Source organism: Papilio machaon, chromosome 11 (genome assembly GCF_912999745.1).
Source record: "Papilio machaon chromosome 11, ilPapMach1.1, whole genome shotgun sequence".
NCBI classification, from domain to species: Eukaryota; Metazoa; Arthropoda; class Insecta; order Lepidoptera; family Papilionidae; genus Papilio; species Papilio machaon.
The window spans coordinates 262,293-737,754 of NC_059996.1; the positions used below are offsets into that span (position 1 = coordinate 262,293).

Sequence of the window (475,462 nt, forward strand, 5' to 3'; positions counted from 1 at the left end):
TTCCCGCCAGTTTCGTGTTGCCATTCAAAATAGGAACGTATTACCGCCGGTGAAAAGAACTGTCTCAAATTACTTTGCATCGAGCGTCACGCTCTCGCACACGGCACGTCGTATCTCCGTCGCACTCGGACGCTATACAAACTCAGATAAACAAATACAAAGGGCCTAATTGAGTAACTAGTAAAACGAACGTCTCTGTGCCGTCCCTACGCGTTACTTTACAATTTTATTATTACAATTACTATGCAGACTGTTAATTTAAAATGAACTTTATCAGGTCCGCTTTAAGTCGTAGTAAGAAACGAGAAATGAAAACCACAGATGGTGTACAAGTACAATTTTGGAGAGTTACCCCTCAAGTGGTAAGGGAATTCGAGCTCGATAGGGAACTTAATTTGTCAACAATTTTCGATATTTGAATACGTTTCGCTGCTCGATGAGCTTCTGTCGGCTTAAATTGTTTTTCTTTCTTTTAAAATAATTCGGTCGAGCGCGGAGTCACGGCTCGCAGCTCGAAGTGAGGAGCAGACATAATATTGACACAGGACAGACGGCCTGACAATGTAACAAGCTGATATCTATTTATACGTCATCAATGATGGCTCACTACACTTTATAACATTTACTATTTGATATTTGTTTGATATTACATTGTAAGTTATAGTTATACATAAACGCTATAGTAGAGAGCGAGTTGTAAAGGAGAGGCTGTGACGGTGGAGGAAAAACAGACATTTCTTTTCCCGGACAGATGTTAAAAAACTAAGAAACTCAAATATTTTTAAATGTTGTCTAATCTAAAAACATCAGTGAGTAGGTTGATGTTTAAGCAATAGTCAGAGGCGGTGGTGTGGTCAATAAAGAGTGGCAGTGGCGGCGTGGGGGGGCAGTGGAGGGCGGGATCCGCCAATCAATATGATAACTGCATCCTCATTGTCCTGCAGGAAGCGGGAATTGCAGCCCAATGGCGGCCCGAGGGTCAGCATTCGCCACCTCACCACACCAGGAAGTTGACACATTATATCATAAACTGACGCTGGTAACTCTCACAGACATGTTGCACCATTACTTATACTAATAGTAGACAGACATACGTCAATATGACAACGTACTAATACTCGTAATAACAAATCTTTCATAGACTTCCATCGCTCATGAATCCGTCCCTGTCATTTAACCGTAAAGAGATTTGGATAATGCATATATGAGATGTGATGCATCGCTGTTAGCCGGTAACCGCTTACCATAAACTGAACGAAAGCAAAGAGAGAAGCTCAAAGTTCAAGCGATTAACGAAATCAGTTGCAGCGAGTGCATTGGCGACGTAATTAGCTAGGGCTGGCACAACACCACAATAAAAACATAACCACAACTTCTTTTAATTTTTTATTACTACATTAATACGAGCGAGTTTATTTTTAATTGCGTCTAGGACATTAAAGTCTAATTCTTTCGAGTTAGAGTTCGGACTAGAGTAATTCTTTCATCATACAGGACTCAACTCGGTCTCCTGGTATTGCTTCCTAGCCTTATAAAATTTTTAAGAGTAGTTTAGTTAAACGCTGTTGAATAAATGATAAATAATAAATATATGTAGCAGCCCTAACAAATTAAAAACATGCCACTCACGTACCGTCAGCAACACCTTAACAAAAGAGAAGAAAAATACTCGACGAATTAAATAATAATGCTTCGAAGACGTCCGCGTCGTACGCGGGGAGGCGGTAGCGTCGCGGGTCTTTGTGCACCCGTCACCGCTCACCGCCTAACGACCGAACTGTTTTTAGAAAACAATTTAAGAAGCTTCCGTTTGCCATCAACGTTTATTTACCCCATTGTCCGTAAACGGATCGCTTCTACGTCTAATTGTGTACCGGACAGCGCGACAGGCCTGCCCGATGCCGGCCGACGCGGACGGTGAGAAACTTTTTACCTTAATCAAATAAACATTTATTTTGTGGGCGAATAATGGTGTTATTGGAGCTTAGCGACGTGTGACCCTCGCGGCGAGAACGGCGGCGGACAAACAGCTGTGTCACTGCGGACAATTAGAGGTAATTGCCGCCCTTGCCTCCCGACGCTGTCCTCCTTCAGTCCAGGCCTGAGAGGTTACCTGAGATATGATATGAAAATAAACACATAAGCAATAAACAATAAAACTAAGAGAAGTCCTAAGTTCTACATTTAATAACACGAAAGTTAATGTTTCCTTATCGTAGCTCAGTTATTACAAAATTACTAATTAAACTGTATTATCACTGAGCGATTTTTTTTATATTATGAATAATAAATCTTCTCTGACTCTTAAAAAAAAATTATAACCACAAACATAGTTTTAAAACATGTTACTAACTAGGTATGGGTGTAAACCTGAAATAAAGGATTTTTTTTTCATAAAGTTTTATTTTTACCTTCTCCCATTTGTTACACAATTTTGATGGTACAGAACAGACAGGGTGACAGGAGACCACACTAGATTGGCCTGCACTATAGGACTCTTAGCCTCCTTATGAGAGTTTATTCTTGTAAATTGAAAATAAATTGAAAGCGAATGTTTGTAATTATTTACAATTAAAATGTATTTTACTGGCAAAGCTACAAAGTGAGTATCGCACATCAATATAATTTATAAGTCAGAGGACAAACTAATATCTGTAACTGTATTCTTTAATCCGTTATCAGAAGCGAGTATAGCGGAGCACAATTACTACATCCCTTCATCTCTTCATCCCCTTACTTAATGGATGAAAATCGACACGACTTGTTGTAGAGCTGCACTACTAGCGGACAATATCAAATATTATCCCGTAACTATTGAATTTGGTGTAAAATGAACTCGCATAAAATCATAGGTGTTAAAAGGAAGGTAGGAAGTTAGTGGGAAAGGCATATGCCCAGCTGTAGGCAGATAAAGGCTGTTGATGAGATATAAAATTATTCAGGATTATCACTGTTTCTTTCTATCAAATATTGGCGTTAAATCAATTTTATAAAAAAAGACACGAATATTTATTGTCATTAATAACTGTTTAAATAAGAATTAAATCATCAAAAAAGTTTTATGTATGTACTATAAATTGTACAACAGCAATACCCGCTGTCGCCGCCGCTGCCGCCGCCGCTTCCGCTACAAGTGTGACCACGCGGCGGCGTGTAATCGTGCGCGAAACTTATCACATTATCAAAATGCAACAAATCGCCGAATCCTTTGATCTCGGTGACTCGCTAATTTGACAATTACACCCGCGGCGGGTCGCAGGGGGTGCGGGAAGGGCGCGGTGACAGGCGACACGATGAGGGTGACAGCCGACGCGGAAATCAAACGCAGTAGCTAATGTAAACTGTAAAATGGTGTTAAAATATCTAGTATCTAACATTAAACAACTTAAAGAATTACGATAATTCATCATCAATATTGTGGATCATCAAATCAAGATGGTAAAAATGTATTCGAACCATAAAGATATCTTGTTTTTACCATGTGTCTGCGTCTCCGCGAGATGTGCCGTAAAAATTGCCACCAGAACTGACTACAGTAACACATAGTTACATAGATAAGTTTATTTTGAGTGAATTATCGACCGACAATAATAAATGAAAACACTCCTATTCAATAATAAACCGGCATTCCGTGCAGATCGCGTCACACGCACTCTGCGCCGCATCGCGCGTTGCATTCCGCCGCCGCAAAAAGCACAATACCCGACCTACCGATTCCTACCACTACTACCAATTTGCAGATCATATTCATCCGCCGCCATACAAATCGGTCTCCTTTGATTTAGCACAATTCTCTGCGTTTCCTCAGCACAAAGCGGCCTTTATTCGATGGAGGGGAGGGTATTATATGCTCATTTGTGGGGGCATTGAGTGCGACACTCGGCATCGGCATTTCCGCGACATCAATTAGCGGTTCGCGCGCACAATGCCCACGCCCGCCGCGCCTTGTCGCTTCGCTTTGCACCGATCCGCGAATGCACTTCTTCAATTAATAAACGATTATAGACGCGTCCGGACCGCTTCACAAGTTTCAACCCGATGGAACGGAATCCTATCAAATTTTATTGCGATACGTGAACACACGTCTGCACAGAAACCGACATATATTGTACACAAGGAATTTATTACTGTCAAAGATAACTATTGGAACGAAGTTCCTTATCGCGCGTTGTGAAAGGGGCTAGACGGAGAAATTTCTTACGAAAAGTTGTCACGATACTTTTTGCTATAGTAAGTATGTTAACGTCGAATGAGCGCTACTTCACCATGGCAACGACGTGACAATATATAACGAAAATTCATAGAAATAAAATGTACTTCTTGTAAAGACTTAAGTTTTTTATTCATAGAATAAACATTGGTTCCTTCACTAATTAATCGAAAGGAACTTCGTTCCATCCGGGTGTCCCAACACACCTCTCAAGTTTTTTTAAATTGAAAATGCAAGAAGTTATGTTTTACTTTTCCAAGGAATCCAAATCAATGAAGACTTGAATCATATAATTTAAACCAAAACGATCAAAGGCACACGAAAATTGAAAGAAAATTCTAAATTCAAATATTTCGATCGCTACACAAATTACGCGGCAAAAGTGAGAAAATTAGCTCAACAGGAGTTTATTGAAGGTGTCAGAGCGTCGCCTAGCGCTTTGATCAGTCGCACTCGCGCTCGGCGTTCACAGCTCACAGCGCACTCTCGCGGCCGCTAAAGGATTTTTCCTTTGTCAGCTCATATCGCGACATGATTGACGGCTGATTCGCGACCTAGAATTATAATATTACTCCTCTAACGCTCCAACAAGTAAAGCTACTCGATTCTAACCTTTATTTCTTAAACAGTAAAACGAATCTCTAATAAAGTGTTTGCGTAAAGCAAAATTTGTTGCAAAACGAAATAACAAGATACATTTGCATTGGTCTTTGAAATAAAAACGCAAATTTGACCGCTATTCCAACGTGTTAAAGTTTATAATATTCTATGAAACAGCAAGTATCGTTGTGTACGGGCGTAATAAGCGCGGAGGTTGGGTCGTCGTCGGAAAATGAGTTTCCTCGCGCGGGCGAGGGGAGCGGGTGCGCGGGGCACGCGGGGGGCGGCGGTAATCGCTTGAGGAGTGGCTGACTGTACGCACACCAACCTTTACCATAGACAACGGGATAATTATTACTTTAAACAACACAGCGCGTGCAAATACAGAGTAAGTAAATTAAAAAGATAAATAAACTGGTACAAGTAAAATTTAATATAAGCCCAATAAATTTAATTAAACTTACAACAAACAAGTACAATTATGACACGTTCGTGGATATTTATATTTATATGAAATATATTTGTTTACGAATAACAAAGTTGTTAGATAACAAGATTTGGTAAGACCTGATTACTGGACGGACGTGTGGTCACCGTGGCGGTGCGCGTCTGATCACACCGCGCGGTCTCGCGGCGCCCTTTGATTGTTTTTCCGCGGCCGCGCGGCGACCGGGCGACGTTTTTGCGGCGTTTTTGTTGCGTTTTTGCCGCGGCCACCTGTCCGCTTAATAGCGCAATCGCAGCTTATTTACGAGGTGGCCGCGATCTCGCGACACTTGCCGCTCGATAACAACGCCTCTACAAGGTCTTGTCGTACAATTTTTGCATCGATACGTTCGCGTAACATGAACAGGTACTATAACGAGGAGGTTGTAAAAAGTATGACAATCTGTGGGATTATCTAAGACAATAAAGCGGTTTAAAATGCCATTAATTATAATGAAGAGAAAAATACAATCCTGCATAAGGTTGATACGCATGTATTTTAAAATATGCTAATTTAGTAGATATTTTTGCTTAATTTCTAAATGTTTTTCAACACATGTTAAGTTGAACATTACTATAACGACTACGATTTTGATGTAATAAATATATTATTACGTAAAGTTAACTTCGACGTGTGTGAATTACATAGAACAGTGACGTGTCAACTAGCCGGTTACTGTTTTGTATGTTTGCCATATCATTGCAAGGTAAAAAATACGTCAGTACGTGTTTACGTTAGTAGCGTCAGTGAGGCGAGTGCACTCGAGACAGGCGTTGTTTACGGGGGCGGGCAGTGAGAGGTTTGTTTGTAATGTCTTAGGACATGTTTGCCCGGTGTCCGCGGTCGACGGGCGCCTGCGCCGGGACGCGGCCGGGAATCTTGTATTGTTTTAAAATCGACACCGAAATCCGAGCTGTGTCATATGTTTACACAGTTTAAAAGACATGTCAACATCACTGCTGAAATACCAGGGCTGGCACAATCACTGTTTTTACGCAAAGGGTGAAGAAAATTATAAATATATTATAAATTCAACATGTTTCTACGCTTAAACTTTCCTATGCATCCCCTCCTTCGTGAAATCCACTTCCCCTTCCCATTCTTTTCTTATAAGAAAAGGATGGGAAGGGTAAGAGAAAAGTAAGCCTCCGCAACGCACACTCATCAGACTTTACGCTGAATGACTTCCACTTGACGCCTGTCTCGTGGTATTTCACCGGGCGAGCCGACCCATTGTTGTTCCTGGCACCTACCACTGTTAAGTCAAATTTTTCATTCTTCTCTTAAATCTTCAGGCTAACTGGACGAGTATTTGGGAGATTATAATTAGGTAATATTATTCATTAAGTTGAATACGATTGCACTAAGTATTAAAAATGTAAACAAAAGCTCACATATGTGGCAGCCCTCGTAGTAACGCAGTAAGGTGACACTCAGTTAAAAGTAGTTGATGTTGTTAAAAAAACATCTCGGAAGATGCTCAGAGCTCTGAAACATGAAAACGAAACGCCCTCTCTTGACGTCTCTCTGTTTACATCTGCTATAATTACGTTTAATGACATATTTTCAGGTTATGTGTTTTGCTTAATTTGCAAACTTACTAATATTATAAATGCGAAAGTTTAGATGTATGGATGGATATTTGTTTGAAGGTATCTCCAAAACGGCTCAACGGATCTTGCTAAAATTCGGCATAGATATAGAACGTAGTCTAGAAGAGTAAAAGATTTCTAGATCTATCGTAAAAATTCTATTTTATACTAAAAAAAATCATTGCAATTGAATTTTATTGTATTTCTAACGCCATTTTTATAACATTATAAAACCAAATAGAAAGAGAAGCTTCACAAGACCTACTAAAGCACCGCTTTTTACTAGTTGATGTGTGATTAAATAAAGTTTTATTATGCTAATATTTATTTATTCCAGTCATCGTATATGGGGCGTTAACGTTAAAACATCGGGACCTGTTTGCAAATTACACTTATTAATAAGCAATTTATATTCACGACTAGATAATAAACCGCACTAATTGTGAAACAATAAATGCGTCCGAGCGGCAAGCGAGCAAGTTGTAAGTAGCACAGATTACCTACACATACAAATGCGCAGACATTTCATAGTTTTTATTCGAATACACCAACAATCATTTTCCATAATACATTGTAAGTAATCTGTCCGATGTTATCATATATTATAACATAAAGTCGAGAATAGGTACATACACATGAGTAAAGAAAAAGTTTTAAAACTTACAAAAGATACTTTTTAACATTCTTTACAGAATACATTAAAAAATATCCAATACCAGATTTGCACAACTCTGATCATCAATAAAATACCATGTAAATATATGATTGAATTTTTCTTTTTGAAATTTCTTACGGTGAAGGGAAACATCATGATGCTGCACATATCTGAGAAGAAATTCAATGATATGTGTGAAGTCAACCAACCCGCACTGGGCCAGCGTGGTTGACTATGGCCTAGTCACCCCTAACTTGGGGTAGGCTCCGAGCCCCTCAGTGCGGACGTATAGTGAGCTGATGATGATGATATGATTGAAACAGACAAATGCAAAATTGAAATAACGTTGTCTCTGATTTGAAGTAATCTATGCAGCTAGTACAATGTAACACTATGTGTGCAATATGTGAAGTTACATTATGATCCTTTAACTTTCACGTTTTCATTTTTAATTTAAAACCATACTCTTTGTAATCCCCAAATCAATAGTGGATTTTTTAGCATTCTACTGTTTTTTTTTTTTTGTTTATCTGTTACAAATATAGGCCTATTATAATTATGCCAACTGAACCGTAATTCAATTCCCGAGTATTGTCAGACTAATATAGAGATTATAATGGCCGGTGCAGGTTGTTCGTTGCATTAAATAAATATTTGTATTAAATTAATTTTCTATTAGTCATTCACCCTGCACCCTGCACCCTACTTATCAAGGCTGCGTCGTCATGATGACGTTAACGGATAGCTTTTTCACCGCGGACCGCGCAACCGTCACTCGCGAAAAAACTCAACCTGTTTTTGATTAAAAAGGAAGTGGAATAATGAAGTCATCTCTGCTGATAATTACATAATGATTGCGGGGTCCGTGCGGGGGGTGAAATGAGGCGATGGCGATAATGACCGCGAGGGTCATCGGCGATTTGCAAACGGAAACGTATTAAGGATATAAAGACGTTATATCTTCACGAGTTGACTTGTTACATCTGCCAGAGGTTAATAAAACGAGTTATTAAATCAGTACTCGTGATCTGAATCGAGTTTTTATTAAAACTTACATTGTATTTTTAATGTAGAGAAAAAGTTTACCGAAATTAACATCTCTGCCTATAGATTTCCGTAACAACAAATGTTTTATTAATTTTAAGTAAAATAGGAAAAAAACAGGGCCACGATACCTATTTTTTTTTTTCAGAATAAATATAACTCAGAAATAATTATTAAGATCATTAATGTTTTCAGTTTTTCTGACATAAAGCTTGCTGGTGCTGGAATATATTTACTTAGGCAAAAGCCACGCATATCATACAGCCATCCTTACTTTAGCTAAAAAAAAAACTGGCGCCATCTCACGGACACTTTTTGTTTTGTAATGGAATACTTTCTTTCGCGGTATTTGCGAAAAAAGTTTGAATAATAGAGGAAGTGCGCAATGTTTACTTAGGCCCGCCGCAATATAATAGAGAAAAATATTTAGTTGCCATTACAAATATTATTTTCTGTGAGTGTTTTTAAAACAAACAAGCATGTCAATGTTACTGCTCACGATATGTCTGGCCTTTCGAGGAGTTTATTATACATATTATAATGTTTCAAGTCGCTATTTTCACACAATTACACTTATAAATGTTTGATAATCATTTGGGTTAAAGTTTCTATGTGTGTGTTCTTAGTACTGACTACTTCTAAAATTGTCTTATCATTATTGTATTGTTAAATTTTCTATGATAAGTTAATATTTTTTCCATCCCATTCTATTCCTAACAATATCCATTTGAGTAAATGAGAGTATGTTGAGGATCAGCGGATGAGGGCAGCGGATGCGCTGGCGCCGGCGTCGCCAGATGGCGCTTATCACAGACTGCGCTGAAACATGGGCCGCAAGCTATGAGATGAAGCGGGAATATGCTGATTTAGGTTATAAATTACAGTCTGTCCTACATAATAGGTTTCGACAATTCACTTGCAGTCCAGTTCATTGACAGTATTTGACATTGTGGCTACAGTTACAGTCGACCCACGGTAATCCAGACCCTATCTAATCTGGCGCCTCCTTTAATCCGACATGTCAATTTTCATACTTCGTGAATTTATTATTTCATACTATGATATTTATTGTACAGTTTTTGATAATGTACAGTTTTGCAAATGCAAATCGTTTGTCGGATTATCTCAGGTCCACTGTATATTTATTTCTACGGCGTAATTCTTATTTAATACCTAATTTGATATTTAGTATAACAGAGAGCGGGCAATATATATAACGCTGTCGCTTGTGCCATGTCCCACACGTCGTTCCTGAAACCCGAGCGTGAGGGTCGGGAGGTGGTCGTATGACGCTTTAGCCTGACACCTTCCGACACCCGCGGCCTCGCTGACGACAACGTACTGGCAGACAGACAGATTTAGCCTCGTAATGTAACTCTATACGAGTATTAGTTAAAAGCTTAAAGCTAACTGCGAGCAGGGGTGATCATTGTAACTTAATTTTCCGGAAAGTAAATAATACTTACTTTTGTTTTGGTTAAGTAGAAGCAGCAATATTTAGAGGTTTAGAATTGAGTTCGTAATAGTGTCCTGTCAGTTTCATGATGATTATTTTGATGAAGTATCTAAAATCGCTCTTGAAAATCGGAATAATTTAAAACCGATTTTATTCAAGAGAGTTATTCAAAAGAGAGTGATCACTCGCTGTCGTAAAATATAGAACAAAAGCTTAGTTAGATAATAGTGATTTAAATAATATTTTTATGAAAAAGGAAAGATTTTAAAATAAAACACAATTTTACTAACCTGCATTTGAAGCCGTATTTGCAATAAATTGCGCGCGAAAAACGTGACGTCACAATCGCAACTGTCAAATTCAAATGTCAAAATTTGATTAGCGATTTGTAATAAAGTTGTGTGGAGCTAATGAATGTGGTAGAGAGCAAATTGTCGGGCTCGTAATGGCAGCAAACAGTCTGTAGCCGGCTGTTGGATGTTGTAGCGGCTGCAACTGGTCATTGTCACAATCAACCCTTCGCTGTTTGCGCGCTAGATGAATTATTCATGCGCCGCGGCGCGCGGGCTAATTGTAATCAAATTTATGCCCCCCGCGTCCTCCTGTGTACATACACGTTGGGATTACATGCCGCTCTATGAACGATAAAAATATATTAGTAGATTGTAATGTAGCAATGTTACCATTGCTTTTAAAAAAATTGTAGTTACTAAAATAAGAAACAAATTAAAACGCTAATCATAAATTGTGACATGACCACATTTTAAAAACGCAATGTCTAGAATTGAGCGAGCGGCGGTGAATTGGGACTCCATCTGCCTCCCATTACTTAGAACATATCTTCTTATCTTATATACTTGAAGTACAATTTTTTTATCAGTTGCTTTATCAACCAGATTAAAGCTTTAGGGCTTTGGTAAAATTTAATAAAAATAAACAAGTTACATCCGTGTAAGCCGTCCCTTACTTGAAGCGTTAGACTATTATTTTATTAGTTTACGCGCGATTTAATCACGATTGTTGGTTTAGTTAAGTCAACAAGCCGCGGCCGCCTGCGCCCTGCGCCGTGCGCCCTCTGCTGGCGGTCGGGTCAATTGCTGACACGTCTTTATTGACGGCATCTGTCAAACTATGTGCGCGCCATAACGACGCGTCAATTGAGTGTCTTTTATTGCTTTAATCGGATAAAGAAAGTATTTTTGTAGACATTTAATTTTTACTCTTGATAACAAATCATTCATTTATGAAAAAGCAAACAAAAGATGTCACGACACAAGCCACAGTCCAATATCCATTTGTGTCAGCAGCATTACTTATCTAGTAACAATATTGTAGAGCAACAAAAAACCTTATCGTAAACATATTGAAAGACCCCCGAGAGCCAGAGACGCTTCAGAGGAGATCGTAACAAAAGATACACTCCACTGTTGTCAGTCCTTTTTTATACCAAGTGACCGTTTTAAAATTGCACCGCTAAAACCAGTAATATTGTAAAAAAAAGTCCTACTACCATACGCATAAGGTACATTATTATTTTAGTAATTTTTTATCAGTGGTACAATGTAAAATGGTAGTTTGTAATTTCTGGGAGTGCGGGGCGTTATCACCATCTATTTACTAATGACTTCCGGCGTCAGGTGCGCCCTCCCCCACCCCTATTCAATGTTTAAAGAGACATTTGTTCGCGATTAGAAATATATATTTACGATGCGACCTATTTTTATATACCTACTAGCTTTTTACCCGCGACTCCGTTCGCGCGGAATAAAAAAAATGCACACAAGATAAAAAAGTTCCTATGTCCGTCTCCTAGTTCTAATAAGCTACCTCCCCATCAATTTTCAGCTAAATGAGTTCGACCGATCTTGAGTTATAAATAGTGTAACTAACACGACTTTCTTATAGAGATAGATATAAAACAAAAGCCACGTATCGTATGTTTGAACAAATTGCAATTATTTTTGTGGCTCTATTTGAAAATTGTTAGGTTAGGTAAAACGTCAAAAAAAACTCAATTTTATTGCAGTATAAAAGAAAACAAAAGTCACAATGAAACTGTAACCAACGTTTGGTTATGTTTTTTTTTCAACATTTTAATCTATAACTTATAATGAGTTTGCTTTCAGTAGGAAATGATTTCTCGATAAACTGTTTTATAACAAATCCGTTTACTAATTGCAACCTTTGAGATATTAAACGTTTAAGTATTTGTTTATTTATGTTCAAAGAAACAGATGACCTTAGGAGAAGCTAAAATCTATTTTTTTCTTATTTATGGTAGTAATTTACTGCTTTAACATATGCACTAATGCTTTCGTTTACCTAACCGGCAGTATATAACGGTGTAAACATAAAATCTAAACCGTCCGACCAATGTCAACCGTGCCATATCAATTACAAAATACCTAACTACAAAACTGACTTTTATTTGTATAGAAACAATATCTATTATCGCTTGAAAAGGGGATATAAGAAGTAGGTTATTGCTTACAAAAGTGCGTTACGACGTAGCGGGAGTTTGGCCTTTACTGTTCTAGTTTAGGTGTGAGTTTCCTGCGGGAGCCGGCGACAGGAAGCAGGGTATCAGTTACAGGATTGGCTGGCACCGACCCCGCCCCGCTCGTTGCGTCGTTACGTATCCATTACACGCACACCTAAAGTCCACCCACATAACATTTACTATGTATCTTTTATTGTACACATTCTAATATTTATCTAAGTATTTAAATAAAAAAAATATGTACATAACAAAACAAAAAATATAATTGTCAATAGTATTGTTATTGTATTGAATACAGTTGCTCAACGATTTAAGCGTCATAATTTAACTTTTTCACATTATAAAATACACAAAAAAAAAACATTGGGTGTATTTATTTGTTTTATTATCGTACGAGAGAATGAGTTGCATATTAAATATAATAAGTATTGTCACATTTAGGTCGGTTACAAAGCTTCATTGTGCAACTTAGATAAACATTTTTATAGTGAAGCAGCCCAATTTAATATTCATAAGGCATAGACAAGGAGTCACGCGCGGTCCAGTTGAGAAAACAGGCAGCATCCCGAATGTTGTCCCGGTCATCCCGGCAGAGAGCGCTACGTGACCACAGACAATGGCCGCGCCTCATTGTACACTGACCGGTGAACACCTTAGGGACATTATCCTCAGTTTTTTATATTTATCCAGCTGATATTTTTAAAAAGGGTTATCATAAATATTACATAACACTTGTATTTTAAATTGTAATATTTATTTTAACTAATTTCCAATAAAATAAACGTTTTTCAAGATGTTTATATGGGTAAGCAGATTTTTTTTTTGTTATTACGAGAAATAGGATAGGAGTTCTAGTTTAAATAGTATTATTATTTTTATCTGTGGTAACGATAATAATGTAAATTTAAATTTTAAGTTGGTACCTAGTATAAAATTAAAATGTACGATTTTTTAATATTGTTTAATTCATCAGAAAATCTTAGCAATAAATTTCAATAATTTTAACTAGTTTGTGTACCTTGTTATAACGATAAGCAACCGCAACTCAGCGCCATAACGGGGTGGGCAGATAAGAGCGCGGTCTGCGGCGGAAGCGTCCGCCATAACTAGCTACAGTTTATCGCTTTACTATTCAAGCGGGCGCATTGTTTTACCTACCAGAGACAACAACGTTTTTTTGCATACACTTTCAAGATTTGCTGTTGTTTGACAGTTTAACAAGTAGGTAATTGTCAAGAATGAAAATGTCAAGTATCCCTAAAATATATCTAATAACACCTAACTTGAATCATCTTACTTAGTTAATGGTTAAAAATTGTTTTATTGGAAGATAGCCGTTGTTCGCGACTTCGGCCGCGCGGAATTAAATTATAGCCTATGTTACCCGTGGATAGTGTAGCTTCCCAACAGTGAAAGTATTTTTAAAATCGGTTAAGTAGTTTCGGAGCCTATTCAATGCAAAAAATAATCATTTTTTTTCTCCTTATATTAGTAAAGACAATTTGTAAATAGATAGGAATGTTTAAAACAGCGAGAGAGTCACATGTAGAGGATTTCGGCGTTGTGAGTGGCAGCTGCCAATCTGCGAGTGGCTTCGTTAGCGGCGAGGCGGTAGCTCTCGACCTCTCGGCGACAATAGCTGCGAACTCTGATGAGCGTCTCAAGTTCGGGAGAGCTCTGAGCACCTATGCCACCCGCTACACCTCTTCTATTTAATTCCTCTAGTTAACCTTAAGCTTGTCGCTTGTTCCGACTGTTATATTTATATTATACTAGCTTTTACCCGCGACTCCGTCCGCGCGGAATAAAAAATAGAAAACGCGGTAAAAATTATCCTATGTCCGTTTCCTGGTTCTAAACTACCTCCCCATCAATTTTCAGTCAAATCGATTCATCCGTTCTTGAGTTATAAATAGTGTAACTAACACGACTTTCTTTTATATATATAGATAGATAGATGAGTAGGAAAATATAAGTAAATATAATAATGTATGGTGCACAAAGATATCATTGTATCTTTCTAACTTGTATCTTTTATCTCGACATCGAAATATTGTTTGTATCCAAAAATTGATTTCTTTTCATCATTCACATATTTTATTACATGCAATTTCAATATGTAGAATTTGTCAAAATAACTACGCTCGCTATGCTGTAATGATTTATATAAATATAGTACCTAATACGTCTTTTTCTTATTAATACGTATCTCTTGAAGGTAACCATTTCAAATAAGCTGTAAGCTTGTGCTAGAAGCTTCACGACAATAGTCGAATGGCGAAATTCCAACCAACGACCGCTAGATCGGTAATTCGCACTCTTAACCATTAGGCAATTGACGCTTTATTAGTTTGATTGATATTGAATGGCTTCATAATATCTTCTTAATTAATTACAGCACTTAATTACTTATAAAAAAACATTGCCCAGCAAATGCCCAATCTCTATAAAGGGCCAATAAGAGAAAAATGTAGGTGCAGATTAATTGGGAGCTGGGTGGCCGGGCCGCCGGGTATACCCGGTCGGCCGAGTACCTATACCCGGGCAGTCAGGTCGCGAGGAGGTCGCCGGCGCTTCATTACGCCCGGGCCGGGTAAATTGACTTCGTTAGTGACGGCAAGCACCCGGCACCCGACTCCACTCTTTGCGAATGAGTGACGTCAATTACACACCAATGCTATATACCTTACCTCATTACAATATCACTTTTATTGATATTAAAGCTTATTATGTAATTGTAGATTCTGAAATTCTAACGATTTTCCTATGTCCTGCATTGTACTAATATTAAAACTAAAATTATTTAAATGTAAAATATACAAATGTAATATAAACTTTGAACAAATACAATAGCATTAATGTAACTGCCCAATAAAACCTCTCAGCGTAAGTAATTGAATGACGCAAATCAATAACAGTTCTCTTATTTGTAACAAATTACAATGTAGGGGCATTCGAACAAAATGGCGTCGAACTGACGACCATAAACAATGCATTTTAATGACTATAGAGCTCAAAGTCCAACGACAAACATAGAAGTCGTAAAATGTCATCGACAATGCAATGCACATAGACGACAATTGGACACAAAAGAATTACATACATAATATAACGGCTGGGTGTAAAATAACATTTTAAATGAATCTGTGAGCAGGGGCGCCATAATAGCTGCTACAAGCTGCCACCGTGACGCACCCTACATGGGGAAGAAATCAAAATGCTGGCTCATTGACACGCGATGGAAATGGACGTAGAAAGAATAATTATTTGATACCTGTTTACTTTTAAAGAGCAAAGAAATTATGCACACGCTTCAGGATGTGGTGGCATTTTAAATTAATAATTAAAATTAATCTAATACTTGGAGAGATCAACGAATCTTAGCATTTAATACTTCACAGATGTCCATCAATTCTTAGGTTGCCTATAATTAAGGCACAAGTAACCTTCTCTTCGCAAACGTAATAAACAATACCAGATGGCAATAAAATTATGTTCGAATCAATAACATTTTTAATTCATATTTGAATGTATGACGATCCAACTACTAAAGATAATATCTTTACGTGTCCCCAAAACTCGATAGCAAATGTCAGAAGCAGTGAGCATTCAAACGAAGTTATACAGTCAAGTAGGTAACGAGTGGCTCTCGCCGCCTCGCCACCGTCTCGTCGCCGCCTCGCTGCCGCTTCGCCCTCGCTACCAACGGTCGCTGGTCGCCGTGCTCACGTCGCCCATAACGCGGTTACCGCCGGCGCATGCTAATGCCACGCTAAAAAACATAACAAAACTCTATGGTCCGGCAAAGTCCGCCTGCATTTACGTCACTAAACTGAATTCCGATTTCCCTCGCTTTTTTCCCGCGCTGTAGAACACATTGATTTTTGCTATCGGACTTTTAAAGAGAACAGAAAGAACGTTGAATTTCACGAATTATCGAATTTCGGATAGCTGGGTTTTTTCAAGATCAAAATACGTTATGATGTATTACGAAGTACTATAAAAAATGGCAGTAAGCAGATCAAATAAATAGGAGCAGATTTGTGGACAAAGCATGGCTCAATATTGTATCAGCCACGATCCCTGCAAGATGACACCTCATACCTGGCGGTGAGACGCGGCGCAGGCCGGAGCCCGCCGGTGTCGGGTTCGATCCGTTTATTTGATTAGTGAACGCTTTCAAACATAATTCAGTTTCATTATAAAAGACTTTTTGTGCGCGCGTGAAGATACCAGATTGTGGTTACAGTATCGTATATCAAGTCTTTGCAATATAATAATATACTATAGCAATTCGTAATAGATTCGAGCGACTTGTTATACCTAAAATTTTATAAAAAATTTTTTGCTCTAATCGATCTATATCAAAATAACAGTGAACACAGTTGATGGTGTTTTTGCCCAGATACTTGTTACTTGTGGATTGTTTAAAATTTATGTTTAGTCATAATATCACAACACCCAATATCGTAAAATGGAGGAAACAGCGATATTAAAGAAAGTCTTGTATCAGATTTCTTGATTAATACATCTTACTAATAAGTGCAAAAGTTTAGATGGATGGATGGATATGAACTCCAAAACGAATATCTCTGAAATTGACTTAGATGTTCGAATATAATCTGGAAGAACACATATGATATTAATTAAGTTTTTTTTTTTATTCTGCGCGGATAGATTCGCAGGCGACACCTAGTGTTATATAAAAATTTCGGAAAATCGCTATATCTATCAAACATTTTTATGTATAAGCTCCCATGTGGAGGAAGTGGTATTCAATGAGAGAGGTTATATAGGAGTGCGCGGCGCGCCGGGTGCTACTCGTGTCACGTAATTATTAATCATTTCGCGTCTGATCCGTGGGGCGTGCCCGAACACCCACCATCACCCCCAACATCCCCCTACTGTACCACTCACTGAAGAACTACGCTATTGAAACATTCTAACAATACATTGCCGGGATTGAATCAATATGTACCAAAATATTTTTTTTGGTTTGAATGAGATTTGATGTTGTTACCTAATTTTGACTTGTTTGAGCTGTGTAACCTCAAGAAAAGGATGTGAAACATCTTGATATTTATTTAAGAAAGAAACATGTTATTAATAAAAGTACTTCAACGAAGAGAATATTTTTTTTTCTATAATAATGATAACCGTATTTGTTCTTTGAAAACCAAATATACTTTTGATTTCCATTAAATCATTTGGAGTTATAATTTCATGAAACCCTTTTTAAAATTAAGAATGAAATATTGGACCTTTTTGTCTCCTCGCTGTCCCTTTTTACCCCTACTATGGGGCAAAAAGAGACAGATGACAATGTCTAGAAAAACAGTAAAAAGATATACAGTCAAAATCTGTTATAACGACATCGAAGGGACTACTCATATTGAGTCGTAAAAACCGATAGTTGTAACAACCGGTGACAGGTATTAATAGGAAAGATATGTATATAACATTCAGCCAGGACCTTTGATTTTGGTCAATTTAACCGGTATGTTGTTCTAAACGATGTCGCCATAAACGGTTTTGACTGTATTTCTATAATGATGAATCAACCAAGAATTGAGCCAAACATAGTTCGATAATTGTTTGTTTCATATGTGTTGTTTATTTTGATGTAGTAGGTTTGGTTTTCATAATATAATTGGTAGAAGTGAAATTGGACCTTTTTGCCCCGCCCTACCCTACATGACCAGTATTGGATCACCAGTCTACTTAAACACATTTATCAAATTAGACCAGCGCGGCTTGTACCTCAAATTAAATACTACTCTAGTGATTAAACTACCTAAATCACACGTACGAAAGCAGCAATGTACAGAATACAATAAGGAAGTGTCGCAGCCGTAGCGGGATAAGTCTCAGTCGTATCGTGGCCGTGTCGTGTCGTGATTTGCATGACAATCGCCGTTCTCTGCCAACTGCAGTCCCCCGCGCCGCAGTGGATACCTACGCCTCCGCCACGGGGATCTGCCGATAACTTCACGGCCGCACTCGCAGCGACTTCACTAATATTATAAATCTATTGATACTTTTACTACTTTTTAAATATTATAGTAAAAAAGGTGTTCCGCCACGTACGCAACAAGCAACTGTAACATTGATAGTTTTTGCACTAGCACAAGCTAACAAAATGCTTACATGTAGTAGGCATTAGTGTCCTTCCCTTTTTTAAGAAAAGGAGATAACTTCTATTACTTTCTGTTCTAAAAAAAACAACAATTAGTTTATAGTCAATCGAGGTTATATGTGAAGAAAAAAACATTTCGTAATTTTCCGCTTTAAATCGCACCCCACAAAACAGATAACATATTTCCGTTGCCGAAATCCCCACAAGGGCTCTTTCAGAGTATCTTCAGCTCCCTTATGTATCGCGATATATAACATTAGTTGGCAAAGTGGAATCCGCTCACAGTGTCACCGGAGAGACGAGTTCGGTGCCGGGGCAAGGGCTGGGGGAGGAGGACCGAACGTGCCTCCACACCACATCCCTAGCTGTCAAATTCCCCGCCTATTTGTTACAAGCAAGGGCTTTGTCGAATAAATGTCTCATTAAAAAAAAGACAAGCATGTACTTCACCCGCGCACTGATTACAACAGCAAAGTCAATTGGTTCGAATGGTGTATTGTTCACTTACTTGTTTATTTTGCTTAAATACTATAATACTAAGGAAAATCAGATCAAGAGATGAGAATATTTTTAGATATTTGCAAAAGATGAAGTTCCTCCATTAATTTCAATGTACATTAAGTGCAATGAATTCACAGTCAAGGGTTTATTTATAAATAAATTAAGGTCGTATCGACACAGAAGGCACTTCAGACGAGATTGTGTAATGACAAACGAAGAAAAGCGCAGTCATGTGAGCTAACGATGGGATAACGAGTGGACTTGACCAAGTGCAATGTTTAAAACTGCTTAAGCCTTCACTGCTGTCCTATGCAACGCCTACGATAATGTAAAGGCAAACTTTTTTTATTGCAAAATGAACTTTGCTGATCATAATGACGAAGTATTTTATTTATTACAGGCAAAATACTCTACATCATATTTCTTTAAGTGAATAAAACATGTTTAATGTGTAAAACTCGCTTTGATTGTTAAAAGTCTTAGTTGTAAATTACATAGATATTATACACATTAACCGTTGGTTTCCTAGACCAAAATCTCTGTATAAAACATATTGTCATCCCTGTCATTATCTTGGACAAAACAGAGATAACTGATATGTTTATACAGCGATTTTGGTCACAGTTATTCATTAAATTTATATTAGTATATAGATTTAACTATATTTCCATTATGAATATAATAAGAACTTTGTCGCAACAATGTCAATTATTACTTTGTTCTTTTTCCCCAACTTTTTAAGCCAAGCAACTCAAGATGAAATTTTGATTTTGGTTAAAAATTTATATGTAAACCCGAACGCATCCTAGATAACAAAATAGTTGTGACATTGACAACATGATTGTTGCATTCATTTCGTATCCGTTTACTTCAAACTAGTGAGATAAAGTTTTTGATAAGAATGCGTCGAACTCAATAACATCACGTATATCGAGAACCTTACGACCCTTAGACGCGATTTCATAAATAAAATAATTAGTTATTATGGGTGCGAAAAACCAAAATGTCTTAGAACCAGTGTCGGGGACTACCGCAGTAAAATTGTTCTTAAAGTGCATATTCATAGGACTATGGCAATTGGTGCAGTTTGCTGTACGAAGGTTATGGAAAGGACACCGCAGAAAATTTTCAAAGAATTTTCCACCGGTCGAACTCACCGTAGACTCTTCAATAGGAATCCATTGCTATATCAAAATTATGGTACGTCTTTATTTTATAGGTAATTAAAATAAATATATAACTAATACTATTACATTGCAAAGTCCAAAACTAATGATAAGAAAACACTTTGTATTATTTTCCATATTTTTTCATACGTTTTTTTGTTATTATATGTTTTTTTTTTATTTCAGGGAGTAAAGTATCATTATGTAGAAACTGGTCCAAAGAATGGTCAATTAGTTCTGATACTCGGCGATGCGCCTGACGCTGGTAACCTGTGGGTGCCATCATGGGCAGCAGTAGTGAGACGACTGGCAGAGACCCGGCACCATGTGGTCACACTGGACCTGCGAGGGACAGGGGGCAGTGAGTGTGGCAGCAGGAGGGATCTCTCTCCCCCGAGGGTCGTGGAGGAGTTGTCAGCTCTGTTGAAAGCTCTAGGGGTCTCTGCCAACAATCCAGCTATAGTGATTGGCTTTGGCATTGGGGGTATGTTGACTTGGTAAGTAGGATTTTTTCTTTACCGGAGTACTACCCTCTATTTAGGTAGTCCATATTATTAATTTTACTAGTATTATAAATATGATATTTTAGATCTATTGCATTTTAATATTCCATTGTTTTCCAAAGAGTAATTAGTTCTGAATAAAGTTAATGACATTTTGTAGTAAAAAATTACTCTTGAAACCAATTACTCTTACACTCTGTACAAAGAAAGTAATGTTTAAAATTAATCTACTTACAATATTTTCTTAATTAAGTTTAAATAGACCTAAGGGATTAATTATGAAAAAAATAATTTTGCTTGAGACTTTAACTTTAAAATTGTAGGTAGTTTGAATTAAAGCACTAACTCCATTCTGATATTCAACATTCATTATACAATACTGTTTTACTATCATAATGTTAGGAAGATTTGATCACTATCCACGAAAATTGCATTCCTCAATTAAACCTTTCTTTACAAGTTTATTTTTCAAGTCTCTTTAAATGTATTGAAAGTAATAGATTAAAATTTATGACTGGTGACTGTCAAGATATAGTCTGTAAGTATCGCCGCGGCCCCTGCAGAGTGAATTATAAGCGAATGAAAACAGATAATCATGATCTTTGAGCCAGGACCAGCATCTATCTTGTGACACGACGCATTCCCGCGTAATTATCTGTCACGATCGAACTCGGCCCAGACACACGTCACAATGTCTCGCCTCTGTCTGTCACAGATTAAGTCCATGCGTGATTATTAATTTTTTTGTGTAATTCATAATTGATAACCTTTGATGAACTAATTAGAAAAAAGTGACTCAAACAAGACAAATATGTAGATATACATAGGTTCTTGTTTATTCATAAAAGGAAAAGCAAACAATAGAAAAAATATTGACAATTTTTCACGGAATTTTAATAAAATTCTATCCAAAGATCTTTTTAATTTTTTTATAACGTTTGTTTTTTATCAAAATAAAAACTAGCAGAACAATGTTAACATCTTTTTTCCTCTATATCAATCGACTAAGGTTAAATCTAATATATAAAATTCTCGTGTCACAGTTTTCGTCACCGTACTCCTCCGAAACGGCTTGACCGATTCTCATGAAATTTTGTGAGCATATTCAGTAGGTCTGAAAATTGGCCAACATCTATTTTTCATTTTTTCTTTTTTTTAATTGCGCGCGGACGGAGTCGCGGGCGACAGCTAGTTATATATATTTGTCTATGCGTAAAATTAAATTGTATAATTCGTTCTGTATTAAACTTTGTCCCACACTCGAATACGATAAGTTTTTAGGCGCACATTATCGTACGCATTGTAATCCTTAACCGATAATACTTTTGGTCACGCATTATTTATAATAAAGAAAAAAATACGACGAAAACAATAAAACGTTTTAAAATTTTAATTTTTTTTTTATAATGAGCGGGTAAAAATACAGCAGGAATGGGTTGGAGTTATGTGAAGAAAAATTAATAGATTGTGTGAAAGTGATAGATGCGATGAGAGAATCAGATGATAAAACATGTCTTAAAACGTATATTGCCTCGCATAAAGTAACTGCGAGCATTATAATGGAACAGTATGCGCAAGCGCAGCGCGTAGGTAATTATGACTTAGGATTACTCATACAAAGCATCATCTTGACACTCCATACGTTCTAGGAATATGAAATTCATTCAGCAAATACGATTCTATTTCATATCATGAATATCGTTTCTTCCGCGTACTTTAAATAGATCATAGATATATTTTATCGTTTGCGGATATGTTGATTGTTCTTGAAGTAATTAGACTAAGTTATATTTTACTGAAGTAAACAATTATTGTACTTAAAAGCTGGCATCTTTACTCTTTATAATATTAGTATAAATAAACAAATATAACTACCACGACAAAAAATTTGAAAGGGCGAATACTTCTAAAGCTTTACTATCAGAATATTTGATGAGTCGGGGAGAGGAGGTATCCCTTATTCCCAGAGCTGATGAGTGAGTGCATGGTGTGTCAGGTACCTGGCGCACTGTCGCGGCGCGCTGGTGCGGCGCTTCGTGGTGGTGGGCGCGCCCCACCCCAACCTCTACTGGCAACACCCGCCCGCGCCTTTCTGTCACCACGCGCTTTACTTCATACAGGTACTTATATTCTAGAATATACTTGTTTCGGATGTAGTTTCACATTGTTTCCACTAATACGTAAGCATGTCCGTGCAGTGGCCGCATTTCCCGGAGCGGTGGCTGGCGGAGCGCGCGCTGGCGGAGGGCGAAGTGAGCGGGCTGCGCGCGCGGGACTGGACCGGGGCACTCAACTATGTTAGAGGTATGTGATGTAGACGAGAATTCATTGTATTCAGAAATAACAAGACAAAGAGATGGGCAGTACTTTAAACATGATACTGGAGATTTAAACGAATCTAGTTAGCTTGCAAAACAGGTGCGTTCGACAGTAACCTGGGGTGTTTTTCGTTGGGTCTATCAGGTTGCCGATCAATCGTCTCAATGGGAATTTTCTTTGTATTTGGGCTTATTAAGTCCATAGAATCAAAAAAATGTTCCATCTGATATGGGTAAGTGTAACATCGGGCGTGGTCGTGTGTCGCAGGCGGGGCGTGGTGGCGCATTGTAGGGGGGCACCGGGCGGAGGCGCCGGCGCTGCTGGTGGGGGCGCGGGCGGCGGCGGCGCAGCTTGTGGCCAGCGCGCAGCACTGTGCCCGCCCCGCGCTGCGCCTGCTGGCCGCGCCGCACCCCGCAGACCCGGACCTGCCCGCGCTGCTGCTGGACTTCCTCGCGGTGCAGAAAGGTAAACTTCATGTTCACTTTAAAAAAAACGTGTTTAATCGTAACGTATCTGAACGTAACTTATATAATTAGAAAACTCGAGTGCATAGTATTATGTGTGGGCAGTGGAGGAGGCAGTGGGTGTGGGCGCGCGTGGGCGTGGGCTGGTGGGGCGCGTGCTGGGCGCGGTGGCGGGACGTGGGCGCGACCTGACCGCGCGCCTCGCGCTGCCCGCGCTCTCCGCACAGGCCTGAGAGTGCAGCATCAGCTCCAGCTCTCACACATACAGACTGACATCTGTTCCAACTCAACAAATAAAATCTTCCTTCATGAAACATAATTTTGTTCAGTTTTCAAGTTCTTTATCAAGCATTTACTCAGTCCTTTGTACTTCAAATACGGTCCATTCTGAAGTTTTTGTAGAGTTGTATTTTTAAAAAATTGTTCCTCTGCATTGTGATGTCAATAATTTTTTATAATTTTATTATTCATAATTAATTTCATTTATTTAAATTGCAATATTTAAATTAGTTTTAAGATAAAACATTGTTCATTGTTCGAAATAGTAAACTAAAGTTCCTTCTTAGTTGTTTAAGTCGATTGTTAAAAGTCTGATGTTTATTTTATTTTTAAAGATAGCCAAAGATCGAAAAGGTTAAGTGGATTTTTTATCGAGATTTATAATTTTATATTGTTTATATAATAGATTGTGATTAAATGGAAATAAAAAATAACATAATAATGTGCGATGCAGTTTTATTACGCAATATGCTCACAAAAAGCTAACTGTTCATAAAATTTTCACTATTCATATAATATGTATAATATTCACAAAGTTTCCACGTCGATGTCGATGTTGTGTCAACAAGCTGTCATCTAAATATCACCTAAAATTGTATATATACAAAAAATCTTTATATTTTTACATTTAAACAATAAAGTAAAATTTAATAATTCAAAGATGTTATATATTTTCTACTTTGAATCGATCATAACCATAATATTATTTATTTACAATAATTTCACACAAACACATCGCAAATTAAGCCCTAAACCTAACATATATTAGGCACACTTTCCAATACTGAAGTCCTTGAAAATACATTTACGTTACACATTTTCTTTGTATTACTGAAATCACTTTAATAGTCAATTAATTGAGTCTATAGTTAATGTCATATTAAATCTACACTAAGGGCGCAGTTTCATTAGTCAATAACTTGTGGTGCAAGAGATTTTTTTGTCCACACATGACATAGAACTCGTATACGAGAACCATTTTAAATAGTCGTTATACGTTAAATGTCCGAGTCCCCGTTAGCTTTATATCTCCCGATCAAATTAAAATCGCCTCAACTAATGAAACTATTCCCTAAGTGACGCTTAATGAACATTAAACGATTTAGTGACTCACTTCAGTTCGGTTATTTATTTCACCTCACATATAATTACAATACAAAAATGTTGAGACTAGACAAAAGGCGGGAAGAAAGTAGAAGACAAATATCTGGAAGTAAGAAGGAATTTATATATGACGTCACTTTTGGCACGTTTTATACAAATAATTTAGCGAAAATTTAATAACTTTTTAATTCTAGACGGATTTTTTTTATTATTTCTCGTATATTAAGTACAAATATGTTTTTTTAATATTAAATTTACTTTGGGCAAGTTTTGTGCGTTTATGGTTTTATGAAAAAAATAAATCATAGATTTAAAGAAAATAAATGAAGTTTGTATTAATTATTGTTGGTTTCTGAGACCAACATTACCATTTAAAACATACTGTGATCTCTGTTTTGTCAAAGATACTGAGATTTTGGTCTTGGAAACCAACGGTTAGTCTTTTCTTTTTTTTAATAAATCTTAACTATATAATGTAAACTGTTATCTCACTGAATACTGACACATTTTCTACTTACATAATGATATACTAAATGTATAAAACTTACAAATAAATAACTTTACAGATAAATTACAATATAATTACAAAAGTTGTAACACTGCAAACAGAAATGCAGTGTATTTCAAATTTTCTATGTGCAATATCATTTCTCAATGATAATGGACCATCAACTTCTTCGTTATAAAATAATTGATAGCCAAAATATTAAACTTAATATTTTTTTCATCAACTTTACGGACTTATAAGTTGTAGTCAATTTTCTCAGTCATTTTTTAACTATGTTATTATGTTATTTTTATATAAAACAATATAAATGTGTTGTTACATTAAGTTTGTACAAAAATGTATAAAAAAATGTAATTTGTTAACCGACGATTTAACATTGAATTTGTTGAAATCAACGTGAGATATATTTCCGTGTAATTACAATACACGTTGTAAACAGTATTGTTACCTGTTACCTAGACGGTGGTCTCTCCGCTGCGCGCGCTGTGTGGGCGGTGTGGGCGGTGTGGGCGGGGCGAGCGCGCGGTGTGGGCGGTGTGGGCGGAGTGGGCAGAGTGGGCGGGGCGGTCGCGGCTCGTGATGCGCGTGTACAGCTCGTCGAGGTCGCTGGCGGCGGAGTGGGCGGAGTGTGGGCGACTGACCTCTGGGCAGCTGAGGGCGGGGGCGGGGGCGCGGGGCGTGTCGCGGGGCGGGGCGCGCCAGGCGGGGCAGTAGTTGACGTACTGTGAGTCGTGCGCCACGTCCTCTGCGCTGAAGCTGATCTCGTGCGGACACATGGCGGAGGGCGAGGGCGCGTACAGGCCGTGGCTGCGGATGCTGACCTCGGACACCTGGTAGTCGGGGCAGTAGATGTCGCTGTCGTTCTCGAAGCCCTGCTCGCTGGCGGTGGTGCTGCCCGTCTCCGAGTCGTACGTGGTCTTGGCGAGGAAGAACGTCTCCTTGTCGTCGGCGAGCTCGTCGGCGGGGCGGTGCAGCAGGGCGTCGGCCTCGCCGCCGGACGCGGGGTCGAGGTCGAGGTCGGGGTCGCGGGCCGCGTCGTCGCTGAGCATGGTGCACTCCTCGGAGATGTCCTGCAGCGACTTGTGGGGGGCGGGGGCGGGCGCGGGGAGGTCGGGGCGGGCGGGCTGTAGGTAGTCGATGTACTGTCCGAAGCTCTCGGTGTCGGTGACCTCGTTCGCGGAGCAGGGCGCGCTGGGTGCGCTGGGGACGCTGGGGGTGTCGCGGCAGGAGGTGAGCTCGGAGTGGGTGTCGAGGGTGTGGTCGGAGGCCGTGTGGGGCGCGGCCAGCTCCGAGGCCGAGCTGTACTCGAGGCTGCACTGCTGGGAGACGGTGCGCATCTCGGTGGGCTCCGTCGTCCTCAGACACTCCTCGGACGCGCTGCTGCGGGGGCCGTTCTGGGTCTTGGGCGCGTTCGCCTTCACGACTTGATGCTGGGGCACCTGGGTCTCGGGCACGTTGGTGTAAATGTTCATTATCTGCGACTTGCAGATCTTGGGGTCCTGGCTCCTGGCCCAGGACTTCCTGTCGGCCGCGTAGCTCTTGAAGTCGTCCCGCGGCTCCTCCTCCAGCAGGTTGGGGTTGGCGGCATTTCGCGGCTCCTTTATCCCGCTGGTGGTGCGGTCCACGTGGAGGTTAGTATTGTTGACTTTGGTGCCGGCGTTGATGATGTTAGCGACGCCGTCGTACGCCCCCCTGGAGGGCAGGGGCAGAGACACGTGGGAGTCGTCGTCGCAGTCCCTGCGCACGGGCAGCTCGAGGCAATTTCTTTTCATGTGCTGCCGCTGCTTCTTGAAGAACTTCTTGGCGACGTTCATCTGGTTGGGGTTGTAGAAGAGGTCGGGCGCGACGCCGCCGGGCTCCGGGTAGGTCATCATGGAGTTGTTGGATCTGTACTGCTGCCGGTGCAGCACCACCAGGTTGATGTTCGGCGCCTTGCCGTTCGTGTTCTTTATCAAATCCTTCTGCAGCGTCTGTCCGTTGAGTTCGGCGCCCGCTTTGTAGGTGCCGCTGTTGTTGGTCTTGGAGTTGGTTCTGTTGGAGCTCCTGCTGTCGGAGCGCGACCTGTTGTCGTTGGAGAGCGGCGGGGGCGCGGGCGCAGCACCCCGGCCGGTCTGCAAGGTGGGCTGGTTGGCGTCGAACACGCTACGGTTTCTGCAGCACTGCTTGCTCTTCTGGAAGTAGCACTGCATGAGGGACCACTGCGCCCTGACGTCGCTCCGGGCGATGCCGTAGAAGAAGAGGATGAAGGTGCCGAGCACGGTGGCGCAGACCGCGTACACGATGCTGCAGATGTCCTCCTGGTAGGGCAGGTAGGCGGGCAGCGGGCGGTAGACGGCGACGGCGCCGCACGTCCACACCGCCATGTAGAGGCAGAGCACGATGACCTGCGCGCGCAGCTGGATGATGGGCGCGTGCTCGACGTCCTCCAGCTCCGAGTCGAGCGCGGACTTGGTGCTGCGCCTCTCCGCGCCCTCGGCGGCCGCGCTCGGCTCCAGCATCTCCAGGTCCAAGTTTTCCGTCGCCTGCGTGCCCTCCGACAACTGGACGTTCATGTTTCTGATGGTGCACCTGATCAGAAGGAACAGAACGAGCAGGAAGAGGAGCAGGATGCCGCCGGGGATGAAGAGCGAGGCGAGGGCGGGCGCGGTGCTCAGGAAGCACTGGGAGTATCCGGCGTAGTCCTTCAGGTTGACGGCGCCCGAGATGCCGCAGACGATGAGCGCGATGCCCCAGCCCACCAGGTAGAGGCCCAGGATGGGCTTGTGCGCGGGCGCGTCGGGCGGCAGCTCCTCCTCGGGGGAGCGCACGGGGCCCTGCGTCTTGGTGGCCCACTTGTACATGTTGGAGGCGGAGACGCACATCCAGAGCAGACAGCACAGCGACAGGTAGTGGATGAGCAGGCCCAGCACCTGGCAGAGCTTCACGTCCTCCGTCTGGTAGATGCCGAGGGTGTAGAGGAAGCAGAGCAGGCCGAGGGCGGCCCAGGTGTTGACGAGGGCGTGCTTGGCCTTCCTCGGCATGAGGATGGCGGGGTGGCACATGGCGTAGGTGAGCGCGGCGCAGGCGAGGCAGCCGATGAGGATGAGACTGCCGACGTACACGGCGGGGTGGGAGACCTTGAAGCGGGCGCCGTCGGTGCGCGCCCCGTAGATGCCGGTCTCCACGTTCTGCAGCAGGCCGACGTACGCCAGCCGCGTGCAGCTTATTATTATCATCTCCGACACCACGTGCGACACTTTGCAATCTGGAATATTATCATTTACATCAATATAAATGACAAAAATAAAAGTAACATCGACACCGTCATGAATGTAAACAAGAATCGAGATGAATGTGTAGCAGTAGAGTACCGGTGGTGTTGTCTGTCCAGCGGCGCAGTGCGGGGTCCCACACGGCGGCGCGGCCCTCCACCCCGCCGGCAGCGCGCGCCCTCACTGTCGCTATCACCGGCTCCAGCAGCTCGCCCTGCATCTCACTCTCGCCTGCAACCGAACACATCACATCACTACATACCCCACTCCGCCACTATTTAAAGTCAAAAGCGACAAGTACTCACTGAGCTGGAAGCCGACAACCGGCGAGGTGATCTCCATGTTCATGTCCTCGCGCTTGGTGCTCCTGCCGTAGTAATCTTTGGAGCGGTGTCCGCGCGGAGGACCGTCCACCTCCAGCGCCGGCAGCAGCGGCAGCAGCGACGCGTCCTCGTACAGCGCCACCACCAGGTCCTGCGCCGCGCCCTGCACCAGCCCGCCCGAAGACAGGCTGCCGTACAGCAGCGACTGAGGGATCTGTAACTCAACAAAACTAATTTGATGATCTCGTAACTTTATCCTCGAGTGTGCAAGTGTCACTGACTTTAATGAATAGACTGGCTATAAGATGTGGTATTTTGTGCCTATTCTATTATCGCCATTTTGGCGCTGATGGTAGAGGTTTGTAGCGGTGGTTTGGATTGGAACTAACGTAAAATCAATGGGCGCGTTTCGCATTGGCAGGAAACCGTGTACCTGTACGCTGGCGTGTATGAGCGCGTCGCTGACTGTGAGGAGCGGCGCCACGGTGCGGTTGGTGGTGGAGCAGTGCAGGCGGGGCGGAGGCGCCGGGTGCGGGGCGGCGGCTGCGCTGTACCACACGCAGGTCACCCCGCTGAAGCCCTCGCGCACCGCGAACCTCTCCACTGCCAACTTTACCTGAACGTATCAACGATTTGGACAAACAACTTTCTGAGAGAAATAGTATACACATATAAATTTAGAAGTAAAAAATTTTACCTTGTGGCCTTGTACATTGTTGGTGTAGGCGGAGATCTCTTCTACGGCTCGCAACATGTCCGTACACGAACCGTATAGAGTCTCGGCTTTAGTCATCACTGACGGTGTGATGTTCATAGCTGAACTTATAACGTCTAATAAAGATGCACCTGAAATTAATGAATTTACGAGATAATTGACTAACCAAAAAACTTTGCTAATATTATAGTAATCAATATAAAATAAAACTCACCTAAATCCCGTTCCTCAATCATGTACTGCATATAATTCCGTATCGCCTGCGCTATGAACATAACGTCATCCGGATCATTAATCTCTGCTAATGGATAAGTTTTCTCCTGTATCAACATCGCCAATCTCTCCGTTGCATTCAGCGCTGAATACTGAACCAAACTGACATTCAGTAATGCAAACTGTTGCAACAGCTTCGTCACGTTGCTAATGTACGCGCATTCCGTACTATTCACCGGACCCCAGGTTGCATTCGCAAAGCAATGCCTATATGCAAACCCCTCACCACTACGGCACGGTACAACCGCAGTATGGTTTAGAAGAAGCTGGGGCCATGAGTAAAGCCCTTTGTTGGTCACTGTATGGTTTGTTTCACAATACTGAGTCTTGTTGGACAACACTAACACTTGCACTGTATGATTATGTCGTATTCTATTCTGATCACTGTACAAACAAGTCCAGTTACCCGTGTGGTGATTAGTTATATTAGGAAAGAATACCGTTGTCTCGGCTATACCCTCTTCTTGCATATCTGTATTGGTGACATTAACATCACAGATTTCCAGCATAGGATGTACCCATTTCAATTCATATTTAGCTAACACTGAAGCAAATGGTGCGTTACATGTCAGCATTAGTGTATCCCCTTCGAATACCACTTGATCATGAACTGGTTTAACTATTAAAGTATTAGATGGTAACACGCTGCCACATGCGGATAGATCTAAAAAAATCTTCAGTTTCCTAACAGTTTTATTGACCATGTTTTCAGGTGATCTGCATTTAGGGTTGCTTACGAGTTTTACACTGGTGTTTCTAGACCAATCACCAACCCATAATAAATCACAGTCACAGATAAGGGGATTTTCAGTTATGTCTCTGTGAAAGAAAACGTAAATAACTTGAAAACTTTGTTTCATAAAAAAGAAGAGTACAAAATCATAAAAATAAACTTACAGCTGCTTTAATCCTACAAGATAATCGAAAGTACCAGAAGATAATGTTGATATGAGATTCTGAGTCAGGATGAGCCGCTCCAAGTTGACAAGGCCTTTGAACATTTCTTTGTATATATTGCTTATCTGATTGTAGGACAAGTCTAGCCGCTGCAGAGATGTCATGTTGTAGAAAGCATCAGACTCTATAAGGTTTATTTGATTTCTGCTGAGATCCCTGAAACCAAACACAACTCATACATTAGTTTTCTTTTACGGACTGTTGGAAGACTTTTTAATAATTAAAAATAAAATGGGCCATAGCAGTATTGCAAATAAAGTAGGCAAAAAAAATTATAAGAAGTAATTTATCAAGACCAGATATTAAGTATTTAAACAGAAATATTTAAGAATCATTATAATAGCTTACAATTTCTGCAGATTTGGTAAATGCAGCTCCCTTGACAAAGTTGATATAGCATTCCCGGACAAATTCCTAAAATAAAGACAAAAAATCTAAAGACATTATTGTATTGCATAAATTGTACATTACATGAAACATCTTTTACTGTCTGTTGAAATAAATACATAAATACAGTTGAAAATAATGTTGAATAAAGCCAGAAATGTTCTTATTGCATTTTCGTAACAGTTTCCCATCCATTAGACGCTGTTTATTATTTTATAACAAAAATAAATTTGAATGTATTACCAGTAAACATTGTGATTAATGTCAACAAATTTACTCTTATCATTTACTTAAATTAAGTGCCTTAGAAACAAATCATGAAAGTTCTTCTTGTTTAAATTTTTTAACCCAATACTTACAGACTGACAACAAGGTTCCATAATTTGCTGAGATCTATTTCCTTGAGCTCGGTAATTTGAGCAGGACTCCCGCCACATTTTAATTTAAGGGGTTCTTCAGGTTGAAGTTCGGATGTTGATCCGTCTAGTGATTTGTTCCCTTTACAGGTGCATAGCGACGGACAATAACCTAGCGCCCCCTCGAAAAACAGGAGCACTATCACAACCAAATACCGTTGCATTTTGCTGGCTTCCCATAAAACTGTTTAAAACTATGGCACTAAGCCAAAAACGAGTAACAATCACATTTTCAAAGCTTCGTAAAAATTAAACTTTCTTCAATGACATGATTAGCGCATACTGCCCCGAAAACAACAGGGCAATAAATAACAATCAAGACATCAAACTAAAAGAGAATCTCATTTATCTTGGCAATGTTTAATTTTGTGAAAATCAAAAAATAAACAACTCAGATTTTGTACACAAGCACCTATCCGACATTTGTAAAAATGACTGAACTGACATATTGAATGAATAATGACTGAAATTGATTGAAAAACGAGCATTAGTGCCACAGAGTATTTACCGAAGTCGGAGGCAATATCGAACGAAACATCGAATCAAGCAAAAGTTTTTTAATTACTAATTAAACGAAGTATAGTGCTATTAACTGATCTGGCCCAGTGGGAAAGGCGTTGCTATCGCGGTTAGATTTGTCAGAAATAATGTAAAAACCTGGTACGATGGATAAAAATAAGAGGGGTATAGCGATAAAATGGGATTCGCAAATTATATTAATCCATTGGCAAGTTCTATTTGTTTTTACTTTCATTAAAACCTTTTACCAAAACCGAATGTGTAGATGTATTAAGAAGCAAGACGTGTCAATGCGCGCCAAATGGAAGTCCATGGTCTCTGCCAACCCCTCTGGGTTATGGGCGTGAATTATGTTATTTTTGTCAAACCTTTTAGATTTCAGTAAACGTCCTTAGCATGAGACATAATTTGATGGTGATTGAATAGTTGAATAGAAGCTGCAGATGGGATAAAATAAAAGTCAATTATACAAAATATATACCTAATATAATTAGAGTGCAATAAATCACAATGAATATGACACGACATTTGAAGACAAGTTGATGTTCAACATGAGTCAAATTTTAAGAATGTTGATTTTTTATTTATTAACAATAGAATCGAATAATCACAAATAAAATATTTACAGTATAACAATTAAACATTTATTTAAAACAAGAATAATTGTTCAAGTCAGATATAGAATTGTCGTAATTATCGTCCATGAGTATTTGTATCTAAGTTTTTTTTTGTATGTAAGTTTACAAAGATAAAATTTAATAGATATTTATTATAAAAGTTGCATAAATGAATTAAAGCTTGCGGCGTGCTCTTGGTCTATGGTATGAGGGGCGAGGCACTCGCAGGCGCTCCCCGCTGTCGCCGCACAGCCCCGACTCGTCCTCCAGCGGCTCCGCGCGGGGCGTGAACAATTTCCTTCTGCTTCGAGTCACACTAAATACAAAAAAAAACCAAATACACATGAAGTACAAGCACACACTCATCTTGTTAAACCACAAACAAACAGACTTGTACACACCAAAAACACCCAAACCAGTGGCATATCAAAACAGCAATTCAAGCATATTTATTGGTAAAATATTAATGTAAATCAAATAATACTTTGCTGTTCCAAGACGAAAGCCCTAAGCTGTTTTCTTTCTTACTTGAAGGCCGGTAGCATCTGCAACTCTGTTATTTATGTTATTGGAGTTAATATTTAGTATTTACCTCTTGGAGGGGCAGCTCTGTATGCTGAGGGGGGGCAGGTTCTCCTCCCCCTTGGGTTCGGGTGAGGCGGGGCGCGCCGGGGGCTCGGGCGCGGGCTTGCCCAGCGTCACGTCGGAGAACTGCAACTGCAGGTTGATGATGTCCTTCAGCTTGTCACCCTCCTCCTGTTCCGCAGCCTCGTCCATTTGCTTCTTGTGACGTCGTAGTCTCAAATTTCGCTTCGCTCTTGTGACTATTTCGTTTGTTTTATCGGAATCATCTGTTAGTTTTTTCCTCAGATTGTATTTAGCTTTCGCTTCCTGCGTTACTTCCTGTGTATTACTGGTGACTTCTTCTTTGTTACAAGAGCTTTCTTCCTGAGCTACCAATAGATCAAAATCAGTCGCTCTCGGTTGAGAAATATCTTTGTAGATATTTTCGAAGGCTTCTAATGTGTTATCTACTTTAGTTTCCTTCTCGATCACAACTGAATCGCTAGCTTTGGCGACTATAGAAATTTCTTCTGTTAAAGGTTTTTTAATATTTGAATCCTCCAGTGCTAGTTTTGATTTTAAGTCACATTCGTTAGTTTTGGATAAATTCATATCATTGAATGATTTCTCCATAGTTTCAACAGCTTTTTGTGGTGAATCCAAATCATCGAAGGGATCGACGGAATCGTGTGTTTTGTTAAAATTTTTAGCCTTGAAAGTGGTCACTGAATCAAGCTGTCGCGTAAAACTTTCTCCTAAAAGCTTTTTTATTGTACTAGGTTCAAAGTTAGCTACGCAGTCGTCTTTTACAATTGACGGAGATCTAAATTCGTCATTTTTTAAATTATGCATATTTTTTATGTGCAATAATTTGTCATGTTTTTCAGTATCAACTACATTTAAATCGTCAGTTGAAGCTTTATTTTCATCATAAGAATCCTCACAGTTTACGTTTTCAGGTTTTTCGGGTATTGTTACGTCAAAAAATTTTTTCTTCTCCTTGAATATATTAATATTTGAAAGAGCGTCAAAAGTATTTCGTTTAAGATCAGAGCTTAAATCATTTGCTTCCATTTCTAACTGTTCAAACTGGGCTAAAGAATTATTGGAGCTATATTCTCCAGAGTTTGATTTTAATTTTTTAAATAATTTATTCACCAAGCTATTTGTCTGAATTGGTACATTTGCTGCAGCTTTTTCGTCATTTATTTCAATTTGAGTTTCTGTTTCAATTTCGTTCTCAATATTGTTTATGGTTTCTTTCTCGGGCTGCAGTGATTTATCGAAATTACTACCATCTACTGAATTTTCCAAACTATCACACTTTGTCAAAGGCACAATTTTATCATTCTTTCCTTCCAACACTTGGTTAACTCCTTGGTTACTCTCTACCTCATCTTTGCTGATATTTACTTTGTTGTTCATTGTAAAGTTGTAAGATTTGTTCGAGTTTAAATTTTCTTCCAATTTTTCTGGGCTATCACACATCGGCGAAGTCAACTCGACGTTTCCCTTCTCTTCATTTAAATCAGTTTCTTTGTCAATTTCTGTCTCACTCTCATCTTTGTCATTTTCCTGCTCTTGTTCGGAAGATTCATCAGATTTACTCTCAACTTGTGATTTCCTTACAAAATAAGTTTCACGTACACGTAGATTGTATTTTTCTTCAACAGTTTTGCTACTGCTGAGCAGTATCTCAGGCTCACTAACGAAATATGTTCCTCTATCTATAGATCCAAAAGATTTTACATTTTCGTCAGAACTTTTTTCAATATCTTGAGAATTGTTCGTCACTTCTTCGTCAACCTCACTGGTCTGTGTGTCACAGGTTGCATTGGCAGCAATTTCGACGCTGACGCTTTCATTCAGCATTTTGCTGAGAGACGCCAGACTCTGTCTCAGCAATCTAGATGTTTCCTTTCTAACGACAGGCTCGAGGCTTTCGCTACACGGATCCTCCTCTTCGCTATCGTCCTCACTTTCAGTCAGGGATATAACTTCTTCGTACTTATTCTTCGCGCCACTGGCAGCTTTTTCTAGACAATACGAATAAAATATATTAGTTTTTATTTCGATTCAATTATTATTTAGTTCTGCTATGAACTTTTTTTTTATAGTAATAATTTGTGTACCTTCCATCTGTTCAATATATGCCCTCAACTTGCACACTTCCTGCTCCACACCCTCGCGCGCTGACACTTCTGCTGCCAGCTTTGCCTACGTCACGATGTCATGTCAATTATAAATAGTCTCTTTTATTTAAAATAACAACAAGAAAAAGAGCAAGTTTTGAGAATGACGTAGACATTATAAAAAACGCACCTCATCAACTAAATGTGAAAGTGACACAAGTGAAATAATTTATAGGTGACATTAATAAAGCCTTAAAAACCAAAATTCAACTGTACCTCAAGATAATCCTTCTCTCTCATCAAGTCGAATATCTGAAAACAAATTATTTAAAAATGACATCGTTTGCAAATAAATGAAAATGACTATAAAAATATTATAATCATAAAATGAACCTCGTTATTGAGGAGTCGTGACGCCTCTTTCATTTCCTCCATCTGAAAAAGTAATAACACGTCAGTACACAACGCCTGTATGTTCTCCTGGGCGGGGGGAGGGGGAGGGGGGAGGGGGGAGGGTATTCAGAAGACCTCCTGTCTCACGGCGCGCATGAGCGTCTCGTAGTGCTGTCGCGTGATGTCCTGACCCTCGCTGAATATCGCCTTCATGTTGGTGGCGTTGCGCGCCCGCTGCTCCTCCATCGACATCGTCAGCTCCTTGCTGTACTCCTGAGCTCTGCACACACACACATTTCAAAACTATCACGAGTCACAATATGGCACGACACATTTCATATTGTATGTCACTTACTGCAGCAGCTCAAAGTGCAGCCTCTCGTTCTCGGCTCGCAGACGCTGCAGCTCCGAGCTGGAGGCCGACGAGGACTGCGACAGCATCGTGTCCTGAGAGCTCGCCTCCAGCGCAGAGTACTCCGACACCGTGTTGTTCACCTCTGCAAACAATATCATATGAAGGTGATATTAAGTTTAAAGGAGGTATTGTCGCAGTGGTCGAGGTACATACGTATGTCCTTGGCGACTGCGGCGAGTTGCAGCACGTGGCGGGTCTCCAGCGCGCACTCGGCCACCGGATTGACCGTCACCACCACGCTCACCGCCTCCCCGCGAGCACCCGACAGACCCGCGCCCAGCAGACGTGTCAGCTTTGACTCACTGGACACGATCACACCACCCACATATAAATACATAAACAATATACTGGGAAACGATACAATGGATGTTTGCACTGACCGGTAGGGGGGTAGAGGGGGGAGGGCGTCAGTACGCGCGCGCTGTCGCTGGCGCTGGCGCAGCGTGCGCAGGCAGCGCTCCAGCACGTGCAGCGAGGTGTTGATGGCGCGAGACTCCGCCAGCCGCGCGCCCGCGTTGCGCGTGCGTCGTGCGCGCTCACAGCCCGCCAGGTCGCACAGTCGCACGCTCGACACGCGACAACCCGCCTCTGTCACATGACACACATGACACACATGACACACATGTCTCTAAACACGGCTAACAATACGGCTACGAGGTAACACAAATACCGGTCTCGGTGAGCATGGTGATGGTGAAAATGCAGTGTGAGCGTGAGGAGCGCGCGTTGACGCCGGTGGCGGCCACCTGCAGGTTGTGTTTGCCCGCCACCATCACGTCGTACGCCTCCTCGCCCGTCTTCACGAACACCTGCGTCGCGCCCTGACCACACACATACACACACATCATACATACATACAATCATTTATATAAATATCTCCTCCGTCCGCACTCAATAACAAAAATACTATCTTCTGCATCTATGCCAAATTTCATCAACATCCATTGAGCTGTTCCGGAGATACCTTCAAACAAACATCCATACATTTTAGATGTATGGATGTTTGAAGGTATCTCCGCATTCGCATTTATAATATTAGTATGATTGTTGTAATAATTTACCTTTACATACACATTCCCATTGGAGTCTTCACGAATAACAAGTTTAGAGGCAGAGCTTCGGTCATTGTTGGACAGCAAATCATAGATCCCCTCGTTGTAGATCTCCACAAAAGATACCTGCATTTAACACTTAACAGTGGTAGGTCCCGCCACAACAATATTTGTTGGGTGCACGAATGGATCGCCCAGTGCAATACCACAACCACACAGAAGAGGCGTGAAATGGAAGCAATACCGCGTTTCGTCTGATGAGTATGGTACCGGAGGCCTAATTTTAGTCCTCTTTCTCTTCCCACCCTTTTCCTATTAGGAAAGGATGGGAAGTGGATATGGCGGAGGAGGGAACGCATAGAAAGGGCAAATATCCTCTTTCTGTGCATCCCCTTCTCCGTTGATTAAAGGTAGGCAATGCATCTGCATTTGCGGATGTCTGGGCAACGGTCGCCTCACTATTTTGGCGAATTCAACTGGCCGTTTGCTTGTTTGCCACCTTTTGATATTAAAAAAAAACTAAATTACAAACTGCTTATTGTTTTTTTTTAAATACTTAATTATTTTTTCCATTAGATTTCAAGAAATAAACTGCTGAGGTAAATAATAGAAAGATTAAGTAGACAATAGATTGGGTTCCAAAAAAACTTGTCAAAATGTTATTCAACTACCCTTTCTTCTATATATGTGATAACATACCCAGACATAATACTTGATCCTGTTGGCCAAGTCAAGGTTGCTGGCTGCAAAATCACTGTGCAACTTGGTGCTCATACGCCGGTACCTCTCTCGCAGCGGCGCAGACACCTGACGAAGCTGCTTCACAAACTGGAAGATATTTTTATGTAGTGTATCATAAATAAATACACTTACTTAATTACAAGAAGAATATTTTCATTTTGCAAAGGAAAAAGTTAACTATAAAATAATAGACAGAAATAGTTTTTAAATTTTACTGAATGTATCTCTTAGTCAATTCAATTTCTTATAATAATCTGAAAGGACTTTGTACTAGTTCTTACACTGACTAACACAAATAAGGATGATTTTGGACTAAATTAAAAACAAAACTAATTTTATCAACCTGTAGCTCATGCTCCTGAGAAGCGTAGCTAAGTTTTTCAGCACCATTGTCAGCAGGTTTGTACACAGGTCTGAGGGCTGCATCCACAACTCTAAACACATATTCCAGAGACCGAGGCACCAGCCCTGGTGAGCTCACTGTCCCCATAAGTGTGAATGTCTTGCCTGAACCGGACGCACCATAAGTCAGTAGTGTAAAGCTATGACCCTCTGGCAACTTTTTCAAATTATCTTTAACAACTCTCTCAAATAATTCCTGAAATAAGGTTTTTTTTTTATTATAGCATGTAATATCAGTGAATTGCTTTTCAAATTTAATTTTTAAATTACTTTTCATTACTATTAAGCCTACTATACTACTATATAGCTGACTTTATGAAATTCTCACCATTTGATTGGCCTCAGGACCGAAAATATGTGAAAATGTATACATCTTAGACACATTGTACTGAGTGCGTCGACCGTGACCTACTGTAGAGGTATCCAGAGATGTTATCAAGCAGTGATCTGACTTCACTTCATACAGATTGCTGGGAGCATTGCATGGTTTTAACCGCAAGTATACTTGAACTAGCTCAGGCTCGTCGGATTCGGAATCTTTCTCAAACAAGTCCATTAAATTTGTCCCTTTCTGAGGTTTAGGTCGCATGAATGGATTCATTATAAGAGGCGGTCTCGCCTCAATAAACGAGGGCACGTCTGATTCGCAATCGGAGACATCATTATCGGAAATTCGATGGTGTGTCATTTTGCCACTGATATATAAGCTTGAAATGTGATAATTATGATTTAATTAACTTAGTAACTGGCAATTCAGTTTCGTCAATGATCTACTCAAAATTTATAGGAAGATTCATCATAATAATACCAAAAACTTGCAAGCTCGATATTTGGTGTTACACAAAACACTAAATTACACTACATAAACTGTACCGTAACACAGGCACCAAACAATGAACATTTTCAAGTTTATTTTTATCGAATATAAAATAAAAACTTAAAACTCATTCCTAATTCCTGTTATTCACAAACGGTCGAGCGCTTTTTAAATTTGAAGTTCGAATTTATTGCCACCATTGAAAAATAAAACCATTCACTTACAGATTATACAATTATTTCAATAGATAATTAATCGTGCACTTTTCACAAAATAATGTTTTATTAAGCAAAAATTGCCTTTGACCACTTTGAATAAAAATTCTAAATTGTGCGAAAATATATTCTATTTAATTTAACCGTAATAAAGTTCTTTGACATCCCATGGCAAAGTAATATTGTAACCATACTGAGTTTGACTCACAGGAAACTTTTAATTATTTGTTTAAATCGAATATGCTCTGAAACTAATAAACCGATTTCCGAAAATCCATTCACTAGATTTTCTTTAATTTCACGCGGATGAAGTCACGGACAACTGCAAGGTCGTAATGAGTATTGAAACGCACAGAATGCAAATGGTGCACATGTGTATTACATCTATATATATAAAAGAAAGTTGTGCTAGTTACACCATTTATAACTCAAGAACGGCTGAGTCGATTTGACTGAAATTTGGTGGGCAAGTAGCTTAGAACCAGGAAAAGGACATAGGATAATTTTTACCCCGTTTTCTAATTTTTTTTAATCCGCGCGGACAGAGTCGCGGGTAAAAGCTAGTTATGGATAATAATGGTTCACATTCCGACCTATTATTTTGACAAAGCTTAACCTATTTAAAATGAGCTAAAAGTTAATTTTAACTTAGCTATTTTGATTAAAAAAATAAAACACTAAAATAGATTTTCATAGTTTATTAAAACTTAAGCCACCAGTGCAGAGGCAGTGCTTGACTCATATTTCCAGTTGGGAGGGAGCACACTCTTTGTTTTGTAGTAGCGGGCCAGCCTGTGGATTCTGGATTCAACAAGAATGAGCCTGAATTTGCTGTCCTTATCTTTCCTGTTTCTTTCCAAGTGCTTCCTCATAGCCACTGCTTTCTTGATCAGATAGTATAAGTCCTCCGGTAGGTCAGGAGCGAGACCCATTGCTTTCATGATACGGAGGATCTTTTTGCCAGTTACAAATCTGACTTGCGCAACCCCATGTGAATCCCTGAGCATGACACCTGGAATTAAAAAGATAAGACATGATGCAAAAGATCTAAACATATTTTTTAAATATTTGGATTAAGACATTGTTTATGTATTTTGACTCAACATCTACAAGAAGTCTGGCAAAGTTATCTGGCCTGGTGAGAAAAGCACTATTATTTCAGTTAGTTGGAACATAAAATATGTAAGTGTTAATCTATTTTGATATATGTGGTGCAGAAACTTTGCTGATGGCCTGATGACATTAACCGACAGTGTTAAACACAGCATGGGTCATGATTGGTGTTAGTACAGGGAGTTATCAGCAAGCCTTTTGCATACGGCCAATAATAAAATACACAAGAGAGCTGCAGTTTTACAAGTATCTTGTTGCATATTAACAGGACTGCCTGAGTACCATTGTACTTGAGGTTAACTGTTGTCTAGGTCAGATAAATTTGTCATATAATATTTATGATGCAATGGAATAAGCAAATCAACATATTGCTAGCAGAAATAGCATTCTTCTTAAGATTTTTATTATATTATGTCCTATACTTCTAATAAATTTTTTGCCTAAAAAACTATAAATTCTTTTATTTTCCGTAATTTTTTGAAAGATTAATTTTTATTGTATATTAGCTAGTATTTTGATTGTAAACAAAACATGTTTTTTTTATTTCCTTAAAATTTATCTGATAGTAATATTAACAAGTGATGATTTCTGACTGATGATTATAACTAAATAACATTATAGCTAGATGAAGCCTGTACCTGATCTATTCACTTCTAACAATCACTAATATTACTGGTTTTACACTTTGAAATCAAAGTTTTCTTGAAAAACATGCAGGTTTTGTACGTACCAATTTGAGAGGGAGTTAAACCCTTTTTGCCAAGTTTGAATATCTGTTCCTTTACATCATCCGCGGTCAGTTTTAACCAAGTAGGTACACTACGACGGTACGGCAATGCCGACTGGGAAATACCCTTACTGAAACACACAAAATCACAATTGCAAAGACGCCATGTGGTGTATAAGATATTTATAGGTTATAGTTGCACACATTGCGGGTGTTTTAAATGTTTAAAAATTTGTACATTATATAAAAATGGATTTCACAAATAAAATTATAAATAAATTACCCAGGTGCGTGCATACGACCCATGGTTACGGCTTTAGAGAAATTTCGCCGATCTGACAACGACAACAAGAGAAACCAAAAAGATGGTGGCCGGAAGAAGCACAATCCTTCAAAAGCAGTGATGTTCGTTCAAAAACATTTTTTAAAGAAACTTATCGGTTACCGGTCTTTTAAAAAGAAAAATAAATAAAATAAAAGTTTTGACTAATTAACTTAAATAAAACCAAATGCACAAATCAACAATTTTCTTTCAATTTAATTTCAGCTCTTTAAAAATTTGCATTGCAAATCCAAGATTTGGTTTTAAATATTATATCTAAAATGTATAGGCTGATTGAGTTAAGAATGTCCTATTAGGTTTGATACCAAAATATTTTACAAGATAACAAAAAAATTGCAGTTTGCACAATCAATTATTTTGAGTTTATACAAACCTAAATGTCAAATTCCAATGCTGCCTTGCCGAACCACTTTACTACTGTGCTCGAAACGTCAAAACATTCTCGTAACTTGTATTAGCGTATAAACCAATTTTTGCAAAAAATGGCAGAGAAGTACGGTATATCTGAAGAAGAGTATAAGCTAATTCAACAACAAGCTTCAAGACGAGCCGAGTTGAGGAGAGAGTTTTTAAAACAAAGAACTAATCCTTGGAAACATGCAGCTGAAGCTGGCTATGTTGTGGGTTAAGAATTACGTAATTTTTTAAACAAAACATTTAACTAGCTATCAATGGCTGGCTATTTTAATGGTTTATTTTTGTTTTAGTTTGATCCAGCACTGCAAAAGTTTTTGTCGATGAAAGCGACTTCTTTTCAACAGTTTAAACCAAACAGGTCGAACAGTTTGTTCGCAGTTTGCGCCATAGTGCCAATGTTTGTGTTTGGCTACTTTATCTGGAACGACCGTACTACCCGGGAGCAGCAGATCAGGAGTGGTGAACTCCGTTACAAGGACAGAATGTTTAAGCTTGCTTAAACTGTTAGAATATTAAATACAATTATTATTAGTAAAATGTTGTAAATAATCTATTTATTTTTTTCCTGTTTTAATGCTGGCCTCTTAAACAATCATTTTTATGTCAAGTAGAAAAATAAAAGTGTCATTTAATTTTCATTGTTATTGTTTGCATTTTAAATAGAAAAATAAATACTTACAATGACTGATCAACTAATTTCTGAAACAGAGTGTAAAATAATCAGGGCCCAAATAGAAAGAAGAGCAAAATACAGAAAAGAGTTCTTAAGACTGAGAACAGATCCTTGTAAACATAGTATGGAGGCAGGATATGTTGTAAGTAGAATAGATACAGAATCTATTTGACTACAGAAGCCTCTAGTCTTCTAAAATTAAAATTATCTGCATTCTCTTATAAAGCACATCTAATTTGAAGATATTTTCAGTTTGACCCAGCTCTTCAAAAATGGCTATCCATGAAGGCATGTCAATATGATCATTTCAAAGCAAATCCGAAGACAATCCAGTTCGGGTTGATAGGAATTTTACCAATGTTTATTTTTGGATATTTTGTACACAGACAAAGAAGTCAATTTGAAAGAGACTGTCGTTGTGGAAATCTAAAGCCACGCGACAGAATGTTTAAGTTACATTAAATTTATAAATGCAAAATTTGCATAATAGTACATATGTTATTCAACTACTTAGACAACAATACCTTTTAGCTCTTAGCAAAATCATGTAAATGAAATTTTTTATAATGGAATTCTTTATTATAATCAGCTCACTATATGTCTCCACTGAAGCGCTTAAAGCCTACCGTAAGTTAGGGATGACGAGACCATAGTCAATGCTGGCCCTGGGATTTCTTCAAACATTTACAGCCACCGATGCTTCTTGCTTAGTTTATTTGATGAATTTACATCTAAGGGCATAAATAAAAAAATTCAACGAAGTAATATTTTTATTTCGAAGCAATTATACCACTAGATGTACTTAAAATTAACACTTTATCGGTCATCCAGAGATTTGTCCCTAGCTATTACAGAATCATCAAATTTGACCATGTAGGTTGTGCCCTTGTGCCAGTGCGCTGTCACCTTAGCAGGCTGAAAAGAAACAATCATAAAATTATCTCATTTTTGCTAGTGGATGTCAACTTTATGAAAAATTGCACTCCAATAAGTTAATTGTTTAGCCATGTGTGGGTATTCTCTAAAAGCTTTAACCCTTAATAACCTAGTTTCAATTTTGATACCATCCTTTTAAACCAAATGTTCACATTACTTAGTTTTTTTTTATAGGTTGGCTGTACGTATTTTACTGTTGTATATTATTCTTTCCAACGAAATGAAAAAAAAATCAAATGTCATTATTGTTTTATTTTATCTATGGCATATTATTTCCAAAATATTACTTCCAAAAAAATCACTTCCGTAAATCAGGCTATTAAGGGTTAATCTATATACATTCTTTAGAATTCCCCCATACATTTACAACATGTAATAAATATTTGAGGTTTTTGTAAACATGACACTAATTAGGCTTATGAACTTATGATAAATAATAATCTATATATCTATATATATAAAAGAAAGTTGTGTTAGTTACACCATTTATAACTCAAGAACGACTGAATCGATTTGACTGAAAATTGGTGGGCAGGTAGCTTAGAACCAGGAAACGGACATAGGATAATTTTTACCCCGTTTTCTATTTTTTATTCCGCGCGGACGGAGTCGCGGGTAAAAGCTAGTATTTTATAATTAAATAAAATTTACTAACAAAACCACTTTTAGTGAGGACAGCTTCTATGATACCAGCATTAAATGTGGCACAATTGAGAGATCCTTTGTCTTTAGGTACACTTATAAATTTGTTCACCTGTAAAACAACAATAATTATATTATGGTATGAAATCAACATTACACTATTTCTTTTGGAAATGTCAACTTACTAATGCATCTTTCTCAATAATATAGTATGTTCTTTCATCATCATTGGCATGCTCCAGTTTGTCAGCTTCTTTGCCAAATAATACCTGAAAAACAGATTAAGGTACACTAAAGAAGGCTTGAATACATCACTAACGAAGGTTGTTCAGTTTTTTGCTTCATGTATGGTAGGGGATGGAGTTTAGAATTTATTTGAATTAATTAGTCAGGCAAGATAAGCCGTGTGTAAAAATTGTTTATGGGAGTTTTTGTACTAAGTAAATTATTGCTAAACTACAATCTAACTTCATAGTTCAATTGGTGATGAAATCCAAAAATGATGAACAAAACATAACTTTTTTACATTTTGGATATTTTTTGAAGATTGCTCATACTACCTTCCAAAGAGTAGATTTGACAAAAAGAAGCATATTCAGCAACTTTATTTCCCGCTTGCTGTTCCGTTCTCTTACAAAGTATAGATCTAACAAACGAGTTCCTACATCTTGACCAATATCTGATAATCTGAAAATTTAAGCAAGATAAAAAATTGCTCATTTTGGTAAATAAAAGAGTTTTTCTTCTCAGTAGAAGAATTACAAATTCTTATAATATAAATGCGAATGTTTAGATGGATGGATACATGTTTGTTACAAGGTATCTCTAGAACGGATCACGGCGAAATTTGGCACAGATGTAGAACAGAGTCTGGAAGAACATGTCAACTTAGTAAGTTGTTTAATTCCGCGGGGACGAAGACAGGTCGCGGACGACAGCTAGTTTTATGAAATCAATGAAAAACTTACTTAGTCTGTAGTTCGTGAATTGAATGCGAACGGTTTTGACAATATTGTACAATTTCTGAAAATAAAAGGGCGTAAAGAGCTAACGATATTTCTCCTTTCCCTTTGCTTAAAGGTTTGTCTATAAAAGATGTTTTAGATCGACTAGACGACATAATTATATTTTTGTTTAGTAAGGACTCTTTTAGATAATTTGTAGGGAACAAATTCAATTAGTAAAAAAAGTAGAGAAATTTATGAAATAAAAATCGATCAATGTTATTTTTGACTTTGACACTTAACTTTATTTGACAGTGACATATCTGAGTTTTTTTTAAATTTTTTAAGGCATTGGATATCGACATCTAAGAATTTAAAGTGATTTTCAAAAAATATGTAAACTGCAATGAATAAATGCTTGATTCAACATTTTTTGTTTTGTATGAATTCAAAAGATCATGCGAGGGTGTCATAGTTGTTAAGCGCTTGACCGCATCGAAATCCATATCACCAGGTTCGATCCTCATCATGTACTAAGTGTTCTTCGATTTTCTAATTTTATATGTATCTATATTCGACATTCTTAATGATGAAAAGACGTTGTTATCCAACCTGAACATATCGGCGAAGAAATTCAACGATATGTACGAAGTCAGTCAATCGACCTCCTCAAGGTCAGCGAGTTTGAATATGGCCTAGTCACCCCTGGGTAGATTCTGAGCCCCTCGGTGGGGACGTATAATGAGCTAACGACTCAAATGGCATTAGGTAACGCCAACTTTTTTTCTGGTATTTAAAAAATAACAATGTATGAGCGGACGACGACGTTGAATTCAAATTCTTCTTTTTTTCCAAGATCAATTAGTCAGTGTGAAAGCCAAATGTTGCAGTAACTGGTACACTGTTCGTGAACCTTTAGCAGTGGTTTGCCGGACCATTAGACCCTCAAATTATAATCCTAGATTTGCAACTGACCTTAACCTTATACATTGAAAATTTAGCCCAGCGTTTGTTGTCGTTAAGCTAACGTATGGCCTCAATAATTAAGTACATGGCTTCCAGGGCGCTGATAATCCGATAACTTTATTTTGTCTGTCGCAAATTAGAGATTGAGTACAAAGTTTATATAGCCGAGTAAATATCTTACTATTTAATTTAGTTTTGACTTGATCTATTTCCTATGTTAATGTGATAAATTCATGAAAGATTTATATTTATGAAAGTAACATTTGCAATTAGACAAAACTTATTCTGATTTAGCGAGACTTTTGACAATGGTAGACGTCCAACAATAATATCTGTTGCACGTATTGACCGGCTCGATCGGTGATACAAACAAAGTGTCAGGGAATCGAACCTCTGAATTAAGCCATGTAACACTAACCACTAAGCTACGAGTATCCCCGCTTCGCTAAATAAATACTTTCGAAAGTAGCAATAAATATGTCTGCCTCGTGCTGTAATATTTATTATTTATATTTAAATCTTATCAGGATACACTAGAGATTTCCTTGCGTCTGAGACTTGTAATGTATTGCGCAATTATAATGTAATAGTCTCCGCCGACGAAAACACATTAGGAAATGAGGTAACAAGCTAATTACGTCTAGCTTAAGTTAACTGTGATTTCTTTTTCTGTATTCCGTAATGCAATCGTGTTTTAGTTTGATTCGTAAGTGCTGTAAAAACGAATGTATGTTGAACATAGAAACTAAACTTCTCACGACGATCTCAAACCCAACAAAAATTCTATTTTTTAAAATTTATTAAGGCATTGGATATCGGTGTCCTTGAGCCAACAAAAATTCTATAATGTTGAATGCCAAAGATTAGGCAGGTCAAGGTTCATCACTTATCGTAGAGATTTACTCTTATAATTTATAGGCACAAGATTACTTAGAACAAAGGTAAAATACTCTCTAAAAAAGTGTGGATTACTCAGCAGATATGACTAGGGGTTTCCATAGGCGAAACACTCGCAATAAAAACTTATCATTCCTTTTATTGTCTTTGAAAAAAAAAACAAAGACAACTATAATGTTTTAATTTAATACAAATGTCAAGGCGAAATTTCAACATGAGCTTTATTAGTTAAAATTAATTCGAAATGTTTCATCTGTGTACGACCTCTTATCAGCTCACCTTTGCCTCGCGGTAAGACAGACACAATAACGTTTAGAAAATGGGCCATCCACTTGACTTGGCAGGTCAATTATAATTAAATAGGGCAACATTAAAACAAGATAATGATTAACAAAAACTTTACTGCATTCAAGCATTATAATAACAGCGTAATTATGACGTAGTACATTTATAAATAAAATGTCGCTTAATGTATACGTATATAAAACAAACCATCATATTCCATCATATATTGTTTATAATTTTGAGCACAAATTTATTTTAATAGGTCTTATATACCCAGTAAATTCACAATAGAACTGTTTTCCGATTTGAACAAAGGCAAAGGTATTTGTTTTATTAAGTTTTTTGACATTATAATTGAGGCGTTAAATATTTTGCATTATTTGATGGATGTTTAAAGATATTATCTGTATTCTAGAACTGACAATGATCGATTATGGCGCCAAAAAAATATTGACATAACCAAAAATTTTCTAGATACAAACAATACAGTACTATATTATCTTTTTTTTTTAAACATACGACTACAAAGGGGATTTTCAATTTTGTCAGAACATATTGTTATACATGTGTATGACAGTAGAGACTCACCATAACAATTTGACATTTTGAATGAATTACATTCAAAGAAGACTTAAATATACGTCATCTTTGGATGGATATAATAAAGAAATCAAATTAGTAAAAACGTTGTTTTATTTAGTTTTTTCGATGGGAAATTTGTTAATGATATTAAAAAATAAAACTATGTACATTAAAAACTAACAATTTGCAAAACATTTATGTAGTATATAATGTCTTTGGTTGTGATGTAATAAAATAAACATTGTGTCAATTGCTTGTGCTTTTTTTATGAAAGAAATTAAAAAAAACGTGGACCATGTCATACCAGATGGCACTTAAATCTAAGATTTTTAACATACCAAATCTTAGGCTTCATGTAACAATTTAAAGGCATTTTTAGCAGTCATACTATGTCACTGAAACATGTACTTAAATTTAGTATTTTATATTTTTAAAAATTTTGATGACACTATGTGATACCAAAACACATTGTTACAATCTTTATTAATATTGATAATAATATAATAAAAAAATTGTAATGTACAGTCAAACAAATTAAAACAATTTTTCAATATATTTCTAAGAATGGATCATTACACAAAACAACTTAAGCTTGACATTTTTTGAAAATGACACATTATAAAGAATGCATCATTGCATTATGCCAATGTCTTTGTATCCATTAGGTGCCATTAATTGCCATAAAATTGTGTAATAAACAAGATAATTAAATTACAGCAATTTAAATTAACCCTGCTACCAATTAGTGAATTATTCAATAAAAACTTGTAAAAAAAGAAAAATTGATGCATACTTCAAATGCCATTGCAAATGTGTGCCAAAAATATCTACATTATATAGTTAATTTATACTTACGTAATATATAACTATTCTAATTACACGAGTCAGTATGTACAAAAGAATATATAATTTTTTTAGCAGCACGTGGACTGGACAGTTTCTGCCTCAAGCAAGTTGAAATCCATACCATTAGGACGGTTGAACCCTGTTTTGATGCCATCCCAACCGTCTTCCACTTTATATTCACCAGTCTGAATGCGATTGTACACTTCCTGCGCCACTAATACAAAAGCCTCTTCAACATTAACACCAGTCTTTGCAGATGTCTCTACATGGTGTAGACCTGGAAAAAATTCCAAAGTTCATGATTTAATGTATTTTTTTTGTCCTGAAGTATTTGTAGAGTTTACAAACACAGGAAATTAACTGATAGATAAAATGGTCTGTAAAAAAATTGTTATAAAATAAAAATAAGTAAACAGACTAAAGTCTAAGTAATAAACAAAGAACACTGTAAATGTGAGTATTACTGAATAACAAACAAGCAAATTTATGTTAAGTAGATTGACCTTGATTCATATAAATATGTACCTTATCAGGCGACAACTTTACAACAACTAAATACTGTATAAAATGAACATGAAAAGTTATTGATAAACAGAAATTACCATTTTCCTCAGCAAACATCCTGGCTTCCTCGCATGTGACTTCTCTTCTAGCACCATTTTTATTGTCTGTACCAACTAAATCAACTTTGCAACCCACCAAGGCAAAGACAGGTCTGTGTGGTTCAATGTGCCTCTTGGCTTCCATCATCCACAAGGGTATGTGCTCGAAACTTGATCTGTTACACACATCATACACCAACAAAGCACCCACCGAGTTCCTGTAGTAAGACTTTGTGATTGATCTGAATCTCTCTTGTCCCGCTGTATCCCAAAGTTGTAATTTAATTCTAGTGCCATCCTGAACCTCGATTATTCTGGCGAAAAAGTCTACGCCTACTGTCGGATCGGAGAGCTAAAATTAATGCGTAATATGATTGTCAATTAAAATGAAATTTAATCACAAAGACAAAAACATCAGTATGTGATACGCACCTCAGCGAATTTCCCATCCGTAAAGTATTTTAAAAGGGAACTTTTTCCCACCGTACTATCACCAATTAGGATGAGCCTAAATTGGTAATCAAATATTGGGTCAACCATTTTCTGAGCATATAATCGTAAAAGACAAAGATATCGTCAAAATTATGCGTACAAATGAAATTGAAATTAAAATCAGTGTGACATTTCATTGCATCACAGAAAATAGAAAACAGAGCACAGATAAACATGAGTCATAGACTCATGTGACGTATCCTAGTCATAGACAACATGTTTTTGTTTACATTTTATTGTCAATCCAGTGATTCCCAAAGTGGCTCAGCTGGACCCCCTTAGGCCCATGGGGTCCACAGAAGATCTGGCGGCACAGGAAGAAAATTCGGGGTTTCGCAAGATGCAACAAAATGTAATTTAGCAGCCGAGGTAGGGGGTTTATTTCAACTAAACCGGTAAAATTTTGAAAATAGTCTACGAGTAAAAATTTGGAAATCTCTGTTTTAGTCGGATAATGTCATCACCATGTTTTATATTTTTCTATTATCTGTTAAAATATTTTACCATGGAGTCGTGGAATGGAAAGCAAAAATTATTCTTTGATTAAATTGGATTTATCTTGAATTTAATAAATTGTTAAGAAAGGTTTTTTAAATGTTATAATTGGGTGTCATATACAATTTATTAAAATAGTACTTACAAGAGAAAATAAGAAGAAATATCGGATTTAAACGTAAATGGCTCGTACTAGTAAACTTAAGTCTATAACCTGTTATCACAGGCACTGTTCCGGGCGTCTCACCAAATCAATGTTGTAATTTTTATCGTTAATCATAATTAAGGTTATTTGGGCTTCGTAGTCATGTATTTTTGAGGTTAAGACCTAAAAAGTATACGAATTCACGATAGTTCTCGTAGAAATCCCTCCAATTTATGTCGGCTGCGAATTCTCAATGATGAATTTTAATCAAGGGCTTACGAAAATGAAAGAAATTGAAGATAACAAGTCAAAATCGACTCCTGTTGGTAAGTGCTTACTTTGATACACAAATTAATTTTTTAATTCAGGTAAAATTACTTAATAGAAATGTTTACCAATTTTAGCAATGGTAGCACCTGAACTTAAACAGAACGCTGAAGCCGATACTGAAATAACGAAAAATTGCGCAGTCTTAGGATGTGAGGAATCAAAATCCTTAAACTCTGATTCATTCTTTAGGTAAGACATTTAACTTGAATGTAGGAGTTTCAGTGAGAGGTTATGTATAGAGTAACCTCTAATGCTACTTGTTTAAATTTTACTTCTGAAAATTTTATAATAATTTTCCTTAGGTTTTGATGGTATAGGACCACTCTAGTTTACTAATGTTCAAGTTTATAGCCTGGAATTATGAATAACATGTTAATTACTAGATATTTCTCTACTACTTTACTACCTTGTTAAGTTAAATGTGTATGTGAACTAATGGTTGTTCAAATATTCCAGGAACATCTTTCAATAATCTTTTATAATATTTCCTATAGTGCTGTAATAAATTTAGTTGAAATGTTATAATATGTAACTAAATGTATGATATATTTAATTGGCAAGTTCATAGTGAGAATAATGTTTATCACAGTATATATTTGATAGATTTCCAGAGGATGCAAACTTGAGACAAATCTGGACGGACCTGACAGGCAGAAACAATTGGACACCCACAGACTACTCATATATTTGTGTGCAGCATTTCTCCGTTGATTGTTTTGAATGTGATGCCGAAAATAGGGTTGTTCTCATAAACAAAGCTGTACCTTCGTTGAAATTACCAAATCATGTTTTAGAGGTAAAAAGTTATATGACATTTATATAAAACTTAGTTTAATAGCTAAAGTCGGTAGAGTTCTTTATTGTATTAATTATACTAATTTGATAAATGCGAATGTTTAAAGGAAGGATTTTGAAGGTATCTTCAAAAAGGCTCAATGGATCTTGATGAAATTTGTCAGAGATGTAGAACATTGTTTGGAAGAACACATAGGCTACTTATTATGTTTGTTTTTATTCCGGGTGGACGGACACGCGGGCGACAGCTAATACTTAATATTTTTACTGTATAGTAACTATATAAGCTAAGACTTACATTAGTAGATAATCCGTTGCTGTATATAAGTCTTAGCAATGCCTTCCATGTGACTTCCTGTTATTGTCACTATGTGGATAAGCATTATACATTTGTAAATCAAATAAAAAAGTTTTTTTTTTTAGGTGGAGTACATTGATGAAGAAACATTAGACAATGATGATGACGATGAGGATTATGAAATGGATTCAGATGATGAACATTATAACAAATCAAATAAAAATCCACGAGACAATCATGTAACTAACTCAAATGATAAAAACTTTTCCGAAGATGAAAATATTGAGTTATTAAAACTATTCACAGAGGTCCAAAGAATGCAACGACAAGCAATCGGTCTTAGAGATAAATTAAAAACTAATATGAGAATATACAATAGACAGAACAGATTTTTAGGTCGATTGAAAAAAGTTATTGAGACAAAGAAGAATCTATTGAACCAGAAGAGAAAGAAAAAGTCGAGAATTCTGCTTTCTTTGCAAGATAAAATTAAAGAAGACACAAATGGATTGGTATTGGCAATGCCCACCAGACATACGGATGATTTAAAGAATTTTGCCCTTAGTATTTATAAGTATTCGCCTCAAGCTTACATTTATGTTAGAAATACACTACGGACATTACTACCTAGTACAGATGTGCTCGAGTCTTGGGTGAACTCGGGCTTTGAACCGAAGAATGTAATATCTGGTACCACAATGTTAAAAGTGGTATCGGAGCAGACTGAATCAGAACTATCGTGTAAGGTGTCATTACATTAAGATTTATTTTAGATTTTAGATTCAATCTATTTCCTCAACACAGAAAAGTAAATTAAATATTTTTCAATGATGTGGCTGTTTTATTTCAAGTTAAATAATATTGAAAATATTTAATTAATTAATTTATTTTTGAAGACTGATTTAGCTCTGTAATGACATTTTCACACCAAATGTATGATGTGAGGTGCGAGATTCTCCCATTTTTTTTAAAGAGTTTCGTGTTATACAGCTTATCAGGATTTAAAAAATACAGCATCTACTATACAGGTAAGTATTTCCCTTTATCAAGATACTGCTGCAAGCTGTTTCCATGCGGCTTTATTCGCATGGAATTCCATTCATTTTCGTTATACAGAAAAACTTTTATTGTTTGTATTGTGTAAAATTTTCAATTGAAAATGTTAAAATTCAAATGATCAAATGACAATGAAGGCATAAGCTATTGGCTGAGAGTTACCGTTACCATGGAAACACTACATCTTTGCTACTATTGGCTGGCAATTTTTGTCCCTTTCTCGTATAGCATTTTTTTTTTCAATTTACTCACCCCTTAAATTTAAAGGCGTTAAAATATATAACTCAATGCGTCTCGTAAATTACGGATTTATTATTATAAAAATAATTATTCAAAAATATGGTCCTTCATTAGTAAAAAAATGTGTTTACACTTTATTATATTAATATAGGTAAAATTTCGCGATATTAGCGTTGTATTTTATTTGCCACTCACTCACTCACTCATTACAGAAACAAACTGCGAGAGTGTATCGTTAGGACACTTTATTTGTAAAATGCAATTATGTATTACTAACGTTACTCTCAGTGCTTTGACGAATGTAGTGAAACTTAAGCAGAATTTTTATTGTAAGTCTAAATAGGTAAGAAATTAATATAGTGAAAAAAGTTTTTATTAATTTAAAAATATTTTAATGCGTAATGTTTTGTGGTGAAATCTATATATATAAAAGAAAGTTGTGTTAGTTACACCATTTATAACTCAAGAACGGCTGAATCGATTTGACTGAAATTTGGTGGGCAAGTAGCTTAGAACCAGGAATAGGACATAGGATAATTTTTACCCCGTTTTCTATTTTTTTTATTCCACGCGGACGGAGTCGCGGGTAAAAGCTAGTAAATAATATAATTTTACCAAATGTTCGGTTTATATTTACCTGTGTAATAAAATTAAACCGTAATTTATGATAAAGCGATAGAAAACGCTTAATATATTAAAGTAAGTTTTGGCCATAAGTGGTAGAAATGATCACATAAGAAAGTATTGAAATTGAATGTGGATGGCTATAGAGATAAAGGAACACCAAAGAGAGTACGGATGGATTGTGTGAAAGAGGATATGCGTAAGACAAGAGTGAATTCATATATAATGGCTGATTGAGATGTATGGAGGAGTAGTCGCTCTATGACGAAAAGGGCAACTTCATGATGATGATAGATATTAGAAAAACGCTTAATGTAATAACTAGGGACTCAGGTTGCGTTTTTCAAGAGCACTTATCAGACAACTTTATGAAAGTCCTCTCTAACGGAAGCATACCATATATTAGTATTTTATCTACGGGAAGCACTATTCAATCAGCTAGCCTAGGTTTTTATTCATTTTAACTTCTTTTTAGAAATTCAAATGGCACAGCAACGTTAGTATATTCTAGTTTGATTTTTCTATTATCATTATAAAAAAAAATTAAATCACGGGATTTTTTAGATTTCCGAAACTTCCTAACACTTTCAGTGCCGCTACAATTTTTAAGTATTAAACTTTCAAGGGCCTTATGTTGTATGATAAATTTTATGATCTTACAGTAAGTTTCCACTGTTGAAGCAAATGTTCAACAATCGAATGCTACCACTTAGAAAAGACATTATATTATTTGGATACAACGTCATCTTATTTACAATTTTACGGTACGTAAGCCTTCATCGTTTTTACGTTAACAAGTGTGGGACACGCTTCTACGCTAGATGGCGTTTATTTTAAAACAATTGTTAGAATGGGAAGGCGAGTCGTATCGCATAGACGAACCAAACAAAATACGTAATGGTTCCGGTTCAGTTTAGTGCCGTGATTCCCTCATCGCGGGCGGCGGTGCGCGTACAGCCGCGCGAAACTTCCAGTGTCGTGTCAACGAAAATATGTACACATCTGTTTAAATATTGTGCTGGTTTATTTATTAACAGTCGAAATTTGTGTATAAAATGTGCGCGTTTTTGTTACATTACGTTTTAACGTAATACACCTTTTGTTGATCGTATATTGTGCTTGTAAAGTGTTTTGGTGTTTTTTTTTCGTTTCGTGAAAGGATTATTCTTAACGTAATTATGAAGACGAACGTCGCATAAAAGGTAAGAGGTTACTTTGATTTACTTACGTTTTTTTTTTAGCAATAGCAAAGGAATGGAGGTTAAGGCAGAGTCAGTGAGCCGCCAGTAACAGGACTATCGCAATCTTTATTCCTTGCGCGTAACTTGCGTTCCATAAAAGTGAACCATTGGTTATGGTCTCGACATTCTATTCGTTTGAACGGTGCGTTGTTAATTTTTAACGTCAATCAACACCCTAAATGCCATTCAACACACACTAAATGGACGATAACAGTCGCTTATCATTCAGACCACGATCTATTATTAATTTCTCCTCGTTTAAGGGACAGAAACAATTTCTACTGCCTTGTAATTGAAAGTTTGTTTCCTATTCAATTCCTTTGAGTTCGAAGAGAGTGGTTTCGTGGAGAAGCGTACCTGTGATACCTACATACGGATATTAAAGCTCGCAGAAGGGAGAAACATTTAATTTAAGATAATTAAGTCCACGACCAAATATTATTCTCTCAGAGACGTTGTTTAAGCGCCGTTATAATTACGAGAAGTGGTCCTCAAATTATGAATTCGATTTTGTTTAAGGGTCACACAATTAAAGGGAGACTTCGCAATTAAGCGCTAATTTTGGATGAAGTGATGGTGTTTGATTCAAAAATAATGACTGATAACCTCTGGGAGTATCGTCAGGATTCCAAATTCTAATGAGATCACAAAGAGATTTTGTTATATTCGAAAGTTTGAAATTTCTATAAAAAATCTGTGCACCCGACAGATAAACGGGTGTATCACAAAATCTGTAGTAGATAGACGTTCATATATAAAACTAGAAGACGCAACATTTAATACAAGGCTATATTCAGATGATCGTAACTTCTGTTATTATACCATCAAAATGTAAAGAAGTAAAAATAGATCATTAATTTCATGTAAATGAATGACAAGAGAGTCGTGGGTCGTGGGCGGCTGCGGCTCTCTGAGAGATATCTAATTAACAGTCAGAGGTCACGCGGCACCGAATGAATGTCAAGAGCTTACGTCACAAGTTGGCTCTACTGTGGTCGGTAGCCAGACATTTTGAAGCTAGATACAGTATGATAATGCAACAAGCTTTATGTCACTTTATTGTTCCGGAGTGTAGGAGAAGGTGGGTATGTGGAACTCAATTTTGAGTTCTTAATATTTGAAGTATAGAATTAAGATTGGATAATTTTTAAACGCCTAATTAGAATTTTCGTTACGGCTATTCTATAAGTAATGAAACACGTAATGGATAGTAATATTAGTTTTAGCATTTGGGATCGATAATTTAGTTTGTAGCATAACGCTGTTTTAATTGCTTTATGAAGGCAGCCACCGCCGTCGGCAGGAATTTAATATTTGAGTGAGGTACGCCATCTAATTGGTGGATTCACCTCGAAAGCGCGATTAAACGCGTTATGTTGTAGCATTTTAATAGCCGCCTGTTACATGATGCGGATTATTACATTATTCATTCTTAATTGTCTCCGCGGACAGTTAAGCTTGGTGTTTAGCGGAGTTAAACGTTTTTTAATTATCCAAAGTAAAATCATGAATAAAGGGTTAAAGATGTATGGTATATTGACTGATGTTTTCAAATTATGCAATAAGGATTAACTGGCGGTGAATTTAATGGCGGTGGATATTAATTAAGATGCGCAAAATCAAAACGCAAACTAAACTACATATGTAATCTTTGCACACGTCGAGAATAATTTCTCAAGGATGTACTCGACCGGCGGCCGTAATAAATCATTCTCCCCGGCTCCCCAGCTCGGCAAATAGAATTAATAGTGGCCTACGTGAGGCCAGTAAAAGGCTTCTTACAAGTAGATTTCTCTTTACTTTTCTACCATCGACATGGAGCGTATCCATTTGGCGTTAAACGTCTTGCGATCGCTCTCGCAACAGATTCTATGTCAATAAAATAAAGTAAGATAAGATGATGATGTGTTTGGGATGAGTATGGATTTTTTTTAGTAATGATTTAGTTCCAATTAAAGAAAAAAAACTGGTAAATATTTATTATTTTTTATAAATAGTAATTAGTTTGATATTAAAAAAGTATTTGTAAAAGGGGGTATAGTACAATCTCTGTCAATCTTACAAGTTAGTCTCTCAATTTCTCATCCATCGATTCTCTCAATCTTACAAGTTATTCAGTCTACATTTTAAAATGGATAGCGACAATAACCGTGATGCAGAAGTAATTCAGTTTGTCAGCCATTAACCTCGCGTTGGCTTTACAACTACGATAGTAGTACGGTTTGCGGCCACTCACGCATCACAAAATGGCGTTACTGTCGAGTGGTATAGTGGCATGCACCGTAACATAGATAATATAATGTGTGTTGTGAGAATGTAACACACTTACCCTTTTTTAAGTGTTACGTTTAAACTAACGTGCATTTTAATGGTGTAGTTGTGGTATGTCATTTTAAATCACTCGAGAGATTTTTTTTACATTTTTTTAATTAATTTGCATCTATGGTGCCAGCGTTCATTTTATTAACATACGCACCATTTCAAATTAAATGAGTTTGTAGCAGAGTTCATCTCAGCAGTCTAATTTTTGTATTCATTTCCTTACAAAATTGTTTATCGGTATGGTTATAAACCATTAGCGACAGTAATCATTTCACACACTTATGATGAACCTTACAATATATTCACACTTCTAACATATCCTTTAATATTAATGCGTAGGACGTGGCGACGCCATAAGTAGGTAGATGTAAAGTAAACCTTCAAGGTTTTTATGTCTCATGGCCGTTTATAAATCGAACGATAAAAAAACTGAAATTAAAAGAAGGTATAACTTAAAAGAGAATATGTATGAGAATTGTAAATAGTTATTTGTAGGGAACTCCTTGGTGTTAATATTTTCCATGCTTAAATCTAAACATCTGTTTATTTTTTTTTTATTGAAAATTTAATAATAGAGCATTAATATAAGCGGTAATTAGAACACGTCAATTCCATTTATTGCGCAAACACAAAACATTTTACCTCCATGCAGGCGCACGCCGGGTTTTACAAATTTCAAAAATTGTGTGATGACGCCCACTTTATTGAGCTTGACGCTTCACATAATACAACAATTTAAAATTATAGCTCGTATTTATATTGAAAACGTATTTAGACATCTGGCATTACATTTTCTCTAAAAGATTTTTTGTTTATGGTTTCGGACTTAAAACAAAGGCCAAAAAAAAAACAAAATTTTTAGGGTATACTATGGTGTATTTGCCAGGATTTCATTAAATTGTCTTTAGAGAATCTTAACTGTTATAGTAGGGTATTTGTTAATACCTAAAATTTTTATTATTATATTTATTTTGTTATAAACGTTTTACTGTTTGTTTTGTTTATCACATCATCTCGGTATGCTTGATCGACCGTTTCTGTCACTTTTAACTGGATTTGTTACGTATTTTTTGAATTGTATCAAACGAACTGTAATTTTCGTTTCAATAATTCTTATCCAATTTTATTTCCTGCATTTTTTGTATAAAAAAAACTACAGTTTTGTACAGTAACGTGTCAATAAAAGCCTTTGTGATACTCGCATAGGTAACAATGGATTACCATTGTACAACGCGCCTCGTAACCCGTCATGGGTCAGTTTGTTCAAATAAATTTTTTGTATATATTTGAAACACATACCTATTCTTCTGGATAAGGTAAGGGTAAAGTACACGTTTAAATAAATAAGTTTTTGATACATAATTTATCTCCGATAACTAATTTATATAACATACTAGCTTTTACCCGCGACTCCGTCCGCGCGGAATATAAAATAGAAAACGGGGTAAAAATTATCCTATGTCCGTTTCCTGGTTCTAAGCTACCTGCCCACCAATTTTCAGTCAAATCGATTCAGCCGTTCTTGAGTTATAAATAGTGTAACTAACACGACTTTCTTTTATATATATAGATAAAGATAATGGTTTTGTTTCGGACTACTATTTAGTACTAGAATTTGAGGTAAAAACTTTATAGTCTACACATCTTTATTTCTTGTTGACTGGTACTATTTGTATAATTTGTTTAAAGTACATAGTAATATTATATTGAACAATAGTGGGAAAGTTAGCTCGCCAGCGGAGGAATTTGAAATAATTTACAAATGAAATCGTGAGTTCTGCAACACTGACTTCACTTCCGACCGCCCGCCCCGCTTTGATGTAATTGTTACGTAGTTGTCTTGTATCGCGAAATGTTGCAGTAATGTTTTATAATACTATAGCATTAAGGTAACAAGTTACCGTAACAAATGTAACTACAAACTACCCACGGTTAGAAATCGAGTCAAAACTTAAGATCTGCTAAACCTCATATTAAACATGCGTAGCAAACACTAAAAAGATTTCTGAAGTTTTGGCATATTGTTAAAATACATAGTTTGTAATAATATAATTGTAATTGTAAAAAAAACAATATAATTCAAATTAAGGCGTTGATTTCTAAACGGTGGTAAAACGTCGGTGCCGCGCTGACTGACCCAGTTCCTCGTGCACGCAGTGTACGGTGCACTGGCGAGTACGTTGCATACCTTGCCTTATTTATTGTCGGTCAAGTGAATACCTATGATGCACTGTTTTATATACTATTTACAGGTGTTAATGTTAATATTAAACAGTAGTAATAGTAATAATAGTAGTTGCAAACGCGCCATACTCCGAGCCGCCAATTTAATCTGGTAGGATTATATTATTATGCGACTAATGCGGCGAAGGGGTCTGAAGTGCGAGGGAGGATGCGCCTGCACATTGTGCGGGGTGTCGGGGTCACTTGCCCAAAACTTCTTACAGCGGACGGCCGTCCGTTGTAACCGAAGAGGAAAGTTCCAGAAGTCAAGGTATTCTCATCAACATTTATGGTGACCCCGACGTGATCGACGGCAGAAAGTGACCCCTTCGTCGCAATGGACAAACAAAAGTAAATCAATTTACATCGCGAAGGGACGAAACGGTAACGACGATTCAAACAGCCAAAGGAACATCGACGACGCGAGCCATAAAGGGAAGTGGTCTTTTTTCTTAATTTTAACACGCGTTTTAACAAATGTTTTATTTGTGCAAATAATTTATTTTCTTGCTTTAGGCAAAAAATAGCGTAACATCGTAGTATTGGAATATTCTAACCAGACGTAATTTTTTTCCTACCGTCGTATTAAAAATTATTTTAGAAGAAGTTTCTAGACTTTCCATTGTTACGACGCATTTTCCTACCTTCCTTTTTTTTATAAATTAAAGTGCATAAATTGCCGAATTGATCAATTAATTTCCAAATTCGTAAGTTGATTTCTGAAATGTCACATTTTCCAAAAGCAAATAACAATTAGTCCATTTAAAAGTTTATATTACTTATTTGAATACTAAATAATTCGTACTAATTGCACTTTGTATTGCTGTTTATTTCGTCGTAAAGCGTAACCAAACTATTTTTTTTGCTAGTCGATCTCCATTCCTTTAAAGTCCACAAAGGTCAACTCAATTTAAATTTTATTTGACGGACAATTCCAGGCTTCGCTGCCTGCGCACCGCCTTTTGAAATCACCGGAGTTCGGGCTGCGCTGGTGCAGCTGCTGCAGAGCTGCTGCTGGTTGCAGGTCGAGCCGCTGCGTAACATATACGCGCGGCCAGCACGGTTTGGGATTTTTATTTATTTCCGTTCTGTTCACCTTTTATCTTTTTTTTATTATTGTTTCCAAAATATTTAAATTACAATGGCAGAAGATTTAAGAACGTTAATTTCAAGTCGGTCAAAAATAAGAGCAAGAATAACTATTTATCAAAATTATTTGGAACCAATGAAACTCATAGAACCAAAAAAAATTACTGCGGTTATGTGTTCGGAATTGCAATTAAGATTAGAAAGATTTAGAAATTTATTTGATTTGTTTGATGATGTTCAAAATAAAATAGAAACACTTAGCGATGATAATTTAGAAATTCAAATTAAAGAAAGAGAAAAAATAGAAAATTCCTTTTGTAGTCTAATTGCAACAACACAGTTGATTATAGATAGTACATCCAATGCTAATCGTTCATGCAGCCATGACGGCTCAGTTCAGAGTTCTTGTGTTCATAACAATTTAAATATTAAACTGCCGACTATTAATTTACCAGTGTTTGATGGAAACTATTTACAATGGTTAGAATTTAGAGACACTTTTGATTCTCTTATTAACCAAGTAGACATGATTCCCCAAATAAATAAATTCCATTACTTGCGTAATTCTCTAAAGGGAGCCGCTGCTGTTGTAATACAGTCAATAGAGTTTTCCGGAGACAATTATAAGTTAGCATGGGATCTTCTTTGTGATCGGTACAACAACCAAAGAATTTTAGTAAATAATCATTTAAAGGCCTTATTTCAATTTGAACCTTTACCAAAAGAATCCTACAAAGCTATAAGATTTATGATTGATACATATTCAAAAAATTTAAAGTCGTTAAATAATTTAAAGGAGCCTACTGAGTTTTGGGACACTTTAGTAATTTATATCATGACTTCAAAATTAGATAGTGTCACAGCTCGCAAATGGGAGGAAAGTAGGGGTGAGTCAACTACTTCTCCCACGCTCAAAGATTTTTTCCAATTCTTGAGGAACCGTGCAGACTTTCTGGAAACTGTACAATTTAAGGGTGATGTCACCAAACTTGAAAGACAAATTCCAAAGGAAAATAAATATACTAAGTCGTTTGTAAGTTCATCTTCTGGCGTTGCTTATAATAAATCATGTATTTTATGCAAACAAAGTCATCTTCTCTATGAATGTGATAAATTCAAAGGGATGACCCTAGAAGATAGATTTAAAGAAGTTACTAAGTTTAGATTATGTCTAAATTGTTTCCGTCAAGGTCATCATCATTCTCAATGTAAATTGGGGCCTTGCAGAATTTGTAAGAAAAAACATAATTCATTGTTACATAGATATAATCCAAATAATAATCCAAATAGTAAGAATACAAAAAATAATTTACCTTCTATTAATAATAGTAACTTACCTTCAAATTCATCCAATGAGTATCCTAATACTTCTAGTTCTGTTTCAACTCCAGTTTCATTATCTACCAGGATATCAAATCAAGTGTTACTTTGTACCGCTGAAGTAGAAATCATTGATTCTAAAACAAATAAAACTTACCTTGGCAAGGCTCTTCTTGACAGTGGTAGTCAATCATCTTTTCTCACTGAAAGTGCCAAAAATAAAATGAATTTATCATGTTCTAATAAAAACCAAATATTAATTTCTGGTATTAATGATACTGTAAGCAAAGTTTCTGAATCGTGTAATATTACAATAAAGTCTAGATCTAGCCCATTTACTATAGATGTGTCATGTTTTATTATACCACAAATTACTAGTGTTCTTCCTAGTGTAGAAGTAGATACAACTAAAATTAACTTACCGTCCAATATTACTTTAGCTGATCCAAACTTTTTCCGTCCTTCTGAAATACATGTTCTGTTAGGTGCAGATGTGTTTTGGGATATCGTTGAGTCCAATTTAATTAAAACGGGGCGAAACAAACCCACTCTCCAAAGTTCAAAGTTGGGCTGGCTCGTTGCTGGTCCAACCGGCTCAACACAACTATCAGCTAATGTTAAGTGTAACTTTTCTCAAGAGATTAGACAATCTCTTGCCAAATTTTGGGAAATGGAAGAAATATCCTCCCACTCTAATGTTTTATCCAAAGATGAGGAATTATGTGAATCTCATTTTATACAAACTACTAAAAGATTACCAAATGGTAGATTCTCTGTAACAATTCCTTTATCTGAAAAACCTGAAGATGCTTTAGGTGATTCATATGCCATTGCTAAAAGGCGTTTTACAAATTTAGAAAGAAAATTGACCAAATTGTCTGATGTTAAAAAAGACTATGCTGATTTTATTCATGAGTATGAAAGGTTAGGTCATTTAACAGAAATTCAAAGTCCAAAATTCGGTTACTATTTACCACATCACGCTGTTATACGTGAACAGAGTGAAAGCACAAAATTAAGAGTGGTCTTCGATGCCTCCTGTAAAACCTCATCCGGCAAATCATTTAATGATATACAATTCGTTGGACCAGTAGTGCAAGATGATTTGCTTTCGATTCTTTTACGTTTTCGCCAAAATACTTATGTTGTTACAGGAGACATTGAAAAGATGTACCGCCAAATTCTTGTTGATGAGTCTCAGCGCCATCTTCAGCTTATTCTCTGGAGAGATGAGGAAAATCAGCCTTTAAAAACATTACAACTAAACACAGTGACCTATGGGACAGCTTCGGCACCCTTCTTAAGTACCCGATGCTTAGTGCAACTCGGTGAAGAGTGTTCTGATTTGGCAGTAGCAGAAGTTTTAAAGCATGACTTCTACGTTGATGATTTGAACACTGGGTCCGATTCAAAGGTACAATTAGAACATATTATAACAGGTGTTATCCAAACATTAAATAAGGCTTGTTTTCCTCTCCGAAAATTTCGTACAAATGCACCAGACATTTTTGATAATTTAAATATTACATATGAAACCAAAGATTTTTCAAAACAAGCAACCGTATTAGGTCTTAATTGGTCTCCGGACAAAGATATATTACAATTTTCTACAAGTAAAGATGTAGATACAAAAATAACTAAAAGAACAATCTTATCCAAATCTTGTAAAATCTTTGATCCTTTAGGTTTACTTTCAGCTTGCACTATAATTCCTAAAATTATTCTTCAAAAACTTTGGCAACTAAAATTAGACTGGGATGAAGTGATTCCAGTAGATATAAACAAAGCTTGGACTGATTTTGAATCACATATTGGAAATATTGCTAATATTGAAATACCAAGGCATGTTTTGTGTCCATCTCCAATTTCTATAGAAGTTCATTGCTTTACAGATGCATCTCAAGTTGCATATAGTGCCTGTATTTATTTAAAATCCATAGACAAATTCGGAAATTGTTCAGTAAATTTACTCTGTGCAAAGGCTAGAGTAGCTCCTTTAAAACCAGAACTAACTATTCCTCGTTTAGAATTGATGGGCGCTTTATTAGGAGCTAGATTGTACAACAAAGTCAATAATTCACTTAGAGTCAAAATAAATAAATCAGTATTTTGGACTGATTCAACAATAGTGTTAGGGTGGATACAAACTAAACCTAAAACGTTAAAATTATTTGTTTGTAATCGAATTCAAGAAATACGTGAGTTAACAAAAAATGATTGCTCTTGGAGACACGTCCCTACTACTGAGAACCCTGCAGATTTATCATCTCGGGGAGTTAGCACTCAAGTACTCAGCAATAGTGAGCTTTGGTGGAACGGTCCCAAGTTTCTATCCAAAGATGAAGTTAATTGGCCTCCAACTAAATTTGAATTAAATTTACCTGAAACAAAGGTTGCATGTAGTGTACAAATTCAACAAAGTGTAATACCATTTCAACATTATTCCAAATTGTCTAAATTACAAAGAATAACTGCATATGTGTTTCGTTTTATAAAAAATTGTAAAGTTATTCCCTCAGCACGTCAGACTGGTGAACTTACAACCGATGAAGTACAAAATTCGTTAATAATTTTAGCAAAATTGTCCCAAAGAGAATCTTTTCCAAACGACATTCATACTTTAAAAAATACAAATTTATTAAATCGTAAGTCAAATATAGTGTCACTTAACCCTTTTTTAGATAAGGAAGGAGTTCTCCGTGTTGGAGGACGTATTAAAAATGCATCTCATTGTCCATACAGTCAGATTCATCCAATCTTGATCAATTCCAATCATCATTTTACCAAACTTCTTTTCATGCATGAACATAACCGACTACTTCATTGTGGTCCCCAACAATTATTAAGTTCAGTGCGTGAACAATTTTGGCCCACAGGTGGCCGTGTATTAGCTAAAACTACTGTAAACAAATGTATAACTTGTACAAAATTAAAAGCAAAACCATTGCAACAAATAATGGGTGACTTACCTCAATTTAGAGTGACTCCTGCTGCTCCATTTGAGAACTGTGGTACTGACTTTGCAGGGCCCTTTTCAATCATAAATCGCAAAGGTCGCGGTGCTAAATCATCTAAATGTTATTTATGTTTATTCGTTTGTCTTTCAACGAAGGCAATACACCTAGAGGTCGTTAGTGATTTAACAACTAATGCTTTTATACTTTGTCTCCGTCGGTTTATTTCACGCCGTGGAAAACCCAAATTGATTTGTTGCGACAATGGCAAAAATTTTGTAGGCGCAAAAGGTGAACTGAACAGAATGACCCAAGCCTGTAACCAGTCAGTTAGCGAATTTGCGCGGGAAGAAGGTATCACCTTTAAGTTCATCCCGCCTTATGCCCCGAACTTTGGTGGTATTTGGGAGGCAGGTGTAAAGGCAGCAAAATTCCATTTACAAAGAATTGCTGGTAATACCAATTTAACATTTGAAGAATTATCTACGTTATTTTCCCAAATAGAGGCAATTTTAAACTCGCGTCCTTTGACCCCTTTGTCAGCTGATCCATCGGATCTAAATCCACTTACGCCAGGCCACTTCCTGATTGGACGATCGCTAACGTCGCTTCCCTCACCTGTGACGGAGAGGATTACTCTTAATCGCTACCAGCTTCTAGAACAATTGCGACAACATTTTTGGAAACGTTGGAGTACTGAATATTTATCTGAGCTGCAAAGAAGAGTCAAGTGGCAAACTCACAACAAACAATATAAGGTCGGTGATCTCGTCGTTATCAAGGAAGAAAACATGCCACCTATGAAATGGATCGTCGGTCGCATTAAGCAACTGCATCCTGGAGCTGACGGTGTCTGCAGAGTTGTGGATGTCCAAACAACAAAAGGAATTCTACGACGGGCTATAATGAAAATATGCCCATTATTAACCCAAGAAACTATTGAAAGTTAAACTTTCAATGGGGGGGAGTATGTTAATGTTAATATTAAACAGTAGTAATAGTAATAATAGTAGTTGCAAACGCGCCATACTCCGAGCCGCCAATTTAATCTGGTAGGATTATATTATTATGCGACTAATGCGGCGAAGGGGTCTGAAGTGCGAGGGAGGATGCGCCTGCACATTGTGCGGGGTGTCGGGGTCACTCGCCCAAAAGTTCTTACAGCGGACGGCCGTCCGTTGTAACCGAAGAGGAAAGTTCCAGAAGTCAAGGTATTCTCATCAACAACAGGAATCTTTGTGTCGTCTCCTTAGGAAGAAGAAATGGATAAAGCAAAGTTGTTATATCTGATCATAGGAAGGAACTTTATGTACCTGTTGCCCGCTACTCAAATTAAAAAAAACTTAATTAATAGCCTATGTATTCTAACAAACATCCATCCATCTAAACATTCGCATTTATAATAAGATTAATTAAAGTTTTCATTACCTTAAACAAATTATGCAAACTCTGAAAGTTATGAAAAACTTGCCAACATTTTTATTTCGCAAACTACTTGCGAAATAAAGTTACATTACAGAGAAACACAAAATAATATTGTAGCCAGTTTTGTTCCCGACAAGAATAACCCATATTTCAACTCGTACCTTTTCCCTTGCGTATTGGATGTTGTGCGGTCGGATTTTCGCCCTCATCGTGCCACAATATTATATAAATACTTGGGTAGTTATTGTTTACGCTATTCAATAATTATTTTTAATCTAGAGAGATTTTGGATTGAAAAGCTCGTTGTTTGTCAAATAGTACCGTACGTTACGTATTTTTTTTCTATAATATGTAATTTCTATTAGATAAAAAAGTTTTCTAGACCCGTTTTGTTTGGAAGCGTTGCTTTGACATGTGACCCGCTGACGCGTTTGCTTCCTGTTCCCGTAAAAAATCTACTCGCGTAAAAAAATATCAAGATAAACCTATTTAAATTTAGAACACGCACTCGCGCGCGATACACTCAAGACTGTCGAGGTTTTTTGTAGTTTTTTTTTTCTCAATGGCTCGTGTATTCATGGAATTGAATAGAGTTCCCCCAATGACACGCAATATGTGTTTTTTTACGACACATAAAATATTTTTTTTTAAATTTATATCGAAACATTTGATGGTTGCTTTTTGAGTGTATATAAAAATATAAAGTGTACCGGTTACATAGTTTATTTCAAATGTTCCCTATTTCACTAGAAATGTAATATTGAATTTGATGGCGAAGAGGTCGGTTGTTGACTCGCTGGGTAATTGTATTGTTGTGGACACAAATAGCACGCCATCGATCGGCCGCCGACGCCGACGGCGGTACCATCAATTTTTCACAATGCTGTCAAATCGACACGGAAATAGCCCGTATAGTTTTAAACTATACGAAACTACGCTATTGATAAACATTTGATTTTATGACCTGCCAGAGACAAGACTGAGTGTCAATACTGTGATTTTTTTTGACCCAGCTGCTTATAATGAGAATACCAACATAGAAAGTGCATAATGATTTTATGAACCTGTTAATGCTACCGTTAGTAAGCGAATAGCATTACTGTAATAATTTATGACGAAGTAAACCAGTGAATTGTTGATGACATTGTTAATAGCGGTGTTATTATCGTAGATAGAGTAATTTACTATCCAGCAAAGTTATTATGTGCTTTTACACATCTTAAGACTGTTGACCGAACCTTTAAACACTCATCTTATCAATTAAGAATGGCATTTGTTAACTGTACGAACTCACGTATGATTGTACAGTGACGGCACCGACTAGTTTCGGACCCGTCGGAGTCCATCTTCAGGGCGAGTGCTTATTTTGAGAACTTCGCGTTCGCGTCAACGGACGATCATACTTGAGTTAAGTTGATTTTAAACAATTTAATTCATCTTATCAATTGAATCTGTGGATAAATACTTAATGCAGACATTCACTGATATGTGAAATTGTATTGCTATTTTCCCTGATCGAATCGGCCTATTCACGCAACAACCTTAGCGTGTCTTGTATCACTGTTATGTGGGTATTACTACATTTCACAAAAACTGTAATTGAAAAACAAAACGATTGTGCAACACAGATACATAAACGAAACTGACGAAAGTTTATTTGCAAAACTGGTAATGGCCTACTTATCGAATGTTTTTTTTTTTTAAATTAGAATACAAACATCGATAAAAAGCATTGCAACTAAAAGGCCTAGATAAAAAGAATATTTTTTGCTTTGTCAAGTCATGTTTTCAATTCCACGCTCGTCAAAAGACTTAGCGAAGGCCCGCTTTTACCGTTTGATAACCCTCGAATGGACGCACGACCTTTTGCGTATAAAAGAAATAGCTGAATGGATCTCTACGTTGAATTTGTTAACTGTACGAACTTGCTTATTACGTTCTCTTACGACCCGAAATTGAGTCTTCATTTCGCTCGAAGTTTTCATTCGGCATCCTATATATTTTCGGACGCCTCTTATATACTTGATATAGTGAACCAGTAGAATGAATGTGCCTTACTCTGTACTACCCTACATATTAGGTTCTGAGTGTGATAAGTAACGTACCGACGTTAGTGCAAAAACTATTGCACTGAGTGACGGCTGACAGCTTCCCGCGTGCGGCCGACTCGCTTTCGCACAGGAAATTATTGGTAGTGGTACAGTCAATAGCAAAAATAATTAAAAACGGTAAATAGTTACTGCAGAAGTATACCAACTTCAGTGCAAGTTTTTATATATCCATAATTAGTGTAGATTATTTCGATTTCTTTGATACAAATGTACATGTTTGAAGATGCAAACAATTAGTTCATCGAATGCAGAAACATTAGTGATGTTATCCAGGTTAGTTCAGCTACTAAGGATAAGAGGAATTGCGTTATTGTTTTGAAACGACAAATAGATGTTTGAACTTTAACGGCTTATTCATGAAAACTCAACCTAAAATATGGATGTTTAAACGTCTAAATTCTGTACGTTATTTCACGGTTACATAATTTTGTTTCTTAAACTTAAAGAAATATCGATAAACCTAAAGTAAATCTAAAGCATCGTTCTACGTTAGTTTCATAACTGAATACATGTCGCAACTTTATTAAAACTTTGCGGGCAATTCTATTAAAAGCAAATGAACTTAGTTTGACGCCGGGCGCCGAGCAAGTTTTCAATAAACCCAAGCTTTTATAACTTAAATTATTCCTACATATCCTGTTAAAGAAATGAAAGGCTAGTTACTAATTAAATTTCCTTTTCAAGTTAATATTCAACAATAATAAAGCCTTACTCTTCTTGTCCCTAACTTGACAGAGATAAATAGGTCGACAACAAAAGCGGTTCGGGTCTTGACTAATCGAACCCAGGATTTAATAATAGAAAAACAACACAAATTATAGAGTAATCTAAAATAACGATGAAAAAAGAAAGAATGTTATTAAGCACTTTCTAATCGCTACTAAAATTATTGAAGAATTAAATAAAAATTCGAGTTTTTATGTTTTATATTTCAGCATTTGAAACTTGTGTAACTAAGTAACCTTTTATGTAAATTATTTGCATTTATAGTAGTGTGAACACGTTACATATAGTGATAGGCGATATTCGACTGTCGGCTACAGTTTCAGCGAAGCCGCAGCAAGCCTGCGACCGCAGCCTGTGAAACTGCGCTCGACATTTTGTTGTTAGTGAAAATTAATCTGGAGTTACATTGCAAAACCGGACGCATACGTCTATATCAAAAAATAAAAGATGTATTAATATAAATACCTAATAAAATGAACAATATGTAATCACAACGATAACAGAATAATACAAAGTAACAAAGAGATTAGATTCCAACTTCATAGGATGTTCCGTAACAGACGTTCTGACACCTGACCTAGCGTCTGGGAAACGAGAGAGGCGCGTCAAACGTGACCCGATTGCTAACGGAAGCACCCACCTCGCAACCAGATGGCGATATAGTCGTGCACGTAAAAACAATCTTCTGTTCTACAAACAAACCAATCTAGGTCCAATATCCTTTGATCGTTTCTAATTCTGTTTATTGTATGAGGTACGTTTGTTGAGTTGAGTGCTATGTCGGCCGTTACGTTCATTGTTTTCAGTTTGTTCAAAATGATTCAATCATGTTTTATATTGTGACTTATTCAATTGACAGTAGATAAATAAAAATCAGCGTCCTCACGATAAACAATCGTACTACAAGTACTAAAGTATGTATTAAATCGTTTTAAATTTCAGCACTACTATATCTACTGATTTCTTATTGAAAATTTATTCCATTTTTAAATAATACGATTTAAAAGTGTAACAATAGCCGTTTGGGAATTCATTCTGACAGCTCATCTGTAATTGATTTTCTCGCGCACTTTTTACGCGCCAAAATGGCTGCTCCGCCATTACTGTTGCGCGCCTACGATAACCGTGTAAACAATGGCTGGCCCAACATTTGGCTCGTTTCCTTTGGTAATCAATCAATTCTAATTATATCTATATTATTAGAATTACGCCATATAACGATAATTTGTATTGCTGACATATAAGTTATTACTGAAATTTCACATTGGGTTTCGAATTCTTACTTATAAAGATTAGCTATTTTGAGATCCATATTTATCATTTTCTACTAAATTATACAAACTTTCGTGAGACATAATCATAAACTAATATATAAACGGTTTATATTAGTTATATACGGTTAAGAACTACATCGCCTCTTTTCAATGTATTCTATTCACACTATTGGATCTCCTTAATTCAAATATTGAATTTCACAAAGTTCTCTATTTTAGTCTAGGAATATTCGCAACCAGAATTTCTAGTAAATACCCTAAACTTAACAAGCTTCTATTGTTGAAACAAATGGAATGATATTTCCTCTGGAATTCGGTATTAATTATATAACATATTATATTTTACATGATACTGTCTTGAAATTGTCTGAAATGAAAAATAATTTATTGACATCCAAAAATACAATTATCCAGTACCCTCGCACTAGGCGCAGCCTGTATCGCGAGGTCTCAGCTCAGTGACTTAAAAAAAAACATCGTTAGATGGCAACACATGGGCATTAAACAATATTAGAATAGTTAGGAGTTAAGTAAACTACACAAGAAAACAAAAACATACTCATTACAACTCAATCCATAAATAATCACTTAATATTCTTATTTAATGTACTATTTTAATGATGTTCTAAGTTTCCGCATATGACAGTTTAGGTAATACATTTAGAGTCTTTCGGAACAAGTTTGTTTGTATAAAATAATGTTACAAAGTAAATAAAGGTACAAAAATAAAACATTTCTATAAAGTTTTCCAATAATTGTAGTGAGCAAGTTCAATACGACTTTGCTAGTGGAACTAATAACTGTCGCTGCTCCGCTTCCAGCTGAGACAAATGGAAAATATTTCTCCGCCTTGTGGAAATTGCAACTAGCGTTGCGTAGCCCGTACGTTATACGAACAAATGCCAGTCGGTGTTTAGTGTCGCTCCATTCTGGATATTACATTACAAGACCCTTTGTTTCCAAAGTCACTTGTTACGATTACAAAAAATTCAAGGTTGATATCTTGACGAAGGTTATTTTAACATGGCTCTTTACTCTTGCGTTTGCTTCATATATTTGCGGGTACATTCTTTCACGGGTTGGACATGTAAGGTAATACATTTAATTTCAAACTTCACTAATAATGGTTAACAGTAACCATATTATAAAAAGCTCCCACAACTTTGACCATATTTTGTCGTAAGATTGTCGAACTTGTTTGAAAAAAAATGATTGTATCATTTGCTATTTCTTGCGTACTTTAAGAATAAGATATTAAAATATATTGTCATGGCAATACTAAAAGGAATATTATACTCCTAAAAATTGAAACTGTCTGGTTCTTAGAGTTTTGAGAGAGCTGTTCATTAAATTAGCTAGGGAGGCAGGAGGCAGGAGGCAGGCCGGCGTAGTGCCGCACGGTCTCAGGCGGCCATGAAAATCTCATTATTAACATGAAGCTATTTCGTTATTATTTCGAGAGAATTTCTCTTACTTGAAGTTTTAGATTAGTACTACAAAATTATTATATTGAATTTAATACAAAAAAGTGCTTATCTCATTTAAATGTTGACATAACTTTATATATGTAATGCAGAATAAAGAGTTTTATTTTGATTGGCAACACTACGAAGTTTACAATTAATATGAAAGGCCATTCAAATAGAAATCCGCGACTTTGTCGACTTCGCTGAGAGGCAATCAAATTAAATACAAAGAATTTCTCCAATTACACGTCTTTTAAAGTGCGCACTTGATGACAAGAGCGCCTTCGGTTCTTTCATAGGAACGCTATCTTTCTAGCTGTAAATAAAAATATTTTCAGATGTTTGCTAGATTGCAAACTTTATTTTATAAATATTATATTGATTAATAGACTTAATAATACAAGTTAAAACTTTTAATTTAAGCTATAACGAATAATAGCTTCATAAATAACGATGTTTTCAATGAGACTATGTTTTTGAGTGTTACTTCAGAACCTTTTTCTTTCTTCTTTTACATTGCGTACAGTTATTATTAATTTTATGTATGACGTCGATTTTTAGTGAATATTGTCATCGAAGCGTAAAGTACAAGTTTATGAAAATATATAAGAGTTCATTAGGTTTATTCAGGTAGAAAATTGAATGTTGCAGATAATAAATTTTACTTGTTCACATTTATACGAGTATGGATACATGTATATTTTTTAGTATAATATGTAGAAATATAAACAACTAGCTGTTGCCCGTGACTCTGTCCTTGCGGAATTAAATAAAAAGTAATAAGTACCCTGTGTGTTCTTCCAGACTGTTCTAAATCTGTGCCAAAAATCATGCCAAAGATCCGTTGAGCCGTTCCGGAGATACGTTCAAACAAACAACCATCCATTCATCTAAACATTCGCATTTATAATATAAGTAAGATAATCCAACCGAAATATTTTCAACACAGACAAACTGCACAGATATTATCATAACTTATACGCATACATTTCTTTATACGCTGAAAATTATTAGTTTAATAATATATTTCTTTCGAGTAACATAAATGTTAATTTTTTTTTGTATTTTTATTTGAATTGAAAATAAAAATTGTACCGTGTACTTTAATGACAGGGAACATTTATGGAGGCGATAAAATTATATTACTGGAGGCTATATCTAAACTTGTCTCTGACGTAATAACATTTCGACGGCTTGCTTCACGATTTGGAAACGTTTAGGAAAAGCTCCTTTTTAAACTCGATGAATATTTTGACGGAAATGTTTTATAAAATGATGTAAGGATGGAAATAAATGTAATAATGTAGTTGGAATTTTTATTTCATTCATTTATTTACGAAAAAACAAACCTTTTGTGTAATGTTAAATTCAGTTTTTAATAAATGTTAAATATATACAGGCGTGGAATTTAATCGTATTAAAGGCTAAATTCTATTTTTACCGGAATTAAATCTGTCGCTGACTTGCAAATTACAATGTGAAGTACCTATTTGGGTTTTAGGTAGGAGTGGCTTGTACTCGTTTATGAGAAAATGTCTACTCGAGTCCATTATATGGATCTTTTAATTTTGAACATAGACACCCCAATTTGCATCGTAACCCTTTTAACGTGGGTATCTGAGACGAAAATGTCCGTTTAAAACAAGTCTCGTATAAAACGTATTTCTGTTTTGTCAAGGGTAACACAGGGATAACGGTATGTTTTCTACATATACACACATCAAAAAAGTCTAAGCAACATATACTATTTCAAGTTATTAATCAATTATTTTATCATTTTTTACCAAGTAGGTAATACTTATGTAAACTTTTTTGATCTATAGGACATACTGGCTGGTTGTGAAAAAAAATCGAGTATCATTTGTTTTTTTTTTTCACAAATTCAAAAGCGAATGCATTTGTTCGAATTTTACAGCGTTTTCTTTGCTTATTAAAATTTAGTATTCGGTATCAATTTTAAGATTCAAACAATAATTAAAAAAAGTTTTGAACAAATTTGAATTTTGAGACATTTTTTACGTTATGGAGCGACGTCATTTGAACGCAGATGAAATGCAGAGAGCTGTAGGGATGTTGCAAGCGGGAAGAACTCAATCTCAGGTATCTCGGTATTTTGGTATCAACAGAAGCGTTATTTGCCGTCTTCATCAGCGTTAAACTAACACGGGAGATCCTGCTGAGCAGCAACCAGGTCGAGGAAGGTGTACAACAACACGGAAAGATCGATACATACAACTGACTGAAAGACACCAGCCGATGTTAACCGCCCGAGAGATAGGTTTGAGGCTACGAAATTCAAGTAGTGTTGTTGTTAGCTGCCAAACTGTGTGAAATCGATTGCATGAGTATGGCCTACGAGCACAACGGCCAATTAGGTGCCCACCGATACGTCACGGGAATCGCGCTCGTCGAAATGAATGGTTTAGGCAACACATTACATGGACCCAGAAACAATGGGATAAAATTTTATTTTGCGATGAGTCTCGATTTGGGTTCTAGCCTGATACTAGAAGGGTAAGAGTGTACCGTTGTCCTGGAAATACTGAAAGACTGAGGTGGCTCCAGGAAGTGCATCCATACAACGACTTAACAGTTATGGTATGGGCGGGTATTATGAAGAACATACGAACAGAGCTCGTTTTTGTAAATGGTAACATGAACGCTGTAAATTACGTTGAGGATGTTCTAAGACCTTATGTCCATCCATTCGCACAAGCGCTTGGCTTCGATTTCACCTTGATGCATGACAATGCGCGTTCGCATACAGCTTTGCACACACGGGAGTACTTGGCAAGGATAACTTCCTGGTATTGCCTTGGCCTGCACAATCGCCAGACCTCAACCCCATCGAGCATGCACGGGACATGCTCCAGAGATGTGTTTTAAATGACTTGGATGGAGTGACAGCAACCCAACAACTGATGGACTTACTAAAATTTCATTGGGAGCAATTACCGTAGGATCACATTAACAGTCTCATCGATTCTATGAATAATCGGTGCCAGCAAGTTCTCCATAACAGAGGAGACCACAATTTGTCTTAATTTATGCAATTTTTGTACAACCATTTAATTTTACTTTAAGTTTAGTTGATTAGGCACCTTACTTTGTACCACGTACAAACATTCCTTACTCGTAATTATTGGTTATTAAGATTATTAAAAAGTAAATTAAAAAATTAATTGTTGTTTAATATTAAAAATGCATTAATAAATAATAAAAGTACGAAAATACTAAGGATTTAATGCGAAAACACATTGTAAAATTGAAATTTATATGTGTTGCTTAGACTTTTTTGATGTGTATATATTGATCTCAGAAACCCACAGTAAATCACTAGATACTATTTAAATGCTGAATTCGTAAGCCAGTGAACTCAAAAAAATAAGCATTGTAGTAATTTTGAAATACATTTCATTTTCCATTAACTGCCATTTATATTAACAACGCACAGAAAAGAATAAAAAGCGTTTAGTATTATTTTGACAGTCGTCGTAATTGATTTCCCGCGCAATTTGTACGCGGGAACAATGCGCGATCGGCAATTGTCACTGGCCGCGGCCGCAGCATGGCGCCGATTAACGTGGAGATAAAAGAGACACGAAACTTTAATTACTCGTAGCTTGTTGATTCATTCGTTTTATTGTTATAAATATTTGGTTCATTTAGCTTTATTAAATGGCAGCTTTGAAAAAATTACATATCTTTGTAGGCATACACCAAAGCTAGTGCTTTACATCTTCACGTTTTTGTGTTGTATTATATATTACCATAAAGAACTAAGTAATAAATATATGAATAATAATAAAATATTCCTTTCAGAGTATGAAGCAATCTCTTACAAAATTATCTCAGCCCAATAAGAGAGTTTCGATAATAATTACAGGAAACGATATGTAGTTCAATCCGAGCATTGTATCACTCCATATTGATGTGCTTACGATCTTTCGAATTGTGAATAGGAAACCGACGGCTTCCGTCAGTAATCAGGTCACGTTCCTTTTTTGAAAGGCGCGTGTCGCCCGCCCTCGCAGGGTTCACACTTGCATGATTTTTAATCAAACCATAGACATGCCTTTATCTGTGAATATGAGAACGGTATGCTTTATTTATGCGGTTTGACTTTGATTAAAATTCTTTTGCACTCATATATTGCGGTTCTTTAAAGAAAATCTATAATTTTAAATACATTAAAGTCAATCATTTTACCTCTTGTGTTTTATTTGTAGTAAGCATTTACAAAAATTTGATGCAAATGTCTGTGGGTAGCGGTAATATCAGGTGGTTTGCTTAATCCATCTTTTCCTTTTATTAAAGGAAATACAGTCAAAACCGTTTATAGCGACATCGTTTAGAACAACATACCGGTTAAATTGACCAAAATCAAAGGTCCTGGCTGAATGTTATTACATATCTTTCCTATTAATACCTGTCACCGGTTGTTACAACTATCGGTTTTTACGACTCAATATGAGTAGTCCCTTCGATGTCGTTATAACAGATTTTGACTGTATATATTAAGTACATGTTTGAAATTTATATTTTTTTTAAGTTTTATTTTTATTTTTAAATAGCACGCAGCAGCCCTGTGCTGGAGAATCTTGGGTGCGGGCGAATATTATCTGAGAAGCGGCTTCCAACGTCTATTCACAGACGAGTTATTGTCGATGTAATGTTGTGAAAGGCTCTATTTATAGAAAAAACTTTCACGTGTTTATAATACGTTGTAAATCAAATACTGGTAGGGATCAGAATGTATACTATTAAGAAAGTAAAAGGAATTATAGACATCGCCTTCGTTAGAATGGTTTAAGAAGTCTTTGAGAGACTTAAAAAACTTGAAAGAAATTGATTGGAATTTTTCAGGCGTATGCCGATTTAATTTGATTTAATAATGACCTTAACAAGATTAGGATTATGAAAACTGTCTAAAGGGCTATTGGGTGATTTCGCTAAAATATTTAACTGAAGATATAATGGATTTCGTATTTGTGAAGCATTGAAGAACGGTATTTTGAAATAGTAGAATACCGCTTTCATCATGGCTGCCGGTGTCGTAAGTGAGCAGTCGTTAGCTTTTCTGCGGCTTCGCTGAAACTAGAGTTGATGTGATGCAATGTGTCCTGTTTTACTGAGGGTATGTTGAAAAATTTTAAAGCGCTCAGTGTAGAACTGTGTGCAAATATTTTTGTGTTTATATTCTTATTATTTCTATTTTCAATTATTTTCTTTTTTAATTGCAAGATATGTTCTGGCAGTCGCAGAGCGCCCACACCTCGTAAAAAGTAAAAAAAAAAAAAATTTCACTGTTACTGCCATTAAGCATTTTTAATCTATACACGTATCTTTCTATAAGGCACAATTTTTAACTCAATGTCTATGGAAATAGAAATTGCGTTTTGTGTACCCCTTAAAGTGCGGCCATAGATTATATTTATCAAGAGTATCGAGCCATAAATTATACGCAAATGATTAACTGGAACATTTATGCTGATGGATGGAAACAATTTAGTAGGAGCAAGTGTTCCGGGCTGATTACGTCGGAACAAATTCTATAAATTGCTTTGTTCAACGCACGCTTAGAGAAAGGGACCGTGTGCGGGACACATTAGAGCGGGATATATTTCCCCCTCACTTCTTTTCTTTAAGCGACTATTATTATAAGGATATAAGTTTTATATTCATCATCAGCTCACTATACGTCCCCACTTAGGGGCTCAGAGCCTACCCCAAGTTACGGTGACTAGGCCAACCACGCTGGCCCAGTGCGTATTGATTGACTTCACACATACCATTGAATTTCTTCGTAGATATGTGCAGGTTGCATCACGATGTTTTCCTTCACCGTAACAACGTCGGATAAATGTACATATGTAAATAGAAAGTCGAAAAACACATTGGTGCATGGCGAGATTCGAACCCAGAACCTGCAGATTACAAGTCAAGAGCTTAACCCCTGAGCCACCGACGCTCATGAAAAAAGAAAAAAATGGATTATATAAAATCTAGTTCAAAAAATAGAGTTGACATAATATGCGAAGGAACACTATTGGTATCTTTGTTATTTTCAAAGTGAATGAGAGAGAGAACAAACAGTATTACGACAGTGGAGACTCACTGTTAGTTTATTATTTGTAGTTTTTCTATTATAACTTTTTGAAAGCAAGCGATCTGTTTGGGATACCGGTTTATCATGTCCGAGGGTAGTTGGAAAACTTCTCCGGTTACTTACTTAACTACTGTGTTTTTTTTTTTATCGTGAAAAGTTTAATAAGTCTCTACTTACAGAACTTTAAGGAGACAACTTGATTAAAGGAAAAAGTTTCTTCTTTTAACCCATTGACTGCCAGACATATTTAGAGCGTCTTGCCCTGGGTGCCAAGGTTTTATTTTGAAGAATACATGAAATTTTACAAAATATATATATGTATAAGTTAATAATACAATATTGTAATAGCATTTATAGTAATTTTATTGACAAAAAAAACACTACGAGATAACTCGTAGCTTGCGTCACTGAATAAAATTCCTGTGCTGGTTGCCACTTACGAGTTATCTCGTAGTGCTCTTTTTTCAATAAAAATTGCAGTAAATGACGTTACAATATTGCAGACAGAAGACAGGCGTGAAGGGGACAAGGGAAATGTCCTCTTTCTGTGCGTCCCCTTCTCCGTTGATAAAAGGTAGGCAACGCATCTGCATTTGCGGATGTTCATGAGCAACGGTCGCGTCGCTATTTCGGCGAATTCAGGTGACTGTTCGTTTGCCGCCTTTTCATATATAAAAAAAATGTATGTGGCTCGCTAAGATTCGACCGAAAGGGAAATCCAGAAAATTTAGTCAAAAAGAAACTGAATCAAGGAGACAAGTGGCTCAGATCAGGATCCAGTATGGTCAACAAATGGAAAGATAAACTACAAACTGGGTGTGCTCGGCACAGTGAAGCAGTATTTCCTATCAGGCCATCGCCTTCAGCTGTATAAGGCGCAAGTTCGGCCCCACATGGAATACTGCTCGCATCTCTGGGCGGGAGCACCCCAGTACCAGCTTCTTCCATTTGACCGCATACAACGGAGAGCGGTTCGAATCGGCAACGACCGAGTTCTTACTGATCGGCTCGACACTCTGGCGTCGCGGAGAGACGTTAGTTCCCTCTGCATTTTTTACCGCATCTACCACGGGGAGAGCTCGGAAGAATTGTTTGGAACAATTTCTGCCGCCGAGTTCTGTCATCGGACGACACGACAGACCGCCAAGTTCCATCCACACCATCTCGATGGCTGGCAATCCACAGCCGTGCGGTTTATGCGCACCACCCCGTTGTGGAATGGTCTGTCCTCGGCGGTATTTCTAAACCGCTACGAGTTTGGGTCCTTCAAGAAGCGACTTCACCATCTCAAAGGCCGGCAACGCATCTGCGATTGCTCTGGTATTGCAGATGTCCAAGAGCGTCGATGAACACCTTGGTGTTCCCGCTGCTAGTTTGTCCCCTTCTCTTATAAAAAAAACTACATTACTTGGAAATGTTCCTGCACAATGCACACATGTTTCACAACCAAAGAAATCGACAGAATAAAAGGATGACGATAATTCAATTTGGTTAGTTTAGTTTAGTTTTAGAATCAGTTATTATGCATTTACTTGGTGACGACAGCAATGCAAGAGAAAGCAGGGTCTGTAATGCATTTCATTATTTAGGACATCTTCCACCCACAGAAAAAAAAGGAATGCCTACAAAGTCATGTCGAATGTGCACAAAGGAAAAAAAAAGAAAGGAAACTAGGTTTTGTCCACAGTGCATCGAGAAGTAAACACTTTGTATTGATCCTTGTTTTATAGTTTACCATATTCAGCAACAATAATGAAAATATTATTTTAATTTTAGTAATAAATTCATATATATGAATACAATTATTATAATCTAATCATCTAAGATATAATTTTTATACAAAAAACTGATAATTAATGTTTTTTGCACTATGTAAATTTTTAATTCATACATTATATATGTATAAAGTTTTATGTAAAAATCTAATAGTCTAATAGTAAATCTAGTTCTTGTTTATAACACAAATTGAAAATTAACACGTTTTTTTTACTCTGTATAAATTTTTCATTCACCTTTTTAAAATATTTTTAACTGAAATGTCCATTTGTAATTAATCTAAAATTGCAGCACGCACTACGAGATATCTCGTAGCTGGCACTTTTGATACACACGCTTACTACGAGATATCTCGTACCTGGCAGCCAATGGGTTAATAGAAGTAACTTTGTTACTTTATAATGAAAAATGTATTTAGAGTACCATTAGAGTAGACAGGATTTGCGAGTGCCGCCCAACTGTTTCGCCTCGCAAGAGATAAACAAAAATATGGAGAACTGACCGCCAACCTTCGCTAGTCGAGGAGGCACCTCAAGAAGAAAAATGTTAAAAGTAAAATGGCAGTTAAAAATATAAAATAGCAGCGTTAAAGAAATCAGCCAACACTAATGATCATATAGTTTTCTAATGTCAAAAATTATTAAAATCGAGTCAGTAGGTCAAGTTTACAATTTCACTTGAAATTTATATATACTAATAATGTAACTAAATGTCATCCGCGACTCCGTCCGCACGGATTTAAAACAAAAACTATATTAGTAGCCTATGTGTTCTTCTAGATCTAGACTATTTTCTACATCTATGCCAAATTTTATCGATGTTGCAGACATTGTAATCTTTTAAACTGTTTAAAAATGTTCATTTAGTCCTTTTTCTTCTTATCCACTAAAATTAAGTTACATGAGTGAGATTATCCGAAAAGAAGCAGCTCTCTTAGCTGTCAGCATAATGAGAAGGTTTTAAAAGACCAGCTTAAAAAATATCCGTCTATCAATCAAAATATTCAATTTCTGTGTAATTTCCTTTGAAGATTTCATCGTTGGAAGTAACGAATTCTTTAAATCATTTAATTTTTAACGATTAGATTTTTTCAAAGATCGAACGATTTACAACATTAAGTTCCGCAGTAAGGAAGACCCTTAGTGTAGAATATTAATATACTTAAAATACCTTAAAATACCTTGACAACGCTGTGACAGGCAGTTAGGTTATAAAACTTTTTGATTTTAATCAATTTTGATTCAAACAATTCTAATACATATGTCAATTATTTAAAACATACAAATATGTTTTAATGTCCTTTAATTGAGCAATCAAAATTAGTGACATACGAACAATATTTTTGGTTTCAAACCATAAGTCACTAAACCAAACCGTAGGTACTATACCAAGGTGGTTACTAAAACATAAGTTATAGCAATAAAAAGCGTCAACTTTATCATATCAGATGTTATCATCAGGTTTGCAATGTGGGCAGCGATCTACTCGTATATCTACGTAGTGACATGCAAGAACAAGTTTTTGTACATAAACAAAACAACTGTTATTCACGTGTAATACTATTGTGTTTCTTTATCAACAATGAAGATAAAATCTAATGTATTGGAACTTTCAAAACGACTTCGATACCTAGATTAGTAAAATTTATTAAAACTTGATATAAATGCGAAATTTCGCATATACTCATATATATTTGTTACCTATGGTACGTTAACTTCACAACGGCAATAAATTAACTTATGTCTCTCTGATGCCTATCTATTAGATTCGAATTAAAGATTTTGTACATGGAGTCCTCACCTAGTTCAATGTGGAGAATAAAAGAAAATCGAAACGTGAGGTCTAAATAATACGTCAGGCTCAGTAGAACTCAGTCAATCGTTTAATTAATCATAGACGGCTGTTGTTATTGTTTGTGAAGGGAAATTACAAAGCTTCACCTAAAATAATATTGTTCAATACGCAAATAACAAAATTAAATTTGTTCTAATTTTGTAATAACATCTTTATGATTACGAATGAAAACTTGAATTTGTTTTCAATAATTTTGTGGTATGAAAATGTTTAAGCATTTTACATGACATACTCGTAGTTTATGAGATTTTAATATTTTATATATCTTAATAATATTTCAAATTTTATCGTATGCTATACAAAGATCAAGAAATAACTCTGGGACGGCATGCTTTTGTTACGATAATGTGTTCGCATATATTTGGTTGGTAGGATAATATCCGTGGAACAATTTCTACTAAAACCCTGTTGATTTTAATCAAAGTTGCAAAGTTCCAAACATACTGCTCGCTCGGGAACTTTCCACAATGTGTCGGGGAAGGTGACATTACAATGAGAGTCTTTTCAATTTTATGATGTTTATGTAAGCTTTTATCTTTAGATTTATGAAATTTAATTAATGACAAAATAAAGTCAGCTTTATTTTCTGCACATTAATTTTAACAGTGTCAAACACGTTTATCAGTTCGTGCAATTTCCTTAAAAAGGGGTACAAAGTTACCGCTTCACGTATTAACATGATGAAAATAATCAGTGCATTTAAGTGATGAATTCTTGATGGAGGAAGTGCGCAAGTTGTACTGTTCACTCACTCTACGTAATGCAGTTGAAAAATGTATTATTCATTGTCTTTCACTTCAAAGCTTGCTTCGTTCCGCCGCCGCTGTACCACACTCCACTCCCTAACAAATACTCTCTGTGTTATGTTCTTTTACCTGCAATAAGTATGTGCTTGAATTAAAATAGAGAAGTTGATTTATTCTTTTTTTTTCTTTTATTTGTTCTGTATTTCATAAATTAAGGAATTAAATTAGATTCCCAGTTACCATAAGAGATATAAGTTTGCACGTTGCTATGATAAGTTTTCGACCTTATGGCCTAGCACGAAAATATGAAAGCTTTTATATTTGAAATGTTTCGTGCTAGGCCTCCAGATTGAATTGTGAACCTCAATGACATTCTCTGAAATGAGTAGGAAATAAACGTTCTCGTCTATACTTCTAAGAATGTGAAAGACCATCTGCCGGAGGTGTGAGGCTTGTGAATCAGCTCATTAGTATTCGAGAGATCTCCTGAGGGACGCCGCAGGGAGGTCTGCACTCCACAAGTGTCGTGAGAGCCTCTCAGAGATGTATGAGGTGCATTCAATCTGAGCTTTTTTGCTTTCGTATTAACTGCATTGTGTTTACTTACTCAAGGACTAGTGAATTTAGATCGTTATAAGTATGCGATTTATTTCTTTTCTTTGTTACACAAAAATAAACAAAATAGGACACTTAGAATTGGCCTTTGTTGGTATATTACTAGTTATTGCGAATTTTTTGGTTGCGTTTCACTAATTAATAATAATCACATCTTAAAGACAGTCTGGTCTGGTTTATAACACTTTGTAATTTAAATCGCGTAATTGAGTTCGCTACATAAGAGAGTAAATAAAGAGACGTGTTATTGACTAAGGCTGTATCTATAGAGTAGTTATCCAATGTCCCATTCATTATCGCTCTTTTCCGAAGAAAACAAAATAGATAATACTATGCAGATATTTCTGCGGAGTTCGCAGTGTAAGCCGGCGGTAAGATAAGTCTGCTTGTTGCATCGTCTGATCATTGCGTCCGGCACGTGAATACTAAACAGCAAAAGGAAACGACTCACACATAAATGTAAATACATTTGCTGTAGCTGTGATTGTTTCATGTTCATTATATTTGTGTATGTCATTGATGTGAATCTTTACATATTAATAAAATTAGAGTATAATAGTGGATTAGATAGATACGAGTATAAGCATTTCGTACACATGATGAATTTGCGTTGCTAAAAAAGTAAAAAAAAATAAAAAAAAATGTTTAACTGTATGTCTGTCATCAAGGCTGAGTTTGTTCCGGGTAATCTCCGGAACGGCTGTACTAATTTTGACGGGAATTTGACTGGAAGGTAGCTTTTTGTAAAATTCTGCGTTTACGAAGTCGCGACGCGACCCCTAGTTTAAAACATAGTAAAACAATGATTCAAATTCGTTCCGTGGTTCTAGTACGAGGAAAATCTTTAGAGGTCTGTAGTTATTTTTATATCATTAATCACTTTGAGGGATAGTTTACGTTTTTGAACATTTGTTACGATTTTTTGTAAAACATTTTTTCTGAAGTACTACAGTAGAACAAATCCGGCTTTATAAATGTCGTAGACTGTCGTTATTGCATCACAAGTCAAACTCCCATGAACGAAAGCAAAGTTGAATCACGTTTAATAAAAAGGAGGTTCATTTGATTTACAAAACAATTCATATTACACAAAAGTCAAAGACAATGAGCACAATAAGCATTTTCTTTGCATTCAAACCATTTCCATACACTACTCCTGTTTTGTAAAATTTCATTACAGCCTTCGGTTACGTGTCCGGAATGCTCGCATACCTCACGGATAGCAAAGAGATGTAAAAGTATCTCTGTCCGTTTGTATTCAGAGAGTACGCGTAATTAAGTGGGAGGGCGTGTGTCCCCCACAGGGGTCACCACTGCTCGCCGCTGGTCGCACAGATTGCTGAAATATTTCCGATTTCATTCCCTTGTTTAGTTTTGTGTGCAACATAGATAAAGTATGAAAAAGGACTATACGGCTTCTCAATAACATATCTAGAGATATAGATTTATTTACTGCGTACAGATGTGTGGAAGACGATGTGAATGTTGATGTTTAGTTACGCGTTGATATATTCTTGCACTGTTTATTTATGTATTTTTTTTATTAGTCATTATTATGTGTTATTATAAAATATGTTATCGTATAAACTATTATGTAAAGTGAGTATAGTGTATAAATTAGTTGTATACTGTAAGGATGCTATGCATTTATTTTTAAATAAAATAGAAATAACATAAATTGATTTGTAATATTAATCAATTGAGTTTATTTTTTAAAGTGGTTGAAATGTACAGATTTTTGTAATTGAATGTAGGAAAGATATTATTGTTTTCTATCAGTCATGTTGTCAAATCGCTAAATAATCAACAACATTTTACAAAATTAAATAAATAACTTTAAAATTATTTAACATCATGAATGGATCGAAATTAAGTTGAAGAAGGGAAGTATAAATTAAAATCATAATTTACTTACGCAAGATAAAAGTGACAAAACGAATACTTTCTTGAAAGGTGGAATTTATTTTAAAATAAATCCTTTCGGTTTCTATAACCCTCTCAGGGATCGCGACCATCGGTTTTAGAGGTTGCGACCCAACCCTCGTCGCGACCTTCTGAACTCCTTTTACAATAGTCAATTATAACTAATACGTTCAACAATATTTTTTTATTAGCTTAATAGTTATTTTTTCTCATTTATTTAATAATCTTAAGAGAAAAAGGCTAAATTAAAAAAAAAACTTAGCTAGAATTTACCGATAAATTACGAGATACAAATTGTTAGAATATCGAATAAGTAAACAAAACAATTTGTCTATGACATGTCAATAATGGATTTTATTGATTGTCTATGTCATCCGTCAACTTCATTTCTCATTGTTTCCCGCCATATATATAAACAGCACGTTAATAAATCAGTGAAATTATACTCAATCTTACGCTATTTAAACAAAAATACAACACAAATTAACTTGTCTGGCCAATAAAAGCCTTAGCAACAAGTTTATTTTATTTAAATTCTGTTTGTGTTTTCAGTAGAAGCAGATTAATTAAGTCTTAACAAAGTTCTAACTGAGCGCAGAAGTAACATGCGTACTACATGCTGGCAACCGTCTGGAGGACGCAGACGTGACTGGCAAGCAAACAATAAGCAATACTAAAAACTTTATATAAAACATGTGTTGACAAACTCACTTATATGCTGGGTACTTTATTACCTGTGTTATCATTTTTGCCTTACTGTCGAATTCAAGAATCGAGCCTTAAGCGAAGGTTTAGTTGAAACTAAGGTTATTTTAATTATTATCTATTGAAAAAAGCGAGCATTTTCGATTGCTATTTATAACGACTTATCAGCGTGACTTGGGTTTTTTTAAAAACACACATTTTTATTTAAGTTTTAAAGTTTGAAAACCATGATATATAAGGGCTTAGAAGTTCGTGAAATATAGTTTGGCCTTTTTATATAAATAAAAGGAGCAACTATATTTTTAATAGCTGTAATAATTTGTGATGCAGTGAGCGGAGACATCGAATATTAAATAAAGAAAGTGAAGCGACACGTGACTTGCCTTCAGATATGAAAGAAAGCTGCAGCTCTGTCCGACAACGACGGCTATTACCTTTAGTGTATTTCGTTCAGGAATTCTGAATAATGTAAAAAAACTTAGATATTTTATAATGTTAAGTTTAACAACTAATATTAATTCAAGTATTTTTATTTACTTTTATTCTTAAATTCAGATGATAGAGTAATTTTTGTACACCGTACGGCCATTGTGGTTTAATTTTAACAAAGTTATCTCCGGAGTTACGTAAAAGTACAGAAAGCTAGAATAGAATGGCTAGTTACTTTCATAACCTAAATATAATGAAGTTAAATATTCGACCTATGAACATGGTTATTCTTTTACGAGTAAATCTCTTAAATTTCACCTCAAATCATTTTACATAGTAACAAGCTAGTTTAAGCAAGGTTGATGACCTGTTGACAGTTGTGATGACAGAACTAGGAAATGATCAGAAATGTTGCAGCAGCCGCGGTCACTCTCGTTTTCATACCGACTCGATTGGTCACTTTCTACGGACGTTTTTTTTGTGTGCCATAAAATGGTAACTTGGTATTTATGCGTAAAGTTGACGTGACGATGTGTATTAAGTGAACTTTAGATAAATACTAGCTGTCACCCGCGACTCCGTCCGCGCGCAGTTAAAAAAAAATGAAAAATAGATGTTGGCCGATTCTCAGACCTACTGAATATGCTCACAAAATTTCATGAGAATCGGTCAAGCCGTTTCGGAGAAGTACGGGAACGAAAACTGTGACACGAGAATTTTATAGATAAATATACTAAAAATTCATTTGCTTTGATTAACAAATTCATCCTTTGTACGTCTTCAAGTTTACCAAATAGGGTAACAAATGTACATCCTTAGACATTCAACATATCTGTCTGCCAAAACAACTGTTGCTCTGGTGCACCGGCAAACAAACAACAGTCTCACCTTTGTATGACTGATACGAAACTCTAATAAGACCTGTCAATACCTTGTAGATTTCGACTGTTTTTTGTTTTCTATTGAAAAATATTGCCGTCTCTATTTTTTCAAAGAGAATGTAAGGGACGACAATATATATCAATACTACCAATAATTGTAACACTAATTTAAATCTAAATATGTGATTAAAAACATGCTTTTGAATGTTTTTACCCCTTAATAAGTGCTTAGCGATATAAAGTGAAATAAGTTAAATTTTCTTTTGCTAAGAAACAGCAATTAACTTAATTGCGACTTAAATGGTACAGATGTAGTTTGGAGTAATTAATTTAATTTACGTCGCTATAATAAAGAACAAATGGTTTTTTACGTGGGAGTGTTTATTAAATATTAAAATAAACAATAGCTCTCCGCGTGAACGATGTAATACAGCTGTGGAGGTATTATGGAGATGAAAAGACATTTGGTAGATCCACACGAGCTTCACACATCTGGGCCCGGAGCAGCTGAGCTCAGCATAATTTTCACCTCCCGGTATCGCAAGTATAACAATGTACAAAGCAAACTTTGTCGAGTATTTCGTGTCAAAGCGGCGGCCATGTTTGTGCGGTTACGTCACTCCTTGCTCTTATAACCATGAATGTGTTTTGTCCACGGACATACCTTTTACCCTTTCATATTAAAATTCATTATGTCAAAATTATAGCAATTTTTATTGGATCTTTTATAAAAATTCATATTATAGTTACATGATTAATTTATAAGTATACACAAACAAAAAAAATTAAAAACATTTGATATGTAAATATGCAAGGCTATGCAATATTACGTATATTTTCAGCTTATTAGTCAATTAAACTAATAAAGTATTTGATAAAGTTAAGTAATAATATTTAAATATCAAAATTAATATTTGTCAGCTTGGTCACTCTATTTGCATATATTTGGAGATAGGCAAATATTTTCGCTATTCTGCAGATGGTTTGGGAAATGCCTCAGACATTCTGCGAGGGTCGCGTCGCGTCGGGTCGCGTCGGGTCGCGTCGGGTCGCGTCGGGTCGCGTGGTTCTGTCTTCACTAGGCGAATCGACATAGATAACCTAAGCATTGTCTTAGCTTATGTAAATTAATTATTCTTAGTGTTTTAATGATAAAAAATAAACATTAATTAAAGGTAAAGTATCGGATTTAATAATTTAAAGCATTCCAATATTGTAGTTTGCCTAACTCTACACTTTATATTGCTTACTTTCTTAGTGTAGTGATGTTTTTTCTGTTGTCCTTGACAGAGTATCTAAAAATTGACAAAATATTTAATTTCGAGTAAACGTCTTCCTCATTAGTTATTTTTTTACCTAAAGGCCATGGTTCTGATGGTTCTTGAAGATAATAATTTAAAAAATCTGACCATTAATAATAATGCTACTGCACTATAGTACAGTATTATTGAAACTCAAAAAATATATATCTAAGAACTCCGTTCACTCCTCGCGCTCTATTTCACATCAAATCATAATTTGCAAGTTGTCTATATCACAGAGAGTATTACCATAGACAGCCTTATACAGTCAAATTTGTAGAGACTCTTCTGACAAGTGGAGTGGAATAATAAAAGTAAATTCAGATCTAATGTATGGATTTATTCAATGGTAGAGCCGTGCGAATGGCTTCTGTTGCTTGCTCACTACTAGGGTAACCATGCTGTATGAAAAAATAAGACATTCTCTTTCAGTTGAAATTTGTAGTGTGAATATCTTACTATTTTCAACATAAAATACACGAAATATGTTATGGAGAGGTGTGTAAGTCAAATTTATAATTTTAAGAAGTATCCTTCTCGAGCTACATCGTGTATTGCTTTTAAAAACATTTTTCTTTTGTTGTTACTTTTTTATTCAAATTTGGCAATGCATTTAATTAATTGAAATTTGTACTAACTTTACCCTGTATCCAATCCAAAATTATTATTCTACTCACATTTATGAAATAAGTCAAATCCGATAAATACCTCTGAATGATCTCCTCCACGTGACGTTGAAATCTTAGTCGTAATATTTTAACGTAACCGCGCGTCCGCCACCACGTCGCGCCGCTACAGAAATATGGCTTTTTGAATAATAATGTACTCTGGTAAAAGAATGTGTTTATTTTCATGAAACAACCTCGCTTTCCAAAGACATGGCTAAAAATACATTATATTAAGTATTCTAGAAGTTTACAACAGAGAAAGTATCTATCTTTAGAACGAAGAAATTGGAACGTTATCAATGTCCTGAAGCTACTAAGACAAAATGCATATAGAGATTTCTATCTTCATTTACACCTGTTAGCATAAGACTTGTTATTAGTTTAGTGAAAGTTTTGTATTAAATTTAATTATGTTTTAAATAATTAAACTCTTATGTTAAACTTAATTCACTGAACATAGGAATGGGAAGTACAATAGTAATGGGAGATGAGAGACACCCGCATCCAAGCAATTTAAAATTTAATTTTTATCTCGCTCCGGTCATTGTATCGCGGAGATAATTGCTCTTCCGTACTGCTTGCTGCCTGCGCTACCTCGCTACAATACAGCCTCCGTCGCTGCTAACATGAAATATTTAAACATTTTATGTGCCATAATTGAATAACATAAAAAATGAAACTATCCCTACATATTTTTAAACATTGTCACTTTATTGTTTGAGAATAAGATTTTAAAAAACATGTAATGAATTGTAAACATCCTCCTCCTTTTTGAAGATTCTAAGGATATTTACAAACAAATATTAATTAATAATAAGAAAGAAAACGATAATTAAAAGTGTACAAAGAAATGCTTGTGGCCATTGGAAAATGATATGAAAAAAATAATATTAAAATGGTTGTTTTGAAACCAAGTCGCTTTCTCAAAGCTGCAAGAGCAATTTTCAACGCCGGTTCCTTTTACCTCTTGAAAGAAAAAAAAACAAATTAAAGAATTCCCCGGCAAGGTACACGAGGACGGGGATAAAACTAAATTAGGATAAATTAGACAATTACCATTAAATATTTCTTTAGAAGGCGGAGTAAACGACTCGTTTAAAAAATAAAATTAAAGGGCAAAGACTCAAAGACCTTTTGTACCTTGTATTTATTTAATTATTTTCTAACGTTTTGTTACAACATTCTTTACAAGTCGTAGCTAAATACGAAGAAATGAGAAATAAATCAACCTTTACCTAGTTACGAGTAGTTATTACAGTATTTGCATTCTTTCCTTATTATAGAAAACTTCTGAATTTATTGTTTTCTGCGTAATTATTTCAATGTTTTACTTATATTTTCTGATTTTGCACATTTAAATCATTATTCTTAGTGGCCAGTTCTAAATTTGCGAAAGAAAACTCCTCGGCAACCAAAGAGGTCGAATATGTCAAACTAAACACCGGCTGAATTCTGGTAAACCGCTTATTTACAGTGTTCTAAGGGTGAACTAAAATCATACTGGCTTTAAAAGGATTTAGTGCATATGCACAGCCCTTGTGGGGTTTCCTTGGCACGCGACACGTGCTGCCAATTCTACACAAAGAAATCTTATGGTTAGAAGCTAAACCGTTATTTGTATTGTATGCAGTGTATAGTAATATAACCATAATAAGTCTTTAATTTATTTTTAATTAAATCAAACGTTTCGAGTCCTGTTACGACTTAAAGATGTATGCAGTGCGCCCATCACTTACGATGAGTTAAAGATTACGTTCATACATATATAAGGCATACGCAATCGCGTATTACGACGTAGTACACATCGACCTCCATATTCCCCCCACACAGCAATGAGTCAACGCCATGTATCCTCTGTGAAGTCTGGCAGCTAGCCAAAGCCTTTACAACTTTGTAACGCGTTTACATTAACAAAATACGTCGAAAATAGTTTTCTATCAGTTTTACGCGTAAGAGCGATATTCAATTGAAACAATGCTGTTGCCATATAGTAAAGTCGACAAGAGCCTTTTAGATTATTGTAAATAATACAATTTAAATGAGAGTGACGTCTTGCAACAATGCTTTGTATCGCTGTATCATATTTTTGAATTAATAAAGTAAACCGAAAAACTTTATTGTCTGTGTCTGTCTAGTCTGGGTAAAGGGTTTTACTTTTAATCTATGAGCACGGCTTTAGATAAAATAATATTTTTAGCTGACTTCAAAAAGAAGGAGGTTATCAATTCGACTGTGTTTTTTTATGTGTGTTACCGCGAAACTCCGCCCCTGGTGGTCCGATTTTGATAAAAATTATTTTAATCGAAAGGAAGTGCTTGCACGGGTCCCTATTTTTTTTAATAACTATAGAAGCCTAGTAGATTTTGAATATAGTTTCAAAATTTGTTGATAAAATTAGGGACATTTCTTAGATAACCTTTTTTCACGAAATGTGTCACTGTTAAAAGTTCTCGCTCCACGTCCTTTGTATCACGTTCCAAAAAAAAATATTTGCAATTTTAAGCATTGAGATGTGTAGACATAAATCAGAATTTACATATCGCTTTTTTTACTCTCGTTGTTGACCCAAAATTAATAACGCCGGCGAGAATTTGATAAAACGGACCGCAGCGCGCCAAAATTATCCCGCCATTATTCAATAGAGGGTTCAATGACTGTCCACCTGTCAACCGTCACGTTCATTGTCCCTTTCGCACTGTTTGATTCACCAATCACCATGCATCTGTTTCACTCTGGTTTGTACTAGCAGGTATTGTTGATAATTTTAATGTTGTGGCTAAAAATATTATGATGGGAATTTAATTATTATTTTTGTCATGAATAGAGCTGCTGGTGACAGGTGTTGTAAATTATTGTAAGGTTTTAGAAAAGTAGGTAGATCAACAGTTTTTTTAGCTATGTGTTTTTATATTAGAAAGGATTTTTGTACTAAGTGCGGACAGTAGGGTAATTTCCGTATTTTTGCTCATTGCTTAAAACTTATTGATTTTGAAAACTGAGAAATGCTTTAGATACATACAGACAATTTTTTTTGTACTAAAATCTTATAAAACACCGGCTACATGCAAGAAAAAGCTTGACTCATTGTCACGTTTCGCCTCAGCCGTGCGTGCAAGCGAGAGCGCGGAACAAGCGATAGAGAGGCGCGATCGGTCTAAACGTTTGACTTATGACGCATCTATCTCTTTTCTAATTCAATTCATAAAAGTATGCAATTTTTCATCGATGTTTTCTTATGATGTTATCACGTAAAATTACCGACAATAAACCGACTTTAATGGCAATCATTTTAATTACTCTTCTAATGATGTTGTATAAACTGAAATCCTCATCGGAATTATTGTTCCGACAGTTAAATCCGAGTAAATGAACAAAATGTCCCACAGTAAAATGAACGCAGCGCCTGTCCGTATTTAGTCTGTTGCTTTCCCGCCATTTTGTGGGATTGCTAATCGTTTGTGATTAATGTCAAGTTATATGCTGATTTCATCTTCAGCCTCCATATCTGTTTCTCTATACAAATTCAATGTTAACTATTATTTCAAGTTGGGGGTCGCTGTTGAACTAATCTTGAGTTTTTTTCTGAAAATGTTCTAACACAGAATTAAAAAAAATTAAATGTATTCAATAAAGTCGGGATTACATGCAGTACTTTTAAAAATGCGCATGTATAAAATGAATACGGTAACGCTATTTGTTAGGGACCACCCGCCCTCTTTATCCGCGGCAATCCGAATGCCATTTTCTGTGTATTTTTTGTGGCCAATTTTAATCGGCGCTGCCATTCTGCGAGCGAGCCAACGAGGCCATTTCATTTCTCCCGCTCCTTTGAACGGCCTTTTAAAGAATTCGCCGGAGTTTTCATTATGATGCTTTAATGCATAACGCTATTGTGCTTTTCGTAATTTATAAACCTATAGATATTGCGTTATGTAATGTGAAGGCGAATATAGATTATACAGGCTAAAAAAATAACTGAACAAATTAAAAATACCATTTTCTGACTTCACTCCGCCACTTACTTTGGGTTTCCGAGACAAAAATCTCCGTTTAAAACTTCTTGTTAACTCGGTTTTGTCAAAGATAATGACAAGGATGACGATATATTTTATATAGAGATTTTGCTCTCAAAAACCCACGGTTAGTCGACAAAACAAATTTTTTTTTTGCTCTGATAGTTTTTAAAATTATTCCATCGTGTGTACTCAGTTGCCTAACTCAATGTTTCCTTTTTACAGATCACCGTTAAGATGGTGCAGTGATGTGAGCGCGATGCTCCTGCAGCAGGCGTCGTCACCCGGCCCCAGCGGCGCCCCCAGCCCCAAGCCGGCTCCCAGCCCTAAGCCCCATACCCACCCTAGTCCCAGTTTCAACACCAGGTTTGCCGGCAGTCCCAATCTAAGCGATGGCCCATCGAGCTCCAATAGCCCCAGGTTGGGCGGTAATAGTCCCAAATTGGGCGCCAGTCCGAAGTACGGGAGCCCACGATTGGGATCTGGAAGTCCGAAACCTTGTCGAGGGTCAGCTGATGATGAAGCAGCGCTGGAGAAACTTCAAGCTGAGCTGAAGGAGGGGTGGACAGTTCACACGGGGAGAGATGGCAGACTTTACTATTGCAAGTAAGATGCACTATTAGTGACCGATTTCATATTACATTGTTTGAATTTGTTTGTTATTTGTTTATTTAAGGAATGTATGAACATATTGTTTTGTTTTGTTCGCATTGCATTTGTTTTAGACATTGTTTACAGATGATATGCAAACAAAGAAGTATGTTTCATTAGTGAGGTTTACTAGCTGCACAATTATTAATCTGATTGGAAGCGCGATTGTAAAACACATCGATATCACGTATTTTAAAAAGGATTTGTGTTCATAGGACGTTATGGTTATAATAATACTATGTCATATTTTTGTAACCGTTATATTTCGTATCCTTTGCGCGGTAAAATAAAAGAATAAAAGATATTTATGAATTATATATTGTTGATTTTTTAAGTTTTAGCAGATCAAAGAGGCAGGTCCCGTTCCTCTTATATTAAAAGCTAAAAGCATTCCTCTCTGTGCGTGATTCCGTTATAATTTGATAGTTGTAGCAATTGTCGACGGCGCAGCGCAGCGGGAACGTCATCTTATCCGTTTCAAATTCCTCGCAACGATAAGTAGTGACTTAGTATAATTTGAAAATTGTCAATGATCTTGAACCTTTATCTTTAAACTTGAGACTCGTAATATTTAGCAGATAGAATATGATAATCCCACCACGAATTTAAAATTGGAAATGGGCATAGTTAATGATCAAATTAAATATCGCTACGAAAGTATTATTCAACAAAATAAATGCACACATTTCATTTATTTCCAATCAGGTTTAATATTCCTGATACCTTCATACGGAGCAAACATTAATTTTACAACCATTCGCTGAGTCGAGCTCAATTATTTTCCCTCCATTTTGAAACGTCAAACAAAATGGATTCCTTCATATTTTAAGTTGCGTTCAGAAATCGCTTTGTCGAATCAATCCGTATCGCGTTTGTTGAAATAGCAAAAGTTTGTGTTGAGATTGAAGTTCGGAGACACGCTGTTTGTTATTGTGAGAACATCTAAGATTGTACGTGCTTCGAATGGGGTTTTATAATTATATAATAATAATAATAATAATAATAATAATGTTTATTTAATTCAGACTACAAAGATCCATATTATTATACTAGGGTTAGTAAAGACTTAATAAGTAATGTTAGTAACAAAAATAAAGAGAAAAAATAAATAAAACAAAATAAAATAAACTATAGACTATTCGTGACCGGGATATGGTTGTTACTCAGTGATACAAGAATACGCTAGTCTACATGTATATTTATCCAGCGAGCCAGCATCACTGAGTCCCACCTATCCTATATGAAGTTAAACAATCGGTACAATTTATGATCGTGGCAGTTATAAAGCTACCTTACGTCATCAACGTGATTTTAACGTAGAACCTTGCGGTGACATGAACCATTTTTCATCACTCAGTCAAATTATTAGCTGAGGAATTTGGTCACAAAAACCAACAGTTAGAGACGTACGTTTTACAAAAAGCCAATATTCAATTTCAAGACATTGTCCAATATTGTCTCCGCAATGTTACTTTATCAGATTAACCCCCTACTATTGACATCTTTGACACTTTGTACGGACACTGTCCAATCAACTTCCATTCTATTGACATGCGTTGTCAAATCAACTTCCGTGCTATTGTTGTCGTGCAAAATGTAATACATTGTAGCTTTTACGTATAGGTAAAAGCTTTTGATGTTGATTTGTTAAACAACATGTAATATATAATGTTAATTTATTTAATAATTTTATAGCTAGCTGTCGCCCGCGACTCCGTCCGCGCACGATTAAAAAAAACATAAAAAGTAGCCTATGTGTTCTTCCAGATCTACTATCTATGCCAAATTTCATTGAGATCCGATGAGCCGTCCTGTAGATATCTTCAAACAAACATCCATTCATCCATCCAAACATTGGCAATTATAATATTAGTAAGAAGTAAGATAGTACGTTTCATTTTATTTAAAAATTAAAAAAGTACCAGCAAAATCAAATACAAAGTAAAGAAAACTTGATTTGAAACAAAAAAGAGCGTTAGCAACGAAGTTATTTGTTCCCGAAGTATTCTCTTATTACATTTGTATGTGGCTGAAGTTTGCACAGACGAAGTTATTAAATAAACAAAAGTATTGGATGTATATTTGAATTCGACTTCCTTCCAAATTGTGAATGTAAAAATATAAATGTTACAATTTTATTTGTAATCAATTTAGGACAAAATACAGTTCAGTGGTCAAGTCTCACTTACCGTGGATTTCTGAGACGAAAATCTCCGGTTAAAACATATTATTATTTCTGTTTTGTCAGAAACCCGCGGTTAGTAGTATATAACTGATCATTTAATAGTGGTCTGATCGTCGCTAAATAGTCCTCGGGGCGCAGCCTTTCATGGTTTTTCCTTCCATTGTCCATAATATGTTGCTATTGGTACTGTTGTTGTTGTTGTACTTAAAACAATTTATCTTTGTCGACACTTTCCCATTGGGCCGGAATTTACAGAATCGAACGCCCCAATAGGAAAAAAATCGGATTGATCGGTAGGCGAATAGCCCAACGAGAAACTTCATCTTTGTCCTAGACTACTCGTAATTAATTGACCGATGAAATAAAATGTTTTTATTATTTAGCATTTATATTTTATTGTATTATACAAATATTATTTATGAACTTACTGAGGTAATACGACACTGACAGCGGGTCACAGTGGATGAGCAATTATGTGCAGGTCGCTGGCCGTGAAATTTGTGACGTCATGATGCACACGCTCGGACACACGTGACGTCATCCCACATAATGTGATAGTTGGTTTAATTTTCAGGTGTTTATCATAACCTCGTATTTACTCATTTTAAAGTCTTTTTCATGGTTGGAGTATCAAATAATAAATATTATTACCAATAATTACTAATGACAATCTTTTTTTAAATATCATGTGGAGTAAAGAGTATTATACTAGTCCGCAACGTTTCCAGTTTTCTGGTACACTTATTAAAAACTAATTACTCACTAAGTAATTTCAATTTATACTTGGATGTCAACGGCTCCTACGAATAAGGGCCAATGTGCAATTTGACAACATTTCAAGAGAGGCTCTCAAAGCCTCAACCATACAGAAAAAAAGGCCGCATAGGCCCTTTTCTTTCACAAAAAATAATATTTACACCTGTAAATGTGTATTTAGTTTAGTTGTTAACTGAACTAAGAGGTAGCTTTTACCACAAAAAGTAAAAATCATGAATTTGTTACTTTGGCCCTTATACGGAGGACTCATCGATGTGCTATCTATAGTAAAATTTTTAGATACTGTAAAAAATATATGCACACGTTATACTGTCTGAAGGTTCAGTGACTGGAGGTGTGTAGCGGTCTTTAAATGATATGATTTAAACCTCAATAACAACATCTGCAACATGAAAATGATATCGTAGAGTGTATTAAAAGGTTGTAGAGCCGGCATTCATTAGAGCGAACGGCGGGCGGCAATACCGCGACTCGACCGGCCCTGTACAAACGCCTTTTGTTCTCTGCCCACTGGAAAACGATACGCCGCAAATGTTGCCCAATTAGATGTAACATGAAACACTGTGGTCTGATTTAATAACTTCCTTATGATTGATGATATAGATATAGCTGATGATATGCTTTGAAGATACAATTGTTTTGTCTTGTAATATAATAAGTATTTTTTTCTATGTTTATCAAATTGTATAAAAGTCCCTGGCTTTACTTTTGAACTTAACGGTATAAATGTAGCTTTGTAATGGTACTAGATTTTATAATATTGTAGCATTTTAACGAAAAACTAACCTTTCTTTTATATAAAAATGAATTAAAAAACTTTGTTTTCACAAACACGGACGGCAACTTTTTCGAGGTTTAGGCTAAGCGCTATCTGCGTCCGGCCACCTCAAGCCCGGTGAAACTGTAAATGCCTCCTCAAGGCAAACAGTGACTACTCAGTCACAAAAAAAAAAAAAAAAAACACGGACGTTTTTCTTTCTACTTATTGGACTCGTATAATACAACATGTGTTTTTATATTTTACTTTAGGAATGTATAAGTGTGACTAATACAGTATCTCTTCATCATGGTGAGCACATGTGGAGGTTATTAATTATCCGCAGTCGGGTCCAGCAGAACCTTATTACAGCGGCAGTTAGCGGTCACTTCATTACGCTTTTACTACATCCTATTTCATTAATTGTCAACGTTTCATCAGTAATAACAACTTAGTACGTTACATTACAATTGTATATTGTCTTTGTTAAGACAATATTAATTAGTATGCTTAGCTTTTTTAAAATAATAATATGTTTGGAGCTCTCTCTTTATCTTTGGTTTGCGAACTCACGACATTATTCAAAGAGTCACTTATTTAAAAAACGAAACACTCGTAAACGTATTATTGTCTCAATTTCTTAAAAAATATCGAGATAAATATTTTTAAATTTACACTAACTGTTGCCCGTGACTGCGTTCGATAGAACAGTTCTTTCAGACTATTATCTACATCTATGCAAAATTTAGCGAGACCCGTTTAGCGGTTGTGTAGATACGTTCTAACAAACATCTATTAGAATTCATTAAATTTAAAAGAAAATTAAAACATTTTCTAATAAAGAAATGTTTTTACACTATAGAAGAATACTTTAAAAATTCAAAACAATTTAACCTCTAACTAAACTCTAATAAGCATGCACACATAAGGCAATAAATAGGTAACGTATATTAAATGTATTTCTTTCTTTCTTACTTTCTTTCTAATGTAATAGTTTAGTAATTCCTCGTAATAAGTAATTTATTATTGTATTGTACGTTAAAAAATTATATGTAACGACGCCTGGAAAAGGCAAAATGTTCAAATAAATAAATAAATAAATAAATATTCATCCATACATTAAAAACATTGGCATTTATAATATTAGTAGGCAAGTTAATTTAGGTTTCTTACATAAATTTCTTAATCCTACATATATTCGTATTGTAATTACGCCACCAAGCTTCAACATTTGTATCATATTTAATAACATACATACATATTTAAATAAGTGAAGCAATCATTGTGTTTTTTTTTACAGATCCCATTAGCATGTCTACATTTTCAAGGCTCTATGGATGTTAGATATATTATTTACTCGACACTTCTACATGTTTTTAGCACGTGCTAATGTATGTACGATAAAGGATTTCATAAATAAAAAAGGATTAACCTTCTTGTAAAAAAACCTTCCGTGTTACCAGTCTTCAAAATTAGCGGCAAAATAGAATATTAATTTAAATTAAAAATCCGTTAAAATTATAGAAAACCGACTAAATGCACGTAACACCTTTCATTTTTTAACATTTTTTTTTACTATTTTAAGGTAGTGCATGACCAAAAGTCAAAATCCATCTCGTTTCATAAACTTTAAGTTAATCTTTACTAATATTATAGACCAGAGACCATTCGATCGTTTCTTAGTCTTGGATAACTCAACTATAATTGTTGACGTGCAGATCAGCTGAATTTGTACCTGCATAGACTAATGATCATCTCTCAGCAACTCGCAGTTTTTTCTGGCAGCTCGTCGGCTCCAAAAGTTTATACTACACTCGTTGAGCCGTAAGCTGCCAATTAAGTGTTGAGCTGCAGCTCAACGGTTCAAGTCACTGTGAACTTTTGAATTGATTCAGAGCTGATATACACACGTTTATCGTTTCATAATGGACGACGACGTTTGTGTAGGCGACGAAATTGTTATTTTAATGAAATGTTAGTGTCACATCATAATGACTTGAGTATTTTTTGGATTGAAATCCTCAAAATGCAGGTATGTAAAAAATTCTTACATTTCATGAAAAAAGTAAACCATTACAGAGAATTTTAACTTTTTAAGCTTAATAATTTTACTGAAAATAATTCTCTTAGTACGTAAATACAATTTAATTTGAAACTTTAATTACACTGACGTCAGCGGGGCGCTAACGGAGCGAGGGAGGGGAGGCGGAGCATTGTTCGTGTTTGAATTCTCTGAGAGCTGATGTGATGAACTTTCCGTAATCATAATCCATTTTAAGTGAAAATTTGAATTACTAGAATGGTTTTTCAAAAATGGTTTCTGGTTGCTGAAATGGTTTTTGCGAAGGTGTGAATAGTGAGTGTTTTGTTCTACGTTATACAAGGAAGAATGAATTCGTGCAATATACAGAAGCTAAATCGATTACTGCTTCTGAAAGGTTTAGTTTGCGCTCAGCTTTTAAAAAATTGTACTATTAAAGTCTTCATTGACTCGAATTTATTTAAGCTGCAATATGAAACAATAATTATATTTTACTTTTATGAATTTATACTAGCTGTCGCCCGTGATTCCGCCCGCACGGTATTTAAAAAAAAAAACATAATAAAGAGAGTATGTGTTCTTCCAGACAATGATCTACATCTGTGCCAAATTTCATCAAGATCAGTCGAGCCGTTCCGGAGATACCTTCAAACGAACATCCATCCATACATACATTCATCCATCCATCCAAACATCCATCCAAACATTCGCATTTATAATATTAGTAAGATAAATGCAAATTATAAAGTGGCTATAAATGTTTTATTGTATTTTCCAATTCTATTAATTATTGCCATTGTTTACGTAACAACGGTTTTAGTCAATATTTTTCCAATATATCTTCTTACTGTCTATGTATATAGTGGTTAACAATATCTTGGGCTTGATCTCTATTAAGATAACTGTTCCCATTGCTTGCGCCCGCCGCCGCCGCCACCGCCGACGCCTGTGAGCTTCGTTTACGCAATATCGTGTGAAGATTGCTTAATACTGATTTGCTTTTGGAATACGATTCTGTCTTTACTTTTCATTTGGTGTAATAATTAATGGAGTATGTAGGAGGTTAAAATTAACAATAACTATACGAGGAAAGATTGGCTTAAGTACTTCAAGTACGTACTTTCAAGTAATAAACTAAATAGAAATCGAGATTTAAATCTAAGTTCAAGTTATGTTGCTAATTTACAGTTTAGATGGATGTATGGATGTTTGTTTGAAGGTATCTCCGGAACGATTCAACTGATCTTGATGAAATTTGGCACAGATGTAGAACATAGTATGGGAGAACATATAGGGTACATAATACTTTTATTTTAATTCCGCGTGGACGGAGTTGCGGGAGACAGCTTGTATAATATATAGTCTAGAAAATAAAATACTTTGTCAAAACAAATAGAAAATGAATTTGTAGTTATTGTGAAAATTGTCGGGTATTCCCAGAGCGAAGACGTTGGTCATTATGCTGGGCATACACGTTAGGTTCGTACGACGGTTTTCATGCATAAATGACAGGTATAACCGAGAACCATACTTTTGTCACACATAATGTGTCTAACATTTGCCAGTAAATGGTACATGATGAAAACAATAGAAGCATCATACAAATATTGCTGTGACGACCCCATAAAAGAACTGACTATAGTTCCGTGGGAAAACGTCTATCGAGAGGGTTGTAGAACAGCATGGGTAAGGTTAAAATCGCCATTTTAAACCTAAGGTGTGTGGCGAGCATTATACAAAGTGGGAGCGTAACATTGTTAATCAATACAAGCAATCAGAACACGTGTAGATATGTCGAGTTGATGAAACGAACATTGTTTGTTGTTATAACTAAGATGTTTGCTTGTAAATAATTATTAATCAGAACAACAATACATTAGTCAGATTAGATTTATGTAAATACACAAAGTTTAAACTCACTTTTTATACATACTGTATATATACACCTTTAAAAACATACCGCTTTTGAACCAATCAAAAGTTTACACCGATTAAAAACATATAACAACAAATTCATGACAAAAACAAGAAGAATAAAATCAAATTAATAGGTAGAAGATTAGAAAAAATACATTCGCTCATAAATACACAATTTTCGGACATCCTGTATAATGTTTGTTGAATAGTTTTTATGGAATTAATACAATCCAAGTAGTTTCTTTCATTTCGGTTAAGATTAAGCACGAAGTATTGATTTTTCTGCAGTCATTTTCTCAGTTCTTTAGTCCTTTCCAATAGAGTCTCGTTAGTATAACAAAATATTTAACCTATTTCGGCACATAAATTGTATATGTTATGTAAAATTAACAAGCTAGAGGGCGCTGCGAGAGCCGAGATCAAATTTAATTACACGAGTAATAAGTTGCCTTCAGTTTGAGTAATCAGAATAACTCATATATTCTGAAAACTATTTATATTAACTGATTACATTAACTATATTTATTACAATTTTAGTTGCTACAAAAAATATAACCGTGTACTTAATCAAAATGATATTATTGTTTTTTAAATACTTGTATCTTTTTACTTCTTAATTTGTTTAATCGAAATAGAAATTTAAGAATTTATTGATGTTAAACTGTTTTAAATGATTTGATATTTATCTATATATATAAAAGAAAGTGGTGTTAGTTACACTATTTATAACTCAAGAACGGCTGAATCGATTTGACTGAAAATTGTTGGGCGGGTAGCTTAGAACCAGGAAACGGACATAGGATAATTTTTACCCCGTTTTCTGTTTTTTATTCCGCGCGGACGGAGTCGCGGGTAAAAGCTAGTACGTTATAAATTATTGTATGTAGACATAGTCATAGTATATGTTTATGCGGTTACATTGTGGCGGAGTGCCGGAGTGCCGGCCGCTGGCGAGTGCGGCGGACGTGACCAGATATACAGCTATATGTCTGCGGCCGTCACTATGTTATTTACATTCATCTTCACATATATGTTTTGATATAGATTCATATTAATGTTACATTAAATCAATTTGTAAACAGATAATATTAGCGTACTACAGACAGACAGGTCGTAGAAAATTAAGCAAAAACAATGAGATTTTTAAAATCATTATGTTATTATAAAATTATATTCTTTATTGTAAATTCAAGTTAAGAGAAAAGAAAATTGAAATAACTTAATAAATATAGTTTGATTAATAAACATAAAATGCTCAAAATAAAGAAAGATAATGTTATAATTGATTAAAAACCTTATAAGGGTAATTTCCCTTTGCCATAATATTCTCAACGGTGATGGAGAAATTCGTATTCCTACATTTAGATATACCAGGACTAATTACTTCTTGTGCATTTTACAATAAACAAAAAAAAAACTCCGTACACTACAAATAATATACGTGGGAATTATTTTGCGTCCATTCATTACTTTGTAAAGACTATGTCATTCGAATCCAGACAAAAAGTGAATGCGCGCAAGCGTTGCCGGCATTGTGGCGCAACCGCGGACAAAGAATATTTATTTCCGTCCATTACCATCACCATTACCCTACAAAACGCAAAGTGCCCGTTCGTTTGTCTGTCTGCTGACCTATTTCCAGATATGTCATTCCTATCGCTGTATTTCTGTCAACTAAATGAACCCTTTGTATTCGGTTGAGATAATGCAGTTAAAACTAACGGTTTTTGTTAAAAGGGATAAATAAGTGCGGTACACCCAAGGTTTAGTCATGCGTAAAATGGCAACATTCTCTAAATACGGTGGATAACCCTTTAAACTTAGGGTCTATAATGAAAAGTACAACCAAATCATTCTTGAAAACCCACTTAAGCATTTCAAAGGTTATTATTGTGTCTGAGGGCTTTTAGAAAATAATTGTTATTTGGCATTAAACTGTTTATATATTTACTTGTCCGTTTAACCAATATTCTAAGCTTAGTATCAGAAATGGATTAATTCAATACAACTTTATAAAACAGTCGCTGACCATTATAAATGGTATGTCGGACTAAAAGCTCTAATACCTTGCGGCGATCTTATCGGCTCGTAATAAAACATCCCCGCGTAATCACAGTTGTCCGGATTCGTAGGTGGCGGGATGGGGTGGCACCTCCCCTTTGCTGTGGAGAGGCAACGATGAATCGCCACGTCCGGACTGAGTATGACCGATAGAGGTACAAAGAGTACAAGTAAAAAAAGATGGTTTACTTTAAGAAACGATTCTTACATGGAAGTTCGAATTTCACTGTAATAGTTACATATTCCGTTTGGTAGACGATGAAGGAAAAAAACAAACGCAATAAATCGACTCTTTAATGCCTGATGACATTACAACTATGTACATATGTACATATTTAGTTTTTTTTTTGTTAATGTTATTTACTTGCAGTCTTTCATTACAACTATGTACATATGTATTTAGTTTTTTTTTGTTAATGTTATTTGCAGTCTTTTGTCATGTAAAACGAACTAAATATCCATTAATCTACAAACAAGCTATGTAGAATGGAGAACAGTCTGTGCCGTAAATCTACAACAGAGAGGGCTGTGAGTGCGGTTTGTATTCATTAGTCGAGAGATGGCGCTGTCCTGTGTCGTGACACACGCCCGCAAAGAACCTACAACTATCGAATTGATGGAAATAAAAGCAGTAATAAATTGAATAATATATAGCAAGTATTAATAAAAACAGAAATTATGCGTTTAACTTGATTTTCATAAGCTCATTTGTTGGAACAATTGTTTAATATTTTCTTTCTCTCTGTATTGCTCAATATCCATCTTTACTATTAACTTTATAAAATTATACAGATTAATATACTGATAGTCGTTTTAACTATTCCTTAAAAGTAGGCTGCCTTATTGGAAATTGTTCCAGTTTCTTGGTACTTTCAATAGACTATTCCGAGATGTTCGCTACATTTTTAATATTTCTTTTTTAATTAATATCTTCGAGATAGTAAGAAATATTTGTTTTTGTAAGCTTTTCGTTGTTACAATTTATTAAAATTAAAAATACTACTAAAGAAATATTTAAAAGTGAACAGCAGTTTACTTACTTTAATTAAAGTTTACTTATTTGGTTTAATTGTAGAAAAGTGAGTATATTTTTCTATTATAAAACGTAATTCTATTAATTATTAATATAGCCATTGTTAATTAAAATCAAATGAAAATGTTGGCATTTTGTTGGCAACTAAGTAACTAAAACTGAATACAATGTAATCATTTTGTAATTTTATCTAAATTTTACAAATCAAACATTAAGCTGAAAGACAATATGCTACTGTATTAATGAGAATCTATTATATTTACAAGAGATCCGAGAGGCTGTTCAAATTTGTCCTCAATTGTTCTATAATTATTTAATCTTTAAGTATTTATATTCTATTCAGTGAGATGATTTATTTTAAAAGATTTACAGCCGAGGAAATTCATTATCTACCCATCACCACTATATTGGGGTGTGTATTTAATTCTTTGGCTGTTCATACTTGGTGGACAGGTTCTGGTTAATGAATCGTAGCAATTGCTACTTGCATTCGGTGTAAGTAAACGTCTGATGTGATTCAGTCAAATAGTGAAATTTATTTAAATGAACTTGCAATGCATTCTGGCAGAGAAACGAGCTCCGATTACTTTGCCAACTCACGCACTCGATCGGTGATTAACAGTTTTCCTTGGATGAAAATAACAAACAAAATGTTTATCGGTTCTTGTAAAAGCTTAATTTGTAAGCTTAATTCGATCGTAGATCGTTTCTCTTCAAATTTCCTTCTAATTTTTTTTACTGCTCACTTTTTCATATAAATAAGCAATGAAATACCTTCGTTCTAAAATGATTTTAGATTATGTCTGAATCGAAATTGTTCTCATAAGATTTGCATTGTTATAAAATTTTCGAAAGCTATTTCTCTACTTTGTTACTTATTTTATTCAGATTTTAATTGCTTTACCAATATTGTTTGATCCTTAAAATAATAAATGGTACACTGCCTGTTACGGGTTGAACTATAACGGCCGCAATTGCCAATTATGGTTTTAACCGACCTCGCCTCGATAAATAATAATCTTTGTTATTGATATTTACAGTAACACTTTGATCTATTGCTGTTTTATAGAAATAATAGCTGTCGTCCGCGCAGAATTAAAAAACTTAATAAGTAACCTATGTGTTCTACATCTGTGCCAAATTCCGTCAAGATCTGTTGGACTGTTCTGGAGATACATTCAAACAAACATACATCCATTCATCTAAACATTCGCATTTATATTATTAAGATTATTTTAATAAATATATGTATATGGATAGTTATAAAGATAGGAAAATATCGTTGAAAGTATTGTGTGAAAGAGGATATGCTTAAAAGGGACTGAATTCAGATATGTCGGCTTCACGGGTATATGACGGGGCGGAGAGCAGAGCAGATTATGGCATATAAGTTTGCGCTTTATACGATTAAAATCATGTTTAATTTCACATTACATTTCTTATCTTACCATTAGCATGTATAACAAAACTTGAAAAATAAAGCTAAATGTTGTTTCAATCGTGTAAAGCTTTGTTTTACTTACGATAAAAAAATCTCCTTTAATCATCGCCCTGATCTGTGTGAACTGACCCTTATATATGTATGGAAGAGTAGCAAATACTGTGTCAACAATACGTAAGAAAAAAGGCAGGCTGATGATGAGAAATAAATACGTTTTTCATACGATAACTTTTTACTAATACAAATGGTCGCCCATAAGTCAAAATTCGACGGTAATTCATAAACAAGATATTTTTTTATTAAAAAATAGCTTTTTCCCGCGACTCCGTCCGCGCGGAATAAAAAAAAAAAGAAAACCGGGTAAAAATTATCCTATGTCCTTTTCCTGGTTTTAAGCTACCTGCCCACCAATTTTCAGTCAAATCGATTCAGCCGTTCTTGAGTTATAAATGGTGTAACTAACACGACTTTCTTTTATATATATAGATATTACCTATGCTATTAGCACAATTAACATTGTCTTTCACGTTCATCAGTTTGTGCAGTTCTTAAAAAAGTGTACTAATGTTCGTTTCACATATTATATTATGATTGTTGTTTTGATTTTTAATTACACTGTTATATTAAATGTTATACAGGGTTGTTCCACGGGGTCGCGACCTCATTTCATGCGGAATATTTTCCCTTTTCCCCAGTTATTTTCACGGTAAATTAGCACGCTGTATAAACTTTGAGAGGGTGATAAAGATTTGTAAGAAACGTTTTATTCTTCACGTTCAAGAGTTCCATTATTACCATTAAACTTTTTATATATTTTTTTTACATTCAAGTAAGAACAAGATTTTCCTTTTATTTACGGCCACGATACATTACAACTTTATTTGATCTGACTGTAATAAGTATTTACAAAGAGTAATTCCTCCATTAATTTTACATTGCAAATTTCTTTCTTGTTTTATTTATCACATTTAATTTGTTTTCATTGCATGGAAGTAAAGTTTGCCGATTATAAAGATGCAGGCGCTTGCAGTAAGATTTATGCTGAAATAAAGTTTACTCTATGGTCATTTCCAAACTTTAAGTGACATCGCAGTGTCTATGGTTGTTTCATGAGAATGGTTTACTTTAAAAAGGTAAGTTAACTAAACTTACTAAGAGATGAAAGATAAACAAATCCTAGATTGTCAAAATCACAAACTTTTTTTCGATCTTCGACGTTATTATGAAGAATTATGTATCCCATCTCTTCTGCATACAAGGAGTTTGTGATCTGCCAAAGAGGTGGCATATTGGCCACCGAGACCTTTGTCTTTTGTAAAAGAAAGATATAGGTAAAAAATAGTAGGAGAATAGCGCGCGTGAAGTTAACAACGGAATGTAGTAATTGTTAGAGTTTTATGAAATTTTAGTGTAAATATGTATATAGTTTTTTTTATAAGTTATTTAACAACGAATAATAAGCATTTTTGTCTGCCGTGCTGGTGTATTCAATTTATACACAGACTTAGTTTTGTTTATGTATCAAAGTTAATAAGAAGTTATCTCTTCTGATATTTATCGTCGAATATTATAATTGATTTAATTTTTTTCCATTATTATCGTTTTTTATCGTATCAGAAAGTTAAATCGCAAGATGAGTTGTTTCGCTGTCGGCCATTTTCTATTAGACTATTTAGATGAAGACAAGAACTCGCATAAAGTGTTTAATTAATAAGCGGCAGCGGTTTTTTATGCTCGTTTTTTTGAAGGAATTTTCTTTTGTTACCTTTTACGGACGCTTATATGCAAAACAATATAAATCTATACATATAAAAGAAAGTCGTGTTAGTTACACTACTTATAACTCAAGAACGGTTGAATCGATTTGACTGAAAATTGGTGGGCAGGTAGCTTAGAACCAGGAAACGGACATAGGATAATTTTTACCCAGTTTTCTATTTTTTATTCCGCACAGACGGAGTCGCGGGTAAAAGCTAGTTTTATATAAATACGTTCAAAAATAATACATTCTCTAACTGTATCATATATTCGTATACTTACAACAGATATATTTGTGTATTAAATAAAATGTAAAACATAACGTGGCACCATAAATTAAATTATTTGTAATATCAAACCCGCCAACGCTTATGGCGTATACCATACGGAAACCGAGTTTTAAGTTCCCCAACTAATTTACGTGACGAGATGAGATTAATTGAATTTGCCGGCGCGCCACAGCCGCAGACCTGGAGACGAGAGGAGAGGCTCCACTCTACAAGTTGTTCATCGCCGGATTGTTTAGCTGAGGGGTGAGGGTGGTGGATCCGTTACATCTTGCAAACTGCCACTTCTATTTTTTCTTTAGTTATTATTATGAAATTTAGATTTATTATCTTTATGTCAACTATGACACGACCTTAGTTTTAATTAACTAAAGACGTAACTCCTATCTTATAAATACAGTCGTGACGTCGATACATCCAATGAAAGGAGTTACATTTCCAATAAGATTTATTTAGAGATGTAAACTTTTTCGTCAAAGTAGTAAATTTTGAATCAATTTCAATTGTCATTAAAAAGTTAATCTTCTAGTTAACAATAGTTCTATTTCTATTTACCCCAATAATGTTATAGTCGTGAATAATGCAAGCTATAAATGATAAAGAAACGTATGTCGATAGGCTTACATCTAAATACGTTGTAATCTACATTGTTGGATAATCCTTTGTTGTGGCTCGACAGGAGATATGTACAGAGAGAATAAATGAATGTCCATTATCTGACCACTTGTATTGTACTGGATTGTTTGAACATATGAGAACTTTTTTTCTTTTATTTATAATTAGTTGCTGTTGCTGTTCGTAAAAATGGCTAAGAAATAAACGACAATCGGTTAAAAAATAACAAACATTTTAAGGTTCTTTACCTCAATATATCCTGAGATACAATACGGTTACGTAGAAATAAATTTAAATCTCAATTCGCAAATCCCATTGTGGAAGGATTCTGGCGCCATTAACATTGGAAAGCGTGAAAATTTATGTGTATTTTAACATGTCAATTGTTAACGTTTTATTTTATTATCTTTTAGATATATGTACATTGAAATAATGTAACGTACCGCAAAGTACTTAAGAGGTATCCCTTATACATTAAGAATAAGAAACCTAAAAAGAAAGACTCTCTTATTAACCAATTATTAAGTATACATAAAAGTTACCTAATTTTCATCATCTAAGTAACGATTCAGATAATAAATAAGTAAAGATTCAACAGCTAAGTATCAATTGGCAAGTTTGCAAAGTTAATGTTAAGTTGGCAACTTGCCCGGATACTGTCGCAACTACACACCTTTAAATTGCACAAATTTATAGTGATTCAAACAATATTATTTGGAAGATATTTTACGTCTGAAATTGAGTAAATATTTGGAAATGTAATCAAATTTACTTAAGTTAGAATTAGTTCAAAAAAATAGGGACAGTAATATGATATCCCGTATTACGACGCACCATCAAAACGCACCTATTACTTTGGTTGTAACAACTACTTTATTAAAATAACATACTTAAATAAAGCATATAAATAAAAACAAAATACCAGTAAGTAGCCTATTAAATGTCAAAACAGTTTATGCATAATAAATATTGCGGTCAGCGTACACTCTGAGAGCGATCTAAGCTTCAAAGAGACAGGGATAATCCCGCATAAAGTAAGACGTCTACAACGACAAACTAGCCCTTAGGGAGGCGAAGACCCTTTTGATGTGACCAGATTATTGTACTAAGACTATCTAGTAGAGATTAGAGGTGGAGTAGATAAATAAACAGAGAAATTCAACTATATTAATGAAGCCAAAACTTTTGTATCTCTTTGTAAGGAAATTTTGTGCTGAGTGCGAATTATAAATCTGCTTTTTTAAAGAATTGCGCTTACTAGTTCTATGAAACCTTTAAGTTAAAATTTACAACATAAATAAGTGTGAACAAGCAGTATTAACTTGAGCACCCACAATGGCGACGTGCCAACCCTGAGGGTGGTACATAGGAACTAGTGCATAAAGTATGTACACTTAAGTCCGCTTGAGATTTCTAACTTATTTCTCAGTCGTGTTCTTACTTAATAAGTGAATGTGTTCTGTGATCCCACGTACTGTTTTACTTGAATACAATAAAAACTGTTTACATTTTAAATATTACGAAATAATTGTTTGCATCAAATTGTAATGTATTTTGTGATAGAAAAGATTTTTATTATTTACTAGCTGTTGCCCGCGACTTCTTATGCTTGGTATTTAAGATAAAAGTCAGTTAGCTCCTTCGTTCCTTCATACTATTTTCTAAATTAATGCCAAATTTAATCAAGATCTGTTCAGCCATTGTTCACCTTTTAACAAATATACATCAATGTATCCAAACTTTCGCTTTTTTAATATTAACGATGTTACATAATAGGTAAGGTTTTATTAATTTTTGTATCTGAAACAATTATTGTAAGAATATTGTTAATGCAGTCTGTTAACACAGTCATATATATGTATGTATTTCTTTTCAAGAAAAAGCAAATGTTACATGTTTTAGTGCAGTGTAAACCGACGGTAAGTGAGTTGGCTGAACGTTTGTAAACGAGATTGTTCAAGTAACCGCTCACGTTCTAGCTAACGACAATTAGAGCTGCATTACTAACACCTTGACGCTAAATTCTCAATTCAACTTTAAGTAGTACTAGCTGTCGCCCGCGACTCCGTCCGCGCGGAATTAAAAAATAGTAATAAGTAGCCTATGTGTTCTTCCAGACTATGTTACATACTAAATCTACTTTAATGTAGTTCTCATACTTCACTAAACTTAGTTGTAATACTTAATTAAAGTACACAAAGTTAATGATAATTATCCATTGAAGGTAATGGGTAAACACGCGGTCATGAGGGTTGTGCTAACAGTGTAAAGAGGGAACTAGCGCTGTGTATTATACGTTATCATATAAGGGCCCCTTTCATGAAATTAGATCTTGGCAACGTATTTTGTAGGCCCTCTTCGTATCTGTAAACATTAATTCCATTCCTAACAAGTTAACACTTAACACTCAAAAAATATCACTGAACATCACAGTAAGATGAAAAAATTTGAACATAAAGAGTGTAGACCATCTACTGGAAATATATAAAAAAAAAACAATTAAAACAAATTATACAAAGTGGAGTGTTCGTTTGTTTAGGTAACAAAATACAAACAAAGTATCTGTTTGTGTTCCGAACAGATTCCAGTAATTAGTTGGTGCGGGTCCAAGCGCTCCCGTAGACTGGGGTCCAAGCAGCGGATCCCTAGGAACTCGTTAATTAAACAAACGAATTAATTACATTGTATACCATTCTTACACCGATACACACAGTTATAAAATACAATAGAACATTATTATTTTATTCTATTGTATTATTTATTTTATTTAATAAATTAATTTGTAAGCGCTGTCGAAAGATGTCTATGTTGTGGAGTGCAAATATAATTTAATATAGAACAAACACACGGACCGCTTGCGCTGCACCCCCGCCTCAAACCTCCAGACCTCGGATTTCGGGGAGCGGGCCGCAATTTCCGACCCGTTGGCCGACGACTGACAAATATCCTATAAAGTCTACTAATAATTTTAATTCAGTGAAAACATGGGTGTTTAATCAGAATCATTCTTACCATATATGAATATCTATCTTATATATATAAAAGAAAGTTGTGTTAGTTACACCATTTATAACTCAAGAACGGCTGAATCGATTTGACTGAAAATTGGTAGGCAGGTAGCTTAGAACCAGGAATAGGACATAGGATAATTTTTACCCCGTTTTTTTTTTTTTTTTATTCCGCGCGGACGGAGTCGCGGGTAAAAGCTAGTATATATATAAAAGAAAGTTGTGTTAGTTACACCATTTATAATGGTCCGGGGGCCAGCGACAGATTTTCATGACCAATCCCCTCCCAATCGAAAATTCGTAAAATGCTTAAAGGACTTATACTATGAATACTCGCGACCGTCAGCTGCGACTCCGTGGGTGGGGTGGGCAGTGGCAACCTCCCAAACATGAAGAAAAACAAATTTTTTCAGTCATTTCCTCTCAAATAAAAATTAACCTAGTGATCGTTTATATGCTACTATGAATGAAAATTAATGTCAGCTTGCTGTATCTCGGTGGAAAGTTTGTCAGCTGGCACCTTGAAATGGTCCGGAAGCCAGCCACCGATTTTCATGACCAAGTCTCTCCCAATCGAAAATTCGTAAATTGCATAAGGGACTTATACTATGAATACTTGCGACCGTCAGTTGCGACTCCGTGGGTGGGGTGGGCAGTGGCAGCCTCCCAAACATGCAGAAAAAAAATTTTTTTTCAGTCATTTCCTCTCATTTGAAAATTTATCAGAGTATAGTTTATGTAGTATTTTGAAAGAAAAACATAGTCAGCTGACCATAACACGGTGGATTATACGACAGCTGGCTCCTTAACATGAAAAAAAATTTTTTTTTTTCAGTGATTTCCTCTCAACTAAAAATTTACCTGGTGATCGTTTATATGCTACTATGAATGAAAATTAATGTCAGCTTGCTGTATCTCGGTGGAAAGTTTGTCAGCTGGCACCTTGAAAGGTGTAACGCAACAGCATCTATGACCTACTGAAACTTATCAGCTGACGACTTTTCCCTTTACTTACAGCTAGCTGATTTTTTTTATTATTTACTAGAGTGTTTTAACAATTCTCTGGTAAATTTTCATCCGTGAGGAAATAACGTTTCTTAAGTATATTGTATATACTAGCGCGGATATTGTGACGACACACTTTACATTACACTAGCACAGCCAGCTGACGTATAATCCACCGTGTTATGGTCAGCTGACTATGTTTTTCTTTCAAAATACAACATAAACTATACTCTGATAAATTTTCAAATGAGAGGAAATGACTGAAAAATTTTTTTCTTTCTCCATGTTTGGGAGGCTGCCACTGCCCACCCCACCCACGGAGTCGCAGCTGACGGTCGCGAGTATTCATAGTATAAGTCCCTTATGCATTTTACGAATTTTCGCTCGAGAGGAAATAATTGACAAAAAAATGCATCTGGCTCCCGGACCATAACTCAAGAACGGCTGAATCGATTTGACTGAAAATTGGTGGGCAGGTAGCTTAGAACCAGGAGACGGACATAGGATAATTTTTACCCCGTTTTCTATTTTTTTTTATTCCGCGTGGACGGCGTCGCGGGTAAAAGCTAGTTAACAATAAAATTTAACATAAATTCATGGATCGACCGTAAAAAAAAGAGTATTGTTAGAGAAAAATCCTTAAAAAACATAATTAACAAACAATTATGCTGCAGAGGGCGCTTACTTCGCGTTGTAATTGATTAATCTGTGAAGAGAAAACATTCAAAGTGTGATTATGAAACGCTACACAAATAGCTGATTTATTTGCTCGACTCTCGGAAGCTGTAATTAGTTGCCACCTCGTGGGGAGGGTAGGGAGAGTTGGCTCGCAGGTGGAAAAACTCTACAATGAAAATTACAGTAAAGTCCACTGTACAGTGAAATACATATTATGACAGTGGCACAAATTGCTTGTTGCTTAAAATTACATATTCTGATAAGTTTTTTCATAGCATATTTTTTTTTGGCTCAATACATTCTTTTATTTAAAGCGAATTATGAAAAATTTATACTAGTTACTGTTTGTTTGTTACCGTTTTTAGGTCGTGTCGCTATTTATAACAGTAGTATATAATAATGTAAACAAACAGTAACTCTTCAATGGCTAGACGTGGCGAATCTGGACGCGCGCCAGCAGAGTGCGAGGCTTACCCAATTTGCTACACTACAAACGGCCAATTAGAACAATGCTTCTACCCTTAATAGATGAAAGTAAGTATTACACAGTTGAAGTTTGTGGATTTCTGCTACCGAAAATCTCGTAGAAAAACATATAGAAAATAAACGATTCAAATTTATAAAACAAAGCAATTTTTTTCTTAGACGGCCTTCAATTGGTAATGTCACATTTTGTCTAAATTATTTTATAGATAGTTGTATAACATTATGAAGCTTAAATTTAAGTGTATTTAAGTTGAGGGAAGCCTTCTGACGCTTATCGTACTAAACTAAGTTCCGCTTTATCTGTTCCGCTTGAACTACAAGTTCGGTAACTTCAAAACATTAAACTTAACGTCTACGTTAATCTAACAGACAACGTAACGTTTAACAAAACATTATTACAATCTTCAAATATTAAACGTTTATAATGAAACTGTTAAGATAAGATTTTATACAATGTTGAAACAGTTTTTGTAACATACTCAAGCTTATTTCCGATCTCGCTTCGTGATCTCGACCTCAAAAGATTTCGCGGTCCAACTAAATTCCATTAGATGTAGCGATCCTGCGATATCCTCAATATTCGAATTCGAATCGTTCTTGTTTATCTGCCGTATTTTCATTCGACGTTTTTATCCATTTGGTTCAAATTTAACCAACCTAAAGTTCATATTAGCAATCGAAAAACATTTAGAGGGCGATTCAATTTCTTTGTACTCCGTTTCATACAAATTAAAACATTCGTATTAATTTCTACCATCGAATATTGATTCTGCCATAACGTCTGTTGGCGTTTGGGTCTCCAGTCGTCGGATATTGCGGCCGATAACGCTTCTGGCGTTTTGCCCTCGCTCTGCTTTGTTATCAATAGATCCGTTACTATCTGTGATCTTTTTCATTGAAGGAATTAATTCTTAGATCAGTTATCGCATATCGAACATTTGAAGACATAAACTTGTCACGCACATGTAGTTGTTAATCAAAGACATGTTTGGTATTTGTAATTTATTGGAACGAAGTTCCTTATCGCGCGTTGTGAAAGGGGGCTAGACGGAAAAAATTCTTACGAAAAGTTGTCACGACACTTTTTGCTATAGACGAATGAGCGCTACTTCACCATGGCAACGACGTGACTATATATAACGAAAATTCATAGAAATAAAACGTACTTCTTGTGAAGACTTAAGTTTTTTATTCATAGAATAAACATTGGTTCCTTCACTAATTAATAGAAAAGAACTTCGTTCCATCCGGGTGTCCCAACACACCTCACAATTTATTTTGTTTTTACATATGAATATTATTTTTTTGTATCATTACAAATTTATATTGTTACAGCTGAGGCAGTAAACTAAAAGCTCGCGACAATGGAGACCTGTTGCTGACGCAAACTTCTCGCGACCTCATAATGACACGTAACGCCCAGTTTACTGCCCTCGTGTGTATTAATGTTTGTCAGATTTTATCACACTTTAGCAAACTTTACAGTTAGCTAAATGGCAAACTCTGTAATTGGTCACTAAATGACAGAGATTTCTAGAAACTATACCTAAACAAAGTAAATCTAGACGTAAGTCATAAACTTTCATGTAAATTATAATTGTTATAAAAATTGTTTTAATTTTAGTAAAAGTTTGCAAAATAAACTACAGTTTTTAAAGATGACGAGATGGTTCTGAAGCTTCTTATTCCAAGGCATCACCCGATATGTTCTGTCGTATACTATATGTAGTAATAACTGTAGTTCAGTTTTACCGTTGTCAGTTGTTCTTAAGTAACAAGAAAGGTCACATCTTCGTCACATTTTATTATCATACGACACTATAAAAAACCTCTTCAGCCTGTCAAGAGTATAGTAAAATCTACACCATGTGGAACGTAAAACGTAGATCATAGAGAGAAGTCTCGCGTAGCGACTCACTCCACTTTATTACAACTTTGAGTTGTGTCGTAAAATCGTCACAATGACGGTCTACGATGAGAATTATTACTGAACCATTCATAAAGGGTACTTTTGCGAAATACTCTGAACTTAGAAGGGCGATTGGTACATGTTATCGGCGATTAGCGATTTTAGCGAGAAAACTTATCTTGCTTTCGATTTAAAAAAATGATTTAAATGTTTATAGTATGAAAAATTTTTGTAAGTAAGTCTGTGCGTAATGAAATAGAGATTTAAAAGACATTTCGTATGTTTTTTCAACTAGGCGAATGCCGTTTGGCTTAAAAGAATAAAATTTAATTTTGATGAATCCGTTCGCTTATAACTTGGGCCATACGTAGCAGTATAAAGTACCCCTCTGCCCCGGGAGCCTTTCCTTGAGGCAGTTAAAAGGCTTGCCCGGGCCTAATGAACGGAATTCAGCGTGTCTACTAAAGACTTAATTTAACCTTATTTATGTACTGAAATTTCTTGTAAGCCATTCCCAACTTCATAAACGTGAAATACCATTTAGTGTTGGACTATAATTATAAGGATAGTCCTTGTAGCTTAAAGGTTAGAGTACTTTGCTATAACTTGTCTTGTGTACTAATCCCAGTCGTTTATATTAGTTTAAGTAAGTGCTTATGAAATGCAAATTACCATCATGTCTAGGCTTATTAGTCAAGATTTAATCCAAATAAAGTTTTAAAAGACATGGTTTAAGTTATTAATTATTGTTAGTAATTTCTTACTAAACTCTATTTCTAATCTGCATTGTATTCACCAGAAAAACATAAATGTAGTTTCACGGGTACTTTAGTTTATTTATCGCTGGAATTAACCGACGCGTTATTTCCATGTAAGGTAGAGCGCATAGTATATCTAATCAAAAGCGAGTAATGTAATTTATTAACCATGATTTCTTTGGATGTAATTGTTTTTTATAAAACTAAGCTAAAAAAAAACTTGTGTTAAGATGTAGTAAGTCATAATATTCTAATAGCATTTTCGAACCCAAGACTTTTCCTGATGTTCTGTGTTATGTGTGACTTACTTGACTTAATGTCCTATGTCCCCGTAGTGGAGTAGAGGGCGTCCATATTGCGCCGCCAGCTCGTTCTATCTTTAGCTCTGTGTTTGGTTTTGAGCCATGTCAGCCTGACTGTCTTCATGTCGGCTGCCACTGAGCACCGCTAGGTTTGTTTTTGTATTATGTACATATTAAATATACTGTTATTTATTAGAGTTTTCAAATAAATATATTTACTGCAAAGGATTGGAACAACTTGCAGACGTCAGTTTTTCCGTCCAAGTATGACGTGGGGGCCTCCAAGAGTAGAGTGAATAGGCTACTAAGGTGGCGTGTAACATCTTTAGGCCACATCATCACTTAACATCAGATGGGATCGTGGTCAAGTGCTAGCTTATTAATTATAAGAAAAAATATGTAGCAAATAGTATACCAAACTATTTATATACTACTAAATGGACAGGTTAATTTATTTATTGAGTTAATCTATTTCCAAATGTTTCCGCTACCCGCTATCACTGGTTGCTATAACATACGGTTAACACGTAAGAAACTCAGCAAGTTTTTGTCGGTGGCATAGTGAATTACCGACGTGAGTTAGGAGGGTAATAATTAATTATTTTTAAAGCCAACCGCCCCCGGGACCGGGGGTTAATAAGGTAATTTAATTGCCAACTTTACAGTACGTAATTTAGTTTTAACGTTCAAATATGAAATAACATAAACATAAAAGAGAAACAAATCTCTTTAACAAATGAACACTTGATTCCTAACACAGCGATTTGACTTTACAAACAATAGAGCCCTAACTAAATTACTACAACTATTCTGGTCTTTATTGCGGGACCTAACTGAGAAAGGGCTCTAAATATTGTATAATCTTATCTCTGTTGTAGTATTTCCTATTAAGCTTATTTAATCATCCATCTTTGGGAACTAACAAACTAAAGCATAACTCAATAAATTCAACATTATCTTCATAATCAGCCTGTGTCAGTCCACTGCGAGACAATACCTTCTGAAGCATACGGTACACAATTTTTTCACTCGTTTGTGTTTATAAATTATAAAAAAACAATTTCAAACAAAATTCACTAAAAAGAAACAAAATAATATCATGAAAACTCTCTAAACTCTAGTAGTTGCTCTCGTTGCGCTCTCTAATAGTAGGGGCTCAGTTTTCCGCAACTCCACGACAAGCGCGTATTTTGCGTGTCTCTAAACTCTAAAGAAAGTGCTCTTCTTTCTTGTAACATGTCTATATTGTATAATTATTGTTATTTCGCAGTCGGTGTCGGCCGAAGTAAATAGATGACATTTTATATTTGAGATGTATTAGACATACTTACGTTTATGTCCCTACTTAGGCCGAAACCGACTCCAAAATAACAATAATTATACAATATAGACATGTTACAAGAAAGAAGAGAACTTTCTTTAGAGTTTAGAGACACGCAAAATACGCGCTTGTCGTGGAGTTGCGGAAAACTGAGCCCCTACTATTAGAGAGCGCAACGAGAGCAACTACTAGAGTTTAGAGAGTTTTCATGATATTATTTTGTTTCTTTTTAGTGAATTTTGTTTGAAATTGTTTTTTTATGTTACTTTTGAATGCATTTTGTTTGAAATTGGTTTTTTTAGGTTACTTTTGAGTGCATTTTGTTTGAAATTGTTTTTTTATGTTACTTTTGAGAGTATTTTGTTTGAAATTGGTTTTTTTAGGTTACTTTTCAGTGCATTTTGTTTGAGATTGTTTTTTTTTTTGAAGTCGGCTATTTTTTTTTCTTAAATTTTTTTTTTTTTTTTCACAATTTTTAGTGAATTTGAAGTTCAATTACTTTCGTTAATACGTATAAAGACATAAATAATACAAATAAAGAAAAGGACTTTCCTATTTGATATGTGTGTATTTCAATTCAAAAACTAATTTAGAATGCAGCAGATAACCACTTATCCTTTAAACAATGAAATAATTATCAAAATCGGTATACAAATTGAAAATTACCGAACTAATACATCGTAGCGTACCTTTAATTTGGTCCAGCCGCGCGCCGCACTAGCATTTTTCGAATGCGCGTAGTTTTTAATTATTTAATATCTCCCAAACTATTGATCAGAATTACATAGTTTAAAGGCTAATGTAATCTGCATTTAATACTCTTGCCATAAAACATATTTATTTGGATAAGGATTCATATCGAATATAATATAATAGCGCCGTAAGCTTACGGCGCTGTTTTTCGTGTCCATTTTAATCGAAGTTTGTTCACAATAACATGGTTTTTGTGAGACATCCATAGATGATAGATATATGCCACCTGAGACTTTTATTTAGCAAATTTAAGGATCTATAATTACTCCAGACATCATTTTTATGTAAGTCATATAGTTTGACCTGCGTAAGTCCAGAAAGCAAAATTGTGCTTTTCATGTAGCATTTTTCGTTTCCGCGTAATTTTATTCTTACGATATCTCCTAAACTATTAGACAGAATGATATAGTTTCAATTGCAAATATAATCTACATTAAATTCTCTTGATAATGAACATGTTTATTTACATAAGGGTTAATACTGAACTCGAATAATAGCGTCGGAAATAGGGCATGAATTTAATTGATGTTTCTGAAGAAAAAAATGGTTATTGTGAGAAAACTATAAAAGATAGATATATGCTATCGCTGACTTTTATTTAGCACATTTAAAGAGCTACAATTCGCCATACATCATTTTTATGTAGGTCCTATAGTTTAGCCTACGTAAGCGCTGAAAGCAAAAATGTCCCTAATCTTCGCAACAAATTTTGAAGCTATATTCAAAATCTACTAGTCTTCTAGTTATTTAAAAAAAAAAAAAAAAATGGGACCCACCTGCAAGCACTTCCTTTCGATTAAAATATTTTTCATCAAAATCGGACCACCAGGGGCGGAGTATCGCGGTAACACACATAAAAAAAAAAAAAAATACAGACGAATTGATAACCTCCTTCTTTTTGAAGTCGGCTAAAAATGTGCTTTTAGTAATTATAAAAGGCAAGCATATTTTCTTTCCTCGCTTCAAACGACTTGTCTCGTTACGTTTCTGATTAAAGTAAACATTAGAGACCGCACTTAACATATAAACTGCGAAATGCGAAGAGATTTTAAATATTATATAAATATTTTTAATAACTTACACACACGTAATTTCCAACACGTTTTAATCATTTTGAAACATTATCCAGAGCTTACTCGAATGTGTAATATTGCGAAGTTGATTACAGTTCGAGGAAAAATATTATTAAAGTAATTATGCTTTAAAATGTAATTTCAATTTATGACAGAATGAGGTGTAAATATAAATTTAAGTTGATACAGTTAGCAATGTCTTACAATTAGACAACTTCTGCTGCAACCACGTAATTAAACGGTATATTTAAACTACGGTATAGGTGTCCTGCGGGTTGCACAGGACCGATTATTGTGGCGATATTTGGGGGAGGCCTATGCCCAGCAGTGAGCGTTACGAGGCTGAATGGATGGATAGGTGTCTTTAAGAAGATGACTACTTCTTCAGATTCCGTTTTCTTTTCACTATTTCTATGGACATCGGATTGTATATTAACATGAGATAACTCTCATACGTTTGTTCGAAAATTGGACTAATCACGGACATGTCGACAATCTTTTTGCCGTTTTGAAAATTGAATAGGAAAATTAGGGAAAGGTTCAGAAGCAATGCAAAGAACTAACAAAATTAACGAATAATAAGTAAAACAAAATAAATTTTTTCTAAGGTTTATTAGTCGGAATCGTAGAATGCAAACTTCAAATCGGCGTATTCTTCTTCCGGATAAAGTAAAAGGTATCTGTAATAATTCACATAAACACTATATATAGTTAAAACATTATTATAATCTGCATTTAAAGCCATTTCTTGGTTACCTTAAGCATTGTTCAGTGTTGATTTGTGCGTTTCCTTATTAAATTAAATTGTGAGTGTGGTGCCGGAGGCCTAATTTTAGTCCTATTTCCTTTCCCACACCTTTCTTATTAGGAAAAGATGGAATGGGGAAGTGGATTTGGCGGAAGAGGGGACCCATAGAGAATATCCTCTTTCTGTGAGTCGCCTTCACCGTTGATTAAAGGTAGGCAACGCACCTGCATTAGCGGATGTCTATGGGCAACGGTCGCCTCGCTATTTCGGCGAATCAACGTGGCCATTTGCTCCTTTGCCACTTTTTGATATAAAAATTTAAACTAAGCTTCTCTTTGAGTGATCATATAAGTTCTAAATTTTCTTCTACATAAATCCGCGCGTAAATACTCGCCCACTAGAGATGCGAGCTTTTATAATTTTAAATTATAAACCGGGATTAGTTTCTCGGGCGCGGCGAGTTTTGCAAAACATTCACATTTGGTTATTTGTTTTTATGTGACGGGTACCGAGGTTGAGTGTAGATTTACCATAAGTTTAAAAAAGTGGGGCATTATTTTAATAATCACTATTTAATGTTAGATTTAAAAGTATTTTTCTTTATTGTAATGACATCAGAGTTGTTTATGCTGTTATGTCCTTGTAAAAATATAACTATATATCTCCCCTGATTGTTTTGGCAACTAGATGTGATGGTACAATTGTGAGGAGATTTAATTACTTGTATTACAAATTCCATGCTTATCCGTTAATTATTAATAATTTAAAAATTGTTACTACAAATTATATAACATTAGGTAATAAGGTTTTTTACTAACAAAATATGAGAAAAAAATATATGTTTTTCTTTTGATTCTTTTACTTTTTAAGATACATCAAAGGCAAATCCTACGTATTCAGAACAGTGTAGTGAACGTATTCGTCTAAATGAGAAATGTTGGGTCATAGTCGGCTCGCTACAGCACACATCCTGCACGTTCTAACTTCACGCCGCACCAAATATACGAAAATAAACGAAGAATTATTAAAACAAATCCTCAAGCGAAAACAGACTTCAAAAACAAGACTACAAAGTCTGTATTCATCTGCAGTTGAAAACATGTTCCCTTTCAACCAGGTGTATTTTTCAAGTGCCGTTTCCAAAAACAAAAAGTATGTTTCTGCAAAATTTATTTACAAAGTGACATATCCTTCGTTCTTGTTTTGCGGAACATTAATTTGTTCCCGCTTTTTATGATTTCCTGTTGCTTTATGTAAGGTATTTTAGTTTTGTAATTTTTTTAAGTTGGTAGAAAACTTACAAATGACAACCACAGGATTGAGTCAAGCAAGTTTTCATTCATTTCTAAGTTGAATCACTTACTTATTTGTTGGAAGTTTAGTTCTGGTATAGGCTTCTACGTCGTTAACATACATATTTAGCATTGTAACAGTATTGTAGAAGGCAAATTATTGCCAATTTTCTAAGAATGTAAATGTTAAGACGTCAAATATTAACAACGTGCTAACTTTACAAAATGTAGTAAAATAAGATTGAAATAACATTGGTCCCCGCCAGAGGGGAGAAGAGGGCGGGGTTGGAGTGGATTAGGGTTACAATTGTAGCCTAAATGGCTCGTCAGGTCGACTTCACGTCGCGCGCAATCAACCGTCCATTCACTTTAACTACCAACACCATTTGGTGACGAGTTAAAATTGATTTAATGATTTTATTGAAAGATATTCAATACTTAAATGACGAAAACCTATTAATTCTATAGGAAATTAATCAGTTCAGAAGTTATCTGGAATTTAAATAATCTTTCAACGCATTTTGAAAGTTTCAATACATTTTTTATCCGTTAAAATAAATACTTTTTGAATAAATAGTACTCATAAGTTACTTTGATCGAATAAAGTCAAATATGGATTTAAATTTATTACTATCAATATTGTTGTTCTGTCTAAATCTAAAACAGTTCAGTTGTGACATTTGAACACCTGCCATATTATTTACCCACGGCCCCGCAGACTGAAATGTGGCCTGCGCCTTAATTGGTGCCGAAATGAAACAGAATTCCATTCCAGTAACTATATCTAACTAGGTTATTACTAAACTAAGCAATTTAACTGTGTTAAAAATATTCGCAGAATAGTTAAAAGGGAAAGGATGACGATTCAGCACGACAACATCTACTGATAAGTTAGTCTATTTTGGTAATTTTTTATTTATATCACAAGGTGGCAAACGAGCAATCGGTCACATGAATTCGCCGAAATGGTGAAGCGACCGCTGCACATAGATATTCGCAATTGCAGATGCGTTGCCTACCCTCAATCGACGAAGGAGGAGACGCACAAAAAGAGAACATTTAACCTTCCTATGCATCTTCTCCATCAAATCCACCTTCCCTTCCCATCCTTTCCTTATAAGAAAAGGGGTGGGAAGGGAAATAGGACTAAAATTCACTTGGCGGTTCATAACATCGCGTGATTTGCTGCGCAGAACACATAATTTTAGGTGTAGAGGGGGGCGGGGAGAGGTTCTGCGCTGCGCCGATGACAAAGATATTTGAAAAGAACAGTATATCATTCTACATACCTATGCACGGGCACAGTGGAGGAGAAAAGCCGTATGTTAGTAGTGTAGGGCAACGCGAAGTGGCGCGCCGCGTCGATGTGCTCCACCACCTCATACGCCCACTCCGATATCTCGTACCCGCTGCCGCCTGTGAACACAAACAGCTGTAAGCAGTCGGCATCACGTTGACTGTTTGAAGCTGTTGTTGCCGGCTTAAAGCTGTCCGTTTATGATGCCAGTTTTACAAATACTGTTTTGATATGCTTAGTCAGACATCTCTTTCATTTTCTTTGACAACAAAAGAAACAGCAATATTCATTAATACAAGACTAAGAAAAAAATTGTGACCGTTTACTGTAAGCCTAAATATTTGGTACACAGTTAACCAAACTGCTCTGATGCTTAGGTTTATTATCTGACCTTCGTTCGACATCAATCGGATGGGCGGTCTCAGGTCTGGTATATCGAGGATTACGTCCAGATCTTCCTCTTTCAGCAGCAAGTATATGTCGCCTTTTCTTTTCCGCAGCTCGTAAGGGAATGTCGCTTTTATTGTTGCTGTAATAAAAAATCAATGTACCTAATTTAACATAATACGTTTATTTTATAAACATTTTTTTATCACTGTAGTAATGTTGGATCTATAAAGATATTTTTTTCATCAACTCATTTTGGAATTCTAAAGAATTTCGAAAAAAAATATGTTCATACAAAAAAATTCAATACAAAGAACAATGGCGCATCTTGTTATCTGTGAAGGGCCGCTTATTCTCTGGTGTATCCGCGGCGAAGGACATCGCCTACAAAGGAGATCACTTCCGGTATCGAGAGGCTTTCGCGGGAGACACGGATCAATTAGCCGGGTGGTGTTGAGAGGGTATAAAGCTCTAAGTGCGTGCTCTAAGTACTTCGATAATAATTATAAGTTATGGTCGTAAATCAAACCCATTGCGTTACTTAGATCGGTTTTTGGAAAAAAAATAAGTATTTAAAAACACTGCGGGTAAGTAAAATGGTTGAGATTATTGTGTTTGGATATCTTACTTAATATTATAAATGCGAATGTTTAGGTGGATGGATGTTTTTGAAGGTATCTTCGGAAGGGCTCAACGGATCTTTATGAAATTTGGCACATATGTAAAATATAATCTGGAAGAATACATAGGCTACTTGTTAAGTTTTTTTTTAATGCCGCGCAAACAGTGTTCCGGGCGTCAGCTAGTTAATCTATACGTTGTTGTACTCGACACTTTTGCTGTTAGATTTCAGACAGAATTTTCAGAAATAAAATAAATTAAATAACCATGTACCAACCATTTCCATTGAAGCTGCGAAACGGACCTGAAATAATAAAAACGGTCATAAATATTTGAAATACGTTTGTGAAGGATGATTGGCATTTTATAACCCAAAGCTAAGGCTGGATGAATGGCCGATAACTTTACATTTTGACGGATTATCCCGGCTGTACGATAGCCTGAGGGATAACCCTACCTTTGGATTTTCCTTGAATATTTGATTAACTATAAAGGTTATGCTAAGAGGGTTTGCGGATAAATTGGGTAATAATGATTAAGGTGATCCTAGTTTTAGTTAAAGTTTATTATTAAAGCTTTTACTTAAAAAAACTTTTTATAATTGAAATGAAATGCAGATTGTGAGAGAACTTACCGATGTGGGGGCCAACATTTTTAAACTCTGAAACAAAAAAAAATTAAGAGTAAACCAAATAAAATTTTGTTTACTTACACCTGTCGAAATACTCGAATGAAAAAATATCAATATGTTTCTGTACAAGTTTTTCATCAGTGGAAACACATAGTATGTGAATTTTAGTTTGTGAAGATTTTATTTTTAATGCCATACATTTTTACTTGATGACTATTTTATGCCCCTTAATTATTTTAATAGCATTGTAGTGAATCTACAACTTTAGCTTATTAAACAATCATTTTAGTATGGCTATATATAAAATAAAATTGTAGCTTTTATTTCGATTTTGCCATAAAACTATTTACTACCCGAGCTATAAATTCTTTATTCAGTGACATGTTAACGACACTCTGCTTGTAAAAGCGAATTATATTAAATACCGAAATGATAGAGACAGGAAGCTATATAGAATATATTATACTAGAATATTTTTATGGCATAAATTTTGATTTTAATCTAAATTAGTTAGAATTCCGTATACATAATATGCAAGACATTCTGCTTACGTTTACCTGAAGGCCTCATAGGCTAATAGGTTAGAGATAAGTGAATTAATCACGGCTAATATCTTCGTATCCTACCGAAGGTACGTCTTATTAAGTTATACATGATCTCTTTACTGAAAACTCTTTAAAATATTTACACATGAAAACAAATAGTTTGGGTACGTCGCAATTATTAGAAAAAAGAAAATTGTAGTCAGTCTTTTAGACGTTAGCCATTTTTATAATTATTAATAATGACAATATGTCAAGAAATTCTTATATAATTAAAACCAAGAATAAAAATAAACATACCAACAGATCCCTAAAACTAATATTCCATTGCCCACTTTCTCTGGTTCGTGTCAGAATGCTTTTAAAGCATTATTGCGTCAGAATCGACGGTGTGACCTAATTGTATTGAGTGATATAATACTTTTAATGTCCAAAGCTTACTCCAGTTCGTACAAGACGAAATTGTCACGCGATTGTGGCATTAAAATATCGCTGGATTAATCTAATTTACAAGCAAATTAAAATTTTACACCGCTGTAGACAAGCTGAGACGTTTCACACGTTTAATTCATGGATGGATTTCTTTAATCTAACCAAATAGATCGTAATATTAATCGATAAAGATCTATAGATCGGATACTTTTCTTAGTTTAATTTCCTAATAATTAAAATAATTTTCGGTAAACTCTGGAATCGAATAATCATTTCGGCTACGGATAATTTTTCAAAGTGTAAGGAAGTAATACTACAAAAATTCAAACAAAATGCACTAAAAAGAAACAAAATAATGTCATGAAAACTCTCTAAACTCTAGTAGTTAGTAGTAGGGGCTCAGTTTTCCGCAACTCCACGACAAGCGCGTATTTTACGTGTCTCTAAACTCTAAAGAAAGTTCTCTTCTTTCTTGTAACATGTCTATATTGTATAATTATTGTTATTTTGGAGTCGGTTTCGGCCTAAGTAGGGACATAAACGTAAGTATGTCTAATACATCTCAAATATAAAATGTCACCTATTTACTTCGGCCGACACCGACTGCGAAATAACAATAATTATACAATATAGACATGTTACAAGAAAGAAGAGAACTTTCTTTAGAGTTTAGAGACACGCAAAATACGCGCTTGTCGTGGAGTTGCGGAAAACTGAGCCCCTACTACTAACTACTAGAGTTTAGAGAGTTTTCATGACATTATTTTGTTTCTTTTTAGTGCATTTTGTTTGAATTTTTTTTATGTTACTTTTGAGTGCATTTTGTTTGAAATTGGTTTTTTTTAGGTTACTTTTGAGTGCATTTTGTTTGAAATTGTTTTTTTATGTTACTTTTGAGTGCATTTTGTTTGAAATTGGTTTTTTTAGGTTACTTTTGAGTGCATTTTGTTTGAGATTGTTTTTTTTTTGAAGTCGGCTATTTTTTTTTCTTAAATTTTTTGTTTTATTTCACAATTTTTAGTGAATTTGAAGTTCAATTACAAATTTCCTTAATACATATAAAGACATAAATAAGACAAATAAAGAAAAGGACTTTCCTATTTGATATGTGTGTACTTCAATTCAAAAACTAATTTAGAATACACCAGATAACCACTTATCCTTTAAACAATGAAATAATTATCAAAATCGGTATACAAATTGAAAATTAACGAACTAATACATCGTAGCGTGCCTTTAATTTTGTCCAGCCGCGCGCCGCACTAGCATTTTTCGAATGCGCGTAGTTTTTAATTATTTAATATCTCCCAAACTATTGATCAGAATTACATAGTTTGAAGGCTAATGTAATCTGCATTTAATACTCTAGCCATCAAACATATTTATTTGGATAAGGATTCATATCGAATATAATATAATAGCGCCGTAAGCTTACGACGCTGTTTTTCGTGTGCATTTTAATCGAAGTTTGTTCACAATAACATGGTTTTTGTGAGACATCCATAGATGATAGATATATGCCACCGAAGACATTTATTTAGCAAATTTAAGGATCTAATTTAATTCTAATTACTCCATACATCATTTTAATTTAGGTCATATAGTTTGACCTACGTAAGCCCAGAAAGCAAAATTGTGCTTTTCGTGTAGCATTTTTCGTTACCGCGTAATTTTGTTCTTACGATATCTCCTAAACTATTAGACAGAATGATATAGTTTCAATTGCAAATATAATCTACATTAAATTCTCTTGATAATGAACATGTTTATTTACATAAGGGTTAATACTGAACTCGAATAATAGCGTCGGAAATAGGGCATGAATTTAATTGATGTTTCTGAAGAAAAAAATGGTTATTGTGAGAAAACTATAAAAGATAGATATATGCTATCGCGGACTTTTATTTAGCACATTTAAAGAGCTACAATTCGCCATACATCATTTTTATGTAGGTCCTAAAGTTTAGCCTACGTAAGCGCTGAAAGCAAAAATGTCCCTAATTTTCGCAACAAATTTTGAAGCTATATTCAAAATCTACTAGTCTTCTAGTTATTTAAAAAAAAAAAACAAAAAAATGGGACCCACCTGCAAGCACTTCCTTTCGATTAAAATATTTTTCATCAAAATCGGACCACCAGGGGCGGAGTTTCGCGGTAACACACATAAAAAAAAAAATACAGTCGAATTGATAACCTCCTTCTTTTTGAAGTCGGCTAAAAATAGATATGCAAATCTTGTACCTCTAATATAGAGTATTTGAGCGGTTGATTTCTGGATAGATGTAAAGTAAGTGAACGTACCGACATCGGGCTTCATACAGATCTCCGTCTTGTTAGTCGTCTGTTGGATGCGCAGTGGCAGCTCCAGCGTCAGCAGGTACTCTTTGCTGTCGCTATCCATGCTAACAACACAACAGAAGACGAAATTAATGCCTTGATATGTGTGGATGAATTAATCTCATAAGTTTAGGTTCATCCCAAAATTAAATTCATATTCTCTGTCTATTCCTATACTTGATATCAATAATATGTTTATTTTATTTCTTTAACCTGTTAAATATTTTAGGATCCCTTAAATAGGTCAATCGAGTATTTTCTCTTTAGATTCATTCCCGGCACAAAAGTTTCTGCAATAAGGTTACCAATATGTATATATTATGTTGGTCGTGGTTTCCCCGTCTCAGCTTTTGCTACGTTTTATTGTTAGCTAGCTGTTTTCAACGCTGCTTATTGTGTGTTTTATGTTATTGTTGTGTTATACGGTTGAATGTTTATGTGCAGCTTAACATCTTATTAAGTCTTAACTATTTTAATAAACCAACATTTTAGTTTTTGTCGTAACTTGGCAGGTTAATGGATAAGAATGATTACTGAAGAACTCCTAGGGTTTTACATAGCTTCATCTCTTAGCACCTTGGATTTCGCTTTCCATGAAGGGAGAGGAAATGCTTCTTAATAAAGCAGTCATGCGTTGTCAGACATAGTCTAGCTAGACTGGAGACAGAACAGTACTGTTGTGACAGAGAGTGTGCGATAAATAATAGCAGTACTGCTCTGTGTAGATTATTCTGCCCTCATCTGTCCTAGCTTTGGCGCTAGGCTACCTGATTCCGACGAGCTCGCTCTCCTCGAGGCCGGAGAGCTTGATGCAGGTACCGCTGTCGCCGTAGCGGAATAGGTAGGGCTTATAGAAGTCGATGGCGAAATGCAAGCTGCCCAGCAGCACTGTGTCTCGAAGCGACCGGTACTGCCGCTTGAAGCACTCGAAGTCTGTCGTGTGGCACGCTATTATGAACCGGTCTGGAATACAATACAGGATTAGGTTAGAATATGCTTGTCAATACAGTAGACCAGGATTATACGATGGCAGTTATAGTGACCAATACAGTAGATTTCGGTTGATAGCTGGTCTCCAATCATTATTGTTTAATTCAGTTAATTTTACTTATTATTCCAGATCTCTTTGTCGTCTCTAAAACGTCCAATTGGCTGAGCTGTCAGTTGGAATAGTAATGTTTATTTCTCTTTTCCAACTCGTAGACTCAAAATTGAATTTAAGGTGACTTGTTTCAATATTTTTTGGAATTGATTTTTTAAACATCAAATAACGTCCAACATTTACATAATTTGTTCATTTGAAAAATGGTTTCAAGAAATTGAATAGTTATTAGGAATTATTCATTTACGTTATAAATCTTGCGTCAGGCGACAATTTCTCAGTGACTGTATTATAAATGCCGTCCCTTGGGTATAGAAATTTCTGCAAAGAAATGGCGTTGTTTTAAAGAAATGAAATTCTACAGAACGTTATTTCCTTTCAGAGAATAAAAAATGTTAAATCTTAATAAAAATATTTTTATAATAGTGAAGGAATTTAATTTAATTTAAATCGAAACTCATCGAAACGGATAAAGACGTTCTGAAATTTCATTAAGACTGAGCTGTATCATCATCATCAACCTGTCTTTATTCCTATGGAAGGTCGCCACAGTATGTACTACTCCTCCATACATCTGCAGTCATATCTGAATTTACCCCCTTCTTACGCATATCCTCTTTCAAACAATCTATCTATACTTTCTTTGGTCTTTCTCTACCTTTATAGCCATCCACATTCAATCTCATTATTTTTTTTTTATATGATCATCCCTCCCTCCACATAACATGTCCAAACTACACTAACCTTCTGCTCCTCAATTTCTAGACAACTGGTGCTACTTTCAAACTTCCTCTGATATACATATTCTTAACTTTATCTTTTCTTGTCATACCACACATCCATCTTAGCATACGCATCTCAGCTACATGCAACCTTCATTCTTGGTATATTTATATATAACTTAATGAATAGTATATCATAATAGTTATTATCCATCCAATGGGACTAGCACGAATATTTGGGACAGTCGCCTTCTTATCATCACAATTTTTGGTGTACTTCACGCCGAGGCCAGTGCACAAATTTTGTCGTTGTCGATACGATGACGCAAATATTCATGCTAGGTTCATTGTTCTATCTTCTGTAAGTCTTCGGAAGTCTTTTGTTTATTTTCACAGATAATTCACATCATTTCGCACCTTTTATCTTCGTAAAAGTGCCAGGAATTCATTTATTATCTATAATGTTTTTAATATCACTTCAGTCAATTTTTATTTAATCTTTGTCTTATAGCTGAAAGTATTGAGTGGTTACAAATAATATTAAAAAAAAGTTTACGCGTCTGTTTGTGCAGTTAATTATAAAACGGCGATAAACCGTTGCTCTCCGTGTATGTAACGGTTTGGTTTTTGACCGCTATAAATTTTTATTGTACGTGAATTTATGATAGGTTTTCCCACTCGTTGGTAAATTGTTCAGGGATGCGGAGACTACGTGGGTGTCCCTTTTATTTATTTAATTCAAATGTTAACAGTAATTCGTTAATGGAACCAGATGGAATTTTTTACAGTTGTCAATTATATTAACAAATCGAAATGAAACCTATGTCCCTAACGACATGGTTAAAACCATTGTTACCAATGCAATTAATCATCGTGTTGTTTGTTGTAAATTCAATATTCAAATATTAAGGAAAACTGACAAATTAATCCGTCCGACGAATAAAGTTATATCTAAATGGGATCTCCATATAAGATGGAACCTTATTCATTGTGAAATGTGTGCAGTCAATTGTTTTTTCATATGGTTTTATTTGCCCAATCTAGATGACAACATGGTATTTAATTTTATTGTGTTTTTAACAACTGACTCTAATTGTTGTTCCAATTTACTTCTTCAGTTTCAATTGTTTTCTCCGCTTCAATAAAAAAACTGCAATTAATATGCCTTCTAATAAAAACAACTTATAAAACACTGCACGAGGCAATGGAATATGAAATGTTTAAATTTGCTCAATGTTATTATTAAACAGTTAATTTCTCAAAGTGTGGGAAACTTTAGTGTAGATATATCAACCAATCTACATATATATTATGTATTCAAACGTATCGATTTACATTATATAACTATATTAATAATATAAAAATTTTACTACTTAAGATTACCCCTGTTGAGTGCAGAATTAAACCTTCTGTCAAACAGGTGGAATACTGGCCACTAAGAACCTTTGCCTTTTTATTTATAGAAAAAGAAAGATGAAAAAGTAGAATAGCGCGGGAAGTTGGAATTATGAGCCGTTTCTATAAGATTTTCAGCTTTTTTACGTGCTTTTTTTTAGGTGTGCTATCGAAGTTTAAATTCTAATAAACCGACAAAGTATTTGTTTAGCTGTTTAATAGTAAAGACTTGCTGTATTTCTCATTAATTGAATACTTAATCTGTTATCATCACATTATATTGATGACGTAATGTTAAACGCTGTGTACAATTTGTTGCTGTTGACAGATTCTAATTGCATTGTCCTTTATGTAACCTTGAACCTCAATCTATTCCCAGATATGTTGAAAAGGAAAATTGACTAAAATGTTGCCAGAAATAAACAAGTTTTAGATAAATATGTAGGGATGGAGACTTCGAAAATTGTTAATAATTTAGCGTAGTTTCAAAATTGGTAATTACAGTAATTTGTTATTAACTGTGGATATGTCAAAGAGATGCGACTCGACTGGCATATCCCTCGTCTGAAAAACAATATGGCCAGATCAATTCGCACCCCTAGATGAAGAATCTTTACTTCCTCTTTACTTACCCTTTAGAAATTGATTCTAAATATTTATGAAAGACATAAAAAAGTAACAATTCATTTTCAAAAGTAATATTTTTGTGTAACATCTTGGATTAATTTAATAATTAAATTTGTAAACTTTTAAGGCAATATATAAAGCATATTCTGATTTTTATACGGTTGGCAGTATCGTCACATGAGTTATACCGTTGTGTTGGTATTCGATACGGGAATTTGAAAAGGTTATTAACTCCAAATTACATTGTTTCGAATTAAATGAGTTTTAATCTAGGGGTGCAAAATACTGTGATAAACTTACCATATTTCCCTTTATCGCCTATAATAGCACCGGAAAGAACTATAAGGTTGATGAAGGTGATCGTGGCTAACTTCATGTCAACACTGGCATAATACACCGCTGTACCCGTCCGTCTGTCGATCCGTTCGTCCGTGAGTTGAGACTATTATGAAATTCAGTAAGATCGTTCAACGTGCGCAGTGATCACATGCGTTGTGTTATTATTTATACTGCGACTACTGTGATTGCGAACTTCGTACATTGTGATTACATCAGAATCATCATCATCATCATCATCATCATCAGCTCACTATACGTCCCCACCGAGGGGCTCGGAGCCTACCCCAATTTAGGGGTGACTAGGCCATAGTCAACCACGCTGGCCAAGTGCGGGTTGGTTGACTTCACACATATCATTGAATTTCTTCTCAGATATGTGCAGGTTGCATCACGATGTTTTCCTTCACCGTAAGAACGTCGGATAAATGTACATATGTAAATCGGAAATCGAAAAACACATTGGTACATGGCGGGATTCGAACCCAGGACCTGCAGATTGCAAGTCAAGTGCTTAACCCCTGAGCCACCGACGCTCTCAGAGAATCATTACATCAGAATAAAAGCTTGTTATTATAGAATTAAATTATATGGTTTTAATATAGGTATTCAAACCCGTAGTCACACGTAAATATAATGTTCTTTTTGAAAAATGAAATTTCTATGAAATTGTAGCATTTTTTTTTAAAGATTTATCATACTAAAATTATAAATGCGAATGTTTAGATGGATGATTGGATGGATGGATAGATATGTGTTTGAAGGTATCTCCGGAACGGTTCAACGAATCATAACGAAATTTGGCACAGATGTAGAACATAGTCTGGAAGAACACATAAGCTATTTATTATTATTTTTTTAATACCGCGCAGACGGAGTCGCGAGCGACAGTTAGTAAAATATAATCATTTAGTTCACACAGTCATCAGTTTTGTTGTTAAACTTTCCTTTATTATTTCTAAATTGAAAACAATAGAATAAGAGTCTATTTGGACTGATGAAATCATTGACTGTGGTCATTAATTACAAGGTATGTATCATTGTCTAGGTCGCTTAGATCAACATATTATGCCGTAATAAGCTGCCATATAATACATTACTACATTATTAGCAGATTGGTAACATGATTACATGTGATCTGCCTTCCAAAAGTTAATAATTATTCGTCTCTTGGTCCTCATCCTACTCTATGTGGGGTGAACGCAACAGTTTTCGTCCACCAATTCGATCTATCATTCGTCAATCTATTCTCCTTAGATATTTAAGTGAGAGTACAGACCAATTAACTGTTCAGAAATGTTATTAGTTCATACATAACTTAAGTAAAGCTATCTCTTTAACATGCTTAACTTGTTTATAGCACGTTAAACCGTCGCGGAGTTAGAGCGCAATCAAAAGCGCCCTCTAGTGCAATTACAAGTAGTTACAGTTTGTAGTTAACCGCTCTAGTTGTTATTACATGCCTGCGGGAATATTATTTCTCATTAAACTTTAAGTTTGTTTTCATATTAGTTTTGGATAACTTTATACAGTAGAGCCTCGATAATCCGTACTCAGGCTAATCCGAACGTCGCTATAATCCGAACTGCATACCCCACCCCACTTCCTCGCCTTCGCCTCGCTGCTATGTTGTTTATTAATTAGTCTGCAGTTACGACTGCCACGTTGCGCGTCTATTCCACGTTTTTCTGCTCTGTACTCGTGCGCGGCGTGTTTTTTGAGGTTATAAAGATGGTTCAAGAAACCATTTTCACTTTCTTGTCCATGAGTGAAGAGGAGAATTGCACTGATCCTATAACTGATGATGAGATCATAACCCAAATAACGCAAGAGAATGACGAGTCTTTAGCTGAAGATTATTTTGCTTCAAATGTCAAGAAAATTACTCATTCACAAGCCATATCATCTTTGAACACTTGCTTGGAGTGGGCTGAAGAAAATGACCTGTCCTTATCGGAAAAGATGATGCTACGTAACTTGAGGGACAAAGCTTTTTTCTGGTCCATCAACAGGACTCGCCAAACTAAAATAGATCAGTTTATGACTAAATAGACAATTTACACCTTACGTATTTTATGGTACCTAATTATTATGTAAATGTATGTACGGTAAGCAACGAGCCGGGCTTTTTATTTACATTACGACTGTAGTCCTTACGCTGCTAACACTACACTAGTGTTGTATAAGAGAACACTATTTTAAGAATAAAAATGTTTTTTTTCTCCTTACATACTATAATCCGAACGCTTCGTGAGTCCGAACAGGGGTTAGTTTTTGCTAGTTCGGATTATCAAGGCTCTACTGTAACTTCATTTAATGTAAGATTTAACTTAATTTAAATTGGGAAAGAGAATATGTTTTTGGAAAACTAACTTAAACTGTACCATTACCGATATTATTATTTCTTTTGGTAGTATTTTTAATTATTTTATTTAAACTTATAAAACAACTACGCTATTACGATATTAAAGGATAAAGAATATTAAATATTTATTTTCTTGATATTATTACTTATTTTTACTTTTTTTTCCAGGTAAGTTGCTGATCATAGATTCAGTAAAAAGGCAAGTTAATGTAAAAAAAAACCATCATTAATTAAAATCTGTTTAGTACGTAACCACATTTATGTATTTTATTTATTTATAAATATATGGACATCTCCCTCATTGTTGTTGAAAAGAAAAGAGAAAACAATATGTTTTGTACAGACGGTGGAAACTCACTCAAAATGTGAAAAGAATTGAAAAGCAAAAGATGTTAAGCTATGCTCTGAGAATGACAGGCTATCTTCTATCTCCCGCTGCGAGGAACCTGAACTAAGCTTTATCGCATGTAGAGGTTTATGGTTTGTTTAAAAAAAATCCAAAGTTAAAAATGCAAATGAAAAGTACCAGTTGATGGCAGGATAAAAAAAAACCTGTTCTGTTATTTACATATCTGAGTGGTAGGGGTTGGAGTATGCAATGTTATCTTTTCTTATTCCCGCAAACTTTTAACTTAGATAAAGCTTAAAGTTATGGAATTCTTTGTTTAATAACGCAGACAATAGATGGCGCTATTATATCTATCAGAGCCTGTCAGTCGGGTTCTTTTTTTGAATTATTCTTAAGGTTATATTATTAATACGTAAGTAAATTTTTTCACGGACAATTTTGGCTGTATAAAAAATTAAACTAAGAATAACAGTTGTTGGAATAGAGATGTCACTTGTCGCGTAGAAAATTTCAAGTTGTCAATATTTTACATTTAACTGTATTATCCTACAAAATTTAATTGTTATGGCATTTCGTGTCATGTTATAAGAAACCATCGTAAGTGGATTTTTGTCGGTTTTTTTTAATTTGTTTCCTCTTCGTTTAATATTCAACAATAACGAGATTGCTTTCTCCGCAAGTAAGTTGAAAAAAAAAACGATCCAAGGGATTTTAAGGAGTAAAATTATCCTGGTAAAGTTATCGTCATTGAATATCGTGTTTGGTCGTATCCGCCCTAAATAATGTCAAATATATACACGACCAAGTTATACTAGTGACGTGGTCGTTATTTATCGAATAGTAGAGCTGAGTTTAGACGAACACGACTATAAAACAAAAGAGAAATGCGAAGCGTTAAAAATTGTAAATTGACTAGTCAATGTTCGTATTTCGTTCCTCAGATAGTGTGAAACAATTATTTATCATTTACGTTCGGTTTTATATAACTTTCTGGTTTATTTTAACTTTTTTTACTAAAATATACTTCAGATTGATGTATTGAACGACTTTGTTAATAAACAATTGTCCCTGCTATCCTGTGGTCACGTGACAGACGTCGCAGACGTGACATTGAGCTGGGTTCCGTCACGGCCTGATGGATGATCACGTCCTAGCCAATCCACTCCCATGGGAATGTGTGCATTTCAAAAAGAAGGAATAAGTATATTTTTTTATTCAAAAATTCACGTTGCTCTTAAATGTTATCTTATCTAAAGCCGTGCTTTTAAATGAAATCTTCCGGGAGTTTTACGAAAGTAGGTACTAATAATTTATAGAAATACTAAAGAGGTACTTCGACTCTCAAAATAATTCTGTAGACAAAAACGTTAGATAGATAATTGCCGATGAGTAAAGCGTAGGTTCTACTTTTTACAAGTTATTACATCATTGTATAACATCGTCCTTTTTTAAATAAGTATATATGTACAGAAATAAAAATCTAAAGTACGCACAAATTATATATTTATTAGAATCATATTAATTTTATAATTTCAGATCTAATAAATTAGATCTGCAGCTGTGTAGATAACAATAAAATTCGTTCTTAAACTCTTTACCATGTGATGGGTATGTTAAAGTAATAACAATGAAGGATACAGTCACACTATATGTACCAAAAATACTAATCTTTTACACGTATAAAAACATAACATACATTTTTTATAATTAAAAAATACTTTCAAGCAATCTAAACGATGGATTGGTTATTAAAGTAAATTATAGGTTGACGTGTACATTTATAATAGATAAAATAAAATATTTAAAATGCATGGCGTGTGCCACAATTGTTGTGCTTCCGTGAATTGGCAACACCGCCGACTGACAATGCTCTATGGCATGATAACTAATAATATTGTCTATGACCTAGAAAGTATCATGCAATTATTTTCTTTGTGCCGATATTGTAAAACAATGACCAGGTTGTTGTTTAGTAATGATTTATTGTTATAAAATATGGCTTTTAAACCAAAAAGCCTAAGCAAATGTTTTATTAATTTTAGTTATCGTTCTAGTACTTTTGTAGGGATGTTTTAAAAACAAACTATTCAATTTTTATTTATTAAAAAAGATCACGCGATTTGTCGTAAGTTTTAACTTTTAAAGTATTTGAACCCAATAATGTCCTGACAAAGAGTAACATAATGTGAAAGATACAATAACAAACCACTTTTCCCCTCCAGTGTGCAGTTACCCGCCATGTCCCACTTACCCAGTTCACTATCTAACCCGTGGTGACGCCTGTTGGAACATAAAGCGCCGCAAAGGCATTGTCACTTGCGTCTCTTTTCGCTTTGTACAGGAAAACAGCGGGATATTTTACGAAGGCTGATAACTCAACCTTTATTGATTCGATCACGTCAGTTAAAATTTATTTACATTTTATAAAAGCTAAGAAAAAAAATGGGACAACAGCTCATAAATTATGGAGTCCTTACGACTTTAGCTTACTAAACCAAACATTATTTCTGCAACTTTAAATAAGATGTATCGAAATCTTGAAGGTATCATCAAGTCAAAAAGCGAGGGAGCACCTTCTTCAAAGATTTACGAACGAGAAACTAAAATCCTCGAGCAGTCTTTACAGAATCGCCCTAACATGAGCACACTCGAAGTTCTACGTCAGCTGCAGATTACACCGACAGACAAGGACACTGGTCTTTGTAGTTCATCATGTATAGGTACCGTCAGTAGAAACAGGCTGACGAGAATCAGTTAGGATTTAACGCAATGTTCAGGTCGAAATTTATTTTATAAATTGATTGACGTACATATTGTATAAACATATTACTTTTATAAAAGTCATTCCTTTAGCATTATTCAGTAATTTCAGTAAATTCTTTAAACACCAAATAGCACTATTTTCTAACATGTTTGTAAAAGGTCTCATGAGCCGAGGTGTCCCACTGCACCAGTTTACAGCGACCTCTGCCGGCGCGGGGCTTTACACTTTGTTGCCGGATGAAGTCACGCCCATTCGTTACTCCGCACTTGCTTTGTGTGCGCGCTTAGAGCGGCCGCTTTTTTGTTTTTTAATTTACAAGACTGGCGAAATCCAAGGGATTTCAGTCTACTTCCAAAACGTATAAGGGTGGATTTTTCTTCTTAATAAAATTGCTGTTTCAAGAAATTACTTCCATAAAAATTTTGTCCATCAGGAATTTGTCTTGCGAAAGCTTAAACCATTTACAATAATGTTTGAATCTATCTCAAGGATCGAATATTGATTTCGGCTCTAGGCTGAGGGGTGAGATAAACAAAGGCTTCCTTTTTACTTCATCAAGTTAACTTTAAAGTCCAAAATATCATGAATGAATGTTCCGCCGTCGCTAGAGAGCTCTGCTGGAGGCACTCCCAGAGACCACTCAGACCCCTCCTGTCTAGAGCTCTGCGTTTTTTGTCACTCGAGTGGACTTCGGGACGAAAAAAGTTCTTCAGATCTCTTTAAGTTTCGCTATTATATTAACAATAATTAACTTCTTTAGCTATTTTATAATACATCATTTTTAATGGTCATGCTAAGTTTTAAATTTAACTTAACCTATTCAAGTTTTATTATTTGCATTTAAATGGCACATCTTGATATACAATACTAGCCAGTTGTTATACTTTGATGTTCCCAGTAATCATAAGTATAAAGGTTCAGTTAACACTTTGTAAGTTATTTTGTGCTGTATCTAAGAATAAAGATTCCTTCTGATATTCGTCTTCATCAATTTAGAAACGACCGTCAGATCCGCGACCCTCTTTACAAGATCAGTCATCCCTTGACTTAGTAATTAGTTCCCGTCACACAACTCTAATTAAATTTGCTCCAATATGAGTTCATAACTATTGTACATTTAGTGTAAGTTTCAACCTTATTTTCTATGTGTTAAGGTCGTTTATTGAATGTTGTTAGAAATGTTCGGAAATTAGTTTTGTAAGAGTTAATGGAGATTGATATTTATCATTTAGCTTCATGTTTGCTATTGACTTATGATGATAGAACAAAGTTTAGACAAGAAATTCATGAAGATCTGATAAAAAGAGCTACATTGAATAGAGATCTCATAAATGTCGTAACTTTTTTCATCGGATTAGTCGATTTTTTTGTAACTGTACTATCTAGTAGTCACATATTTACATTGTCTTACCAATCTATAAATATAAAAGAAAGTCGTGTTAGTTACACTATTTATAACTAAAGATCGGTCGAACTGATTTAGCTGAAAATTGATGGGGAGGTAGCTTAGAACTAGGAGACGGACATAGAAACTTTTTTATCTTGTGTACATTTTTTTTATTCCGCGCGGACGGAGTCGCGTGTAAAAGCTAGTTAAAAATCTTACATTGCATTCCAAAATATGTAAAATTAGCTTTCATATTTTTCCAATGGTTATTTGTTCATGTAAAAATAAGCTGTAATGTTTGCGAAGGTTATTGAGGTCAATCGTGTTGTTCGTGTGAGGTCCGTGTCTATTTGTTTGTCTATTAATCTATTTGTCCAATAGATAGGTTTCTGGATATTTCTATCAACAGTAATATTGTATTATGTAATTATATAATCCGTGAAATACATATAAATCTTACTAATATTATAAACTAGCTTTTACCCGCGACTCCGTCCGCGCGGAATAAAAAATAGAAAACGGGGTAAAAATTATCCTATGTCCGTCTCCTAGTTCTAAGCTACCTCCCCATCAATTTTCAGTCAAATCGATTAAGCCGTTCTTGAGTTATAAATAGTGTAACTAACACGACTTTCTTTTATATGTATAGAAGAAGATGTGAATGTTTAGATGGAAGGATGAATGGATCTATTTTTGTTATAAAGTATCTTCGTCACGGATCTACGGATCTTGATAATATTTGTCACAGATATATAACATAGTCTGGAAGAACACATAGGCTACTTTTCAAGTTTTTTTTAATCCCGCGCGGACGGTGTCGCGGTCGATAGCTACTTCAATAAATGGTCAGTTGATGGTTAGTTGGTCTTCGGAGAAATCTTATTAATATTATAATTGGAAAAGTTTGGATAAATGAAACTTATTTCAGAACAGCTAGAAGGATCTGGATGATGATAAAACAGAAATAGATTGCAGTCTGAAATAGTTTTTATTTCAACGCGAAAAAGACGTTAGTACTAAACAATTGTTGAAAACCTCAAGTTAATAATACAGTCTATTTAAGAACAAAAGGTTTTTCTTCTTCTAATAAATAAAATGTAAAAGCTTCACATGAAATTTTCAAGCTGTTCAAATCAGGTTAAGGGCGTAGGCAAGTCTCTATCGAGTGCAAACTTCTCCGCACATCACCAATCGAATTTCGTAAATCTAATGAATAAATACATCCAGTACGAACTGGTTCCATTCAATTTGAACTGGATTCAACTTGCCACGAGGTACTTGGTATTTTGCTCAAGTTATATTTTTATGATTAAAAGACAAAAAAATTATCGCTTATGTTTTTCTTTAACTTAATATTTAAGTATAAACAATTATGAAAAAAAAAACTGTATTGCACCAACATGGGTAGGAAATAAACGTTCTCGACTGTAATATCAATTCATGCTAAGAAAAGAGTTACATATAAAGGAGAAATGTAACTTTATTCGTCACATGGGTCGACACTACATGTCGGCTGGAGTATTGTTGTCACCGTACTATTGTGAACTTTGTCACTTTATATTCTGACTAGGCAAGATTTCTGCTTAACTTTCTTTAAGCTGCTTTCTGTATGATAGAAAATTCGTCACTTTCGTCTCTACCCAATTTCCATTTCCCTCTTGCAATTAGCAGCATCAATCTCATGCCGCTAACGACAACGTCCGCGGCCACTTTAATGGCCGCCAACTAATTAATACACGTCCGAGGTCTAATCAAATTCTGTACGAAATTGATTTATAATTCACTCGGGAAAGCTCTACTTAATTAACAAAAGATTTTCTCACTTAATCTTAAGTTTTCCGGTAATGCTTACATAATTCATTGCTTCTCACGTATTTGTATTACTTGAGTATTCACTCATCCGAACACAAAGTTAGAAATAAAAGGTACATTTGTATCTTTGTTAAATAAGAAGTATGGTGGAAAATGACAACAGCAAACTTCTTAAAAAACAATAATAATTACAGTGGGTTTCTAAGACCAAAATCTCAGTTTAAAACATGTTGTTATCTCTGTTTTGTCAAAGATAATGGACATTGATGTCGTGATGATTTATACAGAGATTTTGGTCTTAGAAACCAACCCTAAGGGAATGATCAACGTTCAATAATGGTGAATTTGTACTTAATAATAAATAACCTCATGTTCTTTAAAATATAAGTGAAACTATTAGCCCATCAAGTTATATATAACATTTTCTTATTGCCCACAGAGTCATTAAGTGATCAATAAATGTGTACCTTTCTGTTAATTTTCTATAAGTTACATGCACTAAGCAACTGTTCAACCGTAGAAAGACTATGAGTGCGATCAGTATATGTAACGTTTGAAATTTATGCCAGAAACAAATTGGAATTTGCTTATTTTGTAGTATATTGACATTTATCAAGTATCTCAGTACACTGTAGTATTCTGTGAGACGTCCGCACTCGCCTCATCTAATGGAAGCGTATGTCTCGAGGGCACAGCTTGTATGTAATCTTACTAATATTATAAATGCGAAAGTTTAGATGGATGGATGTTTGTTAGAAGGTATTTTCGGAACAGCTCAACGAATAGTAGTAAAATTTACTTCACCTTAACTTAGAGTAGGACATTTGATAGGGACGGATATAAGCTGAAGACGAAAGTTGACAATTTTTGCATTAATTTTCTTTTTTAAAATATACTTCAGTGAAAAGGTAATGGAAAAATCTTAAAAAAACATTTTAAATCCTTTGTGCGGCTGCGGGGAAAAGCAAAAAGAGTGTTGTGAAAAGCGACGTCGGGAGGCAGGAGAGGGGGAGGGAAAGCTCGTTTGCTTAACAATAAATCCCGAGGACTGGCTGATGTTATTAGAAAACCTCAGGAAAGCGGAGCTGTGCATCAAAGAAGGCCGCCTTTGATATCTCTGCGCTATGAGGGAAAATAAACGACATATAAAACCAAACTTTTTTTTTATAATTTTGATACGTTAAAGTCAATAGTGCTAGCATAACTTACATGTTAACTTTAGTAATTAACCTTTTCTTCAAAATAACCTTTATAAACCTTCAAAAAAAAACTTTAATTACAATTTGATTTCCAACAAAATTCTCGTAAAATTTTCAATCACAAATTTAGTTTCCTAAGTTAACAATTGTTTAAGATTTGGCAATTGTTAAAGATTAAAAAAAAAAACAATTTTACACAATTTTTATTTTTAAACTTACTTATTATAATTAATTATTTTTTTAAAGTATAAAGTTTTAATTAAAAAACTGACTAAATGTTTTTGTTGCTTTTTCACAATGATTAGTCGAATAATATATTGTTGACATCGTAACTTTTCCCGGACAAAATCCGGCTGTAACGTAAACCGTTGTCAAAGTTTTGAATTCGCAAATGTTGTGGCAATTAGCTCGCAAAGTTTCTGACAACATTTTGTTGCATCTTGATAACTTTAGAGGGAAGGGAAGCGTTGCTCGAGGGTTTGGTAACTTTAGATTTATATACTGATTGGCAGTGATAAATAGCTTTAACTGTAACTTTATGAGAAATAAGTAAATCAATAATTAACGTCTACTTCCACTAACATGAATTGTAGGTTAGCAGTAAGTTTCTAGAGTTTTCAATTATGATTTAAATCGAAAAAACAAGTCTATAAATAACATCGAAAAACATATCACAATATTACAACTGAAAGAAATGACAACAAAGCCTCGTTAAATTCATAAGTTTCATAAACATTATACAGTGACATCATGAAATTCATTAAAGACATATTCATTTTCGATCTCAGCCCTTGTGCCGCCCTCACGTCCTTGTCAACAAATTGACATTTAATTTCCTAGCGCCTGTCAGCGAACTGCAAACATTGACGTCACACATTAGAATAATACAGCCTTCTACTCATTGGGGCTCTTCCCTATCCAAATATTTCGATAGGCACGTCTAATGAACTTAATATTTAATTACTAATATTATAGATGCGAAAGTTTAGATCGATGGATGTTTGTTTGAAGGTATCTTGTGAACAACTCAACGGATTTTGATAAAATTAGGCACAGATGTAGAACGCAATCTGGAAGAAACATAGGCTATTTTTTAAGTTTTATTTCAAATCCGCACAGATGGAGTCGCGGGCGAGGACTATTTTCTTGTTAAACAGACAGATTGATAGATTTAATGCTAAAATTACATAAAGACGTCAACATACGTAAATAATATTGGTTCCACAAATAGAAAAGTGAAGCAGAGCAGTAGACAGTGTAGTTCTGCTATTGTTTAAAGGTACATTTTCACTGTAACAGCACTATTCTGACTCTTCAGAATTTTCTTTTGAGAAAATTTATTCTACATCATTTTAAAGTCTGTACTTAAAATATAAACTTGCCTATATCTATGAGGAAAGTAAATTGTCGCAAAATAAACATGAAGAGGTATCGTAAAATCAAAATAGATGTTTGCACAGAGTGGATAGAGAGCCGGAGTTGCGGAGACTGCGATGTCAGGCGCTCTCACAAATTGAACGACACCTCCGCTCGCCGGCGCCCGCCGCCGGGGAAACGACATAAACCTATTCTATAATAAACTACTAGAGAATATTAAAATGGTATTTATATTTCGTAACCGTCGTTACTGATGCTAAGAAATACAGATTAAAATAGTTCAGGATCTAAAGAAAATTCAACTATTTCCTGTTTTTTTTTTTAAGTTAAGTACACACAGGAATATTGTGGTATAAAGTAATCTGAATATTTGTATGTTATAAGCCCATTTAATAGGGACGCTGTAAACGTAGTGTCGTGCTATCGCTCGAGGCAGATCTGTTAAGATGAACCGACCACTCCGGGGACTAGTTCAGATTATCTACAAACTCGCTTAACCTTTATACTCACTCTTCACAAGATTTTTTTTTTTATTTTACTTTTACTTTTCTATCGTAGACGCTGTAGAAGGCTACGGCGTAGATGATTCTACGAATAATTACGAGACAACCTACAAAGTACTACTTTTGGTTTAACGACTAAGAATTTAACCTTTTGGTATAATCCAAAATGTAGAAAATAAGCTTTTAAAGAACCAGTGTTGAAAATCTAAAATTAATCTTCACCCAACTATTTGATAATTGAATTGATAAAATCATTTAATAATGATTATAATGTTAAATTGAACTCAGTACGACACATAATTAATGATTAATCAAATAATGATTAACTCGAATCATTAATCAGCGATTCGTCAATTCATTGCATTACAGTTTCCAATTGTGAAACTGATTGTCAATTATTTATGTGCTGATTCAGCTTTTGCTGTACAAAAAAATGTGATATGCAACATTTTAAATCGTATTTGCAGTATTTTAGTTAAGTGACTATTTTTTTCAACATATCGATGGGTCTTATGTATGCCAAAGTAACAAATTAATGATTTTTACTTTTTTATGTTTCAAGCTACCTCTTAGTCTAGTTAACAACATGCACTAAACACAAATACACATTTACAGGTATAAACGTGTTTAATTGATGAAGTAAAAGGGTCTAAGTGGCCGATTTTCCTATATGGTTGAAACTTTGAGAGCCTCTCCTGAAAAGTTTTCAATTTGCACATTGGCCCTTATTCGTAGAAGCCATCGATATATTCGTTAAATAAACACGTTTCGGCGGAGGAGGGGACGCATAGGGAAGAGAAATATCCTCTTTCTTTGCGTCCCCTTCTCCGATGATTAAAGGTAGGCAGCGCATCTGCATTTGCGGATGTCTATGGGCAACGGTCGCCTCGCTATTGCGGCGAATCCAGGTGGCCGTTTGCTCGTTTGCCACCTTATGATAAAAAAACACAGAAAATGTACCTATTTAATATCATTTTTAAAGTGAAATTGTAACATAATGACTTAATCATATTATTATATTAATAATCGAAACGAAATGCGAAATTAATTTCTTTTTTTATGAAACTCTCTATTTCATTTGACACCAGCCGTCCGATAATTCGATATCCGCACGGCTGAATACCGGCGCGAACAGACCAGACTACGTAACGCAATACAGAGGGATCGATAGCGAATTAAACGTTCTACTCTGAACACCTTTACACTTTTAATGAAATTAAAGAATTACTTTATCAATTGAAGGTAATTGTAATACTAGTCTAGATATTTGCAAGTTTGCTGAAATGCTAAATTAATTCTTTCATGCCAAAGTTAAAGCCACATCGAGATGTTTGTAGAAATAAGATAGGTATTTATATGTATTATGTATATATATTTAATATTTATCTAATTACTAGCTGTCACTCGCAAGTACGTCTGCGCGGGATTAAAAAAAACTTAATTCATAGACTATGTGTTCTTCCAGACTATGTTCTTCATCTACGCCAAATTTCAGCGAAATCTATGAAGCCGTTTTTGAGATACCTTCAAACAAACATCCATCTATCCATCCATGCAAACATTAGTAAGATTAGAATGACGAAGTTATTGCGTAAAATTAATTAAAAACAGGTCACAAATGAAATGTACACATACTCTATGTTATCAGGAAAACCTTTCGCTACATTTAACTGAGTCGACTCTCTGCGGAGATTCGCTACAGAACCTTGTTTGGGCGACTTCCAAGTACTTAGTAATACAGTTGCCATAGATGCGATTTAGATTAAGGCGGCGTATACTAGACTACACTGAGAATTTATTAATTTAACCAACAAATAGCAATAAGTATTTAATAAAAATAAGAATGTTTCCCGCTCACAATCTATTCCTTATAAAAGCGTATATGTCTTTTAAAACTATTATCATTGTTGTGGTTTGAAAATCTCACATAAAAGGTGTTGTTTGTACGTCGAAATTTTGAAATACGTGCATAAACGTCGAGGCGTTCGCACCTCCCTAACAATAAGCGAGGCTTTACGATTGAGTTCTGCATTAATCTATGGTTTTAAAAAGGGGATTGAAAGTAAACGGGAACGTCAGCGATCTCTATAGCACAATAATATCTCACACAATGCCGTAAATCCGCCATTGTTGGGCCGCTAGGCGTGAGTAGAGCGATTTAAGTCATGAGTGGTAGCGGTATTTGCTTTCTGTGTTTTGTTTCTTGCACAATAATATCAATATATAAATTAGGAAAAGCCAAAGAATATAAATTATATTCAAATTGTATTCGTCAATTAGTTCTTTAACCTGGAACTTTAACTTGTTTTTTTAATAACGATTAAATTAGTGTATAACTATCTTTACCTAAATATAAGTGGTGTTGAAATAATAAATTCCGCTACTCTTATTACTATACTCGTAGTGTTAGCAAGCTTTATCCCGACAAAATATGATCTCTGCCCTTTACGGTTTATGCAAATTGTACGCTGCAGAGACGGCCCTGATGCGATTTGCGGTCGCGTTCCGCTCTTTGTTCACCTCCATTCAATTCTGCTCTCACCAAAACTCACAGCTTTTTATCTTTAACCTAATTATGTTAATATAAATGTAGATCAAGTTTGTAGGTCTGTCTACTTCGAATTCAGAAATCTTTATACCCATTTATTAATATAAAATACTTTAAAGTTTAACCTGGACCAAGTACAAACTAATTGAGATTTAATGCTCAAGTATAAATTGAGACTGGAATATTCAGTTTTTTTCCTATATTATCATATTTTCAGTGATGCAAAATTACCTATTTCTGAAAATCTTAGGCATCCTAAAAATTTCTGCGTTTATTAGTTCATAAAACCTTTATCCTTGAGCACGGAACAAAGCTTGGAATTCTTGCTGTTTTTCTTGAAAAGAACCCTATTTTACTTACGTATACGATAAAAGGTTCTTTATTTGAATTCCTGCATTTACCTCTTTATTTTTATTTGGTGCGGAATGTATTGTATTGTGCGGCCAACAATCGGCAGTCCAATTTCCCGTCGATTTGCTCGAGCTCCGAGCCCCGGACCCCCAGGACTTTAATAACATCGAAACACCTCCAATCATTCAGAACAGCGCCCTCTGGAATTTATTGCTAGAACTATATGTTCCGACCTCCGTTCTGCCTATGTTCCGCAGCTATAGATTTTGTAATCGTTGTAAGTAATTTTTAATAATAATATGATATTAATAAAAAAATGGTGATAAATGAATTATATTTTAATTTTATTTTGCAACAGGCTTCTCATCCTTTTATAATCTAGTAAGTAAAGTTAACTATCTCCTACTATTTCCATCTTTTATCCTTGAAAAGATATGAATCCCGTATAAGTTATAAACGCAGCGCCTTTTTTATTTATAGTTTTGTGAAACTAAATGTAAAAAAATCAATAACAAACTGTTATAAGTACTTATTTCTCTTTTGTACTTTCGTTTTCTTTAAACGTTTCAAATGAGCCTCCATTCTGACAATCCTCTTTCCTTCCCCAAGCTTAAATGACTACTCGACAGCATTGTAAAGCATTATATACTTTATTCTTAGTACTTTAAGATATATTTTAAGTTGCTTTTTACAAAATAGAATTGTAAAATGTCAATATGATGAAACCTTTCCCATATTATACAAGGTTCGTCGTTGTAATGAACAGAAAATTCACAGAATATTATTTCATAGCTAAATGCTTTTACCATTAGCATAATTAAAATTCCCAAATGTAAATGACTGTTCAAATAAAACTATGGATTTCTCAAAAAAAACATAATTAATACAACCAAGATTTTACTCGTAATTGGTATGAACAATTCCGGTTAAACATCCTATTTTCCATCAAGGCATAATTATTGAAAACCTTAATTTGCATAGTTTAATTTTTAACATTCGATAACTTCGAAGCGAAAATGGGAGAGCTTTAAACATTTTCAATAAAAGTTCTGTGAGCTATATAAGTGTTAAACTCTGAAATCTCGTGCGCCGCTGAAATTATTTCAGCAGATTACAAATAAGGGGTTAGAGAATTTCTAAATCCCTCGCAACTGACGAACTGCGCTCGTCTCAATTTGTTAACTTTGAGTTGCGTCGTTTATTTAACTTTACCAGTAAATCCTTGTCATGTTGTCGTCGCTCCTCACTTTTGATTTTAAGAAAATATTCTAATCTCACTTTTTTTTGTGAAACTAAGTGTTAATTTGTACAAATATTTAAGTAAATAAAACTTTCGTATCCTTCAACTAACATGATCCATTCATATCCTTTTAAATTAAAAATCAATTTTAAAAACTATGACCAATGCTTATTGTGTTATTACAGAGCTTTTTTGTTTAAATCTAAAATTATTACTTCCATTGATCTTTAATATTTTCAAAAAAATTGCCAAAATATAGCTGTATTCTTATTTTCTTAGGGCAAATGTGCTTCATGCATAAAACCATACCGCTAGGATAAAAAAAGATATGAAAAGATGACAGCTCTTTATTTAAAAAAAATGTAAAAGATAACAAGTATGTAAGTGGAAATACGCATTTTGTTTCCTGAGCTTTTGTACACGTATAAGCGACGTAAAAAATATGTTCTCGTAAAAAGAGACGGTTCTAAGTGCAGGGGGAGTGTGAATGAATGATTTTGTTTTGTCAGGTGACGCTGTTTGTACCGGCTGTTACAGGTTTTTGGAAATAAACATTCCTAGTGTATCCTCCACGCATTTGTAGATAAATTCTGTTCGTCTTTGAAATAAATAATGATGGACGACTTTTTACTTTTTGGTCTCAATATTTATTTTACAATGGTAGACGCTAGGAAGAACTACGTTTGTAGTACGAATGGGTCTCGCCCGCTTTAATACCACGACCACACCGAAGACAGGCGTTAAGTGGAAGTAGTTCCGCGTTTCAGCTGATGTGTGCATGCCGGAAGCCCAATTTAGTTCCCTTTCTCTTCCCACCCTTTTCTTATGAGGTAAGGATGAGAAAGGGAAGTAGATTTGACTGGCGAAGTGCCGCATAGGAAGGCAAATATCCTTTTTCGATGTTTATAATTTAGATTCAAAAAAAAATATCAATTTCTTCCGTTTTACTTATATTTTACATCTTGAAGTGTAGAGCTGAAATATTAAAAATAAAATAAGTAAAATTTACTTCAACATGAAACTTTCAGCAAGAAATTCAAATACGAAATCTGTAGAGAACATCTTAAACGTTCTCCTCATAAAACAAACTTTATCCTACGAATTTAAACACAGGTTTGTAGGGAACGAATTCCTTAGAAAACTTCGTAAAACGTTGCAAAATGTCGCGTAATTAGCCATTCATTTGCTGAAGCGAACCGTTACATCCATTGGGACTACATACAGAGCTGGAGTCTACACAACTTTGACATCTGACTATGTCTGCCATAATATTACAATTATAATCCGTTATATTTAGTGACATTTATACCATACAAACATACTACTGATAGGTCTTTTTATTTAGAGTTTTTATTTTTGTCTAGTTATCTTAATATTATAGAAATCCATAATCTACTTTAAATTATTAATTGTACCACTAGGGTCTAGTCGCACGCGATTTCGTTAGCGCAGAATTAAAAATACTCATCAAAGTCCTGTTAAAATTCATCAAACCATTTCGGAGATTACCCGGAATTAACACGGCTTTGCGGACAGACATGCAGACAGAAAGACAAACATTTTAAAAATTGGTTTTACGTTATCGGCTACGTAAATACATAAAGTGTATGAATTTTTTCGAACAGACAGACACTCCAATTTTGTTAATATGTATAGATAAGCTATATTCTATTATATTTTATTTATCAAAATAAATAGACTATTAAATGTAATATTCCACCGAATCCTTTTTGATTAGATTTTGAAGTACAACTGTCTTAATATAAATACAGAAAACAGACTTCGTATGTAACAAATCTTCGTCGAACCTTTTACAGGAATGTAAATAAATGTTCTCCAGCAACTCAACTTTTAAAACACGTTAATCTGCAAAAATGTTGCTACGAGCGTACTTATTTCGTACTTAATCGTTAAGTTTTTACTTATGTTAGCTTAGCTCGCTTTGCAGGAAATTCTCTGTTCAGAAAAAAGTGCGTTTAATTTCAAACCAGAAATATATCCGTAACAAATTATTTAACTAAGTTAATAATTACCCGCGATATTTAGAAAATTAAGTAAACTTCTCACGGTATATTTGTGAAAACCATTTGCAGGACTGATAACATCTGTTCAAATCTAAGAGCTTAACCCTTTCAGTCCAAATTGTTTTAAAAGGCCAATCATTTTATTGCTGTTGGCATGCAGAGGGTTACTCGGTAGCCGGAACCTTAAAAATCTTACGACATATGCGTGATAAAAGCGGCAGAGATATAAAACGTGCCGGAAAAAATATGTCCGCGAGGTTGGAGCGTATTTATTACTCGCGTCACGTTGAGCGGACGCTGGGGGTTGGTTTATGTCTTGTTGTGTCAGCCGTGGAGCCACGAGGAAGTGGGGCCGTGGTGCTGTGGGGCGGTCGCTTTATACGATAACGACGCTCTTGGACCGATGTACGTAGATTTGAGGCCTTGTATACGTTATTATGCAAATTCGGGAGCTTTAACAACACGCCGACATTGGTAATTTTAAACGTATCATTTTTCGCAAATGTGTTGATATTAAAAACGTTTTTGTTTTTTATTAAAAAATAAATTGATTTCTAAATGTTTTGATATGATATAGGTATATGTTTTGTGCTAATTTATTGTAATGATTAGTTAATATTTTTAAGTGGGAATAAATCTCAAAACTAAATTGGTTTTACTACAATCCTTATATTCAGTTAACATTTTCATGTCATATTTTTTGAGACCAAATGTTATTGGTTTTAGGAATACATGTTTTACATTCCTCAAATATTGAATGTTGTATAAAATGTGAAAACATTCGTGTAATATTGTATAGTTAGGTCAACAGGCTGCAGAGCGACAGAGTGGTAGAGTGGCGGCCAGTAGCGGATAGGAAGCAGACAGTTTAAACTGCGCTCTCTGTTTGTTCAGCTCTCTGTATTTGGATACTCATTAAAAAAAGTAAAATAAAATTTTACATAGCAAGTTGAAAATGTACTATAGGAGGGAAACATTTTATGAGGTCTGTCTGTCTTTTACCTATTAGGTCTACGCTCTTTGTACGTAGGCCTTGGTTTGGTGCAGCAAATTCTTTCGAGTCGGTACATTTAAATTAACAGTTATAAAATCTTGGATTTAAGTAAATAATTAGTGAATCTAAGCCAATGAATAAAGTAAAGCTTCATTCATTGGTTGCTAATATACCCTTTTTATTACAATACAAATAGAAAAGTCAAATTTGCACTGTACTGATGAGATCTTTGTTAATTTCAGTCACATAACGCGCACAGCGAGTTGGTTGCCGCCCGCGGAGAGCTGGCCAAGCGGGGTGTGCGGGCCGGCCACAGGCGCAGGGGCTGAGGGGCCGGTGGAGGGCGAAGACCTGCCCTACGGCTGGGAGCAGGCCCTCGACAGCAGGGGCAAGCCTTACTACATCAAGTAAGATATTACTAGTAATTGCCTTCACCCTTCTATAGGCTGCTCTTCATACTTTCATTAATCATGTTTATAGCCGTGGTTGGAACAAGTCCTGCCCAGTTGTAAGATGGTTCAATCCGTAAGCGGTCAGTGCAATCTTCCTGAACTAGAAACCAATTTATTAGGAGAATATACTAAGGTCTATTCTAATTTGTTAAGTAGAAGATAATTCTGATAAATTCTACAGAGTCGTTCGTGCAACGACATCTACCAGCTGTTTATGTATACCGTTCCAGTCATGTGAACAAGACGACGACGTACGTGGCGCCAGAGGGTTGCGGCTGCGAGTCTCCGCCCGCGCCGCGAGATGTCGTGCTACAGCGCGATCCCGAGCTCGGCTTCGGCTTTGTCGCCGGCTCCGAGAAGCCCGTCCTCGTTCGCTTCGTCACCGACAACTCGCCCAGCGTCGGCAAAGTAACCAATGCTATTCGTCTCTGAACTTTATAGTCTTTGAACTTTACATATACCGGAAAATTAAAACAGAGCAAATCAACTAAAATATAATCAACTACGAATGTATAATAATTGAACAGGTTTTAAAATAAATTTATACTGGATTATCAAACTCAAAATTAAGCAACAAAAAATACTTAACTGCTGATTTCTGACTCATTGAATAGTTGCTTAAATTAGCCGCCTAGTAGTAGACTAGTAGTAGATTTCTCAACTAAATTTACAATAATTAGTGACAATTATCCGATTCTGAGTTTGTCAATGAAACTTGATATAAGGTATCTTCTATTGTTAAGTCTTATTTCATAATCTACATTCCAGTTGGAGCCTGGTGACCAGATCCTGTGCGTTAACGGCGAGGATGTGCGACTTGCAGCACGTGAGCACGTCATCTCCGCAGTGCGCGCCTGCTCGGACCGCGTCACGCTGCGGGTGTGCCAGCCCGCACGCTCAGGCAGCGCCGCACGCCGCTCCGCGCTGCTCTCCGCTGCTAAGCGGGCACGGCTCAGGGCCAAACCGCCCAGAGTCAGGTTCGCTGATTCGGTACAGCTGAACGGCGCGCCCATGTATCCGGTGAGAGTTTGCAAGTTGAATCAAGAATCAAATAAAATATTTCAGTTGACAACTAGCCCCTTTTAGTTTGGACAACTAGTAATGTTGTTTTTTTTTTTTTGATCGACATTACAAGAAGTATTAAATTTCCAGCCGTCAGCATTCTCTCTGGGCGACCTCTGTCTACCTCCGATGGCGAACGTGCTGAAAGTGTTCCTGGAAAACGGACAGACGAAGTCATTTAAGTACGACGCGACGACCACTGTCGCAGATGTGATGGCCAGCCTCAAGGACAAGCTGTGCATCACCGCCACAGAGCACTTCAGCCTCGTCGTCGAACATGTTAAGAGTCTCCGGAGGAACAAGCTGACGCTTCTCGATCCTAAGGAGTCCTTGGCCAGGGTCAGTTGCACACATTTCATACATAAGCATATTAAGTAGTCTTTTTTAAAATGTATATAAGATGGCAAACGAGTAAGCGGCCAAGGCGGATATTTCGTTTTCGCTAAATCCACGTCCCTTCCCGTTCCTTCCTTACAAGAAAAAGGCGAGAAGGGAAGAAAACCAAATAAAGGCTTCCGAAACGTACACTTAACAGGCAAAGCATGGAATTGCTTCCATTTGACGCCTGTCTTCTGTGCGGTTGTGGTATTTCAACATATTTTGTTGTTGCTGGTCTTGTACTTCTGCTCTTTCTGTTAAACGAGTCTTTAGAAGAAATTTGACCACTATTCTAACCGAAGCTGTCCGTTACTTCGTTGTTACCTGCTAATGTATGAGATCACAATATTATCATGAGGTCATCATACACAGTGATATGCACTAACAAATCAATATGACATAACTGTTTGTTGTATCGCGAGTAAACAAAGACATTTAAACTACCAACTATCATGTCGCGATACTAATTACATGTAGAGTTGGGCTAAGGCCGTAATTGCGTCTTTTATCACTCTGAAGGAACAAATATTAGGAACAAATATTGTGTTGAGGTCATAGTATTGTTGTTTAGATCGCAGCGCGTCCGGGATCGCACAAAATGCGGTGCCTGTATCGCGTGGTGTTCGTGCCGAGCTCTGCGGGGGAGCTGGCGCGGCGCGACCTGGCTGCGCTGGACTATCTCTACGTACAATGCTGCAACGATGTCCTGCAAGAACGATTCGCGCCCGAGCTGCAGCCCGAGGTGGCGCTTCGTCTAGCCGCCCTTCACGTGCACCAGCACGCGCTCGCCAACAACCTCTCCCCCGCCAAGCTTACTGTCAAGACTGTCGAGTAAGTCCTCTCAAAGAAAACCGGTGGGCCGTTTTCTGTGTACAGTTTTATGTGAAGTTATCGTGTCGTCCGTGTAGTATTCTTCTCTATCCTTGTTGTTCGTATATGTTGTGGCGGTCAAGGAACGCTTGTCGTTTGCAGACGCGAGTTCGGTCTGGAGCGGTTCGTGCCGGCGGGGCTTCTGGAGGGAATGCGGCGGCGCGAGCTACGGCGGCTGTTAGCGCACGCGCTCAAGCTCAACGCGCACATGACCGGCCCCCAGCGACAGCTCACACAGCTGCAGGTACTGTACTAACGCACGGGAGACACAGCTGCTAATCATCTCTTCTACATTATTTTACACCAGAGATTGCTTAACATCTTTTCTTGTTACTTTCAGATCACTTTCTAAATATTACTGGTTTCGATGTACTCCTTGCTTTTGCATTTCTTTTAAAACTTGTGACCCCTCAACTTAATTTACCGATAACTTCACACCCCCATCGAGTTTTCGATAGATTTTAATTATCCTTTGGGTTATAATATTTAATCCTTTGGGTAACTTGAAACACTTTGAGTATCAGTGCTTTACACCCTTATCGCGGTTGTAGGCCAAACTTCACTACCTGGACATAGTGGGCGGGCTGCCCAGCTACGGCGCGAAGTGTTTCAGCTGCGCGCGGCCCGAGCGCGTGCTGCTCGTCTCTCCGCGATTCGGCCTCAGTCAGATCCTCGGCAACAACAATGCAGTGGTGAGATAGAGTAGCTTTGCTGGGCAGTAGCATTGCAATACCAGCTGTGATTGACTCTATGTTTAAGATGGGTCATATTGTTTGTTCGTATGTCAGCCGCAGTCGATAGCGTCGCTGGAGGAGGTGGAGTGCGTGCGCGTGCGGCGCGAGGGGGGTGAGGGGGGTGGCGGGGGTGTGGCCGACGTGGCCGTGTTCCTGCGCCGCGACCGCGTCCTCGCGCTCCTAATGGACGAGCGCGACGCAGCTGAGATGCCGCTCGTCATCGCCGGGTAACTACACTACACAATACACACTGACTATAAAATCTCATTATTTCATAATATTAGCATGACACCTTTTTATTTGTTTTTATTTCAGATATTACCGTCTCGCTACAGGCAAAGACCTTAATGTAGAACTAGAAAGGGAGCCGATTACTGAAGATATTGGTAAGAATAACATTTAAAATGCTAGAGATTAATACAATAGTGTTTTACTGTACTGTTCACAATCCTTTGTATTAATTTTTATATTTATTATTGCAATTTTCATTATATTCCAGCACCACCATACCTGTCACAGCACAACGTTGTGCCAGCGAAATGGAGCTACCTGCACCACGACAGCCCTGCGGAGCTCGCCAGGAAACATTTCGCGATATTCAGCATGCCGCCGCCGTATCACGCCACACCGGACACCTCCAAGACCAACTTGGACACCAATATGAATACCAGCATCGCCAACAGAAATCACAGCAACAACTCCAGCCCGCTTATAGGTTACGACTCCAAATCCGGTCTACTCGGCCACGATGTACACTTCGAGAAATGTAGAAGAAACGAGGACTTCAGATTATTCGATCCAAACGACGCGTGCTATCTCGACGACGGAATGGGCTTCGATCTTCAAAGCGTGCTGTCCCTGGAACTCCTAGAGAATGCAGTCAACAATCCGCGCTTAGTGGAAGCTAAGAACGAGGAAGTTCTCCGACGAGTCGAAGAAATGCAAAAACTCGTTGAAAACTCCGAACAATATTTGACTGAGAACTGTGACGTTTTTCATGAAAACGGCTACAACGATGGCGTCCTTGGCGATGAGATAGGAGGTCGAGAGACTTGCGTGGACCAGCCGGAGAGTGACACGGAGTCCAACGCGAGCAGAATGTCTGGGGCAGACGACGCCCCCGGCATATTGAAACACAGCGATTCCTTATTACTTCTGACCGAGACGATAAATCAAGGATTAAGCGGCTTGACCGTTGCGGAACCCGAAAAGGATGTTTCAAATGATTTAACTACGAGACAATCTCAAGGACTTAGTGCTATATTAAACAACTGTGGCCTTACTGACGCTTTATTAGCCTTAAATAATGACGTTTGTCAGTCTGAAAGCGATAATGATTCCCTCTACACACCGACCAGTAGTCCGATACGCAAACACTTGAACAAGCCTGTTAATAAAGCGGTAAGAACCAGCTTCGGTTTGCACAGTCCAGACGCCACCCTCGACAACAAAGAACCGAACTTAAAAGAGTATCTGAAACAATTACGGGAGAAAAGTAGTAAAGAAGACTCAGCGGGAGCCGAGTTTCCATTTTACTTCCAGGAGAGTCTGGTCGACAACGACGCCGAGCTTATAGACTTAACTTTGATCCCTCCGCCCCAGACGCCTGATGAACTAGACAGCGCAACGCAGGTGCCTCAAATTTTACCTGTTGTTCCGCCATCCTTTGCCGATGATAAGGATATTGCAGATAAAAGTATCCCAAAGAACGAACTGGAAGAATTCATCGCAAATGTCACCGTTCAGCCGCCCACGGTGAAAGTCACACCCGCCATCGAGTTAACCCCTGAAGAAATAATGTCATACATCATCCCACCGCCGCCTGCCTCCAACTCCTCCACTTTAGATAGAGACAGCAGTTACGTTAATCAAACTCAGGTCTCGCAAGAAAAAACTGATCAAGTTCCGGCAAACGATATGAAGCCTAGTAACGGAGACGTGGTGAGAGGAACTTTAAGTGTCAGCGAAATAAGAAATATGTTCGCAGCGAAAACTCTCAGCGAAGCTAGGAACAGCCTTTTATTAAAAGATAAAAGTAAAACGCAAAATTCCACTAAAACTGATTCACCAAAAGGTAAAAGAAAAAGTATCACAGGAGAGAAACAGGCAAACGGCGTCGCACATATCATTGAATATCCCACGGTCGAGAGAAAAGGTATGTTTTCTTGTTGTAGCAAAGATAAGAGCAAAAATGACGACAGCTCCGAAGAGACCGACAAAGTAGACGGTCATGTAGAAAACTCCGATACGATGCCCGATGTTTGCGAAATTAGACCTCCACCTAGAAGAAAAAGCACCGAACTTAAGAAAGCCCCCGAGAGACCTCCCAAGACACCACCGATCCCCGCCCCGCGACCCCGCTCCAACTCTTTCACCTGCTCAAATAATGAATTGAGCTCCGTAGAAATACCGAATCATCAGTTCAGCACGTTGAACAATAGAAAGTTAAACTACAAAGTAGTGTGCGATATAAACGAGCAAAACGCCCTGCACCCTCCTCAGGTTCCCCCTAGAATAGAGAACAAGGTCCTCGCACCTCCCCCACCCCTCTTATTACCCCCGAAGAAGCCACCCCTGCCCCCGGTGCCGAGTATTGAAGTTTTAAGAATGAAAACTTCACAGAAACTATCACCGGTCCGCAACCCCGAGCAGCGCCTCGCTAGCATCGGCTCTCCCCACTTCCATCGGAACTTGAGCACATACCGCAACCTCGAGAATGAGAGCAGACTAACAGATGACGAGTCGACTATCAGATCGTCACAGAATTACAGTTCCTTGACGTTGCAGAGTCGCCACGTTAGGTCCAACTCCGAAACTAAAAGCACGATACTGAAAAACAAAGAAATGTCAACGGCTCTATCGTTGTGCTCGCCGCAAATGAATCGTCGGTTCAGCAACCGGCCCGACATACTGAACGGTGCGTTGGGTAGCGAACATAAGGTATTCAGTCCGCCCCTGTCCGAAAGGAAATCGTTTCGTCTGGACACAGCCAGCCCGACGCCCAAGACGCAAAACCACGTGAGATTCAAGGAGGACGTAGTGGACGATATCCCGACGCCGCCCTCACCCCCCACGGTGAAGTTTCCAGAGTTTTCGGCCGGCAACAACGGACACGTGTCTCTCGAGAACCTGCTGTGCAAGACGGAGGCGGCGGTGGACGGGCTGCTGCAGCGGCTGCACCAGGCCGCGCAAAAGTGCTCGCACCAGCACTCGCACGGTGGCGGCGAGGACATCGACGAAGTCAAGTTCCAGGTAATTTCTCCTCCTGCTTCCTCCTCCTATGACATATTTTGGAATCGTTTTGCGAAGGTCAATACATATATTCTGTTTGTTTGCAGCGCGCCCGCAGCGAGCTGACGATGTGCGCGGTGTCGCTGGTGGGCACGTCGCGTACACTGGTGGGGGCGCTGGGCGGCGGCGCGGGCGCTGCGCAGGCGCTGGCCGACTGCCTCGCCCCGCTGCGCCGCCTGGCCGACCTGGCGCAGGTAATTCATACTTAAACGGTCGATAAAATCACGTTTAAAGTTGTCTGTATCTTACAGTAGAAATTTATCAATACTATTACTAAAACTTAATTGCGTTCTTCGCTTCTTTGAGGAGCGGTAGTAAATAAAGTTATGATATCTTTCAGGCTCTGGGCAGACATACATCATCACCTTTACAAACAAGGAATTTAGTCCTTCGCGTACACGACGTGACGGCCGCGTTCAAAGACCTCGCCGGCGCGGAGATGGCGCAGATCATCCACGAGCACAACGCCAAGAGTCAGGGTCAGGGCCAGGAGACCAGCTCCACTTTGGAAGGACAACTCGCACTCCGAGCGGAATGCCTGGCCAATGTGCTGGCGACACTTCTACGCAGTCTAAGAGTGTTTTCACCTTAAAATGTGACTCAATGGCAAAATGCCTTTGCCTAAAAACGAACATAAGGAAAAAACTAACTTTCTCGGTTGTGTTTCCATTACTTATCATATCTAAATATCACTTTTAAATTATTCCCTTGGAATATAATATGGTGATGAAACATATTTTATTATAAGTCGTATAATATACAAATATAACAATAATAAAATAGTAAAGGAACTTCTATTCTTATCTGTGCACATGTACGGATTATGGCAACACACATTTTACTTGTCAAAACTGTCATTTTCATCATTTTTAGCGGGTTTATCTCTGCTGAGTCGTGATTTTTACGACGAAATGAATCTCAACTCCGACTTTTGAATATTTATTGTTAACTTGATTGTATTTTGTTAAGACATTTTTAACTGAGACCAAATAAATTTAGGTATTTTTTAGGTAGTTGACGATAATTGCGTTTATTTAAGTTGTAGTTTTTGTAAATTTTAACGTTCGTTAATATTTTATATTAATTGTTGATATGATTCTGTTTTAATAATTTTATAGGAATATTTTTTTTATTTCTCGGATTACAATGTCAACGCATTCTGCTTTTCTCGCTTTACTTGTAAAATAGACGAAAAAAAATATAAATACCACAATCAAATGCGCAATATAAATCAGCTAAATCTTGTTTATTTATCTGTAATTCCGTAGTAGAAGTGTTACCATAGTGGATAATTAATTTTACTTATACAATTACATATCTATTTACATAAAACTATTATATATTTTCTAATGTTTTAGAGATGTGTGATTAAAAGAATAGGGTGCAAATATTTCAATATTTCTATGGTAATCTTATGTAATTAAAAATAATTGTTCTTCTGTACTACATTTAATATCTCGTTGGTTAATTTGCCGCGTAAAATTTGGTGTTGCTAGTTGTAAAATTGTTTTACTTAAAAAAAAAGGTATTCGAAGAGTCGCTAGACGTACGCGATGTGCTGATATTTGTGTATTGGTGCTATTTTGAAAAGGCAAATGCGTTTTTGTATTGTACATCTCATTTTGAAAATTTTAACGCGGAAAACTCGATCGCACTAAACCTCTGACAAAGCGATTTAAATTTCACATTTCACTAAGTTGTATTCGTCATGCAATAATTAAAAAAAATAGTAACACAAAAGTGCATTGACCCTGTACATTTTTCACCTGCGAAGTACAAGAGAACGCTCTTTTATTACCATTACAGCAGCCAAAGACTTGTTTATTCAAATTTTATTTTTTTACGATGCCTATTTCATTCCTTGTTTCGCTTATTACCTCTTGACGTAGACAGTTAATATAAAAACAATAATGGACATAGAACAGTGTTACTAGCATCTGGTTCGCTAAAGGTGTAATAAACAACACTATTCGAGAAGTATTCTCAATTTTGACATAAGCATTTTCTTTCAATTTTGTTTAACTTGGACTAAAAGACAAGAGTTCTTAAGTTCTACGGGGATTTTCTTTGTTATTGATCAATCGTTTTGATTGACAATTTCTTTATTTCCAGTCAACATTTGTTTGTTAGCTTTACGACATTCAAAAGTTTTCTAAATAACAATACATATCTTTTTTTAACTTTTGAAATATGTGACAAATTATAACAATTTCTTGTGCAAAGAAATGTTTATGTCAAAAATATATAACATATTAAAGGAACTAACAATATGTAGGTTATATAGTTAACATACAAAGAAACATTGTATCACACCAATTTATTTATTGTTTAAAAATTAAAATAAAAAAATAATAATGCGACGCATTTGATGTAATAAACAATTTTAAACCATTTAGTTGTTTTAATTCAAATTTTATTTGTAAAAGTACGATGTGTATCAGATGTTGAAGGGCACAAAAATATATAATTCAAAAACGTTACCTCAGCGCCTGTAGAGAAAATATAGCAAAAGTATTCAGCAGTATATTTAAGTGAAGAGGAAACTAAACGTAACACGTAGGTCATTTGTGACCACCTTTTCTTATAAAACGATGTTTCAAATAAATGTGTAATGTACATGTACAGCCTAATTTAATATTTTAAAAAATATTGCATTCCTGCAAAGACTCGACTTTAACAAAACTATATAAAGTGAAGCGAAGCAAACAAGCTATCTTGATCTCCTATTCTATTGAATTTATAAAGACAAAACTAGATATAAATCTAGCATATACTGAGCATTGGCCTAGCATAGACTAGTTATTACATAAGTACAGTGTAGAGCAAGGCAGGCGGCGACTCAGGTCGTCTTATAATTTTCACACGATGCGTTACAACCGGTTGCTGTGGGCAAAATAAAACTCATCTACTGCTTACAGAAACAATGGTTCTGTATTATTTTAGTACAATTTCCTTACAATAGATTTAGTTGAAGAATAGTGAATTATAAATGATCCGTGCTGTACTTGCAGTGTCTCAGTAACTAGTATAAAAAATGGTTTTACTAAGTCACACCATTATGAAAAAAGTCCTAAAAGGAGTTTTAAAAAGTTGAAAATTAATTCAACTAATTTTATATACGAGTACGACCAATGACAAAAAATCTTATATACGAGTAAACACTCTATCTGTTGACAATTAGCTCTCTGAATAAAAAAATGTTAATTACTAGCCTATGTGTTCTTTATGTAGAATATGCTCTACATCTTTGCCAAATTTAATCGAGATCCGTTGAGCCGTTATGGAGATACATTGTAACAAACATCCATCCATCCATTCATCTTCTCATTCGCGTTCATAATATTAGTATGATATAAACAACATTTCGGGTTGTATACTTCTGCCTCTCCACAAAATTGTTAATAAATCTTATATTTGTAATGCATAAATAACGATATTTTTTATAATACATAATATAATGTGGTAAAGTTTGAAAGGAACCCTAGCGGAACTAGATGTGTGCAAAAATAGTTCATATATTTGTAGCTTTGTGTCCCAACCAAAGCTATATATGAGACATATAATATCTTAGTTTATATGTCAGATATATAGAACATAAAACTTTAGAAAATAATAACTAAAATATTGACTTCTAATTTATTTAAGCGTTGATGTCTTTTCCTTGCAGAAAATATAATCAAATAATTTTACAAGTAATGTTATATAAAGTTAAATATTATATAAGAAGTTTATGTAATTCAAACTTTTAACTAAAATATACCAATCTATCTTAGAATCTACTACAAAGGAAGATATAACTATTGTACTTGGCGATTTCGTATTAGCAAGTAACAAAACTATCTTTCCATCTGCTTTTATCTTCAACTACTAAATTCCTAACTTAAACGTATCCTATGTTACTTAAGTTAAACAGCCTAGCTTCCACTGTAACAGAGCCCTCTAGCGGTCAATGTTTACAAATAAGGCTAGAGGTAGGCTCGCAGTGTAACGAACCCGCGCTTTGTTTTTTCTCTCCCTCCTGTCAAGTCGCCGCGTGTTTAATGGAAACACTCATTAAATATCATAAATATTAATATTGCTAAAAGAACTATTATTTTTTTATTAATGTAACATACATATATATACTTTATATTAAGATACTTTGTTGTTAACTGAATTATGCTAAAACATTTACATAATAGCGTCTTACTTCTTTGTATACCAAAAGTTTAAACATTATGGTAACTTGAATCTTTCATATTGCAGATCTAAATACGTGTGTTCTAAAATTATATTTTCTCATTCAAGTATAACGTAGTTGTCTTCATTAGTAGGAAGAATACGCATTTACTAAGCTAGGAAGTACATACTCGGCACATTATCACACAACATCAGGTGAGATGATAGCAAACTCATGCACTGGTTTACGTATTAAAAAATCTAAGTTTCATCTGTGTATGTTTTGAAAAATAATCAAAGTAAAACGTTAGAGAATTCTAATAATTGTATATACTGTGTATAATAAAAGATATAAAAGTCTTGTTACATTGTAGGTAATATTATAGAAAATTATAGTCCTGTAAGTAGCTGGTAGCGGGTAAATGTTAATGCTCCTGCGCATGAGACAAGGACTTACATTGTTAATTATTTTACTCGATGTAATTATTCACCGGTGAGCTAATTTTCATCTAGTAAATTATTGAAAAAAAAAAAAGCTAAACGATGTCGTTGCGGCCGGCGATACGATGGTATTTTGTGATCAATGTCGGTTTCCATTAACCTGCTGTTATTAACAATGTAGTGTACTAAAATATTAGACAGTTGAAGAAAAAAAAATGATAACTTTAGTAGGTAGGTAGACTTCGTTTGTACGAAATTAAGAAAACCTAGTAACATATATAGCTGTCGCCCGCGACTCCGTCCGCGTGGAATTAAAAAAAAACTTAATAAGTAGCCTATTTGTTCTTCCAGACTATGTTCTACATTTGTGCCAAATTTCATCACGATCCGTTCAGTTCAAGATACATATTATTCAACTGTACTGTCACCTGTCTCAGATCTGTGTTCTGAGCACTAACATTTGAGACAATCATCATCGTATCGTTATAGAAAAAATGTTATATTAAAGTTTGTCTAACGATCCTATAAAGTACACGGTCTAAAGTACACTAAAAATCTCATATTAATTTTGAAATATACAATGACGATATTCGTATCAAAATTGCGATTGTCAAAAATGTTACTTTTACACCGACAGCTTTTATTTTCCACATTAACAAATAACAATAACAATATTCATAACATTTTAGACTAGATATTGATTCGTTATTGTTTTTTGAATGTAACAATAACTTTAATTAATTGTCTTTTAAAAGAACTAAATCAGTCAAAGAACTTTAAACTGGTATTGAATAACATAATATTTTCTCAATTCACAATAACGCAGTCTCTGTTTTATCATTACTCTGTACAGTAAAATAGCTATCGATCTTCGAGCACCTACACTTGCATACCACGACCTGATCTCCAGCAGTTGTCGTTCGCTAGCAGTTGTTTTAACATTTGTTCGCGACACATCAACGTGGGCGACAACGCTTGCTAATTGTAAAGTGGAGAAGTTCATAGTATCTACGATAAGCCGCTCTTACAAGTTTTTATTATACTATACTAAATAATGTTAAAAAGGTTTTATTTTAAATGCATATTTAATTATAAAGATTGGATGGTTTGTTGGTTTGTATTTTACTCATATATCAATTAAAATTTATCTTAACTAATTAGACTAGACTAGACTTTACAAACTTCTACTGAAGTAGATTCCATTCGTACATCACATCGTAGTAATCACTTCATTAAAAATCTAGGCAGACAACAGGTTGTCTGAACCTGAACCTAGGCGCAGCATCCAGCCTCGCCTAATCCAGTCTAAGCAACATATCTGAACCGCGTGACCGATGTCAATGTATCCCACTTATTTTATCGCTCCCCACCACTGCGCGAGTCGCATTCCCGGTCCCGACCGCGTTAGCGTTGCTCCTTGAAAAACTAACCGGCTAACTTGCTTCGCCACGTTAAAGTACACTCGAATATGTTGCTGGTGTTACTGTTACAAAATAAAGACTTGAAGTGGTAACTTATTTAAACTAGGACCTTTTCATACAAATAAACGATTAGGGAGATATCGCTTTAATCAAATTAGATGCAATTTTAAATACTATATGGTGGAAAATACGTTATTTTGACCTTCATCGTTACGAACAACGGCGACTGTACCTAAGCGACATACACACCTATACGAGTTATTGCTTGTGCTAACGTAAAAGTGAACGTTGTCTTTAGGAGGGATTGTGTATAGGAGTTGTGAGGTAACGCGGAGGGCGCTGTACCTAAGCACGAGAGAAGTGCAATGCACCTCTCGTGCAGTTCTAAACCGGTTCCTAATCGCATTTCGCCGGCCGATCGAGTCGCCGCCGGGCTCGAGGGAAAAAGTTAGAAATAAGTGCATCGCAGAGCCGGCGACTGCGATCGAACGAAAACTCGACGCGTTTCAAATGCCGACCGATATTTACCGATGAGACGAATTTGTTTGGAACAAAAAGTCTCTAAGACACCGCTTTACGTTTTCGAAGGACTGTTCCCAATGTTTGTTGGAATTATTGAATACCTATTGGAGTTAGAGTTACATTTGAAGCTTTCAAGTATCAGTGAATTTTAAAAAGATGACATTTTTAACTTGAGCTGGTCGGAATCATTATAGTTATTGAGAGCGTTTAAAGGCGATTTTTTTTGTTTGTGACCGCATTATTGTATTCTAATAGATCTGTCATTGAAAATAATTTGTAATAATAGCGTGTGTATGTATTTAAAAGTATATGGCTTTAAAATGTGCCCTGCCATAACCCGAGCGCATTCGTGTAAATGTCAATAGGTTTGTGTTGCCGACTCGACTATTAGCCCCCATAGTTTATGCGCTGGGCAAAGGAATGTTTCTCAGAAACTATTACACGACCATTAAAACATGAAAAACAACTTCGTTATTTAATTTATGTACATATATGTTGTTATATAATGTATGAACTTATGTACAAAACTAACATAAGTGCCATTCTATCAGTACATAATGGCAGACTATAAATTTTGTCAATTTTAGTATATACTAGCTTTTAACGGCGACTCCGTCCGCGCGGAATAAAAAAATGCACACAAGATAAAAAAGTTCCTATGTCCGTCTCCTAGTTCTAAGCTACCTCCCCATCAATTTTCAGCTAAATTAGTTCGACCGATCTTGAGTTATAAATAGTGTAACTAACACGACTTTCTTTTATATACTCGTATATAGATAGATTTTCTAACAAATCTACACCTATATATTATCAATGAGTCTAACACGAACGTTTGTGACAATAGCCTTCGTATCATCTACGTCAATTATTTCAAAATTAGTATAAGATTTTAGGTGTACTTTATACCCGATAGATGGCGCTGCAAAAATGTTGTCGATGGCGCTACAATAGCGATTGTCACAAATATTTATGTTATATCAATGGAATCGCTTCGAAGCGAATGCTGCTTCAATAAACTTTTGTAGCAAACACGAAGCTAGTCGATATACTAAAATTTGGGTGAACACTTTATTAATACAACTCGGTCTACGTTATTAAAGCATTTTTGTGTTTAGTGCGGCAGTTTGGACGTCATTAAATGTAACGATGAATCAAAACCGGCCCTTAAGGTTGTGGACACAGCGGGAGTAAAAAGAAAGTTAATTAACGTGGACTTTAATTATTTTTTCAATTCTGTTATTGTGACGTCTTTAACATTCATAACATATGTTATTTTCTTTTACTTAAATTATACTTATAGTGGTTAGTTGGTACTATTGTACAAGTTTGTTTCAAGGTGCGATGAAGTTTACGAGATAGAATTTACATTTACGGTGTAAGAATACAACCTCAGGGTTAATGACGACTCAACCTCGCCCCCTCGGCACCGCCGCGCTATGCAATCGTCGCAGGTTCGACTTGATATCGCCGATGGCACGGGATAAGGGTATTATAAATTTGTTAGCCAAACGGTATGTCATTCTCGCTTCCCCGGATGGACGGAGATGGGTCTGCGAGGTGTCGACAAGACGCCCACTTGCTATCAACCTGTGAACGATATAATTCGCGAAGGCTCTTTTACTTTTACTCTTCGCTTGTAAACCATTGCTTAAGTATATTTTTAAATTAATTAAATTTTTTATGTAGCGGTGTGTTCTCAACCGAGAGCGTCGGCCAGTTGCAGTGGTCAGTGCCGCGCACTTTCGCCGCTGCCTCCTCACCGCCGCCCCGCGCTCCGCACCGACGGCATTTCTCCCCAAGGACACCGCGAACCTGTCCCTAGGGATGTAACATTTACCTAATTACAACTTTCTCATTAACATAACCATCATTATTAAAATAATATATGTATCTACAGTATATAAAAATATCAAAAAGGTATATAATATTAATGGTACCAGGACTACAGTGAAGACCACAGTAGTAATAACTGATGCAAATATGAGTTCATGACCTCATAAACTTATGAATGAATTTCCATTTTCTTCCCCATTTCCTTACAGACAATCATTGATCACAGAAACCCGTCAAGTGTATTTTAGACCCAATTGAATTGGAAGTAGTGTTCCTTTCACCGAGTGTAGAGTAAAATGAGAATCAATAACTAAAGTGCCAGTTGAGCGTAACACTTGATGTCTGAAGTTAATAAATAACAATATAATTTACATGTGAAATAAACCTCATAAAGTTGTTATTCAACCGTAGCCGCGTAGGATTTCGTAGCGCGGGTTCTCACGCTGTCCTACTTTACAACTAATTAAAAATGGTAATATTTTATTGTATGTTTTATTTAACATATGGTAATTAATGAAGATTGAATATAAATCAAACAAGGACGACTAAGGTAAAAGAAGTGCTTATCATTATAAAAAAAAAAATAAAGAAGCACTCTTTTTGTGCTTTCACTTTTTATGCATATAAGGTTACTAAATTCAATACAATGTAATGTGATTAATAGCCAAGATATATCTTAAGACCAACTTTAAAATATAGCCGAAAATATCATTTATTTTAATATAAAATATCACTTAATTTATATATCTAAATCTTTAGCAAACTATAAAAAAAAAACTTATCTTAAATTCACCAATTTAAGCTGCATGCGTGGGATAAGTCAAAATTTTGTTAGGTATATATTGCGCTATCTACCTGATTCTGTCGTAAGAACTTAGGACTCCATCAGTGCACCAAAGGCACCCTAATTTTGTCGCATTCCATCGCATTTGCCAACAAGATACACTGAAAGAAGAACCTTATACTCAACTAATTAGGATTGCAAAACATTTGAACGTGTGTTGTTCTTATAACGTAATGTATTTGAAGCAGTCAGTGGTCAATAGCTGTGGTGAAAAGCGCAAAAACGCAGTTCAGGACGACATTCCTTCGTGCCCGCCTTCCACGGGGAACATTAGAGGCATGGTTAAATGGCAACGCTCTGGCTTTGGACAAACTTTCTGCTTTATTATTGGCATTTTTATTGATTTCGAGAAATTAATACACTACTTGGATGATTTAAATTCATAATTAATCCTTAAAGGAAAGGAAAGCAATTGGTAAAGGTAACTTCCGATTAGAAAACTACGTTGTGCTGTTGCTATATGTTTCAAAGGCAGTATCACCTATTTACTGAGGCTTTTGATGCCACTGTTGGTCAACGATGTCGCCGCCTTTCGTCAACCCGATGTCCAAAACATCACAATTAGAGTCAGAGAATTTCAACTTGACCCTTATTTTCCAGAAGGATCTATTTAATATCTATATATTTAATTTACTTGTTTCTGGACCTTATAACCAACAATTATTTCCCGAAATGCAATTTCTATTGACAATAAAACAATATGTTTTACAAAACTACACCAATGTCTATAAAAAGACAGCAAATACACATTCTTAAGTACGTTGAAAAATGTCTTTTTGTCCTTCGCCCAGCACTTTTTAGACGCAATTTACGCCGCGTCTAACGCACGATCGGTCATAGATTAATACAAGCTTAGACTGGACATTAAACAAAAGGTAGAATTTGTTCCTTACAATTCATTATTTACATCACAAAAAATAATTATATAGATCTTCATCTAAATAAATTGGATAGAAATACTAGTTATTACTTTACTATTTTAATTTAAAGTTGCATTTTTATTAGAAAATCTTTGAAAAGAATCATATAAACCTTAAGAATCTTTTTTCCAGTATATGAACTTATGAAAAATTTAATTTTTGTTTTGTTCATTTCGCACTGATACAAATAATTCTATGGCAACGACTGCGCTCAAGACGAATGGTAACTAGAGACCTTATAAGGAGCATGTCAATTTATCGAACGCATCGGATGCGTTCCCGCGCATTCGATCCAACATGGCCGCCGACGTTAGTTTTTTGTTTTACATGTTTAGTTTATTATTACCATAGGTTTCCAGTTTCCACTGTTGAGACATTTATACAAAATATCTTTCAGAGGCAACGATTGATATGACAACTTTGATGTCATTATTTCGGCTCTGATAAGTCACACTTTTTATACGAGAAGGGGGCAAACGAGCGGCGGGAACACCGGGTTGATCACGGACTTCTGCAACGCTAGAGAAACTGCAGATGTGTTGCCGGTCTTTGAGAAAAAGCTACGCAAGCTTCTTGAAGCAGACGAAGTATACGTGCTTTGTAGAATCCTCTTCATAAAATTACAACTGTAAAGTAGTAACATTTGAATAACAAAATAATCTCGCGATAATTATTTTGCATCAGTTACCGTTGGTTTCAGACTAAAATCTCTGTATCAAACATCGTCATCCCTGTCATTATCTTTGACAAAATAGAGATAGCAATATGTTTTAAACTGAGATTTTGGTCTCAGAAACCAACGGTTAGTAATCGAACTTAACTCACGTGACTTCAAAGCTCGTATCTAAACCGTTGGTTGACCTTACAAAATAATTTGTACCTTTTATTAACCAAGTAAATGTACTAAGAGATGTTCGCACATCGTTAATGTTGGATAAATCATTGCGATGGACAGCGCCTCCTGTCGGCTGGTCGTTGCAACGTGTATTAACACTTGCAGAATCAAACATCTCTTATTAACAATGATGGACTAGTAGATTTAACGCATACGCGTAAGCTGGACTTCGCAACAGCTGGCAACCAGAAAATATATATTTTTTTTAATTTCTAAAGTTCGCAATAGAAATCGCAAAACCTGATCTATCGGTAAAAAAAAACATTTAATCTATTTTTGTACACCTCCAAAACAAAATGTCTACTTTGATTATTGGATTTAGTCATTAAGCCATTTTACATTGTCCTAGCGTCACCATCTAACGTAGCATGTGTAAACCCCTTAATAGTCCTCACAACAAGCTGAGTCCGGTTGTGTTAGAACCAGTCGCGTCTCATTAGAAGTTATTGCTTCAGTTTTTTTGCGAGCACTGTCCTCTCGTATCCAGCCTGCACGTCTAATTGCTGAGCAAACGCGTGAGAAAATCTCCCGTAGGAACATGTTACGTTCATGTTAGGGACCCTTAGCATATCATTACAGTTATATTTAGATAAATTCGTAATCAATTTGAACAGTTGATTACTTGATTGAAAAAATATAATCAATCAAGTTTGAAATAACTAGTATAGGCGACACTAGTAGTCGCCCGTGACTTCGTCAGCGCAAAATTAAGAAAAAAAGTAGCCTATATCTGCGTGCATCAGCTACTTTCCCGTTAAAGTCCCGTCAAAATCAGTTCCAGTCGTTCAGGAGATTACTCGGAATAAACGCGTTCTTGCGGACAGACATACGCACAGACAGACATATCAATAGACATATGGATAATTTCTATAAGGATTGCTTTGCCATCATGATCATCAACCTGCGCTTTACCATGCTGAGTTATTACACAGTATGCACTCTTTCGTACATCTCTGTCAGCCGTCATATCTGAATTCTTTCCTTTAATTTAGCATCTTAGTAAATTTTATATATCTTTATAGACATTTGCTTTTCCATGCTTTTGCTTTTGACAATCATCGAGTGTGAAACATTTTACTGATATAATTGATCCCGTAGCAAACAAATAATAACACTCAATTTTTATTCGAGAGCGTCGGTGGCTCAGAGGTTGAACGCTTGACGTGTATTACGCAGGTACTGGGTTCAATCCAGCCATGTACCAATGTGTTTTTAGATTTTTTATTTACATATGTACAATTTATACTATGCTCTTAAGGTAAATGAAAACATTGTGTTGCAACCAGCGAAAAAATTGCGAAAAAATTCAAAGATATGTGTGAAGTCAACCAAACCGGACGGGTCCATGACTTGGGGTAGGCTATGGCTATGACGATAGTAAGCTGGTGATGATAAAAATTAATTCGCTCAGAAGTAATTTTTGAAAAAGAATTAATCAATTGTAAAGTTAAGTTGCTATAAAGACTGTAGGAAAGTTAATACATGTGTACAAAGTTAAAGAATTTAACCTATAGCAATTTGAAAGAACATTTTGTAATGTAATTGGTCGACTCGGGTACTACAATGTGGTGCCGTCGGCGCGGCGGCGGCTGACTGGCTCGCATAGGCCGGCACAAATTCAAACTAAACTGTTACATGAACATTTTACAATTAACCTTACTTAAACTAACATCAAGAATTGAAGTCCACTACGTTCAATAGGAATAAAATGAGGTTTTCAAGTATATTACAAATAATTTTTAGGCCATATCTGAAAAAGATTTTTAATGTTACGAATGACTGTTGAAATAGTGGATGGTAAGAGTTGCGAGAATTGACACCAACTACTGGTGCTGCTGGTACATTTGCAAACGATTCTCACATGAAACACCGCACAGCATTATAAAGTACCTACGTAAGAATAGCTTTGAGACTTCTTACTTGGGTAAGGGTTAATGTTGACGGCTAGGAAATGTTTTGTAATAATAATGGAAGTGGACGTGGGGGCGGGGGGTGGGGCGCTCGATGGAGGTTGCTGCACCCCCCCCCCTCCTCCCCGGTCGCTGACGTACGATATTTACATAGGAACTGCGCTGCTCGGCGCGGACTAGACGCTGAACCCGCCGCTACTAACTCAAACTCAACGTGGTTTAGATGGCCGCCTCTTACACCGTAGCGTACGGTAATGGGATGAAAATTTTAATCATTAACATTTTACATGTATCTGGCCATAAATATAGAAGAATAGAAGGGAAGCACCTACTGCCGTATCATTGATTAAAACTTCTAGTTAATTTCATATTCTTTTAAATACGTCATATATGTTAAATTATAACTATCGAAGTGTTTTTAACGCTAAAATTCAAATATTAAAAAGCAATAAGAACTCTTATTAGAAAGAAACAATACGCGCCAGTGTACGAAGTAGCCGTGATCTCTGTGTTCGGTGTACTTAGGCGTCACGCAAACAGACGCGACACATCTACAGTGTACACACACGATGTGAGCACACACACATGCGCGCGCGGGCAACGTCCCTACAGCAGAGCCCAGCGCGGTGGTTATGTTTTATTTATACTTTCTTGATGCTCTGGATGTAGTCATATGGACGTATGTGAGAATTCGTGCTTTGTTTCTTATCCCTATGTTTTATATTTCTAATTTATTGCTTAAAAAACACGTATTGGGATTAGGGATTTAGAATTCTATATTATGGGCGACTTTACCCAATATGTCCCAGAATTTTTTATATTCTAATATATTGATAAGTGTGTACAATGAGTTAGACGTAGAAGTTTTTTTCACAGGTCCAGAGAGGTAGTAACCAATGTGGGACTTTGTTCTTCAAAAAAACAATCATTTGTAAATTCTAAGGTATATTCTAGTATATAATTCTTATTAGAAAAATTAAATTATGAAATAGGCAAGAAAAATTAAATATCAATTCTATCATTTGTTCCTTTCTCCTTTGAAATTGTGATGGGCATTAGATGCGCGTGTGCCTCGTCCCGGTTGCCCATGTGTGCGTGTGTTGTGTCGGTGTGCGCGCGCAGGTAACCGGGACCGTCTGCGGCGCGGCGGGGAGAGGGAGCGCGGCGGGCGCGGGAAACAGCCCGCCATATTGAAACATTCATATATTAGAATTTTTGCTCTTAGAGGAATCTTACCGGTGAAAGTTCTCATTCGAATCTTACTTAGTTACTATGCCGAGCTCTTACAATGCCAGACAATTCAGTCTCGGTTCATATAAATATAGAAAATTTAGTAAAAGTAATTTAAATTCAAATTAAATTATTGATGCGAAAGATATCTTTGAATTTAGTGACTACATAAAATGTTACAACATTTAATTTTTGCATCAGATTGTAAAAGTTATTATGAAAGTGTTATCAGAATGCATCACGAGTTATTGCTCTTTTCTTAATAAAAAAAACATCGCCGAAAATCTCGCAAGAAATTAATTACGGCGGGAAAAAAAGAAAGGGGTGCGCGCGCGGCGGTGCACTCACTGACGTAATTTCTCTGGCGAGCAGCGCGCCTGCGCAGTGCGGCTCCAGACCTCGCGCGCCCCGCACGTCGCGACCACCGCACACATACACATACCCACCACATTCCCACAATAAGATAAACTCCACATGACAGTGAAATTCGAAGTTGCCGCATTCGCGAAATTCCCAAACCAAAAACAAAAATTATTGCCATATAAAAACTCCATTTGTAATTTTGTCGGACAGAATTAATTTTTCATATAATTTTTAAACACATGTAAGACACGACACGGTGTTGCATCCATTCGTCCAATTGTCGCCGGTGCACATGGCATGCGGTCGCCTCGGCAAAAGGTCCTGTCACACGTGAGTTTTAATTTTTATTTTCTTATTTTTCTATTTTTATCACTTAAAATTAGAGTTAAAAAAGCTGAGATATATTTAATCATGAAAATAGCTATATTATCTGTAAGATAATTTGATAAGTATTTAATCTGTGACGCTTACGCTTTCTCCCGCGTGAATTGGATTCCTGTTAGAATTTTATTTTATTTATCTTATTGTTTTTATTCTTGAGAATTATGCAATTACTATAATCTGCTGTTAATATATATTTTAGCAAGAAATGTTAAGTTTTAAAGTGAACTTATGTGTTTTGGTATTTATAGTTAAAATATTTTTTTACTTATAGAAATTAAAAATAAAAATTACTTGTGGAATTAATCAATAATTCGCGTTAAAAACGTGAGAATGCTTTTTTTAAATAATCACCAATATTGTCAAGTCTACCTTTTTGTTAATCATCGTAGTTTCTTATTTAGTCTGTGTAGCTATTGGCTGTTGTGCCATAGACAACGCCACGTCACCGCGTCGCGAGCTCGCGGGCAGCGGGGCGGCGGGCGCGGGGCTCGCGGGCCTAACCTAGGCCAACATAGACGTATCGGAAGCTAAGGTCAATACACTCGGTCACGGCCGCGCACTTTCACGGCCCGCGATCCTTCTTGTTTAGACTGCGTTGAAGAATTCTAACTAACGCCCGACACGGAATGTTAAATAAAGCTCACTACACAAGAATGTTATGTAAATTAATAATACATACTAATGCAATATTATTTTGTTATGATTAAAGACTATTAAGTAGGTAGACTAGAGATGAAATATAAAGTATAAATGAGCTTGGAACGTGGTATAAATAAAATAATCAATGATTTTTAAGCTCTTGCTGTGTGCATTATTAAAGTGTAGATTTAATTTGTTTTCTAAAATATCTTCACCTACTTTTAGCTTATTAATATTACAAATGTATGTATGGACGTGCGGATGGATGTTTGTTTGAAGGTATCTGCAGAACGGCTCAACGGATCTGGATGAAATTTGGAATACATGAACATAATCTGGAAGAACACATTGGCTACAAATTAAGTTTAAATTATTCCGTTAAGGAGTTGCAGGTGACAGTTAGTTTTTATAATTTAGCTGACAAGATATTATTTTGTCTATTAAAAAGTTTCTAAATATTATTTAGTATGCGGTGCACGTTTGGTCTAATTCGAGAGCATGTTACAATTCCCCCGGCTGCAATGGCGGTAGTTACCCTAGGTCACTGCTCGGGCTTCCGACCGCTTCCGAGAACTTCCGAAGCGGCCCGAGCGCGTCCGAATGCGCCTGGGCAGCGCGGCTAGTGCACTACACTCAGACCACGCTGAAAACTTCTCAATACAAAACTTACCATTCATAATTTCTGTGATCTTACCGTCGGTTTCCAGTGTGGAGACTCTTTTACATTTTGCTATCTCTGTTTTTGAAAAGTACATTTCAATTAATAAGTTTTCCTTCTTTATATTTGTCACTTGCCACATTCATCAGACTAAACGCGGAATTACTTCCACTTCACGCTTATCTTCTGTATGGTATCTTTATGGTCGTAGTATTTGACCGGTCGAGCTGGCCAATTCGTACAGAAGATGTAATTTTGGGCGTTACCACTATAAAACTCGAATATGTATTAAAAGGGTAGTGGTGTTCTACGGTTAAAGAGGTTAATCATAGTTATGTTTTGTCTTAAATATACGAGTATTCAGTTGCATGCCGTGTAAATGTATTTCACACAATATTGCTGCAAAGCTCTGTTCAAGACTGGTGTATAACTGTTCACTCGCATTTTGCTAAACTAACCGTTGTTTTGAAAGGTTTAACCGACAAACCCGCTGACAATCTGACTGCCCAAATGGCTTTATACAGTTAAATTCCTTTAGATATATTTTCAGTTAGTTAGAAAGGTAATTCAATTGGCTTATTGGCGATTCATACTTACTTGTGTTGCGCACTAACTTAGGAGAAGTTACACTTATTAGATACCTAATAAGTGAGCAGACTCTGCTGTTTTTTATAAAAACTATATATTACAAAAAAGGTATTAAATGCAAGTTTTATCTTTAAAGATATCTGCTTGCTAGTTTAGCTGTTTCTAGATGTTGCATTAATTGTTTGTAACAAATTTCTAACCACTGATCACATCATTGCATACATATTACCTCATTAGGACTAAACGAGGCTACGTACAATTTTAAGAAGTTCTTAGCTGCAATCTCTCCGTTAAGAAACTTGCATACTATTAATCGTTGGTTTCTGAGACCAAAATAGGGATTTTGGTCAGAAATAACAATATCTATTATACAGGGGTATAATAGATATTGTTATTTCTATTTTGTCAAAGATAATGACAGGGATGACGATATGTTTTATACAGAGATTTCGATCTCAGAAACCAACGATAAGTAACTGATGCTAAAACTTACTCGTATCTTACTAACATTATAAATGCGAATGTTCAGATGGATGGATGGATGTTTGTTTGAAGATATCTCCGGAACGAATGAACCGATCTTGATGACATTTGGTACAGATGTAGAATATAGTTTAGAAGAACACATAGGCTACTTATTAAGTTTTATTTTAATTCCGCGTGGACGGAGTCGCGGGCGATAGTTAGTTAGCTATATATCCACATTTGGCCACATTCAGCAGACTGTGGTCAAGAGCTAGTTTAGTGTAAAAATAATTTATGAGGTTGATCACCGAGTGTTGTGCTCACATGACGCGCCGAGGCAGCTAATGGTGTCCGTGTTATGAGGGTATGCCGTAATTTATCGACTATGGGGGCCCTGCCCTCTTTTGCATTATCCACTCCTCCCCCTCTAACAAATATTTTGCATCTCCTTCCTTTAATCTGATAATGAATTTGTATTAATTTAAACCGCTTAATTTCATTATATTCTTTTTGTAAAATCCTTTTATTTGTTAAATGCTTAAAAAGGCGCAGGTTAGTGTCCGACCGCTCGCATTTTACGGTTATATCTTTGAGGTTGAACAACATTTTAGAATACATTCACAGATGGGATAAAATCATAAAATTGACAGTAGATTTTTAATAATTATGTTAATATTAAAGCTTAAATATTTATAGTTGAATGCGTTCATTAACTATTGCTTTAAATCATGTCAAAAGTTTGAAAGTTAAGAAAAAGAACACACAATTTAAACAGTTTTAATTCACGTCCATTGGTCGAAATTCGACCGAAATTCTTTCAAGTTTTTTTTAATAGCTTTATCCACGTATCGTTAAAAAGGAGTACAAAGTTATTACTTTACGTATTTATGTAATGATGTTTACAATTAGTAAAGTAAATTATAACGTATTATAATCAATATAAAGATGGTAGCAATTATTTTGTAACCTTACTTATCTCTACCAGGGATCTTTCATTCAAAGTTTTTACAACATTCAAGTATGAATAAAATACTGTTTTCATTGAGATACTTTGACATATTTGTACTGAGAACTTATAAATTATAAATACAATTTCAAACATTCTTTAAAAGCAAACATGACCTATTGAAATAAAAAAAAAATGTTGTTCAACGCTTCCTTTGGCCGTACTATAAAAATAAAAGCAATAATATTGTATAGTGTAGGTAAACTATTCGAGCACACAGCTGTAGGATAGGGCAATAAAAACCCCCCTTCATTCCCTAAACGGCAGCGGAGCATGCGGGTTACAGGGCACAGGGCCGTTACGATAATTTGTCCAAGTTGGGATGCTCGGACCCTACCTGGAGAGGTCAACGGTGACCATAGACAGGTTTTTATGTTTCTTTTAGTGACTCGACATCACGTTTGACATTTGTCAGTTGTCGATATATAGTGATATCAATGTGAAAAAAAATACAGTCGAATTGATAACCTCTTTCTTTTTGAAGTCGGCTAACAACTAAAGTGTTTGTTAGACGTTAAAATATCTGAAATGAAATTGAATTTCTTTTAACAGAAAATGGGATATATTCTGTTAAAAATAAATACTAACATTGAGGTTATATTTTTTAGAATAAAAGTAATCGTAAGTCCCAAAAAAATGTTTTACTTAAATTTAATTCTCTACTAAAAGCTTAATTATATTTAAGATACACTTTTCGTAAATTAAAGATGACTTTTAAATAAAGAAAATTACACATAATAATAATGAAAATATCGATGAATAATAGACAACTCTAGTGAGTCGCGTCGCGCTTGTTTGACTTTTGACGGCCAAGGCCCAGCAAGCCACAAGACATCCCGACATCCCGACACTCCACACCCGACTTACTAAACAAACAACTACAACCCGTTCTATTATGTAGGTTATACGTTCTACTACTTAAGGCACAAAGTTCAAAAGAAATAACCCAAAAAAACTTTTTCTTTGTAAAATATTTTTGTATTTAATTTTATTAGTAGAACAAAAAATTATTTAAAACTAGTACTATTTCTTTCGCTGTATGCTGTAAGCTTATAATTTGTTATATCGCTAAAGGAATATTATATACTAGATGTCGCCCGCGACTCCATCCGCGCGGAATGATAAACAAACTTATTTAGTAGCCTATGTGTTTTTCCAGACTAATCTCTAATTGTAAGTTATGGTTCTTTATTCACAAAGGAACTTCACTATTATATTCTAAGCGATATTTGAATTTGTGAATTATTTTATTTAATACTAGCTGTCGCCTTCGACTTTTACCCCCGGAATAAAAAAACTTAATAGCCTATGTGTGCCATCCAGCCTATGCCCTACTTCTATACCAAATTTCAGCTAGATTCATGCAGCCGTTCCGTTCCGAATCCTTCTAACAAACGTCAATCCATCTATACATCCAAACATTCGCATTCATAATATTAGTAAGATAAGAAATAATATTTATTAAATTAGTATAATTAAGCAACAGTTTATTAAAGTTTTTATTTCAACAATTGAAACTTAAAGCTTACAAAAACACTTTCCTTTATCTTAAAAAGTTGTGTGATGATGTATATTAGGGCGTGTGTTTATTATCTTTTCTATATATTTGAACATGTCAAGATTCATTTCGGGTGATAAGTGTTATCATAGACTCATTAATAAGGTACATCCGATAGAGGACATCGCCACAATAAACTATCCCTTTTTATCCTATCCAAAACCTTAGTAATTTAAAAACCACCCAAAACACTGATATGTTTTTTTGTCTGTTGTAAGTTCACAGCTATAAAATTTCCAAAATTATACGTATTTTTGGCACAAATCTATACTTAAAATAACTATAAGTGCCTTTATTAAAATTATGCACATCAGATTGATTGGTCATTTTCGTAAAGTTTTCAAGTATTACTTAAAAAAAACAATGATTTTAGTCTTATATATAAAATTTCCATGTCACAATGTTAGCTACCGTACTCCTCCGAAACGGCTTGACCGATTTTTACCAAATTTTATATGCGTATTCAGTAGGTCTGAGAATCGACTACTATCTATTTTTCATACCCCTATTAAGTTTTTCTTCATGCGCGCGAACGGAGTCGCGGGCGACAGCTATTTTTATTATAATACGCGCGTAATGTTCAAATAATTTAACTTCCTTCTCCTGATCTAAATTGACTCTTATCTAAAAAGTTATAAGCCGTCCTCTTTCAAGATACCTTTGTCTAAAAAGTTACAATTCACAGTTTTAAAAAGATAAGGGCATTAAAAGACGTCGCCTCGGCCATGAATAGAGATGTGCCCTTTGTGTAAACCGGTCACTTGAATGGAATCCACAGTGATGCTAGGGAGGGGACGGAGCGACCCAGTTAATATAGGAGGATCGAGTATTTTATGGAGATGTTTTAAAAAAACTAACTTAAAATCTAGAACTAAGACGTCTATACGCTTCGCAATGTATTACATTAATGAAATAGCACAAACTGAACATGAAATTTGACACAGTTAAATTTAACGCATAGAATTGCATAATAGCTTTATGCAATTTATTAATCAAAAATAATGGCTGAAATAAAAAAAAAGCTTACTTCGTAGCCTGTATGTGTTCACACTATGTTCTACATATATGCCAAATTTCATCGAGGTCCGTTGAGCCGTTGTGGAGATAATTTCTAACAAACATCCATCCATACATCTAAACTTTTGCATTTATAATATTAGTAAGATTATTGTACATGAATATAAAAAAAAACAGATAGTAAGCGGCGGTTAATTATTAAACGTCCATAATTTGGATGGAGCACCATTCAATTGGCTGTCGTATAAATTGAGTGAAATGTAGATTCATTTCAGGTTTTTGCTTATTGGTTAAAAGTGCTATATCGTAGAGGCTTCGATTCTGAAATCATTGTTTTCACGGCGCTAAAAAAAACGTATTACAAAGTTTTTGTATGGACATATCATGCGTTAGGTGATCGCAAACAAGAAAGTAATGACATTGAATGTGGTGGCCATAAAGGTAGAGAAAGATAGAAGAAAGTATGGATGGATTGTGTAAGAGGTAAGAAGAGAGTTCAGATATGATAGCTGATAGAGATGTATGGAAGAAAACATACTGTGCCAATCCTCTGTAGGGAAGACTGATGATGATCACAATAATTTTAAGGCTTGATACTTATTTCTAACCAGATTCAAAATGGTATATAGACATAAGCTTAAATATACCAATAAAATAACCTTACTAATGTATTAATACTCTTAATAAATACAACAATGTAGTCTTATAAAACTATTATACACTAAAAATAGAAACACCAGGTCCGCCACTAACAGGGAGCGAGCCGGGGTGGGTTTTTGTCGATACTTATTCCAAAACGACACCGAAGCCAACCCGTTTGCATCAGAACAAAGCGCCCTCTATATCACACGGACGATAAACTTAGATCTAGCAACCGGTACTAAGTATCGATTGTAGGTATGTAACTTAAGAGTATACTCTTAACAATATGACTTACTTAAACTTTATTGATTAAAGAAACGAACACAGTAGAAAACCGGATCGCTCAAATTACAATATACATAATAAAAATAAATGTATTTTTTTTAGTTTGTCGTTAATTAAAAATATGTTACGAATGCCTTTGTAAATTTCAATTTGTCCTAAATCAAAATCATTTCGTTATGTCTGTTTTAAAAAGGCCGTGCACAATTTTTTTTTTGTTGGGAATTGTTCTGGAAAATATAAGTAAAACTAATTTAATAAGTTTGATAAATTAAAAAACGTTCACACTATTCAATTAAGACCCCAATTTTTTTTTTGTAATTACTTACACAAATTAAAATTGTCTCTGTGTAGTTTAGGTGTGTAGTTCCCGTGCGTGGTACACTAGCGAAGTCTCCCCGCGCTCCCTGCGGACGCACGCATCACTTACCACGCCCGCGTCAAGTGCCGGCAGGTGTGTACATGTCACCGACAATGCGTGAACTCCGCCCTTTGTAACATTCCTAGGCGAGTCATAAAGACTCAGCGTTTCTCTATTATTTTTTAGTCCATAGTCGTCAGTGACCTTTTCGATGGTTATAGTTACTTTGCGTCATTATGTTATAATAAATTGCATATCAAAAAATTCATTCACAAAATGCCGTGAATTACGAAAACTTCTAAAGGTGGCACTGCATTACTCTGTAATTAGTGCTCGCTAATATCTCGAAACGACAGTCAAAGATAGGTTAGGTTACCTTCACAAAGAGTCGAAATATACGACTGAAGTCTGTACGAATAGTCTAGACAATTTACAAACGGGCGGGGGTACACGATTTGCTACTGACATGGTCACCGCGTTACGATGTGCAGGCTGCATCATATCCACCCGTATACTTCATCAGTAGGGGCCTGATAAAGTTTTTGCAGTTTAATTAATTTTTGGTATTGAACCAAATCGTTAGTAGTTGTTCAGAAAGTTCAAACAAACTCTACAATATTTCTCATAATTATTAGTGAAAGAAAATAGAGACCGCGTTCGCGTCAACGGGAGAAGCCTAGCCACGAAATTATAATATCTATATATATATATATAAAAGAAAGTCGTGTTAGTTACACCATTTATAACTCAAGAACGGCTGAATCGATTTGACTGAAAATTGGTGGGCAGGTTTTCTATTTTTTATTCCGCGCGGACGGAGTCGCGGGTAAAAGCTAGTTTAATATGAAAAAATCTAGACATCATCCAGAAAAATTAAATTATTTAATCTTTAGACATATATTTCTTAAACCATAATCATCAGCTCACTATACATCCCCACCGAGGGGCTCGGAGCCTACCCCAAGTTAGGGGTGACCTTAAACCATCACAATGATCCAATATATCTGAACTCTATATACGGTACAAATGACCTAAGTTGAACAAACGGAAAATATACCGCATTTCCTGAGAATTGATTACCAGTACAATGTTACTATAACGTATCAAATTCCGCAAACTATCGCTCCCTGGCTCCCTGGCCCCCTGGCCCCCTGGCGGTGGGAACGCGAAACAATCGTGGGAGAGTGCATACAACGCACTATGATAATCTAGTACCCATTAAAATAATACGTTGATGCTACCGTATGTTACAATGTACACAATTACCAGCTCTATCTTGAATGTAGTTAGGTTCGATTTAGCTTTCCATTGTAGTTTTGCATATATTGCCATTATATTTAACGTAATTTTAAAACGTAAATGTTAGACATTCCCGTACGTTGGCGTCTGCGTTAATTTCAAGTTTTCTAATGGGTTCTATGTATAAGGGCCAAAGTAATAAATTGATGATTTTTTACTTTTTTATGTTAATAGCTACCTCTTAGTCTAGATAGCAACATGCACTAAATACAAATACAACAGGAATAAAAGGGCGTATGCGACATCTTTTCCTATATGGTTGAAACTTTAAGAGTCTCTCCTGAAAAGTTATCAATTTGCATATTGGCCCTTATTCGTAGGATCCATCGATATAGATATTTTTAATTGTCCAAGATTAATTTCATTCATCATTCTGTACATTTTTTGTGCTGTCAATAAAAAGTTTTACTTTATCTAATTTATTACAATCAAAAGAAATCCAAGTAGACGATTTAACTTGAAAATTATTCCAAACAAACCGAATTTTAACTTCTAAAACAGGTAGCCGAATCGAATTCTCTAAAAACTCGACGCATATCTCTCTCATATACAAAAAACCTGTGGACCGTATGTTTGCTTTTAGAGCCGATGCACTTGTCAAAAAGCAAATAGTACACAAAAGACTTCGGAAAGTAAAAGAACAAAAATATAGAAATGTTGAAACAAAGGAGCCGATGCGAGGGAGGAATGGAAATGAGATTGCTCGAGTGTGGGATGTGCTTAGGGTTGCCACATCGTGTTTAGATCGTACAGTCGAGGACGTTTATTTCATACCCATTTCTGTGAAATGACGCTCACAGTGTAGTAAGGTCGAAATCTTGCCATGCGTGCTAAAAATCTCTTATAATGACAATTTGCTGTTCGAAATAGTGGGAAGCGATTTTAATTCTTTGTACATATTCAAGCTAGAGCTTTAACATCGTATTCGGGTCAGAGTGGGCGGTGTGAAAAATTACGTTTTTTTTCTTTCTCCACGAAGAAGTCAAAGGTTGACGACAAGAATCATTGGTTGTTTTTTGTCGCCAGTACTCGGGTCTTCGTATAACTTAGGGTTAGTAGAGTTAGCAGCCCTAGGGCAGTGTGCGGTGTGAGACCGATTCATTAAGCATTCAGCACACGACAGCAGTCGGTAATAGGTCCCACAGCGCGCTGGGTTCCTCACTGTACATTGTTCTCCTTTTCATATGCTACATTATATTTAAACCTAATATAAGATACCTTTTAAATAACTAAGTTATTTTTTAAAATAAAATTTTTCGTGAATTAGAAAGTAATAATGCTCTTTCATTAACTATTCTAGGATGAAGTCTTCATAAATTAAAATACCCTAGATCTACCTTTGCATCGTTAAATTCTTAATTAGCTTTAATGTTAACATGACTGCATTAATACAGCTAAACACCGACACTCAATTAAATAATCCAATAGGGTAGAGGACAAAAAAGACAAAGTACACGTGAAAGCTTTAGTAAAAAGGCCCGCCATGTCATCCCTGGATGCGTCTGAGCAAACGCTGCGCGCGACTGCGCCCGCGCCGGCCCCCCATTGGCGGAGCTTTGCCTGTGAGAGTGGGATAGATTCATTTTCCCCTGCAACTGAACGGGATAGAGCGACGGTCGGATGCGAGGGTTCCCGATCGTTGACTCCGTCCAAGGCCATGGACAAGTAACCTTTTTTGTCATCGTAATGTCAGTAACGAGAAATGACCTTCAGCACTTTCTTTTGAGGTCATCTGACGTCAGTGGACGCATTACTTTTAAATCACTTTATACCAGTATGCATGCTGTTGCAATTTTGGAAAAATTACGTTCTGTTTTATGAAAATCAACGTTACAATTTCGAGTAGAGTATTAAAGACTCTATTTTCTAGTAGTAACCGTCATTCTACTAGTATCAAATTTAGAGTAGATGAATTATTACTAAGGGTAAGGATTCTGACCCTTACCCTTAGTAATATAGACTCTGGCCTACACCCTGCTAAAGTAAGCATTAAACTCGAAGTTACTTTAGTGTAAAGGGGATATACAATATTTAAAAGTTGCGTAAAGAGTGCGTACAGTTGATAAGGAAGCGTTGACCTTAAAGATTATGTGTGCACTCGTTATCGCGTGAAAATAAACATGGGGGTAGAAAAAAATTATCTCCAGCGAGGTCGCTGTGTGGCGGCTGTTTACATTGTCTCTGGGATAGGTTAGGGAACGTTACACAGAACCATAAAACACATTTGGAATGTTTTATGGTGTAATGCTGTTCTGTTAGTGTTTAGACACGTTTTCCGGTGGTTTTCTTTGGTCTATTTTTGAGTTTTTTGGCTTCGAACTATAATTATATAATTTGTTTATTCTGCAACCTTTATGTCCTGTATCGACTCGTCCTATGAAAACAGTTGCATATCGTAGATCTTACTAATATTGGATGGATGGATGGATGTTCGTTTGAAGATATCTCCAGAACGGCTCAACAGATCTTGATGAATATGGCACGGTTGTAGAACATAGTCTGGAAGAACACATAGGCTACTTATAAAGTTTTTTATTTAAATCCACGCGAACAGAGTCTCATGCGACAGCTAGTAAGTAATAAGTAAATATTTAAGTAACTATATAAGTACATTCAACTGTTAGTTACACGGAAGCATTTGGAATGTTGTTTAGCGCAGGATATTTGAAATAGTAATAAGATACGTTCAGTTAAATATTTACACATGTGCTTGCCCGCGACGTCTCTCGCCTCCCCGCTGTACCGTGAACCTACGACAATCCACGACTATGATTAGTCCGCATCAAAAAAACTAATACATGAATAATACAACTAACTTAGGTTGAGTTTTAAATTTAACATCGTAATATTTGATTACTGGAAATATAGAGCAAGCTGTAGCAATTTCCATAGACATTTCTCCAGAGCTAAAGTGACCGCTTAAAAACAGTTTAATGTTAGACAATTGTGTTTTAATTTCCTTTTATAAATTCCTAGATAGTAACAGGTTAGATTAGTAATTTAGTTTTTACGAAGAAACCTTAAAATCTCGAAAAATAAACTTTATATGTCCTTTGTTAAGATTTATAATATGTTGTAACTAAATTGTAAGCGCGTAGGTGCGCCTACGCAAATGATCCTGATGATTCACTATGAGATATTCATTGTAAAGTACAACACATGTTTATAACACAATAGCTGAGCCAACATATATTTCACACAGCGATACATCTACAAAATAAATTATATTAATAACGCCATCTAGTGGTTACAAATTTTGGAGTTTTCTAATGTTTAATCTATATATATAAAAGAAAGTCGTGTTAGTTACACTATTTATAACTCAAGAATGGCTGAATCGATTTGACTGAAAATTGGTGGGCAGGTAGCTTAGAACCAGGAAACGGACATAGGATAATTTTTACCCCGTTTTCTATTTTTGATTCCGCGCGGACGGAGTCGCGGGTAAAAGCTAGTCTATATATATAAAAGAAAGTCGTGTTAGTTACACTATTTATAACTCAAGATCGGTCGAACTGATTTAGCTGAAAATTGATGGGGAAGTAGCTTAGAACTAGGAGACGGACATAGGAACTTTTTTATCTTGTGTGCATTTTTTTTATTCCGCACGGACGAAGTCGCGGGTAAAAGCTAGTTTTAAATAAATAAAACCGATCTATCAAAAATTATTTGCTTATTTAATTTTCATTTCTTTTCAGGTGCTAATTGGTGAAGATTGGAAATAGAAAGCAGATTAGAATCTTAAACTAATCAATCAAAAGTGGCACAATGTTCCATTTACAAGATGATACTCGACAAGGTACTATAGTAAAAAAGTTACGGGTTTATTCATGTTGGTAATTTAGAACAATTTCAATGATTCCAGTTTAGTTTAGACTCCAACTTATTCAAACAAATTTAAATCACTAAATATTGCCTTCATGCAATTTAAACATTTTACTATATTAATATTTTAACTTTAATTCAATCAAAACAAAGTCATTGTATCTCAATTTATATACCAAACCTTGCCTGGCCATAATTAGCATTGAATATTCAAATTTGAACCTTATTGAAATAAAATAAAACATCTTTTTATGTTTCAGAACAGTTACACGGCGGCTAACATCGCATCTTTTTCGTTCCTTTTTTGAATTTGAAATTCTCAGCCGACATTCCCGCGCTCGATTCCATTGGGCGAGCGGGAATGTGAGAACAGGATAGCAATATTCAACGAACAAATGAGCTTGAACGAGACGGAATATAATGCGTTCAAGTTTACAGACATTCTGTTTTTCCGTGGGAGTTCAAAAATTTTAATTTGATGGCTTAGAGGACAAAGCAGTGTAGACAGAAATAATGTCGTTATAATTTACTAATTGTTCCTTAGTTAAGGCAAAAATTGACTAATAAAGTCCACTGTTGCTAAGAGTATACCATTGTTGCTATTTCACTTAGGTTAACCGCGTAATCTCTAATTATTTTTCTAATGATCTCATTTTTATGTTTCAGATATTAACATCTATTAAAAGAATCTAGCAGAGCAACTTAGAACTAAAAGCAACGTTTGAAGATAGTGTATCATATTTCAGAGGGAAACCGTAGTCGTTCTAAAAATAGTTAATCCTGTTTTGAATCAAATAACATTCCTTATAATATGTGAGAAGTTCCAACACCAAAAGGATATTGTATTGACGTCTTCCTAATTAACACCGGGATGCATCAATTGGTATGTATTAAAGTGAAGCGTAAGATATGTCACTTGTAATAAAAAACATAGATTTGTTAGACCCAATTCAGCGCCAATAGTGAGCTTTTATACGTAAATGTACTATTATACGTAGTCCTAACTATTAAGATAGTTAGGACTACGTACGTTAGATCACAAGGTCGATATTTCATTACAGCAAATCAACAACAGTTATTACCATATCCTATCCGAAGGATTGATTGCGTGAAAGTTTGATAAAGAAAGTCATATGATAGAATGTTTTGGGAGACGAAAACTGTTACGCAGACCCTACAATAACCTTTAATATAAATTAACACTAATATAAAAGAATAGTTAACTTCTGGAGAAACAAGAAGTCATGAATTACTTCCAGAAGAAAGAAGACGGACGTAACTGGGCCTGGTAACTCCACCACCGTTGGCGTGACGTTACACCGCCAACGGGGGCAGAGTTCCTTCTCCTAGTTGCGAGGTTCTACACATATGCTAGAAGATGTTCAGAAGAATTGTTTAGAAGAATTACCCAAACATGAGTTAAAATTATTGTGTATGCAATTAGTTGTAATAATTATGTTGCTTTTGATGTGTCAAAAGAATCGCAATTAACTAAAAACATTATCGGTTTATTGTAGATGTATAACTTTACTTTATCAAATACTAGCGACTCCGTCCGCACGGAATAAAAAAAATGCACACAAGATAAAAAGTTCCTATGTCCGTCTCCTAGTTCTAAGCTACCTCCCCATCAATTTTCAGCTAAATCAGTTCGACCGATCTTGAGTTATAAATAGTGTAACTAACACGACTTTCTTTTATATATATAACTAGTCTGGCCATAAATACTGTTACATAAAAACATTTCGTTTTTTCCACTTTTTAATTATTTTTACATTTGAACACGTATATAATTTTAAAAACTTAATTTGTTTTTGCGCCATTTCACATATTTTTTTATGTTTATTATCAAATTACAATATGGAATGGGGTATTAAAGAAAATAGTATTGCAGTGATCGCCTTGCACAAAGTGGGTATGGAGCCGTCGATCATATTCCAGACACTTCAAAAGCTTGGTATCAGCCGTATGTTCGTATATCGTACTATTAACAGATACAGCATCACTTCGTCTGTCGAAGACCAGAAAAGATCGGGGCGGCCGCGTGTTATTAGAACTACAAAGGCTGTTAATGCTGTTAGAGTCAAAATTCGTCGAAACCCCATTAGGAAGCAAAAAAATCTTATCGCGAGAAATGAAGATTCCCGCTAGAACTCTGTCGCGTATTATAAAACAAGACCTGAAGCTCGGTGCTTATCGCCGATATACAGGACATGCCCTAAATCAATCTTTACAATTAAAGAGAGTGGATCGATCAAAACGTCTTCTGTCGCGATACGCAGGAGAAAGGCATAGAAATATCATCTTTACCGATGAAAAAATTTTCACGATTGAAGAACACTACATTAAGCAAAATGATGATGTGTACGCTTACAGTTCTAAAGAAGCTGCTCAAGTTGTCCGAAAGGTAAAACGTGGTCATCATCCTGCGTCAGTGATGGTTTGGTGGGGCGTGTCTTATCAAGAAGTCACAAAACTACATTTTTGTGGAAAAGGAGTGAAAACTTCAACCAAAGTATATCAAGATACAATCTTGGATCATGTAGTGAAACCTCCTCAGCAATACAATTTTTAAAAATATACCGTGGACTCCAGCAGGACTCTGCACCTGGTCACAAGGCAAGAACTACCCAAGCCTGGCTTGAAACCAACGTTCCGGACTTTATAAGAGTTGAAGACTGGCCCTCATCTAGCACAGACCTCAACACTTTAGACTTCAAATTATGGTCAGTTTTAGAGGACATGGCCTGCTCTAAACGACACGGCGGCATTGAGTCTCTTAAAAAATCTTTGGAGCAAGCAGTGGCGAAATTTCCCTTGGATACAGTGCGTAAATCCATAGATTCGTGGCCAAACAGATTAAAGGCCTGTATAAAAACTAAAGATGGCCATTTCGAATAGAATATTTTTTTATTTTTTGCTGAGACCTTAATAAATATGTAGGTATGAATTTTATTAATATTACATTACTTCATTTTTAAAAAAATGCATTTTCATTTGTAACAGAACTTATGGCTGGACTAAGTAGATAGATTGATTATTGTAATTGTATTTGATTTCAATAATAAGGTTTAGTTTATACATTGTATGAAATAAATAAATGTTTATTTTCATTTCTAACCATACTTTCGTTTCCTTTCCATGTGGTCTTAAAATCCAAACTCTGAATGAATTAAGTGTTATTCAAGCAGTTCCTTAGTGCAGTTTACTTATACAAGAAAGGCCTCTTCAGATTGTCTAGAATGTATCACTAACCTTGGGTTTTTGAGACCAAATTCCCAAAAAACATATCGTCATCCCATTATTTTTGACAAAACAGAAATAAGATGCTTACTTTAGAAGACTATCATTTGCGTAAGACGTCCGCGTAGAATTAAAATAGATATAGTAACAAATATAGTCTACGTTACTCTGTGATAATGTATCTATCTAATGGCAAAAAAGTAATTCTAATCGATTCAGTAGTTTTTGAGTTTATTAGTTACATAGAAAAATAAATAGTTTTCCTATTTATAATATTAATCATCATTAGGGTGTTTCAATAAAAAAACTTTTTTTTTTTTTAATGGTGTCGAAAAGTTGAAAGTACACATAAAAACAAAAATTTTAGCTCCTAGTAGAGCCCTTAATATTAATATTAAGGTTTGCCTCTATTCATTCGTAATTTTTCTATTTAAATAACACGGGAAAACTTTTTTTTTATTTTAAAATTTTAATTACTTTGGATTGGCTTGTTTGCGCTACATCTCAAAGCAAGGGTCTATAGGAAATTTCACGCTCTACAAAAAACGTCTGATGGTCAAAGTTCCTCAGATCAACCGTTTCAAAGATATCTGCGATCAAAAATAACACTAATCAAAAATTTTAAATATTTTCCAATAAAACTGCAAAAAAATATCATACCCTATATTTATCTTATTTTTTTCTGTAAAATCACTTGAATTTTGTTTGCCTGAGATGGTAATTTTTTTTTTTTGCTCATTTACTCAATACGTAACTCACAAAAAGCACAAATACATAAATATAAAGGTTAAAAATATCAAATAAATGATTTTTGGGTTTATTTTATAGCAAATTTATTTTATGTGTCATAAACTTCATAAATTTTTGTAAGAAGAAAATGTAAAGTTCCTCATTACATTAACTAACCAAGCACTCATCATTGCATTTTATTCAAAATAATAAAAAATTTATGTAAATATTTTAAATCAATTGAATCAACTATAAAATTTGATCAATTTTTCCATTCAAAAAATTCGACAGAGCTTTATTTAGCTCTGTCGACAAAAGTAGTATAATCGTTTGATCTGAGTAGTGTAGCTAATAAGCTCTGTGTTGGTAAGACTGGCCGTTCGGTACCAACTTCACTTTGTTGCTCTGCTTTTAACGCTTTATTATATCTTCTCGTCATTGTCTTTCTTCATTGATACTGATTGTTTTTTAAATCCGTTATATTATTAATTTAATTTGCGTAAATATATTAGATATAAATTTTATTACTTGTTGTTGAATATTGTTTTTTGTTATAAAAAATTGATTGTTCAATAAAATTTATTAGTATTCGGTGGAAAATTAAATAAATTTGTCATAAAATAAACCCAAAAATCATTGATTTGATATTTTTAACCTTTATATTTATGTATTTGTGCTTTTTGTGAGTTACGTATTGAGTAAATGAGCAAAAAAAAAAAATTACCATCTCAGGCAAACAAAATTCAAGTGATTTTACAGAAAAAAATAAGATAAATATAGGGTATGATATTTTTTTGCAGTTTTATTGGAAAATATTTAAAATTTTTGATTAGTGTTATTTTTGATCGCAGATATCTTTGAAACGGTTGATCTGAGGAACTTTGACCATCAGACGTTTTTTGTAGAGCGTGAAATTTCCTATAGACCCTTGCTTTGAGATGTAGCGCAAACAAGCCAATCCAAAGTAATTAAAATTTTAAAATAAAAAAAAGGTTTTCCCGTGTTATTTAAATAGAAAAATTACGAATGAATAGAGGCAAACCTTAATATTAATATTAAGGGCTGTACTAGGCGCTAAAATTTTTGTTTTTATGTGTACTTTCAACTTTTCGACACCATTAAAAAAAAAAAAAAGTCTTATTATTGAAACACCCTAATCATCATGTCTCTGTCCTTTTCACACTCACGTGGGGTCAGCACAAGGTTTTAGAAACATTAAAGTTTTGGCTTCAGTTTTTACGACCGCCTGCCTGTCGCCAACAATACTTGAGAGGAACATCTTAAAATAAAATATAATATAAATAAATAAATATAACTAAATAATTCAAAATTATTTTTAAAAATACATGAAGAATAAAAATTAGTAATAAAACATTGTAAATATAACACAACACAACACAACACAATCAAAACATTCACTCCAATAGATGAGATCGATCTGGTGATTCAATGTGGCAATATATTTCAATTATCAAGTGTTTTTAATTTAAATTCTATTTATAATATTAGTATACATTTATAAAGGGATGATAATAAAACTTCGTTATATCAGATACTAGCTTTAACCCGCGACTCCGTCCGCGCGGAATAAAAAAAAAGTTCCTATGTCCTTTTCCTGGCTCTAAGCTACCTGCCCACCAATTTTCAGTCAAATCGATTCAGCCATTCTTGAGTTATAAATATTGTAACTAACACGACTTTCTTTTATATATATAGATAGATTTAATGATCAGGATAAGACGTTAAATAAAACGAACAACGTATCAAATGATCAGAGCGTTTATTAACAAATTCAGTCAACTGTAGACACGACGTTCATACATTCTGTTATATAACAAAAAAGCGGGAATTCTAAAAATACAAAACCATTTTTTAGAATCATTTATATATCACTAGCGACGATTTAAATATATACATAACTTATAAACCAAAGCTATCGTAATTTTTTTTACTTGTCATCAAGTTATACTCTATGGCTCTAATTCAATCAGCCTCCATCTAGACAAAATGCATTCGCTTCGAAGCAATTCTATTGGACCTGGCACAAATATTTGTGACAAGAGCCTACGTAACTTCATCGATAAAATTTGTGGAACGCCCCCAAAGGCTGTAAAGGACATTGAAAATTTCACACTAACACATAATTGACGAAGTCGAAAGCGATTGTCGTAATATTCGTACTAGGCCCACAGTTTCGAATTAACGTAACAAAGTTCAAAAATGTATGGAACTATCACGTGACAATCACGTGTCTTATCAATTTATTGTCAGCTCCATACATTTTTGGACTTTATGGTATCGTTTCGGAGCGAATACATTGTCTAAAAGGTCAGGTAACCTCTAAATCATCTAATTGTCTCTCTTATATTAATTCAAAAGTATACAATTAAATACGAATATTAAAGTATTTTCATTTCGTATAGTTTTCATACGATTTCGTCTTTTATGAGCATTAGTTCATTAGTCATTATCTTACGTTCACATTGCTGAAAATTGTACAAACAACGTCTCAGCAGTCGCGTCGGAGCGAACAATCGTATGGGAGATACATTACGTTTGTCTCGCTTTTAAACTTAATTAAGCCAACATGAAAAATATATTCAATTAAATAGAGCCCATTATTTATTTATCTCACTAAACCTACACTTAGGGGGGCGCTTAGTATCTACTAATTAACATGTGTAGTGAATGTTTCAGCAATGCAAACGCACGGTTAGTTTTAAACTTTTAATATTTTTAAGTGGTCAATAATTGTTTCATTCACCTAAGTTTACCTGCAACAAGTATAACGTAACTTTTTATATCACAAGATGGCAAAAGAGCAAGCGGTCACCTGAATTCGCCTAAATGGCGAAGCGATTACTATCCATAGGCATCCGCAACTGCAACGTTGCCTACCTTTAATCGACGGAAGAAGGGACGCATTGAAAGAAGATATTTCCCCTTCCTATGCATCACCTTCTCCATCAAATCCACATCCCCTTCCTTTCTTATAATGTAAGGATGGGAAGGGAAAAAGTACTAAAATTAGGCCTCCAGTTACTGGCGTAGAGATATCCAATTACGTCACATCTTTGTATGTATTTATTATATATCCTTTTTATTTATTTTATTAACTTCTCAATAATTATGTAAAAATTAGAGTCTATTTGGAAAAATAATAATAATGCTGAATGAAATAAAGTGCTCAATCTACAGTCGAACCTAGATAATTGCGAAGCGAGACGACGGACGACCTCCATAAGCGAGAACCACGTGTTAGAGAGGAACCTCTAGATCAGTGTTCCCCAAAGTGGGCGATAACGCCCCCTTGGGGGCGTTTGAAACCTAGAAGGGAGCGATAAGGGGCTCAAAAAATGGGGGGCATTGAAATTAATTAAAATAATGAAATTGTGGTTTTTAAGTTTTAGGGCTGAATTAAAATGAGGGGGCTCTGAAATGTAATTGATTTTCAAAGGGGGCGGTGAAAGAAAATAAGTTTGACAATCACTGCTCTAGAGAAACTAAAAAAATCTCCCTTATCCAGGTTCGACTGTATTTTGTTTTATAACTATAAGTTTGTTAAGCTTTAGTTATTATTAAAAAAAGGTTTCACGAGTTAATATCTTCATTCAAATGTAAAAAAAGTAAACTCTAAAATTATTTATAAATTTATTCCTTTCCATCTTTAAAAAAAATTTAATGCGAGTCAAATATGTGGAAGTTTACATGAATATTGTCAATATCTTTGAATTTTAAATCAATAAATAAAATTAAATTAAATAAAAACGTAAAGAGTTGTATTTGATAAATCATTTAAGTTTTTTTTATGTATCATTTGGAATTATTTACACTTTATAATGTTTAATGCAATAATATTGTTCTCTGTTATTGTGAAAGAAAAATATAGAAATGTCATTTTTTTTAAAATTAACGATTCAAGTTAATTGTAATTCTAGAGTTATGTAGGTTCTCGCACTGACCAGGATCTTGTTCAACAAATATTTCAATTTTGATATTTATCCTAAAGGCAATAAGGTTGGTTTTCTATTTCTATTATAATAAAATACGCGAGGTATTTTAGTTTGTCTAGAATTAAAAATTTACAACTTCAATGTTTCAAACTTACATATTAAGCATTATTTTACATACATATTTAATTTAATTTACTTTCCACGAAACTAAAAGAGCACATCTCAAAAATTGTCATATGAAAATTTATTGGACAAAGATGGCTCCTACGTACACTACCGTAAGGCACAAATTTGCAATATACTCCCTATTTTATGTTTTTTTTAAATTAACATGATAAATATTAATTTCTTTATAAATTAAAAAGAACTATAGAATTTGGTTTGTTTTGTTTTGATAATAATCTAATAATATTTAAAGTTTAAAATTTGCTTTTCATACATACGCTAGTTTACATAGGAGCCATCGTTTTGGCAAATTTCAGAACAAATAATGTGACAATTATATATTAAAAAAAAACATTTTTATTGTGTATGTACAATGTTATATAATGAATTTAAATTGTATCGACAGACATTCAGTCTTCAAATGAAAATAGTAAAAATTATCCATACATTACTTTAGTAACAAAATAATATTTTGAACATATAAAAAAAATTGGCACCTTAATATTGTTGTTAAATTGAGGTTATTTAAAATATACATAAAACTAAGCTAACTATAGAAATAATAGTCTCGGGAATCTATTTAAATATATATTTCTATATGTTTATTATATATACAATAGTGACGTATGTTGTGACGTCACCGACAAGTTACACAACTCGCAATCGCCCACTTTTATCTGAAATTTAAAACAACAAAAATCTAGAACAGGGATTCCCAAAGTGGTCGATATACCTCTGGGGGTCGACATAAACGAAAATAGATTTTGGGGGTCGATGAGGTCTAAAAATCGACCCCTATTAAATAGACTGCTAAATTAAAGCATTGCTAATTCTCACTCTGTCTTCTATTGACCTAAGTCAGAAAAATAACACTCTGTAGCAGCTGTTTTAAAGTTAAAAGACCATTATGAATAAGGGGGTTGATCTTAAAAGTAGGGAATTTGACCATGGGGTCACTTGTCCAAAATAGTTTGGGGATCCCTGATCTAGACAGATATTTCCTAGTATATCTAAATTAACAAAGATATTACGACATAAACTAAGACTTAATTTGAGATTCAAATAATGTGAAGAAACCTTTGCCAAATGATTTAATGACGTCATAGCTAATAGAAAAAAAAATTAGATAATCTGAAAAAAAAAAATATTGATACAGGGTGTTGCAATAGAAGATGCATATTTGTGATGTTAGAGGGATCCAGAAGCATCTAGGATCCAGATTGACTCCAGAACTTGCGAGATCTCTCGAATGATTCTATGGCGGTTGTGAGACAGATGTTTCCTGCAAGACTAACTTCCAAAAGAGATATCCCTTGACCCCCAAGTAGTCCTGATTTGATGCTTCCCGACTTTTTTTTTGTGAAAAACCTCAAACATAGTCTACATGAACAATCCGAGGAACATCAATCAGCTAAAGGAAAATATCTGTGATGAAAAGACCACTATCGTCTTAGATTTATTGAAAAGTAAAATTTTGCACAAATCTGCGTTTAGAGGAGTGCCATTTAGATATTATTTAAAAATAAACAACATTTAATTACCTGATCATCCTATAATTTATTTCAACTATACTTTTTTTTAGCCTATATAAATAAATAAATGCACATATTATTGCATCACCCTGTATTTAGGAGAGTATATAATGAATGTGATACATACGAGGTGCGGCAGGCTGGGGGGTGAAGGTCCCTCTCTCCGGCACCTGCAAAGCTGATGTTGAAGAGCATGGCCTCAAAGGGGTCGCTGCGCATGCGCTGCTGGTTGGCGTATGTCGCACCCTCCAGGTCTGACACCACACGAGACTCAACACAACCGTCCTGAACACAGGCACAAGACACTTTGGAAAACATTTTCACAATAATAATCTAACAAATATTATAAATGCGAAGATTTGGATGGATGGATGTTTGTTTGAAGATATCTCCAGAACAGCTCAATGGATGTTGATAAAATTAGGCACAGATGTAGAACATTGTCTTAAACAAAGATTCCCAAAGTGGTCGATATCGGTTTCCTAGGGGTCGACATAAACGAAAACCAATTTAGGGGGTCGATGAGGTCTAAAAATCTACCCCTATTAAATAGTCTGCTAACTTAAAGCATTGCTAATTCTCACTCTGTCTTCTATTGACCTAAGTCAGAATGAAAAATAATAATAATTGATCTTAAAACTATGTAATTTGACCATGGGGGGTCTGTGGTAATAGTTCATTTTGGAAAAGGGGTCACTTGTCTAAAATATTTTGGAGATCCGTGATCTAGAAGAACACACATGCTACTTGAGTTTCTTTTTATTTCCGCGCGGACAGTCACGGGCCACAGCTAGTAATTTACTAAGATATCAGTTAGCAGGTGTTGTGGGGGGTGGTTACCTCTGGACGTGGGCTCCAAAGACGTACGACGGCCTCAATGCCGCTGGTGGCGAGGAGACAGAGCGTGGGATGCATCTGTACACAGTTGAGGATGGACTCATCAGCTCGCAGACATCTCGCCACGTTGCCTGATGACCGGCACCAGATGAACAGGCTGCCGTCGTCAGAACTTCACACAAACACATTTATATACAAAACCTGATCAAAACCAAAATCTTGTATCAAATGACAAAACATTTATAATTCGTTTAAATTCGTCATAAACTTTTTTTATATTTAATGATGGTAAAAGAGCGTGCGGCCATTTGAATTCTCGCTACCCATAGACATCTGCAAATGTGAGAGGAAATGAAGAGGGGACGCACAGAAATAGGATATTTCTCCTTGTTATGCATCCCCTCTCTTGCCAAATCAATTTCCCCTTCCCATTATTTCCTTATAAGCGTGGGAAGGGAATGTAGACTTAAATGAACACATACTCATCAGAGTGTACGCGATACTTTCACTTGACAGTTGTCTTCTGTGTGGTTGTGGTATTTCATTGGACGAGACACATTTGTGGACACAACATTCATATTTAACAGCCGAAAACTGAAATGACATTCAAGATTTATTTCAGATCCGGCCGTTAGTTACATAGAACAGGGATCCCCAAAACTATTTTGTACAATTAACCCCTATTTCAAAATACCTACTTTTAAGATCAACCCCCTTATTCATAATGGTCCTTTAACTTTAAAACAGCTGCTAAAGAGTGTTATTTTTATTCTGACTTAGGTCAATAGAAGACAGAGTGAGAATTAGCAATGCTTTAAGTTAGCAGACTATTTAATAGGGGTCGATTTTTAGATCTCATCGACCCCCCAAAATCGGTTTTCGTTTATGTCAACTCCTAGGAAACCGATACCCTAAGGTATTTTGGGAATCCCTGGATTGGATAATCTGATCACATTAAAGAAGTACCCGGCGGCGACGTAGTCAGATCGAGGTCCGAGGAAGATGGCCTCCTTGATGTCAGTGGTGGTGTTGCAATGTCCGAGGAAGCGCGCGCTGTAGTCGAGTGCGGCTGCGCGCAGCTGACGCTCCGCCAGCGAGGTGCTCAGCGTCTCTTCGTTCTCGTCTGCTGAGGAGTTGCCAACGGTCGCCCGTACTTGCAAATCGTAAACGCACCCTTTCAACTAGCTAATGGCTTACCACCCCCAAATCGACCCCCAAATCTGACTACTAACTGCAGGTAAGTTATAATAAAGAAATAAAGAATAATCCCGCACCCCAGGTCCCTAACCTTGATATGTTAGGGGAACGAGAGGGCGACAAAAAAAAAAAAAAAACAAAGAAACTGCAGGTAGGATAATTCTGACCGCGCTTTTAAATTCTAAATAGCGCCATCTAGTGAAATAATGTGTTAAAAATCAATTACGATGCTAAATTTTTCAAGAAATATCGCATTTTTATTAATAAAACTGTATGAAAATACAACACTATCAGAATCATTGCAGTCATTTCCGAGATATCCAACTTAGGTTTATATTTTTTTATAATTTTTCTTATTTCAAACAATTTAAATTTACGGTTTATCTCCAAATCGTAACTCATCACTGTAAATACGGATAAAAGAAATCAAATCAAATCAAATAAAAAATAAATAAAACAAAAATAAATAAAGTAGTTTCAAACTCTAAACCGGTTACAAACGTTTTGAAAAAGCACATGCAATCAAAGAATATTATTAATGCGAAATTTTAAATGTATGGATGGATAGATGTTTGTTTAAAGATATCTCCGGAATGACTCAACAGATCTTGATGAAATTTAGCACAGATATAAAACTTAGTCTGGAACAACAACTACTTAAAATCTTTTTTTATTCCGCACAGACGTAGTCTCGGGCGACAACTAGTTAAGCAATAAATCCAATAATTTTAAATAACACAAAGAAAACAACAGTGACTGTGTGTCTGTGTGACTGTGTGACTGCGAGACTCACCTTCATCAGGTAAAGTCTCGATGTTCTCGAGAGCCACATTGATGTCCTTCTGCAGCAAGAAGACTGCATGTGATGCTGCGTGTCGCGGGAACTTGTCCTTGAAGTAGAGGAGACACTCGTGAGCCTCACGAGGACGCTTCAGCTCCATCAGACCCTTGGCCAGGCGGAAGTGAGACTTCACGTTGTTGGGGTCCAGTTTTATCGCCTTGTAGCAATCTCGTATCGCGGCGTATGTGTCGCCGGACCTATATAAATAATCATACAGATACAGTCCAACCTGGATAAGTGAGAGTCTGAGGGACCGCGATATTTCTCTCGCTTACGAGATGATCCATCGATACCTTCCCCACATTATAACACCCCCATTATACTCAGAAAAGACATCTAACACTTTAAAATCCATCAAGTCTTTTACATTATAAGTCACAACATACACCACAAATTGCCTGCCACAATTAAACTTGACTGTTGTAAAAACACAAAGGTATTAAACAAACTAGCATCCAAATTATCTCTCATTGGTCCTTCGAAAGTCGGATGTAATCCAGCTCGAAGGACCAATCAGTACTGACCATCCACGACGCATGAGTGTGGCTGCGCGGTTGGAGTAGAGCACCGCGTGGTCTGGACACTCCGCTATCGCACTGTTGTAGTAGTCCACAGCCGCTATATACTCTCCCTTGTTCACCAATTCATTACCCTACAATAAATAAAATTTGTTTGTACGCCAATATCTTAAAAACTAACAAACCGATTACAAAAATTCGTTATGCATTTCAAAGATAGATTATTGAGAAAGGTTATAGACTAAATAATATCACGCTTCGAAGTTAAGGAACTGAGCAGGAAGAGAAATAAATCTCACCGCCTCTTTTAGCTGCAGTATTCTATCTGGCAGCTGTGGCTGTGTATCTATGGTGCCGTTACCGCTGGTGCCGTTAGCGGGGGAGGTGGTGCCGTTCTTAGCCGGTTGCTTGCCCTCACCCTCCCTATTGCCGTGGTTGTGCTGGATTATAAAACTTTCCACCAGAATAGGTCTCCGACCGGAGTTGATATCAAATAAGTACACCTGTGAAAGTTACAGTCAATAGATTATATATACACTTGTTATTTAATGCCATAAATCTTACTATTATTATAAACTAGCTTTTCCCGCGACTCCGTCCGCGCGGAATAAAAAAAAATGCACACAAGATAAAAAAGTTCCTATGTCCGTCTCCTAGTTCTAAGCTACCTCCCCATCAATTTTCAGACAAATCAGTTCCACCGATCTTGAGTTATAAATGGTGTAACTAACACAACTTTCTTTTATATATATAGATAGATGTGAATAGATAGATGTGAATATTTAGATGGATGTTTGTTTAAATGTATCTCCGGAACGACTCAACGGATCTTGATGAAATTTGTCACAGATATAGAACATAGTCTGAAAGAACACATAGACTACTCGTTATTTTTTTTTAAATTCCTCGCGGACTAAGTCGTGGGCGACAGCTAGTTACAAAGTGGTCTGAAAAAAGTTATTATGAGACTGTACAAGGAAATGAAAATACTGAACTTACATGTTCTGATCCCAAATTGACAAGAAGTTCGTTACCGTCGTTACTAAAGGAGACATAAGTTGTCGCCTTCTTTGGAAACGTATGTTCGTTGGCGTCCATTGAAAGGTGACCTGGAATATTTCATACATTAAAATTACTAAAAGAATGGTAATCAAATGTATTTACTATACAAGAAGATTCAAATTAAAGAGTCAACCTTGTTATAGTTCCAAAAGAATCTTTAAGCAGTCTAAAAATATGTGAATTAACAATGTCATCTTTACAGCGACACATTTTGACCAATAAACGAGCGGCAGCTGCATGGTTTAGTGTTGCCATTATTATAATTCCATAAAAATAACACACGATGTTATGACTTTTAGATTAATCTGTTTATTAACTGGACTCAGATTAAAAGTTGCAAATCAATTACTTGAAGTTGAAACATAGACAACTTTCGAGGAAGTTTAAATTTTTGCTATTGGTAACCCTCAAATTTTAGACGCCCTGTCAATGTCAAAATACTGGCATAAGATCCTTGTGGAATTACTTTACAGATGTCGGTTGCCTCAAGATATTTTCCTCAACTGTAAGAATATCGTATTATGAGTAGTATTGACCTGGTGCAAAATACTGAACTGCTGCTTTTGGTACGTCATTGTCAGGGTCGCCATGTCCTGCGCGAGAGCACAATACATTCTGACGCTCGAACAACATCTGGGATGTTGGCACTCGGGTTTGCTGCAAAACATTTTCGCTTACTAATCTATACATTTTCTTAACATACTTTAAACAATAACTTTAGTTGTCAGTTTGAAATCAATCACCTCATACATTTAACCTTTTAAAAGCCTGTATAACCATTTACTTGAAATGGTTAACGCTGCAATAAAACTAAAAATATTAAATATTAAAGCTGGTGGAACAAGACCTTAAATAAATCCTTGCCATGCAAGGAGGATATGGAGACAGCAAAAAAAAACATTTACTTTATAACTATCAACAATCATCATATCAATTAAAAAAATATAACATTAAAAACACTTTCAAAAGAATTTACTGTCGAAAGATTTCTAAATTTACCACAAATTACCAAATCTTTCATAATATAAAACTTTATAGTCTAAATTACCAAGAGTTTCAACAACCAAACATACTCTTATATATTTACTTCTATGAAAAACATAATAGCAACATAATTTTGTATATTTCAGCAACTCAGTTAATGATATAAAAAACTCACATGTCCTCGTGATAACTTGATCATCCTAGTATCATATAATCGTGCGTAACAGTCATTAGCACCAACTGCGAGCTGATACGGCCGACGAGGATTGACGGCAACGCACTTAGCCTCCGCGTACCTTCCCAGATGTTTGATTAAGTTCACCAGGACATTGGTGTTCACCGAGTTACAGCGATGACTTGTACGAAGATCATGTTGTCTGGAATTAATATAAATACTTGTCAATCATTTTTATCATCATCATATGTAGAAATTTAACAGTTTGTCGTTTTTTTTAAACTTTTTTTCTAGAAATTAAGACAGATTAATCTTTTAGAACAGGTATAACACGGCTAAACTCCACCAATCATTCTTGAATGGCTTTCGCAATATATCAGATATACATACATACATTTGAATTGACATATAAAATAAAAATAAAAATTTTAGCTTAGACAAAACCAATGATAATTATTCACATTTAACAAATATGTACAAAAACATACTTTTGTTCGTTCTCTTTAAAAAAAAAAGATAACATATTTTATTACTAAGTGCTATCAAATTTGACAGATAACTTTGACATAAAACTAACATCACAACACCATCTTCACCAGCTGACCATATTAGATTAGGGTTGTCTGGCGGTACAGCGAGGCGTTTCACTCTGCCACAGTGACAGGAGCACTCCAGCAGCGATGCGCCGGCCGTGGTGCGCACTCGGACGGTACCATCTGCTGCGCAAGTCGCCAACGTATCATTGGACACAAACTAAAACAAACATACGACTACAGGTCAGAGTAGATAAATTTTATTCAACACAATAATCTATTTAAATCAAAGCTAGCTCAATACATTTTAGATAACTGGAACGGCGACCATATTGTATTATGTATAGTGTACGATGTAAGTGACTTTTTGTTTGTCTTTTTGGCAATAAATTATTTAAACCTAAACACAATATGTCATTTAATTCAACCAACCATACTCTACTACTGTCACACTTTTACATCTCTGTTGTTGTCAAGAAAATAAAAGAGATGTATAAATACAACCATAAGTGCAGTGGAGTTCTACAATAATGGTATTTACATCAACAATTTAAAATTAAAAGAAATTTTTTAAAAAAATAAGAAGATTTTTAATAATAAGATCACATATAATATCTACTGATACTTTTGATATTGTCCTTTAATTTGGCTCAAAAGGGGGGAGGGTACTGAAAAAATCACGAAACATCACAAGGGAGGGGGCTGTAATAAGATATCACATATATTTATTTACTGAATCAACAAATGCACTTTATACAAAAGTGTAAACACAATTTTTGGGTATGGGGGACCCATGGTTAAAAACCTCACCACATATCACCAGTGGAGGTTGGGGTCAAAAAGTTGCTATAAAACATCACATGATAAATTGACAACCCATTTAAAAGTTCTATAAAATTAACTTCAACATATGTATTTATTTTCCAATGACTTCACATATATCATATCTTTACAGTAAACAAGAGATAAGAAAATGTCTTTTATGAGCTTGCAACTCTTTTTTACAATTATTTAGTTCCTATCATCCATAAAAGTGTTGTACAAATAAATATTTTGCTACCTTTCAATTCTTATTAAAATAAGAATGAAGAAGATTTTAACATGTGTAAACAATCAGCTAACAATATAGCTTTATTAAAAGGTTTATTTATATCAAATAAAGGACCTCTTTATGCACACAAACTTAATGTTTTCAAGATATCCTCACCTTCACAGAGAAAATATTTCCTGTGTGGCCAGTGGCAATTTTGTGGAGCTCTTTGTATCGGTAGGGATCCCACAAAATGACGTGCAGATCGTCCGAAGCTGACGCCAATATACTGTGACGTAAAAACGAATTAACACAATCCCACTAGAATATGATAGAATATATGACAATCTGGTACACTTACGAGCCGTCGTAATTCCATTCGAGGCAATTTACGCATCCCATATGCCCGTGAAGTTCCTTCTCGAGACCCAGTCGGTCTATCATACTTCGGGTTACTGTCAAATCGTTTTGGAATTTGCGGTCGATATCCCCACGTTCCCGGGCCGCAGTCAGGGCGACCGTGCCCTTGGTCCAAGCAGGATCTTGACTCCGACCCATGACTGCTTATATCCAAAATATATGAGCTAAACTAACATCACAATCGGACTAAACTGCCAACTAGAACTAAGTTATGTTTATCTATTTATAGTTTATTACATCCCACATTAAATTCTTCAATTTAGGCACTGATGTGAATATAATATATTATGATCAAATATAATAGGAACTATTAACTAACGTACAAAAATCTAACAAATAATTATAAGATTTTCTTTCGAAAATAAGCAAGTGTCAAACAGCTGTCGTTGTTGCCAGAAATGGAAATGTGTTCTATTCACAAAGCAATTGTTCTTGCAACATTTTACATTTTCGTTTTGGCTTAAGCAATAAATTTGAATTTCAGAGAAACAAAATAAAAAATTACATAAATAAACATTGTAAAAAATTATCCAATGACCAAAATAAACTGGTTTTAATTTTTTACTGCCTCCGTTTGCCAGCTCGTATTTTAAGTTATTGCAGCACAGTAAAAATACATACATTGACTTTGACATTGATAACATGATAACATTCCATATGTGACATTTTAGAATTGTGAAATGTGCAATAATAAAATACACTCATTTTTTTCTTTTATTATTACCCAATAACACAATAATAAGCTACAGGTATACTTCTAAGGTAATAAGATCTACTTAAATAGATTTTTACTAAACATGTAAACGTAAAAAATACCCTAGATTAAAAGTTACTAATCATATGGAAACAACAATTGTTTTTGTTGCTCACGCATTATTTTTCTTATTTTCAGAACATTATTTTATGATTCCCTTGTAATAATATCAACATGGGTGAACGAAAGGGACAAAATCTATACTATCCCCCTGACTATGATCCTAAAGTCGGGGGGTTAAATAAATTCCAAGGGACTCATGCGCTACGAGAAAGAGCTAGGAAACTCCACATGGGTATTTTAATTATAAGATTTGAGATGCCATACAATATATGGTGTGATGGCTGTAAAAACCATATTGGTATGGGTGTTCGTTACAATGCAGAGAAGAAGAAAATCGGAATGTACTACAGCACCCCTGTTTATCAATTTAGAATGAAATGTCACTTGTGTGATAATCACTTTGAAATCAAGACTGATCCTGGAGTAAGTTTCCTCATTCAGTTAAAAAAATATATAACAACAATAGCTACCTAACAACGAGATACTTAAAAGCGGTACAATCTTGACACTACAATCAATAAAAGTATAGTTTTGTTTTTTCCATCAGTAAAATGTCTCATATTATTATCATATCTTTCAGAATTTAGACTATGTCATAGTTTCTGGAGCAAGACGTCAAGAAAATCGTTGGGATCCTACTGAGAATGGTCAAATTGTTCCCGAAACGAAAGAAACTCAGAAAAGGCTCTTTGATGATGCTATGTTCAAATTGGAACATAAAACTGGTGATGTGGATCTCAGTAAACTGGATAAACCAAGGTTAGGAAAACTGGTTGGAAGAAATGAAACAGTTTGGAAAGATGATTATGAAGCTAACTGTTCGTTGCGTAGGAACTTCAGGGTATGTATCAATTTATTTTAACTGTATAGATGATTTTTATTTCCAACCTATTACAGGAAAACTAATTTGAATCTCACTTGTACAAAGTACTTACGTACTAAGCTATAGTTCTTTTCTTTATAGTTTACTAAGCAATGTTAAAATTTAAGTTGCTAGCAAAATCAATTCTTTTAAAAATTGTTTTATTTAAATCTAGCTTTTACTCGCGACTCCGTCCGCGCGGAATAAAAAATAGAAAGCAGGGTAAAAATTCTAAGCTACCTGCCCACCAATTTTCAGTCAAATCGATTCAGCCGTTCTTCAGTTATAAATAGTGTAACTAACACAACTTTCTTTTATATATATAGATTAATAGTGTTAAAATCTTTTCCTTCTAGAAAAGGAGGAAGGAACTAGAAGAATCAGCAATTACTGATGGTCTCCTTCTAAATAAATCATCACTTGACATTAATTTATTACCAGAAAGTGAGGAAGATAGAAATCTTGCATCACTACTTGCTCTACGACCATCACGAAGTATTGAAGAGAGTCACAAAAATGTACGGACCAAGATATTAAATAGTCCAGCATTACCAAGCTCTAGTGGACTTATAACAAGTTTTGGTGGGTTAAAAAAAGAAGAATCGCTAAGCAAAAGTTCTTCACTTACGAGAAACATACTTGGTATCACTGTAAAGAGAAATAAAGAAAGTACTAGAGATTTATGTTCTTTGGATAAGAAAGGAGGTGATGAAAATTGTAAGGAAGAAATTAAATTGATAGAAAAATGTAATAATAAAGTAATTAATAGTGATAAGAGTACAGAGATGTTGAAAGAGAATAGAACAATATCTTTAGTAGGAGATTACGGATCAAGCGGAGAAAGTTCAGAAGGATAATCCAATAGCAATCAGTTCTAATATACATTATTATTTTGTAATTACCTGAAAAATATAATAAAGTACATTTTTTTACTACGCTGACAATGATCCTTTTTTAACGAAAGAAAAATATACAAATTAAAATTGGAAATCCTTCAAAAAACCTAATTACCTAACCTATACTCCGCCCACTACACCCAGCTATGGTGTAGACGTTAATATGGTAAAAAGTATTGTGTCCATGTTTTTACAGGTTTATTTTGTTTAATTCTTCATATAATGGAGAAATAATAAGTTTTATCTCAACAATTGTTTAAATTTTCACTTTGTAATATGTAAAAAATTATAAAAACTATATAAAATAATCTTTAAAATATGGCAATAAATTATAAAAAAAAAAACAAATTAATCAGAATTTATTTTATTTCATTCCTCCTTTAGAAAACATTTATTCAAACAGTTAATGCTTTTCAATGTAAAATTTTACATATGTTAGGTACAGATTATATTCTACATTGTTGACAACATTTATAGATAATTAAAAATAATATTATCAAAGCTTTAATAATTAGTTTCTATAAATAAAATTAAATTTACATTACAATTATTTGTTATTGAATGACAAAAACTTCACAATCAAAACAATAGTAATGTACCACAAAATGTTTGTGCAGCTAATTTGCGAGGCAAAACATTTAATTATAAACAAATTTTACAAATTATATAACCTAATGTTCGTTTCAAAAAAAGAAAACCCAACTGACAAGCTGATGAAATAGCGCCATCTATTGGCTGCACTTTAAAACAAAGATTTTAAAATTTAAATTATTTTAATTTAAAACAAATAAACTGTAATGTTATTTGTAACACTTGCATAACTAGTGACTAGACAGAGATCAGCGATTATTTGTTAGCAACATAAAACAGTTACTGGAGTCGTAAGAAATTAAAAGCGTTGTTTTGTCTTTTTTAAATTGCTTAAATTTTTAAATTACAATGAACTAGTGAATGATTGAATGCATGAATGAGTGATTGTTTCGAATAGTTATTTATGAGTGTTTCATGATAACGTTCTAATAATTCACAAATTAACTAAACAGGCAAGAAATTAAGATAAACTTATATAATTTTTACTCTTAAAATCTCCATAATGTAAGACTCGTAACAATGTTTCAAATTCCTTGAATTGTTTGTAGTAATTATATGTTTCTTTCAGTCAGTTTTTTGTTTTAATTACACAGATATTTTTGTTTATAATTTATATTATAAAAATCATTAGTTTTTTCCCATAGATTCCTATTTCCTTTTATTATTTTGTTATCATTTTAAATATCAGTTTTACTGAATGTTTTAATTTTATATGAAGTCAAGAATGAAATATATTTCCTTCCTATTATTTAAACATTGAAAATTAAAGTAATTTAAAAAAAGTTATTTGTTCTGTTTTGTGTTCATTCTGCGGGACATCGCTTGTCTTCCAGTGCATGTATGAGGGCACATTCTATCTTCGTCTTCAGCCATTCCAGCACTTCCAAGTCTGCTATTTCGATAACCTTCTCGTCAGTAGAGAAGTAGCTTACCATTTCATCCTGGAATCATGATAAAAATTGGTAAAACATTTGTACTTTTTATAAGTTGAATGCAATTATATACATGAACTAGCTTTTACCCGCGTCTTCGTCCGCGCGGAAAAAAATAAATGCACACAAGATAAAAAGTTCCTATGTCCATCTCCTAGTTCTAAGCTACCTCCCCATCAATTTTCAGCTAAATCAGTTCGACCGATCTTGAGTTATAAATAGTGTAACTAACACTTTCTTTTATATATCTATAGACTAGCTTTTACCCGCGACTCTGTCCGCGCGGAATAAAAAATAGAAAACGGGGTAAAAATTATCCTATGTCCGTTTCCTGGTTCTAAGCTACCTGCCCACCAATTTTCAGTCAAATCGATTCAGCCGTTCTTGAGTTATAAATAGTGTAACTAACACGACTTTCTTTTATATATATAGATACTCGTAGATATGAATTCGCCGAAGTGAGCACAGCTGTAACACACTTTGTTATGATTTACACACACACACACTTTGATTTGATTTATACCTGCTTGATGTTAAGTATAAGTTTGTCCCCTTCAACGACGGGCGAGCCGATGAGGTCGTCCAGTTTGACCACCCACTCGATGTGCCAGCCGTCGCCTCCGCCGCCGCCGCGCACCAGGAATATGTGCCTGTCAAATTAACAGGTTCCAATGTTAACGTTACGAGAATCTGTTAATCTTTAAGGCTGGGGAAAAAATTGTTAAAGCGTTACTGAAAAAAAAAAAAGGATTTGAAGGTACTTGTAAGCACAGAGTTTACTGTCAGAAGTTCTTTAAAAAGTAAGTTTAAGAAGTATTTAAAAATATGGTGACTAACTGTGTTGTGAGCAGTAGCGTGGCTAGGGAGGTGCGCGCGAGGTGCACGTGGGCCACGTAACCGTCGCTAGCGGCGTAGTGGCCGCGCGACAGCTGCGCCAACAGCGCCGCCCCACGCGCTGCGCACGCGTCATATGCACGCAGACCCTGCATATGAACACTGGTATTACACATTTTCATCAAAAGGAAAGTGTGTCTACACTAAGTTCTGTTGGTTCAATTTCAACTTCCATTCTTCCATATACACTTAGGAACAAATGAAGCAAGAACTTGAACAGAACAAATCTTCCTGATTCTTTTTTGTAAGGAAAATGATATTGTAGTTTTAGTATGAGGTATCTGTGTTCCCTTAGTGAGCAATCACTGTAAATATCGACCTCGTTGCGAGGGCAGTGTCGAGGCAGGCGGCGGCGCGCGGGCAGACGGGAGGCGCGCTCGGCGGCCGCGCGCAGCCCCGCCTCGGCGCCGCGCCATCCCAGCTGTGGGCACTGCGCAGCGCGCGTCGCCTCCCGGCACACGTCTACATTGTGTTACATAAGTCAATACTAATTACTTTTTAATAGTAGAAGGTTGAAAACGAACAAGCTGTCCATAGACATCAAGAAGTTCAGTAGATTCGTTAGTCCTTTAATGGACAGAAAGCACGTTCATAAGTATGATGGACCAGGGAGGTAATATATAGGAAAGGGGAAATACCTTCCTATCCATCTTCCTCCCATGGCTTTCCGAGAGAACTAATTGACTTCAGGCAATGTATTACATTATAAATATAATAGTGCAATATTAATATTAATGATATAAGTGCATGCTCTAGTTTACTTACGTTTTAAAATAGTACAGTCCTCATCTACTCGTCCACCATCAAGCGCACACGAAGAGGGAAATGAGAAAGATGTTCATGAGAATGTGAGAATTGAAGACTAAACTACATATGTATTTAAAAACGTAGAAAAGTGCAATAATTGTAAATACAGCACATAAAAATCCATTTTATATGTTTGACAATACATTAACATGCTTTTTATCTATGTTAAAATTTTTATGAATCATGCAGTAACCACCAACATGCAGTATGTGCTTAAACCTTTCCTTATTTTTAAGTTAATCTTTTTGGACTAGAACTTTAATTCGTTGTTCCATTAGTCGTCACATCCTATTATTTATAATATCCATTTTTAGAGGACAGTAAAATGTGTTGGCAATTTTGTAATGGAGGTCATCTTGTATTATTGATGGTACCGTACTTTAAGTCAAGCCCTTTCATTTAGCACCCAAGCACAAGAACATATATCATCCGCTATCTTGTGGCGGCGGCCATCTTATATTTAAAATGACCCTTCAGAATAAAAAGAAATTGCTTTAGTTATTTTTAAACAATAAATTTCGGCCACGTTAAGAATGTGTAACAACTATAAGGTGGGTAGAAAAAACATGAGTCATGCAGCTTGCAGTATATTTGAAGAATGTATGAGGCACGCACCGAGAGTGGGCCTGGCGATAAGGCCCGCGAGGGCGAGAGCGACGCCGCACGCACTTCGCCGACTGCCCTCCAGCACCGCCGCCGGCACGTTGTCCACAACTGACCCCTCTTCACCTACAGATAGTCAACAAAAACTTATCGCTATAGTTAATGCCAACAATTACTTACCTACAGTTGATAGCATTTACACCAAGACTTACTTTGCTTTTGAAGAAATAATTGTTTTAGATCTCCTGGATGACTTGAAATCAATGTACTCACCAAAGTTTTCTCTCATCCCTTTTTTATAAGTCTGTTCATCTACATTCGTGTCGAAATTGTTTTAAATAGTCACCAACCAGGTCTTTTTCGCTGCGGCCGAGTTCGCGGCGTGCTCTCCACCAGCGCGGCGCTACTGTCGGCCAGGCAGCACGCCAGCCGCGTCGCGCCATCGCGAGCCCCGCGCGCCAGGCGCCGCGCGCACGTGCCACCCTGTACATACATAGGATGAATTAAGCGCTTACAAGGAGCACGGAAATGAGATCCTTTTAGACTAGTTTGTCAGCAATTCAACTGAAATTATAAATAAAATTCTTGTTGCACTCTTAATAAAAGTGTGAGCAAATATATCCAAAGCTTAACATGCAGTTGAAATCCAGGGAAGTGGAGTTGAACGTGCTAAGAATTAGCTGCATGTCTGACAACAATCTCACCAAACATGGTTCATAATACTGATTTAGAGTTCTTGAGAAGTCGCCGATGTAGCTGTAGGGGTTGCCGAGAACGTCGAGGCCGAGCACGAGCACGTAGAACTGCTGCACAAGCTGCAGCCAGTAGTGCCGCGACGCAGCCTCCAACAGCCCCGCCCAAGGCACCGGCGCCTGCCGTAGCTCCAAGTACGACATCCTGCAGCACATTAAACAATTAGCAATACAAGAATGCAACAGTATCCTGTAAAATTGGTAAGAAAAGATTTTCGTTTAGGCAAAATAACTTATTTCAACTCACTTGATCACCACATCCTTCATATCGCAAAGCGATGAACCCCAAGAATTAAACAGATACTCCAGCAAATCACTGTTGAATAATTTGGGTCGGTTTTCTTTCTGAATACCGTATTGCGACCGACTGGGACTATCGGCGGTGTCCGCGTAACCCCGAGATGACAGGCTCAGCACCAGCTTTAGGGGCGACAGATGCACGTACTCGAAGAACACATTCTTTTGTGCACTCGTCTGGCTCTTGATTGCTAGTATCGTTAGCGGCATGTGAATCAATGCCAAGTCAGCTCGCAGCCTTACGGCCGGCTTCTCCTCCACCTTCCAGTGATTCAAGATATCAAAAATATAATTAACGAAGCCCCTGTCCAGGTTCACGCAAAACTCTTGAACTAGTACTTTCACATATTTATAAATATCTTGATTCAAATTAGGAAGGTACTGTTTCAAAGCAACAACTTCAATGCACGGTTTAACATCTTTAGATTTTAATTGCGCAGGCAAAGTAGCTGGATACAATACGCAAGGGAACACGGCTTCGTACAGCTGATTGTCAATTTGGAATCTCTGTAATTTTAGGTGATAATATGAATATGTATCAGATTTGCGAAGTTGCAACCATACCGCTGGATTGTACGTCCTCCGTAATTCGGAGAAGAACGGCTTAGTCATTTGCATCTTCTCCAGGTCTATGTGAATGTAGTCTCTGAGATTACACTTCTTCTGTTCGGTTTGATATTTATCTTCAATCCACGCGGTGAGGTCGGGTGCTAGCTGCTTCCATTTGTTGCTTACATTCACTTCCCAGCGCGGAAGAGAATCCGCGATGCTTATATAGGCCAACTCCTTTACACCAACTCCAGTTTGAACGCACACTGATAAACTAATGCTCGACAAAGATAAGTATACTTCGTAGTTACTTCGTTCTGAATCAATCATCATCCTGTACTGCTGCGCTATTCTCTCGTCTTGAGCTAATGCGAAAACTCTCTGATAGCCATTCATGAAAGACACCCAGTAGACTATGACCTTGTCTTTCCTCATCTTCTTAGATTTTGCGAGGTTCTCAGGCAGTTCGAAACTCTCGGAGTCATCGCTGCTAGAGGAGCAGGGCTCGGGTGACTTGGGGGTGAGACGTTTGAGTGTGGAGGACAGCTTGGATGTTACACTACTGGTTGCTACCAGAGTAGAATGCTTCACTGACTGGAAACTAACTTTTTCCTCGCCGTATCTGTTAAAATATTAAAAATAAAATATAATCAAATGTTTATGAAATAATAGTAATATGCTCATGGCGCGTGTCCATAAGTTTATTTTTAATTTTGAAGAATGATGTCTCACCCATCCTGTGAGAAGTCAGCAAGGAATCCTTTTCCTTTATTATTGTAGATATTCCACATGAGTTTCCTCTCCTTGGCGGGGTCATCCCAGGTGTAGAGCAGGGCCTGGTGCGGGCTCAGGAGCGCCACCTGGCCGCACTCTGACTGGTGCAGCTTCAGGAACAGGTCCTCGCACAGGTTCTCAATGCGGACCGGCGCGTCACCCGCAGTGTACGACTTGAACGTGATGATGAACGGACGGTCTGTCCCCCCGGTCACATCCACGCATATCGCCGACTGTAGGGTAATAATTATTCCTTCAATTTCTTATTACATCCCATTCTTTTAATTATATCGGAATAGGTGGAGACATTCTTAAATGCGAGCGATTTTTATGTAGACTAGAATATATATATATATATTTTTAAATTTATTAGAAGGTGGCAAACGAGTAACAGTCCATGACTGCATAATAGTTTTGTACCATTATTCCATTTAGTAGCTACATTCCATAGAGGAAATCGCTAAATATTTGTGTCGCCTAGAGTTTACATGAAAATTGGTTAAATAAATATCAATTGCAACATGCCGAAGACGTAATTCATAAATTCATAACTTTACTAGATATAGTGAAACGTGTCATCTACGAAAGTGAAAACATAATTGACATCACTGAACTTATATGCTATTAATAATTTAGTTATTATTGAATAATAATTATTTATTCTAAAATAAAGAACACCTTAAATAAAAGTATTAGGTGATGGAGGAAAACTTGCAATTGTTACTTTATAAAAACAGCGATCTTTGGTTGATTTAAATATTTTAATATAAACCATCAGACAAAATAGAATAACTACTAACTACTCAAAACTACTAACAACAAAGGTCGTCATGACTTGCCTTACGTCACAACCGGACCCCGCGAGCTCTAACTCAATTCACACCACTTTCAAAACGGCACTTATAAAATTTACACATTAATTTCACTTCCTCTCAGTTTTCAGACGACGCGAGACGGGAGCGCAACGATGCGACTCATTATTGTGTTTATATTGACGTGCTGTGCTGTCGGAATATTATGCGATAATCCACCTTGTGATACAAAATCTTCCATGCCAGAAATTATTAGAGTCAAACGCGCCAAATACTATTCCAGTCCACCACAAAGGTTCTACAAAAGACCTCCCTTGAGCTACCCAACTCATGGCGCGTTCTCCTACACGCCGCCGCCAAACCACATGATGGACGATGAAGGCCAACCACCTCCTAATCATAGACCAAATAAATACAGCAGACGACCGACCAACGAGGGCCTCGGTGACGAAGATATAAATAATCTACTGAAATATTTATCCAAAAAAGATCTAGATAAGATTGTCGAACATACATTAGCGAAAGATAAATTTAAAAAAGGTTATGATAAACCTTTGGATTTCCCCAAACCCGCATACAATGAGGTTAAAGACGAAGCCTTCGAAGATGGGAACAGATTTTCTCTCAACGGCCCATACATCAAGGATGATGGAGATTACGCATCAACGAAAGAAAACCCAAGTTACAACGAAAATTATTCAGAATCTAGACCAATTGTAGTACCAGATAACCAACAAATCGCTGGCAATTCACAATTTTATTCTTCAGCACCGAGTGAAGGAATGATGTCCAATCAGCAGTTTGCAGTAGTAGATGGTTATATGCAACAAGCAATAAATGGCCTCGGCTCTCAGTCGGGTTTGAATATTTTCACAGATGGTAAAGTAATGCAAGAGGAACAGTTACCGATTCCTTCTAACTTGAGATACGAAGACCATTTTGCGTCGTTTACTAACAACGACCCCGCTGTTGTCAAGGCAGACACCAGTTCGTACAAAGTTGAGAGTTTCGGCAGCCTGCCTCTCATGAACTACGACTCAAAACTGCATACTGTTAGCTCATACAAGGTTCCGCATTATACTGTGAGTAAAATATGCTTAATAAATATGTTACTAACATTATAAACACGAATGTTAAGATGGATGGATGAATGGATAGATGATTGTTAGAACGTATTTTGAAAACGGCTCGATGTAGAACTTTGACTGAAAGAACACATGCTACTAATTAAGTTTTATTTTAATTCAGCGCTTACGGAGTCGAAAGTGATAGCCAAAGTTATAAAACCAAAGTGAAAATTTTATTTCACTCATATTCCTAGTGTTTTTTGATTATAATTGAATGAAATTCCGTTAATACATATGTATTCAGCGTCAGTAAAAGCCAAAAGAATAGTTACTTAAAAATATAACTAACTTTTTTTTAAAGGGAAGTTTATTTATTCCGGTATTATTTTTTTTTATTTAAAACAACTGCATAGCGTACAGTATACAATTTGACACTATACGCACTTTACATTATATTGTTATATAACGCATTGAAAGGCGACATGGTCTAATAAATTAGAATATATTAACGTCTTTGAATATTATAATTAATTTTTAACAGACATCATATCAATTGGATAACTCAAAAAGTAATAGAACAAAGAAATTGAACTTTCAGGAACCATATTTAGTACAAAGTCCTTCTTAAATCACTCTACATTACACTATTTCTAATCCTATTATTCAGGATCAAACATATGACTTATTAATCACTTATTCATCAGGTAACATCTAACCAAAACCAGCCAACAGCTCCTCAACAACAGTCATCATCAAGCAACACTCGCGTAGAATTTACGAGTTCCCGTGAGACCAAGTACCCAGACCAGAGCGACGCCCATCTCAAGGCAACTAAGATCTGGACCCACAAGTCTACCGGCACCGCCTACTATCTACATAAAGACGGTACATTGTCGCTGGAGAGACCACGACATCCTAAGTATGGATAGTTACTTATGTATTTTAAGATAATTTATTGTTATATTTAAGTATTTTATTGTTGTTAATTGTTTTTTGAATAAAGTATTAGAAGAAAATATGTTGTGTTTTATATTTTATTGATTTATATATAAATTAAATGTAGCATTCGTAGATTAGTAAGAAACGTTCTTTCTATTTTTAGTTTAGAATAATAAAAACTTTTTTAAATGTTGCCTCTCACCCCTTTATCCATTCTGAGAACGGTGAAATGATTCTTCGTGATCGGGAAATGTTGAGACACGACATTTGAATCCCTGTACTTGCAGTGCATAGACATGGAGTCGGTCTGCGGCCAGAATGGTGTGCATTGCTGCGGTGCCAGGTCGATCCACAGGTCCGCCGCTTCATTCTCTTCCATGAAACGCAAATGTTTCTTCGTATCGTTGTAGACAAGGAAATATGGTAGAAGGGTCACGATTTTCGTTAATTGAGGACAAAGTTCCGAAAGTGTTACCTAAGAAAAACAGTATAAGTATAAAATGATTACATAATTTTAAAAATGGAAGAAGGAGAGTAGATCAGTAAACTGACGTGCAACAGCATTCGGTAGTGTATTCGTCGTTCTGTGTGCGTGCAGACGAGTAGTCCTGGTGCGTGGGGCCTCGCGCGCGCCGGCCGCGACCAGCCTGACTGGTGCGCGCGCACTCGCAGCCTCTCTCCGCGTCCCGCCCACAGCACTGCTTCTTCACACACCTCTTGGGCCGCCTCACCACGACCACCCTACGATCAAATATTAAGTTCAAAAACACAAAGATGTGTCCCGAAAATGTGGTCAAATTGAGCATTTCGTCAACCGGCAAGACATTTTCAGGATTACCTTGATCTGCAGCGGCAGGCCGGTCTTGTTGATAAGCCAGCAGTGAGCGTAGAGCTGCAGGCGCCAGGTGGGGCCGCGCACCAGCCGTGCGCTCACGCCCAGCTGCTTATTTCCGCCCTCTGTCTCACACTCCGTAGTCATCTGCACCGTCTTCTCCGTCATGTCTATATGTATACTAAAAAATTATTCATCTGTCTCATTGGCCTTAAATACGTCGAGTAAGGATAATGTGAAAAAGAACAGGCACAAATGACCTGGTGATAATGTGAAGCTCCCGGTCCAGGGCAATCCGAGGTAATGTATATCCAGGCTAAGGCGATGGGATTTGGATAAGTCCAGGGTATAGACGTGAGCACGCTCCCCGGGCTCAATGCGCAGCTTCAGGCCGTTGGCCCCGGCCCCCGCCAGCTGCAGCGCGTGCGGCAGGCAGTTGTGTATGCCTAGGGGAGGTACCACGCGCAACAGCAAGTTAGGGATGGCTCGAGAGATCTTCTGAGACTGGCAAACTGAAATTAAATTCAAATACAGCCATGATAAGCTGTACTTAATGGTAAAAGAATCATTCTAAATGTTTGAAATCATTCAATCTTCAAATGTGTTCAATACCTTCAACGGGTACAATCTTCATTGCGAATATACTCGGGTCGTCGTCGGTTTTGGCGAGGCAGAGGATGTCCTTCGGCGTGCCCAAGTCCTTCACCAGCTCCATCCACCAGATGCCTTGACTTGATGCCTGATAAGTTCTAAATGAAAAATGGAACATTTTGTAAAAAGTATATTTGAGATTTCTAAGTCTACACTAAGGACGACCATTTAATAGTTCTGAGTCCTACAGTAAGACTGCTAAGTGTACTAACTCGAAGTTTGTAGGTAGCAGGTAGAGCTTGCAGTGGTAAGCGATGTAGAGCGGCACGTTGTAGGTGTCATGGGGGGCAAGCATGGCGAGCCGCAGCAGGCCGCGGAAGGGGTTGCGCACTGCGCCCACCGCCTGGACGCCCGCAGCCTCCAGTTCAGACTGACGGTACAGCACCTCCAAAGTGTACGACGTCTCGTTGCGGACCTGGTAGTGTGAAGGGTTGTATGGACATACACGTGTTTTTGGTTTTTTTAATGTCGCGTTATCAGAAAAAAATGACGACCATATGAAAAGATTACCTGCATAGGCGAGCGGACGACGATCTTTTTGGCATTGTAGTGCGTGGTCCTCTCCACCAGCACATAGTAACGCGTGCCGTGTCGACCAGGGTGCAGCACGTGTAGCTTAGAGACCGATCGTTGGGGACACAGTATCTAAAACATTATAAAGTATATTTTTTGATCAAATCTAAACCAGACCAGTTAATCTAAGTTGAAATCTATTAATGACAAAGTTATTATATTGCATACATTAAGGGGGTCCATGTCGTGTAAGCGTATGGACAATGTGAGGTCTGTGAGGCGACGCTGCAGGTCAGCAGCAGCGGGGGGCGCCGAGGGTGATGTGTGCAACGAGCCCCCTGTAGCTCCGGTGTTCGCTGCGCCATCCGCCTCGCCGAAACCACCCTCGAAACTGAGACAATATTGTTTGCTGTAAGTATTAACTTCATGCAACTTGTAAAATAGTGATTAAAGTTAGTACTATATTTAAATTATTTAATTCACCAATCCCATTCGTCGCCAACATCTGTCTCCTGCTTGTTTATCGTCTCGTCCAATAGGTCTGCTCCTGAAGTGTCGCATCCTGTACAAAAATTTTAAAATACAACCTTCATCAATACTGCTCACTAACTTTAATTCATCCAATCCAAGAATGTGATATTTACCAGGTGTGCTGGGACGGCTGGTGTCAACGTCGTAGTCTGCGATGGCGAGAACACGATCATTCCCAGCCAGGTCGGTTTCTGCACGAGTCCTTAAGTGCACAGTGGAGCCGGGACCTGGAATTTGGTTCCTTCAATGGCTTGTAACATATTATGAATTATTTAAAAAAAAGGAGCCTAAGTAACCCCCATACAAATAAGCTACCTTGTTATAAAAGTTCCGTCAAAATCGGTCCAGCCGTTTCGGAGATTACCCGGAACAAATGGGGATATGCAGATAGAGAGACAAAAATTTTAAAAATATGAGTTCGCGAAATATCATTATTTTTTTTCGATATAACATACAGACACCCCAACTTTATTATTAATATATAGAATAGACGAACATAGGCGCCGTAGTAGATTCAAAGATGAAAAATTACTGTAGGATTCGGTTTACCAATGTCATTGATGAGCTGCAATCCGTTCTCCGCGGCGACTATGGCGGTGACTACTGCAGTTCTGTCGTGCAGTGCTGCAGAGAGCGCGTGCAGCGTGCGCAGTGCCGCCGGGGACAGAGTCATGTCGAGTGAAGCGCGGGACTCCAGCGTCACGTAGGTACACAGCCGACCCTCCAGTTCCAGGCCAGAGTCCACGCTGCTTTCGCGGCTCGGCTCCTACCAACACCAATAACAATTTGACGCAATATCTCTCCATTTACTTGAAGTTTTCATCTTCTTCCAACGTGATATTTTATACCAGGAAACAAAAGATCGTCGCAAAATAGGACAAACTAATGTCTAGTACTGGCAAAGTTGATAAAAGTAACAAATTTGTCATCTCTGGTCTTTGTATTCTACGCTTACAGGTTTTTCTTATAGCGTAAAAGCAAGACAGCAGGAACGTCACCGGGTCAGATAATTTTGTGACCATACTTACTTGCAACGTAACACTCTTTTGTTCTGGATCTTTCTTTAACTTTTCTTCGCCGTCGATGTAAGTTTCGTGTTTTCCTTCGTCCTCTTCTTTTTCACTTAGCACGTCGCCATCACTCTGTTCTGGTGCCGAAGAGTCGTCATTGCTAATTTCATCTCCACTTGAATCGCTACAAAGATGAAAAAAATATACATAACCTTAAAAATTCTATTTCTGCATATATGACATCACCAACATAGCGTCATTTAAATACTTGCAATAACTTACTCAGTGAACAAATGTCCAACAGCTGTGGACATTCTATCTTTGGATCCAAGTTCGTTTTCTGAATCCGACTCCTCTATATCCAGTGCCCTGAGGAAGGTCAGGCTCGTGGCGCTGTACCTGTAGCCTTTATTCTCCTTGCCGTTGGGGTTCCTGATGTACGTCATCTCGTTGTCGGTGTCGGCCTCGTCTGCAGACGTCTCAGACTCGAAACCGCTTCGCTTCTTCTTCTTGACTGACTGGGTGGTAGCCTGGTCTGATTCTGTTTCCACTTGCGTCACGTTGGTGTCCAGACGTGAAGACATTGGGTACGCTTTTGCCTGAAAAAATATTTTACGAAGACGATGTGTTATTGTGACGATGTTACTTGAACGTAGAAGTTTGTAGAAACAGTTGTCTACGCTATTTATGCAATAGAGGAACCTGAAAGACGGTCGCGGAGAGCTCCCACGGCTTTTGCCGATTGTCTTCTACGGTGGGCTCGAGCAGTGGTTCCCAGACGCGTAGCCGCTCATTGTGGCAGTCCGCTTGAAGACTCAGCGACGCGTTGCCGTGCATTTGTCGTGACCAGTCATGCAGCGACATCTCACATGACATCTGGAACATCATGGAAGGTCTTAATAAACTACAGAGTTCCAAAGCTCTTTTTTAAATGTAACTTTCTTGCAAAATATGGAAATCTTGATTGCTGGAAATAATGAAAAACAAGATTCCTACTTAGTTACCTTGACCACTAACACAGGAATCCTGACAGTCTGCTCAATTTCGAACAAGACCTTGACGCTGGGTACCATAATCTCGAAGGTCTCAGTGGGCGTAATACTGGGGTACTTCGGCTGTGCGTAACTGTTCTCCAAGCTATACTGTGCAGTTGGCGGGTTGTTGATCTTTTTCGGCGCCCACAGATCTTCGTCAGATCTTTCCGACCTAGGGTATGATGTAAAATTGAATGGTTCCTTCTCTTCCGGTATCGTCAATTCGTTAGTCACTTCTTCTACAATATCTGTAAGTGTAACATAAATGTTAAAGAAAATCAAAACTTTAAAAAACAATAATTGAAGTAATGAATTTTTTTTTAAACTTACCCATAATTGTGTGCACAGTTGTCGCTGCCACGTGCAGTTCTATTTCCGACACTGACAGACGAACTTTGATTCCCTCCTCAATGTTCTTAAATGACTTAGAGAATTCTACGTCGCAAGGCTTCAAAACCATTTGGGGTGGTATATTTTTAAGTTTCGATTGTAGCTTTGACATTATCTGTAAAGAAAATTAGCTTTTATCTATATATTTATAAGTTTTATATTATGGTGTACTATTATTTTTAGAAGTTTTTACATTTCTTTTAATTGGTCCTTCGAGCCAGGCAACTAAAGCATAAATAGTCTATGTACCTGCAAGCCAGCCAGTGAAACTACTAGGCTCTCGGTGTTGGAGTGTCGGGAGTAGTCGAGCAGCAATTCCGTGCGGAGCAGAAGCGCGTGACCTTCGCTCTGCGTCAACTCCGTGAAGAACATTATTTCTGGCTGCCGGCACTGGATAGATACTGACAGACTCGGGCTGTCCTCCGATACTCCTGCCGCTGAGAAGGGTAAAAGTAGATAAGACTAGAGATATTATCAAAATTAAATAATAAAAATCTGGTGATGAAAATCCAATATTCTCAAACTAACAAGTAGAGTAGTAGCCGCTGGTGGAATCGCTGCAGCTGGGGAAGCGCGCGGCACAGTTGTTGTTGCCAGGCCGCGCTCCTTCCGCGTCGCCCACGTACCCGTGGTTCACCAGACCACCTTCCAATGTCTTTTCTCCTGTTGTAAAGGTATCTCGATATACTTTTCATGGACTCAATTGAAGGCATTAGTAGTATCAAGATCCAATAATCTAAAGAATCGATAACTAACCGGGCATGGCGTCAAGCAACGTCTTGGTTAATTGCAGCAGGAAGGGGAGAGCGAGATTGAACCGGGTGCGGTCGACGCGCACGTCGCAGGTGGCGGCGCGCGAGGACCAGCGCACGCTGGCGTCCAGCAATGGCGGTCGCAGCACCGAGATGCCCGCGGACGCTCGTGACCCGCCGCCCTGCGACTGGAATATCCTGCACACGAACATTACACCAACTCAAAGACATAACTAATCTAGAGGAATGACTGGGAGCTATTTTGTAACACAGCTTATTTTTGCTTCTTTACTGTGCAACCCAAGAAATCACGTAAGTACCTTCGTATAACAACATTGTTGTCGGGTCGTATGTCCTCGAGCAGCAGGCTCTGCAGGCCAGCACGCAGCTCGGCGCTGCCGTCGGAGAAGTAGTCGATAGCAAGCGTCACCTCGCCCGCTGTCAGCCGCGCCAGGCCACGGCTCGCGTCGCGTACCGGTGAGCTCATCACCTCGTCCATGTCGGAGAATAACTTTACTTCGATGCCTTCCAGGGTAAACCTAGAAAATATTAAATGTATAATTTCGATCTTGGTACCCTCGCTTCAAAAGTCATTTTAGAGACCTAAACTTCAAACTTGTACTTAACTTAGTACTTACTTAACTTAACTTAACTTGTACTTAAGTTAGTTTACCTAACGGTGACCTCCTTTCTTATGGGTTCGCTCTGCGCAAGAAACGCTTGCAGCTTCTTGACGGCGACGTCCGAGGGTGCCGTCTCTACCGGGGACCCTGGAACTACGGCACCTAAAATATATTGTTCTTTTGATTTTCAGTTTCAACATTGTTAAACTGGAAGTTTAATATTCTAATAAGTGAAAGGCCCAAAATTATCTGATATCGTAGGTGATAGTAGTTTCGTAGGAAGTTTCGTAGAAGCTTGACATTAAATGATCAAGCTTACAGAAGCAAGACAATTCATGAAGGACACCGTTAAGTTGGCGGATTATGATCATGAATACGTATTTAACAAAACTAGTGTGAGTACCGATGTAGTGCGCTTCGCTGAGGTTGCCTGTCCATACGGCGAGCACAGTGGCCAGGTCGTTCTGGCCGAGGTTGACCACAGCGCTGTCCATGACCACATCAGCGGCGCACAGCAGCAGCTCGCGGTGAGCGCCCGCCGCCTGCCGGTACCCCACCGCGCGCTTCACATCGCACCGCACCGATATCTGCTCTACTATCGGCTCCTGACCAAAGTAAATATCTTCATCATTACCATCATTGTCTTTCTCAAAGGTAGCAGTATTATTCTTTAGCACATATCAGTTTTTTAATAGACGGTATACCCTAGTCAGTAATCAAATGAGTGATTAGTATTGTGCCCACCTGAACCTCTAGCGTGCCGGCCAGGGTCATGACGGCGCGGGATAGCGTGACATTCTCCAGCTTGGCTAGCACGTTATCTATGAGTGGATTCACCACTGGGCTGGTCGCCTCTTGGCTCACGTTTAGTGGTTTGAAGAAGTTTTCTATCAGTAAATCACCTGTACAACATCAATTCATTATTTAGATTTAAACAATATTAGATTATATTAAAATTGTTGAAAGTAATATTTGGTTTAATATTTACCCATATTTAAAACTAGCAAGTCCGGCGATGACGCCTTTTGCGGAAGCAGCAGCACTGGAGCATGGAGCTAGAAAAATAATAAAAAATGTAAATGTTTCCAAACCAAAAGCGGGATGGTGCGAGTGTTTAATCTGTGTTTAATAAAAAATAATGTGTGTTCATACTTCTATGGCGAGGCTAAGCCTAGAAGCGCAGTTTCGCAGACGCTCTGCTCGGCGCCGCGCCTCCCGCTCTGCAACCGCGGCTGCTTCAGCCGCCGCAGACCCCGCCACCAGCGGCTCCGCAAATTGCTGACACACAACTTAAATAATAAGCAATAGAAAAGGAATAGAACAACGTGACATTTAAACAACTTAGGCTCCCACCTGCAGCTGGTGGAGCAGCGCGCATAGCAGCACGACGTGCAGGCGGCCGAGATACACCCGCAGCTCGGCATGCGCGTGCGCACGCAGCCGCGTCGCTGCGCGTACGTACTTTACTTCCAGCACCTTGTCCTCGTCCGGCCACACTAGCTGCTCATGACACAGAAGGAATAAGTGAATCACTGAGATTAATTATTGTATATGCTTACAAAGCAGAAAAGGAGTATTTAAACAAATTATTTACCTTTGGATATAGAGTGTTGTCAGATAAGTCATCGATATGCAGTGAGCCGAGGTAGAGCTTGAATATGATGCGGTCGTTGGCGCGGAAGACGCAGTCGCTGTCGAGCGCCGCCAACCGCACCTCCACCAGCGCGCTGTCCGCTTGCCACAGCCGCAGGCACACCGACACAGCTCTGCATAACACAAATACATTGCGACGATAAAACATAATATGACGTTACAAGAAAAATAACTTAAGAAATTGTATAAAAATCCTCCAGACATAAAAGATAATTGAGATCATTTGACTAGATTTCTTGGCTGAAAAAAATGTCCATCCTTCGGCGAACCTTCAGGAAACGTGAGACTATAAAACGTATAATAACCTGACAGAATAGCTGAACTTGGTGGCTCCTGGTGGTACGGGCGGATCCGCTTCTGGCTTCATCAGGTAGTCAAACAAAGTCTCAGTCTTCGGCAGCATAGTCTTCTTCCAGTTCAAGGAGTGTCTACTTTGTATCCTGAAATTTAAATGAAATGTAAACAAGACGAATTTTTAATTAATATATTAGCGTATTTAGATAAATTAGAAGGAAGAGCGGATCGCACGGTACTCACTTGTCGTGCAGGTAGGTGAGGTACTTGCAGAGCGTGCGCAGCGCTGTGGCGTGCAGGAGCAGCGTCACCGGTCCCGCGTCCGCCACTAGAGCCTGCTCCACACTGTGAAAGTGTGACCGGAACTCCGGGCAGTTGGCTCGAACCTACACACCGAGACACATTTATGTTCCCATTTTCCAAAGCTATATAATTAATTAAAACAATATTGAATTTCAGCATTACCTTTCTATACAGTAGATTGAACAAGTCTCCAGAACTTGTTAGCAGTTCAAGATACTGCCCGGTGCTGCTGTGATGTTGCTTGTCAGTCAATAGAGCCTGGTCCACAGCGAGCTGGATCGCCGGACCGTATTCCATTAGTGCTACGTCCAGGCACACCTTTGTGACACTCAGCATGATGTACGGTTTATCCACCTGCTCGCTTGATCGGCTCAGGTTTATCACTATTTCTCCTGTTGGTATACATTCGTAGTAAAAGATACATGATTATCACAACGCGCTATAGACAAACTCAGTGAATGGAAGTTAGGTATTGCATATGCACTAACCGATAACAAAGCGCATAAGAGTGCCAATGGTGTTACTGGGTGAGACGTTGTCGTCGAAGCCAGGCAGATCGACGGAGCGCGCGTACTCCTCCACCTCGTCGTCGCTCAGCTCACTGATGCCGGTCTCTAGTGGCGGCGTGGCTTGTACCTTCACGTGGTCGTGCTTTGTTTCTGCCGCCCTGTACTCCAAATCAATCATTAATCCCTCGATATTGTTTTTTTTTTAGCACCATGTCTTAATTTTAATTCACATCTTACATTGGCCAAAAAATATGTAATGAAATGAATTTTACCTGTTTCTACTCAAATAAGCGGCGACAATCTTTTGTCTCAACTTCACGAGCTCGTTGTACCCAGGATCTGCAGACACTCGGTCGAGCTCCAAGGCTTCCGCTAGCTCAGGGTCTTCCAACTCCTCGACGTAGTCCCCAGAGTCCATGAATGACACCGGCACAGTGTTAGGCACGGGTATAGGAAGGTTGTCACAGAAATCCAACAAATGGCCGATGATGCGATCTGACAGATTCAGTTTTAAACTTGAAAGTGAAATGTTCAGTTTGTATCTGAAATAGGAAAAAGTACCTTAAGTACTCGATTTTGAAAGATAACTTGTTTTTTTTTATTTTACAGTCTGTTTTACCTTGGCAATAGTTTATAATCCTTTTTGATGCTGCTAGAGAACACAAGCTGAGCTTTAACTTTGGGCACGAGATGCAGCTCGGAGTCCCCGTACTTGCGTGACTCACGCCACGGCTCAGTCCACTCGCAGAATAAGACCTGGAAATTATTTTCATGTTGTACAAAAACTCTATCTCCTATGCAATGATTTGAATCATGCTATATATTGTGGTTAGAGCCCACTAGCAAATCTGACAAGAATATTAGAGCTCGAAACTTAAAGTTATAAAACAGTCTCACCTGATATGAGCACTCCGCATGCAGACGGTCGTACAGCTTCTCTTCCAACTCCATGCAGGTGGCGTCCTCCAACGCCAGGTCTGCGGGTTGCAGGTCCGAGCGCACCACCACGCGGCTCACGTCCACTATCATCACACGACCGGACCTGCCACAAGTATACTGTGGTAACCACTTTAGTTTAAAAAAGTGTATGTGAGAATACATAACACTCATGCTCATAACAAAGAGGAAAAAGTACAGAATAAAGCTTTCCATTTGGCAAGACCCTAGCACGTCTCTCTCAACTCTCGTCAGGTAGGTACTTCAAAAACAAATATTACTAAATAAACTAACTTATGGACACAGCCATGTTCAGGGATCACAACACAGGGTCCCTTTAGGTCCACGTTGACCTGAAAGACCTTGCGGCGGCTGACGGCATACGCTAACACCGAGCGCCCCACGCCACTGGCCCGGTCTACTGCTACCGAAAGCTCTTCCGCCAGGTCTTCTGGTGTCATCGAGTGCGTTTGAAAGAAGTTGATTAGTTCAGTAAACGAATGCTGCAGAAAGAAGAAAATAGTGTTAATTTTTTTGAAAAACATATTTAAAATACTTAATTGTAATCCTGTCTACCTGTACTTACTTCAACATAAAGCAGTTCCACCGGCTCCATCAGCCAGCAGAGACCATAGTCAGCCTCGCTGTTGCAAGGGTTCCGTTCGAAGTCCACCGCCAGGAGGTTGGAGCCAGCTAGCGCGGCCGCCTTCTCTGTGGTCAGCAGCGGCACAAGGTCGCCGTCTGAGGTGGCGCCTTCTATTACCATGCTCTCAGCCCGCGCTGACAACTAAGAAATTACATGTAAAAATTTCAATATAGCAAAACAGTTTAACCTGATAAGAACTTGTCATTTTGTTACCTTGTACGCCTTAGCCGAGGGTCGGGTCTCCAGTGAGGCGAGGAACTGCGTGAGGGTCACTACCATCACCTCTTTGCTTCTATTCATCAATGTTAAGGAGCAATTTGCCAAAGTCAAATTTAACTTGTGTTCTGAAATCATTTTTCTTTCAATTTATTTCACGTTTGGTAATGAATTAGGTTATTTAAATTCACACATGCCCGAAAGTTATAAAATCGCTACTAAATTTTTTACAGAAGTTATAAAATTGAACAGTAAAATTAGTACATTTCAATCTCTTGAAACAGCACTTACCGATATACTGCTTGGATTTATCCTGTTTCGGTGCGCCCTCAACATAACCTATAAGTTCGCAGACTCTCTTTTTCTCGGGACTGGAGAGATGACTCCATAGACTGCGACTTCTCTCGGTCTTTACACAGAGCTCGACGTGAGCTTTGCTTTCTGCTTCCGAATCACTCTCCGCGTCCGAACTTGTCGGCTTCCACCAGTCGAATTCACTTTCTACCACTTCTATACGATCTGGTTCTTGTGACAATAACTGAAAAGAATTTTTGTTATAAGATCTATATATCTACAGCTCCATCATTTAAAAAAATAACGGAAATGAGATTCTTACTTCAAACTTTGCCTGCTCCCTTGCAATCACTACTGATATTATGGGAAGGTTATCTTCGCACTTCTGCAAGTCTAATTTCAGTTCTATATCGTTAGGGCTTCGGAGAGTGCTCTTGTAAGTCTGTTTGTATACAGTATAGTTTTCCTTGTGCTTCTTTATAGCTGCCCACGTGTACGGTTTAACGCGTTGTTCTACTACCACGTTGTAAGCGTAGCGCCACCACTTCTTGATGTCCTTTGATAATGGGACCCCGGGATGGAGGTGACGATATTTTCTACAATATTTAAATAAAGTCATCAGATACTTAAAAATAAACTTGAAGCAAGACAGTTTTGTTAATTAACAATGAAAAGAACATAAATGAAACAAAAGATTAGAAAGAAAACTAATATAAGGAATGTTAAGTGTTTAGTTGAAACCTGTTTAATTTGATGCGTCGGAAGGAAGAAAGGAGATTGTCGATGGAGAGGTACTGCCGCCGCGACAGCTGCAGCGCGCTGTCTGCCAGCACTGCGTCCAGTAGCAGCCGAGGAGTCCTGGCTTCTCCGGACCGGTTTATTAGCACTTTTACCTTGCACGTCACTGGCTTTAGCACTGGAACGAAAGATGTCAAATTTTTCTTGATCCTTCTTAACGTGGATTAAATGTCTACTGTTACTTTACAGTCTTTCGTGATCCATATTTGATATGAATGTATGCTCAAGTTTCTATTTCATACACTTGTTTACTTACTCCTCCATTTCTGTTATTAATTTAAGGTTTATGTGACTCTAGTCATTGAATTTAGAGAATGCTACGAGTGACTTCATAATTCCTTGATTTATGAACAATACTTACAAAACTCGAAATCCTCATGATGCATAGAGAACTTATTGAGACCAGTGAGCATGTAGTGTTTCCAGTTGTAATACTGCATGGGCGTGATGTGCGCAGTCTCGGCGTCGTCCAGCGCGGTGGCTGCCGGATTCCAGTACAGCGAGAGTGACTCCAGGCGCACCAGCTGGTACACGGTGGATGCGTTCACTGGGGTCACTGATGGCTTCCATTTACTATATGACAAACATTCAGAAATATACATAGTTCGTTAATTAGGATAAATATTCGATTGTACCGGGTAAACGCTACAACAACAAATTTAAAAGTCTATTTGTACCTGTTTGTCGTTTCTATAGAGAGACTCTGCAGACAGAGTCCACACGCCAGAGGACCATCCTTCGAACTGATAGAGTCCTCGTACCTCACGTGGACGTTTCTCACGTAAATCTGAATATTATTTACGATCGCTGTAAAGAGACTCTCGAAGAAATTCTGAGGTCCTTTCAAAATCTCGCTTTCCGCTTCCAAGTCTTGTAAAATCTTTCTCTTTGCGGCTCTAGTTAGTCTTCTCTCTCTTTCTGGATCGAAGTAGCTGTTTGAGATGGCAGGTCCGACCAGTAGCAGCACATCTTCGATGTTCACCACCACAGGATTGGTGTATAATCCAGACCATGGTATTTGCAGACTTATACGTCCGATGGTGCCGATTTTCACATCAATTGGTAGGTCTAATTCATACTGCGAAGCAAATTGTTTTTTTTTTATACTATAACAACGTAAGCAATTAAAAAAATCAGTTGTACAACAACGTACCAGTGCTTCAGGTTTAAGCTTGAGGTCGGTGAGATTGACGTTCCCGGAGAAGATGCCTACGTTCAGGTTCTCAGTATCCAGGTCCTGTACGTACTTGCCTAGCAGGCGGTTAAGGATACCTGCCACCGCGCCCTCAAACATCGTCACGTCTTTATGTTCACCTTCTAGAAAAGGTAACAGATATTGTTGAACTTTCCGGCAGTTTTCACTGCTGATACACTTGTACAAAAACATGTTGTTATATATTTTAAATAAGCTTAGAATAATAAAAAATCAATACCACATGCTACGGACGCAGATACTTTAAGTTTACAAACAAAGGTGTACACAATATGTGAAGTATCCGATACCTAAATACAAGTTAAGTCTCGTATACAGTTTTAATATTTGTATTCGCACTTATTTCTTATTTTCAGCACAAACCTTGCTTTATTAGTAAATTTAAAACATAAGATTTTTGTGCGTTGACTTGAACTTCTCGAAAAATAACATCTTATTTATTTATTTTAGTTGAATATTATTTAGTTTACAATTAATTTTTATGGTAATAAATTATTTATGAAATTTTTATGTCTCTAAACTTTTAAAGTAATTTAAAATTAAATATTATATAAAGTTAGTTACTTAAATAAAATAATCTAAATTGTTTACTTTACGTTTATCTTAAACATTTTCAACACACAAACAACAACGCACAGTTCTGAACAAACAACTTTCAAACACTACCCATAAACTATGATAACGTCCCAATCAGAAATAGATAAGTTTGTATCGAAAACTTCCGTCCTTGCATTGGTCTGTGCGTCAAAAATACAGACAAATTAACATCAGTATTTATACTTCAGAAAAGATAATATGGTATCAGTTGCCAGAGATAGTGACGCGATAATTGATAACAATAACAAAATATACAATACTAGCTTTTACCCGCGACTCCGTCCGCGCGGAATAAAAAAAAGAAAACGGGTTAAAAATTATCCTATGTCCGTTTCCTGGTTCTAAGCTACCTGTCCACCAATTTTCAGTCAAATCGATTCAGCCGTTCTTGAGTTATAAATGGTGTAACTAACACAACTTTCTTTTATATATATAGATATAGATAGATGTTGAACATACGCGTGACAATGTATTTTCTTCGCGATGTTACTTTTAAAGCTTTGTCTAGTCCAGTTAATTTTATTCATGATCTTTTCTGAAGGAATGAGTACAAAGAGAAGTTTGTTGTATAAACATTTGGAAATAGCTGTCTTCTAAAAATATTTTCGGTTTGTAATCCTTTCGATTCCATCTTACTACTCGGTACAGATTTAGAACATAGTCTGGAAGGACACATAGACTACTTATTAAGTTATTTTTTTTTCCGCGCGGACGGTGTCGCTGGCTAGTACCATTTAAAGTAACTAATTTGCAATTTTAGCAAAATTGGTAAATATTCAGTTTTCAAGCCTATATATCAGATTTGGATTAATAATAGTTATAATAAAAAATTACATATAAAATGAAAATAAAATAGTAAAATAGCTGTATAAGTCTATGTCGATTAAAGGTCGGACACATCTGCAATTGTGGATGTCCATGAACAGTGGTCGCTTCGCTATTTAGGCGTATTCAGGTGATCGCTTGCCCTTTTGCCACCTTGTGATAAAAAAAAGTACAGTTACGTGGAAAATTTTCGGCTTTGATCTTGTACTTTATCTAGTTGTTATTGTCAATTTTTTTTTTAAAGTAAGAAACTCTGACACAACAAAATAAAAACAAAATTCCGTCTGAAAAACTGTCTGTTATAATTATTTGTGAATGCTCAAGTTATATAATTAATTTTTTCCTCACTGCAATTATAATTTGCCGTATAAATTAACGAAGTGCCGATCTCATTATGAAGTCCTGATGCGTGCAAAGACCAGAGTTGCTGAAACACAATTCCTATGCATGGAAATGTCATTATTGCGAAATGCAAATTTATTCAAATGCAAATTATAAATATACGCGCTTTTGTTCTCAAACGAAATTCTCTTTATTTGAAACTAGCAGTTGCCCGCGACTCCGTTCACGCGGAATCAAAAAAATATATATATTATTCGCTTATGTTTTCTTCCAGAATACGTTCTACATCTTCGAGTATACCAAATTTCATCGAGATTCATTGAGTCATTTTGGAGATACCTTCTAACAAACATTCATTCAGCCATCCATCCATACATTCACACATCCAAACATTCACATTTATAATATTAGTTAAATGATTTACTTTTAACAATTAATCTTGTTATGAATATTAAAAAACATGTCAATAAACTTATAGTCATCCTTATTTTGCAAAATGTTACCACAAACACAAAAACTTCTTGTTATCTCTGTATTTTTAATACAAAACGAAAGCGATGCCATTATTTTCTTGGAATGTATCGGCAGAGAAAACTTACTATTATAGGATTTGATACAAGTGTATTTTGAGACATTTACGTGCAAAAATTAAAGTTTGTACAAAAACCATGTTGTTTATTTACTCTCTTAAAACATCAATAACAAAAAAAATTGTGTTTTCGAATCTTACATTTCATCAATATGAAAGACACGAAGTCTGCTAAAGATTACGTACTTAAATGTATCGATCCACGTAAGGAAATAAAGCTAAAAAACATATTAGAAAGACTAATAATTATTTAATATATTTATTATTAATCTTTAAGCCGTGTTACATAAGAACTTTAAGTCATTTTTCCTTTGACCTTGAACTCTGTTTCATATAGAGGAAAACATCAATATCGATAAATAAAGGTGAATAGATAAATCCTCTAGCAAATATCATTCTAACAGTAAAGGTCAGGCAAGCGCAATAGAATAATTGGTACGAAATTCTCCGCAAATAAAATTAGAACAGCAATAGAAATCAACAAACAATAGAAAACGGGATTATTCCTAATTTGAATTTATAGATTCTAAATTCAAATTGAAAGATTTTTTTTAATTTGAATTTAGAACCATACGTTTGTTAACGACAAAGGTTTTTACCATTGCTGTCTTTTGATAACTTCTCTAAAAAATTATCTAAAAAAAGTGTTAAAAATTAAATCCTTACCTTTTCTTCACATGGTCTTCCAACCGAACAGCGGAGTAAATTTCCCCGAATGGTTTTCTTTAATGACGTCAGTGGAAAGAGCTGGGTGTTTTTGACAGGTGTCACATTGGGCGCATGTCTGTCGTTGGCGCCTGCGTATACTAGGTAAGAAAGGCTCGGGAAAACCGGGCTCAGCGGTCAATACTGTTTACGATCAAACTGACTTGATTTACGATAATACGGGCATTTCAGTTTGTATGAAATGTTGATGAAATTATAATAAGAGGAACCTTTTCTGTCAAAGTATACACCTTTACTAATTCAATAACTACAAAATGTCGGTTTTTATATCTATATATATAAAAGAAAGTCGTGTTAGTTACACTATTTATAACTCAAGAACGGCTGAATCGATTTGACTGAAAATTGGTGGGCAGGTAGCTTAGAACCAGGAAACGGACATAGGATAATTTTTACCCCGTTTTCTATTTTTTATTCCGCGCGAACGGAGTCGCGGGTAAAAGCTAGTTACTCATAAAACGTTACACAATAAAAATAACTAAAACATTAATTACAATATACTTTTTTTATATAAAAATATTAATTGTATATAACTAGTTAGTAACTTTACAAGATTAACAAACGATTAATCACTAACACTTGTGGTTGTCTTCATAAAAAAAACTAAGAAGGCAGAAAGTATAATAAACTTAAAAAGAAATAGAGAAAGTATGTCTTTCTCACAAAAACAACACTTAAATTACATAAATTTTAATCGTGATAAAAGTATCAAGAAGGTTTGCAGATCATATAATAAAGTATCAAGAGGCTCTAGGCAGCATCAGACAGGCGTTGCATGAGCCTGCCGGCACCAGCAGCGCGAAGCAGTCGGAGGGGCAGAGGGGGCACGAAGCTGCGAACTGCCGCGAGTACGTACACCCGGTCCCATGCTCCATGTCCCACTTGCTAGCGGGAGTGTTCTGGAAGGAATACGAAAAAACGTTCATTACATGACATACGAATCAGCAGATTCGCCGATATAGCGAAGTGACCGCTGGCCACTTTGTACCTTTAATCGATGGAGAAAGGGATGCACAGATAGATGATATTTCTACTTCCTATGCGTTCCCCTCCTCCGCCAAATGCACTTCCCTTTCCCATCATTACCTTATAAGAAAAGGACACACACTCGTCAGACTTGCTTCCACTTCACGCCTGTAGTCAGTATAGTAGTCGTGGTATTTCAACCAACTCCCGTGTAACTAATCCCTTTTATCAACAATTCACTGCAGAATCATGCATCCTTCAAAACTATGAGTTTAGAAAACAGTTTACTTGTTCCACAACGTAGTGTAATTATGTGTGTTAGAGACGCACCTGAATGAAGCTAGTCAAAGCACAATGCATGACGTCATACGCTGGACAGTTCAAGTACACCCCTTGAGGCAGTAGCTCGCTGTCAATGCACGAGTTTTTCAATTTGGCCACCGCGGCGCTCCACTCGGGGAATTCCCGCTTGAACTCATCGAAGTGATCCGTCAATTTCTTTTTATCCACTTTGCCTCCTGTCATCCAGCCTGCTTCTTTGAATATACACGTCATTTGGTCGCACTGTAATAAAACAGACGATATCAATTTGTTTTTTTATGTGTTTAAAATTTTAGACACTGAAGGTATCAGTGCCTAGAAAAATTGTTAAGCGAAAATATATTCAAAAAAATAACTTCTTACATCTCGAACATTACGGTAACTTTGATTAATTTGATAAGCTTAATGACTGTAAAGAATTGATAATCAATATGTTGAGGAGTCTTTACAATTTGCCTAGGCAAATTACAAACGGTAAGACATAAAAACTATACTCACTTGATTGACTGTTATCTTACACTTGGCTGATATTTCGGGTTTCACTACTGTAGGTAAACCTGTACACGAATAGATCTGAAAAGACATGACAATTTTAATAACTACCGAATGCATAATCGTTTAATGTTAATGGACAAGTTGTGTAGATTACTTATATGGAAATTTCAGTCAGTGCTGGTTTTAGTGCTGCCAGCGTCGGCGTCAAATAGTGTCTCAATTTTTATCATGACTTGGCAGATTTACATGAATCTGTAAGTCACGCCCTACCACAACCCCGCTACTGATTTCGCTCAAATCATAACTTACTTCATTTGGTGTGAATCCACATCGTATCATCCCCTCAGTGGCGAAACATACCTGTAATTGATGACTTCTAGTTAAATTAATATATAAGAAAAAGTTTATTCTTGTCGGACTGTCGTGTAATTTGGTAACATTTCTGTATTTAGATGTCCGCGGGAAAACAATTAAATGAACGTACTAAACGAAGTTAAGTACTAATAATGCAAACTATGAAATGAAGACATTCCTCAGCATTGTATCGACAAACGATGCATTTAATAAGCAGCATAGACTGCCCGCCAATTTTATTTCTTATCATACTAATCTTATAAATGCGAATGTTTAGAGTTTAGATGTATGGATGGATGTTTGTTTGAAGGTATATCCGGAACGACTGAACGGATCTTGATTACATTTGGCACAGATGTATAACATAATTAAGTCATTAAGTTTCTAAACTCATTAAGTTTTTTTTTTAATTCCGCGCGGACGTCAGCTAGTTAATATTATAAATGCGAATATTTAGATGGATGAATGTTTTTTTTCTATGTATGTATGTATATATAACGGATCTTGATGAAATTAGATACAGATACAGAACAGTCTAAAAGAACACTGTTCTCATGTCGTTCACATATTAACTTGATAACTCTCCATTGGTTTAAAGAAAGAACTTTTAAATGAAGAACATAATAACATTTAAATAAAGAACTTTTCTTACCGCGACATATAATAAAAAGAAAATAATTTTAAACATTTTAACCGGACAGCATGTACAACTCACTTTAGAGAAATCACTTGTTATTCCTTTATGCAACTCACAAACACTGATTATTTATTAATAATGATTGATAACGTCATATCTTAGTTGTTAGTTATTATGAGCCAATGAGACAGTCTCCTCCTGACCTGAGGTTAACAATGCTATCTCTACAAATTCGATGATTAAGGCTCTCCCCCTAGACAGCTTTGTAAGTAAGAAAAAAGAACGCATTTTAACATAGCGTCAATTTTTTTTTAATGAAAAACTGACAAACCGTTTTTGAGTTATCTATGTAGGGTGTAGGCACTTATTTCGAAGTAGTTCATATCAATTTTAAATTTTTCGAGACTTAGAGGGAGCAGCACTTGGCGACAAGGCGAAAGTTTAGATGAATGGATGGATTTTGTTACTAGGTACCTCATAAACGACTTAAAGTATCTGACTGAAATGTCAAAGATGTAGAACATACATAGTTTAGAAGAACATATAGGCGACTAATTATTTTTTTTTTAATTCCGAGCAAACGGAGGAGCAGTTATTAGCTACTGAAGACATAAATGGACGGTCAGATTTTCCTCACATTTTCCTATTTGTTTTTAAAAGATTAAGAAAGTAAAATAAAATGTACAACATCAAATATTCGTGTAATTCTTACAATATTTACACATTACACTTCATTATGCTATAATGAAAAGAAATCTTTCTTGAGCACTGGCACAGACTTATCGTCCATAAGATTTTGTGGCAGTTGATTATCAAAAAATGGATACTTCGGATGCCACCAATCAAATACGTATATATTAATTACTGTGTCCAACACCACAGAAACTTCCGGCAAGATGTCTTTAGACACATTATGGTAACCAGAGTTGAATCCCAGATGTAGCCTGCGATGCCGGAACCCTTGTGATAAAACAACTTTAACTGAAGACAATGTCATACCCATAAGTGGGGGTATTTGATAAAAGTTTTGGCAGATCACCTGTAATATTAAAACATATATTTTAGGCAATTATATGTAATTCAAAATGTTTTGTATTACTTTTCTCGTTTTATACGTTTTTTACCTGTAATACTTGTGTATCCTCATCAGGGTTGGCGTCAATTCTGCTCAACTCTTCAATAAAATCTATTGCTTTATTAATTTCTACCCTTTGCTTGGGTTGCATCTTTTTAAACTTAAAATAAACCGACCAGTGTGTCGAACCTTTGCAGTACCATACATTTATACAGCGTCTTTTAACAAGCGTGTGCGGCTGACTGTCATGTACCGCTTGCTGTATGACTCTCATTATAAAAACATTATATGTATAGTAGAGTGCTCTTATCACTCTCTGACGGAGACCATATAACTTATTATTGTTCTCTAAACAAAGCCGTTCAGGTAAATTGAGATGATACCTACAGTAACGTTTATAAAAACTACGCCAGAATGATTCTCGTTTGGTAATTGCATATGTTGCTTTATTTATTCTAGCAAAACTACCAACATCCTCAGGTTTTATGTACCATGATATTAAGTACCATATAATTTCAGGGTATACATGGCCGGGACGGTTTGCAACATCTTCAGTCTCAGACCTGGAATGATTACGTCTCTTTTTAAAAACTAAACTTTTGGCACCGTCTGCATCTGTTTCTTCTATTACATCCAGATCATCTTGGTCAATTTGGTCCCAGGACAGTTCTGATATGGCTGTTTCTGTTGTTACAGTTTTCTTTACTCTCGTAACAGGTTTGGGAGCATTGGCACAATCATTTAATGTAAAATCTGAAAATGCTGAAACATATGTCATTTTAATTAGTACTATAACAGCAGACAGTTGACAAATTTTTCACCAATGGCATAAGGAAAATGTATATGAAAGTATACAATATGCCGAATTGCATAATGCATAATATGTAACGTACGAAGATCTGCATTGAAGTAATACTTGTAATAAGTCATATTCAGGGGTCAACTTATAGGTAACATGTCATAGAGTGGGAAATTTCATTTGGATTTAAATAACATAACCTTAAAACTATATATTTTAAAAACTATACGAACCTTGATTGATCCCTTTTTTATTTTGACCCTTTTTCTTAGGCATTTAACCAAATTAGTTTAGACATTAATTGAGAATCGACTAACAAAGCTTTTTTTATTATGTTTGTTTTAAAGTTTTTTACCACTTATTTATTTGATTTGATGATTAAAAGTTTAATTACGTTCTACAATAAATTATGAGTATTAATAATCCTAAAAGGTAAGCTTTTGCCGCTGGCTATTTTTATTAATTAACTGCTTAAGTGCTTGGTAAAATAAAATAAAAATAATACTTGAACTTATGCATTTAATGTTGACAATTTTTTTTTTGAGTGGTTTTGGTGTTGCTAGATGTTAATTTCAAGCAACTTTTTTGGTGTTAGAATGTCACTCATTGCCTTATTTGTGTGACCAAAAGACCAGCAGACTAGATACAAATAACTGCAAACAAAATATGCAATATTTTTACCAAATATTTTCATAACCAAAACTCGCTTAGGATAAAAATGATTTTTATTGAATTTTTAATTCCAATGGGATCTATTTTATCAGAAATATAGCTTCTCTGTGTCAACCCCTTATCTTTGATATGATTGACGTTCCAATCCAAGATGGCAGACATGCCGCTTGAGCCGAGATAGTACGGAATTATAGGAGTATAAGTTTTAGGTGTGTCTTTTGAAATATCGAACTATAATGTCCCCCGAAATTTTGACTAATGTATTGAACGAATATTTCGACAATGTGAAGCAACGCTCACGGGTTCTGTGTGCTAGATTTAGGTAACGTTAGTGTGGAAACATATGTAATACGGTGGACAATTTTTTGTGTTGTTCGGTGTACCGTGTACGATAAACATTCTGGTTTGATGTTAAATTAAAATGTGGAATATGATGTGCGACGTGATGCCCACGATATCTGAAGATAGTATCAGCCAGCGGAGTTCGCAGTTTTCGGGAGAAGATGCAAACTTCGAACAGCTCATGGTCTCGATGTTGGATGAGAGGGATAAGTTAGTGGAGAGCTTGCGGGAGACTCAGGAGCGTCTTAACGACTCGGAAGTTCGCCTGAAAGATGTGGAGAAGGAGCGCGACTCGCTGCAGCGCCAGATCGCCGCTAACTTACCTCAGGTCAGTGCCATAATAATTTCTTCCTATGCAGTCTTACTCTGTAGTTATGTCGTGAATATATCACCGTCACGGGAAATTTACTTATGTAATTTATTAATAAAAAACAACTAAATCAAGGTCTGAATCAATATGGATACTAACCTTCAATTCAATTCACTAACAAATTAATTACAACTAAGGATTTTTTATAACATTTAAGCTATATAAGTAGTATAATAAATTAATTAAATGAAACATTCAAACAAAATTCCATTTTATTTTGCTTGAAGTTATATTGGATTTTTTTCTAAATCCTGTATGTAGCCAACTTAACAATGTCTTAATATAGTTGACAAATAAGTTAACTCGTTAGTGGGATATATATTGGGATTTAATACATCACTTAGTCAATTCCCTTATCCTAAGTAGGTTAAAAGTAATAAAAGCCATCAGATACATAAATCAACTAGATATGTTTTTGGGAAGGGTGTCAAATTATGGTGAACGTTACATGACCCAAAATGTCATGGAATTTATGTCTATTTAAAAAGTTTTCAACATTACATCACTAATCAAACAAAGCTGTTTATCTGATAACATTATGTGTCAATTACCTTCATCTAAGTATATAAAGTACTAGCTTTTGCCCGCGACTCCGTCCGCGCGGAAAATAAAAAATAGAAAACGGGGTAAAAATTATCCTATGTCCGTTTCCTGGTTCTAAGCTACCTGCCCACCAATTTTCAGTCAAATCGATTCAGCCGTTCTTGAGTTATAAATAGTGTAACTAACACAACTTTCTTTTATATATGTAGATTAAATGCAAATTTATTTTCTTATATTTTTGCAGTGAAATTTACTGTGCTTTTATTTCTTCATATGTAGTTTTTCTTCTAACTTCTTGGACCACTTTCAAGTGGAGGTCAAAGTATTTAATTTAATACTCAATTGGGCGAGTGGTTATTTACTATTGCTTTAATATCAAAATAACCATAGACGTATGTATTAAGTTGAAAATTAAAGTTGCAGATGCATCTCCTAACTTGAAGTTATAAATATTATAAATGTGAATGTTTAGATGGATGGGTGTTTGTTTGAAGGTATCTGCGGAACAGCTCAAAAGATCTTGATGAAATTTGTCACAGATGTAGAATATAGTATGTAGAATAGTCTGAAAGAATGTATAGGCTACTTATTAAGTTTTTTTTTAATTCTGCGCGGACGGAGTTGCGGGCTAGTGGAATAATAATTTTAAGTATATAACCTAAGTATTTCTTAGCATAATGTACAACAGAGAATAATTTGTTTGATCAATGATTAAGGTCAAGGCTTTTCTATGACCATGCTCAGCCACTGGAACGGTCGGCAATAAAACTTGTGTAAACATAAGACATTTGCATTTTGTTCTACTAAGAATCTTCTTGTCTATTGTTAAGTAAAATCATACATTCAATGTTGGTAGTTATGTAATAAATTTTACAGATCAATAAATATATATATATCTTACTTCTTACTAATATTATAAATGCGAATATTTGGATGGATGGATGGATGTATGTATGTTTGTTTGAAGGTATCTCAGGAACAGCTCAGTGGATCATGATGAAATTTGGCATAGATGTAGAGTATAGTTTGGAAGAACACATAGACTATGAATAGTTTTTTTTTAACTCTGCGCGGACAGAGTCGCAGGCGAAAGCTAGTGTGTTTATAAATATTATAGTATAGATAGTGTTTGCTCGCATTAGCACTTTTTTACGTCGCGTTAAAATTCGGTGTTAATGAACAGTTTAAAATCACTCTTGTTTCCTTTGTTCAGAGCTCAAAATGCAGCACTCCATGATCAAAGTGTTGCCATATTAACGAATACATGGAAATGCATGCATTCTATTTAAACGCATTTTAATATGGCTTAAAAAAGAGCCTATGTGAATATAGGCTTACAGTTTACATGACAAACTGGAATTTCTGCAGTGGAAGAAAAAATTACAATGTTAACCTTTCTATTGTTGTTGTCTTATACCTTACTAAGGTTATTCAAATTATTAAGAAACAGTAAAATTGTGTTACGTAAAAGTTGTGAAGTAATGCCTTTTTGAGATTTTAGGCATAAAAAACACATTGTGAGTAAAAACCTTAACATTGTTGACTGTTTTATTTACAATTCTCACATTATGTTATAAATAGATTCTAGCATGAATGGACTTTATTAATGCTGATAATGCAATATGTTTTGATTACTACAATATATTAAAGGTCAGTATGTCAATTGCTATGACTGACTCATCTGGTTATTTCAATTCTGTCTAGAAATTGTGATTGTTTTTGGTAAACCTCCTGTAAAATGGAGCAATGACTGTCAAAGTAGTGTTAGTATACTGGATGAGGGCGGCAGTAGACTGATCATTTGGAGAGGTCTAAGTCCAGCAGAGGATGACTTCAGGCTGATTAGTAGTTTGTATGGCCCACTAGTATAGTGTCATCGAACTTTATGGTGACTCGGAATACTGTGTAAGATGCTACACAGAATAGAATTTATAGTATTGACAGGATATACAGGTATGCAAGGGTAGGCTTCTTATTCACACCTCCTTCTAACTGTATAGTGCATAGAGCTCACCCGAGAAGTCATTTACTTATGGTTAATGTCAAGCTGCCATAACATAACATTTGTTAATGTCCAGTATATATTAATCCTTGTTCAATTGTTGTTTGATAGTACAGTATGTGATTGGGGAATTCCCTCTATTTTTTCCCTGTTATAGATCTTACCTTGACTTGTAATAGAACAGAATTATGTGTTATTTTTCTTCATCAAAATGTATTGGATCCTAATATTTATTGTGTAATTTAAATTGGTATAGAAATGTGTTCTAAATTTCATATAGCTCCTTATTTTCTTGACGTTATCCCACTCACCTGAGGTCAATGTACAGAATTGTGAAAACTTTATGCTTTGGCTTAATTTTTTACCAAACAACCCTATTTTGGAGGAATAAATTAATATAAAATATTAATCTTTTAATAAATAATTAAATTATTAACTAAACTAAAAATAAACCAACAATAAATAACAATACACATCAGTATACAGTAACTCTGATCCGTAATTACGTCTGCGTAAAACTGAGCAGCTTAAATGCTGTTCTATATATAATATATCATTTTTGTACCAAATTTTATTCAGATCTCTTCATCTTTTCTGGAGTCACTCATTAATAAAATCAGTAAGATTTAATATTATTAGTTTGTGAAACTTTAATACATTATAGGCGCTGTTTATTATTTAATATAAACATCGTTTAACGCGTTGGTTGAGTTATATGTTGTTTACAATAATTAAAACATATTGGAACGTTTGTTTACATTTGGCCCCAGTTGAGATGGCCGTGTGAATCGAACCTTTGACGTGTAGTTTATTTTTAATGCATCATTTTTTTCCCGCCAATATATTTGACGTTTTACGTTCAAAAATAATATTGTTTCCGTTTCATTTAAACAGCTTATTTAAGAATCTTGTTTTATTTTTTTGTAAAATAACGAGTTAATTTTAATTTGTACTTGAAACTTCAATTCATCGTAAAAACAACAAACGAAGAAAATGTAATAAAAGAAGGTCTGTTGTGAAATCCTACGCAGGTACGCACCCTTTCGAATTCTAAATTTGCACGTAAATTGGTACACAAGTGAAACCACAAAAACTTTACAACTTTGCGTAGCTATTAAAAGTTTTCCGTGATCTTACCAAAACAGAATCTGACATTTCGGAGATTTAACATCGTTGGTGGTCTTAGTTTTTGTTAAATAAATGCTTCAGATGTATTTTAGGACAGTATAATTTCTGCCGCCTTTTGACGACCGTTGCCCATAGATATCCCCCAACTGCAGATGCGTCTACCTTTAACCGACGGACGAGGAGTCGCACAGAAAGGTGGGAACGAAAAGAGAACTAAAATTAAGCCTTCGGAATGTGCTTTTATAGCAAAATTAAAACTAGTTAAATTGCAACTCCAACTAAACGCTACTAAAATTTGTATTTAATGTTAATAATGTAATTTCATAGAGCAGATGCTATAATGATTGAAGCAGTCCCGTCTACTCTATGATCTGACTATGACTGTAAGGGACGGATAGACGTAACAAGTCGTCAATTTAGAGTTAATTGAATTACACCTGAACTGAGCGCTTAGCATGCATGTCTTGAAGTTCACGCCTTCGTTGCAACGGTGACCTGAAATTATTCGGCTCGTTCGAAAATAACTTTGCCTCTTTACGGCGCCTTTCAGTATGACAATATCATCATTGGTCAGCTAATGTTAGTCTAACATCTTGTTAACTCTATTTTAAGTATTTCGTCAGTAGAAATCGAAGTAATGGTGTAATGCAGTTTTTAAACAATGAATGAATTGTCCGATGCTACGCTCCAATGCATGTTCGAATTACCTCGGCTATTATAATCTATAATTATGTAAATTTTGCGTACAACGGAAGCCTTCCTCGTGACCGGGAATAAATGTAAATGAACAAACTTTTTAACACCAGTACGCCATTATTAAAACGACGTATTTTGGATCTGCGCCAAGTCTTTGTTTTTTTGTGTGTGTGCATTGTGTCAAAAAATCAAGTTTTGTGTTGTTTGCTTGTTTTTTTAAAACCCACACTAAATATTTATAGATAAAAAAATGGCACATTGGCATCAAAATTAGATCATTATTTCTTCCTGAAATAACATGACATTAAATAGCAAAGTCATTTTTATAAGTTTGACGGCGCGTCCCTAACGCCATCTATGATTATGATTTTGAAATATAATGTTGGATCATTAGTAATGCTTTTTTTAATTTCAAAACGTAGCACCGAGCGCTAGTGGGGTGATTAATTGACAGTTCTGTTTCCGGACGAGAAGGTGACGCCACGAAGAGAGCGTAAGGTCAGTTAGTGTTTGATCGTCGGTGCGAAAAGACGTCAGTTACGTTCACAACTACGTGCTCGGTGAAACGTGACAAATTATTGTAGCAATTAATTATAAGACGCTGTTACTATTAAAAGTTATATTTCCTATCTACCTACTTGGTCCAAATTCCCACGCCCTAAGATGGAAACTCACTCTGATAAGGCGCAAGTGCCTTTATCAGAAGTGGGATCGAATGGGCCTACTGTAATAGGAAATATGGACAGTGGAATACCGGAGACACCCATCGAACAACCAGGACCGTCAACAGAAAAAGCGCCAGAGAGCCTCTGGAGTGGAATGGAAACATTCATGACCCGATTTCTGTCTGCGAGTACCGTCGCCTTACAGAAAGCTACATCTGCCAACGCGACGGGTTCCGACACGCACCTCATCAGTTTTAATCCGGATGATGCGAACGCCGATATAGAAGGTTGGTGCAGAGTGACTGATATTATTGTAACAAGTCGTAAGTTAGAAGGCCCGGACTTATTGCTAGCCTTAACACGTGCACTGAAGGGTCGCGCAGCCACCTGTCTTACGAAAATAGATACTGCGAATATAAAATGGCCCGCAATCAGGGAATTGCTTACCGCCAGGTTCAGTAAACCGAAACTCATGCAAGATTACTTTGACGACATCATAAAATTTCAAATTAACAATAAAGAGACTGCATCCGAAGCAGCTATGCGTCTATGGAATTTAATCGAGCAGATACCGAAAGTTGAAATGGGCGAAGATGTCATGACTGGATTCGCCATCTCAATCCTATGTCAGCGAGATCCATTGATACGTCGCGAACTCAACGCAAATATAATATCAACGCGTGCCCAACTTTGCCGAGTGTTAAGAGGAATTTCTCTCAAGAGAAAACACGAAGACGTCGAAAACAATGACGTGGATCCTAAACGACCTCGAACTAGTGACACTCGTTTTACTGGTGCTTGCCATTTCTGCGGTAACCGAGGGCACAAAATGGAAGAATGCCGCAAACGACTTGTTAACCACGCCAAGCCACTTGAAAACGAAAAGAACGTCACATGTTTTAGCTGCGGGAAGCCTGGACACCTCAGCACCACCTGTCCCGACAAGAAGAATGGGTCCGAGCAATCGTCTAGGAAGGAGGTTCACCTCTGCGAACGCAAACTGCCTAGAGCGAAGGAATCTTATCTGCCGGCTCCGACACACTAACCGCTTCGTCAGTCAACCAAGACTATGAGTTGATTGAACATGTGGCTGAAACACACCATAATTGTAAGTAATTCAATGTCTTTTTAGTATGGTCAGCTGAAAGGGCCCAGTAAGCCCGGGCTGCACCTAGTTGCGTAATGTTGTAGTGGATATGGCCAGTCGTAGGGGCCTAGTATGCCCGGGCTGCGCCTAAGTAGTATTTGTGTTTGGCCAGCGAGTGGGGCCTAGTACGCCCATGCTGCGCCCAGACAGTGTTTGTGTGTGGCCAGTGAGTGAGGCCTAGTACGCCCATGCTGCGCCTAGACAGTGTTTGTGTGTGGCCAGTGAGTGAGGCCTAGTACGCCCATGCTGCGCCTAGACAGTGTTTGTGTGTGGCCAGTGAGTGAGGCCTAGTACGCCCATGCTGCGCCGGGACAACGTTTGCATATGGTCAGTGGGAGGGGCCCAGTACGCCCGCGCTGTGCCTATGCAACTCGTTAGTTGTGATGGTCAGTTGAGAGGGCCTAGTATGCCCGAGCTGCACCTAATTGTTTATGTGATAGTTACGCTGGTCGAAAGGGCCACGCACGCCCGGTCCAAGCCACGCATGCCTTACGATTATTACAGTTGTTAGAGGTTGAAAGGGCCAAGTACGCCCGACCTAGCCAATGAAATGTAAGCTGAAACATATCTAGATTCGACATTTGAAGTCAGGTATGGACGAGCTGATCACGTTTTTTTTTTAGGTTATCCAGATCAAGAGAACCCATAACGCACGAGGCCGTGCGAAAGTCAGGGTTGGCCGTGACGGCGCGTCCCTAACGCCATCTATGATTATGATTTTGAAATATAATGTTGGATCATTAGTAATGCTTTTTTAATTTCAAAACGTAGCACCGAGCGCTAGTGGGGTGATTAATTGACAGTTCTGTTTCCGGACGAGAAGGTGACGCCACGAAGAGAGCGTAAGGTCAGTTAGTGTTTGATCGTCGGTGCGAAAAGACGTCAGTTACGTTCACAACTACGTGCTCGGTGAAACGTGACAAATTATTGTAGCAATTAATTATAAGACGCTGTTACTATTAAAAGTTATATTTCCTATCTACCTACTTGGTCCAAATTCCCACGCCCTAAGATGGAAACTCACTCTGATAAGGCGCAAGTGCCTTTAAGTTTTTTTTTTACCTAGATATAATATTATGTAAATATTGGCTCAGTCGACTTTACTCATTGATCTCTGAACCGTAAGCTTGTTATTTCTTGTTGCGAATGATTTCAATGTATACTTAGCTATTACTTTACTTTAGCGTAGAATAACTTGACGTACGACTTTTATACGGCTTTTTTGTGTATGAAGTTTAAAACTTGATTAAAGTAAGCTTAGCAAGTAATTCTGAAATAAAACCTTTTATTTCAACTACTGTTTTTAAATGCTATTATTTGAGATAAATGATAGATAATTATGTGTTTGTCAGATTTATTATTCTCAGTTTTATGACTACATTTTGAACAAGCGTAGGTGGCACATGATTTGTAATCTGCAGGTCCTGGATCCGAATCTGCCAGACACCAATGTGTTCTGAAAATCAAAGATTTGTGTGAAGTCAACAAACCCGCACAGGGCCAGCATGTTTGACTATGGCCTAGTCACCCCTGACTTAAGGTAGGCTCCAAGCCCCTCGGTGAGGACATATAGTGAGCTGATGATCATTAAATAAAAATCGTGTTCTAAGTTATTTAAACGGACTCAAGCTATGTCAACCACCAAAAAAAAAGAAATCTGGGAAAAAATCCCGGACGGTGAATTAAAAGAAAACAATTTAGGATGGGTGCTGACATTATTTGGGTCGGTCTTTTGCCGCCTAGCGCGTCTAGCGAATCAAGTGAGGACAAGTTTTATTCAATATCCCTCACTTAAGTCAAACAATTTATCACTCACTTCGTAAACTGGAATACTAAGGTTTATTTTAATCTTAACAATTCATTTATACGCTTATGAGATATACACATATATTAAGTACGTTTTTTTATTTAAATACATTATATTATAAACCAATCCACCATGTTATTCATTAAGTGGAACCTAAAGAAATAATCGATCCTTAAGTTTGAATCGATGATTCATTTAATTACTATGTAAAGGAATACAACACTTATTAAATTGCCACCTAAACGATACTTAAAGTTTTTCTATTGTTAGTGGTCTTTATATCGCACGATCATTAAAAGATAAATTTGGCATAATTTACTGAAATGGCTGGTTTTTGGGACCCAACATATTGTGCAGTATTTCTCTAGTCACTTCGGAGTAATCGAAAGTGTAGTTGTAAGGCATAACGGTTACCAAAAGATATTGGTCACATATGGGTGTGTGGTAGCGATTGGTGAAGCATGTAGTTTGCGACACGCGCTCGCCGAGGCCGTGGGAAGTGCCGCTTCACTGCTCACCAAGTCTATTCCGCTCCAATACTAGGTTTATTATACACTGAAACTATTGAAAAATGCGTTGCTGATTAATAATGTGCTTTAAAGTTGAAATAATCTTTTTTTTTTTACACGACACTTATTCAAGACATCCTTAATAGAAAACGATAATCAGTTTCATTTATCTGTGATATTGGGTGGGTGTTATTTGGAGAGGAGGGAAGAGCTTTGAAGAGTCGAGAAGACTAAAAAAATCTTACATTTTATTAGCCGACTTCAAAAAGAAGGAGGTTATCAATTCGACTGAATTTTTTTTTTTTTTTATGTGTGTTACCACGAATCTCCGTCCCTGGTGGTCCGATTTTGATAAAAATTATTTTAATCGAGAGGAAGTGCTTGCAGGTGGGTCCCATTTTTTTGTTTTTTTTTTTAAATAACTAGAAGACTAGTAGATTTTGAATATAGCTTCAAAATTTGTTGCGAAAATTAGGGCCATTTTTGCTTTCAGCGCTTATTCTATATTTACAAAGAACTGTGGTAGGTTTATTTCGGAACCTATGAAAAATATTCTCAGTGTATTTTTTTAATTGGTGTATAACCAGTATTTATAACGTTAACATTCCTCGTTCATATTCCGCTAATAGTTTTGTACTCCAACCTCTCTCTGTGACTGGTTATGAAATTGTACTGATGACGGAGGACGTAATTTATACGTAATTCTATGCAATTACCTAACGAATACGCAAATTATTTCTACATAATTCTATGTTACTGAGTAAAGATGTATTAAAGTTATAAGTTCTAGTAGCTGTTGTTCCCACAACTACGTCCGCGGAATTTAAAAAAAATAATTAGTAGCCTATGTCTTCTTTCAGGCTGTGTTTCACATCTATACCAAATTTCATCAAGATCCATGCAGCCTTTCTGAAGATAACTTGTAACAAACAACTATCCATCCACACATTCGCATTTATAATATTAGTAAGATTAATAGATATAAATAATAGCAAGTAGATTAAATTATATATTAGATAAATGATCAATGTGAAGGAATGTCAGTTATCCAAATATTATACTTGGCACAACTATATGGTGCAAAGTTTTCAAACATGTCTCCTTTATATTGAAACCTATCTTATAATTATTACCACTTATTTAATGAACGTAAGAAAATCACTGATCATGTCACTATGATTTTTTCGTGTGAAATTGAACTTGCCCGTGCGTGTTCATTGAACGTACACTAAGTAAACATTAAATTACACTAATTGTAACACCTTGAGTCTGATTTTTTTAATTTACATATTTGCGCTTTTGACTTGGACCGCTAAATTAGGAACTCAGTAATCGGGACGCGACAGCATCCCATTGAGCGGCGACTGCTCCGTGCCTACTGATGACACGTACACCACCAATTTGTCTATTGTGTGATAGTCAAGCGTATAATGTAGGTTAAGAAGGTTGACAGTCTAGTTGTCAATCATTATAGACTTTCGAATAAATATTAAAGGGCTGTTTAACTAAGTCATCATCATCAACCTGCCCTTATCCCTATGGAGGGTTGGCACAGTATGTACTACTTCTCCATACATCTCTATCAGCCGTCACACTTAAATTCAACCCCTTCTTAAGCTTATCCTCTTTCACACAATCCATCCATACTTTCTTTGGTCTTCCTCTACCTTTATAGTCATTCACATTCAATCTCATTACTTTTTTGTTTTTGTTTAACTAAATAAGGGCTTTATAATCATTCATCTAGATTCTAAACTACTTTAAATGCATTACATTTATATGGTTGGTATAAGCAGTTGCGTTGAGGTCGGTAGGTCAGGAGGACATGTTCTATGTGAGTAGACAGGACAAAGCAGACCCCAGTAAGCTTCGGTTTAATTACCCGACTGATTGCAAACGTCCACATGCGGTAACCGCCAGTAGTCAATGTAGATTGCTCCCACATTTAGCATCATTGTAATTCCTTCCGATTTTATGTAATTTTGTTGAGATCTAATCGTGGCTTTTTGAGATAAAGATGCACGTTTAAAATATATTGTTTTCTCTTTTTTGTTAAAGACAATAACGAAGTGTTTTATACAGAGATTTGGGTCTCAGAAACCAACTGTTAATCTGTTTATTTCCTTTAAATTTCTTAATAATCTTTTAAAATGGAAAAACTTAAATAAATAAGTAAAACATTTAATTACATAAAAGAGGGAGTATTTTAAATAATTAATTTGTACGGAACCAAGTTCAAATGTAGGCTAATATCTTTAGAGGGGCGTCTTTAAGTATTAACCAGCGCAGACCCGTAGTAAATCAATGTTTTTAACACGACACGCGCTTCCGGTTCAAAAATACAGCTCTATTAAATTACACGGTGCCTTGTTTGATTCAAAAGTACTTGCACTCCAGTTTGACAGTTTATGTTAGTCGACTATTAGTGTCGATAAAGTGAAAATAATATTTTTACAATTACGTTAAGAAATATCATCGTTAATCCAATTTTCACTTGACAATCGTGATCAACTAAAGCCAACCCTTAACTTAGACTAGGCTCACAACATCGGTCACATAATGTCGGAGCTGATGGAGAAGCAATCAAAACTATATTTATTTCTCAAGCATTTTTTACATATATATCTTGCTTCTTATGATTTCTTTCATCTTGGATTTAATTATATCGGGGACAGAGTGTAATTGTGTGGCTTTGAAGAGCGTTGCTGCATGTAGGCGTGAGAAGGGCGATCAACTGTGACCTTTCCATGATCCCCGTTACCTGTGATAGGTGCTCGAGTTCCGCGGAATTACCCTCCCCTTCCCCGGACCCTACTGTACCGAGTGCCTCTAAATTAATTTACACTTTTACTGAAATGGATCGAGTTTTATAAAATTTATTTAGCACATTACGCATTCAGGTCGTAATGATGGAGACAGTAGAATATGGAAATTATGAGATTGCTTTTTGAGTAAATTGTGTAAGTGCTTTCAAAGTGACAAATCTTATGTCTAATACAATCACGGTGGCCTCATTAACACGGTGTCAACAGAGCTAAGAGAATAGTTGTACCAAAGGACGGTCTATGCGTGACTGTTTTTCAAGTGAATTGATGCATTACGAATTTATTTCCAATCGTCATTAACTATTATTAAAGTTGTGTTCGCATGATTATTTTATATGTACGGAAGTTAGAGTGTCATTGAATCGTTACTGGCTTCTTTTCTTTGAGCTGGGAAGTTAATACTTATTTAGGAAAACTACACAGGATAATAATCATATCACGACTGACTTGACTTAATTCATTTTCTCGTTTATTTGTGCTTTATTTATTAAGTTATTTATTTTTAACCCATTCGTTTCAACACTTCTTATAAGTGCATTTTAATTTTACTCCATTGAGCTTGACAGCGAGTCCAGTAAATTGTATGCAACGTACAATAAGATATCGTAGTTTCATAGTAACACAAGGCAGGTTAATTTTTTTACTTTCTTTGTGTTCTTTTTCTTTCTTTTTTAATGAGGTCTGAAAATTTTTGTCACTTTTGTTTTCTAACAGTATGACAAAAATCAGAGTCGGTACAAACGTTTGGATTGGACTTGGGACTTATTATGTCGTATGTATGTGGGGGCGAAAGCGGGTCGTGACACTCTGCCTATAGCCAGCCGCGACCTCGTCGGCCACTCGATCACTGACTATTGAGCGCCGGATGTTATACGAGCGACATCCGCAATACAACCTTCCTGTCTACCGTTACATCAAGTATTCATATTTCATATGTACAGGTACATGTTAGACTATAATAAAGCATCTCTTATAAATGTGAATGTTTAGATGGATGGATGGATGTTTCTTTGAAGGTATCTCCGGAACGGCTCAACGGATCTTGATGAAATTTGGCACAGATGTAGAACATTGTCTGGAAGAACATATAGGCTACTTATTAAGTTTTTTTTAAAATCGCGGACAGCTAGTCTAACATAACTCTTTAGATGATTTTAACAATGATATAAGTCACTATTGTTATCGACTAAAATTTCTAAAGTTATTCGCTCTTAAAATTATAATGTTAGTTCCTTTAGTTCATTGCACTCAAATGAATGTAATGCACATTAGATTGCAAGACGCGTAAGCGTTGATTACGTGGGAGGGCGGATGTCGTCACATTACACCATCTATTCTAATTTGTAAAGCTAGGTCTACAATTTCAAATTATGTACATTAAACGATTATATGAAGATCTCTCCCTGTTTCTTAGGCAAATGTTTTTTTGTATGGATCTATTGGTTATATTGACGTTAAGGCTTTCCATGTAATGCCATGTCGAGTTACTTGATGAAAATTTTATTACTTAACGGAAACCACTTTCAAGCGCCGCCCCTACTTGTACCTCTAAGTAACGCTATTGTAACGCTAAGTTATAATGGATGTCATATCTCTAATTTTGTAGAGTTGTAGTTATTATTTTAAATATATTATAGGATTATTGTACATATTTTGTGCCTAAATTTATATTTTTCTTATTGTTTCAGGTACGACTAATACAAGAACTTGGTACTGTGGTAAAAGTTTTTAATATTTATTTCATTTAAATTCAATTTTTTGTTATTTATTGCGATGTCTTTATCAATTTTTATAACTTTACTATTTCAATAGAAAAAGATTTTTAAGTTAGATTATTTATGTACTGTAGTCTTGAAAACTACCGAATTTAACTATGATCATAGCAGCTGCTGAAAATAATAAAATCACACCGATCCATAGAGAACAAAAAGGCGAGCAGCTTTCAAAGAAACCCCTGCAAAATATTTGAAGGCTACAAGGATCCCTAATTATCGCGTTGTGTTACACAAAGCGTTTGATTGATGAATTCAGTGGACCCCACGATTAATCTACGAGCCATGTTTTACAACCTATTTTAACGAAACCTTCTAATCATCGTTGTTAACTATAAGAATCCACTTACAATGTTCATAAGAGGATCTCAAAGGATTTAAAAGGCATAGAACAACTAGGGTATATCATGTTTTAGAATCATAACATTTGAACGTGTGATTTTATATTATTTGCCAATGCTCTTAAGATTGTCATATCAGACTATTTAAGGAAAACGGTAGTGAGAGAATCAAGCGAACGGCGGACTACCAACAGATGTCATTTGCGATAGTCACCTCAGTTTGCAGTCGATTTGATTTTTGATTGATTCGAACGATTAAAGTTAGGTAAACTGCTGTAGTTACTGTCGTCTGTAGATGGCGACACTTTGCACACACCAAGAACGTAATTGATAGTTTAAAAAGAATATGTTTAAATGTTTTTTCGTAACTGACAAACTGTGAATTTTTATTCTACATAAAGAGAAATTTGCATAAAACAGAAGGTAAGCCGAATACTCTAAACGGAGGTTAAACGCATTATCGTTTCGCGAAGGGCCGCCGTTTAGCCAAAAGGGCAGTTTGTTAAACCACTGTACATATTTAAAAGAGCCGCTCTGGGCTTTTCGCTTTGTTTTTGATATACTTTCCAGTATTTACTGTTGCCTGTTGTGTGTAGGTACTCGCTATTATTTGGACAAGTTTTTTTTAACCTTTTTACTTGTTTATGTAATTTTTTCTTAATCTCTGATGTAAAATAGATTCTATAAACACCGAGAGATCTGTGATAGACTTGCGAGTATTATCTTAAATCTTTCCAACAGGAATTTGCTGACTTAATATGGGAATGACAAGCCCTTGTCCAAACCGCAATGTTATTGACATATGCGGCGGACCACAGTTTAATTATGTTATGACATAAGTACAATCGGGAAATCTGGCGGTTTTCCACCTAAAAAATTATAGTAATTTGAACGTTTTTTACATTATGAGATGACACATAACAATAATCAATATGACGTATCTTTTAATTGTGTCTGTATTGACTACAACATAATTGATAATTTGTAAGAAGATGCGAGATTTGTCTTGTAAGAAGCAAGGCAATTTTTCTGTAAATAAAACACCGCGAATTTCCGCGACTGTACATTATTTAGAGCAGGCGTTGTGTTAATATTAACTATCGGAACCAATGCGAAACCTTTACGTGAACCAGGTTTGAAGTTGGTTTGTTCCAGCGAAAAAGTATACAGAGTGTTCCATCGGTGGTTTCACATTCTTATTTTACTTTAAGAAATACTGTAATATAAAATGTAAGGCAACATGCTTTTAGTTTAGATGCAACATAATAAACAATTAAACAATTCTTAAAACAAATTGTACCGGAAATTACGCCGCCTTGGTTACTTTTATCCGAGCTCAGCCTTGCGCCCGCGCAAACTCTTTGTTCTACTTGTGAAATATTAACGTAACCTTGAATAATTAGTTCGTGTAGTTAATTAATTAGAGATAATAATTGCCGCTCATACGAAAAAGAGCTGAAAGTCAATAGTCGGCGAAGAAATCGACATATGTCATAATATGTCTGCGCCTATCATTTTCCCTTGGAATTTGTCTACGAAAATGAGGTTATGGTAGGTCAAGGTTATTAGGTTATTAGCCCGTAACAAAAGAATGCTAAATTTAGTGATTTCTTTGTCCCATCTTAAAAGTAGTCGAGATTAATTTTAAATGATTATTAATGATTTTATATAAATCAATATGATCCTGGTGTAAGTGCAGAAGGGCAGGCGTGGGTATAAATAGCTCGGTCGATAACGCGCCGCTGTCCGCCGCGGCTGGGACTACGCCGCTGGTATCGGCGTGTATACTCCTACCCACGCGTACGGTACCTTACTGCCACGCTGACTGGTTCTTCTTGCCTTTAGTGTACTCATGAAGATATTATTTACATTTTCAATTTAATTTTCCTTTGTTAACGAACCTAGGCAAATATAACTTTAAAGCTGGTTATTTATAGATCTATAGATTTAGCATCTTATTTTGTGTTAAATTGAATAAATAGAGGCCCTTATTTTAATCCTAGTTCCCTTCCCATCCTTTCCTTAAAAGAAAAAAGGAAGGATTTGGATGGAGGAGAGAATGCGTAGGAAAGGGAATATTTTATCTTTATGTGCGTTTCCTCCGTCGATAAGAGGTAGGCAAAGCGTATGAAATTACGGATATCTGTGGGTAGCGGTCGCTTTACTATTTCGGCGAACTAAGGTGGCCTTATGTCATAAAAAAAATTACTTGTGATGTGTTTCTTTATTTAATTATTGTTGTTGGCGGTGTAACATCAAATTGAAAAGTAATACCCACGAGTATCGTATATTGCTTTCTGTTACAAATTGAATTAACTAACCGTCTAGTTAATTGTCATCCATCATAGGTGCAGATAGTCCGTTATTACTTGAAGGTAGTTATTACTACCCCCCGCCGCGCTGTGTTTATTTGTCCCGCTTGGAGACTCTGAGCACGCTAATTACCGTGATTAATCACCGAGCGTAAACGTTTGTCACGTCGCGTCGTCGGTCTGGACGGTTCTTCGTGGCCGTCTCGTTAGGAACAAGACAATGTGGGGCTACTGTTCGATTGGTTGCTAGGCCGTGACCTAGAATTCTGAGAATAGTGTTGTCAGTCAGTTTTTTATTTGACTAAGACTTTAATTTCTTAATCGCTTTCTTATTTTATTAGCTGACAATACAATTTAACTTCTTTTCTTCGGATTTTTGTAGACTGTAATCGTGGTATTTACCTGTACCAAAACATATTGCTATATTTGCTTTTACAAAGAGGAAGAGAGATATGACACTATATTTTTCGAAAGTAAACCACTATTAAGTTAAATGCTTGCTCGCTTGAAATTGATTGCATATCCTTGAATAGGAAAGCGTGGTACGACGTTATGAAACGTGAGCTCAATGTGGCAGCACTTTTAATTCCCCCAAACGAGAACAAACGAAGCGACCGCCCCCTGGCGGAGAGAGGACAATGCAAGCGTCACATTTTATGTGGGACGTTGCTGCAAGCTTTGCTCTCTTTTGTACATTTTTGAATACCTCCAGTATTTGCATGAAAGCATAGTGTAAAAGTCCTGGACATTACATCGTTTAATTTACATAATCGAAAATTGTAAAGGCCATTAGCCGAAAATCATATTTTTTATTTACGTTAGTTTTAATATGCACTTAACTTTATCTATTTGATTTGTAAATGCACTTACGTTTTACTGTCGTTGCAATATCACATGTAAGTCGTAAATCTAAACTTAGCCTCGCCTCGTCTCTGTCTGGAAACTTATTATTGATACAATTGTCAAGTTAATTTTCATAACTTAATGCACACTTCTGGTCTATTGTCTAAGTAGTTAAGTTTGTAATATTAAATGTATTAGTAGGTTTTTTATGTCAATTTCCATTATTAAAAATATTTACAGCTTACAATATAAAAAAAATGCTAATAGCAAAATTTTGTTAGAAAAGTAGTTATGAAAGAGAACACGACTTCATTAGCAATTTGCGACGGCACAAAAAGCGACGACTCAAAAGAAAAGTATGAATGAGAGTGTATACTGATGATGTAGGGTGACCATGTCACATAAAAATTATTACGAACTATTATTTGTTACATTTAAACGAGTTCAAAAAGTAATAGTCTGACAATTCTATGGTGCGTTCTTTTCTTATTTTTTTTTTGTGAAGTTGAACAAGAAATCTAAAATGTTAAAGCATGTTTATGTTTATTTATTTTGCGGCATTATTAGACATTATATTGAGTCGGTTTGTTTAACATAAATGTTGTTAATGAAAAATAATTACTAATTAAATTTAATTTTCATAATATGAATATTACTAGTTTATGCAATGGATCTTTATAAAATAAGTAGTACTTCAATAATTGAATTAACTGTTGGGACTGTCTCTCTAATCCCGGATACGTGGTCAGTGTTATGGAGTGGTCGGGTGACCGCGCCCATACGGCCTTGTCAAGGCTGACCGGTGATCGGGGCCGACGGCGTTGGCCTAGGACGCGATATACAATGTACCTCATTTACATTATTACGATTCTTTGCTTAGAGTTAATATCTTAAAACATTTAGTATACTCTTACCTAAGTAAGAAATGGAAGTTGGTTCATAACTTTTTACAATACAACTCACGCTTGTGAATCATAGAGTTGGGTAATGATTTCGGATTCCCATTTTGCATGGTCCTAGCACACCCAACTTGCTTATACATGTTTATCGGTTTCCGATACTCTTAAATCTAATATTAATCCAAAAAAAAATATTTTCTTTTACTTATTGCGGAGTCTTGAATATGGCCATTTTAATTCAAGTATTTGACTCGCTTGTTGAGTTATTTGACGGAATATACTCAGTAAACCTTATGTAAGATTTTTGACCTTGTCTAGGAACTGTTATATGTTTGTATTATTAAATACGAAGTCAAGAACAAACCGATTTATTTGATTCATTTAAATAGATCTTCAATTGCAGACTTTTTGCTTTACCTAAGACGTTAATGATTGTTTTTACACAGTTAGTTACTGTGATGAAACTTAGTTTACTTAGGATCATTATGTTTATATGACGCAACAAAAAAATTATGATGTTAAATTGATTACAGGTCTAATGTGACTTTTGCGACGAAGATAATTTTCTAGTTTTTTGTTTTTCATAAATAGTTAATTTTCGTATACACGAAAGCACGAAATTGTCGAATGAGTTACAAAATGATCTAGTAATAATAAATCTTCCATAACCTCTCATTTGCACAAAGAGATATCTTACTAATATTATAAATGCGAATATTTAAATGGATGGATGGATGTTTGAAAGTATCTCCGGAATGGCTAAACGAATCTCGATGATATTTGGCATAGATGTATGACATAATCTGGAAGAACACATAGACTACTTATTTTTTTTTTTATAATCCTTGTTTTAAGTATAGATGTCTGAGTACATATTTATCAATATGTAAGTAGAAGTACGTACGGAAATGTCTGACTTATTTCTTGGTCTACCTCGTTATGAATATTTCACTACTTTTTCCACTATCAAGTGTTTTAGAGTATCTAGAGATCCTCTATAAGGACGGTCCAGATCTCTAGTTATTTCTACAGTACCTCATAATTTATAACTCGAGATATGATCTCCGAGAAGTGCTCTCGTGAACAACTCGTCTCGTATATTTTTCTTATTCTTATGAATATCTCAGAACTATTACAGCCGCATATAAAGTAAGTGGTCACTGAGTGAGGCCCTTAGTGTAAATATCTCCTGGTAAATTTATAATAAGCGTGTACTTTGTAATCACACTTTATACGGTAATAGGCATGTAAATATAGCGAATAAAAAACGTCATCTATTTAGTCTTAGATGTGTGGGATCTAATTATAAATTTAGTAATTCTGGTCGTTCCACAAAATGTTTTTGTTATACGCATTATTTTATGTGTAAAGTGTCTATTTCAGACTGTTAAATTCACAGTCATGAGAACATATCTTTATGGGTCAAACACCTTCCTTGCCTGCAATACAATTTTTATCAACCAATCTTATATGTGTAAAAAATTTCGTTTCTACAGTTTTATGTTAGCGCCCTCTGGGTTGCATTTTCAGCTCTAACGAAATGTTTCGAAAGTTCCGAGGCTTTTCACAGGCTGCTATTGTATCCCTAGTACCGTTGCCCTGCGACAGATGGCGTTGAGTTGCGTTTCAGAAGTTATTGTTTCCGGTGCTCGATGTCGCTTTGAAACTAGAAAAATTGGAATAGTCTACTGTTTGAAATTAAATCTTAATGTACGATATTTTTTATAAACAGTTGATTGTTTCATCTTTCGAGTATAAGTATCAGATAAATAAATAATTCAAAACGTATTCATAAAGCATAATATTTGTTCATAAAGTGCCAGCAAGTGTGTTTACATTGCACATGATGGAAACGTTTCAATCGAAACGCCGTGTCAAGGAAAGAAAATAAACTGAAACACATAGTCTAGGAGCTAACACACTACAATATTTGATTTATATTATATATTTACATTTATGCAATTACATATGTAAACATGGCATAACAAAACTTACATATTGTGATAATAAAGAGTGCTTTAACACCAATGAATGTGACTTACTATTGCATACATTCCATTTGTTTTATTACCATCGAATTTTTTTGGTGGAAAATGATGAGCTCTTATAAAAAACAGTTTTTATAAGTCACCCATTTTTATTTAACGTTTATCCTTTATACCTATTACTATGTATTTTTCAATAGCATAATTATTTTTTTATATTATTGCCTCTTAGACTATAACAAAAATACGTGCAGTCTCAGTGGCGCCGCCGTCGCTCGGGGCGGCTGACGGTCACGTGGCTATTCTTGTGCGCGTGCGTTTACAGTTCATTCATATTTGTCCCCGGCTATATTTAGAACAAGCGTCGTTCCTATTCCTGTCAGTTTAAATTAGCCCCTCGATACACGATCGGACATCACGATATTTTTCAAGAGCAAAACAGAAGAAAGAAACAGTTTTATTGATTATACATACAGTCTCTGAATTGAATATATACCTTAGATTTTTGTAGTTCCGTTTTGTTATAGTAATACCACAGTTACAGTAGTTGAATGGACAATTGTTACGACTGTCTTTTCATTGATTAAACACCTATGAATGAAGTTATTGTCATGGCCAGCATTTGCTTTAATAAAACAGACTATATCATAGTTTTCATCATCAAAAAGGCACTGTAATTTCACGGGTTTGAACCAAAAACAATCTTGGAAACATGATCAATTATCTCCATCAGTATTTCTACTTTTTCATTGAAAACAGAACAGCTAATTTTTATTTGCTTCGTTGAGTGTAAATCGTATCAGATAGCGTTAACGTTCATACGATGGGGTTTGCTGACGTGTCGTGTCGTCTTCTTGATTGATGTTCAGGGCGATCAGTCACGATACGTTTTTTTTTGTATTTACCGCTGGAGTGGGAATACGATCATGTGTCGCTTTGTTTGGTTATATTGAGAGATATTATTTTTTATCAACTATCACGTGATGTGAAGTTTTTATCAACTGTGTTTAACGAGAATATGAATAAATAACTAGAGTTGAACATTTTTCTTTTTTATTAGTGGTATATTTTAGTAATAATTTAGGATAACCATATAAATGTAATCTATTGCAGGATATTGGAAGTGTTAATGTACAAGAACCACAATGCGACATCGAATATTCAAAGAATTGCTTTAAGATATTTTCAAGTATTTGAACTGTTTAAATAGCTTTTTTAATTAAGAAAGTCTACAGCAATAAATTCCGTAATATTTCTCCACCTGAACACAGATGGCGCTGCACTAGAATTAGTTGTGAGCCAATTAACTGACTCTATTATCGCCAACTAAGTTCTAGTAAAAACTTGATTGTAACTTAAATCTATCGTTGTAATAAGACTTAAGAAATTTCCAATATCTGCAGTTTTAAGCCTACCTAATTTAGATTATTGTTATTTAATTTTTAATGGTTGTTAATTAACACAATTTATTAATAAAAACCTGACAGTGCCCCGGACTGCAGGTACTCGAATCACACCTTAATCGTCGTTACTATTGAATCAGTAGTGTAAAAAAATCTTGGAAATTCTGAGATTATTTTACCTCATTACATATTCTTTCTTCTTTACTACCGGGTGTTTAATAGTTACAAAGCAGCGCTGGTTATACCACACGAAGTATGTAAATAAGTTCCAACATGTTGAAATGCGGTTTTCACTGTGAAAACAATATGTTCTTGTACATGTATTTGGTTAGTGAAAACTGCAACTATACTCTTTTGTAGTATCGAAGATATCAAAGGGCTGTATGATCCTCATTGTCAGCGGCACGGTTAAAGTCATGTTGTTAGTTTCTTTTTTTTAACCGCTTCTGCATGATCAAGTCGATAAAGGTTCCTGTTTAAATCTTTGTGCACATTACGTTGAATACATAACGAGATCTTTTTATACGTGTGGTAATGCTTTATTCTTATAGATCTTACCTTCCATGATCTTACCGGTTAGGTACTTAAAGAGGTTAGTTTAAGTCGTAATCGAAAAAGAAGTAATATGCTAAGAATACCTGCTTAGTTCTTTTCTTACTTGAATAATTTAAGTTAAACTAAAAGGGCAGCCATGATAAAATAAAATAACCCTATAGAGTTTATTATAAGTCCGATGCGATGTAAGAAGAATCGATACGATCGATATACTGCCACTCCAGACAGTCTCCGGAGACTAAACCGTCTGCGCCTCGTCTATCCTATAAAATTGGTTATTTATTCTTGTAATAAAGCATTATTTTAACCCATTTACGACCACACCTTTGAACATCTAGCTGAGTATTTACGCCTACAGTATTATTCGGTCGTAACTCTGTCTATTGCATTTCCTTCAACACTTAGTTCAGTTATTTAAAAATAGTTACGTGCAATAAATTGATACCTAAACCATCTAATCCTACTCTTCTTTGTCGTAAAATGATCATGATTATTTTTGAAGAATAGTTTTTTAATAATTTTTTCAATAAAGAATATATGTCGTTTTTTTCTACCGTCCAATAATGACCATGTAATCATCATCATTAGCTCATTATTACGTCCAGATTGAGGGAGCTCAGAGCCTACTCTAAGTGAGGGGTTTAGGCCATAGTCAACCACGCTGACTTAGTGCGGGTTGCATCACAATGTTTTCCTTCAACAAAAACACATCGAAATCAAAAAACACATTGTTACATGGTGGTATTCGAACCCAGGATCTGTAGATTATGAGTCAACTTCTTAATCCCTGAGCCAGAGACGCTCATATCATATCGCGCTTTAAAAATTTCAAATATTTAGAGCAGGATTAAACTCTTACAAAACAACTAGCAAACTGAAAAATGTAGGAAAGACATTTTTAAAATGAAAAATGCTCTCATAGTGAAGTGATAATAACAGAATAAAGAAAAACGCTACACTTCGCTTTATCTTGCACCGAGTCCGCTGTAAATCTCATCAGACTTGCCTTGTAGCTCACTTCTGGAAGCTTCCAGATAAATTTGATTCGAGCACTCGCTGATTTGCACTTGAAAAGTGCTGCTACAACGTTTTCTAAACGTATTACATTACTAGCTGTCGTCCGCGACTCCGTCCGTGCGGATTAAGAAAACTAAACTAGTATCCTATGTGTTCATTTAAACTATCTTCTGCATCCATACTAAATCGTCCATCGAGATCTGTTGAGCTGATCCGGAGACCTGTAAATCCAACAAACATCAGTTCTTGCCATAAGACTTTATTTTTAGACTTTAACGTTATTCACATTTTGTTGAAACCAACCAGTATTGGTTTCTAATTCAATATATTAATATTTTGCAAAATTATATTGTCAAAGCATACTTTTTATCTCGGGTTTATTAAAAATAATGCAAATGATAAAAATTTGTTTTTGTACAGTTTTCGGCAGCGTAAATGGTTGGAAATTCAAAGATATTTTTAATTGCCTTGCCGCATTTACAAACTCATTAACGGGAAACAATTGTAATGAACGAGCTGTCATCCGCCAGGCTTGTCCGCACAAAGATGTCCAAGGAATGCGATTGCTTTGCATTTCAGCTTAACTGCCAACATAATATGAAATATAATGACAGATGTAATAATGTAAAAAAAAGATTTACAAGTTTTGTTGTTCTGTTTTCCTTTCTGCTGCACTGCGTCTCCTTTGTGACTCCACGCCGATGTTTGCAAGTCGTAAATGTTAAAATCCATGAATAAGATGAGTATAACAGTTTAATATAATTATCAAATGTAAAAATCTAGATGTTTGGCAAAAAAAAAACCAACGGTAGTCTTTATCTACCCCATTTAAATCAAAAGGACGCGAAAGCTTATATTAAACAACGACAAGGACACTTTTATAATTACATCTCGCGTTGACACACAGCCGTCACACAGCCGTCGGAGCTTTCTAGATAAATTAGACAAAGTGATCCCCTCGGCACGCTCTCTTTAGGCACTAGAATGTCTTAGCTAGCTTCTAGTTAAAACTGTTATGAGTATGACATCAGTTCTACCATGTTGCCTTTCAAATTTAATCTTTCACTTTTGTATTCTTAATGACCAGATTGTCTATTGGTTGAAGGTTTGATTTCTATCGTAACGCTTGGCGACGAGCTCACCCACGAGTAATATAGGATGTCCCTAAATTCCCGTATATAACAGTTTCTAAATATACCAAAATAATTGTTCTAAGCTAAACTAGAACAGGTGCCAGTCATGCTATTAATGCCGTTATTAATACCACAACAGCTTTGACAATACGCGGTATTTAATTTCCAAAATAACAGGGTCATATTGACAAACTGTTTGCAAGCTTCTAAGCACACATTTTGTTATTTTAAAGTATGGAATGTTATAGTTTGTGAAATAGATTTTTGCTATTACAGTCAAAATCTGTTATAACTCCATCGAAGGGACTACTCATATTGAGTCGTAAAAACCGATAGTTGTAACAACCGGTGACAGGTATTAATAGGAAAGATATGTAATAACATTCAGCCAGGACCTTTGATTTTGGTCAATTTAACCGGTATGTTGTTCTAAACGATGTCGCTATAAACGGTTTTGATTGTATACTAATAGCGTAATTTTCGGTAAATGGAATAGTACGCAGCACTACTACCTGTTGCTCGAGCACACAGAAGATAGTCTCTTCCCTTCTCGGTAAAAACGTACGTTTATTAAGTAGTCCAAATAAAACGATTACATAATTCAAACTCATCAAAATATATGTATTGGTATGAGACCAAATGCTTCTCTTTATATTACGACTAGCTGTCGCTCGCAACTCCGTCCCCGCGGAATTTAAAAAAAACTTTATGAGTAGCCTATACGTTCTTCCAGACTGTGTTCTACATCTATGCCAAACTTCGTCAAGATCCGTTGAGCCGTTCCGGAAGATACCTTCCAACAAACATCCATCCATCCATCTATCCAAACATTCGCATTTATAATATTAGTAAGATTACAAGACAAATGTTAATCTAGGACACAAGTATAGGACTTACTGGGGCAAGATATCGACGTAGAGTATCCCAGGGTGCGCTGGCATTGTTCCATGCGCCGCTGTTTTTGGGCCCCTTTCGAATTATGAGGCCATTATTTATTACGAGCTTACGTACGAGATGGAATTGTAAAACCTTTGTATACTCTTGATTCTACAACATTTTATATCTGAATTGGGTTACGAGCTAAATTAAAATTTACATATTCAGTACGTACTTTGAAAGTTCTAAATCAATTTACGTGGTAATACTCTTTAAATAGGAAGCAAACTGTTTCTTGTATGGAAAACGAAATTATGTAATTATGTACGTTGATAAACCATAGTAAATAAATAGGCTAATAGTAGAGTATAGTTTTATGTCTATTTTATATATACTTTTGCTCTGGTGTTTTTGATATTTGAGACAATACATATTTTAAATTTAATTATAATCATTAACAGCATATCTTATATTGTTTTCAATTCTTGATTGAAAATTAATTGGCCTTGTATTAAAGCTCTTGTTGTTGACGTTTTAATAACGCGCCGCAAGCCGCAGCGAGCAGCGAGCGTCCCAGCGCTTGTGAGACCTCTCACACTTCGCCGATATTTAATCAGCTGTTATTGATGACTTCTTTGTTTATTGTAATTTAACAGGAAATACCTTTTAAAGTATTTTAAATGGACTGTTGTTTATTTTTTGTATTTGAAATATTTTGTAGTTTATAAATTTCATATCATTTTTAGCACGTATAAATCTTAAAACCTAATGAAGTGAACCTTTTTCATTGACAGTCGCGGAGCGAAGGAATGGCAATAAAAATTCTATGGCTCCATAAAAAAGTTATATTGAAAACATTTATTTTACGATGTCTGCGGAGAAGCGAAGCTCACATGACACTTAATGCTGATCTTTTTTGATGCTTTGACACAATATACCATTTCAATTCCGATTAATTTGTCCTTTTGATTTAACTCAATGAATATAAATTATATTGCAATTACACACAGATAATTAATGTAAAGAAATAATACATTTAACTACAAATTCTTTGCCTACAAAGGGAAAAAAACTTGTAGGTTTGTGTACATATATTCAAATACATCAGATTAGTCTTTGTACATAAAGACGCATATATTGGCGTCATTCCAAATTCTTATACAAATATACTTTTTTTGTCTCTTCGGTATTCTGTCTTTTTATGTAATATGACCTTTTTAAATAATGTTATCTGGTCTTGTTTTTTCAAAAAATATTTCTTTGGCACTAATATGCCGCTATTGTATGAATGCAAGAATTAACCAAAAAATTAGTGCTACAATAATTTATTCAAATCTTATTTTAAGTTGGCTAAAACCAGAGGATATTCTTCGTTATTGCGAATATAATCTTCATCTTTAAACTCTTAAATTATCGTATTATTTGTGATTCTAAACTACGATATAAAAAAACTTCTGAAAGACATAATTTCACCTTTTCGTTCTATTTAATGAAAGGATCTGTATTATGTCATACACTGTGATAAATTAATGGTTTTATCATCCCCAAGTATCATTTACGTGTTCCAAATCTCGGTTAAGGAGAGTTGTATCGGTGACGTCAGATCGCTCGCTACGGCTACCTCTACAGGCTACATGCTACGCCGTAGCGTAGTGTCTACGGACGCGCGACGCTGGCTGTACGCTACGCCGCTACCACAACGCGTAGACGTGACCTACAGTGAAGTTTGAAGTTACGATAGGAATTTTTGTTTTATTTAAAACAAACATATTTATTTTATTAAATAAAGTGAAAATACTTATTTGTCGAATAAATCAAAACATTTAAATGTAAATTGATTAATTTCCAATGGTAATATTGCTAAATATATGACAATGATATTTAAAATTAATTAAACGTGCCAATTATTATGTAAAGTGTTGATAAATGTTGTTTTGTATATTTCATAGTAAAATTAGTGAAATTAAGAGAAATTGGTTGAATTGCACAGAGTAAAGAAAGTTAAAATGTGAAAAATGGGTGAGGGTACGAATCCGGGTGTATTCTTTGTGGGCGCCAAAGGCAACGGGTATCGGCTGTCGGCCCGGGGAGTCCAGACCCTGCAGACATTCCTGCGGGAGCATGGCGCCGACTGCGTCAGGCAGTTCATGCAGGTCAGCTGAGGCACATATATACACTAGCAACGAGTAACATAAGTAACACTCGGTATCGTTACTAACAGTCAGTATTATTAGTAACTATCACTAACAGAATCATCGTAGATGACGCTTGTCTCTGGAATAAATTTTTGATATTACTGTAAACTGATGGTTCATTGCCCTTTCATATCGCTTTTAACCTTTGTTGAATTATAAGTGAAAGTTTACTTAAGAACTTGTGTTTAAATGCCTGGTTATTAAGGAAAATAAATGTTTGCAAATTACAGATAAGTGTTATAAAACGTTATAAATGTGTCGTGAATGAGGTCCCCCACAAAAATATATCACATTTTTTGCCATTTTCTTTTTTCAACATACGATATGCACTGTCCTACATTTTTGTTCTATTTATTATTTCGTAACTTACTCACGTGTGTTTTTAATATTTCTGAAATGTACATCTGAAATTCCCCAGTGATTGCTGGAATATTTCATGATAAATTCCTTTTGTCATTTAGTCACTTTAAAAAACTGTTTTATAAAATCTAGTATATTTTCTTAAAATATTGTACATGTTATATTTATTTCAGTTAAGAATCATTGTTTTGGATAACTTATTTAAATACAAAGGTAAATTTATGATTCAATATTAGGTGGAATTACTTGATTATAGTTACATAATTTTTCTGAATATAATCAAGATTTAGGAGAGAACTTTTTAACACGGCTAATAAATGGTCCCATTAGTTTTAAAGTGTAATGAACATAGAGGTCGCAGAGGTTTTTTTACATAAGTACATATGAAAAAAATATATAATGTTGTCAAGAACTAAAAATATTATGGATATAGTCAGTATAGGATGTTAAGAATGCAAAAAAGGGTACACCGTAGAAGTATAGAAGTAGAGTAGGAACAAAATCGTTGTAGACGTTAGGTAGGCATACAACATACACAACACAGGCAGCTACAGAGCTTTGGTGTATGGCTATGTCTCCTAGTGGCACGAATATCATACAATGCGAGGCTTCGTGCCCTGTAACGTTTGTTTTTGTTTTGACTCGTGTTTAAAGGCACAGGATATGTACAGATGGGTGCAGAGGTGCCTGACTTTTGTACAGTTGAACAGAAAAGTTTGTTTTGTAAATTTAATATCACTTCAAATTGTATCATTGTTATTATGTAGTAAATGAGCGTATTTTATTAAGGTGGAAATACGCGTTAAGTGCAGCTGACAGTACTTTTACTGTTAAAAATGTTTATCATGTTTATTAGAGAAGATAATCTGTGGCGACGACAATTATTGGATTGCATGTAATGCTTCGTTTGATGGCTGTAACGGTTGCATTGGGCTTGTATCGCGTTTGGCACGCGAGCTACATTTATATCCTTTTATCCTTTTAGTTGGAAGCGCTCAGTACTGAAATAACGTAACAATGCAAGTAAACAAGTGGCAAGTTGTAATGCGAGAATTACATACACTTTATACTTTACTTCAAGAACGTCGGTGGCTCAGGGGTTAAGCACTTGACTTGCAATCTGCACATCCTGGTTTCGTATTCCGCAATATACCGATGTGTTTTTCGATTTACATTTGTACATCCGACGTTCTTACGTTGAAGGAAAACATCGTGATGCAATCTGCACATATTTGATTGATGAATATACTTTACAAGTTTTTAAGCTGAAACAATAAGCTATACATTAAAGTTACTTCTTATTAATGCATAAATTTACCGAAAGGGGCTGTAACATATTATATATTATAGTACGCTGCTTTTCACTAACTTTCCTATGCCAATTTTGTTAATTTCCTCTCCCACTTTTTGTGTTTGTTGTATATTTAACGACAGTGGAAATTATATTGTTCACAGTAAATCCGATTTTCTCAATTTTTAACACCTCTATAATAAAACTGCTCGTGTAAAACTTTCTTAATTAAACTTTTGAAGTGTCCTCTCATTTATTTTTGCTTCCACTTCGTAATGTTGTATTTAAAACTTTAAAACTATTTACTAGTGATGCAACGGATGTCTGTTTCCGTTTCCGCAAGTGCGGAAGTTCCGCATGCTTTTCAACATCCGTTTCTGCTTCTGTTTCCGCAACTTTTATAACGGAGATAAAACGGAACTTAACGTCGGCTGAGAGATACAAATGCGCGGCGCGAGACGCGCAGTCCGTGCGCGGCCTTTCCGCACTTGTCGCATTTGTTTGTTTACGTACTTTTTCGTGAATTTAAGCGCGTAATAATTTCTGCTGCTGTTTGAAACAATTTCTCTTGCTGGAGTAAACTGTCTAGTTGTTGTCCATATAAAATTTGACAACTGGCAAAATGTGACTATTTCATACTTACGAGTTATTAAATGCACTTTTGAATAAGTGATAACCATGTAATATATCATCATCATTATTATCATCAGCTCACTATACATCCCCACTGAGGGGCTCGGAGCCTACCCCAAATTAGGGGTGACTAGGCCATAGTCAACCACGCTGGCCCAGGGCGGGTTGACTTCACACATATCATTAAATTTTTTCTCAGATATGTGCAGGCAGCATCACTATGTTTTCCTTCACCGTAAGAACGTCGGATAAATATAAATATGTAAATCGAAAAACACATTGGTACATAGCGGGATTCGAACCCAGGCCCTGCAGATTGCAAGTCAAGTGCCTAATAATTATATCTTTTCTAATCTAGATTTGGTGTTTTTTAACTTAACACATTCACTGTTTACAAAATAAAAAAAGGTAATAGCTGGGAGCCAAAACTTTTTATGGTGAATTTTTAATTAGTATATCTGGGAGTGTTTGAACATATAGATAAATTAATAATGTTTTTTGTATTTAAGCGCTAGGGATCGTCATTTTGAGCGCTAGGGATGGCAATGGTTTATTTCACTAATATGTAGATATTATTTGTTCCACGATTGCATTTCTGTGTACTAATATGTTACAAGATTTTGACAAAGTCAAGTTTTTCATCAAATTCCAGAATATTGAGTAAAACATGTAATGTATAAGGATACTAATCAAAACCAGCTTTTATCTTCTCGGTTCAAGATCTTGTAACATTTAATACACACCCACACATACACACACGTATACACACAAACATAAACATAAACGCATACACACACGTACACACACATACAGAACATACATATATTTAAAAAATATACATACATAACAAAGTTCAGTCTTAGCTTCATGTGATACAAGATATTTGTATGTTTGCCTCCTTACGAACGTGGTACTAATCACTACAACACTGTAAGAATGAAACTAATACTCTTTTTCGTTAGTTGACAATATTGCCAGAGTGGCCACGCAAAGCAACATGGACTCGTTTCAAACGCCGGCGGCTTACTGGCTACTACAAAGTGAACGGGCACCTCGCTCGGATCCGAGGGGGAGGCGCCGCTACTAATAGCTCTGCCAACTCGGATCCGAGTGGTCAGCAGTGAATGTATTAATAAAGAAATATATTTGTCGTTTATCAACACGAGTGGTTTGGCGAACATTAATTTGTAAATAGTGTAATTTTGTTTCCTGAAAATAAATAAAAAAAAACGTATTTTAACTTATTGCAGTACAGTAAAAATACATATATTGAAGGCTAAAGGACACCGATATCCAATGCCTTAATAAATTAAAAACGAATACAAACTGTTCTTACCAAAAAAAAAATTTTGTACATATGTTTTTTTATTATTATTTACACTTCTGTTTCCGCTTCCGTTTCCGTTTCCGTTTCTGCTAAAATTTATTTTTGACATCTGTTTCCGTTTCTGGTTCCGGTAAGACACTTCCGTTGCATCACTACTATTTACTTTGTTAAGTCTGTCTTAGTTATTTGTCTCGGTTTGTGTACACTTTGTTGTGAAGTTTTGTTTTGTGTTATTTATAGTTTCACTTTTAATCTCATTTACTTTAAACACGCAGAATTTAACACTTTTTTGTTAATCTATTTTTTTATCTCTTACAAAAAAGGGTAAAAAAAATTATATTTTCATATTTGAAGGGAATGAAAAGTACAATTTCTTTTACAAGAGTTTTGGTAGGAAATTCACGGTTAGATTGTAGTGTTATATTATCACGAATAGTCCTCAGTCGAGAATGGAATTTGACTGAAAGTTAAGTAAAGCCTTATTGTATTTGACGAGGTATTGCCTTTGGCATTAAGTTACAAACTAAGTGAACCCTCTTACAGTTTAAATAAGTTTATAGTTATTGACTTATAATATGTTATTAATAGTATATAGTAAGATATATAACGTGAGAATTTGATATACATAACATATAGGTTAATGATTGTGAAATTTAAATTAAATGTCTATTATTTTCATTGTTACTACATTGTATCAACTTCAACATTCAGTGATAAGTTCGTCTTCTGATCAAAAGTTCGTAGCAAAAATAATTTTCCATTATAATAGATAATGTTAGCTTCGTAAATTACACCTTTATTTATTATCAAATTCTCCTTAGAACTGTGCTTGAAAAGTTAAAGGTCAACTTTGTTATTGCTGTGATTAGTTATTATTTGGATACTATATATATAATAATCTTTTATATAGAAAACATGTGAAATTTTCATATTTTCTTTGTACAATATCGTATACATAAAACATAAATAGAGTATATTCGTACAATGAAATTGTTTGCATCAAATTTAAATTTTATTTTGTTCATAAAGATGGCGCTGATTGTGTTCAAAGCGCTCCCAGTGCTTGTCATTATTGTAGGGAGTAGAAAATACATTTGTGTTGCAGCTTTCAAAGGATTTTTTATATATCCTATTTATATTAAATAGTTGTAATTTAATAAGATATGCATTCACATACACAACGCACGATTAATATAAAAAAAATAATTTGACGCTGATATCGGTTTTCATTGCGGAAAAAATAAAACTTTTTTTTTATCTCTTATTCTGTTTTAAAAAAAAGCAGGATATTTTAAAAAGGTATCCACGTTAACATCAAGCCACGAGATCTGAGATGTTTATTTTAAGTACAATGGATTATATTTAAAAAAAAAAATGGTTTAATTTTTAAAAATTCATTTTAAAGTAAACGTGTTGCTATTTCATGACAATTATTTAAAGGCGCGACTCGCGCAATATTTAATTTTGCAAGTTTGCTCTCGAGACTTTTCCCGCGTCCGCCCTTTTGTGAAAAGTTGCCCGCCTAACAAGTTTACATCACATGGTTTGAGATGAAATTGTTAAAATTATTCGTTTAAGAAACCTTTGTGATTCGTTAAACGAAGTTGTACAACGACGTAAATAAGCAATTAAATTTGATGGATTCATATTTAAAAATTTGAAGTAGCTAACTCGTATGCGCTAAACTTATAAATGTTTTCGAGATTCTAGATACCTAGATCTAATTTATATAGAATAGCACATTGTCTATCTACCTTTGATATAAGAAGATTTATAGGTAGTATAGAGAAAAAAATATTTTACCTTCTACTAAGGAATTAACTAAGAAGTAACATCATTATAAGTTTTATATATCACCGGTCCAATATAACATATTAAACGTGATTGTTTTTGGTACACATACACATACTACATCAAATTATATGTTATGTGATAGTGTGTTATTTAATCCTGTTGAGAAAAATCAATAAATGATACTGTACTATGCAGAAATGAAGCGAGAAAGTCGGTACCTCAACGTTAAGCATGTAACTTGTAATCTGCAGGTCTTGGCTTCGCAAAACGCCATATACCAATGTGTTTTTCGTTTTATGATAATGCAACCTGCACCGCACATATCTGCGAAGAAATTCAAAGATGTGTAAAGTCAACCAACCAGCCATAGGCCCTGACTTCTCGAGTCTTCTTCGAGTCTCTCAGTGGAGACGTATAGTGAGCTGATGATGATGCTGAAGTAAAAGTTAGGATATAAAGGTTAAATAATTTATGCACGTACTTTTAATTTTCGTGAAATATTTTTAGAAAAATTATATTTTATTGCTATATGATATTTCATAAATAAGTTATAGATAATTTACTGATGTTCAAGTATTGCTGAATGAAGCTAATTAAATTTATTCACTGGGGAAATGGAATGAAATAGCCCTTCAGTAATCCGCACTGGCGCGCACGGCGCGGCGGTAGAGTTTCAGGCCGAGTGAAAGGAGCTTAATGAAATCCCTGACGCCGTGTTGTAGCTATTTACAGGTTCTGCTTTTTAATACAACTTAGATTGATGTATGTCGACATAACAACCTCCAAGATGATAATATTTAACTTGTATATGTTGTATTGAGTGTAAAGTCGAAGTTTTACAGTAAAATTTATGTGGGAAACTTGTCATAGTAACAAACATAGATATGCTTAAATAAAGCTTTTTATATATTATACAAGTTGATGTAAGGTACTCGATCCTAAGTGGGAAACAAATTTAATTCTTTGGCTGGTCATATCTAAGATTTAAGCCGCAGTATGGTAAAGTTGACGTTCCTGATCGCAAGCTTATCCCGACTTTTAGGAAAGCAGTCGCCCGAATACGAACAAGGTTCACCCCACAAATTACTTATCCGTGTTTTATTTTGATTCGTTTCTACTTTATTTTGGCAAATCGTAACGTAATTTTTTAGATTAAGTTTACATAGAAATTTTGGACATTTATTTATACTTCATCTTAATGATAAATAAATAAATTTATGTTAGCCAAATACATGCTTAATGGCTTATGAGAGTAGGAATTGAAATGTTGAAATATATGTATTGCTATCGAATTTAACATAGTCTGTGTGCTGATTGCCGTTGGCATATTTGCCGTGTTCATCTGCTGACATGCGAGCAATATAACAATTATCAAACACAAAGTCAAAGGCCGGCAACGCATCTGTTCCTCTGGTGTTCTTCACCTAGATTCTCTCGCCGCTAGTTTGCGCCTTTCTCTTACAAAAAAAAAGTAACTGAACTAATATATAAAAAACTAATACAGTAAAAAATAAGTCTCACAGTTTTTGATGTTATTTAATTTATCACATTGCTCACCTTATTCATTTTATAAAATGCTTATAAAATACGGAGAAGGAATTTTTTTTAAACTTATTTTTTACTGTTCTTTAATGTATGTCGATGTTAGGTTTTCCCATTAGCACTAGTATCGCAGACTTGTAGGTCATGCTCGTATACCCTAAAAGCTTCCGATTTCAGCTTCCAGGTCAGAGGACGCGACCGATGTAAGTAATGACTCGGAAAATATTTCGCACGTCTGCTATTTTTTTATTTATTCAATTCTTATGCTAATGTTGAAAAAAAAAACATCCTAGCAAATTTCAATTCAATTTTCTTTTATAGTAATTTTGGTCTAAAAGAAAAAAAAAAGGATTTTGTAATATCATCTTATTTTTCTGTGATGTATATTTTTTATTCGTTCCTTTTGATAAGATTTATGAAGCCTTTTATAATTCATGTCCACATTTCTTTATCAAAATCATTTCAATTTTAATGGATTCCGCTAAAAGAGGGAAGACCAGTGATGGTTGGATGTGGTTATGTTGGATCTTGAGAAGAGAAACGCTGTTACTTGTTCGAAATTTTATTAGCGACTCGCCATCTTTTACAAAAGTAATAGATAATTGAATAGATCATAGATCAATGAATCGATAGTTCGTTTACATTATTGATCATAGAGTAAATATCGATTATAAACTAACATGCCCCCCACCAAAAAGGGCACAGGCCTTTTTAAGAAAATTAATGAAATTGAAATTAAACTGTATATAAACCAAAGAATGAATTAATAGCAAACTGTCAAAATTTTAAGTTGTAAACACAAATGAATGAAAATCTTAAGTAATACAAATAGTGAAACAAATATGCAAGTATGAAAACAAATGTATGAAATTATCCTAGTATTTACAAAACATCCTAATTTTAAGTAATCATCCTTATAGTTAAATCGCTGTAATCAGTACAAATCAAAGTAACTGTAAACAAACTTAGCATAAATCAAAATGAAAAGAAAAACAAAATAAATAAATCTCAAAACCAAAATAAAAACTTAAAACATAACTGCTGAAATCAATAACACAAACATAATCAATTAGTTTTAAGTAATTGCAAATTAAATATGTACTCAATATAAAGAAAACATTAATTAAGAATCTAAGGTTGATGAATTGAAAGTATGAATCAAGTAAACTTATTAACTACAACAATTCATAAAGAAAAATGATATAACATATCTACTTAATAAGTTTTACAGTAAATTATGAATCAATGTTAATAGGTAAATGACACAATTTAAGCACATTTCTTTTAGTAACACTATCACCACACTTTATACTATACACTCTGGTTATCCCGTCTGGTCCAGGATGTTTGTTGAGTATGCGCCCCAGCATCCACTTCCCCGGAGGCATATTGTCTTGTTTTATTAATACAATATCATTAATTGAAAATTCTTTTTTAATTTTCAACCATTTAGGTCTTTGTTGTAATCTTGTTAGATATTCTTGTTGCCATCGATGCCAAAAATCATTTAAAAGTTTCTGTGTATAAAGCCATCTAGTATGTAAGTTAAAATTAATGTTAGTTAAGTTAGGTGTAGGAACAATTTTAAGGGCTTCTCCAACTAAAAAATGTCCTGGTGTCAGCGGGTCCACATTATCTACATCACTGTCATCTATTGGTGTCAACGGCCGAGAATTGAGACAAGCTTCTACTTGACACAAAAGTGTGCTCATTTCTTCGAATGTTAAATTTGTTGTCAAAACCCTCTTCAAATGACCTTTCATTGATTTGACTCCAGCTTCCCAGAGTCCACCGAATGTTGGACTGTAGGGAGGAATGAAATGCCACTGAGTACCATCCATAGCCAAGGTGTTTGCAGTTTGTTTATGTAATGATTCTAAATTAGCTTCATCTAGGGACTCCTTTAGTTCTCTATTTGCAGCAATAAAAGTTCTACCCTGATCGCTCCACATCTGAGCACAATGCCCTCTGCGCGACACAAAACGTTTGAATGCTGCAATAAAAGCTTCTGAAGTTAAGTCGCTCACCAATTCTAGGTGTATAGCCTTTGTAGATAAACAAATAAATATAGCAATGTAAGCCTTGCTTGTGCGAATGCCCTTGCCCTTGGACATGAGGATGTTGAATGGTCCCGCGAAATCTACGCCGCTGTTGAGAAAAGGTCGTGATGGAGTTACTCGCTGACTCGGTAGATCACCCATGAGTTGACTTCTTGTTTTGGCTCGAAGTTTTGCACAAATTAAGCATTTAAAAATATGTGATTTAACAATGCTTTTTGCTCTTATAATCCAATATTTCGTTCTCAAATATGAAAGCATGAGTTGCAATCCACCATGTAAAGTTTTTCTGTGTGCATCAGCTACAATAAGTGCGGTAAGTTTAGACTTGGAGTCGAGTATAATTGGATGTTTACTGTCTTCACTTAAGTTTGCATGACGCAATCTTCCTCCAACTCTGATAACTCTTTCTTTGTCAAGAAAAGGGTTCAAAGTTTTAAGGTGACTGGTTGGTTTGACATATTCATACATCATAATATTTCTTATGTCATCACTGAAATGTTCGCTCTGATCCTTTTTTATACAGATTAATAAAGCTTGATTTAATTCTTCTGTTGTAATGCTGGACTCTTTGTATTCCCTTTTTCTGAAATTTAGAAATCTTCTGCTGTAAACAATTATTTTTTGAAGTTCGTCTAGTGTGTCAAAATTATCAAAATCTAAAAATTTATTTGAATAGTTATCTTCAGTTTCCATGGTATTTAAACAAACTTGTACAGATTTCTTCTCTAAATGAGTTGATACAATGTTAGGTCTTGAAAATGTTATTGTCTTTTGTAGAAGCCATGAAGGGCCATTCCACCATAAAGTATTGTTTTGAAGTTCATCGACACTGCAACCTCTAGAGGCAACATCTGCCGGGTTCTCCTGAGACTTAACATGATACCATTGACTGTTGTTGATGTTGTCCAATATCTCCACTACTCGATTAGCGACAAATGGTTTCCATCTGTTTGGTTCTCCTAGCAGCCATGCTAACACAACTGAAGAGTCTGTCCATGCATAAACTTGATTTGATGGTATTCTCATTGCATTGGTTACATGGTGTAATAATTTTGCTAGTAGGACTGCACCACATAACTCGAGACGAGGTAAGGATATTGTTTTCACTGGAGCAACTTTATTATATTTTTGTTTAAGACCTGGTGACTTTTCTAATTTGCTTTCTAATTGTTTGAATCTTCTCAATGCTATCTCTTGACTATTTCCTTCCATGGATTTAGGCTTGTCTGTTTTGAAAGGTAATTGTACAATGTATCTGCCATTGCTACTTCTTGATGTTGTATTCTGAAATAATTCTTCACAAATTTGTTCATCTTGCGTTAATTTTCTTTTAGAAGTTGTATCTATTTCCCATAGTGATTTTAACATATCATCTAGGTTTGTAATTTGATGCATAACTATAATATTTTCTTGGGTTGATTGTAAACTATCATCTATTGTTCCAAAAATTATATAACCTAATGTGGTGTTTTGAGCACATGGTGTTCCCGGTGGGCCTCTTATAACCTCACTCAGTATTATTTGTGAATATACATCTACTCCCAACAGTAGGTCTACAGATCTTGAAATATTGAAACTTGGATCGGCTAACTCAAGTCCTTGTATGTGGGGCCAGTCGCTGTATTGCAATGTTGTGTTTGGTATTCTTGAAGTAAGTTGCCTGGAAATCACAAATGCCTTTATTTTGATGCTAAAATCTTTCATAAATCTGGAGCTTACTTCAATTTGAATTGATTCATTTATCCTTGACTTTACTGATCCCACCCCGATGATGTTTCCTTTTGTTGAATATCTCTTTGCCTTTAACAATTGAGCGGCTCGCTCGCTTATTAAACAACCTTGTGAACCTGGATCGATTAATGCTCTTAAAACAGTTGTGTATCCATCCTCGCTTTTAACAGCTACTATTGCCGTCCCTAATAAAACTGTTTTATTGTATGTTGTATGTGATTGTGAAGTCGCTACTGTATTAATTTGAATTGGTGTTTCTTCAACATTTGCATTTAAAACCATAGGTTGAGAATGATCTGCAATGTTACCTTGGGTACTCGCTGTGGGTGAATGATGAAGAAGCGTGTGATGCCGTTTGTGACAAATCCTGCAAGTGCTAGATGATCGACAATATTTGACAGGATGTCCTGGAATTAAACAGTTGTAACAGATGTTATTCTGATTGATATATTCTCTTCTCTTTTGTAGATTCATTTTTCCAAAACTTTTGCAGTGACAAAGTGCATGGTGTTCTTTACATAAGACACATGCTTTGAAATTTGTTGTAGTATGAAATGTGTGGACTGTATTTTTCTCCTTTGTAGATGATTGTAATAATTCGAGCGTTCTAAATTTAATTTCTAGAAACTTTTTTAAAATTGAAAATGTAGGTAGATCTCCGGAAACTTCCTTGCTTACATATTCTTCCCATCCCTTTTGTGACTCTAGATCTAATTTATTGGTAATTATATAAACAATTAGAGGGTCCCATTGGTCTGTATTAATGTTTAAATTATTAAGGCTATGGAGGCATTGGTTAGTGGTATCAAGTAAAGCTTTTATATGACTCACCGATGGACTCTGCAACTTTTTCTGGTTAAATAATTTCCTTAAAATAGATGTTACAATGAGACGTTTATTGTTATATCGCTGCCTCAACACTTCCCAGGCTTGATCATAGTTGTCCTCCGTTACTTGTATATGTTTTAGTAAATTTTCTGCTTCCCCGCTGACACTCAATTTTAAATATTGTAGTTTTTGTACTTTACTAATTCCATCGTTCTTGTGAATGAGGGAGATAAAAAGGTCTTGGAATGTTGGCCAATCTTCATAATTACCGGCGAATGTGGGTACTTCTATATTTGGTAATTTTACCTGCTGCTTCATACTTAGTGGGCTGCCGATAGCTGGTATGCTGCTGCTTTGGGGATGTGCTGGCTGAAGAAAATCTTTCATAGCTGCTTTACCTTGAATGTAGTTCTCTTCGCAGTCGACGAATACTTCGTTCTTGAAATACTCCAATGATTTTCTTTGTTCTTTCGTTACTATCCTTATTAAGCTGTTATGATTATTTGTGAAGGCGACCCAGTATTCTTGTAAGATCGACATTTTGGTTTCAACATATCCTTCGGTCAGACGACTTTTTGAAGTCTTCTTGAAATTCTCATAAATTCGGGTAATGTGTTGGCGTATGTCTTGGAGCACTGTTAATAATTGTTCTACGTTATCCATATTTTTTACCAATTTTTCTAATTTTGAATTAAACGCTGAATATTCGGCTCGATGAGGCCACTATGATGGTTGGATGTGGTTATGTTGGATCTTGAGAAGAGAAACGCTGTTACTTGTTCGAAATTTTATTAGCGACTCGCCATCTTTTACAAAAGTAATAGATAATTGAATAGATCATAGATCAATGAATCGATAGTTCGTTTACATTATTGATCATAGAGTAAATATCGATTATAAACTAACAACCAGTTATAGCTTTAAAAAGAAAGAAGAGACGAAAATACCTATTTGCCAACAGCTGATTACTCTCACAATCATTGGGTTTTGATGTTTACCTGTTACTTTAATTATATACCATACTAGCTTTTACCCGCGACTCCGTCCGCGCGGAATAAAAAATAGAAAACGGGGTAAAAATTATCCTATGTCCGTTTCCTGGCTATAAGCTACGTGCCCACCAATTTTCAGGCAAATCGATTCAGCCGTGCTTGAGTTATAAATAGTGTAACTAACACGACTTTCTTTTATATATATAGATGTATAATTCTGGCTAAAAGAGTAACTATTGGGAAATATAAAGATCGTAAGTAGATCCATCTCTTACGTAATTTGAAATGAACAATTAACAAATGGCTACAACAGCTTCTCGTAATTTATATCCATCTCGAAGCTCCATTAATAATATAACTGTTTTGCAAACTGTCAGACTGAATGTTTGGTGTAGTGTTTATTAAGATGAATTGTAGATTCTGAGATATACAATTTCGTTTTCCATGTCACACTACGACTACTTATTCTTGATACTTGCACATATTATATTTAATGGTCGAGCGAAATAAGTCCCTTAATAGTAAGAAAAATTTGCGATGGTTTATTTGTATGTCTGTGAGTAATTGTTTTAATAAAAGTGATATTAAAACCAGGTCGTTGCAGTTTAAAAACTTTGTGATATGCAGTAAAAAGCGGGTAGATTAAAAAAATTGAAGTGAACAACAAACATTGTTGTTTGTTTTTCTCAAGTGCAAGCAATCTCAGTTAAAATGGAAATGGTGTGATTATACAGGGTGTCCGCCGGCAGATTTTATACTTAAAGAATGAAAATAAAATAAACCATGAGAACTATCAAAGTTATTTATTGATCATATTACAGAAGAATAACGCGGATATTATTTTTTAAAGATAACTCCACTTAAATGACGTCCTTCTCGCTGCGCACACTCTTGCAATCTTTCCTTCATGTTGGTGAAAACTCGCTTGCAAAGTTCTGGACTGATAGCCGCAATCTCGCGTTCGATATTGGCTTGTAGGGCCTGTATTGTTGATGGCGAATCACTGTATACGCGAGATTTTAAATATCCCCACAAAAAAAAGTCGCAAGGACTGAGATCGGGAGATCTAGGGGGCCAGGGTATGTCACCAAATCGACTAATTAATTTTCCGGGAAAAAGCTCTTTCACCTTAGTCATTGTGACCCTAGCGGTGTGTGCGGTAGCCCCATCCTGCTGAAAATGAGTCCTATTATTGTAACTGACATGTTGATGCAGCTCCGGTATAAAAAAGTTGTCCAACATCGCGCAGTAACGTTCAGCGTTGACAGTTTCACCTCTACCGAAAAAATAAGGCCCAATAATCCCATTACCAGAAATGGCGCACCAAACTGTAGTCTTTGGGCAGTGAAGGGGCCTTTCATGGATCTCTTTAGGATTGTATGCGCTCCAATATCGCATATTCTGCTTATTTACGTACCCACCAATATGAAAGTGCGCCTCATCGCTAAAAAAGATGTTACATAATCGAGTAGGAGTGGAAAATCGTTCCAGAATGACTTCAGCATAATTCTTCCTTTTAATGAAATCATCTTCTTTCAACTGCTGGGTAACTTGAAGCTTGTATGGATGGAATTTTAATTGTTTACGAATAATTTTATGAACTGAAGTCTTTTTCACACCCGTTGATGCTGCAATCTTCCGAATAGACTTACGCGGGTTCTGCAAAATTTCCCTTCTTACAAGTTCTGCGTTTTCAGGACTAGTAACAGACGTTGAAGGTCCAGCTCGAGGCTTATTTTGCACTGATCCAGTTTTTCGAAACTTCTTTACCCACGCCCAAATCAATTGGTTCGATGGGCCATCGTTTAATCGTCGGATATCGAAGTGAGAACAAAACTTACGTCTAGCCACATTGACGGAATTATTGTTTGCGAAATACGCCTCGACCGCAAAGGCGCGATGCGCTACTGTCCACTGACTCATGGCTACTAAACAACCCGCAACAATGCCGCGTCGAACGATACCCCTCTCCCCGCTCCACCGCCTTCCCACTCGGCGAAACCGAAATCCAAAGTATAAACTCTTCCGGCGGACACCCTGTAAAACACCACGAAGATGTGATTGCAATTTTATCACATTTAGCCAGCAGTAAACTGCGAACTTGAACACTTTTTGTACACTCTACTTAGTAAGATATATAGTTCTATTCTTAACAGCTTAAATATATTATCTAAGAAACCAAAAACAACATCAAAATGATAGTGTTATTATTTTAGAAGTTGGCTTTACTCAGTAAAGATTGTCGAACATCAAACAAAATGTGATATAACAAGGCAAAGTAATGTAAAAACGTAACGCATCAAATTTAATGTTTGCCCATTTATCATGGATCATTGATGGATTGGTGTTTAAGGGAAGTCGCAGTCTTGACATTGACGTGTTGTAACGTAGGTAATTTAGAAACACTTGCTTAACTTAGTACTGATTCTGACATTGTGCTAGTAAATTAATATGCTTTTAAAGCCTAGAATTAAAGTAGGTACTCTATTATTAGAGAGGTAATAAAGTTAAAAAGTAGATAGTATGTGTATTCGGTCTACCATGGGTTGGAAGAAAAATGAGAACTGTCTCCTCTGTTAATTGAGAATAATCTAAATGAAGTAAAGTATCGTGAATTTTTTCTCTTTTCCTCTCAAATCTTGTGCGAAATCAGTAATTCCGATCTGGGCAGATCCGCACCTGTCAAGAAACATCAACTTAATGGCCGGCTTTTAGGAAACGCGGCTAAACGGTTTTTTTTTCCACTGAAATATAAAGATTTGAGAAGTTGCAAAGCTTATGACTTACTTCTTAAAAGGTTTTATTGCGAAATTAGAGGCTAGGTATAAGTTTTTTTTAGCTTACTAATTTCTGCTTAGATGCTGACAGCAGAAATAATTTAAAGGTCTATTGCCCTTTATATAATTTAACAAGAAATTAACCTTTTCATTGGTAAAGAACAAAACAAATACCATTAAGATTTTGAAGACCCAGTAGACCTCTGATAAATGCCTTGCAAAATTTTGTTATCATCTAAAATAGCAGTTAAAATGATCTATTCTTCAAAAGTACATAGAAAGTTCAAGTTCAAGTTACTTCAAGTTGCAGTCGCGACTCCCCGAGTGCTTGATGCGTCGCGCTACTTGTCTGCATTTTATTATAACTATTCTTGTTTTTATCTATCCCTGACTCAGTATGAAATGTGGTTAAGAAAATAATTTCTTAATTTAAATCTTAAAAAGTTAGATTGGTGCGTGGATTTATATGGACCTAAAGTTTTACCTAAACATTGTTGTTGTCTATTCGTTGCTTCGAACATAATTGTGTTTTATGTTTATGAGTAAATATATAAAATACACTATTTATGTAAGATTACTTTAGTGGCCAGTGTTCATACTTGCTTTTTATAGCTGTATTTTCGCTAGGCATTTTTACAGGGTAGGCGTAAATTCCATTTACAATCCCGGGTAATTCCCGCAGTCGTTACGTGGCCGTTGCGTTAGATTGGGTGCCCGGCAGGCAGCTCGGAAAGAGACATAACCGTTCCGCTGGACGCTCTGTGGAATCCCGATCGGGAAGAGGCAATGTTTCAATTTACTCCGGCGATCTTTACCAGTCGTATTGTATTTAAATGTTTGGGCTCATGACATATTGGGTTCTATACACAAATCCCTTAGAAGTTATTTTTCATGTGTTCTTCTTAAATCTTAAAAGAATGTTCATTATAAATGAACTCAGATTTGTTTACAGAGAGAGAGAGAGAGAGAGATGACTCTAGTTATTGTATGAATGAAATAGAACTACAATCGCAGCAATCGCGAGTTCTTCATGCACTAAACTTAATTTGTTCCTCGTCAATCTGCGCGAATTTTCAATCTGACATTCAAATCATGGGAACTGATATCGACATGCGACAAGCGACGCTGGTCGCCGATAGGTCAATGAGGCGATTTGCATGCAGCCGTTGTCCCCCCATTCCGGCTGCGATGTCACCGCCACCTGGCGGCACGGGCATGTTGATAGGTGACAATCTACGTCACATACGAAACACATCGAAACCAATAACACAAGTGCGTTGACTTAGAAATTGATTTTACTTTATTATTTTAAGCGGAGTATAATAGATATTTATTCCATACTTATTTCACTTTTGTAGTTTCATGTTCTAAACTAATTTTTCTACTGCAACTAAAAAATAATATTTAATACAAGAACTTAATAATGAATAAATAAAATTCGGTGATATAAAAACTTTTTACATGTACTTTATCTTTATAATAAAAAAAATGTGCGTTCAAAGACACATGTTGGATAATACTTTCGGATTAAGAAAAACCCTTCTCAAAGTCTTCTTTCAACTTCCTTTTAGTATCACGATATTACTGAACTGATTACTTATCTACCGAATCCTTTTGTACCTTTCTCAAAAGAAATTTGTTGTTTAAGAAGGTAAAGATAAAAAAGATTCTAAAGGATAAAGTGTTTCCTATCTTCAATTATTAAGTCGCATATCATTTTCTTATTTTAATTCCGATCCCATGGAACCGATTATTTGCTTTCTTATTTTGTGATATTAATAACAACTCCACTAATTTTATTTGCAGTCTTTTGTTTAGGAATAAGGACTATTACGTGCCAGTTTCATTTATTAGTATCCCATAACTTGAAATGAAAATTAAATGCCACTCATTTTGTATGGACCCATGTATGTTGTAATTCTAATGACGAGAATGTCCTTTCAAAGTAATATTGTCAATGAAATTAATCGTAATATACGCGAAGAGCTATTTCCATTTGAGGTGACATCGGACATAACATGGCGTACCATTGCGACCACCCATGGGCCTAATGGCTACTAATAATTCAGGGTGCGGGAACGTGGTAATGTTTTATTTCGTTTTGTACTGATATACATACATCAAAATGAGCTGAGTTATCGTGAGTTTCTGAGACCAAAATCTCCTTGTAAACCATATTGTTATTTCTGTTTTATCAAATGTAATGAGAGGCATGACGATATGTTTTATACAGAGATTTTTGGTCTCGGAAACCGAAGATAAATGAAACGGAAAATGTGCCTTTTTCTTAAGCCAATCTGAAATAAAATTAGAAATGTGTACTAGTTTTAAATTGAACGTAAATTTAATTTATGTATCAAATACGTTGCTCAGACAACCAATTGTGTTCACGACGCGTTATTTCTTTAGTCCGAACATTAAATCGTTTTATAATGAATCGGGCGGACGAAACCCTATCGTCGAGTCGGACTGGCAATTTGTCGGCTCAGATATTGCAATCTATCCAGATCACACGCTAGGCTTCATACGTCTAATACTACCCTAATGTATAAAGAAAACAAGAAATGTTACCAATACTGAATAAATGTAATATGTTTTTTATGTTACAGGTACTTAATCTGGTTTGGATACACAAAATTAAGCTCTAATTACAAGTAAGTCAATGTGTAAAGGATAGACAGACAATTTTATAGATTTATTCTCTACTATAATAAACAGATAAAATGTTATGTTAGTTTATTACTTTATATCCATTATCTATAAGTCGGTCATGTAAATTACAGAAATTATACTTGTGTCATTGTCCTTTAAGTGATTGGTAATTGAGGAAATTCTCTGCGGTATTTGGAGACCCAGTGACTCTGTGGTTTCAGTAAAGGTAATGGCAGTAGATGACTTGCAAATCATCTGCAATTAGATACATACTTAAAGCTTATAAATATCAAACCTCTTTAATATTGATAATTTTTTATATTTATTGAATAAAAACTGAATCGAAGGAATTTGGCCAAGTTGAAATACCCGAGGAAAAGACCTATTTAGTGTAGGTCTTTAAAATAAAAGATAAAGTGTAGAGTTGTTTAATTAAGAAAATGTTTTTCTGTGTTTTTGTCAAGCAATTTTTTAAGAATTTTTTATATTGCGAACATTTTATTTCAACGCCATCTGTCGTCAAAGATGAGTTTGCTGTTTCGTTCATCTCGCTGAGATGTGTTTGTATATGTTTTTCGAAAGATGGCTGAAAACTTTATTAGAAGTAAATGTGACAAAAATCAAGTGAATCAATGTTTGAAAGCACACTGCCCTCATCTAAATAAAACGAAGAAATTAAATGTTATTTTCATTATAGAATAAAAATTCTTTAAATTTAGTAGAATCCAAATGTATTCGTCCATTCGTTGGTTGGGATCGTTGCAGACGAACTTTTATCGTCCAATCCGTATCAACAAGGGCAGTATTAAGAGCGCCAGACACCGATATACATGTTTGCGTAGACGTATGAATGTAGAAGAAGCGAGGGAGATGTGTTAGGACCGCGACAAATAAAGGTCTGTGGTCTCTGCCTACTCCTCTGGGTTAGGGGCGTAAGTCATGTTGTTGTAGTTATATATCACAGCTATAATCATGCGTTAAGTTTCGAAAGCCATTATAAAATTCGTGTTTGAAATTCAAAATCGGCTTCCATTCCATGTCTATTATATCCTTTATAATGAAATCATTTCCATATTATATGAAATTCAATTTATTTTAATTACTCATTGTTCTCATCGCGGAGAAACGTTTTCAACGAAGCGTATTAACGTGTTTTATGTATGTTTACGTAATAAGTCATATTTCTTGGTGTAATTTGGTGTAATCTTAGAAGGGTTTAAGAAACACTCTAAACCTCTTATAAAAATGTATACACAACTATAAAACTTTCAAATTAATTATAATTTATTGGATTCATGTTTAAATACAGTGTTCTTATTTAAATTAATTTGTAGAGATATGAAATAGTGTATCTCGTCTTTGTTTGCTTTTTTCTTACTCATCAAGCAATACTCCCATCAACGTTTCGAAAGTACGATAGTAAAACGACCTCAATAAAAAATATTCGTTTAATATTTCTCTCTGTTTGTTCAAACTTTCAAGCTTTAGAAGTGGCGAGAGTTTAAAAGTAAATATGGACGCAATTAAATTTTTAAAATACGTTTAATATGTGTGTTAGTAAAATTAATTTAATAACTCGGAATCATGATGAAAATGACCCTTAAGCGTCTAATTATTTTTAATTATGAGAACTATTGTAATGCATATATTGCAGAAGGTTCGCGGAATTATCTTTCTCATCCATTATTCAATTGGAGCTGCCAGGGACATTCCTATAAAGTATTTCATACTATAATTAAGATGGAACCTTTTTTTTACCAAGGTAGTACTTGAGTGTAGGTCCGACACACCCATTTACTACTAACATTTCCTTCTAAAGACAATTACTAAAATTCTTTACAAATATAATTTTTATACTCTTAAAAGTATAATAATAATAATTAAAAGTGTCATTAATCTTATAAATATAAAAGAAAGTCGTGTTAGTTACACTATTTATAGCTCAAGATCGGTCGAAGTGATTTAGCTGAAAATTGATGGGGAGGTAGCTTAGAACTAGGAGACGGACATAGGAACTTTTTTATCTTGTGTGCATTTTTTTTATTCCGAGCGGACGAAGTCGCGGGTAAAAGCTAGTATATTTGAATAAGATCATGTTCAAAGTTTCATTTCTTCTCTCCGTAAAAATTTTTCTAAATTCTATGCAGTTTAAATCAAATTTCTCTTAACCAAGGGAATGTCTTGAACGCATTTATGTAATAGAATATGCCGTTAATCTGAAACTCAAAGTAAACTCGACCTCGAATTTCCATTGCTCTAACTAGCCAGCACGTAAATCTAGACGCGCTAAGTGCGGCAACACCATTAGGCGAGATCGTGAGCCCCCGGGAGAGGTCAACTGCTGACGATGCTCGCTACGCCGCTACTTTATTGACATTGACAAGCGTGTATTTAATGCTTTTATATATATTTAATATTTCACTTTAAACGTTTTGTTTTTACGTCTTTGTGTTAAAAAATCAATGTATATGTTGAAAAAAAAAAGATATATTCATACAATAGTATGCGAGAATGCAAAGAATATAACAACCACATGGCTCATTTAAAACTTTTTTTAATACTACAATGTAGTAAACGAGCGAGCGGCCTATAGACATCCGAATCTCAGATGCGTTGCCTATCTCCAATTGACGAAAGAGGTAACGTGCCGAAAGAGAATGTTTCCTCTTTCTATGCGTTCCCTCCTCCGTCAAATTCACTTCCCTTTCCTATCTTTTCCTTATAAGAAAAGGGTAGGAAGGGGAAGTAGACTAAAACTAATCTTCCGAACGCACACTTACCGCGGAATTCGTTCCACTTCACGGCTGTCTTCAACGTGGTCCGTGGTATTGTACCGAGCGAGCCGACCAATTCGTATAACAGATGTTGTAGCTGTATCACTGTTAAGTGTTCATTATGTCTTTATTCATATACAGTAGTGTTACATTGTATATTGTGTTCTTTATACATTGATCAATCAAGACGCTCGTATCGTATTTTAAGTTCAACACCTCCGTTATATGTAAATGTTATTAATGAACATTTCCATATGTAAACAGCAAAATGTGAGCGAAAGCCTGAATGAGACCGCATTGCGACGTTCAACCTCCAGCTGAGATGCTAAGAACACCGCAACCGTTTCCCATTACAGCTATGTCTGATTTATACTAACAAAACATATACTTAACAACTTCACAGCAACATCTGGATTCTACAGAAACTGAATACATAGTTTATTTGCTTCTACTAATGTGTGCTTCAAACAACATTTGAACAACGAACGTGCTGTACTTTAATTACTCTATGGACAATCAAAAGAGTTGGGTGCAACTCATAAGACTTAATACAAAGTTCAGTGATTTCTATAGATTTAAACTTCAATTCTATTGTCATTCGAATTTCGACTGAATGCCGGTCATTTCGTACACGGTCGCGGGGCAACAGGACCATATGGCATGCCTCTAACAAATTCTTCACTTCACAGCGGGTCATTGTTGCGTGACCACAAACTATTAAAAGATAAACGAATAATTCACTGCTTTAATTGTGGATTTTGTCATTCACGAATCGTACAATTTAGCCTTTTATCTGGTAAAAAAGATAAGTTTGTTTTGGTAGTTGAGTGTGGTGTAGAAGTAGATAATTGAAATTTAAAATAAACTCATTAAACGTGGATTTCTGAGATCAAAATACTCGTTTAAAACATATTGTAATTTCTGTTTTATTAAAGACTAGCTTTTACCCGCGACTCCGTTCGCGCGGAATAAAAAAAAATGCACACAAGATAAAAAAGTTCCTATGTCCGTCTCCTAGTTCTAAGCTACCTCCCCATCAATTTTCAGCTAAATCAGTTCGACCGATCTTGAGTTATAAATAGTGTAACTAATACGACTTTCTTTTATATATATAGATAACTAGCTTTTACCCGCGACTCCGTCCGCGCGGTATAAAAAAAAAAGAAAACGGGGTAAAAATTATCCTATGTCCGTTTCCTGGTTCTAAGCTACCTGCCCACCAATTTTCAGTCAAATCGATTCAGCCGTTCTTGAGTTATAAATAGTGTAACTAACACGACTTTCTTTTATATATAGAAGATGACAGTGATGACAATATATTTCATATACTGAGTTTTGTCTCAGAAACCAACGGTAAATGTTTAGATACATGTGAATTAAAATAGACGTAAGATTTTTTTTTTGTATACATTTTAAATGAATGTTTAATAATAGATAAATGAACTGTAAAAGTGAAATAAAGTATTGTTTTAAAAATAAATAATTTTCTTCTTAAAGCTATTGTCTCGTCCTACCTGGAAATGATGTGGGTCAGTAGGTGAGATGCATTTGGCGACGCTTGTCTGTCTCTACTCCTTGCTCCGTGCTACTACTCTTAAAGTATTATAAGGAATTTCTTCCACTGTAATATATTATTTTGTAAATAAAGTAAACTAATTTTTCGATAGTTGTTACTGAAACAATGCCTCTCAGTCTTGACTGCATTGAGTATGCAGTCAAGATTTACATTAAGGAACTAACCGTTGGTTTTTGAAACCAAAATCTCAGTATAAAACATCTTTGACAAAATAAAGTGGCGGTTCTTAGCAATCAATGGCAATAAAAGTATGGAGTCTATTAGTTACTTATTTAATTTTTTTATTTATACTTGATTTTTTTTTAATAATTCAAAAAAATATTAAAATCAATAGAAGTTTTAAACTAGTAATTAGATCATTGTGCACTCGTGCGTAGTAAAAAATAAAGTGGCTGTACAAAGCTACAAAAGTGTTTCAGTTTTAATTTAGTAAAAGCTGTGTGCGAAGTGAAGGCGGCTTCTTGATGTAATTAGGTCCGTCTGTGAAGCGCAGTAAGTATGCGGCTACTATTGAAGTGTACAATCGCGAACCTTCCCGGTGTTCCACCTCTAGGGCTATAGTCGTTTAAACGTTTCGTACGCATTGAGACTACGACGCGGAAACAATAACCAATAGGGTGCAGCCTTTAACTCTAATGTTCGAACACGGTCTGTGAATGGTCAGCGTTGTAACAATAGACTCAATAAAAATATTATTTTCTTTGTTGTCGTTCGAAACGAAAGCAGCGTTACTTCGGACTCCATTAATTCATTTTAAAATTATTCTGTTTTAAAATAACAACGTAAATCATCGGAAGTTTTAATTTTTTTCTACCAATATTTACTTAGTCATATGATAATTATAAATTAAAAAAATTAAAGTATGTTTTAGAATTATAAATAACAATAAATATTTATCATTTTAGCAACATAATATTGTATAATTTACCTTGTGTAATCTTTCTTGGAAACATAATTATGATTTAAAATTTAACCTGATTTAATAAATTTATTTGAGTTCAATTAAATTATATTATTTTTAGTGACATAACATGTGTCATGTCGAATGAAACGACGAGCTTAAAACATTAAATAGACGCTATAAAATAAACTTGAATATGTTTGATTTTGTTAAGGAATGATAGTATTCGAGTATATAATAAAAAATCATACTTAGAGACTCTTTTCTGTGTGGTTGTGGTATTTCACTGATCGAGCCGTCTCACTTGTTGATGTTGTCACGCTAACAATTAATACCAAAATCATAATAAGCGCTCTCGCAGCAGCTTTATAATTTAAATTTATAATTTCACGACTTGATAATCGCCCATGATTAGCGCATGCCTATCAAAAGGTGATACATATTTTCAAAATGTCTTAAGTCATTAATAAAATATGTTTAATGATTACTTTAACCAAGATATGTAGACCATACTATAACATTGAAAAATATATGATATGATATAAGAGAATCTTTTTTGATTCTCCGTTCCGCGTAGAAAGTACCATTTACTTTGTTCTAACATTGCAGTTATGTTGCAATTTAGATATCACGACAGTTACCCTTTATCTTAAAACCCGCCTATCGTGTCTGATCAGCCGAATCCGCTGAATGATAATAAAATCTTTTACAAAGAAACATTTCTCCTTGGTATCAGATGCAACAAATTATGTTTTATACGGCTGTGTGATCATTAGAATACGGATCGGATTATGATGTTTTTGTTACGGGATAGACTACAAAAAATATTATAGGTGTTCGAAGAAAAATATTTTGCTATTTGCAGTTTATGACAGTCTAAATTACTATTTAGAAAAATATTTGCAAAATTTTCGAAGAATGCCGCAGCAATAACAAAAGATTACTATCTTGTTATTGCTGCGGCATGCTTGTATCATTGTTTACTGTAGAAGCATTTACTACTTGCACCTGTTGAGGCGGCTTTTTACCAAGTGCAACTGATTCAAGGAATAAAATAAAATAGACGTGCCGGGTTGCCAATGTATGAATATTGCATGCCAAGTAAACATTGAATAGTTAATATAAATATATTTCAGTATTAAAAAAATCATTATAGTGAGATTTTACTGTAACTATAAATGCAAGCGTTTATAAATTTTCAGTGAGTAAACTATGGTATTGACTCCTGGTTAAGTAAAAAATATAATTATTTTTCAAATCATTTTAAAGAGGAAAGAAAGGTTGTTTTTGAAGAATGATACATAAAATGTGAGTAACATAGATTCAGCGTCTTCAGCACATTATCAAAATCTTTGATAATGTGCAAACTATAGCCATAATAGGTGTTTCATACATGTGCTGCGAAAACTGGAAATATAAAAAAGATAAACAATATTTAAGAACATGTCAATATCTGTAAAAAGTATAAACTGTAGTTGTTTGTCAACTTGTTATGATTCTGAATAAAATTAAAAGTATACAAGAAGTTGTAAGAGATTTTTATTTTTTGTGCGGTTGTTTTGTCCTAACTGCTATCGTAAAACAATAAACAATTTTAAAATGAAGCACCCGTAATGCCGCTCAGGTGCGCTAAGCCTAAACAATAAGAATAATAATTGTAATTACCATCTGTCCGGGGGATTTTAGAATTCACAAAAAGTGTTCCAACTAGTTTAGTTGTAAAAAATGAACACTTACACTAAGAGATGTGCGCGCAAATTACAATATTAATATTGATATCCTGTGATTCGCATCATCGCGTTTATACTTTAATTTATTAAATACATATTTTTAAGTATAAAAATAAAACAAAAATAATTAATTCTTTAATCTCACTAATTCATTCATTCAATTAAAAAAGTTTTGGGATGGATGGATGGATACTTACAAAAGATATCTTAAAGAAACTCGATTAAATTCCGCCTAGATGTAGAATTTAATAACAAGCTTTTTTTCTCAATTCCCTGCGGACAAAATTTCGGACCAAAGTTAAAGATGAACTTAAGCTAAAGATCGAGCAAAGAGTCAAAGTATAAAAGGTTGACATATGATTAAGCTTAACTGTTACTACATACTAAGTTTGTTAGTAATGGTAATGGTAAGGCCTTTAAGGTTTTCTTTATTTAGATTTAAATAAAAAGCTTATTCGTATTTCATTCATTTTATTATATAATAAATATGGTTAATAATTATAAAGTGTATTATTGGGTTGACATCGTTTTTACAAAATGTTTAGGTTCTTAACATTAACATTTAAATAAATTATAACATGAATCTATATAAATAAAATTGAAATAAATATATTTTATACTAATATACGAGTACTTTTTATATAAATATTAGAAACATACGATTCCTATGTTATACGTATGTTTCTAGTATTTTGTCGGTCCACCATTCGCAGCTATGACGGCATCGCACCTATCTCGCATAGAGAGGACTATGTTTTGACATAAGTCTGATCCTCTAAATGATTCCCAAATTTTTTCACAGTGGGCTACTAGCTCTTCTTTGCAGCGCTCATTTCTACTGTCCCACTTTTGGACCATGAGCGCCCACAAATTTTCAATCGGGTTGAGATCCGGCGACTTTGATGGCCACGAAACCGTTTGAACTTCGCTATGAGACTCAAACCAGTCCCTGACCACGCGCGCACGGTGTATCGGACAATTATCTTGTATGAAGTTAGTATCTGATTTATTTTGGGGCTGCTGCGCAACACGCAACGGCATGATTCGTACTCGATCTAACAGCGAGCCTTCGTTCTCGTAGCGCTCCACCCACCGGCGTACTGTAGCTCTCTGTAAAATAACTTTTATATTAAACGAAAGACAGAAAAATTAAAATTAAAACATATATAACGTAATATATCTGTAATTCCAACTGTTGCATCTGATTTTTATTTTAGATAATATGTTTATAAATTGATTTAATAAGTTAACTAAATAAACAGATATTTGTATATTTAACCATTATAAGACAATTGAGAAAGGTCTTGTTATTAAGTCTAGGCTAAAAAATAGTTTTAGATAAGAAGTGTTTAAGTATATAAAAAAGTCAATGTGGTTTGTGATATTTTTTTCTTTTAAGATTTTTTAATTTACCTTGCGTTGCCGGTTATAATTTACATTGGGTTAAGCTAAACCTAAGGTTATAAATATATTTGTATACACATATAAATTTGAAATATTTACGCTGTGTAATCTTTACATTACGAACTTACGGAATTGCTGATATTATGGCTTTTAATTAAAAATCGATATTATCAATCTATTATTACATTATTTCCAAAAACATATAGTATATAGTCTAATATGGCATATTCAAAAACATGTAGTTTTTAGTTTTTGAACGATAACTTGTAACAATCAGAGAACACTAAGTGGCAAGCAGATATAAACGTGTTCAAAGTAATAACGCTAATAAAAAAAAAAAAAACCTACAATGAATCAAAGTAATAAATACAGTTCTTATTTATTCAAAAGTTTTGAGTTACATATTTATAACTAAGAGGTCTGAGAGGTGGCGCTGCTAGTGTAAACAGCGGGAATTGTGAGCTGCGCGAATTTAAATCGTAAAATTGATAAAATCAAAGTGTTTGCTACCAACAAGTGTTAAAGTTTAACATCGAAGTCCATAGTTAACGCGCGAAATAAGCAAACAGTGCTATAAAAACATTTATAGTGGAAATAAGACTTTAAAGTGCATAACGGTCGTACAGTGCAGTTAAAAATTCAAGTGGAGCATAAGGACAAAGTTTTTCTTCGTTAGTGCGTGTTAAATGCTAAAAAGTGTTCAATAACCGTAATATATGATTAAAAGACATTATTTGAGAAGAGTGTAAAAGTGTAAAAAACATTTTAAATGTGAACTATGCAGAATCATCGTCTTTACTTATTAAGTTTACCGCCATCTATCGTCGAAGAGAAACAAATTTATAAATAATCAATATCATTCACTTCGACTAACGACATCTAGCAATATTTTAGCAAACTAAAGCACTTAACACTGCTTACAGAGAAACGAACTTTCAATCGTAGTAATTAAGTTAGCCGATAGAGGTCTCCAAAATGTCAAGCGAAATACTAACTTTAGAAAAATTAATCAAAGACTTACGAGTCGATCTTAAAAATGATTTGCAAGAGCAGTTAAATAATTTTGAATCAAAAATCTCAAGGAATATTAATGAAATTAACGAAAAACTCGATTCCAATTTTGCTGATATACAAAAGCAAATTGAAAATATTAAAGAAAATAATAAAAAGCAAGACTATAGAATATTACTATTGGAAAAACAAATGAGAGTTAATAATGTTATATTTTTTGGAATAGAAGAAAACGAGAAGTCATACGAAGAGTTAGAAAAAAACATTAATATTATTATTACGAATATGCTTAAGGTGGATTGTAATAAAAACGACTTAGGACTAGTAAGAAGAATGGGAAGAAAAAGTGAAAGCAAAAAAAGGCCGGTAAACGTAACTTTTACAACATATGGCAAAAAAATAAACGTTTTGAAAAATAGTAGATACTTGAAAGATACAGGCATTTATCTGAAGGAAGATTACCCGCCTGAAATATTAGAAACCCGTAAGTCTCTGCAAGAACAACTTCATAAGGCTCGGAACGATGGAAAAAATGCTTTTATAAGATATGACAAGTTAGTAATAAAAGATTCACCTACGTCCCCTAATGTAAAAAATAGTAATGTCTACAATTCGAAAAAAAGAGAACTTGAAGTAACTCCGCCAAACTTAGCAGAAGACACACGGACACTCCAACAAAGAAAAAACCAACAAATTGTTAAAAGAAACAGAACACAAAAACAAAATCCATCTTCCCCCAACCCTATTCTTAGCTATATAAAAAGCACTAAAGATAAAAATAATCTAAAATCTCCCTCAGAGACTCAAAATGAAAATTAGCAACTAGCCAAGCCTCTTCCGAACGTACAATATATACAAAATCAAAAACGAAAAAAAGTAAATCATTTATCTATCCCTCCCCCAAAACGGCTTGTCACCGCGGGGGTTGTAGACTATAACCCTCCAGAAATTAAAATAAAAAGAAAAAAATACTATATTGCGACTTTCAACGTCAGGTCATTAGTAAATGAAACAAGAATAATAGAATTAGAACATGCAATCTCTCAAATAAAGTGGGATATTATTGGCTTATCGGAAACAAGACGAGAAGGAAATGTTATAGAAGACAGAGGATCTTACTGGCTCTATTGTTGCGGCATCAAAAGTGGCCAGAAAGGCGTAGGCTTCCTTATTAAGAAACAAAAGGATATTGTAGTGAAAAACTTCACTGGTTTCTCTGACAGAGTTGCTACTATTGCTGTGGACATCGAAGGAAAGCCTTTTACCATCTTACAAGTCTATGCGCCAACAACTAATGCCAATGAAACTGAAATACAGCTATTCTACGATTCTTTAGAAAGAGCTTTTACAGAAAATACTCAAAACATAATATTTTTAGGTGATATGAATGCAAAAATAGGCGTGCCTAAATATGAAGAAAATTCTGTAATGGGGAAATATGGGTACGGAAAAAGAAACAAAAGAGGAGAAAAATTTATACAATTTTGCTTAAAGCACCAACTTAAAATTGTAAATACAATGTTTAAAAAGTCGCACAAGCTAAGGTGGACATGGAAAGCACCCGGCGGGCACACAAAAAACGAAATAGATTTTATAGCAACAAATAGACCTACACTAGTTGAAAACATTAACGTGGTCAACTGTCTTAAACATCCCAGCGATCATCGTCTCGTGCGTGCAACATTTACAATAGAAACCTCCAAAAAATCAAGAACGGCGTACAGTAAACTTAACACAAAATATATAGATCTTAATAAGTATAAACACGAACTCTCCAGCTACAAGCACAATGAAAACCAACCCGTCCAGGCACAATACAACGATTTAGAAAAACACATCATAAAAAGCTCCACACTATCCTGCATCTCCAAAAACAAAAATAAAAATCAGCATATAATAACACAAGAAGTTATCGATCTTAAAGAACAAAAACATGTGCTAAAAAACAAAACATACAAAACCAAAGAAGAAAAATATCTACTTAGCTTACTATACAGGAAAATACATAAGAAAATTCGAAAAAATTTACACCGGTACAGACTAAGAGTCATAGAGGAACACTTAAAAAACACAGGGGCGGTTAAGAAAGCTTACAAACAGCTTTCGACATCAAAACAAATGATTAGCCAGTTACAAAACGAGACAGGCTCTTTTTGTACTAATAGACAACATTTAATGAATATAGCCACTAATTTCTATAGAAAGTTATATGCGAAATCAGGTCATCTTTCCCCATTAAGCAACCATACTCCTATTATGAATAAAGAACCAACACCATGCTTTATTACAAGTGAAATAGAATCCACAATAAATAACCTCAAAACAGGAAAAAGCCCAGGCACGGACGGAATCACCAATGAGATGATCATCGCAGGGAAAGATTTTCTTATCAACCCACTTACAAAATTATTTAATCACATCTTGAGAACCAAAACAATACCGAAACAATGGACTAGTTCTGAAATAATCCTGCTATTCAAAAAAGGTGATCCTAAATCAATATCAAACTACAGGCCTATAAGCCTAATGTCGTGCCTGTACAAAGTCTTCTCATCAACTCTATTAAGACGATTATCAAAAATTATAGATGATAACCAACCGGTCGAACAAGCAGGTTTCATAAGCGGCTTCTCGACGGTGGATCACATCCACACTCTTAAACTCATAATTGAAAAATATACAGAATACAATAAACCTCTCTATATTGGCTTTATCGATTATAGCAAGGCTTTCGATTCAATTTCACATGAGTCAATATGGCAAGCACTATCGCAACAAGGGGTAAACGAGGACTACGTGGATATTATTAAAGAGATTTACCGCACAAGTACTGCAAATATAAAATTAGAAAGCCATGGTCCAACTATTAAAATTGAAAAAGGGGTGAGACAGGGAGACCCAATGTCCCCGAAACTTTTTATAGCGGTCTTGGAATATGTATTCAATAAACTAAATTGGAATGAAATGGGCTTAAAAATAAACGGTGCGTACTTGAGTCATTTAAGGTTTGCTGATGATGTAGTACTACTATCGGAAACCCCCCAAGAACTAGAAGTTATGTTAAATTCACTTGCTGCACAAAGTAACTTGGTGGGATTAAAAATAAACGAAAGTAAAACTAAGGTAATGACAAATAGAGAGCATGTCCGTATAAATTTGGAAAACATTCCTCTAGAATACGTCGAAGACTACATTTACTTAGGTCATTTGATTTCTTTCAAGTCGGGGACAGATAAAGAGATAGATAGAAGAATAAAAAGAACATGGAACAAATATTGGTCTCTAAAAGACATATTTAAAAGTAAGATCCCCACCGAACTAAAGACGAAAGCTATGAACATTTGTCTACTGCCCTGCCTCACGTACTCGAGTCAAACCTGGCCTTTAACTAGAAAAAATCTCGATAAAATTAAGATATGTCAGAGAGGCATTGAAAGAAGCTACTTAGGACTTAAAATAAGAGATAAAGTTAGAAATACGGTAATCAGAAAACAAACAAAAGCTAAAGATGTGGTGAAATTATTATTACGACTTAAATGGAAATGGGCGGGACACACGCAAAGAGTAAAAGACGAAAGGTGGACAAAAGTAATAACTAACTGGTTCCCCATCAACAACAAAAGAAGAAAGGGTCGTCCACATTTAAGGTGGTGCGACGATATCATAAAAATTGCTGGTAACAGCTGGACCAGACTAACATCGGACAGAAAGACATGGAAGAATCTGGAGGAGGCTTTCACCGCTCTAGGCGGCCCTTACACAGAAGATCAAGGAGAAAACTCACACTAACCATACTAATTTTAAATAATAAGTTTAGCATATACAGAAACTAACAAAACTAACACATTTCTTATTGGTAGTAAATATTAGCATTATTTTACTAGTAATAGTTTATTGTTCGAAAATTAGGTTTAATAATATGTAATTATAATATGTAACTGTGTTTAAGGGAAAATAAAGCTATCTTTATCTTTATCTTTAACTAATCAATTACGTTTCATTGTCTATAAAAACATATTACTTACTGCAACATTAAGTTCATCCGCTATTTGAGAGATGTTGAAACCTTCCCGATGCAAAACGATGATTTGTTCTCTTTCTTCAGCAAGAAGATTACGCGGCATTATGTTAAATGATTACAGATTAAGTCCAGGGTTCTAGCACAGGTAAACGTAAGGCGATCTATCAGTCCGGAAAACAAGCAGAGGTCACTAATAGGCACAAATCACAAAAGTCCAAAAAACAAACAGAGGTCGTAAAACTTAAAACGCATAACAAAGACAGCGGCAGTAACAACACGCAGGGATGCAGAGCAGTACGCAACTGATTGTTTTTACTATTATCCAGTCGCTTGCGCAACTCATTGCTAACTCATTGGCTATCCGTAAAAAGGGGGCGGAGTTTGTTTCGTTGCACGGTGCAAGGCATATTTTCGTTAAGTGGAACACCGGGAATTTCCGCCATTGTACAGATAGTCGCTCGCGTACCACTTTAACGCATACGTATAAATTTAACTGATCAATTAGGGTTAGTTTTACTGTTGAAATAATTGAGATAAACTACAATATAACTACAAATAATAAGTAAAATTTATGAAATTCTGACGGTATATTTCGTATAACTTATGTTTTGCAGTCTGTACCCTAAGCTAAATATTAAAAAACTTTCACTTTATAATGTGTATACGGTAATTGGAGCTTATTAAAGCGTTTGTTCTTACTTTCTCTTTATTGTTTTCTTCTTTGATTTAAAAGGAAACTCATTTTAAATTCATATATCTCACTATTGTGCATTATGAGCTGTACCGTTTATGCTGTGAAAGTGGAGATGAATAAAGTTCAGAATAAATTGTATCCATTGTTTGTACAATATAACCTTGTATTAACTTTTCGTTATGAAAATTTCTTATAATTTATAAACAATACATTATAAATCGTTTAATACGACATCGAATAATATATACCGGTTATAGCGACTGTATGTATTGACGACTGAGTTATTCGATGACCTTTTGGGGTTAACAAAATATTACAAAATTAATTATTAAAACGACACGAGTACACTATTGCAATCTTGTATAAATATACATTTGAATCTCATTGATTGCAAGTCTATTTGCTAGCAACGCTAAGTATACACGAGGGTAGAATAGTAGGACATTGCAGTACTGATAGTGTTTGAACACATCCGAGAAAGAATAGTACACGTTTAAATAATGTGTGCGTTAACAATAGAAGTACTGCATTGTTAACTGTTGTGTCCTCGTGTGAAATAGCATAACGTATGCATTCTATTCTTGGTCCAATAGGAGCAACCACTTCGACTGTTAGTTCTCTGATAAATTTAATTAATCTGGGACTATTGTAGTTGGATATGCAAGATTCTAGTTGCCACTACAGCGCAGTTTACGGTTTAACTTTGTGTTGTTGTTCTAACAGCAAAAGTTGTACAAATACATTATTACTATTGTTGAAAGTACAAGCCTTATATTTATTTATTTATTTATTTATTTATTTGAACATTTTGCCTTTTCCAGGCGTCGTTACATATAATTTTTTAACATACAATACAAATTAGTTATTACTAGGAATTACTAAACTATTACATTAGATAGAAAGTAAGAAAGAAAGAAATACATTTAATATACGTTACCTATTTATTGCCTTATGTGTGCATGCTTATTAGAGTTTAGTTAGAGGTTAAATTGTTTTGAATTTTTAAAGTATTCTTCTATAGTGTAAAAACATTTCTTTATTAGACAATAATAATAATAATAATAATAATAATAATAAGACATTTAATCCGTTCAAAGACATTACAACACTTATAATACAATTAAAACATTAAAAGAAAATAAAACCTAAAGAACACTAATATAATTAAAACTAAGGACACGAAAAGTAATGTACATTAAAAAAATAATAATAATAAACAAATTATAACTAAGCGTTGCAATGCAGAACAGATAGGGCCTTTGCTCAGCTGTATGTTTCTTTGCCATGGGGGCAGAAACACTGATATTCTGAACTCCGCAGCACGTCAGTTACAGCAGGTGATAAAATAAGAGAAGTATAAATATTCCTTTACAATTTAAAGAGCAGTCTAATGTTTTTAGGATAAATTCCGAGACCAACCTATAATCATGATAGTATGTACATCTGCTAATACTGCTAAATAAAATAGTAATAATAATAAAAAAATAATAATATAGTAACGTAAATAAAAAAAATGTATTTCCATTTATCATAATAAAAATTGGAAGCAAAAAAAAAGCAAAAAAAAAATAAAAAAAGAGATTCGACGGAGGTTCTACAATAAGTACAAGTATTAGAAAATGTTTTAATTTTTATATTAATTAAAAATTATATAAATTTAAAGGTATTAATTTTTATTTAGAAATTGCGAGAATTAGGAATAAATCTTTCGTACCACGAGCCAATTTATGTATAAAAAAAAGCTTTAGTCAAAGCCTAACCTGATAGTGACTCTGGGTAAGGTAGTATCGTTGATAGAACAGCTGAAAAACTTAGTATTATATATCTCATTTACTGTATGTAGAATGTAACATAGCACGAGTATCTTTCCTGAGAAATGAAATTTTATAGCCATAAAAGAATTGACATCAACTAACCGTGTAATATTCATTACTTGCCTAAAATGTTTATACAGTGTTACTTCAAATGCCAGGTCATTAACATACGAGTTATGCAAATTATAAGCGGGCTCGTCGGCCACTTGCATTGCGAACTTTTTTTCACCAATTACTCACAAAGTTTCACCTGAAAAATATTATATGTATTTGTAAATTTAACTATGTAAGTTTGTTTTATATGTATGTGTAGTTGAAGATATAACTATCTTAAAATGAATTCCTGTAGCCTAAACTATTGAACCTGATTTTTAGACTTTTTTAATAACAATTAGTTATATTGCTTTAGCATTACTTTGCTCGTTCGATGAAGCTAGTATGTTGTGTATAGTAGATAGCATAGATTTTAGCTAAACTATTTAATAATGAAGGCAACAGGCGGCCGGCTGTGTGGTTTATTGCCATGTGGGGGAGAGGGGGTAGGCGCCGGGACGCTCCAGTGACTTCGTGACTATGCACGTTTTACATATAAAGGGTTGTCTATTAAATATAACAGCTTTATTTTGTACATATTATATGTAAGGTTTTAAACTGTATCTTACGTAAGAGAATTCTACGGTTAGGATCTACCTTAACTAATTGACAAATCTGAGATAATGTATTGACTATAATAAAAATATCTGAACAAGGAATTAAAATGATTTTACATTTAAGACTGAATAATGTTGTTCGTTTAATAAATTACATTTGTTCAATTTATATAGCTTTAAGGCAGCCCTATATAGTTTATGAAGTAACAATTTCCTTATGTACAATCACTGTGGGTGGGTAGTTAATGATAATCCGCCGATGGTTGTCTTAATTGCAGTATACAGTGCTGCCGCAGCTTTGTTGACATCAATTAATACGATAAAGTTAGTGTGATGCCGATAACTGTTTAACTTCACGGACAACCCACTTAACCACAACAGTGGCAATCGCGCATCTAAATATTGACAGTGTGAATTTTTATTTTTATTTGCATCTTACAAAATCTACATCGTGATTATAAATTTCTTGAAAACAGTAAATAAGATAATTTAAAAAGCTTGTAAATAAAGTCACAATCTTTGATAATCCCCTTTACATATCGTGATTTTTATAATAAAGTAATTTTTATAGATATATATAAGTGAAGCTTAAAGTTGTATATAGGCACAACTGGTTATTGTTGATATTCAGTTATTTGTTTTAACATGTGTTACAAAACATATGTTGTTAGTGTGGCTACGGTTTGCCAACAAATTACATGAACATAAAGTTACAATTTTATCACTAGAAGGAAAGTAAACGTGATAAAGCATTCCATATTGTATAATCATCGATTGTCTCACCGACCGTGAATTTTTTTTTTTTTAAATTAGTTTCTTTGCCTTAGTAAAAAAAATAATCAACATCGGTAATATCAGGTTGATATATGAGGAATTACGAATCGCTACTTATGTTTATAGCAATTTTATAAAATAGAGCCTGCAGTTATTTTTTTACTAACAAAAAATTAAATAACATTGTATTAAAATTTTTGACAAATAAAACTTGTAAACTGTAACCATTTTTGCTGTTTGAAATTATTTAAATTAATTTACTAGGAACACAAAAAAAAAGATAAATTCGTTTACATTTAGATCCTGCTTTTTATGAAAACAGGGAATTTCTCTATCTCTCATTTAAATATTATTAAAACAGCTCGAATAGAAAGTGGTATTTCTTTGCGCAATTTACAAACATTTTTATTAATATTTCATCGGGTGTTGCCATCTGTGAAGCCGTAGCCGCTGGGCGCTACGTCTCCTCGCTACGGCGTAGCGCTGTAGCCGGCAGACGCGCGGCAAGAGAGCGCGGAGCGGCCGTCGCTCAGCGTACGGAATAAACGCGCCGTACCATTGCGGAATTTCGAAATTGGATTTCGAATATGGAATAAATTAAGCTTTTGTTTTTTCTTTTAATTGTGCGCCTTCGGTTACGCTTCGAGTGCACCTGCCAGTTTTAATCTGTGGGCGTCGAAATGTGAATAATTTGTTTGTGCCTGATAAAAAAGAAGTTTTAATTCATTTGGTGGATTTACTTTATTGTTGAGTATGTTTTGTAAGCGTCGAATATGTTATCCGCATAAGTGTTATTTTGTTTGATTTCGTAGTTTTCGATTTTCGTGATAGTAATCGCAATGTTGACTTTAAATCGGAATTTAAAAGATTTTGCTTTTCATCTCACTAACACAAAATAACTTTTATCTTAATGTTATAATTTAATTTGACTTGAAGTACAACGGCAATTAACCAAACATTTTTTACGTTAGATGAACAAGTACAAGAGAAAATAAAATGTAAAGATAAAGAGGCTCAAAGTTTATTTAACCTCTTACCGACCTCTAATGTCAAGAGTTTTAAGCATTAAATTATCGCATCGCAATTTTTTAAAAATTCTACGAAGGTAAAAACTGTCTTGAAAATAAATAACGTTTGAATGTCAGTAAGTTACGATTGCATTATTTTTTCTACTGACCTTATTAATATTAGAAAATTTAAATATAACGGTTGTTTTACTATGTTTTTTATTTTATTTTATTATATGTTTAAAGCACGAAGTCAACTAACAAAAAGCAACTGGAATAGGTTTGCGTAAAACGATTTCTAGCAAAGAATATCGGCTTTTTTACTTCACCAGGTAAAGGTTCGTGCCACTCTAACATTATTACGGTCTGAGTAAAGTTACGAAATAAATACGTGATGAATTTTTAAACATCCTCAGGTTTCATGATGAGATTGTATTCGTTTTAAATGTATATGATTGGATTCTTGTTATTGGTTTTATTGAATTTGTATTTATTGAAATGTTGAATTTCATCAAAGAAGTTATTTAAAAGGAACATGTGTATTTAAACTATAGAAACTAAGAAACTAGATAAAATACCTAAAACACGTCAGTATAAATCAGGTTACTGCATTTATTAGGCAATATATAAGTTATTGCTACACTAGTAATGGTTATATGTAGTGTTATATGTAGTATAGTATCGTATATGGATAAAGTTTACTTAAGCAGTTCCTTAGTGTACATTTTTCCCATTAAACCTACACTAAGGAGTTCCTATGTGATCAATTAACAATTCTGAATGTGTCAGTCATTATTAAAGCAACGACTGTTTTATACCTACGCTATAAGTTAAGACCAGTCAAGATTTTAACATTTCAAGTTTAACTGCAAGTGATAAAATGTAACAGCAGTTAAATTTGAAGACTCAATTTTAGTGTTTCCGTTTCCGATTCATTAAATTATTCAGCGTTGGCGGTTTAAATCAAAGTTGGAATGCCGGCGGTCGTCTGTCACATCGCCCTCGGTTCTTGATAAAATTGTATTCTATTTTGGATGAAAATGACCTATTCCACTTTGAATATTTGGATGTTAGCTATATCTCAGTTTACCACGTTTGTTCTAAATGCTAAAAAAAACAGTCTGAGGGTTTTGTTTGGTAGAAAGATTACGGATTTCCATCCGGCGCATTTTCCTCGCCTCGCTCGTCTTTTCCGTATTCATACATTTACGCAAACATGCTCATCGATTAAAAGCTATCATGATTGATTAATTGAATTTACAATTTATATACATAAATTACATGAATACACGTAAATGAAAGATTTTATTAAACGAAATGAGCCTAACTGTGTCAGTGTATTTAACCTTATTTTAGGCAACTTAAAAGACTTCGATATTTTCAACCTTTAGAATAAAGTAAAAGCTTTCATTCGATTGGAAGTCGTAATATATTTAATTCTAACCTCACCTTTCCCCTCCCCGCCTTATCCCTTCTCCACCTCTCCCCGGAGCAAACGGACAGTCCACAGATAAGATTAATAATGGCGGCCGTGTCAGAGATGTGGGAACGAATTCCTATTTCAGTTGCGGACGCTCCGGTTAACACAGAGATTGCCAAAGTTTTTTTCTACCAATCCCCTGTAATTATTTTTTGGTTACGTTATTTTACGGTGACACCCTCTATTGCCACATGTCTTCTTCAAATTTCGACCCCTCAACTTTATTTCCTGCTTTTATACATCACCACTGGGACTTCCGAGGAGCGAGCATAGTGAGCCACTTTGAAAATCATTGGGTAAACACTTAATTTGAGATTCCGATCCTGTAACACCTGCATTTTTCAAGATTAAATCTTTTCACGCAATTATGTAGACACTAAGGTACACTTTGAAATACTATTTTTTTTTAATTTATTACATGTTTATAATTCAATTGAATAGAACTGTAAATAAAATATAACTTAAGGTATATTATTTTATTCCGGCACATTTGTATCACTTTCCCAAAGAAAATTTGTACGTGCTAGTAACTGCTTTGCGCTATCGCTACACCGCTCACGTGGCCAACAAACCTAATATCCAATAGAGGCCTACGTCCACTTCCACCTGGTCGGCCGTAATATTTCAGCTAGCTGCCCGCCAAAGCACGCTCATTAAATCTCTATTCGGTAACTGCTTTGAACATTAGGTTTTTTAACCTAGTTTTTTTTACCTAGGTATAATTTTACTGAATAACTTAAATAATATAGTATTAGAACCAGATTTCCGCTATTTAGAAGTTATGCATTTGAATTATTTAGATCATCAGTTGCTTATACCTTTTCACATTGAGCTCTTTTACTTTATCAACCACCCGAAAATTTTACCTTTTGTTTATTAATGGTTTTAACGCTATTTGATGACTAAAAATAATTTAGGCTGGCAATTTGAAACTTTCTCTAAAATATAAAATATTCTTTTTAAGTCGAATCGCACGTTTACCTCCGCTCCTGTAACAATTCATCGCCTATTTCCGTCCTATTTTCATTTCCTTTCACAACATCAGTCCCTTTTCTATCAATCTAATTTGAAATCTCGGTCCGTTTCGTTCCACGAAACTTTTTCTATGTTTATACTTTTAGATGAGTTCTAAATTTAATTTTAGTTATTCCTCGCCTCAATGTACTCTTATGAACTTTACATAGGCATACAATTTTGGCCGCACAGTTGGGCAACTTCATATGAATTTTGATTTCTAATATTCAATAGTTTTCATCATGAATAATTTATAAGATATTCTATTGAAATAGAATATAAGCTTAGATAAAGTAAAATAGAGACTAGATCAGATTTTTTTGAAGTGGACAAAAAGCAATCATTCTACTGTAGTACGCAGTATCTAATTTTCATTATTAAGATTATTTATTTTTACGTCTTTTTTTAATACTGTATACAAATACAGTCGAACCTGAATAAGCGAGAGTTCAAGAGACCGCGATATTTTTCTGTCTTATAAAGGTTTATCTTTAACCCGAGTTTCTCCCTTATGGATGTCGAGGCCGAACTATGGACTTGCATATAGAAGAGTCTCGCTTATTCAGGTTTCGACTGTAGATGATTATTTGTCTTATCCATGTTAACTTTTCGTGTTGAATTCTTTTTGACATCTGTGTTTTAACGCGCTCGTCGACGTTTCGCATGCGAATCATTGTTTGCTAAATTTTGCTTTATTTTTGGTATTTTAATATTTGCTCGCGTGCCGTCTGAGTCTTGTTCACTGAACTGTACACTGCAATTACCTTTTCTTGCAACAAAAAATAACTACACGCAATTTTTAGGGTTTTTAAAAGGTTCCGAAATATTCATAAGTCATTTACGCTATAGACAAGTCTAAGGATACGTCTTTTAACCTATTACTTGCATATTTTCGTTCATCAGCATTTCCAGCAATACGTTGCCTTTCCTAGTTACTATTGATTTGCACATGAACGGGATTAGTTGGCAGCGACACGAGATTCTAAGCCTTCCCTTTTAAAACTGATATATGGTTAATATGTCTATGTATATCCAGCAATATTCCAGTCAATACGGATTGCATATAATCTGTGCAAAGTTTGAATACGTCACATGGCACAGTGGCTCTGGTGACGTGTGGTTTCGTGTCTTTGATATGTCACCGGCAAATTGTGCACACCGTCCGTTTGTAATTTGCCCCGGTAAATCGTTTAAGACTCGGCAAATTGCATACCGAATGAATTCATTCACAAATTGTTGAATTCGGATTGTAAATAGGTGTGGATATATTATTATAATAAAAGTTAACTGATATTTAGCCGATTTCAAAAATAAGGAGGTTATCAATACGTCTATATTCTTTTTAGTGCTTAGTATGGTAAATCACCAGACATCACTTTACCTGTTATCTGCAGGTCCTAGGTTCGAATCCCGCCTTGTACCGATGTTTTTCCATTTTCGAATTACATAATAAGCCGATAATGATGATGATTGTAAATCAAATTCAAAAGGCTTTCTTTAAAAATTAAGCAGTTGAATTTGTATTGTTCCGGTTCTCGGCGGAAGAAAATACTATACTTCATAGTTTAGCTTTGACTAAAAATATTTCATTGTTGTATCAAAGCTTTCAATTTGTTTGTTGTTGCATTCTGTAAGCGGTGGACCGCAGAAATTTTCCAATCAATTAAAACTCTCGCGTTCGCGACTCTTGCCAATCTACTTCCGTTAATTGATCCTTGAAACTACTATTTCATATTATACACGTAATTATGAATATGTAAGCTTCATTTTAATATTTATTCCAGGAATGTTTAAATTGAATCGTCATAATAACAATTTTAAGGAGTTAAGTAAAAGCGTCATTACCTCTTCAGTTAGGAAGCAGACCCAGAGGCTTTTACTCTATTTTTAATAAGAGTGAACGTTGTCATGTCAAAATCAACCAATCAAATTGTCTGACCGTGAGTTTACACAATCTTAACACTTGTTGAAACGTGTTATGTATGTTATATGTCTATGTTTGAATAGTCGTGTATCCGGCAGTAGAAGCCAACATTTAAACGTAACATAAAAACAAGCAGGCCCTATGACCTAGATACAAATTAACTCGACCTGTGCGGACGTTCATTAAAATGTCCGTATAAGGTGGCTGGAGGCTAGTGAGAGGTATGAGCGTGCTCGGGCGACGTCGACACGGCATATTAGCGCTCACTCGGCACACATTTCGAGGACCCCCAACCAAACCGCACCTCACGAGTGACTAAATTGCCACCTGTTTTTCTTACGTGTGTCTGAGACAATGTTTTTAAATCGCAACTAAAGTAGATACCTAGTCAATAACTACATCTCATATATAAAATTCTCGTGTCACAATGTTCGTTCCCGTACTCCTCCGAAACGGCTTGACCGATTCTCATGAAATTTTGTGAGCATCTTGAGTAGGTCTGAGAATCGGCCAACATCTATTTTTCATACCCCTATTAAGTTTTTTTAATTGCACGCGGACGGAGTCGCGGGCGACAGCTAGTATGTGTAGATAATTAAGTTTGACATTATGACCGCTAATTATCGTTTTTTACGCGTTTCTTTGATAATTAATGAACAATGTTATATGTGAAGCACTACACAACCGGAACCCTTTTCTGGAATCCTTACAACTGCACCCCGGAGAATGGGTCCTTCCTGTTTTTGTATAAGTTGCACTTTTGGAATAAATAAATAAAAGAAAATAGTATGTAAAGCTATATTGTATTTTGCATAATCATGAGGGGTATTTTCATTTGAAAGGATTAAAATTACCGTAATTTTCTTGTCATTTTCTCCATTTTGAGTAGGCTAGGCTATGTTTACTTTACCTTGGGCAACTAATAAGTGAACGAAATCAAAAATATCAGGCCAAGGAGACTGCTTGAGGCTGGTGTTGGGTTTACACGGCAATGACCGACATGTATAGAAATCTTAGATATACAAGTCGAATATATGACTTGAATGTATCTCACAGTTTCGCGCCTCATTTCATGAAACAGGCCAAGGTTCATTTAGATGGAATAAATGATTGCAAATGACGCCTATTCATGTAGCGAAAATTTAACTTTTTGTCACCTGCATGACTTAGGACAAAGCTGGCAAATAGCTCAACCATTTTTTATTTTTTATTTGAGACCATAACTAAGAAGGTTTCGTAATAAAAGATAATTACAAAATGGAAAGTCCATTTTAAAAATAAATATTAGTTCAACTTTTTATTAAGACCTTTTACATTGTTTATCTTCAAAACTGATGATAAAATTTGACCTAATTGATAATTCCAAAAGAGTTGATAATTCTTTATTCTAAACCGGTATTTTCCAGTTATAACCGCACTGAACCCGAAGGATATTACTTTGAAATTCCTTTGATTAAAATCCATTGCTGGCGCGGTAGGAAGACGTTACAGTTTGCTATAACAAAGCGCGCAATGTTACAATTGTGACAAAAGTCCGCCGGCGGCCGCGCTCGCCAATTAAACTCGGTACGGCGGCGCTGAATGGAAAGTAGTTTGCACATTTCCCGCTAGAGAAGGTAAACTGAACAGTCTGAACAGTGAAGTCGCACTGTTTGACAGAAAGGTTCGCTAAGTTAATATAAAAGAGTAATTATTCTAAATCTGATCATTAGATTGATGTCTTAATATAGTAAAAATCTACTAGTCTTCTAGTTATTTAAAAAAAATGGGACCCATCTGCAAGCACTTACTTTCGATTAAAATAATTTTTAACAAAATCGGAGCACCAGGGGCGGAGCATCGCGGTAACACACATAAAAAAACAGTCGAATTGATAACCTCCTTCTTTTTGAAGTCGAATAAAAATAACAATAGAGCCTAAATATACAAAACAGAAACAATGTATAACTATCTTATTTGTCGTCAGTTCATTGTTCCTCGCGGAGTGACTCAACTTCACCCTAACTTAGTGGCACATTACTTTATATTACTTAATTCATTAAAGGAACAAGTCTGGTATATTTTGAGTTTCTCGGAAATGTTTCTTATAATTTTAGTCAGTCTTTTATTTAAAGTTTTGCTATTAAGACATTATCTTCCTTTTTCTTATCTTCTATCCTAGGTCTAAATGTTAAAATATAGTTTTTGAAGCACATTGTCATAATTTCAATAGTACGGAATAATGTATGTATGGACAAATTTAAGTGCTAATTTCATGCGTGCGTGAAAGCATCGGTGGCGCAGCTGTTAAGCGCTTGATGAAACTTAAACGTCCAAGTTCGATTTGCACCCTGTACCAATTTGTTTTAAATTTATCCTACGTTCTTACAGTGAAGAAAAAACTTCTTACGACGAATTAATTTCTATTATATGTATGTGTGAAATCAACCAACCCGCACTGGGTCAGCGTGATTGACTATGGCCTAGTCACATAGTAACTTAGGGAGGTTCCGATCTCCTCAGAGGGAACATAAGCTGACGACGTAAAATATAAATGTCAATGAGGCGAGAGAAGTGCACCAGGACCGTGACAAATGGAAATCCGTAGTGTCTGGCCTACTCTTCTGGGTTACGAACATGATATACAATCAAATATATTCCATTGTATCAGTTGCGAGGCGAAGCTATCCAGTGCAATGGCTTCCGAACTCACACGTCAGCACAATTATTATTACATTAACCGGGAATGCAGGAATGTTGGAATGTACATACCTGTTTATTCTGAATACTATTAGCAATCAATAGCTGTTGTTAAAAATGTTCGTTATTTAGCCTTTAACAGCAAAAGTTAGGTTACAAATTGTGTTTATTTCTGACTTTTAAATCAATCAAACTATCTTAATTTTGTAATTAATAATGCTATTGTTACAGTCTTTGAATGTATGCTTACCAGTTTATATTTTACTTAGCATATAATGCCTTCAAAATCCGTACAATAAAAGGTGATATTTTGGAATAGTAGCACAAATAGGCTTGTTTAGAAATACACATCTTTGTTCTCGGGTCAAGTAAATAGACAATCATTGTTATTACTTAACCATTATAAATCTAATCTCTTAAAATATTTCAAAGGAAGTTACTAAGTTACCTTACAGTGTTATCTCTTGTTGAGGCCGGGCTTTACACTATCTGTTCTTATTAATCACTTTGCGCGAAGGCTTCAACACTACCGTGGACGGCAAATTGCCTTAATATCTATGCCCGAGTTTTCATATAGGATTAGAAGATGCGAGCAGAGATAGGACGGTACGGAGCCTGTGGTTAGTAACTCCGTTATATATTAACTTAGTTATCTAGTTAATATACGATATGAAATATGTGCTAACATAGTCAAATTTTATCTAGTCTTTTATATTCACTGATATCTGCTGTTCTCTCAGTGGTAAATTAAATAATAAGGGAGGCACTTAGTTTAGATTTCTGGTGCTAAATGGACCACTTATTGCCGGATTGATAATAGTTTTGTAATTTTTTTATATTTAAAATTGATGAGCTTTCTGGCTTATTGGGATAGTCGGAGATAACACCAAAATAGGCTCTTTAATCTATTTTTCGCGACTAACATTTTAAACCGTAAAATTTTGCTAAATCAAACTAATGACAAATTTTAATTATTTTATAAGGTATTAAACGTGTAGGTTGAATCTACATGTGTGTGTGTGTGTGTGTGTACAACAGTTGACCTACAATCAAGCAACATCTATACTGCAATATGATACTAATTACAATCACAGATAGGTCGGTTGTGGGGTCACCGAGGAATGAATAAAGACAATAAGCCTATAATTAAAATAAACGCTTTTGTACTTATATAAAAAGTAGCTCAGTAGCAACTGCTTTATTTACTTATATAGTTCTATTTAAGTTAAATAAAACAGATGTACTCTTCACCATCGTAGGTTAAAAATAAAGATGGATAAATTATTTTTTAATCAAGATACGTCTTAGTGTTTATCAACAATTTCATCAAAGTTTCTTGTTTGCATACTAGCAAAGTTCTAATCCTGTTGAGTTGTAATATCACTCTGCTTTAGAGAGCTTCTCGGATACGCGCCAACTGGTGCTTTCGTCTCAAGGCTTTTGTAAGCGCTCGCCTGGAAGATATAAACGTAAGAAAATATGAGAAATTAATAACGGTTTAGTTCATTAATATTGTAATTGTATGTTTTTATTCATGTAACCAAAAGAAATACAATCAATTTATTGTTAACTAGCTGTCATCCGCGACTCCGTCCGCGCGGTAAAAAAACGTAATAAGTAACCTATGTGTTTTTCCAGACTATGCTCTACATTTATGCCAAATTTCAGCAAGATATGTTGAGCCGTTCTGGAGATAACTTCAAAGAAACATCCATCTATCCATACAAACATTCGCATTTATAATATTAGTAAGATTAGTAATATAATAACTAGTAGTTAATATGTAAAAAATAAATAGGAATACGGAAAATTTTGTCACTCCCCAAAAAATATCAGTCAACAACTCACTAGCTAAACTCGATTCAGCAGTTTAGGCCACAGTCTTCTGTAGGTCACAATAAACGTTATATGTAAAATCCATACCAAATACATATCAAATTGTGAGTAGAGAAAAATATTACAATGAAAATTGCAGTATTTTTCATGCTTAAATTTTAACTTTTTAAAAACTGAAGTTTAGAGCAGTGTACATAGAGCTTTAACCATTGTTTTTACCTTCAAGACGATTGCGATTTAATTATTCGGTCTGTATTTAGGTCGTAAGCAGCACAAGTAATTTGATACAAATAAGAATAAAACCTACGTCAATTAAAATAAGCGGACGTTGAATCAAAGGTATTTTATAATGTATGAATATTTTTTTTTATTCTATTCTTTTTTACCTTATAAGCACGTTTCGGTAAGCGTATGTGTACTTTGTTAATTCATCTGAGGAAACGTTATTTTTTTTTAATTTCATATTAAAAACTTAATTTATAGAACTTGGAATATATTTAATACAGGCAGGTTATAAAAAGTTGAAACAACTTCTAAAATAATTACTTTTTAACAAACATCGCAACATGGCTGTCTACGAGTATTGAAGCGTCGAATTTTTATGACATTCGAAAGTTGAAACCTGGTTACCTTAAATCTGGGTGTCGTTTACAAAGTTTTGTACTAAATAAGTAGTACATTTGCATATTAACTTTGCGAGTAAGGATAAGTGATTAATTTAGGTGCCGTACTAGCATTTATTATATTAGTTGAAATATCTCAAACGAGGACGTAACGTTAGCCACCGTGAAAGACAGATTGGTAACGTCATGTCCATGAATTTCGACAACAGAAACAACTCTATAAAACATATTATCTCTGTTTTTAATAATAATATAACTGTACAAGTTATTTGCAAGTTTTATCAATAACCATCAGGATAAAGCCCTGCCTTAAAACTCTCTTATTAAGAAACTTTTCTTATTATGAACGTTAGTGGTGGTGAATTAAAAATATGCATCGCATACGTCAATGACATAATGAGCCGGAGGACGCATTGTGTTGGCCCCGAGGACATCTTGAGACCGGCGCAGCGGGCCCCATTGTAGCTACTAGACGAGGCCTACGTAGAAGCTATGCATTTTAACATGACCAGTACATAGACAAACACATGAATGGAGGCTTGCAAATTAATCAATTAAAAATGAAATTGTTCAAAACAATTTTAAAAATCAAATAGGTTTATTTTTTTCATGAAATACTGCAACTTCGATCGCGCGGATTTAACAAAGCTTTATAAGTAGTCTATACGTTCTTCTAGACTTTTATATCTATGCCAATTATTACCATGATACCTTTCTAACAAACATCCATCCATGTAAACATTCGTATTTATCATCATCATCAGCTCACTATACGTCCCCACCGAAGGACTCGGAACCTACCCCAAGTTAGGGAGGACTAGGCGATAGTCAACCACGCTGGTCAAGTACGAGTTTGTTCGTATTTATGTTATTAGTTAAATTGTTTCGTCGCTAAAGATGATTGAAGAAACAAGAGGCTAAATGAAGGACTGTAATCTCTGTCTACCTCTTTGGGTTACGGATTATGTTGTTGTTGTTGAAACTTAATACAGATAGGCTTACGTCCTGTGTCGTCACTGTGTATACGTCATGGGAAATAGGCATAGTTCCCTGTCACAGAGATTTAACGTCACACGCACTGCGGCTTAAACTATACGGCTTTGTTATTGTGAAAAACTGTCTGATTTTTAGAACTATAAGCTTCTGATAAAAAAATATGTACTACACAAAACTGAAGTATAATTTTGTCGACTGTTTGTTCAATATACCGTCATGCGTATATGACAGTCTGTATCCAAACTCTTTAAGTATTTTCAAGTTTTCCAATACATGTTTCGATCTAATGTTGATATAAATCTAAAAACAGGCTAATGACGTGCAGGATATTAAAATTTACAATTAAATAAAAACGTAAATTATCAAAAGAGTTTTATTATATAATAAAAAAGCCATAGAAAACCATTTAATACTCTTGAATTTAAAATATCTATGGAATACGTTTCGTTGTTACATTTAAAAGGGAAAAACGAGATAAGCGTTTGCTCGTTATGTTTTAAATTGACGGATATGCAGATAGCGAGCGCTATCCACTTTTCACCTTGAGCTCTGTAAGCCTCAACCGTTTCTTCCGGATCAGACGTACATATATTTCTTCAGTTTATCCACAAATTCTATTACATAGACATTCACATTAGAAAATTATGCAATAATACAGGTAAAGGTTTTTAAATTATACTGAATATAAAATATTTTGGCCACTCTAAATCCTTGTAAGCCTATAGAATATTTCAAAATAAATTTAGTCTACACAATAAAGAGTAATGATTTTATTGTTTGTTTCTTTGAATTTAATAGGCTCCGAAACTACTGAACCGATGTGAAAAATTCTTTCACTGTTAGAAAGCTACACTATCGCCGGGTGACATAGACTACATTTTTTTGTACTCCTCGCGGATGAATTCACGGCATCTCCTAATATATAATAAAAGAAATTTGTTCTTTACAATATAAAAGAAAGTCGTGTTAGTTACACTATTTATAACTCATGATCGGTCGAACTAATTTAGCTGAAAATTGATGGGGAGGTAGTTTAGAACTAGGAGACGGACATAGGAACTATTTTATCTTGTGTGGATTTTTTTTTATTTCGCGCGGACGGAGTCGCGGGTAAAAGCTAGTATATAATAAAATAATTTTGTTATACAATATTCTTTTAAAGGGAAAATATACCTATTGATTATTTATTGAACAAATCCCGCAAAACGTAAGAACAGCTGAACAAACGTTTCAGCAGCTGAGAACATTTCGAGCGAACGTAAGAGATATTTCAGTGAAATTGTCAGACAATAATGAGGCTCGAAGACGACGTATGAACTAGATTTACGTCGCAATTATATTCTGACAAGAATCCTTTCATGATATAATGATGATTCTGTTTTCTTAGGAATATATGTCTTTTAAGCCGTTATTTACCAGTTATTTTATGTTGGGTTGGGATAGAGATAGAGAGAGTTCGCAGCGTAATTAGTTAAATGTAATTAGAGTCTTAAATACTTTTATCTTTCGTAATTTTATGCCTCTAGCAAAAAAAGTCCAGTAATAAATATAGCCTATGTCACGAGGGGATAGTGTAGCTCAGGGATTCCTAAAACCCCATGGCCCCCATGGCAAAACTGAAAATTGCCCGATGGCCATTTTTAAGATCATTTTTTTTTTCACTCTGACTTAGTTCAACAGAAGAAGACAGAGTGAGAATTAGCAATGCTTTAAGTTCCGGAAATCCCTGGTGTAGCTTGCAACAGTGAAAGAATTTTTGAAATCGGTACAGTAGTTTCGGAACCTATTCTGTGCAAATAAACTCACAATCAAATCTTACCTATATTCTTTATGTATAAAAATATTATTTTGTAGCCATAAAGCTTTCAAAATTAACAATAGTATAAAATCGACGGCGGGTAGAAATAATATTGTTATAGTCTGCAACACGGCAACGAGTAAAAGCCAACCCGTGTCTGCTATTTGGCAGAGCGCCTTTCTTCACAATTATTTACGATAAGCCAGCAGGTGATATAAATTGTACATATATTTCCTGTACATTAATGTACATACTTGTTACTCTTAATGCACAATGTGGCTTTTAGCATTTATATTATTTAGTAGCTTTTAAAAACTTTTGAACGTAAACAGCGGTGGTTATATTTTAAAAGAATTTTTTTTAAGGATAAACAGACATGATTGCATGCTCCTTGATTGTCTAATTCCAGAGTCAAATGATGGTAACTTAAGCGATCCCTTAGTGTAGATTGCTCTCATCTTATAAATCATATACATACAATAAAAGTGCTCACTTAGTGATCATTTAATAACTCTGAATGTAGTCACTAAAACATTGTGGATTTCAGAAGCAATACGTCGGCATATTCCATGTACTGTACTGTACTGTCGTGTAGTAAAGACTAATCAATAGCTATGATATGTTGCGAGTGTACATAAATCATAATCAAGTCGTGGCGTGCGGCGACGGGAGCCCCGTGAGCCTAGACGGATAATTGGCCTGCTTTACGATACCAATGTCCGGGGGTAGACGGATAAATTTCGCTTTGTTAACTTCGCAAATGTAGTTTCACCGAGACGGTTACGTTACGTTGTTGATCGTAAATATCACAATATTTAAAAATTTCTATATCCATGGTTTATAACTGATGAAGTTAACTAAGATACTAGTTTGAGACTACACTTCGCCATCAAATAGGGGGCATAAAATATTGGTCTGATAGTCAGACCATTAGTCGGGTCTCTATTGAGGTGTCGTTTGTATGCGACCCACCATGAGTCCTGCCACATTCCACTCCAATCTATGGACATTTTCCTCTGTTATGTTTTCATATCTTGTTTGTGTAGTTCGGTGCCTGAGGAAACTTATTTTGCCACGTCAGCCATCCTCGGCTTGGCTTTCACTCTAGCACTAATTCCATCGTACGACATTTCGAGTATAGCCGACAAAGCCGGTGGGAATTCGCGAGGCATTAGTGGAGACGGATCCCTCGTGTTATGTTAGCCTTTTTATTATTGTAGCCTTAGCGAGATTGCGAACACTATAATATCGTAGAACGTTGATCTATGGATAGTAATTTATCTACGAACAAATATGGTTTTCGACGCCCACAGTTTTTATATGTAATATAACTGAACAATGAATTTCTTCTTAATTTTGAGTCAAAGTACTTAACTTAACAGTGTCAAAGTACTTAAATGTTAATGTAATGTACCATGTACCCCATATAATGCAGCAACAATAGTGACTATAGTGATGGAGTGAGTGTGGGGTCTCTAGTGAGTGTCATGTTTGGGCTGGGGGTGGGCAGGTGATCGCTTGGGGGTCGGGGGCCGGCATGAGCGCGCGCGATGCTGCGCGGCGGCGCGTGCGCGTGGTTGGGCGCGCCGTGCTCGCGCAAGAACGGTGCCGTCTGCTCGTGTCGCGTTCACACCGCGCTACTACAGGTATAACAAACATTAAGTTAGAGTAGTAACAACAGGCACAAGCTCCTATAATAAAAAATACTAATAACGTTAGAAAACGAGGTCTTATGATAGGAGAAATTTATGGTAGGGTAGGTCTTCTCTTGATGTAGGGTACTTTGAAAAACGCCGATAGAGTTATATGATTTTTTGTCTACGTCTATTTGAAAAAGGAAACATGTATGTTACAAAAGTTCAATTAGTGGATGCAAATAGCAGTTTGATCTAACTAGAAGTATATGAGTGGTTCCAATTAATCTCAACAGATACTTTATGTATGACACATGTGAGTGAGATCGCAAACGATATCGGAACTGATTGAAATCACGTTTCAATTGATCATAATCTTTCCTAATGTAATGAAACTTAATTGAAGTAATAAGCTAAGCTGGCATTAGGATAATTGGCCTTCTCAAGTAACTTCTGAAGTGTTCTTTTCTTCGATATCAAATGCTTTAAATGAGAAATAATATTATTAAGACAGCAAAAGTTTTTAAACATCATGGAATAAACAAAACACTTATTCTATTTAATAGCTAGTTTTTAATTGCTTTTTTGCAATTGTTATATTGAGTTTGTAATTAGGGTTAGAGTAGCGCGGTATACGTCACAGACATTTCCATTCACCACTCCAATTACTTTGTATACCACACTTTGTAATCGTACAGTTCGATTCCAAATCGATAACCGAAATCTAAATCAGATGACCCAAATTAGAATTGATTTATAATGTTTATTTGACATATATTTCGTAGTGTGAAAATTTGTTTTTAACATGTACGAAATATATTTTGTTTCTATGTTGAAAAAAGTCACTCCAATTTTATTAATATGTATAGATTGGAATAATGAATGGAGTAATATTTGAAAGACACGATAACTTTAGTCAAATGCCTTATTTAATCAGGTTATTTGAACTATAGGTTTAACCGCATTACTTATGCTAGGCCGTGTTTATTTTTCTGGATGTTTTAATCTGCGCGGGTCGCAGTCAGCAATTACTGGGCCATTGTTGTCGGCGGGTAATGAGGGTCCTGCAGGATCGCGCTCGTTAATACCCTCCACCCTTGGGGAGGAGGTACAGCACGCTTTTAATAATTAAACATTAATCATTATAATATTTCTGTTACTTTTATTGATAACTAGTTGTCGCCCGCGACTCTTTCCGCGCGGAATTAAAATAAAACTGAATATAGACTATGTGTTCTTCCAGACTATGTTCTACATCTGTGCCAAATTTCATCAAGATCCGTTGAGCCGTTCGGGAGATACCTTCTAACAAACATACATCCATCTAAACATTCGCATTTATAATATTAGTAAGATCTTATTATTAAAATATGTTATTTGTCACTATGAAACAAATCTTACTCGAGCTTAGGTTACTTCTTTAATAGGTATGACAAATGTATCGTAATGTATACGTTGTGTATTGTATGTAAATTGATGTATGATATTTAGAGGCAGGTACGTGTCGGAGACGCTACCAGACGCGCGACGTCTTACGAGGTTAGAGAAGCGGTTAATGTGCGGCCGTACGCAAGTAACAAATGTTTAAACATAATTACAGCTAACAACATCAACTAACGTATAATAAAAAGACCAAAAACGTTTTCTAGTGAATCCTACATCAGCAGCCTATATCAATAAATTACAGGCCCCATACCTTCAGTATGGTCCCGCATTACGATCCCCTCTTTGCACCAGCCACTAGAGGATGGCCACTGAGTCATGTCTTACATAACCCTGTTTACCCCCTAGAAAGCAGGGTACCTTATCAAAACTTTACCCTCTCTCCCTTCCCTGATAAAAAGGCCTTCCACAATAACGATCCTCCGCTTTTGCTTTTAGCGACTTCCTGACTTTCCTTAAAAGGTTTTAAATTATCCAAAAAATGTTTAGGATCTCTGCCTAACTTGTCTAGATAAAAGATCCTAGTTTACAGCACTCATCGACTAATGCTTACTTTCAGTATTTTAAAAATAAATTAAACTTGCAGGTAAACATAGATATATTTGGAAGATACGAATTGGAAGCACACAATGGTATAGCGAGCAAATCAAACAAAGAAGGAATTAACGCGGATATGAAAGTGGGACAGTCGTGGACCTAATCAATTTCCCGATAGCTGATGCAAAATGTTAACTAGATATGAGGTTCTCGTTGCCTCGGTCATGAGACTTAATTAACTGAAGATGTAGAAGTTCAAAGGCGAAAGATAAAAGAGTTTTTAAAGGCATATACTCTTTGAAAAGTTATTTTACCATAATTAAAATAGATAATAGGGTATGAAAATTATTTGTTAAAATTTGTTCAGAATAAACAAGTATGTAAATTATAAGTAATTTTAACAATGGTAGACCAGAGTAACAATATCTGTTGCACGAATTGGTCGGCACGTCCGGTGAAATACCATGACCACACGGAATACAGGCGTCAAGTGGAAGTAACTCTGCGTACAGTCCGAAAACTATGCGTTCCGGAGGCGTAATTTTAGTCCTCTTTATAAGGAAAGGCTGGGAAGGGGGATATATAGGAAAGGGAAATATTCTCTTTCTGCGCCTCACCTTATAATATAATAAAAAATAACTTCAAAAAAACCAGACCATTCTCCTCGATTTCTCAGGTTTGCGTAAAATGAAGTTGTTCAATAAATTCTATGAGAATACGAACAAAATTAAATTGGAAAATATTAAAGATTTTTGTTAAAGTTATCTAAAGCTTCCAATTATCATTCGTCGATTGGAAGACGGGTCTATGTAAAGTAAACAATGTGATAGATTTTCTTTTGAATGAATAAACATAAACGCGTCAAGTAATTGAATGAAAACATGATAAGATACCGAGCGACTGAAAACGAAGATGGCGCTAGTGAGGAGGAGGGGGCAGTGAAAACTTATTACGTTCGATTACTTTGCACTTTCTAAGAATAATATTTGTGGTGACACTCAAAATATTGATATGTTATAACCTAATATTAAAGCGTATTAACTCTGAAAAAAAGACCATTTGTATAAACAGAAGTCGCAAAAAAAATCGTATTCCTTTCCTTGAAAAATTCATGTATTGAACGTCATTGTGACAGTGAATTTCAGTAAACTAGGGCAATTCTCGAATGTACACAACCCATTTGCGTAATAGATATACGCAATGAACAGTATAACCGAGCCCCTTATCCACGATACTACAGTAGTAGACAGGACAAAATATCCGTAAACAATGCCGCTCGTAAGTCTGTCAATATAATGTTATGCCCCGCGGGGCGCCATCTTGCGGCGACGGTACACGTAATGGAAACTTATTGGCGATTTGCTCTTGTAGTATTAGTTTTATTTCAACTTTTATATTTTATAAAAAGTACTAGAAATTGCAATTTAATAAACAAAGTAGAAAAATGAAGCCTAAATAAATGTGTAAGACAACAGGATATTTGGATAGGTAGACATTTTAATTATTTACTTAACATTTATTTAAGGTTAGTTAAATTGTTGTTTGCACTTCTATACAAAAACATGTTATCGTCTCTGATCTCCGGATAAACAACAACTACAATATTATATTTACGATTACTTAAAACGCTAAATGCACTTTATATTCTTAACCCACATTCCTATCTTCAGATAGAACTGTTGTATCGTCATTGGTTCTACCTTGTTCAGTGTCGGTGCTAAAAATTAACATTTAACGTGTCGTTGGAGGGTTTGCCTTGAGAACAAAGTCATACCCTGCGGCCGGCTCACTCCGCCCCGTCAATAGGTTACGTGACTCGACGGACAATGAACAAAACTAGGTTGCTACTGACTTACAGGCACAATTGTTGAAACAATAAAGTTGCAGGTACTGTGGTATTCACTCGGTATAGTATAGTACACGTCTTAATTCTACAGTTACATGTGAAATGGTATCACAATGGAGTAGGAAACATTTTTTTTATTTCCTGTATTAATTACATTTTCGCTCATTTTGTGATCATTTTTCCGTTGTATTAAATGCATCGTCTTACATAACTCATGAAACATCTCTATATATTCCATCTCAGTGACTAAAGTTAGCAGAAAGTTATGTTATTACTTTCACTGTCGCATAGTGACAGAGTGTTGTTGAGGCGGGGCACGTCCGAGAACCCGACCACTCTACAAAGTTCACGGTAATTCATTTACATTCCCGCGAACACGGTCGCTTGATTGCCTCACATCAATGAGGCATCGGCAAATTGTCGCCTTGATTATATGCTTTAGGATTATATTAATACTAACTGTTGCCCGCGATTCCGTCCTCTCAGAATTAAAAATAAAACTTAATAAGTAGCCTATGAGTTGTTCCAGACTATGTTCAACATCTATGCTAAATTTCATCGAAATCCGTTGAGCCGTTCTGGCGATACTTTCTAACAAACATTCATCCTTCCATCCAATCATAGGTACGTCTAAATTTTCGCATTTATAATAAGTTTAGTAAGATTGTCAGAAGTAACGAAAGCTCAGCATTTACTCTCCACTTATTATACTTTATTTGAAGTTATAGGACCTAGAATGCATCTTGCATAAAACAAGCAAATCTTTTGGAAACTAGTCTAGAACTAGAAGCACTAATAACTGATGACACAGGAGGTTTCTTTCAGCACGTTCCGAACGTCTGCGGCCATCGGATAAGGCTCGCGCCACAACAAAGCGCACTCGAGTGACGTCAGTGAAGGAGCTTTATTTTGCTACTTTAGTGGATCGTTGCTTTTGGTCTTTCCTTGGTTTTCTTTTTGTTTAAAAATCGATACAAGTTTGTTATTAATTTGTAATTTGAAACGAAAATATATTTTAAAGCTAACTTAGCGTTTTTATCTTTAACAATCTTCTACGCAATCTTTTGTCACTAAAAGCATTATGGCGTTTCCTTGCTTGACAAAAGGCCCACTATATAAAATAATACATAATTTTTGCGCGTACCCAACAAATCAGAACTGATGTGTTTTGCGTTTACCCATTATGATATAAAATAATCAATGTTTTTTACTTTTACAAAAGCTTGTGTATTAAATTTTGCTATTACTTAATGCTTTGTTTTTTATTGTGCAGGAGTTTGCAACTCTTACGAAGGAGCTGAACCAGGCTCGAGAGCAGCTGCTGGAGAGAGAGGAAGAGATCTCAGAGCTCAAAGCGGAGAGGAACAATACCAGGGTAAGGATATCCCCCTCCCGTTTCTGTAACCCAACTATTGGTAAATATCGGCGAAGGCGGACTTAATGACTAAATTTATAAGATGATAAGGAAGAGTGGTATTAAAAGCAAACGGAACCAAGGAGGTATATGAAGTAGTCTTTCTCTTTAGGTTACGGTTATAAGTTGTATTGTTCTGTAACCCAACTGTAATCGTAGACATACGAAAGTGAATAGAAAATTGACCGCATATTACATGAATTGTGAATACAGAGTCGTAAACCGAGAGCGGAACCCACAACCGACCACAGATAAATTTATTCCTTCAAACCATAAAGTCTGACAATTCAAGATTAAAACTTTTTGGTTAATGGGTGAATATGATCAACAAAATTAAATTTGCTTTACATTTGGTATCGAGTATTACAGTAAACTGTCACCATTAGAGCTACCACATGTGTAGCTATGATAAGTTTTTAACCTAATTGCATTGTTAGCGTCAATTGATATTGGTACGTAGGTACCGAAATAGTAGTAGGTAGTAGTTTGAACATTTCATATTAAATCTTTTCAATTCACATGTTTGAAGAATAGAAATACTTAAAGTATTTCTAGCGTGTGAATGTTTCCGTTGTTTCAAACGTTCTTTGCAATTTAATCTAAGTTTGTCGCCTGTCTTAATGCAGTTGTAGTGTACTATAACAAGTGTCTGACGTGTTGCATTACGACTGAACATTGTCGTGACGAGAGCGTTACAAACATTTGCCTTGCGTTGAAACCTCTTAATGTTCACGACAATTTTACTCAAAATATGCTCAGTATTTATACGGTTCTTACATCTTTAAACCTCATTTCAACGAAGCCAAAATGTAGACGCAAGATATTTACAATCGGATTTCATCCTATTCCTTGTAGAATTATTCCCATATATTACAGCGTAAACTAATGTTTGACAGAAGTTATTCTGCTTAAAAAAACTCCCTCAACACTTAAAACAACTTCAATATATGCGAGTTGTCAAGGTCTTAGGTTTAGAGGTCCCGTTTCAATATTGAGTGCTCTGCAAAAAACAAACAATTTAGCAAAGCGGGCCACCGTGGCGCGCAATAAAACTTTATTTATAAGGCCTATAGACCTTGCCCTGAACTTTTATTTCACCGACAAAATTTACGGCACATATTTCGAGGTAATTTCCAGTTTCAAAGTAAAATGACTTGTTATATCACACCGTCGCTTTTTAAAGTAATCAAGGATTCTTTTTGTGTATTTTCAGTTACTATTAGAGCACCTAGAATGTCTCGTATCACGGCACGAGCGGTCTCTGCGCATGACCGTGGTGAAGCGGCAGGCAGCCGCGCAGTCCGGTGTCTCCTCCGAGGTGGAGGTGCTCAAGGCTCTCAAGAGTCTGTTCGAGCACCACAAGGCTCTCGACGAGAAGGTACGAGACCCTATCAAGTGACCAAATAACGTCATCTATAATGACTTGTGTTACAAAGCTTTCCTTCTCAAATCAGTATCTATCTGTCATGTACTTAGTATCAAAAATATGTAGCCATTTAATACTAAACCAAAAACTTCTGTAAGTTCTCTACATAGTTAAATAAATGAGATTTGAAATAAAATTCTGTTTTCTAAACTAATTATTAAATATTTTTAAATCGGTATTGGTTTTCATTTGGAAGGAAATAATGAATTGCAGGTTCGAGAAAGACTTCGCGTTGCGTTGGAAAGGAACACGGCGTTAGAAGAAGAGCTAGCTTTAACCAAAGAGGAAGTAAGTAACTTATTGTAACAACATTTTTAAATACCGAATTATGTTTGATTGATCTAGAATATTACGCGACGAGAAAATATATCTACATTTTCCGAATTTTTATACTCGCGCATTCAAAATAGAGTTTCCAATTGAAAATGTTTCTTTATGGTTTTGCTTTCACATAATTAATACACAAATCGTAATACTACTGTTACTTTCTTGGAAAAAAATACGGATATGGGATTACTGAGAATCTCGAAATAAGCAACAGTAAAGTATTGTATAATCAGTCAGTTATAAAAAATGATAATTCCTATGCTATTTGCCATCAGTTGCAGCAGTACAAGTCGTCGAGCGCACAGGAGAGTGAGAAGCCCAAAGAGAACGGCAGCGTTGGAGGCTCGCCGGAGCAGAATGGAGAACAGCAACAGAACAAGGTAAGGATACACTAAAATGTAAGACCCAATATTTATTAAGCCACCAGCAACCTCGGATTGATGCCGTGCTTGATTTGTCATGTTTAAATTAATAAACACTTTGAATACTTAGATTACATATAATACATTTTATATCTTTGAGGTTAAATAATTATGTTAACATTTAGATGATGTGTTTTAGATCATTATTTAATTAATGTATATAATTTAATTTATTCATAGTATAGACATAAATAAGATTTAGTTACGCAAAATGAAAATGTAAGACTATGTTTATCGATTGGTAAATTTGAATCCGTGACCTTATATTGTGGTTAATATGTTTAACCGTGAATCCCATGATCTTTTTAGTACTTTATCTTAATTTTAAACTGTTTTGAATTGGTAAGTTTTAGACATTTAGATCTTACATACAACAATACATTCACACTGTACCAAAATTACTCAACAAATTGGCGATATTTATTATTATTTTACATTTACAATGGTAACAAAATTTTATAGTTTTTAATAAATTTACCGTGGGTTTCTGAGACCAAAATATCAGTATAAAACATATCGTCATCCCTGTTATTTTGGTATTAGAAACCAACGGTTAGACGCTTTGTGAATGTTTTTTGTGCGTTTTTTTTAGGTTTTTACACTTATAATTTATGAATATGTCTTTCTCTTAACAAGATAAAAGCATTGTCAATATTATTTGTTGCCAATTTAGAGAAAGACATTGTTTAATAAACTCAATGGCGTAATATTATAATTATTTAAACATTCATTTTATTCAGAAAATAGTTTGTTTTATTCACAAAATTCTCACAACTAGCTTTCAGTTTTGATTTGCGGTTCTTTTTAAAGTTGAAATATGAACCGCATCGAAACATCGGTTTAAAATGAAGGTTTCGCAGTTCATTGGCTTTTAAATTATTTTCAAAAGATTATCTAGTAAATATAATACCAACATTAGTAATACATTACGCCATGGAGTTGTTAAAGAGAACTTTTTATTATATAGTTGGGCATGTTAACTATATTTTTGTGTTTGTTTCGTTGTGCGCAGGAGCAAAGTAGTGTTAACGGCGAATCGGAAAGCAACAAGAAACTCACTGAGCTTCAAAATACGATCGCCAAGCAGGTCAGACCAGAGTCTACCTTATTTATAAAGCATTAAAATATATATTTAAATGCATCAATAACAAAACTCATAACCATTAAGTATCGTAATAGCATTTAATTGCTATTGCTAATATTCGTTCTAATTAACTTCTATCTTACTTAATATTATAAATGCGAATGTTTAGATGTATGTTTGTTTGAATGTATCTCAGGAATGACTCAACGGATCTTGATGAATTTTGGCACAGATGTAGAACATAGTTTGGAAGAACACATATGCTACTTATTACGGACGGAGTCGCGAGCCACAGCTAGTATTTAATAAACTTGAGTAAAGGTTCTATATAACGATATTACGTAATTCTTGTAATTGGATGATGAATGATAACCATATATACTTATGTTTATCATATTAAAATGTTTTTTTTTAATTTTTATTTATAAATAAAGACACTTAGTCTATGGTTGATAAACATTTCATGATTTATTACATACAGTATGTTTTATATTGTTGTTCGCCTGATCAAAGACAATAAATGTATAAATCCACTGATAAATAACAACTAGTTTTATTTAGTTTAGTTGAAAGCATTATTATGTTGTGGAATAGATGTTAAATAGATATGTAACATGAAAATTCAAAGATTTTGATATTATAATATTAGCTGTCGCCCGCGATTCCGTCCGCGCGGTATTAGAAAAAAAAAGTAATAAGTAGTCTATGTATTCTTCCAGATTATGTTCTACATTTGTGAAAAATTTCATCAAGGTCCGTTGAGTCGTTCCTGAAATAGCTTCTAACAAACATCTATCCATCCATACATTTAAACTTTCGCATTTATAATATTAGTAAGATTAGTAAAATGTAACTAGATGTTAACAATAATAATAATATTTAAAATAACTTATGCTCATTTATTTCTATAGCTTGCATGATTTATTCATCTCTTTTTATTAAATTACTAGCTATAGCCCGCGACTTCGTCCACGCGGAATTGAAAAGTTAATAAGTAGCCTATGTGTTCTTCCAAACTATGTTTTATATTTATGCCAAATTTCATTAAGATCCGTTGAACCGTTCACGAGATACATTCATACAAACATCCATCTAAACATTCGTATTTATAATATTAGTAAGATTGTAACATAATTCATAAACATATATACATTTTTCATATATAAACATACTACATAATTTAGTATTTATACATAAAAAAAACTAAGAAATAAAAAATGTATTTAAAAATTATGACAACTGTAATTTAGTCATAATTCATTCGTATAAAATAACTTACTAATATATAAAAATGTGACATCTTTACTTCTTATACGTTTCAAAATGTTAGTGAAATCTGAATGTTGATCACCAGTCGGCAGAACTGAGCTCATGGCAGCGTCGTGTGGCCGAACTCAACAACAAGGTGACGGAACTGGAGGAGAGACTCTCCAAAGGTGAAAAGGAACTCGTCAAGAAACAGGAAGAGTGCGCCAAACTGCAGCGGGACTTGAGGGAGAACGTCGCACAGAAGGAAGACCAGGTATCTTTCTTTTATATATAACTTACTAGCTTTTACCCGCGACTCCGTCCGCGCGGAATAAAAAATAGAAAACGGGGTAAAAATTATCCTATGTCCGTGTCCTGGTTCTAAGCTACCTGCCCACCAATTTTCAGTCAAAGCAGTTCTACCGTTCTTGAGTTATAAATAGTGTAACTAACACGACTTTCTTTTATATATATAGATAGATGAGTTATAAAAAATAGCAAATCTAAGTATTAAGTTGATTCGTAGAATTTAACTTGAATTTCATTTTAATTGAGGGGAAGTGAGTAAAAGCTGATAAAATGTGAGAAAAGAATTCTTTGACAAACGCTTTCTTATTAATTAAATGTGTATTTCTTTATGTATAATGATAGAGTTGGTCCTTCGAGCATGATTCTGTTAAGAATTTAAAAAGTCTTACTTCAAGATATAGGTAATTGAGGTAATGATATTTTGTTTCAGGAGGAGAGGATAGCGACCCTGGAGAAACGGTACCTAAACGCGCAGCGCGAGTCCACCTCCTTACATGACCTCAATGAGAAGCTGGAGCAGGAGCTGCAGCACAAGCAGGCACAGCTCAAGGTATACTGGACAATAACTGGTGCAGGCATCTCACACAACATTCACCTGACAAATGTCAAACTTTGACATTTCATTCAACAATACATATAGCATCGCCTTAATTCAAATAAAGCATATTTTGGCTAACCAACTATTTTTTTTAACTTGCCATATTTGATTTAGGGCGAAAATAGTTTAAAAAATAACAAGTCAATAGCTTTTTAGCTTTAGAAAATGTTCAAATTTCTCTATTGGAGAGCAGTTCATGTCATCACAGTTGACAGCCATTTTAACACCATTTCACCGCCATGACACATGTAAATAATTCCCAACAGCTGCAAGAAGAGAAGATCGCAGCTATAGAAGAGAAGCTGGAACTCTCGACGCAGAAGTTGGCGCAGATGTCCTCGCTGCCGGAGATGGAGGAGCAGCTCAAGGCCAGGATGGAAGCTCTCAACCAGGTATATTCATTGCCATATTATTGCTGTTGTATAATTTACTTTATTTTAATAACGATTTAAGGTTCATTTTCCATGTTTCATTTGCTTTATCGTTTAAGTGGTTCAGTTTAAAACATTAATTGCACTTCATACTTTGTTATTTTTTACTGTTGCAGGTTAACATTGAAATAATCAAAGTTTTAGGTCATATTCTTAAGTATTCTATGAGACTTTACTTATATCGTTACTTTTGTAATGTTGGAATAAAAGTTTTTCTCCTAGTTAAGGGAATGATATCTCATTTGCTAGTCGTTTCTGTCGTTTCAGCTCTAACTGGTGGTTTCTGAGATCAAAATTACAGTATAAAATATATCGTCATCCCTGTCATTGTCTTTGACAAAACAGAGATAACTGATATTTCTTAAATTGAGTATTTGATCTCAGAAAGCAATTGTCAGTGAGACAGTTGAATTGGTCTTCTCTTACTTCAAATACAAGGCGTGGGTGTAATGTGGGTAGTATTTGTTAGAGAAATAAGAGGTGTGTGATGTTGGTCAGGCGCAGGAGCGTCACGGGTCTGCGGAAGACCGCATACAGCGGCTGGAGGCGAGCGTGGAGGAGAAGAACGCAGAGCTGATGCGTCTCAACCAGCGTCTGCGCATGAACGAGGAGCACAACACCCGGCTCTCCGCCACCGTCGACAAGCTGCTCTCTGAGTCCAATGAGAGGTCAATATACAATCATATCTCTGTCTTCTATCTTAACACCTTCAATGCCACTCGTTAGATGACCAAAAACTTGAGTGGCACAGAGTGTGTTACACTTAGCAGCCCCAGCATACTTAAGTGCAATAATGTACAGGTTACAAGTACACCTGAAGGAGCGCATGCACGCGCTGGATGAGAAGAACGCGCTGACGCAGGAGCTGGAGAAGACGCGGAAGTACGCGGACGAGCTGGTCGCCGAAAAGCAGGACATCCTCAAGGAGCTAGCCAAGTGGCGCATGGAGACTGAGCAGGTGGGGAACTTCAGATCTCGGTAACCACAATAGGAGATACTGCAAGATAGCAAGGTTTATAACCTGTCCATGCTTGGAGGTCAGTGTGTGAGATGGTAACAAGGTAATGATGTTGCAGCTGAAGCGTCAGATGCTGCAGCAGGAGATCGCCTTCAACATCCAGCAGACGGACGCCCTCACGCGCTCTCTGTCACCCGGAGCCCCGCAACCACCTGTCTCCATCTTCCAGCCGAAAGTGAGCTCTAATTCTATTACATAAGGTTTAAAATATGTTTTGTTATTTCTCATATCTGTGGCTGTACTTTACCACAGGATCTCTGATTGGTAAGGGTGCACTGTAAATAGTGTTGTATACTGAGATGTCTGGTGGTGGTGGGGGATGTTGCAGCTGGAGGGGTCGTGGGAGAAGCTGCAGCAGGCGCACGCGCTGGCCGCCGTGGCCGCGCAGCAGTACGACGTCTCCAGCGACGCTGAGGTATACCACCCTCAGCCTGCATCAGTCCAGCTGTTTGTGGGTTAATGATGTATGGTTCTTTTGTGTCAGAATGATGAGTCGGAAGGAGGTGTGGAGGGAGGGCATACGGATGCGGCGGCTCTGGCGCTGATGCTGCAGGAGCAGCTGGACGCCATCAACACCGAGATCCGCCTCATCCAAGAGGAGAAGCAGACCACTGAGGCCCGCGCTGAGGAGCTGGAGTCCAGGGTGAGCAAAATCATAAACTTTCTCGGCTCTTAAAGAAACTAGTTGTTATATTTAGGAATTAATTTAATATTGTACAGATGACATGAAACATAAGGGTTGTTTATGGTTCATTGGAGTTTTCTGGTTGGGTTATTTTACTAATAATTTTCTCTATACTCTATATTACTAATTATCTTTGGTACAAGGTTCTTATTGAATATGACAAACTGACAGTTGTATGAACTTATTTATAATATTCACTATTAATGTTAATACATACTACAATTTGCATTCTTACCAAATAGTAATACATTTATTCTCCATTTTAAAATAAAATCTTTCTAGTTACTTAACTAAATTATTTTATTCGTACAAATAATTTTAAATACTTTAAACTAGTTGGTAACAATGCACGGCGTAGTGTCAGGTGGCCAGTGGTGGCCATTGGTAAACCAGTAGTGGCCATTGGTGACCAGTAGTGGCCATTGGTGAACCAGTAGTGGCCCAGTGATGGCCATTTGTGGCAGAGTTGTGGCCAGTGGTCACCAATGGTGACTAGTGGTCGCAAGTGGTGGCCAGTAGTGGTCATTGGTGGCCCAGTAGTGGGCAGTGGTGGCAAGTGGTAAGTTGGGTGGTGGTGCAGGTGGGCAGCTACGAGCACATGAATGTGGTGTCGCGGCGCGGGGACTCCCCTCCGCCTGCCGCCTCACCCTCGCGACCTCATCACCACAAGTACCATACGGTCAGTTCTGCCATACAACATGACACACACACACATCACAACACTCACAAACTATTGACCACATATTTGCTGTGGATAAACTTTTGTGTTTCTCTCTTCATTTCTATGGTTTATATTCCATTTAGTATAAAAAAAACATTACATTTTGTATATTCTTTGGTACATTTTTTTAAACTTTCATACTGGTTATGAAAATGTAAAAGTTTGAATGTCGGTAGGCGCCGGCGTCCATGTCTCCGGCGCATCATTACCGCGCGCCGCCCTCCTCCGAGAGCCTCCCCTCCAGCCAGGTCGGTGGCATAACCCCCTCCCCTCCCAGACCCCACCACGGCTTGTCTTTGTGCCTTGCAATACTCGCAGTATCCAATTGTTAACATTTATTACGTGATGTCATATGTCACTGTATGCAGTTTAATAGTTCTCAACTCGGCCTTGTGTTGGCAGTTTTTTTTTTCTTTAATAGAGCATGTTTTATCAAGCGAATGCTTCCCTCCAATAAAATACCCACAAATATTTGCGTGGCTTCGTGTGTGCAACAACACTGCTTTTTTTTAATTTCTTTGTCTTGGCTCTATGGTTAGTTTTGATATGTTCCGATTTTGAGTTTTTTTTTCATATTTAAATGTAAAACTATGGTTTTCTGAAACCATAATCTCTGGTTAATATATTTTTTTGAGGTTTTGGTCTCAGAAAAATAAAAGTACTTGCAATATTTAATTAATTAGCAGGTATTTATTAACTGTGTAATTAGTGTAAGATGTCAATAATTATGGTCTCGATTGTTAGACCTAGAGTTTACATATTTCTACGAGTTCGCTTAAAACATATTACTTGCCGCACTGCTTTTCAAAAAAGTAGTTAGGCCGCGCTTATTATATGTACTCTCGTATGGAAATATATATAATTTAGATATTTTTCATTGTAAAAATAATCTACTTTATGTACTTAACCTAATTCAGTTTTATTTTTAACACCATTACTAACACGATGTTTTACTAATTAAAGGCACATTGTTTTCTAAATTGACTAAAATAAATGGGGTTTTATAAAATTGTTATGTATTTATGAGTAACGTGACGTAAATAAATCGTTTACTATCGCGCAGTTACAGCTGTGCGAGGAGGGTGGTGTGGGGGTGGGGGTAGGGCCGGGGGTGGGTGCTGAGGGTGGGGCGTCGCCGCTGACTGCGCGCTCGCTGCGGCTGGAGCGAGCTGCACGCGCACTGCACGCGGAGCGCGACCGCCTGCGCACACACTACCCCGCGCCTTACGACTCGTGAGTCTCACATTTTACTAATTTAATTTATAGTTTATGGTAGATGTAACTCTTTTCTCAGCAATGATCGAAATGGTCCTTTGAGTCGGATATATCATAATTCAGATTTGATCTTTGAACCTAAATGTTATTTGTAACTTTCAAATTATTACGTAATGTCTTTTGACGAATTATACATATGTTTAGAGATTGTTATCATAAGTTTTGGTGACAAAATCTTGTCATCCGTTTATTTGGCTGAAAATATCCATATAGAGACTGAATAGAAGCTGAAAAATAGCTAGACATAGACATCTTAATTGTGTAAAAGTGTTAATATCTGGCTAATTATATAATTTGTTTGATCTTGTACTATATGTATATATATTTTTCTTCCACGCGGCTCAGGACGTCGATAATGTCGGGAAGCCTCGCCCGGATCCCGATACACAGGTGTTCATTATACCCTAGCCTCAGACCTAGTTTTAAGCTGAGACCTAACATGTGGTGTGACTGTCCTGACACACAGTACAGTTATTTTCCACATAAATTGTGTCTTAAATCGAAACTGTATCAAGTTATTGTACCATATCTTTTCAATCATCCGCTGCCATTTAAAAGTGCCAGTTATTTTTAAATTTGCGTGTTGTTTTTAAAATATTTAAAGAGTTTTTAAACAAAGGATTTTAAATATAACTATTTTTTTTTTAAATAGTAAGGATAAGAACTTCTTGTAATGCCAAAATTTAGCTAATGACATGTTCAATTAATTTTTTAATTAATTTTGAATAATGTTGTATTTTTCTATTTGTTGACATATAACAATACTTATCTATACCTACATATTAAGTAATTGTTTACTCCCATAATATAAACCCACTAGTTTATAGTCCGCAACTCTGTCCGCACAGATTAAAAAAAAAACTTAATAAGTAGCCTATGTGTTCTGTGCCAAATTTCATCAAGATCTGTTCAGCCGTTCTTGAGATACTTTCAAACAAACATCCATCCATCCATACATCTAAATATTGGCATTTATAATATTAGTAAGAAGTAAGATTACAAAATGAATTCCAATTAGGTGTTATATGAAGTTGTCTTTTTGTTATTGTGACATGACAATATGACAAGTGTCACTACAGACGAAATCGACTGTAACTTTCCAATTTTGTCATATCCGTTTTTTTTTAAAATATTTTTATGGTGCTATAGTATGATAAGAATAATGTCTCTTTTAATTTAGTTAATTACAATTTGATTTAAATAAATGAAATGGAATTACTATGGTTACTGGATTTATATTTTAACAAACCTCTGCTGACGATTTAAAGACGGTATGTGAATTTTTTCTAGTTTCTCTGTGTGGTCTCACCTCGCGTTTCCATTGCTGAAATACTTGTACATAAACTTGTGTTCCGATAGTGGGTACCCTCTTTTAGATTCATTTTCAATGCCAGTATTCTTCATAGTAATTCCATTTTTATATACCTTTTTCTAATACTGTTAGTTTTTGTACTTTAAAGTTTTCATTTTACTCTTTTTTTTTATTATTTCATAGGTATTTCTCTTCAATAGACAATATTTCGATAGGAATTTTTATTCATTTGTGTGATAGCTAGATTTGTAACCGTTAAAGTTGTGAACAAGTTTTTTACATTCACTGATAGTTTCCATTGTTTAAAGACATGTTGAAATACATATTATCATGTTTGGTGACGTGTGTCTACTCCCGGCAGCTCCAGCCAGGAGTCGCTGTCGCTAGGGAGTGGTGGATGGGGCGGGTCGGGGGTGGGGAGTGCAGGTGGCGGGGCGTCCCCGTCACTGCCTCGCGCCGCCGCCTCCGCAGCATCCATCGCTTCCATGCACCAGCAGAAGAAGAGGGGCATTAAAAGCTCGCTCGGCAGGTTCTTCAGCAAAAAGGACAAGGCGGGACTCACGGTACACGTTTTCATATCACTTAATTGTCATTAAATTGTATTTTTAGATGGTGAAAACAATAAAAAGCTTTTAATAGTAATCAAATTTAATCTATGTATGAAAATGCATGTTTTTTTATTGCTCAGAGTGAGTCATAATTCTCAAAAACCATTACGGACTCAATGGTTTCGAGTTATTGACATTTTCCTATGTATCCAGTTGTCGCAAGGCACCAGCCCCCGTTCCCTGTCCTCCGCGTCGTCGCTGGGTCTGTCGGGGCTGGCGGACGAGGGTCTGGAGCCGACACCCCTCGCCCCGCATCACGCGCAGCTCGCCCCCCACCATCCGCAGCATCCTCAGCATCCGCAGCCGCTGCAGCAGGACTACGCGCGCTCCAAGACAAAGTTAGTGCTGCTATATTGTTGTTACTTCACATATTTATTCGAAGGATCATTTTTTTTAGAACAAAGAGTAAATCGCAGATATATTACTACTCTCTGTATTTGACATGAAAATTATTAATACCATATGTTATTGATACATTGAACACCCTGTATCCTGAAAAAACTACTACCCGGTCATTTTCGTGTTTGAGATTGCGGGCACGTGTCTCAGGTACGACACGTGCACATATAGATATATGGGTGTCTGTTAGGAGCGCCATTACCGGCATGAGCTGCTGGGTAAGGCAATTCGTTCGTGCTATGAAACGGGTCCACGGTGACACGTGTCCGTATGCCTGCGGGCACGTGTCTCACGTAACTGAGACACGTGCACGTATAGGTGTACATATGAGTGTCTGTAAGGAACGCGATTACTGGCTCGAGCTGTTAGGTAAAGCAAACCATTAGTGCGATGAAACGAGCCAACGGCGACACGTGTCCGCATGTGTGGGGGCACGTGCCTCATGCCGGTGTCTGTGTGTGCAGGGAGCGCGACTACCGGCACGAGCTGCTGGGGGAGGCGATGCGCGCGGGCACGCCGTTCGCGCTGTGGAACGGGCCGACTGTGGTGGCGTGGCTGGAGCTGTGGGTGGGCATGCCGGCCTGGTACGTGGCCGCATGTCGCGCCAACGTCAAGTCCGGCGCCATCATGTCCGCGCTCTCCGACCAGGAGATACAGCGAGAGATAGGTACGTCACCGCACACACACACAATGTTTCCCTTTCCTATAGATCTCCTCCCTCAAATCTATCTTTCCCATTCCTTCCTTTCCTTATTAAAAAATGAGAGAAATAAAAAGAAGACGTTATTTTCGGTTTACACACATTGATTACGCTTGACGCTTGTCTTCTGTGTGGTCTTGTTGCAACCGTTGATAGTCATTCCTGTGTCATATTAGGTATCAGCAACCCCCTGCACCGGCTAAAGCTGCGGCTGGCGATCCAGGAGATGGTGTCGCTGACGTCGCCTTCAGCGCCGCGCGGCACCGCCTGCGCAGCTCTCGCCTTCGGGGACATGAACCATGAGTGGATCGGCAACGTGTGGTTGCCCTCGTTAGGTACGCATTTTACTCGTATATGTATCCGACTCGTAGGACCAACTTGGCCTCAAAACGCTTTTAGATGCAGTGTTCTGTAGAAATTTTACTTTCTAGTTTCAAAATGTCTTTGTGTAAGATATTAATTGATGATTTTCTTTAGGTTTAGGCTTTAGATAAGGTGTCTAGATATATAATGCTTACATTCTGTAATGTATAAATATGTATTTGTATATACAGGTCTGCCGCAGTATCGCACCACATTCATGGAGTGTCTGGTGGACGCGCGCATGTTGGAGCACCTCACCAAGCGCGACCTGCGCACGCAGCTCAAGATGGTCGACAGCTTCCACAGGTGACGTGCCGCAACGTGTCTAGTGTCTAGTGTCTCGTGTCTAGTGTCGTGACATGTTGTGTCTGTGACAGGACGTCGCTGCACTTCGGCGTGGCGTGTCTGAAGCGCGTGGGGTACTCTGTGCGCGCGCTGGAGGAGCGGAGACGCGCGGCGGAGCACTGCGTGCGTGACGTCATGGTGTGGACCAACGAGCGGCTGCAGCGCTGGCTGCTCACAATCAACCTCAAGGTATGACCCCCTAACTGGCAACCCCATAACATACGACCCCTTTAGCTTAAGACCCCCTAACTTGCAACCCCATCACATACGACCCCCTAGCTTATACACTAGAAGTAATGTGACCCCCTATGTTGTATATAAAGATTAAGTGTTTTAATGTCGTGTATCAGGAATTCGCGAGCAACCTGTCTGAGAGCGGCGTGCACGGTGCACTGATCGCACTCGACGACAGCTTCGATGCCAACAGCATGGCGCTCGCTCTGCAGATACCTACACAGAACACGCAGGTACACAAACAATATATAGACATGTTTAAACAGCAAACTAACGTCATCATCTGAATTTACCGAAATAGCAAAGCGACCGCTGCTCTTAGAAATACGCAATTGCTGATGGGTTGCTTACCTTTAAACAAAGAAAGAGGGAGAATGCTCTGAAAGAAGATTAATCCCTTTCCCAGCGTCCCTTCCTTCGTCAAATCAACAATTCTTTTCTTATAAGAAAAAGGTGGGAAGGGAAGGATTAAAATTAGACCAGCATTGCTTCCCCTTCCCACATGTCTTCTGTGTGGTCGTGGTATTTCACCAGACGAGGCACATTCGTGCATAAAATATTACTTGCGTCTAACCAATGTTAAAAAAATGAAAGATAATAGCTACTTTTTAATATAAAAAAAAAATATCCTGTGCTCAGGCTCGTCAGGTGTTGGAGATGGAGTTTGCGGCGCTGCTGGCGGCGGGCACGGAGCGTGCGGCGCGTCCACATCCACACGCACCCGCATCCTGACACCACGCCATAGACTAGCCGCACTAGCGACACTAGCGACACAAACAACACTAGCGCCACTCGCAACACTAGCGCCACTCGCGACACTAGCGCCATAAACAACTGGCGCGACAGCAACACTAGCAACATTCAGAAGTGTGTTTTATATGACATCTTCGAGTCAGAATTTGTCAGAATTGTGGCAACGTTTTGGACTGTATCGGCCGAGATCAGTTTAACATTTGAACTGGATTTTATGTTGTATTTAATTTTTTACTAAATTAAAAAGACTACTTTACCATTTTTAATAATAAATCAGTACTCAAATCTCTGAAATTCAAACAAGATATTTTAACGGCAAGATCTATGTTATTATATATAGCAACACAGTCGTTGCAGTGAGTGTTGCCATGTTAATGATTATGTTTTTAATAAAGCGTTGTTGATATATAAGATAAGATATCAATAAATGGTGTATAAATGAAGTTTAGATGTACGCTTATGTAACTGTAATGAAAGTGCTCGATATTAAATCAATTTATTATGTACTTAAAACATGTAATCGTATATTTATTGTTATATAACGCTATTACATATGCGGCAACACTCGATAAAACATATTATAAAAATGTTACCCACAAACAGTAAAAAAAATAGACTAAACAAACTGCCATAAGTCAGTAAAATGTGGCAGAATATTATACAGTCGAACCTGGATCAGCGAGAGTCCAAGAAACTCTCTATAACCCGAATTTCTCGGTTATAGAGGGTTCCCTTTAACCCGAATTTCTCGCTTATAGAGGTTTCTCTCTAACCCGAATGTTTCGCTTTTAGAGGTTTCTCTCTAACCCGAATGTTCCGCTTTTAGAGGTTTCTCTCTAACCCGAATGTTCCGCTTTTAGAGGTTTCTCTCTAACCCGAATGTTTCGCTTATAGAGGTTTCTCCAACCCGAATTTCTCGCTTATAGAAGTTTCTCTCTAACCCGAATTTCTCGCTTATAGACGTTTCTCTATAACCCGAATTTCTCTCTTATAGAGGTCTCTCTCTAAACCGAATTTCTCGCTTATAGAGGTTTCTCTCTAACCCGAATTTCTCGCTTATAGAGGTTTCTCTCTTAATCGAATTTCTCACTAATAGAGGTTTCTCTCTTCTGCATGTCATCTGTCGGTACCAAACAATGACTCTCGCTTATCCAGGTTCGACTGTACTGTATATTTAGTAATATGTTTTTTTTATTAAAAAATATTCCTAAAAAATATTTTTTATCAGATCTATGTTATATTTTTACATTATAACAATGTATTTGATATTATTATTATGTGTTCAGATTTTATCGAGTGTTTTCGCATACATTTTACAGAAGTTCATTTTTCAAACGTCGTATTTTAAATATGCTGGTTAATTATTATATAAGATATCATAATCTTGATCGTGGCTAGAATTTTTTTAATCGATACGGCGTTTGCAAAATGAACGCTCTTGATACTTGATGCCAAATATTAGTTACGACAAAATCGAATCGTAAAATATCACAACAAATTGATACTTTAATGTATTAAACTTAGTAAAAATTTTGCATGTTTATTTTTCTTGTTGTGATATTTTAAGATTTCTTAGTAAAACTAATATTTTTTTTTTTTAATTCGCTTTACAATTTTAAAGGTAAAATGTTATCTTTGAGATTGTGAAGCGTTTCACCAAAATGTACTCAATAACTTAATGTCTTTACATCACAAAAGTATTTCCATACATGAAATTGTCAAGTAAATTTGTATATGATTTTAACTGCCACTTTATAAAGTTATTAAGGGCGCTCCTTAGTATAGATTTCTGATAATAAAATTACACTAAGGGTTCCTTTATTGATTGAATATGCGAAGTGGCAGTCATACAGTATAAGGCTTATAATAATAACGTGCTATGATTGAAGTTATATTGACTGGTCGGCTATAGACCAGTCTAGACTGGTATAGACCGGTCTAGACTGGTCTATACCAGTCTGGATTAGAGTGTTGGCTGGCGCCGTGTGGAGCCGCGTGCCCCCGGGCCTGTATATACTAGCTTTATGTAGATAATTGTGTGCCTCTCCGTTTGTCTGTCTGTCTCGCGTTACGATTGTGCCCGATTGTGTTTATATGAGAGAGTGGTTGACATTTTTCCCGCTATAAATGTGGTATGGAATCTGCTTTGTAACGGTTTAGATACACTGACACCTGTCAAATAGACGTTGACAGGTGTCAGTTTGACATTGTCAGGTGTCTGATTGACCATGTCAAGTGTCAGATTGACATTTTCAGGTGTCAATTTGACCATGTCAAGTGTCAGATTGACATTGTCAGGTGTCAATTTGACATTGACAACTGTCATGTTGACTTTGACAGGTGTCAGTTTGACGTTTGCGCAGTGAGAGGAGCGGCGTGTTGTCTGTGGTGTGAAGCATTTAGTTCGGTCCTGTTGGCAACAACAGCAACAGACGGACGCACACACAAACTAGTCTCGTGTACAGTGTTACGACGTCGTTTTGTAATCTAACTATTTTATTATTAAATACATTGTAATTGCATACAATCGAAACTTAGCTAGGGGTTTATATTTTTGTTAGGCGTTTTATAAATACGCTCGTCGTGACGTGAGGTTATTTCAAATTTACATGAAGTTTTATCTTTTTTTAAATTATTTTATATTAAATCTTATATTGTTAAGAAATGTACTTTAACTATATATTTAAACTATATAGTTTTTTCAACTTTAGTTAATTTTATAAAAAAAAAAAAAGCTAATTGCGATTCGTGTCTATTGATGACTTATTGAATTTATTCACTAACAGCCATTAATTTATCTTCAATTTAAAGTATTTTTATTATGAAATTATAAAGTTTTTATATTATTTTATTTTGATTATGGCTTGTTTATATTTAGGTGTTTTTTTTTACTTTATTAATGGTAAAGATCCCAAGTTAGGAGATGTCGCGACGAGTACAATAGTTAACTAAATGAAATACATATTTGTAAAGATTTTAATTTGGTGGTTTTATGATTAGCTAATATATTGTAAATATAACAATTTCTACGTAGCGTTTCTATCGGAGTAGTTATATGCTATTAGCTAGGACATGTTTCTAGTTCACACTAGATCTAGACCTAGACCTAATGTTGATAAACGCTTCCTTCTATTTATTGAATAGTTTAACTTTATTTATTAAGTTAAATTAACGCCAGTGTATCGCAGCTATACTATTACCTCGAAAGCCTTCAAAAAGTGTGTGCCGGATATTAATTTGATCCGTTTTGTACCTTTTTTTTAAATAGCGTGAAGGTGTATTTTGCTGGCTGAAGTATTCAAGGGCTCTGAGTTTATGCATAGATTATGTAACAGTATTATAAATTTTAAGGGCGTGCGGCCTCGGGTACGGCTTTTTGTGAATTGTATGAACAAAATGCAGGAAAATAAAAATTCAACGACAATCTAGTCAAATATTTTAGAACAAGAACGGTGCTGTTTTCAAGCTGGATTAATTTTACTTCGAACTGATGATAAGATTAATGAAATTTCAAAATAGAAAGCATGAAATAAAGCAAAATAGAAACATTTTGGATTGTGTATGTAATATTTAGTCCGAGGCCGCCGCGAGTGTTTGTATAAATCTCAGCCCCTCCCTTCTCTAGTATAGACAGCCGTGCAATTTATAGTTATTTATTAAATTAAAACCTCAGAACAGACTACATCAGATCAGATATTCTTAACCCGTCACTTACATTCCTATTTACGTGGTAAATTGAAAATATTCATCCGGCTCGAAGGACTTGCACAAAAACTTGCGGGGCTTTTATAAAGCGTAATGTAAAGAGTTTCCAGAACAGTTTCTTCAAGTTTACTATTTTGATGGGTGACACAAGATAACCTTTTCCTAACCATGCGTACGTGTGTTCGGAAGCATCGCTCGCGACACACTGACCTCCACAAGTGCCAAGGCGCGTCCAGTGCGCGGGACTCGATGTCGCTCACCTCCCGCCGACCCCCCGCACCCCTTATACCCCCAGACCCCCCGACCCGTGACCCCCGCACCCCCCGCGGCACCGCCACGTCCCGCACGCGGCTCGCGCTACCAAAGACTAAAGTTACCTTCACGTTAAATGTAAAATAGTTGATTAGTGAATTTCCCGTATGTATTGTAAATAGAAGTCGGTGCGCAAACATTCCAGCTATCCGTGCAAGTTCATCGCCGCGTCTCTTCACCGTGACCGATGTCACCGTGACCGATGTCACCGTGAACGACGTCACCGTGACCGACGTCACCGTGACCGATGTCACCGTGACCGACGTCACCGTGACCGATGTCACCGCCGCTCTCATCTTTGTAAAGGACATTTTGTGCGACTGCGATGACATGTTGTATGCATCATTGAGGTAAATACAATTTACACGATACTATGTTTTGTTTTATTTGTACAACATTTTCAGATCGCAGCTAAGAGTAAGAGAGTTTTAGGATCTGTTTTACGGGATTTATAAGGGTAAAGATAAAAAAATTCACTCAAAAGTAACATAAAAAAACAATTTCAAACAAAATGCATTCAAAATTACCATAAAAAACAATCTCAAACAAAATACACTAAAAAGAAACAAAATAATGTCATGAAAACTTCTTTCTTTCTTTCTTCTCTCTTTCAAAAACCCTCTAAACTCTAAAGAAAGTTCTCTTCTTTCTTGTAACATGTCTATATTGTATAATTATTGTTATTTCGCAGTCGGTGTCGGCCGAAGTAAATAGGTGACATTTTATATTTGAGATGTATTAGACATACTTACGTTTATGTCCCTACTTAGGCCGAAACCGACTCCAAAATAACAATAATTATACAATATAGACATGTTACAAGAAAGAAGAGAACTTTCTTTAGAGTTTAGAGGGTTTTTGAAAGAGAGAAGAAAGAAAGAAAGAAGTTTTCATGACATTATTTTGTTTCTTTTTAGTGTATTTTGTTTGAGATTGTTTTTTATGGTACTTTTGAATGCATTTTGTTTGAAATTGTTTTTTTATGTTACTTTTGAGTGAATTTTGTTTGAAATTGTTTTTTTACGTTACTTTTGAGTGCATTTTGTTTGAAATTGTTTTTTTTAAGTTACTTTTAAGCGCATTTTGTTTGAGATAGTTTTTTTTGTTTTGAAGTCGGCTATTTTTTTTTCTTAAAATGTTTGTTTTATTTCTCAATTTTTAGTGAATTTGAAGTTTAATTACAAATTTCCTTAATACGTATAAGGACATAAATAAGACAAATAAAGAAAAGGACTTTCCTATTTAATATGTGTGTACTTCAATTCAAAAACTAATTTAGAATACACCAGATAACCACTTATCCTTTAAACAATGAAATAATTATCAAAATCGGTATACAAATTGAAAATTAACGAACTAATACATCGTAGCGTGCCTTTAATTTTGTCCAGCCGCGCGCCGCACTAGCATTTTTCGAATACGCGTAGTTTTTAATAATTTAATATCTTCCAAACTATTGATCAGAATTACATAGTTTAAAGGCTAATGTAATCTGCATTTAATACTCTAGCCATCAAACATATTTATTTGGATAAGGATTCATATCGAATATAATATAATAGCGCCGTAAGCTTACGACGCTGTTTTTCGTGTGCAATTTAATCGAAGTTTGTTCATAATAACATGGTTTTTGTGAGACATCCATAGATGATAGATATATGCCACCTGCGACTTTTATTTAGCAAATTTAAGGGTCTATAATTACTCGATACATCATTTTAATGTAGGTCATATAGTTTGACCTACGTAAGCCCAGAAAGCAAATTTGTGCTATTCATTGTAACGCGATGTAGCATTTTTCGTTTCCGCGTAATTTTATTCTTACGATATCTCCTAAACTATTAGACAGAATGATATAGTTTCAATTGCAAATATAATCTACATTAAATTCTCTTGATAATGAACATATTTATTTACATAAGGGTTAATACTGAACTTGAATAATAGCGTCGGAAATAGGGCATGAATTTAATTAATGTTTCTAAAGAAAAAAATGGTTATTGTGAGAAAACTATAAAAGATAGATATATGCTATCGCGGACTTTTATTTAGCACATTTAAAGAGCTACAATTCGCCATACATCATTTTTATGTAGGTCCTATAGTTTAGCCTACGTAAGCGCTGAAAGCAAAAATGTCCCTAATTTCCGCAACAAATTTTGAAGCTATATTCAAAATCTACTAGTCTTCTAGTTATTTAAAAAAAAAAACAAAAAAATGGGACCCACCTGCAAGCACTTCCTTTCGATTAAAATAATTTTTATCAAAATCGGACCACCAGGGGCTGAGTTTCGCGGTAACACACATAAAAAAAAAAAAAAAAAAAAAATACAGTCGAATTGATAACCTCCTTCTTTTTGAAGTCGGCTAAAAAGAAACTTGTAATATCAATTTTAATTTAATCTGTAATCTTACTAATATGAGTGCGAATGATTGGATTTATGGATGGATGTTTGTTTGAATGTATCTCAGGAACGGCTGAAGAAATATTGATGAAATTTGGCACAGATGTAGAACATAGTCTACTAATTAAGTTATTCTAATCCCGCGCTGAGAGCTAGTAATTAATAAAATTAACTACTTTTTATTACAGTTTTGTTAATAATTTGCGGGCAATTTAAATTTAGCATCAGGATGTCCTCTAACACCCAATCCTGTTACCATAAAAGTGGCACCACACGGTGGTTTCTGTTCTTCACCTAAATTCAAACTAGCTGTTGTTACAAACAGTGTATCCATGTTTCGTCCACCAAACGTTACAGAAGTAATCTGATTAGCTGGTATAACTACTTTATCTAATATGTTGCCACTTCTCGGATCAACTTTGAGAACACACGATTCATAGAATATGGCAATCCATAGATTTCCGTCAGTGTCTATGGTCATTCCATCAGGACCACCGTTGACTTCGTTCTTCTTGAAGTCGAATATGTAGCTTTTGTTAGCTGCAAATTGTAACAAAGGCATATTTTAATTTACTTCTTTATAATGTTCATAATTGTTAGTTACTCTGTTTATTTTAATTAACGAACTAGAAGAGGCCCGCAACTTCGTTCACGTTATGTAATTGTCCAGGCTAAACTTAACCCCTTATCCGTCTACTATCAAACAAATCTGAAGACTTGTATTGTACATAAGGTGACAAATGAGCGAGCGGTCACCTGAGTTCGCCAATTTCAGATGGGTCGCCTACCTTTAGTCGACGGGAGAAGGGTCGCACAGAAAGATAATATTTTCCCTTCCTTTCCTTATACGAATAGGGTGGGAAGGTAAAGAGGACTAAAATTAGGCCTCCGGGACCAAACTCATCATACGAAATGCGGAATTGAAGTATTGCACCGTGCGAGGCCCATTCGTGCAACAGTTGTTGTTGCTGTCGTCTAAATGGCTGCCGTAAAAAATTAGATGTATTTTTTACTTACAAATATTTCCAGATTCCACGTCGTAATCATATCGACTAATCTTATAATCCATTGAGTCTATATAGTAGAAAGCTTTCTCCTTCAGGTCCCAGGCCAGGCCGTTAGAGACATTGACCCTGTCAAATAACTTGACACATCCTCTTTCGTCTAAGCGATATAACGAGCCCTTCTCTTTTTCAAATTCACCCGATGGTGTCATTTGACCCAAGGAACCTAAAAGAAAAAACGATAGATAATAAAATAAAAATAGCTTTGCTTTGATTACTAAATTAAGAAATGCCGAAAAATAATATTAATAGTTTAAAATTACTTTAATTTTTCATATTTTCAAACGGAATTATTTAACATAAATGACAATTTTTGTACCTACAGTAAGGGCAATTCGCGGTGTTGCACTTACAGAGATATTTTTTCGTTCCTTGCAACGAGACAAACTTTGTCCATTTTTACAAAACGACTAATTAACAGTGAATTACGCAAACGATTGTAACGACTGTAAATTTTAACGTGTAGTATCGCCAGATTCCACGATAGTACATACTAACCTGCAAATAATCTTCCTTTTGGATCAACTTTGCCATCATTAAGTCTATTTGTAGGTAATTCTATGTCTACTTCAGCCAACTCCTTAATAATTTCCACCTTACTGCCTTCTCCGCCGTCCCATTTGATTATCACAAGCTTACGCTCCAAGCCAACCACGAAATGATCTGTGGTACCTTCCAATGATATTATAAAACTCACACGACCGTCTGAAAAATATTGGAGCGATTCTAATAAATGTAAAACAAGTTATACAATTTATTTAAAAAAAGATTAACGATACATAGAAAGAAATACTTTAGACTCATAACATAGCAGAACTCAAAAGCCCAAAACAATTTCCTTGACCATCGTTAGAAATGCCATCTATTGAGTGAAACTACAAACATTAGTCAATACAGCTTGGTCTCACTGTACCTACTTGAAAATTACTTTATTTTTATCAAGAAATAAAAAGCAAACGTACCTAATTTAGTTTTGGTATGAAGTCCAGTTTCGGGCACATATTTATGTATGGTCATTTCGTCAATGCTGACGAAGTAGAGCGCCTGCGCCTCCGCGTCCCAGTGAGGGCCTTCGCCGATCAACACGGGCTCAGTCACCTTCTTTACCGACACCGACATCTGGCGATAAAATAATAAATATTTTTAAACATTCATCTTTTTAACTCAAGCAAATATTCTTCTAATTTGTTTTTCACATTGATTCTCAAAAACATAATAATATACCAAAGGGAAGTTAGCATTCATAATAATTATAGGAAATCTATTTTTTTGATACATTTTGAATAGATACCTTGTCAAAATGATTCTTTATTAAATTGTTTTTTATTACAACACTATGTTTCAATCCACTTTGATATATAAATAGCTATTAAATCTATACGCGTGATATATGTATAAAAAAACCGGTGCGAATGGCGATGTTGAACAATTACAGCTGTCAGGTGTTATCAAGGTGGGGGGATATCCCCCCTCCACGACTCCAATTTGATTGTCTATCAATGTTCCAAATATAAGAATCTGACGCCTCCGCCATATTGTGACGTCACGATTCATACAAAGGAAAAAATAGGTACGTCTACTAGACCACATATTTATAAATAATATTTATTTGAAATCTGAATCTCAGATTTAAAAAAAATACTTAACATTTAGGATTTAGACTTTTCTGACAACTTTTGACGGTAGGTAGTTATTTATACGTACATTCCCGTTTGAAAGGCAAAGCTCTCATATGTAATGTAATTTCTTAACATTAGAATACTTTGCGCAATTTGAAATTTACTATTCATCTCACGGCATATTTTTGTAATAAAAATCCCTATAATTACCACAGGCTTAAGACTATATATTTTCACGCCATTAAACGTTAGGCGAGAAACTTAAAAAAAGAATTGTTATGCTGGAAAGGAACAAAAATAGCAAGCCAATAGCAGCAAAGATGGATGGTTGCCATGGTAACGGTTATTCTCAGCCAATGAGAGGCCTTCGTTATGGTTTAAACAATAAAGCATTTTTTTTTTCTGTGTAACAACAGTGAATGGATTTCATACAGATGAAGCCGCACGGGAAAACTAGTTATTAAATAAAAAAACGAATTATCATATTAGTGTCTGATTTAATCAACGACAAAACTGTCCTAGTAGAGTGACTTGCTTTTTGATAATAATTATTTTGTTACTGTTTACTGTTATCTAAATGTATTGACTTATAACAGTGACTAGGCGGTTTTTATCTTTAAAATTGTTACTTATATTAATCATCGTTTCCTAGTCACATCACGCTTTTTTACATTATTTAGCAAAAAAATCATGATAATTATCTTTTTTTCGTTGTCATATGAGTATTTAGTAAAGAATAGCAACTTTCGTTGATTCATTGTTTTTTTTTTATTATCAATTCCTTGCCATAATTATTAGCTCAGTATAATTAATGATCGTACGAAAGAATTATTTATTAAATAAGAAACGAATATATTATTTTAATTAACAAATTTTATTACATACTGCATACAAATTATAATTTAAACAATAACACTTTCAAACTCGCATAAAATTAAAATTACAAAATCTATTACAATTTTAGGGCAGTTTAAATTTGACATTTGGATGTCCTTTGGCGCCTAAACCTGTCACCATAAAGGTGGCACCACACGGCGGCTTTTGCTCAGAACCTAGATCAAATCTAGCTGTGGTTACAAAGAGGATGTCTAAGTTAGGTCCTCCGAAAGTAACAGAAGTGACCTGTTCAGCGGGAATTGGCACTTTGTCCACCACTGTACCAATCTTCGGATCCACTTTGATAACGGCCGACCCATTGAATAAAGCGACCCATAGGTAGCCTTCCGTATCTATGGTCATTCCATCAGGACCGCCGGTCATTTTATTCTTCTTAAGATCAAATATGTATCTTTGATTAGCTGGAAACAAATAAATTTTTCACTATTACGAAACACAAGGGAAATGTTTTAAAATATATATATAGTCCTATATAAAATTTTTAGGAAACAATTTTGCTTTCGTACGCATCGGCAATTAATTTGTTGGTATTTATAAAAATAACTCAAGCCTGTAAGCCCTCCATTGTAGCAGATATTACTGATTTGGTGCAATCCAGACAGACTCTTTAATATCTACTTGGGTATGAACAAACGACTTACAAATCTCTCCAGTTTCCACATCATAATCGTATCGCCTGATCTTATTCTCTACAGTATTAATGTAATAGAAAGCCTTCTCCTGAAGGTCCCAGGCGAGACCGTTAGAGACGGTGATCTTGTCACACAGCTGAGTGACACCTTTCTCGTCCAGGCGATAGAAGGCGCCCTTTTCAGGTATGAATTCTACACCAGGTCCCATGTCACACATCGTACCTAAATAAAGAAAAGTATTAAATATATTAGTATAATTACTGTTAAACTAGCTGATGTCCACGACTTCGTCCGCGCGGGATTAAAATTTAATGAATAGCCTAATAACTTCATCGAGAACCATACAGCCGTTCTGGAGATACCTTCAAACAAGCATCCATGCATCTAAAATTCTAAACGTTCGCATTTATAATATTAGTAAGATTTAATGTATAAACCTGCAAATAGTCTGCCCCTTGGATCAGCTTTGCCATCATTTAGGAATGTGTTGGGTGCATCTTGATCAACTTCACCCAATTCTTTGATAATTTCCACATTACTGCCTTCCTCACCGTCCCAATGTATTACCAGAAATTTGTGTTCGACGCCAACTACGTACTGATCCGCCGCGCCTTCAACTGGTATTATAAAACCTACGCGGCCATCTACAATCACATAATTAGGAATAAATAGGGATAGAAAAGGTGAATAATAAATAGAAATACTTAGTGTGAAGAAACATTGCTACAATTAAATAATTATTGAACCGAAAATCTCATTAGAATAGAAAATAATTTAATAACGATTTTAATTTGAAACGTAAGAATAGAAATAGCAATAAAAAAAATTGTCCATAGATTATTATTGCATGCCAAATAGGGTTTGTATTAATTTTTACTAAATCGTAAATTTAATAACTAATCTTTAGATCGAATCTATTTTTGTCTTACTCTAAAAACGGCAGTTAGTTTATACTATATTCTATTGTACACACGTAATGTAGTTTTGGTGTGAACTCCAGTTTCTAGCACATATTTGTGTATTGTTTGTTCATTGGTGCCTACGAAGTAAAGCGCCTGCGTCGTTTCGTCCCAGTGTGGACCCTCGCCGATCAGTAACGGCTCCGTTATCTTCTGCACTGACACTGACATCTAGTGATAAAGATAAGAAACTATTAATCAATAAGCTTGTGAAATTAAATGTACAATTTCGTTTTGTTCATGATTTCATAATCTGATCCATGTTTATTTAAAATGATTGACTTTTTTCTAATATTTGAATTTAAACAAAACTTTAATGTACAAGAGAATTTGATAACGGCGCTTTAAAAACAATAAAGTATTAATCAAAAATAGTGGGCACAAAGCGAAAAGCAAGTTTATTGTCAACGAACTTTTTTGCGCATTATTTTTAATTAATTATAATATAATTAAAAGTCAAAAACAAAATCACAAAATATACCTTAATTTTATCTAAGCACGTCATTAAATAGGCATGTATTTTTCACTTCACGCTAGTTTTATACAAAAGTTCGCACTACAAACGACACACTTCTTTTAATAATGATAACTAAAATCTATGTTGAACAGTATTTTGTATATCGACTGCGGTAAGTAGTGGGAGGAGGGGGAGGAGGGGTACATTGATAGCTCGTACACACACACATATATGTTAAGTACACAAAACTTGTTTGATTCGTAGTAACTTTAGGTATTAAGGTATGTCAAATTTAATTAGCTCTATGCTGATTTTATTTTTTTCAGTTCCCAACATACTTTTTATTAATTTTTTTAAATCATGCATTTATTTGTTTATGAGCATCGGTGGATCAGAGGTACACTTGTGTTTTGCAGGGCCTGAGTTCCAATCCCTCCATGTACCAATGTGTTTTTCGATTTACATATGTACATTTATCAGTGGTGCAACCTTCACATATTTATTATATTAGTTTCTGGTGACGAGACAGAATATTTTATTCCATTCACATCCTAAACAAAAAGATATATTCTCTGAAAAAATATTTTTTTCAGATGCTTTACAACTTTTTTTTCTGTATTATAAATTTATTATAGGAAAATTACAATGGGATTTAAAATACTACATTAATAATTAGTAGTATTATCTCGAAATCACAAATATAAATTATTTTAGCACCGAAAACTAAAAACCCTAAAAAAATATAATATAAAAACTAAAATATGTCATTAATAGGTGTCCATTAGGCAAGATTCCAAAGATTCTGGCAGCGTTTCCAATTACAACTTTTAAATCTATATTTTACAAACATTGTATTTTATATTTTAAAGTAGATAAATACTTTTTAAATCAATTAAAAAATTAAGTATTATTTTCAATCAAAATATAGGGTAGGTACTAAGGTGTAGGTACTTACTGCGGTCGCGAACGCGGCGAATTTGTGTCAAAATCACAAGATCAATATTGTTTTAATGTTATTACATTTATATGTTATGTTATCATTAATAAAGTTAAAATTCTGATGCTTATCATTATTTTGATAATTAATGAAACATAATTTGAGAAATTTAATTTTTAAGCAAATTCATCGTGACGTTGATCCATTCGATCAATGCAAGATATTAAGAAAAATTCTAAGACCAGTGCAAAGAAAAATGGAATTAGACAAATCGAGAAGCTTGTTATAGAGCCCAACATCATTGGACAGATAAAACACAGACTCCATTGGCTCGGACACTTGGAAATAATGAATTATGTTCGGAGTGCTAAACATGCATACTTGGGATGACAGAGTAGTCAGCGCTCAGTTGTCCGTCCTAGGTATCGCTGGATAAATAAGATGGAGAAAGATCTTAAGTTGCTCCAGAGCCGGGACTAGGTCGGGACGTCGCGGGATCGAGGAAAGTGGAGATTTGTTACCGGAGGCCAAGGCCTACTTAGGGTCGCTGCGTGACCCTAGTTAGGTTACTAGGACCCATCGCAAGGCAGGAACCATTATTAACAAATTATTTAATAAACATGTATATTACTAAATATTGTGCAATAGTGATTACAATAATCGATTGAATTAAAGAAAAAATGCCTTTAAGTTTATTCCAACTAGGTGTATATTAAATATATATTATAAAAAAACGTGGAGTCATTATCTTATCGTTAAACTGCACAATCATCACCACCATTCAGTAAAGGCAAAATGTCGAGTCACTTGTAGTAGTTGCTATAAAAAACAATAAGAGTTACTAAATCATACTACCTAATGAGTTTATCTTAAATATTAGCTGTCGCCCGCGACTCCGTCTACGCGCAGTTAAAAAAAAACTTAATAGGGGTATCAAAAATAGATGTTGGCCGATTCTCAGACCTACTCAATATGCTCACAAAATTTCATGAGAATCGGTCAAGCCGTTTCGGAGGAGTACGGGAACAAACATTGTGTCACGAGAATTTTATATATAAGATATGTGGAAGATTTTCATAATTTTTCATGTAGTCAATAGACTAAATATATGGTTATCTTAATATATATAAATCTCGTGTCACAATGTTTGTCCTCAATGGACTCCTAAACCACTTAACCGATTATAATAAAATTCGCACACCATGTGCAGTTCGATCCAACTTGAGAGATAGGATAGTTTAAATCTCAAATTATAGTTGCGATTTTAATTTATTGCTAATTATTTGTCTGTTATTATTTGACAGTCACAATTATCTGTTAACTCCAAATGATTCTAACAGATGTCGATACCTTTAGACTGGGTTGAGTAAGTAATCAATAGATGGCGCTGCTATGGTAAATCTACGAACGTGTCATATAAGCTTATTAACTGCGCGCGGACGGAGTCGCGGGCGACAGCTAGTATAATATATGGTTTCGTTCACGACCGTTATTATAAAAAAGCAGTTTCATATCGAACTGGTCATTCTCGCGATTTAAATAAATAAAAAAAAATGTATTCCTTATTGACTGTCAGAATTTAAAAAAAAGTCCAAGCTGGATGCATCAGGGAAAAGCCATTTTTGTTATTAAACGAAAAAAATGTTTATTTTTGAATTTTTTTAGTGACATTAGGAGAAAAACATGTACAGTCATAGATTGCTATGTCTACATGTTTGCACTCTGTACATGTTTTTCTCCTAATTAAAATACTTTATACGAACAGATAACGATACCAATAATCGAAAACAGAAACAATACTTGATAATTTAACCTTGAGTTCGCAGCGCCTTAAACAAACATATTCATTTGTCCTACGAAAGTGCGTTTTTATAACTTGGGTAATTTTAAACTTCATTATTCGGCCGAATTGTGTCAACTAACTGTCGTCCGCGCGGATTAAAAAAAAACGAGTAACCTATATGTTCTTCCAGAATGTTCTTATTGTTATGCCGCGTTATGCGAAATAACATCTGTTGAGCCGTTTCGGAGATTTAAACAAACATCCATCCATTCATCCATCAGAACATTTGCATGTAAAAAACACACTGTCATCGCGTTCTTAAACGTTTAGTGGGAAGTAGGTTGAAATAAAACACAAATTGAAAATCAGTTGACTTTTAATTACTATAATTTGGACAAGAAAATACAATGTGTCAAAGCGCACTCGGACGCCTTTAAACTTAATACAACCATATAGTAAATATAACTTATATATAATCACAACACATATTATTGTAGTTGAAAATGACATCGGAACTTGTCTTACGGATACCGAACGAGTATTTGAGAAAATCCTCATTCGCTTGGCACAAAAATATTAACCTATTCCAAAGAAACGAAACAACGGCCCGACTCGCGACCAACAAACAGAATTTGTATTCTTAAATAAAATAAAAAGTATACACTATATTACGTAAATATATAACGACTAACATAAACTCCTAATCCCTAGTAATTTAAAACTAACATTGAAACACCGAACTACATTAGGCATTACACTAAACATATATCTTTTTTTTTGTTTTTTTTTTTTAATTATTTTTATAACAACTCACTGTACAAACAATTAAACTTTTGTGTCTAGTTAAATAGACATTTACTTATGTTAAGAATAGAACCGTACAAAAAAAACTTGGGCGGATTTAATATACACAAGTTACTGAGTACAGAGTTAAGAATTTGAAAAAATCCCACAAAAAATCTAACGGGATAATATAAATGTATTTTTAATGGACTTTTGTAAATAAAAATTAAGTACTCACACGTCTACCGCCGACTTTAAGCCGCCATACACGGACCGCTGTTTGCAGTCTCTAAATTACGGCTACAAGAGTTTAAAGCTGTCGATACTGAAGCGGTCCGTGTACATACGACCATTTGAGATTGTGCACCGATCACAGCCAAAATATATAAAGACGTTCCAAAAATATTTCGAGGAAATTTTGTTATGCGCTTAAGAAAACTGGAAAGTAGGAAACATTACAAATCTAATTAAGATAAATGGATTAAATCTCAAACATTTAGTATATAATAAACATTCACAACATCGATATACAAAACTACGTTACACAACAGTGAAAACCCACTGCTCAAACTTGACAACAAAATGACATGTTTTAATACATGTTTGTCAACAGTGGAAACTACACCGACAACTAGAATATTTTCAAGATCATCCTTTCTCATACATACGACCCTTTCCAGTCCCTCAATACGCTTTATACCCGGTTTACATTACGCCAGTAGCGCTTGTCTAATAGACAGTATGTGTTCACTGGCGCCAGTTAGTGTTTAAATTATGCCAGCGCTGTTTTTGTGCGCTTCTATAAAGTAAACCAGGTATTACACTAAAATTAGTAAATGCTAGGTAGACTAGGAGATGACGCGGCGCTACAAACTAAAAAAACTACCCAAGCACCAAAATTAAATATTAAACTGTTTCATATGAGATCAAATATATAGGATACTTTAATAATTACCATAAACAAGCTGGTTGTTTTTTTTTTGTGGAGATTCAATGAATGTTTATGAGATTTGAGATCGGTCTTTTACTATGAATACTAAAAAATTTAAATTGAAAATCGACTTAATTTAAATTTAAGTCTTTTATTTTTAATTTATTTACAAAAACTTGAGACGATACTTAAGAGACTTATTGTCATCTTTGATGACTTATTTAATATTAGGATGATTTAAAAAAAATCGTGAAATTAAGTTACTTTTAAGTAATTCAATGTTATAATGGTGAGTTATTTGTTTTCATATAATGCTAATATGTTATATTTGACCAATTTTATCCATCCAAAACATCCATACAAAAAACATAATGCTACCTAAGATGGCAATATGTTTCTTGCAGGTGTTTCAACGGTGAAAACTTACCAATAAACTTTTTCACAAAATGCCGAGCATCTCAGGTGGGTTAGTTTATTTTGCATACATTTGCGACGTAAAACACTATCTTAATTAAAAAGAAATTGGCTTAAATTTTTTACAAAATGCATCTTAATTAAGGAATGGTAAGCTCGACCTAAGTCTACGCGACGGAAAGTCGCGGCATCTACAAAAATACCTCAAAGACCCTGTCGACCCCAAAACAAACCAGCACCAGCGCGGGGATTGAAGTTGTAACACAAAAAAAAATTACGACAAATGGTATTTTAACCCAACTTCATTGCAATGAAACTTGCGTAATGCCCGGTTTATACCATTCCAGTACAACGAAAGTCATTATCACTGGATTACAACTGGATGTATGATAAATAAAACTGTCATAGTGTCTCAATGTGTGAACAGATTTATCTATTTATAATCCAGTGCTGTTTTCTGGATCACTGGACTGGAATAATGTAAACTTGGCGGAAAGTATTCAAAGACAATGAAAGGAGTTTTTAAGTAAAACATATTGTGTACATCTCAACTTGTCTTAAGACATGTATAGATATTTTTTTAAAGTTCTGATATGTTTAATAAGTATTTGAGCAAATAAATGGATTAGTAATAAATTGAATTTTCAAAAATTAAAAATTTGTATGTATTGAGAAAGTTTTAGCACAAAAAAAATGCGTTTTTTTTCCTAAATTTGGGAAAACCTACGTAATTATTGAAGGACTGTTTTACTTTGGTCCGCTATCACTTTCGACCCATTTTTAAAAACTACCCACATTTAATACTACCTTTATGCCATAACACAAAGATATTAATCAAACCTTATATTATTTTATGACAAAAGTAAATAGTAAAAAATTTACTTTTGTCATTTTTTTTTTTTGACACCAAATATCTCTATACAAAGGGAGTAAACATTTAATTACGAAAATCATATTGGTTAATACCATTTTCTACTAATTTCAGTCACAGAAATGCAAAAAAACACACAATTTATCAACGAATCTTGAATCAAAAAAAAAAATCTAATCAAGGTTTTTTTTCTGTTCAAATAATTTTCTTGTTAACTTTCATTAAACATTGATAATTTTTCAATTAGTAAATAATCAGAAAACATACAAACTAATATGTTATGTGCAAATTCAAGCCTTTATTAATGTGGTGTAGACAGAGAAACCATCACACATAGATTTTTCACCCTACGATAAAAATATAAAAAAAAGTAACTTAAAGTAAAAAAAAAATTTTTTATATTCAAAAATATTAAGCATTTAATTGACTCTGTAAAGAATTCGCACATAACATATAAAAGTATATATTTTACATAGATATATAACCTTTAAAATACAAGTTTGACATCTAATTAAGACTAAATAATCCAAAACGTAAGTGTATATACTGAGGAAATTTTATAAATGAAAATGAAATTTGAGAAAAAGACCTCTGAAGACCTTTTCTGCCCCAAAAAAAGATCTCCGGGGACCTTTTCTGCCCAAAAAAAGGCCTCCTGATACCTTTTTTGCCTCAAAAAAGACCTCCAAATACCTTTTTGCCTCACTTTTATGCTCCTGATTAGACTATAGGTTATACATGTATGACATAAACCTAGCTATCGTATACCATATTCGATGAGCATCGTTGTTAGCCATTTCGAGACATTTAAACACACACGTTAGTGTTTTCATTGTTGATACACCTGTATAACAACATATGAAGAGAGATACATCTTTTATGAGATAACTGAAGAAAAGAGTTACATCTCTGTCTGTTAGAGATGTTTTTATACAAGTATTTCAACAATGGAAACTAATAAAGTTGAAACACACAAACACATGAATTACCGCTTTTTTGATGTCTTAAAATAGCTTTAAATAATCTGAAATATAAAACTTATGTTTTATTGTTTGGTTTTGTTCTCAGTAACCACAAAAAGAATTTGAGTATTACGACTACGACATTAAGAAGGTGAGCAGAAATGGAAAAAGAGAAATTAAAACTGTAGCATAGTTAATTAAAAGAAAACAGAAGCAATAGTCAACTAAAGTATTAAATAAAGTTAATAAAATGACATTTTTAGCTGAATTTTAGAAAAAAAAAAGATAAAGAAAATTAAGAAAATATTGAAATGAAGTATTTAAACATAAATAATGCAGTAAAATATACTTCGTAATAATAAAAAGGATAGCAATATCCTTAAAGCAGTGTTTCCCAAAGTGGGCGATAACGCCCCCTTGGGGGCGTTTGAAACCTAGGAGGGGGCGATAAGGGGCTCAAAAAATGGGGGGCATTGAAATTAAATTAATGAAATTGTGGTTTTTAAGTTTTAGGGCTGAATAAAAATTAGGGGCGCTCTGAAATGTAATTGATTTTCAAAGGGGGTGGTGAAAGAAATAAGTTTGACAATCACTGCTTTAAAGTATAAAAGATTCAGAGAGACATCAAACATTGACTATTTATGTGTTTATGAGTTGGTTAAACATAAACAAACAGACGTTCGGATATTATATCAACGTTGCAACAGTCGTTTGGATATCGTTTAAACGTTGCAGCAATCGTTTGGATATCGTTTCGACGTTGCAGCAATCGTTTGGATAACATTTTAAAGTTGCAGCAATCCTTTGGATATAATTTTAAAGTTGCAGTAATCGTTTGGATACCGTTTAAACATTGCCGTGGTCGTGGTTGGTGTCAGTCTACTTGTGTTCAGCGTGATGCTGGTGGTGAGGCGGTGGGGGGTGCGGGGGGTGAGCGTGGGGTGCATGCTGCGCGAGGTGGTGCGGCAGGGGGGCGGGGGGCGCGGCCGCAGCGGGGGGCAGCGCGGCGGGGGGCGGGTAGTGCGGCGCGGCGTAGTAATGCTGCACGGGGGGTCCGTACTCCAGACCCTCGTCGTATCCCACGTACCCCATGCCACCCATCATGCCCATCATCGCTGGAAAATTAAACAAATAATTACTACAATATTCCGTAGGAAATATTCAATTATAATTTTATAAAACTAGTCCAATGGTTGTCAAACTTATTTCTTTCACCGCCCCCTTTGAAAATCAATTATATTTCAGAGCGCCCCTAATTTTTATTCAACCCTAAAACTTAAAAACCACAATTTCATTACTTTTATTAATTTCAATGCCCTCCATTTTTGGGCCACTTATCGCCCCCTCCTAGGTTTCAAACGCCCCCCAAGGGGGCGTTATCGCCCGCTATGGGAAACACTGAACTAGTCCATTATCTAGCCAGGTATGAATGCTGTTATCACAATTAGTTCTATCTTTAGTGTCAATTTTGCTCTCAGAGACAAGTGTGTCACAGTACAACATTGTGAGTGTCACTATACCTGGGTCCTCCATGGGGTAGTAGGGTAGTGGATACAGTGGCGGCGGGTATTGGCAGTATGGCACACTCAGCAGCGGCTGCTCCAGCACACACTCGCCCTCCGCCCCCCCAGCACCCACTACACCGTACACCTGAGGTGCTCCGCCCCGCTCATTGTGAGAGTTACGTCTGTAATAACAATAGCTTTAGTTTTTGTTGATAAATTCATGTTGTCTTCATTAAAATGATTGAGGTTTTATATTTACCGATTATTGGATCCTTTATTGGGCATGTTATTGTGACCCTTGTTCTGGTTATGATTGTTATTCTGGTTACCACCGTCCTGGTGATTACCACCGCGTTTGAACCTAGATAAATATATAATTATTAGCTAAATTAATAATTAAAATCAACACTTTTGACTTGTCTTTCAAATAAATCAAAGTTTTTGAAACGAAGTTCCTTATCGCGCGTTGTGAAAGGGGGCTAGACGGAAAAAATTCTTACGAAAAGTTGTCACGACACTTTTTGCTATATCACCATGGAAACGACGTGACAATATATAACGAAAATTCATAGGAACTTCGTTCCACCCGGGTGTCCCTTGACACCTCTCAAGTATTTTTTTTTCTTACCTGGGTCCGAGGAGTGGTCGCTGTCCGTTACCTTTCCCCTGGTTGTTGAGTTGGGCTTTATCGTTGGGTGGACTCTTGTACTTGTGGTTACCTTCACCAGATTGGTTCATAACCTGACGATCGTGTATAGACACTTGCTGCATATCCTAAAACAATAATACAAAAAATATATTTAAAAAAAAAACAATCCACAAGAACAACTACTACAATTAAAAACAAAGATTATTTTGTATATTTGTCGTGTTGTCTGTGTGTTTGTGTGTGATAATCTCAGAAACAGTTCAACCTATTAAAATGCAGTTTTGCCTAATGTTTTAGTAAACTTTACTTAACATACTTGTGCTAGATCTCGAGCGGAGTATTGTCTTGGATGATGAGGAAGCTGAGGTGGACAACCATACGCTGCCCACATACACTCAACACCCAAGTTAAAATAGTAACGCAGCGTCACCATATCTGAAACAATTACCAATTAATTACTAATTGTCATGTTATTTTATGTCATACTAGCTTTTACCCGCGACTCCGTCCGCGCGGAATAAAAAAATAGAAAACGGGGTAAAAATTATCCTATGTCCGTTTCCTGGTTCTAAGCTACCTGCCCACCAATTTTCAATCAAATCGATTCAGCCGTTCTTGAGTTATAAATGGTGTAACTAACACAACTTTCTTTTATATATATAGATGTGACAACTTTGAAATGACAATCCGAACTTAAGTTACATTTTGAGAGAATTCTTGGATCCCAATATTTTTGGGCTCGTGAGTGATCAAAGTATTGTTACCATATTCGGTACCGTTCATTGGCAGATCAGATCCGTTGGGTTGGATGCTGCGACCGGCGTTAAGGTTGACACCGGGAGGAGGTGGAGGTGGCACATGTCCCTGGGGCGTGTACCACATCAGCTGCTTGCAGTACGGCGGACAGTAACCACCAACACCTGGCACACCAGACACGAATGGCATACCCGGCATCGGTGGCAGCGGAGGTCCACCCATTGGACATGGTACAGACCCGCACTGGTTCATACCACCTATAAATATAAGACATTATAGCTAAGTAAATACTTAACTAAGCTTTGAACTTATACAACCAAAAGAATTGCCTTTTCAAATTTCTTTCTTTGCTTTACCAAACTTATTAACCACTTACTGATTTTGTGTGGTCGTTATCATACAAAAAAAACCCTAAACCGGAATAAATTATGCATTTGGTATAAGTCTTCAGATTCAGTCTTCTTGACTGTATTTAATATCTAGCTAGTTGTTGCAGAAAACAATTTTAATTGTAGCAGAGGTGTCAAGATATTTGAAGGAGACTATACATGTATAGCGGTGACTCATGGGTTAAGCACTTGATTTGCAATCTGCAGGTCCAGGGTTCAAATCCCGCAATGTACCAGTGTTTTTAGATTTACATATGTACATTTATCCGACGTTCTAACAATGAAGGAAAACTAGGAAAGTTCTAACAGTGAGCGACGGGCCGCGTCCGCGAAATAATACCAATCCCACTCACCCTGATGAAGGGCCCCTGAAGGGCTCGAAACTAGTCGGTGACGACACCGGATATATATACGTGAGTGTTTTAGCCGTTTCTATATAAGTTAGTGATAATGTCTCACGAAAGTTTGAATAATTTAATGAAGGAAAACATCGTGAGCAACCTGCACATATCTGAGAAGAAATTCTATCTTTGAATTTCTTCTCAGATATGTGCAGGTTGCAGTGAAGTCAACCCACACTTGGTCAGCATGGTTGACTATGACCTAGTCACCCCTAACTTGGGGTAGGCTCCGAGCTGATGATGACGATACATGTATAGTAAGAGTGTGGCACTGACCGGTGTAGGCAGGCAGTGCGCTGTGTGCGGGCTGCGCAGGCGCAGGCGCGGGTGTGGAGGCGCGCGCTGCAGGCGAGGCTCCAGCCGGACCTGCCATGTCTCCTGCACCGCTGCTTGCACCCTTAACAAATGTGTAATGTTGTGTGTAAATTGTTTATTTTATGACTTCTTTTATAAAAATTGTTTATACACAGTTATTGGACAAAATAACTACGAATTCAGACTACAAGTTGGAACTATGGACATGAGAGAGTTGTTAATTTCTGGATTCGGGCATAAAATATCATTTAATACATTTTATAATACATTTTTTGGAGATTATGAATCAATTCACAAGACTTCACTCTTGCAATTAAGTCGGCAATTAACCCTGCTTCACTTCTAGAACATGGTCCCTTAAAATAACTAAAGAAAGTACTTTTCGAGAAAATAAGAAAGTAAATAAAAAATTGTCTACCCACTTGATGATTATCATGTGGGGCTCCGTTGTGAGGTTGCGCGGCGTGCATCTCGTGGGGCGGAGCGCCCGCTGCCGGCCGACAGTCCACCATTAGGGGCAGTGCTTCTACTTCAACCTGGCGACATTACACATAGTTACACAAATGTACACTTGTACACACAACACACATTACACATGCTAACAATTATTAAAAGCTCATCTTTCAGCTATTAAATAAATTAAAAATCAAATAATAAAAAAATAAACATGGCTTCTACGTGGCTTGTTTTTTTAATTTTACTGAAAACTTTTTTTTATTTTATCTAAATGTATAAATTTATTAGAGGGTATATGTAGAAAAAACTTAATGAAATTATATTTCTCTGGAAGACTTAGAAAACACACAAAATTATATATCATTATATTAAATTATATTCTATAATAATCTATAAAAAAAATATAAAAACTATATATAGACCAGAAGTAATACATATTTTTACACTTGTGACAACCAACAATGGACATGAAATACATCCATACATTCATATTTTGATGTTCCTAGAAAATATAAACCAAACCTAAAAAAAAACTAACTACTTTCTAAAAGCTTATCTACAAATTACATTACAAAATACATACTAAAGTTCCTACTACAAATACAATGTACAAGAAAATATAGTTTATTCATCATTTTTAAAAAGAACAAGTGAGATGACACTATTATATATGTTTGCTGGAAACCAACATAAAAAATAAATTAAACTGTTCGGATATTTTTTTTTTGTCAACATCATTTTGCTTTTTACACAAATTTGCAATCTAGCTACGATATGGCTTTCTACTTATATCTAAACATTACACTTGACTTCATATAATTTCATATTAATATCTTGTTCTTAATCTTTTAGTATATAACTTAAAAAAAATTAAGTTCTCAACAACTTAGGTTCCTAAGTAGTTCTCAAAAACCTATGTTCTCAACAACTTAGGTTCCTAAGTAGTTCTCAAAAACCTAAGTTCTCAACAACTTAGGTTCCTAAGTAGTTCTCAAGAATTTAAAAATTATTGAATTCAAAATGTGACAGTTTTAACAAGTTTTTACTATAAGAGATCAACGGGAAGAGTCAAGTGCCTTGTTTAGATGCAACTAAAATATGTACGAAAATAAAACTAACAGGCATAGGTTCGAAATTAAAGAAATCCATGTGGTGATAGGCTGAATAATCAACGGTTTGGTTAATATACGGAGGTTGAGGTTCAATCTTTTCGTTATTCTTCATTGGATTTTTCTCCGTACTCTTCATATCATCTCCTTTCTTATTCCGTCCTTTAATCCCTTGTTTTCTAGTTATATTACCTATTGCATACAACACAGTCTTTGTACTATCCATTCCATTAAAATAAATATATTAAACGAAAACAAACAAACAAATCGCACCTATTTGTTGTAACATTTGGCTGAGAGACAAGAACTGTGAGCTGGTACGTGAGAAACGGTAAGGTGGTGCCCAAGGACGTATCTCCTCGATAGGTAAGGGTTCCAACTGATCATAGCTCACTACACGTTTCTCCCCCAACTCTTCAATGAATACAAGACACGGCCCACCATCAGGGCTCATCTCTTGTATATGACAGTGGTACGGAACTGACTGATCTGTTTGCAGCTTGCAAAGACATTTTACACCTACTTGTAATGTGGTACCATCAGAATATCTAGCTCCATAACGAAACTCTGTAAAATGTATAGACCTTATAGAATATAACAATAACGAAGAAATTAAAATTATTATTAGGTTATATAGTAATTTCACCTAAGCTAAACTATGCGTTATTAACCATTTTTAACGAAAACAATTTTTTCCTATACCAAATAAAGATTTCTTTTTGTATAATTAATAAATTACCTCTTCTTAGTTCACTCCAGACATCAAATTCAATATTACGATAAATATCAGGATCTAAAGCTTTTGCTACTTTATACGGGAATGGTGTGATCCCATTATCGAGCAAGTCTTTAGCACTGTTCACATTCAAACAATTTATACAAACATTTTCAAGCTGAATAAGACTACGGTTGAACACAAAAATACTCAGCGATTCTTTCAAAAGGCTGCCTCTTTCAATATCTTCAGTATGATGCTTGCATTTCAATGCAACCGCATTATTATTTTTGTCTTTATCATCATCGCTAATAGTCTCTATGAAAATTTTAGCTCTATCCTTTTGTTTCTTTCTACGTTCTACATTTTCAGACATAAAGTACTCAATATGATTTGATGGAATTTTGTCATGAAGCATTTTGTCAACAGCATAAGGGAGGTCTTTAATTTTGTAAACACCATCATAAAGAATCTCATAAACCAGTGCTATAAGTGATAAAAATAAAGATTTATAAAAGGAAATCATATAAAATCATAATGAATAAAAATCAAGTACAGTAAAGTTATTGCAAAATTTTAAATGTAAATAAATTGTCACTTACATTGACAAAATGATGATGTGTTAATGAATTCTTTCGTATACACAGCATCAAAATGCTTTGTATCGGGGGAATAAAATAAATAAATAGTATTGCCGTAACCATTGCAAATTTTTGTTTGAGGGCCTTTGTTGGCTTCAAAAATAACAAAATCACGTCTGAAAACATTCATTTAAAGACAAATTAAGCTTTTGATTCTTTATATAAAACATTTAATTGATGTCAAAACAACATTCTTACCTATACAGGTGGCTCATTGCAGATATTTCAATAAGACCACCCCATTCAGACGGATTTGACATCTCTTTAAGATAATTTTCAAATGAACAATTCAAGGACTATGAAATAAAAATGAAAATTTATGTAACAAACTAAAAATTAATAAAGTAATATAAAAAAACGAATGAAAATAAACAGTGCATTAAAACCTACCCCTTCAAAGAGGTGTCTTTTAGCAGACATGAACTGAACACAATCAATGCGCACTTTGTGAAAATAACGCTGAGTGTTATAAATATTTTCAGACACTGTTCTGAACAGACAGCTGGAATCCCTAGCTGTATGTTTTCGAAAAAAACCCATTTCATCTAGCCATCTATCGGGTTCAGAGGAGCGCTTATTAACTTTCCAAGGCACTCTGTATCGAACGGGGGATGGCGGCATTTTAACAAACTGCTAGCGATCTGTAGATAAACAATAACAATTGACGCCTATCAAAAGAAAATACAGATCAAACTTTCGCGAGCGCCAGCTATACACAAATAAAAATCTTTTAATAAAAAATCGATTATTTAACAGGGACCATATCGTAACTACATTGTCTTGCAAATGCAAATGGATGTTTTGTTGTTCAGTGTACATTATACAACACGTGCAGAGATATCGCAATATAGATGTTGTTTACTTAATAATAATTCACTTACCTAAATAATATTTTCCAACAGTCAGCATCAGTGACAAACCAACCAAAAGGTGAGAAGCGCTGTATTATTTATTGCAAGGAAAAAATTGCACGTGCCAAAACCAAACCGTCAACAGCCGGCGGGAAGCGGGAAGGAAAATCAAAGTTCCATCAAAAATAGCATTTTTGCGTAATTGTTGCCATATAAAAAAAGGAGCTCAAGATGTTTTATTGATTTTGAAACAAAAATTGGATAAAAACTGTTGTAAGATCTCTGTATTTTAATAGTATTTTACAATAATTATGCAGTGTTTGATAAATAAGTATATTATATAAAATAACTTTCTCTGTTAACAATTCTTAGTAGTGTTGCGGACCTAATCAACTTATGGTCAATTTAACGGTACGGTAGTTTTGTTTTAATATAAAAGTAAGTATCTATCTGTTTCCTTTAATGTACATAATGAATTTTTCACAATTTTTAGCGAAATATAATAGTGTATATGAAAAAAAAAATCGACATTAACTAAATAAACTTGACTTCTACTACCAAAATACCTGTACAAAAACATTTTTTAAGTACAATCCTCCTCAAATTAAAAATTCGCCCCTAGTGCTTTAACTGTTGTTAGAATGACTTCATCGATCGGGGCTACACCGAAACAAGTCACCGAGAAGATAGGCGTTCTTGCGTTTAATCTATGGTACCGAGAGCCATATGCCTGGCCGGGCCTTTTTCGTTTCATAAAGAGGAAAGTTTGTAAGGGACAGGATTGGGCGAGGGAATGTCTAGAAAAAGGCAGTACATGGCCATTTAGAAATATTGACTTATTAATCAATAAACATCGATATTGAAAAAAGTTTTTTGTAGAGTTTTTTGCAAGGAATAAAACGGCATGAAATGAGTAATTACTTCTTATATTGATAGCCCTTTTACCCTTTAAGATTATATGTTTTCCAATTGGTTTGTCTATGGTTCATATTATGAAAGCGATATAAGATTCGCTTCGTTAGTCCTTAAAATTAGGAGTCGTTAAAGTAGGTAAATAAAACACACTGTGTTTTTTCTTTTTTTATTTATAAAAAAGCACCGTCTGTAAAACGTACAAATCGTCGATAAAATGTTTTTATTGGCATCTTCAGCATATTAATATAGTGAAAAATTATTGTGGATTAACACAATGCAGTATAAATTCAATATAAAATTATTGTTCGTATTATTAGAGAACACTATTGCTTCGACTATTGTTACATAACACAGACTCCTTAGCATTCCGGTAGATAATTGAGCATTTATATTGCGTTAAAATATTACCTTTATCAAACGAATAAAATCATATGATTAAAACAAAGAAATCATTTTTTTTGTAATTTTTTTCAAATATTTTCACAACTACACTCCAGTATTTTTTTTTAATCTGAACTATTTCAAATTCGATGCACGATTCTCTCAGTCGTCTAATTAATCTTAAGTAAAAAATGGAGAACACAAGCACACGAAAGCAAAAGATTATTTTCAAACATAAATAAATTTTCAGTTATCATGGAGTGCAGTGTCTCCAACCTAAAATAAAAATCAGTACAGAATCTTAATTAATATCTTCAAATATAAATTAAATAAAATGCTCATAAAATACACTTATTACATATTATATCATGTTAAAAGTGACATAGAAAATTTGGTTCTTAAATACTAATGATAAATGACCAGTTTACGAAGCCCGTTTCCATTTTTCCACAGACTGGAGACAGGAGATGTGTAAACACGGAAGCCCGGGCGACGAACAGTACAAACGAGACTATAATATCGTCTCTTACAAAAAAGTTCATAAAACTACTTCACCATAGACAAAAATAGTTGTACTATTATTTTATCAGCCTTGTTCTTGTTCTCGTGTTGTCTTAATTTTTAATCTATGGATACCGGTTGAATTTAAAAAGTAAATGTGACAGTTGCGTTCGAAATTTGAATTTGTAAATGTTTTAAAATTAACGGACGACGCAAACGGGCCTGTTACTTATAAGAAACTTATACAGATACTAAAATACGGCGATACTAGCGATATATGAGTGCGGTTAATTAATTTGTAGGCGTTCAGGCCGTCTTCTCCTGCTCGATGATGTCCTTGGTGGGCAGGGGGTTCTTTTCGCACGTCTCCGTGTGCTTCAACTTGGCCGGGTCGAAATTCTCGATGCCGTTCAGGAACTTGTTCTTTTCCTTCTCCGCTTCGATAGCTGTTTCAAGAAATGGTTGGGGTTAATTAGATTGGAGGGGAGTTTTTATTCTAAAATTATGTAATATAGTGAATAAAAATTGAAATATTGATATAAACAGTTTTTATACATAAGAGAGGTCCCTTGTAAATACTATTTTGTATTAAAATGTCAATAATATCATTTTTTTTCGAATAATCCATGTTAATTGACAGAGGGGCGCTAGTTGGTTGCCAAAATTTAGTTTTTCTTTACTCTTATCGGTATGTATTTGGTATTAATTTAGGTAAATCCAAAACAAAGCTAACTGTTACAAAGACTAATTATAAGTTTTAAACGGGATGTCTATGGACAGCAGTTACTCCGCTGTTCTGGCGAATATAAAAGGCCGCTTGCTCTTTTGCGGCCTTGTAATTTTAATTATCAATTTAGATAATCAATAAACAAAGAAATATTTCATTTCAGTTCAATTCATCAGCATAAATAGTAAAAAAATAAACCTAGATAATAAAAGCTACGCATAATGCACAGATTATATATAAAGAGCAAAACCAAAAAGCGGTAAAAACCTTCTTTGGGCGGCAATGGGTTCTTTTCTTCCGTTGTGGTGTGCTTCATCTGGGTCTTGTCAAAATGTTCGACACCATCGAGGAGGTTCTGATGAGCTTTCTCAGCGGCGACAACTGGCATAAGCAAAACCGTGCAGCAAAATAATGTAAGGTCATAAGCTGAGTACAACATGCGAGTTGAATGGGTAAGGGAAATTCGTAACTATTTTTAAAAAAATCCTGTCATTTCTCAATGTATAAATTTCGTAGTGATTTTGGTATTATATGAAAGCGTGAAGTGACACCATTCACTAACCAGCATATTCACATTTGAATTTGTAAAACCTTTGTAAACGGTTACATCACGAATGTATTTTTTTAATCTATAATAATTTTTCTGATGTTTTATTTTCCCTCACCCTTACAACTGTCACACATAAATGCAAGTCTTATTAAAGGAACAAATAATAAATGTGAAAAATATTTTTTAAAGCAAATATACAATAAAAATTGCATGCCATTAACATAAACAAATAATTTGAACAAAATTAACATTCATGTTGCAATTTTTAAGCAAATAATTTGCATTATATTTTAAAATATACTAAGAAAACGGTAAACAAGTGCAAATAATGCTGTGTCATTTTTGTAGGAATGCATCGTGCTAATAAATTCGTAAGACATACCATCTTTATCAGGAAGCGGATTCTTTTCCTGCGTTTCTGTGTGTTTCAGTCTGCTTGCATCGAACTTTTCAATGCCGTCAAATAACGACTTTTGGGTTTTTTCGGCGGCAACATCTGAAAACCATGGACAATATTTATTTTTTTAATTGGCTAAACCAATTCTTTTATTACACTATTTTAAATTAAATAACACACTATTTTAAATAATTAATAATGAACTACCAAAACGACGACAAAAAAGAACACATTTTTTTCATGCTACATTTAGGATTATTTGATGAACATAATTACTAATTTTTGACATTGTTAAGTTCTAAATGAGTTCAATGATTTGTTAAATAAAGTTATATGAACAATTTTAATTGAGGTTTTCATTGTTAGAAGTAGCGAAAGCGTATAATCTATGTGACCTGCAAACACGGCTGTTATTCTGTCCGCGCACACAAAATACCTAATGCGTTTGGTAGTACAACTTTTTCCACTGTATCTGTCTTCCTTAATACTGAAGGTTGGAATTTCTCTAAGTCTTGAAGGAGCGCTGTGTGCTGTTTCTCTTGAGCTATGTCTGGTGTAAAATTAAATTATGCTAGACTAGATTATTTCTAACTCATTCTATCAAAATCTACGAATTTATATCTCATAAGTGCTCAAAAAAAAGATAAGCGTTTTTTAGGGTATAACTAAGTGCGTATTTCCACGTAGCTGTTAGCCGCTTGTCTCTGGCCACAGGTGGATCTTATTTTGTACATTAGTCGTGATCTCTCCAGTGGAGTTGCCTATTATTTGAGGTTTCGGCCATTTTGAATTGCCATAAAGATAGTTGAGGTGATTACCTTCTGCAGATGGCAGCACAATCTTCTCGTTGGTGTCGACGTCACGGAGGCAGCCAGTGTTGAAGCTCTCCAGCTGGCTCTTGAGGTCGTTGGCGACCTTCGGGAGGTCCTTCAGGGCGGGCGTGTCACTGACGGAGCAGGCCATTTTTTGTTTTCTGTTGAAGAAAGTATAAAGTGAATTATTAGGTTTTAGAAATAACTATATTTATTTTACTTTTATATTTTTATCTATAAAGAATAGATATTTGATTGTTTGCATTGAATAGACTCCGAAACTACTGAACCGATTTGAAAAATGCTTCCACTGTTGCTACTCTATCCCCAGGTGACATAAGCTATATTTATTACTAGATTTTTTTTAATTCCGAGCAGATGAAGTCGCGGACAAACTCGTCGTTCAATAAAATATTATATAGTTATTCGGCGAACTAACTTACACAATTGTTTCAACATAAACATTCGTAAAGAAGCAACTGCAATATATCAACACGTACTTTATCTGTAGACATGTCTTCCATTCCTTATCTAATGACTCTGTTCATCAACTTTCATTACAAAGAAATGTTTGACTCAAGCTGTCACTGATTGCCGATGACACATAGTATGGCTATCATTGGAGCGTAAACATGCCACTTTACATCGATACTAACTGTCACCCGCGACTCCGTCCGTCCGGAATAACAAATAATTAATTAGTAGCCTGTGTTCTTCCAGACTATGTTCTATATTTATGCCAAATTTCATCGCGATCCATTGAGCCGTTTTGGAGATACCTTCTAAAAAACATATATCCATCTAAACTTGAGTTTTTTTTTAATTCAGCGTTAATAATAATGCATCACTAATGTCAACATCATGTTCTTCTCTTGTCTCTAAACATTGTCATGTAATTACATTGAATCCTTTAATTTTACAAAATTTGCTACAGCAACGGCGACATTTTTGTAACATCAGAGCGTAGTAAAACGTAATGCGACAGTCTATCACAAAAACACCCCACTAAGCAGCCCCTTACAATCTATTTGGGGGCGGATATAGGGGAGCATAGTACTGTGTAATACAAATATTTATAAATATAGTTTAACGTACGTTTTATACTTCTAATGTTTTCTAAAAAAAAGTTTTATCACCAGTATTTACATAAAATAAGAGAATAATGTTTAAAATATTGACAGTTGTTAGCAGTACTTTAATAAACATTTTGATACTTGATACTTGGATTATTTTCAAGGGTTTTATCGTTTATTGAACGTTTGTTGAACTCAAGTATCAAGGTAACACAATATTTGTGATTTATTTATTGCGATAGATGGCGTCCCTTCTACCTGCGCAGGCGCAAACACGTATAGAATATAAAATTAAGTGATTCATTGTGTTTGTATTACCGGGGACTGTATACTTAAAGCAATAGACATCCGGCGTACGTCAGGAAACAATCTTTTGTGTTCCAAAGGATGTTAATGTGTTTGTGAACAGAATTGCAGTGAATGTTAACATAATACACTTGTTATTAACTATTGTAAAGGCCACTAACTAATATAATAAATACGATAGTTTAAATGGATGGATGTTTGCTAGAAGTTATTTCTCCATAACGGCTCAATGAATCTAGATGAAATTTAGTACAGATAGGGTTGCTAGGTCGCCAAACCTACTAGCCGGACAGACCAGCCAGTTTGGCCGGACATTTGGGTAGAAAGGTCGGACACCCTGTATTATTTAGAATTTCGTCTCAGTATTAATTGATACACTCTCCTTTGGGAAATGTAAAAAGCCTAACAAAAGCCGGACAACCGTTTATTTTGGTAGAACACGTAATCAAAAAGCCTACCTATATCCGGCTTTATCCGGACGCCTGGCAACGCTAAGTACAGATGTAGTATACTATCCTGTGTATACTGTTATAAAGATTAATTATTTTATTTATTATTATTTTATTATTAGTGATTCAAATTATAATGTCCATTTTTTCCCTACTACATTATCTCAGTAAAGTTGTCAATATTTCTGTAACAACTTCCGATCTAGATCACGTGCATTTGTTTGTGTACATAATTCGCAAAGAGCATACGAAACAGTGGCGATTATTAGCGTCGCACACGAAAAACACACAATTTATCAATATTAAACGCAAAAGTTAACCCAAGTGAAAGCATGGACTATAAATATGGTAACATGAAATGTCGTGCTGTTTATTTCAAACAATATTCTACACTAAAAATAGAATTCCATTTGTTGAAACAGCGCCTGGAATACGTAACGTAGTGGTGAAAGAAAGCCCCCTTCTGTTGTGATAAATACAACGAGCGACGTCAATAAATCAAGTCATTCCAACAACTTCAAGTGTCGTTTTAATTAACATTAGGGATGTAGACGTCGAGACCAGAGACAACTGACGTATCGATAAACTAGATGAACTTTGCACAACACTATACACTGATCAATATTTCATATTCCACGAGAACCGAACATATTTTCAGGATTAAATGTGTATTAAATGAATTTATTTGTGATTCTAGAGTATGTTATAATCTGTGTCAAATTTCAGCGCAATTCGTTAAGGCGACCATATGATTTCTGGAGTTACGACATAGTTACAACGATTCTATCTCAACTTTCGCCTTAAAATATTATTAATAAGTAGGATTTCAATCCAATGCCTAAATTATGTGGATAGAACATCAAATTTTGTAATTGCCGTTCATTACACTATTTCACTTTTATAGTTATTTTGTGTAAATTGTGAATTTAAATGAATTGATATTATTAAATAGAATAACTTAAATTATTATGTTAAAGTTAAAAAGTGATTTGAATTTACGAGTTTAATTATGCACACTGCATTTTGTTTAAAGCGAATGTTTAAGCAGTATACACTTAAGGTAAGAGGTAAATATGAGTTCTGAGTAAATATATAAATTTTAAATAAATAGCTGGATTTAAAACACTAAAATATCTAGTTTAGCTGTAAGTAGTCCCACAGTCTCACATTACGTGGTACCGCAACGTTGTGGTCTGATGAACAACTCGGTACATCCGTAATTAACTTTAAATCTTAATTAAGTTAAACATTAATGAAATAGCTATACTGGGTAGACAGAGAAAGCAATATTTATTATTTGAGCTTAATTTAACATATTTTTTATCTACACAAAATATATATTAGTTAAAAAAGATCAATTTAATTTCCTTAACCAAAAAAAAAATCCTTTGTACTATCTCAAAGAATTTTCTATTAGATATATGTTTTTCAATAATTTCATATAGAAATAAAACTGTTGAAGTTAATTCACTATTATCCTGTTCTGTTCGTATTAAAGTGAACCAAGCGACATGTTTTATATCCGAAGTGCTAAGGATCGGAAATGAGTAATCGCTTCACCGGTTGTGTTTAATAAAAGGACACTAATTGCAATACTTAGTAAGTTAATAATCACTTAGGGATACCCTTAGTGTGTAAATCTCTAAAACAAATTGTTATCTCTGCTTTGTCAAAGTTGTCGCCCACGACTCCGTACGCTCGGAAATAAAAAAAAACTTAGGTGATAAGTAGCCTATGTATTCATCCAGACTATGTTTTACATTTATGTCAAATTTCAAGATCCGTTGACCCGTTCCGGAGATACCTTGTAACAAACATCCATCCATCTAAACATTCGCATTTATATTAGTGGTGAATAACATTAATTTGTGAGCTCTCCTGTACAAATAACAATTTAAATTTCATAGCGCTCACGTCATCACTTAAATAACGATGCGAAGGCAATTCGCAAATTAAATAATATCATATTAATTTCGTCTTGATTCCAGGCATTTTGACAAGTTCGAAAAAATACATTCTTGGTGACACAATGGCCATTATCGGCTGCCTGCCGTACTGAGTCACCTTGCATGTTTTGTAAACAAAGTAGGTATGTGCGTCACATCCGTCGCCATTTTTAACATTTTGAGTAAATAATTATTCGTAGAAAATTGTTACTAAAAACAAATTCATATCAGATTTTCCTCACATGGTTAGTGCGATCTAAACTAATCGTAATTTTTCAGTAACTTTTCACTAAATTAGACATCATTCTAATCTCTTAATCATTTATTTTCTAAATATAAAACCATTTCCATACTCCGTAACTAAATACTAATGTATTAGAAACATATTTTTTTCTATAACTTATTATGACAGCGTTTAACGGTCCACGTCATGTAATAGCGCCTTTCCAAAACCATATTTGGCGAACAAGTACAGCAAGAATTAAATCGTGGTGTTACAAAAAAATATCCAAACAAGCGTACGCCGGCCGCGCCGCCATGCCTGCGCGCCATATGGTCACTGTTCAAAATGTCCGCCGGCGATGTCTGAACTGTTATTCACAACTTGCGGTACGGTACTGTACACATTTTTATATTTGTTGAGCTATAGTAGCAATTCTATAGTTATTTTAAGAAAACATAAAAAGTAAATAAATAATAATATGCCAACATTTTCTTGCACTAAAAGTAGATAAGATTTATATATTATCAATTCGTGTAAACAAAAAATCGCATATCAATGAAGGAAATAATGACAAAAGAATGATTCATTTATCGTAATAAAAGCGAAAATAAAAAGTAAACACTTATTAAGCTCTTGTAAAGCAAAATTACATTGTTTACGATTTTAGCAATAACAAACAAATCCTTATCGTTGTTACACTTTATCATATCGTCTGTAAATTATCGATTCATCTTATTATAAGCGTGCTAAAATATTTAAATAATAACATCAAAGCGACGCTCGAAACTCTCAATGAATAAATCGGTTCTTCATTGCGGATAACATGTGATAGATATCAGATGGCGAAAAAAGCTTTCGGATCAATAAGGCGCCCGGAGTCGCACTCTGTCGCTCCCGCAGTGAAGAGAGGGGACACTCGCGTACACTGAACCGAATGACTCACGTCTCTTGCCACCGTAGAAAGTTTTAAAGTTATTAAAATTTCACCGTAAGTTGATCATCGGTCTTGCCAAGTCCCGTTTTTGCTAGCGTATTACCTCTGCGTAGTTTTTAATCTGTTTGACTGCATACTTTCTATTGTGTATCTTTAAAATAAAAGGTTAATAATATGTTTTTATAAATATAAATTATGTTCGTTGCAGTTGTTTGCTTTCGGACGGAATTAGCATCGCATTTGTTTGATTTACGAGGTTATTACTTGACAATTTGAACACCGCCAGCGCCCCCGCACGGCGCAACCAGCAAATTACATAGTTCATTGCCAATGTCACGTTCAGGAATCACGATCAACCGTTTCGTGCCTGTGTGTTACATGAACGTTCCAAAAATATAACTGTTTACATCTAAAAAATTAAAATTCAATCTATATTCTTCAATAAATAAGCTTTATCATAACTACATGTGAAATGTTAATTAATACTTCCAATCTTTTTCTAATATATAAAATTCTCGTGTCACAGTTTTCGTCACCGTACTCCTCCGAAACGGCTTGACCGATTCTCATGAAATTTTGTGAACATATTCAGTCGTTCTTAGAGAATTGGCCAACATCTATTTTTCATTTTTTTTTAACTGCGCGCGGACGGATTCGCGGGCGACAGCTAGTAACTTATAAAAATGAGAAATTACGGTAAATTGAGTGTCTCACTGGATGTTAGATAGTCTGTGCCGAGCTATGCAGGCGACGTGACCTTGCGTCTATAAATAGGTACACCACCCGTTCTCGAGCAAGGATCATGGTTTCTGAGATTAAATTTTATTGTCCATTACATCTTGCTCCAACCAAATAGAAAAATACTACATTAAAAATTATATCTAAATATTGAAAAGAAAGCCTGAATATAGGCTTTTAGTGCATTTAAAAACTTTAGAAAATTATGAAAACCACCATCATAGCATCAAGATTTCCTTAGGTTTTACAAAATTACACATTAAAAAATCTAAAATTCTTACATGGACAATTTTATTGAGGAGCAATTTTTAAATTTTAATATTTACTATTTTTCATTTATTTTACCGCATTAACCACAGATTAAAAATAAGCAATAATTGTATTGATTTGGGTATTATCCTGGGCCAGAACGAGTCATATGTCAGATGTGAACCTTGACAAGCAAGTCCATACAAGGTGAGCATAGTACGCTGCAGTTTTCTCCATGTATGGCCACGGCAAGATGAAGATTGAATTGCACTGCGACTTATCAGAGACCTCATAGTTACTGCAACCTTCTGTGCCCATTTTTACTTATAGTACAACCAAAACATATCTTGAAACTATATAAATAAATTGTTATGTTTAGTTTTTATGCAAAACGTCGATTATATTTTGGTAAACATATGGAATCTCTTGAGTGCTAACTTTTTTATGGTGTGACATAAGTTTGAATCCCTCTAACAAAAAAAAAAAAAAAAATAGACAGAGAATGTCACTCATCTTTAAATTTTTTTCGTGTCATCTGTGTAACTAATTTATGTTATTATTATATTTGTTCCTATTATATTTATAATTCCTTAACTTCCATTGTGTATTTTTATCTTTACTTGGTGTGCCACTAACTGACACACCATGTATAATGTAGGCAGAATTTTTTCCGTGAATATTGTATCAAATAAAAACAAACAATGCCGTTGGAAAATGAGCAAAATGCTCGCGAAACGCTATTCATAAAATAACGAGATGTGACTTGTAAAAGAGAAATTTTGCATTCGTCTGACCGCAGTGCGGTGTGCAGTACCAAATTGCGGCTCCGCAGTTATGAATATTTTTATGTATGTATTCAGTAAATTTATTCAATTTTATCAATTTATTCCTGCAATCTATATCCCAGTACCACTAACAGAGAGCTGGCACTGCCGTTTATAAGCGCAACAACGTCAAAATTCAATAGACAATATATTTTTTTTTAATTTCTTATTGAAGTTGTCAGTGATATAATATCTTTATTTATTTTTTTATTTATTCAGGCATTGGATATCGGTGTCCTTTAGCCTACTTAATATCAGAACTGTGTTATTGCCAGTATTTTTAAATTCTAAAATTTTGGTAACCATTCTCATTTTTACTGAAATTTTATCAATATTTAATTTAAATAAACATTTAGGTCGAGGCGAGTGACTGTATTTTGGAACAAAGGTGTCAACATAGATTATATTAATTACATTTTGGATAAAAAGTTTATATATAAGGTTAAATTACTTGTTTATTTTGATCGCAATTAAATAATAAAGACGTGAATTGACCTAGTGGGATTATAAATTGACGATTACAACGCCAGAAAGATAAAATTCTCTTACGAGACATATAGTAGGTACTAATTCTGACCTTCCTTGAAGACAACGACAGGAAAATTATGACTAATAATTTATTGGATATAAAATATTATCTCCATGTTTCGTTATGTGATCTGGCAGTACATAACGATGTTCCGCATAGAGATGACATTTATAATTCAAGCTCCAACTGCGCCATTTTGAGCACTCCATGTTCCAGAATGTCGGCCAAATTTAGAAGCGTACTGTAGCCCACGTACTGTGCGTTGCAACGTATGTATTTAAAGATTAACGTGCTCCATAGATCATCTGAACGAAGAACAATAACTATAAAATAAATCTATAAATATACTATTTCATATTTTATTTTACTTAACTTTTGGATCTTACGACTTTTACGTAATATTATTAGAGGAGTTTCTATTAGTCTGAAACATGATTAACGTAAATCTGAATCTTTTTCACGTACTTACGTATTTCATTTTAAAATATATTAACAAATAGTAAAATAAGCAAACATTTAATTGACATTATTTCATTACAAAAGAAGAGATAAGCTCCGTCGTTGTTTATTAAATGGAGTCAATTACCACATGTTTATAACACTTGCCTTATTACTGAGAATTAAAATCGACAAACCTTTTCAATGTTATTATGATTCGGGCTATAAATTTTCGAGTATTTTGCGATATCAGCTCGAGTGAAGGTGTTATTTGGGACAATTAATAAATATTATTACGAAATATACGCAAGCATTATTTTAAACTTTTTATATGCAATACTATATTTATCAAGTATATACAAAAAGTAAAGAATAAGGTAAGACAAAAGATTGTCGATTAAGTCCTAAAGACGTGTCCCGTTTTCGTTCCTTTAAAATTTTACGTTTCAAGTACTAAACTTAGTTAATTTGTCTTGAATATAGAATTGCTTAATCTGTTTTCACATTGCGACGGCAGTTCAACGAATCTTTCTGTGATTGAGCTCTTTGATGTTAATTTAAAGTCAAGTACGGGAGCACAGCTCCGGCAGGAAGCCGATAATTGCCCAGACGATGTCCTGAACACTTGGCTGGTTTCGCTCCCGATTACCCCTTGCAATGGGTCCCTTGTCTCGTCGCTCACATCCATAACAAGATTAACTATGTCTACAGGGACATGTTTGTTCAGTAACAAATTATCTTATTGCACGAGTATTAAATTTTTTAGCCTACAATTCAGTTTTAGAGCAATAAAATAATTGTAATTATAAATAACTAGCTTTTATCCGCGACTCTGTCAGCGCGGAATAAAAAAAAAAAAGAAAAGAAAACGGGGTAAAAATTATCCTATGTCCTATTCCTGGTTCTAAGCTACCTGCCCACCAATTTTCAGTCAAATCGATTCAGCCGTTCTTGAGTTATAAATGGTGTAACTAACACAACTTTCTTTTATATATATAGATATCTTTTTGAAGTGTAGATTTTGGATTCATAAATGGAACCGTTACAAAACATGAAAAGAAAAATCAATCTAAATCAACGCAAGTCGTTTGTAAATACTCATTTAACGGTATATTTAAGTTGTATAGATTCTGGCAATAACTAACAGCATTGTTAGTATGTCCTACTAATGCACAAAAGAATATTTTACCCTTTACAAATTGTAACCTATAAAATGACCAACATTTAAACCTCCAACGACATTAGACGTTCATTTTCAAGACAAATACCAAAACATGTAATTGTAGTGTGTTCAGAATAGCGTATAAACGAGATAACAAAGACATAACGGTATGAAAACAATCACATTTTACTTTGCAATGCAAAAATTCTCGGCAAATACTTCAGTAATTCAGTATGTGACGCACGTTTATCCGCCATCTTGAGTCCACAGATTAATAATGACAATTACTCCGAGTCTTTTGTTTAGACCACTAGTGTTATTGAACAATAGATAATATAAAACAATAAACTGATTGCCTTTAACCTGGATTAATCACGAGTAAAGAAAAACTTTGCAAAGAAAACATTTATAATCACGAAATACGAAATATAATATAATTTGTAAATACTGCATTTTATTTTTACTCGTTAGTTGTTTCACTATAGTCTGGTGATATCAATAAATTCAGATGAATTAAGTTTCAATGTAAAATAGTTCTAATAAATTCAAGGACATAGTTTTTTCACTGTATAATGAACATACTTAAACTACGATTCCACTAGTAACAATAAACAATTCATATTTAAATCATAAATGGCTGTAACGATGACTAAAAATTCACATATGGCAATCCCGCAGTGTCATTGAACCCGTTACTCTAGAATGCAACTTAAAATCTACGAAAACTTTATGGAGCGTCAAGTAGCGTTGAGCCAATTAAGAACTAAAGCATCACGGATGGCTGACGCTATTACAGGCACCCAATTTTTTTTATCACACAATCTTCGCAAAGATTTTGAGCAAGAAAATAACTTAAGATTTAATTAAGAGTCCAATAAACTCAACGTTAACAACCTATGAAATGAATAAATCAAATAACAGTAAATCCAATTTTAAAATTTTTCGTTTTAAAATATAGTTTAGATAGTTTCTTTTAAAATTTGAATGAGTGAAAACGTCTTTTTCGATGACTCAAATAGATATTCTTTAAGCGTATTAAGATTAAAACTTCTATATTTTTTTTATTGAATTAAATCATTGCGTAGTTAAATTAATCTGTCCATTTACAACAGTAAACAACGCGAAAGTAATTGCGTAGGTTTTTTCAACTGCGTCTGATTTCTCACAGGCGTATTATTATTCCGGCGGCTCCCAAATGGCTCTCCCCTCGGCCGGTATCGATCTCCAGTCCTACGCTTAGGGTACCTAGGACTTAACCACCCTCCATATTATGTAGACGTTATCTATTTATATGTATGTAAAAGCCTACGGATATTATTTGCTTTGCATTCTTTGGTAGGCAAAGTTATATTTTATTTAAATGATATTTTATTTAAATGTCTTGATAAAATAAAGATTAAAAAAAATTATTAAAGTTATATAGCAAGTTATTTTTTTTTTTCTATGAGGAAAAACACAAAAAAATCAATTTAGGGGAATTAAGATCGAAATTATTTAGTCCGTGGTAACTTAAGCAATGTTTTTTTAATTGCTTTCATAGTAAGCATATACATATATTATAAGTATTAAAGTTAAAGCAACGTTAGTTAAGTGTGAATTAGATGAAAGAAGAAATTACAGTTTAGAGTTAACTATAAGAAAACATAGTTAACATATATAAAGTCTTACCGAAGAAAAATTAAAAACTATATTTAAAGTAACTATAAGTACAAAAAAATAGCGAGTAGGTTTATATATTCCAACATTCGATCAATGAAAGGTCCGCAGCAGCCCTAATCTACAAATATTAGGGGTGGTACACTCTACACGCAATCGATTCTCGTATTCGGGAAATGAGTTTGTCTCTTTCTATCAAATGGATTAGAGCGAGACGGAATATCACCTCCCCCTCTTCCCAACCCCCTGTCTGAGTAGATTATACTACGTACAATTTATTATAGAACGTTGCTATAGAATATTTATACATACAAAATGGAGACGGGAACCAACCTATAATACTACGGCCTTTAACATATGTCGGTTATAAAAAAATGTATCAATATTATTGTTTAAACAATGTCTATGAATTCTTTGCATTAATGATTGAATAATTTAAAATAAAGAATCACATATTTAATAACGGGATATTATAAAATAAAATAAATATTTTATGTATGTTTTAACCATAGAGTAGATTTGTTTCAGATGTGACAGGATATGTTTATAATCATAACTCAAGGACAGATCAGACTTCATCATCATCATCAACCTGCTCTTATCCCTATGGAGGGTCGGCACAGTATGTACTACTCCTCCATACATCTCTATCAGCCGTCATATCTGAATTTACCCCCTTCTTACGCATATCCTCTTTCACACAATCCATCCATACTTTCTTTGGCCTTCCTCTACCTTTATAGCCATCCACATTCAATCTCATTACTTTTTTGTTTATATGATTATCATCCCTCCGCATAACATGTCCAAACCACGCTAACCTTCTGCTCCTCAATTTCTCGATAACTGGCGCTACTTTCAAACTTCCTCTGATATACACATCAGGACAGATCAGACGCAAGAAGCACAAAATATATTGTTTTGGGAAACGTCAAACATTTACCTCGGATATATGTAAAATAACTCCTTCAAAAAAAGATAAATATGAAAGCAGTCATATAAGGAAAATAGCTAATGAAATTAAATGATTATATATTGCAAAAATGTTCATGACTCGTAACTTCCGATTTGATGATGCAAGTAAATAGAGAAAGTACCAAATCACGACGCTACAATCGATCATCTGTAACAATTCGGTAACTTTGAAACATGTACAAAAACATTTCCCTATTCCATTCATCCATGTCTGAAACATTTTATCTAAAACCGTGTTTATGTTTAAAAAAAAAAAAAAAAAAAACTTTCGTCTTTCAAATTTGACATTGACATTGACAGAACGCAGTGTAAAAACAGAAACAGTCCTAAACAAATAAAAAAAGTGAAAAATAGGGTCCGATTGTTAAATGTTTATTTCGAAACGACCGTTTTGATGTGTCAAGCATGTGGGGTTAGTCATGTTCTAAATTTAGTCATCCAAGTGATACAGCCGGCGTGCTTAGCCTGTTGTATTTATTTTGTCCACTTTTAAATTGAGGATTAATATGCATACAAACAAGATTTAAAGAATATTAAAGAGAGAGAATATTAAAAAAAAATATTGATAACTTTCTGCAAAGATTTACTAACATTGTTTTTAAAAGAAATCTTTACAAAAGGCAATTCAAAAATACGGTATAAAAGTTGAATGACACCAGACTACGTATTGTAAGAGCATCCAACTAATTGTATTTATTAGCATAATCATTTGCTATCAAACGAACCATAGAGAAATTATTTTTAACTGTAATTAGAACATAAGAAAAAAAATCGCCTTGTTTTAATTATACTTTTTAATAATCGAGGGTAGAAATAAAATAGGTTTATTTAGCTACAGATAATAATTCTCGACAAATATTTATCACAGTAACGATAAATAAAATAAAAGAAAGCTCTCAGGAATGAACAATAAAACGCACGGAGTAAATACGTTTATCGCAAACATGTTTTAAAAAAAGTTGATAGGCATCGATGAAATCATGCGCGTGCCCCGACGCTGGAGTCCCGTTAATCATGCGAAAAATATTCTTTTCCATTTATAAAATCTTACTAACAATTTGATAACATTGTAACATGTAAATTAATAAAACAAATTATTGTCAAATTGTTATACACACGTCAAACTTTTATTCGCCGGTATTTTAAGGAGTGTCTACAATGACCATTTTCCTGATACAGATTAGAAAAAAATCCTCTGTATTTGGTGGTATTAAAGATAAGATTAATATTTAGTTAAATAAATCTGACTTACCTAAGTTTATAAAGGAGATAAAAGGGAATAAAACGAGCACTGTGTTCGGCGAACGAAATGCGACTGCTGGCGCTGGCTGGCGGCGCGAGGAACGTAATACGAAATAATGAGTGTCTGTGAACTCGGCTTCGACTCGTCGCGTAGCGGGCCGAAGTTGCATACGGGTGCGGGTGTAGGAGGGTGGCGCGGGTGGAGGGCTGGCGGGGCGGCTGGCGCGTTCGCTACATATCTATACCTACTTTTATATATAGTAGGGTTACCACGTCCACCAAAATATTCACGAATTATTAAATTGAATTATTTAATGGCAGTTTGTGGTTAGTTGCGAGCAAAAGCACTCGAATTGGTGTGCCACGTCTTCATATTCCTTACCGTCCTGGCGATACCTATATTTGTGAAGTGCAGTATTTCGTAGAAAATTAGTAGCCATACAGTTTAGATAACACTATAAACATTTATAATTTATTTTATTATTTTATTTATTTCGTCCTGAATATCTGCAAGGCGACGAAATAAGTTATTGTCGCATATACTTACGACCATATCAATATTTATCTAATACAATAAAAAGTACACTTCAATAGCTATAATATTTATACGTGTGGCAGCCCTAGTAGGCTTAGCTGTACGCATACCGTCCGTCCATGATGATTCATTTGAGATTCACAATATATTGAAAACAATATAACAATTATAGAGGAAATATTTGCGACACATTACGCCATTGTTCATTAATTATATATTATCATTCTAGTCGTAGAAATGTCAGGCACGTAGAGAGATTATCAAGTTCACTTTCAAAGGCAAGACTGGAAAAAACTACATCTGATCGACTGGATCTCCCCCTATGAATGAAACGAAGGGTTGTAATTTGTAAACAAAGATTAATAGACAGTAACGTTTAAATAAGCTATTGATGCCCAAAGTAATTCGGACCTGGACTTTCCAGAGATGAACTTTAGCCATGGTTGACCCTCAGGAGTGTACTTACTACGTGAAATTAGTAAAATTCCGGAATCTAAGAGACAAAAATGTTTAGGAATCTCATAAATACATAATAAATACACAGAATTACTGGAAACTAACACTGCAATTATCGTTTGCTGAAATTCAAATCCACAACCCGCGTCCTGATTCTAGAGCCTTGGTTTTGAATCTTAGTTACATTGACCAACCACTAACAGACCTTCTATTCGTGGTTGATCGTATAATTCAACTAGATTTAGACTATATTAAAATATATTTATATAATTTATAATACATTTATAGTTTATAATATATAATAATTTATAATATACTAGCTTTTACCCGGGACTCTGTACGGAATAAAAAATAGAAAACGGGGTATATACTATGTAGTAAATTATCCTATGTCCGTTTCCTGGTTCTAAGCTACCTGCCCACTAATTTTCAGTCAAATCGATTCAGCCGTTCTTGAGTTATAAATAGTGTAACTAACACGACTTTCTTTTATATATATAGATTAATTATCAGTCAGTCCAATCCAAAGGACATCGTTCTATTATATTTTGTTGGAAGAAAGCCCATTTGGGAACATTTTATGTGATTTAGGTACACATAATGCTTCATGAATTAGAATAACACTAAAACTAATCCCTATCGAAACAATAAAGAAAGATTAATGTCTAGATAGCTGACGATATATGACGATAGTTGGTCAACTATGTCACTGACCGATTGTGAATTATGTCATCTTATAATTTGGCTTCAGACATTTTAAAGTGACAGCAAAGTCTAAACGAATCCGACTAGGTTAAGGTGGCAGTACATCTCATTAACCAGTTTTTCTGTAATATTTACCTTGTGTCTTACATGTATTGTGTTAAAAAATGTTCTGGTTGAATTTCACCTTTCAAATTTTGAAAACCTTACTAGTGTTGGTTAACTAAAAATCGAGGATTAAAAAAACTAGCTGTATCACAAGTAACGTAAACGGGTAAAGGTTTACTTCAGGTAATTGTGATGATTGTTGGTAATTGTTGAAAAATATGGTGATAAACTATCGAAATCCAGGCTGGGCTGTGACGTTTTCCGTTAGTACTAAAAACATTTGTTCATGATTCATGAATCACACGTCAAACGGTAAGCCAAAAATGCACGGCCAGTAGCACACGCGCCTCACCGCTACGCTCACCATGATCATGAATAACTTAGGACTGGATACAGACGGACTTGATAAGTAACGGTGTAGTGACATATGCGTAAAAGGTAATAACATTGTTTTACGTCAATGTTTCCGCAGTACGAAAACTGTCGTCAGCTCATATGACGCCATTGAGAGGCTCGCAGTTTACCCAAGTTAGGATTACAAGGTAATCAACGAAAACGCATTCGGTCAACGTTGGCCGAATGCGTTTTCGTTGACTTTACACATATATCTGAATTTATTTGTAGATTTGTGTATAGGGCGTCACGACGTTTTCTTTCGCCGCATAAATCTTAATAAGAAATTCTAAAATCGAAAAACATATTGGTACATGTCGGGGATCGAAACTACATGCATTGTTTTTCGGTATCGTCCCAGCAAGCACTGAACTACTGCGAAACCGAAGGTTATAAAAGCGACGATGATAAAATTTTAAAATCTTGAAAGATTGATTTTGAAGTTCTACCCTACTTAAACGTGAACCTCCATTGTGAAACCCATTGCTGTCTCTGTTTTTCAACAAGAATGAGTTTACGATTGTGCATGCTGTTACTATGCAGTCTAAACCATAACGTTAAGTGTTAGACAACCGTTTTCATGTCCATTGTCTGTGAAAACATACAATAGCAGTTCTTTGTCTCTAAATACTGAAAATCTAACAATGGAAATGTTTTTGTATGTACCTGAAAAAGTTTATTTGGTATACTCCTGTTTTGCTTTTAATCACCTGCGTACGTCTTTTTTTAATATGACCATAATCATACATACCTAAATTTAATACGATTTTAGCCTCCATAGACGTTTCTTTACGCATTAACATGATAGACACGTGTGATTGTCATCTTTACCTCATCCCATCGCGAAAAGTGGCAGAATTATTTTTAATACACCGACGGATAGTCCATTTCTCGTTAGTCAAAGATTTAATTGGAAAACGTTATCCATCAACTAAACTTAATCCGTAAAAATGTTGTAAAATTATATCCCACCTAATTTTATTCCATTATTTTCTTTTTTCACGAGCTCTGAATTAAATTCAACAGTCATTATTTATTTATTTATTTATTTATTTATTTATCTACATACACAACAGCTTAAAATTATCTTAAAATAGTAATAACAGCGGAAAGAATACATACAAGTGATAACTTAGCTAATAGTGTGTACAACATTATAAATAGCCAAAATGATAGTGTAAGAACAGACATTATACATTACTTTATACCTGTGACTTATGTTATATTAATATTACAAATAATTTTGTTTTTAAAGTTCTTTTTTGATAAGTGAAAAATATCTATATTATTAAAGTTTTCATTATAGAGGTGAGGTAATCTGGTTAATATAGAATTTTTTCCATAGTTTGTTCGGTGATATGATGTATAAAATAATACGGTATTTCTAGTACGTTTTTTAGGAGTGCAAAATGTTATACGGCTTAGTAATGTAGGATGGTCTAATTTATGCAAGATATCGTAAAGTAAACCCATATCTAATAGGAGCCTTCTATCAGATAACGGTAGTAATTTAAAGTGCTTGCAATCCTCCCGGTAAGTGGAACGTTGCCTATGACATTTAAAGTTGAGAATTTTCACAAATTTCTTTTGAACATGTTCAATGGTATCAATATAGATCATATACTGCGGAGACCAAACTGAACAACAATATTCTAGGAGGCTTCGGACGTAGGCGTAGTAGACGACTTTAAGGGCAAAGGGGTCACTGAAAGGTTTGCAAGTACGAGCGATAAAACCGAGGTTACGATAAGCAGTATTTCGGATATATTCTACGTGCTTTTGCATTACCATTTGCATTATATACCCACCCGTGCTTCCAATTTGATTATATTTCAAAATTAATGGTAATTCGTTAAATTAAATGTATGTTTCTTGAGAAAGAACAGAAATTCATCTTATTAATCTTATAAATACGAATGTTTAGATGGATGGACATATGTTTGAAGGTATCTCAACGGATCTTGTTGAAATTTGGCAGAGATGTAGAGTATAGTCTGGAAGAACACATAGGCTACTTATTAAGTTTTTTTAATACCTCCCAGACGAAATCGCGTGCAACATCTATTCTTAAATAATTGTCAATTTCTTGTCAATATTATATGTCATTTGCTATATTATTAACAGTACACCAGATGTTTATGTTATAAGGTTTCCGCACTTCCGCATGTTTTAATAACGGAAGACCTGAGGAGCGCAATGTTTGTAAAGTTTCCTACGCACTTCTTTCCTCCTTGCATATATTTCTAGTTGTATTTAAGGGCGCCCTTGTTAACATTTATTCTTTGTTAAATCCCAGCAACGCGAAGCCTAAAGTATTTTAGATCTTCCATCACTGCAATATAACCGTTGGTTTCCACAGCGGATATACAAAAACGTATGTAGTACTTCTTGTTCTCTCGATATGAACTGAGTGAACAGTGGAAATACACGGGCACAATGAGCATGTATACCTAAATCCAAGGTTCAAAATCATCACAATATTGTCTGCAAAATTAATATTGAGACAAACGTAGCATGAAGTAACATCACTGATCTGAGCTTTGCCCTCTTTGGTAGGGGGAACGTTCCGAGAAACTTATTTCTGCAACTAATGAGCCGTTACGAAGATTGCACGATTTCTTTCTTCTTAACATGAAATCAAAGTGCACAGCTGGGCAATTTTTTTGTCAGATTACTTTACTTTTAATTATAACAATGGCGGGCATCGGAATAAAATTAGTTTTTGAGTCTAAGTGCTCATTCCTACGGACGCTTTTTTGACGTCGCGTTAAAAAACGTTAATCTGCGTTGACGGCTCTCTAGCGATGAATGCTTTAAAATCACTCATGTTCCGAAATGCAACACTGTGAGATAAAAATCGTTGCCTTATGAACAGATATTCGGTAAAGCAATTGCTGTATTGCAACGATATTTTAACGCGCGTTAGGAAAGCGCCCGTAAGAATGGGAGCTTATGTAGATACATTTTTGAAATTCTCCAATCATGTATCTCGTAATTTTTACAGAATTGGGACTGTTACTAACCCTATTTTATTTTTTTAATTTATAAAGTTAAAACTATTCTACTGGAGTTTCTATTTCTAGTATTAACCAAAAAAAAAAAAAAACAGTCACAATTACTTGTGCAAATTTACTATACTTGAGCAAACTTTAATTTTTTTTGGGGGTATTTATAGGGTAATAAAAATAAAAAACATGTGTTCCTGAAAAGAAAAATGTATTCATTAATTATATTTTTTTTAATAAGATATTTTAATCGAATATTCTTTTTCGATTTTCTATTCTTTTTTTTCAATTTGTAAAAATTACATGAGTGGTCAAAGTGAACCCATATTGTAATTTAAAAACTACGAAAGGCACAATATCTACCATACGTTAGTGTCCATTCCTAAACTCATTTTTACACATCATTCATACCTCACATTTATTAACACAGCATATACGTTTTGAAATAAAATCAATTTAAAGTGAAAACAAATGATAGAAGCTCTATGCGGTAGGTAAAGATGGTGGGTTTGATTTTAGTACAAAGTTAAATAGTAATTATAATAAAGTTTCTTCAAAGCGTTTTTAATAAATATATAAATGTTATTTTTTACCAGGAACATATTTCTAAACTTAATGCAAAACATCGACAATTATCAAATTGGCGCCAATATCTATCTGTCACTGTCAATGACATCTGACAAATTTTGACGTTTATTTTATTGCACAAAAACCGTACGAAAGTCGAATCTATTCTGTAATTGCCGACTAACTTGGAAACATATTATATATTCTAACTCAGAAATAAGCGTATGTATTATTTTTTGCTTTAAACTAATACATGTTAAATTTTTTACATGTTTCGAACTAAAGAAAACTAAAATAAGATTTGAGGTTATATTAATTTAGGTCGAAACCTCATTTGAACTTAAATTATGTGAAGATTTTTTTGTATTTAACCTATTTACTTTTAGGACCTAACCTAGACCTTACATAAACAATATATTATCTCTTTTCGGTGGAAAACTTGTTAATCTAATCATAATAGATTTACTTTGAATATCTCACTCTAAAAAACTAGACAATTTTAATGCAATTTGAAAATTTTTCTATTTACTATATACAAAATCCACGCGATCATTTGATCAGGTACATAGCCACAACGCCTAAATCTAGATTTAAACCTATATTGAATTGAAAATGTATCGATAAATTCCAGATATGTACCCTGAATCTATAGTATGAAAATGTTATTCTAGAATTATACCCACACTTCTACAACATAAACAAAGCTTTTTTTTCTTCACTTTGCACAAATTACCTTTGTATTTGAGAAGTCTATGTGAATTAATCTTTTTTATTTAAGCAAATTATGATTGTACATGGCCACTGTTTACTTTAGTAACCCAATAATTAATAATTAAACAACGACCAACAAAAGATAATCAACAAGTTATTTATAAATATTAACGACTACATAACGACCGCTTTAAGAACATTACTGACTTTACAGTTACAGACGGGACAACGTTTAGCTTTAGCCCAAACTTTCACTGCGCAGTTATAACAACAACATATATGTGCAATTCTACCATGAACAAAGACACCAGACTTTGGCTTTGAGAAGCAAATTATGCACATATTATCATTACCATCTAGATTTTCTTTTATCGAATTAATAATCGCCTTTTTGGACAATTTAACTGAATCTATCTCCTGTATGGATAAAGATGGATCACTAACCATTTTAACTAAAGGTTTAACTTTCGTTTCTCTCTCAGAATCACTTTCACTATCTGAATAGTCAACTTTCATACGTTTGTCCCTACGGTCAGCGGATTCCGCGCGACGTTTCCGACGTCTATTTAATATCACATTTTGACTTAAACTAGTCTCACTTATGACTTCATTATCTGCCGAGAGAGCGACCACCTCGCTACGACCCAGTTCTTGACTGGAGGCAGATATGATGCCTAAGGATTCCACCCCCGAGTCCTGCGACAGACGCGCCAGGTTGTCGGAATCGAACCTAGATACGACGATATCCTCGTCTTTGGTATTTATTTCAGGATCTATTCGTGTGTTGTCGCGCTCGAGCGAGTTACGCTTGTGTTTCCGTTTCGGCCTCGGCGGGAAGAAGTTTTTACGTACCTAGAATATATCAAGTCACATTTTATAATACACATTTAATAAATTGTCAAATTTCCCAACAAATAAACTTAGTTTTTTTCAACAATTTCTTTCTTCAAATGATAATATTTGCTGATAATCTAAGGAATACAAAAAAAATTCTTTTGACACGAAAATAAATCTCAAGAATGTCTAGACCTAGACTAGTCTTGTGATATAAAATATTTCCTTTTCCTATACTCACCTGCACAAACTTACAATTGCTCTCCTTCAAACATTTGCAGACATCAAATACTATATTTAAGCCAAACATGACAGGATGTGAACCTATCGCCACACATGAAAAATAAATCCATGCTCAAAACAAAACATTTTTGATTTAAAGATGACACTTTTATCATCTTAAAATTAAAGTTGACCTTAGCTGAGAATCGAACCCAGGAACAAACTATTAAAAGAACAATATTTATGAAAAAAAAAAAGAATTTTTCTGTTCAAGAAAAGAATCGAAAAGAAGAATTAAGTATAATAAAGAAGTAATAAACTAGTCACTAAGTTTGTAAAACTAGTTAACTTATAAAAAAGTGCGGGGAGAAAAAGGACCTTTGTCATAATCCTGGGAGATTTCTTGTAATAAACCAGTGCCAGATGAAATTGGTCAGCCAGTTTGAAGGTCTATGGATGGAAGCAGCAGTTCCAGATGTGGACTGGTCTGAAATTATGACGTAGAAAAGGAATTTGTAAAGCCTTCATCTGTAATAGTGCGGACAATTAGCAAATACCTCTATATAGTAGGTACTTCAAGAGAATTCATCGGGCAAAGAGTGGGAATCGAACCACTAATAGATAATAAAATTGAACATAGAAAAATGTAGTGTGCTTCGAAACACATCAAGAAATAACAATGAAAGTTTTTGACCATAAAAAACTTCAATACTTTAGTGTGAATAAAACACTGCAATTGAATCCGATAAAAGGCTTTTTTCCATTTAAACACAACAGGAAAAGAAGGGGGCCATTAAACATGGGTAATAACATACAAGGCAAAATAAAAATGTGTTATCAAAAAAGGTAACGTGACATCTGTAAATTACTTTAAAATTAGCTAAGGATTTAAAGAGAGAATTATTAATCAAAAAAAAAACTTTGCACAACACTGCATAAAACACAAAAGCAACAAAACCATAGAGCACATTCATTTTATCAATGTTATTTTTAATAATTTGTTGTAAGGTTAAACATCAACAATATTATTGTTAAATGACCTTTTGATAGTGGCAATGTTTAATGTTATTATAACACACAAATGAGTTTTCTTTTAATTTTAACATTTACACAATCATGACATTGTTGCAATGGATGTTTCATGAAGCTTAAAAGAACATGCCAAGCATCAGGCCTAGAATTGGAACTAGAAACGAGCCCATATTTAAGACTAGAAATTGGCCTAGAGTCGGTACAAGCAATGTGCCTTGAGTTGGGATTAGTGATAGGTCTAAAGGTAGGCATCAGTGCTAACAGCAGATTTAGGGATGGGACAAGGAAAGATCCTAGGATTGGTACAAGGAACGAGCCTAGAATCAGGACAAGGAACGAGCTTAGGGTTGGGACAAGGAACGAGCCTAAAATTAGGAGAAAGAACGAGCCTTGGGTTGGGACAAGGAACGAGCCTAGAATTAGGACAAAGAACGAGCCTTGGGTTGGAATATTGCGTAGGGAGTAGCGGAGAGCCTAGAATCGGGCCTACTAGCAAGTGTAGTGTTGGAATTAGCAGTCCTAGGGCTGGTGGTATCGACGTACCTTGAAGCACTTCTCGCAGTACCGGTAGAGGGGGTTGTTGTTGCGAGCGAGACACTGCGCACAATACCAGTAGTCGTGCAGGTCGATCTCGCTATCGCTGCCATTCGACTCTGTCTGCTCGGAGTCTGCGAACACGAGGTCGCCGTCATCTCGCATTGATACTTCTATCACTTTTGTCGTTATTATTTCGTTCTGGAAACAATAAATTTAAACTCGTGTAAGTATCGTAAGGGTATAATTATCCAGCAGAAATATAAAGTATTTTGGACAGGATAAAATGTAGTAACTAGTAATCACTAGTCCGAAAGACGCCTATAATTTTAACTATTGTTTCTATTGCTTCCCATTTTTTTTTTCCAAAAGCATAGTTATATTTATTTTTTGTAAACTTATTTTACGTTGTTAGGTTAGGTTTACGAAGTGTTATGTGAACGTACGTCGCTGCCGCTGGAGGACTCCCAGGAGAGCGGGGCGTCGTCCTCGGGCTCCGTCACAGGCTCGTACTCAACGTCGCGCTCCTCCTCGCTGCTCGCCCACTCTGTGTCACTCGTGTCACGCACAATATCTACAAACACCACAACCTTCAGCCACACAACTAATTTTTTGTTTTTTTTTTTTTACCATTTTTCCCCTCGATATCCCGATTTCTGGAACGCCACTGGTTGGATATTGCATGTATTTTTTTCCATTTTTTTCACTCTAATAATTTTTTTTATTCATCTTTATTTTTTACAAACTTTGATTGTTAATATTCCACCCTTTATCATTTTTTTATTATATATGGTATATTTAATTTTTCATCAAAAATTTTTTCAACTTATTTTTTTTTTTCAAATATTTGTTTATACTCAATTTTTTTCTCGTCAACATTAATTACATAAGACAATATATAAGTATACAACACAATAGCATGCAAAATAAAAACATAAGACAAGACGACAAAAAAAATCACAACGACGACACACACAAACAAAGCTATACTAAACCTATCAAAATCTAATCCAAACTATCACTGATATAATGTTACGAAAAACAAAACTTATGAAACATTTTCAAAAAAAAAATATAACAACATAATACAGTCGACTCTCGTTAATTCAAACCTCTCTATAATTTAAAGTTATCACGAGTTCCCTACAAAATCTCTTTATATTTCGAAATAAATAAATAAATTTTTATGCATTTAACTTTTTTTTTTTATTAATTTGAACGAAAAAATCGTTACTATATAATAAAACGACGCGTTAATTCAAACACAGAAACGTTCCAACACTCGACAATTCAAAGTTGCAGAGAAAAAAAAAGCGGAAAGATTGTAAGTACTTTTTGTGACAAGTTCAAACTTGTATCAACGTACACGCCTTTGTTTTTGTTATAATTAGTTTGACTATTTGACAAACATTTCTCAACAGCAGTGTACTTTGAAGCAATCCAATAAAACAGAGTTCTTTCGAAAGATTAATTCACATTATGAATCCATATGTACACGAATGTACCTCTAAACTTTTGAAATTATTATAGAAAAGCAGTTAATAAATAATAATTGATCAACACTTAACAATTCGAAGTTTTATTTATTTTCTCTGACAAATTTCATACCATTTAATATTTTTTAAGAGTCCCTCAAGTTTCGAATTAATGAGATTCAACTGTATATATGTTAAATTTATTAAAGGAATGAAAAAGCTTATAAAATTTCTGACCTATTATAATTCAAGTAAAGGAAACCATCTTTAAAAAAGCCAATACCATTGTTATAATCAAAGCATATGAAAAATTATTTAATTTATAATATACCATTAACCAAAATTTATTAATTTATTATTAACAGTTAAAATGTAAATAGTATGGCTTAGTTAAGCAATGGTTAAATTAACAAAACTTCTCCAATATCCCCGATGTCATAGTATTTGGTCATTAATGTATGTTTAATATTGTCCGATAAACATAATCAGAACACTATGATATAATTTTACACATCAAACCATATTCACCATAGAAATACTTTCACAATTAAAGTCTAACCTGGATAAGCAAGAAACCTTTCTAAACTAGACAAGCACCATCAACAAGAACCTCAGTTTAGAAATAAACCTCTATAGATGAGAGAAATATCACAGTCTCTTCAACTCCCGCTGATCCAGCTTTGACTTGACTTATTCCTTATGAAAAACAGTGATAGTGAATATGGTTTCGATAATGACAACATATGGTAACTATCACTAAGATGAAATTGATGATTCACTGTCAGCATGCACTCTTCATGTCCTTACAACCCTCACCTCGGCTGCTCCGATGCCACATATTGATGGTGACAAAAATCTGACAATATTATTATCAATTAATGATTATTTATAAAAATGTATGATTTATATTTCTATTAAAATTATTATGGAATACAATTAAGGTTGCCAGGTCGCCAAACCTACAAGCCGGACAGATCAGCCAGTTTGGCTGGACATTTGGGTAGAAAAGTCGGACACCCTATATTATTTAGAATTTTGTCTCAGTATTAATAGGTACACTCTGGTTTGGGAAATGTAAAAAGCCTAACAAAAGCCGGACAACCGTTTATTTTGGTCAGACACGCAATCAAAAAGCCTACCTATGTCCGGCTTTATCCGGACGCCTGGAAACACTAAATACAATACAAATATTATACAATATTAAAAAGTGATATAAAAGCAAAGAAAAGAAAAGAAGAAACAATGAAAATAATACATTACATTTCATTACATACCAATATTATAATCTGATACAATATATAATAATCAACATTATATATAATATTGAAATTGAAAAATATATAAAAATTAATGATCAGTATAGATTAAAAAATCCAATAATACATGAACTGTGGATAAATAACATAGAAAAATGTTACATATTTCTTAATAGCAATAATAAACAGCACATTTTTAACTAAATAATAATACGATAACTAAATAAATGTGGGTCATCTATACAAAGACTTTTTGGTAAAAAGAAACAAATCTGTCCTTGAACAATGGCCCCGTACAAATGCGCGGGAAATCGTGACAGCGGTCGCGACATGTTGGCGCAAGTTTCGTTGCGCTCTGACTCACTGCACTTCACTCATAAACAAGTCACTTCCTATCTGAATTAATTACAAATACCTCTTGTGAAATAATCAATAAAATTTTTGTTATACCTTATATATCACAGTAGAAATACAAGAAACCCTTTAATTTAAAGTTACAAATTTTCCTTCTGTGAGAAAAAATATACTTTTTAAAACAGAGATTACCTTTTCATATCTTTAATATTGCGTTTTTAGAAAAAAAAATGTAAAAAATCGTTGTCACATATTGATTTTTTTCTGATAAAAAATCTGTAATTTGTGTAAATTGTTATTTTTAAACAAATTGGCCACTGACGCCACAAAGCACACTGATATGGCTCATTGTGGATAGATAAAGGCCAGGTAAAACAGATCTATCATATAGATAAAAAAACACTGTGGACTGTTTTTTAGCATGTCCTTACATGTTTTTAATATAATTATAATTGCTTTTATGTTCATATTAAGTTACATCGTATGAAAACAAAAACGATTTTTAACATAGCCAAACGTAAATCAATTTACAGTTCTGGATATGAAATAAAACAAGGTGCGGTGGCACTAATAATTATGTACATGCAAGAAAACTTATAAATGGCAAACTAAAACAAACAAACGATAACAAAAGCTTATTCTTACCAGTTTCTTTACCCTGGATGCTGAAAACAGTTTCAGTTGAACAACGTCTGCTCCATGAATGTTCTGAAATGTATTTATAAAAAGTTTAACTGATGTTTAAAACTTTCAAAGCAACTAAAATTTTCATTTACATATTAAAAATAACTCTTAGTATGAGTTGGTGGGTCTTAATGTAGTAATAAGAAAAAACAAACAAATTGCAAACCTTATCCTTATTGAAGTAGCTTAATCTAACTGAAAATTTGTTGTTAAATGGAGATCACAATCTGTTTTTTGTACAAGTATGTCAGTGACAACACAGTCCTTTTAAATGTTTGGAGATCTTCCATCTTTGCTTATTTAGTTTTGATTTATCTATTTATTTCGACTTTACGGTAGTCTAAATCTAAATACATTTTGAGACCTTCCATACAAAGCAGTATAGATAGAACAAAATCTTCAAAATAAACAGTAGCTGCTAAAAAAAGACCTAGGTCTTTGCAAAAATAGGCCATAAAACTATATGCTTTTTGGCATTGTTCTGTTAAACATATACAGCGCAGTTATTTACAAATTTAACTTTCTATCCTCATTATTTACTAAGTTTCAACGTATATTATTTAATATCGACAACTTAGGTTCCCAAACTTAGATTGTATTTCTGGATGCCATTCGACCATTCACAAACGAACATACTACATTTGCTACTACTATGGCCTTGAAAAAAGCGAGTAAAAGATGCCATCAAAATAAAAACCAACAGCTATATAAACACATCTATAAAGAAACATATGACACCATTTTGTATGTTAGAATGTTTAGCAAATATTTAATATTACAATTCATACCTGATGAAAATGAAGTCATATTCGTCAGACCCAGGCTAGCGAAACTTCCAAATTATTTGGTATGAAAATTTGGCTTTTTCTATCATCACGCGTTCTCTTTCTGCCACAAGAAACTTTTGACCACAGAGTGCGTAAAAATACTTGGTTTACAGTAATCCATAGAGAAAGTAGTAGCCTATCTATGCATTTGACATTGAAAGCAATCAGACATATCCTGTTAACATTTAATATTGTTAATTAAGAATTTATAGTATTTCCATTTTGGAACAAAACTATTTAACGACCTACTATTACTAGAAATCTACTCTTAAACATTTTTAAGAATAGATTTTTTAGATTTTTAACTCATTCTCAGTAATGTTTGGCATTATTAATTATATCGATAAAAATAGTTTCGCATAAGACTTTATACTAAAAATTAAAACTCTTTTGAATCAAGCTTCGTTGTGTTTTGTTTGAAATTTTTTGTAACCTTTTATAAGTTTTTTTATCTATGATTGTTAGCAACTGGTAAAGTGATTTATTGTCTATGCCAAACTTCCTTTTCCTTGTGGCATGGTGTCGGCATAAGGTGAGTTTGTCAATCTTGTAAATACATTTTATATTTTCCGTAATTTGTGAAGTTAAAACTTTCTTTTAACACCAAATGATAATAGTGTAAACGTAAGTAATACCTTTGAATTTTTGTTCGTGAGCTTTAGAGCAATCTGTAAAAACATTGACATTGCACGTGGATGCCCACGACGTGTTTCGAAAATTGAAAATCTATTTACTTTAAATTAATACTAATTAAATATCAGTCTTTAGTGTGAAGTGTTGTGCTCATTAGTAGAGAAAATAGTAGTAAAAACATTACATGTGAAAACTGCTACAACTTAAATGTAGTGAAGAGGTTACACTTAACATTTGGTGGAAGTTGAAGTTTTTCATAAGAAGTCACATTTTGTTGTAGTTGCCGTAAAAGCAACCACAATGCCGCAGAACGAATACATTGAACGCCACAAAAAGCTTTACGGTAGACGTCTTGACTATGAAGAGAGGAAGCGTAAGAAGGAGGCCCGCGAGCCGCACAAGAGAGCAGAGAAGGCGCGGAAACTGAGAGGTATCAAAGCTAAGATCTACAACAAGGAGCGTCGCAATGAAAAGATACAAATGAAGAAGAAAATTAAGGCACATGAGGAGAGAAATGTTAAACAAAACACTGAGAAGGTATCCGAAGGCGCCCTGCCCGTGTACCTATTGGACAGAGATGTACAGTCTCGTGCTAAAGTATTATCCAACATGATTAAGCAGAAACGTAAAGAAAAAGCTGGAAAATGGGATGTACCAATACCTAAAGTGAGAGCACAGGCTGATGCAGAGGTGTTCAAAGTTTTAAAATCTGGTAAATCTAAACGAAAAGCTTGGAAGCGAATGGTAACTAAAGTGACATTTGTCGGAGAGAATTTCACACGGAAGCCACCAAAGTTTGAGAGATTCATTCGGCCAATGGCTCTAAGGTTTAAGAAAGCGCATGTCACCCATCCTGAATTGAAAGCCACATTTTGTCTGCCAATAATTGGTGTTAAGAAGAACCCAAGTTCTCAGATGTACACAAGTCTCGGTGTAATCACAAAGGGTACAGTTATTGAAGTGAATATATCAGAGCTTGGTCTTGTGACTCAGGCAGGCAAAGTTGTGTGGGGCAAGTACGCACAGGTCACCAACAACCCTGAGAATGATGGAGTTATTAATGCCATTCTTCTTGTTTAATGTAATGTGTGATAATTTGATTAAAAATAAAGACTTGTCTCAATTTTGTTGTTTATTTAACTTTTCCTTTAAGATGTTGTAAATTTAAGTAATAAGTCTAGCAATTGAAAGGCAAAATCAAGAAACTGCTACTTCGGACATTTGTCGAAGTTTATTATTATTACAGCATTATCTTATTAAAATACATTGAAATAATAAATATTTAAAAGAAATGAAATAGTTGGAAAATTAAATACTAGCTTTATGGACAAATTTCCTTGTATTGTGCAATATCATAAACATTAGTCATGCATCAAAATATCTGTTCTGAGTATGTTGTATCCAATTGGTTACAAAGACAATTATCTTTAATTTTAGGAGCCAAGATGCAGATTTTCGTGAAAACTCTCACGGGGAAAACCATCACCCTCGAGGTTGAACCCTCGGACACCATCGAAAATGTCAAAGCCAAGATTCAAGATAAGGAGGGAATCCCTCCGGACCAGCAGAGGTAGGTTTATTACCTTCAAAACCAACAAGTAAACGCATTTTTTAAGCAATTTAAAAATGAACTGAACGATAATTATTTACATTATAATTGATCTGTGATTTTAGTTGTTACTATTAAATTCTATTGTCTGCTAAAATCTATATATATAAAAAAAAGTCGTGTTAGTTACACTATTTATAACTCAAGAACGGCTGAATCGATTTGACTGAAAATTGGTGGGCAGGTAGCTTAGAACCAGGAAACGGACATTTTTTACAGATAATTTTTACCCCGTTTTCTATTTTTTATTCCGCGCGGACGGAGTCGCGGGTAAAAGCTAGTGGTTTATAATACATTTTCGATGTAGTTAAATTTTTTGTAACATTTGTAATGAACCAATTGATTTATTTTACCCTTCTATTCAGGTTGATCTTCGCGGGCAAGCAGTTGGAGGATGGTCGCACACTCTCCGACTACAACATCCAGAAAGAGTCTACACTCCATCTCGTGCTGCGGCTGCGTGGTGGTGCCAAGAAGCGCAAGAAGAAGAATTACTCCACACCCAAGAAGATCAAGCACAAGAAGAAGAAGGTCAAATTAGCTGTTCTCAGGTTTTATAAGGTGAGTGAGAATATTTTGAATTAAAATAGATCCATACATTAAAAAGAAAATTAAAGATTATTTTTAAGTTTTTTCACTCTTATTAGATTTTTGATGCCGTTTTAAGTTATCCAGCATTTAAATTGACAAAGAAAAGAGTATTCCTTATTAAAGGCCTCAAACACATCTGCAGTTTCACTGGTGTGGATGTGCATGGCCCAATGGTCAATTGATCCAATGGTTGACCCAATGGTCAATTGACAGGTGATCATGCAACACATCTTAAACGGCTCAAAGAATCTCATCCAAGCTGATACACTAATTGTAAATTATGATATTTCGCAATGTTTACCGTCACTTTATGCCTAATTTCACAGTTCTTGTTCACTACTTTGAGGGTATTTGTACATTTGAATTGATGTATTTGTGCAGGTGGACGAGAATGGTAAGATCCACCGGCTGCGTCGTGAGTGTACAGGCGAGCAGTGCGGCGCGGGCGTGTTCATGGCCGTCATGGAGGACCGTCACTACTGCGGCAAGTGTCACAGCACCATGGTCTTCAAGGATGACGACAAATGAACCTTCCATCCCCTCACCAACCCCCTCACTTAGCTCTAAGACAAACCCCGACTCGCTGTGTATGATGGATTTGTAATAAATCTTGACACAGTGTCGGATTAAATTTCGTTTTATTTTTTTATCCCTCATATCTAATATTTGGTAAGTTATTTTATTATATTTTGATACTTTCCAAGTTAATTGCGATCACTTATATATATTAAATAGGTATTACGCGTCGATTACTTCTTTAAAAAGTAATTAATAAAGACTAGGTAATAGATTATTTGTTAAATTATACCTTTTTCACCTCTTATTGAACAAGATGACGTCACAATATGGCGTAGTTCTATGAACGTTCTTATCGTTCGTAACGTTCGAATCGCATTGTGTCTGCAAAAATTTTCTATAAAAATTTATCCTAAAATTACTATGTATGAAGACTTAAGTGAAACTTCTCTTATAAATGGCAAGTGATCGAGAGTAATGCGCATTATAGTTTATATAATAAGTTACAAATTCCGAATCATAACACAAGATGGAGACAAAGACAGGTAAGTTGTGTATTTTCTGAAGAAAATAAATTACCAACAATAAAAATTTTGTTTTATTTATCCCATCATCAAATACCAGGTTAAGTGACAGATAACCTTAATTCCCAATTTTAAGATCTAAGGAATTTGTGGAAAATTTATGAATAAACAGCAATTTTTTAGGCTAGAATTTTTACATAAAACAGCCGGTGAAATTATTGATATAATGAAAAGGTAGTGAAAGAAAATACAAGTTGTTTAGTAATATTTTTATTGAAATACTGAGAACGTTTTGTGCTGTGGCGGGAGGACGGCGATGTCCGGTAGATTTAAACCTAACAAACTAACCAGATAATCATTTAAACGTAACAGCAGCTCTCAATTTTAAAAGAGATGCTCTGCATTTATTGCATATTAGATTATCTTTACGCGCGCTTTTCTACAAAGCATTTCGTGTGTGTACTTTAATTTCGTAGATTTTGTCCTAATTGTGGTAAGAATTTTCAAATTTGAATAATTACTTTATATTTTGGAAAATCCCGTGGATTCAGTTTCCACCGCACATCGCATTCGTCTGCCAAAAAACTGGTCGTGGGCATTAAACTGACCTACACAAACCACCCAAATACGTCTAATAGGAATCTACGGCTAGACACAGGGTTCAGATCATTTACTACCTGGAATGATTTTAATATTCACATTTTACTCTACACACTAACACTTGTACAATGCCGATTTGTTGGCACAGATTAAAAAAACAAACATCAAATGTCATAACCAAAAAGATAAAGAAACAAAAGCACCAATGTTACCAGTAAAAAGAGATCGACGTAAAATAAAAAAAATTACAAAATTTGTAAGATTACAGATATAGTACTTTTTACTCAACTAACAATTTATATTATTAACAATCAATATAACAATCTATTCTTAACATGTAATAAATATATATGTGTACACAATCTATACAATAAAAACATTTAATTCTTAAATAGTTATAAAGTTTGGGACACGCGGGTTTCCTAGAAATTTTAGAGAAAAAACTTTACTATTGGACATCATGAAACAAATAAAAAAAGCGGCAGATATGCGTTAAAATTTAGCGACTATACAATTTTTCACTGCATATTACATATACGAAATACAATAAAAAATTACAATTTATTCAATAAAACCGGAATTTACTTTTCACAAAAGATCTTTCAAAATAAATTCACACCGATAACTAATATCTTAACAATGTGCGTACGTACAAAAGGAATTTACTCTATTTTTATGGATTACTGCTTTGAAATATTGACACATGTTGTCTCTGGTCAAGAGAAGGAGAGCGTTGACAATGTGTCAATACAAATGACAGCTGTCAAAAAACACAATTTGAGTTCTACAACTTAATTTATCCTTAAATAATTAAATATAAAGCGAAAAAAATATAAAAAAAATAATTGTCTAAGACGTTAAATTGAAGCTACATTAAATACAATTTACATTTAAAACTAAATATAATACAACGACCGACATTTTGTTTTGTTAAAAGGACTTTAACCCGAGCGGCATTTAATATGTTAACTTTTTTGTATATTTTAATTTGTTATGTTTCTATATGTTACTTTATTATAAATAAATATTGCTTTGAATTCCATATCAATAATATATTTTATAATTTAAATAATTTGGCAATTACTTTTTTTCAATCACATGGTTTATTATTATTTTACCAAAATGTCATATTTTTTTTCAGAATTTAATATTAAATTTGATACTCTTTTTATAACGAATCTTCATAACATTATTTAACTATATCAGGTTTCTGAGACTAAAATTCCCATTTGAAAATATCTCTGTTTTGTCAAAAATTTATTTATGTCTCAGAAACCAAGGATTACGTATTTTAAATACAATTAGGATTTGCATTATTAAAGTTTTTAAAACACACTAACTTATATGTATGACTAACTAGATTTTTCTAATAAATCGCATGTCTGTTATCAACTATGTGGCTAGGTAGGTAGAAAAATAAAAAAAAAAACTAAATTAAAAACTAATAGAATGTGAAGGAAATTCAGTAAAATATATATTTTATGACCTAGAAATATTAGTTTTAAGGATGTCTAAAAATTTACAGATTATTTTTTTAATGATTTTTTCTTATTTTTCAGATTAATTAAAAATTAATATATTTCAACAATAGATTTTTTCCTTTACACAAAAAAAAAAAACAAATAGCCACAAGTTACAGATAAAAAAAATGCAATATAATGTCATTGTCAATAATAAAATAACATCAGACAAAATGTATGTACTTTATATTTGTTACCTTGCATAGTTTGCCATCGAGTGTCAGACAAGATACTAGGCTAACGTGACCTCTCATACAGTATATTCAGTACGCGCTCAGAGCTCTCCGTCCGGCGGCACAGCGTCTGCCTCCGCGTGCGCCTTTTCCAACGAAGGTTTTATCGTATCCAATAACTTTCTTAACTCCTGCTCCGTCTGTACATAAATTATTTATATAAGGTCTCAGAAAAAAATATAAAAAACAAGGATATCTGAACAGGAAGACCTTGACATGACAATAATAGTAAAAAGAAGATCTTGTGACATTTTTTGACGTCTGACTGAATTTAGTTTGACTTAAGTCCACCGATTTAGATATTCTAGTCGGTCTATAATATTTCAATGTCTACATTAGATTTACTCGATGTTAGGATAAGGCAAAGAAAGTCATCTTAAGGCAAGTTAAGTCAGACTGAGGCAGGTGTATACCTGTGCGAGATGAGCCACTGTACGCACGAGGGCATCTCTCCAGGCCAGCAGCTCTGAGCGCTGACGTGAGGTGTGCTGCTGCAGCAGCCGGGACCAGTCCGCCATCTGAGACCCGCTAACTGACCGCATCCTGTAACATACAACAATTAATGTTTGGATGGATGGATGGATGTTTGAATGTATCTCCAAAACGACTCAACCTCAGAACATATTACAAAATGATTTATTGAAATCCTAAATCTATCTATCTATATATATAAAAGAAAGTCGTGTTAGTTACACTATTTATAACTCAAGAACGGCTGAATCGATTTGACTGAAAATTGGTGGGCAGGTAGCTTAGAACCAGGAAACGGACATAGGATAATTTTTACCCCGTTTTCTATTTTTTTTTATTCCGCGCGGACGGAGTCGCGGGTAAAAGCTAGTAAACTATAAAAATGGTGGATTTGTTAGAATATATCAAAAAATTGTACTCAGAGATAAGAATTCATTGTTACATTTAAGAGTCTAATGTAACCTAAGAACAGCATAAGAAAATGCAAATGGCAAACGAGCAAGCGGACACATGAATTCGCCGAAATGGCGAAGTGACTACTGCACATGGACATTCGCAACTTCAGATGCGTTGCCTTCCCTCAATCGACGAAGAAGGAGACGCACAAAAAGAGAATATTTAACCTTCCTATGCATCTCCTCCATCAAATCCACATCCCCTTCCTATCCTTTCCTTATAAGAAAAGGGGGTAGTAATTGAAAGAGGACTATAATTAGGACTAATAGTAAGAAAGTGTCCAACCTGGCCTGCAGCTCGTCTGCGTCGAAGGTGTTATTGTGTAGTGCAGCAAGACGCCAGTACAGCAGCGCATTGAGGAGCAGCAGCGCCAGCACCAGCAGCACCAGCCAGCGCGCCCCACCCCCACCTGCTGCGGCCCCGCCCCGCACAGCTCGCGGCACCAGCGGCACCGACACCGGCTCCTGACTCGTCACCGCTGTAATGTGCCATCATTCTACATTTTTACCAATATCGTAAAAATGTCGCTTAAAACAAATAGCCTTTCACCCCTCGATATTCTTTTCATTAAAAAAAAAAACAGTGTTTCGGTGTTGGTATTTTATAGTTACAGCTTTGACAATATTCTGTAGATCAGGGATCCCAAACTATTTTGGACAAGTGACCCCCCTTTTCCAAAATGAACCGTTTCCACAGAACCCCCCCCCCCCCATGGCCAAATTGTCTAATTTTAAGATCAATTATTATTATTATTTTTCATTCTGACTTAATTCAATAGAAGAAGACAGAGTGACAATAAGCAATGCTTTAAGTTCGATATCGGGGAGTTGTGTAGTCTTTTAGTTTTTTTCAATATCTACAAAACCTTTGTGTAAAGTGTGAACTTTAACGAAACATTTAAGTTAAAATATTACCAAGATGTCTTCGTCGTCGGCGGGCATGACGCGCGGGCGCAGGCTGTGCTGCTGTCAGCCGAGCCTCCAACAACCTTGCGTACTCCTCCAGACCAGACATTGTATTGTTCTCTAACAGCGCTGTAAACAATTTGCACACAGAATTAGAAATACACATAAAAAGTATTTAAAAGAATTAGCCACAACTACTCAAACGTAGCAAACTACGCCAAATAACTGTTGCGTGAAATATGCCAAGTGCATTAACTAGTCCAAAAGGCATTCCATAAAAAATGTTGTTTGCATACATTTGACCATAGGCCACATGGTCTTCTTGTAGCGCACGTGGGCGTAGACTGTGAGATGTGTGCTGGTCTCCGCAGCACGCTGCAGACAGTAGTGCACCTCCACGGTGAAGTAGTCTGCGTACGGGATACCAGAGTTCTCACTGGTCGCGTCTATTGAGTACAAAGCGCCGGGCTTCGAGCATTTGTTCATCACCTGTTCACCAATTAAGAGTTTAACGCAGACCTAAAGTAGACTATACCTAGTTTTATTGGATAAATAGACAAAAACAGATGTATTTTATGGACCTAAAAATTCTACCTAAAGACCCAAGGGGGGGTTATCGCCCACTTTGGGAAACACTGCCCTAACATATTGTGGTCTAGGACTTTAGGGTATATTATTTCTTTATTAAGTTAAAAATCAATTATTTAGTTTAAAAAGTCAAATTACAAATTAAATAATTAAAGTAAAAAAATATACATATTACAATTAAACCTTATTTCTAGATATAAAAATTTTGGCCAAGAACCTTTTTTTTTTTTTACTGAATACTCAAGGAAGTGTCCGCTTTTTTCCTGTACTAATTTTCTCTTCCAATTTGATTTCTAATTCTACTCTACGTCTATCAAATACTGCTGCTGGATCACAAATGTAAGAGAGGAGGAAGAACCCCTTGTACCCAGTCAAAACTTGTTGCACTGGGTCCAACTCAATCCTCCGAAGTGCAGGGTAGTAGAGATAAAGTACAAACCTGTGTTTCGTTGACGCGCACCTTCTTGGGCCCGACGAGGCCAGAGGAGAGACTGAGAGTGTAGCTGACGCGGCGAGCCTTGCGAGTGCCCTGCGTCTGCCACGGCTCCTGGCACCATACAACTAAACACATTATTATACTAAACTCTTCATCATTAATGGATAATAAATAATTTAAAGTTATTTTATAGTTAGTTATATAAAAAAGATGGAATCCAATTTAATATTGAATTATTTAAATTTTGACTTTGATGTATATAAACCTGCGTATAGTCGGTGCTCTCGCGCGCAGTCAGCAGTTCTAGGTTAAACTGCGAGTTGGTGAACATCATGGTGAAGAGCTGGTCAATGTTGAAGGGGAACTGCTGGCTCAGCAGCGGCTTGCCCTCGTGAGCCGACGTGCACTTCTCCATCTCACCGCAGCTGTGATAAATTAGTCCTTCTACTTACTTATCATTTTAAATGCTGTCTTTTTGGCTTACAAACAGTAACACTAAGAATATTAGAAATTGCCTTAAAATAAACGTAAAATCTTAAAGTAATTTTATCATAAAATAAGCAGAAAATGTGTCAAAAGTGACACGACAAAGACATTCCGACAAGATCCCTTTGTACCGACTTCTTTTTCTTAATTGACAGGACTGAGTCTGTGAATTATTGTGCATTAGTTTTATTTTTACCTGAACATATAAGTTTTCTGCGCCGGTTATATACCTAGAATCCAGATCTAACTGTATATGTAAAAAGCTTTTAGGACGCGACTTACTTGCGATGCTTGTCGGGTTCACTGTCGGTAGTGTCCGACATGTCTGTGGGTAGCGTGTCTCCCGCCTCGTCGTCACGTAAAGCCAAGTTGCCGTTTGTTACTACAATAAAATACATATATACCGACATGAATAATAAAACACAAATCGATCTGCCCGACATAAAGAGTTACACCTCTAACAAGAGGTGTAACAATGCCGGATGGATACATTTTTCTTAAATGATATTTTATTTGACTATTACTATAGTTTAATTATATATTCCAATACAAAAATTGTAACCGTTACAGGATTCTTTCATCGAAGATATAAACTGAGATTTTGTTTTAAAAATCACACTTAAAATTACCGTACGCCGGCTGAGCCACCTCGCATCCTTCTTCCACTTCATTCCACATGTCCGAGGGTTCACAATCCACCAGCAAAAAGTCATCCACCTCACTAACATTTACATCCATACCGTTTGTATAGTATAAGGACACAGCACGATTCATTAACGTGAATATGTACATCTCCCACATTACGAATTATAATAAACTTTGTTTCAAACGCGAATATATATTTTTTTGTTGGATACTGAGATTAGTCAATACGTATGAACCCGTGCTCGTATGCGTGTTGTTTCTACGAACGCGCACGTCGCGACTGACTGACTATGATAATTTTTTTCTGGCAGGAGAACTCAATGACACTTGTATTAATATGTATAATATTGACATCCCTGTCATTCTGTTTGACAACAACAGAGACTACAATAAACCTATATCTATATATATAAAAGAAAGTCGTGTTAGTTACACTATTTATAACTCAAGATCGGTCGAACTGATTTAGCTGAAAATTGATGGGGAGGTAGCTTAGAACTAGGAGACGGACATAGGAACTTTTTTATCTTGTGTGCATTTTTTTTTATTCCGCGCGAACAGAGTCGTGGGCAAAAGCTAGTAATATTATAAATGCGAATGTTTGTTATGTACTCAGAAAGTCTGTATGGATCTCGCTGAAATTTGCCATAGATGTAGAACACAGTCTGGAACACATAGGCTAAGTTTTGTAATGCCAGACAAACGGAATCGCGGGCGACAGCTAGTGTATTAACATAAGTATCTCGGCAGTTAAAATCTACAGTTATAAACTACTAACTGGAAACCATAAAGGATAACAATGAACGTTTGTTGGCGGCTTTGTAATTTGAAACTCGGCTTTGTTATAAACAAGCGGCATATTGTTTATTTAAATAAGAAGGATATGTGTAGTAAAAATTTAAATACCTTTGAGATCGGACGTTATGTACCGACATACTAAGAAGTTAATCATACTAATATTATAAACTAGCTTTTACCCGCGACTCCGTCCGCACGGAATAAAAAATAGAAAACGGGGTAAAAATTATCCTATGTCTGTTTCCTGATTCTAAGCTACTTGCCCACCAATTTTCAGTCAAATCGATTCACCCGTTCTTGAGTTATAAATAGTGTAACTAACACGACTTTCTTTTATATATATAACTAGCTTTTACCCGCGACTCCGTCCGCGCGGAATAAAAAAAAAGAAAAGAAAACGGGGTAAAAATTATCCTATGTCCTATTCCTGGTTCTAAGCTACCTGCCCAACAATTTTCAGTCAAATCGATTCAGCCGTTCTTGAGTTATAAATGGTGTAACTAACACAACTTTCTTTTATATATATAGATAGATAGATAGATGAGACAGTTTGGATGAATTGTTTGATGTTTGTTACTACGTATCTCCAGAACGGCTCAACAGATCACAATGAAACTTGGCACATATGTTGCCGCAATAATGAGGTGATCGTTGCCCATAAACATCTGCAAATGAAGACGCGTTGCCTTTAATCAGCGGATAAGGGAACGCCAAGAAAGAGCCCTTCCTATGCGGTCCCTCTTCCGCCAAATTCATTACCCCTTCCCATCCTTTCCTAATAGGAAAAGTTTGAGAAGGGAAAGAGTACTAAAATTAGGTCTCCGGGACCACACTCATCAGACTGTACTTGGAATTGCTTCCACTTTACGCCTGTCTTCTGTGTGGTCGTGGTATTTCACCAGTGGACCCGGCCTATTCGTGCACCCAACAAATATGTAGAACACAGTCTGGAAGAACCCATAGACTATTAACTATATAAAATAGAATTTTCACAAAATAAGTAAAAAAAAAAAGTCCAAAACCAAAATGGCGGCATTTTGACGTTACTATTTACTTAATTTAGAATTTCAATTTAAACGACATACAAAGATTTTGAAAAAAATATGTCAATCCTAATATTGTGTGAGCTCACCCCTGAGTGGCGACAGGTCCCGCGCTCGCTCTACTTCCATCGACGGCTCCAGCAGCTCCTGCACATATTTTATATCTTCACGCTCCTATCTCTTGGGGTATACACTAATAACTATTTTTTTTCAACCACGTGACCCCCACTTCTGGTTATAGGCCTCCCCCAAAGGTCGGTCCGGTGCTACCAGCAACCTTGACCAGGTTGCTTCGACCTGTCCGTGGCTGTTCTACTTTGCGGCGCCATCGGCCATCCGTACTGTTACCAACTAATTGCTAGTCATTAGTTGGATTTTTAGATTTAGTCAAAGATATCAAGTAAGGCAGAAAGTGGCTAATTCTGCCATTTTGTATATAGCAGTCGCGTTAGTGGAAATAGGAATTTAAGATTGCAGTCGCGTTAGTGGAAAAGTTTTTTTTATAACTGTTACTAAAAAAAAGCGGACAGAAGTTTAATTTCTTTGTAACTTGATAACGTTACCGAGGTTACTTAGCATTTAATTTCAAAGTCACTTAATAAAACAAATTTCTATTTTATTTTAATATGCACTTGTACAAAATTAAGCCAAATGTGATATAGGTAATAACAATTAAATTGAAATAATTTCAAACGTTGGCCGTACTTATTTTTTATTTTTCTTGGACGTTCGACTCAAATCCATTCCGCGGTAACACACAGGTGACTGTTTATCGTATCTCGATACTTTATCAATAAAACTGTTAGTTGATAACAGTTTATCTCAAATGCCTATTGCTATTTATTTAAACCATAACTTTCTGTATCAAGGAATTCGAAACAGCCAGAGATGTCACTTAGTTTATAGTTTAAATTAATTATTCCTAGTATTACTGAGCATTGGTGGATCATGGGTTAAACACTGGACTAGCAATCTGGTGGTCCAAGGTTCGAATATTGCTACGTACGTTTTTTTTCGATTTTAGATTTACATATGTACATTTATCCGACGTTCTTACAATGAAGAAAAACATCGTGATGCTGCACATATCTGAGAAGAAATTCAATGATATGTGTGAAGTCAACCCGCACTTGGTCAGCATGGTTGACTATGTCCTAGTCACCCCTAACTTGGGGTAGACTCCGAGCCCCTCAGTGGAGACGTATAGTGAGCTGATGATGGCACCTGGTATTATCTAAGTATATAAGTTCCATTTTTTTACATAAGGTATAATTTTTTGATAACTTGAAACATTTTTTTTTTATATTAAAAGGCAAACGAGCAAGCGGCCACATGAATTCACCTAAATGGAGAAGCAACCGCTGCCCATAGACATTCGCCATTGAAGATGCGTTGCTCAATCGACAAAAGAAGAGACGCACAAAAAGAGAATATTTAACCTTCCTACGCATCTCCTTATAAGAAAAGGGAAGGAAGGGAAAGAGGACTAAAATTAGGCTAGACCTCCGGCACTTCATCAGACTGTACTTAGAATTACTTCCACTTGTCGCTTGTCTTCTGTAAGGTTGTGGTATTTCACTGAACGAGGACAATTCGTGCAACTGTTGTTGTTGCTGACGTCTACCATTGTTAAATATTTTGTAGTATATTTAAGTAATATATTTTGGTCCTTCGATAATAAATATAATTTGATTCCTTAACCAGAATTATCTACGTAATAAAAATTATCAACGGACTAAAGTATTAAAATATAAATAGAAGGCATTAGAGAAGGTCTATATCCAGCTGTGAAGTGACACAAGCTGATGATGAACTTACCTCGTGAGGGTCAAGTTGGGTAGCAGAGGAATCGTCAGGAGCGTCCCGAACGTCACGCGGATATCCCTCGTCCTCAGAATTGAAGCCTAACTCTTCCCCGTAGCAAGAATGTACCTACAAACAAACAGACAAATCCGTCTTACATCGTAACAAACGACATAAAAAATAATTGAACAAAGTAAAATGTCGGGCAACGCCTTATTTTAATCAAAGCATCTAATGCTATAAGCAAATAGGTTTCAATACCAAGTAATTGAACAGAGAGCGATGAAAATAACGCGATTTTTTCCCTTTTTTCCTCCCTTGTCAAATAACTTACTATGTAAAAAACATTAGACCCTCCACCGGACGAAACTATTGTATAATTTTAAATATTTACTTATGGCGTAAAGATGTTAAATAATGTAAAAGAAACCGTCGCGTTAATTTGTTGTAGTCTTGTGATGATAAGATAAAAATGTACTATGCAGTGTAACAGTTCACATCTGAATTAAATTTCTATAATACTTAATTGTCTTAGGGTAGACAGAGAAAGTAAATAATTTTCTGAACTTTATGATGTCTTATTTAAACCAAAGTATTTAAGGAAACTAAATTTCAGTTTTTATTTGAGTACTACTTGTCGTCCGCGACTCCGCCCGCGCGGTATTAAAAAAAACTTAATAAGTAGCCTATATGTTCTTCCAGACTATGTTCTACATCTGTGCCATACCTTCAAACAAACATACATCTAAACATTGGTATTTATAATATTAGTAAGAAGTGAGATTGTATTTATCAAATTGAATAAATTCGCGGTAAAATAAATAAAATAACCTATTTAAATAATTACATTATCAATTAAAAATACGCACAAAAATAACCAAAAACAATTAAACAGTTTCAGCAGAGATGAAAAAAAAAATTAAAAAATAATTTCAATTCATACACGCACACAATATATTTTATATATTGTTATATTTGTTAACAACAAAGTTTTTTAAACCACTAGGTTATAAACAAAAAAAAATCACCACTCTATAGTTTTTTATCCTAATATAAAATTAACACTACGCAAAAGATAAAAAAAAATATTATTATATTCGTTTAAAACATTGTTTATAATCAAAATGGTACCTTCCGGCAAGTGAGAGAGATATCAACTGCGTACAATCACATTTGAATGCCGACCTTGTTCACAATGTTAGTCAACACGTGGGATATAAACAGGGAAAACGAGAATATTTCATGGGATATCACACTAGCTGTCACCCGCGACTCTGTCCGCGCAGAATTCAAATAACTTAATAAGTAGGCTAAGCTCTTCCGGACTAAGTTCTACATTTCTGCCAAATTACATCAAGATCTGTAGAGCTGTTCCGGAGATACCTTCAAACATACATCCATCTAAACATTCGCATTTATATCTATATATATAAAAGAAAGTTGTGTTAGTTACACCATTTATAACTCAAGAACGGTTGAATCGATTTGACTGAAAATTGGTGGGCAGGTAGCTTAGAACCAGGAAACGGACATAGGATAATTTTTAAACCGTTTTTTTATTTTTATTCCGCGCGGACGGAGTCGCGGGTAAAAGCTAGTTTATAATATTAGTAATAAGTAAGATCAGTTGTATGCAAACCTATTAAGTTTTGTCTGTCAGCATGAATGAGTGACAACCAATGAAAATTCACCGGACTTTAATTTAAACTAATCACAATTCAAATCGCATCGTGAAAGAAATTACATAAATGTTAACAAATGCGAGCGCGTGATTTTTAAAGCTGTAAAGCCAATACATCAAATTGAAAAATGTCAGTCAATTTATTATATGACTAGTGAGATTATAAACTGAAAAAAATACAATTGATTATAAAATATATAGTAACCTGTTGAATTTATATTACATCAGTTGGTTTTTTTTTTTGGTAAAATCGTATCCTAAATTTCGTAACTTCGTCGCGTTAAAACAAAACAAACTTTGAATTTCAAAGTGTATTTTACGTGTAAAATATCACGTAACCTTATTGTAAACATCAGCTCGAACTAACTATGCGCATATTTTGTACAATTCTGCGCAAAAGAACGACTGCGTGAAGTAAATTGGGACGTATGAATATAAAGTATGGAAAACATAATATTTGTACCTCTTACTGTGGGTTTCTGAGATTAAAATTCCAATTTAAAACATATTATTATCTGTGTTTTATTAAATACTAGCTTTTACCCGCGACTCCATCCGCGCGGAATAAAAAATTATCCTATGTCCTTTTCCTGGTTCTAAGCTACCTCCCCATCAAATTTCAGCTAAATCAGTTCGATCGATCTTGAGTTATAAATAGTGTAACTAACACGACTTTCTTTTATATATATAGATAGATAATGATAAGGATGACGATATACTTCATACAAAGTTTTGTTATCTTAAAAAATCATACAAATTTTTCTCCATACAATTTTTATCTTAATATATATAAATCTCATGTCACAATATTTGTCCTCAATGGACTCCTAAACCACTTAACCGATTATAATAAAATTCGCACACCATGTGCAGTTCGATCCAACTTGAGAGATAGGACAGTTTAAATCTCAAATTATAGTCGCAATTTTAATTTATTGCTAATTATTTGTCTGTTATTATTTGACAGTCACAATTATCTGTTAACTCCAAATGATTCTAACAGATGTTGATACCTTTCGACTGGGTTGAGTAAGTAATCAATAGATGGCGCTGCTACGGTAAATCTACGAACGTGTCATATAAGCTTATTAACTGCGCGCGGGCGGAGTCGCGGCCGACAGCTAGTATATATATATATTTACTTTTATCAATATAAGTTATATAACGCTTTAAATATGTGTTTGAATGTATATTTGAGGTTTGAACTCACCCACTGCCAGATCTCGTGACTGGACATGGGCTGGTCCATGAGCGCATTCTGCCAGATCCTGAACAGCATGAGGTAAGCCTTGTCCCGACCAGAGAATGAAGTCAGGAAGTTCTTCTCACTCTCAGTGCACACCAGGATCGCGTTAGGTATCACCTGCGCCAAAACTCACACTACAATCTCTACCCAAACTTCTTTCCCCTTCCTGTCACACTTTACTGTATAAACTATTGTAACTAGTCCTTATTTACATTATAATGTGTCAAATAAGCCATCGGCTATATGAATTCGCTGAAATTGCGAAGCGATCGCTGCCACAGACAATCACAATTGCAGATATATTGCCTATCTTTAATAGACAGAGGAGGGGACGCACACAAAGATTATATTTCCCTTTCTATGCATCCCTCTCCTCCTCTGGATAAGGGTATGAATGGAAAGGGGAGTAAAATTAAGCCTCCTTATTATATTTAAAACATAAACTAGTATTAATGTCTTCCTACTACGTTAAACAGAAACTAATGAAAATGCCGTTTTTAATTAATTATTATGTCTCACGAAAGTTTAAACAATTTAGTGAAATCGTAATAATTAAGTGTGTCAACTTAACTGCCTAGTTAGATTAATTTAAACTACGATAGTTTACAGTTAACTAGCTTTAAACATCCAAAAGTTGTCTTCCTTGGCGTAGATTTAATTAAGAATCAACACAAAGGGTGTTTCTAAGTTACGAATTTAATAATAATAATAGTAAAAATATTATTTTGTCATCTATTTTTTTGTTTATTCAAATAATAGTGTGACATCCTGTAACAACAATATTTGTTCTGTCCACGAATGTGTCTAGTCAGATGAAATACCACAACCACACAGAAGACAACTGTCAAGTGAAAGTACCGCGTACACTCTGATGTGTGTGTGTGTGTTGGAGAATTCATTTAAGTCTACTTCCCTTCCCACCCTTTTCTTATATGGTAATAAGAAGGGGAAATTTCAACTTTCTGCGCGTTCTCTCATCCACCAATTAAAGGTAGGCAACGCATCTGCTATTACAGATATCTATAGACAGCGATTGCTTCGCTATTTCGGCGAATTCAGTCAGCTGCTGTTTCATTTGCCACCTAGTTAAAAAAATGCGTAAAATATGTTTAGCAGTGGTCCTACAGTAAGTCAGTATACCAGTGCTGTCTTCTCCTTGGTGATGGCGGTGACGTCCTTCCAGCGCAGCGTCATGCTGGTCTCCCAGCCGAAGATGCTGGCATAGAAGCAGAGGAAGTTCTGCGAGGCGTACAGCCTCCCGTGCGCCAGGATGTCCTTCTGCAGCGCGCATGAGTAATCTACAGAACAACACGCTACTGCCAAAAAAAGAGCTAAAAGGCCCCTTTTTTTGGCAAAACTAAACGCAGTATCACCGAGACAAGTAAGTTTAGGAATCAGGTCAGAAATAGTCTATTTAGTTCTTTTACAATAACACATCCATGACCAGCATTCGACACTAGAAATTTCTCATAGACGTCTTGAGCAATGAAGTACAAACAAAAAGTCTAAAGTAGACCATAATGAAGAAATTTACCAGCTCCAGGACTACGTTCTGCTGTAAAAACATGAATGAAACGAAGTTCATACCAACAATAAGCCTCTCCTCATCGGGCAGATCTTTGAACAGCCTCTTGAAGTCCTCTGATTTGCTCTTGTATGTAGGATAGAGAGCGTTGTACCAACTCTTTTTCTTGGTACGAGCGCCCGCGTCCGCGCCACCGCGTAACGCCACTGGCGTTTGTGATATGGTCTATACATACAACATCGGTTATAACATCGAAAAGACTGGAAATTAAGTCGTACAAACCGATATTATGTTTATAAACTGTTTAGTTGGAATCTATAGTTTTGCTGCAGGGAAAGCGTAATGAAACTATGTACTTTTAAAGCATTACATTTCAAATCTTTAACAATGAATATACTGTGATTTTATATCTTCTTCCTTTATTTAATTAGGTGAGTTGTCAGCCATTGTTTGTTATAAAAAAATAACGCGTTGCTACTATTCTCATTAATTCTGCGACATTTTCGTGTGGCATCTCTATATGTAACTCTGTACGTACCTTGTTACTATCAGACTTGGCGAGCGGCGCTTCTATAGACACTGGCTGTGCATCTCCAGAGCCTTGGATATAGATATCACTTGACTGGAAATAAACAATGAACTGTTAGAATAAAAATTCATGACTTATGACCCTTGTCATTGGCCCCGAGTTCATGTATTCGCAGGTACCTTCCCCTTTATTTTCTTTATTAAAGACGGTTAAAGGAACTTTCGGAGACTTGTATGATAGACTTTCTTTCTAGGAAAATGTTAAGCAAATTTCTCTATAAGTAAAGGCATTGTTATTTCAAATGTACGTTACCTTATCATCTACCAGCTCAGAACTGCTCTCTGTATGACGTAGCGATGGGGACGGAGAACGGGAAACGCTTCTGAAATGTTACAATATCAAAATGTTACTTGTGAATTACATAGAAATTATTCTTCTTCCTTCCTTCCTATGACGTTAAAACAATTTGCCACGGGTGCAGTAACACCACTGAGTATTAACAGATGCACAGCCGATTCGAACGGACGTGGCTCTGTTGCATGAAACTGCACCAGATTTTCAAAGAAATGGCAACTTATAACGATTTAAAAATCCGTTCGATTTTTTTAAACTTCGTTATATCGTGCGTTGATAATAAACCCGTGTCAAAAACACTACAATTAATTGCTGAGAAAGTTTGTGATCTATAATTTATTTAAATAGCTGTCGCCCGCGACTCGATCCGCGCGTAATTAAAAAAACACATAAAAAGTAGCCAATGTATTCTATAGGCTATAAAGATCTACATAGATCCAGACTGTAGGTCTACATTTATGCCAAATTTCATCGAGATCCGTTGGGCCGTTCTGGAGATACATTGTAACAAATATTTCATCTAAATTTTAGTTTTTGAACAGTAGCATGTCAGTAAGCAGTGTCCATCGATGCGTGACCGCTGCACTCATTTCGAGCACTCGTTTCGACCGCCACAAAACTTTGAACGCAATTCAAGGTCCCTATTGTATTCAATGCCTAATGTTTCGACAACCGAATAGTGTTCTTATAAAGTACTAAAGCGAATGTTTTTTCTTTATAATAGACCGGATACTGGAAGTCGGCGACTTTATTAGTGACGTTTAAAATATATTCTTTTGGTTTAGAAATTAACTTACTACTTACACATTCGTAATTAATTAAAAATTATTAATGAAAAATTACAAAAAATAAATGACTAAAGATAGTTTTTAGATGAGTAAATTATATCTATCTATATCTATATATATAAAAGAAAGTCGTGTTAGTTACACCATTTATAACTCAAGAACGGCTGAATCGATTTGACTGAAAATTGGAGGGCAGGTAGCTTAGAACCAGGAAACGGACATAGGATAATTTTTACCCCGTTTTCTATTGTTTTATTCCGCGCGGGTAAAAGATAGTTGATTATAAAATTAATGTTTATGTAGTCAAGATAGTTTCGCTTCGGTAGTTCGTACAAAGGGGAAGTAAGTACATTCACATAATGCTGTAATTAACAAAACACCACATCTGGTTATGTACAAGTAAAGGGGAACCAACTGATAAGGCACGTCATTTTTTCACACTTCAAAAACGTGTAACTTCCATGCATGTATAACGAATTACGATAACGTCAAAATAATTTTGTACTTCCAACGCAAAAAGTGGACTACAGAATTGGTTTATAACTAGATATAAAACGATTCAATCTTTATGAAAGCTCGTAGAAAAACGAGCCACTGGGATATGTTATCAATTTACCGTTGATTTGTAATTGTTTCCGGATTCAAATTTCGAACAACGATGGCTCCTACGAATAAGGGCTAATGTACAAATTGACAACTTTACAAGAGAGGTTCTCAAAGTTTCAACCATGTAGGAAAAGATGCCGCATAGGAACTTTTACTTCAGCAAAACACGTTTACATCTGTAAATGTGTATTTGTATTTAGTGCATGTTAACTAGACTAAGACGTAGCTTTACACAAAAAAGTAAATACATCAATTCGTTACTTTGGCCCTTATACATAACCCATCGAAATGTCATTTTTACCTATAGATATAGACAATGTATCGACAAAATGTATAAAAATGTATGGGGAAAAATACGTGACAAATCGATAGGTATTGTCACTTCCATACATTTTTAACTTTTCGATTTTTTGTCTAGATCCGCTAGTCTATATTATTTAGGCAATATTATGTTGAAAATGTGCGTCAAATTATCCGTCTAGTAGTGACAATGACCCCGACCGGTCTTTTATTTTTAACATTATAAACCTGTTCATTGAATTGAAATGTATCTTTATAGTGTATTTTCTTTTTAACATTTAAAAAATAAGTTAAATTAAAATGTCAACTAAATACTTATCTAATATAGTTTTGCAGTTTTAGTTTAGAAATCATCGTCACAAGGTCGTCTTCTTGGGTCATGTCTTTGCTCCACTTTTACCAAGAGAGAGTCTACAAGGACCACTTCTTTTGTTTTTAAAACAAAACGCTAGCGCAATCAGATTTTCTTTGTTTAGTTTATTAAAATCTATGTAGTAATATAAAGATTGAAAACAAAGAATATATTTCTTAGGTAAATTACGATGGGATTAAAAAGATAAGGAATGGTAGAAAGTAGAATGAAAAAAAAATTGCCAAGCATGGTCTTTTACATTTAAATTATACAATGCTTCAGTAAAACTAATCTTTATCTTTTTCGAAGTTCTCAACAACTTGACATCGAGATTAATGACTTGTTTATTGAATTATAAAAATGACGTTTTTTATGACAACACTAACAATAGATCTAGATAGTGTCTGTAACTAATGTAAAGCACATTTGAAGCCTCGCAATATAAATCTCTTCGTACCGTACTAAATAAAATTGCTGTTGTTTTTTTTTTCAATTAACCCATATGCAGATTGTTTAAAACGGTTGGTATATGACCAGCAACATTGTATAGTGATCAGTCCATATAATGTGGCAGACTTTAGACGTGCTTTTGTCTATTCGAATTTAAAAACTAAGAATACAAAACCTTTTTTTACAGTTTTTACTTACTTTAATAAAAAAGTTAAGAATTTATTCCATGATATATATTGAAAAAATAAATCTTGTTATTTTAATTTTACAATGTTATTGATACTAGTTAATTATAAAAATAAATTACCTCAAAAAAAGAACCTTCCGAACTGAGTCCCATTGTGTGAAATCCAATTGAGATTTGTTCATAATTCCACAGGAAAAAAACCAAACATTTAAAAACTCTTTTGTTGTTATATTAAATTATAGCGCAATGTAACGCGCTACGTCGCTATATCTAAGACTGGTTGATAATAAATACATGATTTCAAGATAAAAAAAAATTATATTACACAGAGCAATTACAACTATCAAATACTTTATTGTTTTCAAACCTAATTACATTTATAAAAACAATATCATTCATCGTTCTACATTGTGATACCGTTTTTAATACTACTACTGATAATTACCTATGAAAATAATTTTAAAATACATATTAAATTAATTCAATACTCTTTTCACTAAACACTTTTATGAAAAACAGGCTGGTAAGAAAAAAAAATTCAGTCGAATTGATAACCTCCTTCTTTTTGAAGTCGGCTAAAAATGACACGTACCATTGCGAAAAAAAAACACTGGCTGCTAAGAATTCTAAAAACTGGCAGGCAACACTACGTTCGAAAAAACAAACGATTTTAATAGCATTTCCGACGTTTGAACAATCGAATGATCTATAATATATGAAATACGAAATATTTTTTACAACACCAAAACTGAACACAAAATCTCAAAATTTTCAGCAAAATTACCACAATGTTCATAGGTCTTCAATAACTTCATAGTACTAGTAATAAATTGCACAAAACTTCTAAATTAAAACTACATTTTTTTAAATATTTTTTTCCTTTATTCCACAAAATTACTACACATCTGATCACTGCAAAACCAATACTCATGTATATTGGTGCTGTGCTACATTAAAGAAACCTAGTAAATGCACGACTTGATAATCCTTGGTTACGTAGTATGGAAATTGGTTTAAACTTTAAATTGATACTTATTCAGGTGTTACATTTTACATAATATTCTAATGTAAGTGTTAGTGCAAGGATTAAACGGGTTTGATCCGTGCCATGTATCAATTTGTTTTTCGTATTTCGAACGTACAGTCGAGGGCTTTAATTTCATACCCATTTCTGTGAAAAATCACGACTCTTACAATGTAATTAGGTCGAAAAATTGTCTTCTGTGCCATATTGTACCAGTGGGAAGCTAATATAATTCTTTAACTGTATTTAAAACGTATCCTTTTTTGTAAAACGTTAAAATTTGTGGTTGTGATTTGGAACTACGTGTAGTTGTCGATGGTTGAATTTATGTTCAAGTGACCCGATTAGATAATATTGCATATTTGTGTAAAGCAAACAATATCTTTATTAATGATTGAATGACCGAAGACCGAATAATATATATGTACTTCACTTATCTAGTAAGTACCTGGAGCACTGAACTTCGCTCTATATTGTCTTTGGTAAGATCACACGATCTTGAACGAACGAACAAACACTTGTTAAGCGACCTTTTTATTTTAGTTAATATATTTTGTCATTTTAATCAATTTTATATGCTAAAATACAAGGATAAAATTAAATTAACGTTCTACATTTTATACAATCGAGGTATACACGCGGAGGGATTCGTCAAATTTCCATTTACGCAATTTTAAAATACCAAAAAACTGTTAAACTGAGATCTATGTAAAATCAATTATATTACTAATATTATAAATGCGAATGTTAAGATGGATGGATGTTTGAAGGTATCTCCAGAACGGTTCAACGGATTTTAATGAAAGAACACATAGGCTACATATAAAGTTTTTTTAATGCCGCATGGACAGAGTCGCGTGCGACGGTTAGTTATTCAATAAAGCCATTACAATATAATTTTAGTAAACCTCACAAACAACTGCCAAATCGATCAACGAAATTACACGATCGTGTTAAGTTAATTTAAAAGTAAATAAGAATTTTGCTATATCATGGATTAACACATTGATGTAAATCAAATTATTTGAGGTAAATTTAATGTAATCACTATTTTTTGGTCGTGGAATCCTTGGTTTTGTTCTTCGTGTAGTTTCGAACACTCTATAAATAAGGTAAGTTATATAACAACCTAATTACGAGAGGCGATCAATATGAAGCGATTAGACTGTCGTTATCTATGAAAAAAAAAATATAACAATTATAAATGTGTAGCATAAATGGCGTTATTAATAAATAGCTGTCGTCAGCACAGACCTAAGACAAAGAAGCCTATAACATGAATTGATGACTTACCCTCTCTAGACATTAAGAAATCAGTCAAAATAAAAAGCACCGTAGTCTCAAAAACAACGAAACTAATATTACCACAACAATAAAACGACTTAAATGAAGATGGACGGGACACACTTTACGTGGAACAGACAAATGGAGCAAAATCGTTAACTACTGGTATCCAAAAAGCGGTAAAAGAAAGCGAGGAAGAAAACTCAAAAGATGGGAAGACGAGATAAGAGCAGTGGTAGGACCAACATGGTCTAGACAGGCTAAAAGAAGAGAAGAGTGGAAGAATTTGGAAGAGGCCTTTGTCCACACGGGACAAACAGATACAAATATAAATAATTGAAATTTTAAATTAACGTAATGTACAGTATCTGAATAAAGGCTTATTATTATTATTACTCGCTAAGGAATCATCTTCAAACATCCATCCATTCATCCATACATTCATGATATTAGATTAAAGCTGTCGGCAGTCGGCACTTCAAGTGTGGAAAGGTTTTGATTCAGTCAATGTTTATAATTTTATTTTACATCCACAAAGAAGATATTACTGTAAAATCATCTTTCTTTTTGGTTTGTTTACTTTACCAAGTACATCAAATATCAGTTTGCTTACAGGTAATTTGTAAAATTACCTTTAACTAGCAGATGCCTGAAACTTTGTCTGTGCGGAATTAAAAAAAAAACTATTAATAAATATATCCTATATCTCCATGGGATAGTTTAGCTTCTTAACAGTGAACATTTTTTTCAAATCAGTTTAGTAGTTTTAGAGCCTATTAAACGGACACAAAAAAGTCCCATGTCTTTATAATAGTAGTATAAATATATTAGTAGACGAGTTGTTGTAGTAGTACCAATTCCACCAACTTCATGATTAGCGCATATTTTGTCTAAAATTACATATTACTTGTATATGCATATTACTGAAACAGATTATTATAAGTTTGTTTATTCTATTTCATGCAACATCTTACTTGTTTTCCTGGACAGTGGTATGTGGGGTGATGACCCCAGAGAAGTTGAGAGCTTGACTGATGCTCTGCCCGATGGCATCTTGTGATGATACAACCAGATTTTCTACTGATTTTCTCCTATAATTAAATATTATTATTATATACACAAAAAATGCTCACATAAGTCATAATACACATGTAATAAATTACTTATCTTTGATTTATGTACTTACAAGACTTCACTATGTTGAATTGAAAACATTGTAAGATTGGTGATAATTTTATTAAGTGTGAATGAACTGTAGAAGAAATTACGTATACAAAGGTGCATCAACACTAAGAAATTTAAGTGCAGAAGTCATAACTATTAAATTTTAGTGTGATAATAAAGGATTTATTCTTTAATGGGCTAAATTTTGTGTAAGATAGTTGTCAGACTCGTATCAAATGTAGTCAAGTAGAGTAAAAATGATAAATAACTTGAATATGTGGTTGTGCAAAAGATAACAGTCATTTATTGGGGTTTAAATACCTGACGTAGATAGCGAGCGCAACAAACACAACAATAATAAATGTTCACTTACATGGAAAGTGCTAAGTTGCGGCTGTCCAATTCTGACGCACTCATTGTACAATTAATGTGTTACAGTCCAATTTGAAGTCGAATACTCGCGAAGTATCATTAACAACGACGTTTTTTGCTTTCATCATCCGAACAGATTGCTTTTTTCCACAAAAATACAAGAGAATAACATCGATTTGCGGTACTTTAATGACAGCTGACTTAGAGGATACCAGGTTACATGCAAAATATTAAAATCTTGACAGCAATTTAAACGTTAGGATTAGATTATTTTTATTTTTATATATTTACTTATATTGTTGCATAAACAAGAAAATAAAATACAACTTTTTTCAAATTACCTCACAAAGTGAAGACTGGAGAAATTTATCACAGATCAGGAAAGTACACTCGGAAACTGGTAACACTGATGTTTTAGATGTCATTGTCAGAGTTGTCAGATCGAATTGTCAATTGTCAACATATATCCATGTGGGCTTGATCGACGTTGTTTACAAAATCATGCTTGGATTTATCTTATAAATTATTTCTAGTTGTTATGTGAAAATGGCTGACGATGCCATATTTGATAAAAAGAAGTCACATCACGCGAAACGTGCCGGAAGGAAAGCTGATAAAAAGAAGAAAAAAAATGCAGTTGATCAATCTAACCTAAGTGCTAGACAGAGAAACCCGAAGGCATTTGCCATCCAATCTGCTGTACGAGCTGAAAGGCAGTTTAGACGACGAGAAGATGTTATTTCTAAGAAACAGCATATCCCCCAAGTGGACAAGACGCCACTGGAGCCTCCTCCGATCGTCGTAGCAGTTGTTGGACCGCCTCGTGTAGGCAAGACAACACTCATAAATAACTTAATTAAAAGTTTTATAAAAACTAACGTAACCAGTACTAACGGCCCGATTACTATAGTCACCTCAAAAAAACGTCGCTTAACCTTGATTGAATGTAATAACGACGTCAATTCCATGATAGACATAGCAAAATGCGCGGATTTAGTTCTACTTCTATGTGACGCTAGTTTTGGCTTCGAAATGGAGATATTTGAATTCCTTAACATATGTCAGGTGCATGGTATGCCTAAAATTATGGGTGTACTCACACATCTTGACATGATCAAGAATGCAAAAACTTTGAAAACAACAAAAAAGACACTAAAACATCGTTTTTGGACAGAGGTTTATCCTGGAGCAAAATTATTCTACCTCTCTGGTATTGTACATGGTGAATACCTGAGAAATGAGATCAAAAATTTGTCTAGATTTATATCTGTGATGAAATTCAGGCCTCTAAGCTGGCGCATGACTCATGCATACATCTTAGCGGATCGCTTGGAGGATATTACGAGTCAAGAAATTATCAGAAAGGATCCTAAAGTTAATAGAGATGTAGTACTCTATGGTTATGTCAGGGGTGTACCATTAATGAAAGAAGCCGTGGTGCATATTGCAGGTATGTAATTCAATTTATTTTATTTTTTACATTTTATCTCCCAGATATATTAATAACTAAATACTGTCTAACAACAATTCTCTAATAGAAATAATTTAATAAGTGAATTTTCATATTTTAACATTAAATGTTTGCAGGTGTAGGAGATATGAAGATAAGTGAACTATCATACTTACCAGATCCTTGTCCATTACCGAGCAGAGAAAAGAAACGCCACCTGATGGAAAGAGAGAGACAGATTTATGCACCATTCTCTGGTGTTGGTGGAATTGTCTATGATAAAGATGCAGTATATATTGAACTCCTCGGTTCACACTCCCATAAACAAGAAGATGAAGAAACAAATGAGAAGAAAACGTTAATTAAAAATGTTGTTGAAACAAAAGAGACACTGGATGAACAAATGCAGGAATCTGGTTTTAAGCTTTTTAGCGGTGGTGCTGTGATATATCCTGATATGGTAAAAGATGATGAATATCTACAAAATGGTAAACAGGAAGATTCTGATTCATCAGGAGATGATGAAGATGATAATGATGAATCAGATAGTGATAGTGGTATAGATGAAAATGAAAAAGATGGTGATGGGAATAACAAACTGCCATGGGATAACAACTCGGGTTCTGAAGCAGAGGGTGATGAACACGAAAATGGCGATAATAAAAATTCAGATCAAGAGGAAAATTCTGATAATAATACTGATTTTAATACAAAATGGAAAGAAAAATTGGGTGAGAAAGCAACCATGGCTTACTTTGAAAGACAAAAGACTTCAAAAAATATAATGAAGTTAGTATATGGGGATTATGAAATAGGAAATAAAAATAAAGAACAAAAAGATGATGGAAGTGACAGTGAAGATGAAGAAATTGGTGGTTTATTTAAGAAAGTAACAAGCACTGAGAAGAAAAAGCAAAAGCAGAAAGAACAGCAAGATGTTGATGAATGTTCCTATTTTTATTCAAATGGCAAACCAAACATAAAGGATTGGACGAGTGAAACCAATAAACAGTTCCTCTTGAAGAATTTTGTAACAGGCAAAAGATTGCCTGATGAAGATGCCTCTGAGCTTCTAAAACTAGATGATGCAAGTGATGGTGATGAGGAACTTTATGGTGATTTCGAAGATTTGGAAACAGGAGAAAAACATGTCAACAAAGATGTTTCAAATGAGCAAACTAATGATGAAGCATCGGGTATAAAACGCAAAGCGGAGCCAACGAAATCTGAAATTCTCGAAAAGAAGTTAAAGCTTAAAGCAAAATTTGATTCAGAGTATGACAATCCAGATGACCATAGAATTAAAGGCGATCATTCTTATTACGAAAGTCTGAAAGCAGAGGCTCTTAAACAATCTGAGTTAAACAAATCCGTTTTCGAAAACCTCGACAGTGGCTTAAGAGTTGAAGTGGAGGGCTTTAGGCCAGGGTTATATGTTCGGATGCTGTTCAAAGATATGCCCTCCGAGTTCGTGACTAATTTCGATGCCAGTTACCCAATACTGATTGGTGCACTAAATATGGCGGAGCAGAACATAGGTTTTGTATCTTGTAAAGTCAAAAAGCATAGATGGTATAAGAAGATTCTTAAAACAAATGATCCTCTCATAATATCTTTGGGTTGGCGACGCTTCCAAACCCTTCCCATATATTCCAAGATAGAGGATGATTTGAAATGTAGGTATTTGAAATATACTCCAGAACATGTCACATGTAATATGCACTTCTATGGCCCAATTACACCACAAAATACAGGGTTCTTAGCTCTTCAAACAGTCAACAATAACCCAAATGAGATAAAACAGTTAGGATTTAGAATAGCTGCTACAGGCAGTGTGAATGAAATTAATAAATCTACACAAATTGTTAAAAAACTCAAGTTAGTTGGCACTCCATTGAAAATATACAAAAAGACTGCATTCATAAAAGATATGTTTACAACCACTTTAGAGGTAGCGAAATTTGAAGGTGCCAGAGTGAAAACTGTATCAGGGATCAGAGGTCAAATCAAAAAGGCGTTAAATAAACCAGAAGGTGCATTCCGTGCCACATTTGAAGATAAGATTCTTATGAGTGATATTATATTTTGTCGCACATGGTTCAAAGTAGATGTAACGAAGTTTTATGCTCCGGTGGTTAATCTATTATTACCAGCTGGAAGTAAAAATGCTTGGCAGGGTATGAAAACTAAAGGACAGTTAAAAAGGGAGCGGAATATTCAAAACGATGCTAACACTGATTCTATGTACACCAACATACAAAGAGAACCAAAGGTATTTAAGCCTTTGGTTATTCCTAAAGCTTTGCAAAAAGGGTTACCATATAGATTTAAACCAAAAGAACGTAAAACGACTTTATCTGGTGTTAAAGCTAAGGATATATTCAAAGACAGAATAGCTGTTATTAAGAGTCCACATGAGCAGAAGGTGTCAAATGTTATGAAAATGTTGAAGACAAACTTTGAACAAAAGAAGGAGAAAGAAAAAGAAGCTACAGCGGAGAGGTTGCAGAAGCATAAGAAACAAATAGAGGAAGAAGAGTGGCGGAAATTAAAGAGGCAAAAGGAACTGAAGAAAAAGATTTGTCGCCATTTAAGTAAGATGTCCAATAAAAAGAAACCACAGATGTAGGTGTAAATATATTTTATAATAGTTAAGATTAATAAACTTGACTTGATACAATTAACCAATTCTTTTATTAACTCCACATTTACATACATAAAATAATGTCCTGATTTCATTGTAGATTGATATGGAAGACCTACTGTGGTAACTGAACAGAAATTTAAAAAAAGTGCAACATAATGTGTTTCCCTTTTCCCCAATTTTAAAATTTATCTCATATGATTTGGGGATTGCTTGATTTGTCACGAATATTATTATATTGTGATTGTGACTCTTCTATACTTAAATCATCCTATCATTGTAGTATTATTAAATAAATATCATACAAATTGAAGTTTAAAGTACATCATTGGTAATGTTACCAACAGCGTCTTTTAGTGTTGCCAATTAATTTAAATGAAATTGGGTAGTTCAAAAATCAATGATGTAATAAAATTCTATTTTCTAAATTAGCCAAGTTAAAAGAACTAACAAAGATTGCAATGCATCTCTTTTCTTGTATTATTATGTTTATATTTTACTAGCTTTTTCCCGCGACTCCGTCCGCGCGGAATAAAAAGAAAAGAAAATGGGGTAAAAATTATCCTATGTCCTATTCCTGGTTCTAAGCTACCTGCCCACCAATTTTCAGTCAAATCGATTCAGCCGTTCTTGAGTTATAAATGGTGTAACTAACACAACTTTCTTTTATATATATAGGGTGTGTTCCGATATGCACTGCGACCACTGTAGAGTGTGACGTCAATTCAGTATACTGTGAAGCCGTTCCTTTATAGCCAGTTATACTGGTTACGATTTAAAACGGAACGCAATCTCGTATACTGTCAGCCGCATTTTTTGACGCGACATTCAAATGAGTGTATTCAAGTTTTCTAGTACTTTAAAAAAAACTGTTTTGGAGTACTGTCAAATTAAAAATATTTTAATTAATATTAATTATAAATTGAATTTATAATGTAATAAAAATAAGTACTTTTTCATAAAAAAGAATATGTTTCTCATTATCAACGCAGTCTAATAAGGTTAATTTTTGCAATTCTTCCATTGTTTTATTTATTAATCCAAACTAATCACAGAACTTTAACATTTTCTGATTAAACTGTAGCTTTGTTTATAAGATGTCAGGCACTCGGGTGGTTTTGACTGATCACGTGATCAAAGTACTGCGAGTACCTTACCTCGAAAACGCCAGTGCTCACAGTAGAATATGGCGGCGATTTATGATGTCATATATTTCCCTAGGGTACTGCGGCAGTATACTGGCAGTCCATAACGGAACGAATTTTTCTACAGTGATAGCACTGTGCAGTGCTCGCAGTGTATATCGGAACATACCCATAGATTTCTTAGCATTTGGTACAGTATAATATCAAATTTAATCGAGACAACAAAATTATTTGTCTTTCTTAAAATCGAATTTGGTTTTCGATTTTTAAGATGTATGTAATTGTTGATACAAAACTAATTAACATTTTAACAACTGTTTTAGTTTATTTTACTTTTAATTTTATATCACTTTTTCCCGGGTTGCGAATTTTTTCATGAAACTGGTATAGTTTTGACACACACACATACATGATCCATGCTTTTCTGGTGACATGTTATGATACTTGTTGTGTTATGAACATACTTATTATAATCTTTATCGCATGGCAATTGGCAATAAGTACCTCTTAACTAAAAGCACTGTTGTTGTTATAAATGCGATAAGGTGATATATAATATAAAGTACCAAAACAAAGTTTTAATTAAGTTGACTTTTCTGTTCGTGCACAAAGATTCTCAGAGTAAGTAATTGAATTAATTCCCCCTTTAATAAAATAAAGTCGAGTTCTACTCTACTAAATGTGGAAAATAAAAAATAAGGCACAATATTTTATTCTTTTGTAATGTTTACATTATTTTAAGTAGCCATAACCTTTTGTTCAATATTAAAAGTTATTTTTGACCTCTAGATGTCATTATCGGTGCAAAAAATCGTTGACCCAACATTGTTAGGAGAGGGACCCCACTGGGACGACAAGCAACAGGCTTTGTACTTTGTGGACATCAATTTGAAGTCCATTAATAAATATGTGCCTGCTACAGGAGCCCATACTAAGACTTTTTTAGGTTTGTTAAATTGTTTTATCACAAATATTAAACTTTTTTAACAACATTAAATTGAACTCATTTGCAGTTCAAAATATAACTCTCTAATTAATTTTCCTTCTAGTGTTTGGTAAATGACTGTTTTGAAACAAATATATTTAATTAGCTGTCCCATGACTCTGTCCGTGCAGAATTAAAATAAAAACTTAATAAGTAGCCTATCCTATGTGGTCTTCCAGACTATGTTTTACATCTGTGCCAAATTTTATCAAGATCTGTTGAGCCGTTCTGGAGATACCTTCAAACAAACATCCGTCCATCCATCCAAACTTTTGCATTTATTATATTAATAAGATAAATTTAAAATTAGATCTTATTTGTAATGTAGGTATGTTTCCTTGGAAAGTAGTAAACACAACCAATGTGGTGTCTGATACTGTCAATAGATGTTTTATTTTTCATTAATAGATCTTATATAGTCTGTTGATTCCCACATGATACTGCACTGCCCAGCAGTGTATGAATACAGGGTAAAACATCTCGGATCACCGGGAACACTCCCAGAGATCACTGACAACATCAAGAGGTTTTTGGGTTTCTTTGGAGAGTTGGGTTGGCTGGAGTGAATCCAGATCCTGCTCAATGTGGTATTTAACTGCAGTAATTGTGCACCATCTATTTGCATTTGAATAAATATGTGTTCAGAATATATAAAAACATGTTTCTATTATTATAACAAATTTTATAGTAAAAATTATTTTCAGAGGGTCGTGTGGGTTTTATAGTACCTGTAGATGGTACAGATGATCAATTTGTTGTTGGTGTGGAGAGGAAATTCTTGATAATCCAATGGGATGGTGAAAATGATAGTAAAGTCAAAGTTGTAAAAGAACTAGGAGAAGTTGACCAGGATGTACCGACAAATAGAATCAATGATGGAAAAGCTGATCCTAAAGGAAGATTGTATGCTGGTATAGTCAACAAATTGTATCAACATTACACCAAAGATCCAATATTGTACACCAAATTGTCACTATAAGAACTTTAATTTAGTCTGTACAGTTGCCATAACAAACTTTTGCCTGCGATTCTGTCCACGTGGTATAAAAAAAGAATAAAATGTTGGCCTGTGTGTTCTTCCTGTATGATCTACATTTATGCCAAATTTCATTGAGATCTGTTGTGCCGTTCTAGAGATACCTTCAAACAAACATCCATCTATTTATCCAAACATTCGCATTTATAACATTAGTAAGATTTAATTTTGTACATTTCTTTCAGGTACAATGGGTCATGAGGATTCCCTTGGTAATTTTGCTATGGAAAAAGGCTCATTATATAGATTGGATAGGAGGGGTATTGTCAAGATGTGTAGTGGCGTAAGTATTTCTAATGGTCTTGCGTGGGACCTTAGAGAAAAGGCAATGTACTACAATGATTCACTAGAGGGTAAAATCAGGCGATATGATTATGATGTGGATACAGGTGATATTTGTAAGTATTTATTTATAAATATTTTTGTCTTTAAGTCAATTTTATATTTAACTGTTAACACATTCAATGCCACCAACTCGTCTATGTGTTCACTCTATGTAAAAATCGTTGTGTAAATTTTGTCAGTAATTAATATATTTTTTTTATTTCCAGCCAATCTTAAATATATCTTTGATTTCAAAAAAAATAATATTGACGGTTTCCCTGATGGCATGACCATAGACACGGATGGTAATCTGTGGGTTGCCAACTTTGATGGATCATGTGTCCTTAAAATAGACCCAAAAGCTGGGTCTGTGCTGCAAAAGATTCCGATACCAGCTAAGCAGGTCACTTCTGTTACTTTTGGAGGAACAAATCTTGATGTTCTGTTTGTTACAACAGCTAGTATGAATATAAAAGAGGAACAAAAACCTCCTTGCGGTTCAACCTTTATGGTGTTAGGATTGGGTGTTAAAGGTCATCCTAATGACAAATTTAAGTTGTCTTAAATGTTAAAATTTTCTGTTTCAAGCAATTAAAACATATAAAGGCAGATTTAAAATTGTTACAGCAAACATTTCAATTAACCTACTTTAAGAATTACTAATACTAACTTTAAGAATATAATATTTTATTTGTTATTTTTTACTTTGGAATGATAAACTTAATCGCAATTATATATATAGAAGATCGTATTTAGATTTGAGAACCAAAGAAACTTTAAAAGACTAATAAAAGGAAATTATAAAAGACATGTAAGGTGATAATATTAATTTTAAATATAATATATATTTTTTTTATAAATTTTTATATACCTATATAAATTTATGTAATCTCATATGTTTATTCACATTTATTTACACTATATACTGTGATTTTTAAATAAAGAAATTTTTAACTGAACATTATGTTTTAATTTTTAAATATCACTTAAAAGTTATTGCAACACCCGTGTTAACAATATAATTTCTTATGAGTATTTCGCCATGTAATGAATATAATATGAGACCATCTCATGGCTATCGAGCCTATAATTATCTTACTAATATTATAAATACGAATGTTAAGATGGATGGATGTTTGAAGGTATCTCCGGAACGTCTCAACGGCTCTTGATGAAATTTGTCACAGATGTAGTACATAGGAAGAGCACATAGCAAGGTTTACTTATTAATTTTTTTATAATTCCGCGCGGACGAAGTCGCGGGCGACAGCTTGTCTAATATATATTCAATAAAGGACAATGGGCAAATTTGTATGGAGTCTGGGCTAAATGCTCAACAGTGATGAAACCCATGCCATTTGAAAGATTATGGGGTGTTATTTAATTCATACTATGGCAGCCATGTCGAAATCGAATGCGAACATGGTGTTTTCGAGCATTCAAAAATATAATAATTACTATGGGAGTTAGTAGCATTAGCGTGTTGTGTTTTATATTTAAGAGAAAAAAACAACATGTTTGTTTGTTTATTGCTTTACTATCATTTATTACATAGATTTAAACATTTTTTTCTATATTAGAAGAGAAAAGTTTGGCAATTATGAATGAAAAATAATATTTGGCAAATGTCCACTACGACCACGCTGACAGATGTCGATTCTTTCATCAAAGTTTGCATCATAGCAAAATGGCGGGCCTATTTCGTTAATCACGTCAAGGATTTTGAGTTTTAAGGCCGCGATCGATTAGATTGGCTCCGTATAGATTCTGTCCTTAAAATAGCCCCACAAAAAAATAATCCAGTGGTGTTAAATCACACGATCTGGCTGGCCATTAAACAGCTGAATTTCGGGAAATTTGGTTTGCAATAAATTGCACCATTTTCATAGTGGATTTTAATTATTTTAATGCGATTTTCGAGCGAAATTGAATTCATTGTAGCAATTGCCAAAGCATCTACTACGAATAGGTCAAAAAACTAAATGTCAAAATTGTCATGTTGTTGGTGTGGCCCCAATTGAAAAACAAAGTTCTTGTTGAAAAACCCTATATTAGGATATTTGCGCTTCAAGTTTTATTTTAGATAAAAGTTAGACTAGAAATGCTTATAATACAGTTTAATAAGAAAAAAGAGATATTTTTAATTCAATTTAATTGATTTTAGCTTTAAAGGCGGGAAATCCCCTAACCCCTAGGCCTTTGATCTCGTAAAGCGCCGCCCCCTTCTCGATCTCAATTTTCTTCTTGCGGTCGTTGCCAGTGGTGACGTAGAGGATGTCCAGTTTCTGTCCACCGAACGCCAGAGACGTCACCTCTTTTTTCGGAATTTCGATTTTTTGTAGTATTGCACCGGTTTTTCCGTCTATCTTCAAAACCTGGAAATATTTCATAGACTTGTTGGGCTGTTACTCGATAATTTCGTACATTAAAAACAATGATTTTTCTCATGTCTTATTTATTGGTGTTATTTAGACCTTTAAAATTTGTGCATTTTAACCGTAATTCAATGCAAAATAAGACTTATTAGTAATGAAGGGTTCTAGATCTATTTTGTTATAATTGATTTTTTTTTATTCTAATTAGTGTAATTCATATATATAAAAGAAAGTCGTGTTAGTTACACTATTTATAAATCAAAGTTGGGCGAACTGATTTAGCAGAAAATTGATGGGAGCTTAGAACTAGGAGACGGACATAGGAACTATTTTATCTTGGTGCATTTTTTTTATTCCGCGCGGACGGAGTCGCGGGTAAAAGCTAGTAATAAAATAAACTCAGATTTTACATAATGGACTTGTGTTGAATATTTACCAGGCTTCCATCGTATACGGCAACCCAGAGATTGTCGTCCGTATCTATGGTCAGGCCATCACACATTCCTTTGATTCCGTGATCTTTCGGTACGAAGAACTTTTGACAGTTTGCTGTTAATTAAAAAAAATGCATTTAAAACTCTTTGTAATCGCTTTTTTACGCACAAATTTTTCTATTAGGTTATTAGTTCCGTTTCTCATAGTTTCCTATGCTTTCTAAATTATTGTCAGGTGACGTACTTGCTATAACTTTATTACAGTTACTAATGCAAACAGTAATCATATAAAATTCGCTTAATTTAACAGTTTGATTTAAGACTAACATATATTTCCTGTCTCTATGTCGTAATCGTATTTTCTAATGCCGTCCACTGAGTCAACGTAGTAAAAAGTCTTTCCGTTTCTGTCCCACGCCAGTCCGTTGGAGATGGTGATATTTTCGTCCAACTTGTGTATCTCTCCGTTTGCATCCATACGATATAAAGAACCTCTTTCAGGCGGTATCAGCTCGTTTAGATTTTTACCCGACGGATTAAAACCAAATGTTCCTAAAAGAAATAATGTGTAGTTTAAGTACCTACTAAAGCTAGAAAAAATAATTTGATTGTTTAAATTACCTGATCTTACTAATAACAGCATATTTCTAATTACTATATGATAGTTTAAACAATAGAATAACATGTAGTATAGTTAATATATATAGAAAATTAAAATATTAGATTAAATATAAACATAAAAACTAAAATATGTCATTAAAAGGTGTAGGTGTACCCTTTAGGCAAGGTTCCGAAGATACTGGCAGCGTTCCCCCTTTGAATGGCTAGACTAATTCTTTGTCCGAGGTAGCTGCCAGCTCTAGTACCTACTTAAATAAAGTCTGTCCATAAATTCCAATTCGCAATTATTTAAAAAATAAGCTCACCTGTAAACAGTCGACCTCTAGGGTCCGCCTTTCCGTCATTTATGACATTTTCTGGTTTATTTTGATCAACTTTGGCAATTGTTCTTACCACCACCGCTTTTTCCTTGTCACCTTTCCATTCTATTTCAACTATGTCGCGTTTTAATGCACCGACAAAGCGATGCTTCTTGCCCTCGATAGGAATGAGGAACGAAGTATATGTGTTAGGAAACTGGTCTATTGAAATATGAAATTAATTGAGTAATTAAATAGATAAATTACTATTTCTTGTGCAATAAATCAATTATTACGAGAAAAATATGATAAGTAAAGTTTTTAAGCAAAAGCTACATTTTGGCGACAGCGACATCTAGCGATTTACTATGTTCATAATGATTCGCAACAAAATAATAGAATGTATTAAAGTAGAAATGACTAAATAATAAGTAGTAAATATTAATTACCGATTTCCGTCTTGATTTTCTCTCTGGTTTCCGGGTTATATTTGTTTATGGAATTCTCCAAAAAGTTCATGTAGTACAGAACTTTCTCATCGTCGTCCCAGTGCGGACCCTCGCCGAAGGAAATGGTCAGCACTGCTTCTGTCACGGGCGCCATTTGTATAGATTTATTTCTGGGGAAGTGTCAATGTTCAATATGAGTCGATTGAAGGCGTCAATAACTGAACAGCTGTGTAGCTGCTTTCTGTTGTATAAGTCCTGTCACGAGATAATAACGCTGGGCAAAAGTAGTGGGGCGGCTTGCGCATGTGTACAATCGCGCTCATTATGATTAAGCAATTTTTTTTAGTCGGGCCTAGTTGTAAAGTGCCTAGCTGGATTGAATGAAGAGATTTTCATTGTAAACATTTATTATAATAATAATAAAGTCATTTATTTCCTTACACATAAACAAATAATAAAAAATGAAATGTACTTCTATTTGCAATAACAAAATATGTTGGCAAATCCTTAATTTTAAAAGAAAAATGTTCTATAACTACTTTTTTTTACTAACTAATCTGTTATTCATCTATCAACATTTTATTACTTGCGCTCAATTTATTGTCTATCTATTGTAATGAAATAGCGATAGATTTTAATTTTTTTTTGTATGACAATATTTTTTGCAGCTTTTTGGATTTTATAAGTTTAAGACCAGTCACTAAATCAATTGATTCTTTTTTGAGGAAACAATTCACGTCGTATACCATTTTTCTTGCTTGACGTTTTAAGACATTACGTTTCGGCATTTTTAATATAAACTAGAAAACAAAACAAAAACACAAACCAAAAAACGAGTAAGTCACAACACCAATCGAAACAAACCACTAAGCACGCGATTGTACTCGATGAGAGTGAAGACGTGCGCAGGGAAGCGGGACGAAGGAAGGCGACTGACTAACCAATACGAGGCGCCTGGGCGGGCCAACCTGCCTCCCGCCTCACTCTTCTTACCTGTACCACCAAAAAATATAGTTATAGATAACTAGCTGTGCCCGCGACTTCGTCCGCGTGAAATACTGTCTTCGGGTAGGATTTTTTTTATGCTAATTATTTTAACTAACCGACGTGCTATGCGTTGATGTATGGTTGTAGAACATAGAGAGAGGTGTGTCAGGACCGCGCCAAATGTAGGTCCTTGGTCTCTGCGTATCCCTTTGGGTTACGGGTGTGAATTTTGTTTAAACTTATAAACATATTTCATATTTATTTCAATCAAATTAGCAGCCTCAAAAATAAGTTTCAAGCTTCTAACTGTAAAAATGACAATAATTCCATACAAAATTTCACCCCCACTTTCAACCCCTTACAATCCTTTTTTCTCGTTAAAATATAGCCTATGTCATTCCTCAGGCTCTGTACTATCTGTGTACCAAATTTTATTTAAATCGGTTCGGTAGTTTTGGCGTGAAAGCGAGACAGACAGACAGAGTTACTTTCGCATTTATAATAAAGAGTCTTCTTCAAAGAGAAGAGTTCTCTTTCAAAAAGGACGGGTCGATGTTAAAATTGAATAAAATAAGATGTGTGTGAGATATTAACGATATTTATTTTTTATTTAAAAGGCCCATTTATGCCATTATGGATGGAATATGACATCGTTCAAATGTCCGCCGCGGCTTCGTATGTTGGCACGAATCCGAGAGGTCCAATTTTTATTGACTCAGCTGCATAAATCCGGCTGAATCTGAGCAATGGCCTGCGTTACGTTAGCTTTCAGGACAACGGTCGATTGTGGCCTATTGTTATAGACCTGCGACTTCAGAAAACCCCACAAGAAAAAGTCTAGCGGAGTCAAATCACACGATCTTGGTGGCTAATTCACGTCACCTCTGCGAGAGATACCCCTACCCACAAACCGTTCATGCAGAATGTCTATTGTGTCGTTCTCAGTGTGGCAAATAGCGCCATCTTGCTGGAACCATATATCGTTCACGTCCATAATGTTCAATTCAAGCCAAAAGGAATTGTTTATCATTGATCTGTAGCGCTCGCCGTTGACGGTGATGGCCTCGCCAACGTCGTTTTCGAAGAAGTATGGACCAATGATGCCGCCACATCAAAATCCACACCAAACAGTAACTTTTTGTGGATGCATTATCACCTGGTGAACCTCATGTGGGTTGTATTTATTAATAAAGATACACATTAAACATGCAATTCAATAATATAAAAAATATAGCAAAATATCGCACATTATGTCATTAATTAAACTAAAAACTTATATAATACATAAAGAAAAACATATTTACCTTACAACAGACGTCACTTATCTATCCTGGATATTGGACTAATCAAAATAAAAAGCACACAATCAAACTTCGGTCCAAAGACAAGTGAAGAACACGAGTATAAACACGTGAAGAACACGAGTATAAAATATGGCTTTTTTATCTATTTACATATTTGTATCCTTTAAAATAAACTAAGTGAATCGGCTTGCAATGAATAACATCTTACTAGAACTTACTAGATAGAGTATTGTTACTGAGTAACTGACTAATCGTGACCTTGATCTGTTTATATTGGAACTGCTAAATTGTAAATTGTTAAAGTATTATATAATCTTTGCACGTTGCGCCTTTATATTTAATCTATGTCAACTTCCTTCTCTCTCTGTGCTATCTATTTTGTGCTTTTAGAAGTGTTGTCTGGTGCCTCTCTATAAATCCTTTATAATCCTACATAAAATAAAGTGTAATTATCCACCACTGTCAATTTATTGGAACAAGTTATGGGCCCAGGGAGACCCAATAACAAAAATAAAAGTTTTATCCAAAGTTGAAAGTGACAGCCGGCAACATAACCTCAACTTCATTGTGGTCAAGCATCGTCTATAAAAATCAGAATGTCTACGATCAATCCTTTAATATTAAAGAATACAATAATATATGTAGGAAAAGAGAGCCCTCTCGATTGTTGTGTCACTCTAAAAGTCATTCATCGGAAACTAGCGAACTAACGTCTTCTGTCGATTTTCTGATCTGACACTTCGAAATTAAAATGATTTAAAACATTGCCGTGCTTCACACATGCTACTTTCGTACGTCTATTTGGGATAGATTTAATTAAAAGTAAAAACAACATTCTTTAGTATTTCATTTTTATTTCGAAATGCTTATGTTTATAATAATAGTTTTGAGCCATAACTTTCAATTCATTAACATAGTTATTTCTTATTTTCCGCCAAGAACAAAATAGCCACAAAATCCGATTTACTTATATTTCTGCACCAACTGTAAATTAGAATGTTTATTGTTGTGTCAACAAAAGAAATCCACCGCAAATAGACCCACGAAAGTATAATAAAGGTAAAGATCTGTGAAGTACGGCAATGTTTTAAATCATTTTAATTCATATCGATAATTGAATATCGACTAATCATAATAAAAAATATGTCACCTTACAGTATAACCTCAACATAACCTCATGTATGTTGGTATATGTCAACGTAACCTTGAATGTGTATAGTTTTAATCTAATGCGGGGAAAAAAAATCGTAGTAGTGACTATTAAAGATTACGTTATATGTATAAGATACTGGCAGTTGCCCGCGACTTCGTCGGTGCAAAATTACAAAAATTTAGTAATAAAAATATCTTATGTCACCCGGGAGTAAAGCCAGCTTCCCAACTTAAGATGTTTTTAAAGTCTCTTATAAGTCATTGTTCCCAACAGTGAAAGAATTTTTCAAATTGGTTCTGTTGTTTCGGAACCTGTTGAATACAAACAAGCAGTCAATCCTTTTCTCTTTATAATGTTATATGTATAATTGTATAGTCACAATTAACGGTATGTTACAAACATATTTTGAGTAGATTAGATAAGTAGCGTCAGTAATAAGCAAGTCATCGATAAAAAAGCGTTACATAAACAGTGTATTTATCAAAATGTCGATTTATATGTAAAGAAAAGAGGACCTCTTTTCTTCAAGTCGATATTATATAATGTATTCTTTCCTTGTCAGGATAACAGATTTAAATTTATTAATTTTAGACGTTGTATAAATACTGTTCATTTTATTATTTGATTTTTAGTTTAAGTAAAAACGTTTTATATTGTTTCTTTTTGTTATCAGGTATCTAAATATTTTTTCGTTCATTTTATAATGTAAATGTAAATATTGTTCTAAATAAACTTTGTTATAAGCTACGCATATACGTTTAAAATTGAAGATTCTCTTTATAAAATAATATAACTTTTTACTTCGATTCAACTTAATGATGGAAAAATTAAAATTTGAATTCACCGTGAAGCCGGCGGAAGATGGAAAATCGAAAATTTTTTGGATAACTTCAATTACAACACCCGATGGGCATATATTTTATATACCTCTAGAAGATCAGCCTATTCAAATACACAAACAGATAAATGAAACTCCAAATTATGCTACGGTAAAAAAATAAACGACATCAATTAAAAAAATTAACAGATAAAATATCAAAATATATTTAGATGAAGAACAAAATTTATAGTTTAATGATTTTTATTTGGAAGAGATATTATAAAATATCAATTATGTAGGAATAGCTCAGGTCAAACAGTATAAAGATTGTTAGATTTTTTTCGACGAAAAACAAAAAACAGGAATGTCCGAATTTAGCTAATATGGCTAAAAAAATATCGACAAATTTAGTGGCAGAAAATCGAACGCCTGTCAATGGATTCAGGATTTTACCAAAGAATGTCACCGATTTCAAATATTTCAGGACAGACAGAAAATTGAATTGAAATATTCATGAACCATCTGTCTAGATGTCATAAATTAACAATCAGAAATTGTTTTTGCAAAGGATAAATATGACATCGGTACTGTGAAGGAATATGAAGCTCATACTGATTTTATGTTAGATAAATATTGCAGCAAACGATCATATAGATGTACAAATGAAGATAGGAATGAAATAGATAGCCAAATATCGAAACTTTTAGAAAAGAACTTGATTGAAGGATCCTATAGCTCATTTGCTGAACCAGTAACTCTAGCGTATAAAAAAAAGAAGAGGTGAGGAAAACTAGGCTATGCATAGATTTTCGGGATTTAAACAAAATTTTGTCCCTCAATCACAACCTTTTCCCTTGATAGAGGATTTAGTCGTAAAACAGTGAACTGCAAAATATTTTTGCAGTTATTCTAGATCCGTTGCACAATTTACTGCGGAAAGATGTGAAATTTATATGGTCTGAAAAATGTCATAAAATCATTTAATAAAATGAAAAGACTACTTGTGTTCAAAATCAATTCTAAATATTTTTGACTCGGAACTAACTATAATCATTTACACGGATGCTAGTGCCAAAGGAATTGGAGCGGTATTGTAGCAGACAGATGAAAATAGTATTAATAAACCAATTGCTTATTTTTCAAAAAAATTTACAGAAGCTCACAAGAAGAAAAAGGCAGTATATTTATAACTAGCTTTTACCCGCGACTTCGTTCGCGCGGAATAAAAAATAGAAAACAGGGTAAAAATTATCCTATGTCCGTTTCCTGGTTCTAAGCTAACTGCCCACCAATTTTCAGACAAATCGATTCAGCCGTTCTTGAGTTATAAATAGTGTAACTAACACGACTTTCTTGTACTATATATATATATATATATATATATATATAGATGTTAAGCGATAAAGGAAGCGGTGAAATATTGGCAGCACTGGAAACTATGGAAAAATTCACAGTGTTTACAGAGCACAAGCCGTTAAAAATATGAACATCAATAGAACAGATGAGGATCTAGGTGATCTGACTTATTGTTTATCGCAGTATAATTTCAAAATTAAATATAATTCAGGAAATTTAAATCAAGAAGCAGATTGGTTAAGCAGGAATCCGGTTCTAGAACCTGATGAAAATTCCAAGGATTTCTTGAAAGGAGTAAATATAATTTGATGTCACATTTAGTTCCAGCAACCCGACCATTTGAAATAGTATCCATCGACACTAATGGAGGTTTCGGAGGATCTTGATCAACATAAAAATATTTACATGTTTTAGTTGATCATTTTACAAGATATGTGTGCATCCTAAATCGGCCCCGGGTAGGGGACTGACTGCGGATATACAGAACGAACTCGCACGGGAGGTGCACCGGCAATAATCAACGGTGCACCCCCAATGCGGAGCACGGGGAAATAAAACCACCTAATGCTGGTAAACGGAAGAGATTTATTTGATGTGTATTTCGCCTTATATATGTTCTTAGATGCCTGACCAAGCATGAGCATTTACACGATCTTCATAGGTGTGTGTGTGTCTTACGTGCGCCCCAATCTGTTAGACTTCCTGCTACATATCACGTATGCTCTACATATTTTTATCGTTGCTGTGCAATCTTCCGGTACTATGGGTAGGCTCTGCTCTAGCCATGGTCGTTAATACGAACATTCTGGGGAGTCTCCGGATTGCGAGGATGCGGGCTTCTTACAAGTAGACGTTGGCACAGGACAGCTCTGCTGGGTGGGTCGGGGCGCTGGTAGATTCGGTATTTGATACGAACATTTTACTACTTATATTTTAGTTTCTTGGAACCAATGTTCCAATGATCTTATTAAGTTTCTGAGAAATGTGACAGATATGTTATAAAATTTATGATAATATTATTATTATTTTGATTCTAAGATTCAAAATTCTTTACTTCAGACAACAGAAATCCATATATAGTTAGCAAATTACAAAACTAGAAACATAATTAACTAGGGTTAGTGGAAATATGTGCCAAAAATATTTATTTACTATTTATATACATTTGAACCCTAATGCATCATGTATTTACGGAGACATCCGTTGCGGGATACTAGTCCGCATTAGATGTCTCGGCACAGGTGTCTGGGTCATCAGTTATTTCTTTTATGTATTAATAATGAAATTTTACCTGTTAATAAAATTTGTATTATGTTTCCTGAGATGTCCGAAGTCCTTTATGAGAGAGTACATCGCTTCATTCCTTCCGGTGCGCCCCAACTCACGTCACGTGACAGCTCCGCCAGCGCCACTACCGACATCAGCGCCTCTAGCGGACCTAACCTGCAACTCCAAAACCCGGGAGCACGCCACCAAGCCACCACCTTGTCATTGTTCGACTCATAACCGAATTATTTTGGTGGAATAACCACCAGAAAGCCCTTGTCTGGACTTCGGACATCTCAGGAAACATAATACAAATTTTATTAACAGGTAAAATTTCATTATTATGTGTTCCGTTCGATGTCCGAAGTCCTTTATGAGAGATCTGTTTGTTATCTTCTGGTGGCTTGTGAAATAAGAACGCAACAATGTGATAAAACACTTAATTTTTCGTTAAAAAGATCGTTAGAGGTATTTTGATCACTAATCGCAATTTAATCGATTCGGATGATTTGTATTACTAACCCGGAAAAAAGAATATCCTGATACAAGTAATTGAAAAAGCGATTGCTCCAGTTTTGCTCGGCTATGTAGTACACATATGCTTAGCCTTTTCGTGGCATCATCGTCATTCTCGGGCTCGGAGCCCACCGTAAACTAGGGACGACTAGGCCACAGTCAACCGCCCGGCCCAGTTCGGCTTGGTTGACTTCACGCTATCTTTAAAATTCTATGCAGATTTTCGTGACATCGAATTTCCGTTATGCAGTTGCCAGCACTATTTTCATTACATAAATAAACAGAAAACGTCAAAGTACTATCAGATGCAATTTAACTTACACCAAGATAAACATGTGAAGCTCTTTCGACATATTTAGCAAGATAAGTGGTCCTGAATCAGTCTTTATAATAATATATTATACTGAGAAAACAATAACTTACTCAAACAGTGATAGAAGTAACATCGTTATTTTCTAAGGAACACGTAGCCATGCGTAAAGCTAATTCGTGAAATTTTAGTTATGTACGACTTAACATGACAAAAAGAAAAGAGAGAACAAAATAAGATTTTGCAATGTTTAAAAGTCAACTGATGACTTACATCCCCGTTTTGATTATCTGTTCAAAGAGTAGAATAAACTAACTACATTCAAACTGTTAGACGGGGAATTACAAGATTGTCGGTACTTAGCATAATTTGTATTATGAACAAAAAATTAATTTCAAGTTAAGCGATTTACGACATTCCACTTTCAGTTAGCTTATTTTAGGTAATGAAACGGCTAAAAAGCAATGAAAACATCTTATCAATATAAGAACACCTATAAATGTATGTTTTCTTATATGTACTGAGATCATATCACAAAATAAAGCGACGTTCAATCTATAAATCTATCAAGCGTTACAGCCCTTCTAGGGGCTAGGTTGGCTCATGACAGTGTGTCGGTGAAACTGACCCAGAAAGCAAACCATCGAAAATCTTTTCTTCTTCGGATGCTTGAAAGGTTTCCATCCAGAGAAGTGCCACAACATATAAATTTTTCCGTCACTGTGAAGTGTGTGTTAACGTATAAATGGCAGCAGCGAAAGCAAAACTTTTCCTGATGAAGTCGTATTCCAAAATCTATTGAAAGAGTTGCGACAACATCTATTCGAGTGTAATAAGTCGGCTGTATTAAAATTTGTTAAGTAGCGAACCGTTATTACCGCATCAGCTTTGCTGTTGTTAAGCTTAACATGCTCTACGGAGCCTTATTGGTCTGGTGAGCGGTGAGGAGCCGTGAAGTACTATCCAACTTTGAGGGACAAGTACGATGTCTAAAACTTTTTGCTAGAACCGGAAAATACTTTGTCAATCTTGAAGGCTCTACACTTGTCAATCTCTGAAGGTATACATAACGTAATACTGTCCCAGTTTGGGGGAGCAGAACAATATCTAAAGCAGTTCACTCGTGCCAGAAGTACGCTTGTCAATCTAAGACACCTTACAGTCATACTGTCCTAGCTTAAGGGAGCAGTAGGAGCTTCGAGGTGCTTGACTAGTGCCTGAAGTAGGCTTTTCAATCGCCGAAACGTTGCGAATACTACTGTCTGGGATTGGGTACTGTCCCAGTTTGAGGAAGCAGTATGAGTTTCCATGCTTTCTTTAAGGAAAAACAAGCGTCTGTCGCGCTACAGTTATTGGCAATGCAACTTTCCCCGTGGGGTGATGAAAGTCGCAGAATTGAACATCCTAAGAGGCAGGGCCAGCTCAAGAGGTCAATTGCCAAATGTTAAGCGATCCCATCTCATCTTTTCCCGGGCAAACATTTTGGAAGTCTTGACTTGTTAGCGATACGCGTACGTTACGCAAAACTCTGCGTTTATTCACAATCAAGAAGTCGTTCAGGTATTTTAGTTGACATAAACCGTGGTTGCGAAAACGGACGACCGGCAAAATTGACACATGTACACAGCATCGGTACAACTGCAGACACGTCATCCGCTAACATATGTGACGTAATGGATTAGCAGAAACGAAGGTCAAGCTTCAATGACAAACGTATGTCACCCATATACAACCGCAATGCACAGTACAAGTTCATTACAACGTGATCTTAAAATATTCACCTTAAACGCCGAAGTGTGCAGTCTGCGCGACCTTAGCACCATGAAAATATCGAGCCATCGATAGGCGACAATAAATTTGTAGATATCGAGCATATCTGTAAGGAACCCGAATACTTAGTACCACAAACTATTTCGTATCAAAATAAAACTAAAGGTTGCAACTCGACCAATTGACAACATAGTATTAAGATAATGTTCGCTTTGTCTGTTGTTCTCTGCTACTGAGTGTACGGGTAATAGCGGGTACTTATAAAATTGGAGCTACAACGGCATGACTATCGTTCCATCTTTATTTTTTTTTTTTTTTAATTCTTACACAAATGTGTTCTAAAACTAGTTGATATGATTGTATCACTTCTAGTACAAAGAAAAATCTTATATATATAAAGGAAAGTCGTGTTAGTTACACTATTTATAACTCAAGAAAGGCTGAATCGATTTGACTGAAAATTGGTGGGCTTAGAACCAGGAAACGGATATAGGATAACTTTTACCCAGTTTTCTATTTCTTATTTCGCGCGGACGGAGTCGCGGGTAAATGCTAGTAAAAAATTCATTAAAGGTGATTAATAAATAAAAGGTAATTAACTATGGTTGTTATTAAAACTCTGGATTCTACATGGTGAGATTGCGCCAGACAGCCGCCACAAATAACCTATAATCACCTTGTTTTATCCTAATCCTATTTATTGCCCCCCCCCCTCTTTCTTTTTCGATAATGTCAATATTCGCGACTGTTTTGAGTTTCACACTTGGTACGATTAAGAATAATAACTTCTAAAAGGGGGATCCAATGACAGCCATTAAAGGAATTTTCATGCAGCTATTCTTAGCAACACTAAACCGGGTGGCGACTCATTGCATGGCATAGACGTATAAATAACTTTTTTAAGGTTAATAATTTGACCGCACTTTGCTAAAGTTATTACTATGCCTCTGTATCAGCGTATGAATAATTAGACAGAAATCTATTTAACAATACGAACAGCACGTACGCGGTACGAGTTTAAACAGCTACAATGACAAGAATGTGTAGCGAACCTAAGATGGCGTGTCGTGGTGAGCACTGCCAAAAAGGTATCTTGATACACTATTCTATAGCTTCGTATATCGTAGCACTTAAGGTTGAGTGTAATCGACGTACTAAAATTCGTCCAGTACGGTAAGGATTATCCATTTGAAATAAATGTATTTCAATAAATTAACATCTTGGAAACATATGGCACGTAGAATATATTTAAAAAACAAATGACATGTTAACGATCTTGGTTCATTGCAAATTTCGTTATAGACGATTATTACACATGTACCTTGTAATTTTCTTTTTATTTTTTGCTAAGACGGTGTATACTTTTTCGGTTTGAACAAAAGAAACACTATGAAATAGCCTTTTCGATTAAGATTATACTGTAAAAACCAAGAGAAAAGTGAACTTTTTTACTTGTAATGACATTTATTTAACTAACTATTCTATAATATCGAACTATTTGCGAGGTAGTTGGCTTCGAATTCGGCAATTCGTACGGAGTTTGTCACATCCCAACGATTTCCTGATTGTTACAATACGCTTCAGTAATCTCGTAGTGTACAAATTGACACGTACGCAACATAAAAATAATGGAAGTATTATCGAAGTATTTCAAATAGGTCAATGAACTAGCGTTCCGTAATGTGTAACGTCAACATAAGTATGTAAAACGACATCGATAACGATATAAAATTTCCATTTCCTCCATGATCTTTAGTATGGAGATAGTGAAGCTGAAGCCGCAGCTCACGCAAGGATCGAGCATTGCTATCGTTAATGCTCGAGCTGCATTTGGGTCTTCGAACCGCACAAACGTCTCGAGGCTCCATCAGAACTTACTCGTTTCGTCCATTTGTTCTGCAGCATTCGGCAACGACGACTTTCCCCGTAGGGTGATGAAAGTCGCCAAGTTGAATACCCTAAGTGGCTGGGCCAGCTAGAGGGTTCAACAGCCGGCTGTTAACGCTGTTATACTCACGACCGTCGAAGTTTTCTTGTAGACTCTTCTAATATCACGTGACGCACTTCTTCAAATTTTTTTTTTTTTTTAACTTATTGCTTTGTAATAAAGAACTTTTTAAAGAACTATTTGTTTGAAAACCTAGGGACGACCGTTCGGTTTGAAAAACGACGCAACAATGACAAGGTGGTGGCTTGGTGGCGTGCTCCCGGGTTTTGGAGTTGCAGGTTAGGTCCGCTAGAGGCGCTGATGTCGGTAGTGGCGCTGGCGGAGCTGTCACGTGACGTGAGTTGGGGCGCACCGGAAGGAATGAAGCGATGTACTCTCTCATAAAGGACTTCGGACATCGAACGGAACACATAATATAGTAATTAGTTATATTATGTTATTAATGAAAAATAATGCCATTGCATATAATTTTATTATTATTAATCTTGGTTCTTTGGCGCGAAGAATTTACAGCAATTTGATGTTAAATCTGCATTTACAGTTAAAATGTATAAAAGAATTTAGACTACCCGTGCAATCAAATGGCGAGCGATTGAGAAGAGAAGAAGGAAATCTATTGATTCTTGGAATAGAGTCTTTGTTCTATTAGATAATAAAAATATATATTTCAGCTATTTAATTGAACTTTAAATGCAGGATATCCTCGTACACACAGTCCATAGACCTCGTAAATAGCCGCTCCCCACACAGGTTCGTTCCTTTGCCATTGCATATTGCTAGAAGTAACGTACAAGATGTCTAAATTCGGTCCGCCGAAAGTCAGTGATGTCACATCTCTAGTTGGCATTGTCACTGTCTGAAGTATTTCTCCCGTTTTGCCATCAATTTTTAATATCTGTAAAATTTGTTACGTCAAATAAATAAAACAACGAATTTTTTACAAAACAATAATTAAGACGTATAAAAAAGTTGGAGAAATATATTAAAGTCCAAAATAAGTAAGTGCTAATACTCAGACTATCTTATAACTAATGTTAAATATTAATACCCTGACCTGACCCCCTTGATATACGGCAACCCAGAGATTGTCATCCGTGTCTATGGTCAGGCCGTCACATATTCCTTCGATCCCGTGATCATTCGGGACAAATAATTTTTGACAATTTGCTGCCAACAAGAAATAAATTTGTTAATAATTATTTGAACACGTGTGTGAATTTCAAGATACGTTTGTATTTTTTGTGTCTTTTTTGTCTATTATAATTTAAATCTTACTAATATTATAAATGCGAATGTTTAGATGGATGGATGTTTGTTTGAAGGTATCTCCGGAAAGGGTCAACGGATCTTGATGAAATTTGGCACAGATATAGAACATAGTCTGGAAGAACACATAGGCTACTTCGCGGGCGACAGCTAGTACTTACATATATGTCCAGTCTCAATGTTGTAGTCGTATCGTCGAATGCAGTCCATAGTGTCCACGTGATACAAGGTCTTTCCTTCTGCATCCCACGCCAAACCATTAGGTATGGTGATCTTTTCGTCTAACTTGTGTACGTGGCCATCGCTATCTATTCTGTACAAAGAACCTTTTTCGGGCAGTATCATGTCATCCAGAGTTTCACTGTCGCGGTTACCACTTACTGTTCCTGTAATAAAAGTATTTTTTTCAAATATTTGATGGGAATTCAAGATTTTTTTTAGTATAACAGTATTGAAAATGCGATGTCTTTCATTAACGTACATGTAGTAGGCCTTCACCCGAGCAATTATTAAAGATTTAGTAACCAATCCTTTGGATTAAAATTTACTTTAACATCTTATGTTTGTTTATAACACCCATGTTAATTTTCAATTTAACAAACTTTAATCTCACCTGTAACCAAACGTCCTTTCCGGTCTGCCTTGCCGTCATTCAAGAAATTTTCGGGTCGGTCATTTTCGACACTGGCAATAGTTCGCAGGACCACCGCTTTGTCGTTATCGCCCTTCCATTCTATTTCGACGATGTCTCGCTTTATGCCGCAGAGGAAGTGGTGTTTTCTACCCTCGATTGGAATCACGAATGATGTGTATGTTTTTGGAAACTGGGCTATTCATTTCCAAAATTAATTTTCAATGAATTATTTAATTCAATTAATAAAGTCAATTAAATGAATTAATGAAATCATTTAATTATTTTAATGATTAATTAATTATTCTATAAAATAAATATATTAATTAATTATTGGGTTAATTGAAGAATAATTGAATTAATTAACAGATTGAAGTTAGGATTCAATTTATACTAGTTTACCTATATTGGTTTTGGTGTTCTGCCCGGTTGCTGGGTTGTATTTGTTGATTGTGCTGTCGAGGAAGTTAACGTAGTACAGAACTTGTTCATCTACGTCCCAGTGTGGGCCCTCGCCGAAGCTGATGGTCTGTACTGCTTTTATCGTAGGCACCATTGCGACTACGCTTTCGCAATATTATAGGTTAAAGGCCTAAAACATCAAATGGACGTTACAATTGACGATGAATATCGTATCAAGAGTAGTTAGACTATAGACGAAAGGGTTTACTAAGAATGTTACGCAAGAAAAGAGAGATTTATTTATTTTGAATTGTTTATTCAAGGCTTTTTTAGTTATTGGTTTGTTTTGCTTTCTTGTTCTCCTGAACCTAAAAAGAATCGTATAATCGATAAAATCGTATCGATCGATAAAAGATTGGGGCCGTTCAAGTATTACGTAAGATTTATTACAATTAATTACCCCCCCCCCATCCCCCTTACAGTAAAAGTAAGCAAAGCTCTTACCCCCTCCCCCATGCTTACGTAAACATTTTTCAATTAATATATTGTTTTTTTTTTCTAATATTATAACTATAACTTTAAAAATAAGAAAATAAAATTAGGATAGATTAGATTTTACTGCTACGGTATTCAACATAGAGTAAGGGACAAAAATATTATAATCTTACGAACATAACAAACTTATTTTAAATTTTTGGTACATGTATTAAATTCAAATTAACAGTGTTAAGTCCATGAAACCCAAATCCATGATTCTAAGTTTTCGATGACATTGTATTGCTGCTCAGTGTGGTGAGTCTGCTCACTTTCATTTTGGAATGTCTACGTCGTTCTCATCGAGCCATTCAACATCATGGTGCTCTAAATTTTGAATAATGAGCAACTCACCTTGCTTTGCTATGCTTACAATAGACACTCGCTATAGTATCCAAACGAAACAATACACTGACAGAGGAAATTTAAACAAGTGAATAGCGCGCGGTAATTCCCCTACTCGGTTCTAAAGCGAGTGCCTAAACGTATGCATTATTTGCGGTAATCCCCGAAAATCGTTTCGTTTTCAAGCAAAGACAATGTGAGGGTTGCCATTCGTGTAAAAAAGTAAATAGCTACCGATGACGTAATCATCATCTAGACTCCCCTACCCCCCATGTCATCCAAAATAAGCAAAGCAAAGACCCCCCCGTCCCCCCATAGTGCTTACGTAATACTTGAACAGTCCCTATATATAAAATATATATTTCTATGTTTGTCTTCTATACGTTCGTAAGCCTCTGGACAGTCATAAAAATTTAGTCCGAAGTTTAGAAGATAGAGACTTGATATTTTTTTGACTTTCGTTTTGTTATTATGCATGCTGCGTCCATTTGGTATTTTATGAAATACAAACATAATTGCCCGCGACTTCGTCCGCGAGGAATTAAACGAAATCTAGTAATAAAATAAAGCGTCGGTGGCTCAGGGGTTAAGCACTTGACTTGCAATCTGCAGGTCCTGGGTTCGAATCCCGCCATGTACCAATGTGTTTTTCGATTTTCGATTTACATATGTACATTTATCCGCCGTTCTTACGGTAAAGGAAAACATCGTGATGCAACCTGCACATATCTGACAAGAAATTCAATGATATGTGTGAAGTCAACCAACCCGCACTGGGCCAGCGTGGTTGACTATGGCCTAGTCACCCCTAAATTGGGGTAGGCTCCGAGCCCCTCGGTGGGGACGTATAGTGAGCTGATGATGATGATGATAGTAATAAAATAAAACCTATGTCACCCGGGGATAGTGTAGTTTCAAAACAGTGAAAGAAACAATGCAAACAAACAAACAAATAAATAGTCAAATATTTCTCCATTAAAATTAAAGTATAGATAACCGAGTAATTACTAAAAGGAAAAGTACTTATCTTAACGTACTTATGTTAACGCGTCCACTTTTGTTGATAATTGAATATTAACTAATCATAATTATAAAAATATGTCACCGTGCAGTATAACCTCAATATAACTTCATCGCTGTTATCTTGAATGTGTGTAATTTTAATCTAATGCGAGGAAACAAATCGTATTAGTGACTATTAAAGATTACGTTATATGTATAAGATACTGGCAGTTGCCCGCGACTTCGTCCGCGCGGAATTACGAAAATCTAGTTATAAAAATATCTTATATCACCCTGGAATAGTGCCACTTACCAACAGTAGAAGATTTTTTCATATAGGTTCAATTGTTTCTAAATCTATTGAATACAAACAAACGATCATTTTTTTCTTTATAATAATATTTTCTCTATTCTTTATAATAAATTAATCATAATTAACGGTAGGTTACAAACATATATTGAGTAGATATGATAAATAGCGCCTGTAATAAGTTAGTCATCGATAAATAAGCGTTACATAAACGGTTCTATGTATTTATCAAAAAGTCGAATTTCATTATTTAAAACTATGAATTTGTTACAAATAAAAAGATTTGACTTGCCCTCTAAAATGAAATAAAGGAACTGGCAACATTTAGTCATAACTGATGTTATTTTGTTTACAAAGTTTTTAAATAGCGGTATTTAATTTTCGATTAGGTAACAAAGTAATAAAAACACAATTTAACTAGTATTTTAGTTTATTTTAACTTTGGTAGATGGATGTCCCCTTACACCGAGGCCTGTGACCTCGTACAAGGCCGCGCCCCACGCAGGTTCGTTCTTCTTGCACCGAGTGTTGGCTGTCGTCACATAAAGGATGTCCAAGTTCGGTCCACCAAACGCAACCGACGTAACTTCGTTCGTAGGTATAGTGACTTTTTGGAGCAATTTTCCCGTTTCACCTTCGATTTTTATAACCTGGATAAACATAGATTTAATTAAATGTAATTATTTTAACGTAACATTTACAGTTATACAGAAGCTCAATAATACCTAGAGAAGACCTCAAAGTTGCTAACCTTACCTACAAAGGAGTCGAAAAGTTTAAGTACCTGGGCTGCACTATAACGGATCAAAACACTCGTGAAGAAGAAATAGAAATTCGATTGCAAAATTCACTACGTTGTAGTGCAGCTCTACACAAGGTATTAGTGTCCAGGCTTCTCAGCCGGGGCACCAAGATCCGCATTTATAAAACGGTAATTAGACCAATTCTAATGTACGGCTGTGAGGCCTGGACACTCACTGTAAAGGAAGAAGCAAAACTCCTAGTAGAAACGGAAAATTTTAAGAAAAATTTTAGGGCCAGTGCAAAAAGAGGATGGAACGTGGCGCATCAGAAAAAACACAGAGATTGAGAAACTGGTGGCCGAGCCCAACATCATTGGCGAGATAAAAGCGCAACGACTCCGCTGGCTCGGCCACTTAGAAAGAATGAATGATGTTCGTGGTGTCAAACGCGCATATATGGGACGACCGAGTGGTCGGCATCCAGTTGGCCGTCGCAGATATCGCTGGATGGATGAGGTAGATAGAGATCTTCGGGACCTACAGGTCCGAGACTGGGTCGGGACGGCGCGGGATCGGAAAAAGTGGAGACTTTTGTTGTCGGAGGCCAAGGCCCACTTTGGGTCACTGCGTCACCCTAGTTAGTTAGTTAGTTTAGTTATTTTAACGTAACAATTGTTAAAATCCATTAAAAGTATATTTACCTTGCTTGATTGCATTAAAGCCACCCATAGATTACCGTCCGTGTCTATGGTCATACCATCACACAATCCTTTAAACCCGTGTTCCGCTGCGACAAATATTTTTTTGCAGTTTGCTGTCAAATAATAATTATTTATAGTTAAAAATCAACCAGACAACTACAAAATTGTGTGTTTTAGTTTCTTAAATTCGCTATACTAATTAAATTTTATTAATAAAATTAACATTGATACTAGCAAATTATTCCGAATTAACGGTTTGTATTCAACACACTTAATTCATAACCAGTTAACAGTGGTAGATCCCGCAACAACAATATTTGTTGGGTGCCCAAATTGGCCGGGTCGACCGGTGGAATATATCACAACCACACAGAAGACAGGCGTCAAGTGGAAGCAATTCTGCGTTTCGTCTGATGAGTGTGGTAACGGAGGCCTAATATTAGTCCTCTTTCCCTTCCCACCATTTTCTTATTAGGGAAGGATGGGAAGGGGAAGTGGATTTGGCGGAAGAGGGAAGGCATTGAAAGTTAAAATATCATCTGTCTGTGCGTCCCCTTCTCCGTCGATTAAAGGTAGGCAACGCATTTGCATTTACGGGGCGGATGTCTATGGGCAACGGTTGCCTCGCTATTGCGGCGAATCCAGGTGATTGTTTGCTCGTTTGCCACCTTATGTTATAAAAAAAAACCAACATAGAATAAAGACGATGTGTAAGATAAAAGTAATGAAATAAAGTAATGATTAACTAAATAATAACTCACATATGTTTCCAGTTTCGATGTCATAATCATATCTTCGAATCCCATCCATAGAGTCTACGTAATAAAAGTATTTTCTCTCAATATCCCACGCCAGACCATTCGCGAGGGTGATCTTACCATCCAACTCGTGAATCTGACCATCCTCATCCAAACGGTATATTGAGCCATTCTCACGAACAAAACTCTCAAGTGACATTGACCCACTGTCATTAAAACCTAATGTACCTGAAAACAGTAAAATAAATCTTACTTATCGTACAAATATTATAAATGCAAATGTTTAATTGGATGGATGGATGTAAAAAGGTATCTCAATTAAATTTGGCATATATGCAGAGAATAGTCTGGAAGAACACATAGGCTTCTAATTTTTTTTTTAATTCAGCATGGACGGAGTCGTGGCTAACAGCTACTTACTAAATACGTGAAGTTAAATATTTCAACCTCTTTTTATGCAAATTACGGGTGGTCGTGACATTTAACAGATAATAGAAATTAAAAGAGTATGAATTATGGTTTTTGAATACACTAGCTTTTACTCGCGACTCCGTCCGCGCGGAAAAAAAAAAGAAAACGGGATAAAAATTATCCTATGTCCTATTCCTGGTTCTAAGCTATCTGCCCACCAATTTTCAGTCAAATCGATTCAGCCGTTCTTGAGTTATAAGTGGTGTAACTAACACGACTTTCTTTTATATATATAGATAAGTATAACATATAAACTATACTATATCACTATATAAACAAATTTACCAGTGTACAACCGTCCTCTAGGGTCAGCTTTACCGTCATTAAACATATTGATTGGCTTGTCTTTGTCAACTTGCGCCACAATTCTGACAATTCTCGCGGTGTCGTTCTCACCGTTCCATTCTATTTCGACGATGTTCCGTTTCATCCCGCAGAGAAAGTGATGCTTCTTGCCTTCGATCGGTATGATAAATGATACATGATCATCTGGAAATAGAGTTATTGATGTGAGTTTTGATCAGTTAAAACAATTTGTTATTATTTAGAACGTGGGATAAAAATCCATATGAAATTCTCACCATCGACGCTCTATTTTATTTGAAACAACAAAAAGTAATCATTTTACCTTGTAATATTAATTCTTTTTATTAATAAAACAAAATCAGCAAATAAGGCAATTCAGTTATAAGTGATTTAGGTACTTGAACATTAATGTTGGTTACTTCTTTTGACTGAAATAGAAGACGAACGCTAAACTTCAATTATGATATTAAACGTTACCAAACTCTGAACAGGTTCTTTCCCTGGTCGCCGGATTGTATTTGTTGATTGTGTTGTCGGTGTAGTTGACAAAGTACAGGACTTGTTCATCTACGTCCCAATGCGGGCCCTCGCCAAATGAGATAGTCAGCACCGCTTCCGTTACTGGCGCCATAGTAGTACTGTAAATATTTGCAATTATACAGCTATCAGTATTGCGATACTGTATAACAATTCACTACTACTGTACAATAATTCACTTCCGTAAAAATCGGTCTACGGCTTCCCTCATTAATCTAGTCGCGAATAACTATTTAAGGGTTAACGCCGACTCGTTAACTCTTCGCCCACCGGTCATCGCGCCGCCGCGGCGGTCGCGATGTAAAGCGGTGCCGGGTTGACCAGGAGTCAAACTTAAATCTACTTTATGTACAGCAATGGAATGGAAGTGGAACATGTTACTGGCGTCAGTGTTTCCGTCCAAGGAATTATGATGTGGGCCAGAGTAAATTATCCTACCTAGCGCGAACAATCTTTCGAACACATCAGATATTGGTTGAATGGGATTTTGGCAAAGTGCTGGTTTATACAGTAAGTATATAAAAGAGTTTATCATTATGACAGAATCGTGATGTGTGTAGTTGATAATGTTACTTACATATTAAACTGTTCTTGAATTTAAAAGTAACGAATATTAAGTACTGATGGAATCAATATGATGGATGTAACTTTAAAACCGCAGCCAAAGGATCACTGTATGAAACTGTTAAAAATATAATTAACATGGCGATTGACTTGATTTATATGACGAAATCATGATAAATCACAAGTAATCAACTTTATCTGTATAAATGATGTTACAATTTTTTACAAATAATTTCGTTGCAAATGTGTCCCTTAAAAACTGGATTTGTTTTGGACAGGTTTTGATGAAATTTTGGTAGAATGCCGAAAAAATAAAAATTTAATTTTTCTTATTTATTTAATTGAAACATTTTTGATTGCATTGCAACTTTGTATTACTATCACACATTCAATTGTTATTAAAATACATATGTAGGTACTAACTAAAATCTCTCCACGATTTTTTTCACCTGTGTATTATAAAATCGACACACCCTATATTGCAGCGCGATAGGAATTCAATACATTTGGTTTTAAATCAATATAAAAGTAGATAATTTTCACTAGATTATTTGCAAGATTCCTGCAAGTCACCCTGACTCATCGTGGCATAGCCGATATCAAAGGTTCCCTACACCCAGTCCAAGTCACACACGCCACGTGACGCGACGTGCATGACACGTAATCGCGACAACATAAACATGAAAACTTAAAAGTTAGCACTATTTTTATAGCATAGAGTGAAAAAAAAAGTAATAACACACTATAAGAAAAAGTTTAAATAAATCAAGGTTATAATTTTTACTGTCGTCGGTCAAATTTATTAAAATTAAATTCTTCTGGATCGTTATTTTTGAATAGATTAATCTATACGTATTAATAAAATTGGAGTGTCTGTATTTAATGTCGTACACGTATAGTATTTGCGTTGTTGATAATTAAAAATTAAACTAAAATATATTTTCTATTGATGATTTCTTTATGACAAGACAAGATTTGTAAAAAAAATGTACAATGACACAAAAAAAAAGTAAAATAAATAGACGAGAAAAGGCAAAAAGCCACGCAACCCCGGGGCCGATGTTGCCGCAATAGCTACTTTTTTTTTAATCCAGCGCTGACAAAGTCGCGGCCGACCGCGGGTTTAAAAAATAAAACTTCAATAGTATTTATTAACAATCATAATCAAAATAATCTAATCAAATCTGGCATTACCGTTGGGATGTCCTTTTACTCCGAGACCTGACAGTTGGAATGTAGACCCGCAAGGAGGTTTCTGTTCGACCCCGCGGTTCATACAGGCTGACGTCACGTATAAAATGTCCTATATATGTATAACAATAGGTTTTATAGAAAAAAACAATGTTTTTTGTATTTCCAGTTAAAAAAGCGTAAAGCATAGTAAACTATGAGAAACGGACCTTATAACCTAATAACATTTGTGTCCATAAAGATAAAAATAAGCGATTACAAAGCATACGATTTAATAGTAACAATTTTCTTCAGTTAACAGCAAACTGTCAAAAGTTATTCGTACCGAAAGATCACGGAATCAAATGCTTAAGTGATGGCCTGACCATAGATACGGACGACAATCTCTGGGTTGTCGTATACAAAGGAAGCCTGATAAATAATCAACACCAGTCTATTAAAATCTGAGTTTATTTTATTATTACACTAATTAGAAAAAAAACAGTTATTATTAAAAAAAGATCTAGAACCCTTCATTACTAATTATGCCTAATTTCCTTTTTTCTTCTTCTTGAGGTGCCTTGCGAAGCAATTTTGGCCGAAAACTCAAACAACATAATTTTTAGACCTTTATTAATAAAGGACCATGCCCATATTAGTATGGGGCTGAAAGTCAGCTATGCCATGCAATGCCCAAATTACGGCTCTATGTCATATGATAACTTTTTAACAGTATTTATATGATACTAGCTGTTACCCGCGACTCCGACCGCGCGGAATAAAAGAAAAATAGAAAACGGGGTAAAAATTATCCTATGTCCGTTTCCTGGTTCTAAGCTACCTGCCCACCAATTTTCAGTCAAATCGATTCAGTCGTTCTTGAGTTATAAATAGTGTAACTAACACGATTTTCTTTTATATATATAGATAAGATATAGATTTAATGTCATATAAAGCACCGGTTCAAAAGATATTCGACATTATACATGATAACTTCCTACTAGTTTTTTATACATTTTATTGTTTACAGACAGAATTGCTATTAGTTTTTCACAAGGAACTTCATGATCATCACTCGATCGACGCCCATGGACATCCGCAACACTAGGAGAACTGCAGATGCGTTGCCGGCCTTTAAGAAAGATATACGCTCGCTTGTTGTCATGCCAATTATTTAGCCCCAAACTAAACAAAGCCTAAGATTTTGTAATTTAAGAGGCTGTCAACAAGAACAGTGCTTCATATGATTTAAAATTAACAACATAATTCTTCTAAAATTAACAGCAATCTTGTAATATACTTTATCTGGGCATTTCTGGGGCAAAGATGGGCATTGTCTTTTTAAAGTATAACTTCATATAAATTTATTTCAGGTTATAAAAATCAACCCCCAAGAAAAGCAAAGTTCTGCAAAAGATTCGTATCCCCGCTTTTCAAGTGAAGCAACGTTCGGAAGTCCAAAGGTTATCCCAACGGTAATGCCAGATTTGATTAAAATAATGAACTGGAATTAAAATACTATTTTGATTTTGCATTATTCGTTATTAAATTATAAATAAATAGTATTGAAGTTTTATTTATTAAACAAGTGGTCGCTCGCGACTTTGTCAGCGCTGGATTAAAAAAAAGTAGCAAAGTGGTAACACTCTTTTTGCCGTTTCTTGTTTATTTATTTTACTTTTTTTCTGTCATTGTACATTTTTATAAGTCTTGTCTTGTCTTGTTTATAAGTATTGTCATAAAGAAATCATGAATAGCAAAAACATTTTTTTAAAGAACTTTATTTTTATTCATAACAAAGCTATCGAAGTAGATTTATCGCTTGTCAGTAGCCTATAACATGTCCTAGTGTATCAACTACCTTACCGTCAAAGTCTCGACAAAGTCGGTGCAGCTGTTCCAGACATTACCCGTAACAAACGTAGCCGTTCATTATCAACAACGCAAATACTATACGTGTACGACATTAAATACAGACACTCCAATTTCATTAATACGTATAGATTAATCTATTCAAAAATAACGATTCAGATGATTTCGAATTTAATAAATTAAAATATGATAACCTTGATATTTAAACTTTTTCTAATAGTGTTTCATTACTTTATTTAAATTCTATGCTATAAAAATAGTGCTTACTTTTAAGTTTTCTTGTCGTTTATGTTGTCGCGGTTAAGGGTCATGCACGTCGCGTCACGTGGCGTGTGTGACTTGGACTGGGTGTAGAGAACCTTTAATATCAACTACGCCACGTTGAGCCACGGTGATTTGCAGGAATGTTGCAGATAATCTAGTCAAAATGTATTGAATTCCTATCGCGCTGCAATATAGGGTGTGTCGATTTTATAATACGCAAGTAAAAGAATTGTGTTGAGATTTTAGTTAGTACATATTGTGGGAGTCACAGCCGAAGAATACTTTTAATAAAACACAGTCTTCTTTAACTCGTATATTTTCTTTGATGAATTGTAAATAACAACTTTTTACAATCACTAATCTTACATCTGTCAAACGATTCCCCGAATGCCGCCAACTTGGCTGTCATTCAGACTAGTAAGGGGGCGTCCATAAATTACGTGAGGTGTTTAAGGGGGGGAGGGGGTCGAGTCAAATCTCATCTAATCTTACGTTGGAGGGAGGGGGGGTCTCGGCAAATATCACGCAATTTTTTTTCTGATTGAAACAAAAAAAAAAATGGACATGTTGGTTCATTGGAACACAGACTATTGAGTCTCTCTTGAGACCGTGCATGATTCTCCATGGACTGAATTAGAGTAGATACTCTTTTTTAATCTAAGTAGTTACGATTTAAGTATTCTATTGTTAAATTTTTATTACACTTATAATTAAACTCTCAGCAACATTGATTACTAGTCATAACTAGTCGTAAATAAAAGCACGAAGCAAATTTCTTTTTTTCTTTTTACAATGACAATCCAACGCGTTTACGTAAGAAACTCACATTTTGAAAAATCTCACGTGAGATTGGGAGATGGGGGAGGGGGTTGAATAAAATCTCACGACATCTCACCAGGGGGGGAGGGAGGGGCAGAAAATTAAAAAAAACACCTCACGTAATTTATGGACGCCCCCTAATTACAATACTTTTAAATTTACGATATCCAAGTACTGTCCGAATAATAACAAAATAAGTCGAATTTTAAAATTTTCAATTTAAAATTTGTGAATCAAATATTTAAATAATAAGGTGGATGCAATATCAGTGATTAATGTTGTTATTTTAAAATAAACAAAAGTGTTATTGATTTATAGCATAGACAAAATAATGTTTTAGGTTATGGAATTACAGAATAAATAAAATAGTAAAATAGCTAACAATATGTATTTTAATAACAATTGAATGTGTGATAGTAATACAAGGTTGCAATGCAATTAAAATGGTTTCAATTAAATTAAAAAAACATTTTAATTTTAATTTTTTCGGCATTCTATAAAAATTTCATCAAAACCTGTCCAGTTTTTTAGGGACACATTTGCAACGAAATTTTTTGTAAAAAATTGTAACATCATTTATACAGATAAAGTTGATTACTTGTGATTTATCATGATTGCGTCATATATAAATAAATTATAATAATTCGTCATATATAAATCAAGTCAATCGTCATGTTAATTATATTTTTTAACAGTTTCATACAGTGATCCTTTGGCTGCGGTTTTAAAGTGACATTTATCATATTGATTCCATCAGTACTTAATATTCGTTACTTTTAAATTCAAGAACAGTTGAATATGTAAGTAATATTATCAATTACACACATCACGATTCTGTCATAATGGTTTACCCTTTTATATACTGTATAAACCAGCACTTTACCTAAATGGAATGTTCGAAAGATTGTTCGCGCTAGCTAGTAAGTGATAATTTACTCTGGCGTGGGCCAGTGTTTCCGTCCAAGTAATGATGATGTGGATCATCATTACTTGGACGGAAACACTGACGCCGGTGACTTTTTCCACTTCCACTCCATTGTTATACATAAAGTAGATTTAAGTTTGACTCCTGGTCAACCCCGCACCGCCTTACCTCGCGATCGCGGCGTTCACTCGCAGCCGCCGATGGAGTGGACGCCCGCCAACGCCTCGCTGACCGCACTTCGTCGACGACATAACGTTTTACTAAAAAAATTATATCTTTATCCCGGTCTATCGGCGAACGTTGAACGAGTGGATACCGCGATAATCCCACGGCGGCGCGATGACCGGTGGGCGAAGAGTTAACGAGTCGGCGTTAACCCGTAAATAGTTATGTTATTTGCGTTATGACTAAATTATGAGCGAGGCCGTAGACCGAATTTTACGGAAGTGAAAGAGGACATACACTGACTTTAAGCACTCGGTACTGATAGATGTAAAGTTGTCAATATTTACAGCACTACTATGGCACCAGTAACAGAAGCTGTGCTGACTGTCTCATTCGGCGAGGGCCCGCATTGGGACGTAGATGAACAAGTCCTGTACTTTGCCGACTTCACCAACAACACAATCAACAAATACAACCCGGCGACCAGGGAAAGAACCTGTTCAGAGTTTGGTAAAGTTTAATATCATAATTTAAGTCTAGCATTCGTTTTCTAATTTAGTCAAGAGAAGTAACCAACTTTAAAATTCAAGTACCTAAATCACTTATAACTGAGTAACCCAATTTTGTTTAATTAATGTAAGGAGTTAATTTAAGGTAAGATGCATACTTTTTGTTGTTGCGTCGGTGGTGAGAATTTCATATGGGCTTTTATCCTACATTCTTGATTAAATAATCGTAACATCAACAAAAATATAAATGTGAACTATACCAATACGCATTGGGCCAGCGCGTTTAACTGTCTCCTTATTACTCCTAACTTAGAGTGGTAAGCTCGCGCCACTCTATGGGCACGAGAATGATTTGATGACGATAAAAAAAACAAATTATTACAGATCACAAATACATATATAATTGTAATTGCTACGTTAATCAAAGTTAAGGTTGGAACTCTACTTCATATGTGAATTTACTAGTGAAAGATTTTTATAAATAAAATATTGATATCCCTATCAATATATTAAAAAAACGATAATAACGAATTCTTTTAACTGATCAAAAGTCACAGCAATAACTCTATTTCCAGATGATCACGTATCATTTATCATACCGATCGAAGGCAAGAAGCATCACTTCCTCGGCGGGATGAAACGGAACATCGTCGAAATAGAATGGAACGGTGAGAACGACACCGCGAGAATCGTTAGAATTGTGGCGCAAGTTGACAAAGACAAGCCAATCAATCTGTTTAATGACGGCAAAGCAGACCCTAGAGGACGATTGTACGCTGGTAAATTTGTTTAGTCAGATAGTGTTATTAAATAAATACTTAATTAGATTCAAACAAAATTAAAACGAATGAAGTAGAAAAATCTTCAAAAGATTTGGATAAAACACGATGGGAACAGAGTTACAGAGATTGAAGGCCACATTAAGCAAATTTCGTTACAAGAAAGAGATGGAATGATGGAAGAAAGATTTAACGTTAATGAATAGAAACAGTGATAATATGTATACATAAACTTTCATACCAATCCACAACACATTCAGGTCTCTTAATTCCCATTTCTCACGCGCACTAAATCTCGTTTTATCAACTTTCTTTTAGACATGATATCTTATTAAACCATGAGGACCTTGTCATAATAAAAAAAATACTAGTGTTCACGAATTTGTCGAATTTCACCATAATTAATACTCAAAGATTTTTATTTCTGCTTATGTGTTAAATGTCACGTTCACCTGTAATTTGCGTAAAAAGAGGTTGTAAAATGTAACTTAACGTATATAGTAAGAAGCTATTTAACCCACGACTCCATCCTCGCGGAATTAAAAAACAATTAGGTGCCTATGTGTTCTTCCCAATTTAACTGAGATACCTTCTAACATCCATCCATCCAATCAAACATTCGCATTTATAACATTAGTACGATTAGTAGGATTAATTTTACTGTATTCAGGTACATTTGGTTATAATAAAAGTGGGTCAATGACAACTGAGAGTTTTGTTCGTGAGAACGGCTCATTATACCGTTTGGATGAGGATGGTCAGATTCATAAGTTGGATGATAAGATCACCATAGCGAATGGTCTGGCGTGGGATATTGAGAGAAAATACTTTTATTACGTAGACTCTGTGGATGGGATTCGAAGATATGATTATGACATCGAAACTGGAAATATATGTGAGTTATTATTTAATTAATTATTTTTATCTTACACATCGCCTTTATTCTATGTTGGTTAAGAATTAAGTGTGTTGAAGACAAACCGTTAATTCGGAATCATTTTCTAGTATCGATGTTTGTTTTATTAATTTTTCGAAATTTAAGAAACTAAAACACACAATTTTGTTGTTGTCTGATTGATTTTTAATTATAAATATTTATTATTTGACAGCAAACTGCCAAAAAATTTTTATCCCAGCGGAACACGGGCTTAAAGGATCTTGTGATGGTATGACCATAGACACGGACGGTAATCTATGGGTGGCTTTATTTGAAGCAAGCAAGGTAAATTTACTTTTTAACGGATTATAACAATAGTTATGTGAAAATAATCACTCTGATTAAAATCTATGTTTATCCAGGTTATAAAAGTTGAAGGTGAAACGGGAAAATTGCTCCAAAAAGTCACTATACCTACGAACGAAGTTACGTCGGTTGCGTTTGGTGGACCGAACTTGGATATCCTTTATGTGACGTCATTCAACACTCGGTGCAAGAAGACCGAAGTTGTGTGGGGCGCGGCCTTGTACGAGGTCACAGGCCTCGGTGTAAGGGGACATCCACCTTCCAAAGTTAAAATAAATTAAAATATTAGTTAAATTGTGTTTTTATTACTATGTTACGAAATCGGAAATTAAATACGGTCGAAATCGTAGATTCCAGCTGACCGCTATTTAAAAACCTTGTAAACAAAACAGTTGCCGGTCCCTTTATTTCATTTTAGAGGGCAATACAAATTTAATTCCTAGATTGCCTCAATTGTAGGTTTCTTTTTATTTGTATCAAATTCATAGTTTTAAATAATGAAATTCGACTTTTTGATAAATACATATCACCGTTTATGTAACGCTTATTTATCGATGACTGACTTATTACAGGCGTTACTTATCATATCTACTCAATATACATATATTTGTAACACACCTGTAAGTATGTCTACACTAATATTATAAAGAGAAAAGAATTGATTGTATTCAATAAGTTCCGAAACAACTGAACAGATTTGAAAAATACTTCTACTGTTGGAAAACTGGCACTATTCCAGAGTGACGTAGGGTATTTTTATTACTAGATTTTTTTAATTCCGCGCGGACGAAGTCGCGGGCTACTGCCAGTATCTTATACATACGCAAGCGTCAAATCTGTAATAGTCACTACTACGATTTGTTTCCCCGCATTAGATTAAAAATTTAACACCATTCAAGATAACAGCCATGAGGTTTTATTGAGGTTATACTGCACGGTGACATATATTTTACTAGCTATCGCCCGCGACTCCAACCGCGCGAGGTTAAAAAAACACAATAAGTAGCCTATGTGTTCTTCCAGACTATCTACATCTATGCCAAATTTCATCGAGATCCGTTGAACCGTTCTGGAGATACCTTCAAACAAACATCCATCTAAACATTCGATTAGACGATATTAAATTATCAGGAAATGTGGACGCGTTTACAGTTTATGATAAGTAAGTACGTTTCCTTTTAATAGATACTCGGTTATCTATACTTTTATTTTAAAGTGGAAAGATTTGATTGTTTGTTTATTTGCATGGAGTTCTCCGAAACTATTGAATAGATTTGAAAAATTATTTCACTGTTATCAAACTACACTATCCCCGGGTGACATAGGATTTATTTTATTATTAGATTTCTTTTAATTCCTCGCGGACGAAGTCGCGGGCAACTGTACACATAAATACCAGGCGGGCGCAACATGCATTACTAAGTAAAAAAAAAAATCAAGTCTCTATCTTCAAAGCTTTGGACTAAATTTTTATCACTATCTGTCCAGAGGTTTAGGAACGCATAGAAGACAAATATAGAAATATATATTTTATATATATCTCAATAGATAAGATAATTAGATCTATAAAAGATAGACAAACAAACTACAGCGAATTCGTTTTTTCTGGGTTCGGGAGAACAAGATAGCAACACAAACCAATAACTAAAAAAGCTTTAAAATCAGATATAATTCAAAATAAATAAATCTCGCTTTTCTTGCGTAACATACTTAGTAAACTCTTTGTTCGCCTTTATTTTAACTACTTTAGATACGATATTTACTGTTTACTGTAACGTCCATTTGATGTTTTAGGCCTTTAACCTAATATTGCGAAAGCGTAGTCACAATGGTGCCTACGATAAAAGCATTACCATCAGCTTCGGCGAGGGCCCGCACTGGGACGTAAATGAACACGTACTGTACTACGTTAACTTCCTCGACAACACAATCAACAAATATAACTGAGCGACCGTTCAGAACGCCAAAACTAAGCTAGGTAAACTAGTATAGATTGAATCCTAACTTCAATCTTTTAATTAATTCGTTTATTTCATAGAATAATTAATTAATCATTAAAATAAATAAATGATTTCATTAATTAATTTACATGACTTTATTCATTGAATAATTCATTAATTCGAAAATTAATTTTGGTAATTAATAAATCAAAATTAAAAGCCCACTTTCGATCAATCGAGGACAGAAAACACCGTTTCCTCTGCGGTGTAAAGTGAGACATCGTCGAAATAGAATTGAAAGGTGATAACGAGGAGGTGGTCGTGCAAACTATTACCAGTGCTTTATAATCATGACGATTGACTTGATTTATATGACGAAATCCTGATAAATCACAAGTAAACAACTTTATCTGTATAAATGATGTTACAAATTTTTACAAATAATTTCGTTGCAAATGTGTTCCTAAAAAACTGGATAGGTTTTGATGAAATTTTTATAGAATGCCGATAAATTAAAAATTAAAATGTTTTTTAATTTAATTGAAACCATTTTGATTGCATTGCAACCTTGTATTACTACCACACATTCAATTGTTATTAAAATACATAATATGTACCAACTAAAACCTCATCACGATTCTTTACCTGAGTATTATTAAATCGACACATCCTTTATTGCAGCGCGATAGGAATTCAATACATTTTAACTAGATTATCTGCAAGATTCCTGCAAATCACCGTGGCCCAACGGGGCCTAGGTGATATTAAAGTTTCTCTACACCCATTCCAAGTCACACACGCCACGTGACGCGACGTGCACTATTTGCGTAGCATAAAATAAAAAAGTTTAAATAAATCAAGATTACAATTTTCAAAGTGGGTCACAATTTAATAAATTCAAGTCATCTGAATCGTTATTATTTAATAGATTAATTTAGAGTTTCTGTATGTAATATCAACTAAAAAAAAAATCGTACAGATGATGTAATTACGATGTTGATAATGAAAAACTATTTTTTAAAATTTTTGTCTGTATGTCTGTCTGCGAGGCTACGTTTGTTACGGGTAATGTCTTGAATAGGTGCACCGACCTTGCCGGGACTTTGACGGTAAGGTAGTTGATACACTAGGACATTATAGGCTACTGACAAGCGATAAATCTACTTCGATAGCTTTGTTATAAATAAATATAAAGATTTTTTTTATTGATGATTTATTTATGACAATGACAAGACTTATAAAAAAATGTACAATGACAGAAATAAAAGTAAAATAAATAGACGAGAAAAGGCAAAAGGCCACGCAAACGCGGGGCCGGTGTTGCCACGTTGCTACTTTTTTTTAAATCCAGCGCTGACAAAGTCCACGACAATTAATAAATAAAACTTCAATACTATTTATTAATAATTTAATAATGAATAATGGAAAATGAAAATAATATTTTTATTCCAGTTTATTATTTTAATCAAATCTGGCATTAGCGTTGGGATGACCTTTGACTCCGAGACCTGTCAGTTGGAATGTAGACCCGCAAGGAGGTTTCTGTTCGACCCCGCGGTTCATACAGGCTGACGTCACATATAAAATGTCCAGGTTTGGACCTCCGAATGTTGCGGAGGTCACTTGAAGTGCGGGGATACGAATCTTTTGCAGAAGTTTGCCTTTCTTGGGGTCGATTTTTAGTACCTGGAATGAAATTATAAGAAATTATAGTTTAAAAATTTATTAATAAAGGTCTAAAATGCATGTCGTTTTAGTTTATGATTTTAAGATGTCAAAAGATAGAGTTGTTCGCGCTTAACCGCGCTTTAGACCGCCTCCCCCGCACCGCAGGCGCCACCCCCACCAAACGCGAGCGCAACGACGCGCACGCCCCGCAAAACCAGTCTGAAATTAGTCTGCGAGCAAGCAACAGGGGAAGAAACTTAACTGTGAAATTTGTAACTATTAAAACATTATTAATAAAGGAAATTGATTTAACAGAGTAAATTATGGAGAATTGTCCGGCCAACATTCACAAGGCACCTCAAGAAGAAAAAAGAGTCAATGCGAGCAGCAACTTATGTTTTCATTTAAATAATTACATACAAAATAAAATATATGATTTCTTTTCATTTCACTAATAAAAATAGTTATAAAATAAACATACAAAATTGCATAATTCCAATATTCTATATAAACATTTGTATTGCCATTGTAAAAAATATATAGCTTAAAATTTACCTGATGACCATCGAAGTTGGCAACCCAGAGGTTACCTTCTGTGTCTATGGTCATACCATCGACAATTCCCTCCAACCCGTGGTCCTTGTAGTTGAATACGAATTTTGGGTTAGCTGTAAAATATGAATTTCTTTTTTAAATGATAAAAACCTTTTTGATACCACTTTAACTGTGTCGTTGAGTAGTCTCTTAGCGTAGATTAAGTTAGAAAAACCTATAATGACAAATAAACGATACCACAGCATCTATATATAGGTATATAAAAGAAAGTCGTGTTAGTTACACTATAACTCAAGAACGGCTGAATCGATTTGACTGAAAATTGTTGGGCAGGTAGCTTAGAACCAGGAAACGGACATAGGACATAATTTTTACCCCGTTTTTTATTTTTTATTCCGCGCGGACGGAGTCGCGGGGAAAAGCTAGAAAAAAACTATAAAATATTAGTTATTTTGATTACTTACAAATATCGCCAGTTTCAATATTATAGTCGTATCTTCTGATCGCATATTCAAAGGAGTCCGCGTAATAAAATGCCTTTTCCTCAACATCCCAGCAAAGTCCGTTAGATATGTCGATGTTCTCAGCCAAAGTGTGCACTTTGCCGTCAGGATCGAACCGGTATAAGGCACCTTTCTTGTGATAGAACTTGCCTGGTTCGTATTCATAGCCCATTGTACCTGGAATTAATATTGGGTATATTTTCATACACTTATGTGTACGACTGTACAGTTTAAGCAAGTACATTGTTGTCTTTCTTTTGTTGATGAAATTTGGTACAGATGTAGAACATAGTCTGGAAAAACACATAGACTACTTATAATTGTTGTTTATTCCGCGCGGACGGAGTCGCGGGCGACGGCTAATTGTCACATAAATCATTTTTTTATATTTACCAGCAAATAGTCGTCCTCTAGGATCAGCTTTGCCATCATTGAGTCTGTTCTCGGGGTTATGTTTGTCTATCTCTGCGATGGTACGAATAACTTTTGCGGTACCGTCTTGACCGTCCCAGATGACTTCAGCTATACGACGCTTCAGACCGACCACGAAATGATTTGGTTTGCCTTCTATTGGCACTATGAAGCCAACTAAGTCATCTATAAAGAACAAGTATAATAATAAGTTTTAAAGAAAAAAAAAACAATATTTTTTTAATTTAAAGTTAAAAAAATATTCACCTAGAATTCTTTAACATCTTATTAGGAAAAATAACACAGTCGAAATCGCTCGAATGTTAAAATTTTAACTCCAAAATGCCATATGAATATCGAAGAAGCCATTTAAATACATCCGATTATGAATTATAATATACCTGGCCTTCAAAAATTCGGCCTTTGAAAATTCAAAGTTAGTTTACTGCCTCAATACAAAAATATTATAATTAATTACTAAGTTAGAATAAGAAGATTCGAAAATATTCCCTCGCTTTTTTCCCCGTTCATCTTCTCTGTCTCCTTCAATTCCAAAACATCATATACCGACCCTAGAACCCTATATCCGTCTCATTCTAACATACAACTTTCGCTTAAGTGTGAAAGTGACAGGTTACCTAGGACAGATCTCGTATGTTTCTTTGTGGCAGGGACGTATTTGTGGATAGAGCGGTCAAAGATGCTAACGAAGTAGAGCGCCTGTTCTCTATGGTCCCAGTGCGGGCCCTCGCCCAGCGTCACTGGCTCCGTCACCGCTGTCACTTGTGGCGCCATCTGAAATTTCGAAATTTTCACCTTATTTTAATCACAAAAGATTATTATTTGAGACTCGCGCACTCAATTGTCAAAAACAAGTGGTTATTCAGAATAACTTGAATATAAATTTTCTGAAAAATAACTGTTTTGAGAATTAGGTGTAGTAAATTGTTAGTATTAATTAGTTTATCTGATTGCGTTTCTTATAAATTAAACGTAATAGAGAACAGCTGGTATGCAAAATGCAACTCGCTTTTCCTGACATTTTATAAAAGAAAGCTAATTTTACACAAACATAACAGCCATAATATCAAACTTATCTAACCTTTCTCGATTGTATTAAACGTAGCTTCGATAGTATTTTTATAACTGGCAGCTGAATTGGCTCAGATTAGAAAAGCGCGCGAAACAAGCCCGCCTTCACAGCGAGGACGTTTAGAACTGAATGTTATTTGTCTCTTTAATTTAATAGCCTTGGTTACGTAACGATACAAGGAAATAGGCATGATAAAACACATGTTCTGGGAGTTATTTAGTAAAGCTATTTACCTCCTTGGTTATTTTGTTTATTCTGTGCTTGTACTGTACAATGACCTTTCATAACATTTTGACCTTTCATTACTTGACATAAGATTTTAAGTTCTATCTAAATGTACTAAATTTAATATTGTTCTCGTAGTTATACAACCTATAGATAACTAATTAGGAACACAAAAGTGAAGCGAAAGGTATCCGGAGGCCTTTTATTGGGTAAAATTCCACACGTGTTGTCATTTACATCACAAAAGGACAATTAGAAAATCGACTCTATTAGACGTCAGACTTGAACACTGCGACTTCATCTATAAGGTTAGATATCTATGGTCCATATTTATCTTCATGTCAATTATAAAAAGAACTCAATGTGAAGCATTCATCAATCATTCTGTAGCCGGTTTTCCCATACACACATGTCATACAAAAACTTGGATACGGGGATTTTCTTTGTCTTCGGAGATTCGATGGAATTTAATTAATAACTCTATTAAATATATTTTATAGTTCGTGGTCACAGTTAATTTTATATTTCAAAATAAAAATGCTTATTAATAAGCAAATTATACCAGCATAGAGTTATGAAAGATATAGATTCCATATAAATTTAACTTTCCAAAACGAAATTTATTTTCGTAGACCATGCACTCACCAATTGCATCACTTGCACAAATTGGCCGGCTCGTCCGGTGAAAATTACGACCACACAAAAGACAGACGTGAAGTGGACGTGATACCGTGTTTAGTCTGACCAAGTGTTTCCCTGGGGGACATTTGGATTTAGAGGAGGGCAATCGGAGATTTAAAAACTTAAGGCTACATATTTACAATGATAGCCAGTGCTAAAAAGTACATAAAAACGTTTTAGAGACAAAAATCCGTTGCATTTAAACTATTTATATGTGTTTTCGTGTTTAAAATTTTTATATGGAATTGATTTAGTCAGCCAAAAGTGGTATTTAATTTATAAGGGGGCAATAATCATGTTCATCCTGAAAAATGGGACATGGATCCAAAAAGGTTGGGAAACACTGGTCTGATCAGTGTGTGTTCGGGGGAGGGGACATATACTCTTTTTGTACGTCCCATCCATCGATTATTAGTAACCAACACATAAGTGCGGATATATTTGGATAATGGTAGCTTTGCAATTTTGGCAAATTTTGATGGCCACTTACAAGGTTTGTTGAACCTCTCATTGTCATGTAAAAAACATAGAATCTGCAGTGGAATTAACGGAAAAATTCATTAAACTAGAATTCGTAACACACCCACGCCTATTTTGGTCAAAATATTAATAAACATATATTATATAAAAAAAGATAGTAGTGAACACGCCATCATATTATGTAGCAACTAAATACAGATTAGATATAGATAAATATTGAATATTTTATCACCACTCGTTGACTAAATAACTTTCCGCATAACTTCATGGCATTAAATAATTCCACCATCAATACTTAGTATTTAAAAATATAACTAATCATATTAAGAAATCATTTAAAAAAACTAATAAGAGACCTTACAACGTCTTAAACTATAAAGGTGTTAGGAGAAGTCGTTTACATTTTGTTGTCTAGAGGGTTTCAGTTATTTTTTTTTACATTTTTGCAAATATCTCGAAAAGTTTTCATTAGATTTTATTCATCACAATCACTGAAATTTTTTTTGCTCGTAGTCTAAGTTTTATTTACAACATTTTTGCTTGTAAAATCTCGATTTGGATATTAGTTTTACCACAAAATAATATAGAGCTCTGGAACTCTAAGGTAACACAAAAAAAATATGTAACTATCTCAATAATATTATAAATGGGAATGTTTAGATGGATGGATGGATGTTTGAATGTATCTCCGGAACAGTACAATAGATCCTGATGAAATTAGACACACATAATCTGGAAGAATACAGGCTAAAAATTGAGTATTTTTTTTAATCCCGCACGGAACAAATCACGTGCGACAGCTAGTTAAATTTCAACTTTCAATTAATGGATTTGCCTCATCAAAGTTGATTAATAAAACAGATACTACTTACTATAGTTAATATTCAAACAGCAATCAAATGGTTTCAAACACTGTCTTGTTTTAACTGATGAGATTTCAAAATGTTTTGTACAGATATACCATCTGCAACTCTTCTATCTAATCTTAGTAAATGTCATTTGTATAACGTCAATAAATAGATTAAATTTACTGTTAAGATAAAGAGTTAAGTGCTCTGATCGTTTCTTATTCTGATTTGAAGTTTTTTTTGTAGTTACATAGACCTCCATGGAGTGCAAGATTGAAATAAAAAAAATCTTGCGTTTAAAGTATTCCCTTAAGTTATATGGAACATCCAAGCCGCCTATCTGCCGCCCTCAGTGTCGTAAAGTGATCACTAAGGTAGTCCCTTATTTTCAAGCAGTCATTAAATGATTTTAAGTACGACAGTGAGGTAAAAAACATTTAAATTAACAAAGGAAAAAGAAAACACAGACATGATCAACATCTGTTTATAATTTCTATTTAAAATACTTATTTTGATATAAAAAATAAAAAGAAATATCAAGCTTGTACAAGTCGTGAAATTGCTTTATTGCGCGTATAAAACACGTCGTCTAAATATATCCCAAATTCCTTTCCACGTCTCTATTATTTGATTCCCAAATGCTATTAAATTTTCCGTTCCTTTTATACTTATTATTGATTTTGTAGAAATATAATTTTCAAATTGCCCATGTTTTAATGAAATAAACATATATTCAGATATTAAAAAAACTGAAATAGAATAAAGAAACTAAATTTTAACATTTTGTTGGTGGATACTGCTGGATAATCCTTTCGTGTCAACCCTAAATTTATTACATGATATTAACATGACCTGAAATGTAACAAATTGTATTTAACAAGTGCAATTCTAGTAATTTCTATTATTTATCAAACGGATAATGTTAAGATGCATTACTATTGTGATTTTCTGTAGCTAATCTAAACCAACATCATATTGTACTTGTAATCCACTCTGACTATATCTTGATGGCATAATATCTGTGTGCAGATCACATGCGATAAGATATCTGGGACAGGTCTTACGATATGTTCCTATTAATTTACCACCTAACACGATTTCTTTTTAGATGGATGGATGAATGGATGTTTTTTTTTATAAGAGAAGGGGGCAAACGAGCAGCGGGAACACCAAGGTGTTCATCGACGCCCATGGACATCTGCAATACCAGAGGAATCGCGGATGCGTTGTCGGCCTTTGAGATGGTGATACGCTCGCTTCTTGAAGGACCCTAAGTCGAATTGAAGGTATCTCTATGATGTAATTTGGCACAGATATAGAACATAATCTGAAAGAACACATAGGCTACTTATTACGTTTTTTTTAACTCCGCGCGGACGGTGTCGCGGGCGACAGCTAGTATTTAAATAAGTGTCACAGATTGTTGAGATCCGTGTTTTTAAAAACCGATATCCAGTGACTTGTCAATCCTTTAGAAGTTTTGTTACTCCCTTTGGTCCTTCGTTGACGATGATGGGGGGGGGGGGAATCTTCCGTTCTAACTTGATCTATTCTATAATACGATCAGTTCCGCATTATTTCCGTTACAACCAATTAGATAGTCAATCTTCGACGATAGAAAATGTTGTTTGCAGTATATTTAAGGTTGACTTAAGGGATAATAAGAGCAGATTCAGATAAAAAATATCAATAAGTAAAATAACTTATCTCTATTCAATGTTAACTTTACTTACCGATGTATTTGATGTGTTTTGAACTAATTGGCGGTCTTTCAATTGTATTGTTAAAACTTCTAAACCTTTCCCAAAAATGCATATCGTTATAGTATTTCTGGAAAATATACAAATACATTATAAACTTTGTAATCTATCTATCTATATATATAAAAGAAAGTCGTGTTAGTTACACTATTTATAACTCAAGATCGGTCGAACTGATTTAGCTGAAAATTGATGGGGAGGTAGCTTAGAACTAGGAGACGGACATAGGAACTTTTTTATCTTGTATGCATTTTTTTATTCCGCGCGGACGGAGTCGCGGGTAAAAACTAGTTAATAATAAAAATCCAAAAGTATGAATATCTTACTCAGTGTATTTTATAAGATCCAATCCCTGAACATCTGAGACATCAGTCATAATTTGTTTAACGAATTCCAAGTCGTTTTCATCTTCTTTCGCTTTAAAAACTGTTATTCTCTGATCTATAGATGTTGATATAAAAATATCATCAATTATTAAAATACCAGTTATTTGTGAACAATGAAATTTATCTGATGACCAACTTTGTGTTACTTTTGCAGTTTTGAAATCTTTATTTTGTACACTAAGAAGTTTTATATGTATAGCGTTATCGTCACCTCCAGTAGCAATTACTACTTTGTCTTCAGAAATAATTCTTGTTGCTACACAGTTGATTCCTGATTTATTACTTGTAATAACTAGGAAAGTTTTTATTTCATTTGCAGCGTTAGGTTCAGTTACATCCCAAAAGCAAATCTCCCCTCTTGTTGAACAAGTTATTAGTATAATTTGATTTAAATAATTTAAACAGTGTGTTTTTAAAATACACGTTTTATGATATTTCACTTGTCCTAAATGTTTAAAAGATACTTCTTCATCGTATTTAAATTGATATATTCGTATAAATGCATCAGAACATCCTGTATATATGTTGAAAATATTTTTATCTATTTCGACAATTTCTAAATCCATTATTCGTGTTTCTGGATCGAAATCGATTGCACAGTTTCTCCAAGTTTTATCACCTTTGCGTTCTTTATCTGTTCCTTTGACTAAATAGTCTATCAATTCTTCTACTAATATTTTTATTTTGTCATTGTTTTTACTAAAATTTATAACTTTTATACAAATTTGTGCTCTACCTCCGCCCGAAACAACTAGGAGTTTATTGTTATTTATTAAAAATGTTTTTAATGTTCTTACACTTGATAAATGTTTTAAAATAACTTCATCTTGGAAATTTACTTCTTTTGAGGAAGTAGATATTCTTAATGTAGTGTCTTCACCACCAGAAATAAATAATACTACAGATTCATCAATCTTCGGTAAATGAGATTTCAAGCAATTAATTTCTTTAGAATGTGTACCTTTAATAACATCTTTAGATTCAATTTTACTTAACTGAAACGTTATTAAATTTATATCTGAATTTTTCAAATATATAAGCTTAATTATTTCTTCATATTCATCGTTTATTTTTTCAATATAACGAACTACGTCCCAAGATCTATGTCCACCACCGCAGGGCACTTCGATTAACTTTGCATTATTTCTTATGTTGCTTATTACAAATATTCTTTCTTGGAAACCACAAACTAAATCATCATGACCTTCTATACATTTTTCTACCCAAGGAAATCCTACATCTTTTGAACTTGTCAATTTTATATGATATACGTCATTATTTGATACTAAAGAGAAATACTTTAATGTACTATCTCTTCCGGTGGTTATTATTTCATTAGACTTTATCCTTATAGATGTAGGACCATACCTGCCATGGACTTTAGAAAAAGTTTTTAATGGATTAAATTCTTCTTTTTTATAAAAGTGAATATTACCACATCTGTCACCTACGACTAATAGATTATCTGTACTCATAGCAGCTGATGTTAACCATCTTTCTTTACAATTAGGAAGAGAATGTTTCGAGATGATTTCTACTTCATTATTTCTAGAAGCTATAACATAAATTTCACCACTTCCGGAACAAAGTACTAGATGTCTATTTCCAGCCCAATCCATAGATAATATTTTATCAATAGACAATTTAGTACTTATGACATTAGTTATTTTCGCAGGGCCTTTACAATTTTCTATAAAGATGTTTAAATTTCCACGCATATCGACAACTGCTATAATTTGTTTACACAATGATATACTTAGCAATATACAGGTGGATTCATTTTTCAAATTATATTCTGTTTCATTTTTATCAATTATATCATAGTAAATCAAATTACCACACTCTTTGAGAATTACTAAATTTCTTCTGGCAGTGAAAACTATTTTTTTAGGATTACCATCATTTATTTTTAATATCTCAGAGTCAGAAAACGAATTAACTGTTGATAAAGGGTGTAGTATTACTGAACAATCACCACCGCCTGTCACTAAATGGTCATCATCCGCACTAACTGACCATATTGGTGCATTTTGATGGATGCTAAACCTTTTTACCAAAGTACCATTGTAATCCCAGAAACAAATACATGAATCTTCACCTACAGAAATAATATATTTATTACTTATACAGCTTCTCATCACTCTAGCAGAGTGACCGTACAGTTCTTGCGCACAAGATATACTTGCACAATCCCAATATTCAGATATTGTACAATTATCAATAGAACTAATAACTGACCATATCCTTACAGATCGATCATCAGATGTGGTTACAATAATTCTTTTTTTTAAACAGCATGATATCGAAAATATAACACCCTGTAATATAAAAAATATATTTAACATCTTCATGGTTCTGTAATACAAAGCTGTCTGTTAAACACACTGAATTAAATACTAATACTAATTTATAGAATTAATAAAATTTATCGTATTTCATTACCAAATTTTCATATTTTTAGATCTGCAACAACAACATTTGTTGGGTGCACGAATGGACCGGGTCGACCGGTGCAATACCACGACCACACAGGAGACAGGCGTGAAGTGGAAGCAATTCCGCATTCCGTCTGATGAGTGTGGTGCCGAAGGCCTAATTTTAGTCCTCTTTCCTTTCCCACCGTTTTCTTATTAGAAAAGGATGGATTTGGCGGAGGAGGGGATGCATAGGAAAGAGAAATATCCTCTTTCTGTGCATCCCCTTCTCCAATGATTAAAGATAGGCAACGCATCTGCATTTGCGGATGTCTATGGGTAACAGTCTCTTCGCTATTTCGGCGAATCCAGGTGGCCGTTTGCTCATTTGCCACCTTTTGATATTAAAAAAAACCTTGATGAATATTTCAAATATTTGTGTGCAAATTTTCACTTTTTAATAATTTAACTAAACCATATTGTATGCTATTTAAAAAATAATAGCCACAAGATGATGTTCTATTGATGCAATAATTTAAATAACCTACTTTATGTCCGAGTAGATAATGAAGAGGTTGTTCCTTTTTACATCTATATATGATAATTTGTGAGAAAACAGTGCCACTGAGTACCAGAACATCATCAGTCAGAGGTAGCAAAAGTCCACTGTACAGGATTGAGTTATCTTTGCCAATTGTTTGAGATATTAAAACAGGTTCTTTTGATATATCCCATATCTGAAAAGTTGACTTTTATTTTATTTATTTAAGTTTATTTTATTAAAGTTTATTGATTAGAATATTACCTGAACTACATTATGTGCTGTTAGCAATCCAACTTCATTATCAGACAACCAAGTCCCGCTATGCAGCCAGTCATCACAAATACTGCCCGGAGAAAAATTAAATAACTGAAACTCTCCATTTGATCTCTCTATGATTATAAATTGCTTACCACCAAATATTAACAACTTTGAACCATCCTTAGAGGACTCAATTCCATATATTTTTTGACCATCAAGTATTTTATGATGAATTGTAACCACTTCTAAAGTGTCCTTCTTATAAATAAAAAGGGAGCTACCAATTCCTGTGAACAACATAGCTATTATAATTTTCAATGTTTTTAACAGCTAGGGTTGTGATAATAATATGTTACTAATGATTAGATTGCATGATAAAGTGAACAGGTTAAGAAAAAACACATTGTATGAATATTTCGTGTAAACTCTAATTAAAAATAAGCTCTCTTATTAATAGCACCTTTAAAAAACTACTGTAATTAAAATGATCATGTATATAAAATGGTATTGAGGTGAATTTTTTTAATAAACAAACCAAACCTGCTATGACATATTCTTCGTAAAGTTTAACTGCTGTAACATCTGTCCGTGTAAAACGAATGTTACGACTTAAATCTACAACCATTTCTTTTCTTCCTTTCATTTATGTTTATAAATATATAATTCTTATGCGTAAAGAAATTGTAAACAATAACAAAGTTGAATTTGACAAGTGCAAACATTGACATAACCTGATTACTTCGTTTTACGCAATTTTATGGAAAGTAAAGAGCTCATAAAAGACGGATAGATTCATTTCTTTATATTATTTATTTGCTGAACTCAACTGACTAAAGTAAAAAAACGTTCTCTTTTCTGGTTTAATATTATTTTCTCTAGCTTTTAACTCTTCTTAGCAAGACCTCAATAACTTAAAAAGATACGATAACTTAGGCTTTTCGCTGGAAAGTTGCAAGGAAAGTATAGGAAAATGAAAATGAAAAATAGGTAGGTTAAAAAAAAGACACTGAAATGTAAAACAAAATTTATTTATTAATTTAAATCACTGGAGTTACCGTAAAAAATGAGACTTTTCTTCCGTGACTTCCTGCTTTTTGATTTGATGCAAGTAACATAACTTATTCGTTCAAATACTTGTTGAGCGGATAATGTTCTGAGTACTTTTCGAGATGCTTCTCCATTTGTTTCATTTGTTTCCTGACATTTAAAATAATAAATTAATAAACGTGATTAATTAAGTTATGTAATTTATGTTATCCAGTAAATATTTAAATTATGCTTTATGAAAATGCTTTGAACATAGCAAATATGATTTCTAATTTAAATTAATCGTGATTTGGCAATTACTTTGAGATTTTTAAATAATAGATTTCAAATCAAATAGTTATTTATTTTACCACTCTACGGGAAATTTATGCTAGATGTTTTTTTACTTTTGATTTTCAAAATCAATTTTAAAAAATCTACCAAAATCTACCCTAAATAATGCACGATCTACCAATTTGACAGCAAAGTTGAATATGACAGACAAAAAATTTATTTAAAAAGAACTTTAATTATGTTAATACTGACTGTAGTTTTGGTGGCATATCGTAATATACGTCTTCTAGCATTTCCTTCCAATGGGGCAACTTCTTCTTCTCTGCGTCCTGCATCGCTCTGACCACCGTGTCTCGTGCCTCTTTCACAAACTGCGTTTCAACCTCCGCGTCCCAATATCCTAGAAAAGATTATCTAGCAAATTATTATAGATTAAGTTAATTAACTAGTTTAGGATTGACCAAAAAGTAAGAACTAACTCACTAATTTAATAAAAAACGCACTTGTCAAAACATACAGTGGCATAACAGTGTTACCTTTGCCTTCGAGATAAAGTCGTAGTTTATGCACTGGACTTTCATCTTTCGCCCACTTTTGTATTTCATCGACTGATCGATACGCACTGCTGTCATCTGAAGTTGAATGATGTCCTACTCTAGAAGAAAAAAGACGGATTTACAAATATGACGATTACTGTGGTAGAATCTGCAAACACATTTGTTATTGAAGAATTTACTAGTGTACCAAGACCTCACAGAATACAAGTGAAGTAGATTACTGTGCGTTTCATCAAATGAGGTGGTTTTTTAAATTACAAGGTGGCAAACTAGCAAGCGGCCACATGAATTCGCCGAAATGGCGAAGTGACCGCAGCCTATAAAAATCACAATTGCAGATGCATTGCCTACCCTCAATTGACGAAGGAGACACACAAAAAGAGATTATTTAACCTTCCTATGCATCTCCTCCATCAAATCCACCTCCCCTTCCCATCCTTTCCTTATAAGAAAAGGGTGGGAAGGGAAAGAGGACTAAAATTAAGCTAGGCCTCCGACACCACACTCATCAGACTGTACTTGGAATTACTTACACTTGACGCCTGTCTTCTGTGTGGTCGTGGAATTTCACTGAGTTTTTTGACTGAGGTTTTTGACTTTATTTTAGTTGTCTTTTCCGTTATTTTCTAACTAGTAGTCCAACTGCGACTGTAGCTTTTACTTGACTGCAATTGACCTACTCTAAAGAGCAATGGTGTAACCTGTAAGACATGGCCTCGACGAGCACGGGCTTGTTACTGAGTGCGAGTTCTCTCGCGCTGGTCACCGCGCGGTATACCGCCAGCGTGTCGGTGCCGTCTACTCGGATGGTGTGCAGACCGAAGGCTGGTCCCCGAGCTGCTATACCGTCACCTTTGTACTGCTCACATGAAGGGGTGGAGATCGCGTACCCGTTGTTTCTACTGTTGTATAGAGAAGGGGTGATCTACTGTTATTTCATAGGTGTTATGATCGAAGTTCGAAGCTCGAAAATCTAGTGTTTGGTCCGAATTAAAGTTGGGTTTCATTGTAATCTATGCCCAAAAAGTATTATAACTACTTTTTATTCTTCACCGGTGTGTTACAGGATTTCTGACAGAATCTTTTTAAAAGAAATCTTTTTGAGTTTTAATTTAATTAAAATCGCACGGAAAGTAGTCATCTATGGTTTCTACTGTGAGTTATGTTGATGTTGTCGTCTTGTAATGGTTTGAAGAAGTATTAATGGTACAAAATCCATACCACATAAGGATAATGGGACAGTCAAGGGTCGCGGCGAAGTTGAACGCAGCGTGGGCGTCTCCCTCGGAGGCTGCGCCCTCTCCGAAGTAGCAGATGACGCAGCGGTCATTGTTGGGCATGCGCTTGAGTGCATACGCTGCGCCCACCGCCTGGGGCAGCTGAGTTGCTGGGGATTTGAAGATATTTTAACATACGGATAGAATTTTGAATGGAATAGTCTACTGATCATTAATAAGTTAATTTAAAGAACCTATAGATTGATTTATTCCCAAAAAAAAAGAATAATTTTGATAACAAACATTTTAATAAAGCTAAAAAGAAATGAAATAAGAAAACCTTACCCAAAGGACTGGATATAGTCACAATATTGTGTTGCTTGCTGCCATAGTGCACCGGCATCTGCCGTCCCTTGCCAGGGTCCTCACAGTTGCCGTAGCACTGATTCACCAGCTCGGAGACGGTGATGCCGCGGTGCAGGAGTACCCCGACCTCGCGGTACTGAGCGAAGACTAAGTCTCGGGGGGAAAGTGCCGCGGCGCTTCCCATATGGATACCCTCCTCCCCGTAATTCGTCATGTAGAAGGAAATGCGACCTTGTCTGAAAGTGTAAGGCATTCTAACTGCAGCACTCAGACTCTAAAGAGCCTCTTAGTGTAGATGTCTGATACTTATTCCATACTAAGGGAGCTTTAGACTCTGAGAGCGATGATAAGTACTATACAACATTTTATCAGCTACATGGAGGTCCAGGTGATCTCTGCCTACCCATCTGGGTTACAGGCGTGAATTGTGACTGTTATAAGGTAATGTTTGAAATAATTTCGATAAGTGTTATTGGAATTTAAGAACGTATAAATAAAATTACCTTTGCGATTCATATAGAATTTTATCCATTTGATTTAACTGGATCATATTTTTGTACATATTGATTAGTATTTCTTTATCGATATTCGGCTCCTCCCTACTATCGATAACTCGCCCATTGCTGTCCATCACTCGATAGATAGGGATGGGGTCGTAACTGTTCTCGTTTAGAAACTTTATTTCATTCACGTAGGGTGCTTTAGCTCCCGGAAATTCGGAAATTCCTCCATTTTGACACACATCAGGTCTCGTGTGTGTTGATAGAAGCTAGAAATTAATTTAAAAGTTTTAAATTGTTACTAGCAGTCGCCATAGACGTCGCCCGAAAATAAAAAAAACTAATTTATGAACGTTCCAGAATGTTCCAAATTTCATCCAGATCCGTTCAGCAGTTCTGGAGTGAAATGGTAAGGTTACAAAGTTAAGTTAAATAATTGCAAGTTTTTATTTAAATTGATTTACAAAATTTTAATTACCTCATAATAAAAACAAAACGAATAAAACAAATGTAAACAATTCTCGTTACCTTGTTGATTAAAATCAAAAACAAATGTACATCAAAGTTGTACTTAAAACTCAATGGGATAAGGTTTATTATAGAATGTATGATTCTACTGTAATAGATAACATATCAGTTGATTTAAATGATGTAAAAGTAAATAATAAAATTAAAAACCAAACGCAATCATTGTTAATTAAAACAAAAAAAGGAACAAACAGTGGTTTTATAACTTAAACGTTTAAATTTTTCATACTTGTAACTTGTTATAGTGAAGAACATAATTTTTAAGACAAACTTGTACGAACAACTTTTTTTATTATTATTATTATGGAAACATTAGACGATGTTAATTGTCATTTATAATAACCATACTTACAATATAAATAAATATTTCAAATTATTTTATACATGAATAATTAAACTCACCCTAGTGGCTTGTCGCAGTGAATTTAATTTGACAAAAGTAAAACCTGCTCGAAGCGCCATTTTGGTTTGACGTCGACTGGCTGACTAGCACAACTTGTATTTTCGAGGCGGGCATATTACATTAGCAATTGAGATAAGCTATTGGCCTCTCGTTTGAGGTCGAATTATTTGTCATTTCTAACAATTATTTATCATTATTTTTTCTATTTTTTGTTAAAAGCAAAATTGATTAATACTTTTAGCAAATAAATAAGGGCTCCTGTTGTAAAAACTAAAAGCAATAAAATATTAACGAATTTACGAAATACTAGCTGAGGTCCGCGACTCCGTCCGCGCGGAATGAAAAAAAAAACTTAATAAATATATGTTCTATATGTTCTTTCAGACTGTTTCATATTTGTGCCTAATTTTATTAAAAACCGTTGAGTCGTTCCGGAGATGCTTTTGTAACAAACATCCACCCAAACTACCAAAATTTCGCATTTATAACATTAGTAAGGTAACTTGTCATCTTGTACAAAAAATTGCACAGCGCACAAATTTGTTTCTTAAATTACAAAGAAAACAAATTGAATTTCAAGAAAAACTTAGTTGAAATATGTAATAAATCTTTTTATATTTATTAGCAAATATATGTATTTCTTCCTCACAGAGATAAATATTATGAAATATCGAAGTATTGGATACAAAAGTAGAATGTACTCCGCGGGCACTACAACATGACACCTTACTGTGACAAAACGTCTACAGCTGGATAAATATGGAAAATAGCTAAAACTGTATAGAAAGATAACACCGTTTATACAACAATAAACAACAAATGATATGAATATTGTAAGGTCCTAATGTTTTTAATTAAATTATTAACCACACTTACGTACAACTGATGCACATATTCTTTTTTTAAATTACATTAGTTGAATAACATGCCAATTATTAAAATTGTATATCTAAGAAGTGTTAAATTTCTATATTGTGATTTAACATTATTTCTTTTACCAGGGCAGGCTAACGCCTTTTTTTTATACGTGGGGAAATGCCTTACGCCTACCACCCTTGCGGGAACAAGGGTGGTTATGTCGGGCTTGCACCGACTAAAACCCCATGGTGACCTTCTTTTGCCTTGTGCCAGGAACACGGGAACGCTCTCGCACACTACCGTGA

At 35.2% G+C, this 475,462-nt stretch overlaps 35 protein-coding genes across 50 annotated transcripts; 12 read left to right on the forward strand and 23 right to left on the reverse strand.

Moving 5' to 3' along the window:
- The first annotated feature begins 20,036 nt into the window (after positions 1-20,036).
- Positions 20,037-23,943, forward strand: LOC106709538. The gene is made up of 6 exons (XM_045679970.1): positions 20,037-20,381; positions 20,534-20,844; positions 22,847-22,970; positions 23,049-23,154; positions 23,437-23,634; positions 23,739-23,943. The coding sequence occupies exons 1-6, from the start codon at positions 20,166-20,168 to the stop codon at positions 23,864-23,866; spliced, it is 1,083 nt and encodes a 360-aa protein (XP_045535926.1). The 5' UTR covers positions 20,037-20,165; the 3' UTR covers positions 23,867-23,943.
- Positions 23,944-25,979: 2,036 nt separating this feature from the next.
- Positions 25,980-32,271, reverse strand: LOC106709537 (adhesion G protein-coupled receptor A3). Its single transcript, XM_014501357.2, has 9 exons — positions 31,790-32,271; positions 31,392-31,457; positions 30,984-31,199; positions 30,028-30,905; positions 29,796-29,944; positions 29,532-29,714; positions 29,081-29,312; positions 28,875-29,006; positions 25,980-28,768 (listed from the first exon to the last, which is right to left on the reverse strand). Exons 1-9 carry the CDS (start codon positions 32,008-32,010, stop codon positions 25,980-25,982), a joined length of 4,866 nt encoding a protein of 1,621 aa, XP_014356843.2. The 5' UTR covers positions 32,011-32,271.
- A 784-nt stretch (positions 32,272-33,055) lies between these two features.
- On the reverse strand, positions 33,056-39,563 carry LOC106709618 (kinesin-like protein KIF20B). Its single transcript, XM_014501468.2, has 14 exons — positions 39,010-39,563; positions 38,623-38,877; positions 38,238-38,366; positions 37,548-37,664; positions 37,157-37,307; positions 36,867-37,074; positions 36,640-36,788; positions 36,427-36,568; positions 36,207-36,351; positions 36,072-36,113; positions 35,955-35,990; positions 35,679-35,763; positions 33,575-35,582; positions 33,056-33,298 (listed from the first exon to the last, which is right to left on the reverse strand). Exons 1-14 carry the CDS (start codon positions 39,367-39,369, stop codon positions 33,157-33,159), a joined length of 3,969 nt encoding a protein of 1,322 aa, XP_014356954.2. The 5' UTR covers positions 39,370-39,563; the 3' UTR covers positions 33,056-33,156.
- Positions 39,564-40,396: 833 nt separating this feature from the next.
- LOC106709576 (40S ribosomal protein S13) lies at positions 40,397-41,937 on the reverse strand. The gene is made up of 3 exons (XM_014501398.2): positions 41,837-41,937; positions 41,557-41,684; positions 40,397-40,725 (listed from the first exon to the last, which is right to left on the reverse strand). Exons 1-3 carry the CDS (start codon positions 41,857-41,859, stop codon positions 40,421-40,423), a joined length of 456 nt encoding a protein of 151 aa, XP_014356884.1. The 5' UTR covers positions 41,860-41,937; the 3' UTR covers positions 40,397-40,420.
- Positions 41,938-42,296: 359 nt separating this feature from the next.
- Positions 42,297-42,921, forward strand: LOC106709575 (NADH dehydrogenase [ubiquinone] 1 beta subcomplex subunit 4). Its single transcript, XM_014501397.2, has 2 exons — positions 42,297-42,516; positions 42,604-42,921. The coding sequence occupies exons 1-2, from the start codon at positions 42,379-42,381 to the stop codon at positions 42,811-42,813; spliced, it is 348 nt and encodes a 115-aa protein (XP_014356883.2). The 5' UTR covers positions 42,297-42,378; the 3' UTR covers positions 42,814-42,921.
- An 823-nt stretch (positions 42,922-43,744) lies between these two features.
- On the reverse strand, positions 43,745-45,792 carry LOC106709574 (trafficking protein particle complex subunit 5). The gene is made up of 5 exons (XM_014501396.2): positions 45,533-45,792; positions 45,125-45,251; positions 44,750-44,833; positions 44,578-44,676; positions 43,745-43,901 (listed from the first exon to the last, which is right to left on the reverse strand). Exons 1-5 carry the CDS (start codon positions 45,682-45,684, stop codon positions 43,803-43,805), a joined length of 561 nt encoding a protein of 186 aa, XP_014356882.1. The 5' UTR covers positions 45,685-45,792; the 3' UTR covers positions 43,745-43,802.
- A 3,182-nt stretch (positions 45,793-48,974) lies between these two features.
- Positions 48,975-50,329, reverse strand: LOC106709582 (ras-related protein Rab-39B). Its single transcript, XM_014501406.2, has 3 exons — positions 50,119-50,329; positions 49,687-50,038; positions 48,975-49,361 (listed from the first exon to the last, which is right to left on the reverse strand). The coding sequence occupies exons 1-3, from the start codon at positions 50,224-50,226 to the stop codon at positions 49,153-49,155; spliced, it is 669 nt and encodes a 222-aa protein (XP_014356892.1). The 5' UTR covers positions 50,227-50,329; the 3' UTR covers positions 48,975-49,152.
- Positions 50,330-50,648: 319 nt separating this feature from the next.
- LOC106709580 (THAP domain-containing protein 1) lies at positions 50,649-53,042 on the forward strand. The gene is made up of 4 exons (XM_014501402.2): positions 50,649-51,144; positions 51,223-51,337; positions 51,752-51,944; positions 52,367-53,042. The coding sequence occupies exons 1-4, from the start codon at positions 51,072-51,074 to the stop codon at positions 53,000-53,002; spliced, it is 1,017 nt and encodes a 338-aa protein (XP_014356888.2). The 5' UTR covers positions 50,649-51,071; the 3' UTR covers positions 53,003-53,042.
- Positions 53,043-55,106: 2,064 nt separating this feature from the next.
- Positions 55,107-159,404, forward strand: LOC106709605. Its single transcript, XM_045679975.1, has 14 exons — positions 55,107-55,363; positions 93,558-93,938; positions 151,773-151,937; positions 152,213-152,390; positions 152,751-153,002; positions 153,135-153,383; positions 153,994-154,253; positions 154,395-154,536; positions 154,844-154,984; positions 155,081-155,253; positions 155,342-155,412; positions 155,526-158,278; positions 158,365-158,511; positions 158,658-159,404. The coding sequence occupies exons 2-14, from the start codon at positions 93,592-93,594 to the stop codon at positions 158,907-158,909; spliced, it is 5,130 nt and encodes a 1,709-aa protein (XP_045535931.1). The 5' UTR covers positions 55,107-55,363; positions 93,558-93,591; the 3' UTR covers positions 158,910-159,404.
- LOC106709604 lies at positions 120,749-132,761 on the reverse strand. Its single transcript, XM_014501447.2, has 8 exons — positions 132,582-132,761; positions 129,203-129,398; positions 128,400-128,500; positions 125,128-125,154; positions 124,771-124,797; positions 123,877-124,014; positions 123,478-123,604; positions 120,749-120,828 (listed from the first exon to the last, which is right to left on the reverse strand). Exons 1-8 carry the CDS (start codon positions 132,655-132,657, stop codon positions 120,762-120,764), a joined length of 759 nt encoding a protein of 252 aa, XP_014356933.2. The 5' UTR covers positions 132,658-132,761; the 3' UTR covers positions 120,749-120,761.
- A 32,731-nt stretch (positions 159,405-192,135) lies between the features above and the next one.
- On the reverse strand, positions 192,136-203,101 carry LOC106709614 (WD and tetratricopeptide repeats protein 1). The gene is made up of 13 exons (XM_045679900.1): positions 202,739-203,101; positions 202,555-202,666; positions 201,392-201,567; positions 200,815-201,016; positions 200,192-200,312; positions 199,593-199,702; positions 198,893-199,096; positions 198,600-198,727; positions 198,028-198,272; positions 197,004-197,163; positions 196,041-196,209; positions 195,328-195,485; positions 192,136-192,324 (listed from the first exon to the last, which is right to left on the reverse strand). The coding sequence occupies exons 1-13, from the start codon at positions 202,933-202,935 to the stop codon at positions 192,321-192,323; spliced, it is 1,986 nt and encodes a 661-aa protein (XP_045535856.1). The 5' UTR covers positions 202,936-203,101; the 3' UTR covers positions 192,136-192,320.
- A 366-nt stretch (positions 203,102-203,467) lies between these two features.
- On the forward strand, positions 203,468-205,508 carry LOC106709613 (coiled-coil domain-containing protein 130 homolog). Of its 2 annotated transcripts, none has more exons than XM_014501461.2 (4): positions 203,468-203,559; positions 203,690-204,037; positions 204,195-204,455; positions 204,833-205,508. In XM_014501461.2, the coding sequence occupies exons 2-4, from the start codon at positions 203,726-203,728 to the stop codon at positions 205,331-205,333; spliced, it is 1,074 nt and encodes a 357-aa protein (XP_014356947.2). In that variant the 5' UTR covers positions 203,468-203,559; positions 203,690-203,725; the 3' UTR covers positions 205,334-205,508. The 2 variants fall into 2 exon arrangements, with proteins under 2 accessions (XP_014356947.2, XP_014356948.2); XM_014501462.2 differs by having other exon boundaries at positions 203,473-203,546.
- Positions 205,509-206,706: 1,198 nt separating this feature from the next.
- Positions 206,707-230,775, reverse strand: LOC106709536 (vacuolar protein sorting-associated protein 13A-like). The gene is made up of 54 exons (XM_045680049.1): positions 230,607-230,775; positions 227,528-227,691; positions 227,052-227,452; positions 226,736-226,947; positions 226,318-226,492; positions 225,899-226,172; positions 225,574-225,820; positions 225,280-225,410; positions 225,007-225,207; positions 224,715-224,923; positions 224,382-224,526; positions 224,104-224,240; positions 223,757-224,026; positions 223,464-223,642; positions 223,138-223,367; positions 222,916-223,058; positions 222,684-222,818; positions 222,320-222,491; positions 222,079-222,225; positions 221,878-222,003; positions 221,714-221,780; positions 221,470-221,627; positions 221,129-221,330; positions 220,776-220,887; positions 220,423-220,641; positions 220,107-220,300; positions 219,879-220,013; positions 219,600-219,787; positions 219,291-219,465; positions 218,931-219,208; positions 218,629-218,802; positions 218,209-218,525; positions 217,945-218,110; positions 217,466-217,682; positions 217,030-217,143; positions 216,869-216,947; positions 216,614-216,776; positions 216,383-216,517; positions 216,085-216,287; positions 215,834-215,970; positions 215,482-215,733; positions 215,228-215,391; positions 214,942-215,130; positions 214,592-214,864; positions 211,530-211,804; positions 210,199-211,419; positions 209,904-210,096; positions 209,550-209,682; positions 209,212-209,325; positions 208,555-208,578; positions 208,109-208,251; positions 207,733-207,878; positions 207,419-207,545; positions 206,707-206,904 (listed from the first exon to the last, which is right to left on the reverse strand). The coding sequence occupies exons 2-54, from the start codon at positions 227,666-227,668 to the stop codon at positions 206,767-206,769; spliced, it is 10,500 nt and encodes a 3,499-aa protein (XP_045536005.1). The 5' UTR covers positions 227,669-227,691; positions 230,607-230,775; the 3' UTR covers positions 206,707-206,766.
- A 573-nt stretch (positions 230,776-231,348) lies between these two features.
- Positions 231,349-233,545, reverse strand: LOC106709593. The gene is made up of 5 exons (XM_014501419.2): positions 233,455-233,545; positions 232,758-232,808; positions 232,452-232,526; positions 231,963-232,196; positions 231,349-231,565 (listed from the first exon to the last, which is right to left on the reverse strand). The coding sequence occupies exons 1-5, from the start codon at positions 233,488-233,490 to the stop codon at positions 231,407-231,409; spliced, it is 555 nt and encodes a 184-aa protein (XP_014356905.2). The 5' UTR covers positions 233,491-233,545; the 3' UTR covers positions 231,349-231,406.
- Positions 233,546-234,143: 598 nt separating this feature from the next.
- LOC106709589 (putative transmembrane protein 183BP) lies at positions 234,144-235,645 on the reverse strand. The gene is made up of 3 exons (XM_014501414.2): positions 235,547-235,645; positions 234,564-235,276; positions 234,144-234,478 (listed from the first exon to the last, which is right to left on the reverse strand). Exons 1-3 carry the CDS (start codon positions 235,587-235,589, stop codon positions 234,179-234,181), a joined length of 1,056 nt encoding a protein of 351 aa, XP_014356900.2. The 5' UTR covers positions 235,590-235,645; the 3' UTR covers positions 234,144-234,178.
- Positions 235,646-236,136: 491 nt separating this feature from the next.
- LOC106709535 (liprin-alpha-1) lies at positions 236,137-333,232 on the forward strand. Its single transcript, XM_045679969.1, is given in 26 exon segments — positions 236,137-236,655; positions 318,777-318,878; positions 320,131-320,295; positions 320,557-320,631; positions 320,946-321,050; positions 322,105-322,179; positions 323,531-323,698; positions 324,164-324,283; positions 324,598-324,723; positions 325,261-325,430; positions 325,564-325,720; positions 325,839-325,955; positions 326,109-326,195; positions 326,265-326,423; positions 327,046-327,144; positions 327,363-327,434; positions 328,214-328,419; positions 328,807-328,851; positions 330,135-330,336; positions 330,535-330,719; positions 331,245-331,447; positions 331,657-331,815; positions 332,035-332,149; positions 332,221-332,377; positions 332,539-332,655; positions 333,062-333,232. Coding segments are annotated over 26 exon segments (3,528 nt in total). The 5' UTR covers positions 236,137-236,406; the 3' UTR covers positions 333,155-333,232.
- On the forward strand, positions 241,477-243,910 carry LOC106708994. Of its 2 annotated transcripts, XR_006756225.1 has the most exons (3): positions 241,477-242,018; positions 242,635-242,839; positions 243,502-243,910. XR_006756225.1 is itself a non-coding variant. In XM_014500631.2 (2 exons), the coding sequence occupies exons 1-2, from the start codon at positions 241,730-241,732 to the stop codon at positions 242,802-242,804; spliced, it is 459 nt and encodes a 152-aa protein (XP_014356117.2). In that variant the 5' UTR covers positions 241,477-241,729; the 3' UTR covers positions 242,805-242,855. The 2 variants fall into 2 exon arrangements, 1 of the variants encoding a protein (XP_014356117.2); XM_014500631.2 differs by lacking the exon at positions 243,502-243,910 and having other exon boundaries at positions 242,635-242,855.
- LOC123721380 lies at positions 273,205-275,625 on the reverse strand. 2 transcript variants are annotated; one of them, XM_045679967.1, is made up of 3 exons: positions 274,920-275,624; positions 274,397-274,495; positions 273,205-274,017 (listed from the first exon to the last, which is right to left on the reverse strand). In XM_045679967.1, the coding sequence occupies exons 1-3, from the start codon at positions 275,577-275,579 to the stop codon at positions 273,949-273,951; spliced, it is 828 nt and encodes a 275-aa protein (XP_045535923.1). In that variant the 5' UTR covers positions 275,580-275,624; the 3' UTR covers positions 273,205-273,948. The 2 variants fall into 2 exon arrangements, with proteins under 2 accessions (XP_045535923.1, XP_045535922.1); XM_045679966.1 differs by having other exon boundaries at positions 274,397-275,625.
- Positions 333,233-339,754: 6,522 nt separating the features above from the next.
- Positions 339,755-342,086, reverse strand: LOC106709590 (regucalcin-like). Its single transcript, XM_014501416.2, has 5 exons — positions 341,953-342,086; positions 341,624-341,780; positions 341,160-341,366; positions 340,615-340,827; positions 339,755-340,137 (listed from the first exon to the last, which is right to left on the reverse strand). The coding sequence occupies exons 2-5, from the start codon at positions 341,778-341,780 to the stop codon at positions 339,791-339,793; spliced, it is 924 nt and encodes a 307-aa protein (XP_014356902.2). The 5' UTR covers positions 341,953-342,086; the 3' UTR covers positions 339,755-339,790.
- A 1,123-nt stretch (positions 342,087-343,209) lies between these two features.
- On the reverse strand, positions 343,210-346,258 carry LOC106709534 (regucalcin-like). 2 transcript variants are annotated; one of them, XM_045679983.1, is made up of 5 exons: positions 346,181-346,258; positions 344,783-344,939; positions 344,247-344,453; positions 343,819-344,031; positions 343,210-343,578 (listed from the first exon to the last, which is right to left on the reverse strand). In XM_045679983.1, exons 2-5 carry the CDS (start codon positions 344,937-344,939, stop codon positions 343,241-343,243), a joined length of 915 nt encoding a protein of 304 aa, XP_045535939.1. In that variant the 5' UTR covers positions 346,181-346,258; the 3' UTR covers positions 343,210-343,240. The 2 variants fall into 2 exon arrangements, with proteins under 2 accessions (XP_045535939.1, XP_045535938.1); XM_045679982.1 differs by lacking the exon at positions 346,181-346,258 and adding an exon at positions 345,250-345,349.
- Positions 346,259-352,785: 6,527 nt separating this feature from the next.
- LOC106709533 (putative bifunctional UDP-N-acetylglucosamine transferase and deubiquitinase ALG13) lies at positions 352,786-359,102 on the reverse strand. Its single transcript, XM_045680073.1, has 13 exons — positions 359,041-359,102; positions 358,804-358,958; positions 358,226-358,687; positions 357,760-358,053; positions 357,497-357,678; positions 356,344-356,457; positions 355,883-356,003; positions 354,825-355,073; positions 354,377-354,495; positions 354,040-354,185; positions 353,671-353,772; positions 353,427-353,593; positions 352,786-353,021 (listed from the first exon to the last, which is right to left on the reverse strand). The coding sequence occupies exons 1-13, from the start codon at positions 359,100-359,102 to the stop codon at positions 352,786-352,788; spliced, it is 2,409 nt and encodes an 802-aa protein (XP_045536029.1).
- A 2,585-nt stretch (positions 359,103-361,687) lies between these two features.
- LOC106714636 (thymosin beta) lies at positions 361,688-376,900 on the reverse strand. 5 transcript variants are annotated; one of them, XM_014507728.2, is made up of 6 exons: positions 376,731-376,900; positions 363,983-364,137; positions 363,601-363,714; positions 363,150-363,263; positions 362,485-362,598; positions 361,688-361,936 (listed from the first exon to the last, which is right to left on the reverse strand). In XM_014507728.2, exons 2-6 carry the CDS (start codon positions 364,125-364,127, stop codon positions 361,797-361,799), a joined length of 627 nt encoding a protein of 208 aa, XP_014363214.2. In that variant the 5' UTR covers positions 364,128-364,137; positions 376,731-376,900; the 3' UTR covers positions 361,688-361,796. The 5 variants fall into 5 exon arrangements, with proteins under 5 accessions (XP_014363214.2, XP_014363215.2, XP_014363218.2 ...); XM_014507729.2 differs by lacking the exon at positions 376,731-376,900 and adding an exon at positions 375,536-375,605; XM_014507732.2 differs by lacking the exon at positions 362,485-362,598 and having other exon boundaries at positions 376,731-376,899.
- A 5,859-nt stretch (positions 376,901-382,759) lies between these two features.
- On the reverse strand, positions 382,760-390,513 carry LOC106714638 (E3 ubiquitin-protein ligase Mdm2). Its single transcript, XM_045679958.1, has 5 exons — positions 390,377-390,513; positions 389,550-389,612; positions 386,266-386,393; positions 385,829-386,020; positions 382,760-384,049 (listed from the first exon to the last, which is right to left on the reverse strand). Exons 1-5 carry the CDS (start codon positions 390,393-390,395, stop codon positions 383,372-383,374), a joined length of 1,080 nt encoding a protein of 359 aa, XP_045535914.1. The 5' UTR covers positions 390,396-390,513; the 3' UTR covers positions 382,760-383,371.
- Positions 390,514-390,872: 359 nt separating this feature from the next.
- On the forward strand, positions 390,873-393,879 carry LOC106714633 (ubiquitin-40S ribosomal protein S27a). Of its 2 annotated transcripts, none has more exons than XM_014507726.2 (4): positions 390,873-390,947; positions 392,486-392,618; positions 393,023-393,218; positions 393,630-393,879. In XM_014507726.2, the coding sequence occupies exons 2-4, from the start codon at positions 392,494-392,496 to the stop codon at positions 393,774-393,776; spliced, it is 468 nt and encodes a 155-aa protein (XP_014363212.1). In that variant the 5' UTR covers positions 390,873-390,947; positions 392,486-392,493; the 3' UTR covers positions 393,777-393,879. The 2 variants fall into 2 exon arrangements, with proteins under 2 accessions (XP_014363212.1, XP_045535915.1); XM_045679959.1 differs by lacking the exon at positions 390,873-390,947 and adding an exon at positions 390,977-391,039.
- Positions 390,876-392,163, forward strand: LOC106714632 (ribosome biogenesis protein NSA2 homolog). Of its 2 annotated transcripts, none has more exons than XM_014507724.2 (2): positions 390,876-390,947; positions 391,329-392,163. In XM_014507724.2, exon 2 carries the CDS (start codon positions 391,349-391,351, stop codon positions 392,126-392,128), a length of 780 nt encoding a protein of 259 aa, XP_014363210.2. In that variant the 5' UTR covers positions 390,876-390,947; positions 391,329-391,348; the 3' UTR covers positions 392,129-392,163. The 2 variants fall into 2 exon arrangements, with proteins under 2 accessions (XP_014363210.2, XP_014363211.2); XM_014507725.2 differs by lacking the exon at positions 390,876-390,947 and adding an exon at positions 390,959-391,039.
- A 2,692-nt stretch (positions 393,880-396,571) lies between the features above and the next one.
- On the reverse strand, positions 396,572-416,336 carry LOC106714621 (protein Aster-B). 3 transcript variants are annotated; one of them, XM_045679955.1, is made up of 17 exons: positions 416,136-416,336; positions 415,573-415,689; positions 409,566-409,635; positions 409,263-409,346; positions 408,787-408,949; positions 408,340-408,497; positions 407,164-407,316; positions 404,288-404,401; positions 402,559-402,616; positions 400,266-400,365; positions 399,763-399,922; positions 399,501-399,608; positions 398,770-398,962; positions 398,483-398,602; positions 397,854-398,046; positions 397,055-397,184; positions 396,572-396,781 (listed from the first exon to the last, which is right to left on the reverse strand). In XM_045679955.1, the coding sequence occupies exons 1-17, from the start codon at positions 416,177-416,179 to the stop codon at positions 396,683-396,685; spliced, it is 2,064 nt and encodes a 687-aa protein (XP_045535911.1). In that variant the 5' UTR covers positions 416,180-416,336; the 3' UTR covers positions 396,572-396,682. The 3 variants fall into 3 exon arrangements, with proteins under 3 accessions (XP_045535911.1, XP_045535910.1, XP_045535913.1); XM_045679954.1 differs by lacking the exon at positions 416,136-416,336 and adding an exon at positions 415,785-415,943; XM_045679957.1 differs by lacking the exons at positions 415,573-415,689; positions 416,136-416,336 and adding an exon at positions 412,411-412,516.
- Positions 416,337-416,594: 258 nt separating this feature from the next.
- LOC106714635 (ribosome biogenesis protein BMS1 homolog) lies at positions 416,595-420,230 on the forward strand. The gene is made up of 2 exons (XM_014507727.2): positions 416,595-417,584; positions 417,722-420,230. The coding sequence occupies exons 1-2, from the start codon at positions 416,681-416,683 to the stop codon at positions 420,211-420,213; spliced, it is 3,396 nt and encodes a 1,131-aa protein (XP_014363213.2). The 5' UTR covers positions 416,595-416,680; the 3' UTR covers positions 420,214-420,230.
- Positions 420,231-421,862: 1,632 nt separating this feature from the next.
- On the forward strand, positions 421,863-424,357 carry LOC106714630 (regucalcin). Its single transcript, XM_014507722.2, has 5 exons — positions 421,863-421,994; positions 422,163-422,319; positions 423,063-423,269; positions 423,580-423,792; positions 423,946-424,357. The coding sequence occupies exons 2-5, from the start codon at positions 422,163-422,165 to the stop codon at positions 424,281-424,283; spliced, it is 915 nt and encodes a 304-aa protein (XP_014363208.2). The 5' UTR covers positions 421,863-421,994; the 3' UTR covers positions 424,284-424,357.
- A 1,511-nt stretch (positions 424,358-425,868) lies between these two features.
- LOC106714622 (regucalcin) lies at positions 425,869-428,120 on the reverse strand. The gene is made up of 5 exons (XM_045680074.1): positions 427,897-428,120; positions 427,454-427,669; positions 426,855-427,079; positions 426,530-426,642; positions 425,869-426,093 (listed from the first exon to the last, which is right to left on the reverse strand). The coding sequence occupies exons 1-5, from the start codon at positions 428,048-428,050 to the stop codon at positions 425,869-425,871; spliced, it is 933 nt and encodes a 310-aa protein (XP_045536030.1). The 5' UTR covers positions 428,051-428,120.
- Positions 428,121-439,993: 11,873 nt separating this feature from the next.
- Positions 439,994-441,806, reverse strand: LOC123721405 (regucalcin-like). The gene is made up of 5 exons (XM_045680075.1): positions 441,626-441,806; positions 441,206-441,421; positions 440,754-440,978; positions 440,381-440,493; positions 439,994-440,221 (listed from the first exon to the last, which is right to left on the reverse strand). The coding sequence occupies exons 1-5, from the start codon at positions 441,777-441,779 to the stop codon at positions 439,994-439,996; spliced, it is 936 nt and encodes a 311-aa protein (XP_045536031.1). The 5' UTR covers positions 441,780-441,806.
- Positions 441,807-444,241: 2,435 nt separating this feature from the next.
- LOC123721406 (regucalcin-like) lies at positions 444,242-451,285 on the reverse strand. The gene is made up of 6 exons (XM_045680076.1): positions 451,206-451,285; positions 447,273-447,433; positions 446,775-446,978; positions 446,022-446,246; positions 445,225-445,373; positions 444,242-444,466 (listed from the first exon to the last, which is right to left on the reverse strand). Exons 2-6 carry the CDS (start codon positions 447,424-447,426, stop codon positions 444,242-444,244), a joined length of 957 nt encoding a protein of 318 aa, XP_045536032.1. The 5' UTR covers positions 447,427-447,433; positions 451,206-451,285.
- A 1,399-nt stretch (positions 451,286-452,684) lies between these two features.
- Positions 452,685-455,923, forward strand: LOC106714625 (regucalcin). The gene is made up of 6 exons (XM_045680077.1): positions 452,685-452,821; positions 453,461-453,621; positions 454,196-454,399; positions 455,070-455,294; positions 455,509-455,621; positions 455,699-455,923. Exons 2-6 carry the CDS (start codon positions 453,468-453,470, stop codon positions 455,921-455,923), a joined length of 921 nt encoding a protein of 306 aa, XP_045536033.1. The 5' UTR covers positions 452,685-452,821; positions 453,461-453,467.
- A 3,095-nt stretch (positions 455,924-459,018) lies between these two features.
- LOC106714631 (regucalcin-like) lies at positions 459,019-465,870 on the reverse strand. 4 transcript variants are annotated; one of them, XM_045679926.1, is made up of 6 exons: positions 465,780-465,870; positions 461,358-461,514; positions 460,702-460,905; positions 460,270-460,485; positions 459,806-459,918; positions 459,019-459,268 (listed from the first exon to the last, which is right to left on the reverse strand). In XM_045679926.1, the coding sequence occupies exons 2-6, from the start codon at positions 461,512-461,514 to the stop codon at positions 459,044-459,046; spliced, it is 915 nt and encodes a 304-aa protein (XP_045535882.1). In that variant the 5' UTR covers positions 465,780-465,870; the 3' UTR covers positions 459,019-459,043. The 4 variants fall into 4 exon arrangements, with proteins under 4 accessions (XP_045535882.1, XP_014363209.2, XP_045535881.1 ...); XM_014507723.2 differs by lacking the exon at positions 465,780-465,870 and adding an exon at positions 464,071-464,167; XM_045679925.1 differs by lacking the exon at positions 465,780-465,870 and adding an exon at positions 462,046-462,319.
- Positions 465,871-466,128: 258 nt separating this feature from the next.
- LOC106714626 (WD repeat-containing protein 6) lies at positions 466,129-470,071 on the reverse strand. The gene is made up of 4 exons (XM_045680078.1): positions 469,949-470,071; positions 469,412-469,695; positions 469,155-469,343; positions 466,129-468,510 (listed from the first exon to the last, which is right to left on the reverse strand). Exons 1-4 carry the CDS (start codon positions 470,049-470,051, stop codon positions 466,129-466,131), a joined length of 2,958 nt encoding a protein of 985 aa, XP_045536034.1. The 5' UTR covers positions 470,052-470,071.
- A 351-nt stretch (positions 470,072-470,422) lies between these two features.
- On the reverse strand, positions 470,423-474,406 carry LOC106714627 (2-oxoisovalerate dehydrogenase subunit alpha, mitochondrial). The gene is made up of 8 exons (XM_045679921.1): positions 474,299-474,406; positions 473,372-473,637; positions 472,848-473,104; positions 472,507-472,672; positions 471,987-472,187; positions 471,265-471,383; positions 470,981-471,128; positions 470,423-470,605 (listed from the first exon to the last, which is right to left on the reverse strand). The coding sequence occupies exons 1-8, from the start codon at positions 474,356-474,358 to the stop codon at positions 470,527-470,529; spliced, it is 1,296 nt and encodes a 431-aa protein (XP_045535877.1). The 5' UTR covers positions 474,359-474,406; the 3' UTR covers positions 470,423-470,526.
- Between the last annotated feature and the right edge of the window lie 1,056 nt (positions 474,407-475,462).

Excerpts from the sequence above, each read along its gene's own strand:
- LOC106709538 (XM_045679970.1), top strand. The coding sequence starts at position 20,166 with ATGGGTGCGAAAAACCAAAATGTCTTAGAACCAGTGTCGGGGACTACC. Across the intron at positions 22,971-23,048 it reads ACGCGCTTTACTTCATACAG|TGGCCGCATTTCCCGGAGCG; the intron begins GTACTTATATTC and ends ATGTCCGTGCAG. Across the intron at positions 23,635-23,738 it reads CTTCCTCGCGGTGCAGAAAG|TGGAGGAGGCAGTGGGTGTG; the intron begins GTAAACTTCATG and ends ATGTGTGGGCAG.
- LOC106709537 (XM_014501357.2), bottom strand. The coding sequence starts at position 32,010 with ATGCAACGGTATTTGGTTGTGATAGTGCTCCTGTTTTTCGAGGGGGCG. Across the intron at positions 29,945-30,027 it reads GATTGAGGAACGGGATTTAG|GTGCATCTTTATTAGACGTT; the intron begins GTGAGTTTTATT and ends CATTAATTTCAG. Across the intron at positions 29,313-29,531 it reads TCATACACGCCAGCGTACAG|ATCCCTCAGTCGCTGCTGTA; the intron begins GTACACGGTTTC and ends GTTGAGTTACAG.
- LOC106709618 (XM_014501468.2), bottom strand. The coding sequence starts at position 39,369 with ATGACACACCATCGAATTTCCGATAATGATGTCTCCGATTGCGAATCA. Across the intron at positions 38,878-39,009 it reads GTCCTGAGGCCAATCAAATG|GAATTATTTGAGAGAGTTGT; the intron begins GTGAGAATTTCA and ends ACCTTATTTCAG. Across the intron at positions 33,299-33,574 it reads CAGAGCTGCCCCTCCAAGAG|TGTGACTCGAAGCAGAAGGA; the intron begins GTAAATACTAAA and ends TTTTGTATTTAG.
- LOC106709576 (XM_014501398.2), bottom strand. The coding sequence starts at position 41,859 with ATGGGTCGTATGCACGCACCTGG. Across the intron at positions 41,685-41,836 it reads GGTCGTATGCACGCACCTGG|TAAGGGTATTTCCCAGTCGG; the intron begins GTAATTTATTTA and ends TGTGTGTTTCAG. Across the intron at positions 40,726-41,556 it reads TTTAACTCCCTCTCAAATTG|GTGTCATGCTCAGGGATTCA; the intron begins GTACGTACAAAA and ends TTTTAATTCCAG.
- LOC106709575 (XM_014501397.2), top strand. The coding sequence starts at position 42,379 with ATGGCAGAGAAGTACGGTATATCTGAAGAAGAGTATAAGCTAATTCAA. Across the intron at positions 42,517-42,603 it reads CAGCTGAAGCTGGCTATGTT|TTTGATCCAGCACTGCAAAA; the intron begins GTGGGTTAAGAA and ends TTTTTGTTTTAG.
- LOC106709574 (XM_014501396.2), bottom strand. The coding sequence starts at position 45,684 with ATGTCGTCTAGTCGATCTAAAACATCTTTTATAGACAAACCTTTAAGC. Across the intron at positions 44,834-45,124 it reads TCAAATCTACTCTTTGGAAG|GTATTATTTGGCAAAGAAGC; the intron begins GTAGTATGAGCA and ends TCTGTTTTTCAG. Across the intron at positions 43,902-44,577 it reads TCCTCACTAAAAGTGGTTTT|CCTGCTAAGGTGACAGCGCA; the intron begins GTTAGTAAATTT and ends GTTTCTTTTCAG.
- LOC106709582 (XM_014501406.2), bottom strand. The coding sequence starts at position 50,226 with ATGGTTGACCCAATATTTGATTACCAATTTAGGCTCATCCTAATTGGT. Across the intron at positions 50,039-50,118 it reads CGGATGGGAAATTCGCTGAG|CTCTCCGATCCGACAGTAGG; the intron begins GTGCGTATCACA and ends CATTAATTTTAG. Across the intron at positions 49,362-49,686 it reads GATGTTTGCTGAGGAAAATG|GTCTACACCATGTAGAGACA; the intron begins GTAATTTCTGTT and ends AATTTTTTCCAG.
- LOC106709580 (XM_014501402.2), top strand. The coding sequence starts at position 51,072 with ATGATGAATTTTAATCAAGGGCTTACGAAAATGAAAGAAATTGAAGAT. Across the intron at positions 51,145-51,222 it reads GTCAAAATCGACTCCTGTTG|CAATGGTAGCACCTGAACTT; the intron begins GTAAGTGCTTAC and ends TACCAATTTTAG. Across the intron at positions 51,338-51,751 it reads AACTCTGATTCATTCTTTAG|ATTTCCAGAGGATGCAAACT; the intron begins GTAAGACATTTA and ends TATATTTGATAG.
- LOC106709605 (XM_045679975.1), top strand. The coding sequence starts at position 93,592 with ATGCTCCTGCAGCAGGCGTCGTCACCCGGCCCCAGCGGCGCCCCCAGC. Across the intron at positions 154,537-154,843 it reads GACAGCTCACACAGCTGCAG|GCCAAACTTCACTACCTGGA; the intron begins GTACTGTACTAA and ends TCGCGGTTGTAG. Across the intron at positions 155,413-155,525 it reads GCCGATTACTGAAGATATTG|CACCACCATACCTGTCACAG; the intron begins GTAAGAATAACA and ends ATTATATTCCAG.
- LOC106709604 (XM_014501447.2), bottom strand. The coding sequence starts at position 132,657 with ATGAAGTTAGCCACGATCACCTTCATCAACCTTATAGTTCTTTCCGGT. Across the intron at positions 128,501-129,202 it reads AGCGAGCTCGTCGGAATCAG|CATGGATAGCGACAGCAAAG; the intron begins GTAGCCTAGCGC and ends TTGTGTTGTTAG. Across the intron at positions 125,155-128,399 it reads CTGTATGAAGCCCGATGTCG|AGTTTAAAAATGTTGGCCCC; the intron begins GTACGTTCACTT and ends TTTTTGTTTCAG.
- LOC106709614 (XM_045679900.1), bottom strand. The coding sequence starts at position 202,935 with ATGGGTCGGAGTCAAGATCCTGCTTGGACCAAGGGCACGGTCGCCCTG. Across the intron at positions 196,210-197,003 it reads TCTGACTACGTCGCCGCCGG|TTCTGACGACGGCAGCCTGT; the intron begins GTACTTCTTTAA and ends GTTTGTGTGAAG. Across the intron at positions 195,486-196,040 it reads TTTGGAGCCCACGTCCAGAG|GACGGTTGTGTTGAGTCTCG; the intron begins GTAACCACCCCC and ends GCCTGTGTTCAG.
- LOC106709613 (XM_014501461.2), top strand. The coding sequence starts at position 203,726 with ATGGGTGAACGAAAGGGACAAAATCTATACTATCCCCCTGACTATGAT. Across the intron at positions 204,038-204,194 it reads AAATCAAGACTGATCCTGGA|AATTTAGACTATGTCATAGT; the intron begins GTAAGTTTCCTC and ends CATATCTTTCAG. Across the intron at positions 204,456-204,832 it reads CGTTGCGTAGGAACTTCAGG|AAAAGGAGGAAGGAACTAGA; the intron begins GTATGTATCAAT and ends TTTTCCTTCTAG.
- LOC106709536 (XM_045680049.1), bottom strand. The coding sequence starts at position 227,668 with ATGTTTGAGGGCGCGGTGGCAGGTATCCTTAACCGCCTGCTAGGCAAG. Across the intron at positions 224,924-225,006 it reads TGGAACTGCTTTATGTTGAA|CATTCGTTTACTGAACTAAT; the intron begins GTAAGTACAGGT and ends TTCTTTCTGCAG. Across the intron at positions 217,144-217,465 it reads GCAGCTCATCAATGACATTG|GTCCCGGCTCCACTGTGCAC; the intron begins GTAAACCGAATC and ends ACCAAATTCCAG.
- LOC106709593 (XM_014501419.2), bottom strand. The coding sequence starts at position 233,490 with ATGTTTAAAATTATTTTCTTTTTATTATATGTCGCG. Across the intron at positions 232,809-233,454 it reads TCTTTTTATTATATGTCGCG|GTATGTTTCGCCACTGAGGG; the intron begins GTAAGAAAAGTT and ends CATCAATTACAG. Across the intron at positions 232,527-232,757 it reads GTGGATTCACACCAAATGAA|ATCTATTCGTGTACAGGTTT; the intron begins GTAAGTTATGAT and ends ATGTCTTTTCAG.
- LOC106709589 (XM_014501414.2), bottom strand. The coding sequence starts at position 235,589 with ATGCCTAAGAAAAAGGGTCAAAATAAAAAAGGGATCAATCAAG. Across the intron at positions 235,277-235,546 it reads TAAAAAAGGGATCAATCAAG|CATTTTCAGATTTTACATTA; the intron begins GTTCGTATAGTT and ends CATATGTTTCAG. Across the intron at positions 234,479-234,563 it reads AGGATACACAAGTATTACAG|GTGATCTGCCAAAACTTTTA; the intron begins GTAAAAAACGTA and ends TTAATATTACAG.
- LOC106708994 (XM_014500631.2), top strand. The coding sequence starts at position 241,730 with ATGGAAACTCACTCTGATAAGGCGCAAGTGCCTTTATCAGAAGTGGGA. Across the intron at positions 242,019-242,634 it reads TGCGAACGCCGATATAGAAG|CTGCGGGAAGCCTGGACACC; the intron begins GTTGGTGCAGAG and ends CACATGTTTTAG.
- LOC123721380 (XM_045679966.1), bottom strand. The coding sequence starts at position 275,579 with ATGGATAACGTAGAACAATTATTAACAGTGCTCCAAGACATACGCCAA. Across the intron at positions 274,018-274,396 it reads ACCCACAGCGAGTACCCAAG|GCAACTTACTTCAAGAATAC; the intron begins GTAACATTGCAG and ends TGTGATTTCCAG.
- LOC106709590 (XM_014501416.2), bottom strand. The coding sequence starts at position 341,780 with ATGTCGGTGTCGGTAAAGAAGGTGACTGAGCCCGTGTTGATCGGCGAA. Across the intron at positions 341,367-341,623 it reads TCATACCAAAACTAAATTAG|ACGGTCGTGTGAGTTTTATA; the intron begins GTACGTTTGCTT and ends AATATTTTTCAG. Across the intron at positions 340,828-341,159 it reads AAAAGGAAGATTATTTGCAG|GTTCCTTGGGTCAAATGACA; the intron begins GTTAGTATGTAC and ends TTTTTCTTTTAG.
- LOC106709534 (XM_045679982.1), bottom strand. The coding sequence starts at position 345,273 with ATGACGTGCTTAGATAAAATTAAG. Across the intron at positions 344,454-344,782 it reads TCACACCAAAACTACATTAC|ATGGCCGCGTAGGTTTTATA; the intron begins GTGTGTACAATA and ends ATGTGATTGTAG. Across the intron at positions 343,579-343,818 it reads TGTGGAAACTGGAGAGATTT|CTAATCAAAGATACATATTT; the intron begins GTAAGTCGTTTG and ends ATTTGTTTCCAG.
- LOC106709533 (XM_045680073.1), bottom strand. The coding sequence starts at position 359,102 with ATGTCAAATCCGTCTGAATGGGGTGGTCTTATTGAAATATCTGCAATG. Across the intron at positions 356,004-356,343 it reads CCCCACATGATAATCATCAA|GGTGCAAGCAGCGGTGCAGG; the intron begins GTGGGTAGACAA and ends ACATTTGTTAAG. Across the intron at positions 354,186-354,376 it reads CCGCTCGAGATCTAGCACAA|GATATGCAGCAAGTGTCTAT; the intron begins GTATGTTAAGTA and ends TTATTGTTTTAG.
- LOC106714636 (XM_014507728.2), bottom strand. The coding sequence starts at position 364,127 with ATGGCCTGCTCCGTCAGTGACACGCCCGCCCTGAAGGACCTCCCGAAG. Across the intron at positions 363,264-363,600 it reads TGTACTACCAAACGCATTAG|ATGTTGCCGCCGAAAAAACC; the intron begins GTATTTTGTGTG and ends CATGGTTTTCAG. Across the intron at positions 362,599-363,149 it reads TCCGCTTCCTGATAAAGATG|TTGTCGCCGCTGAGAAAGCT; the intron begins GTATGTCTTACG and ends TGCTTATGCCAG.
- LOC106714638 (XM_045679958.1), bottom strand. Across the intron at positions 386,394-389,549 it reads CATCCAGGGTAAAGAAACTG|ATATTGTGCGTGACACGAGT; the intron begins GTAAGAATAAGC and ends TGGTGTTTGTAG. Across the intron at positions 386,021-386,265 it reads AGTCCTCCAGCGGCAGCGAC|AACGAAATAATAACGACAAA; the intron begins GTACGTTCACAT and ends TATTGTTTCCAG.
- LOC106714632 (XM_014507724.2), top strand. The coding sequence starts at position 391,349 with ATGCCGCAGAACGAATACATTGAACGCCACAAAAAGCTTTACGGTAGA.
- LOC106714633 (XM_014507726.2), top strand. The coding sequence starts at position 392,494 with ATGCAGATTTTCGTGAAAACTCTCACGGGGAAAACCATCACCCTCGAG. Across the intron at positions 392,619-393,022 it reads ATCCCTCCGGACCAGCAGAG|GTTGATCTTCGCGGGCAAGC; the intron begins GTAGGTTTATTA and ends CCTTCTATTCAG. Across the intron at positions 393,219-393,629 it reads CTGTTCTCAGGTTTTATAAG|GTGGACGAGAATGGTAAGAT; the intron begins GTGAGTGAGAAT and ends GTATTTGTGCAG.
- LOC106714621 (XM_045679954.1), bottom strand. The coding sequence starts at position 415,882 with ATGCACCTTTGTATACGTAATTTCTTCTACAGTTCATTCACACTTAAT. Across the intron at positions 407,317-408,339 it reads CCAAGGAGAAGACAGCACTG|GTGATACCTAACGCGATCCT; the intron begins GTATACTGACTT and ends GTTTTGGCGCAG. Across the intron at positions 399,609-399,762 it reads AGAGCACCGACTATACGCAG|GAGCCGTGGCAGACGCAGGG; the intron begins GTTTATATACAT and ends GTATGGTGCCAG.
- LOC106714635 (XM_014507727.2), top strand. The coding sequence starts at position 416,681 with ATGGCTGACGATGCCATATTTGATAAAAAGAAGTCACATCACGCGAAA. Across the intron at positions 417,585-417,721 it reads AGCCGTGGTGCATATTGCAG|GTGTAGGAGATATGAAGATA; the intron begins GTATGTAATTCA and ends AAATGTTTGCAG.
- LOC106714630 (XM_014507722.2), top strand. The coding sequence starts at position 422,163 with ATGTCATTATCGGTGCAAAAAATCGTTGACCCAACATTGTTAGGAGAG. Across the intron at positions 423,270-423,579 it reads TAAAGGAAGATTGTATGCTG|GTACAATGGGTCATGAGGAT; the intron begins GTATAGTCAACA and ends CATTTCTTTCAG. Across the intron at positions 423,793-423,945 it reads TGTGGATACAGGTGATATTT|CCAATCTTAAATATATCTTT; the intron begins GTAAGTATTTAT and ends TTTTATTTCCAG.
- LOC106714622 (XM_045680074.1), bottom strand. The coding sequence starts at position 428,050 with ATGGCGCCCGTGACAGAAGCAGTGCTGACCATTTCCTTCGGCGAGGGT. Across the intron at positions 427,080-427,453 it reads TAGAGGTCGACTGTTTACAG|GAACATTTGGTTTTAATCCG; the intron begins GTGAGCTTATTT and ends TATTTCTTTTAG. Across the intron at positions 426,643-426,854 it reads CATAGAGACAGGAAATATAT|CAAACTGTCAAAAGTTCTTC; the intron begins GTTAGTCTTAAA and ends TTTAATTAACAG.
- LOC123721405 (XM_045680075.1), bottom strand. The coding sequence starts at position 441,779 with ATGGTGCCTACGATAAAAGCAGTACAGACCATCAGCTTCGGCGAGGGC. Across the intron at positions 440,979-441,205 it reads GAAAGGACGTTTGGTTACAG|GAACAGTAAGTGGTAACCGC; the intron begins GTGAGATTAAAG and ends CTTTTATTACAG. Across the intron at positions 440,494-440,753 it reads CATTGAGACTGGACATATAT|CAAATTGTCAAAAATTATTT; the intron begins GTAAGTACTAGC and ends TCTTGTTGGCAG.
- LOC123721406 (XM_045680076.1), bottom strand. The coding sequence starts at position 447,426 with ATGGCGCCAGTAACGGAAGCGGTGCTGACTATCTCATTTGGCGAGGGC. Across the intron at positions 446,979-447,272 it reads AAGAACCTGTTCAGAGTTTG|ATGATCATGTATCATTTATC; the intron begins GTAACGTTTAAT and ends CTCTATTTCCAG. Across the intron at positions 446,247-446,774 it reads TAGAGGACGGTTGTACACTG|GTACATTAGGTTTTAATGAC; the intron begins GTAAATTTGTTT and ends TACTGTTTTCAG.
- LOC106714625 (XM_045680077.1), top strand. The coding sequence starts at position 453,468 with ATGGCACCAGTAACAGAAGCTGTGCTGACTGTCTCATTCGGCGAGGGC. Across the intron at positions 453,622-454,195 it reads AAGAACCTGTTCAGAGTTTG|ATGATCACGTATCATTTATC; the intron begins GTAAAGTTTAAT and ends CTCTATTTCCAG. Across the intron at positions 454,400-455,069 it reads TAGAGGACGATTGTACGCTG|GTACATTTGGTTATAATAAA; the intron begins GTAAATTTGTTT and ends TACTGTATTCAG.
- LOC106714631 (XM_045679926.1), bottom strand. The coding sequence starts at position 461,514 with ATGGCGCCACAAGTGACAGCGGTGACGGAGCCAGTGACGCTGGGCGAG. Across the intron at positions 460,486-460,701 it reads TAGAGGACGACTATTTGCTG|GTACAATGGGCTATGAATAC; the intron begins GTAAATATAAAA and ends TATTAATTCCAG. Across the intron at positions 459,919-460,269 it reads TATTGAAACTGGCGATATTT|CTAACCCAAAATTCGTATTC; the intron begins GTAAGTAATCAA and ends CATATTTTACAG.
- LOC106714626 (XM_045680078.1), bottom strand. The coding sequence starts at position 470,051 with ATGAAAGGAAGAAAAGAAATGGTTGTAGATTTAAGTCGTAACATTCGT. Across the intron at positions 469,344-469,411 it reads CAGCACATAATGTAGTTCAG|ATATGGGATATATCAAAAGA; the intron begins GTAATATTCTAA and ends TCAACTTTTCAG. Across the intron at positions 468,511-469,154 it reads ATTATCTACTCGGACATAAA|GGTGTTATATTTTCGATATC; the intron begins GTAGGTTATTTA and ends TTTATATTACAG.
- LOC106714627 (XM_045679921.1), bottom strand. The coding sequence starts at position 474,358 with ATGGCGCTTCGAGCAGGTTTTACTTTTGTCAAATTAAATTCACTGCGA. Across the intron at positions 473,105-473,371 it reads ATTCTATATGAATCGCAAAG|ACAAGGTCGCATTTCCTTCT; the intron begins GTAATTTTATTT and ends TTACACTTTCAG. Across the intron at positions 471,129-471,264 it reads ACTTTATCTCGAAGGCAAAG|GATATTGGGACGCGGAGGTT; the intron begins GTAACACTGTTA and ends AATCTTTTCTAG.